Source organism: Sphaerodactylus townsendi, linkage group LG04, assembly GCF_021028975.2.
Source record: "Sphaerodactylus townsendi isolate TG3544 linkage group LG04, MPM_Stown_v2.3, whole genome shotgun sequence".
Lineage (NCBI taxonomy): Eukaryota > Metazoa > Chordata > Lepidosauria > Squamata > Sphaerodactylidae > Sphaerodactylus > Sphaerodactylus townsendi.
In genome coordinates this window covers 26550334-27032478 of record NC_059428.1, presented here as the reverse complement: position 1 = coordinate 27032478, position 482145 = coordinate 26550334, and the positions used below count along the sequence as shown (strand labels likewise).

The window sequence follows — 482145 nt, the reverse complement described above, 5'->3', positions numbered from 1 at the left end:
GGCAAAGGGTAGAAAATAGTGCGGGGATCAGTGTTGTGTGCATTGTGGAGCCACTTCTGGTGAAAGTGACATCATAGCCACCCCATGTCACTGTAGGAATTCTGAAATCTCTATGATCATAGAGTGTGGTGGGTGGTTATGATGTCGCTTCCTGGTTTTCAACAGAAATGACATTGTGATGAACATGACACTGGTTTTTCAAGGATTCTGCTGCCCCTCCAAAAGCTCCAGCTATTTGTGGGGGCTGTGTTGACAACCCTATATCACACCCATTTGATAAATTCACATGTTATCTGAAGTTCAGAGTATATGCAAATCTCTTCCTTAAGTGGCAATGAAGCCCGTGCTCAGTGCAAAGGAATATATTATAGAACACTGAGGCCTTTTTCTAGTTCAATGTCTCTAAGGCTCATTCTGCACATGCAGAATAATGCACTTTCAAACTGCTTTCAGTGCTCTTTGAAGCTGTGCGGAATAGCAAAATCCACTTGCAAACAGTTGTGAAAGTGGCTTGAAAACACATTATTTTGCGCGTGCGGAAGGGGCCTAAGATAATATGATTACAGAACCCAATCAGTCCACTTCCAGAGAACCACACCAACTACAGTGGGTACATATGTTTGGTCTCTCACTTGCCTGGTCCTCGGGGAGACTGACATGGGCACTATTTGGTCACCTTCCAGTGCTGCAAAGTAAACCTTCTTAACATCAACTTGGGCAAATCCAGGGTGTTCTCCAAATCTTGGAAACCTTCTAAATGGTGGAACAGCAAACAGGAACAACATAGATAGAACAAGTGAAGTAATTCTGGTATCTCGGAGTCTGCCTTCAGTACAATCTCAATTGGTCAATTCAGCAGAAACAGGCTATTAATTCAGCAAAATACAGAACAGCAGGGGTAAACAATTTTTTTACACCCAAGGCAGGCAGTTTGTCCCAGCAGCAATTAAAGTCTTCACAAACAAGTTGCTTCCTCAAGGCCTACACGGGGCACCCATTTGGATAAGCAATTCCATCTCTAGGCTGGAACAAGCTCAGTCCAACTTTCTTCACTGCCTGCTTGGAAATGGGTCTAAATATCCTGGAGACAAAGCCATGGCGACCTACTTTTAAATTTTGCCTGCGCCTCCATTTTAGATCTAAACCCAGGAGCCTAGCTTGGCTCATGCTGTCTGATCCCATCCAATCTAAGTGGGCCAAGGTAGTTATTCATAAAATCAAGACAATCGGAGTTCCCATGGATTCCCTTTATATCTTGGATGAACACTATGCCATCAGGCCACTGAAGCAAAGGATACTGGACACTGAACATTGAAAGGCAAACTCTGTACTCTTGTATGCACAGAGTTTGTTAACCTCTCAGTTTTGGAATAATACCCTCTTATGGATCACTTCCTTCTTATTTTACTAACCTTACCTCTCCCCAACTCTGCTGAGCCTCTGTGTTGACCCGCCTTAATGTTCTTCCCATAGCCCCCACGTGGTAGGTTTCTTATGCATTCCTCACAGTGAAAGACTTTGCCTTTGTTCATCGAGGCAATCCAATCTACAGAACCCATGTGCTCCACTGCGAGTTTTATGCAGCCTTGTGTGGAACACTTATAAGGCCATTACTTAAGGAAGGCACTCTGTCTACCGACAGGGCAATAGTAGGCTAGCTCCTTGGTGGCCAGTACCCCAAATGACAACGGAGGTGGCCAGGTTCCTCTCTTTCGCTATAAGGATATGTGACTCTAAGTCACAGGTGTCAAACTCGCAGCCCTCCAGATGTTATGGACTACAGTTCCCATCATCCCCTGTCAGTATGATGCTGGCATGGGGGTGATGGGAACTGTAGTCCATAACATCTGGAGGGCCACGAGTTTGACACCTATGCTCCAAGTGTAGCATTCTGTAATTTTAAAGTTTCATGCCAATACAGGTCATTGTTGGTGTTTGAATGACATGGCACGGGTGTGAGATGCACAAAGGTATCTGTGCGCTGTACATGCATGGCACCACCTTTAAATGGGAGGAGATTTGGAGGCACATGGAAAGTTTTACCTACAAGTTGAACATCACTGTTTCAGACTATCAAACACTGGTGCAGCCTTCGCTTTTCCCTCCTGTCATGGAAATAGCTTGGCTTTGTCATGAATGTGGTCACTCTCATCCACTTGCTATTGGTGTGCTTGTATAGCAGCCACAGAAAGATAAGTAGGTGCTTTCCAAGGGCTTTCAGTGGACACTTATGACTCCAAGGGCATGCTTGAATTAATAAAAGAGCAATTCTAATGTGTATTCAATGGGGCTTACTCCCAGGAAACTGTTCTTAGGACTGCATCATTGGTCATGTGATACAAAAAACCTCTTACCAAACTGAGAGAATTCCCTGCCTTTGGAGATTTGCTTGTCACTTGCTGGCCCTTTCCCCACTTACCTTAAGCCCCGCGCTACTCTCCTAAAGTATCGCGGGGTCCAGCTGCACTCTCCGCTTCAGGGGTGGCGAGAACGCAGCTGCCCTGACGCTGCCTCTCTCGCGCCCCGTCAGCGAGCGTAATTCCTGGCGCCTTTTCAAATGGCGCCTTTGTGGGGAAGCCAGGGCGCGTACCAGGAATTGTGCGCGCTGGGAATTGCGCGCAGCAACCCTCCGACAAGGGTAAGTGGGGAAAGGGCCGCTGTCTTCTGCCAGCAGGTGGAAATGGTTTTGTTTTGTTTCGTGTTCACTCCATGACTCTCCTTCCTGTTCCTATGTTTAGTTAATTGATATTTTAATAACTTTACATATCTCAAGTTGGTTTTAATTGTTTTGATTGTTTGCTGCTTTGGGGACCCCTATGTTGGGTGGAAAAGTAACATAAAAATGGTTTAAATAAATACAGCACATAAATAAAATTATGTAACCACAATTGTCTTAACATTCTGCTCACTTTAATTATGCATTGCTGGTATTCTCCAAGGAGAGGGGGCTTTAGCAAGTCTGAATGTTTTTTTTTCCAAAACAGGTTTCTGCTAGGGACGTGCCTTCTGAAAGCAACGGCTTCGCCATTTGCCTTTCCCCTCCCGTTAATCGGACTTGCATGCATGCCCTCTCCTTGGCAATTACCGTTGCAATAAACATTTCGAGGGGAAAGCAACTGAATAACCTTTCGGGTAGATTTCAGACTTCAGATTTTAAACAACGATCTTCCGCCCAAACTTATCTACTCAGACCTGCAGCAGCCGTTTTGCTCTTATGCTGCTCCTCAAGGGAAAAAAGCCAAGAACAGAGCAAATACTTATGCAAGGCAAGGCTTGGTGAGGAAAATGTCTGGAACATATTTTCTGGGGGCTCCCAGAGGAACAGGAAGCCCCATACACGTGAATGTCTGATACTGAGCCAGATCCTTGGTCTGTTAAGGCCAATATTATCTGTACTAGTAGCTGCTGCCCAGGGCTGTAGCAAAGGGGGAACTGTGCCCGGGGCACGCGTGCGTCCTATGCCCCTGCCACGCCCCCACCTGCCCCTACCCTGGAACGCCCCTCCACGCCCCTCCACGCCCCTACCAAGCCCCCACACTAGCACACCCCTGGTGCATCACACCCCCCCCCCCTAGCATGAGCCCCTGGGGTTGGGGCGGTATAAAATTTTAAATAATAAATAAATAAATAAAATGACACCACTGCAACTGCCCAAAGTCCCAGGCAAAGGTCTTCAACATTACTGTTTACCTGGTGACACTAAGAATTGAACCAAGAACCTTCTGAATATGAAGCAGAAACTCTTCCACTGAGCCACAACCCCTCTCCAGTACAAAAAAAGAGGACATTTCAGACAGAACCATAGTGCCTCCTTGCTGACCACCAGGGATGCCAACTTCCAGGTGGAACCTGGAGATTCCCCAGAATTCCAGCTCATCTCCAGACTACGGAGATCAGTTCCTTTGGAGAAATTTAGATGCATAGATGCATTGGTGTCAAACTCACGGCCCTCCAGATGTTATGGACTACAGTTCCCATCATTCCCTGCCAGAATCATGCTCATGTTGGGATGGACTGATGGGAATTGTAGTTCATGAACATCTAGAGGGCCGCGAGTTTGACACCCCACCCTCTGTGACATTGCACTCCACTGAGGCCCTTGTCTTCCCAGGCATCACCCCCCAAATCTCCAGGAGTTCCCCAACCTCAATCTGGCAATCCTACCCACCCACCTCCATTCCTTGCAGGTGGCCGGGGGCACGTGTAGACCTTATTGTCTACAGATAACCTTTTCAGGTACATGACAAAGATTATACAGATTTTGCTCCAGAATGGGTATAGTGGTTAAGAGTAAGTGGACTCTCATCTGGAGAACCAGGTTTGATTCCCCATTCCTCCACTTGAGGGGCAGAGACTTATCTGGTGAACCATATGTGTTTCTGCACTCCTACACTCCTGCTGTGTGACCTTCGGCCAGTCATAGTTCTCTCAGAACTCTCTCAGCCCCACCTACCTCACAAGGTGTCTGTTGTGGGGAGAGGAAAAAACTTGTAAACCCTGTTGAGTCTCTTTACAGGAAAGAGAGGTGGGGTATAAATCCAAACTCCTCCTCCTCCTCTTCTTCTTCTCAAAATATACAGTAGGACGCTTTTTTCTTGACCAGATTTAATGGTACTTGTTATTGTTCCTCCTTTAGTAACTATATTGCACATTTCAAAACATCTAGAACATTTTCCACACATGACTTAAAGAACCATTTCAGCTATCCTGCAAAATACAGCCCTGCATCAGGGAACCCGGTAAAGACGGACAGTTCAGACAGCTATTCCTTGTGCTGGCAAGTATTTATGTATGTAGGTCTTACTGAGGCTCAAGTCAGATTAAGAATATACAGCAATGCAATCAGACACTGTAAAGCATCCAATGAATAATGCAGAAGGACTAGGATTGTGTGTGTGTTAAGTGCCGTCAAGTTGCTTCCAGTTTATGCTGACCCTATGAATTAATGATTTCCAGAATGTCCTATTGTTAACAGCTTTGCTAATGGGGAATTATATGGCATGAATTAACTTGATTAACCTGATTTTGGTTGCCAATAATACATCCTTCCACTTAAGAATCTTTTCCTGCTCCTTCGTGGCTGCTCTTCCTACTCTCAGTCTCCTTCTGATTTCCTGGTTGCCGTCTCCCTTTTAGTTCATGATGGAGCCAAGGAACAGAAATCTTGAACAATTTCAATTTTTTCATAGTCAGCCTTAAAGTTGAATAATTCCCCTGTAGTAATTACTTTTGTGTTCTTCAGCTGTAGTCCTCCTTGGGCACTTTCTGCTTTAACCTTCAGCGAACTGTCTAAGGCGAGGTATGCTAACAACAATGCGGAATGGGGAATTACTAAAGAAGACAGGGCAGTAGAAATACCCTCCAAATCACAGAATCATATCATTGGAAGGGGCAATACAGGCCATCTACTCTAACCCCCTGCTCCAGTGGTGAAGCTGCAACGGGGCAGAAGGGGGGGCCACGCCCCAAGCGTGTGCCATTGGCGTCACGTGGGGGCAGAAAATTACTCCCCAGACTCCCTTCCCAAGGGGAGGACCATGGGTGGAGTGGGGGCAAATCAGGGTGGGGGCAGGCTTGGGGCAGGCTGGGAGAGGGGCGGCGCAGGCAGATCCTGCCCTGGGCGCAGTTCCCTCTCCCTCTGTCCCTGCCCTGCTCAATGCAGTTTCAGCCTACCAGTGAGGTGGCGATCGCGCTCAGATGTTGAGGTATAATTTAGCCCCTGCCAGCATGGCCAATTGGCCCATGCTGGCGGGGCATAAGTTGTGAATCCATAACATCTGGGTGACAAGGATTCTCCTATGGGCCTAAACCATCTGTTTCAAGTGTTCATCCAGCCACTGCTTGAAGTAGTGAGGGGGGAACTCACTACTTCCCTAGGCAGCTGATTCCACTACTGAAATACTTTTACTGTAAAAAAATTTTTTCCAAATCCAATGATCTTGAGTCTTCTTACAGGAGAAAAAGGTGGGATATAAATCCAAACTACTCCTCCTCTCCTCCTTCTCCTTCTCCTTCTCCTCCCCTTCTTCTTCTTCCTCTTCTTCTTCTCCTTCTCCTTCCTCTTCTTCTTCCTCCTCCTCCTCTTCTTCTCCTTCTTCTCCCTCTTCTTCTTCTTCCTCTTCTTCTTCCTCTTCTCCTTCTCCTTCCTTTTCCTCTTCCTCTTCCTCTTCCTCTTCCTCTTCCTCCTCTTCTTCTCCTTCTCCTTCTCCTTCTCCTTCTCCTTCTCCTTCTCCTTCTCCTTCTCCTTCTCCTTCTCCTTCACAAACAGAGCTCCTTCAACCTTTCCTCATACATCATAGTCCCCAGGCTCCTCACCAGCTCCGTTGCCCTCCTCTTGGACACATTCCAGCTTTTCTCCATTCTTCTTAAATTGCGGTGCCCAAAACTGAACACAATACTCTAGATGAGGTGTAACCAGAGTAAAGTAATACCATCATTTTGTGTGATTTGGACGCTATACTTCTGTTGATACATCTCAAAACTGCACTTGCCTTTTTAGCTACTGCATCACACTGTTGACTCATGTTTAGTGTATGGCTGGGGTGGGCAATTATTTTTTCCATGGGGCAGCATAAGAAAATATTGTGGAGGGCTGGGCCAAAAGGCAGGGCGAGGCTTTGAAAGCCATGACCGGCAGCCAAGGCAACTTGGCTTCTGCGGGGCTCAAGTGCCAGCTCAGCTACTGTGGGGGGGCCAGTCAGGGTCATCCGGCGGGCCGGATGTGGCCCACGGGCCGTATAATGCCCAGGTCTGGTGTATGGTCTACTCTACTGGGACCCATAGATGCTTTTCACATGCCAAGACAACTCTCCCCCACCCTATAATTATGCATTTGATTTCTCCTGCATAAATGCAGAACTTTACATTCATCTCTGCCAAAATTCATTTTGTTGGTTTTAACCCAGTTTTCCAGTCTGTCAAGATCCTGACTCTGTCTTCTACTGCATTTGGCAACCCCTTCCAATTTAGTATCATCTGCAAATTTAATAAGCATCCCCTCTAGTTCTTCATCCGAATCATTTATAAAGTTGCTGAACAACACAGGGCCCAGGACCAATTCCTGAGGTACTCCATTTGCCATTCCTTCCAAGAGGATGAGGAACCATTAAGAGGCACTCTTTGTGTATGATCTGTCAACCAATCACAGATCCATCTAACAATAATAGGATCCAACCATATTTTACTAACTTGTCAACAAGAATATTATGTGAATCCTTATCAAAAGCCTTACTGAAATCAAGATAAACTATGTCCACAACATTCCAGCCTAGGGTCTGCAACCTGCGGCTCTCCAGATGTTCATGAACTACAATTCCCATCAGCCCCTGCCAGCATGGTAGTTCATGAACATCTGGAGAGCCGCAGGTTGCAGACCCCTGCGCCTAATCCATCAAGATAGTAACTTTCTCAAAACAAAGAAAAGGTTAGTCTGACATGACTGGTTCTCAAGACACCTGCGCTGGCTCTTTGCGCTCACAGCCATCAAGGATTGATTGTTGGATGATTTGTTCTAAATCCTTTCCAGGTATAGATGTCACGCTAATGGTCTGGCAGTTACCCAGATTCTACTTTTCTTCCTTGTTGAAGATGGGGACATCTAATCTTCTGGCACCTCCCCTGTTCTCCAAGAATTCTCAAACATAATGGACAGAGGCTCAGAAATTACATTTGCATGTTCCTTTAAGGACCCTTGGTTGCAATTCATCTGGCTCTGAGGATTCAGTTTCTTTTAAAGAAAGTAGGTGTTTATGTACTATCCCTATGCCAGTCCTCGCCTACAATTCCCTTCCCTCCGGTGTCCTGTTTTTGCCACAGTTTCCCTGGCAAGAGAAGACTGAAGAAAAGTAGGAATTCTACAGTCCTGCTAACTCTTCATCACCTGTTACAATTTCACTTTCCTGTCCCTGCAATAGGCCTTCCATGTCCTTGTTCTTTTTCTTACTTTTAACATAACAAAAAAAAACCCCTTTAATTTGTCTTCAGTTTCTCTCACTAGCCTAAGCTCATACTGAGTTTTAGCTTTTCTAACACTCTCCGTACAAGCTCTGGTTATTGGTTTATATTCATCCTTGCTTATAAGGACCCATGCCCTAAACGAGTCTTTTTTTTATTTCTCAGATATGGCTTCATTTGGCTCTCCCCGTGTTTCTCCAATATTTCGCATTTAAGAAATTCCCACTTCTCCTTAAGTATTTCTGACCATCGGATTCTACCCAAAATAGCTTCAAGTTTGTAAAAATTTGCTTTCCTAGAGTCCAACCTACATGGCTGGCTACAAACAGCTTTTCCTTACTCAAGATTGTAAAGTTCAAAATTACATGGTCACTACTACCTAGGGTGCCCACTACTTTTACCCCATCAACTAGTTCTTCCCTGTTGGTGAGAATAAAGTCCAAGATAGCAGATGCCCTTGGTGCGACCGCACTTGGAGTACTGTGTTCAGTTCTGGTCACCACATCTCAAAAAGGATAACGAAGAGATAGAAAAACTGCAGAAGGGCAGCGGGATGATTGGGGACTGGAGCACTTTCCTTATGAGGGGAGAGGCTGCAGCGTTTGGGACTCTTTAGTTTGGAGAGGAGACGTCTGAGGGGGGATATGATTGAAGTCTATAAAATTATGCATGGGATAGAAAAAGTTGACAGAGAAAATTTTTCTCTCTTTCTCACAATACTAGAACCAGGGGGCATACATTGAAAATGCTGGGGGGAAGAATTAGAACTAATAAAAGGAAACACTTCTTCACGCAACGTGTGTTTGGTGTTTGGAATATGCTGCCACAGGAGGTGGTGATGGCCACTAACCTGGATAGCTTTAAAAGGGGCTTGGACAGATTTATGGAGAAGTTGATTTATGGCTACTAGACTTGATCCTCTTTGATCTGATAATGCAAATGCCTTAGCAGACAGGTGCTCGGGAGCAACAGCCGCAGAAGACCATTGCTTTCACATCCTGTATGTGAGCTCCCAAAGGCACCTGGTGGGCCACTGCGAGTAGCAGACAGCTGGACTAGATGGACTCTGGTCTGATCCAGCTGGCTTGTTCTTATGTTCCCTCTCCACTTTTTAGAAAATGAAGTTTTCAGGAATTTATTTGACCTTTCATTCTTAGCACAGTCCCAACAAATATCCAGGTAAGTAAAATTTCCCATGTCCGCTGTCTCTTGTCTCTTTGAGAACTTCGTAATCGAAACTAGGAATGTTTCCACTGGTGCATCTAGGGTAGGGGAAGCCAGGGTTCATGACCTGGGGGCTGCTTGAGAGGGGTGCCAGGCAGCTCACATCTCCTCTACCCCAGAGCCTGCCCCCCACTTCCAAACACCATGCAGAGACCAACCAGCCTGAGTTTTGGATATAGCATGTAGTGCTAAGATCCAGTTGCTGGACTGCTAAACCCGTTTCTGGATTGTGTCACTTCAGACTCCTGACGAGATCTCATATGATCAAATGCTTCTTCACTTTAAAAAAAAAATCTCTGCATGTAGAAAACTTGCCTGTCTGTGAGACTCTAGAATCCATTTCTCTGACAATCCATTCAGGGTGCTGTGTGGTTTCCGGGCTGTATGACCGTGTTCTAGCAGCATTCTCTCCTGACGTTTCGCCTGCATCTGTGGCTGGCATCTTCAGAGGATCTGATAGTAGGAAAGGAAAGCAAGTGGAGTATATATACCTGTGAGTAACAATGAAGATAGCAAGGTCAATAGGTCCTGTGTTTGTGTGGATGACTATAGACAATAAATAATCAAAGGGAAGAAAGGCCAGGTTACTTCTATTCAGATGCCCTCACCTATTGACCTCGCTATCTTCATTGTTACTCACATGCTACATACTTCATTGTTACTCACATGCCAGACTACTTCTATTCAGATGCCCTCACCTATTGACCTTGCTATCTACAGTGTTACTTACATGCTACATACTTCATTGTTACTCACATGCCAGACTACTTCTATTCAGATGCCCTCATCTGTTGACCTTGCTATCTTCATTGATTGCACTCACCCAGGTGTAGCCTTAGCCACTCCCACTTGCTTTCCCTTTCCTACTATCAGATCCTCTGAAGATGCCAGCCACAGATGCAGGTGATGCAGTCACAGATGCAGATCAGGAGAGAATACTGCTAGAACACGGTCATACAGCCCAGAAACCACACAGCACCCCAGTGATTCCGGCCGTGAAAGCCTTCGACAATACAAATCCATTCAGGGTTTTAAAAAACCATTGAATTATGTAGGCCCCTGCCTCCAGTCTGTAGTAGTAAAATTTGGAAATAGATTTATTTCTGTTGCTGGAGCAAACTAGGCTGAAGTTTCCATTCTCACTTCAGAACACAACTTTTTTTTTTAAAAAAAAAAATTCCCATTGCAACTTGATTGTACTTTTAAGGCGGTGAGCAAACCATTAGACTGAATGCAGATTAAACTAGAAGAAGGGGCAGAGGGGACAAACTGCATTTTTAACAACGTTCCATAGTAAATTTTCCACATCACCGCTTGGCATGTTAAGCTGAAGTAAACAACCGCTGGCTGAAAATGTGGGGATCGTAAAAAAAATAAAAAATAAACCACCCACCCGAAAGCAGCAGCAGTGATGACTGTTCCAAGGAAAATTTGCATTCCGATTCAGAAAGTTGTGACTGATGCGCAGTAATAAAACATGACGCTGAATAAATTGGCGTAATGAGATACAACCGGAAACCGTGGCACGGGGTCCTAAAAGGGACACCTTTGATCTGGTAAATCTGACCTCTTAATTTGATTTGAATGAACTGTAATGACAAAGACTGCCAGAGGTTTTAATGAATTGCTTTACACAAAAAGATAAAGCAGATCTAGGAAGCTGGTTTAGAAGAAGAAGAAGAAGAAGAAGAAGAAGAAGAAGAAGAAGAAGAAGAAAGAGAAGAAGAAGAAGAAGAAGAAGAAGAAGAGAAAGAAAGAAGAAGAAGAAGAAGAAGAAGAAGAAGAAGAGGAGGAGGAGGAGGAGGAGGAGGAGGAGGAGGAGGAGGAGGAGGTGTTTGGATTTATATCCCCCCTTTCTCTCCTGCAGGAGACTCAAAGGGGCTTACAATCTCCTTGCCCTTCCCCCCTCACAACAAACACCCTGTGAGGTAGGTGGGGCTGAGAGAGCTCCGAGAAGCTGTGACTAGCCCAAGGTCACTCAGCTGGCATGTGTGGGACTGTACAGGCTAATCTGAATTCCCCAGATAAGCCTCCACAGCTCAGGCGGCAGAGCTGGGAATCAAACCCGGTTCCTCCAGATTAGATACACGAGCTCTTAACCTCCTACGCCACTGGGACTGGAAGCAGCACCAGGGCCCCAAATGGAGATCTTTTCCAGTCTGTCTTTTCAAGGTACTTTTTGTAGAGACTCCAGGGCTTGAGCCTGGGATCTTCTGCAGAAGATGTATGTGCCCATGTGTTAGGGTCCATCTATAGATTCGCATCTAAACTTGTCTATGTTATGATGAACAGAGCTAACATGGTGTAGCGGTTATGAGTGATGGATTCTAATTTGATTAATCCGGTTCCCCGCTCCTCCACATGAAGCCTGCTGGGTGACCTTGGGCCAGTCACAGTTCTCTCCAGACTCTCTCAGCCCACACAAAAGCAGGCAATGGCAAACCACCTCCAAAAATATTTGTCTTTCAGTGTGACTTCCCAGCAGTTTCTGCCACCACATGTTATGATGAGCTACTGATTTGAATGCAGTTCTGAACCAGCCTCGCTGCTCTAAAGATGCTTTTACAATGCTTCCTATGCTTTTACAATGAGCCCAATGGGGGCTCATTTTACTGAAGTCTTATTTTATTATTAATGCTCAATGCCAAAGCAAAGAATAAAGAATGTTGACGGATGTACCAATTATGATGCTGTAGGGCCCATTTGGAACTGCCTTCTTTGTATTCAGTGAAAACGTTCATTCTTTTTGCATTCTTTGTTTAGGGTTGAAATATTGATACTCCACTTTCTTCATCAAACGTAGCTATCGTCGGTTCATTCTGCACAGCACAAATGAGACGTCCTGAGGACCTTAAAAAAGGCGTCTTGGGAAGGAATTCCAGACAGCTTTTTTCCCCCAAGACATCCTCAGGACATCTTATTTCAGTTCAAGGTGTCGTTTTTGAAAATGCTTCAAAGTGCAGCTTTTTTGCTTAAGGCACCTGTAAGACGTCCCCTGCCTGGATGCATGGACTGCAGAGCTCAGGAGGCATCTTATTTTCCCCACTTGACCATTTTGCATTCTGGTCAGTTTCCCCCTCTGCTTGCCCCCGACATTTTTATTTTATTTATTGATTTTTATTTATTTATTAGATTTGTTGACCGCCCCATCCCCAAGGGGCTCTGGGCGGTACACAACAACATGTATACAGTTTATAGATAAACAATGATTACATTTACTAAAATCCATTAAAACCATTAAAAACAGCTGTCAATACAATAAACACAGGCGTCCCATAATCCAATTTATTAAAAAGCCTCCCCAAAAGGAGAGAACAGCCGGACTCCTCCCCTAGAATTGCTTATAGATGTAAACAAAATGAAGATAGGTAGAAATGAAATGAGTAAGGGGTTGCCCTACTCAGCGACTGGACACTCCAAAGGTCCGGTGGAACAACTCAGTCTTACAGGCCCTGCGGAATTCACCAAGGTCCCACAGGGCCCGGACAGCTGGAGGAAGAATTCCCACCAGGCGGAACCAGGTCTGTAAAGGCCCTGGTCCGTGTGGAGGCCAGCCGCATCATTGAGGGGCCAGGAACCACCAGCAAATTGGCCTCTGCTGAACAAAGAGGCCGAGTAGAGGCATATGGGGTAATGCGGTCTCTAAGGTATGAGGGTCCCAGGCCGCATAAGGCCCTAAAGGTCAAAATCCACACCTTGAAGATAATTTGGAATTCCACTGGGAGCCAATGCAGCTGGCGCTGCATTTTGTGTGCTGCTGAAGGGATTCTCCCTGCCTCCATTCGCTAAAGGTTGCCCCAGGATGTTTGCTCTGCAGGCTCTGATCCCGGGTGCCTTTTCAGCCCCCAAAGTGCACAGTTGTACTTAGCTCTCCTTCCTGATTCCAGCAATATATAGTTTTCCTTTTCTTTTCATTTTGGAGGAGCTATCTTCTAAGATACACAGACACACATAAGAGAATCTTAGCCGGAGGACTCCCACTGAAAAGCATTGGGATCACGGAGGACAGGTCTACTGCCCATTGAGAAGCCCATTGTAAGCCATTTTGAGATCTCTTAAAAGTAGCAAAAGGCGGGCATAAAAACCAACTCTTCTTCTTCTAGTCTGTCTACAGTAGCAGAAAAGAGCAAAGAGTTCAGTAGCACCTTAAAGACTGACCATGTTTGTGGCAGGGTAGGAGCTTTCGTGAGTCACAGCTCACCTCTCCATTTCAGATGTCTGAAAACTCATACCCTGCCAGATATTTTGCTAGTCTTGAAGGTGCTACTGGACTCTTACTCTTCTAATACTAAGGTTGCTAGAGGTGTTCTGCCGGCTCCTCACTGTGGGAGCTCAATTATCAGACATACTGAAGCTAGATTTAGATCAGTGGTTCTCAACCTGTGGGTCGGGACCCCTTTGGGGCTCAAATGATCCTTTCACAGGGGTCGCCTAAGACTCTCTGCATCAGTGTTCTCCATCTGGAAAATGGATAAATGTTAAAGTTCGATAAATAAAGCCTTCGACGATAAATGTTAAAGTTGGCGATCACCACAACATGAGGAACTGTATTAAAGGGTTGAGGCATTAGGAAGGTTGAGAACCACTGATTTAGATTGTGACTGTCGAATATGAGCAGAGGGTATTTCAGCTTTCTTCTCTGTGCTGTTTTTCTGATCTGAGATGGTCCCAGGAGCCGCTCTTTGCCCTGTTTGTATGATAGGTCACACACAGGTTTCTGCAATGGGTGAAATAGCATCTCAGGGGCCATTCAGGTTGGAAAAAGTTGTAGAGAAGGCGTAATTCCCCCTCTTGCTAGCATTATGGCTCCAGTTCAAATCGGGCCCACGTGCATCTGGGAAATGAGCTGTCGATATGAGGAACTCGCTGCTCATGTCTGATAGGAAATCCTCACGGCAGACTCAGAAATGATGCACAGAGAAAGATGCAGGTTGCTTTGGTTCCTCATTGGGGACAGAACTGGGGTAGAAAAGATGTAAATAAATGAATAATTTCTTTTTTTACTTGAAGTAAAATCCATTGGAAGAACAGGGAGATGCACAACTGGGAAATTATGGTCCACGGCAATTGTGAAAGTGTCTGCCAGTAGAAAAAAAAATTAAACAATCACCCACTTAAAAAAAAAATCCTAGGAACTATATGCTCAGTATTATATGGCTGAAAAGTCTTAATGTCTTCCCCCTGGCTTTGTTTGATCATTTTGTTCCCATACTTGGAACAAAAAAAATTACTTCATTTAAATAGCTGCAAAAGCGCTTGTAATACCAGGTTTGTCCTCTGTTCAGTTTAATCTGAATGGAAGCTTTGCCTCATGAAAGGCTTTAGTTATTACTTCAGCAGCACAATGTTGCTGTTTAGTTTTCAAGCTCTGAGAATTTGTAAAAAAATTGATTTTCAAAAACCAAGGCTTCGCTGTTCACTTGTTTCCTGAACAATCTCCCAGAGCAGAAGAAATGAGGTTTAAGAGAGGCTGGATGGCCATCTGACAGGAGTGCTTTGATGGTGTGTTCCTGCATTGCAGCGGGTTGGACTTGATGGCTCTTGGGGTCTCTTCCAACTCTATGATTCTAGATTGATAGAGGGTTGCTAGATGTCTAGTGCCAGTAGGAGGATCTTCACCAGCACTCCCTGACTCCTCAGTGCTGCTCAATGCAATGGCGGTGGGATGACATCAGGTGACACTGCAATAGCACATCCAGCTAAGAGCCTGGATGTGGCATTGCTACACTTCACAGTGATCTATGAATTATTCCATCTGCATGGGTTCTGCCACAGAGTTTCATGGAAAACCTAAAAGGTTGCACAACGTAGTGATGTCATAGTGGGGTATGAAATGATTTCACTAGGTCCCCAGCCCTCGGTCTCCCACTAGGTGTGGTGTAGTGGTTAAGGGCAGGTGAATGTAGTGAGCCAGTGTGGTGTAGTGGTTAAGGGCAGGTGAATTCTAATCTGGAGAACCGGGTTTGATTCCCCACTCCTCCACCTGAGTGGCAGAGGCTTGTCTGGTGAACCAGATGTGTTTCCACAGTCCTACATTCCTGCTGGGTGACCCTGAGCTAGTCACAGTTCTTCAGAACCCTTTCAACCCTACCTGCCTCACAAGGTGTCTGTTGCAGGGAGAGGAAGGAAAAAGAGCTTGTAAGCCACCTTGAGTCTTCTTACTGGAAAGAAAGGTGGAGATATAAAGCCAAACTCCTCCTCCTCCTCCTCCTCCTCCTCCTCCTCCTCCTACTACTACTACTACTACTACTACTACTACTACTACTCTTCCTCTTCCTCTTCTCCTCCTTCTCCTTCTTCTGTTGCCAGGACTGGGCTGGCAACTTTAGGTTGATGCTTGACTCCAGTTTATGGACTGGATCCAAAGATCGCCAAGTATGTGACCAAGTGATTTGCATGCTCAATGGAGCTTCCTCCATTTTCTCTTGCTACTGCAGCTCCTTGTGCTACATCCCAGTTTGTTTCTCAGGTTCGCTGACTTTTGTTTGTTTAAACCTCCTCTGAGCGCCCCCCACAGGGTGTGGAGTCTTGTCCCTGCTCCATGAAGCCCCACCCCGCGCCCACATCATCGCAACATGGGGGGCCGAGGGAGACCCAGATCAGACAAGTCATGCCTGGTCTGACTTGGGCCTCCCTCGGCCCCGCCCACATCTGCGACATGGGCGGGGCCAAGGGAGGCCCAAGTCAGACAAGAAGAAAGCATCTTGTCGGGGGGGGGTTGATTTTGCACCCCCATGTGACCAGATTAGCTGTCCCCAGGCAGACACGCCCCTGTATGGGTGCAGGAGATGCCTAGATTCAATTCATTTGTTCATGGAGTCAATTCCCTCTACATCACGCTTTAATACAAGGCAATCTGTATCCAGAATGGCAATCCATGGGTGGAAATGTGTTTCTTGCTAGAAAGCTTTTAAATGGAACTTCTTCCACATGAAGACATATTTACACTATAAGCCTGTATCAGTTTTATCTCACTTTAAATGTCATCACTTCCCCCAAAGAATTATGGGAGTTGTAGTTCAGTAAGACACTGGAAAGCATATATTTAAGATGCTTAACAACCACCCAGAACCACAATGGCTATTAAACCACAGTTACATCGGTAAGTATATCCCAAATGTGTTTATGATTAAAGCAGTGAATGTGTTTCAGATTCCCAATAAAATTATTTTGTTTAAATGGTTTTTGGTCCATTTCACAATGCTCATAGAAGGAGAGAGTCTGAATCAATTTTGAGTGCAATTTCATGTAAGCAAGTACTTCGAATGACTTATTCCATGTATCTATTTCCCTTTGTCTACTAAATTTTAATTCATTCTTAAAATGTAATTGAGCATTAATTCAACCCACGTGGTAAGGACAGCGACTGCGACTTTTTAATAAAGACCTCTCCCATTGTTCCTGCCATAACGGAACTGAGGGGGAAGGCTAAAAATGCACCATCTTGCCTTATTCCTCCCTGTGGCTCTTGTCAAGGGGGTGCACAGTGTGGCCCTGGTTAGCAATTTCGCCTGCTTAGACCTTTTAAGTTTAACAACCAAGATGCCACATGCCCACCAGCACTGCCTTGAGATCAAAAGCAGCAAGAGGCAGCCATGCAGATCAGGGGCAAATTGCTATTTCATGTCTATCTTCAGAAAAAGAAGAAGAGTTGGATTTATATCCGCCCTTTCTCTCCTGTAAGGAGACTCAACAAACACCTGTGAGGCAGGTGAGGCTGAGAAAGCTCAGAACAACTGTGATTAGCTCAAGGTCACCCAGCTGGCATGTGCGGGAGTGCACAGGCTAATCTGAATTCCCCAGATAAGCCTCCACAGCTCAAGCGGCAGAGTGGGGAATCAAACCCGGTTCCTCCAGATTAGAGTACACCTGCTCTTAACCACTATGCCACTGCTGCTCCTTGAGGAGAGCTCTTTGCACCTGAGAGTCTTATCTGATATTACTTTAGCACAGCATTTTGTTATCTGCCGAGACCTAGGGTTCAATCTGAATTAAAAGCATAATTCTTTGTACAGTGTGTGTGTGTGTGTGTGTGTGTGTGTGTGTGTGTGTGTGTGTGTGTGTGTGTGTGTGTGTGTGTGTGTGTGTGTGTGTGTGTGTGTGTGTGTGTTTTCCAGGATAGGCAGGCAGGCAAGCAGGCAAGCGTACACCTTTTGGCCACCCAGAAATCTCAGCCTGGGAACCTGGGACCTGAGCATACAAAAGCCATGCAGGATGGAAGGGTTGCAGTGAAGAGGGGTGTCAATTAAGATCAAGCAGAAGAGATGGAAGAATTCAACCCATTTTTATGTACTCTCCACTTCCTCAACGGGTGAGACATTTCAAGAGTGGTGGCACCTAGGTTGGTTTTCTGTGGAGGAGAGAGCACTAGAAGCAAAGGCGTAGCTCCAAGGGGACGGGGGCACAACGCACCGGATGCGTGCCCCTGTGGGGGCGTGGCAAGGGCGCTCCGGGGGCATTCTGGGGACACTCCAGGGCAGGGGCGTTCCGGGGCATGATGGGGGTGGAGAACACACCAGGGCAGGGGCGTTCCGGGGCATGATGGGGGTGGAGAACACACCAGTGCACCGGGCTCTTTCCTCCCTTGCTACGCCTCTGACTAGAAGTGTATGGTGTCTTTGTAATATTTGCTTTGTCGTTTTTTAAAAATCACATGCTGATATGCGAGAAGGACTCGCACACATGAAGCTGCCTTCTACTGAGTCAGAACGTGGGCCTGTCAAGGTTTGTATTGCCTACTCTGAATGGTAGCAGCTCTCCAACTATTGCCTGATCCTTTTACTTGGAGATGCTGGGGGTTAAACCTTGGACTTTTTGTGTGCATGGTTCTTTCCCTGGAACCATGGCCCCTCCCCACTGAAGACTGAAACCACAGTATGAGTTATATCCATTAAGTAGCACATAAGACAGGTGCAGAGAAGCATTCTTACAAGGTAACATATCTTCTGCCTACTACATCCCCCCCAATAGAGAGAGAAATGGCACTGGGAGATGAACACATGAAGTTGCCTTGTGTTGAAACTGTTGGTCTATTAAGGTCAGTGTTGCCTGCTCAGACTGACACTGGGTATCCAAGACATCAGACAGAGATCTTGCACAGTGGAGATGGCCAGAACTGAACCTGTGACGTTCTGCAAGCCAAGCAGATACTCTACCACTAAGCCACAACCTCTCCCAACTCACTGCTTGCTCTCTATTTTCTTCTCTCTGCCCCTCCCCCTTCCAACTAAAATATGCCTCCTCTTGGCTGGAGATGTATTTATCACTTCTCCAACTGCTGATGAGTCGGCTATTCAAACCCCCAGATTGTCCACCTATCAGAAAACAATCTCCCCCTTTCCCTTCCATGTTGAATCTTTCTGACCTATGTAGCTCCACATGGGTCCCACAACCTCAGAAATAAACTGTCTGGGGGGTTTGAAATAGATGCTAAGAGGATATCACTGATACTTCACAATCCTTATGCTGGATCCAACTCAACAAGCCCAAGAGAATTGTAATTTGGTGAGGCTGTTCAGAACTCTCCATGTAAGCTCCCTATTGCGTCCCCCCTAGAGGAGTTACATGCAGAGGTGGGATCCAGCAGGTTCTCACCAGTTCCCGAGAGTGGGTTACTAATTATTTGTGTGTGCCGAGAGGGTGTTACTAATCGTGGTGGGATGGCTGCCCATGGGGGGGGGCATCCAACTCAGGTTTTGCCCAGGGCTCAGGTTTGCCTAGGTATGCCTCTGCCCCCTTTGCTGAGGGGGGGCTGGCGAGGGAACCTGTTACTAAAATTTTTGGATCCCACCACTGGTTACATGTCTCAAAGTTCTGAGGAGAGGAGGAATAACAGTGACGCCCATTGAAATATGTCCCCTTTTACCAAGGTGACAGGAAAAGCTGCGCTGTGGGAGACTTTCAACCCGTATGGCCAACATTGTCATTCACATGCTGAAAAGAAACAAATTAATGTCAGATCCCCCACTTACCCACACCCACCCTGTTATCCTGCTGCGACGCATGAATAGAATATTATTTCAGCTTTTCAAACACAATGGAACAGCAGAGGTGTTAAAAAAAGAACCTCCCAAGACATGTCAGTTTGTTCTAGTGCAATGTTGGAGGCACACATACAAAAGCTCTACTGATGTGATCAGTATTTAAAAAGGGTGGGAACAAATACAGTTAGAGATCTTTGAGAGACTGACAAAAAATAAACTATGGGAAGAAAAGATGGAAGACATTATGAAATTATGGACAGTGTATGAAACATGGATGGAAGAAGCCGGATTTAACAAAGAACTATGGAATAAGAGAATAAGAAGAATGAATCTCCTGCTGCTTGCATAAAACAATCAATAGAAAAGGGGGAGAGGGGGGAAAAATGAAAAAATGTATAGATGAAATGAAGATATTGAATGTAACAAATGTATAAATATTCTATACAATAAAAATCTATTTAAAAAAGTATTTAACAAGGGTAAACTAAATCAGGTGTCCCCATCCTTCTGGTACATTGTTATATAGTACCACACAAGAGTGCCCAATGCCTTAGAAAGGCCCACATCTTAAATCAAAATGTAAGAAAAATATTATCCTACCTATAGATCAAAAGTAAACATTCAGAGATCAGTGAAGATGTGTTAACTTGAATGTAATCCATGTTCGAACACTATCTTCTTGGGGAGTCATGGTTTGTGGCAAGCACCCTTAAAATGTCATTTAGAGGTTCATCTGTAAATCTTGACCGGCACTTGGATTTCACAGTCTTCACCTTGGAAAAGGTTTGTTCCCAGATGTAAGTGGCAGCAAAGACTTTGAACATGCCTGCAGCAAATTTTTTTAGGTTGGTAAATATATCAGGTAAACCAGAATAGAACAGAGTATTTCCTTTGTAAATGTCTCTGAGATGATCACTGTCTTGCAAATCAATTAGTTCCATCTGGAGAAAAAAGTTACTTGCATATTCTGGTGCTACTTCAAATGGATTCTAAAACATTTTTTTTAATTTCCTTCCCATGCTTATGGTAATCAGTGGATCTGTCCTGGAATTTCACCTGCAATAGGGGCAGTGCTCAGTTTACTGTAGCATGAGAAGTTTGAAAAGTTACCTTCACTAACTTGCTTCACAAAAAAATGTTTAGTTTTGCTTCAAAAGGTTTCAATTCAGAATACATGGCAGGCACTCCTTTTCTCTGCAACCTTCGGTTCTCTGTTGATGCTCTGTGATATACAGTTAAGAAAGCTAAATCAAAAATCCATTCAGGGTCAGAAAGTACTTCTTGATCTTTTTCTTTCTCTTTGGGAAAGACATCAGCTTCATGATGAAGACTGAAACATCGTTTGAAGACTTTGCCTCTGCTAAGCCACCTAGCTTCTGCACGGTACAATACATCTCCACATTCTGCATCTATCTCTGAGATGAAATTCTGAAACTGAGAATGAGTAAGGTTATGATGTCTGATGTAATTAACGATAGATACAATATTCATCATACTTTTCCACTGATGAATCTTACTATACAAGGCTTGCTGATGGATGATGCAGTGGAATTGCATGGGAAGTGTACCATTAATTTTCAATATCTCTTCACGGATTCTGCAACAACACCCGTTTTACTTCCCACCATATTTCTTGCACTATTGGCTGTGATGCTTTTCAATCTATCCCAACTCAGACCAATTTTCTACTGATTTACAGGCCTTCAAGAATATTTGTTTTGCAGTTTCCTCCCGCACGTACGCAGCCCCTATGATTCATGTATTGTGCAACATTCTCCCACTCTCCCGCCTTCCCAAAAACCCTAATAAAAGGTGCCAGGGACCGCCAGCTTGGTAGAGTAGCCAGATCCACGGATCACGCTATATCGCCACTGGCTTCTCTCCACCGGATGATATTGCTGCGTCTCGCCTATTCCTTGCGTCGCCCGTAACGACTTCAGCAGTTCAAGTGTTCAGCGTGACATGGCTGTCTCTGACCTCCATCAGAGTTCAGAGGCAGCAGGACAGAGGTGAATGATGGGTTCCTGATGCTCAATGTTCGGCTCTGAGCAGTCATGGGATTCAAATAATTTAACAACTGGTTATTTACAAGCACCATTTTAACAACCGGTTCTGCCAAAGTGGTGCGAACCTGCTGAATCCCACCACCTGGCTCTGAGCCTACTCCCTCCCAGATTGGTTACCGCTGGAGAAATGAAAATTATGTTTTCTAAGATAAATGATCCTCTTTGCAACATAATACACCCTCCATGGAGCCAGAAAATGAAAGGATATGTGTGTCAGTGACAAAACCACTCATTGGAAACAAACATTGCTCAAACAATCCTTTCCTCTACTTTATTTCAACATATATGTAGGCACTCTTTATTACCTACCTCACAAGGTGACTGTTGAGAGGAGAGGAAGGGGAAGGAGTCAGTAAGCCACCTTGAGTCTCCTCACAGGAGAGAAAGGGGGTATAAATCCAAACTCTTCTTCTCTTCTACTCCCCTCACCTCCTTGTCAGACATAACATAAAGTGGGACCAAACATAGAAAAAAGCATGAACTCTCACCAAGGACAGGTAAGCCATCTTTAATTGTCACCAGAAGGTGGCAGTCTGCAGACTGTAGCTGGCACACAGGTTTATACAGAGGAGAGATGATCTTTAGTAATGCAGGTCATAGGCTATGAAAGGCTTTAAAAGAGAAATCTTGGGCAGGTCTGCTCAGAATCCTACCCAGATTGATTGACCTTGGAAATAAACTGGCAGCCAATGAAGCTGTTTTAAAACAGGCTGCTTCCAACAACTAGCACCTAGTCCCTAGCAATCAAACTATCACATTTTGAACCAACTCCAATGTCTAGGTTATCTCTAAGGACCGTCCAGCACAGAGCACATTGTCCAACCACCATAGTCCAACCACCATAGCTCAACCACAAGGTTGCAAAATCAGGAATCACAGTGGCCTAGTTGGCTCAGCCTAGCTGGTGAACCAAATGCATCTGGTAGAAGGTACGCTTGCCATCCAGGTGTGAGATCAGGACTTCCCTAGATGACGGAAAGGACAAAATGCAACAGGTACTTCTGAAGAGGGCTTACAGCAGTGGAATACACATGAAGTGTGGTGGTCTCTATGAATGCTTGGGATGTTTTGTTTCCTGTCAAACCAAGAATCCGGTATCATACAGTCAGACACTCTTCTGAGATTCTGCCTTCTGAAGCTGAATTATACAGACATGGGTGAAATTGGGTAGGAGTGAGGGATAGCTGAACATTTCACTTTTCCTAAAGTATGAACAGGTTTATTTTGACTGTGTACCACGATCGTGACTCATTTTTGCCTTTGAAGCATTTAGCCCACCTTGAGAGTTTTACTGTATAAATCTAAAGGCCATTTTGAAAGGAAATGGGACTGATGAAGCTATGCATGTGTCTCTTTTTCATAAAAGGAGGTGATTCTTACATTTTAAAAACACCTTCCTTGGAATAACAGGGAACTTTCATTTGAAGGCAAAACATAATTTTCTATTCTTATCCCACCCGGGGTGACTATGCTTCTGATGATATCTATTAGATAGATATTCATGAATAACCTGATTTTTCTTTCCCTCCCTTTCTGCACTCCAGGGCTTTCTATTCCAACTGTCATTTTAGCTGGTAGACCCTGAGGACATGTTCTGTCAATAGTAGCGCACACACAGACTTGCTGAAAATATGTTTTATGGTACGGCTGAACATCAATAAGGCAAATGAGACTTTTGTGGTTTATAAATGCATTATTTTCAGCTTCCCCATGAGGCATAAAATTTTGTGTCAAAGAAATAACTTGTGGGAGAGTTTGGGTTTTGCAGTGCTTTAGAACTGGAGCAATAGCTGAGAGTATGTTGTTAGTTATGCTTAGCTCCTTGCTTGTAAAAGGTGGCAATACATATGCACACAAGGGAAAGAGAGAGAAATAATGAATGTACCATATGAAACAGAAAGTATTCTCTTATTAATTAGCTAATCTGAAAGAAATCAAAAGAAGCTAAATTCTGCACACACGCACGCAGATTATTATAGTCACCAAGATGAGGACCTGTCTGGATTGGCAGTGGAGGAAAAATGCTGTTCCCTTCTTCATCTCTCTTGCTCTCTTTTCTGCCTCCATTCTCTCCACCCCACACTCAAACAATGTCTCAGTTACTCCATGTGTAGGATTGTCAGCTCCAGGTTGGGAAATACCTGGAGATTAGGGGTGTGTGGAGCCTGAGGAGGGCAAGGTTTGGGGGGGGGGAGGTGTGTGTGAGGGGCTTCAGTGGCGTAGGAGGTTAAGAGCTCATGTATCTAATCTGGAGGAACCGGGTTTGATTCCCAGCTCGGCCACCTGAGCTGTGGAGGCTTATCTGGGGAATTCAGATTAGCCTGTGCACTCCCACACATGCCAGCTGGGTGACCTTGGGCTAGTCACATCTTCTCGGAGCTCTCTCAGCCCCACCTACCTCACAGGGTGTTTGTTGTGAGGGGGGAAGGGCAAGGAGATTGTAAGCCCCTTTGAGTCTCCTGCAGGAGAGAAAGGGGGGATATAAATCCAAACTCTTCTTCTTCTTCTTCTTCTTCAATGGGGCATAATGCCATGGACTCCACCTTCTAATTTTCTCCAGGTGAGCTGATGTCTGTCACCTGGAGATCAATTGTAATTCCAGGAAAACTCTACCCACTACCTCAGTGGTGGCGAACCTATGGCACCGGTGCCAGAGGTGGCACTCAGAGCACTCTCTGTGGGCACGCACGCACAGAGTTTGTCACGTGGGGGGGGGGGAATCGCCCCTCTCCACACACACACATTTAGGCTGGCCTGGGCCACTGGACTTGATGGTGGGTGCACCTCAGCGAGTCGGAAGGCTGGCGGGCCTGGTGCCTGTGCTCCAGGTGGCTGCTGCCCAGGGGACGGGGGCAGAGGCAGCAGAGATGCTAGAGAGGTGCACAGTGGCACATGTGGGACTTGCTGGAGGCTACAGCAGGCTGGCCCCTGCTCGAGGGGGTTATTCAGGTTAAATTGCCGCGTGGGTTTTGGGTTGCAATTTGGGCACTCGGTCTCAAAAAGGTTCGCCATCACTGCACTACCTGGAGATTTGCAATCATCTTCCAAAGCCCCACCTCTCCTCCAGGGCTTTGAACCAACCCTTGTGATTTTGGCCTCATGCATATCCAAGTGATTATCAGCCAGTGTAGCCCATGGAAAACTACTGGTTGGGAGGGGGCAAGCGCAACAATTTCAGAAGGGGAAAGAGGGGAAGTTGCTCAGACAGGAACTGTATTGCTCTGGGTAAGAATGTTAGTTTAGCCAGGGCTTTATTTCGCTCTTAAGAGTTTGAAGTCAGCTTAGGAAAGAAAGCTTGATTTAGTGAGACAAATGGGCCTCCTCTTAAGGGCCAGATATTCGTGACTTCTGTGTACATCTTCCATGGACAGGAGCTCTGTGTACTAAAAGAGCAACCTTGAACCCAATGAAGAGCCTATCTGTTATGAAAATAGGTTCCAGTGAAAGTCAGCTGAGGTAACCTGTCTGGAGAAAAGGGAATTAAATCTTCCCTCAGTGCTTTTTGGTGTTCAGCTACAAAATGATTACTCTCTTTGGGGAAGGCATGTAACCTATGGGGAAGAAGTTGAGAGCCGGCCTCTCTTTATACACTGAAGCACTCTATATAAAACATTTACTCTGTTAAATACTTAATTTTCTGTTAAACAATTGTTGTTTATCTCCACACGTGCCTTGACTGTCTAGTCAAATATCTATGGAAAATCTCTTTCTACCTACTCATAAATAATTACAGCCTTGGTCTAGCTAGCAGGTTCACAAATAAGAGACTTTTAGGGAACACATAGCTTAGGTGCTACCAATCCTATAATTAAAGCTAATGTTCCCCTTTTTTTCTGACTGTGAGAAGCTGGGGTTTAAAGAATCCAGAAGAAGGAGGAGGAGGAGGAGCAGGAGGAGGAGCAGGGGCAGGAGGAGGGCAGGAGGAGCAGGAGGGGCAGCAGGAGCAGGAGCAGGAGCAGGAGGAGTTTGGATTTATATCCCCCCTTTCTCTCCACTAGAAGACTCAAAGGTGGGATATAAACTTACAATCTTAGAATCTTACAAACTTACAATCTCCTTGCCCTTCCCCCCTCACAACAAACACCCTGTGAGGTGGGTGGGGCTGAGAGAGCTCTGAAAAGCTGTGACTAGCCCAAGGTCACCCAGCTGGCATGTGTGGGAGTGTACAGGCTAATCTGAATTCCCCAGATAAGCCTCCACAACTCAAGCAGCAGAGCTGGGAATCAAACCCAGTTCCTCCAGATCAGAGTGCTCCTGCTCTTAGCCACTACGCCACTGCTGCTCCAAAGAGCAGTGAAATGTATATTCTTCCATTCAGTGGGCAATTGCCTCAGAATCCTCCCCTCTCTTGGCCCCCAGCCACCCCAGTCCCCTGCACCCCAACCACACAATCATCCTGCATCTACCATCTCCCCCAATTCTCCCAAATGGCCCCCTCATGGGTGTTTCTTCACTTCTGGCAAATACCCCCTCCATTCAACAGTTTAGTGCCGTGTTGTGGGTCGCCAAGCAAACATAGGTATTCTCCTCCTCCTTGCAATAACTGTGCCTTCACAGATATTACTTACTATTTTCAAGCAAGGTTTTGTATCTTTATGCACTGGGAGTTTTCTTCCAGTTTGAAGGAAAAATATACCCTACTTTGGTATACCCCTCCATACAGATTCCTTGGTCCAAACAAGAGGGCTACCCATCACCATCAGAGCAATGATGGGTGCATTGTTATATAGTACCAATTCTTTTACCTACTCTCTGGGAGGCATGGGTAAAATCCTCTCACCATCCCACCACTGATCCTTGTGTGTATTTTTTTGTTGTTGCTTATTTATACTCTGGTTCTGGTGGACTTCCTGGGCTGTGTGGCTGTGGTCTGGTGGATCTTGTTCCTAAAGTTTTGCCTGCATCTGTGGCTGGCATCTTCAGAGGTGTATACATGTGAGTCATGTGAGACTCACACAACTGGATCTCTATAAGACAGCCATGTTTTAAAAAACCCTGAATCTCTCTAGGTTGCAATGGGACTATCTTATCTTTTCTGAAAAGGCATGACAAGAATTTTAGACAGTTAATCTCTAAATGTAAGTTTGATATGAGAAGGAATAACATAAATGGCTTTTTATTTATAATCTCCTTTACATATGATAGGGTTTTCTGAATAATTGGTTTATTTAATCTATTCAAGATTAACTCAACTATTCAAGATTTCGCCTGCATCTGTGAAGATGCCAGACACAGATGCAGGTGAAACGTTAGGAACAAGATCCACCAGACCACAGCCACACAGCCCAGGAAGTCCACCAGAACCAGTTGAATCCGGCCGCGAAAGCCTTCGACAATACATACTCTGTTTTTCTCCTCAGTGGGAATCCAAAGCAGTTTACAAGACTGTTCTCTATCCTCACAACAACAATCCTATGAGGTAGGAGTGAGCAGCAGTGGCGTAAGAGGTTAACAGCTCGTGTATCTAATCTGGAGGAACCGGGTTTGATTCCCCACTCTGCTGCCTGAGCTGTGGAGGCTTATCTGGGGAATTCAGATTAGCCTGTACACTCCCACACACACCAGCTGGGTGACCTTGGGCTAGTCACAGCTTCTCGGAGCTCTCTCAGCCCCACCCACCTCACAGGGTGTTTGTTGTGAGGGGGGAAGGGCAAGGAGATTGTAAGCCCCTGAGTCTCCTGCAGGAGAGAAAGGGGGGATATAAATCCAAACTCCTCCTCCTCCTCCTCCTCCTCCTCCTCCTCCTCCTCCTCCTCCTCTTCCTCTTCCTCTTCTTCTTCTTCTTCTTCGTTAGGCTGAGAGAGACTGGCTCAAGGTTACCCACTAAGCTTACATGGCAAAGAGGGGATTCAAACCCAGTTCTTGCAGATTCTAGTCCAGGGCTCTAGCTCCTACTCTATGCTGCCTCTTGTTTAAAAGTGAATTGCTCGTCTTCATCTGTTGGGACCATCGCTGAGAATTTATCAAAGCAGAACAGCTTTAGTTAATATGGCATGATACATTAAAATACAAGCAGCCTTCACTGCAGTCAGCAACAGCAACAGCCTCAGGGTATAAGCTTTTGAGAGTCTCGAATGCTTTGACTCTCGAAAACCTATATGTTGAAACTCTTGTTAGTCTCTAAGATACTACTAGACTGGAATCCGACTGTCTAATTAAGGCCCTTTGCAACTGGGAGAGAGCCAGTAAACTTCAGTGACTAGAATTTAGGAGATTTGGACTCAAATTCTAACCTTGGTGAGTCACTCTCTTTCAACCTAACCTACCACACTGGATCATTGCAGATTTTAACTTCAAAGCACTGGTTAGGATACCTTGACAAAGTTGGCCTGAGAGTTCGTGTTTAGGTTTTTGTTTAAATCTGCAATTTGTAAACACACGTTTTTAGCACAGTTCCAACAAACCCACAGGTCCAGACAGCTTTGAGAAGAATTACTTATGAATCAATGACTTTATATCCAGAGTGAATCTTGGAACAAAGTTTGCAACAGCGTCACTGCCAAGTGACTAACATCCTGGCTTCAGAGAAAATGAATTAGATGGGTTAAGAAAGTCATGTGAGACTCACACAATGGGATCTCTAGAAGACAGCCATGCTTTAAAAACCCTGAATCTCTCTAGGTTGCAATGTGGCTATCTTATCTTTTCTGAAAAGGCATGGCAATAATTTTAGACAGTTTATCTCTAAACGTAAGTTAGATATGAGAAGGAATGACATACATGGCTTTTTTATTTGTAACTTCCTTTACGTATGCTAGGGTTTTCTGAATCATTGGTTTATTTAATCTATTCAAGATTAACTCAAATGATTCTATGTTGGGGATTATTAGGAAAGAGATTGGAAATAAAGCAGCCTATTATAATGCTGTGGTGTGGCCTCATTTGGAACACCGTGTGCGGCTCTGGTCATCCTGCCTCAAAAAGGTCACTGCAGAGCTCGGAAAAGCACAGCAGAGGGCAATCAAGATGATTAGGAGGGTAGAACACCTTTCCTATGAGGAGAGGCTCCGTTTAAAACAGACATGACTAAGAATGACATGATAGAGATTTATAAAATTTTGCACGGAGTGCAGAGAATGGACAAAGAGACCTTTTTCTGCCTCTCTCAAAATACTAGAACTCGAGGGCATCCAGTGAAGTTGATGGGCAATAGATTCAGCATAGACAAAAGGAAATATTTCTTTAAAGAGAAAGTGATTAAAATAAGTGCGAACGCAGTCCCCCACTACCACAAATTATCCAGTCGAGTTTCCCGCATTTCCCGCAGTGCAATGGATGAGCCTCACCCTGAGAAAACCTCCTTCGTGATCAAGGTGTCTTCCCTGCCAGGTAAGTGTGGTCCCTGGCCCCTCAATGATGCGGCTGGCCTCCACGCGGGCCAGGGCCTTTACAGCTCTGGCCCCGGCCTGGTGGAACACTCTTCCTCCAGCTGTCCGGGCCCTGCGGGATCTTAGCAAGTTCCGCAGGGCCTGTAAGACGGAGTTGTTCCGCCGGGTCTTTGGAGAGACCAGCTGCTGAAGGTGCCCCCCCCCTGCTTTGGCCCTTTACATCTGAGCCTTTTTCATCTAATGGGACTTGCCGTCCCTCCCTCTTAGGGAGGATTTAAAATATGGGGTTTTGCTGGACGCCTCTGCTTATTATTATTTTTACTGCTGTTTTTAAAGATTTTAGAAATGATATTTATAATTGTATGGAGATTTTATGCTGTACACTACCCAGAGCCCCTTGGGGATGGGGCGGTATAAAAATCTAACTAATAAATAAATATAAATAAATAAATATAAAGTGATTAAAATGTGGAATTCACTTCCAGGCCTTTTCCATACCTGCAGAATAATGCACTTTCAATCCACTTTGCAGCTGGATTTTACTGTGAGAAATAGCAAAATCCACTTGCAAACAATTGTGAAACCAGACCATGGCCACACAGCCCGGAAAACCCACCAGAACCAGTTGAATCCGGCCGTGAAAGCCTTCGACAATAAATCGTGCAAGTGGATTGAAAGTCCATTATTCCGCGTGTGCAGGAGCCCCAGAGGATGAAAGTGATGGCCACAGGCATGGATGACTTTAAACAGGGATTAGACAGTCCTATTCTCAATGAATCTGGCTAACCCTTTTTAAAGCCTTTAGTCACCACGGCTAGTGGCCACTGATAGACCTATCCCTCCCCTTTTAGATTCATGGAGGCTACTAGCCATGATAACTGAAGACTACTAGTCATGGTAACTAAAGGCTTTAAAAGGGGTTAGCCAGATTCATTAAGAATAGGACTGTAAGTGGTTACTAGCCATGGTGACTATCCCTCCACGTTCAAATGCAGTCAACCTCTAAATCCCAGTGCCTGGAGGCAATATCATGGCTTTGGCCTCTATACCCTGTTATTGACCCTTCAAAGGAACTGGTTGGCCGCTGTGTGAGACAGAATGCTGGACTAAATGGACCACTGTTCTGATCCAGCAGGGCTCTCCTTGGGTTCTTAAAAGGCAGCATTGAGTGATTGTTGGGATAGAAGTTTTCACCACAGCTTGGAATAAATAAACTTTTGACCTCTTTCCAGTCAGAAGACTGATGATATCTGTATTGAATGACTATTGGAGAGACTGATTATTCTGCACACAACCTCCTGGATTACAGTTTAATGTGTTGCTTTGAAACAAAGAATGTTTCCGCACAGGCAAAATATAACAGATTAATGAGTAAGAAATGGGGGAGAAGTTTCCATAGAAATTGCCGCACAAACGCTTCTTAACCCATTTTATTTTGCTGAATTTGGGTTAAATGAAAGTCGATGAATTAGAGACTTTTTTCCTTAACCCAGGTTTCATATGCTTCCTGCTTGTCTGTATGAACTACAGCAAGCAGGAAGTGTTATATTCCCCCCCTCCCACCATTATGGTGGATTCTGTAGGCAGCTGCCATTAGAGTAGATTCTCTAGGTGGCTGCCGTTTTTTGACAGTATGTTTGTGGGGGAAATTCTTGGCTTGGGGGAATTCTCGGATGCAGGGTTCTCAGGAAAACACAGCGTTTTCTGTGCAAACCAGGCCACATCCTAATGCCGGGATCTCAGCAATCCCGGCTGGCCCCTATACCCGCTGTGTAAACAGTGACAGCAGGCAGCATGGGTTCATTTAACCTGCCTGTGTAGAAGGGGCCAAAGAGGCCTTTGGTTTCTCTGTACCTATTTTATGTGATGGGCAGGTGTGAATCCGAAAAAAAGTAGTTGTGAGAATAAAATGGAAGGGGGAACAATGTTTGTAACCCGCTTTGGGACCCTACTCCGGAGAAGAGCAAGGTACAAATATCCAAATAAATAAATAATGTCCCACATCCCTGGGAAAACGTAAGGAAGAGCAACTGCCTGAGCACTTTGAAGGCGCAGGTGGGAGAGGTACCATCAAAGGCATTCAGTCTTCAGTGCTTTCGTGACATCCTTAGCTGATAAACTAATCCCATCTCTCTCCTCACCGGTATTTGCATGATTCCATTCTCCCAGCAGTAACTGATGAATATTCCAATTCAATTCAAAGGTTGCATAGCAACCAACAGGACCCACTTACAAGGGCTGAAGAGAAAAGCTTTTGAGGAGAGGGCTTTTTTTTAATGATCAGGTCCCACAGAAGGAACAAATCTGGCCCTCGCCAGGTTTAAGCTGGTCTGATTTAGTGGGAGGTTTTTCCCCCCATTGTGGGCCAGCATTTTGCCTTTTCATTCTCCTCTTCTTTGATAAGCAATTGGCATTTCCATGTTTGTTCACATATGAACGAATGTATGCGTACAGTCCTGCAGCAACTTGGGCTTTCTTCCTTTGGGCCAGATGAAAAATTCAGAAAAAGAAGAAGCAAAGCCCTTCACTGCAGAGCAAATATAATTTAGACCATTTGGCCAGGGTGGCCCAGATGTACTAGAAAAAGCCAGAACTTGTAAATCCATCTGACTCTTCCAGGGGGAGTAAAAATCCAGCCTTTGAAACTTGAGTTGCTACACAAACCAGGCAGATGCCAAAGTGGCTAGCTCGTGCGTCAAAGAAGAAGGAGCAAAAGCTTTTGGGACAGATCCACTCACTACCAAGATTTCCTCTAATCTGCTCTCAATCATGGGTGACTATTGCTGTTACTGTTGCTGCCAATTCATGCCTGGAACAGTGGACGAAAGGATTTCAAGTGTTCGACAGGCTACTGAAGAAAATGAATGAGTAGAACAAACTCTATTTAACAAACAGTATTATTCAGCCTACTTACCCAGAAAATGAAGGCAGACCTGTCCAGGATAAAAGCAAGGGTGAGCCCTGAGACGGGGAGAACATAGGAGCTCCATTGCATCAATGGCATGATGTAATTTTGGAGGCAAAGCCATAGAGTTTAAGGGAAATCCTAGAGCATAGCCCCTGATGTCAGAACTTCTGGCTTTTTGCCAGGAGTAATGTCATGTGCCAGTGCAACCTCTATCTGTGGGTTCTGTGGGGGAAACTTGGAATGAGTTTGCAACAACAAATTTTAAAAACAAAATGGTTGACTTTCTTAACATATAACATCAAACATCAACATTTAACATCACATTTCAAGGTCCTGTTCAGGCTGCATTTTCAAGTCCTTATATTTACAGTCTACTGATACTGCCAAGTCCAATTCTTCTTTGCAAGTGGGTTGGCTCCTGAAGACTCCAAGGGTTTGGTGAACAGGATTCAACATGATGAAGGTTTCCAGGAGAACTCTCACCCATTACAACCACAAAAAGAAACCCTTAACAAGGTGTTAAGGGCTTATAGAAATCAAGGTCCGAGTCTGGTAGCCTCCAAACTACATGAGCTCTGCAGCCTCTTGCTGCTTTTAGTCTCCACCCCTTTCTGGGTCAGCCCATTCTGAGCATGGGGGTTACACCAGCATAATTTCAACACACTTTTGTTTGGGTTTTTTTGCTGTCAAGTCACATTTGACTTATGGTAACCCCTTGTGGGGTATTCAAGGCAAGAGACATTCAGAGGTAGTTTGCCATGGCCTGTCTCCATGTCATGATCCTTAAATTTCTTTGAGGTCTCCCATTCAAACACTTGCTAGGGTTGATCCTGCTTAGCTTCTGAGATTTTATGAGATCAGGCTAGTCCCCAAATCTTATTTGCTATCTGTGTAAGTCAACCCTAGTCTTCCAAGGTCAGTTTTGACTAGCAGAAGCATTCAGGCAAACGAATGGTTTACCTTAGCATCTTGTTTCTGAGGGCTTTTACTGGAAATGCCAAAAATTGTTTCTGGGATCTTCTGCATACACACCTTGTGCCTGATCACTAAGCCGTAGCTTCTCCCCTTAATGGAGGTCTTGTTGCTCCAGCTTTACTATTGAAAGACCCACTCACCAGTCTCCACTTACTGGACTCAAGAGCAGTTTCCCTAGAAATTATCAGGATTGTACATGTGTACAGCAAAAGTAATGTATGGAACCAAGCTTGACCGATATGTGGTATGTTCCTTTCAAAACTGTTCTGTCAAAGGTCATGGATTTGTGAGTGCATGAAGCCTGAAGAAAAGACCTTCTTTCAGCCTTGCTAGAGTCCAGCTTTTGGATCCTTTGGATTATCCAAAGTGCAATCCCTTTTAAGTCCTCTGGAGGCAGTGGTCTTAGAAGAATGGAGCACGGCCAGAGAACGCAGCGCAAATTCATCATATGCATCTTTAAATGGGTATATTCCCAGCAGGGCTGTACCAAGTGTTGTTTCTAAACATGTAGACCGCCTCTAAGATTCTGATATGAGATGGAATAATGAAACAAACAGACACATGCTGCCCCATTGGAGTTACATCTTGTTCTTGTTTGTTGGTTTTGTTTGAACAGGAAACTGACTGTTTCCTCCTGAGGACCAAGTAAACATTGCATTGCCAAAGAAACACTCATAATAAATGCATCTGGGCCATTGTCAGCATTTGTTCTGCAAAGGAATTCAGTAATGTGGGGTGGTCTTTATTTTTTAACAAAATATTTACAGGCTTTAAGCAAAAACTATCTCAGAAAAAAAAGCACACAGAGAGAGAAAGAGAAGTATCTTCATACTTTTTGGCTGCTAGAGTCTCCTGGGCTTGTGGTGTTAAACTTTTCTGGCAAAAATTTAATTTAAAAGCACTGTGTTTGTTCTGTACAGCATACTTTCCATCCTAGCAAAGGGCCAGGCACACCTGGGAAGCTGCCTCACAGACCATTTAGTGTATCTAAGTCAGTACTGTCTCTTCTACCTGGAAGAGGTTCTCCAGGGCCTCAGACAGATGTCTTTCAAATTACCTACTACTTGATTGTTTTACTTGGAGATGGCAGGGAGTGAAGCAGACGCTCTTAGGGGTGGGCAAAAGAAAATATCAGTATTTTTCAGGTTTGGGTTTATTAGACACAGACATTTTTTAAAAGCCCGAAAAAAGCTGATACTACTGAACCCGAACTATATGATGCCTCCAAGACTCATGTGCAGTTCAGAGGGAGGCAGAGAGTTGAACACCTGGCCCAGTCAGACCAATCCCAGCATTGTTCTGCGATCTCAGCCTGGTCAGGTCCAGCTTTATATTGCTGGCTCCACCTCCCAAGTCCATGTGCCCTTCAGAATCAACTATTGTGGGTCTTCCGGGCTGTGTGGCTGTAGCTGTGATGGTTTTAGCTCTTTAGAGGCATCTTTAGAGGCATGTCATGATAAAATGTGTTTCTCTCCATGGCACAGTGTGGAGCGATGTATCTACCTTGCAGGTAGTGGCGTAGTGGCTAAGAGCAGTGGCTAAGAGCAGGTGCACTCTGATCTGGAGGAACTGGGTTTGATTCCCTGCTCTGACGCTTGAGTTGTGGAGGCTTATCTGGGGAATTCAGATTAGCCTGTGCACTCCAACACATGCCAGCTGGGTGACCTTGGGCTAGTCACAGCTTCTCGGAGCTCTCTCAGCCTCACCCATCTCACAGGGTGTTTGTTGTGAGGGGGGAAGGGCAAGGAGATTGTAAGCCCCTTTGAGTCTCCTGCAGGAGAGAAAGGGGGGATATAAATCCAAACTCCTCCTCCTCCTCCTCCTCCTCCTTCTTCCTCTTCCCACTCTTCCCCCTCCCCCTCCTCCTCCTCCTCTTTCTTCTTCTCCTTCTTCTTCTTCTTCTTCTTCTTCTTCTTCTTCTTCTTCTTCTTCTTCTTCTTCTTCTTCTTCTTCTTCTTCTTCTTCTTCTTCTTCTTCTCTTCTTCTTCTTCTTCTTCTTCTTCTTCTTCTTCTTCTTCTTCTTCTTCTTCTTCTTCTTCTTCTTCTTCTTCTTCTTCTTCTTCTTCTTCTTCTTCTTCTTCTTCTTCTTCTTCTTCTTCTTCTTCTTCTTCTTCTTCTTCTTCTTCTTCTTCTTCTTCTTCTTCAGGTGAGAGGGGTCATGAGTCCACCCAGCAAAGCAACCACGTTCTCCAGAGGAACTGAACTCTGTAGTCTAGGGATGAGCTGCAATTCCGGGAGATCCCCAGGCCCCGCCTGGAAGCTGGCATTTCTACCCCAATACTGTTTTCCTGATCCGGAATTGCCTCATGGGTATTTTGCCCCGTCAACAGACTCCCACCGCAGCTGAGCAATTAATTACCAGCAGCTGCTACCTGGTGGCTGGAGGTGTGTGACAGGAGGGGAGGTTAGATCAGCTCATTAAAAATATTGTTTGGGCCTAACGATTAGCATACAATATACACAAGTGAACCATTTACAAGCAAACTGCAAAACCAGCTCTTTTTAACAATCACTGGTAGAAGGAGGTCTAAGCATTGGTATATATACATCAGTGAGCATTTCTGAAGAAATGAGGTGCCCTCGTGCAATAGTTGCTTGGTCCAAGTAAATATTGATCCTGTCTCCCACCTGAAATGCCATGACTTTATGACAGAGTTGCAATCAAGGGATCTAACGGGAGGGTTTCAGACACTGGTGGGTGATGTGAGAGGCTGCTTCGATTCACTATCTCTAACTCTTACAAAAACTGTTCATCCTTGGCCGGAGTTTCAATATGGATGGAACTGAAGAAAGGTTTCTTGAGACCTCATAGAATCATAGAGTTGGAAGAGACCACAAGGGTCATCAAGTCCAACCCCCGGGCATGCAGGAACACACAATCAAAGCAGCCCTGGCATATGATCATCCAGCCTCTGTTGGAATGGAGGTTCAGAGAAGGAGACTCCACCACTCTCCGAGGCAGTGAATTCACCAGTTATTCACCTCCTCTATTCTTCTTTCCCACCTGCATCCATGTCCTTCAACTGGAAGTAGAGATGAAATGACAATCTGTGCATCCAGCTCCTTCAGCTTCCTTCTGAGAGCCTCAAAATCCTTTCTGATGTCCCGGAAGCTACCTCTAGCGAGAAATACATCACATCTGTTCAGCCGTGGATTTAAAAAAAAAGGAAGGGATATTAATGGTCCAGAAATTAGGAAGGCTTGAAGCCAAGTCTTCTCCAGCCTCTCTCCTTTGACATCGCGGATTGCCCAGGGGAACCTACCACGCCTCTCGGTACATCTTGTCAGGCCTGCAACTTGCTGTTTCTGTCCCCACTAGCAGGGGGTCTCCTACCACCACCACACGTCTCTTCTGTGGTTTTGCAGGTGACATTTCATGGGTTGAACCTTCTGTCACTTGTGTATTCCCTGAGAGCTGAGTCCATTCGAGAAGGGAGAGAGCCTCATTGAGATTCTTTAGTTTCATATGCACAGAATGCTCCCTGGTCCTTCTGCTTCTATGGGCTACATTTCTCCAATTGCCCACCTCCACTGTTTGAGAGTTGCCATCCCCCTCAGAGATGTCCCTGGTGGGTCCTCCACCCAGTACTGTCTGCTCCATTCTGTCCAGAAAAGTCTCGTTCTTCTTAATGTGCTGAAGTGTAGATGCTTGTATTTCAAGCTGCAGTGCTTTCTCTTCTAACAAAGTAACCAACTTGCCCTTGCTGCCGATGGAGCTACCCATATCCTCTGGCAGAAAAACAAACATGCCACAGCTGTTGCAGGTGACAGCAGCAACTCCTTGAGCATCCATATTTCGGTAAATTCTGCAGAACAGATTTCTGGGCCTCGCTTTCAATAGTCCCCTTCTACACTTGACCACCAAAAATCCAAGTTAGCCTTTGCTTCTTTATAGCCCAGCCCTGTTCACTGAGCTCCAGACCCTGACCTATGGAATGAAGGCTTTTTGCCCCTAGTCACTACCTTATGTTTTGCTATCTCCCCAAAGATGGGTCCTTAAAATCTCAAGATTCTCCCAAAACACTTAATCACCCAGTTTATCCCCTAATACCCTGTTTCCCCAAAAATAAGACCTACCCTGAAAATAAGCCCTAGCATGATTTTTCGGGATTTTTGGAAGATGCTTGAAATATAAGCCCTACTCCAAAAATAAGCCCTAGTTACAGATTCCCCGGCGCAGCTGATCTGGTCCTGTGGGGGATGCAAAATCATGGGAAAAAAATAAGACATCCCCTGAAAATAAGCCCCAACACATCTTTTGGAGCAAAAATTAATATAAGGCCCTGTCTTATTTTCAGGGAAACACGGTAGTTGTGATGATTCCTGACCTGATGCCTGAAAGCTATATGCACCTAGATGAGTTAGAGAGCTGCAAAACGGTCACAAATCTGCCATAAAGCACACAGCTCAATGCTGGAAAACTGGATTCAGACCACACCACGATTTCTCGTGGGCCCCCAGTTGTCTTTTTACGAAGCACACTACTGCTTTAAAAATGCAACTGTAGAAATCGTGTTAGGAACAGTTGAGCTTTTCGTTCCACCTTTGCATAGTAGTGCTCAGATATGGGAATATTAATATTTTATGTCCCATTGCAGGCAAGTCTTTTTTTCATCCAAGCCTCTGTAAGCAGGTGTTTCTTATCTCTCATATTAGAATGGATTGCTGGGGGTGTTCTAAACTACCATTCATAATCAACCTCTTTCTTATTATGAATTCAGTTCTCATGATCTGGAGAAACTGAATTCCCTTTCAAATCTAGCCCCCGTTTCCCTACAGTCGCTCAATATTAAAGCATTTAACATCTCCATATGCTTTCATAGTGTACATTCCGGCATAATTTCCTAAAGGATTGTTGTTTCTAAAGTTAAAGGATTTGTGTTGTGGGTTGTTTGGTCTGTTGTTTTGTGGAGGATTAGGTTTGGGTTATCAGCCTCCAGCGGTGGATTCTAAAGCTCGCTTGGAATCATCGCTGCTCTCCAGATTAACTGAGATCAGTTCCCATTGAGAAAAACAGTAGCTTCAGAGGATGAACTCTATGGTATACTGAGATTCTAAATGAAATCCGTCCCAGATTTTCTCTCCGCAGGCAGCAAATCTCCAATAATTTCCCAGCCACAGTAGACAGAGCTTAAAGACAGAGTAATAAAAGTTATATAGGACCCTAGCAATGAATGGGTGGGCGAGAGCCCCAGACAGTAGGGTTGCCAAGTCCCCCCTCACAACTGGCAGGAGGTTAGGGAGGCGAGGTTGTGGTTAGTGATCAGCGTCATCCATATGACAACATCATTTCCACCCTAGGGGATTGGGCGGTATAGAAGTTTAAACAATAAAATAAATAAATAAATAAATAAATAAATTTATGTGAAAGTTCCACCAACATACTAAAAAAAACCCTCTATGGTTTCCATAGAGATTTTTTCATAAGTACCAGAGTGTTCCCCCATTGTGATGCTGGAACATCCACATAAACCGGAAGTGACATCATCATGTAGGTGATGCCTATCACTCCCCTCCCTCCCCCCCCAGCCTGCTTATGCTCACCGACGTGGCAACTGAAGCAACTGGTGGGCAGTTGGTGGGTAATTGTCTACCATAACTGGGCAACTGGAGGACAGAGACAGCAAACACAATAAGTGGGGCAAAAAATAAGTCCAGCAGCCTCTGAGCTGGGTATGCCTCCAGAAGTCTTCATCCCAAGGCTCCTTAAGGGGATTCCCAAGTGGGGTGTTGGGAATGCAGGCCCAATCCTCTCCAAAATAGATCCAGCCCAATGCCCGAAATGTTCCCAAGTTATGACAAGTAAACAAAACCAACCCAGTGCACTGAAACAACTAACAGTGAATATACCGCTTACCTGAAGCCAAAGATGGGAAGGTGGGAAGGCAGCTTAAGGCTGAGTGGAGCCAGCAGCTAGAAAGTCTATTTTGTCTCAGGCAGGCAGACGAGAGTGGAAACATAGCTCCAAGATCCACCAGCCCACCCTGGGCTCACCTTCCAAGTCTGCCCAGTGAGCCAGGTGATTGGCTGACTGAGGGCAAGGCTGAAGGGGTCCATGAAAGCCGCATGGGTCACTGTGAAGATGATGGCATTATGAGAAAATGGTGGCTGGCAACCCCAGCTCCGTGTGCCACCAAAGGGGGTCTTCTGAGTAAGTGAGGACTCCCCAACTGGTTGAATTTCTAGTCACAACACAAACTGTTAGGTCACGGAGTAAATGATTGCATTCAGACCTCACAGCACTCATGAAAGGAAGATTTGACCATGATGGGCATAAAAGTAGCTTGCTGCCATCCTCTTACAGTTGGACTCGATTTTTTTGTTGTTCTATCAAGGTCCATTTTGCTGCATGTCTGAATGGCAGGAGCCTTGGCAAATTGGAGTTTGTTTACAAACCAGGATTTTAAACTAGGATTGGACTGCAGTTTAAGAATCCTAATTTCTGGAACTAGATAAACTCCGGTTTGTTTCTAATATGTAGTCAAAGGTCTACTGCCTCTGAACTTTCATTCATTGTAGCTTACAGCTGTTGGTGGCCTCCATGAACCATTCTGATTCCCAGTACCATCTGGCTTCGTTGTTCTGCCGCCTCTTGTTGCTTTTATTAGATTCTTATATGTGTGCTTTATATTGTGATTACTCTTTTTAAGGAACTTTTCTCAGCCACCTTGGAGTACTAAATTGAAAAGTGAGATATAAATCTTTCGTGGAAAAATGAGACAAATGATAAAACAATGGAAGAAGAATTTCTGAGCAGGAAAGAGAGAGAACTGGCGACTTGCAGCTGTAAAGAGCCAAACTATATAGTATTCATATAATATTCCACAGGTGACACCTCTTTGATTTATACTTATATCCTACTATTGCAGGATAAGGCTCAGACTGGCCTTTTTGCTCATCCTCTTTCAAGGAAATGCGGGGAAGCTAACAAAGGCAATCAACTGAAACTACGCCACCGAAGAGAAATCTCAGCATTTGTTCCTGCTCCCCTGTCTATTTCGGTGGTAACTGGGTCATTGGTGAACCAGGCAGGAGGTAAGTGAGGGGAATGCAAATCTCTTTCCATAGAAATGTTGTCCAATAAATCTGCTAAGGACACCAGAGGGCATGCCCGTTCATACAGATTTTAAAATATTAAATTATAAGTAATGAAACTCTTACCCTCCGCACAGAAGAAAAGTATTAAACTATTATCAAGCTGGGAATATTTACACTGTAATAGCCTGTGCGCAAGTATTATTATCTTAGATTATCTAAATTATATTATAAACAAAGGATTCACAAAACACCATGCGTCTCCTAGGGAGGCCATGCCTGGGAGAACTTACAATATTAAATGTTGCAGAACCACTGCATCAGCAGGGGGCTCTTGGGATGTGGTCCATTAAATTCATACCTCAGAAGATTCCATAAATATTGCTTTTTGAACTTGCAAAGCTGCACCCAAGTGACTTGTTAATAGCTTTCTAGTTCTTGGCACACCTTGAATCAAGACTGTACGACTTCAACTGAATCTATTGGTTCTGGTGGGTTTTCCGGGCTGTGTGGCCGTGGTCTGGTGGATCTTGTTCCTAACGTTTTGCCTGCATCTGTGGCTGGCATCTTCAGAGGTGGATCACAGAGGGAAGTCTGGAACACACTGCGTCCAGAGAGAAGGAAATGTTTGGGGTATATATTGTCCATGTCCCAGGGTGGGGAACCAATCAGCAAGTGTTTGGGTGCAACTTGTTATGCAAAGATGTGGTTGATAGTATTGTATTGCAGGTGGGGCTTATCAGCCCAGGGAGTGATCGATAGTGACAGTCAAGCATTGCAAAGACCAAGGTTCAAACCCTTGTTCAGACATGATGGTTATTATGTAGGGTTGCCCGGAGGGCTGTGGGAGGGGATATGGAGGAGTGCAGTGCTGGCTTTGGTATCACATCACTTCTGGTTAAAAAAATCACCAGAAATACTGTGGTTTTACCATAGAGTTTCTAGCAATTCCTAGAGTTACCCTATGTCACATGCCCCCTGATACTGCCTTCAGGCACTAGTACAGTTACATTCCAAAGAGGGGGAGAGGCAGGAAGTATGGCAAATGTTGACATTTATTTATTTGGAACAGACCAAACATGAACGACAGCATTGTCAGAGCTAAAACTACTTTAGCAGAGTCTACTAATTGACATCTTTCCTAGAATACCATCTTCTTATGTCTTAAAGGGGTAGTAGCATATAAACAATCTGTGCTGCAGGCAGGCAGGAGCTAGGGTGGGGCCAGACAAGCTAGAGACAAGGTGAGCAGTGCATGAGGCATAGGATTCAGGGAAGGCAGCAGGCAAAGGTGTCATTCAAAACAGGCCAAAGTCAGGGCAGGCAGCAGGCAAAAGCACAGTCCAGAGTCAGGGCAGGCAAAGACATGGTCAAGGCAGTCCAAAGTCAAGGCACAGGCAGATCAGGCATGCAGGCTGGGAGCAGGAAGTCAGTGGAAGATCAGGCATGTGGAAATACACTCATTGCACCCAGGCAGAGCCAAGTCCAAGGCAAGGTTTATATAGAAAGTCCTGGCTAATGAGGCTGGGATCCTGCAAGAGCTATCCTCCTCAGATGCTGATGCCTCCATCTGGCAGAGCATTCTGCCTTACCTTGCAGCAAGGCAAGCACTCCCCCTTTGACGCTATAGCTGTAGTCTCTGTCTTTGCCTCCTTTACACAGCTGGCTTGTTACTTGCCTCTTCTGAGTTTCCTGATGGCTCTCCCAGCTGCACAGCATCAGACTCTGCCTGAGCTTGCAAGGAAGGGCTTGGAGCTGGCTCCACTGCCTACATTTCCTTGCAAGGAGCCTACCCTGAATGCACAGTGCCTCCAAACTCTACATGAGAGTCCTCAGTGCCCAGGACTGACTCATAACACAAACATAACATTTATATCAACTGTTACTCCCTGTCATCACACCTCATGGTTAGGGCTGTCAACCTTCAGGTACATCCAGGAGATCTCCTGGAATTCCAACTGACCTACACACCATAGATTCCCCTATCCTCCTCTGGTTCCACCCACAAAAACCCAGATTTGACAACCCAAATCATGGGGTTGTTGTGAAGGTAAAATGGGGAGGGCAGGAAAAATCCATGTATGTTGTCCTGAACTCCTTGAAGGAAGGGGCGAGTGATAGATAAAATATCCAGCCCAACCCCAGGAGTGCCTTAGTTCATTTACATAGAGAAAACATGATGCTAATAGAGCAGAGAGTGAATCTGAGAGCTTGATCATTTGGTCATTTTTGCCCTAACACCAGGACGAAAGAAGGGGGAGACTATGTTACAGTCTTTGCAGGACTTTAGATCCCCCCCCCCCCTTAGGCTAATCACTTGTTGTCACCCTGGATTCTTTTCACTTAAAGTAACACATGTGAATTTGTAGTCTTCATGGTGGCAGATAAATTTCTCAAAGCTAATTTCTTTCTGTGTCCCAAGAAGCAAGTCTCAATACAACTATACTGGCATGTTATCATGCAAACGGGAATCCACAGAGGTTTACTTCTCAAAGGCGGATCCAAAGGATGGAAAGAGAGGCAAGGCAGCCCCGTTATATCCATCTTGTGCATTTCAAAACTTGCTAATAAAAAAGGAATTGATGCTGATTCTGGTTTTGTTTTGTTTTTAAGCCTCTCGGCCAGTAATACTGCAATCTCAAAGGACCTTTCCTTTTGCTCCGGCAGTTTATCCAAGTTCCTTGTCCATCAAATAGGATGCAGAGACCAAAGGTGCAGCTTAAATCTACAATTAATGAGTGGATAAGCAGAGGAGCTGAAGGGCCAGTTGATGGACAGTTATCTCTGGGCTTCAGAGAAGCACAACGTATGCATTTGCAATGTAAATGCGAGAAATCCACAGGAGGCCTCTATAGGCAAAGGCAATTTGAGATGGAGAATGTGCTTCTGTAATACTTCATCACAAGAAGGGAGTAGCAATTTGTGAATTCCCATGATTCCCAAAGTCAGAAGCTGGTCTCTTTGGAGCAGCAGTGGCGTAGTGGTTAAGAGCACTACGCCAATGGAGGATTTGATTCCCCCACTCTGCTGCCTGAGCTGTGGGGGGAATTTGATTAGCCTGTGCACTCCAACACATGCCAGCTGAGTGACCTTGGGCTAGTCACAGTTCTTATTCTCCCAGCCCCACCTACCTCACAGGGTGTTTGTTGTGAGGGGGGAAGGGAAAGGAGTTTGTAAGCCCCTTTGAGTCTCATTTCAGGAGAGAAAGGGGGGATTTAAATCCAACTCTTCTTCTTTGTTAAAGACTAAAAATCAACCCATCTTATACTTTTACTTTTGAACAGTAAGGCCCTCCTAAGAAACTAAGCTGAGGTGATGTTCCCTTTTTGATAGAGCTACCCAAGTAAACTGTGTCCTACAATCACTTGGCAATCGCCATTGTTTTGTCAAGGTTGGTATTGTCTGCTTTGAGTTTTGGCAGCGCTTCAGATCTCATATCTTTCACATCATCTACTACCTGATTGTTTTAACTGGCGTTGTCAAGAATTTCTCCTTGTGAAGTAGATGTTCTGCCACCAAGCCATGGCCCTCCCTCTAAGGAGAGGCCAGTTAAAATTGGTATAACTGCATCACCCCTTGTATGTAGCATCCAGAGATAACCTGCATGTGTGAATGAGCCATCATGGATTAATCATCGCAGACAACTTTCATATCATCCCTTGTCAATTCAAATGCAGTCCCTTGCAACGATAACAATTCCTGCACTTGAGCATGAGTAACCAAGTGGTGAGAATGCAATTAAGGTACAAGCCCTTACATAGTCAGCTGCATGTATTGGTCACATAGTAGCATACAAAGCTCCTCATATATATAAACATGAGTGGGACCCACAAGAAACTTGTATACGTGATCATCTCATTCCCCTCACCTTTCTTTCCCCCGCTTCCCCCATTTCTCTCAGTCTGTCTATTCCCCTCCCTCACCCTTGCTCTTACTTTCTGTCTCTCTCCCTTCTATATGACTGCTGTCTCTTTCTGCCTCCCCTATCCCATCACTGTTTCTTTCTGCTTCAGCGGCATCACCAACTGTGACAGCCACCTGCCTGGCAACTTCTCCCCGGCAACCGCACCACTGACTCTCCTGGGTGCCTGCCAAAAGCTTCTGCGCACACACACACACACCATCACCAGCAGTAGCACAGCTGACACTTCCAGGCACTTGCCCACCTGCCGGGCAGCTGTCCCACCCCCCAACACATGCCAACTTGTGTAAGCCCTCCCACAATGCCTCCAGCAGCCTTCTTGCCCACTTGCCCACTTGCATGCAGATTTGCCACTTCACTGCAGGCTTGAATAAACATAATGTTTATGTTCATGGGATTAAATCCCCCCAAATGTTAAATCCCCCCAAATCCCCCCAATGTTTATGGGGTTAAATATCCCAAATGTTTATGGGGTTAAATTCCCCAATTGTTTATGGGGTTAAATCCCCCCAAAATATTGTTTAAAAGTTTTTGGATTTCTCTGCAAACCTGGGGAGTCCCCCAAATTTGCAGATATAGTCAGTGTGGCCCTAATCCACATACTTAGATATCTTCAGGTTGAGCCATATTTGACAATTAGAATATGATAGGGCCTAGGCTAACTTCTGCAAGGTCCATAGTTAATTCCGTGGAAGACTCATCATTTTGTCCATTAATCCAAAGTACAGATTCATTCCTTCTTAGATAGAGGTACTTTTGCATGAAAGACAAGGATGCTGTAGATCTGTGCCTCTCAATTTTTCCAGTATGAGGACCCTTTTTAACATTAAAAATGTTTCTAGATCCCCACACAACAGTAGCTATGCTACTAATTTCCATTGGTCGAGAAAATATATGACAGAGATCAAAAGGGGAATACTTAGTATTCATATGGGTTTGAAGACCGCTTGCAATAATTCCGTGCCCTCCCAGGCAGTGGTTGGAATTCAAATAATATAATAAATGTTAGCGGGTGATGGGATTTTAATAATTTAACAACTGGTTGTTTACAAGCACCATTTTAACAATCGGTTCTGCCAAAGTGGTGTGAACCTGCTGAATCCCACCACTGCTCCCAGGGGTCTCCAGCTTCTAGACTACAGGGGAACACTGCTGTAGATAGAACTTCCCCAATGTCAGGGGGATGCTATCTAGGTGACTGAGATGCATTCCTAACTCAATGTAACTGCTTGCAACTATTTATCAATGCTGCTACAAGATATATGTAACCAGTCTGCTTTATATTACCACTGCCACCTGAGGCATTCTTTCCTTGATCTTTGATTTATGGCTTCACACACTCTTGTAGATAACTAGGTTTCCCCCTGACACCCAGGTGTCATGAGATACAGTGTTGTTTCTGTTGTTCTGTGGGGGCAGGATGCCAGGTGGCTCTCTATCACCATCTGTCGCTGACCTTGGGGCACCTTGGCTCCACAAATTCTTTCTTTCAAACTTCTTGGGAAAATGGGAGGGGGGACTGGCAACAGGGATAAAGGGGATGCCAAAGCCCAGATTCACCAGAACTGGCTTTACCAAGCTTTGATGCTCTGAGCTTATCAATAAACGCTGCTGATCAACAACGCAGAGTCCGTTTATTGGCTTAAGGTTCGAGACCTTACACCCTATCACCATTCAGTTCTTCAAATTCTACTTAGTCATTCAGCTGTTAAGAGAATGGCAGCAATATGAGAAAAAAATATTCACAATCTTAACCAGAGTTGACCAAACTGGAATTGAGTTCATATGTTCTGTACTGCTGTTTCCATATTAAAATCTGGCTTGACTATGGCCATAGCTGCAATGATTGCAAATAAATTAGTGCTCTATTCAAGCAGAACTTGGGGAAATCAATGGCAAACTACCCCACAAAAATGGCTTGCCTATGAAATCACTGCTTGCAGTGGTATTCAGAGGTGGGATCCAACCAGTTCTCACCACTTCTCTAGAAGTGGTTACTAATTTTTTCTGAGTGCCGAGAAGGGGTTACTAAAGCAACCTCCCTGCCCAATAGGGACTGGGGGTGCGTGTGTGCGGCAGTGCCACTGTTTGAATCCCACCACCGTCGGAACCTGTTACTAAAATTTTTGGATCCCACCACTGGTGGTACCCCAAGGTTAAACACAACTGAAGGGGAAACTTTACCTTTTTTCAAACAGAACTGCTAGGATGAATCTTTTTAAAAGTATTACAAGGAATGAACGGTAACTCATCTTTATCTTCCTAACTATATGATTAATAGTGTGAGTTTATTTAATCCACTGATTGCATAAAGAAGCTAATGAGTATTGCTGTGTTGCTAAACTCACAAAAGGAAGATGTCCTTCTGCATCATAGCTTGAGGGTTCTAATGTACGCTGGCCAAAATCTGGGCTGAAATAAATGCAATCCAGGCTACAGATAAAGACAGGATTATTATGTTTTGCAGCAGCTAGCTGGAAGAGATTGGGTAGGTGGGAGCTACAAGAGCGTGCCAATTAACTTTTCCCACTCACATTATTAAATGCATTTGTGCCTGGTTTATTTTAGTACGTGGGAATTTCTTGAGTTCTCTTTCTTTAAACTATTTATGTGAATAGTGTCAATACAGCTCTTTGGTAATTGGAGATATTTTTGCAACTATTTTGTGGGCTGCAGTTCTTTATTTTGTTATTTCTTTAGGTATCACTTATGATACTGTGCTAAACATACAGCTTTTATACCGTTAAGTCATGGCACAGTTTATAGTATCTTAATTATTGCACTTGGAAGAGCAGGTAATGCTTGAAAGATTAGTGCCGCCTGTCTATATACACTGCTACTCCTGCTTGCCAAATGTGTGTATTTGCAAATAAACATCGATTTCAAGAATACTGCAAGTCTCCAAAGCAGCTGTTAAAATGCAGAAAATCTGTCCCCTTATTTTCCAGCTGCTTAGAGAAGCTTGGGACATGAAACACATATCATGCCTGTCTTAAAACAGTTCTACTCTGGAATGGCAAAGGTATGCAATCGGAGTGGCAGGTTTTATGGGAGCTTGCCTTCTATTTCCCATGTTTCTTTTTTCAGGTTAACGATGCAAGCAGTTCTTGTTGGTCTAGTCTGTGACTTCCTGTTGGCAAAACACAAAGGCCTTGCCCTCGGAGTGGGAAAGCAGCTACAAGAGCCACTACCGGCAGCACAGAGAAGGCCTCCATTAAAAGAAATCCTGTGGATTAAAGAAAAACAGAGTCTGCCAGGCAGTGTGGTGCACTGCAGGCTCTGAAGCCTGCATTCTCCTTGTGGTTAGGTGACAGCAGTTGACCATGATGGATGACTTGGCAATTGCAGCGCCTATATGTGAAGCAGATTATTACATGAATTACTGCGGCTCTCCTTGAAGTCAAGAGAGGTGTATAATAATTATCTTAGTTATGGGTCAGGGAAAAGAAAGCCCGTTCACTCTAAAAGGGAACAACACACAGTCACATTTTATGATCACGATTGCGACTACCATTTATTGTGGGAAAGCAAGTATCAGAGGTGTATGGCCTATAGGGACATAGGGTCATCCATGTCCCCGGGCGCCCTACTACATAACCAAATGGCATGTCCCCAGGTGCCCTACTACATAACCAAATGGCATGCACCCCAGCTGCACACCACCAAGCCCCCCCTTATCCCTGCAGGCTGGCTCAGGAGCTGGCCTGCAGGGATGTGGGGGCTGGGGCTTGGGGGCAGGCCGCTGAGCTGGGGGCAGGCCGTGGAGCTTGGGGGCAGGCCGCTGGAGCGCCTGCCTGAGCTGTCAGCTGCTGCCGAGCTCCACCCCCCCTGCACAGAGGCCGGAGGTGGGGCTTGGGGATGGGGCCATGCCCTGAGGCATGCCCACAAGCATGGGGGCCACAAGGGGGCATGGGGGGCACCCTGAGAAGGAGTTGTCTCCGGGCGCCATTCCCCCCCTATACACCTCTGGCAAGTAAACAAGGCATATCAGGGAAAATTGATACTTCAGGGGAAACAACTGGGAAATTCCCCATCAATTTCCTATTCTGGATATTATAAGCTTTTCAAGGCTCAAGCTGCCCAGTTTCCTTATCTCTTCCCCTCTCTCTATAATGCATACACACACATACCTTCTAGTTTCCTCTGAGTGTTTTAACCACAGCACAATAGTCCTCAACATTCCACACTGCCCAAAGTGATACGAACATGCTCAGCTTCCTTAAATAAAAAGTAGGAAGTAGTGCTTTTCTGCAAAGCCAGGAAATCTTCTGAGCCATGTAGAAATCTCTACCTCATCAGTCGATTACTCCATGTTGTAACTCTTTTGGTAAGTGTGGTGGAGCAGCCCTGCTGACCCACAAGTGTTATTCATGCAGCTCTCCACTCGACAGCACGTGGGCGCCCAGCAACCTTCCCAAGTCTCTGCCCAACTATGTGCTACTCGCCTGACTTGCACAACTCCTGGAAGAATTTCTTTCTCGTTCTACCATATGCTGCCACCAACTTCTTGTTTTAGAAATTACCCACCTAGAGGGGTCAGCACTCCCGGTTTTCTTTCCATGTTGCCATTGTAGGGCTCCACCTAGTAGCCATGTCTCCCAAGGTCTGGTTATCACGCAAACAGTTTGCTACATCTGTGCATTCCCAGGGAAAAAGCAATTTAGCAAATGACTGGTGGTTATATTATAATTTATGTTTTATGATTTTCTTGTGTTGCTTTTACATTGTTTTCACATGCAAACCACTTCATCCAAAAAGCCTTTGGTCTGGAAAAATGAAGGTTGCGTTTACTTTCCTCTTTAACTTTTCCAGCGTTATGTGGAATAAAAAACAGTTGTGAAGTTGTTTCCAGAATTGTGTTTGTAAATATCCATACCACTTACTCTTCCAATACCACCTTCCGAGCTTAGCTTGGGACCCTCTGACAGGCACTGCAGTTTTCCTTTGTGGAAAGGATAGAATCATATCAGGGCTTCATAATAATCAGCGGCTCAGTAAGTGCATTAGCTAATTGCTGTAACTCCCTGGGATTTGTATCAGCCAGGTAGATGATTTATATCTACTGTATATTCCCTTATCAGCCATTAGCCAATTTAAAAAAACCTTTCTAAAATGATAGCCTAAAATACACATATAGTAAGAAGCAAATTTTATTGAACTCAATGGGTATTTAACGTCCATGTAAAGATGGGGAAACAGACAGAAGATTAGAAGAGTAGTTTTGAATAAATCTCTGGCTATGCAAAAAAAAAAGACTTTCTCTTATAACTCAATTGCAATAACAGTCATAGAAAGTTATTCCTATTTGCCATAAATTTTATGGTAGTCGGAAATTTTATGATAAGGGGATATGTGAAGCGACAGGCTTGCCAGATCTCCATCACCCCAAATTCTGAGACTCAATCTTCAGGTTCTGATGTTACCTGAATTAGTCTGTTCTGTCCCCTTTTAGATTGGGGGAATTAGCAGGGATATAGCTTGCAGTGTGAGAGACCAGGCCGGGATCTTTCCCACCAGTGTCTAAAGGGGTCTTCCCCCTCAAAAATCCACAAGAAACGAGAATTTAAGGGAAAGTTTCACAATTTTATTGAAGGATTAAAAATACTAAAAAAAATACACTCACAAGCTGCAAACACAGAGACAAGAGAGTTTCAAGGCACCTAGACTGTAGACAGAGGTGAAAGATAGGGAGGAATACAGGGAACAACGATCTGCACCACCACAAATGAGGTAATTTACGTCACAACACAGAAGTGCCAGCATCACACCAGGAGATGCTCTAGCATTTGCTTCCAAAACTCTATGGTTTCCAAAACTCTTTGGTTACCACAGAGTTTTGGGGAGAGTGGTGAAGTGTTTCCCAAGTGTGATGCCAGCCCTTCTGCATCAAACTGACAGTGATGTCGTCATGTGGGAACACACATAGTTTCTCCTTGTTCTGCTGGGCTGCTTCTGGCCACCAACTGACTGACCATCAGAAGGTAGCAGCCGGAATTGGCAGGCAATTGTCCACTAGTAGCAGGCACCTGGGAATCCAAGGTGGAATGTGGTGATGTAACACTATGGTATAGTGATTAGAGTGTCAGCTTAGGATCTGTGTGAGTCACTCCAAATCCTTATTCTGCCATGGAAGGTCAGTGGGTGATCTTGGGCCATTGACACACGCTCTCTCAGCCTAACACCTCATGGGATTGTTGTGAGGATACAACTGAAGTGAGGATACAACTGAGAAAGACATTGTAAACCACTTTGTTTCCCCATTGGGAACAAAAGTGGGATATAAATGTGTAAACTGAGCTAAACGAAATAGCAATGCTAAGTGTTTCCACACTCTACTAGATAAATACCACTTATTAGTCACAATCATGTAACTTTGAAGAGACTGGCTGTTTAACAAACTAAAACGCTGAGGTAATTTTCAGTCAATGAGTAAGAAAGATTTTTTATTCTGCCCTGCTTCCAAGAAGCTCAAGTGGTGTTCATTGTTCTCTCCTGCTCCATTTTTTCTTCAATACAACCATGAGGTAGGTTGGGCTGAGAATGAATTTTGGGGCATGAGATAATTGGGACCCAACTCTCCCCGCTGCTAGTCCTACATTCTAACCTTACATAACACTGGCTCTTCAGTTCAGTTAAGGGGAATATGTGGTTTGTTTTGCTTAAAAAGTGCTGTGAAGGTTACATTTTCCCCCAAAGACAGGAGTGTATCTGCACTTTCCCGAGTGGAATCCACCCTCCTTGAAATGTATGGTAGACTTTGGGAGATGGAGAGGCACCAGTGTTTGAACCACACAGAAAAATGAAGGCCAGATCCAACAGCAACATCCTGCTCTTCTTCACAGAGTGGTGGTAAGGAGGACAGGGGGGATGTGGGTGAGCAGGCAGGACAAGAGAGGGGTTGGGAAAGCAAGATGTCACCCCCCCTTCTTGTGTATTGAGGTAATTAGGATGGGAGAAGCCTTCCCCTAGCCAATAGTGTGGCAGGCTAGTGGATGTGGGATAGGCAAAGAGAATAGCCAATGATACCCCCTGTCCACCATGTGGACCAGTCAGGCAGGCTGGAGGGCCAGCACCTGACAGGCAAGCAAATAAGCAAGCAAGGGAAGAAGGATCAAGGATGGATTGAATTGTCTGGCCTCCCACAAGTATTCCAGGTCCCTATTAAATTAATAAACAGCTCAATGCAGCTGTTTTCTCAGAAATTTCAGCAGAGTTCCTACGAATAGCCCTGTGGAGAAATGGCTCCTCCCCCACCCTTTTCTGTTTTTTCCTCCCCTCCTCCCATCAGGTATTATAGATTTGGAGGACTTAGAAATTCCAGAGAAACAACAGGAAGTGCTACCTGACCTAGGGGGAAAAGATATCTTAATCCAGCCTGACTAGGTCAAAGGAGGCTGGGGGCCGGGATCTGATAATTGTTGGGTGGGAGAGGAGCAAGGGTTTTTCTCAGGCTTTCCTGCTGGGACGCAGAAGATTGAAGACCTCTGGCCAGGGCTGCAAAGGGAGTAGCCATTTTTGAGCCATGTGCTCTTCCAAGGAGCACACCCAGCCTGCCAGGTAATGAGAACACTTTGAGAATCGCAACCTTCTAAGCTTTACATACCTACCCTATGTTCAACAACTCCTAGTTAGGGTATGTTAAGAGATAGGGGCAGGGGATTTATATCTCCGTTGCTTTGGAAACCCTTGCTCAATCTGGTGCTATGCTAAAAGATACTTGTGACTTTTATTTTTAATAAATAATTTTAAACCTGAGATGTGGAGGACAGTTCACTGTGCCACAAATGCCCCACTGTCTTGGATGTACTATCGAAGAGAGAAGAAGGCGAGCAGCTTTTTCTCCAAGACCTCCAATCTACCTGGTGGAACCCAGGAGAGGGGAACCAAGAGGGAAACTGAGGCAGAGGCCTCATGGTTGGAAAGGAAGTTGGGGAACCCTGATCTTCGCCAGCGGGCAGTCCTCAAATGGTAAGGTGGTGGCAGCGGTATACCCAGAGAGAAAGCTAGCCCTCCCCAGGAGTAGTCGGCAACCCCTGCGAGAGTGCAGAGAGCGAAAAGGGTCTACCAGGCAAAGCAAGCCTGTTCTACCACAATCCCCATAAGCAAAAAGTTGTAACATCACACAAACCAGTCTAACTAGAGAAGAACTCACAACAGCTTGCTTCAGAAGAGGACCAGGTGACGATGGGGAGGGTTGTAGCACTTCCTCCATTTTTTGCATAGATGTACATGATAGATTTCTGTCACGAAATGAAAAATCCAACCGTGTACTTGGATACAGACTGCAGTAGGAAAGTTTTGTTCTGAGAAAGATCCATCTGGAGCTTTTAATCAGAAGTTACATATCTGACCAACAGTGAGAACACATACATTTGTCAAACATACGTATCTGGATGACCTTTGGAAGTTCAGCCTACTTTGTCGCTTACCGATTCTTTTGTACTCTGTTGTGTCCATGAAAGAAAACTCTTAGCAATTCTGAATCAGAGAGGTCTGACTGAAAATTTCAATGCTCATAATATTTTATTTATTGTCATCTATTACTAGATGATGTAGCTTTGCGTGTGATCAGTACTGAAGATTCAGCAGTCCAACTGATTGAATAAATATGTAGACAAATTGTTGGTTATCTGGAAAGGACACGCAGAGGTTAAAGCAATCAATTTCAATAGATTTGTCATCAGAATATTTTATTGGACAAATTAAATACAAGGAGGAAGTGCTACAACCCTGTATTTTTATTCCTTGTAAACCAGCTAGAAAACATGTTGGCTGAGTTTTAAATAAAGTGGCCTAAAAGCCCTATTAAAACATGAAATCCCAAAATGGTAAAATAGGTAAAGTTCAAAGTAATTTTGTAATATAGTTGAAGTTAAATATGTCTTCCTGGAAGAGTAATACATACAGAAATTAATGCTCTCTGAACTTTTTGCTTGACAATGCCACAGTTAGCATGCCAAAAAAGTTTTTATGAAATTGGCAGGAGATAATCTCTGGTTTTGTCTAGAACAGTGAAAGGCTAGCAATAGAATGATATAATTACTGAGAAGGACATAGATTTCTTGCCAAACTTATTACTGATAATAGCTAGCCATGATTTTTGGAATTGAGGCAAGAATTCACAACCTTTTCCAACTTAAATTACATCAAAATTCAGAGCAAGAGATCAGCAAAGAGCCACTGTAAGCAACCCGATTTGCATAACTGAATCTAGATAACATCACAGATAATTGAAAACAGTCTGCAATCTAAATACTGGTTGTTGAGCCTTTTAATGGAACTGGCATATACAGAATCTCACAGTAAGTACAAAATTTCCAACGGAGGATCATATTTGATTGTTCTATCTAGCACATTCACATAATCTACACACATAGTCCACACTTGGATTACTGGCTGGCAACTGTTCACCCCTATTATTTCCATTTTCTGTAAAGCATCATCTTTAGTCCCGTAAATAAATCCTTCCTTCCTTCCTTCCTTCCTTCCTTCCTTCCTTCCTTCCTTCCTTCCTTCCTTCCTTCCTTCCTTCCTTCCTTCCTTCCTTCCTTCCTTCCTTCCTTCCTTCCTTCCTTCCTTCCTTCCTTCCTTCCTTCCTTCCTTCCTTCCTTCCTTCCTTCCTTCCTTCCTTCCAGTTGCCATCAAGTCACAGCTGACTTATAGAAACCTCACAGTATTTTCAAGGCAAAAGACCTTCAGAGGTGGTTTGCCATTGCTTGCCTCTGCATCAAGACTGTGGTATTCCTTGGAGGTCTGCCATCCATATACTAGTCAGAGTCGACTCTCCTCAGCTTCTGAGATCTGACAAGATCAGGCTAGCTTGGACTGCCCAGGTCCAGGTCTCTAACAGGATTCTTATCTCACTATAGATGCAGATTTTCTGCCCCAAAGCATTTCTTCCTGCTCTAGTGAAGCTGATTACGTTTTGCCTCGTTCTTCCCCATCCCGATTCCTTTCTTAACAATATCCTTCCCACCTTCAGACTGGGAAATAAAGACTCTTCATTCCTATTTATATATGACACATGGAATTTTGCTTTCAAAAGCTCATACCCTAAAAAATCTTGTTGGTTTCTACTGGACACAAATCTAGTTGTTCTATGGTAGACCCACATGGCTACTCCCTAATGTATTTTAATTTAAATCTTTCATTCTCTCTCTCTCTCTTTTTGTAAAAGGCATATTTAGCCATAGAGTCATAGGTGGGATCCAAAATTTTTAGTAACAGGTTCCCATGGTGGTGGGATTTAAACTGTGGCGTAGCACCAATGGGGCTGGGCGGGGCATGACGGGGCATGGCCGGGCATTCTGGGGGCGGGGCATTCCTGGGCGGGGCTGTGACAAGGACGCAGCCGCTGCGCCGGTCCTTAAGCAGGAAACGAATGCACACAGGCGCAGGCTGCCACGCATGCCGGTGCACCTCCTGCTAGACTGCTTCAAGTTCTGTGCGCTACTGCTGAGAGGAGGGGCGTAACTAAGGCAAAAATCATGTGGCAAAATCACCAATTAGTAACCCCCTCTCGGCACTCATGAATAATTAGTAACCTACTCTCGGGAACCTGTGAGAACCTGCTGGATCCCACTTCTGCATAGAGTCTTAAGTTGGTGTGAACCCCTGGGTTAAGGAAAGTGATAAAATCCCATCTTTTCCCTCTGAAGTATTAAGCTTTCAACCAATCAATTTATTTGCATTTTTTTAAGTAAGAAACCAAGCTAGTTACACAAAATGCAATTTTCATAGTTAGTTTCTTGCTTAAAGTAACTAATGAATAGGTAAATAAATTAGTTTTATCACCCTCACCACTGTGTTCTAAGTGATGAACTTTTCAATGGCCTATCACCCACTGCCAGCATTCCCTGGCCTTACCCCACTCTGGTGTGAAAAAGTCACACCAGAAATGTTCTCACTTTCCCTGGAAAAAGCAAGAAACTTGTGCGGGGCAAGAGGAAGTGTGTAAGGACAAGAAATCTTGCTTCCTCTTTCAGCATGCTGCACATCGGGACAAGATTTCTTGCCCCAACGCGCTTCCTGTCCCACTGCGCACCTCTGAGTCAGTAGATAATCAACCAATGTGGACCAGCATCTGGATAATTTTAGGATATGGAACTTAGTCTGGATAGTTTTAAGGATTTTTTTAAATAAAAAGATGTAGCTTTATCACTGAGATGATTATGAGAATGCAACTTTCATTCTGTCAATATTTCCAAATAAGATATAGATTTTGGCTACCTCAAGATGCAATGCACTTAGAGAAAACTGCAGACTTTGAGAAATTGGTATTCTCCAAGAACAAAAATATCTTATTTAAAATATATCATATTCTCCTTGATCTTGATAAGAAGTGGCATATACCCAAATGGAACAGAGATTTGGAAGATGAAAGGCTTTCAATTCTAGATAGCTCTTAATGTTGGAGAAATTGTTCTAAGATGGAAATGCAATAGCATTTTCCACCCTGGAAGTTACATAAGATCTGTAAAATGAATAATGGCCAGTAATGGCGCTCCACAAGTGGTAAGATGATGGGGTTGTTTTTTTACCGTGTTGGTAGCTGTATGTCAAGACTTATGAAATCTACAAAATGGGTATCACTATGACAAATGAGAATTTGAAAGTACGGAGAATATTATTTCCTTTGATGTGTCATCTTAACTATACAAGAAGGGTAGCACCAGCAAGGATATATGCACCCTGGTAATACATGCTGGTGGCTACAAGGCTAACATTTATTATGTTATTAGGAATGGAAGATGAGGGGGGGACAAGGAAAAATGATGGTTTGAAAACTCTGGGAAAGTTTTACTTCTTGGCAATACAAGAGCAGTCTGTTAACAAAGATCTGGAGACCAATTTTATGGCATGGATCTTGGGGAGATTCCCTTGTGTGTAGAGGAGGTGATTTTTGCTGATCCCCTCTTCTTCTCAGATATCCACTCCTCATGCTCTTCTTTTGGGATCTCTTGTCCCCCAGGAGCAAATTTTTTTTTGGAGGGGGGATTTTCGACTGCAGTAGAAGTGGCGAGCTGAGAAAATCCCACTCTGCAAACTGAAATCCTTTCCACTATGGACATTTCTGAGGATTCAACACGTTGCTGAGCAGCGTTAGAGCTTGTTAATCCAGTTTTGAACTGCAAATGTTTCCGCTTATTAGGGAAAGGTTGTATAGCTGGTCCAAAATGCAGCGGTGAAGCTGCTAATTGGAACAATCTAACAGAGGTACATTGTCTCAGTTTCAGAACATATGTACAGACTAGGGTTGGAGATTCGGACAGTCCGAATCTGGATTTTTACCGAATCTGCACTGATTCGGATGGATTCGGACAAGCAGGGTCCGAATCTGAGCTGTCCGAATCCTAACAGATCCGAATCCATGGGATTAGGATCACCAGCCGAATTGCGTTTTTATTTTTTGGAGTTTTTTTCACATTTCGGCCTCCAGGGGGCGCATTTTTAAACATATCGGCACCAAGATTTCAGAGTACCATCAGGAGACTGTCCTGATGATACCCTCCAAGTTTGGTGCAGTTTGCTTTAGGGGGGCCAAAGTTATGGACCCCCAAAAGGGGTGTCCCTATCCCCCATTCTTTCCAATGGGAACTAAGGAGATGAGCCTACCCTTTTGAGGGTCCATAACTTTGGCCCCCCTGAACCAAACTGCACCAAACTTGGAGGGCATCATCAGGACAGTCTCCTGATGATACACTGAAATATTGGTACCGATACATCTACAAATGCACCCCCTGCAGGCACCCCCAGAAATTTGCCCAAGATTCTTTGTTCTGCAGTGACTTAGCTGCATTGCTGTCAATAGGGACTTTCTGATAGAGGGCTGTGGAGTGCACGTTTTTCATGGTAAACCCACAAAGCTTTCAGAATATCTTCAGGAGAGTCTCTGGATGACACCATCTAGGTTTGGGGAACTTTACTTCAGGGGACAGCGGGAGATGGGTCCTACCATTTTGGGTCCCATAGAATTAAACCCCCTGAAGCAAAATTCCCCAAACCTGGATGGTGTCATCCAGAGACTCTCGTGAAGATACCCTGAAAGTTTTGTGACCATACCTTCAGAAATGTGCACCTCACAGCCCTCTACCAGAAATTCCCCATTGACAGCAATACAGCTAAGTCACTGCAGAACAAAGAATCTTGGACAAATTTCTGGGGGTGCCTGCAGGGGACGCATTTTGAGATGTATCAGCACCAAATTATCAGGGTATCATCAGGTGACTGTCCTGATGTTGCCCACCAAGTTTGGTGCAGTTTGGTTCAGGTATGGATCCTCAAAAGGGGTGCAACTATCCCCTATTGTTTCCAATGGGAGCTGATAGGGGATGGGGGCTACACCTTTGAGAGTCCATAACTTTGGCTCCCCTGAACCAAACTGCACCAAACTTTGGGGGTATCATCAGGACAGTCTCCTGATGATACCCTGAAAGTTTGGTGTCACTAGCTTTAAAAATGCTGGTTTGCGTGTTTCACCGCTCACTCACTCCAGCAGGCTTCATGTGCAGGAGCGGTGAAACATGAAAACCGGAATTTTTAAAGCTAGTGGCACCGAATTTCAGGGTATAATCAGGAGACTGTCCTGATGACATTCCCCAAGTTTTGTGCAGTTTGGTTTATGGACCCTCAAAGGGGGGGCCCTATCCCCCACTGTTTCCAATGGGAGCTAAGGAGATGTGGCTACCATTTTGAGGGTCCATAGCTTTGCCCCCCCTAAACCAAACTGCACAAAGCTTGGGGGTGTCATCAGGACAGTCTCCTGATGATACCCTGATATTTTGGTGCTAATATGTCTAAAAATGCGTCTCTGCCGGCACCCCCAAAAATTTGCCCAAGATTCTTTTTTCTGCAGTGATTTCTGCATTTCTGTCAATGGGGAATTTCTGGTGGAGGGCTGTGGGGTGCACATTTATCAAGGTACAGTCACAAAACGTTTAGGGTAACTTCAGGAGAGTCTCTGGATGACACCATCCAGGTTTGAGGAACTTTGCTTATGGGGGCAGTGGGAGATGGACCCTACCCATAACATTGAACCCCTTGAAGCAACGGTCACCAAACCTGGATGGTGTCATGAAGAGACTCTCCTGAAGACACCCTGAAAGTTTTGTGGGTTTACCATGAGAAATGTGCACTCCACAGCCCTTCCACAAAAATTTCCCATTGGCTGCAATGGAGCCAGCCAGCCACTACAGAGCACAGAATCTGGGGAAATTTCTTTGGGTGACTGTGAGGGGTGCAGTTTTAGAGCTACTGTCACCAACATTTCAGGGTATCATACAAGTACTGTCCTTATGACACTCCCCAAGTTTGGTGAAGTTTGGTTCAGGGGGTCCAAAGTTATGGACCTTCAAAAGTGTAGCCCCCATCTCCTGTTAGCTTCCATTGGAAACAATGGGGGATGGGGTACCCCTTTTGAGGGTCAATAACTTTGCCCCCCCTGAACCAAATTGCACCAAACTTGGGGAGAATAATCAGAACAGTCTCCAGATGATATCCTGAAAGTTTAGTGCCTCTAGTTTTAAAATTGCGTCCCCTGCAGGCCGAAACGTGTAAAAACACCAAAAATTCAAAAAAATAATAAAACGGACCCGAATTTTTCGGATTTACCCGAATTTTCGGGCATATCCGAATCGGCTATGATTCGGATTCGGGCATACAAATCATTTTATGCCCCAAAATACCCAAATCTGAATTTTACCGAATTTTTTTAGTATTGACCAACCCTAGTACAGACTGCCATTTTCTTCTGGAAACCATTTAAAGTGCTGTCTATTACCAACAAAACTGTTTACAGCCTAAAACATAGTATCTGAAGGAAGACCTTACGTATATGCCTGCCAGTTAAGATACCCTTTGGAGGTCCTGCTCTGTATAGTCCCACTCACTAAGTCAAGATAGAGATCCACCAGGGACTTCCAGTGTAACACCAGTATAGAAATGGCTCTGGGTGGTCTTGTCTGGACTCACTCCAGACAACACTCAAGTTTGCAGTCCTGAGGCCTGCATAAGCCTCTCTGAAGTAGAGAGCAAGAGAAGCCACAAGCGCTCCTGAAGTGAGCTCCTCTTGGTGAGATCATGCAGAAAATACTCACCATACTGATCCTCTAGAGTTGAGAAGCCAGAGCTTAGCAGCATTACCATCTTTTACAGGTTGAGCCATCGACCTGCCCATGGGAGGTAACATCCAAGCTGTGTATCTCTGAGGAATGGGATGACGGTATAAAGAGATGGATGAGGAAAGTCCAAGCTCTGCTGCCGATAAACCTGACAGAAAGCCCTTCGGGGATGAGGCGGCCTACAAATTTAATAAATAAATAAATAAATAAAATAAAGCAGATCTTCATGAAAAGATATGCAATGATAAAAAATGGCAAATATAGAAAATAATGATGAAAATAAAGCTAAACCAAAAGGAACTTCCAGAGAAGACGCTAGAGTGTTTTTAAAATCAAAAAGACTCCAGAGCTTATCCTTTCAGCTGGCAAACTACCAAAACAAACACTCTTGTCTTTGCCCTTTGTTTTATTTGTTGTAATTTTAGTTGTAAAAAAAACTATTAAAATTATTTATATATACTTAGGCTAAGAAATGGCAAATGCAGTTCAATGTAGCAAAATGCAAAGTGATGCACATAGGGGCAAAAAATCCAAACTTCACATACACGCTACAAGGGTCAGTGCTATCAGTCACAGACCAGGAAAGGGATTTGGGCGTCTTAGTTGATTGTTCCATGGGAATGTCAACTCAATGCATGGCAGCTGTGAAAAAGGCAAACTCTATGCTGGGGATAACTAGGAAAGGAGTTGATAATAAAACTGCAAGGATTGTCATGCCCTTATATAAAGCAGTGGTGCGACCGCATTTGGAGTACTATGTTCAGTTCTGGTCGCCACATCTCAAAAAGGATATCGAAGAGATAGAAAAAGTGCAGAGAAGGGCAATGAGGATGATTGAAGGACTGGAGCACCTTCCTTATGAGGAGAGGCTGCAGCGTTTGGGACTCTTCAGTTTGGAGATGAAACGTCTGAGGGGGGATATGATTGAAGTCTATAAAATTATGCATGGAATAGAAAATGTTGACAGAGAGAAATTTCCCTCTCTTTCTCACAATACTAGGGCATTCATTGAAAATGCTGGGGGGAAGAATTAGGACTAATAAAAGGAAACACTTCTTCACGCAACGTGTGATTGGTGTTTGGAATATGCTGCCACAGGAGGTGGGGATGGCCACTAACCTGGATAGCTTTAAAAAGGGCTTGGACAGATTTATGGAGGAGAAGTCGATCTATGGCTACCAATCTTGATCCTCCTTGATCTCAGATTGCGAATGCCTTAGCAGACCAGGTGCTCAGGAGCAGCAGCAGCAGCAGGAGGCCGTTGCTTTCACATCCTGCATGTGAGCTCCCAAAGGCACCTGGTGGGCCACTGCGAGTAGCAGAGTGCTGGACTAGATGGATTCTGGTCTGATCCAGCAGGCTAGTTCTTATGTTCTTATGTTCTTATACATAAAAAGATAAAGATGCACCAGAGACAAGGTCTTCTTTGGTGACCCATAAAATGTGAAACTCCCCAGTGCTGTATGTATATATTTGAGGCACCAGGCGAAGATCTTTTATTATTTCAAGATTGTGTAATTTTTGAAGATGTCCTACTTTTACTTTTTATTTTTGCTTATGGTATTTTGGGAGGTTCTCTGCTTTTTAGACAGCTGTGGGATATTTTTTGCCTTAGTGAAACTTAAATGAGTTTTTTTTATATTGCACATTTTCCACAGTTCTGCAAATATTTTTGTTATGTTTTTCCATGTGATACTGCTGTTTAAGGTTTTACTTGTCATATTTTGTTGACAGTTGCAGCTTTTATTTCATGTATTCCACACTGAAGAAGAACAGAATATAAACACCTCAATAACTAATGCACAAGAAAGCTATAAACTGCACGGTTAGAAAGAAATAATGCATTATGTATCCTAGTTCTAAGTTAAAAACTCATAAAGCAGTAAGATGCATTAGACACTTTCAAAATTATCCTCTTGTTCCGGCAAGTCAGCAAAAAATGGTATATACATTTGACAAGCATAATATACTCATGTATACATTCATTTATCTATGAGAAAAGATCCACACAAAGTCAGAATTCCCTGCCAAGTTATCTGCAAGCTTGGGAGTTGTTCATCGGGCTCACGCTGCTGTGATGCACAGATATAAAGTGTTGTGAACTCCTGGTACACAGCTACAAAGTAAGCATTTGTGTCACTCTGCAAAACCCTGCAGAGCCCTGGCAGCAGTGGCGTAGGAGGTTAAGAGCTCGTGTATCTAATCTGGAGGAACCGGGTTTGATTCCCAGCTCTGCCGCCTGAGCTGTGGAGGTTTATCTGGGGAATTCAGATTAGCCTGTGCACTCCCACACACGCCAGCTGGGTGACCTTGGGCTAGTCACAGCTTCTCGGAGCTCTCTCAGCCCCACCCACCTCACAGGGTGTTTGTTGTGAGGGGGGAAGGGCAAGGAGATTGTAAGCCCCTTTGAGTCTCCTTCAGGAGAGAAAGAGGGGATATAAATCCAAACTCTTCCTCTTCTTCTTCTACATAGACCTCTATTGAAGAACTGGAGAGGGCAACGTGTGTGTGTGTGGGCGGGGGAGGGGTTTGAAAAATCCACAAAATGACAGAACACTTGCAGCTTGGTAAACAAATGTGAAATTGCTTCAAACGAGAATAACAACGTTCAAGGTAACAAACATTTAATATGAACACGACAACATTACAACTAAAACTAAATCATATTGACCATGAACGAAGATCTCCAGTGCCCTTCAAGAAGGGCATTCAGAACAATGGCAAATAATAAACAGTGCCCAGTTCCCTCAATCAAGCGCTGGATCTTCCCTCTCCTGCTACATACTGACTTGGGGAAAGAGTTTCAAACCATATCTTGACCCTCAGCTAATAGCCTGACAAATCCGTTCATTATAACAACTGCTAAGGGTGAAATTCTAATATGCCATTTCTCCCTCAGTGGGCCCACCACATACCTGTAAGGAAATTATCAGTTCCCTCAGTCAAGTTCGGGGCCTGCCCTTTGCTGCAGGCTGGAGTTACTGAGGGCAGAGAACTCCTGCAGTGGCTAACACAGGAGCAAATTTACCAACTGCTCATGCTTAGTGAGCTCCTGATCTATTTTATGAAATTTGAAGCTTCAAATAAGTTTGTGGTACAGTATTTTAGGATGTCCAGACCCTTTCACGTGGCTGTCGAAACAAGACAAGCAGCCATCTTAGACCATCTTAACTGCTTAAGTGGGTTTATGTGCAATTCTGGATCAGGCTGTCCATTAAATTTCCAGTAACCAACAACTGCAAAACATTGTAGCTGCCCCAATAAACAAGACTAGTCTGATCTCATCAGAGCTTGCAAGCTAAGCAGAGTCAACCACAGTCAATAACTGGATGGGAGACCTCCAGGGAAGAACGGGGCTGCTATGCACAGGAAGACAATGGCAAGCCGCCTCTGCTCATCTCTTGCCTTGCCATGAGGTTAGGGGCGTAACTAGGCAAACTGGAGCCCTGTGCAAAACCTGAGTTGGATGCCCCCCCGTGGATGGCCACCCCCACCACGGCCACCCCACCGCGAACCAGTTTGGTTCAGGGAGGCCAAAGTTATGAACCCTCAAAGTGTAGCCCCCATCTCCTATTAGCTCCCATTGGAAACAATGGGGGATGGGGCACCCCCTTTGGGAGTCCATAACTTTGGACTCCCTGAACCAAACTGCACCAAACTTGGTAGGTAGCATAAGGACAGTCTCCTGATGATATGCTCAAATTTTAGTGCTGCTCGTCTAAAAAATGCGCCCCCTGCAGGCCAAAAACAGAAAAACACTAAAAATACCCAAAAATGAACCCTGCAATTTCTGTGCCCCCCACAAGGTGATGCCCTGGGCAGCTGCCCACCTTGCCCAATGGGCATTACGCCCCTGCATGAGGTGGAACTTCATGTGGTCGCTATTAGTTAATTGTGACTTGACACTACACTTTACTTTTACCACACCTACTTACTTCAGTAAACCTTGTACGGGAGCATAGGTGGCTGATTTTATCCTGGACAGATCAGAAAATTTCACTCCAATAAAATTTTAAACAAATAAAAAACATCTCAATCCAAATTTAAATTAGGATTATCGTGACATACTAAAATGTAAGAGAAATTTCCCAAATGGCCATGTAGTCTGTTTCTCCTTTACAAAAGGAAGGCTGTTTGTAGCCCATTTCCAATAGCTAAAATTGGTGAAATTTACTTCTGTCTATTTAAGGACGCTGCCTGCAAGACTTCCTTTTACAACCCAGGGACGTTAAATATAAGGTTTTTCATGGTTTACTGGATAACTGAAAGGCTTGTGTGAAAGATCACATACCTGATGAACTGAGGAACAGAAAGGAGAATACTCTCAGTGCTAATACATTTTGTGACATCCTATGATGACATTAATTCCCTCAGGAGGCCGGATAAGAAATGACACAGTGTAGCTGAAGTTCTGGAAAATGAATCAAAGACATAAAAGACTGCTTGGATGGAACACACCAAAGAAGCAGATCTGTGCAGAGGAATGCAAAATTTGTTCTCTGTAGTTTGAATCAGTCGGGGCCTCATTCTTTAGGAAACATGTGGCTATTTCCAAAGGCTTTCACGGCCGGATTCAACTGGTTGTGGTGGGTTTTCCAGACTGTGTGGCCGTGGTCTAGTGGTCTATAACAGACTTCCCTCTGTGATACAGATACAGCCACAGATGCAGGCGAAACATTAGGAACAAGATCCACCAGACCATTGGCCACACACCCCGGAAAACCCACCACAACCATATGGCTATTTCCTTCCCCATGCATAAGGGAATGATTATAGGAGCGCATATGCACATGCAGATTACTGTAGGTCACCTATAGGCTGACTTCCCACCAGTGTTGGGCCATGTAGTAGGACCAGAAGTGTGTCAGGGAAAGAAATCTTGTCCCAACGCGCTTCCTCTTTGTGGCACGCCAAGAGAGGAGGTGCATCGGGGCGAGATTTCTTGTCTCAACGTGCTTCCTCTTGCCCCTCTTGTCTCAACGCGCTTTCGCTTGCCCTGTGCCAAAACAGGGCAGGGGACAGGCTGCAGTAGGTAATTAGCCATAATGTATTTTGCATTCCTGCCACCCCCACCCTAGTAGAGAACAATATTGTGTTGAATGCACCACTATGTACCTGGCCGTAACTTGCACAGAAGGATTTTTTTTTTTGCACCTCTAACAGAGATGGCATATTCCTTTATCTAGACTTCTGGGATGCAAGCTTCCCAAGAGTCAGTGCAGTGTAGTGGTTAAGAGCAGGTGCACTCTAATCTGGGTAACTGGGTTTGATTCCCTGCTCTGCCACTTGAGCTGTGGAGGCTTATCTGGTGAATCAGATTAGCTTGTGCACTCCAACACATGCCAGCTGGGTGACCTTGGGCTAGTCACAGCTTTTCGGAGATCTCTCAACCCCACCCACCTCACAGGGTGTTTGTTGTGAGGGGGGAAGGGTAAGGAGTTTGTAAACCCCTTTGAGTCTCTTACAGGAGAGAAAAGAGGGGGATATAAATCCAAACTCTTCTTCTTCTTCTTTATGGAAACAGTCTGAACCCTGAACACTGTTACGTGAAATTCTCTTCATTCTTCTTTATCCAATTTATCCCTGAACTCCAGCAATCTTTCTTTTCCTCTTTTGGAGAATTCAGAGTCTGTTTCTATTCAAGTCTGTTTTGAGCGCAAGGAAAGTTGCAGAGAGAAAGGGCAGGAAGGAAGGGTCTGCAGCATTTCAGAATTTCACTTGAAAGGTGCTCAGAGGCAGGCAAACCTTCCTATCCTCCTATTAGAACACCGCACTGTGGTGTGTAACATAAAGCAAAAGAGAAATCCATCTTTTAAGAGAGAAAAACCAAAAACAAAATGAACTTCAGAAAAAGTGCTCCTCCCCACGGTAGCGGTAGCCTTGGACAACGGTGAACCCTTGCATACCTGTTAAGAATGAAAGTGTGCCCCGTACAAGAAAATGGCTCACCGAGTTGCTGTTTGCTTGGCACAACCACACACCCAACTGAGAGGAGGCCTAGCCAGTGGTTCTATAGCAGCGGTGGCAAACCTTTGGCACTCCAGATGTTATGGACTACAATCCCCATAAGCCCCTGCCAGCATGGCCAATTGGCAGGGGCTGATGGGAATTGTAGCCCATAACATCTGGAGTGCCAAAGGTTCGCCACCACAGTTCTATAGATATAACCTATGGGGAATCTATTCCAGACATTCACACCATAGTATGGAATGGGTCATATTGATTCCAGCAACAAAAGCCTTTGATAATATATCCATAATCAAGCAGGGTCATTGATCAAAGCATTAAGAGCAATGCTAAAACAACTATCCCCACACCCCCAACTTTGGCGGCATTTTAAGTGTACATTAAAAACCTAGTCACTATGACCAACAGTGAGAATTGGCTATGAAGGAAGTTAATAGCATATTGCCATCTGTGGTGGCTTCTGGGTTTGAAGCTGTTTTCAGTATTTCCATTATAAGCCCAGTATTTTAAGGCCTTAATACTCAGCTGAAGTGTAAATCTGCTGTGGGCCAAAACTCAGTTTGTAGCGTCTGATCACCAGCAACAAGAGGGATGGAAATACTGAAGCAAAACCGTTTCATTTGTTTCCTTGCAGGTTGAAGGAATGAATGATAATAGAGTAGTTAGAAGGAGCTGACACATTTTGCCCTGCTGTGAATTAAAAAGGTGTCTCCTCAAACTGACGTCCCCTTCTATTTACTGGGATGAAATATGCAGTGGTTAAAGTGACGAGAGGGCAAAAGCAAACTGCAGCGAAGGTTTTCGAAACGGTAAAACACTGACGGAGGGACAGTCAGTGGCATACCTGAAGGAAAGTACTGATTGCATGCTCTCCCCGCCCCCCAATTGCACTCTCTTCCCAAAATTGCGCCCCCTCCAAATTAAGGAGGGGCAGCAGGCAAGTGAGTGGACGAGCAGTTCTGGCAGGCGAGCAAGGCGAGTGGTAGGCAGGTGAGTGAGCAGAGTGGGCAAAAAATGGGTTGGGTGAGTGGGGCAGGCAACAAACAGGATGGAAAAGTAGGGCGGGCGAGCAAGTGGAGTGGCAAGCGAGCAGCAAACAGGGAGCAGGGCAAACAACGATTGGGACAGGGAAGCAGGATATATCCTCACTATTTGCCACATACGCCCCTGAGGCTGCGTTCCCCTGTCTCCCTTTCCTCACATGGAACTCAGATGGGCCAGGCTGAGTTCCACGTTCCCTTCTCACTGGACTTCATTATTTCACACGAATATAAATGAGCTCCCTGATCAGAGCTGGATCATGAATATGCACATGGATCTCCCTCACATAAACATTTTGGAAAAGTAATTGGACAAGACTTTTCACAGTTGATCGATTATAATTTTTAAAAAGTAATTAGAGATTATATTTTTTAAAAAAAAATTAATTAGATATTAAAAATATGTTAACTTTATGAGAAACATTTAATTTATCTCTGTTAGGACGAGTAAATGCAATTAAAATGATGGTTATTCAAAACTTATTTGCCTGTTGGATAAACTCCCTGTTGCCATTCCTGACATTAATCTGAGAAAATAGCAGAATACAATTAACCCGTTTATCTGGAGGGAAAAGAGATCAAGAGTTAATTGGATTACACTACAGTATAATGGTGCAAAGAGAGATTAGGAATTCCAAATGACAAAATTTACCATGATGCTGCAAAATTAACGTGGTTAAGAAGAAGTTTGGATTTATACCCCACTTTTCTCAGCATAAGGTGTCTCAGGGCCTTTCCCCACTTACCGTAAGCCCCGCGCTACTTGAGGAGAGTAGTGCGGGGTTCCTCCTCCCTCCCCACGGCAGGGGCGGCCACAGCGCAGCCGCCCTGACGCTGCCGCTGTCGCGCCCCCCTAGCGCGGGGCATCCCAGGCGCTCTTCCGAACGGCGCCTTTTGACGACCCCGCACAGAGCGCGGGGTCGTGGGGACGCCTGGGCGCGCGCCTGGGATGCCGCGTGCTGAGAGCAGCGCGCGGCATAGGGGGGATGGAAGGGAGTGGGGAAAGGCCCTCAGACTCCTTCCTCTCCTCCCTCCATAATAGACACCTTGTAAGGTAAGTGAGGCTCAGAGAGTTCTGAAAGAACTGTGACTAGCCCAAGGTCACTGCAGGTTTCATGTGTAGAAGTGGAGAAACAAACCTGGTTCACCAGATTGACTTTGGATATAAAATCTGAACTAGCAATGTATTCAAAAGAAAGAGAATATATAATTGTAATAATTTTGTGATTAAATTGTTTACTAAATTGCTGAGATCAGTATAGCAAAAGTCTATACTCTCAGGTTTCAGTGTTTCTGCAATTTGTGGTTTAGACTACAGCGTTGTCAATTTATCTCTTATCAAGATGGAGAAAAGTAGGTTATGACTTACAGATCAGTAATAAACAACAATGGGATGATAACATGAAGTAATTGCTTGACTCGAACCTTTGAAGCTTTTAATCTTAGAAGCTTTTTTGCACCATAAGATATCTGAATTTCAGAAATGTTTGAGCAAATATTAATGACTGGTGGAAACATCCTACATCTGAGATGCATAACGTACTTTGAAATGTGAGTAAAGGTAGCGATGCTTTTCATGAAAAGTGGTGTAAGATTCTTGATGATACAGTACCAGAACAAGCTTGAATTACATCCTTTCATATGGTCTACCTTGTATTCAGTTAAGGAAAAAAAAAACCCTTTAAGATGATTCATCTCTGGAATAGAACCACCAAGAAACTTGCCAAAATGTATGGTTACTGTTCGAGTAAGTGGGGATTTTGCAAGCAACCCAAAGCAGGGTTTTTACACATGCAGTGGCTTTGCCTACATCAGGGGTCTGCAACCTGTGGCTCTCCAGATGTTCATAGACTACAAATCCCAATTGGCCATGCTGGCAGGGGCTGATGGGATTTGTAGTCCACGAACATCTGGAGAGCCACAGGTTGCAGACCCCTGGCCTACATGCTGTCAAATATTGGAAGAGTGCAGCTGAAAAAATGAAGTCACCATGTAAGGTGAAGCAGATGGAAGTGGAACTCAGCCTGGTCCACCTGACTTCCATGTGAGGAAAGGGAGACAGGGGAACGCGGCCTCAGGGGCATATGTGGCAAATAGAGGGCAGATGTCCTGGGCACTTCTTGAGGGGAGGTGCCAGGCAATCCTGCCTCACTCCACGGAGAGGAGGGCCCACCACTGAAATGCACACCTACCTCCCAACTCCAATGTTATTCAGGGGTGAGGGGCACATTAAAGGCTGGACATGACTGGGTCCAGGGTTCAACTGTGCACCCTGCCCTCAAACTCCACATAGAGTTCAGGGGAGGGGCATAATTCAAGGGTTGGCTCAGCCACGCCCAGCTTTAAACTGAGGGGTCCACCTCAAAGCTCATAATTTAAAGCTGGTCCAGGCTCAACCTGGCTGGATCTAGCTTTATACTGCTGGCATTACATCCAAAGTCTATGTGACTTTGGAGACAGAGCTTCAGAGGCAGAGCCTGCAGTATAACGCTGGACCTGGCCAGGGCAGAACCCGGCTGCAGCCTCAGCCCACCCTGTGTCCAAGCCCTGAACAAGATGAGGGGGGAGGAAGCACCAAGCCTAGCTTGTGTGAGCCGCACTCAAGGCAAGGAAAGCGGTGGTGCCTGGCCTGCCCCCAAGGCCACACCCAGCTTGCCTGAGCCCTGCATGAGGCGGAGACAGGGTGAGGATACAGAGTCCAGTTTGGTGAGGAGACAGAGTCCAGCTTGGTCTACCAGAGCCCCATGTGAGTAAAAATTCGTTTGGTGGATAGGTGAGAATGAGAGAAGGATGTAAGGAAAGGTGAGGATATTGGGATTGCCAGGAAGGAGGGGAAAGATGATACTGGGGGGAAGATAAGAGAGGTTTGCTGGTGGGTGGCAAGGAGAGAACGAGGCAGGAAAAGGGAAAGGGCTATGGGGAAAGGGCAAGAGGAAATAGTGGAGGAAATATTTGGAGACAGGAAATGAGATACCCCCAAGTCCTCGCATGTACACCTCAAGTGGCAGTTTCAGATGTTTAAGAATGTTACTGAGCAAGCTGAGGGGTGAAGTCCAGATGGTCAAAAGGCATGAAACTAAATAGGTGTCTGACCATAACTAGTAGAAATCATACCCAATGCAAATTTTGGAGATTTCTTGAGGCATTAACCCCACTAATTTTCAGTGAGAGGTAGGATAATTGTAATAAAAATGACTTTTGCCCAAACATCCAGATTATTCAAATAAATACATATAAAATAACACCAACGATTTCTGACATAGTTTCAACAACAACAAAAATGTCAGGGCAAGTTAAATTAAGCATACAATTTTTTTCAAGCATAACAGTATCAACATAAATTCAAATGAATACAGCAGTATAGCTGAGACACAGGATAAGGAAAACAAAATGCAACTGTTGAAGAACAGGAATACATATTCAGCACCGAAATGAAAGTTATTAGATACACACAAAGCAAGAATGATAAACAGCCTACAGGTAAACTGCAGATGAGGCTGAGAATTATGGAGATGATGGAGGAAGTTCAAAACAAATCCGTTCCACCTGCTTTCAATCTTTCCTGCCTCTCATTCCCCTTGCTAATTTCTCCCCCTTTTTTCCTCCCTCACGTTGCCTTTGCCTTTCTTTTAATCTGGCTTTCTACTACTACTGACAGGAATGTCACCATCCCTCACACAGCATCCTGTTCTGCCAATATCCTGGCGTAGGAGGTTAACAGCTCGTGTATCTAATCTGGAGGAACCGGGTTTGATTCCCCGCTCTGCCACCTGAGCTGTGGAGCTTATCTGAGGGATTCAGATTAGCCTGTGCACTCCCACACACGCCAGCTGGGTGACCTTGGGCTAGTCACAGCTTCTCGGAGCTCTCTCAGCCCCACCTACCTCACAGGGTGTTTGCTGTGAGGGGGGAAGGGCAAGGAGATTGTAAGCCCCTTTGAGTCTCCTGCAGGAGAGAAAGGGGGGATATAAATCCAAACTCTTCTTCTTCTTACTCCCTATTATTTTTCCAACTCCCAAGAGAGCAAAAGGGAAGAGGAGCATCCCTGGTCCTCTCCTCTTCCCTTTTCCCCCCACATTCTTCATCCCCACTCCAATTACCCCATCATCCTTCCCCCCCCCCCATCATTCTCTTCTTCCCTCTGAGCTTTTCATTCCCATTTGCCCACATTCCCATCAGCCATTTCACACACACACACCCAGATTGCTTACTATTATCTCCCTCCCTATACCTCCCCCCACCCACAGCACTGATCCTAGGAAAGGAAGCACTCTCCTGCCTCACAAAAGATTAAGTCACAATGTCTTTTAAGGTGCTACAAGTTTCTTTGTGTTTTTTTCCATGCGCAGCTGAGTAACACAGATTTCCTTCTGGAATGTACATTTATATACTGTAGTACACTTCAGAAGATTATGGTAGCCTAATTCTGAATCTTAAACAAGAAGATATTTTAAAGGAAAATATAAGAACTCAGCTTCCATTTTACAAACACAGCAGAAAAGAATTGGCTTCACCAAGTCTTTACAGTCTCTGTCTATAAAATAAGAGAGTTTAGGGCACTTGCAGGTACAGTTTGGTAAGATGCAGCTCTGCAGTCAAAGCTCGGCTCACAAATTGAGTTCAATCCTGTCCGGGCTCGGCTGCAGCGCCTGGACTTTCCCCACTGAGTCCCGCACCAGCTGGCACTGCGGGAGACGGGAAGGCTGCAGAGGAGCCTCTTGCAGGGAGGGAGAAGGCCTCAGAAGCCTTGTTCAAAGGGGAAGGCAGGGAAGAGAGGAGGCTTAGGCCCAGCAAGCCCACAGCTGAGGCAGCTGTAGAAGATGGGCTGAAGAAGCAGCTCAGACCAGGCAGGGCTGGCCCGCCCACCCACAGCTGAGGCGGCTGTAGAAGATGCGCTAGAGAAGCAGCTGGGATGAGGAAGAGGCATGAGAGGGCAGAAGGCATTTAAGGAAGTGGGAAAGGGTGAGTCTGGAGCTGCCGCAGCAGCAGCGAATGTGGGTGGTGGTGTGAAGAGATAAGGGAAAGGGACAGCTCAATGATGGGAAGTGGAAAGGAGGGAAGAGGACCCTAAGCCCAGACCTCCTTTGAGAACCTAGGCCCCGGTTCAAGCTGGTCCCCACCCTGTGCAGTAACAGGGTGGGAGTCGTTCACACAAGCTGTAAACACCTCTCCCTGTGAGGCCACAGGGGAGAGGCAAACCCCTGGAAACTCCTCTCCCTGTGAAGCAACAAGGGAGAGAGAGGGGGAGGGTGTGAACTCTCAAGCCAGACAGGGGAAGGGAGGCAAGGAGACCTGCTAGGAGGAGGGTGGCATGGACAAGGGCTGCCCCGTACACCCAGTGCTTTGTGGGAGCAGTGGTTTCTTGGCCCATGGGCCAATTGGGAAAGTCATCGTCTGGGGAGACCAACCCCCAGGTTAGGGAGGAGGGAAGGATACACCGCCCAAAGGGCCCGGGCGAGCGGGGGAACGCCACAAATCCCAACAGAAGTCAGTTTCAAGTAGTCAGCTCAGGGTGGACTCAGCCTTCCATCCTTTTGAAGGTGGAAAAATGGGTACCCAACTTGTCAAGGGTAAAGTGTAGACAACTGGAGAGGCAATAGCTAACCACTCTGTAAACATAGTCTGCCTAGTGAATGTTGGGATGTAACATCAGCCCAAGAATCAGTAATGACCTAGTACTCGCACAGGGGACCACATTTACCTTTCACCTACCATATATTCCCCACACTCGCACACACACACCACCTGGGTTATCCCCTGCCACTAAGACATTTCAAGTAGCAAAATATGCCTTTGAATTTCAACACATACACTGTTCTTCCCCTCTTTGAAGTCCTGGCTTTAATAAATGCTTATTTTCAGGCTTCCTTTTAATTAGCATGAAGATAAAATACCAATTTCCACAAACACACAATATAAAGAAGAAAATTAGTGCTGCCCAAAGATAAGTCATTCTGATTAGATTCCTGGTTCGGAAGACTAAAGTCCCTGTGGGGGTTGTTCTTTTATGTTTGTTTTTAATTGTATTTTTTAAAAAAATTAATATTGTAAGCAACCTTGAACCGCAAGGAAAAGAGGGGTGAAATGCTTTAATAAATACATAATATCTCAGGAGATTTTTTCAAAGCACTTTAGGGAAAATCTTAGGTCCTAACAGACATATGCATTAGAATATGGCTGTTCCTGGAAAAGGGTGGAACATTAAAAGGGTTTTTTTAAGAACCAAGGATGCATCTGCAGTGTGGTTGTAGGCTTCATAGGACATGGGTAGCATACAAAAGCTACAGTCACACTACTAGCACAGACCACGTGGTCACCTTCTATAACAAGATCAGGGGCCCTGGGAAAATGCAGGGAATCCACATGACTGACAAGTTCATAGGGATGCAAAGTTCAACCAGAGAGACACTGGTTTTCAAGCAGCACCCCCAACACAGAGATAACGTTCACACATTTTGGAGAGAGATCAGTTAAGTATTCCATATTACTGGGTGGCGAGAAGAACATGGCAAAGGACCTCGTGCAAGCCAAGTACACCCAGTCCATTTTAGCAGATGCCTTGGGTGCTGGCCATCACTGAAATGAATGGTGCCATTTTGTATATTTCATGGATGGTTTCATTGAGATTTATAACCTTAGCTACCCCCTGGGACTTGCTGCTAAGGAGCTGTTTGAGCATCTTTGACTGTGGAGATTCATTCAACCTCTCTCAATACGCCATTCATTTGCAACAGAGCATTCTTCAACTGCTACCCTTATACATCTCTGTACTAAGAAGTCAACGCATACAAAAAGAAAAGGATTCTTCAACAGGAGTTAGATTACCTTCAAACGATACTTTGCTTATGGGAGTTGTTTGCCCTCCAACCTCTAAGCAATATAATCAAATCTGGCTTCAGTTCTCACTTAGTGTATCACTTCAAATTTATTTCCAACTTTGCTAGCATAAGGGCTGTCACATTTTTCATCCGCTCTCTGCCTTAGACGAGACATGAAGATACTATTAATGCAGAGGAGAGATCAGAATAATATCTGACTCTCAAGAGGCAGTCACCATTTCCTCCCCCCTTTCTCTTTGGTTTATCTTAAAACCTGCTCCAAACAAAGCAGTATCCTCTGAAGATGCCAGCCACAGATGCAAGCGAAACGTCAGGAGAAAATGCTACTAGAACACAGCCAAACAGGCCAGAAATCTCACAACCCCCCAAAGCAGTACCCGGTGTTCTTACGAATGCGACACACCCTATATTTTGTTTTGACTCTATAAACTGTGTAGGCTGAGGTTGGATCCGAGATCTGTAGGCCCAGTGCTTGGGGCTCTTGCCCTCTGGTTCAGCAGTTCTTTCTGAGGCTGGGGGTAGATGCATTTCCAGGGCTTTGAACCCCAGGTGCTCTTTGAGGGGCACAGGAAGAGCCCCCACCTTGATTGATCTATCCCCGTCTCATCACCTGGAAGTAAGTTAATCTTAATTTAAAAGCAACCAGAGGCTTTTGTTCTGGTGGCAGCGGGGAGGAAAGTATCCCACGTGCTCCCCTCCCTGCCTCTGAAAAGCTTTTGGTTGCTTTAGAATTAAGATTAATTTACTTTCAGGTGAGTATTGTTGCAGCTGGGAAGAGATTGGTGTCAGGGACAGACCAGGAAAAGAGCAATCACCCCAGCCATGTCCATGCCCCTAGTCATTTCCCGGGTCCATGCTCACCTGAAAGAAAGTTAATCTTGTATTGTCAAAGGCTTTCACGGCCAGAATCACTGGGGTGCTGTGTGGTTTATGGGCTGTATGGCCATGTTCTAGCAGCATTCTCTCCTGACATGCATCTGTGGCTGGCATCTTCAGAGGATCTGATAGTAGGAAAGGAAAGCAAGTAGAGTGTATACACCTGGGAGTAACAATGAAGATAGCAAGGTCAATAGGTGAGGGCATCTGAATAGAAGTAGTCTGGCATGTGAGTAACAATGAAATATGTATCATGTGAGTAACAATGAAGATAGCAAGGTCAGTAGGTGAGGGCATCTGAATAGAAGTAGCCTGGCCTTTGTTCCCTTTGATTGTTTATTGTCTATAGTCATCCACACAAACTCAGGACCTATTGACCCTGCTATCTTCATTGTTACTCACAGGTATATATACTCCACTTGCTTTCCTTTCCTACTATCAGATCCTCTGAAGATGCCAGCCACAGATGCAGGCGAAACGTCAGGAGAGAATGCTGCTAGAACACGGCCATACAGCCCGGAAACCACACAGCACCCCACGAAGTTAATCTTAATTTGAAAGCAACCGGAGGCTTTTTTTCATCAGCGGATGAAGGGGAATGTGGGCCTTTCCCTCTTCTGTCCCTTTCCCACTTTCTCTCTCTTCCCCCTTTCCCCCTGCCCCCTTTCTCTCTGGATGGAGGATAGACTGCTGAGTACTAGTGTGAAAGAACAAGATCCTGGGCTATGGGTAGACAGTAAGTTAAATATAACCAGTTGGAATGATGCAGCAACAAAACCCTGCCTTCCTCAGACTCCACCCAACCTGGAGAAGGGTATGAATACACTCAGGCCCTTTGACCACAGGAAAGAGCGGCTGAGATTTACCTTGGCTGCTGTTGCTGCTTGGGGGTGGGGCAGGGACAGGGGCAGGCTCAGTGCCAGCATCTAGCCCAGCCCGCCCTGGCAGCAAGGGGAGTTCATCCAGAGGCCAGCAGCCAGGTGGCTCCCACTGTCTCACTGCTCCAGGCGTTGGTGTTTCCCCCTATGCATTGGGCTGGGGGAAATTTATTACTGGGGGACAGCAGATGTGCTGACCAGTGTCGGATCTGTCCCCTATGCTGCGCCTCTGCTTCCTTTTGCCAGCACGCCAATAAAATGGCTGTGACCAAATTTTACCCACACAGTGGGGTTTTCTGTGTCTCCTTCTGCACCCTCAGACCGCTTCCTCCTCTCCTTGGGCAGCAAAGAATAGCTGAGATTTACCTTGGCTGCCGTTGCTGCCCAGGGGTGGGGCAGGGTGAGGGGCAGGTTCAGCACTGGCATCCAGCACAGTGTGGGACTGGGCCATCCAGCTGCTGGCATGAGTGAGTGACGTGCCTGGAGGAGGTGGGACTATGGCCTTATATGGGCAGGCTGGGCCATCCCGCACCTCTTCTTGCCCAAGCGCTGGCGGCTTCTCCCTCCCTCCCTCCCTCGTGAGTCTGAGTTTTTTGTTAAGAACATAAGAACATAAGAAACAGCCTTGCTGGATCAGACCAGAGTCCATCTAGTCCAGCTCTCTGCTACTCGCAGTGGCCCACCAGGTGCCTTTGGGAGCTCACCTGCAGGAGATGAAAGCAATGGCCTTCTGCTGCTGCTGCTGTTCCCGAGCACCTGGACTGTTAAGGCATTTGCAATCTCAGATCAAAGAGGATCAAGATTGGTAGCCATAGATCGACTTCTCCTCCATAAATCTGTCCAAGCCCCTTTTACAACTATCTAGGTTAGCGGCCATCACCACTTCCTGGGGCAGCATATTCCAAACACCAATCACACGTTGCGTGAAGAAGTGTTTCCTTTTATTAGTCCTAATTCTTCCCCCCAGCATTTTCAATGTATGCCCCCTGGTTCTAGTATTGTGAGAAAGAGAGGAAAATTTCTCTCTGTCAACATTTTCTACCCCATGCATAATTTTATAGACTTCAATCATATCCCCCCTCAGACGTCTACTCTCCAAACTAAAAAGTCCCAAACGCTGCAGCCTCTCCTCATAAGGAAGGTGCTCCAATCCTTCAATCATCCTTGTTGACCTTCTCTGCACTTTTTCTATCTCTTCAATATCCTTTTTGAGATGTGGTTGTGGTTATTGTTGTTGTTATTTGTATTTCATCAGCCTGGTGGGTTGTGCATGGGGACTGATCCGTTCAGTGGAGGAGGAGCCTGCATTCGGGCCCTCCTCATTTGGTGGGGGCCTCCATAAGAGGCCTGGGGGGGGTGGAGTAAGCCTGTGAACCACATGCCCAGGTGGGGGCTGCTGGTGGCTCGTGCCCCCTGGCAGCAAGGGGAGTTCATACAGAGGCTCCTTCTGCACCCTCAAACCGATTCCTCCCCTCTTTGGGTAGCAATCAGTTTTCCTGGAGTCAAGGGAGTGGAGAAACAAGGGAAAGATCCATGTCTGTCAACACCTTCCACAGACGGATTGTTGGATCTAATCTAGCAGTTTCTCCGTCATGCCCTCAAATATTTTCACCTTCCCTCCTTTATTCCCCTGTATCGAGCTTTCAGTTGGATGCAGTTTTGAGGAATTGGAAAGCTTGCATGCTGTTCTTGTGATGTTTTGATCGTGTCCTTAAAAAGGGTCTCACACAATGGTGGTACCTTAGGAAGAGTAAAGGTGTATTAGAGGCTGGATTATCCGTATTAGCCTGGTGTATGTTAACTTGCATTCTTCACAACAGCAATCCCAAGTAGATTTACGAGTACATTTAATTCTGTGTTGGGTTGTAGCCTGCATCACAACAGTAGACCATTTGTCTTAATGTTTAGATTGCTCTCTAGCGGAATCCATGACAGTGTGTTTTTTCATCTATCTTCACAAGAACCTTGAAGAAAGGTATTATTCCCATTTTACACATGGGGAAACTGTGCTCAACTTGTTCAAAGCACCATGCCCACTGCTGGGATTCAGCCTATTCGTACCAGTTCAGTAGAACCGGCAGCTAATTTTTGGTCTAGTTCGGAGAACTGGTAGTAATCCCACCACTGAGTCCTTTCGGAACCGCTTGTTAAATTATTTGAATCCCACCACTGCCCGTGCCTGAATAGGTATTAGAGTGCTTCTTTCTTCAGTGCACAGCTCTATGAAGGACTGGAATTCGCTGCCTCTTGTTTGGGATTGATACCAGCCAGCATGGGATTGATCCAGTGGTTCCTTTCAAAAAGGTGAGAGAGCTTTCAAGAGCAGAACTCTGACGGGAGGACAGTATTGAACATTTGGTGATGCATTTATTTCCCCAAAAGAGGTGTTTATTTTGAACACCCCAATTTGCCAATCTCAACTCGAGAGGTCTTTCTCATTATTTGTAGCATTTTGGAGCGTTAATAATGGTTTAATGATGGAGGTTGCAACTTAATTGGAAACCTCTAATTGAATGTCACTAAATTCAGTAAACTAATTGCTTCTATGAAAATTTGATGGGACTCTGTCAGGAGTCCATCTGGATGGGTGTATTTCCCTAATGCTGGCGAGTTAATAAGCTTCCTAATTTTGTTTCATTACCCTTCCTTGCCCTCTTCCATTAGAGTCTTCAAAGGACATAAATGCTAGAGTACTAAAGTACTTGAGCTCACCTTGCCATTTCTGAAATAACTTAGCCTGAGAAGGAACAGATAAGAAATCGTCACACATTGTCTATTTGAGGAGGTTCAATTTCCAGACCTTAAATCTCAGAAAGCTGAAAATTATCTGCTTAAGGTGATTTAAACCTCACTGCATAAAGGCAAAACATCCCACTGGACTTTAATTTTGACATTAAAAGACTGAGTTCAAGAGAGTCATACCTTTAAAAAACATTTATGGATTTTGTCACTATATTTAGAAAAGTTCTCTCCTGCTCAAGTTCACAGGGTTTTTTCCTTCTCCAAAATCTTCTCTTTTTAATATGTATCTTGTGGCTATTGCGAGTTTTCCGGACTGTATTCACTCTTATCTTCCGATTATACCCTTGATTTTCAATAAACATGCTGATGTCAGATAGAACAGAATCTTAGATCGTCACAACAATCAAAACTGTTAACAACTCAGACACTGGTATAATGTAACAAAAACAGTGGTATTTTTTAATATCCTCACAAAGTTGAAGAAATTAGAACAGCAAAAGGCAGAGTCAGAGGCACGACAGAAGGGCCTTCAACTCCCATTGGAAACTGCTCAGTCTTTCACTCTTTCCCAAATGATAAAGTTCTGTGATTCTGATTTCATGCCATGCAGAGAGCACATGATATTTGGGGGAGTGGCTTTGACTCATAAGAACATAAGAACATAAGAACTAGCCTGCTGGATCAGACCAGAGTCCATCTAGTCCAGCATTCTGCTACTCGCAGTGGCCCACCAGGTGCCTTTGGGAGCTCACATGCAGGATGTGAAAGCAATGGCCTTCTGCTGCTGCTGCTGCTCCTGAGCACCTGGTCTGCTAAGGCATTCGCAATCTGAGATCAAGGAGGATCAAGATTGGTAGCCTTAGATCGACTTCTCCTCCATAAATCTGTCCAAGCCCTTTTTAAAGCTATCCAGGTTAGTGGCCATCACCACCTCCTGTGGCAGCATATTCCAAACACCAATCACACGTTGCGTGAAGAAGTGTATCCTTTTATTAGTCCTAATTCTTCCCCCCAGCATTTTCAATGAATGCCCCCTGGTTCTAGTATTGTGAGAAAGAGAGAAAACTTCTCTCTGTCAACATTTTCTACCCCATGCATAATTTTATAGACTTCAATCATATCCCCCCCCTCAGACGTCTCCTCTCCAAACTAGGAGTCCCAAACGCTTTCGCAGCCTCTCCTCATAAGGAAGGTGCTCCAATCCCAGCCTTCAATCATCCTCGGTGCACCCTTCTCTGCACTTTTTTCTATCTCTTCAATATCCTTTTTTGAGATGTGGCGACCAGAACTGAACACAGTTACTTCCAAGTCGCGGTCGCATACTTCACTGCTTTGTTTATCTAAGGGCATGACAACTCCCTTTGCAGTTTTATTATCAACTCCCTTTTCCTAACTATCCCCAGCATGGAGTTTGCCTTTTTCACAGCTGCCATGCATTGAGTTGACATTCCCATGGAACTATCAACTAAGACGCCCAAATCCCTTTCCTGGTCTGTGACTGATAGCCCTGACCCCTGTAGCGTGTATGTGAAGTTTGGATTTTTTTGCCCCTATGTGCATCACTTTACATTTTGCTACATTGAACTGCATTTGCCATTTCTTAGCCCACTCACCTAATTTATCAAGGTCCGCTTGGAGCTCTTCGCAATCCTTTGTGGTTCTCACCACCCTACATAATTTGGTATCATCTGCAAACTTGGCCACCACACTACCCACCCCTACTTCCAGACTCAGTGACTGAGCATCTCCTTTGCTCAAAAAAAATCCCAGTTTCAACCTTTTGCTCTTCTGATTTAAAGAATCAGATAGGAGGTCATGTGAAAGACTTCAATATAAAGCAGCTTCATGATTTACCATGTATATGGGTGGTTCTAATATAGCAAACAGTGCTATTCAAAGGCAATGGGCTCTAAGCAGTGGTGGGATCCAAAAATTTTAGTAACAGGTTCCCATGGTGGTGGGATTCAAACTGTGGTGTAGCACCAATGGGGCTGGGCAGGGCATTCCAGGGGCGTGGCTGGGCATTCCGGGGGCGGGGCATTCCTGGGCAGAGCTGTGGCAAGGACGCAGCCGCTGCGCCGGTCCTTGGGTGGGAAACGAATACACACAGGTGCAGGCTGCCACGCACGCCGGTGCACATCCCGCTAGACTGCTTCAAGTTCTGCGTGCTACTGCTGGGAGGAGGGGCGTAACTAAGGCAAAAATCATGTGGCAAAATCACCAATTAGTAACCCCCTCTCAGCACACACAAATAATTAGTAACTTACTCTCGGGAACCTGTGAGAACCTGCTGGATCCCACCTCTGGCTCTAAGCCTTTGTTCCTTTCAGCCAGCAAAGTATACAGTGATCACCAAGAGTGCCTGCTGTAGTGAGTATCCACAATTGTGTGCCCATAAGTTTGTTAACAGTACAGTACAGTCAACAAAGTGGGATAACTGTTGTTGATGGCTCTCTTGACACTTCATTGCCCAGTCTTGTGTACACTGCTTTATCAAATTTGAAGAGATCTCTTTGGTTGGTTTTGGTTCAGGAAAGCTGGGAAGGGGCTGCCTTCCCACCAGTGGATTAGCGCCAAGGGGGCAGGGGATGTGTGTGTCACACAGGGTGTGCCGGGTGGGGGCACGGTGGGAGCGCAGGGTGCACGTGTGCCCCGGGCACAGTTCCCCCTCGCTCGGGACCTGCTTCCCACCCCCTACTCTTAGCACTGTGATTCCAATCTGAATCAAGCCTTGTGGTGCTTGGGTAAGTTGCCAACAGGTACTGTGAGTAGACCTGCCAGCCTCTAGGTGGGACTTGGAGATCTGCTGGAATTACGACTGGTCTCCAACCCAAGGGATTATTTCCTCTGGAGAAAATGGCTGCTTTGGAGGACAAAGTCCACATGCTTCAGGGACTTGCACTCCTAACAGGATATTGTTATCAGGAAGTGCTCCCAAATACTATGTATGTGTAAAAGAAAGAGGGAGCGAAGGGGAAGTTTAGGACATAAGAAAGCTGTTTGATAATTATCCTTTTTGTTAAGGTACATAAGAACATAAGAACAAGCCAGCTGGATCAGACCAGAGTCCATCTAGTCCAGCTCTCTGCTACTCGCAGTGGCCCACCAGGTGCCTTTGGGAGCTCACATGTTCACAAGGTACCTCTTTTACAAAGGACTTCAGCTATGTAGATTTCTCTCTTGAAATTAATTCCTGGATCTATAAATTGAAGAGTCAATTCAGATGCTCATTTCCCTATTCTACAGCATTAATCCTGCTAATTATTACTTTGTTTAGTCAATGGCAAAACTCTTGGTTTTACTATGTGCCTTGGCTACAGCCCAGACTCTTCAATCAGAATTAATTGACCTTCACTGCATTAGATGTAATAATCCATAATTTTTGAATTAAAGCATTTAATAACTGTAAAATAGAATCAAAAATGGTTCCTAGAATTAAATTAATTGTAGAGAGCTCTACTTCAGCTGTCTTCTCGAAGCACAGCAAATAGGCTCTATTTCCTTGAATTGGTAGTTTCTTAGACAAAGAACAAGTGAAGCTTTTATTGGATTGCCCATTACGTATTTAATACAATTGGTGGGTGGGCTTAACATTAATCCAATTTCCAGTAAAATAATGTCATAATTTTCGCTGAAGTATACTATGAAAGTCTGCAGGTAGGAGTTCAACAGGTTAAAACCAGATGTTCGTGTAAATGATTATAGTTTAGCCATGCCCCTGATTTCCTAGTCTTTTAGCTACAGGGATTTTTAAAATGAAGGGCCATTCAGTCATGTGAAAATCCCTCCCCCAACAGACTTAAATATTATCTGCCCAGCTTTACCACTAAGCCTAATGCCTGGTTCATATTTGTAGGAAAAAGAGAACATCCCAAATGGGCCATTGAGGTAATCTTTATTTATTTGAGGTAATCTTTATTTATTTATATGTATTTTTATCCCACCGAATGCCCAAAGGTCTCAGGGCAGGTTGCAACATATTAATAAATGTACAGAATAAGCTGTCTCCCTTTTGATTGCAGGAGATGGAATTCAGTCTTGAATGTTCCTTTGTATAAACATTTCATGACAATAGAAAGCTAACACCGTAGGGACAAATGTGCTGTCCTTGCTTGAATATCTGGTTTTCTACTTGTAAGGGGATTTTAACCTTTTATTATTACTTGATTTGCATTATTTATTGTCTTCCTTTCTCACAGGGAAAGGAGTATTACACATAGTGAGCCAGTACAGTCAACAAAGTGGAACATGCAATAACTGGTGTATTAGAATATTAGAAGTCTGGAATCCCCAGGAAAAAAGTGACACATAGCATAATGTTAGCATGACACATTTTCTCCAGCCATTCCAAAACGTGATCCTCCACCAGCCAATTGAAAGGCTTCCAGAGCACTTCAAGAACAAGTACTGTGGAGCTGATGTTGAAGGACATGATGTTGGGTCATCGAAAATCAAAAGAGCTTATTTTGATTCACAAGGAACTCTTCCAAAATTAGGTTTTATTTCTGTTGAAAAGCCACTACTTCTTACTTCATACCAAGGGGCATATAAAGTGACCAAACCCAAGAAGTCCTGTGCAATTGTGGAAGATCTCATGAAGCCATGTGCGTTGGAAATGGCAGCAATTATCCTGGACAAAGAAGCATGAAAAAAATTGAACAGGTGTCTGTATCAAATAATGTCGTTCACAAACTGATTAGAGTGAAGATACTTTGGACCCAGTCATCCCAGATGTCAGAATTAGTCCTCTTAAAATCTCTATTCAGTTGAATGAGTCAACTGATTTCTCCAGTTGTAGTCAACTCATAACATTAGTGAGATATGTCAATGATGGTGTTGTGAAGGAAGATTTCCTGTTCGGTAAAGATCTGAAAACAAGCACAACTGCAAAGGATGATCAAACATGATCTAGATATCGAAGTCATTCGTTCTGTATGCACTGAAGGGGTACTTGCAATGCTTGGAAATAAATCTAACTTTTCTGCACTGATGAAAAAGGAGATCCCAGCTTTGCAAGTTACCCATGGTTTTCCTCATTGGCATGCTTTAGCATTAAAAATATTGCCTCCAAATTTAAAGAAAGTCCTTGATACTTGGGTGAAGATCATCAACTGGAGCAGGGGATGTACTTTGAACCATCATATCTTCAGAAGATCTAGGAAGTTAGCATTCAGTTTTGCTTTTCCACCCAGAAGTCCATTGGTTGTCATGAGGACAAGCTTTAACACACTTCTTTGAACTGCTGGAAAAAAAATAATGTTTTTCTGGAGGAGTGTTAATGTGTCAGTCAGATAGATAAACCTTTAATGGCATGAGGAGTGTTAATGTGATTGGTTGGGGCATTGGAATCACAGGAATTAGCCCAAATGCTGATTTACTTGACTGACATTTTCGCTGTTATGAATGACCTCAGTGTTACTCGTCAAGGAAAAAGGATGAACGTATTGAAGGCCTGTGAAAAGTTGAATGCTTTCAAAGAAAAGTTATGTCTTTGGTGTCGAATGATGGAAAGAGGCAGTCTCTCAAATTTTCCTTCACTAGTAGATATAGTTGGCCTTGCTGGATCCATAACTCCTGCTGTGAGAAGAAGTTGTGGAAATGCTGTCGGAATCATCTGATGGATGTTTTGCTGTTGGAGATCTGAAGATTTCAGAAGATTGGGTCATGAATCCATATCCCTGCAATCTGGAGAAAATGTCAGATGAGGAGGAGCTGAAGGATGATTGTATTGATTTGTGGACGAATCGAGCTCTTGAAATGCAATTTGAAAGCAAGACTTTGGAAGAGTTTTTGGTGTGTAGCACCGGATACGTTCCCAAGACTTGGTGGGAAAGAACTTTGTGCCCTCATTCCATTTGCAACAGCATACTTGTGCGCAGTGGCGTATCTGCCTAGGGACAAAGGGTACCCCTTGTCCCCGGGCACCACTCTTCTGGTCACATGGGGGGCGCAAAATTGGCCCCCCACGTGACCAGGAAGTCCTGCTGTCTCGTTGTTTTCACATGCCTCAACCCTGTCTGAGGCACGCAAAACCAACGAGACAGCAGGACTTCCTGCTGCCTCCAAGTGCCCTCAACCCCGCCCTGGACTCCCCCCTTCCTTCCCCCCTGCTGGGCACCCTAGACCTTGCCCATGTCCATGGTGACATGGGTGGGGTCGAGGGCAGTGGGGGGCACGCCGGGGTGGGGGGCAGAGCCTGGGGGGCATCCTGGAGACAATTTGTCTCTGGGCGCCATTTACCCCTGGTACGCCTCTGCTTGTGTGACTCTGGATTCAGTTCTCTTTTATCAATCAAGGCAAAATCTAGGAATCGTCTGAATCCATAGGCGGATCTGCGGATTACAGTCAGCGAGAAAGTTCTACATTTTGACAAGCAGGAGCAGAGAAGTCATTATCCTTTCCACACACCTAGGCATTCTGAGCACAGAACTCCCAAATTGAAAGCCCTCATTGCAGCCACATGGGGGGGGGGGGAGAGTCACAAGACTTTTGTCATGTGTGGACCAGCTTTTGTTTCTCCCTATTATTAACCTCATGGAATATTTTTTTCCCATTTTTACTATAACAGAAACATCACAGGCTTCTTCCAGCTCTCCACCCCCATCCCTTGGGGATGACATCTCTATTAATACTTTATCTGCAGCTGTTACAGCAGGCTATCACCTCTTCAATCTTTGTGATTACAGAGTGCACTGATGCATTTCTATGCATATAAAAACAGTTCTTGTGCTCAAAGAAACATTCGTTCCGCCGTCCTGTTCCTATGGCAGCTGCTGAACCAGTTCATTGGATCTGGCAGTAAATCTTATGTTATGGGAGCCAATGTGGTGCATAGCAAGTCCCACCCAAACAGTTAATGATTGGTTCCCCACCCTGGGACATGGACAATATACCACACTAAACTTTCCCTTCTCAGACACAGTGAGAAACAGACTTTTCTCTGTGATACACCTCTGAAGATGCCAGCCACAGATGCAGGCGAAATGTTAGGAACAAAATCCACCAGACCACAGCCTGGAAAACCCTCCAGAACCAATGTGATGCAGTGTTTAAAATGTTGGCATTTTAGGATCTGAGAGACCCAGGTTCAAATCCTCCCTCCACTACAAAACATGTTGGGTAATCTTAGACCAGCTATTCCCTCACATAGTTGTTGTTGTGAAGATAAAACAGGGCAGTGCACTTGGTTCACCTGTCCTCTGAACCCTAAAAGTTTTATGAAAGCTCTAAACACAGGGGTGTCCAACTCTGGTCTTCCAGATGTTCATAGACTACTATTTCCAGGTTGCTGGCAGGGGCTGATGGAAATTGCAGCCCATGAACATCTGGAGGGCCAGAGTTGGACACCCCTGCTGTAAAATAAACAAATTATGAATTATCATAAATGAATAGAGTGACTGCCATGATGTACAACAGCACAAGGCTCATATTTCTCCAAGTATTGTTCCATGAATTTGAGGTGCCCAGGACAAGTCTTCCTCAGTGGGCACTCTGTGTCAAAAAAGGGGGTAGTGAAAACAGTGTGGGATGTTCAAATGGAGTACTCTCATACTGTCTTTGGCCTTTTGGGGTGCTTCGTGAAATGTGGTGCTGTTGGAGCAGTGGTCCCCTGTCAGTCTCAGAGCCTTGGCCAATGTCCAACCTCAACTGCTCTCTGGAGCTAGTGTTCCCAGTGCTAATAAAAGCACCACATCTCAGTTGTGACCGCTGGAATTACAACTCACTTCCAAACTACAGAGAAGAGAAGAGTTTGGATTTATACTTTACCTTTCTCTCCTGTAAGGAGACTCAAGGTGGCCTTCAAGCTCCTTTCCCTTCCTCTCCCCACAACAGACACTTTGAGGCTTTCCGCACAGCAGAGGCAACCTAGGTTCGACTCGTGTCCACGGAAATCGTTACCTGAGCTTGACTCTGCTGTTACTCCACACAGCAGCCAGGTTGTCTCTCTGGAGCTGAGTTCAGAGGGCGGGATTACCTCCTCGTGTCTTTTGCTCCTCATTCCCGATTGGCTGCCGTTCTATGGCAGGAAACGTGAGTGCGCGTCCCTTTTTTTCCATTTTGCCACCCCTGTCAGAACAAGCCACCAGAAAGGAGGGAGGGAGGGAGGGAGGGTGGCAGGAAGCATGTTTGATTGGCCAACCCACAGAGATGTGGGATAAATGTTACAATTTCTGACCATTGCTTCGTGCACAAGAAGGGTTTTTTTAAGGCGCGCTTTTCGCCGTTGCAAGTCTCCCAATCTGCGCATGGCCAAAATAGTACACTGTGATAGGCTGGCCAGGAGAGTCAAGGCAAGGGAGATTCTGCACTGTGCCGGCTTCGGCTTGAGTGCACCCGGGTTCGCCAAAAAGTTGTACCTCCCAGTCAAGCTCGAAAATTTAACAGTGGGGGGGGGGGGAGCAGAGACAGACACGAGTCGAACTCTACGGCTGTGCGGAGGACCCGGGTCGGACCTACATCAAACTAAGGTCGAATCCTACAGTGCGGAATAGTAGGTGAGGCTCAGAGAGTTCAGAAGAACTGTGATTAGCCCAAGGTCACCCAGCAGGAATGTAGGAGTGCAGAAAAACATCTGGTTTACCAGATAAGCCTCTGCCACTCAGGTGGAGGAGTGGGGAATCAAACCCGGTTCTCCAGATTAGAATCCGCCTGTTCTGAACCACTACACCATGCTGGCTCTCAGTTCCCCTGGAAAACATAGATGCTTTGGAGGGTGGACTCTATAGCACTGTGTCCCTGCTCTCCCCAGGCTCCACCCCTGGATCTCCAGGAGTTCCTTATCTGAAACAGGCAAGTCTACCTCCCCATCCTCCTCCTCCAACCTTACAGTGGACCCCTGGCCTGGCCTGGCCTGCCGTCTTTGACTGCAACAGCCCACAGTCAAGAAACAGAAAGCTTTAGATCTGTGGTCCCTATTCAGGGCCTGCTGAAGCCAGTCCAATGACAGGGATTTGAGAGAAACAGCAAAACCATACTGATCCCAACTGTTGTTGGGATTTAGTAGGTTTACATAGGAGAGAGACCATGCCTATTTGAGGGCAGTATCCTCATTACTATTCATCTGTGGGTCTGGCCCTTAGCAAGAAAACTACAGCCAATCCTTATTTCTGCTTCACTGATTTGCCGTGTAAAAACTCTTCTGTATGCACAGTCATTCGCTAGTTCAACAAAAGGTATAAATGGCTCTTCTTTATCCCTGATAGTTATTTATGGGCTTTAGTCATTTTCAATAAAGATCAAGCACCAGCTCTCTGTGGAAAGGATAAAATTAATATTGCATTGTAAATCACTGCAATTAAATGAAGAGGTGCATATACATATACGTGTGTGTGTGTGTGTGTGTGTGTGTGTGTGTGTGTGTGTTTGTATTCTGACATTTTGCTTTATATATATAAAGCAAAGTGTCAGAATATTCCTAATTTTGTCATTGAATAAACTGGGTTCTTTACAAAGCAGTTTCTTCTAAAAGTCAGTGTCAGAAGCAAGGCAGAAAAAGTTTTCAAAAAAGCAGGATTATTCATTCCCTTGTCATGGAAATGTAATATAATGCATGATATTCAATATATGTCTGATTTCTATTAAAACACATTAGACACTGTCAAATTATTTTAGGATCTAAATTACAACCATAGTCACTGAGAATATTTGAAACGTATGAGGCTGCAAGGCTTCAGATCACATGCCTGTAGTGAAGAACTACTACTACTACTACTACTAGTAGTAGTAGTAGTAGTAGTAGTAGTAGTAGTAGTAGTAGTAGTAGTAGTAGTAGTAGAAGAAGAAGAAGAAGAAGAAGAAGAAGAAGAAGAAGAAGAAGAAGAAGAGTTGGATTTATATCCCCCCTTTCTCTCCTGTGGGAGACTCAAAGGGGCTTAAAATCTCCTTGCCCTTCCCCCCTCACAAATCAGTGGGACTTCTGGAAAAACTCCTGCCCTCCCCTGGAAGCTGGCAACTAGTGTGCATTCAGCAAAACCAAACCAAAAACAAACAAAAACCCTTATCAGTATTTTTCAGGGGTTTTTTTCTGGGAAAAAAATGGCAGCAATTTTAGAGAGTTGAAAAGCAGATTCCGAATAATGGTGATTTTTTTCAGTAGTTTTGGGGTCACTTCAACCCCACTACCTTTTTAATTAAAAATGGGGGTGGGGTGGGGTGGGGTGCATCCTCTCTCCTCCTCCCTCCCTTACCCATCTGTTGCCTGTTAAACAAATCTGTTATTTCGTTTAAGTTTATATCTGCCTCAGTAGATTTATTTCATTTGTGCCTTAGAGAGAGGGGAGTGCCTGTGGAAAAGAAAAATAAAAGTTAGCAAACATCCTTCGCCTTCTGGTGTATGATGACATGGCTGAGGAACAGTGCTTTCAAACAAACACTACCTTATTTCTGAAGCACCTCAGTCCCTGAAGTGAAAAGGGGGTAAAAATAAGAGTGGTTTCCCTGCCTTGAGGATATAGTAGGTTGAAGGGGGTATCAGTCATACTTCTAATTAAACATTCACACTCCATTCCACTCACCTTCAACATGCCTTCCATCCAAGTCTCTGAAAGTGAGTCTGAAACATAATGGAAAGTACTATATAATACAAACTTAGCAGGGATACAAGTTTCAACTGGTATTTGAGAAAGTGTATGTTTTAAAGCAACAAATTCATGAGAGTTGAATCATAACAACAGAGACTCTCAAAGCTCCTTTTTTTTGCAAACCTACTTTAAAAACAAAACCAGGCACCCGGACACTGGCTCATGAACATCTCAGAAAGAATGTTGTCGATCAAAGCAGCAACCTAGCTTCTTGCCACAGCTAGATGCTCCTTGGAGGTCTCCGGTCCAGCTGTGCTTACCGTGTAAGAGCAGAAAGGTTCACAGCATGAGATGTTATGATTGTGGCAGGCCCCAGGAGTGATCCCTGGTCTTCTAAGTAGATGACAGGTGCATTAATAACTCTCTTACATAATTTGTTGTAAATGTTTTTGAGGTGCTTCGCTGGTTATCGTTTGAAAAGTGCATGACACCGCACCATCACTCAGGAGAGGGAGAGTAATGTACTGAAAATGCCTTTACTTAACTCTTCTCCAGCAGAGGATACACTGTAGGTTTAACATTTCAAATAAATATTTCGACATATCTCTTTTTTTATGATGGTCCTTGGGTTTTAGATGTTCGCTTTGTCTCTTATGGGTGACCATGAAAGCCAAGATGCATGGAAATGCAAAGGAGACGTGAATGGCTCTTAGCAGAGATGCTTGAGCACCAGCTGGTTCAGATCACATCCTAATTGCCGGTCATGATCAGGCAGCCGATTTTTGATGCGCCGCTTGGCTGTTCACCAGCAGTTGATGGCTGTTCGAAGGGTTTCTGGGCTCCTCATAATCACCGTGGCATAAAGAAAGGACGAGCAGCTGCATCTTTTAAGGTTCAGGAGATTTGTAATCGTTTATATCGTTTATGCATTTCCAGATGGTTACGTCCACTTTTGAGATTTTCGCAACACGTTTCGCACGTGCTTTGGAGTTTTGGGGTTCTTATTGTTTTAGCTTTGATCACTCTGTTGCTCCATCAAACATGAGTGGCAGCTAAGGGGTTTTTGTTGTATCACACACACAGTTTTCCAAAAGGATGCAACATATTTATGGTACAGGTGGAAACAAAAATACTGTCGTAAGGGAAAGCATCAGGAAGCGCAAGAAGCAAAAAGACCCTGCCCAGGTTCTGGACACAGCTGTCAATAAGGCATCCCACTAAGAGAATCTCAGCTGTGTGACTTCTTGCCCCATGAAAGGCCCAGTGAGTTTTGGCATCTAAGTGCGATGTTGGGGGTCCAGGATCAGAGCTCTTCTCTCTTTAAATCTGTATAAAAATCACCCACTAGGGCAGGAAGACAAATTAAATACTGCTGGAAGAGAGTTTATGGCTACCAATCTTGATCCTCTTTGATCTGAGATTGCAAATACCTTAACAGACCAGATGCTCGGGAGCAACAGCCGCAGAAGGCCATTGCTTTCACATCCTGCATGAGAGCTACCAAAGGCACCTGGTGGGCCACTGCGAGTAGCAGAGAGCTGGACTAGATGGACTCTGGTCTGATCCAGCTGACTTGTTCTTATGTTCTTATGTTCTTAACCCTTTCCTCTGTCATTTTCCCAATATATGTAGAGCTGCCCCCCTCCCCAGGCTGTTTGCCCCAACAGGGAAAAAAACACATATGTATATGCCTGCTTCTCAAAAGTCACCTGCTAAATTACCCAGCCCCAAATATCACCGAGGACATCCTTTAAGCCCAGATGCCTCTCAAAAACCTTATACTCAAGGGTACAGATGTGTGTATTTTTTTTAAGAAAAAGAAATAAGGAGCTCAGAATCTGAAACTTGTAATTGGTTATTTAATTCAAGCATCTTCAGGAGAAGTACTAACTGAATTATTGAGAGTAATCTCCAATTTACTCTAATCAAGAGACTGATAGTAGGAAGCGTTATCAAGCACAGGGTAATTTCCCCACACATGCTACTTCTGCTGTGTAAATTACCCTGCTGTCATTTAAGTTAGACTGCACACTGTGAAAACCAGAGTGCATATAGATATATCTTTTTAAAAATTCCATAAGGCACACAATAGTAATCAGGCACAAAAATGGAAAGCCTTTTGCACTCTCCGTTTGTTATTTTGCCAGTTGCAGATGCTGTAAGTCAAGCATCTTTGTAGATTTTTTCAATACGCACATGCAGGATAATGCACTTTCAATCCACTTTCAATCCACTTTGCAGCTAGATTTTACTGTGCAAAATAGCAAAATCCACTTGCAAACAATTGTGAAAGTGAACTGAAAGTGCATTATTCTGCATGTGCGAAAAGGACCTATCGGCCCCTTCCACACATGCAGAATAAGGCACTTTCAATCCACTTTCACAATTGTTTGAAAGTGGATTTTGCTATTTTGCACAGTAAAATCCAGCTGCAAAGTGCATTGAAAGCGGATTGAAAGTGCATTACTCTGCATGTGCGGAAGGGGCCGTAGTCATCACACCATTGCGTGACAGCGGGTCAAAGTTTCCAAACCACTGTAACTCATTTGACACTCTTACTTTGGCTAGGTGACGTCAAGGTTTTAAAAAATTTTTGTTGGGGCTCCATGATTGATTTTTTCCTCCACACGTTTGCTTTATACCAAAATCTATTTATATGGTACTTGTTCATAATAAGGTTTATTGGCACTATTAATTCCACATTTCTGTAAACAGTCCTATAACTATTGATTGGGGGGGATGGGAAAGTGAGGAAACAGAACTTTCTTGGAGGGAGAATATGTTTGAACATGTCTAGTCCCAAAGATGCTGTGCTGAGATGTCCTCTGTCCACAAATATTTATTTCAATGGAGGTGGCAGCCCAATGGAGGTGGCAGCCCACATTTTTGTGCTGAAAAAGCCCCCCTCAACTTATATGCAAGTGAAGTGTATTTTAAAAAATATTTTAGGGTTTTTACTTTGTTGGCCTCCAGGGGGTGCAGTTTTTAGGCTAGCAGCACTAAAGTTTCAGGATATCATCAGGTGACACTCCTGATGATACCAGCCAAGTTTGGTAAAGTTTGGTTCAGGGGGTTCAAAGTTATGGACCCCCAAAGGGGATGCCCCATCCCCCATTGTTTCCAATGAGAGCTGATAGTAGATGGGGCTACATTTTGAGAGTCCATAAATTTGGACCTCTTGAACCAAACTTCATTAAACCTGGGTGGTATCATCAGGATAATCTCTTGCTGATGCCAGCCAGGTTTGGTGATGTTTGGCTCAGGGGGTCCAAAGTTATGGATCCGCAGAGTGGGTGCTCCCATCCCCCATTGTTTCCAATGGAAGCTAATAGTAGATGGGGCAACCCTTTTGAGGGTCCATAACTTTGGACCCCCTGAAACAAACTTCACCAGGGTGGTATCATCAGGGTGGTCTACTCAAGGTGTTGGTACATTCCTCCCCTGACAGGCACCCTCAAATTTTCCCCAGATTCTCCCTTTAAATCACCCACCCACCCCCGTTCTGAGAGGATTTAAAGGGAGAATCAGGGCTTACCAGTAGCTGCTGCATTTCCCACCCTCGACTTATATGTGAGGCAATAAGTTTTCCCAGTTTTTTGTGGTAAAATTAGGTGCCTCGACTTAAATGCGGGTCGACTTATACACGGGTAAGTGCACAAATCTACCTTCTTCAGCTGAAATTTATAAGAAAGCTATTTCTGCAGAACACGCCACTGAACACCAGCCCCAAACTCAGAGCACTGTACAACAGTCAAGTACATCGTTAACTGAAGAGACACCGGCTTGGATCTTGATTTGTGTCTTGTAGAACCTTAAAGACACATCATATTTTCAGGAAATAAGCTTTTGAGCACCAAAGCTCACTTCATCAGATACCTTGAAAATTGTGTTGGTCTCCAAGGTACTATTGGAACTCAAATCTATCTCTTCCACTGCAGGCCAACACAGATACCCTCCTGCGACAGGCTCACATCTTGTGGAACATGTTTCTATCATAATGAAGCCCCCAAACCCAAAGAACACCTCACATTATAACTAAAAAGGTTTATTAAAAAGGAATGTGCATGAATTTACCAATATAAAAGCAGTGTACATCAAGTAGAAAATAATAAAAGCTAAATGGCCAAGCTGGAATGATTAGACCTTCTTTGGATGTTTCATCAAGCTGATATCTGGCCAGCCTGAGTCCAGAGCTTCAAAGTCCAAAGTCTCAGACAGGTGTTCAGAAGGCAAGGTCGCCAACATGGTCCAGAATCAAGAGGTGGCCCAAAGGAAGGTACAATCCAGATAAAGGGTACAAACCTTTATGCCAAGCTATCTGTATTTGCAAAATTTTAGTTGTCCAATCAAATATGTTGCAGTCAGATGACCTTAAACAATCAAGTGTGTTGCTCGCATGAGATCACAGACTCTGCGGCTGCATGTAGGCCTAATAAAGCAAGCTGCCTTCGCCCACCCAGGGTGTCGTTGTGCTAGCAAGGTGGAATGTGTATGCAAAATTTCCTCCAGGTCCCTGGCCTTGAAATCTCCAGGCCCTGAGACTTCACCAGCTCCTGTCAGACTCCAGTCTCTTCCTTATCTTGCTCTCTGAAGTGACAGTCAGTATAACCTTGAGTTCCCGGAGGGAGAAATCTGAACCAATGTTTCTGAAAATCCAAGAGGCTGCTAGGCAGGCGAGTCTCTTAACATCTTATGTCCTTTCAGTGAAATGGAGACTTGGGCTGTTTCCCCACTTTGGTCGTTTCCCCTTTGCTGCGCGCTACTCTCAGCACGCATCATTTCTGGCGCGCGCCCGGGCTCTGTGCGGGGTCATCAAAAGGCGCTGTTTTGAAGAGCGCCAGGAATGACGCGTGCGGAGGGGGCGCGAGAGCGGGGAGTGCCTGTAGTGGGGAGTGCCGCGGGACCCCGCGCTATTTGGGGAGAGTAGCGTGCAGCAGAAGGTAAGTGGGGAAAGGCCCTTGGTTTCACTAGTGGCTTGAGTTGATGTTCTGTTTGTAGGAGTCACCTATTTCCAGGATCACAAATCCATTAAACATTGAGTCATTGAATGTGGTACATTGAACTATCGCAATGAAATCCGGTAGACACACAAGGCACAATTCTATGCTTTATGTTCTAATATTCCAATAACCGGGGAAAGCAATGGCAAACTACCCCACAAAATCGGCTTGCCTATGAAATCACTGCTTGCAGTGGTACTCCAGGGTCGAACATGACTGAAGGGGAAACTTTACCTTTTATTCTAATGCCAGATGGCTTGTCTCTCCTCGCCCATTTCCAGATGGGAGAAAATATAAATCCAGCGCAATGTGATCTTTCTGTTGAAGGCACTGGAACTAAAATTGGCGTGGACTTTTCTGACAAGGTATTAGATTTCAGTTACAGTCCGCTGTTTGTTCCTCACACCTGTTTCCAAAGTAGACAGGAAAGATGCCAACCACAATGCAATCCAACATCTTCCCTGAATGCTGAGAGACACTGGCATGGACAGCCAGGATAATCTACTGTATTTCAGTAACAAAAAGCACCTCAGGATGATTTCCACAGCCATTTTCAGGGGAGGCAGGAAAAAAGGCAAGCAGTTGGAACATGTTCCACACATATACAAAATCATGTTCTAATTGCTCTTCAAATGCCACAGAGCAGGTGCATGAAACATATCCCAAATTATGTAAAATGTACGCCTTGAAGACAGAGTTTTTGAGGCAAAAGTTAGTGCACTTGTTCAGGAAGCGACTGTACATTTCATGTGTAAAACCCAATCCACACAGCTGGGTCAAGAGGGCCAGAAGAAAGGGAGGCTTTGCAGATTCTGTGCTTCTGTAGTTCATCACCATGGTAATCCTCTCTTTCTCCAAGGAGCTCAGAGCAGCAGTCTTATCCTACAACAATGCCATAAAGAAGGGTGACCTGAGAGATACCGGCTTTCAATGAACCTCCTCTATTATACATGCAAATTCAGTACAATTGTGCCATGCCTGCTGTACTAATTTCCCCTGTAATCCATGCTTGCTATTGAATGGTTCCTACCAAATATGTGAAGGACTGGTGTTTGTGAAGATCAGGATTTGTAGTGAAGGAATTAGCATTTTTAATCCTCCCCCCCCCCCCACCAATTTAAAGGACAATTTAAAAGTTCAAAAGGACATTGAGAATGAGAATGCAATTCAAGCACCCTAGATCATAGGTGTCATAGGTGTCAAACTCACGCCCCTCCAGATGTTATGGACTACAGTTCCCATCATCCCCTGCCAGCACATTGCTGGCAGGAGATGATGGGAACTGTAGTCCATAACATCTGGAGGGCCGTGAGTTTGACACCTATGCCCTAGAATTAATGGTGAGAGCTAGCTCAAAATAGTGGTTAAGGTGTTGGCTAAAGACTTGTTGGATAAAGACCTGGGAAACCTGGTTCATATTACCCCCTCGCGACAATGGTAGCTTGCTGGTGACCTTGGCCCAGTCACATGATCTCAGCTTTACACCTTGGCTAGCATTTGGATGGAAGACTCCCAAGGAATACGAGGGTTGGGATGTAGAGACAAGCAACGCAAACTGCCTCCAAACATCTCTCTTGCCTTGAAAACCCTGATGCGGGTTGCTGTAAGTCAGCGACTTGACAGCATTATGGGTTCCAAAACTTCTTTAGTATCTCCAATTCTGAAGGTCTCTAAGCTTGAGCTCTTTGGAAAGACAATGTTAGCTGGCTAGCGGTAGCCTCTCCTGCCTTCCCCAACTGGCTTACCTGCTCTTTGCTGGCTTTCATCATGTTGTGGAGGCCAGGGACACCCCTGGCCTCTGCTGGGTCTCCAGAGCCATCACTCTGGCCAGGGCTGCTGGAAGCCAGCAGGAGCAGGTAAACTGGTTGGGGAAGGCACAGCCTGTGCGATGCATACTTTCCTCTGTGCCCCCTACTAGGGGACTGTCTGCAATGGTCCCGAGGGATGGGTCCATTGGCATACTTATGCCGATGCACTCCGCCAGCACCTGTGCAGAAAGGGCCTGTTTTGCCCATCATGCAAGCTAGGGAAGTGGAAAGGGTAAACCATACAACTGGTTCCATAGAATCCCAGAGTGAAGACATTCGTAGGCGACTACAGTTTAAAGTAAGGTGACCAGATGGTCACCTTCCGCCCGACGGGAAGCGACATGCTGCTGCAGTCAAGAGATATCATCGGAAGCTTGTGGTTTGCCTTTGCCGCCTGTCACAGGGCGGCAAATGCAAGCCTCTGTAGCCCCTGCCGCCACAGGAGCAAAGGCTGCAGGAGTTAAAGGCAGTGCATACGGGCGCCTCTAAAGAGGGAATACCAGAAGACACTGTTTAGTAGCCTTCTGGGGCTTCCCTGTTTCCTGACTGGGGAGCCACCACAAAAGGCAGTGGTTGTGGGCCATTGTCCGTAATCGACAATGGCATAAGCTCAGTGGGATGCGGGACACTCTAATGCCAGCCTGGAGTGTCCCGCGAAAATCGGGACGGATGGTCACCCTAGTTTAAAGATATATTTGCTTACAGCTCTAGCAGACATTGAACAATCCAATACTCACCTAATGGAATTATTTTTGGCATTTGTAAGCCAAAGATCCCATATGATTTACTCTTTAAGCAGCAATAACAGGTGAAGCATGTAGGAGAATGACAAGCCTGTGTTAGAGATCTCATCACAGCTTTTGGAAAAGCAGAAGCCCAGACAAGGCAGAAAAGTGAGTCTCAAGAACCAGAATGCTCAGGCCAAGATGCACTTTATTCCAATCCAGGAAAAGGAGGAAGTATGACTTTGTAACTGGAAAAAACGGGCTGGAAAAAAATCCAAAGGCCTTCTTGGAGGAGGCATTACGAAGTGTGTAAAAAACTGAGGAACGTGTCCTTGTTGCTAAAGAAAGGCCACTCTTACCAGTTCATAATACATAGAGATCTGGAAACCAATTCATTGAAAGAAAACAAAGGGATAAAATTGGCTGCTTTATAGAACTGTTTTATAATATTCTGCATGATATTGTTGTTGTACAGTCGTTTTCCCACCCTCAAGGAACAAGGGAAATTCACAGTGAGGTGATATTGCTTCACACTTTAGGTACTAGTGCATGTTACAGTTATTAGAGTGTCAGATTAGAATTTGAGAGACCTGTCTGTGAATCCCCACACTACCATGGAAGCTTCGTCTAGACCAGTGATGGTGAACCTTTTCGAGACCGAGTGCCCAAACTGCAACCCAAAACCCACTTATTTATCGCAAAGTGGCAACACGGCAATTTAACCTGAATACTGACGTTTTAGTATAGAAAAAACGGTTGGCTCCAAGGCGCGCGTTACTCGGGAGTAAGCTTGGTGGTAGTCAGCGGCTTTGCTTTGAAGTAACTGTGCAACGCTTCAAATAGGTGAATCACAACCCTAGGAGGGTTTACTCAGAAGCAAACCCCATTGCCAGCAACCGAGCTTACTCCCAGGTAAAGGATCACGCTTTTGTGAAAATCAGTAGGGTTTAACAACGCTTAACAGGGTTACCTACACTGCTTCCCCAAAACGAGGTCTTAGGTTTAATGCTAATAATCTCCCTGAAATAATTACACTGTTATCACATGACGAACTCTGTGCACGCGTGCCCACAGAGAGGGCTCTGAGTGCCACATCTGGTAACCTGTGCCATAGGTTCGCCACCACTGGTCTAGACATTTGCCCTCAGCCTGACCCACTTTCCAGGGTTGTTGTAGTCAGCATAAAATGGAGGAGGGGAGAGCCATATTGTAAGCTGCTTTCGGTTACCATTGAGGTGGAGGGGAAACATAATTCAAGAAGGATGCTTTCAGGGTACAGCGCTGCATCTGACTTGACATCTGCTTCCAGCCTATGGCCATCAAATAAATGTATGGTTGAGTTGTGATCTCAGCTGGGGAACTTAGGCTGTCTGTCTCTGCGATAAATAGAGCCTTATAATATGCGAGGAACTGGCTGAGCCCTGCTACGGAAGCATTTGCAGCCAGCAGAGTATCAGCCCAGGGCCAATTCCTGTGGGTGCAGGAATGGCAGAGCTGCAGGAGCTAATTTAAAGGCAAAGATTAGAGCAGGAATCAATTATAGTGAACCAGATAGAGCTGGTATCTGCTAGCTGACAAAAGAAAATGGAAAGGAAAGGTCAGAACCTCTAATGGCAGTAAAAAGTGTCATCTTCTGCCTGTAAAATATACAGCAGGGCTAAAAGCCCTGGTGGACTTTTCAAAGAAATCTTGGCAGTGGGGAAGGATTTCTTTTATTAATGGAAAAATGCAAAAAAAAAAAAAATGAAGATACAGGATTTTCTTTCTCTCTCTCTCTCTCCTTGCCAAAGGCACTGGAGACTCTGGAGAAATCGTGGTTATCAGCTCTTGGTTTGTATTATATTGTCATCCATCAAAGCTTCTAGCATGTGAAAGATGAAGCACAATTTTATTAAAGATAAACAAACGAGGGGGGGGGCTGATCTACTTTGATGTGCGGAGAGATTTTGTAGTACAATTCTATGTATACAGGATTTGAAAAACGTAGGAATAGAAACTGTAGAGAAGACATGGTTGTGTAGTCCTTAAACAGGTTTTGTGATGCTGTTTGTGAATGAACCGATTGCTAGCTTTTGCATAGCCTGTAGAGCACTGAGTAGCTAGTTACCAGCTAATCAATATATTACCATATAGGATGTGCAATACGTCACATAGACATCCTCAAAGAAAGTTGTAAAAGTAATGTATTGTCGAAGGCTTTCACGGCCGGATTCAACTGGTTGTTGTGAGTTTTCTGGGCTGTGTGGCCATGGTCTAGTAGATCTTGTCCATGTCCCAGGGTGGAGAACCAATCAGTAAGTGTTCTGGGTGGAACTTGCTATGCAAAGATGTGGTTGATTGTATTGTATTGTATTGTATTGCTCAGTGGTGGGATCCCAAAATTTTAGTAACAGGTTCCCTCGCCAGCCCCACCTCAGCAAAGGGGGCAGAGGCGTATCTAGGCAAACCTGAGCCCTGGGCAAAACCTGAGTTGGATGCCCCCCCATGGGCAGCCACCCCACCACGACCCCCCCCCCCAATTTTTTTGCACCAGGTCATTTCTAAATCATCATCACATTATAGAAAATGCCCCAACTCACAAATCTGAACACAGCAATGGTGAAACACACAGGTTCTTTGATAGAGACTGGTGAGATAAAAGGTACAAAAGGCTGAGAATCAATGAATTGCAGTACCTGAAAGGGATTAACCCAGTTTAGGGAGTTACATTATTGGGGCCTAATTGCTATGCCGGAACCCTTCACGCCTCAAGGTGCAGGTATACTTCGGGAGGAAGCGAGGGCTGTTGGAGATGGAAAAAAGCTGACCCAATTAGTAACCCCTCAATCGGCACACACAATCCAATTAGTAACCCACTCTCGGAACTGGTGAGAACTCAAGGATCCCACCTCTGGTATTGCTGGGTGGGGTTTCAGTCCATTTTAAGATTCATATTTGCATTTGCATTCCCTGGCAGTAGCAACAGTATTAGTGAATGCAAATCCTGGGTGTCTGCGTGGAGTTCATTGTCCATGAACCTAGCAATGCCCTTGGTCTCTTGATTCTGGTAAGTTTTAAGTACTGGTAGCCAAGTTTTGTTAATTCTCAGACTCTCTTCCTTGTTGAAGTTGTTGTCTTGGTGTTTGTGGGATTTCAATAGCTCTCCTGGGTAGTCTGACTGGAGCACCTTCCTGTGAGTGAGAGGCTGCAAGACGGGGACTCCCCTTTTAGTTTGGAGAGGAGATGTCTGAGGGGCATATGGATTGAAAGTCTATAAAATCATGCATGGGGTAGAAAATGCTGACAGAGAGAAATTTTCTCTTCTTCACAATACTTTAGAAACCAGGGGCATCCATTGAAAATGCTGGGGGGAAGAATTAGGACTAATAAAAGGAAACACTTCTTCACGCAACGTGTGATTGGTGTTTGGAATATGCTGCCACAGGAGGTGGTGATGGCCACTATCCTGGATAGCTTTAAGAGGGGCTTGGACAGATTTATGGAGGAGAAGTCAATTTATGGCTACCAATCTTGATCCTCTTTGATCTGAGATTGCAAATGCCTTAACAGACCAGGTGATCGGGAGCAACAGCCACAGAAGGCCATTGCTTTCACCTCCTGCATGTGAGCTCCCAAAGGCACCTAGCGGGCCACTGCGAGTAGCAGAGAGCTGGACTAGATGGACTCTGGTCTGATCCAGCAGGCTTGTTCTTATGCTCTTATGTTCTTATGACATAATTCATAATTCCGCCATCGCCGCTGCTGTGGCAATTCGTCCTTCTCATAACAGTCCGCGAACTCCACACACAGATGTGCATGCAGGTTCAATGATCCGCAGCATAGCCTTTGGGGTGGTCAAATGGAATCCTTTTTTTCCCTTTTCAGTTCACATTGTTATAGCTGCTGATTTGTAGTAGTCTCGCAATGTAAGGGGGGAAGGGTGTGTGCAGACAGAGTGTAGTATTCCCAGAGTTTTAGGGTTGGGGCAGTGCAGCTTGTGGGTAGACAACATTCTTTGCTTCTCTGTTGCAGGTGGTAGATGTAGAGGTGTTCTAGGGTGGATACTCTGGAGCATGCAACGGAGAAGTTGGCCATGAGAGAAGCTTATTCGAGTGTAGGATCGACACTCCGACCTCACTCATAGAGCTTCTTGGCCCTGTGCTTCGTTGGATGGTGATAGCGTAATGTGCTAAGCCGGATGGGGAACTGTGTAGTCTCTTAAATTGAAATCGGCATATCTGTTGGGTACTCATGGGTATGCGAGGGATGAGGACATCCTCACCTTTGAAAGGGCCTGTCAATATTGTGGCCTCAATTACAACAAACCGATGAAGTGGGGAATACGGCTACAAAATAAAACTGGATACATAAGGCCAGTAAAAGAAAAATTCTATTTCCATATCAGCTTGAGTGCATCAGTTTGTTGTATTTTGGAATTGTGTTTTGAGCCAGTGCATCTTGTGAGGTGGGGAACTGTGTGGCTTGTACCCCGGTGAGCAGCAAGGAGTGAAGAGGATGGTCTGTGGGATGCAATTGTTCTGAAAGCACGGGTGTGTTTTACAGGGTTGCAGGGGAAGTTGCAGGGAGGAGGTGACGAATGAGAAAGATCCATAGTGGAGTAACGGAGATGGACGAAGTGAACTTATGGAAGACACACCGGACCGGCACACCTGGACACAGAGGATGAAGGAAGAGGAAAAGGGTGGTGGAATGACACCCCAACCCGACACAACCAAGGAGATGGAAACGAAGAAGGACAAGGACACGATATGGATGGCCGGATAACACTGAACGGACAGGCACAACCACAGGAAGGAAAGGAGGCATGGACAAGACGGAGAGGAAACGAGGTGAGTGGCCAGGAACAAGGACGGAGGCACACCCAGGAAGATGGAGGAAACGAACAGCACAAGGAAGACGCCAAAAGACGGAGGCACACCCAGCACATGGAGGCAGGAAGAAGGAGGCACAGGAAAAGGACACAACCCATGGAGGCACAGGAAGACGTGGAAGGAGGAGGCAGTGGAGGGAAGGAGGAAGGAAAAGGAGGAGGCCAGGGTGGAGGAAAGAAGGATGAAAGAAAAGGATGGAGGAGGCCACAGGAAGGAAAAGGAAGGCATGGAAGGTAGCGGAAGTGGGAAGGAAATGAACACAGTATGGAAGGAATGGAGGGCCACAGTGGATGGAAATGGAAGGAATGGAAGGAGGCGGAGGGGGAGTGGAAGGGGAGTGGACCGGGTGGAAGGAAATGGAGAAAGAAGGACAGGCATGTATAGAATGGAGAAGGATGGATTGGAAGATTTGGACATGGATGGAAAGGAAGAAAGTGAAGATCTGGGAGAATGGAAGGAAGGAATGAAAGAGTGGAAATGTAAATGGAGGGAACACAGAATGGAAAGGAGACAACATGGAAATGATATAGATAACTGGAGGGGAATGAAGGATCTTATGGAATTGGTTCATCTGAGGAATGGAATATGGAAGGGTGGATGGAGAGGAATGGAATGGACATGGAAGGGATTCTTAGAATGGATGGAATGGAGGAATGGAATGGATAGAATGGAAGGAATGAAGAGGGGTTCATAATGGATGGAGTCCCACCGACAAATGGACTGGACATGGATGAATGGGCATTAATGATTAGATGCGCTTTTATCAGGCCTTTGGGAAAAAAATTCTTCTGCAAATGTTCATCATGTTCCCATGCTTTTGTGCGGATTTTTATTGCTGTCAAAAATTGGGTATTATGATTTCAAAGAGAAAGAAAGGAACTGGGAGGACTAAGCGGTGCGCGCTTAAATAAAACCCAGAAAATGTTAGCAAGCCGCATTTCCGTATCAAGGTGTCACAAGCCAGGGCAAAGGTAGTCGCCTCCCAAGCTTAGCTGTAGCCAGAAACAAGTAACCATTCACCGCCGAGATGCGTAAAATGGAAACGAGGATGGTTAATTTTCGCTTTCTCTCAACCCGTGGGGGGCTTGGATATCCAGCCTCTTTGCCATTTTTTTTCTTCTTAGTCTCGCCTCTGTGCTCACAGAAGTGTATGGGCAGCAGCTGATTCCGTGGTTCATGGTGTGGATCATCAAATCTAATAGGGCTTGTTGTGCAACAGGCCAAGGATCAACTCCACCAGCCTTCCTCGCATCAAGAGGGTGTCACATCTGGCTTCTGGAATACCACCTGAGGGAGGCGTTAACACATCTGCAAGCCCATTACTGGATTTTCTTATGTTTGTGGGATTTGTCAAAGGAAAGTGCTGTTTTAACTAACTATTAGCATAATTATCGGAACCATTCCAAGATGCTTGCTCTTACACTGTTTAGACAGCATAATTCAAAGAGACTCCTTAGGGAGGTGGTGCAAGCACTCCCTCTCACTGGCAGTCTTTAAGCAGCAGCTGAACACTTGTCTGGCAATCTCTAGGCTGGTCCTACATTGAGCAGGAGGTTGAATCCATGGCTTGTCATACCCAAATTTCCAACTCTATGATGCTGGCTGAACCCTGTTTGGCTGCAGAAGATAAGGCGCGAATTTCAACAACCAGCATCTCCAGGTAAACTGATCAAGTGGTAGGTGATGGGGAAGAACTTTATGAAGAAGGAGGAGGAGGAGGAGGAGGGAGGAGGAGGAGGAGGAGGAGGAGGAGGAGGAGGAGGAGGAGAAGAAGAAGAAGAAGAAGAAGAAGAAGAAGAAGAAGAAGAAGAAGAAGAAGAAGAAGAAGAAGAAGAAGAAGAAGAGGAAGAAGAAGAGGAAGAAGAAGAGGAAGAAGAAGAGGAAGAAGAAGAAGAAGAGGTGGTGGTGGTGGTGGTGGTGGTGGTGGTGGTGGTGGAGGAGGGGGAGGAGGTGTTTGGATTTATATCCCCCCTTTCTCTCCTGCAGGAGACTCAAAGGGGCTTACAATCACCTTGTCCTTCCCCCCTCACAACAAACACCCTGTGAGGTGGGTGGGGCTGAGAGAGCTCCAAGAAGCTGTGACTAGCCCAAGGTCACCCAGCCGGGCGGTGTGGGAGTGCCCAGGCTAATCTGAATTCCCCAGATAAACCTCCACACCTCAAGCGGCAGAGCTGGGAATCAAACCCGGTTCCTCCAGATTAGAGTACACTTGCTCTTAACCTCCTACGCCACTGCTGCTCAAAGACTCAGGAGAGCTCTGCCTGGTCAGAGTAGACAGTAGTGTCCTTGATAGACAAGTGGTTTGATTCAGCAGAAGGCAGAGTTGTGTGTCCCTAATGAGCGATCCTTAACACTTACTAGACAATAACTACAGTAGGGTTGCCCTGAAACAGCAATAGCCCCTTTACGCCTATGAAGTCCCAGACTCCCAATTAAAATAATGAATCTTCTGCTGGGGGAACATCAGTTTTGGACACTATAAGATTAACACTGTGATAGAGCTCTTATTAGTGACAGAGCATCTCATTCTCACAATGCTAAAACCAGGGGGGCTACATTGAAAATGCCGGGGGGAAATTAGGATTAATAAAAGGAAACATTTTTTCACGCAACGTGTGATTGGTGTTTAGAATATGCCTGCCACAGGAGGTGGTGATGGCCACTAACCTGGATAGCTTTAAAAAGGCCTTGGACAGATTTATGGAGGAGTGTCACATAAAATAGACAATGCAGGGGGAGCTGATTCCTCTACAGAAGCACTGTGGATATCAATACCAGGGGTGAAGCAAAGTTTAACATTAGGAATATATTATCGTCCCCCTGACCAAAGTGCACAAGAGGATTCTGAGATGGAAAAAGAAATTAGAGAGGCCAACAAAAGCAAAAATGTCGTGGTAATGGGCGATTTTAACTATCCCCACATAAACTGTAAAATGCATGCTCAGGTCATAGTAAGGAGAGAACATTCCTGGATATGCTAAATGACTGTGGCTTAGAGCAGATGGTTGTAGAACCAACCAGGGGAGATGTGATCCTAGATCTAATTCTATGTGGGACCCAGGACCTGGTGCGGGAAGTCAGTGTTGTTGAGCCGATAGGGAACAGCGACCACAATGCTGTCAGATTCAGTATCTCTGCATGCGAACAAGTGACAACTACTACCGTAGTTACATTTGCCTTCAGAAAGGAAATTTCTCAAAGATGAGGGGATAGTGCGCAGGAAGCTGAAAGGAAAATCAAGAGAGTCAAAATGTCCAAGGTGCTTGGAGGTTATTTAAAACACAGTCTTAAAAGCTCAGCTGGAATGTGTTCTGCAGGTTAGGAAAGGCAGCTTCAGTCCAAAAGAAAGCCACCATGGTTAACAAGGAGGTTGCTGAGGTAATTAGGAAAAAAAAGATGTTCTTTAGAAAATGGAAGTCCAACTTAACTGATGAAGAATACCAGAGAGAACACAAATGGTGGCAAAAAGAGAAGCAAGTTAGCTGTAAAGGGAGGCAAAAAAAAGGATTATGAGGAACGCATGGCTGCGTAACATCAAGACTAGCAACAAACAGTTCTTCAAGTACATCAAAAGCAGGAAGCCAGCTAGGAAGCTGAGGTCCGCTAGACTATTGAAGGAACAAAAGGTGTGCTAAAGGTGACAGGGAGATTGCAGAGAAGCTGAATGAATTCTTTGCATCTGTCTTCACCCAAGAGGTGAGTGAGGAAAATTCCTGCACCTGAACCAAGCTTCTTAGGAGGTGAATCCCAGGAACTAGCTGCTAGTGGTAGACAAGGAAGAAGTTCTGGCAGCCATTGATAAACTAAATGCTACCAAATCCCCTGGCCCAGATTGCATTCATCCAAGAGTTCTTAAGAGCTCAAGCATGAAATTGCTGATGTTCTCACATTAATATGCAACTTATCCCTGAAATCAGGCTCCATCCCTGAAGACTGGAAGATGGCCAATGTCACACCAATCTTTAAGAAAAGGGTCTAGGGGACCTCAAAATTACAGGCCAGTCAGTTTGACATCTGTTCCTGGTAAATTAGTAGAATCTATCATTAAAGATAAAATTATTAAACATGTAGAAAAGCAAGACCTGCTGAGGAAGAGTCAGCATGGCTTTTGTAGAGGCAAGTCCTGTCTTACAAACTTACTAGAGTTCTTTGAGGATGTAAATAGGCATGTGGATAAGGGGGAACCAGTGGACATTGTCTACTTGGATTTCCAAAAGGCTTTTGACAAAGTTCCTCACCAGAGACTGTTGAGAAAACTCAGCAATGAAGGAATAAGAGGGGAAGTCCTCCTATGGATTAAAAAACTGGTTGAGGAACAGGAAACAAAGGGTGGGTATAAATGGGAAGTTCTCACAATGGAGATGTAGGAGTGGTGTCCCCTGCTGATCCGCTTTGGGACCAGTGCTCTTTAACTTATTCATAAATGACCTGGAAGTAGGGTGTGGGTAGTGTGGTGGCCAAGTTTGCAGATGATACCAAATTATGTAGGGTGGTAAGAACCACAAAGGATTGGCAAGAGCTCCAAGCTGACCTTGATAAATTAGGTGAGTGGGCTAAGAAATGGCAAATGCAGTTCAATGTAGCTAAATGTAAAGTGATGCACCGAGGGCAAAAAAATCCAAACTTCACATACACGCTACAGGGTCCAGTGCTATCAGTCACAGACCAGGAAAGGGATTTAGCTGCCTTAGTTGATAGTTCCATGGGAATGTCAACTCAATGCATGGCAGCTGTGAAAAGGCAAACTCTATGCTGGGGATCATTAGGAAAGGAATTGAGAATAAACTGCAAAGATTGTCATGCCCTTATATAAAGCACATTGCAGTGGAAGCGCACTGCGACTTGGAGTACTGTGTTCAGTTCTGGTCGCCACATCTCAAAAGGATATCAAGATAGAAAAGTGCAGAGAAGGGCAACGAGGATGATTGAAGGATTGGGAGCACCTTCCTTATGAGGAGAGGCTGCAGCGCTTGGGACTCTTTAGTTTGGAGAGGAGACGTCTGAGGGGATGATTGAAGTCCTATAAAATTATGCATGGGGTAGAAAATGTTGACAGGAGAGAAATTCTCTTTCTCACAATACTAGAACCAGGGGGCATTCATTGAAAATGCTGGGGGGAAGAATTAGGACTAATAAAAGGAAACACTTCTTCACGCAACGTGTGATTGGTGTTTGGAATATTCTGCCACAGGAGGTGGTGATGGCCACTAACCTGGATAGCTTTAAAAAGGGCTTGGACAGATTTATGGAGGAGAAGTCAATCTATGGCTACCAATCTTGATCCTCCTTGATCTCAGATTGCTAATGCCTTAGCAGACCAGGTGCTCAGGAGCAGCAGCAGCAGAAGGCCATTGCTTTCACATCCTGCATGTGAGCTCCCAAAGGCACCTGGTGGGCCACTGCGAGTAGCAGAATGCTGGACTAGATGGACTCTGGTCTGATCCAGCAGGCTAGTTCTTATGTTCTTATGTTCTTAAGTTGATCTATGGCTACCAATCTTGATCCTCCTTGATCTGAGATTGCAAATGCCTTAGCAGACCAGATGCTCATGAGCAGCAGCAGCAGGAGGCCATTGCTTTCTCACCCTGCATGTGAGCTCCCAAAGGCATCTGGTGGGCCACTGCTAGTAGCAGAATGCTGGACTAGATGGGCTCTGGTCTGATCCAGCAGGCTAGTTCTTATGTTCTAAGACATTGCTGATGAAACATTGGTGGGGAGACAAGTTGCAGAGTCATTCTCCCTGTACTAAACTGCTGCTTTGTGCAGAGATTAAGTGCTTGCTGGCCACTTAGCTCCTATACTCAGTGGGAAAAGGGGGAGGGGAGGTATAAACTCAGATAGTTCCATGGGAATGTCAACTCAATGCATGGCAGCTGTGAAAAAGGCAAACTCCATGCTGGGGATAATTAGGAAAGGAGTTGATAATAAAACTGCAAGGATTGTCATGCCCTTAGATAAAGCAGTGGTGCGACCGCACTTGGAGTACTGTGTTCAGTTCTGGTCGCCACATCTCAAAAAAGGATATCGAAGAGATAGAAAAAGTGCAGAGAAGGGCAACGCAGGATGATTGAAGGATTGAGCACCTTCCTTATGAGGAGAGGCTGCAGCGTTTGGGACTCTTTAGTTTGGAGAGACGCCTGAGGGGATATGATTGAAGTCTGCAAATTATGCATGGGATAGAAAAGGTTGACAGAGAGAAATGTTTCTCTTTCTCACAATACTAGAACGAGGTGGCATACATTGAAAATGCTGGGGGGAAGAATTAGGACTAATAAAAGGAAACACTTCTTCACGCAACGGTTGATTGGTGTTTGGAATATGCTGCCACAGGAGGTGGTGATGGCCACTATCCTGGATAGCTTTAAAAGGGGCTTGGACAGATTTATGGAGGAGAAGTCGATCTATGGCTACCAATCTTGATCCTCCTTGATCTCAGATTGCAAATGCCTTAGCAGACCAGGTGCTCAGGAGCAGCAGCAGCAGCAGAAGGCCATTGCTTTCACATCCTGCATGTGAGCTCCCAAAGGCACCTAGCGGGCCACTGCGAGTAGCAGAATGCTGGACTAGATGGACTCTGGTCTGATCCAGCAGGCTAGTTCTTATGTTCTTATGTTCTTATGTTCTTAAACGGCCAGTTCTCTCTGCTGTTGCCTGTCCAAGGCATTAGCAGTAGTGAGAAGCATACTATGCAAAGCAGGTCAGTTGCTGGAGAGAGGTTTCTGTCTGAGTCCTCAAGATGCTTCCAATTTAGAGTGATTTAGATAGCAAAAAGCAAGACTGACAGGAGTCGGACAAAGGACCAACCGGAGGGAAATGGCTAACAGGGCAGTTCACAGCCAAGAGGTGAGATAAAGGGAACAAAAATAGTCAAGTTCAGGAATACAGCTTTCAGGCTCACACAAACAACTCAAATTTGAGCTGTTGGTCTGACCCTCAGTAACCTCTTCATGTTCCCTGTCAGAGGGGCTGCTGGATTTAGTAAGACCAGAGCCGAAGATGGACTTGTTACAGGTGAACTTAACAGAAAGTCGGCAGGGCGAAACAGAGTTTACGACAAGGCAAAACACTGGCCAGATGGTAGGAGGCAAGGCAGGGTATTTCGTGACAAGGTAAAACACTGGCCAGAGGCCACTCCAAGCCAAGGGCTCTGCAAGATGGGAGCCAGTCCCCCACTTCTGTCCCTCAATTTTATCCTGAGAGTCTGTATTGGTACATATTCTTTAAAATACCTTTCGGCATAAATGGCCCAGTAGAATACCACTACTGTTGACCTCTCAAATTAACAACATAAAAGTCTCAAAGCAGTAGCATAGGAGGTTAAGAGCTCGTGTATCTAATCTGGAGGAACTGGGTTTGATTCTCCGCTCTGTCGCCTGAGCTGTGGAGGCTTATCTGGGGAATTCAGATTAGCCTGTGCAGTCCCACACACACCAGCTGGATGACCTTGGGCTAGTCACAGCTTCTCAGAGCTCTCTCAGCCCCACCTACCTCACAGGGTGTTTGTTGTGAGGGGGGAAGGGCAAGGAGATTGTAAGCCCTTTTGAGTCTCCTACAGGACAGAAAGGGGGATATAAATCCAAACTCCTCCTCCTCCTCCTCTTCTTCTTCATCTTCTTCATCTTCAAAGTGTTTTCACTGGTTTTGTTATGAGAACACCATTTTTGAACAGCCCGTCGTACAATAAATAGAAATGGTTGAAGTCTTGCTTTGAAGCATGTAATAATAATAAAAAACCAAGCGGCATTTCAACTGAAGCATATAAACATTTCTGGGCGAGATCAAATTATCCTCACTGTTAAGCGAGGAACAGCACTGCTATTTTTGAACGGTAATGCAACGACACTGACACGCGAACGACTTTTGATTGCTACGGCGTATAATAATCATAGGGATCCTAATGGCAAGCAGAGATGAAACTTCAAACTGATCACTGCTTTGGAATTAAATATAATTTACTTGTGTGGGGGCTTTTGAATCACAATTTAAAATTACATTCCACATGTAAAAGGACGGAACGGGCAGTTTTTTTCCCCTGCAGTTCTTCAACACCATCAAAAGCAGCAGGTTTCTTTTCTCTGGCTGTCAAAACGTTTGATTAGCAAAATTGCTACTTATTCGGCTGTTTCTGCAGAGTTTCCTCCTGCATCGCAGCCGAAAACTAAGATTATGAAACAAAATTCGGCTTAGTTTAATGAAATCTTTCCACACTTCGCAAGTAAAACAAATCTAAGAAAATATGCAAGTGTCAGAGACAGAACCCATCCAAAGAAGTCTATTCCTGTGTAAATGCACTATCATGGTCTGCTCTCATTCAGTAAGGTACCTTTAAGCCGCATTTAATAGTTCAATGAGTACAATCGTCACAGAAATACACACCAAAGTAAGTTACTTCATCATGTCAAAATCCTGCTGGAGCAGGGCTTTTTTTCAGTGTTATGAAGCCTTCAGATCGATCCTGGTGTTTGTTACATCGTACTGTAAATATTTGATGAACTGTGAAACAGTTTGGGCTTTCTCAGGTGAATTTAAAAACTGCTGAAACACACGTAGGTTTCACCTCATTTAGGACCCAGTTTCCAGCTGTGGCCAGCCACTGGGATGCTCACTAGTAGGGCACGGTGGTACCCATCTTCCCCTATTGATTTCCCTCTTGCCACTGCTACTCACAGGCAGCTCAATCAGAAATTAACACAATACTAGATGGAAGTCTTTGTCAAACTGGATTACCATTTATCAGATACAAATCCTTAGATATCACAAGTCGCCAAATTGCGTGTCTTGATTTGTAGGATCCAAAAAGTATATTATGCAGCAGAATCTTAAAGAGACTTTAATGTGATTTATATGTGGTGTCCTAATGTTTAACTGTTGTATTTTTGTAATTGGATGTGAGGGTAATCTGGCTGCGACATCTGTCACCCCATTGATCGCCGGGGTTGATTCGACTGATCTGGCTGGCTAGGCTGGTGTCCCCTACTTCCCTCATCGCCCCATGTGCGGCCCTCCCGAAGCTGTGTGCTCGGGGGAAGAGGACGACCATCCCAGGAAGGAGTGTACCATTCTTCAGTCAAGGGTATACGATAGGTGCGCTCCCCTGCTAGAACCCCCAAGCAAATATTTTTGTAATTCAGAAATGGTAATTGGTAAGGCTATTTATTATTTCTGTTGCTAACATTTCTGGTCTACAACTGTAATAAAGGAACGGCCACGAAGATGCAACTGCTATTCAGAGGTGTGCTGTTTTAGAACATGAACATTCTCATTGAATTATCATGCCTGACGGTTGTTGAAAGATCCATCTCTCCTTAAACCAAGCTAATAGTGAATTAATGTTTAGTCGATATAGCAATGTAAAATCAAATTGCTGCCCGTTGAGTTTCACCTGGCAAATCCTATGGTGACATTCTTACAGTAACAGAACCAAACCAGGGACTGCTTTTCAAACTTGCAATATTGAGGGGGCCACTTCTGTATCAACTTGTCTGCTGAGGAACTTTATGTACCTGTCACTTGAATGCCACAGAGAATTATTGATAAGAGAAAATTTGGACCCACCAGGCTGAAGACTAAAAAGTCACAAGGTATTTTATAACATCCTTTGTAACAAAAATACTGCTTGAACGCTGTACATATTGTTACTAATGTCTTATCATTTTCTGTAGATTATAGTTAGGGCATTGAGAAAAAACACCCTGTTTTTTGCTTGTAAGTATTTCCATGTTTTGGAATTGGTGTTCCCTGTATATGGTGATTTTTTGTGTTTTTTATTTTGTTTTACAGAACAGCCTTGAAGTTTTCACGAGGCCAGTAATTATCTAGATACTGGCTAGCTGTTGTTGTTGTGTTAAAATTTGCTGTGTGCCTGTATTGTACAAATTTGTTTTGGAATAATTCTTAAACATTGCCATGATGTTATAAAATACCTTGTGACTTTTTAGTCTTCAGCCTGGTGGGTACAAATTTTCTCTTATCATTATTGTGTGTGTACCTTCCCCTTAATCTTAAGGACGACAGAGAATTATTGGGCATCTTCTAAAGATGCAAACTGAATTCACATGAAGTTCCCTCTGTTCAGGCACATCTGTGGTCCACTGAATTTTATAGCACTCTTTAGAATATATCCCTACGGCTAAGCACTAGCGGGCAAGCTATCTGCCAGGAAAGCTTATCTATCACTGATTATGATCATCACTATCTTAAACTGAAGCAGAACAATAGTCTATTTGTTCACAATGGGCACAAGATCTACACCAGTGGTGGCGAACCTATGGCACGGGTGCCAGAGGTGGCACTCAGAGCCCTCTCTGTGGGCATGCACGCACAGAGTTCGTCATGGGGGGGGGGGGAATCGCCCCCATACATACACATCTAGGCTGGCCTGGGTTGCTGGACTTGATGTGTGTACACCTCAGCGAGCAGGGAGGACTCGGCTGGTGAGCCTGGTGCCTGTGCTTCAGGTGGCTGCTGCCCGGGGTAGAGATGGCAGAGATGCTAGAGAGGTGCAGAGCGGCGCATGTGGGACTTGCTAGAGGCTACAGCAGGCTGGCCCCCGCCTGGGGGGGTTATTCAGGTTAAATTGCCACATTGGCACTTTGCGATAAATAAGTGGGTTTTGGTTTCCAATTTGGGCACTCGGTCTCGAAAAGGTTCGCCATCACTGATCTACACTGTCTCATGGAGAGTTCTTTTTTTATGCTGCACTGTAATTCTAGCAAGTAAATTGATATTACAAACTGGCTGTTGTGGGTTTTCTGGACTCTACACTGTGCCATGGCAGAAGCTCATCTTACTGTGACATGCCTTTGAAGATGCCGGCGATAGATGTGGATGAAACATTAGGAGCAAAAACTACCAGCCCACGGCCACACTGTCTCAAAAACTCACCACAGCCCATTGATTCCAGCAGAGAAAGCCTTCCACAATACATTGATGCTACAAAGTCACCACATAGTTCTGCTTGGCATACTTCGGGCTAATCCTTAAATAAACATTAAGTTAGATGATGGGGTTGATTTTAGTACTTTTATGGCTTTTCCACTCAGATATACTATGGGCTGACCAGATGCCAGGAAGGATTCGGCTTTTATGCCTTTAAAAGATTCTCACAAGAAGAAATTTTGGTAACGGCTGCTGGTCTTGCCAATAAATACAGGAACTGTGCTCCTTCATTGCAAAGATTTGGCAGTCTATCGGTTGCTTTTTCTCGAGGCCATCTTGAAGAAATTTTCAGTGAGATCAGACAAGGAAATAGTTTCACACCTGCTTAGTGACCATCATCCCCACACTACTGAATCAGTTGCCAGGTTTTTAACAAAGGCACTTGGATCAAGAGCGAAACCTTTGTGTAAATTTTAGTCAATTGGTTTTAACATAATCTGTATTTTACCACTCTTTATATGCCATTAAAGGTTTTGTATTTGTATTTGTATTTGTAAATACAGGAACTCTGCATTCCCTGTGAATCTGGTCATCTTTTTTCAAGGTTGCCCACCAAATTCCAATCTACCTTCTGGCATGTCCCATAAAATCCTTTGTTACGTGTTCCATACCTGAGTTTACAGGTATCTTTGCATGCAATTGATCGTGCATAAGAACATAAGAACAAGCCAGCTGGATCAGACCAGAGTCCATCTAGTCCAGCACTCTGCTACTCGCAGTGGCCCACCAGGTGCCTTCTTTGAGAGCTCACATGCAGGATGTGAAAGCAATGGCTTTCTGCTGCTGCTGCTGCTGCTCCTGAGCACCTGGTCTGCTAAGGCATTTGCAACCTCAGATCAAGGAGGATCAAGATTGGTAGCCATAGATCGACTTCTCCTCCATAAATCTGTCCAAGCCCTTTTTAAAGCTATCCAGGTTAGTGGCCATCACCACCTCCTGTGGCAGCATATTCCAAACACCAATCACACGCTATGCGAAGAAGTGTTTCCTTTTATTAGTCCTAATTCTTCCCCCAGCATTTTCAATGAATGCCCCTGGTTCTAGTATTGTGAGAAAGAGAGAAAAATTTCTCTCTGTCAACATTTTCTACCCCATGCATAATTTTATAGACTTCAATCATATCCCCCCTCAGACGTCTCCTCTCTAAACTAAAGAGTCCCAAACGCTGCAGCCTCTCCTCATAAGGAAGGTGCTCCAATCCTTCAATCATCCTCGTTGCCCTTCTCTGCACTTTTTCTATCTCTTTGATATCCTTTTTGAGATGTGGCGACCAGAACTGAACACAGTACTCCAAGTGCGGTCGCACCACTGCTTTATATAAGGGCATGACAATCCTTGCAGTTTTATTATCAACTCCTTTCCTAATTATCCCCAGCATAGAGTTTGCCTTTCTCACAGCTGCCATACATTGAGTTGACATTCCCATGGAACTATCAACTAAGACGCCCAAATCCCTTTCCTGGTCTGTGACTGATAGCACTGACCCCTGTAGCGTGTATGTGAAGTTTGAATTTTTTGCCCCTATGTGCATCACTTTACATTTTGCTACATTGAACTGCATTTGCCATTTCTTAGCCCACTCACCTAATTTATCAAGGTCCGCTTGGAGCTCTTCGCAATCCTTTGTGGTTCTTACCACCATGCAGGGGTACTAATCCAAAAGCTAGCATTAGAAAAGGACAGAATCTTTTCCAGATCTACATAGCTTGGTTTTCCATTCCCAATTATTTAGAGATGATGAGACAATGAAACTGCAGCCCTTCATTCAAGGTTCGTTAGTCCTCAAAACCCTCCCAGATCTTGTGTCAGAATACTATCCCTTACCTAGAACTTTACCTGATGTCCCCCCCTGTACCTGATGTCCCCCCGTGGGGTCTGCTCCACACCTTAACACCTAGTACTTCAACAATACAGAGCACCTTATGATACAGAATTAAAAAACAATGACTTTAGATGTCTGGAGCAAGATATACTTTTTGGACTTTGCACATATTTTGCAGTCACAGGAGTGAATAACCTATCGGGCAGCAAAGCCAAGCAAAATGTATTCCAAATTTTCAGAATTAAAGCTTAACTAACACTGTGCAATGGTAACTAAGAAAAACATATTGTACACCGTAAAAAATATTTACCAATATTTATTCATTAATAAAGCTTTTTTTCAATCTTCCTATTGCGTAACAAAGCTTACTGAGATAGGAAGGATGTATGACCCTGGTGTACACCAAAGTTTTTGTTTACAAACCAATATTACAAATGAAAACATTTTATGAACATGCCCCCCCCCCCCCCTTCAGAGTTTCATCAGCAGTAAGGTCCTCTTTAGAAGAGATCAATGGTTGGGGAAAGCTATAGATCTTTAATAAGTATAAAATTAATCAGCCAACCAACCAATCTGATCATGAGCCATTGTAAGAAACACCAGAATCTCAGTCAGTTCCAGAGTGCACGGAATTTATCCATCAATATTCAGATCGTTAGGTGTATTTGTGGCCCAAGAGTGGGAGAGGAATGATTAGCTGCGACCGCTGAGCAGCTCCAACACGAGCGCTTCGTCTTCTGCGAGAGAAAGGCCTGTGTCTAATGACGCAAATGAATCCTCTTGGCTAAGTTTCATCTTCTTCCTTTTTGGCGCTGCTGCTTCTGTTCTGCTTCCACCAAAACGTTGTCTGCCTGTTTCAAGCCCACTGTAGGAAGAAATCAATTACACTTTTAAAATGTGCATTTAAGCCAATAAACATCACACGATCAAATAAGTCATCTCAAGTGCGGCAGGTTTACAAATAGGTATAAGACATCCCCAGTTCTTGCCACATTTTTTACTCAAATAGATCAGATGTCAAGGATTCCGACAGACTGGGGATTGGCTATTATAGTCCTGATATATAAGAAAGGGAGGATACTAGATCGCCTTAATTACTGTCCAATCAGTTTATTGAGTGTGGCGGGCAAACCTTATGCCAGACATTTATGCTAGAAGCTTTGGGACTGGGTTGACAGGGAAAACATCATTGCGAAAGCGCAAGAAGGCTTTAGAAGTGGACATTCCACAATTGATCAGTGTCTGCTATTGAAGTACTTTGGCAGAGAAATACTTTGCCAAACTACATGAAGCACTGTATGGAGCCTTTGTTGACTATAAGTTGGCCTTTGATAACATCTCATGAAATAGACTCTGGCAAAAATTGGAAACATCTACCATAGACGGTTGACTCCTTGTACTTATACATATTTATTATTATTATATTATTATTATTTACTATAAGAAATAAATTAACCAATTTAAAAATGCAGATGGCAAAATATAGACTCATTTTCTTGATGAGAGAATTCAATCAGATAAACCAATGGAGTGGAATGTTATGGTGAGGCCAGATGGAAAAGCAGTCGCTGTCTCAACAGTATGCCTAGGGGAACAGCTCTGTCTTACAGGCTCTGTGGAACAGTGGCAGATCTTGCAGAGCCCAGGTCTCATTAGATGGAGTGTTCTGCCAGGTTGGTGATGGCCAGCCAGATCTTTCTAGGGCCAGGGACCTACAGCTGAATGCAGTGGTCTCTGGGGAATGTATGAGGAGAGACGGGTCCACAGGTACCCAAAGCCCCAGACTGTTTATACATCAGTACTTAAACCTTGAACTTGGCCTGGTAATCCACCCAGAGTGACCCTCACTGTTGCATTCTGGACCAGCTGGAGTTTCTGGAGCAAGCTCAAAGATAGCCCTGTGTAGAGTAAGTTGTAGTAATCTAATCAAGAGGTGACCATTACGTGGAACATTGTGGTGAGGTCCGCCTGGGACTGATAGGGGGCTAATTGCTTTGCCTGGCATAGGTGGATAAATGCCCTGTGAGTTGTGTGTACCACCTGAGCCTTCATCATCAAGGAGGAGTCAAGAAGCTAACCTTAACTCTTAATGGTTGGTGCAGTAAGCAGCTGCATACCTTCAAGAGCTGGCAGTCTGCAAGCTCCGACGAAGCCTGGTGGAACCATTCAGATAAAATTAGGATCAGCCTCTGCCAGCATGGCCAATTGGCCATGCTGGCAGAGGCTGATGGGAATTGTAGTTCCTGAACATCTGGAGAGCCGCAGGTTCCCTACCCCTGATCTAGCCCCTCCAGCCCAGCTGGCAGTCTGCAAGCTCCATCTTCATTGGATTTAATTTCAACCTGCTCTCTTTAATTTAATTTCAACCTGCTCTTCCACTATAACCCAAACATCTAGCCAAAACATCTGGGACAATATCTGACCGATTGTCCAGCATCAGATACAACTGGATGTCATCTGCATATTGATGACAGCTCAGTCCAAACCTCCAGATCAACCTGGAAAGACAGTATTTGTGGCCCAAGCAAGACAATGCATATAGATGCTAAATAAGATCGGTGAGAGAATTGCCCCTTGCAGGACTTTGCACGCCAACGAGTGATGGGAAGACCAATTCCTGAATTATTGTATGCAGACGATAAGACTATACTTTCATATATAGAAGTAGGGCTCTGAAGAGCTTTCCTCACAATCATGATTACTGTAATGAAGCACATTTAATAATAAAATTTTCAATTCTTCAAAAGGCCATATTGGATATATTGCTCCAATCTTTTCTAAATTTTTCTGGTGAAACAAACCATTTTTCTCTCTCTCTTCTTGTCAACAGAGCTGCTGAAATGTCCTATATGGTAGCAACATTTTGTTTGTTTGTTTGATTGATTGATTGATTGATTGATTGATTGATTGATTGATTGATTGATTGAGGTATAAGAGAGAAACAAGGTATAAGAGAGAAACAAGGTTGACAGCTGAGAAAAGGAAAACCACAGACTGAAGGTTTCTGAAAGTCTAAATGAGAAAATGCTTTTAGAAAGTAGTAGCAGGGTTTACATTCAGAAATTGATTGATTAAAAATATAATGGAAAGATGACATCGGTTTGGCTGACCTAAACAAATGTCCAATTATTCACAATCCCAATTAATTTAGCATTGCTTTAAGGTTTGGAATATGCTCAGTCTGATGGTTGGTTACAAACAAGATCACATAATATAATGAAAACACTCTCTAACATTGTGGTCTAAATCTGCTTTATTTGTTCCTCATGATGGAGGATAGTCTCTAATCCATATTTGTAATTTCATTACTTCTCTTCTTTCCATCCAAAGTCACTTTTACATTCCTGCCCACTGATTGCAGTTGGAATGCTAATGGGTGACACTGTAAGGACTCTGCTATGCTCAACTGTTCAACTACCCATGAGCTGCAGAGATGGACGGACAAGAACAATCCATCACCCTGTGGCCGAGTTTGATGGCCCACGTCTCTCCTAATTTGTGAGCCCATGACATCCTGCCATCTCCCCAGGTGCCAGTTTGTTATTTCTTGACTGTTCCTTTATCTCTACAAATCAGATTTCTTATCCTTCTTTTGTCCCTTACAAAAGAAAAAGGTTATCACTTGGTAGCAGGAAGGAAAAGCCCCAACTGCTACCACACTGAAATGTCTTACAAAATATTTCATTAGACAGCTGCTTGTAGTTGCTTATATATAAGGGTGGCCCTGAGGAGTCCCTCATATCGGTCCAAAAGAATGGCACCCATGATATTTCAATTACGCAACTTATTTTCATTTCTCATCCAAAAACACATCTATACCCATCTTTTAAAAGGAATCAAAATTCCAGCATTCAAGATAAACTTCTTGCATGAATCCCTGCTTGATCTTGATGCTACTAAATTGGTATTTCTTTGTCTTATAAACATGATCAAGACCTTGACCAAGAGGAGATGAATTCAGCATACTTTAACACAACAAAAACTGGTGAGTCAAAAAGCTCATAATAGTATACTTTACAGTAAGGCAAGAAAAGTTTATTCTGCATTCTTAGTTACATATAACCAGATCTGAATTAGAAGCACACAAAATGTACAAAGGCCCCCAGATGAAATGTCACTATGTAATTACAGTATTGCTTTTTGCCTAGAGGTATACAGGCTTTCTACAGCCACTGGAGGTACAACAGTAACGAAATCCAAATTATATCCCAGGACAAAAAAAAGCTACCGCATGTAATCTATTTTAATTATTGTATTGTCGAAGGCTTTCACAGCTGGAATCACTGGGGTGCTGTGTGGTTTCTCCTAAGGAGAGAATGCTGCTAGAACAGGGCCATACAGCCCGGAAACCACATAGCACCCCATTATTTTAATTATTACTTCTAAAAACATACTTTTAAAAACATAGCAAATTTTATAAGAGCATGGAGCGCAAAAATCTTTCTTCATTTTACCTCACGCTTTCCTTGTAAAAGGCAGACTCTGAGATTCTTAACATTCAATATTTGTGTTTTACCAGGTTACAATCCTGAACATGCTTTTTAGAGAATATCCCACTGAGCTGAGAGGGACCTGCTTCTGTGTAAACATGCTTAGAAATGGAACGTGTACATGCTTTCTTATCTTATTTACTTCATTTATACGTAACCTCTCCCCCAGTGGAGATCCCAAAGCAGTTTGCATTGTTTTCCTTTTCTCCATTTCCTTTTCACAATTACTCTGTAAGGCAGGTTAAACTAAGAGTGTGTGACGGGCCCAAGATCACCCAGCAAGCTTCTGTAGCAGAGTCAAGATTCAAATCTTGGTCTTTCAGATGCTAATCCAACATTCTAACCACTTATACCACATTGGCAGGTCTGAGGGTACCATCCACAACTGAGGAGGATTGTCCTATTGACTACGAAAACCACGTTCTCCCTTTTTATTCATTATAGGCGAAGTAGGCATATTGAGGAACGGTTTCATTCTTGAAACAGAAATAACACTCCACCAAGCAAGATTAAAAATTAAAGCTGGAAACCTGGACTGTTTGTCCCTCTGGTGGAGCATACACTGTGTTTATTTCCTCCACAACCACCTATTGTTAAGAAACCAATGGTGGCTCTGACGGCATTTTCGGTTTTCTTTCCGAAGAGACAATACTAACCCCTTCACCCATGAATGAAGAGAATCTTCTCTGTTGAACTGTTACAACCACTTTTGAAGCAAAAGCAAAAGACAAGCATTAGTTCATTACTGACCCATGGGGTAAAGTTACATCATGATTTGTGAGGCACAGATGCCAAAATACAGAAGGCACAATTACAGGACATGCACTGGAAAGGCAGCAAAAACCTGCCCCTCCCCCTTATACATTGGGCAGAGGGAAAATGTGGTGCTGCTATCCTGCCACCTCTCTTACCCATATATACAGAACAGGAACTTTCTAAAAACACTTGTTGAATGCCAGGCAAGGTGTTGGTGGGTATGATACAGGGGACTCATGTCATAGAATCATAGAGTTGGAAGAGACCCCAAGGGCCATCAAGTCCAAAACAATCAAAGCACTCCTGACAGATGGTCATCCAGCCTCTCTTTAAAAACCTCCAAAGAAGAAGACTCCAGCACACTCCGAGGTAGTGCATTCCACTGTCGAACAGCCCTTATTATCAGGAAGATTTTCCTGATGTTTAGGTGGAATCTCTTTTCCTTCACCTTGAACCCATAACTCCTGGTCCTAGTCTCTAGAGCAGCAGAAAACAAGTTTGCTCCCTCACCAACATGACATCCCTTCAAATATCTAAACATGGCTATCATGTCACCTCTTAACCTTCTCTTCATCAAACTAAACATACCCAGCTCCTTAAGTCTCTCCTCTTTTACCATTTTGGTTGCCCTCCCCTGAACTTGTTCCAGCTTTTCAATATCCTTCTTGAATTGAAGTGCCCAGAACTGTACACAATATTCCAGGTGAGGTCTAACCAATGCAGAATAGAGAGGTACAATTACATCTCTCATTGTCCTGAGCAGCAATTCTGAACATCAGTGCAAGTTCCTAAGCATCTTCTTCATCAAGCAAGTTTCACAAGGCAACCACTGGGAGGAGAGATTGGTGTTCCACAGCAGTGACACGGTATTGTGCTCTCATGGGAGGAGGAACATGGTCAAATTTTTAAAATCAATTTGGGAAGGCTGAACAAATCTCTCTGCAATGTACAAAATAACTGGCAGGTTCGACACGGCTGATCGACAGTGAGATAACTAAACAAAAGCTTTAAAGCATATTTGGATAATTGTGTTTGAATAGTTTGGAAATTGTCAGGTCTGCCAAGAGAGGCATCAGCAAACTAGACGAGGCTCTATGCAAAGGCACTTTAAAATTCCAAGGAACTGATCTGGTATTAGCTCAAAACAAGTGCAAAGAGGACTCCTTTCCAGCTGCCAGAATACAGTAAGTACAAGGCCAGCTGGCTAGTTAAATTTGCTCCAGATTTTAAGATGGCAAGTACCCTCCCCTTGATTGCTAATTTCTTCGCAGCCTTGTTATGAAATCATCCAGCCGGGTTCTTTCAGTCTCATTTTCCCATTTAAATCTGAACACCCAGTTAGTATTTTTAGGTACACTCAAAACCCAGCAACCCAGCAAGGACAAACGCATTCTGTGTTTAGCATAGCTTTATTTCATGCCGACTTTATTGGAAGCACAAAATGACGGCACAGTTCTCACTCGCTGTTATGAAACATCTACGAGGGATTTAAAAAGACTCTTCAAACCAATACATTACTGTGTGAAACTGCTAGGCAGTATCAGCACAGTAAAACTTCCTTGAATGGATAAAGGAACGAGACAGTGGCTTCATTTTTTTGTTGTCTCTTGTCTAGTTAAAATTAGACCAGCCTGCTCTTTTGCTGTAGGAGGGCAGGTGCTCTACCCATATGCTCTGCCTACCTGAGCTGTTTTTGTCAACAAGGCTGCATCTTAGGTGCCATCCTCTACCTATCTATTAAACTGAAGCAGAAAGTACAATAATTGGAGAACATTCTGTTTGCAAGCCCTTAGGGCTGATCTTTAATGGCAGCGGTGGCACAGCTGATAGGAGATCATTATTAACCTATTGCTGAGCTGATGAAGGCATTTTTGAAGAAACAGGGTGCATCCATTCATCAATGCAGAGAAAGATTCTTTTACATCCAAGTCTTCTATGCAAGACAGGTAACATCACCTTTACTGTGCTCACCTTCATAAAAAGCCTGTCGTGACAGTGTCCATTTTACTGCCGGGAAGGGGGTGTTGAGTGACTTAATAAGAAGGTGCGTGCTCTCGCCTAAAGCAGCTTCATGCTGAATCAGACCGTGAGTCCATCTCGTACAGTTTACTCTGAAAGCAGCTCTCCAGCATGCCAGACGGGCAAGGATCTTTCCCACTGCTGTCACTGGAGATTCTTTAATTAGAGATGTCAGGAAAGGAACCTGAGACCTTCTGCCAGTCTCCAGGGTTGCTTGAAGACAGCAATCAGGGATCTCTGCAGTACGCATGAGATAGACCACACTGTCAAACAAATTTCAATGCTGCTTGAGCAATGCACCTGGAAACAAGTTACTTTAAATTCTATATACGAGACGGAGGTGGGATCCAGCAGGTTCTCACCAGTTCCCGAGAGTGGGTTACTAATTATTTGTGTGTGCCGAGAGGGGGTTACTAATTGGGTCTGCTTTTCCGTTAGAAATTCCATTAGGTCCAAAAATCATAAAGTCCTGTTGTTTCCTATGTGGCTGGTTAGCGAAGGGAGAAAACGGGATAATTCTCCCTGTTGGGCTGTTTTAAAAACATGTTTTAGAAATATGGTAAAGTTCCTTGTTTAAGGAAAGCATCCTTCTTTTGATTTCTAGAAACAAAATTAAGTATTTGAAAGTATTAAGTATTTGACAGGCAGTCAATTAGAGGAGAAGTAGTTGTTTCTGTTGGCAATAGATGATAGGACTTGCTATAATGAGTTTAAATTATGGACAGAAAGATACCAGCTGGAAATTAGGAACTTTTTTTTACAGTAACAGAAATTATTAATGCCCTGCCCCTGGAATGCCTGGCCACGCCCATCGTGCCCCGCCCAGCCCCATTGGCGCTACGCCACTGTTTGAATCCCACCACCATGGGACTCAGTTACTAAAATTTTTGGATCCCACCACTGTACGAGAGCCAACGTGGTGCAGTGGTTAAGAGCGGTGGGCTCTAATCTGGAGAACCGGGGTTGATCCCCCACATATTAACAGCAGACTCTTATCTGGTGAACTGGAGTTGTTTCCCAGTTTCTCCCAGCTGGGTAACCTTGGGCTAGTTGCAACTCCCTCAGCCCCACCTACCTCACAAGGTTTCTGCTGGGGCGAGAGGAAGGGAAGGAGTTTGTAAGCCGCTTTGGGACTTTTTAGAGGAGAGAAAGGTGGGATATAAATCCAAATTCTTCTTCTTCTATATTGGCTTGCCTCATACAGAGTCAAAGTGAAGGTCAAAATACATATATCTTATTAAAACATCTGTCCAAGGTCACAGGCAGAAACCTTTCCAAACCATGCCAGCTAAGATCCTGAAAGCAGATATATATGGGACTGTCTCATTACCCTGGCTATGTTCCAAGTGTGACATTATTTATTGATTTATTTAGACTTCATTTTAATGCTGCCTCTCCAGGAACCTGTCTGGGATAGCTTACAAAATTAAACAAAAGGCATTTTAAAAAAGTATAAATTAAAAGTCATCATTAAAAACCCAGCCCAACAAAGAAACAGAGACCACAGAAACAGACTACTGACAGCTTAAAATAACCATTTCCAAATGAAAGAAGTATTCAGAGATCATCTCCTTAGTTAAAAGTCGGGGTGGGCAGAAAGGTTTCAGCCTGGGTGTCCATAAGAAAGCACTGTGGTTCTCAGCAAGACTCAAGGCAAAAGGCGTTCCAAGTGGGAGGTGCCGCTACTGAAAATCTGTCTCTGGCTGCCTCCCACCTTACTTCTGAAGGCAGGGTGGGTGGGTGCAGAGATCTCACAGGGTTTGTGAGGTGGATCTTAACCAGCAGGCTGGACAATACGGGGCTCCCAGCCATCCGAAAAACCCCATGTTGCAACTGGGGGTGATCTTTACACAGATGACACCCAGCTCTGTGTTCTGTTATCTGCTGCTAGTGGCTTGAATATATATTTCTATCCTATGCCAGTGCTCTGAGACAGTAGCTAAGTGCCCATGAGGAATCAAGCTGAAACCAAATCCAAACAATGACACGGGTGACGCTGGTTGGGAAAGCTAATGTCTTAGAGAGGGATTTTTGCTACTAGCCTTAGATGGTGTTTCCTCACTAATGATCAATTGTGTGATGAGCTCGGAGCGTTCCTTTTGGATCCATTCCTCCTGTTAGAAAAGCAGTAGTCACTCAAAATGCTTTTACTACACATATCTAGTGAGTAGACGAGAACTCTTCTTGGATTCAGCTAACCTAGCCATATTTACCTATGCTACCATCAGGTTAGATTACTGCAATGCATTCTATGCAAGGCTATCCTTACAGTAAGAAACTTTGACTGGTACAGCTGAAAAAGCCCCCCTCGACTTATACACGAGTGAGGTGTATTTTAAAAAATATTTTAGGGTATTTATTTTGTCGGCTGCCGGGGGGCGCAGTTTTTAGGCTAGCGGCACCAAAATTTCAGGCTATCATCAGGTGACACTCCTGATGATACCAGCCAAGTGTGGTAAAGTTTGGTTTAGGGGGTCCAAATTTATGAACCCCCAAAAGGGGTGCCCCCAACCCCCATTGTTTCCAATGGATCTAATAGTAGATGAGGCTACATTTTGAGGGTCCATAACGTTGGACCCCTTGCACCAAACTTCACTAAACCTGGATGGTATCATCAGGATAATCTCTTGCTGATACCAGCCAGGTTTGGTGATGTTTGTTTCAGGGGTTCAAAAGTTATGGATTCGCAAAGTGGGTGTTCCCATTCCCCATTGTTTCCAATGGAAGCTAATAGTAGATGAGGCTACCCTTTTTAGGGTCCATAACTTTGGACCCCCTGAACCAAACTTTACGAAACCTGGTAAAGATACTCTGAAATGTTGGTACTGCTAACTTAAACATTCCTCCCCTGACAGGTTGTATGAATGTCCCTTCTAAAATGACACCTGCCATGTGCAATTTTAAAAATATAAACACTAAAAATAATGAACTATTATTTTAAAAAGCAGGGTAGTTTGGAGTCACAGTGAACAGGTATGTTAATTCCAGTTTTTATTGTAAGATCCATTGTTTAAAACCCTTCCTTACAAAAAAGCTAAGGTTTTTGTACTTTTAAAGTTATTGTTGATACCATATTCTTGTTGACCCTCTTTTCCACTTACAGAGCTAGTTTACTGTTTTTCTTTGAAATAAATATTCAAAAACATTTAACCTACTGATGCCTCAATTAATGTAATTTTATTGGTATCTATTTTTATTTTTGAAATTTAGCAGTAGCTGCTGCATTTCCCACCCTCGACTTATATGCGAGTCAATAAGTTTTTCCAGTTTTTTGTGGTAAAATTAGGTGCCTCGACTTATATGCGGGTCAACTTATACACGAGTATATACGGTAGCTTTGCATTCTCTTTTCATGGGCCTTGGTCATCCAAGCTGGTTAGTTCACGTCTTCAACTGTTCAGGGTCGACTTATACATGAGTATATACGGTACATATCTACAGTGGCACCTCTCCAAGTTTTTACCTATGAGAACCCCCTTATGGCCTCCAATAACTTTTTAGGTGTATCCCTTCAGGTTAGGAGGTGTGCTTGGCATTGGCTTGGGTCTAGAGTGTTTTCAGTCACAGCTGCATAGAATCATAGAGTTGGAAGAGACCCCAAAGGCCATCAAGTCCAATCTCTTGCTATGCAGGAACACACAATCAAAGCACTCCTGTCAGAAGCCATCCAGCCTCTCTTTAAAAACGTCCAAAGAAGGAGACTCTACCACACTCCGAGGAAGTGCATCCCACTCCTGAACAGCCCTTACTGTTAGGAAATTTTTCCTGATATTTAAGTGAAATCTCTTTTCCTTCACCTTGCACCCATTACCCCTGATCATAGTCTCTGGAGAAGCAGAAAACAAGCTTGCTCCCTCACCAACATGACATCCCTTCAAATATAAACATGACTCTCATGTCACCTCTTAACCTTCTCTTCATCAAACTAAACATACCCAGCTCCCTAAATCTCTCTTCGTAGGGCATGGATTCCAGACCTTTTAGCATTTTGGTTGCCCTCCTCTGAACCCATCCCAGCTTGTCAATATCCTTCTTACAGAATGAGCTTCCAGTAGCCATGACTATCTCATGGCTGCCCCATCTTCAGCAGGAGTTAGAAAACGGTCATATTAAACTAAGAAAGCATTTAAGGGCTCATAAACATGTGATAGCTGGTTGGGCTGATGGGGATGAGATTATTTTTAAGTGAAAATTGAGGGACGTTAAGTATTTTAGAGTCTGTACTTTGTATACCATCTGGAGTCTCATCAAGACAGGCTGTATATAAATATGTTAAATAAATATTTAACATATAGTACAACGTAATAACACTTGTATCTTGGAGCTTACTTTTTTACACAGCAGTATTTTTTATTTAATTATAAATTAAATTAAAAATGACATTTCTTGCACACTCTGCCTTTCTGCCAATTTTCAGAACCAGGGAGGATTGCAGTTCACAGAAGCTACAATTACGGCACCTGCTCATAACAAGGTTAAGCACTCAAAACTCAACAGTATAAAGACAACGTAAAAAATAATTCTTGAAGTCCGGAAAAGCCTCACAGATCATTGAAAGGGGCCTCACTCAAAAAAACAAAAAAGATTGAGCTAGTACAAGAAACGTTACAAATCAGCTAAGAAATACTTTATTCTCCTAAATAAAGTGGGGCGGAGCTCTAATTTTTTTCAACCCGTCAAAACCTTAAATGTTAATTCAACACTTTTGGAAAACATCTTGGTGAGTGGATCACTGAAGGTTCAGCTAATTCTGGGGGGGAAAAACAGACTTCAGGAATGTGTCAGTCCCGATATTCTCATCTCTAATAGTGATTGAAGGAACGCAAAAGATAGCCCACAGGGACCGTCAGAAGAAGATGGTGACCTTAAAAGTGTACAAAAGAAGATTCATTCACCAGCTATCTACAGACCTGTTTACCCTGAGAGGAAAAGGGGGGGGGGGAGGGAGAAAGGCCTCAAGGAGAGTTTTCCATATTTGCCTATTGAAGAGGCCACTAAGGTCTCAGTGGGTTCACGTGGCAATGCACCAGTCATCACAAAGCCTCTTTCTAACTGGTGAGCGGTCCTCACCCCTCTTGCATTACGCTCCACGTGGAAACGTTTCCAGCAACCTTCTTCCATGTGAAAAACGTGCCATGAAAAGTGTGTGTGGGGGGAGGGGGTTGATGGTCAGAAGGAGGCAGGCATACACATCCATGGATACAGGCCTTCCCATTTAAACGATTCCAGGCCTATGAACAGACAATGCTGCCTGGTTCCAGGTTAGACGATTGGTTCGCTGTGTTCTGCATTGTCTTACCCCAACAGGTCTCAGCTTCCCCAGCAATGTTATCTAGTATTCTTTCAGAAGGAAATGCCAGAGATGGAAGTGCTTGCTTAACCAAGGGAAACCCGCAGAATCAGTAGTCAACAGGAATATCCTGTGCAGTGCCTCTGAGCACATGGACAGAGGTTTTCCTTTTCCCCTGTTCAAACACAGCCTGATCCATCCCCACATAAAATTACAGAGCAGCAGAGGCGGAGTGCTCATGGGGACATGTGGGGTCACATGTCTCCAGGCACATGCCAGCAGGTCACATGGGGGTGGAGAATCATCCCCCACATTCCTCTCTTTGGGCCGAAGAAGTTCCTCGAGCTTCCACTGGCTGAAGAAGCAGCCTAGCTGGGCTGCCGCTGGGCACCTCTCGGCTCGGTCCCGCCAGGTTGCTCTTTCAGCCAGCGGAGCCTCCTTCAGCCAAAGGAGCAGCCTGGCTGGGCCACCGCTGGAGAAGGTAAGCAGGGTGTGAGTGGGGGGCGCAGGGGTAGCACCTGGAGCAGGTATTACCACCAGCCGCCATCCCCGCCCCCCCATGCCTCTGCAGAGCAAGTCTGACAGGAGAGATGTCATGGTTCCCAAAGAGGGCTGAATCACTACTCTGCTCCTTTAAGAAATTAAATACTGCCTGGGCTGGCTTGCAAGGATATAAACTAGAAAGCATAATTTTTCCTTGTCCCTAAACCCTATTTAGCTTTCCCAGCTCAAACATAGCACAAAAGAGAGATGAGCAAGAGAGTATACTCAGCATTGACAATGATCGTGGTATGCCTGACATCTAACTCCTTGCTGTTGGAATAACTTACTTCCTAAGGAAGCTGGTTTTGTAGCATAAAGCGGAAGAGAAAATTTAGAAATAGCCAGCCCTTTAAGAATTGGCATTAGGTTCAATCAAGGAGACAGTGCCAAAGAAACCGCACACATGCGTTTTAATTTGTAGGCCATGGCAAGGATTCCAACGAAACTTAATTAATGCAGACCCAGCACTGTTTCTTCTTCACTCAGCGTCAGAATGTTGACTGCACACGGTACTCGTAATGAAAATATATTGTGTGTTGTGTTATTCTGCTTTCCAGCCTTTCCACTTAATGTCTACTGAAAACCTGCTGAAATGAGGTTGATAAAAACGACTAAGGCAAAAGATCCATTAGCTTGAGGTTCCTCGTATGTCCTGGTCTGAAAGACTGGATGGACCTCATTTCGGTTAAGTATGGCAGAGAGTGAGAAGGAGGTAATTAAAGTGGAGATCATGAAGCAAAATGAGTTTTCTTTTCTTGTATTAAATGACCAATAAAAATGTTAATAACATCTTCTATTCCCTTATTGCTCTTATTAAGAGGACATCTTAATGAGAGGACGTCACATTATTGTTGTAAAATGATCTTATCGGCAACTCTCCAGAATCACTGGAAAGGATACGCTTATGGGTGCAATCCACTACAGCAGTGGTTGTCAACCTGTTTTCCACCCACATATTCCTTGGCAACCCATTTCTCCCCAAATTATTAGCAAACTCATTATGTAATTTTTTTGCGTGCCCCCAAATGCTCAGGCATGCACGCGGGAGTATGTGTACTCCAGGTTGGGAACTATGGCACTACAGAATAGACATAAAATAATTAGATTTGTGGACATCTACCGGTAACTCAGTGCTGGAGTGTGGCCAGACTTGCCAGACTCCAGCAGTCTCAGCCCCGACAAGACAGGCAGAGTGAAGGGGCACATCCTCTGACCACGGGGACTCCTCCAGCCGGCCCTTACATCTAGCAAGGAAGGGGCCACTCCAGCACATTGGTGGTCCCAGCCAGGCGTGCTTTCACCTTGGAATTGCGAAGCCCAATTGGTTTAATTGTGGGGGTGGCGCAGGGAGGTAGGTGAGTTTGGTGGGGGGCTGGGCAGGGTGGGGCAGGCCGAGCCCAGGTGCCATTTTGTAGCGGTACCCCACTGCGTTCATGATCACAGAAATTTGTAGTGAGCCTTCCTTTCTTGAAAGAAATGTAGAGAAATAAATAAAAAGTAACAAATCAAAAAGAATAAATGTATTAAAATACCATCGTCCCCACTTTTGATTATTCCCTCCCACTACAGACCTTGTTAGCTTACAAGACAGTAGCGTGTATTCACCTAAATCAATGTCTGTTTTTAAACTACTACATAAAGCTGACAGACGCACTATAAAAGGAAGTTCAAAACTATGATCCAATTCAATTAGAACCACAAAATCCCTGTCCTGAGTCATAAATATACAACTCATGATGAGACCAACGAGTAATCACTGACTGCCTCTGATGCCTCCTCTTCCCATTCCTTCAGGCGTTCATCTTCCTCAGTCCATTGAAACTGCTGCTGTCAAAACTGTCTTCACTGTCCATCACTCAGTGTTACACACTTTGTGCCCTCTCCACCACGCTGCACACGAGATTAAAATGTCCTTCAACAGCCTGCACTGGTCAGCCCCCAAACCATCTCTAGTTTCTTCTCTTTTTGCCTTCCCCTTCCTCTTTTTTTGGCCAGCATTTCAGATTCCTACAACCGCTCCTCTCCTCTGTACTTCCTTCCAAGTTGCTGTCATTATTTATTTAAAATATTTCTGGCCTGCCAAACAGTGGCTTACAGCAACTACTACTACTACTAACATTAATATACTGCCTGCCTGCCTGCCTACCCGCCTGCCCGCCCTATCCACCCAAGACACAGCACATTTATCTCCAGTAGGGTTAACAGTTAAATTGAACCTGCAAAATCACCATTCAGTCGCATCTGGTGCAAAGGAGAGAAAAGGAAAAGGGGAAGAGGAAAAGAAGAGGAAGGAGAAGGAGATCTACTAGGTGGATACCGTTACTGCACCAATGATATTTTTGAGTCACCTCAGTCCCAGGAGTGAAAAGGCGAGAAAAATAAGAGCGATTGGTTACCTTGCCTTGGTGTTATAATCAGGTGGAGTTATGATAATTGCAAATGGATTTAACTTCAGCCAGCTCTGCTTTAAACATTTCACCACAGCCTCCAAGCAACTGGCCAAAATAACCAGGACAATTTGGCCAGCTGTCCATCAACAGGTATAAGTGGGTGCATCAGAATACTGATGACAACCCAGGCTGAAGCTCCAGATCAACTTTACGAGTGGGCACATGGAGATGATACACAACATCAGAGAGAAGATTGCCTCTTGTGGGACCCACACACACCAATTAATGGTGTGCTGTGGTCCTCTTTCCGATTGGCACTCTCAGTTCCCGACTCTGGGGGAATGCACACAACCACTGCAAGGCTGTCCTCCATATCCCCATGTCGGCAAGGCAGAGGGTCAAAAGATCATGATCGACTAAGTCGAACACCACTGTCAGATGGAGCGACAGCAGCAGCTGACCCAGTTGACTCCAGAGATCATCCATGACAAAATACAGTATAAATAACCTAAAGAACTGAAGCAAAACCAAAAATCCTCTCTTTTCAGTCAATGCTAGCTATCAAAAGAGATTCACGGGAACCTATCAGACTTTGATTTTCATGAAGCTCTTTGAAAGCTCTTTTGTTTGATAAAATGGGATAAAAATCTCAGAGGGCTGATAACTAAAATGTAATCAAGATGCCCCTTGGGAAATGAATTCTCAGCTGAGCTGGATCACAGTCCAGGCACGCCCACCCCGCTTCCAATCTCGCCAGGTGTACCTGCTGTGGGCTTGCCAGTCCAAACACCCACTCACCCCCCTTACTCCCAATCTGGCCGGATGAGTGCGGCAGCCACCACACTCCCGATTTGGCCGGTCAAGTCTGCTTGGGGCTCACCAGCCGAGGGAGCTGCCCTCCCTCCGTCCCCTGGCCCCATGCCAGCCTAGTGGCATTTATGTCATATCTGGCCCTCATAACAAATAAGTTCAACATCCCTGGATAACACCAATGAGGGGCCAAGATTCACGATTTTCCATGGGTAAGGCCTGGTTTACAGATACCGCAGTATGACCTAGTAATGAAGTGACAGAATAGAGTGCATCATTTCAGGGTTAGGGCGGGGTGGGGCAGGGGAAGGAATCAAGGGTTTTTTTTACTATTTATTGATAGAAAACATTCTTTGCAAGCAGAAAACTAGCATAGCAGGGTGTGGGGTGGAATAGAACCCTTACTGTCCAGGGCTTTCGCAAAAAATGCAAGTAGTTTTTACATGGAGAAATATTTTAAAAGTTGAAGTGGCATCTCTGTTCTACCAGTTTTCTTGTATTTTTAAACCGACTCTTATGCTCATTCCGCACATGCAGAATAATGCACTTTCAAACTGCTTTCAGCGCTCTTTGAAGCTGTGCGGAATAGCAAAATCCACTTGCAAACAGTTGTGAAAGTGGTTTGAAAACGCATCATTTTGCGTGTGCGGAAGGGGCCTTAGTCTCACAGTACCAGCCTTCAGAAGCTGCAGCTCCTCACAAGATTTCTGCATCTGAATGGGGCATTCATTAAGTAAGAGACTTTCCGAATATAAGGGCCTACCACTAAAATGATACAATTAGTGCAAATTCATTTTTTTCCACTCTAAAATATATCCTGGTGTGGAGGTCACGTTGACCACATTGAGCTCTAAAGTGAACATATGTTAAAGGATTAACTGAAGGCAATGAAAAGTCCAACCGCAACTTTGTTCTACTTCAAATTCGTTTCAAAATGGTTGAGGGATTAGCCATATTAAGGATTCAATTTTACTGCTTAATGAATATTTACGGCACTCAGCCGCTTCCCTGCTCGACCCGCTACAAACGCTTCATCTCATTAACTATTCAACGTTATGATAGCCTTAAACTGAAACGTGATAAATGTTGCCAGAGATACCAAAAATTCATCTTATATTACATGCTTGGAGTCTTTAATTACTGATCTGGTAGATGGGGCAGTTTGAGGGGAGGTTTCATTTAAAGGCAAATTATAAACAGTGGTACAATTCTGGCTCCCATGGTAGAAGGAAAAGGAAGGGATGCTACAAATATGAGTAAAAGATTAACAATTCCAAAAAAAAAAAAAAATTGCCACAGGCAGTTTTATTGTTTGCCATTTCTTTAGAATAAAATTTCCAGCAACCTGGTCTGATGCATATTTCCTCAGAGGTAAACTGAATTACAGGGGACTTGCTCCCAAGTCACAGTGCACAGAACACAGTCGTAGTCTGAAAGGGTTTTTTCCCCCCTTAAAAACGTAACAACTATTTTCCCGTTTAAAATAAGCAATGCAGGCTGGAATCTGTTTTTGTTCTGAGACAAATCAGAATTTCAAAAGCAAACCATAGTTATTATTGTTAATTAATCTCCCCCCCCCCAAAAAAAATCCCCAACCCTATGCACTATTTAACGAAGAGACAAACTGTTCTGGCTTCCTCTAATCAAGTCCTAGTTTGGGATAATATGCTTCACATATCCTTTTTCCTCAATCCCTGATTCTCAAGCTTCACTTGGCCTAACTGACCTGTCATCCCCCTCAACTCATCTCTGTTTAAGTCTGCATCCAAGCAGTCATCTTCATGCCAGCTGGGTGGGTGGGTGATAGAACCAATTACGCAAAGTAAGAGGAATTAAGCAAACTGGAAAGATTCTTCAGGCTTCTTGAAAAATACAATTTCCCCAGGAGCAAAGTTTTTACTTTTTTACTTTTATTTTTAGCACAGAGGATACAGAAATCAACATGAGTGCCACAATCTAAGCTAATAGGAAGGGAAAAAATTATTCACGGCAAACCAGCACCACCGATCCCAAGCGTCCCCTCTAAGGTAACCTTTCTAAATTTTCCCAAGCCCAAGCAGGAAGAAGAGGAAGATTAAAGCAACGTGACTGAGCAAGGGTCAAGGAAGGGATGGGTGGGGGCACAAGGGAAAACTCTTCTTTGATGACCAGGGCACTAAACTCTTCTTCATTGCTGACTCTTCCTCAGAGTACTAAACTCTTCCTCTTTGTTGACCAGGGTACATAAGGAAAAACTCCTTCTCTTTGTTGACCAGAGTAGAAGAAGAATTTGGATTCATATCCCCCTTTCTCTCCTGTAGGAGGCTCAAAGGGGCTTACAATCTCCTTGCCCTCCCCCCCTCACAACAAACACCCTGTAAGGTAGGTGGGGCTGAGAGAGCTCAGAACTGTGACTAGCCCAAGGTCACTCAGCTGGTGTGTGTGGGAGTGCACAGGCTAATCTGAATTCCCCAGATAAGCCTCCACAGCTCAGGCGGCAGAGCGGGGAATCAAACCCGGTTCCTCCAGATTAGAATGCACCTGCTCTTAACCACAATGCCACTGCTGCTCCCCATATCTCTCCAATAAAAAGCCTTGAGTTTTTGCGGAAATACCGCAAGACTTAATTCACTCGATTTCTGATCAAGTTTGCATACACCTTCCTGCATGGCATGATGTCTTCTTCCCAGCTGACATAAAAATGTGTGGACCAAGTTTTTCTCTCATGAAAGAGGCAATGAGAAGCCATACTAAATCTGCCAAGCAGCCACTGGATCTGAACTTCCTTCCTGTTACTATATAATTACTCAGTAGCCTGGCTAGCCTAAAAGGGTTTTTACGCTGTGCCCTGAAGCTTCCCAACAGAGTTAGTCTTTGCTGCCAGCCAAGAAGTCAGAAAGCTTCAAAAGAGACAGCATGAAACAGCCTGGCAGGTCTCCCTCTCCGAGGAGAAGTACTGAACACAGGGCTAGTTTACACTGTAAGCTTTTCCTAAAGGGGGAAAAAACAGTCAAATGTGTGGGAAATTGAAATTGATGATAGTCAAATTAACAACAAATTAGGTTTAAAAGCACATTTTCTTTTTCACGCTTGGTTCAATAATGAATTGCTAATAAAGACATTTGCATTTGCCTTGGCTGGAAATAACATAATATACTATAGAGCCGGGGCGGTGCTGTCACAGAGCTGACCTAAGAGATGGGCAGCCCCATCCACACTGGAGGTGGCATGCCGTGGTGCCAATGCAGCGGAGACCCATCACTCCCAAGAAAGCTTCCTGGAGGCATGAAAGGTGCATATGCCTCCCCACCACCAAGAAGCCTCTAGGGGCCGCAAAAGGCTGGTTTAAGTCCTAACTGTGGCCCGTCGGTGTTTAACACTGGCAAAGGCTGAGATCCGACTAATGTTGGCTCTTCCCCAGCCACGCCCCTGGCCTGCCCCCTGCTATGCCCCTGACCTGTCCCCAGATACTGGAATAAGGGGCTAATTATGCTTATTCAATCTTGACTACAAAAGTCATGATGGTACTTGGCAAAAAACCCAAAGAGCCAACAGTGTGGTGGTCTTAGATATAGCTGTGGCCTGCTGGGAGATATAGTAGTATAGGACAGGACATAGGACAGTGGTGGTGAATCTATGGCACGGGTGCCAGAGGTGGCATTTAGAGCCCTCTCTGTGGGCACGCGCAGAGTCCCCCCACACAGACATCTAGGTTGGCCTGGGCCGCTGGACTCGATTATTAGCATTAACCTAAAACTCTGGCCCCTTCCGCACACTCAAAATAATGCACTTTCAAACCACTTTCACAACTGTTTGCAAGTGGATTTTGCCATTCCACACAGCTTCAAAGAGCATTGAAAGCAGTTTGAAAGTGCATTATTCTGCATGTGCGGAATGAGCCCTAGTTTTGGGGAGGCAGTGAAGGTAAGCCTGTTAAGTGCTGTTAAACCCCACTGATTTTCATGCAAAGAACTAAAGCACAATCCTTTACCTGGGAGTAAGCTCGGTTGCTGGCAATGGGGCTTGCTTCTGAGTAAACCCTCCTAGGGTCGTGATTTACCTGTTGGAAGAGTTGGACGGTTGCTTCAAAGCAAAGCCACCAACTACCACCAAGCTTACTCCCGAGTAACGCACGTCTCAGAGCCAACCTTTTTTTCTAAACGAAAACCTCAGTATTCAGGTTAAGTTGCTGTGTTGGCACTCTGCAATAAACAAGTGGGTTTTGGGTTGCAGTTTAGGCACTCGGTCTCAAAAAGGTTCGCCATCACTGACATAGGAAGTAGCAGGGTGAAGTTCGGCCACCTTATTGAATGATGTAGCAGTTTCTATGCCTGCTCAGGATTTAAACCAGGCGCTGTCAACCTATGGCCCTTCAGATGTTCATGGACTACAATTCGCATCAGCCCCTGCCAGCATGGCTAACTGGCAAAGCTGATGAGAACTGCAGTCCATGAACATCTGGAGGGCCATAAGTTTGAGACCCCTGATTTACACTAAATCTTGTCTTGAATCTAAATTGGACTTCGTTGCTTGCTACAACATTAGTCCTGAGTTATCTTTAGCACTGTTCTTCCTCCACGGAGTTCAAGGTGGTGCACATGGTTTACCACTCCATTCTGCCTCCACAACAACGCTGTGAGGGAGATTAAGCTGAAGGAAAGTGATTTGCCCAAGATCAGTAAAGAAGTTTCCTGGCTAAGTGGGGTTTGAACCTGGTTCTCCCAGGTCTTATTCTGACACTCTGAATGCTACACCACACTGGCTCCTCCTTTACCTGCTAGTCCAGGGGTCTGCAACCTGCGGCTCTCCAGATGTTCAGGAACTACAATTCCCATCAGCCCCTACCAGCATGACCAATTGTCCATGCTGGCAGGGGCTGATGGGAATTGTAGTCCATGAACATCTGGAGAGCCGCAGGTTGCAGACCCCTGTGCTAGTCAAACCACACAATTTAGGTTTCACAATCATCTCAAAGGACCGCATATAAACTGTACTCTTGTCATTTTCTACTTCCACTGCTTCTGCTTCCACTGAAGTCAAATTGTTCATAAATCTCTGGTTGCAACAGGAAAAAGATAGCTGACCTATGTATTTTTGCACAGCTTGAATAAGGTGAAGTGTGACAAGAAGAAAAAGTCAGGGTCATATTCTATCATATTACAGGATGAAAAACATACCCAAAGCTTTCAGGATCATCCTCTTGGTCAGTCTCTCTGTTTTGGTCGGGGTCGGGAAGGATGCTTGGATCAAATTCGCCATCACTGTCACTGTAGTCCAAAAACGCTACTTCTTCCTCTTGATTCTGAGTACATAAAGAGTTACAGAGTCAGTTGCTTAGATATTTAATCTCTAATCAAATTGTCCGTGGTAATGTAACATTGGGGGGATGAGAGAGGAACATCTTCCACACACCCTCAAAAGGCTCGGGCACACCAGGAATCTCTCTGCCAACTGAAAGAAAGCCTTTTAAGCCTCTTGCACTTCAACAGCTTAGAGGTTCTACCATGGCTTGATATTGCCAAGGAGATAATTAAAACAAAATCAGAGAATGAATTATCTAGGTAAGTAAACTGAGAGACATATCGATGTTGATGGTCGTTTTTGCCAAGAAACAAGAAAAAATATGCATGTATAAAAATGCTGCTACAGAATTAAGAACTTTCACAAGCTTTGCTTCTAATGCAGATTATTAGAAATTCCACTTTGGTGGACTGCACATCTGTCTTACAAAAAAAAATTAAATGTGCAAGGATGACATATGTGAAATGGAGGGAAAGAGAGAAGAGTTGTTCTTTATATCCCGCTTTTGTCTACCTTTGCAGAAGCCTCAAAGCTGCTTATACTTGCCTCCCCTTCCTCTCCTCCCAACAGATGCCTTGTGAGGTAAGTGGGGCTGAGAGAGTTCAGAGAACTGTGATTAGCCCAACGTCACCCAGCAGGCCTTTTGTGGAGTAGCGGGAAAAACAAACCAAGTTCACCAGATTAGAGCTTGTCGCTTTTGTGGAATGGGGAATCAAACCTGGTTCTCCAGATTAGAGTCTGCGACTCTTAATCACTACACCATACGGGCAGAAGGGACTGAGGGAAATGTTTGGGCACCATCACATTCCACAGCAGGCTGGCAGAACACGTGAACCAGTAAGACACATGCAGTTCATCAGCCATGTATGAGAAGCCAACAAAGACTTGATAAACATCTTGTTTTTGCTGTCTGCCTGACATCAGGCAAGCCATTGTATGGGACTGATTGGTTAAATGTACCGCAATCTTCCTCTTAAGTGACCAAGATACAAAAACTGAGATTGAAGCTATGCAGAGCTATGCTAACAGGACAGAAGAAGAAGAAGAAGAAGAAGAAGAAGAAGAAGAAGAAGAAGAAGAAGAAGAAGAAGAAGAAGAAGAAGAAGAAGAAGAAGAAGAAGAAGAAGAAGAAGAAGAAGGAGGAGGAGGAGGAGGAGGAGGAGGAGGAGGAGGAGGAGGAGTTTGGATTTATATCCCCCCTTTCTCTCCTGTAGGAGACTCAAAGGGACTTACAATCTCCTTGCCCTTCCCCCCTCACAACAAACACCCTGTGAGATAGGTGGGGCTGAGAGAGCTCAGAAGAACTGTGACTAGCCCAAGGTCACCCAGCTGATGTGTGTGGGAGTGCACAGGATACTGAACTCCCCAGATAAGCCTTCACAGCTCAGCGGCAGAGCGAGGAATCAAACCCGGTTCCTCCAGATTAGAGTGCACCTGCTCTTAACCACTGTGAAGGAGGAGGAGGAGGAGGAGGAGGAGGAGGAGGAGGAGGAATTTATACCCCACCTTTCTCTCCTGTAAGAAGACTCAAGGTGGCTTACAAACTCCTTTCCCTTCCTCTCCCCACAACAGACCCCTTGTGAGGTAGGTGGGGTTGAGAGAGTTTTGAGAGAACTGTGACAAGCCCAAGGTCACTCAGCAGGAACATGTAGGAGTGGGAAAACAAATCTGGTTCACCAGATCAGGTGGAGGAGTGGGGAATCAAACCCAGATTAGAATCCACCTGCTCTTAACCACTACACCAGGCTGGCTCTCCTCTCACTAGTTTCTTCTTTAGAAGTAAACAGCTGCAAATCATTTCTGTGAAGGGGAAGTAAAGGCAGCATTCCACAGAAAACAAAACTTTACCCTTCCCCATTATCCCTTTGGTCATGCTTGCCATAAAAGAAAATCTACTGGGACTGGGGAAGGGAGTAGAGAAAGGCAAAGGAGGAGTATCGTGGGGTTTTGTGTGTTGACTGCATCAAGACAGATTCACCCTCCAAACTTGCAAAAGACAATGATGGATAATTTGCTCATGTACATTAAAGGTTCAGCATTTCCCCGCAAGTCTCATCATATCAAGAATGACAATTTTTTTGCAACAATTAGCTTTTTTTCCAGTGGCCTTACTTCATTTTTTAACAAACTTATTAATTTCAGCATTCTGCCTTCTTTTCACTGCTTTTTAAAAAAGCAAAAATAAATCCTGCACTTAAGGCTCTAGGACAACACTTTAGCAATGTAGCAAAATTTGCACTTTTCCAAGTAAAGTTCTAAGTGTTGACCTTTGGAGATACAGAGAGCACAAGATGGAAAATATGGCTTAGAGACCCCTGCAGACTTTCTTATCACTTCCCAATGAAACTCTCTTGCAGTATTTAAAAGGTCATGGAGAGACAATGAGAAAAGCAGGGGGGAAAAGTCAGGTTGGCTATAAAAAGGCCATATAAAGCCAGGGTCAGGTTGAAACATATTTCCTCTACCAACATATTTTTAACGTATGCCAAACGACAGAGCAGAACTATCAATAAAACAAAGACTGGATGTACCACAGCTGCAAACTACCAATTAAAAATAACCACACAAAAGGAACTTGTTTGAAAACCTAAGGAGAGTTTCAAAGATTTTATTTTTCAACTGCTCTTTTGTAGGCAAATGTCACCACATATTTTTGTGATCTTACTTCTGGATGTAATACCAATCAAAAGCAGGTTTGATATCCAATGGTCCAGTAATTGGTAGGCTTATGTTAAGGTGACCAGACGTCCCGCTTTTGGGGGGACAGTCCCGCCTTAAACCAATTTGTCCCGCATCCCGCGGTGTTTTTTAACTGTCCCGATTTTGCCTTCTGGGGCGCTCCCCTTTTCCTGCCCTGTCACAGGGTGGAAACCAGGGAGCGCCCCAAAAGGCAGTGTGCTCCTGCGGCCATGCGCGCATGCACGCACCCCCCTATCCCGGTTTAAAAAGGTGACTATCTGGTCACCTTAGCTTATGTGGCATCCCAGTTTGCACAGCCAACATGTTTGAATAATGGAGAGGAAAGGAAGTTCTTAAATACCTTACAAAACACAAAGGAAAGATGTCAAAGAAAAGCAGATTACAAATAATTTAAGGTACTAAATACTGGATGTATTTAATAAAATTCTGAAAAAAAATCTGCATTCAATAAAATTCTGTAAAACAACATGTACTGTAAAATGTACTGTAACATACCACATCACCTAATAAAGCTCCTACGTTCTATTAATACATATTGGAAACTATTGATAATCATGGTTAATTAACAGGGCAATCCTTATGTAATATGGTTGGAGTTGGACTAGGACTAGGGAATCCGGAGTTGGAAGCACCACTTTGACATGGAAATTTGGTAGGTGATCTCAGGCCAATCACATTTTCTCATCTTCATCAATCTCATCTTCATTAATGTTGTGAGAATAAAATGGAAGAATAGGAGAATGGTTTTATAAACTAGTTTGGGTCCCTATCAGGTGAAAAACGGGACACAAATACCTAAAATAAATAATAAAAGGGTTTTTTTAAAAAAAGATCTGGGTTTTTTGTGCCTCATAAAACTGTCTGGGAAGATTAAGATAGCATAACAAAATTAGTAAGCAAAAGACGGGAGAGCAAAAATATATCATTTCGACAGTAAAAAGCTCAAGAGCTTAAATTTTGCACACACTCCTCCCCCGCCCCCGCCCCCCGCCAACATTATACAAAATGTACTTGACATGTCGACAGTCTCTCATCTCACACACGCTTTCATCGCATTCAGGTTTACAGAAGTCACGGTTGTCAGCCCATATACAGAAAGTAATTCTCCAAAGTAGTCTTCTGTTCAAACATTTCAACACATTGTCCTCTTTGGTAAGCTCAATATATGCCCGTTGGGGAAATACGTACACAAGAGAAATTGGTTTATATAACTTTATGTAACTTGTATAACTTTGCTTACGTTGCTGCCCAGGAGGGACAAAATCTAAAGGCAGAAGAAGGTGGCTGTAATTTTTCATTCTTCATGTAAAGAATAGAAGTTGGGTGTTAACTACTTCGAGGGAGTCCACGGCCCTGCATTAACCCACTGGATTAAAAACGAAAATACCCTTTGCTCCCCTGACCAACAAATCTCCTGTGCTGTAGACAAACTGCTTTTGATACTTCTCTCAGAAGTTGATCATCAGACAGCAATGGAGGAATGTGGGGGGGGAGGGGGAGTTTGGTCATGAAATACGGGCGCAAAGTTTCTTTGGAATCCAAGCATTCATTTGACTATATGAATGTTTGCATTCTAGCTAAAAACAGATCTCAACACACATCATAGTGCACACAGCAACCTGTGTATAATGTGTGCAAGACATGACTTTAAATCATGTTTTAAATCCGACATTTAGCAAGATACTAGTTCCTGTTTTTAAAATGATTGCATGTACAAAGAGATATGCATGCATTTATTATAACATATACAGTCCATCACTAGCTCCTTTATACAGTTCAGTTCATTCTACCCCACACCCACCGGCCCAGAATGTAGGCTTAAAACCCTCACGATTTTGACCTTACTGCGAACGACTCCCTTTTCCTTTTTAAAAATTTTGCAGCTTGCATCTGTGTAGCTACGCAGGTGCATAAGGTCATATCATGGGACATCAGCATGGCTGTGGGGGTTCATTTGTGCATACCTGCATAGCTACACATGAGTGGGATGTAATAAAAAACAATAGATGTGTCTCTGTGCGAAGGCATGACAGCAATCCGGATTGTTTCTATGGGCTGCAATCACTTCCTGCATGGATGCATGTGAACATGAAAACGGGTTCCTTTATCCCAACCGCAACCCGTTATACATTTGCTGTGTGGAAGGGGCCTGAAACTTATCGGTCTGAGTTTGAACAATTCCTGAGGTGAGACTTTTTGGAAACCTCTGCAGCCTGCTAGTGTGGCTGCAATATTGCATACAACTGCATGCATTTAAATCCTATGGGTGATGTGATTCAGCACACATAACTGGGCACAGATTCAGACCTTGTTACCCTGGTCAAAGCTCAAATGTGTGCCCCAATGAAGACACTAAATGTTCATCTGAACAGACTGTCTTATACATTTCAGAAGAAACAGAAGAGATACATGTGCAAAAAGACTAGTCCTGTTCCTGCAAGAACCTGCATTCGAATGAATACATCACATTTCGGCCAAGTAAAAAATATCTCCAGAGGCAGGATTTAAATGTACTTATTAAATAATTTGTAAAGAATGTTCTCTGATGCGATCTTCAAATGAGGCTGGACAAATTAAAACATCTGAACTGAAAGGATGGCCCTCATTCTTGCGTTTCTTCAAATCATACTTAATGCCGGGTTTGCAAGAGTTTCCAGTACTGTCTATCATTTAAACGGGATTACCAGCACAAGTAAGCTTTTGATATCTGAATGCGCTATTTATGCCTTAATCTGGGGATAAAGTATTTGGAGGTGAATTCATATCCCAAAACTGCACGCCTGAACAATCTTTATTTTGCTAATTTACTACCATGTCTGTCAATTTGGTAATTTTCTATGTACACATTATGAAGTTGCATCAGAATGAAACAGACAATTGATCCATTTACTGTCTATTATGATTGAGCAGTAGTCACTGATCTAGAATCATTGTGGAGCCAGTGTGGTATAGTGACTAAAAGAAAATGGACTCTAGTCTGGAGAACTGGTTTTGATTCCCCACTCCTCTACAGGAGCGGTGGACTCTTATCAGTGTACTGAACTTGTTTCCCTGCTCCTCCAGATGAAGTCTGCTGGGTGACCTTGGGCTAGTCACAGTTCTCTTTGACCTCTCTCACCCCCACTTACCTCACAAGGTGTCTGCTGGAGGGAGAGGAAGCAGAGGCGTAGCTAGGTCAAACTGCACGCGGTGCGCAGTGTGTTTTTTCCGCCTCAGCTGCAGCCCCAGTGGCACACACCTTCTTCGTTCTTCCCCACATTTCTGCTTTTAGTCCCTTTTCTTTTTCTAGTACTTTTTCAGGCTGAAAAAAGCAGCCTCTTCACAGTTCAGGCTAAATACTGCTTGAGGAACTATACTTCCCAGGAGACCTTGTGAGCCCCAAGGTCTCCTGGGAACTGTAGTTCCTCAGGCCACTTTGGAGCCTGAACTGTAAATAGGCTGCTTTTTTCAGCCTGAAAAAGTACTAGAAAAAGAAAAGGGACTAAAGCAAGTGTGGGAAGGGGGCAGGGGGGCACCATGGGGGGCGCAAGGAAAAGAGGAGGGGCTGGGGGCGATTTTCCACCCCCAGGCGTGGGCCCGGTGCACAATGCACCCCCTGTCCCCTTGCTGCTCCGCCACTGAGAGGAAGGGAAGGAACTTGTAAACTGCTTTCAGACTTCTTACAGTTGATAAAAGCAGGTATAAATTCTAACTCCTCCTCTTCTTCTACTAAGTCCCATGCAAAAAAAAAATATATACGATCAATGCAATGCTGGGAATTTTGCAGGAATTCTTCTGCCTTCCAGGATCAAGCCACCTCTCATTTAGAAAAAAAAAATGTTGCATGCCCGAGGCCACTTCCGCACAGGCAGAATAAGGCACTTTCAATCCACTTTCACAATTGTTCGCAAGTGGATTTTGCTGTTCCGCACAGCTGCAAAGTGCATTGACAGTGGATTGAAAGTGCATTATTCTGCATGTGCAGAAAGGGCCTGAATTGCTGGCAGAAAATGCAGCTGTATTTCTGTAGATTACCCACTTCATACTTTACATTCCTCCCTGCAAGTGTGTCCAGAGAGACTGCTGGAGAGCATTGCAGAGAGCCCCCTTGTAACATGTGGATATTTGCAGATAGACAGATTTTTGTTTTGTTATTGATATGTATTAAAGTTTTCTCTGCAGAGTGCTGCACCGTCTATGAAATGCCTATTTTTCATCCACAACCATAATACGTTTCCAAGCTGCTCACTCATTTGTCTCTTTATTACAGGAATACTTGACAAATCCTTATATTGTATAAAGAGTATAACTTATCTACAGCAAGCAAGACAAGAGGCACTGGTTGATTGATGACCTCTGCTGAGCGTACATACAAACAGGAAACAAGGCTCCTCAACTCCCGGAAGATTACATTTTGGAGCAATGTGGATAAAACCAGTCAAAATGAAGCTGCAGCTATTAATGCCATATATTAGACTTCAACTGATATACCATTGAAACGCCTTAAATTAATTTGATGAAAAGTCATTATAGCTGAAATAAGACTTTTCCTATTTTTGATAGCCCTTCTCTGCAACTATATATCAAGTACACCAGCAAAATTTTTCAAGATGGAAAACAAATATTTGTCTCAATTTGGAAAGAAAAAGTAAGTGGGACATACAGTTGTATTCCAGCCTCTTTGCTACCATTTTTGGCCATGTACAAACACTTGACAGAACAGATCTCTGACAATGTGTTAGTGATTCAGCATCTGCTGGGGCTACCGAGAGACATCCAGGCACAATTCAAGGTGCTGGTTTTGACCTATAAAGGCCTAAAGGAGCAGCAGTGGCGTGGGAGGTTAAGAGCTCGTGTATCTAATCTGGAGGAACCAGGTTTGATTCCCCGCTCTGCCGCCTGAGCTGTGGAGGCTTATCTGGGGGATTCAGATCGGTCCATTGGTTCACTTACCGTGAAGAGGCCTTCTCTTGTGAGGCAGAAAGGCATCTTGTTGGGTGCTTTCCACCCCGGCTCAGGGAGGCAGGAAACAGAATTATGTCACTTCCTGTCGAGGCTTGGAACCCGCCCCTTGCCAGTATTCGACTGACTGAGCAGGTGGAGTAGAAGAAAACTTAGAAGTAAACAACGATTAGAGAGAGACAAGAACATGGATAACATCTCTCTATCCTGAACAATGATAGGCGTAAACAATTAGCCCTTAACCCATAGCAGGTGGGAATATTCCCAACTATATACATGGCTCCTTGGAGTCTGACTAATGAGGACTGGAACTAATGACACAGTGAAAAACGACGCTAAGGGAGGGTCAAGATGCCTTTCTGCCTCACAAGAGAAGGCCTCTTCACGGTAAGTGAACCAATGGACCGTTCTCTTGGAGGCGAAAGGCATCTTGTTGGGACCTCCCAAAGCAGTGTCCCCAGTAGGGAGGGCTGTGGTTACGCTTCTATAATGTGTTCCAGGACCCTTTGCCCGAACACAGTGTCGGCTGCCCCCCAAGACCGTAGTCTATAGTGTCTGACAAAGGTCGAGGGGTTGGACCAGATCGCTGCCTTACAGATCTGTTCTACAGAAGCATTATGTCTGAAAGCAGCATTGGTAGAAGCTGATCTGGTGGAATGTGCCGTGATTCCTTCTGGTACAGGAAGGTCTGAGGCCCTGTAAGCCTCCACAATACATAATCTAAGGTTGGAACTAATTGAGGCTTTGGACATGGGAAGACCAATTTTGGGATTGGAAGTGTTAATAAACAGTGTCTGTGATTTCCTGATGGACTCTGTTCGAATTATGAACGCTTTAATTGCCCTCCTAACGTCTAGTGTGTGCCAAGAGCGTTCTCTGGGGTGAGATGGACGTGGACAGAACGAGGGCAGTACAATGTCCTGTTGCAGATGAAAGGCGGAGGCCGCTTTAGGTTTAAAGGTAGGGTCCATTCTGAGAACCACCCTGTCCTCGTGGAATATACATAGGTTGGGGTCAATGGAGAGGGAGCTGAGTTCCGAGACCCTTCTGGCTGAGGTGATGGCTATCAGAAATAAGGTTTTCATTCTGAGCCATCTCAGATTGATGGTTTGGATGGGCTCAAAAGGCGACTTGGTGAGTGCCGAAAGAACAGTGTGTAGTCTCCAAGATGGGAAGCGATGACAGGTGGGAGGTTGTGATTGTTGGACCCCTTTTAGAAAACGGATAACGTCCGGGTGTTGAGTAGCTGGGAGACCATGGAAGGGATGCCATACCGTGGACAGGGCAGCGACCTGTCTCTTAAGAGTATTGCTACGGAGTCCTGACTCAAAACCTTCCTGAAGGAAGTCTAAGACCGAAGATAAGGGTGGATCTTCTGGGTCGATGTGTTTGTTCCTGGCCCAACTGACGAATTTCTTCCAGGTGTAATTGTAGATTCTGATGGTGGACGGACGTCTAGATGCCATCAGGGTGGAGGTCACTTCCTTGGAGCAGCCTTTGCTGGTTAGTTTTCTCCACTCAACAACCAGACGGTCAGTTTGAGCCAGTCTGGGTTGGGATGCAGGATTGGACCTTGATGGAGAAGATCCCGAGAGGCTGGAATCTGGTACCTGGGCCCTATGGCCAGTTCCTGAATTATCGAGAACCAGGGCCTTCGTGGCCAGAGTGGTGCCACTAGGATCACCCGCGCCCTCTCTGCCATGATCTTCCGGAGAAGTTTGGGAATGATTGGAATGGGCGGGAAGGCATATAAGAGCTCCTTGGGCCACGGACTGGATAAGGCATCTATCGCTAGGGCCTTGTGATGGTAGAATCGGGACTTGGGCGTTCTGTGCTGTGGCGAACAGGTCCACTTCTGGTCTGCCGAACCGACGTTCTATGCTCTGAAAGACTCTCCTGTTCAGGGCCCACTCCGCTGGGGCAACGGTTTGTCGGCTCAGCCAGTCTGCGTTTAGGTTCAGAGATCCTTTGATGTGTTCTGCTCTGATGCTCTGAACGTTGAGTTCTGCCCAGTCCAATATCAGGGAGGCCTCCTTGGCCAGACGGGAGGATCGCGAGCCGCCCTGGTTGTTGATATAAGACTTGGCCGTGGTGTTGTCCGTCCAAATCAAGATGTGATGTCCCGCTATGAGATGTTGAAAGGCTTGAAGAGCTAGGAGGATAGCCTTCACCTCCAGCACGTTGATTGGCAGTTTGGATAGGTGCTGTTCCCACTTGCCTTGGGCATAATGTTGGTTGAGGCTTGCACCCCAACCCTGGAGACTGGCGTCCGTGAAGATCTGTAGCTGGTTGGGGTACAGGTAAGGCTTGCCCTGGGTCAGGTTCTGTTGCTGAAGCCACCATCGAAGTTGCTGTTTGGTGGACTGCGGTACCATGATGGGATGGTCCCGTTTTAGGATGATGTCCCGTTGGAAGGGCCGAAGAATAAGTTGGAGGGGGCGTGCGTGGAATCGCCCCCACTGGACCAGATCCATGGCCGCAATCATCGTGCCAAGTAGCTTGACTAGGAATAGTAAGGAGGCTGTTCTGGGGAGCATTATGGAGGTTGTCATCTTTCGGATTTTGGCTATCTTCTCTTCTGGGAGAAAGAGGGCATTGTTCCTGGAGTCTATTAGGGCTCCTAAATGCAAGATTCGTTGGGTTGGAGTGAGAATGCTTTTCTCCCTGTTGATTAGGAACCCATGTTGTTGAAGGGTTTGCATCACCAACTCGAGGTCCTGGATGGCTTGTTCCTTGGACTTGGACCGAATTAGCAGGTCGTCCAGGTACGGGTGTATGTGAATACCCCGTTGCCGTAGCAAGGTAACCGGAGCCAGAAGGACCTTGGAGAAAATGCGGGGAGCTGAGGCAAGTCCAAAGGGAAGAGCCCTGAATTGGTAGTGTTGGTCCGCTATGGAGAATCTTAGGAACTTCCTGTGTGAAGGCCTGATGGGAATGTGCAGATATGCTTCTGCCAGGTCCAGGGAAGTCATGAAGTCTGCTGGTCTGAGTGCCTCCGAGATGGTCCGGAGGGACTCCATCTTGAACCTTCGAAGCTTGAGGAATTTGTTCAGGGTCCTGAGGTTGAGGATAGCTCTCCAGTCCCCGTTCTTTTTGGGGACGGTGAAGAAGTGAGAGTAATGCCCGGAAAATGCCTCTGCTTCGGGGACTATCTCTATCGCTCTGATAGACAGGAGATGTTCCACCGCTCGTAAGGTTCGTGCGGCCTTGTCCCTTTGCTTGCTGAGGGGGGAAGGAAGAAATTTGGTGCGGGGAACCGAAATGAACTCTATGGCGTAGCCTTGTGAAATGATCTCCTTCGTCCAGGCGTCTGAGTGATCTTGATTCCATGCCTGTTGGAAGAGAAGGAGACGACCTCCCACTGGAGAGGAGTCAGGACTTGGGAGCACCGTCGGTCCTATTTGTTTTGTCGAACTTTGATCTGAAGTTCCCTCTGCCACGAAAGGAGTTAGATCCTCTGTTCGTCCAGGAATTATTCTTGGTGTATCTGGGGTTCCAGGAGGTCGATCTGCCATCTCTGGAAGTCCTGGGAAGAGCCCTATGGGAACGAAAGGTAGAGGGCCTGGACCAGGATTTGTTGCTGTCTGAGCGAAGAAATTTGGGAAGGGCCTTTTTCTTGTCCTTGGTGTCGACAAGGATGTGTTGTAGATCTTCACCAAACAAGGATTTGCCCTGGAATGAGTAGCTGGTAAGCAAGGTCTTGGAGTGTGTATCGACCTGCCAAGATCTGACCCATGCGTTGCGGCGTGCCACCAATGAGGAGGCCATGGCGCGGGCCGAAAGGATCACAGCATCTAAGGTAGCATCGGCGATGAAGGCTGTGCCTGTTTTGATGCGGTCTAGTCCCTCTCTGACAGCGACCAGTTCAGGTGGCAGGAGTTCTAGAGCCCGGTTGGCCCAAACGAGGAGAGCTCTCGCGACCGTCGATGCTGGGGCCAGGGCCTTGATGGAGGCAGAAATGGATTCGTGTGATCTTTTCAGCATAGCATCTGAACGTTTGTCCAGGGATCTCTGATGTTTCCTTCACCCTCCTTAACCAGTAGGCCTGCTGATTGTATGGCCACAAGGGGGGCGTCCGCCGCCGGGACTTGGAGGATAGAGTCCACATACTCCGGTACCAAGTAACGTCTCTTAACTGAGGCTAAGGTGTGTTTGTTAGCCGCTGGTGCTTCCCACTCCTTCATGATCTTTTTGATGAAGCATTCTGGGATGGGAAAGACCAATTGTGGGTCTTCATCCTGAGGGAGGAAGTGGGTGCTTCCTTTGGGGCATCCCTTAATGGGCGGGAGCGAAGCTGCCGCCCCCGGGACCTGGGCATCTGCTGCGTCGTGTAGGTCCAATGCAGAGATGGTTTTGGATATGAGGAAGGCTAATTCCTCATCTTTGAAGCACTTATGAGAGTTGTCTGGAACAACTGGGAGTTCCTCTGAGTCAGAGAAACGCTCTCTGGAGGTTTCATCCTCTTCTGCACTGTGTCCCTCATCTCCAGGGAACAGGAGAGGATCCAATGTGGGAGATGGAGATCTGGATCTGATGTAATCATGAGGAGGGGGGGGATTCCCCCTGGCAGAAGTGTTTCTATTAGAAGTAGGTCTGGTTAAGGAGGCTTCTGGCATCAGCGATGGGGAGCTAGGGTAACCCCTAGACCCATACTCCTGAGATTGTTGGTGGGCCCCTGGAATGGACAGGGTGGAAGAGGCACGCTCCCCAGCCCTGTGAAATTGTTGCAGTTTGTCCTCAATTGCCTTATTGAGGAAATTGGCAAAGTCTGAAGGGGTGAGGGACTGCCAATTAAAAGGGGCCTCGGCATCCACCATAACTTCCCCCTCCTCCAGGTTGCAGGATGCTTCTCCCTCCCTGGTGCACTCCGGTCTGCTGGTGCCTGAGGGGGAATCCAAACTGCATCCTTGATGCGGTTCTCCGTCGCTTGGCTGAGCCTGTAAGGCGCGAGTCTGCCGGAGGGAGGAGGGGGCGTCGACTGAGCGACTCAAGGAGCGGGCGGGAGAACTGACGACGGCCGGCGGAGCGCTCAGGGGGCGCTCGGAATGCAGTTGCCCGGGCCGTTTAGTGTGCGCCGAAGAAGAGGGGGCGGAGCCGGAGCTCTTCTTCTTGGCCGGCTCGTTAATCGGAGCGCGCCCTTTTTCCGAGCGGCTGGAAGCCGCTCCGTCGTTCCTGGGGCTTGAGTCATGCGTCTCTAGGGACCTGGAGAAATTAGAGCGCTTACGCGCAGACCTGGTGGCCTCAGCTGCTGACTTGTGAAAGTATCCCCTAGGAGGGGGAAAACGTTGGTCGGCCATATTGGCGCTCCTTTTTTGGCGGGAAGGTGAGGGGAGGGGGGGGGGAGTCTGTAGAGTCTCTCTAATACCCCACCCGGGGCCCTCAATCACTTACCCTTGAAGAAAAAACAAAGACACGAGACAAGGGATCAGACAGGAAGACAGAAAAGCTGGATAAAAGCAGTCAAAAGGAATTCTGTGCAGAGAGCCAGAATTTCATGCACTCCCTGGCGAAGGCAGGAAAGAATAAAGAAGGGGCGGGTTCCAAGCCTCGACAGGAAGTGACATAATTCTATTTCCTGCCTCCCTGAGCCGGGGTGGAAAGCACCCAACAAGATGCCTTTCGCCTCCAAGAGAATAACCTGTACACTCCCACACACGCCAGCTGGGTGTCCTTGGGCTAGTCACAGCTTCTCGGAGCTCTCTTAGCCCCACCTACCTCACAGGGTGTTTGTTGTGAGGGGGGAAGGGCAAGGAGATTGTAAGCCCCTTTGAGTCTCCTACAAGAGAGAAAGGGGGGATATAAATCCAAAGTCGTCGTCTTCTTCTAAACACCTTGTACTTTCCATATTTCAGCGACTGGCTTATGACAGCAGGGAAGGCGGTGAAAGCCAACGAAGCTTGGCTCCATCCTTGGCTCACGCCCAGAATCCCCCCCCCACATGCCCACGGGCACCCTTCCTCAGCTCCACCCCCCCAGATTGGGCTGCCTGTCTACTCTTTTTCTCATTCTCCCACATACCCTCATTGGCTCTATTTTTCTTAAAAATTCTTACACAGAAAGCAATGCCAAAGGCAGTGGTGACAGGACTGAGATGATCAAGCCCCACACCAGGAACCGAGTTGCTTGTGGAGCACCTCCCAGGAGCTAAAAGACCAATGATCTACAGGATGCGATCACTGTCAAACACTCCAGGAGGTGGCATTCATTTTTCCACATTAGACCAAGCCCCAATACAATCTCATAAAGAGAAAGCGGAGGACCTGGAAGTAGAACTCTTTCATTTTACAATACTTTTCTTTAGAGCTGCTTTATTAATACTTCTCCAGTATGTCTCGCACGGCATTTGTGTGCGCGCAGTCTAGAATGATAACATTAATAAAAACGATAACGTATTGCAAAGCTTGGTTATTCGTGATAAGAGTCATCTTGCAAAGAGGTCTAAAAGAGATGACTTCGATCTATTCAGATGCTTTTATAAATTCTTAATCATATCCTTCCATATCCAGGGTGGGCGACTTGTGCCTGTGGATGTGAAACTGGCTAACCAGTAGTTTTATTCTGAAAAATTAAAAAAACTGAATGTACGCTATAAAGACAAAAACAAAACAAACAAACCCTGTTATCCTTGCAGGAATGAAGAATTTAGTATTCAGGACAACCAAGGGATCATTTCAAGTTTATATGCTGAATTATCTAAAAGCCAGATGGATCAGAAGAAACTTGGATTTAAAACATATCTACTTTAAACTAATCTTAATGGTAATCTCGTCTCTTGCAGTACATTCTGGTCTTTGCATCACAGTTCTTTACTACTGGCAAGAAACGGAAGACAGTCAAACGCCAAGCCAAACGCTGAGACCAAATACATTTTAGGCCTGAATACTCATCTTTTCCCATCTATTTTCTTTTTTGTTGCTTAAGTCAAATGAATGAAATGGAGATGCAGTGACAACCAAAAACAATAGCAATTTAATACCAAGTCTCTGAGAATGTTAGTGACGGAAAGTCATTTGGAAATTGAACAGCGTTTCTTCTGTTATTTGTTTGTGTCAATCCAAAGTACTGCTTGAAAAAGATTTTACGGGTTGATGCGAGATTGTCATAAACCTACAGCTTGGTATTGTAGAGTGTTGGATGAAATGATCATAAAAAAGCTAATGTACCAGTTCAAGTTAACATAAAATGTTAACTAATCCAGAAATGTGGAGGGGTTTCCTTCACAATGGCACACATACCTATGAGGAATGAAGCTCTTAGACATTGTGACTTTCTTCTAAATATTCTAGTATATGGATTATTAAAAATCAACACAAAATTGGTGCAAATCAAACTCCTGAAGCAAAGTTTTTTTTAATTGATTTGGACTACAGAAAGAATGGTGGAGTCTCCTTATTTGGAGGTTTTTAAACAGAGGCTGGATGAACAGATGTCAGGAGTGCTTTGATTGTGTGTTCCTGAATGGCAGGGGGTTGGACTTGATGGCCCTTGTGGTCTCTTCCAACTCTATGGCCCCTTCCGCACACGCAAAATAATGCGTTTTCAAACCACTTTCACAACTGTTTGCAAGTGGATTTTGCCATTCCGCACAGCTTCAAAGAGCACTGAAAGCAGTTTGAAAGTGCATTATTCTGCATGTGCGGAATGAAGCCTATGATTCTACAATTGTATGTGTAAAGTGCCATCAAGTTGCAGTTGATTTATGGAGACCCCAGCAAAGGGAATTTCAAAGGCATGCGGTTAAGCAGAGGTGGTTTGCCACTGTCTTCCTCTGCAGTCTTCCTTAGAGATCTCCCTTCTAAGTACCAAACCTCTTAGCTTTCGAGACTAGGCTGCCTCCTCGGACTACAATCATCAGGTTTCAATGTTTATAATTTTATTGTAGCAAAAAAAAATCTGATTTAAAGTTTTCTTACGAACTGAAGCAACAACAGTCTCCAAATGAAATGATAAACTGAACATTCTCTCAAAGCTGTAAAGAAAATAAGCTTAACTGACGAAGCCAGTTACAAGAATAGTGTATGTGGATCATAAAATGAGGCACTTATGGCAAGATGCTTTTTGGTGCGCCTGAAACAGCCTGTTTACTTAGCCTGCAGCTAGGGGCTCACAGGATTGAATATCCCTCTCATAAAAACTACACCTTGCACATAATGTTCCAAGTTCAGGAACTCTTTGGGAAGAAGGGTTTTAATTCAACCTTTTCCCTGACATATTCGTTTTCTATATGTGGGAATTTATTTTTTCCCATGAGGGAAGACCATTCATCTTATGAACATCCATCTGCACAATGAGGAGTGACAACTGAGACACAGGTTTATCGCCTCAGTGAGAACTAGGGCACAGATCAACAGGGTCAGCAAGAATGTCACAGTAAACAGACAAGACAACCCTCAGTCCCTCAGGACAGGAGGAGACTCCAACGGGATCTCACCAGTGGCCCATCTAGTTCAGTATCATGCTTCATAGAATACAGAAGGCACAGAGGCTACAACCTTCCTTTGATACTGCCTCCTAACTGTGGTATTTAGAGGTTTGCTGAATGTGGAGGTTCCCTTTAGTCACCATAGCTAGGAGCCTATCAATCTATCTCATCTCCTTGTAAAGCCATCAATGCTTCAAATGGCAGGGAATACCACAATTTAATTACTCATTATATAAAAGCAATATTCCCTTTTGTGTCCCCTGAACCCACTGCCGATCACCTTCACTGGGTGTCACCAAGTTTTAGTATTATGGGACAGGGAGAAAAAGCTCCCACTGTCAGCTTACAGATAGTTACATCTGCAATTACAACGAAAAGACCTACATTTACTTCCATCACTGGCATAAGAACATAAGAACTAGCCTGCTGGATCAGACCAGAGTCCATCTAGTCCAGCTCTCTGCTACTCGCAGTGGCCCACCAGGTGCCTTTGGGAGCTCACGTGCAGGATGTGAAAGCAGTGGCCTTCTGCTGCTGCTGCTGCTGCTGCTGCTGCTCCCGAGCACCTGGTCTGCTAAGGCATTTGCAATCTGAGATCAAAGAGGATCAAGATTGGTAGCCATAGATCAACTTCTCCTCCATAAATCTGTCCAAGCCCTTTTTAAAGCTATCCAGGTAAGTGGCCATCACCACCTCCTGTGGCAGCATATTCCAAACACCAATCACACGTTGCGTGAAGAAGTGTTTCCTTTTATTAGTCCCTATTCTTCCCCCCAGCATTTTCAATGGATGCCCCCTGGTTCTAGTATTGGCATGAGGCCTGCACCTCAGGAGGCTTCACAGCTTACCTGTCCTACCAATGTCTGTTTCAAGGTGTGAACCATTTATCAAGCACAAGGTAAGGATCCTGCCCACTCTCCTGAAACATGGGGTAGGTGCCACACTGGGAAACAATGCTCAGAAGACTCAAAGGTGGCATGTCAAAGAGCCACATGTAGCTCCCATGTTATGGAGTACTAATGCTCTACCTTCTTTCCCCATGCATAATTTTACAAACTTCTCTGTGTCAAATAAAGCACAAAAATGTACCCCAGAGACACTAGTAGCATCTAATCAGAGCAATCCTAGGAAAAGTTAACATCTGGTAGAAGAAGGCTGAGAATCAGAAGAAGTGAGGTTTTGAAGACCGGGTCAAGAGGACTGAGAAAGTTCAGGATTGTAAATTAATGATCTGAAGAGATACCAAACATCTGGGTTAAATTTTTCTTTAGGGAGGGAACTGAGTACACTGAGATGTTATGGCAGAGAACTATGTTGACATCTTAAAAACTGCCCAAGGGAGTGTTTTCCTGAGGCAGGCATAGTTTAAAACCTATTTACCCCAGTTTGTGCCTTTTTTATTGAAATAAAGTTTATACATGCTAACTTGAAAAAGCAAACCTAGTCTTAGCACAATTGTTAATCCAAGGCCAAATCCCATCCCCTCGAACTTGGTTCTTCTCTTTATGATTTCCTGCTGCAACCCCCAGTTCTGTGTGGTATCTTGATGGGTCTCTAAGGGCTACTGGACTAAAAAAAACCTAGTAAGTAGCTCTAAAGAAAGGCAGTTGTTTGCGGGCGGGGGGGGGGGGGGGAGGGAGGATAGAAGCTATGTGTCCCACATAATACTTTGAAGTTTACAGAGGAATCCAAAAGTTTCAGCGCTAAAAATAAACCCAATAGAGAACTCCACTATTTTGCACTGACTATATTAGAAGTTTACACCATTCTATTTCTACAATAGAAAAAGGATTCTACTCCTGAGATATTTATTTATTTCATTTGGTACACTTTATTGGTAGATTTGCCTGTGCTTGCTTTCTTTCAAGCACCCCAAGAGCTGGGAAACTTAATACGTCATTCTCCTCTCCTCCCTATGAGGCAGGTTAGGCTGAGAGAGTGTAATGGCCCAAGGTCACCCAGCAAGCCTCCATGGCACAGGTAGGAATTTGAACCCCGGTGTCAAGATCCACTTGACCAGACAATACAGACACTTGTAGGAGCACAAAGGCCTCTTTATTGCAGGCAGAAAGACAGATCAGGAACAGGTGAAAGGAAGCTCTGTCTGACGGGCAGAGTTTTCACCCATATAAGCGATACTCTCTTCCCCCTCCCTTAGGAGCGAAGGCACAGTTATGAGAACCAAAAGCATTTGGCCTTCATGAGGCCAACACCAGGAACAGTTAGATAGCGCACCTGGCTACCAGCAAGCACAAGATTTCACACAGAGCAGAGTCTCCCCACCCCCACAGAAGCAGTCTTGACACCAGGTCTCTCAGATCCCAGTCCCACACTTTTAACCAACACACCACACTGGCTCTCAATCTTTTCAACACTTCTCCAGGAAACCCTGTCACAGCTTTGACAGACACAAATCTATGATTAGTACCTTTCCCCCTGCATTATTTTTCAGAGCGGAATTTTCCTAACGGCGTTAAAAAACATGCTGCATTTACATTTGGGGGGTCTGCAGCTTTCCCTCTCTCGGATAATCAATCTGTCCCATTCCTCTCTCCCATTCTCTATTCCCGGCTTTTCAATCCACCAAGTTTGCATTGGTTTGCATAAGTGATATTGAAGCCCTATTTCCATTTGTCAAAGAAGGTTTTATTGGTGTGTAATTGGAACTGCAGACTGTGGTGTCACTGAATAAAAGAGAAGCGAAATGAAATAACTTCCCCGCATTTTAAACACTGCCACCAAACTTAAAACAATGACTGACACTGGAGAAATAGCTCTCCCACTCCCCTTATATATCAGTCATTTTGATGCCCACAGTAAAGTTAAGAGAATGTTTTGAAGGAAAGAGTTGCAGTTTGTAATTTTATCAGGATGCATAGGGCACAACATTATGCAGCGGGCAGTAAATCTTAACAAACTTCATCATCTAATAGAAACTTAGTCACCTCTGTGGCAGTGATAAAAACAAAAGGAGCAATAAAAGTAAGAATCCCTGAAACAAACAAGACTAAGAAAGGTCCCACCTGAAAAAAAAAATGGTGCTGTCACAGCTTCCAAAAAATTAACAAATAATAAACAACTAATAAATTATAATTGTAAACTAGGAGTAAAAGCCTATTTCAAGGGGAAATTAAATGGGCTCGGGGTGTGGCGGGGCGGTCTTTTATCAGCTGGCCACCTTCTTGTGCCTCCCTCCCAGCGGTTCTCCTGCCTTCACGCAACTCACCATAGCCGGGGAGGGGGGTTCCTTCAGGTATTGCAGATGTGTTTGTGGGGGGGCAGTGCGAGTCCACAGGTCAGGGTGCCAGGCAGAAAGGCCCGGATTGATTTGAGGGCTGGGGAGGGTGGGTGTTGGGGTGCATGAAATTGTGAAAAGGGGTGGCTTTTGAGGGGCTCAGCAGGAGGGGGTGGGCAGGGAAAAGGCTGGGTTGTTGGCAGGGTGAGCGGGAGCACTGCTCTCGGTTGGGGGAATGGTGCTGCGATGGCAAACCCTCCACGAATATGCACCCAAGAAAGAGTCCTGCATGCCCACTGTTTGAGGGCTCATCATCGTGACAATTAGCATATCACCCAATTATATAGGGAAGAAGTGCACACATTGTATGCGCAATACATCCAGTGATATGCCCCTTATATGTTTTTGTACACAGGCAGGAAAAAGTAAGGAAATAGTAATGGGGCGTGCATAATCATTTTGAGAATCTCAGCTTTGCTTTATAAAAATCTTGGAAGTGTGCTAGGAATGCCGAGGGAAACTATCAAGGTTGGGAAAGGACCACTAAACAGTCAACAGTCACAAGAAATTAAAGCACTGCAATTGCTGACATGATAAATCTTTGTGGACAAATGTGCTCCTCACACAACGGAGAAAGTTTCCTGGCAGATTTTAATAGCAAAATGAACATCTTAAGTGAACAGTTGAAAAGAAAACCACAGAATTCACTTGCACATGAAAAATGCATCTCATTCTAATTCAATGAAATTTCATCTTCTTTGCTCCTGAAGAAAAGCTGCAAAGCAACACTGGATAAAATGAGGCAGCACTATTTCAGCAAAACGGGCACTAAAAAATTAAAATCCAGATGGTTTTAAATGAGACTTTCTCAAGCTATAATTTTATGCTAGTAAATGAGTCCAGACAGAATAGCACAGTACAGCATATCAGGAGAGCTTTCTTAGCAGCATAACTGGTTTTGCATGCAATCATTTATATGTAGTGATTATATCCAATTTTTCTTCATCTCTCTGTTGTTATCAATTATTATTTCATTGATTCTTTCACTTGGGCTATTTTAATTACGCCTGCAATGATAAAATGGCACTTTTTTGTGAAATAAAGGACATTCTGTTATTTTTGAGGTGTGCCTTAATGACATACTAACAACATGCACATGGGGTAGTGTTTAAGAGCAGGTGGATTCTAATCTGGGGAACCGGGTTTGATTCACCACTCTTCCACCTGAGTGACAGAGGCTTATCTGGTGAACCAGATGTGTTTCTGCACTCCTACATCCCTGCTGGGTGACCATGGGCTAGTCAGTTCTTTGGAACTCTCTCAAACCACCTACCTCACAAGGTGTCTGTTGTGGGGAGAGGAAGGGAAAGGAGCTTGTAAGTCTCCTTACAGGAGAGAAAGGTGGGGTATGAATCCAAACTCTTCTTCTTTTTCTATATAAATATGAAGAAATTTAAAGTTACCTCTTCTTTTGGAATGCTTGAGTTTCACTGAACTAATGTGTAGCACTTTCCAAAGAATATTTTGTATTATTTATTAATGGTTTTGAGCTTAAGGTTACCATTCATATTAGCAATGCACTTTTCTTTCATATTTTGGGATCTGGGTAGAAAAGTAGCAAGGGTGAAAACACTGGAAATCTCTCCTATTGCCAGTCTGCACTTCCTGATCTTGTACAGGTGATTCCTGCAGCAGTCCATTCTTCTATGCAATTTCTATGCAGTGCAATTTCGTGACTCCCCCTTTTGGACACACACCTCAACATGGTGAGGGGGTTTGTGTGTGTGTGTCAGCAAAGCTGCAAGGGGTTAATCACCTAGCAGTGTTACTTAAGAGGCTAAATGTCTAGAAGAGTTACTCAAGCGGTCACAGCGGAGACGTCAGACTAAAATGTGTCCACCCCCTTCAGAGATCAATGGCCACATCAGCAAAAGAGAACAGACAGATCCAATGGGGATGGGGACAGAGGAATCCTTAAAAGTTAGCTACCGGGAAGTAGCATTAGTGGAAGATGACACCGGCAGAGGATCTTTCGTAGACATCAGCAGTACCACTACAGCTAACCTGGTTAGTGTTGCACAGAGGAAGACAATGGTAAACCACTTCTGACTCGCCCTTACCTCATAAACCCTATGATGAGATGACTGAAAATGAGAAAATATATAATGCTGGAAGATGGTACCCCCAGGTGGGATGGCACTCAATCAGCTACTGGGGAAGGGTGGAGGACAAGTATGTATAGTGGTATTTTTAATGATGCAACTGGGCTACAGATGAAAGGACATTCAGTTGTTGATGTGAATGGATGCAAAGGAAAGTTCAGAGTTGTCTGACGGATATAATAGGAAAATGGAACGTGAGAAGTATGAATCAAGTTAAGCTTGGAATTGTAAAACGAGAAATGGTGCGTTTTAATCCTGGGAGTGAGTGAACTGCAGAAGCTCAAGGTGACAGGATGCAAGTGAAGCAACACATGTCTGTGGGTCAAACCAAGAAGATGCCTCGGGTCTGCCACTGAATAGACCCATTTTATTTAAGAATTTATTTGTTTACTTTATTTATAGCCCACGTGTACCGCTGAGACTCAAGGAAGATCACATGATATAAAATATTTTAACAGGGCAGGACTTTTGGAGGATATTGATTCATAAGGTTGCCACGAGCCAGAAGCAACTTGATGGCACTTCACTCACTCACTCACACACACACACACACACACACACACACACACACACACACACACACACACACACACAGAGTCTCGCATCATGAGACATCCAACAAACAGTAGAATAGGACTAGGATTATACAAATTAGAAACCAACGCAACATGAAAAACACATTAGAGATGATTTAACTTGCACAGAAAATTGAACTGGAGAAGTAGAAGACAATGGTGTAACAACAGGATAATATATAAATATTGGAACAGAATCCTATTCCTTTTATAAAATACCAAAAGCATTCTCCTGAACCATTCCATTATACTATGTCCCCAGACTGAAGCGATAGTATAGGAACAAGTGCAGAGAATTAGATCTGAATTACTGTTATTTCACTGTATGGAATATCAAGGACTAGTATAACGAAAAAAAGACTGACATGACAAAAGGCTCTGTGTGGGCCTCAAATAATTGAGCAAACAGGCAGTTAAGGGGGAAAAACACCTACCGGTAGTTCTGTTTTCGGAGACTTAAACTTTCAGTTTCTGATTCTTTTACAAAAGGGGGTTTCTTATGCTTAGGAAAACATCTCCTTTTCTGACATCCACTACGCAGAGCAGCCCAGCCCAGCCCAGCCCAGCCCAGCCCAGCCCAGCCCACTGGACTTTGTGCCTTTGTTACTCTTTCCACAAAATCTGACTTTTAGAGGCCCATGCCAGGTGCCTCTAATATGAAAGCCAGCCAACTCCCAATTCTCCTTCACACCAAACAACATAGGAATAGTCTGTGCTGTGGGAATTTTGCAATTCTACTGTATTTACAGGCGGTTGTCTGTACGTTGTATGGTGTGAAGGGTATGCTGTAGAGCCGTAGTGGCAAACCTATGGCACTCCAGATGTTAATGGACTACAATTCCCATTGGCCATGCTGGCAGGGGCTGATGGGAATTGTAGTCCATGAACATCTAGAGTGCCATAGGTTTGCCACCACTGTTGTAGAGGAACGGGTATATGACTGAGGGGAGAAAAGTCATCCATTATTATGAATTTGGCAATCCTACTGGTATGTGTACAGTGAATTCAGTGAATCAGGACGATCACATGCAGGAAAAATTCTAGTGATTTCAATGAAATTCAGTTTCATGCTACTGTGTCTAGGCCTAGTATGTTTTCAAACTGCCCATCCTTCAAGGAGCTCAAGGTAGCATACGTGGCTCTCCCTTTGTCCAGTTGATCTTCACAACAATCCTATGAGGCTAAAGGAGTGTGATTAACCCAAAGTCACCCAATGAATTTCATGGCTAAGGGGGGGATCTGAACCCAGGTCTCCAACCAATGCACAACATTTGCATTCCATTCGTCCGTTTAACTTCCATTTTGGCTTGCCTCAAAACAGCTGCTACATGTATCTGTCTGCTTAAAAGTACACATTCTTTGAAGCTGTAGGAAATTTGTGTGTGTGTGTGTGTGTCCCACACACACACTTTACATTAAAACTGGAAAGGTCACAAGTGCTCTTTCCATTTCCATCATGGAGTTGTTTAAAAGTAATAGAAGCGTAAGTAGCAATAGGACAGTGATGGCGAACCTTCTCGAGACCGAGTGCCCAAATTGCAACCCAAAACCCACTTATTTATCGCAAAGTGCCAACATGGCAATTTTACCTGAATACTGAGGCTTTAGTTTAGAAAAAACAGTTTGCTCCGAGGCGTGTGTTACTTGGGAGTAAGCTTGGTGAAACAACCATGCAATGCTTCAAATGGGTGAATCACGACCCTAGGAGGGTTTACTCAGAAGCAAGACCAGCCTAGATATGTGTGTGTGTGTGTGGGGGGGGTGATTTTCCGCTCCCCCTACATGACGAACTCTTTGTGTGCGTGCCCACAGAGAGGGCTCTGAGTGCCACCTCTGGCATGCGTGCCATAGGTTCGCCACCACTGCAATAGGAGGAAGAAAGCTTTCCCCACAAATCAACGGCCATTTTGAATGAATAAGCTCACCAGGTGCAGGTCACTTTGACATAAATTCATCAGCCATTCAGGATGAAGACACAATGGAAACAAGAACAAATGGGAGATGAAGAAGACATAGGAAGTGTATGCTAAGTATGAACACAAAGTGCTCAGGATCCAGAAACCATATAACCGAGTCAGCAAAGCCTTGGTTTAATTGCTTCAGCGCCATATCTAGTTAGTTCTCGATATCCCTTAGAACAGCGGTTCCTAACCTTCCTTCTCTCGCGTGCCCCTTGGCAACCTATTTCTCTAAACCTATACCTCCATATTAGCAAACCCACTACATAATTTTTGGGGTACCCCCGAACGCTCTGGTGCCTACCACCGGGGGTCTGTGTATCCCAGCTTGGGAACCACTGCTAAAAATGCTGTCAGAAGCAACCTGATCCTTTCCACTAATGACTAATATAACAAGGGATCCAACTTATGTGTTCCAACTTCTCAAAGGAACCTAATCAAACCGAGAGCTGCAGCATCTGAACCAAGCCCCCTGCAGATGCAGCCCCGGTTTTCCAGTGCCATTTCCACAATCATGCACATTTTCCAGTCTGGATTTATATCCTGTGGGTCCCTATGTGCACATGGTGCTAAACATAACCAGGGCTCATCTTGTGGTAACTTTTTCTGATCTGTGAACTAACTACAGGAGCCCACCTAACACTGAACATATAAAACACCGCACATTTTGTACTGTTAATTTAGTCATAGTCCATCTCTAGTAATTCTCCATCCCTACTGATCAACTTTGGGTCACTATGCACATTACCAGTGGGGCATCTGTCTGAAAGTCCATTAGCTAATCTGAAATAATGGGAAAATTGCACCTACTAAAAAATCGACTCTTTCCCCTCTTTGATTCTGCCTGACTGACAGAAACATGCACACCTAAACCGAAAAAAGTTAGTCCAGAAAAAGACTGATATCAGCTAAAGCATACTGTCTGGGCCAACAAAATATAGCAGATTCTGAGTCAAAAGTAGCAGCATTTTAAAACGTTCTGAAGAGTTTAACGAGCAGTAAAATTTGTAATTAGAAAAGGTTAGGGGTTTTTGCTGAACAGTAAAAATTATGAGGAAGTCATCAATACAGTAGCCAACATTGGCTGGCTAGCTACCAACATTCAGATTTTAATATGAATGAATCATTGTGATTCAACACACAGGCTAATTGTTTTATTTTTAGTCTTTTAGGACTATGCAGAATAGTGCAGTTAATAGTAGTAAAAGTGAAAGGGAACAAAAGAGAGAAGAAATATGAAACTGGGAAACCCCTGTTAGGAGACTCAAAGAGGCTTACAATTTCCTTTCTTTTCCTTTCCCTTCCCCCACCCCCACCCCCAACAAAGCACCTGTGAGGTGGGTGGGGCTGAGAGAACTCCAAAGAGCTCCGAAGAACTGTGACTAGGTGGATATAACCATTATTTACAATTATTAATTCATTAATTAAACCCAATATTTTCCTTTATTTCTTAGTCAAGTCACACCTGACTGAAGGCAACCCCGGTTGGGGGTTTCAAGGCAAAATACATTCAGAGGTAATTAAAGTTTGAGGATAAATTTAAGACGTCTTCCATAGGTTTCCCAAATCACAGGTAGTGTTTACCAGAGCCAATATCCCATATATTTCTGGCAGCATCCCTCTATCCAGGAATAAGTGCTAGTGTGATTCTTCCTTGCAATCACACTGGAGAACAAGGATACGAGACGGACTTTTTTCTTACCTGCCTGTAGACTTCCAAAGGGAAGAAATAGAAATCGATTTTACTGTTATAACCCAAAGTGTTTGGGTGTAAAGTGCTGGCAAGTTGCAGCCGCCATAGGCCCTCTGGTGGGGTATCCAAGGCAAGCCATTAAGCAGAGGTGGTTTGCCATCACCTTCCTCTGCAGGGTCTTCCTTGGAGGTCTCCCTTCCAAATACTGACTTGGCCTCCAAGATCTGATGAGATCGCACTATACTTTATTTATTACATTTGTATGCCTCCCTTCCCCTTGTGGTCTCAGAGCAACTCCACATTTCATAATTAAAATTAGTTGTTGTTTACATTCTCCTGAAGAGACCATCAAGCCGCAACATTTTCATATTCCTTGGTATGAACAATACCAACTCTTGCAACAGACTCCTTTGGAGTAATTTCCCATTATCATCTTCGAATCCAGAGCAACAAGTGGTCAGTATGAAGAGGAAAGTTTCAACCCCCTAAGTTTTCCTAATGCCCATATACTGCTGTGCTCTCCTTTTCCACAGTAGCCATGAGTTGTTCCCCGGGCTGGCCCTTTCTGCTTAAACACAACATGGGATGCATCTGATCATTTGTTCCCTTCTGACTTAATGGAGCTCCCAAGTCCTATTTTGGAAATATCCGTTGTCCTTATAAAAGGCTTCCCAAAGTCAGGAACCACAACCACTGATTCTGACCCAATGAGTGCCTTCAATTTTTGACAGGCGGCCTCATTCGCTGCCATCAAAGTCGCACTTTCTGGCAAAGCCTTTCTAACCTTTCTAGGCCAGTGATGGCAAACCTTTTCGAGACCGAGTGCCCAAATTGCAACTCAAAACCCACTTATTTATCGCAAAGTGCCAACACAGCAATTTAACCTGAATAACCCCCTTGAGCAGGGGCCAGCCTGCTGTAGCCTCCAGCAAGTCCCACATGTGCCGCTCTGTGCCTCTCTAGCATCTCTGCCGCCTCTGCCCCCCCCCCCTCCGCCCCAGGCAGCAGCCACCTGGAGCACAGGCATCAGGCCTGCCAGCCGAGTCGTCCCTGCTCGCTGAGGTGCATGCACATCAAGTCCAGAGGCCCAGGCCAGTCTAGATGTGTGTGGGGGCAATTTTCCCCCTACATGATGAACTCTGTGCATGCGTGCCCACAGAAAGGGCTGTGAGTGCCACCTCTGGCACCCGTGCCATAGATTCGCCACCACTGTTCTAGGCAATGGGGCAGGGAAGGGAGTTGAAATCTGCAACAGACAACCAGGAAAAGAACTTATCTGGCATTTAGTTAGAGGCTCAGACCATTATTTGGTTCCCTCCATCAGGTTTCAAAACCCCTCCTCCTCCCCCATATTCACCTTGTACAAGGCAAGATGTTTCTTAGCCCTAAAGATTAAGCCAGACTGCTTTATGTGATGTAACACAGTTGATAGAGATTTTAAGAAATGGGATGTAACACAGTTGATAGGGGTTTTAGTCAAATATACCAAATCATCTATATGTGCCAGAGTAAAACCATGGAGGCTCTTCAATTCGTCCATTAGTCTTTGGCATGTATCAGGGGCAAACTATTGTCATAGCCTGTACTGCAGTACAGAGACCAGCAATGGGGGAAGAGCACTGCAGAAAATATCTTTCTTTCAGAAACGCTGGCAGCATCTCAGCTTGGGAGCGTCTGACCTGAACAGATGGCAGAAACTGAGGAATTTGTGGAAGGCAGAATGCAAAACCCCTCTGGTCAATAAATATCAGGGGTGAAGAGAAAGGCATCCTTTTGTTCTACATCTCAGGAATTACAAGTACCGTGGAGAAAACAGGATCCCTGGCTGAAAAGGATGTTTGGCACTTCAAGGGCAGCAGAGGATACCAGCGAAGCCTCCTCTAGCAGCCCCCTGAGCTCCTCACACCTTTCGGCTCATACAAGGACCTACGTTTCCAAGATTAAAAAATCAACAACCTTTTGCAAATGCAATTCCATGAACATCAATGATCAGCTCAAAAGATCCATTTGCCCATCTCCTGGGTACAATCAAGTGAAAACTTAATCCCTGCCCCAGGTGGTCATCTCATAAATATTCAGGATCCTCTTCTCTCATAGGTCAGCCCTGTTGGCCTCTCACAGTCTGGATCCTGATCCCCTGCCCCAATGGGGTTTCAGGAATTCACTGGCACCAAAGTGCAGTGCTAAACCCACGTTTGATTTGCAGCATGTCGGCTTAAAGTACTGACTGGAAATGCCACAATAGACTAGCAGCCCAATCCAGAGTCATTTAGGGTTAGGGAGGGGGAGTGGCACAGAGTGAGGGGGAGGGGTGACATGCAAGGGGATGGAGGGGATGGGAAGGAGTGGCATGCAAGGGAGGGGGTCCAACATCTGGACATGGCCCACCCATGTGAAGGGAGGGATGACATGCAAGGGGAGGGAGGGGAGTCCCCTCCCCCTCCCCCCGCTAGGGTGGGTGGGCCAAGTCCAGATGCAGGGCCCCCTCCCTCCCTTGCATGGCACTCCACAAGGGTGGGTGGGACATGTTCAGATGCCGGGCCCTCTCCCCTTCCCTCCCTTGCATGCCACCCCTCACTCACTCCCCTTTCCTTGCATGCTGCGAATCCAGTGGGTACTTCGAGATTACATTCTTGTCCAATGAGATTTCAACAGACAGTTCCATGCCCAATTTGACTAATGACCAGCTTCACCACCGAAGCCCAGATAAAATTCTGTGCACAGTAGGGTCTGGGCATGCCCCCCCCCCAATATTTGTAGATGGTCCTCCAAACTTTCTTCCATACCACCATAGACACAATGGGATCCTCCTCAAGACCAATGCAGCATTATTTGCTTTCTTCTGCCCACCTCCTGTTCCCAGCAGCCCCATTTTTCACTGACAGCTGGATTCCTCCTTTGATCTCTCTCCCCTCCAGCTAACATTGTCTTAAGCGCACCCTATTTTCAATCAAGTATTTGCTTTTCAGTTGCTGCTATTAATAGGATTGTACTGGTTTTCATGCCTTTTTATACTTTCCCCATGTCTTAGTCAGGTTAATACAATTACTTTCTTATTAAGAATCTTGTCTCTCCTCCACTCCACCTTCTGAGGTTTGCTGCGTGAGAACAGACAGAGCTGTGTAGAGACAGAACAACCTATTTTGTCATTTACTCCAGTGTCATTGGCTTAGTCTGTACATGTGTGGAAAAGGGGACACCCTTACTGTGGTAGACTGGACACAGGGACTGATTTCGGTAACAGCTCCAGAGACCAAAGAGGACTGACTGTAAATTCATATACCATATATACTTGTGTATAAGTCGACCCGCATATAAGTCGAGGCACCTAATTTTACCACAAAAAACTGGGAAAACTTATTGACTCGCGTATAAGTCAAGGGTGGGAAATGCAGCATCAATTGAGGCATCAGTAAACTGGCTCTGTAAGTGGAAAAGAGGGTCAACAAGAACAATATGGTATCAACAATAACTTTAAAAGTACAAAAACCTTAGCTCAACCAGCAACCAAACTAAAACACAAGAGTTAAAATCCTTCAAAACTGGATTCCTCATCATCATCTGTATGTCCAAATGTAATCCAACTTAGATTTTAAGAGGGATATTATCAGAAATGAAAAATCTACTATTAGCTTCCATTGTAAGCAATGGGGGATGGGGCATCCCCTTTGGGGGTCAATAACTTTGGATCCCCTGACCCAAACTTCACCAAACCTGGCTGGTATCATAGACTCTCCTGATGAGACCAGCAAATATTTGGTGAAGCTATTCAGAGGGTCCAAAGTTAAGTGGACCCTCAAAAGGGTAGCCCCATCTACTAATAGCTCCCATTGAAAACAATGGGGAATGGGGGCACCTCCTTTGGGGGTCCATAACTTTGGACCCCCTGAACCAAACTTTACCAAACATGGCTGGTATCATCAGGAGAGTCTTCTGAGGGTACCCTGAAATTTTGGTGCCTCTAGCATAAAAACTGAGCCCCCTGCTGGCCAGCAAAGTAAAAACACAAAATTTTTTAATGACCTGCATATAAGTCGAGGGGAGCTTTTTCAGCATTAAAAATGTGCTGAAAAATTCGACTTATACATGAGTATATACGGTAATCCTGCCTTGGTGATTATGGTAGTTTTAGCGTGGTTTTCGGGAGCCACTGGTGCCTGCTATTATCCCTCGGACATATCCAGAGTGTTGATGTATGGGGCTGCTCCTATCATTTCCAGCGCTCATCCACCCTGGGCATGGGAGAATTGTCCGCATGTGTGATTTTGTTTAGTTTCTTTATAACTGATGCCAAACCTAATGGTGTTGTCAGGATTTTGCACCCTCACCACAGGAACAGGCCAAGACCACCACTCCCAAATGAAGCATTTCCTTACCTCTTTGTCAGTGCATGCAAACGTTTCCCTCCATCACCCTACATGAGGTGATTACAGACTATTATCAAAATTCTATAAACAATTTTTCATGTAATTCAGTACCAATGTACCACTACTGGTGAAAGACTGGAGTTGACATGTTCCTTTCAAGTAGAAATCTAGTTTGAGGGTAAAAAGTTTAGCCCCATCTTATTTTTAATTGGCTATTTTTTCTAAATGCAGACAGGAACTTTTTCCCCAATGGGAAAACATACAAGCATGCAATTCTGTATCTGCAGCTTTTGCATTTAATTTTTTCTAAATTTATAAAATACAACAACAAATATAAATTAAAACATGAGTGGTACGATCTATAGAAAAGTACCAGTGCTTACGTACCTATTCATGCCTTTCAAGCAGTGGATAACCTGCTGCCAAATTTTCTAGTTGGCCACGGGAAGAGATATCATGCCAAGAGTGGGAAATATTTTAATCCCATCTTGTATTCTTAATGGTGAAAGCATTGCAGATACAAAATGTGAATGTTTATGCAAGCTACATTAATCTTTTTAATTCTCTTTGGTATTCGTACAAGACGTCTTTCAAAATTTAATTCGCCAGAAAGACTGACAGTCAAATGCAATTAGTAATGCACTAAAATATAAACCACTTCACTGAAGGTTACTTGGAAAGGCAAAGTTTAATAAATTACACTGGGAATTGTCTTTCAAATACACATGAAAAATACAATGCAGCATATTTTGCTGAGCACCTGGGAAACACGTTCTGACTCTCCCGCTCCCCTGAATATGTAATAATGGATCTATATGCCAGACCTTTTACATCTCAGTTAATTAACTCAGCTGGCTGGCCTTTCAATTAGGACAAGACTGCTGCTTTAAGCAACACACAATAAATTTCCCCCAACTTGGGAAACTGTCAACGACAACTGGAACATGCACCATGATTTGAAATCGAGGCCATTCCAACCCTCCACCAAGTTTGTCAAATATATCTCTAATGCGCGATTGAACAGCAAGTGGTATTAACTTTTACTGTTCACACTCCATGTAGATGGAATTGGGATTCCTTATATTAAGTGCACTTTGTATAGTTTGTGATTCTTTTTGCTTTGTTTTTTTGTAAACTGCTAAAGCACTAATACAATTTGAATACAAAAAAGTACACCTTGAAAGTTAGCCATGCAGACACATTCTCAGTACAGCATAATTAAATAAGTACCAGCCAGCTTTAGCTGAGCCAGATCAATCCAAGAAAGGCAGACCATTAGATAATAAACCATACTATATTAAAGCACAATTTTCAGCCAGAATTCCTGGACTGGGGTAAGAATGAATACAAGTCATCCACATCTCTTGTACTTTTTCTTCCTGATTCAACTGAGCCACGTTAACGCTCTATTCCCACCTAGACCCCTCCATTCGGTTATATGAAGAAAATATTAGATTTCTAGAGAACAGAGAATGGGAGAAACATGGAACATATGTGTTCAAAGAAATCTTTGCAACCTGGTTGGAAAATAATAGTCAACTAATGAAAACCCAAAGGCTTCTGGAAATCATTAGCACAAGATTGTTAATCCACATTATACATCTGTTCGAAACAGATCCTGAGATATGGTTCAAGGACATGATATAGCAACCTTTCTGATGCTAAGCAAGTCTGACTTTGGTCAATGCCTGGATGGGAGACTCCTGGGAATTCCAGGTAAATTGACATAGATATCACAATGGAAGAAAGGTGTAAGATAAACGTTAATTAGAAAATGGATAGGAGATCTTACCTAAGAAATCCCACAAAAAATAAATACCCAGAAAATCAAAACAGTGGGAAAATTCTGGAATATGCTGCCACAGGAGGGGGTGATGGCCACTAACCTGGATAGTTTTAAAAAGGGCTTGGGCAGATTTATGGAGGAGAAGTCGATCTATGGCTACCAATCTTGATCCTCCTTGATATGAGGTTGCAAATGCCTTAGCAGACCAGGGGCTTGGGAGCAGCAGCCGCAGAAGGCCATTGCTTTCACATCCTGCATGTGAGCTCCCAAAGGCACCTGGTGGGCCACTGCGAGTAGCAGAGTGCTGGACTAGATGGACTCTGATCTGATCCAGCAGGCTTGTTCTTATGTTCCTAACAGCTATGTTGGATTGGACTATGGGCTATCTAGTCCAGCTTCCTATCCCGAAAAGCAGTAAGCCACACGTTTTTAGGAGGCAGCGCATGGAGACAACAGATTTCCCTAGCAAACTGCATTTACAGATGTTTGGCCTCTGAACAATGGACGGCTCTGAGCCTGAGGACTATTTTATTAATGAAATTATAACTGCTCTATTGCATTATGAACTTTTATACCTTGGCATTATGATGATGTTTTTTACTGCTATGACTTGTTTTTATTCTTTTCGTTGTATGTTTTGTTTTATTGTTGTGACTTGCGAAGGAGACATACACGTTTCCTAAACAAATACATGTGTTAATAGTTATAATAAGGTGAATGGGGAGAACGAGAAAGAAAAAGAAAAAGAAAAGCCCATCAGCTTAATCTGATCTGACTTTCTCAAGATACCTTAGCAAGCAATTACATAGATGCAGCTCAGCCACTGACAGATGCACTGAGCAAAGAAAACAGGTCTCTGACTAAACGAAAAGGACAGATTGACTGGACTTTCATCGCCACTTCATGGGGTGCAGATTTCTTACCTTTTAAAGTCCTCCTAAGGCTATCATGATAAAACAGAGGCTGAATGTAGAAATACAGAGCACCTAAAATAATGATCTGGAAGATCTTGTTCATCATAAACTCTTCTGACTGGATAATGCCTAGTCTCAGTCAATCTTTCTCCATTGCCCCATGTCCCAAGCAAGCCAGCAGCACAGCACCAGAACAAACCATCAAATCAGAATATTTCTAACAGTTAGAATATTGGACTAGGTCAGTGGTGGTGAACCTTTGGCACTCCAGATGTTATGGACTACAATTCCCATCAGCCCCTGCCAGCATGGCCAATTGGCAGGGGATGATGGGAATTGTAGTCCATAACATCTGGAGTGCCAAAGGTTCACCACCACAGGACTAGGATCTGGGAAACCCAAGTTCAGATCCCTACTCTGTCGTAGACATTTGGGCCAATCACCAGAGGCGTAGCAAGGGGGGAAAGCGCCTGGTGCACTGGTGTGTCCTCCGCCCCTGTCCCACCCCGGAATGCCCCATACTGCCCCGGAATGCCCCCGCCACGCCCCATAGGGACGCGTACCCGGTGTGTCGCTCCCCCCGGTCCCTTTGGAGCTACGCCTCTGCACACCCTCAACCTAACTCAGCTCACAGGATTGGTGTAAGGATAAAATGGAGGAGAGGAGAATGAGGTAAGCAGCACTGGGTCCTTCCATGGGAGAGAAATCTGGGTATAAATGAAATAAATAAATTCTGACAACTCCCTACAGTTAGAATGAATTGTTCAGATTGGGATCATTCGTTACATAGAATAGAATAGAATCTTTATTGGCCAAGTGTGATTGGACACACAAGGAATTTGTCTCCGGTGCATATGCTCTCAGTGTACATAAAAGAAAATACATTTGTCAAGAATCATAAGGTACAGCACTTAATGATTGTCATATAGGTCTAGTAAGCAATCAGGAAACAATCAATAGTAATAAAAACATAAAATGTAAAATCATAAAATAAAATGAAATGAAATGTCAGCACAGGCTATAGTCATACAGTCATAATTGGGAGGAGATGGGTAATAGGAATGATGAAAAAAGTAGTGCAGTAATTATATAATAAATATATAATAAATAGTTTGACATTATCGAGGGAATTATTTGTTTAACAGAGTGATGGCATTCGGGAAAAAACTGTTCTGATGTCTAGTTGTCTTGGTGTGCAGTGCTCTGTAGCGACGTTTAGAGGGTAAGAGTTGAAACAGTTTATGTCCAGGATGCGAGGGGTCAGTAAATATTTTCACAGCCCTTTTTTTGACCCGTGCAGTATACAGGTCCTCAATGGAAGGCAGGTTAGCAGCAATTGTTTTTTCTGCAGTTCTGATTATTCTCTGAAGTCTGTGTCGATCTTGTTGGGTTGCAGAACCAAACCACACAGTTATAGAGGTGCAGATGACAGACTCAATGATTCCTCTGTAGAACTGTATCAGCAGCTCCTTGGGCAGTTTGAGCTTCCTGAGTTGGCGCAGAAAGAACATTCTTTGTTGTGCTTTTTTAATGACATTTTTGATATTAGGTGTCCATTTTAGGTCATGAGATATGATGGAGCCTAGAAATTTAAAGGTCTCTACTGTTGATACTGTGTTGTCTAGTATTGTGAGAGGAGGTAGGATGGGAGGGTTTCTCCTGAAATCTACCACCATTTCTACGGTTTTAAGTGTGTTCAGTTCTAGATTGTTCCAGTGGCACCACGAGGCTAGTTGTTCAACCTCCCGTCTGTATGCGGTTTCATCGTTGTCTCGAATGAGACCAATCACTGTTGTATCATCTGCAAATTTCAGTATTTTAACAGATGGATCGTTTGAGATGCAGTCATTGGTATACAGAGAGAAGAGAAGTGGTGAAAGTACACAGCCTTGGGGTCCCTGTGCTCATTTTACAGGTGTCTCATGGCCTCTTAGCTTCACCTGCTGTTTCCTATCTGTTAGGAAGTTTGTGATCCACTTACAAATATGTTCTGTGGTACTGCTAGCTGATTTAGTTTGCTTAGAAGAATGTCCGGTCTGATAGTATTGAATGCTGAACTAAAGTCAACAAAGAGGACCCTTGCATAGGTCTTTACGATTCAAGATGTTGTAGGATATAGTGCAAAGCCATATTAACAGCATCATCTGTCGATCTATTTGCCCGGTATGCAAATTGCAAGGGGTCCAACAGTGGATCCGTGATGGTTTTCTTAAATGGTACATCACTAGCCTTTCAAAAGTTTTCATAACTACAGATGTTAGAGCAACTGGTCTGTAGTCGCTAAGTTCCTTGATGGAAGGCTTCGCACTGGGACTATAGTGGAGCCGCTTGAAGCAGGAAGGAACATAGCACATCTCTAGTGATTTGTTAAAGATTTATGGTGAAGATAAATAATTGGACAGCACAGACTTTTAGGCAAGAAGGTGTTATCTTGTCTGGGCCTGGTGCTTTTCCAGGTTTCTGTCTGTGAAATAGATCTTGCACTTCCTTTTCTGAGATCACTCAGGGGTTGTAAACCCAATGAAATGGGTTCAGTTGTAGGAAGTTTGGCTATTGTTGATGCATCTGAGTTAGAGGTTGTGGAGAAAGGTGACTGTAGATTGTTTTCAAACCTACAGTAGAACACGCTCAGGTCAGCTGCCACACTGCTGATTTCAGCTTGGGAAGGTGGTTTACCGTACCCGGTGATATTTTTTTGAGAGTTTTCCACATGCTTCAAGGTTCCGCTTTGGTGAAAAAAACTGGATTTTTTAGCTTTTCAGAGTAGTTTCTTGCTGCTCTGATCTCCTTTGTTAATAATACATTTCTGGCCTGATTGTACAGCATTTCCCATCACCTTTTCTGTAATCTTCTTTGAAATCCATCGAATCTCGCTTAAGTTTAGCTGTGAACCAAGGTTTGTTGTTACTATATATACGCAAGTTCCTGGTTGGTATACAAAGATCTTCACAGAAGCTGACATATGATGTTACAGTATCTGTGAGTTCATCCAAATCTGCAGAGGTGTCTTTAAAAATATTCCAGTCTGTACAGTCAAGGCAAGCCTGCAGCTTTAACTTTGCCTCTTCAGTCCAAGTTCTCACTGATTTAGTTATTGGTTTTGTGGCTTTAAATCTTTGTTTGTAAGCATTAAAGAATGGACACTATTAAAGAATGGACACTATTTATGCATTCATGGTTGCCTTCCCATCCAATATACAGACTCCTTGCTCCGTATGCCTGCTCTATAAGAACAAAACTTCCCCCCAGCTTCCAATGTGGCCTCAGAGGGTCAGTCAGCATCCCGTGGGCACTGAGAGCAGAGTACTTTCTAAAATAAGGGCCCTTAGCCATGCGCAGAAGTTCTGCACCCCAAGCGTGAGGGTTCCTTTGCAAGCACAAATTAGATAAAATGTATTCCCTCAATGCAGAAAGCTCAACAGCAACTGATCTCCCTCAACATGAGAGACCAGACAGCTGTATTTTTTTAAATTTACATGGCCCTGGGAAAGGGGATCCAAAAATTGCCAACAAAACTATCATAGAGGGGTTTTGTGGGGGAGGGGGGATATGTCATTATCCTTGGGGTGATCAGGCTCAGAAAGAGCAAACAGAAGGGCCATTTCCTCCCATCTTGAAGTGCTGCAGGTTTTGGTTACATATCATAAGCCAGAAGGGTTCACAGCTGTGCGGTCTGCAGGCTGCGGAAGAGAGCAATCAAAGCAGATCTTCAGAGAGGAGAAACACAAAACACGCAAGTGACATATTATCTTTAGAAATTCTAATCATAAGTCAAGGAAACATGAAGGCGCGGCAGAGCTCATCCATCTGTTCCATTCTAAAAGGGTTGATTGGGTATGGGGGGGGGGGTGAGAGGTAATTGGGTTCTGTAAGGTATCGAGTCATCTACGAATGTAATATAACAACTGAGAGTGTTTAATTCTAAAGCATATGGCTGTTTAATCAAAAACAACAAAAAAGTTGTGACTCAAAGCAGTTGAGCTGCACAGTAATACATTTGAAGGAAACTAAACAGCCAGGGGGATTATATCTCCAAATAAGCAGAATGCCATATTTCCATCAAAAACGAACAGTACTGCAGTGAACTCTACTATTTGTTCTCACACTGAGCTACACAGAAACAAAGCAATTTTTTTCATCCCCCTGAGATATAAACACAGCCACACTTTTTTTCAGAAGTGAAAACTGAGGGCAGAGACAGGATTATAACGGGTTGTTCATTTTAACCTAGGGGACATTATTCTCCCTCAACCTCCTCCTTGTTATTATGGGCGGCGTTGAGCTTGTATATTTCAAAATATATTGGGGGGTAGGTTATTGTGGTGGCATAGAGCATGTATATTTCAAGATGTCCAGGAGGGGGTAATATGTGGGGGAATAGCATGCTACTGTACAGATGTGCTAGGAGCTACGTGGCATAGTGGTTAAGTGCTTGCACTGCCACTCACATGGTCAGGAGTTCGAGCCCCCTGTGGGTCAGATATCCTGGCAGCTGGCTCATGGTCAACTCAGCCATCCATCCATTCCTTGGTCGGTAAATGAGTACCTAGCACATAGCTAGAGGGTAAAGAATAACCGGGGAAAGCAATGGCAAACTACCCCACAAAAACGGCTTGCCTATGAAATCACTGCTTGCAGTGGTACCCCAAGGTCGGACACAACTGAAGGGGAAACTTTATCTTTATACAGATGGGCTACTTGAGGTTGGATAACTAAGGGTCAAGGTTAAGAATCAGGTGTGGACCTCAAAGGGTTTGCCCAAATTCAGTGTTTTAAACAGCCCAGGCTTGGTCCGATCTTGAAAGCTAAGCAGGGGTCAGCCCTGGTTAGTAGTAGAATGGGAGACGACCAGGGAATACCACAGTTGCTCTGCAGAAGGAGGCAATGGCCATCCACCTCTGTTTGTCTCTTGCCTTGAAAACCATAAATCAGCTGCAACTTGATAGCATTTTCCACCCTTAGCACTTGACATCCCCCCTAAAGAAAGGAACAGTAGCCATTTCTTTCTACAGGAGGGAGTACGAAACCTTTCAGAAGCACCACTGCAGTCTATGGCACAAGGAACAGGGTTGCCTTGTCTAACATGGCAGCCTGTTGACTTTTCTCTATAGAATTCAACTGGGATGGTTGTTAGTCATGCCTATACATCTGTTGCTGGGAGGGGAATGAATTTTAAAAGCCTAACAATAACTGTAAATCTTTTTATATTGCACAATCAACGTATACTATTGAGAAAAACACGCAAGAACTTTTAATAGGAAATCCAATGGGCTTCATAGATTTCCATCTCAAAGAGAAGCTAAATGGTAAATCAATTGTATAAGCATGAGTTGACTCTGGCTGTAATTAGTGATCATTCTTTCCTGTCTATATGTGATTTGCTTTGCTGACACAACTTTAAACAATCTTGTACAAACAACCAAACTTATTTATCTTGAAGAACCTCATAAAAGCTGGGGGGAGGGGGGGATCAGACAGCCCCAGATTCTCGCTTAAAAAATGTTAGAATGCTTTTATGTCCATTCACAAGGAAAGATTGTATATTCTACTGGGATTTTGTTTTGTTTTTGTGCTAAAAAGTCACAGCAGGTTCAGGAGAACTCAACCAATAAGGTTTTCAAGGCAAGAGATAATTAGATTACTCATTTCTGTGTGTCAAGGGCAACCAAGTTGCAGCCAGCTCATAGCAACCCCTTGCACAGGTGTCAAACCTGCGGCCCTCCAGATGTTATGGACTACATTTCCCATCATCCCCTGCCAGCATGATGCTGGCAGAGGATGATGGGAAATGTAGTCCATAACATCTCGAGGTAAGAGTGGAACAGAAGTGGTTTGCCATTGTCTGCCTCTGTGTAGGAATCCTGGACTTTGTTGATGGTGTCCTACCCAAGTGCTAGCTTCTGAGATCAAGCCTGGGTCTTCAGGTCAGGGACACTGGCTCCTAGTGCTATCAAAGGGGACGGAGGGAGGGAGGGGGGGAGGAAAGAGAGAGAGGGAGAGAGAGAGAGAGACAGACTCTTAGTGCTATCAAAAGAGAGAGGGGGGGGCAGGCACTCAGTGAATAAGTTGGGGAGGCAGGGGGAAATGTTGCCTTAGCTCCTTAGGGAAGCCTGCATCAAAATTTGAGCACCACAGAACTTTTGAAAAATATAAAAGGAATTATTTGAAAGGTGTGGTGATGAAAAGTCCTGTCCAGTTGCAGCCAGCTAATGGTGATTCTGTAGGGTTTTCAAGGCAAGAGACACCCAAGCTATAGGTATTAAACACTCAAAGTCAGGCAGTGCGTGCTGTGTTTTGAAAGTTTCACAGTTCAGGAAAGCGTTTCATACCAATTTATAACCTTGATACATTGCTTAAAATGACCCAGAAACTTGAAAGATGTGTTTCAGACATCCTTGTGGTATCTAGTTTTATCTTATATTATTTAATACATTTTTATCACACCCTTCCTCCAAGAAGCTTAGAGTGGCATGCAACAAAGGATTTATTTTTCATTATAAAATTACTGCTTTAAGTACATGTTCGACCCCTACTTTTTATCAAAACTTGAGGTTTATTACAGAGTCATGTTTATGTGCACCAGAAATCAAGAGGTGGTTATGCAAACATACAACCCATTTCGTCTGCAAGCTCAAGTATAACAGACTAATAGGGCAATGCTACATGTGCAGCTCAATTCTGAAGAGTGTTTCAAGATGAAGCATTTTCCAGGATGCATGTTAAGGGGAAGGACAGAGGTCTGCAAAGCAAAAAGGATTTCGGAGGACACTGGCCAAGACTGAAACCACAGCAAACTTTTCTTAGTAATGAACTTTTAAGTAGTCAAAGAACGGATAGAACTGTGTGTACTGGAACAAGACATCTAAAATTTTTATTAGGACTAACCAAATTATCACAAAATGGCAGGCAAGGTTTTCAGTTCCACAGAACTTTTCAGTAGCTTATATGTTCACATACAATCAAGCAAAGGTGGAAGAGGAATTCCTGTTCCCTTAATCTTTCTCCCCATATTTCTCTCCTGCACAAACAGTTTGATGACATATGGTATTCGGGGAACTTAAAAACCTGCTCACTGTTTTCTAATATTCTTGTTCTCCTAAAGAAAAAAAAAGTCGTGCACAATTCCTGTTCTACGAGTTTTAAAAAGTTTAATAAAACTTTCTTAGTGTTTTCCAAGTTCCAACTCCCGTTTTAAAATATATTTTTTAAAATATTAGGACAATTTGATTTCGCTGCCACACAGTTCTCTGCCAATTCTGCTCAGAGATGGCATAATGGAGAAGAGGGGAGAACATTTTGCAAGATCCTAAATCTTTGAAACCACCCTAACAGATTTCAAAACAAGAAGTTCAGCAATATGCTCACAGGCCCTTTCAGCAGCTGGAATCTTAATGATCCCAGAAGCCTCAATTAATTTGAATAGTCATTTCAAAAATAATTAACCAGCACAGCAACAATGTTTTTCTGATTGCTGATTGTCATGATTATTTCTCAGAGTTGCCAATGAGAGCAAAGAGGGCATGCTGCTGTTAAGTCATGCATGAACACAAGCTGCAAATGGCAGCAGGGAGGAGGAAGCACTGGAATTGAAATGTTCTGATTTAAAATGGGGGTGGTGGTGGTGGTGGAATTCTTCAACATATAAAAATGCTGGAAACAGCCAAAGAAAACCAGAATCGGGTGCAGCGGCTGCTGGGAACAAGGACTTCTGGCAGGGCCCAACAGAGGCGTAGCAAGGGGGGAAAGCGTAGTGGTATGTCCTCTGCCCTATCCCGCCCAAAAACGCCCCCGCCACGCTGTGCCACACCCCCACAGGGGCGCATGCCCGGTACGTCGCAACCCCCACACTGCCCCCTTGGAGCTCTGCGTCTGGGGCCCACTGCTGCACAGCCCCGTGACCATATGCTGCCAGGGAGGAAGTATCTCTGAGAGGGAAAGTTCTGTAAGCTTTTGGATTTGGATTCCTGGGAGTTAACATCAAGTCCCTTAACCGCACATGTTAAATATCTATTCTGAGGGAATCTCAATCAACAAAAGGAACTGATTTGAAATATACTGAGGTCAGTGTGTGCTGAAAGCAGAAAATATGCCAGACAGAGGAACTGGGAATTTTATTTAGCCGTCAAAGCTGAAGGTGGAATAATAGTGAAACTTCACACAGGTGACTATAAATAAAAGGGAAGGGAATATATCTTCCGGATGAAGAATTCCTAAGCCAGTTAGAACGGGAATTATACACACAGGTGGATTCCCAGTCTGGTGTATTAGTGTTTTACCTCAGGAGGGAGATTTATGTGAAGTGGGTAGCTAACGGTGCTAAGGCTGTACGAATACTGTGTGAACGAGTACCAGCCTGTTAGAACTCAGGGTCAACGTGAATCCATTAGCCACTAACAGCTATTTGAAGCATCTTAAAGGAATAAACAAAAACTGATAACTGCATGTATACAGTGGTGGGATCCAAAAATGTTAGTATCAGGTTCCCATGGTGGTGGGATTCAAACTGGCGTAGTGCCAATGGAGCTGGGCAGGGCACGACGGGGGCGTGGCGGGGCATTCCTGGGAGGGGCTGTAGCAAGGACGCAGCTGCTGCGCCAGTCCTTGGGCGGGAAACGAATGCACGCAGGAGCAGGCTGCCACGCATGCCGGTGCACCTCCTGCTAGACTGCTTCAAGTTCTGCGCGCTACTGCTGAGAGGAGGGGCATAACTAAGGCAAAAATCACGTGGCAAAATCACCAATTAGTAACCCCCTCTCGGCACACACAAATAATTAGTAACCTACTCTCGGGAACCTGTGAGAACCTGCTGGATCCCACCTCTGCATGCATAGTTATCTCTTGCCTGATTTCCATCCATTTGAAATATCTCCTGATCCCACCTTGTTCAATAAATTTCACTTTTGTTTGTTGAACTTGTTTCAGTTCTCTGGTGCCTTGAGAAGGGGGATTTGCCATAAGGGAAAACAGGTTCCCTTCATCCTGGAGCAGATGCACTATCACCAAGGCAGATCTGTTGTAGAAAAGGTAGGAAAGCCTGTCCAGCATAGTTAGAGGAGACTGCCTGAGTCTGACACAGATATCAGAACACAGAATAGTTACGCACACATAACATTCATGACCCCACCCCCACCCCTTCAAACTACAGTAAGTGGTAATCAGAAAGCATAAGGGGGAACTCATGATTCCTACATAACATAGAAGGGCTCTTCGTGGTATGTGTGCAATGTATGTGCATTAATGTACATTTTGCAGCCTGGTATCTAATTTCAACTCCCATTTCTATGCTGTCCTTACTCTTCCCATAGACTTCTGTTCACCCTTTATGTGCTGCCCCAAAGCAATTTCTATCACTTCCTTCCCTTTCAAGACATAAGAGAGGGTCATGACTAACCGGATTTCCAGTGTAGCTGCATGGGCTTTTCTCCTTCCTCTGCAACATTTTTTTAAAATGAGCATTTGTAGAACTTTGAAGACTGCAGTTAAAAGGACTTTGTTCTGGATACCGCAATTAGAGAAACTATTATCTTTTATGAAATTGATGCAGATTAAGCGCCAATTTTATGTACGCTGAACATAAAAGAGATTCTAATATCTCTATGGTCCCTTTTTGTTGGCTTGAATTTAATATAACTTCTCACTTTTGGATTTCAAACTGTGCTGCAATAATTTCTTTCTGTTTTATTATGCTACCAACTCTAATAATGCTGTTAAGATGTATCTCGTTCTGTGTGCAAAGATATCTTTTTGGGACATCAAAGGTTTCAGGAAGAATAAGAGGGGCTGGATCCAAGGAATGACAATAGCCGTGTTCACAAGTTACAAAGTGGAGAGAGGCCACCCTATAGTGTCTGCTATTTGTCAGAGTGGCTATTCAGACTATCTTGCCAGGGCTTTTTGTTTTATGTCCACATAACGTTTGCAACCAGATCAGAATTCTAGACACTGCTGCTACTGCTAAATTTAAAAAATAAAAATAGATAACAATAAAATTACATTAATTGAGGCATCAGTAGGTTAAATGTTTTTGAATATTTATTTCAAAGAAAAACAGTAAACTAGCTCCGTAAGTGGAAAAGAGGGTCAACAAGAACAATATGGTATCAACAATAACTTTAAAAGTACAAAAACCTTAGCTTTTTTGTAAGGAAGGGTTTAAACAGTGGATCTTACAATAAAATTGGAATGAACATGCCTGTTCACTGTGACTCAAAACTACCCTGCTTTTTAAAAGAATAGTTCATTATTTTTAGTGTACATATTTTTAAAATTGCACATGGCAGGTATCCTTTTAGAAGGGACACTCACACAACCTGTCAGGGGAGGAATGTTTATGTTAGCAGTACCAACATTTCAGAGTATCTTTAGGAGACCCTCCTGATGACACCACCCAGATTTGGTGAAGTTTGGTTCAGGGGGTCCAAAGTTATGGACCCTCAAAAGGGTAGCCCCATCTACTATTAGTTCCCATTGGAAATAATGGGGGATGGGAGCACCCACTTTGGGGATCCATAACTTTGGACCCCCTGAACCAAACATCACCAAACCTGGCTGGTATCAGCAAGAGATTATCCTGATGATACCACCCAGGTTTAGTGAAGTTTGGTTCAAGGGGTCCAAAGTTATGGACCCTCAAAATATAGCCCCATCTACTATTAGCTCCCATTGGAAACAATGGGGGCACCCACTTTGGGGGTCCATAACTTTGGATCCCCTGAGCCAAACTTTACCAAACTTGGCTGCTATCATCAGGAGTGTCACCTGATGATACCCTGAAATTTGGTGCCGCTAGCCTAAAAACTGTGCTCCCTGGCGGCTGACAAAGTAAAAACCCTAAAATATTTTTTAAAATACACCTGACTCGTGTATAAGTCGAGGGGGGCTTTTTCAGCACAAAAAATGTGCTGAAAAACTCGACTTATACATAAGTATATATGGTAAACCTACACCTCTGCAACTTCAACACCTCTCCTACCTGTGTGCACAAAGTATGAGCAACTTCTTCATGCGCAACTGCAGTTTGTTTTGTCAATGTTAAAAGGTGGGGAAATTAAAAAAAAATATTAATAGTGCAATCCGAAGAAGATGCACCCTTCTAAATTCCTGGTTTTCAAAAGACATAGAATCTTTGCTTAATTTATACCCCACTTTTCTTATCCCCAGTGGGGATCCAACATAATTCTCCTTTCTTCCACTCTGTCCTCACAACAGCTCTGTGAGGTGGGTCAACCTGAGTGACTTGTCCAAACGTCACCGTGCAAGCATCCATGCCAAGGTAGTGATTCAAACCTGGAACTCCTAGATCTTAGCTGCAACACTGCACACTACTTTGTTTAGGAGTGCTAATATCTTCACAAGGACAATCTGTCGATTTAGCCATAGTGATTTGTCCAGGCCAGGGGAGCTGGGTAGTGCAGTGGCAACCAAGAGACTACTGGTTCAGTTATCTTCTCAGGCATGAACTGGCTCTCTGTCAACTTCAGTTCACATAATAATAATTATTGTTATTTATTAAATTTAGTATACTGCCCACCCCTGAAGGGCTCTGGGGAGAAGAATATTCTTCTCTGGGGAGAAGAATATATAATGGAGAGAAGAATATTCACCTGCCTTCTGATGCTGCTGTTAACAATCGCTGAGATAATGTATTTGAAGTATTTGAAGTACTCAGAAGACTATAAAGCAGTGGTGGCGAACCTGTGGCACTCCAGATGTTCACGGACTACAATTCCCATCAGCCCCTGACAGCATGGCCAATTGGGAATTGTAGTCCATGAACATCTGGAGGGTCATAGGTTCGCCACCACAGCTATAAAGCATTTCACACAGATGGTCATTTTCTACCTAGTCAAATGTTGTGAGGATCACTCAATAAGATCCTTGGGTTTATTGAACTTCACTCAAAAGCAAAACAAGCTCAGATGTTTCCTGATCTTTGCTAACAAGAACAGTTTAAAGAATGAATGGGAAGGAAAATATTGCTGAGGAGGCCAGGTTATCTCATGGCTGTAAGAGCCACACACAAAAGATCATTTTCTTACATACAGATTGACGCTTGTTGCCATCCTATATAATGACACCAAGTATGATTCTAGTATGACTACAGTGAGAACTGCATCATCATCATCATCATCATCATCATCATCATCATCATCATCATCAAAAAAAGAAAGAAACAAGAATTGTTGTTCCCAGGGTTGTAGAAAAAGGGGAAGGAAGCAATGAACATTAAAATGGAAAGACTGGAGCGGTTTTGTCAAGGAGTTTCTAAAGGAGGCAGATTGACTCTCCTCTTAACTGGTCCTTCCTTGTGGCCCCTAGTTCCAGCCTCTCCAACATCTTGCCAGTACCCTCGTATCTTCCATGCCTCCCTTCTGTCTCACCTACGTCGTGGTTACACATTAACTGAAATTTGATGGCTGCTAAAGGACCGGACTAGATGACCAGGGTCCAATCTGTGGCTGAACTCAAGACATTTAAGAATGCCACAAAGAGCAGTGCAGTGGCTCCTGATCATTCCTGTATCTTTTCTAGTTTTGAAACTCCACTCTCCACAGATATTTCAGGGGAAGCAGGAGTTTCTGGTCCTACCACATTACTGGGCTATTCAAGATTAGGGGCTTGTAGCATTTCTGAACGGCTCAAGTTCACCCCTAAAATAGCAGTGGAATCTAAAAATCATTGTGTAGTGGCCAGCATTGTGTAGTGGTTAAGAGCAGGTGCACTCTAATCTGGAGAACCAGGTTTGATTCCCTGCTCTGCCACTTGAGATAGAAGCTTATCTGGTGAACCAGATTAGCTTGTAAACTCCAACACATGCCAGCTGGGTGATCCTGGGCTAGTCACAGCCCTTCGGAGCTCTCTCAGCCCCACCCAACTTACAGCGTGTTTGTTGTGTGTGGGAGAGGGAAAGAAGATTGTAAACCCCTTACAGGAGAGAAAGGGGGGGTATAAATCATCATCATCATCATCATCATCATCATCATCATCATCATCATCATCTTCTTCTTCTTCTTCTAATTCTAATTCTAATTCTGAATGGAATGGGAGCCCACATAACTGAATAGCTCAAACGACAAGTAATATTTTCATAATCTGCTCCGCTCAAACTGAATTTCCAGAAGCTGTCTTTTCCTGGACTGCGACATAAAACAAGCCAGTATTTCTGTTAGACTGCAGCAGCTCCTTTAGTAATGGCACACACTTGGTTTACAGCTTCTTTCCAGTGTATTAAATCTGAATGCCCACATGCGGCTTCTTGATCCTGACCTTGGGTGAACTGTGGAAGTCTCCAAGCACTGCTGCTAGAAGAACAACTAAACATTTTAGAGCAAGGAGGGAGGGAGCTTCCAATTTAATTCCTCAGACAGTTGTCACTTTGGGATGGCTATATCTACACATTATATTGGGCTCCCTTGAACTCTTGCTAGAATTTGAGCTGCAGATGCCAGGTTTTTTCCCCCAATGGGAGCCCATTCTCATGTTTTCTCCCCAAATAAAGAATTCAGGGCCTTGAAGAAATGGTGTGTGTGTGTGTGTGTGTGTGTGTGTGTCTAAAATAATGTGCTTTACTGCACCAAGAACCAACAGACTGTTAAGCTAAGGAGCACTTAACAAAACAAATTAAGTTAGATAAGGGGTTTTTTGTTAGTGGAGTGTTGTCAGGTTTTCGGGCTGTACAACTGTGTTCCAGTAGCATTTTCTCCTGATGTTTCGCCTGCATCTGTGGCTGGCATCTTCAGAGGATCTGATGGTAGTAAAGCAAGTGCAGTATATATACCTGTGGAATGTCCAGGGTGGGAGAAAGAACCATTTGCACCGGTTAACAAGTGTAAAGGTTGCAATTAGCAAGTGTGATTTGCATGTGTTGAGTGGAATCCACTCATTTTTGCACATGTAAGTAACAATGAAATTGCATAATCAGTTCTTTCTCCCACCCTGGACATTCCACAGGTATATGTACTCCACTTGCTTTACTACCATCAGATCCTCTGAAGATGCCAGCCACAGATGCAGGCAAAACGTCAGGAGAAAATGCCACTGGAACACGGCCATACAGCCGGAAAACCCCACAACACTCCAGTGATTCCGGCCATGAAAGCCTTCGACAATACATTTTTTGGTCAATTTTCTTGCATTTAACCATGATGTGATATCTCCCCTCAATCTCCCTCCCTTCCCCCCCCCCCCCCCCCAGCATGAGTGGTTATGGCAAGAGGCATAAAAAGGAGGTGTGATATGAGCAGATCAGGTCAACAGAAGTGCAATGTCCCAGGTGCTATAAAGGAAGAATAGTCATTTCGAAACGGCTGAGCAACTGGGTAGATTCTGCAGGGTTTCCTATAGCACATATTTCTCTCTGTATTAAGGCTTCTCAAATAAATTGTGTTTATGAAATGAATCAATTGCTGGTCTGACCAGGAGAATAAAAATTAAAATTCTGCAACTAAATCCCAATAGCCTGCCCTAGAAGTTCTCACCTGGACAGATCATTAAAAATGCAGCCCCTATTCTGAACCCTGCAAGCTCTTACCTTGCATGGGAAAACCTTGCCTTGGGAATGCCCTCCCCCTGGAGGCCTGCTTGGCACCTGCCACCCTGTCATTTAAGGGGCATGCCAAAATCTTTTCTTTTCATGCTGATCACCAAAATATTTTCTGTTTTAGACGTTTTGGGCATGATTGAAATATATTTCTTACAGATATTTCTTAAGGCACTGAATGGTTGTTTTATGCTGTTTTTGTTAACCTGGTTTGTTTTTAATGGCTTGTTTTTATATTGGCAGTTGATGTTTTTATGATGGTTTTACTTGTAAGCCTCCTCCAACAGGACTCTAGATAGGGGGAATATGAACTTTACAACAGCACCAACAATGGCTCCAGTTCCAGGCTGTTTTTCCTGTCCCAGTTCAGGTTCCTACCCCCAGCCTTCAGCTACCGGCCCTGGGGACCCCAAAATGCAAAACACACACGTCTTGTCTGAGTTGCATCACCCTGTAAAATGTTCTTCCTGAAAGCTACCTTGCAATGCAGAGCTACTATTACTACTCAGCATGACCAGTCTTTCTTCTTCCTGAGCTAAGAGTAATTACTTATCTGCTTCTGAACCACGATGTGAATTATTCTCCAGTCCTCTTCTCCAAGCTCCACTGACAGCACGGAGAGGAAAATAACATCAGGAGCTTGCTCAAAGGAATCCAATCTTTGCTAAGTGCCAAGCACAAATCATGGTTATTTAGGTGCAACATAATAAGATACGAGTGGGGAAATGACGCACACGCCTCGACCTCCATCCTGGGGAAAAGAATCACTTCAGCCAATGTCCTCTGCACAGGCTGATCTTCCTGCTGCACTAAATATGCCAGTGCAAAATTATATCTCCACATGTGGTCTGCATTTACATCTTCATTGGAAGGCCTGCCTCCGGAAATTATCTACGCTGTGAGCATTTCAAGTTTCAGTTACAAGAATATTCTTCCCAAAGTTTCAAACAGTAAAGTTTCCTTGCCACATCTTAGCCGCTGTTGTGGGAATAGTCACGAAGCTGCCATATATTGTGTCAGCCTTTCAAGGTCAGCATTGTCTGTGATTCAAGGTTTCAAGTAGAGGTCCTCGTTATCCATTTAACTGGAAACACTGGGAATTTAAGCTGGAACCTTCAGCATGCAAAAGAGCCAGCGTGGTGTAGTGGTTAAGAGCAGGTGGATTCTAATCTGGAGAACTGGGGGGGGGGGGTGGGGGGGGGGGGGGGTGGGGGGGGGGGGGGGTGGGGGGGGGGGGGGGTGGGGGGGGGGGGGGGTGGGGGGGGGGGGGGGTGGGGGGGGGGGGGGGTGGGGGGGGGGGGGGGTGGGGGGGGGGGGGGGTGGGGGGGGGGGGGGGTGGGGGGGGGGGGGGGTGGGGGGGGGGGGGGGTGGGGGGGGGGGGGGGTGGGGGGGGGGGGGGGTGGGGGGGGGGGGGGGTGGGGGGGGGGGGGGGTGGGGGGGGGGGGGGGTGGGGGGGGGGGGGGGTGGGGGGGGGGGGGGGTGGGGGGGGGGGGGGGTGGGGGGGGGGGGGGGTGGGGGGGGGGGGGGGTGGGGGGGGGGGGGGGTGGGGGGGGGGGGGGGTGGGGGGGGGGGGGGGTGGAATTGTAGTTCCTGAACATCTGGAGAGCCGCAGGTTCCCTACCCCTGCTCTAGCGCCTTCCACTCATAGATAAAAATGCATACGGTATTTGACACTTTTATTTATAAGAGAGAATTATTAACTTAAAAATACAAAAGAGACATTCTCTTATAACTTGGCACTCCTTAAAACCTGGTGCCCTGGCCAACTGCCTAGTTTGCCTATAAGGTTGGGCCAGACCTTACAATGGCTCTGATATTTTCTCCCCTTGAAGATTCGCTATGCGCCAGCCTACCCTTTTGGTTAACCTCCCTGGAAATTCCCTGTACAGCTTCTGGTCTTGGGAAGGGAGTACAAGTTATTTTAATTTGATTTTTATGGTTGTTTTAGTTTTAATATTTTCTTCATGGTGTTTTTAATTGTGTTTTTTAATCTTTGTAAGCTGCCTTGAGATGCTAGTATGAGATGAGGTACAAATGTTATAAATAATGTTCTATTTAGACCAGGGGTCTTCAAACTGTGGTCTCCCAGATGTTCATGAACTACAATTCCCATCAGCCCTGCCACTTGGTGGGGGGTGGGGGGGGGGGGGGGTGGGGGGGGGGGGGGGGGGGGGGGGGGGGGGGTGGGGGGGGGGGGGGGTGGGGGGGGGGGGGGGTGGGGGGGGGGGGGGAGAGCCGCAGGTTCCCTACCCCTGCTCTAGCGCTTCCAGTGTCTTAACCTCTTGTTATTGTATTTTATGTTGATGTTGTACACAGCCCAGAGCCCTCCGGGGATGGGGCGGTATACCAAATTGAATGAATAAACAAACAACAACAACAACAACAACAACGATAACAACAACAACAACAACAATAACAACAACAACAACAACTTTTACTTAGTCATTCCCAGTAATGAATTTTTCCATTATCACTGTCACAAAACCCTGAGCCAGTATTTTACCTTTTGCACTATGACTTCAGTATCTTTTCTGGCTTATTTGTAGTACAATCCTAAGCAGAGTCACATCCGTCTAAATCCATTGAAGTCAGGAGGCTTAGAGGGCTCTAATTCTGTTTTGGACGGCACTCAACTCTGACACCTGTTTTCCCCCCGCTCCTTTCTACATAACCAGGATATGAAAAAATCAGAGGCTATATGGTAACACATGAAAAGAAAAAGTCATCACAAGTGGTTTTGTAAATGTTGTTTTTTTTTCCAAACAACCCACCCCAAATTGAAATCAACCTTACCTTTGCATTTCTCTTCCTGGCTTCTCTCCTAGCTGCCTTTTCTTTTAACCTCTTTTCCTGTAAGTGAAAAAAATCAAACCAATTAAACCATTTTTTTAAAAAAAAAGATAAAGGTATTTTTAAGGCGAAAACCCATCCTGATCATTTTACAGACTTCCTAGTTTCTATTTGCCACTTACCCTTGGTACTCAAGTATAAAATAATAAATGCATGACTGAAGAGTGATCTAATTTTGCCTTCATTTGTACGAGGTTTATCTTTTCCATTGAGATTCTGTAATGGCATCTATGCGGTCTGCCAAGGAAATTCTCTTTGTAGCCCTTGGCTCTCATCAGAAGCCAGCACACCATGGTCTTTTCCTCCATGGTACTGAAAGGCCCATTAAATGAATGGCAGGTTATCTTTTAATTTTTATTCATTTATTTGAATGAACGTCTGACTCTTTCCCCAGGAGTGATACAGAGTAGATTTAAGTCCCTTTATTCCCTTTAATGCCAACCTATGTACCATGCGGAAGTCAATATACCATTACCCTTTAAAATGCCATGCCTGGGGGAGCGGGGAGGGAGTTGCTATGATATTGTAAAATCTCAGTGTGCAAGGTGTGAGACAGAGTGATGATGTTTTGATTAATTTAGCCTAGATCAGCGATGGCGAACCTTTTCGAGACCGAGTGCCCAAAACCCACTGATTTATCGCAAAGTGCCAACACGGTAATTTAACCTGAATACTGAGGTTTTAGTTTAGAAAAAACGGTTGGCTCCGAGACTTGCGTTACTTGGGAGTAAGCTTGGTGGTAGTCGATGGCTTTGCTTTGAAGCAACCTTGCAACTCTTCCAACGGGTGAGTCACGACCCTAGGAGGGTTTACTCAGAAGCAAGCCCCATTGCCAGCAACTGAGCTTACTCCCAGGTAAAGGATCATGCTTTAGTTCTTTGCATGATTAACAGTGCTTAATAGGGTTACCTACACTGCTTCCCCAAAACTAGGTCTTAGGTTTAATGCTAATGTAATTCCTGCGCCCAGCGGGTCTGTGCCTGCGCCTACATGCTGGGGACTCTGTTTGCGCGTGCCCACAGAGAGGGCTCTGAGTGCCACCTGTGGCACCCATACCATAAGTTCGCCATCACTGGCCTCGATGATATTTAGGCATTTTCCATCCTGCTTTTCCCCCAAATGGAGGCCCAAAGATGCTCATGCACTTTCTCCCAGCAAAGCATTTTTAACCGAATAGCCATATCCAAGTCTCTTTTCCTGTTTTGGAACCCAAAATTGCTTGTACTGCTTTGATCTTTGATGACCATTCCAGCGCATGCAAATGGTTTACTTCTGGTAAGTTCAAAAATGTAATATTAATTCCCTCCATTATAAAAATAAATCAACTGAAGTAACTGAAACAGCATAAAGGAGGAGCAAAAAGAAAGAGAAATTAGTCAGCTGTCAAACATGGAGCGAAACAATCATGTTATAATGTTTCCATTGTTGTAAATGTTTATTTATTTATTACATTTATTATGTTGTTTTTGTCTATATGTTTTTAGCTCTGATTTTAATGGTATACTGTGATTGTCAGATTGGTTTTAATAGTGACCTCCACAACCCGCCGATGCCACATGTACCAGGAGGGTGGGGGGTGGGTGGGTGGGTGGAGTCCCGGCCATGAGAGGAAAAGAGCCTCAGACCCCGAGGCTTTTGGAGGAACTGCTGTAACAGCAGATACCCTGAGCAAACAGTGCTGTCGGCTGCAATTCAGGCTAGTTCTAAGGAGGGAGCACTACAACTTCAAACTCCATGGTTCCATCGTCCAGGCCTCCAGTGGGCTTGGGGGTGGGGGGGAGGAAGGGAGGGTTTTTATTGCCATCTGAGTTTTATTCTGGTTTTATTAGAATGTTTGTATTGTTATTGGTTTTAATTATATTATTAACTATTATATCGTGTTGTGCGCTGCCCTGGCAAATAAATCTAAAGTATTGAATGAATGAATGAATGAATGAATGAATGAATGAATGAATGAATGAATGAATGAATGAATGAATGAATGAATGAATGAATGAATGAATGAATGAATGAATGAATGAATGAATGAATGAATGAATGAATGAATGAATGAATGAATGAATGAATGAATATCTGCCTATTATAAGTCAGAACACAGGAAAAACTCTTCTTGGGAACCCAGGCAACCCCTCCTCTGTTTCAAGATGGAGGGGGTAGAACAGGGGTCTGCAACCTGCAGCTCTCCAGATGTTCATGGACTACAATTCCCATCAGCCCCTGGGGTAGAAGGAGGAGAAGAAGAAGAGCCACAAGGTGCAGCATGAGAACCAGAAGGTGGGGTGCTTCACTTTTTGCTGCCCTGGGCTTTTTTCTCCTGAGATCTCCCTTCCTTCTGTCACTGTATTCCTAGAATTTCTACAGGAGGGCATGGGATGTGTGTGTGTGCACAGGAAAGCATAAGAATGTGGCCGTCTCTATGGAGGTTCCTCTTCTCACAGAGCTTTGCAGAACAGGAATAGCAACCTAGATTTCCAACCCCATGCTTGACACCCAAAGAACACACAAACACCAAGATACTTGACATTTGTTACATGACATTTGTTTGCCTCAGCTCTACAGAAGGGGAGGCAAAAAGAAAGCCAGAATAACTCCAACTTCAGATGAAGCGGAAAGGACACAGCAATCTGCTCTTTTCCCCACCACCTCCCTAACAAAGTATTCCACGAAATAGGTCACTTCGTGCCACTCCAGGAGCATAACTGTGACTTGTCCAATTCTAGTGCATTTCGTATAAGCTCCTTGCCCCTCCAAGCCAATACTCAATTTTCTACCTACTCCAATCCAATTTCCCAACTACTCTGTTGTGACCTACTTTGCAATAGCCTGTCAACCTGTGTCACTCGCCCATTTCTCTGAAAAACTACCTGCTCCCTTTAAAATGTTACCTTTGAAGAAGGAAGGGGGGGGGGGTGAGTAGAGACACACTAACAGTGAACTAGGAGAAAGGGGAGAAAACCCAGACAAGCTGACAAACCAGAACTGGATGAAAACAGATTTGAAAGCGGACAACATGAAAAATCCAACGTAGTGAAGATTCCTCCAAGCACGGGGTCTTTTGGTACCCTGTGCTATCTCAGCAACACTTGTTTGTCTGCCTCATCACATCAATCAAGCATCATTGAGCCAAATGGAGAAGGCGGGGAGCAATTCTGCAGGCACGCTGCACACATGGAATGCAAGCACTGTTCATTTTAACGGGGCCTGCCCAGGTCCCACTGAACTGAATGAAAGTTACAAAGCAACAGTGCCCTGCAAGACTTTACCCAGGGAAGTTTAATATCTAGTTAGACCAGGGATCTGCAACCTGTGGCTCTCCAGATGTTCATGGACTACAATTCCCACCAGCCCCTGTCACCTTGGCCAATTGGCTGATGGGAATTGTGGTCCATGAACATCTGGAGAGCCGCAGGTTGCAGACCCCTGAGCTAGACAATATTTGTTGTGATCTGTATCGCCCAGGCCATCCCAATCTTATCAGATCTCTGAAGCTAAGCAGGGATGGCCCTGGTTAGTACTTGGATGGGAGATAAACAGTGAACTCCAGGATTGCTATGCAGACAGAGGCAATGGCAAACCACCTCTGAACATCTCTTGCCTATGGAGTCACCATAAATAGGTTGTGACCTGCCAGTAAAATGAGAGGGATAATTGTCAAAGGCTTTCACGGCCAGATTCAACTGGTTGTTGTGGGTTTTCCAGGCTGTGTGGCCATGGTCTGGTGGATCTCGTTCCTAACGTTTCGCCTGCATCTGTGGCTGGCATCTTCAGAGGTGTATCACAGAGGGAAGTCTGTTACAAACTGAGTCCAGTCCTGGGCACAGTGTGTTAACAGACTTCCCTCTGTGATACACCTCTGAAGATGCCAGCCACAGATGCAGGCGAAACGTAAAGAACAAGATCCACCAGACCACGGCCACACAGCCCAGAAAACCCATCTCAACCAGAGAGAGATAATATTGGGGAGGGGATCACATTTCATGGAACCAGTGGGTGTAAAAGAAGGATAATTAATTTCACCTCATGGGATTTTCAAGGCAAGAAATGCCCTCCGCTGCATAGCAGCCCCAGCCTTCCTTGGTGGTCTCCCATCCAAGTCCTGACCCTGCTCAGCTTCCAAGCTCTGACAAGCTCAGTTTAAAACAACACAGTAGAGCAAATTAACCAGAGTCTTCTCAGAAACCCCAGTTTGCCTGCTACGGATGGGCTGACTGTTTTGGGAGCAACAGGGAGGCTTTCGCTACTGTGCAGCCATGACTTTATGCCCTGGGGCAGTGCACCCAAGCAAGCCGTAGCTTCTGCAAGGATTCCTGAATTTCGACTTAATGACTAACATTCAGCTGTCGTGCTGAACTGGAATTTAATGAAAACTGCAGTTCAGTGATATCTGAATACAGCCCAAGAAAACAGCCATGATGTTTGATGCTCTCTGTAAGAAACAGACTGGGGCTAGGACAAGCTCAGCTGAGGTAAGCTAGGTAATTGTAGGAACTGAAGATAGAGCAGGAATCCTGAGCACAGCAGGCAGGAGGAGGCTCTGGTCTGGTGAAGAGCACCGTTCAAAGGCTTCATGGTGCCTATCAAATTGCAAGGCCCGGGAATCTTACTAGGCTAAACTCTAGCTTCACACTTCACAGTTCATGGTTCAAGCCAAGAATGCCTGAGAAGACAACAGTATCAATGCATATCTGGCCAAAGCATGTCACCCAGTGATTCAAACTGGCAGAAATAGGCAATGGAATCCCCAGACATGGAGACCACAGCAGCACACGCATGGTTGTCTGTGCGAGTGGAACATTCCCATTCTCCTGTCAGTTGTGGGTTTTCCGGGCTGTGTGGCACATGCCTCTGAAGATGCCAGCCATACATACGGGCAAAACATCAGGAGCAAAAATTACCAGACGATGGCCACACAGCCCGGAAAACCCACAACAGCCGGTTGATTTTGTCCATGAAACCCTTCGACAATAAATCCCCATCCTCTATTTTGTGCAGCGTTCTGGATGACCTTGAAGACATCCTGCACTCAAGATTCAGCTACGCTTTTCAGAGTAACCTTAAATACTACCAAACTAGTCCTGTACCTATTTACACAGGGACCGACTGGAACATTTCTAGATATATAACCTTGGAACCAACTGGCAGTACTGCAGGAGGTTTCTCAAAATTAATCACACATCTATTGAGGATTCCTTAAAATGTTCTTTGGTATGCACCTAGTAAATTTTCCTCTTTGAAAAGGGTGAAAATGCAATTTTCTAATCATAATTAATACATGACCTTACTGATTGCTGGAGGATATTTGTCAGACCATATCTGCAAATTAGCTTAGAAATTTGTCAACCCTAGCTTGCCATTTGGAGAGGGAGGGAGGGAGGGAGGGAGGGGGGGAGAGAGAGAGAGAGAGAGAGAGAGAGAGAGAGAGAGAGAGAGAGAGAGAGAATATATCCTTCATGAGTCCGTTTGAAACAAAGAGAGAAAACAGTATGACTTTTTAAACATATTTAATTTTACTGTCATAAAACTCGGAAAATGCTGTGGAGGCAAAGGACCGAAGTCTCCTAAATAAAAAGTATTACATTCACGGAGACTGCAGCCAGTTGGGACATTTATCATAATGTCAAAACTGTACAAGGAAGTGGAATTCAGGCAATCCTCCAGACACTTGACAGTCATTACTCTGAAGACACACTGTACTTCCTAAGTATTTTAATATGCCTGCCAATGTGTCACCTCTAGGGCACTGTCAAGAAAAATCACCAGCAACAAAAGAAAATATCCCAAGTAAGAGGGTGAAGGTATTATAGCTACGATTATGAATATGTGCATGAGGAGACAGAAACTGCATCTTCACCTGCATTGTTTGGAAAAAGGACATCTTGACAATGTTGAAGGAGGCCTTTGTGCTTTCTGTAATGTCCAATGAAAGCCTTCATCATTCGGTACAGGTTCAGTAAAGGAAAATCTGTTAATATACCGGAACTTACTTTTGGGGAGGAATCCTAAATTCCACCTAACTCTATTGGGATTTATTGTCGAAGGCTTTCACGGCCGGAATCACTTGGGATTACTCCCAGAAAAGAGTAAGGCTTTCACAGGCGGAATCTGGGATTACTCCCAGAAAAGTGTTTTTGGAACTGCAGCCTTTGTTATTTTTGCTAATTGCAGGTTCATCGAAATTCCACAGGCTCGATAATGCTTCGAAATGAAAATAGGTTTACATTACATCAAGCGTGCTGCAAATCTTTGTCACCTGGGGCAGATCGTTCCCCTGGGTGAAAATTGGGGGCATCCTTTACTCGCCCTTTTAAAATTATATCTTTTCTAGATTAACTCCCGAAACAACTGGCAGCCATCCTCCCAAAAGTAGGATAACTCACGTTAATGCTGCCTCCGTGCCTAACATATACGCATGCAAGTGCTATCACAACTGACCTATGGCAACCTTTAGCAAGGGATTGTCAAGACAAGTGAAAAGCAGATGTGGTTTGCCAGTACCTTCTTCTGCAGAGACTTACTTGGTGGTCTCCGACTCAAGCACTGACTGTGCTTAATTTCCAAGATCTGATAAGATTGGGCATACCACAAGAGACAGCATGGTGAAGTGATTAAGAACGTCGGACTGTCATCTGGGGAACACGATTTGATAAGCAGCTGACTCTAATTTGGAGAACCAGATTAGATTCCCCACTCCTCTACATACAGTCTGCTGGGTGACCCAGGGCAAGTCACACCTCTCTCAGCCCCACCTAGATCAGAGGGTACCAGTTGTGAGGGAGAAGGGAAGGCAATTGCAAGCCACTTTAAGACTCCTTTCTTTAGGGCAGCGGTTCTCAACCTCTGGGCCGAGACCCCTTTGCGGGTCGAACGACCCTTTCACAGGGGTCGCCTATGTGCATCAGTGTTCTCCATCTGTAAAATGGATAAACTGGGGGTCACCACGAGGAACTGTATTAAAGGGTCGCAGCATTAGGAAAGTTGAGAATCACTGCTTTAGGGAGAAGCAGGGTTTAAAAATCAACTTCTTATTCTTCTGCCTTCCCTGCCCTGTGCCTAACAGGGAATGGTAATTTTCTACAACTGTGGTAGGAAATCCTGATGCATCTTCCCTCTTTTGGCAGAGCAAAGTGGGAATCAATACTGCACAGGCCCTTGCTGCTTTGAAGGCCACAGAGGTGGAGACATCTATCAAGCAGGGTTTGGACAGAGTCTTAAATAAGTGGAAGAGGCAGAGTCACCGTTGAGGGCAATTTTTATATTTATGTATCTTCACATAACATTAAAACGAACATAACTAAACAACCCTGCAAGAAATAGTCTTAATATATTTACTAATACTACTATATCAAAATAATAAAACAACAAAGTTGCTGTTTTTACTCGCGGTGTCACATTTTCCAACTCTCAGTCTTCTTTCTGGCTCCATCCTCTTAGAATTCTCCTGGCATTCACACTCATTTAATTCCAGCACTGTAGAGCTAGTGTGTTACATACCCAATATGCTGACTTATTTTTTTTCAGTGTACATTTCACACAAAACAAATTGGGAATCACTGATCTACATACATCAGTGTATATTTGGGCACAAACGGCAAATACTTAAGACTGTTCATGTAGGAAAACTAATACTGCTAATTATTCTTATCTCTTATTTCAAGTTTGTTTCAAGGTTTTTTAAAAAAATTAATCTCAATTTAATTGCATACTCAATTCAATCAAATGTTTATTGGCGAAGCAAGAACAAATTCCCTGAATACTTGATAATCTCCAGGTTTTAAGAAGGTATTTTAACAGACCAATTCTTGGGTGAACCAGTTTATATCATCAACTTTGCAATGAACAGCAAAGTCTTCAGGATTCTGACGGCTTCTTTGAGCAGAATTTCTTTTAAAAAAATAGAAGTCATGTTTTTATCAAGACCAGTGGTGGGGGTCGGGACCCCTTTGGGGGTCGAATGACCCTTTCACAGGGGTCACCTATGACTCTCTGAATCAGTGTTCTCCATTTGTAAAATGGATAAATGTTAGGGTTGGGGGTCACCACAACATGAGGAACTGTATTAAAGGGTCACGAAATTAGGAAGGTTGAGAAGCACTGATCAAGACCAACTATGATACCACAAAACTGTGTGCAAATTCCAGAATTATTAATCAAACAGCATGTCTATCCTACTATATTTTGCAGGAGAAAAAAATGCAGTTAGCTAATATCCTCGTGCTACCAGAATACAAACAATGCTCAGCAGCTAATTGGAATTATGAAGCAGAAAGTCCCTCTTTAAAATCCTATCAGTGCCTTGCATTATGGTTTGTTTTGGGCAAACCTCAGGTCCACCACTCCCCATCTATAATGTGACAAAAAATAGCTGTGGCTTACTTTGCAAGGTTATAAGGATTCATGAAGTGGTGCTCATTAAGCGCTTTGAAATGGGTTGAGCATTCAATATTTAAACTCATCTGATCGCAAGCAAACACAACCAAAAGAAGTTTATGAAGCCTATGAAGCCCCAATTGTATGCAAGTTGCAGCCCTGCAGATAGTGTCTTACTGGGGAAAAGTTTCAATTTTCCTTTGATAGAAGGCACTTGCAATTAACTTTGAGCAAGCTCTTGCTCAAATACTACAAAAGTACAGAAAGCAAGATCGATTTGTGTTTTATTACGCTCTTAATAAGTTTAAGTACTTCAGTCAAGACTATTAACTGTTCCTCTTTCAAGGTTAAACAGTCTGAGACTTCAGATTTACATGCAAATTCCATTTTTATTCCTGTCTTCTGTTTTCACAGTGGACGTTTTGAACTCTGTTTCTTCCACTGGCAGATTGAAGTGAGCTGGCCAAATCTGTGAATTTCTCAAATATGGCATGTTCAACAGGTTGTAATCTGTCCTGTTCAAGGTCCTATGCTCCTCCCTGTCCCTAATGTGTCTAAATATCCCTCTTGTTTAGTTGGATATTATGACAGTTGTCCGGGCGCGAGCACCAGCGTGGCGCCCGGAATTGCAACGGAGCCACGGGAGGCTGCAGCAACGGCCGCTCTCCTAGAAGAGACGGCGCTGCGTTGGCTGGCCGAGGCGGGAGACCTCGTTGATCCTCCGCCTCTCCATCCCGGCGAGACGCCGCCTCCCTGCCACGATGACTCACGGACCCGAGAACTGGACGGGATGTCGATCCACCAGCCAGTCGATCCTTCGACCGGTCAGTTGACCAGCCCGCTGGCGTGGACGCGCCATGCCAGGGGAGCGAAGGGGCGGGGCTCTGAGCCCAGACGCTCGCCCAGCCCCAGCTGAGAGGGATAGAAGAGATCTGAAGACCAGTTGTGCTGGAGAACAAGCTGGGGGACCTGTGTTGAGCCCTATCCCTGTGAGGGTACAATAGGGAAGGGGGAGTGGTGGGAAGCCTAGTAGATGGACCAACCCTCACTCAGTGAAGTAACAGAGCGAGGGGAAGGGTGCAGGAAGGGTGTCAGGGTACTCCCTAAACTGAGGCACCCTGTGGGCGAGACTATTTAAGACATCGGCTGGGGAGGACAACCCCCAGGTAAAGGGAGGTGGGACGGCACACTCACCCCAGGGGGACGGGCGGTCAGGGGAGGCGCCACAACAGTCTTCTGCTAAGGATTCCTCTAAGGGAGAAAGACTTTCTCCAACGAAGAATGGCCTTTTCTGATAGAGCAGCAGACTGATAGAGGAGTCTTTCTCTGTTGGAGAAAACAGTGAGTCTTTCTCTGTTGGAGAAAAACTTGATGGAAGGGTGTCATAGGATCCAACGTGGTTGTTGGGGGGGAATCACTGGACCCAACAGTATCGGTGCCATGCAGAGTTACTCGTTTCTAAGCCCTCAATGGCCTCAGAAGGCTGTAACTCTGCCTAGGATGGAACTATATTAAGGATATGCATTTGAATATAGCCTATCCAAACATATACCAAAAAAATTCTTATTGGGATTTTTCGAGTATATACAGATCTGAATACACAACAGAGAATCGCAGGCACAGCCAGTTAACCCAATCCAGAATTGATCAGAGATATTTAGATCTATTTGGGAATATCCAGTGCCAACTGTTAAAGCTCTCCAAAGTTGTTTCCTCCCTCCCTTTGCAAGTCTGCCAGGCAACAGGAGGGACGGGAGAAGGGGGCAGTTGCCACAGAGAAACGGGGCTGCACAATAGGGGCATTCTTTGCCTAACCACAGCAATTGTCTCACATGCTAGTTTTGCTTCAGATTCTCTGACCATGGGCAAAGAGCATAAAAGCTTTCCTTGGTTGCAGCTAGATTCCACTGAAAGGAGAGATTTCTTGAGTGTGCATGTCTGTTGCTCTGGGGGTCTACTGCTGCCAGAGGATTCTGAAACCTTAAGGATATTTTTTTGCCTGTCTGCCCGCTCGAAGAAGATCATCTCCTAGGAAGAGAACATATTCCAAGTTTTCTCACTTTTCTGTATGGTTTTTTGGGCCAGGTGGCGGGTAATGCAGGGCAGGGGTGGGGAGCCACGGTCTTTGATTTCTTGCGGCTTTTTTCCTCTTTGTTTTTTGTTATTGCATTGCATTTCTGTTTTATTTGGATTTTTGACTTTTGGGGGCCTCTCTGTGGAGCTATCCTTGTTTCTTATAAAAGCTAGTTTTCTACCCTCCCCCCGGCTTCCACCATTCCAATCTTGTACATGTTTCATTTTTTTCTTTTTGGTCTGGTGGGAGGGGAAAACTTTGCTTGCTTAGTTTACTTTCTGGTTCTTTTACGCATTTTTTCTTTGGCTTTACTTTTGGGTGTTTTTATTTATCGAAAGGCTTGCATTCTTGCATTTTGCTGCTTCTGTGTTGGGGTGGGGACTTTGGGTCTACCCTTTTATTCTGCACTATTCTTTCATTCTGTACTTGAGGGTTAGCTGGGCAGCACTTTTGAAAAATCTATCTTTTCCGGTTGAACTGGTTTGCTTACTGTGTTTGTTGTGTTTCTTTGGTGACTGGTTAGTAGAATTTTTGTAGCGTTCCTGTTTGTTTGAGCAATTAATTGTTGTAAAACAAGTTCTTGCAAAGGTTTCAATAACACGTAATTTTTAATAAGAGTGTGATTGGAATGATTAAAAAAAGCACAAAATAAATCTCAGCATAGTGCTGGTTCCTGCCTTCTTAGGCTGGCGCTAGGCAATTAAGAAGAGGCCAGATCGTTTTAAAACAATAATTACACCATAGATTAACTGTGAAATAATTATTTGAATCCGCTTTGGACTTTAAATTGATCACAGCCAAGTGGTTTTTAATAAAATAGTGTTTCAGGCTGCCCTTTCAAAGTTCCACTGTTCAGAACAGAGTTGCTTAATTTTTGGAAAAGAATTAGGCTCTGGCAGCAGGCCAGTTTGGAATTCTTAAATACGGTACATTCACAGCGCAATCTGGAGTGGGATGGTGGGCAGGGATGGAGCCATTCTGGAGCTACCCAGCCCTCTTCTATAGGCTTTCCTGCGGTGCACAGAGCCCCCCAAAGTAAAACAAACAAACAAACCCTGCCCTCAATAATCCCCCATAGGGGATAGCAGAGATGTGCCACTAAAAATGTGGTGTATCTCTGAAGTGGCTCCACCAGCACACGGGAGCTGGGCAGGCAGTGCAAGCGTAAGGTTACCTCCACCCCATGGCCTGCCCCCAACCATGCTGGGGTAGCTTTCTGCACCAGCAGGCCTAAGCAAGGATGGCAGCTTCTGGGACAAGGTAAGTCACACACAGCCCCCCCCCCACACACACACACAGGTGCACTGGCCCTTGCGCTGGTGGGATGGGCATCCACACTAGTGCAAGACTGTGCCAGCTCCAGAGGTGGGTCCGCCCGCCCTGATTGGGCAGACTGGCTTTCAAAAAGTGTTCATATCCATCTCCAAATTAATTTCCAAAAACTTTTAGAACAGAAAGTCAACATATTGTCGAAGGCTTTCACAGCCGGAATCACTGGGATGCTGTGTGGTTTCCGGGCTGTATGGTTTCCAGGCTAAAATAAATCTAGCAAAGCAGGGTTATGTCAGGTGTGCTTTTGTACTTTTACAAAACAAAAAAACTAAGTTTTTTGGAGAGGGAATTTGAAAAAAAAGATCCTGAACAGTCTTCAAGGAAAACTACTGCAGTAATAAAACATGGATGTGATCTGAGCATGGATTTTATTTACTCTCTGAGTTAAACATGGACAACTAAGATATAGAAAATAAAAAATAGTTTCTGCTAGGATGGAATTCATGAACTGACTCCAAACAGGTGAGCCTATTCATTCACACATCACCAACCCATGGTTTGGCACTGCATCTTAACCATGGCACGCATTGTAAATTGTAGAATCTTTATCTAGGAAAAATCAGGGAATGGTTAACTGTATTCAGCACAAGAATATATCAGCTTTAAACCTTGGTGTGGTGAAGTTGGGATGCTGAGTGTGAACCCCCACACCTTGGTTAGCATAGCTGTTGTGGCTTTTTTTTGTCTGACGATGTGAGTTTAAAAATAACAGCAAAGAACTCAAAAGGCTGTGTTTTACTGTCTTCACACAAAGTAAGATCTTGGACAAGCTAAATGATTTCCACTGCCTTCAATGCATCTTTAACTTCAGATGTAACTGCTAAAATTATGATGTACCAAATATTATACCTATGCTTGTCGCTGGAATAAGAATTAAGAGTCAACGGAGAAGTTTTTATAATGAGGAAGTGAAGAATAAGTAACAAATAATTTATCTTATTTTCCTTTTCAAGTAGCTGGCAAAAACCAGCTTGCTAGTGTTCTTTTATTTAAAAAATTGAAAATGGAAATAAAGTAATTATATTTCAAGGACATGAGGTAATGAAGAAATGTGGAGAGACTGATTGGAATATTATAAATCAATGAGCCAGTTCCTTGACAAATTCATGAACTCTAAAAATTAAGTTTTGCTATTGCTATTGTTGGAATCCAGTAATTAAATACTTTATCAGTCGATCATTCAGACTCCTTATATTTCTATAATACAGAAGTTAACAAATGGCGTTAATTTGACATTTATTTACAGCTTTAAACATTGTTTCATTTAAGATTTTTGTTGAAAAAACTGTTTTAAGGTACAGAACTTGAGAGCAGAAACAAACTTTAATAAAAACCTTCATTACTCAACTCAAAGTATTTATTTTTGTACAATAGACTTGATTATCCTCACGAAATGAAAGCAAGTGGAAACGATAATAAGAGAATGTTAACAAAAGTACCCCAGTGACCCCTGACAGAGAACAGCACTATAATTCTTGAGCTATATTTGAGAATTCCTGTATGATTCTTTAACTCTTTGCATATGGAACTTATAATTTAGCTCTGTCTCAAAGCCGAGCAAAATTAAAGTTTTTGAAGAAACTCTGGCAGAGTTTTCATGTTCAAAAGATGACTATTTGCTAAACCTCCCTGCAGATTATTTAGAAATTTGACACATTCTCTGAAGAAGTCTAAAAGAAGTGATTTACTTCCCTATAATGAGTACAATTCTGAGAAAGTTAGCTGGGATTAAGTCCTATTGCAATCAGTCATAAGAGCATTTCTTTTGCAAGACACATGAGAAAGAAGGCAGAATGACACACTGGGATCCAGCAGACATTAACTAGATTCCAGACTGTAGTATAGGGTCGAACTAGATATGAACCCAATCCCAATGCTGCTGCTGAAAACAACCAGGGGTTGAGCTCCCTTCCTGTCCTCTAACATGTTGTTATGGAAACAAGTCATCATAAGTTTGTGTGTTTCTCCACTATCACTATGCTATACTTGGCTGTAACTATCTATGGAAAATGCACAGTGTGGTCTATAACTGTTCATGATGAGGTTTCTCAATTCATCAAATACAGTTAACCAGGGAACCCAGTGCATAGCTTCTGGAAGACAGAGATTACATAACAGGTATGTGTAGAAGGGGAAAGGGGTAGAGGACTAGAACATCAACCACTTGCATTGAGACCAGCATGGTGTAACGATACGAGTTTCTGTCAAGAATTCAGGAGACACAGGTTCTAAGCCCCACTCCGCCATAGAAGAAGTTTGCTGGGTGACCTTGGGCCAGTCACACTCTCTCTGCCTAACCTACCTCATAGGGTTGTTGTGAGGGAAAATTTTGAAGCAGAGAAGCTGCTGAAAAAGCACTGGATTGGATATAAACCACCAACAGTGGAATGATCAATGAAATGACCTACGAAGAACTTAACTGTGCATCGGCTATTATGTTCAATACAAGCTGTTCCTTAAGAATAAATAACCATTAAATGTACACATTTTACTGTATCAATTATTTATAAATCCAAGGTGATATAAAAAGTACAGGAAAATATATTCTCACCTTTCAGCAATGCACAATTTTTGAGACTTTAACAACTCTAAACATTTCAGGACATTCCAATCCATTCCATAGGGCATACACCGCTGCGTATGGAGCGGTGAAAGGATGCTTTGGAAAAATTTATGGTTCTGAAGGTTCTTATAGAGTACAATAGTGTGCATGAAACATCCTGAGGAATAGGTAGATTCCATGTTAACAAAAGTTGCTGGCAAAAGAACCAGGCAGCCATATATCAGACATTCACTACTGACTGACTATGGCAGGGGTCTGAAACCTGCGGCTCTCCAGATGTTCATGGACTACATTTCCCATCAGCCCCTGCCAGCACGGCCAATTGGCCAAGCTGGCAGGGGCTGATGGTAATTGTAGTCCATGAACATCTGGCCAATTGGCCATGCTGGCAGGGGCTGATGGCAATTGTACTCCATGAACATCTGGAGAGCAGCAGGTTTCAGACCCCTGGACTATGGAATAGACTGGAATGTCATGAAATGTTTACAGAAATTCCACATGGGGGATGTTAACGGGCCCTCAAAAACAGTGTGCATGCAGAGGAAAGATAAATTGTGAATATTCAGTGGGAGAGGGGAATAAACAAAAACTGTTCTTCCCTACTCCGCTAGAATATACTTCTGAGCAGAATTTTCATACACGATCCTCCTGGAAAAACTATTTTCTGTACTCGGTTGTAAACTTTGGCAACTTTTAAAAAGCTCTTGTCCAGTCTGTTCTTTGAAACACACTTTGTTCTCTATGGGGAATACAGCTCAACCTCCTTAGCGCTTTTTGGATGTTGAAACAACAGAAATACTATAAATAACAATAATGAGAAGAAGGAGCATAATCAATGGGCATCGAAAAGACAGTGTACCATTTATAACTATTCTCTGCTGTCAAGTTCTCAAACTTCCAGCTCTCATTTATGAAAAATAAATGGTCCAGAAACCATCTCCGCATCTTTATGGCCTACAATTCAAAATGTTCTTAAATGCAGAAAAGGTTATAAAGCACCTGCTCAAAACCTTTACGTTATAGCCCAAATCAATCACATTATATCTGTGCCGTTCCTTGAATAATTCATTACCATGTTTAATAGCTTTCAATCATATCTATGAAAAAACCCACATCAGACATTTAACTATAAGGTAGGACGATGAATATCTTTTGCTATCCCTGTCCTCTGTAATAGCTCTGGGTTCTTTCAAAATGTTTTAATCTTCCTTCAATAATCGAAGGCCCTGATAGCTACCCTGGTGGTAAAGTTCCAGCGTGGTTTCCAATTCTGTGTACTTGGATCCATGCCATCCTGGAAGATCCTTAGGAGGACCCATAGTACAATTACTTGCCTTGCCAGAGTTGTCTGTCCCCAAGGACGGGCAATAAGGAGCTATGATGCACAATCCAAATGGGTTGAGGCCAGCTTTTGAGAATGAAAGTTTATAACCCCCAAAAAACCTTGTTGGTCTCTAAGGTGGTCCTGGGCTCAAATCAAGCTCTTCTATTGCAGACCAACATGGCTACCCTTCCTGAAATCTAGATGTTCACCCAATTAAAAAGAAAGGAATATTCTAAATCAGGGGTCTGCAACCTACAGCTCTCCAGATGGTCACTTTCGGACTACTAAAATCCTCATTCCCAGCCCCTGCCAGCACTTGGCCAATTGAAAGCCCATGCCTGGCAAGGGATTCAAATGAGGAATTATGAATCCATAGAACATCTGGGAGAACTAGAATGCAGACCCCTATTCTAAACACTTTGGAAGATTTAAACAAGGTATAAAGTTAACTGCAATGTTTCAGTAGGTAAAAATTAAAGTACAAAAAAATTCACTCTCCAAGCAAACCTCAGCATTAAGATAACTTCTGTCTTTCAATATACCCACATATGAAAATGCATTTGGACTTACCCTGTGTTTTTCTTTAATTTTCTTTCTGTATTCTTCTTTGTCAAATTTGTCCTCTTCCTGCAGTCTCTCTTTTGCTCGTTCTAGATCGATCCCTCCAGAATCATCACTCTGTTCTGCTTTATTTTCAACAGACTTCTTCTGTGCTGGCGGCCACTGCTGAATTAGCTAAATCAAAGAACAATAAAAACATTATAGAACACAGTTTATTATTAATGCAGTGTCCCCAGTTTTTTGTTGCAAAGGCAATGCAATGCCCTCCTCTGAGTTTTCGCTGTCTCTACAAGAGTATTTTAAAAGTTGGGCAAGGGGGAAGGAAAAGAATCAGAAATTGCTGTTTTGGTTCCACAGGAATCAGAGATGTAAAACAGATCAAATGGTATTCTTACCGGAAATTCTCAAAAGGTGTAAACAATCTAGTTCCAGAAATGTATTTTTATTTATTTTAGGTCGAAACTGACCCAATCAAGCACAGTTAGCACTGCAACATGTACAATGTATAGCTGGGCCACCATCTGCCTGAAAGCAATCTGGCAGTTGAGTTGGAAGTCAACTAACCAGGCAGGAAACAGGAAGGAGGGAGAGACAGAAGTTGCTCACGCTGAGGGGCCAGGTAAGAGTCAGCTCTGCAGGGATGGAGGGCCCTGGACACCTCTTGATTCCTCTGAGCAAGTAATTATGTCCTGACCTGAATGGCCCATGCTAATCCAATCTAGTCAGATCTCAGAGGCTAAGCAGGGTCACACCTGGTTAGTGATTGGATTGGAGTTAGTGGAGGCCATCACAGAACTCCAGCGTTGCTATGCTCTTGCTTTGAAAACCTTATGGAGTTGCCGTAAGTCAGATGCAACTTCATTCCACCACCATACCACCATCCTCTGCAGCTCTGCAGTGGTGATGACTGAGTGCAGCAGGGAGCACACCCTACAATGCAACAACAGTGCCCAAGTTCTAGCAGTCAGATGCCTGAATCCTGTCACTAGGGTCCCCAGTTCAGGCATGGGGCCTTACAATATATTTACCTAAAGCGGACAGGCATGAAATAAGTTATCACTTCATCTTTATTGAAGACGATGACATCCATTCAATTGAAAACATACTGGCACTGTTACATAAAAAGAGACTGCACAAAGCTATCAGGTATTAGGTCCTTGGAATATGCTGCCACAGGAGATGGTGATAGCCACGAACCTGGATAGCTTTAAAAGGGGCTTGGACAGATTTATGGAGGAGAAGTCGATGTATGGCTACCAATCTTGATCCTCCTTGATCTAAGATTGCAAATGCCTTAGCAGTCCAGGTGCTCGGGAGCAACAGCCGCAGAAGGCCATTGCTTTCACATCCTGCATGTGAGCTACCAAAGGCACCTGGTGGGCCACTGCAAGTAGCAGAGTGCTGGACTAGATGGACTCGGGTCTGATCCAGGAGGCTCGTTATTATGTTCTTATGTTCTTAGGTTAATGGACATGGCAGCAACATGCTAATTAGAGATGTCTTGAAGCAGGGAGAGGAAGAAGGAAGAATGAAACATTGGGGCGCCTGAAATTTTTACAACAGCATAGTGAAACTATTCAAAACTGCTGCATAGGGCTAAGGAAAAGCAACAGACTTGGTGAATGTACATCTCTCACACTCAGGGAAAATACTGGCATTTAGAAAGACATGTGAAGCAGACATAACAATACAATACTCACCAAGTGGCTAAAATCACCAGGTGATGTATAAACTGTGTTTATTTCAAAAAGACCAGCCCACATGCCCACATGTTGGATAAGGCCACCCCTGAGTCTTCTAAAATCTTGTTTCATTTTTCTTCCAACAAGATAGCTCAGGCGCCTCACTGCTATTCAACATTCCAAACTTAGCGTCACATTCAACATGATCATTCCTCACACAAATTCATAGAACAAGGATTAATGTATCAATCTAATTATAGAAACTGACAGTTCAGCATCCGCAGCTGCCAAATAAACACATTACAGAACTTCCTACAAAAAAAAGAGAAGAAATTCTACCAACTTTGTATCAGCTATCACTTGCTATCTATCAAGCCTAGCTTTCAAGTTGGCCTTTGAAAAAGCAATAAGCTAAATTATTTCAAGGAGCAACCCATGACAATTTCAAGCTTAATCTGAACATTTATCTTTTCTTTGCAAGTGGAGTGGCCTTCTGTTTTGCTGTTGGTAAATTCTGAACAATAGAAATAGTCGAGATAGAATGTGTTCTGAAGGGAATTCAGCACCACGGACAGTGTCACAGAGTGAATGTCATTGACAAGGGTTCCATAAATCTATTTGTTTGCTAATAGTAATAGCTGACTAGTAAGCCAAGCCAAAACATGAAGATTCCTGCCACTGATCCATGAGAGAATGTTGCTAAGAGATGTTTTGGAGCATTGTGTACTTGAATCCATTGACATGTGTCACAACTAAGTTCCTCAGCAGGCAAGTCAATAGGAAGAATGGTCTGTGAAAGTTGAAAACTTGAGAAGAACCGCTGTACAACAAAAACATACAGGACATCTTACAAGGATAAGGAAATGTTTCAACTAATCTTACCTCCCCCTCTTCAGTAAATACAATTTTTGTGTTTACTTTAAATTTTCTCTTCAATACTTTTTTAGCTTCTTTTGTCTTAGTTATTTTCTTCTTCAGTTTTGGTTTTGATTGTTCTGATGAGTTCTACAAAAGAATGACAAATATAGACAACAAGGGTAGAATTTAGTACAGAAGATTCAAGAAGAACATACAGCCCTCTCCCCAAAAGCACTTCTGCATTTTATTTTACATTTTAACTACCAAGAATCCCAGCAACAAAAGGTTTCTCATTCTTCAGAAATATGCTGAAATATATGATGCAAACATCTTGAGGCCTAAATTTATGACAGTCTACTTTTGGGGGAAAGGCTGATTTTTATTTGCATAAAAACAAATGTGAAAAAAGTATTTCCCATAACTGTGTTTGTGTGATGCCTTTTTCAACATCCAATGCAACCAAAATGAATAACGTGTCTACTGGAGTAAAAACAAGTTAATTTGTTACTCCTGTTGAAATAGGAGAATCGTAATATGAAGAGTATACTGGGGGACAACAGATATTGTTAGGGTTTATTGTCAGATTGTTAATGTTGTTACTATGATCAGTCCTACGGTATTGTTATGTTATTGTTTATTTCATTATGTTGTACACTGCCCTGAGCCCTTCGGGAGAGGGAGGTATATAAATTAAAATTCCCGTTCCAATAATACTAATGTGTGTGTTTGGTCCCTACCAAAAACAAAGACAATTTTAGGCTACTTCTGGAATAACTGTGAATAACTTTGCCATTTCCAATCTAATATTTGGTAAGACGATAGTAGTATATTCAACTTAAATCTCGATAGACCTAAGCTAGCCTTAATATCAAAGTATTTAACAAAAACATGTTTAAGGCTATGCATGGATTTGGGTTAGCTGAACATAGGAACTTTTAAAATCAAGACAGGCAGATTTTACCTTTTTCCCTCTATGGCATAAATCATATTCAAGAAACTATTTTATACCAGTTTTTCCTAATTTCTGAAATGGAATAAACTATGTAAAAAACAATCCCATGACATATACAGATCATGCACCAGCCACAATGGTCCAGCAGTGTTTTGACTTCTCCTAACAGTGTCGATTAAATAATTAACTACTTCACCATCAGAATCTGGTAGAAGAAATTAGACAGGCCTTGGAGATTTGTTATTAGATTAATGTAACTTCAGGTGTGTCTTGAGCTACACTGAACACACAGTTCCATGTAATTTTTATGCAGAAAGCAGCAGAAATTAAGACTATATCAGAACAATGGGATCATGATTTGTTGTTGCAGATTAAAGTATTAGAAATAAAACATTAAAAATATAAGGCAGACAGTAGCACAAGAGAACCTGGAATCCTGCTTGAAGCAGAACATGAAAAAGTTTATTAACCAATAAGATCAGAAAACATTCTAAAGGAAAAGAAATCTGAATTTTTGGAATAAACCATTAATAATACTAGTCTGACTATTAGAACATATTGCATAAAACCTCAAGAGACATGAGAACAGTTTAAATTGTATTAAGCTTCCCTCTAAAAGATTTTCTGGTTAAATGGAAAATCCCTAAGAAAAATCAGAAGCAAAAATAGCAAGTGAAAAAATTAAGAGTCATTAAGAATTTTAAAAATAATAAACTGCCTGAATTTGATGGATCACCAACGGAATTTTATAAAATATTTTCGGACATTGTGTTCCAATCTGAGCAATACTATGGGGTATGAAAAGCATTTTGCTGCCATGTTACTAAAAATCATGTGATGAAGCTAAAGTAGTAGCGATCTCAAAACCAGGTACCGTCTACTCTCAGATTGAATCTTTCCAAGCCATGCTATTTTAAATTCAGTTTTAAAATCTAGACAACTCTTACTGCTAATAAACTGAACAGGATTATGCTCAAGTATGCCAAAAGATATTATTCAGTATCAAAAAGAATTCAATTACACTGAATAGCCATATTTAATTCAAATTTTAAAACTTCTGAGCAGTACACTCCTAAATCACACAGTAACCCACGTTTCAATCAACTGATACCTGTCAGAGGTTCACATTTATGCAAGGAGACTCACTGAGGAACCTCTCTAACACTTTTGCTATTCGTATTGTTTATTGAGCCACAGGAATTGCAGTTAGGAAGAACATACAAATAACAGGACTGGAAGTTGGTAATATAGTGTCTAAAATTATGTTATATGCAAATGATGTGGCTCTTCCTTGATGAATCCTAAAACATCCCTATTAGAAATAGAATATATTCACAATATCATCATTTATTAACAATATTTGAATTAATATAGGAATTAACTGACATATTGAAAACAGAAAAGCAAAATTATTAGTAAAATATTTAGGAGTCTGGTTTAATGGTAATCTGGATTAAATTTAAAAATGTACACAATGAGGCAAAAAGGAAATATCATAATTTAGATGGACATACCATCAAAATCGTTGTGGTTATTTATATGTCTTCCATTGGACGTTACTGGAAAAGGCTGGACACATGGCAAAAAATGATAATATTTATTTGGAGTAATAAACTATCAAGGAGTACTATGGGGGGGAAGAAGGCACAGGATATTGGTTACATATTCAGATAATTATGTTTGTAGCTTTGAAAGACTAGACACAATGGAGAATAAACAGGAAATCATAAAACAGGAGTTGTTTATCTTTATTTGATTTCAAAACAGGAATGATAGAACTATAGTCCAAAAATGTCCTCAGTTTAGTTGTCTCAGTTTACCTAAAACAAGTGAAAACATTTCTCCTCTACCACCCTCAAATAATGGAAAATTCAGGAGACTTTCTACATAATATCTGCACTAATAAGGAAACATGGGACATTAAGAGTTAAATGTATGAGTGTATGTATTTACTTATTTATTTAAAACATTTCTGGGCCATCTTTCCACGCAATTAAGGTTCCCAAGGCAACAAACATTAAAACATTTCAAACATTAAAAAGCATTTTAAATACAAATTTTTATAAAAAGTTTGAAACAATTGAGCAAAACATGTACACATGAAAACACAAAAACTGGGGGGGGGGGGCAATAAGAATTGGAAAGGGAACATTCAATGAAACAAAAAGGTGGGGTGCTGTGTGGTTTCCGGGCTGTATGGCCGTGTTCTAGCAGCATTCTCTCCTTGAAGATGCCAGCCACAGATGCAGGCAGAACGTCAGGAGAGAATGCTGCTAGAACATAGCCATACAGACCGGAAACCACACAGCACCCCAGTGATTCCGGCTGTGAAAGCCTTCGACAACACAAACAAAAATTCTTCACCTGCTGGTGTAGATGATGCTCCAAAGTTTCTGAATCTAGGTTTGAATTGAAAATAAATAGGCTAAAAGGTGTGATCTGGCATATATGCATAATTTAGAAGAGCCAGATTTTAGTTTTCAAATTAAGCTGGAGAAGGACTTGGAGGAGTAATAAAATGGGATCAGGTCAGCAACTGTTATTGGCTGGTTGAAAGGAAAACTTTTTAAAAAAATCTCTAAAACTTAGCCAAACACATAACCCAGCACTCCCGCTTCTGAAGTTTTTTTGCATTGTATTAAACTGTAAAAATCTCTTTTGAAAATTGGTACTAGATTTAATTCAGGAGATAAGGTGACATTTGTTTGTATTCTTTCCTGTGTTGTAAAAACGAACAAATGTGAATATATATGCATCATGGACTTTGCTTTATCTTTATCTTATGTTTCTATGAATTATGGGAATGCTACAAAAGTCCTTCATCATTATGGAAAATACAAAGGATATGAATCTCTGCATCCTCTGTTATGCACACAGTACGGAGCTGGAAGGGAGCTGTTCTCCAACAAACTAGTTTCCTCAGGCAGACCCTATTTATTTCCATCAGGCTTGCAAAGACATATTAGCTTTACAATATCAAAATACTTCCTTACAATTTCTTATTGTCCAACATGTTTTTGGCAGTTTCCAATTGCTCTGGCTCACCAAAAAAACTATTTATGGAGAACTAGTTTGTCCCAGGCATCGTTAATACTATTCAAACATCATTAATATTATTCAACCTGCCATGATTAAAACCAATAACTTTCCAAGAACAAATTCTGAAATACAGAACGAACGCTGGGGGGGGGGGGGGGGGGGAAAAAAAAAAAAAAAAAAAAAAAAAAAGGGGGGGGGGGGGGGGGGGGGGGGGTAACATAATAAGTATCTGAATGATAATAAATATCTTTATTAGCCACTTCAATGCCTGCGAGGTTTTCGTATGAGTTTATTAATTTAGGTTTCGGTTTTTATCATCAGGCTCAGAGCAGATAAAGCCATCCAAGGACAGTTTTAAAAGCTTAAATGGCTTTAAGCTGAAATATTGAAATACATAGAAGGGAGTAACTAAAATAATTCATTCCCACAAACTGAGGCTATCTGTTTAAAAGACATTGATACTACAAAGGCTCCGAAGGACCAAAAGCCAAGCTTTATTCATGAAATGGGTCTTCTTGCCGCAACCTCTTCTGTTTCCCACAAAGTACTGCCCAGGGAATGGGGCTCTTGTCCAGAATAATATGAGGTGTAACACATAGGCAAAATCAAACCCATTCCTTAAAAAAGATGTCCACACTTCAGTGAATCCTAGGGAAATAGGATCTCCAATCCTCTTCTTTTTTATACTTGGTGTTTTCACTGTACTTACTGAGTAAGTGTTAAGCAAATCAAAACCAATTAGGGAGCGTGGTACAGGGGGACCAAGCGTTGGATTAAGATCTGTAAGGCCCAGGTTCAAATTCCCATTCTCCCATGCAAGTTTGCTGGGTGACTTGGGACAAGTCACACACTCTCACCCTAGTGTGTGAGCCTACCTCACAAGGTTGTTGTAAGGATACGGTGGAGGAAATAAGAACAACATAAACAAGTCTGGATCCCCCATTGTGTAGGAAGGCAGAGTAAAAGTATCTAAACAAATAAATAAACTAAGGCCGTTTCCACACGAATGCGGAAGCAGCCGGGTCGGTGTACTCAACGCCGACCCAACGATGCTAGGACCGGGCAGGGCACGTGTCCCCAGGCCTTGGCGACGCGCCGGAGGCCCGGGGACAAGGTAAGTACAGGGGGGGGGGAAGCGCCGGGCAGCCGCTGCCGTTCGCACAGCAGCGGCTTCCAGCTGGCATTTCCTCAACAAGTGCGCTTCGAAGCGCACTGGGAAAACGCCGGCGTCGGAAAGGGCCCAAGATGGTTAGATGTTGCCAGTTCACACCTTATCTTCACATAATACAGAAACATTTTCAGATTAACCATTTTTGCAGTGTATGAATTTGCATCACAGTTTCTGCATTCGCTGTGTTCTACCACACAACAGAAATGTTACAAGTGCATCACATAGGCAGATTCTGCATGGGCAAAAAACAGCGCCCCTGGAAAGGTAAAAACACAATTCCAGGGGTGCTGCTTGCACAGCCGCCTCTGAATCGAGGTAGCACCGTGCTTTCCCCAGGAAAATGCTGTTTCCCTGCGTTGCTCGATGAGCAAGGGATTGGGGAAACAGCGTTTCCCTGCCGGCGCCATGCAAACAAAAAGCAGCGCTTCCATTTTCCCCCACACTCATGCAGCAATGGGGAGGCATGCCTATGCTGCCCTGCGACTCCCGGGGGTCAGAGGGCAGCGTGGCATGGCTCCCTGTCACTTCAGAGCTTGGCAAGGAGAGAAGATGAGAGTGGAGAAAGGAAATAAAGGCGCCTCCATGGGAAGCAGCCACTCTGGGGCCACTCACACCTCAGCATGCAAACAGCCCCAGGGCTCTACCAGCATCATATATGCTTGTGGAACGCCGCTGCCTCCGCCCATGTGGAATCTGCCAAAGACAGTCTGTGTAGTACAGGAAGTGTTCCGTACTTAAAATGTACAATAAAGCATTGTACTATGAACACTGTTAGTAAGAATTAAGCGCGGGGTGGGGGGTGGGGGGTGGAGAGACCAGAAAAAAAATACCCAACATAGCTCAGGTATCTTATTTGCCAACTCTTGCTAAATCATACAAAAGCAGCTGCCTAACCCCCAAGGCCCAGAGCGATTCAATTAAAAAACAAGAACAATGTTGCTTATTTCCTGTTCCTCTGCTTCCGTCGTAGTAAGCAAGAAATGGATATCATCAGTACGCTATCCACAATGATTTCTACCCAAAGTAAAACAAAAGAGAAATGAAGGCACCAATATACATTTCCTCGTAGGCTTTGGCAAAATTACACAGTCAATCATATCGTGCCCTCTGGAATCCAATTTTTAACCTGCCACTTTCAATAACTACCTCAGACATTAGGAAAACAGGCAGCTGGAGGCAATTCGGGGGGGAAAACCCTGAACCTGATTCACTCTTTCATTCAATAATATGCCAGCTCCTCAACAACTGAGATATTGATTCCATTTTGTGTATTTGAGAAAAAGGACTGACTTTATTTCTAAAAATCCAACGAACTGTTAAAACGTGGGGGGGAAAAAACACCCCGGTACAACAGATGTGTTCCTTACATAAATCTGTTGAGGTAAAAAAAAAAAATCAAGTGTTGGAGAAAATGGGGAAAGCTGCTATCAAAGTCACTTAGCAAAAATAGTGGCAATATAAAGGAAAAAAATAGTGCTAAAAAATGCTGAGCGGAAAGACTGTTTCATTACTATTTCATAATTTCTATAACATGAACATTACGTGAAGGATTTTACAAGCTTGATTGATTGTTGCAAATAATCTTTGTGCACAGATTTTTTTCCCAGATGGTGAACTGAAGGTGATATATGGGACTCACTGAAGGTCATCAGTGGCTGATCTCCGTGGTCTGAGGATCAGTTATAATTTTGAGAGATCTCTACTTGGAGTCTGAGAACCCTGCTTTTGAACCCAAGAGCTTGTTTCACATTCCAGGGCCATTTCAACAGGAGGAATTTGTGAGTAGCAGACTTCCTTCTGCCCCATGAGTTCTTACTCCTTTCCCCTCCTCCTTTTCAGGGTGAACTCAAACTACAGTTTGGAAAGCCACTTCTAACCAAATTTGCTGACTGTAGTTCAGAGCTAATAAGGGTTGGTGAAAATGCTGATGCAGACATAATGCCACATCATGGTACACTGGAAAAGGGATTCCCTCCAAAAAAATGGGTGGGGGGAGACACACACAACAAGCTTATCTTTTCCAACTATGATTTGGAAATCAGTCAAGTTTCATCCCTATCTGCTAGGTCTCAGAGCCTTGTGTGGCCAAATTTTTAAACAGCCTCACAAGGTTACAGAGAGGACAAATAACTCCTTGTGACCCTTGTGAGTGTTTAAAAGTTGCATATTAGTAAATCACAAGCTTCAACAGGAATCTACTTCACAATCATATAGCTGAATTTTATTACCTCATAACTCCAGTCTGTCAGGAGGCCATTTTTAACCATCTGGAAAATTTATTTTTTTAAGCTCTCCTCCAACCCCCTTTAAAATCAGGGTAGACGAGATTCATTTTCGAATTCAAAATATAAAATAACACTCTGAGTGAGCAGCACCATTTCATTGGGGTATCTCAGAAGTATCTGTGTAGCAACTACTCCTCCACATACTCTCAGCACAGATCAGAGAGTTTCTGTTCTGCCTGATGAAAGCAGAATGGGAGCAGTTTTTTAACAAGCAGCTGCTCTTCAGAAATTTATTTTTTTAAAAAACTGGGACCCTGTAATGATATATTTCTGTGGTCACAAAATCAAATGAAAACAGAGGCAGACCATGAACTTTCTATATGGAATTGTTAAAAACATAAGGGGAAAAAATCCTATCTGCAAAAACAGTGTATTTTAAATTACACTCCCATTTTTGATGTTGCATCTAAGTTTCATACCCCAGGAATGCTTTTGATTTCATTTCAAACATAAAATTTGAATTAATCTGCATGCTAATTAATTTTCCTCAGCCCTAAATCAGCATTACAGTACTATACCACATTATACAATAATGCGAGGGGATATGTTTCAGAGGAATATAGCTCAGATGCTGGATTTACTTTACTTTTATGTACTTTGATTTCTACCCCGCCCTACCCCAGCCAAGAGCCCGGCTCAAGGCGGCTCAAGGCGGCTTACAACACAACACATCAATACACCATTCATAATCCAGTGTACAAAGATAGTTAATACACTACAATAGAACAATTAAAATGCTCAGCCTAGCCATAACAATTAAACTTACAAAATACACAAAAATTTAATTTTAAACTCTGAAGCTCCAACCAACTCACAAAATGCTACCAAAAAAAGGCTACATTCTTGGAGTTATGGTTCCACTAAATCCTGCCAAAAAAAAGACTGAAAAAACTTGCCGCTCCATCTGTTCACTCTGTTTTCCAAAATGTGCTCCCCAACTAAATTAGGAAGACAGTTTACCAGGGATAGGTGTCAACTTTGATGCTTAACAACATTACTTTGCTTACTATTAACAAACATTGCTTCAAAGTTGTGAAAACTACTTCTGATGAAGAAAGATGCATGAAAGCTGAAGCTGCGCTTGTGCCAGTTAAGTTGGGTGAGCTCATTTCTTTTCACCTCTAGACCAGCGGTTCTCAACCTGTGGGTCAGGACCACTTTGGGGGTCGAACGACCCTTTCACAGGGGTCACCTAAGACTCTCTGCATCAGTGTTCTCCATCTGTAAAATGGATAAATGTTAGGGTTGGGGGTCACCACAACATGAGGAACTGTATTAAAGGGTCGCGGCATTAGGAAGGTTGAGAACCACTGCTCTAGACTGCCATCAAAAATCACAGTCCCTCCTTCACTGCAACAGACCCCCAAATGTTTCCTTTATTCACATCACTGGCAGAACTCTGCTCAGAATCTGTGCTAAATTGCATTATGTGCTACACAATGGGAAAACGTGACACGTGACTGTTGTTTCTAGCAGCAGGCTTGTGTTCCATAACCATGGTCTGTCCTAACCCTGCATTTGGGGAAAGAACTGCTGGTTTTACCTTTCAGTCCAATCACTTGCTATACCTACTAAAAGTTCTGGACTCAGCAACTTGCGCATGCTTAGAATGGCAACGCCCTCACACCAATCCTAGAGTCTCCGTACAGCACAATTTCACAATTCTCTCATTCACTTGTTCCTATTTTTGAATAGAATGTTACTGGAAAAGTATAGCAATATTGCCCATTTGACATTTGAAAGAGAGAGACCCGTGACTATTTCTATTTAATCTATAAACCTGCTATCAGAGCGCAAGCTATTATTTATAGTATATGTAACTCCTTTGCCCAAAGGCTCCCCAAATGCCTGGCCAATTCCTAAAATTTCTGGGCTCACAGTTGTGGCTTTCTTCAATCTCTAAGTCTTTTCCATGTGTGGTAAGCATATGACACTTAAAGTTAATGTGGTGGAATGTTAAGTAATTGAACTGTGAACAGGCATTAATTATGACATCTTGCCATTACTGAAAATGCTTCGCTGGATGTCAGTTCACTTACAGGCTTAGTTCTGAGAGACTGCTGACTCTGAGAGTCAGTGGTCAGAGCAGGTGGATTCTAATCTGGAGAACAGTGTTTGATTTCTCACTCCTCTGCCTGAGTGGCAGAGGCTTATCTGGTGGACCAGATGTGTTTCCGCATGCCTACATTCCTGCTGGGTGACCTTGGGATTGTCACAGTTCTTCGGATCTCTCTCAGCCCCACCTACCTCACAAGGTGTCTGTTGTGGGGTGAGGAAGGGAAAAGAGCTTGTAAGCCCCCTTGAGTCTCCTTACAGGAGAGAGAGGTGAGGTATAAATCCAATCTCCTCCTCTTCTTCTTTAAACACTTAAAACTTCTGGGATCCGGTTCAAGGACATCCTGATCTCCAATGAACCTGTCCAACAGCTGTGACCAGCATTGGAGGACCCTGCTATGCCTTTCTGTCATCCTTTAGGAACAATGTGGATGGCAATTCAGAATAGAGTTTTCACTACTGTGGCACCTCCATCTCCCCATTTAAACATCCGCCTGGCATAAGAACATAAGAACATAAGAACAAGCCAGCTGGATCAGACCAGAGTCCATCTAGTCCAGCATTCTGCTACTCGCAGTGGCCCACCAGGTGCCTTTGGGAGTTCACATGTAGGATGTGAAAGCAATGGCCTTCTGCGGCTGTTGCTCCCGAGCACCTGGACTGTTAAGGCATTTGCAATCTCAGATCAAAGAGGATCAAGATTGGTAGCCATAAATTGACTTCTCCTCCATAAATCTGTCCAAGCCCCTTTTAAAGCTATCCAGGTTAGTGGCCATCACCACCTCCTGTGGCAGCATATTCCAAACACCAATCACACGTTGCGTGAAGAAGTGTTTCCTTTTATTAGCTCTAATTCTTCCCCCCAGCATTTTCAATGAATGCCCCTGGTTCTTAGTATTGTGAGAGAAAGAGAGAAAAATTTCTCTCTGTCAACATTTTCTACCCCATGCATAATTTTATAGACTTCAATCAATCATATCCCCCCCCTCATACTGCCTCCTCCTCTCCAAACTAAAGAGTCCCAAACGCTGCAGCTCTTTCCTCATAGGGAAGGTGCTCCAGTCCCTCAATCATCCTCGTTGCCCTTCTCTGCACTTTCTTTTTTTCTATCTCCTCAATATCCTTTTTTGAGTTGTGGTGACCAGAACTGAACACAGTACTCCAAGTGTGGTCGCATTCACTGCTTTATATAAGGGCATGACAAATCTTTTTGCAGTTTTATTATCAATTCCTTTTCCTGATTATCCCCAGCATAGAAGTTTGCCTTTTTTCACAGCTGCTTAAGCATACATTGAGTTGCACATTCCCATTGAACTATCAACTAAGACGCCTAAATTCCCTTTCCTGGTCTGTGACTGATAGTACTGACCCTCTCTGTAGCGTGTATGTGAAGTTTGGATTTTTTGCCCCTATGTGCATCACTGTGCATTTTGCTACATTGAACTGCATTTGCCATTTCTTAGCCCACTTCACCTAATTCTATCATAGGGGTCCACTTGGAGCTCCTCGCAATCCTTTGTGGTTCCTTTACCACCAATCTACATAATTTGGGGTATCATCTGCAAACTTGGCCACCACGCCACTCCACCCCTACTTCCAGGTCATTTATGAATAGGTGCTAAAGAGCACTGGTCCCAATACGGGATCCTTGGGGACACCACTCCCCACATCTCTCTCCATTGTGAGAATTTCCCCATTTACACCCACTCTTTGCTTCCCTGTTTCTCACAACCAGTTTTAATCCATAGGAGTGACTTCCCCTCTTATTCCTTCTCATTGCTGAGTTTTTTCAATAGTCTCTGGTGAGGAACTTTGTCAAAAGCCTTTTGAAAACTACAAGTAGACAATGTCCACTGATTTCCCTTATCCACATGCCTATTTTACATCCCTCAAAGAACTCTAGTAAGTTTGTAAGACAGATGTTTGCTCCTAAAAGCAGTGCTTCTTTTCATGCTGACTCTTTCTCAGCAGGTTTTGCTTTTGTACATGTTTTTTTATAATTTTATCTTTTAATGACAGATTCTACTAATTCTACCAGGAACAGATGTCAAACTGACTGGCCTTGTAATTTCCCTCGGGTCCCCCCCCCCTAGATCCTTTCTTAAAGATTGGTGTGACATTGGCCATCTTCCAGTCTTCAGGGATGGAGCCTGATTTCAAGGATAAGTTGCATATTAAAGTGAGAACATCAGCAATTTCATGCTTGAGCTCTTTAAGAACTCTTGGGTGAATGCAATCTGGGCCAGGGGATTTGGTAGCATTTAGTTTATCAATGGCTGCCAGAACTTCTTCCTTGTCTACCACTATCTTCGTTAGTTCCTCGGATTCGCCTCCTAAGAAGCTTGGTTCAGGTGCAGGAATTTTCCTCACCTCCTCTTGGGTGAAGACAGATGCAAAGAATTTATTCAGCTTTTCTGCAATCTCCCATAGAACCTGTTGGCTTTCTGGAACCATGTGTTTATTTGCCCAACATTTTCAACAAGATCTTCTGGAGTTGAATTCTCCCACACTATACACATAAGCTGGTTGTTGTATGCCGTTTGCTTTCCACTCTTTTGTTCTGTTTCTCTGCTGCCAGAAATGTATTTTAATTATTTATTACTGCTGCGCTTTTTGTTATATTGAACTTGTTTTTACTTATGGATGTTGTTATTGGATATAATTTAAATGCCGGAACCACCCTGAAATTTTGTTAAGAGAGCGGCATATATTTTAAAAAATAATATTATTTATTTATATTATATTATATTATTTATGACTTGTTCTCCATGACTAAAAACGGCAAACTTTACAGACAAGGCAGAGACATGCAGATGAGGAAGAAGGCAGACAACGTACTTGTCCACAAACAGGGACTCATTTCTGAGGGCGTGTGGATCTCCTTGTTTTGAATATACAAAGCTGCTTTATACCGAGTCAGAGAATGATCTATCCACATCTGTCTTGTCTACTCTGACAAAGGTGTTTCAGATTCTAGGGTTGCAAGCCAATGGCTGGCACCCATTAGAAGACTGAGGGGGGGAGAGCATGAGAACATGAAGGACACTGTCATATCAACAGCATGTCAGTGGAACGCACTACCTCGGAGTGTGGTGGAGTCTCCTTATTTGGAGGTTTTGAAAGAGAGGCTGGATGGCCATCTGTGAGGAGTGCTTTGATTATGTGTTTCTGCATTGCAGGGGGGTTGGACTTGATGGCCCTTGGGGTCTCTTCCAACTCTATGATTCAATGACATCATTTCCAGGCCAAACCCCAGCAAAATGGTTCGTATGTATGGTTTTACCAGTTGAATCTAGAGCAACATGACATCCCTATCTGATCCTTTTAACTGGAAATAAAAGGGTTTGGGCCTGGGACTTTCTGAATGCAAAGCAGGTGCTCTACCATCGAGCCATGCCCCCCCCCCTCAAGGTTTCCTTTGCTTCCAGTCTCCCTATATGATAAAACGAACTAATAAAGAAGCAAGGAGATGCTTTCGGCAAGTTGGTCAGCAGCACTTACAGTACACTGGCTGCATTTCAAATCAAAGAGCCAGTGTGGTACAGTGGTTAAAGCATCAGACCAGGATCTGGGAGACCTAGATTTGAATCCCAACTCTGCTTGCTGGATGTCTTTCAGACAGACACAGGCTCTCACCTTAACCTACTTCACAGAGTTGTGAGGATAAAATGCAGAAGAAAATAAGCCGCTGTCTCCATCGGGGACAAGGGGTGGTATAAATAAATAATGGTTGAATAATACTAAAAGTAAGTAAATAAAAAAATCCTTATTTTTCATGCTCTGCTTTGCCTTTCCCTGAATTCAATTTTGTCTGTGCACCTGTTCTCTACTGATTCACATATTTATTTTCCTCCCCATCCATTCATGATCCGGCTTGTTGCTTGACAAGGCCATTATACACTACCTTTAAAAAAAAAAACTACTAGAAGTCATGAGAACCAGAACTCAAACTTTTAATTGTGTTTGGATGTGAAACACAAGCCCAAAGGGGAATCTTGAAATCAACAGAAACTGGTCTGATGCCAAGGCTGGATGGTCTCCTTCAGTTGTTAGTACTGCAGTAAGATACATATGCCTAACAGTCTTGGCAAAAAAAAGCATTCCAAATTCCAAGGCAGAAGCATCAGTATTTTAAGACAACAGCGTCAGTTTTTTCAGGCACCTGCCATGAACTATGTTGAATAAATACATCTCATTCCTAGCAGCAACATCAGTTTTCTTGACACTGGGACATGGGGATTTTGCCTGCCTTGCTAACGTCCAGTGCAGATGTCACATGGGTTCCTCACACCCCACGATTGGCATGCCTCCTTTAGTCCTGTCTCTAGAGCAATTGTCCTCCCTTCATTCCTGATCAGCAGCCCTCATTGCTCAGACTGGCCCCATCTCGGCAAGCTTGGGAGTGAAGCAGGTTCAATAGCTGGGTGGAAGACTGCCAAGGAAGACTAAGATGGCTACAAAAATGAAGGCCATGGCAACTCACCTCTGTGCACCTCTTGCCTTGAGATGCCCAGGAGATGGAACTTCACAGTGTTGCCATGAGTCAGTTATGACTTAGTGGCACGCTTTACTTATTTCATTCCCTGGTCAGCATCATTAACTATGGTTCAGAGTGACATGCGCATGCAAGCACTAATCATGGCTAATGTTAGTCAGACGTGGCTGGTTCACTGCCCATGTGATCGAACCAGTTGGCTGGAGTGTTCAAAAGGTGAGCATGTCTTGCCAGACCAGATTAAGGTAGGCTGCAGAGCTCATCGGCACTTGGAGCTGCACATTCTCTTCCTGCTTCCACTGCTACCCAGCTCCAGCAGGTTGACTGTCCAATGGGGAGAGACCACACACTTCTTCTTGGGCCATATTGTTTGCTTTTGCAGCCTTTGGTGGGGAGGGGGGCTTAGGACTCTTGCTGTGTTGCTGCCAGCTGGCTCCGTTGGGCTGCAGAGATCCTCCGGGGCAACAGAAAAATATACTTTTTCAAAGGCAGAAATTTACTAATCAGGGTTTGCAGAGAGCTGGTGTTATGGCTGCACCATACCTATGAGGCAGACTGCCTAGTCTCTTAGAAAATCTTGTATTTCACAGGATATATTGTGGGGCATAAATACGGACAGAGGGATAATTCTGCTTGTCCTAGTTCCACTGCATAGCTAATGCATTCATTAACTCTGATCCTGTCAAGCTGGTTTTAGAACACAAATCTTCCCGACCATGGTCAAGAGTCTTCTGTTCTGGAACTATAAATTACTGAAGCACACAGAACACAATCAAAATGTAAAATACCTTATATAAATCCTAACTTTGCAGGCAGTTGCTTCCAGCCTCCCCAAAAAAAGTCAATTTGAAACAACCCTCGATTTTCAAGCATACAAAATATCCTCAGTAAATTATCATTGGCTCCACCACCGGCACATTTATTTGCTTCCCTGGCTGAAATGTTCAGTTGCTGAAAAGGATGTTTTGGTGCCTCCCATTCATCAATGACAACAGCTCTGGACAGCATCTATTCAATAAGCGCTATGCTCTTATTCTATCACAAAAGCATCACTTCAGAGCTCTTTTACCAAGAAGGCCGTCATTAAAACGCATCCAAAAGTACAGGTTGGTATTTTCTGCTGCAGTTCATATCACACAAATCGCTCCTACTAGCACCACAAAAAAGCGAACAGAAACCTCTTCCATTTCCCTGGCATGTGAGGCCATTCACACACAGACATTTCCTTATTCCAATTTACGTTTTTAACATGCCGCTCTAAACTGTTGTTTTTAATGTTTTCATCCTGCACTTTAAAATAAGCCAAAACCCCGAATTTATCTTAAATGCGTACTTTCAATAACATGCTGTTTGATGAATAATTCTGGAATTTGCACACTGTTTTGTGGTATCATAGTTGGTCTTGATCAGTGGTTCTCAACCTTCCTAATGCCGCGACCGTTTAATACAGTTCCTCATGTTGTGGTGACCCCCCAACCCTAACATTTATCCATTTTATAGATGGAGAACACTGATGCAGAGAGTCTTAGGCGACCCCTGTGAAAGGGTCGTTCGACCCCCAAAGGGGTCCCGACCCCCAGGTTGAGAACCACTGCTACACAACCTTCAGACTTCAACAAAGTCCCCCACCCACCCAAGTTGCAGTATTTCTGGCAGAGATCTCATTCTGTCTCCCCTACAGTGCTGGTGGCACTGCCGCGGCCACCACCTGTATTAGTGAGCAGCAGTGGCGTAGGAGGTTAAGAGCTCGTGTATCTAATCTGGAGGAACCGGGTTTGATTCCCAGCTCTGCCGCCTGAGCTGTGGAGGCTTATCTGGGGAATTCAGATTAGCCTGTGCACTCCCACACACGCCAGCTGGGTGACTCTTTGGGCTAGGGTCACAGCTTCTCGGAGCTCTCTCAGCCCCACCTACCTCACAGGGTGTTTGTTGTGAGGGGGGAAGGGCAAGGAGATTGTCAGCCCCTTTGAGTCTCCTGCAGGAGAGAAAGGGGGGATATAAATCCAAACTCTTCTTCTTCTTCTACTTTGAGCTCAAAGTCTGTGATTTTAAACCATTTGGAGCCTATCTGAACTTAGACCTGCTCTGTCGTCCCTTCAGATGCTGCATCCTTCCTAACTTCTAACTCACTTGTTCTCCTTTGTACCCTCTCTGTTCATTTGACCACATTCAAAAACTCCTCCTGGTTCTTAGGTTTGGTCTAAACGCACCGCTGTCAAAAGCACTCTCTGGAGGAATGCAACATCCCACTTCTGTTGAGCTGCTACTTGCACAAAACAGCCGTGCGGCAGGTGCAGCTGCTTTGCACAGGTAGTCCAGTTTGAAATGGACAGCCCCGGAGGAAAATGTTTTCATCTCAGTCATTCATCTCAGACTGAAATCAAGCTTTAGTGTGGCAGGTATTCCAGAGGGGTAGCTGTCTTGGCAACACCTGCTCCCTCTTCCCAACCTGTTTCTTTTTTTTTTCACCTTTGGGTATAAATCCCTGAGCAAACTAAATGCAACCCTACACACAGTTGATGGAGTGAGCTTGGACTTGAGAAAGTTTACACCACAATGAAGTTGCCTGCCTTTACGTGTCACAAGAGTTGTTATTTTCACCGAAGAGGTGTTTGCTTTTGCATCTTGCAATACATGTTAATTCTTTAAAAGAGAGAGAGAACACATGCGATGTTTTAAAGAACAGAGAGAACACACGCAAGTCACCCTAAATTAAATGATGGAAGAGGAAGAGGAAGAGGAAGAAGAAGTAGTAGTAGTAGTAGTAGTAGTAGTAGTAGTAGTAGTAGTAGTTGGATTTATATCCCCCCTTTCTCTCCTGTAAGGAGACTCAAAGGGGCTTACAATCTCCTTTCCTTTCCCTTCCCTCTTCACAACAAACACCCTGTGAGGTGGGTGGGGCTGAGAGAGCTCAGAAGAACTGCGATTAGCCCAAGGTCACCCAGCTGGCTGTGTTGGGAGTGCACAGGCTAATTCCCCAGATAAGCCTCCACAGCTCATGCGGCAGAGCAGGGAATCAAACCCGGTTCCTCTAGACTAAAGTACACCTGCTCTTAACTACTATGCCACTGCTGCTCCTAAAGAAAAAGAGTAAGCTCAAAGGAAATAACCCAGAAATAGTTTGGGCTATTTTTGTTGCACTGCACTCAGTGGGATTTAAAGACTTAAATGTGTCCTTACAAACCACTGACTGCAACTGGGTGGATTTATGTTTAGCTTTGCCCAGACTGTCTCTCAATATGAATCATTACAAAAAGTTTGGATATGCACTGTGTCATCCCATGAGGACTAAAAACATGTGTAAAGGAGGGAACTTCAAGGATGGGGTTTTGGGCTGAGCAGAAAAAGTGAAGAGAGGGGAAGATAAGCCGCAAATGTGGGAGGCAGCTTTGAGTAGATCTGTCCGTCTCGTTCCCCGCCCAGGAGGGGAGTTGTTCTACAGAAAGCAATGATGCAAGCAGCGTATATTAGAAAAACTGATGCAGGTTAAAAAAAGCCATTAGAGTTTATCTCACAGTATACAAGGGAGGATAAAAGGGAAGATGTTCGCAAGACGCAATTTAAAGTAGTAATATGAATTGCTGCACAGCTGTGGCGTTTCTGATTCATCTTTCCTATGGAGGCCTGCTGGGTTTTTATAGGTTATTAACTCTGTGCGTTCTGAGGAATCAAAATTGTGAAATGTGAAAAACGGGACAGAAAAATGTTATTGGCACACAGCTCAAAACGTAATTCTGTCTTTTCTGCTTTCTGTTACACGGAACAACCAGAACTGATAATCTTTCCGACTGCATAGGTGTGAGACACAAATTAGTACACTCTTTGAATGGTGCCTGCATCTTTAATTCAGAGAAATCACACTACATTACACATCCCTCAATACCTTTCTTCAAAACCCATACTTAGAAACAGAAAAACTGAGACAACTGGTTTTTTTAAAATGCCGCCAAGCTATAGCCAGACTGCCATGGTGTCAGCTAAACAAGGTGTTCTCAAGCTAATCACTATAAAATGGAGGGCTACCAACCTTAAGAAAGTCTAGCAACGAACCAGGATTTTGAGTGTGCCAGGTTCAAATCCTGACTAACTGAGCAGTAGCATTGTTATATATTTAAACCCCAAATATGATCCCACTGTTCAGGATAAAAACAAAACACACACAAGTGCAAGGTCACCTCACAGCTAGCGCACAACTTCTTGTCCATTTGGGGAAGTGAAAAACCGAAATTCTTTTAAAAGGAAAGGGGACCTCAGCACACAGCACAACATAACATTCACTGTACAAGGCCAAAGATCATTACAAATAGGGCACAAGAAGAGAGTCCACGCCAACAGCACTTGGGCAGGCATTGCTAGTTTTAAAAAATGAAGAATCGTGACGCTGAGTTCTCAGGGAAATAGGAGATCTCTAGCCACCGTTCTGGGTTGCTAGGCAACCCCTGGCAAAAGTGAAGGAGAAGTGGGATCCAGCAAGGTGGAAAAGAGCTGGAGGAAATGGAGGGAGCAACAGTAGAAAGGGTGGAGAAAGTGAGAGCTAGCAAAGGGGAGGAAGCGTAGCATTGGGGGCACAGGCCAACAAGGAGTGTGGATGTGTGAGAATAAAAAAAACTTTCTCCATATGACACATGCTACAGGAATTAGAAACTTATCAACTTGCAAGCTGAGGAAGAAGAGGAGGAGAAGGAAGAAATAATTTAAAAGCAATAAGAATGATGCCAGTCTCTACTACATGTAAAAACTCATAAGCAGTAAAAGGAAAAACCCAACAAAAGTCCACCAGAAGAGAATAGTATTTACTGATGTCCAGAAGGCCCACATGGAAGGGGCTGATTTGACCTCTGGAAAAAGGCAACTGCAGGTTGGGGGCTGCAGCAAAGAAGGTTCCCTTTTGGGGTGTTGTGTGATTTCCGGGCTGTATGGTTGTGTTCTAAACGCATTTTTTCTTGATGTTTTGCCTGCATCTGTGGCTGGCATCTTCAGAGGATCTGATGGTAGCAAGGACGTAGGTAAGGGGGGGGGTTCTCAGGTTCAAACCCCCCCCATTCATGTCCAAAGCTCCCTCCCATTTGTGGGTTTTAAAAACATTTTAGTGTATTTTTGGTTTTTGGCCTGCAGGGGGCGCATTGTTTAGGCTAGCAGCACCAAATGTTCAGGGATTGTTTGGGGGACTCTCCTGATGATACTACCCAGGTTTGGTTTGGTTTGGTTTGGTTTGGTTTGGGGGGTCCAAAGTTATGGACTCCCAAAGGGGGTGCCCCCATCCTCCATTGTTTCCAATGGGGGCTCCAACTTTGAGGGTCCCTAACTTTGGACCCCCTGAACCAAACTTCACCAAACCTGGGTGGTATCATTAGGAGAGTCTCCTAAAGATACCCTGAAAGTTTGGTGCTTCTAGCTTAACAATTGCACCCCTGACAGCAGGCACCCCCAAATTTCCCCAGATTCTCCTTTTAAATCCACCCCCTTCAGCATGGATTTAAAGGGAGAATACGAGGTCCTTAGTTTAGAAGAAGAAGAAGAGTTTGGATTTATATCCCCCCCCCTTTCTCTCCTGTAGGAGACTCAAAGGGGCTTACAATCTCCTTGCCCTTGCTCCCTCACAACAAACGCCCTGTGAGGTGGTTGGGGCTGAGAGAGCTCACAGAAAAGCTGTGACTAGCCCAAAGTTACACAGCTGGCGTGTGTGGGAGTGCATAGGCTAATCTGAATTCCCCAGGTAAGCCTCCACAACTCAAGCGGCAGAGCATGGACTCAAACCCGGTTCCTCCAGATTAGAATGTACCCTGCTTCTAACCACTCACGCCACATTGAAAGTGATGCTGTTTCAGGGTGGGGGATAATCCACCCCAAAACAGCATCACTTTCAATGTTGTTTAACTGGAGACCCCAGATTCTCCCTTTAAGGTGGATTTAAAAGGAGAATTTGGCTCTCTAGTTTAAACACCATTGAAAGTGATGCTGTTTGGGGGTGGATTCCAGCATCACAGTGGCTGCCGGGGAGGGGCGCAAAACTCAGATTTTGCACCGGGCTCCATTTCCCCTCTATGCTTCTGCCCAGAGGGGAGGGCAGAAGGAATTGTCGGCTGATGGCTGGGAGCCCAGCTGGTGGGGGGCAGGAGAGGGCAGGGCAGGGGAGTCTGCTGTCCCTGACCTCGGAGAGCTGCTTTTATAAGCGCTAGGATGGGGCGGGACTTGGGGAGGCGTGGCCATGCCCTAGGGGCGGGTGGGGTGTGACCCCCCGAGCCCCCCCCAATAAAAAATCTATACCTACGTCCCTGGATGGTGGTAAAGCAAGTGGAGTATATATATACCTGTGGAATGTCCAGGGTGGGAGAAAGAACCATTTGCCTGTTAACAAGTGTAAAGGGTACAACTAGCAAGCTTGATTTGCATGTGTTGGGTCCGATCCACTCATTTAGCATGTGAGTAACCATGAAGATAGCATAATCAATTAGTGAGGGCATCTGCATTGTAATAGCCAGGCCTTTTGATTCCTTTGATTACTTACTGCCTAGAGTAGTGGGTGGTGTTCTGGGTGGTGTTCACTAGCCTTTTGACTGCTTACTTCCTGGAGAAGTCTGGGTGGTGTTCATTAGTCAGATTAGTTAGATTCTAGTGTTTTTCAGTACTGGTAGCCAAATTTTGTTCATTTTCATGGTTTCTTCCTTTCCATTGAAATTGTCCATGTGTTTGTGGATTTCAATGACTTCTCCGTGTAGTATGTATGTATGTATGTATGTATGTATGTATGTATGTATGTATGTATGGATGGATGTATGGATGGATGGATGGATGGATGGATGGATGGATGGATGGATGGATGGATGGATGGATGGATGGATGGATGGATGGATGGATGGATGGATGGATGGATGGATGGATGGATGGATGGATGGATGGATGGATGGATGTGTTTGTTTGTTTGTTTATTGTTTTGTTTTCTATACCGCCCTTTCCCCGAGGTGATATGACATAGTGGTTGTCAGAGTGGTCCAGAATTTCTGTGTTTTCAAATAATATTCTGTGCCCAGCTTGGTTTATCACGTGTCTGCTGTTGCTGATTTTTCCGGCTGAATTAGTCTGCAGTTCCTTTCATGTTATTTGATTCGTGTTATTATTATTCCCATATTGGAGGGTGGGGTGGAGATGAGATCTCAATAAGCAGCTTTCTGTTTCACAATTCATCTGTGCACTTTGACCTTTCCATTCTACGATTATGACAAAGTTCAGATTAGCTGAAGTCCACGACACAAAGAGGCAGAGATGCTTGGAGGCAAAACAGTAGATATCCATCAAACTTCTCTCATGTTGGTTCAACGGGTGCACAATCTGGATCTTAAGCCACGGTGATAGATGCGAAGGAAATGTGTCTGTATCTCAACTTTAATTACAGGCATCATGTTCAGATTGATTTGTTCTGCAAACCTTTTTCACTGCAGGTGGTCTGGCTCGGCTTTTTCTTTTTCATTTTTTAAGCAAGCTGCCACCTGTTTCAATTGCAGGAAGGACTGAACAAATCACCTTATAAAACTGGAGGAAGGAAAAAAATGAGGGAAATGAACAGTGGGCTTTGATTCAAAGATATAAAAGATATAGTCATATCTGACTTGAGAATCCTCAAAAGAACTAGGTCAGAACAAGGCAGCATTTGCACTCACCATCACCATTGCACTCACATTAACATTGTATGCCCCTTGCACCACCCCACCACACATTCTCGTGTCGCCCCTCTTTGTCTTTTATGTCCACTAATCACCTCCTTTAGCTACTGCACTCGGGTCCTCCTTCAAGGGTTTTCCCAAGTTCCCCAGAAATCCCATTCACTTTTGGTGTGCCTGTGTTTGTTCATGGCCACAGCACTGGAGATACAGAGCAAACTCTCAGTACCCAACACATCAAAGTGTCAAGTGAAAAACCACACGTGGCTCAGCGGCGTTGAAGAGAGTATCATTCGTCCAGGGTTATAAAAGTTGGCCACTGGCCCATTCATCTGTGCAAACATCAATTCCCACCCGCAACCCAAAAGGAAATTCAAAAAAGTGGGCAAGAAGCAACAAACCATTTTCTAAGGTTAAATGAAAGCTAGAAAGGTGGTGAGCAAGTTGTGGCAAACGCAAAGTGCACCAACTTCAAATGGCCAATTCCTGGATCGATCATAACATTCCGAAAACTCCCCACTTAAGTTGGTAAGATATAAAATCTCTGGGCAATTTCATGCCACCTCACACATAAAACTTCTCACCAGACGTGCAGAGAGAAAAAGGTGCAAACCACCTAAGTCACGGTTCTTCCTAATCAGTTAAATTGCTGAAACATATGCTTGTCTGCTAGTTTTTGTAAAGGAAAACAGTGGTGTAGGGGGAGAGTTTTCACAGATTTTTTAAAAGCTTTGTTTTCTCTCGGTGATTTAATAGGGCACGTTGGCAGACATGGAAGAAATCTCTTGAGACTGTACAGGAATGTGAAAACACCAATTTGACGGTGAAAGAAGTTTAATGTGTGCACATTATTTGTGATAATGTTTTCCAAGAACAAGGTAATAATAAACTGAATCGTTTGCAAGCGCAACATGTACAGTTCCTTATCCGATTATGCCCTGCATTTTAATCAGAAATATTATCATAAAAGTAATATTTCATAAATGACACACACACACACACACACACACACACACACACACACACACAAATCAGCTCGTCTTTCATAGATTACAGCAAAGCTTTTGACTGTGCAGATCAGGAAAAGCTGTGGTTGGTTTTAAAGGAAATGGTTGTAACCACAGAATCTGATTGTTTTGATGTTCAACCTGGACAGGAGGCTAGTGTTAGGACAAAATATGGAGAAATAGGATGGTTTCCAGTTGGCAATGGTGTTAGACAAGGATGTATTTCATCTCTCTGTTTCTTCAAACTGCATGCAGAACATGTCATAAGGAAAGCTGGATTTGATTTAGATGAAGGTGGAGTAAAAATTGGGGAACATTAACAATTTGAGATATGGCAACAGCTGGCAGAAAATAGCAAAGACTTGACACGACTACTACTGAAAATTAAATTAAAGTGCCAAAGCAGGACTGCAGCTGAACATCAAGAAGACAAAAGTAATTAGTTTGGAGAATTACTCAGCTTTAAGGTGGGCAATGAGAAGAAGGAAGTTGGAATTGTTCAAGGTTTCTATTCCTTGGCTCGATCGTCAACCAAAAGGTTGATTTCTGCAACCCAAAAAATCAGAAGGTGAATGAGACTGGGAAAGGGCAGCCATAAAAAAGCTAGAAAAGATTCTTAAATGCAAGAATATATCATGGGCAACCAAGATTAAGTCAAATCATGGCTTAGTATTCCCTGTTAACAATGAATGGGTATGAAAATTGAACAGTGGAAGAAAGCTGACAGGAAAAAGGAGGTTCTCTTGAAATGTGGTGTTGGAAGAAGAGAGCGTTACAGATAGGGTGGACTGGCAAAAAACAAATAAGTGGATTCTAGATCAGATCAAGCCTGAACTAACCCTAGAAGCTGAAATGACTAAACTGAGGCTATTGCACTTTGGTCACATTATGAGAAAAAGAAGAGCCGCTGCAAAGGACAATAATGCTAGGAAAAGTTGGAAGTATCAGGAAAAGGGGAAGGCCCAACATGAGATGGACTGACCGTAGAACAGCGCTTTTGATGGTGCTGAGATTATCACACAAATGTTTTATTGATTGGGGTGCTGTGTGGTTTCCGGGCTGTATGGCCGGGTTCTAGCAGCATTCTCTCCTGATGTTTCGCTTGCATCTGTGGCTGGCATCTTCAAAGTTTTATTGATTCTCTCTAAACATGTATATATCCATCCTTTCCTATACAAAATTTCTATTTTGTACATGTGTATGTATGTATGTATGTATGTATGTATGTATGTATGTATGTATGTATGTATGTATGTATGTATGTATGTATGTATGTATGTATGTATGTATGTATGAATGAATGAATGAATGAATGAATGAATGTATACAAAATAGAAATTGTTGTAAGTTGCTCTGAGCCCGTTTGGGAAAGGGTAGCCTATAAACATATAATTGGGAGTGCTTTGATGGTGTGTTCCTGCATTGCAGGGGGTTGGACTTGATGGCCCTTGGGGTCTCTTCCAACTGTATAATTCTGTGATAAATCAAATAAATAAAAGAAGCAAGGAAGCAAGTCACGGCCCTCAGTTTGCAAGAACTGAACAAGGCTGTTTAGCAATAGGACCTACCTCTGATTTTAAAAGGTTATGAAATACATGTTAATGAAACATTTAATGCTTGAGCAGGACAGATTTGTTCTTTGTAAAAAGTGTTGTTGTTGCCCAACATTCTGTAAATCTTATCTCGTTAAGCCAAATATAGGCAAAACTCTGTATTTTTTCAGCCACTGGAAAAAAATATAACATGTAGCAGCAATATGCAGGTCTGCCCAGGCTTTAAAATGCTTGTTGTAAATATCATTATTTCAGCCTGCTGACTCGCTTCTTTCCTAACTCTGACATTAATTCAGCAGCATAGCCAACACACTAGCACCAAAAGCGAGGCTAAGCCACTGGCGACCCGCAAATAAAAAACATGCATCCTGGAGCAATCTAAAGAGTCAACGTGCTTCCTGTCTGTGCTGCTTGGAAGGTTCAGCAAACCTCTTGGTCTTGCTGGTTGTCTGGACTAGCAAATCCAGCAGGCAAATAGAGGCCGCAAGAATGGCTGGGGAGCTGCATTGGGCTTGTTGTAAGGGTCTGTGACTCCAGTCAACAAACAAGACTCGGGAAAGTTTCAAGAGCTTTATTGGAACTGTGTCAGCCTGAGATTCAGAAAGCCAAAGCTACCGCTTTGCTCTCTGAACCCCAGTTTATACCTGTAAGTTGCAACATTGCTCAATGCATAATTTCCCCTCCCTTGCACTCCCAAAACATCAGCATCAGAAGAGATGGTGAGGACAGAGACATTGTTGTGAGACAGGCGATCCCCCCCCCCCCGCCCCCACAGGAAGTCGCAGATAAGGGGGAATGTTTAAGCACTATTCACTAGTTTATGTGCAAGCAAAACAAAACCTCCTCAGCCTTGGGCAGAGATAATGGCCGGGCCAGCTGTGGCCTTGGGGTGGACGTGCAAGTTGCCAGGTCGAGTATGGCGCAGGCCTGACACTTGTACAGCTCACAAGCAAGTGCCCTACTGCACTGGGGCTGATTCGCTAAATCAGGGGCCCCCGGTCTTTTTCAAGCTGGAGGCATCTTAGGAATCCTGACACAACGTGATGGGTGCAGAATAAATGGCTGCTGCAGGAGGCAGAGCCAGCCTCAAAATAGATGTGAAGATTCTTGTGCTGTGGTAGCAGCTATTTCCAAAGCAATTTTTTTTTATCTTGCTGATCAAAAGCTCTATCTGGCCCCACCAGTTTCCAAACCCACAAATGTTACTGATGCATCTTTAATCGGCAGAACATTTGTGTGTGTGTGTTGGTACTTCTTCAAAGTTCCCATAAGAAAGTGAAATTAATAATCAGCATAAAAGAGATTCTTTAACGTCAGACCTTATTTGTAACTTATTTTCTAACTATTTGCAGTACAGCAGCTAACTGGCGTAATTGATTGCTCTATCTATTCACTCTGCTCTTCAGGAAATCGATGGCCCTCAGTACTTAGTATAGCTTGCCGGAGCAAACCTAGGGGAAAATAAATGAGGTCAGTGCAGTCCACCAACAGAATGTGATCAATATCTTGCCTATAAAGGAGTATTGGCATATTCAGTAGCGAAGGGATTGAAATCGCATGGCTCGAACCAGTGAGTGTTTACCACAAGGACATTCTATGTTTGACAAGTGAAAGTTAACTGTGTGTTCAAAGTTAAGTATTGTTATGGTTTACTGCTTGGGTGTGGCCAGACGCAGAAGCCCTTGGATGCAAGGGCCAAAGGATGCTTAACACTTTCCCCACCCCTTCCATGGGACCATTTGGGTGAGAAACCAGCCCGCTCTCAGCTCCAAAGGAGAGCGGGGAGAGTGCTTCAAGAACTCGGAAGCTTCTAAAAGCCTTCTAGTCCGTTCTGTGATGCCAGCATGCGCCTGTGCAATTCCCATGTAGGGCTGCACTGAAGACACAACAATGAATGCACACTTTCCAGTCAGTAACCAAAGGCTGTAATAATATAAAGTACCTCAGGGTTCAGCAAAATCCAAAGAAAAAGCTGGACGCAGAAAAACATTTTGTCGATTCTTTACACATTCTAGCTTGTGCCCTCTATCTTCCGGACAAGTAGGTTGTAGATTAAACCCAGAAATGTTTGTTTGTGCTCTTCTCAAAATACTAAGCAAGCAAAAAACTTTAGCAAGTATACTTAATAATTTGAGGAGGTTTGGGAAAGGCGATGTGTACATTGGATTTCTCTGTTCTAATTTTCTTGGGCTGTGAAAAGCACTAACGGTAGCATTTGTTAGGAGACGGGCACTTGGTTGGGGCCTACTGACTCCTCTGCCCTGACTCCTCGTATCTGGCTCCTTTGTTACCTGACCTGATGAAATGCTGGTAAATGACCTGATGAAATATTCATAAATGATGTATGGGTATATTAAAACAAACTTTTTTAAAAAAGCAATTGACTTTTACCTTAGGAAAAAGTGTAATAACTCATCTGTTAGGCTGGCATGGCAATAAATCATAGACCAAAAAAAACCAGGGAGGATACCAAAGTAACAATATTACTCAAGTCTGGCTTCTGTTATGATATTTGCATAACAAAGTTTTAGGGCTACATGAACTGAAATGGGCTCAGTTCAGCTGGAAATTTCTCTGGATACAAGCTCAACTGAAACTAATGACAGGAGTTCAGCAGCATGGTCATATGGCACAATTTCCATTCCTTTGCTTGGTGCAAGAACACTTTCTGCTTCAGGCTTGTGCATTTCAACTGAATGGCATTAATTATATCCTTAAAATGCAAGGCAGGCATCTTTAAGGAGGTACACACAGTAGTTGCATAAAGTACAAGCTCTTCTCTTACCCCGACAATGATAAGCATGTATGCATAAAGTTCCAAATTAAATCCCGGACCATTCCAACACAAGAGCGTCAGAAGGGATTGGAAAGGTCTTTGAGATTAACAGCCTGTCTGAGTAGACAGGATGGTAGTGACTAGAACAGGGGTAGGGAACCTTTAACACTCAAAGAGCCATTTGGACCCGTTTTCCATGGGAAAAGAAAACACTTGGAGCAGCAAATAATTTTTGACATTTAAAATAAAGATAACACTGTATATATTGGGGTTTTTTTTATCTTTTACTCCGCTCATTCTGGATGCATCCGCCCTGCTACCTACACAGCGACAATAGTGCATGGCAAACATCAGTAAGATACATCTGAAGGATGCAGTGGTAACCCTTTCAATAGCAGAAGGGCCAGATTTGTGATCAAAAGAGTGGTGGGGGGTCCCTCTCAAAACCTGAACCTCTGCTCAATAAAGCACAGCTTTTATGGAAAAGTGGGCATTTGGACCCGTTTTCCATGGGGGGAAAAAACACTTGGAGCCGCAAATAATTTTTGACATTTAAAATAAAGATAACACTGTATATATTGGGTTTTTTTTATCTTTTACTCCGCTCATTCTGGATGCATCCGCCCTGCTACCTACACAGCGACAATAGTGCATGGCAAACATCAGTAAGATACATCTGAAGGATGCAGTGGTAACCCTTTCAATAGCAGAAGGGCCAGATTTGTGATCAAAAGAGTGGTGGGGGGTCCCTCTCAAAACCTGAACCTCTGCTCAATAAAGCACAGCTTTTATGGAAAGGTGGGCAGAACAGTAAAATACACTGCACAGTCCCAAATCCAGACTGAAGGATTAAGTAAATCTCAGTTTGTGGCCAACAGCTTTCACACTCCAGGATGCTTGGAGAGACAGAGCCAGAAAAAGCCAGACAGCAAAACGCTTGGTGAGACAGAGACAGAAAAGAAAACTCCTGAACAAAAGCCCCCAGTTGGAAAATAGCCACTCTTCCGACCACTCTTTAGGCTGCCTTCTCTGGAACTTCTTCTCCCACCGAAATCCACCAGTCCCTCAGAAAAATACCTCAGCTCTCTCTTCAACTGTCCACTTTTTCCAACTGCCATCCACCTCAACATTCTGAGCACTTAGTCAATCCCAACCACAGGAGTTGCCACCACATGCTTGCAGTGCTTCGTGGAGTTGTTTGTTCAAACACATATAACTCACGCCCCCCCCCGCCCCTTCCATAGCTATCTACAGATGCACCATCAACTCAAGGTCCCTTAATCCTACTTCCCCGCAGCCCACAGTGTCTGCTTACAGCGTGCGCATATGAGAACGCCTGGTGCATGGGCAAGAGTTCAATGCAGTCAGAACGCTTTACAAGAATAGGATTTTATTCATCAGCATAGATCTTACAGAACAGCCAGCACAGATAAATTGGAATTAATCAGAGCACAGCTAGAGATGTTGCAGAAAATTAAAAAATAAAGAAGAGAATAACTGACTGACCCAGACTGATCGTTGTTTTACCTCAACATTCCTCTTCTAAAGACTGGATTCAAAGGTGGCTGGAACTTTACAAATGGCTGCTCTCCAGCCACGGCCCAGCTTCAGGCTTTGCCTCCTCACCCCATCTCGATTCCTGTTTGTCATTTGAACTTTTCCCAACAAACTGACAGTTTTAATCCTTGAGCCCCCAGTCCCATGTTGGGAAGCTGATGGCTCCCCACTTTCCACCAAACCTGTTTTAAGCACTGGGAAGTTTTTAGACGGTTTCAGGTCTCCCATTCTGAGATTTAGTGCAGTGTAAGTGTTGAATGAAAATCTCAAACACCGGGTTCAAATCTCTGCTCTACCACAGAAGTTTTCTGGGTGACTTTGATAGGTTAGGCTGAGAGAATAGCTAGCCTTGGGTCAAACAGTTCTCTCCTAGTCTAACTTATCTCCTGGGGCTGTGGTTGGGACAATAAAATAAAAAGGGAAGAATGATGCCATTTCGAGTTCCTGCTGAGGAAAAATTTGAGGTACATCTAAAACAATAAAATATCCGCATATTCCCAATAAGTACCCCTGTTCTTTCCACTGTTGAGGTCACCTAGCCCTTACCACAGATTCCAAGTTCTTTGAAAACTGTAAACCTTGAGAGCAGAATAAATTCTACTGAGGAAACGATATGCAAATATGCCTCTAATTTACGGCAGCTGAATCTGAATTATCTTGGTGCAAAATACACACAGCTCTGGGTATAACAAGCAATAAAAGGTCTTTCAGTCAGGCCTTCATTGTGAGATTTCATAGCATGTAAGCACGCAATTAACTTTGTCACTGTGACATTTAATGGACTCCTTAAGCAAGGAATATATCAGCATATTAGCTGATCGGGTAAAATAACTGAAACTAAGTCACTTTGTAAGCAGTCTAAATCTCCTAAGGAATTAAGGAATTTGTCATTAACCCGTCAATTCATGTATTCTGGGAATTCTGCAGGGTATAATTTTTTTTAAAAAAAGAACCATAAAACAAATTTGCTATATACATGCTGAATGTATTTTATGTAAATATCTCCTGATGTTTTATAGCACAGAAAGTTATCATGGAGCATTGTTTTTTCCTTTGTTTACAGATGTTTCCTAAATCAAAGCATAAACTCTTTGCTAAATTCCCTGGAAGGGTGTATGGTGGAATCAGTTGCTTTTCCAGTAAACATTTTAAGATAGACTCATAGCTTTATGATTCCGCCCCCCCTTCCTCCTCCAAACTGAATAGTAGCAGACAATTTGTAGAGTTCTGAGAGCACAGGTATCAAACTCCCCCACCCAGATCTTCATGAACTACAATTCCCATCAGCCCTTGCCAGTGTTGCCAATGCTCATGTTGGGAGGGACTGATGGGAATTGTAGTTCATGAACATCTGGGGGGGGGGGGAGTTTGACATCCCTGCCCTAGCGTAAGCTCAATGGAAACAGAGCATGCTGTTTCCTGTCCTGGGCAAATCTCCTTACCTATGAAGACAGGGGACAGAGTTGTGGTCAGCTGCCACATCTGGTCCGCTGCCACAACCACCATTTAGGCACTGTGCATTATGTTTGCCATTCATCTGAATGTGGCAAGGGGTGAGAAGCTGTGCCCCAACAACACTATCTAGTGCCAGCCAGCCAGCCAAAAGCAGAACTATTAGAACAAGATGTGCCCCAATATTCATCTCAATTAGCTGGTAATAGATGAATACCGCCGTTAATAGTAATGAGTCACTGATGAGCTCAGTTCCAGCTGTCTCTCTCTCTATTGGCAACCAAGCAACTGAGGCAGTTTCATTTCCAAACCCAGGTCAGAAACTGACTGAAACCGTCTAAAATAATCCGCCTCATGCAGGCAACCTAGAGTAACATGGGAAGAACTGTGTGAGCACCGCGCCCAAGAAGAACTATTTATAACCTGAGCATCATACACCTTGTTTGAGTCTGGAGAACGGCTTCTTTAAGAAGGGCTTCAACGTGGTTCAGCATGACAGTCTCTTTTACCAATGCATTATTAGTCCCTGGAAACCAACCTGGCCTAAGATTTAATAAACCAATCTAGAAAAGGATTAAGTGCGAATTGGGAGGCGGTGCTTCTCCAAGCAACTGGTCTAAATATCAGATCGTACATTCTCCCAAGCAACTGTGATGCGTTCTGATAACATTCTGCAGAAATGGTGAGAAGGGAAGATTTTGATGAAAAGTCTCCTTGCACCTAAGAAAAGCTCTGCTGAATGGGAGAGTGGCAGAGAACTGAGAATGCTTTATGAAGAATGGGGTGCTGTGTGGTTTCCGGGCTGTATGGCCGTGTTCTAGCAGCATTCTCTCCTGACGTTTCGCCTGCATCTGTGGCGAAACGTCTGAAGATGCCAGCCACAGATGCAGGCAAAACGTCAGGAGAGAATGCTGCTAGAACACGGCCATACAGCCCAGAAACCACACAGCACCCCAGTGATTCCGGCCGTGAAAGCCTTCGACAATACATTTATGAAGAATGTCTGTTTCTGGCTGCAACAACTTTAAGACACGCAACTAACACAAGATGGTCTGAAGCGCAACTACACTATGTATAATGCCTACCAGTACAGACAAAACATTTTCCTACACACAGATTACTGCATGATATACTTTTACTTCAGGAACAGATGCAAAAGAAAAAAATATAAAATATTTAATGACAAACATTAGTTTTAGCCATTTTCTACACATGCTAGAATACAAGATGGTGCCTGTGGGAGCCACAGCACCCACTACCACCTTTTCTGGTAACAGCCAAGTGTTTTTAGGAAGTGGGTGGGACCAGGTAGGGCTTTTGCCCAGAAAGGTTTCTGATTGGCTGTGCAGACCTTTTAAATGTTGCTTTGGCAGTCATTTTGTTGCTGTCCCTATCATGCCAAGTCAGAATTCCAAATGTGCCCACAGGCTCAAAAAGGTTAGGTACCCCTGTCAAAAGCACATGACAAAATTTTGGAGCAAGCAAGCAGGAAAGAGGCAACTCAGAATTTCAAGCATTTCGAGTCTCAGCAAATTATACCCTGGGACATTTTTAATGTCATTACGGTATCTCTGCCTCAGTAAGGCTTGATTTTCAGTTATCTTAAGAAAACGATGCCTTAAGCAGTCTTCAAGGAAAAAGCTGCCTAAAGGTATTTCAAAAAAGCAGAATAGACTGCAGAATTCTCCCCCCACAAAGACTGATTTGGGATAAGGTTTGTTGAGTCTACGGTAACAGGGGAACAATTTTCTATTTTCAGAGATTGTGACTACTTTTTAAAACATTCCTTCTTTAAACTTTCCCTGTTGGTCTTATGCTTCTCTAGGAATTACTGGAAACTACAGGTTTACCGTAGTGCTTCCTCTGATTCCTTGAGAGAACTGACACTACCTCCAGGGAAAATGTGGAAAGTTTATATTTATTGGTTATTGGGAGTAAGGCCTCATCTTACTGGAACTTATTTTTGAATAAACGTGCATATGAGCAGTCCATTCAAAGGTACCCTTATCATTTCCTAACCTCAAAATAGTATGTTCCGTAGTGTGATACCCAGGGTTTTTTTTTTTTTAAAAAAAGGAAAAAGTCATTTTTCTTGAATTTTGTTAATTAACTGCCTCCTCCTGCTGTCTACCTCTAATGGAGATTTTCAGCAGCCTTTAACACATCCAATTCCAATTTGATCATTTGACTTTGAGATATTAATCATTGTCATGTTTCTCAGCTACGATATGATACTGACTACAACGAAGATTGGGCTAAAAGCTTCCACAGATTTAAGTGGAAATTTTGTTTAGGGAAGAGTACAAGGTGAAGTTCAATAGTCTTGTAAACAAAATTCAAGAGTATGAACCATATTTCTCAGCTGAGGCATACACTGATCCCTCATTTAGACGAACCATCTTGCAGAGCAATCGCTCTTACAAAAGGTTAACCTTTGCGTAATATTTTATATTGCAGTCACTCCAAAGAATGAAAAGCAAGATCTGCTGGAAGAATTTTAAAATGTTTATATTATGTCATAGTTAATTTGCTTTATATTATTTGCCTGTAGTAGATCACATGGTTAGGGTTGCTTTCTTGAAGCCAAACTGGATTCAGAAACTACTTATGGAATGGAGTGAAAGCTTTTTTCTGATCTTTGTCTGGCACTGTAAATCAGTGCTGAAATTAAACCTTTCAGGCAAAGATTTAATTTAGACAGCATTTGCATTGGGTTAAGGTCATATGGTTAAGGTTAAGAGGATATGCAATACATGTGAGTTTCTGAGAAAAATGATTGCCAGCTTCCTGTTCTCAGATTCAAGCAATGCATTTAAATTGTCTTTCCTTGCAGAATAGCAGTCGGGCAAAGAGACGTATGTCAGGGGTGATATAATAATTGATAGAATCCCTTGAACGAAGTAAAATCTTTTTTAGAATTTTCTGTGGAGGTAGAAATAAAGGCTGCCTTGGGAGCACAGACCTCCTCGGAAGTAAAAGGCTTCTCAACGGTAGACCAAGCAAACCAGGAAGAAAGCAGAAGGATGAGCAATACATATTACAGTGGTGGCGAACCTATGGCACGGGTGCCAGAGATGGCACTCAGAGCCCTCTCTGTGGGCACATGCAAACAGAGTGCCGCCCCCCCCCCCCCATCTGAGCTGGCCTGGGCCGCTGGGCTCGATTATTAGCATTAAACCTAAGACCAAATTTGGGGGAAGCTGTGTAGGTAATCCTGTTAAGCGCTGTTAAACCCCAATGATTTTCATGCAAAGAACAAAAGCGCAATCCTTTACCTGGGGGTAAGCTTGGTTGCTGGCAATGGGGCTTGCTGCTGAGTAAACCCTTCTAAGGTCGTGATTCACCCATTGGAAGAGATGCACGGTTGCTTCAAAGCAAAGCCACCGACTACCACCAAGCTTACTCGCGAGTAATGCGTGCCTTGGAGCTAACCGTTTTTTCTAAACTAAAACCTCAGTATTCAGGTTAAATTGCCGTGTTGGCACTTTGTGATAAATAAGTGGGTTTGGGTTGCAGTTTGGGTACTTGGTCTCAAAAAGGTTCACCATCGCTGACATATTACATCAGATGACTGGCCCATCAAAATCTGTATTCTGTGCTAAGACTTGTAGTGGTTCTCCAAGGTCTTGGGTGGAGGTCTTTCACATCACCTACTGCCTGGTCCTTTTAGCAGGAGATGCCAGGAACTGACCTTCTGCATGTCAAGCAAACATTGTACCACTGAGCCACAGCAGGTTATTTTCATGTGGCTTATTTACCTCAACACCCAACACCATGATAAGGGAGCAGCAGCCAGGAGGAAGCAAGTAAGGAATCCTGGAAAGGAACCAGGCCTGGGAATAGAAACGGAACCTTGAAGGAAACAAACGGAGATGGTAGGGCTAAGTTAGGAGTCTGCAACCTGAGGTTCTCCAGATGTTCATGAACGACAATTCCCATCAGCCCCTGCCAGCATGGCCAATTAGGAACTGTAGTTCATGAACATCTGGAGAGCCACAGGTTGCAGACCCCTGGGCTAAGTGGACTTGTAGGTTGTAATCTGGCATTTTTACTTGGAATTCTGTTATCTCAAGCAAACAATGCAATAAACCGTATACACCACCTGTGTGTCTGCCTGGCGTCAGCCCTTTGTTGGGAGAGACTGAGGGAATGCCCAAGTGAAAAAGTAGTCTCTGGCCCTGGGGGTTTGACAAGGGCGTTTATTTTAAATGTAACTACTGTGACAATGGCTCTGGCACTCACTGCACTCGGAACAATATGCCAAAAATATATAACACACAACACAGCATGCATTTACAGAGGGGTCAAAACACATCCAAACAAACAGTGGGAAACCTCCTTTGTTATACTCTCCTTGAAAAGCCAGCTTTGAAGCTTGGGAGTATTGTTTGACAAAGCAGTCACCTTAGAAAATCTGGCGACTGCAGTGGTTCGGAGTGTCCATTTCCCCACAGTGTGCAGTGAAACCACGCATCAGAAGAAACACACACACAGCTGCTGCTATAAATAGCCTTACATCTAGCGGGCTTAGTTTTATCTCTCATTTTCTTCTCTCTTTAATCATTCAGCAGTGAGGGCTGTGTAAAAACAACAACAACAGGTAAGGCTGGGATCTAAAATAAAGGTACATCCAGCTCAGCATGCCCACAAAGGCTTTGGACTTGCATTTCTTATCAGCAGCTTCCCTCCAGACGTCCCACCAACTCTCATAACAAAGGGCTTGTTGCTAGTAATAAGGTTTTCAATTGCAAGGTAACTCAGTGAAACATGAGGAATAATTGCCTGAGTGTAAGATCAGTTCTGGAACGAACAAGCTATCCAGGAAAGTAATGGAATATAACTTTGTAAACAACTGGCAAGGATGCTTATAGTATGTTGTTATACAAAACCCTGCTTTAATGCAGCGGCTAGATTCAGTAATACTTACTATATTTAAGAATCTGTGCCAGTATTTTGTCGTAGGAAATGAGAAGCATAAATAGATCAGCAACATATTTCTCATCTTACCTGTTCTGCAAGGTGTGGAAACATAAAACGGGAGAGAGATCGGAGCAGAAGTCTCCAACAAGATACCCACCAAAGGGCCAGAATAAAACATTTATTATCGTCTTGCCTCCATTTGAGTTTTTTTTTATCACCTCCAATGAGGGAACTTTAAAAAATTTAACTGAAGAGCTCAAACTCTGAAGCACAGGAAGGCTTGTAAAGCTTCTTTTTTTTAACACCTTGCTGTGATCAGAAAAAGGAGAGCCTATTTGGTATGCAAGAACAGATTTTCAATATCTACAGGGACCATCATGCACGTCCTACGACTTCATTTTGTTTAAATGTCATTTAGAATAAAAAGTGAGCAATATAATATATTGAATGGGCGGGAATAACATTTTAAAAAATAAATGGGGGTAGGGGAATCCAAATCAGGCAACTGGGAAAACAGACATTCCCAGAAATGCTCAGATGTATAGTTGGTCTTTTATAATCCTACTGACAGATGGGAAAACTGCATCTCTACTGGTAAACTTTAAATCCGGGCAATTATAAGCAAACATCCAGAGATTTTTTAAAAAAATTGCACTTGAATAATACAATAACCCCAATCCAGCCATCTACTTAAATGCATAGCTAAGGCTCATTCCGCACATGCAGAATAATGCACTTTCAAACTACCTTCAGTGCTCTTTGAAGTTGTTGGGAATAGCAAAATCCACTTGCAAACAGTTGTGAAAGTGGTTTGAAAACGCATTATTTTGCGTGTGCGGAAGGAGCCAAAGATATATACATGAAAGTCCTTCATTATATGCTTGAAAATTCTGCATTTTTGCTGTTTTGACTGTATCTTTTTTATTTCTTAACACTTTGCATGCCAATTACAATAGTCTCAATTTAGACATTTTGGTTTGCTAGGGATAGTTCAGGCTCGATTTGTTAGGGACTTTTTTTTTGGTTTTCAGAATGGTCCACAGTCTCCATAACCCTCTCCTCTGACATGACATTTGAAAGGAATCAACTTTCTTCCTGTCAGCTTTCTTCATTGTCCAACTTTCACATCCACATATCGTAATGGGAGGATACTATGATATGAATTATGTTGATCTCGGTTGCCAGTGATTCTTACACTTAAGAATCTTTTCTAGTTCTTTCATGGCTCCCCTTGCCAATCTCAATCCCCTAATTTCTTGATTGCAGTCGCCCTTTAGTTGATGACAGAGCCAAGGAATAGAAAATCGTGCACAATTTCAATTTCTTCATCACCAGCCTTAAAGTTGCATAATTCTACCAGTAATCATGGCTTTTGTCTTCTCAACGTTCAGCTGCAATCCTGCTTTAGCACTTTCTGCTTTGATCCTCATCAAGAGTCATTTCAGTTCTTCACTATTTTTGACCAGCAATGTGGTATCATCCGCATATCTCAAACCGTTAATGCTCCTCCCAGCGATTTTCACTCCACCTTCATCTAAATCTAATCCAGCAACAAGATTAGAATCTGACAAACACAACTTGTTGTAGAAGTGCAAAGAGATCTTGCAAAGTATATTTTTGCTCAGTTAAGTGCGCAATAAAAACTGCACTACTTTCTAAAGCCTGTGACACTTTCTGCTCCCATCACCATCGAAACTGGTCATTTATTTCTTAAATAAATATAAGCTAAAAATAACTGCCTGTCTGAAAGTTCAAGAACACTCTAACTGCTTAAGTGGAACTGTTGACAGAATGCAGCTTCTGTGAGCAAACAGAAAAGGTCAACTTGGTCAGGAAGATGTATGGGGGGGATATGATACTGGCAGCACTTAGCTTCACTTACCATACCTTTTCTGCCTCTTAAGTATCCTTATCTCTTTCTCATTCTGACTACAAGCTATACTCAGGAACTATCAACAAGCCTCAGTTTGAGACAGACAGAAGGCTTGGTGTCGTGCTCAAGCATTCCTTCCTCCCCCACCCTCCATGCTTAAGAGTATAATTGAACACTTCTTGATTTTAGAAACTTTGAATCGAACTTCAGCATGCTGCAATATGCACCTGAACAGGCACCTGAATCCCAATTTGTAGGGAGGGAATCAATTGCAGGTTGACCACGTTGAAAATCAGGCATCACTACAAACTGGGAGTCCAAATGGAAGAGATGTGAAAGGAGTGTACAATCACAGCAACAAGCCAGGTTCGAGTTCATCACAGACAAAAGCAGAGTTTTGTTCATGATTCCTGACCATTAGGTGGAAGGAGAAGACCAAAAGAGAGGGATACTCCACAGTGACAGGCCTGAAGGCTAAGGGATAGGAAGCTGGGTGGAAAGATCATAGCTGGCAAACTAGGGCCCCTTCCGCACATGCAGAATAAGGCACTTTCAGTCCACTTTCAATGCACTTTGCAGCTGCATTTTACTGTGCAGAATAGCGAAATCCACTTGCAAACCATTGTGAAAGTGGACTGAAAGTGTATCATTCTGTATGCGCGGAAGCAGCCTAGGAAGCGAGACTCCTAGGAGGAAGGAAGCATATTAGACAGTGGAATGAGAGAACTATGGGGAAGATATAAACTTGAAAAGGAAGGACAAGGAAGCAGAGAACCAAAGAAAAATGGGCTTTTGGGGAAAGAAAAATGGGCTTTTGGGGAATATATAAATCCTCCAAATGAGACCCAGGGACAAAAGGGGCTATGTGCAGCCAATAGCCAATCTCATTAATCTTAAGTGGCTGTATACCCATTTTTCTAATAAGTATTCCGCCAATTTACTAACAGACATCTTTAAAGTTCAATGCCTTGCTCTTCCATTTCGAAATATCTAAGTAGAAAATTTCAAAATCCTGCAAAAAAGGTATTCTCTAATTTCATCCGCCTATTTAAAGCAAGTTAACTTGGTATGCTAAAGATTCTACAAGCCGACACAGAATAATGTGAAGAGATTTTTTTGCTTGTTCTACCTCGTGCTAAACAATTACGATAATTTTAAAACATTTGTAGATGGCAGCTCCACTGTATGAACAAATGATTCAGAAGGGACTGGTTGCGTGCTGCAGATAAATGCTAGGTAAAACAATCCATCTTCTAAACAATTAACGATCTGGGGGAAGAAAATGGGTATCAATGTAAACCAGAATGTATATTCTCACCAAAAAAAAAGAAGCAAATTACAAGGTAAGGAAAAAATTAATGTTCTTGCCTGACGAATAAAGAAATGTTTAGAAATAGGGCTTGACAAAAGTTTGTGAAACAATAGCAAACGTTGAGGCGGTATTAAACTATGCAACTTTTAGGCCAGTGATGGCGAACCTATGGCACGGGTGCCAGAGGTGGCACTCAGAGCCCTCTCTATGGGCACACGCAAACAGAATGCCCCTCCACGCATCTAGGCTGGCCTGGGCCGCTGGGCTCAATTATTAGCATTAAACCTAAGACCTAGTTTTGGGGAAGTAGTGTAGGTAACCCTGTTAAGTGCTGTTAAACTCCACTGATTTTCATGCGAAGAATAAAAGCGTGATCCTTTATCTGGGAGTAAGCTCGGTTGCTGGCAATGGGGCTTGCTTCTGAGTAAACCCTCCTAGGGTTGTGATTCACCCGTTGGAAGAGTTGCATGTTTACTTCAAAGAAAGGCCATCGACTACCACCAAGCTTACTCCTGAGTAACGCACACCTCAGAGCCAACCATTTTTTCTAAAAAAAACCCCTCAGTATTCAGGTTAAACTGCCACGTTGGCACTTTGCGATAAATAAGTGGGTTTAGGGTTGCAATTTGGGCACTCAGTCTTGAAAAGGTTAGCCATCGCTGTTCTAGGCTATAACAGACAAAATGTCCCATATGTCCCTGTGATGCCCAACTATGGTCTTCAGGCAGCCATTCACCAGCACTCGGGTCCTTTCTGTCACAGCTCCTGCTGAATGGAATGGACCCTCTGAAGAAGTTGGCCTTCCTAGACCTCTTCAGGAGGTGCCGCAAAGCTTCAGAGGGTATGAACTGGCAGGCATCATTTAAAGAGGGAAAGGAGATAGAACGTTTGAGGTAATTTTATTCTGGTTTAACTGGAAATATCTTTTAACTATTATTGTAAGCTGCCTTGATCCACGAGAAAAGGCGCGATATAAAAGTTTTAATCAAATAAATATGTGGATCAAGGCCCTAGTAGCAACTCTAACTCAGACTACCAATGAACTAGCAGGCCATCAGACAAGATGGAGGAGGTTAAGGACAGTGCAGGGTACTGAGGGGGAAGTAACCAAGGAGATACATATCCTGTTGCTTTCAGGTTTGGGGTGAGAAGACATGGAAGAATCATTAGGTCTAAGGAGTGAAGGGTGACCCCAGGCAGTGAATACAGGCCATTAATAAATTCCACAGTGCAGCAATGTACAAAACATCATTATTTTTTTCTACAGAAACCCTGCTGAAAAGTTAATTATTTAACGCCTTTTTATACCACCTTTCCACTTCATTTAGGGTTCCCAAGCAGGCAAACATTAAAACCAATAATTAAAACTTCTCAGACACTAGAAAACACCTAAAATGAAATATATATGTATGTGTTTGTGTGTATAAACATATGTAAAACAATTAAATAAAAATAACATAAAGCATACAAATATAAACACACTAGCAGGCAGCAACATGAATTAATGAGACAACTCCAAGCCAGATCAAATAGTCTTCACGCAGTGGCAGAAGAAGACAATGACAGAGAGAGCCAGCTTCATCTCACTGAGGACAGAATTCCAAAATTCCAGAGGTCCTTTCTCAGGCTGTCACCCCTCTATCCTCAGAGAACAAGGGCATCTGAAGGAAGGCCATAGAAGCATATCTACAGAGTTCTGTTCATTTAAAAAGTGAAGGTGCTTAAGATGTTACTGGAGATTTTGTATGGACCAAATGAATTTCTTCCTTGTGAAAAAGGGCTTCATCATGGTTACCATCTCCAGAGATAAGGTATCATGTCTAGCACAATTTGCCCACAGATCTTCTAAACCAGCAGTTCTCAACTTGGGGGTCGAACGATTCTTTCACAAGGATCACCTAAGACAGGGGTTGGGAACCTTTTTTACTCAAAGAGCCCATTTTGGTCTCGCTAAGTCTACGGGATTTCCCACTCCGCTTCACTTGGAGCTCCGCCATTTGTCTCCCCCCCCCCCCACTTGCCAGCTCCGCGCCCCTGCTTGCTTGCTCGGCTCGGGCCACTTCTGCCCACTCTGTTCCTCCGCCTCGTCAGCTCGCTCTCGCCCCTCTGCCTCGCCCTCGGCCACTCACTTGCCTGCCCTCAGCGCCTCCCTGCTCGGGCCTTCCCTCCTCAGCCTCACTTCCCACTCGCTCCCCCTCGCCCCAGCTCCGCTCGCCTGCTTGTCTCGCTTGCTCGCTTGTTCGCCCGCCCGCCGCCGCCGCTTGCTCGCTCCCTCGCTCGCCCCTCGCTCACTTGCTCGCCCGCTCGCCCCCGCTCTGCTTGCTCGCCCGCTTACCTCGCTGCCTTTCTGCCCGGGAGCCACACGAGAAGCAGCGAAGAGCCACTTGCAGCTCGCGAGCCGCAGGTTCCCGACCCCTGACCTAAGACCATCAGAAAACAATGAAAATACATCCTGCATATCAGATATTTACATTACAGTTCATAACAGTAGCAAAATTACAGTTATGAAGTAGCAACGAAAATAATTTTATCGTTGGGGGTCACCAAACATGAGGAACTGTATTAAAGGGTCGCGGCATTAGGAAGGTTGAGAACCACTGTTCTAAACTCATTACAGAAACATAGGAAACTAGCCAGGAAATCTAAGCTGAATTAGACAAATGAAGAACCATTATTCAAATCAGCCCAATCTGCATAATACACAGAATTCTATTTTTCTTGGTGCAGAATCCGGACTGCCTGTGGGCAGAACTTTAATTTTGCTAGAGTGCAATCCTCAACACATATTCTCTCTTTTGTAAAGATATATTGCTATTACTTTAAGGCAACACAATTGTTGGATATTTCTTTCCAAATCATTCAAGCAATATGAAATAATGTTTCCTCCAGAACTATTCCCTCATCTCTGCTTTTGTTTCCGTTTGCAGTTCTCATGCCAGCCACACAATATTTTACAGTTATGCAATCATCCGAATTCATCACACTGACTGCACAATGTGTGAATGTTCTTAAGCAAAAAATAGAGAGAGAAAAGTTACACAAACTGCAAATGAAGTCCTATACTTTTAAATGTCTAATAAAAACAGAATTGCCTACAAAAGGATACAACATACAAATGCTTCTATTATGTCTTCCTCCTTCAGTGATTTCAGTTTTCACAAGTGCTGTCTCCAGGTCTTTCTCAGGCCCCGCCCAAGGGCAACGGAGGCTGGGATTGCTTAGAAGGCTGGCCAAGGGTCACCTACCCATCCCTCTAGTGACGAGGAGCAAATTAGGTAAGTACAACTCACTGCCTTGTTACTGAAAAGCCCATACAGCCATCTTTATACAGCTGCCTTTCACAGATGAGTTTCCTCACTCCCTGCTCCAGCTTACTGGATCGTTCCTCTAGGCATGCCATCAACTATTCACAGTTCTCCCCTTTCCTGTCCACAATGTCCTTTAGGTATTGGCCTAAAAGTTGATTAGGTGGGTGGGAAAGGGAACTGACAGTTGTATGACCTCAGTGTCCTCTGAAGTCCAATGGGATACATTCTCAAGTTAAGGCAGCTGCGACCCACATGATGATCACCTAGCCACATCCTGGCTACCAGCTTAATCCTCTCTTGAAGCGGGGTTGCATTCATAACCCTGGTCGTTCCATCAGGGCCCAACTTGATCCTTTTGGTGTCACCAAGTCTCTTCTTTTTGCTTTAAAAAAGCCTATATTTATGTATTGTCGAAGGCTTTCACGGCCGGATTCAACTAGTTCTGGTGGGTTTTCCGGGCTGTGTGGCTGTGGTCTGGTGGATTTTGTTCCTAACGTTTCGCCTGCATCTGTGGTGGCATCTTCAGAGGTGTATCACAGAGAAACAGACTTTTCTCTGTGATGCACCTCTGAAGATGCCAGCCACAGATGTAGGCGAAACGTTAGGAACAAATATATTGTCGAAGGCTTTCACGGCCGGAATCACTAAGGTGCTGTGTGGTTTCTGGGCTGTATGGCCGTGTTCTAGCAGCATTCTCTCCTGACGTTTTGCCTGCATCTATGGCACCCCAGTTAGGAACAAAATCCACCAGACCACGGCCACACAGCCCGGAAAACCCACCAGAACCTATATTTATGCTTACAAGGAGTTAAATTAGTGTACAACTGAACTGTGACTTGCTTCATACCTTTTCAGTTCTGACACACTCATCTATGTGAACTTTTAAAATCTATTTTGAACTATCATTTTAATTCTAATTTTAGATTGTAATTTTAGACTCTTACTCATATTTTGTTGATAAAACGGGAAGGGGAATCCAGGCTGGTTGGGGAAGGCACTTTTCCTCCATTCTTTTTTCCATGAACGGAATCTCTTGGACCTGCTATCATCTTTTCACTGCCAATAGGAGACAATGTTTGCACCCATATTCATACATCGTGTGGTGCTATACTGATTATTAGAATGTGTGGTTAGGGCTGGAGCCACTTAAAATCACCACAAAGCTCACCTTGTGCTAGTTGCTATCATTCTTTTGGGCAAAATTACCCCACAGAGTTATTTTGAGGATAAATTGGAGGAGAGAAGAAACAGTATACACAGCCATGAATTCCTTAAAGAGGGAGGTGACTACATAGCCAAATCTAAACCCTTCACTGCATCTCATGACAACAAACCATGGCGATGAATTATGCAACGTGAACATAAAAATCCACATTCCATGCACTGTTTCCAGATAGCAGGCCTACACAACTCGAGCCTAATGAGACCACTGGCTTCGTGTGGCAGCTTGCTAAGAGAACGGAAGCTCTCTTAGCTTTGCGAGTCCCAGAGGAACGCAAAATAGATTTCTAGATCCCGCTGAGCTGAAATACCTATGCGGCTGCTTTGCGCCACATGGTACTTCAATGGTTGCACAGGCTTCCTTTGAGTGGTTGTGGGTTGCATTACTAGAATGTCTCACAGCTCAAGAAGCTAGCGTCTCACAATTCACAAGAAGCTGGTGAATGAATACCCAAGTTGGACAAGAAGCAAGGCAACTGGCTAAAATAATGATCTTCAAAATATGTCTGCTTGGGCAGAACGGTGCTGCTGCTGCTGCTGAATTTTGTATTTTCGAAAAGTTGGGGAAAAATGTTCAACTGGCTGAGTTACAAGTCATCCAGGACTGCTACAGACACTTAATGCATGACTAGAGTCGCATTCCTCCTATAAGGGAAGTGTACACAGGATAAAATATTTCAGTTAATTGCCCTGCCAAGACACTCTTGAGCTTGCACAAATTCCCTGCATTCTTCCTCTTCCAAAATATTAAAAGCTCCAATGATAACCCCACCCGCAATACAATGCACTCAACCACACATTTGCATATCAAGTTCCACCCAAACACTTGCTGATTGGTTCCCCACCCTGGGACATGGACAATATACCCCACTAAACTTTCCCTTCTCACTAAACACAGGGACTTTCCCCACTGACAGAGTTGAACGGGAGTTTTCCTGTACTCTAGGTTCCACCTCGAGTGTGAACCCTCTGCACTGCCACCGAAGCTCAACATTGTATTTGTTCTCAGGTCCCTCTCAGAATCTGGCACAACATCTGCTTTGTCGTGAAAGTTATGAACTACACTTTTCTGCCGGAACAAGGTCGATACCACTTCGAAGCTTCGACGTGGGGAAGCATCGAAACGACACCTCATCCATTCAACCAATCACAAGCCGCTTTTGTGGCATGTGCAGAATGGGAGAGTCGTGGCGGGCAGAAAGCACATGTAACTGTAAACTGTAAAAACTGTTAAAAAAAACCACTCCCGTTTCCCGCCATAACACAAGCGCCAATCACGATCGAGGAGTAAAGCAGGCACCAAGATGATCCTGCCCACTTAGCTCGGTTCCAGGGGGCCAACTCAGTTGCTGTGGGGACAGCCTGGAATCGCCCTCCACTGAAGGGAACCAAGTCGACCTTAGTTCCCTTCTGTAGTGGGGAAAGCCCCACAGTGTGAAACAGACTTTTCTCTGTGATGCACTTCTGAAGATGCCAGCCACAGATGCAGGCGAAACGTTAGGAACAAGATCTACCAGACCACGGCCACACAGCCCGGAAACCCCACCACAACCATTAAAAGCTCCCTTTGTCCCAGAAACACCTATAGATTTTGAGTGGACAACAGCTGTCCATTTGATAAACATATGAGTTTTTGAAGTGATTGGCCCATCCTGAACAAGTCATACCTTTCCTCCATCAGCTCTCAGCAAATCCATTTGTAAATGGATCAGCTGTCAAAACACTGCAAACTGAAATTATTAGTACTTCCCTCCTGAAAATACCGTTTAACAGGCTTATGTAAATGAAGCACCTTTTTGTTTACAGCCCTAACGAAAGCAAAATGAACAAGCTGTCAATATCAGCAACATTTTTAAAACAATGCACTTAACCCTCTTCATTGGAGTGGCTATGAAGAGCTTCGGCATTTACATTCATTCAGCATATAACTGCCTCTCAAGGTGTGAATCTAAACGAATAATGCTCACAAATGCCTTCGTAAACCAACAAATTACAAATCCGCTTATTTAATAGAGTGGTTCATGCAAAGCTTGAAATCCGGAGGTTTGTAAAATGCAGAACCACAAATTTATGAACTATCAATGTCTATCAATATAACTTTTTAAAAATATATATATACTCTATTTCCCTGAAGACATTAGTTGGATATTTAAAGACAATGCATGAATGTTATGCACATAACCGTGAGATACATTCACACACTAAAATAGCATCCTGTTCAGTAATTCTTTGCCTGAACCCTTTAAAAGTTCCTGTTAAATTAAACTTGCATGAACAAGAGATGTGGACTCACACAACAGAATCACAAAAGCGTTCACTGGATCAGGGCACCTGTTTTCTTAAGCCTAGTACAGCTGCAGTACTCTCTGCCTGGACACTGACACCTGCCTCATGCAAATATCAACACCTCTACTTTTTAGAATTAGTCATGGTGCGGCATTATATGCAACACCATCTATGGTTGGCAACCAGATCCAAAACCTGGCTTCAACATAGAGTTGAACCAAACTAACCTTAATTAGCATTGATGCAGGTGTAACTCTGCACCATGCCAAAGGACAGGGAGAAATTCACAGGGAAAAGGAAGTAGATGGGGTGCAAAAATGAACCCACAGAACCCACAGACTCATAGATAGCAATCCTATTCAAACCTATTCAGCAGAGCTGACTCAAGAAAGTGCCCATAGAATTGCACTGATGATGTCTCAAAACATGATATCAGTCTTGACATCTAAGGCTAAAAGAGAATATTCCATATTATGGCTCTCTCCACAACCACCTTCTACTATTTATCTCACACAAGGACAAAAACGGAAAGAGAAGCTTTACCTAATGCCACCCTACCGTTTGCTATCAAGATTCTCAATAACCTTGTGCCAAATGAATGCACGCCCCCTTCCTTGGACACCATCTTCCTGCTCCTCCTCCCTCTTATATATTAAAATACAATCAGAAATTACATGCTCCTGAGCTCTATCATTCGCTGAAAAATATTCATGAAAGACAATATGCCTCCATGTTTCTCCCTACTTAATAATCCAAACCAATGCAAAGAAAAGTGGGCGGAGGTCTGTCGTAAGCATTTTTCACATTAATTGACATGGAGGACAACAGTAGCATTTCATGAACTATCATTCAGTTTGCAACTGCAGCAGTGTTCACATGGGACAACTTAGGACCATTTTCTTGAATGTGAAACTGTTCTGCTTCTCCTTGCATTGCCATGTGGCAATATCCAGAACAGAGATTGCCAATAAATTGGGTAATCCAGGTGGGTTTGGGAACCATGGAACTTGAGGAAAGCCCTGGTAATACAGAACCATAGATTTATCCAAGGCACATTGAAGCTGCTTTACCAGGGAAGGGCTGATGACAGGTGAAGGATGTCTGTATATGCATTTCATCATCATCATGGTCGTTGAGTCAAGCAAGGGGTTCAAGAACATGGAGCAGCAACGATTCCAACATCTAAAGTGATAGACAAACTGAAGAATTATTAGAAGTCTTGGGTTTATAGGGGGTGGTGGTGGTGGAAATGGTTCTGATAACCCAAGCAGAACTGATGGCTGTCTTGGTGCCAAGAATGATCCCAGTTCCAAAGTTGAACCAAGGGCACTGAACCCAAGGAGGGTTTTCTGTTCCAGCTTGAACCTTTGTCTGGTGTCCCCAAAGCCTTTTCCTGAAGGAATATCTTGAGTTCGGAGCCTGATTCCTGCCAGGGGGGGATTTATAGTATGGGACTCTCCAAGGTACTGAAGCCAGCAGTTGTAGTGATCTGCCATGGGGGGGGATTTATATTGTGGGACTCTCCAAGGTACTGAAGCCAGCAGTTGTAGTGATCTGCCATGGGGGGGGATTTATATTGTGGGACTCTCCAAGGTACTGAAGCCAGCAGTTGTAGTGATCTGCCATGGGGGGGTGTTATATTGTGGGACTCTCCAAGGTACTGAAGCCAGCAGTTGTCGTGATCTGCCATTTGGGGGGGGGGGGGTATATTGTGGGACTCTCCAAGGTACTGAAGCCAGCAGTTGTAGTGATCTGCCATGGGGGGGGGATTTATATTGTGGGACTCTCCAAGGTACTGAAGCCAGCAGTTGTAGTGATCTGCCATGGGGGGGGATTTATATTGTGGGACTCTCCAAGGTTTTGAAGCCAGCAGTTGTAGTGATCTGCCATTTGGGGTGGGGGGGGGGGTTATATTGTGGGACTCTCCAAGGTACTGAAGCCAGCAGTTGTAGTGATCTGCCATGGGGGGGGGATTGATATTGTGGGACTCTCCAAGGTTCTGAAGCCAGCAGTTGTAGTGATCTGCCATTTTGGGGGGGGGGGGGTTATATTGTGGGACTCTCCAAGGTACTGAAGCCAGCAGTTGTAGTGATCTGCCATGGGGGGGATTGATATTGTGGGACTCTCCAAGGTTCTGAAGCCAGCAGTTGTAGTGATCTGCCATTTTCATCCCACATTCATTTCCTGAGGAGGGTCATTTTGCCAGCCACAACCTCGGTTTGCCACACATGAAAAAAGAAATATCTGTATTTTAAGAGCAAGACAGCACCAATAAGCAGGGAGAAAAATACCGACAAAGGAGCTGTTGAGGGCAGATGATAGAACCGAGGGAAGGAGTGTTTTCCCTGCTTCCATCACATACTGGTTTGGGTGGGAAAACGCTGGCTTGAGGAGCAGCAGGGAGCACTGTAAACCTTCAAGAGAGAGCTAGAAAGCTTTGGAATCATTTGCTGGTGCAGGCCTGTGCAAGCACAGTCCCCCAGGAGATGACACAGAAGCCACAAAGATGAATACAGACTTATTGTTGACAGGAACAACTTGCATTCCACAAAAGCAAATGCACACTGCAATCCTAAACAGAGGCTGATTCCGCATGGGCCATAAACAGCAGTGTGAAAACGGTGTGAAAACAGTATAAACCCTTTTACACCGCTTTAAACCCTTTTACACCATTTTCACACCGTTTTCACACTGATGTTTTTGGCCCATGCAGAATCAGCCAGAGTTACACTCCTTACAAGCACACCGATGCCAAACAACTTAGAAGGGGTAACTGCTTAGAATTGCACGAGAAATTTACCAACCACAAATTATGTACTTCCAGCTGCCCAAATCTCTCTCTCTCTCTCTCTCTCTCCCTCTCTCTATCTATCTATCTATCTATCTATCTATCTATCTATCTATCTATCTATCTATCTATCTATCTATCTATCTATCTATCTGGCATACAGCAAACACAAAAGGTTGACTAAGCACCTGCTAGGTTTATACAGAGTCTGGAAAAAAAATTATAATTTCTTGCAATATTGTTGGAAAATGAAGTTGCTCCTTTAACTCTGGCTCAAACATTTGCAGAGGCCGTAACAAAATTCAGTTCCAGTTTGGCCTATGGAAATAAACTGTACCATAATGCCAGCATTTTAATTTGTTTCCAGCTCATTAAAAGCATGCAAATTGATGTCTGTGCATTTGGTTAGCATATAAAATGACAGATACTAACATATGAAGCTTCAGGAACATAATACAGAGAATTTAACTTTTTTTGCAAACAAGTTTCAATATTTGTAGCTATACTTAAGAGAATGAATGCAATCAAGAATCTTCCATCAGGCCCCTGAAAAATTATTATTGTACTTTATGTGATTATTACTCTGCATGTGTTTCTTCTGATAAAAAGTACTGTATAAAAATATGTGACATGGAACTGCTGTAAACAGAATCTGATATCAGCCATTCAATAAAGCAATTTAAAATAATATTTCCAAATACACTCTTAATTTAAAAATCAAAGCAGTGCAGTCTGAAGAGATGCTACTCTAAATGAAATGCATTTAATTCAGAAACTTATGAGGCAAAGCCTTCGCTTTATTAGAGCTAAAAGCGTGGAATCGGAAAGGACTCTCTGCATGACAAAGGGATTTAAAGAAGTGTATCTATTTTGCTGCAAAAAATACTGGTGAAACTTGTAGCAGCACACATGAGAGAAAGCCTAGTGCAACTAATAAAATAAATGGAGAAGAGGTGACAAGGAAATAGAAAGTCAGAGATTTTCTTTTATAATTTCACACCTTTACTCTTCATTAATGCATAGATCCAGCATTCAAGCAAGTCAGACAACCAAAAGGTCTTCAAACACACAGAACAGCAGATGAAAAGTAAATGTATGTCTGTTCTTTTAACAACCTGATTCTCATAACAAGAACGGAGAATTCTCCCTCAGATATAACACAGAACTATAGTTTAATTAAACCTGAAGAAGAGGGAGTGACTGCCGGTAGACACTCTGCTAATCTGGTTAGGTAAGATCCGTCATGTCAGGATCTGAAACAGTGGTCTGAAGAGGGTTTCTTAACCACAGCTAATCGTAATTACTGTCTTGTATGATGTAGAAAATGCAGACATAAGAACATAAGAACAAGCCAGCTGGATCAGACCAGAGTCCATCTAGTCCAGCTCTCTGCTACTCGCAGTGGCCCACCAGGTGCCTTTGGGAGCTCACATGCAGTAGGTGAAAGCAATGGCCTTCTGCGGCTGTTGCTCCCGATCACCTGGTCTGTTAAGGCATTTGCAATCTCAGATCAAAGAGGATCAAGATTGGTAGCCATAAATCGACTTCTCCTCCATAAATCTGTCCAAGCCCCTTTTAAAGCTATACAGGTAAGTGGCCATCACCACCTCCTGTGGCAGCATATTCCAAACACCAATCACACGTTGCGTGAAGAAGTGTTTCCTTTTATTAGTCCTAATTCTTCCCCCCAGCATTTTCAATGAATGCCCCCTGGTTCTAGTATTGTGAGAAAGAGAGAAAAATTTCTCTCTGTCAACATTTTCTACCCCATGCATAATTTTATAGACTTCAATCATATCCCCCCTCAGACGTCTCCTCTCCAAACTAAAGAGTCCCAAACTAAAGAGTCCCAGACATAACCCATCCCCTATTCTTGGCAAAAGAAACTGTTTACAAATTTTCTCTTAGGGCTCTACAACAACAAGGGTGACACTTAGCTTGAGAACAGTACATGTGAAAGGGATCTGGGAATCTTAGTAGACCACAAGTGGAACTGGAATCAACAGTGTGATATGGCAGCTAAGAAGGCAACTGGGATTCTGGACTGCATCAACAGGAGTATAGATCAAGGAAAGTAAAGGTACCCTGTTCAGACTTCACCAGAAATTATGTGTTCAGTTCTGGGTACCGCAATTCAAGAAGAATATTGACAAATTGGAATGGGTCCAGGGAAGGGTGATCAAAATGAAAGGGATTGCATGACCTATAAGGAGTGGCGTAGGAAGCGCGGTATGTTTAATCTGGAGAAGAGAAGATGAAGGGATGACATGATAGCCACGTTTAAATATTTGAAGGCATGTCATGTTGAAAATGGAACAAGCTTGTTTTCTGCTGCTCCAGAGGGCCCTTTCCGCACATGCCGAATAAGGCACTTTCAATCCACTTTCAATTCACTTTGCAGCTGGATTTTACTGTGCGGAACAGCAAAATCCGCTTGCAAACCATTGTGAAAGTGGATTGAAAGTGCCTTATTCGGCATGTGCGGAAGGGGCCTAAGGCATGGAGTAATAGATTTAAACGATAAGAAAAGAGATTCCTCCAAACATTAGGAAGAACTTCCTGACAGTAAGGGAAGTTTGACACTGTAATAGGCTTCCTTGGAGTGTGGTGGAGTCTCCTTTTTCAACAGAGAGAAGTGCTGGGGCTTAAGACCGCCTGGAAGTTTAGCCTTCTGCAAAGAAACAGCATTCCCCACCTCCCCTAGTGAATTCATGAGATTAAGCCCACCCAAACATCATCCCTTCTTCCCCACTCCCAGTCTCACTTCAAGTGAGACCGAATTGTTCCACCAGGCCTTCGGAGAGACCAGCCGCTGAGGGTGCCCTGCTTTCATCCTCCCCCCTGCTGTATAGGGTCCCTAACATCATTGGGACCCATCATTCTTCTTGGGAGGGTTGCATATGGGCTCGTGGGATACTGTTTTAGAATGAAAATTTTAAACTTTTATATGTTTATGTTTATATATGCTTTTATATTGTTCACCGCCCTGAGCCCTTTGGGGATAGGGCGGTATACTAAATCAAATAATTAATTAATTAATATATAATATATATATATATATATATATATATATATATATATATAAAGTGGAGCAGGTAACACCCAGTGAGTATAAATCTCATTCAGATTTTCCTTGCAACTTTCTCATGGGGACATTAAAGATGAGAAAACAAGACAGAAGCAAAGGACCCTGGGAGAAAGGGTTCTGAGAAAGAGCACACAATATTTGATCTGCAAAAGGTTGACACTGATTCACCTCAGATAACTTTCTTGCTCCCCTACTCCTATTTTTTGGCAACCACTCACCCCCACCCCCCGCCCGCCGCCCCCACCTGCTTAGATCTCTTAGATCTCCACAACAACAACAAAAGTCAGAGATTTTTTAAGAAAACAAAAGCTACCGATTTAGGAAGGGAGTGTGGCCTATTTTTAAGGGGGGGCCTTACTCACATATGCCCCCATAGCTTCAGGATTGTCACTTAATATGGATGGGTACCAGTTCTCAACCCACATCGTATCACAGATAAACAATGATGAATACTAGAGGAGTTTGAGATACAAAGCTAAGGTACTTCCTAACTGTGATCGGTTCTCTAGAATCAACTGTTTCACCTCAGGACAAGAAAGTAAAATGAGCACATTTTATCATCAAAGTGCATTGGCTTGTATTTTTTAAAAAATTTCTAAGCTTACAGAACGCTAAAAGCAAATTCAGCAATAAATGCAAGATCGCACAAAAAGCTCAAATAGGTACATTACAAAAGAGCATCGCTGTTCCTGTACAACGGGCAATTGTTGTGGCCACCATTTTGACATCCTTTCTTAACCAGGCTTACAACTGTCACCTTCATTCAGTTTATAACTGTCTCCTTCATTCAGGGATGTGAGGTATTTTTCAATTAGAAAACTCAGGCAATTTAACACATGCGGAAGAAGCTCCTTTGGGATTTCCGGCTTGAAGACGTGCACCGCACAGCTGTCAATCAACCGGTTAATGCTTCCCTGACATTTTAATGAAAATGAAAGAAGCCCAGAATTCAAAGCAGTATAAGAAGTTGCTGGGGAAACAAATGCTTTTCAAGATGCTGTGATCAGTTCCTAGCACAGCGCTTTTCGTCTGGGTTAAAAACTTAGCATGCTTCTCGGAAGCTCCGGACCATCTTCAGCTTCACCTTCAAAAACTTTGTATTTTCTGTAGACTAGATGTTGATTGATCATCCATCTCTACCGCACCCCACACAAACTAATTGGGGGGGGGGGGGTAAGAGATGGACTATCAGTTAACATCTAGTCTACAGAAAAATACACCCTTGCGTGTAACGACAAATTAGAATTAGCCTGCTTTGACTCCTCCCATCTCCTCCTACGGCACCTCTCTGCTCAAAATGACACCCATTTATTTCTCCATGGACCAAGCTGCCACTCTCTCTCTCCATTAGCTTCCTCTTCAGTATTGACTTCCCAAAACCTTGGCTTGATCCTCCAGTGCTCTCTTTTGCTGCCCTTCTGCTACTAGTCAGTCTTCCTGTGGAGAAATGGCCTTTTTTGCTTTCGTTTTCTCCCAACTTGTTTGTAGCTGTTTTAGCTAAACGTCACATCCCAGATGTGGATTATTTCCTAGTTAGGGTTTCAACAACCCCTTTCAAGTATTTGCACCTGATAGCAACAATGACTTTGCACCAAACTGCTTTGTTAATTAGGGTTAGAGCAGTGGTTCTCAACCTGTGGGTCTCAACTTGTGGGTCGTGACCCCTTTGGGGGTCAAACGACCCTTTCACAGGGGTTGCCTAAGACTCTCTGCATCAGTGTTCTCCATCTGTAAAATGGATAAATGTTAGGGTTGGGGGGTCACCACAACATGAGGAACTGTATTAAAGGGTCACGGCATTAGGAAGGTTGAGAACCACTGGGTTAGAGTGTAATTGGTCTGTTTATGCCACCTGACCAACAGTTTTGTACAATTGCCTTTCAACAATCAAAGAAGCACTTCTACTTCTATTCTCATTCTTATTACTCTCTCTACTCATCTGAGCATAATCTTTTGTTTTTCAGCCTGTTATCTTAGGCATTTCAAAGCTGTTAGACTCTGCCGGGCAGTTCTTATCAGCAGTACTTTTCGTCTCTCACTTTGCCTGCTGTTTGATTTGAAAGCTACGCTACCAATGTTTTATGCTATTATTTTAACCTTTAGTTATTTTTTTCTGTTGTTTTGTTTATGGAGCATGTGTTGTACTTCAATAAAGCTTGAAAAATATTTTATTTAATTTTTTTCCCTTATAAGTTGCTTGTGCAACCAAAATCCTGACCCACATTTGAGAAGTGGCTAGTCAGCACTTTCTCTACACCTCCCTTACACCATTTTTTCCCCTGCTCCCTTACTTTGGCACTGGCACCAACTCAAAACAAGCAGAGAACCTCCCGCGCAGAACATAAAACAGGGGCAAAGTGTTAAGTGGAGGGAACGGTTAAAAAAGGAAACTTACTGATCTGAGGCAGCTTCAGGTGCATGCAAAAACTATTTCTTCCTCCTCATGCCTTCACTCACCAAACAGCCAGATAGCATTAAATCCAACCATGCCCACTCCATCCCACTCATGACATTTTCAAGGATGTTTCCCCACCTTTCTGTATTTTCTTTTCTCTCTGTAAAGCTAAATTTGGGCATATGTTAATGTCCCAAATCATTTGGGAGAGCAGAGGTGGATGTGTAATTCTTGCAGCTAAAAAGACATGATAAAACAACTTTAAAAGCAAGGAAATCTCTGACATGAGACAACTTGAAGGACAACCTCCTCCCTTCTATGCAGCTTCCCAGTTAAGTTCCTTTCTGCGTGGTGCAGTGGTTAAGAGCACGTGCACTCCAATCTGGAGAACCAGATTTGATTCCCCACCTTGTCACTTGAGCTGTGGAGACTTATCTATTGAACTAGATTAGCTTGTGCACTCCAACACATGCCAGTTGGGTGACTTTGGGCTTGTCACAGTTCTTCAGAGCTTCGGACCTTTCTCGGCCCCCACCTACCTGGTTGTTGTGAGGGGGAAAGGAAAGGAGTTCCTTACAGGAGAGAAAGGGGGAATATAAATCCAACTCTTCTTCTTTCCTGAAGGCCTGCTCTCTCAATCCCTGCCTACAGAGATGAGGTGGATGGTAACCAGAGAGAGAGCTTTTTTTGCTGTGCCCCCTCATTTTTGGAATGTCTTCCCCTGAATAGTGTCTTTTGCTATTTCTTTTGGGCACCTGGACCAAACATTCCTTCTACCTAGGCTACTAATGAAAGGGGCTTTCCTATTTTACGGTCTGCTGCTGGATTTCTGCTTTATCAATACCATTTTAGGTTTCTTAGTGTTTGTTTCATGCTTTTTTACCCTGGCTTGTTTCTAACATCTCGTTTTCGATGGTTTCATTTTATCATTTGAGTGTCAGCCACCTCAAGAAGAAGAAGAAGAAGAAGAAGAAGAAGAAGAAGAAGAAGAAGAAGAAGAAGAAGAAGAAGAAGAAGAAGAAGAAGAAGAAGAAGAAGAAGAAGAAGAAGAAGAAGAAGAAGAAGAAGAAGAAGAAGAAGAAGAAGAAGAGGAAGAGGAAGAGGAAGAGGAAGAGGAAGAGGAAGAGGAAGAGGAAGAGGAAGAGGAAGAGGAAGAGGAAGAGGAAGAGGAAGAAGAGGAGGAGGAGGAGGAGGAGGAGGAGGAGGAGGAGGAGGAGGCAGAAGAAGAAGAGGAGGAGTAGTTTGGATTTATATCCCCCCTTTCTCTCCTGCAGGAGACTCAAAGGGGCTTACAATCTCCTTGCCCTTCCCCCCTCACAACAAACACCCTGTGAGGTAGGTGGGGCTGAGAGAGCTCCGAGAAGCTGTGACTAGCTCAAGGTCACCCAGCTGGCATGTGTGGGAGTGCCCAGGCTAATCTGAATTCCCCAGATAAGCCTCCACAGCTCAGGCGGCAGAGCGGAGAATCAAACCCGGTTCCTCCAGATTTCTGAAGATGACAAATTTCCCAAATAAACCCAAATATAGAATTAATTGGCCCACCTTTCCCTTGACAGGTCAAAAGTACATTAAAACCACACTGAAATAGCCAGTATAGTATCAGCTTCTGGGCAGTCAGAAAATATTCCCTTCTAGCTCAAAATCAAATTGACTCAAAGGATTTAAAAGCACTAGTCAAATAGAAGAAAGGAAATACACAGAAGGAAAGCCCAAAGCTCGCTCATGACCGCTATCATTGGGGTTTTCAAAACATGGATCAAGCATCATAAAAATAACCACTGGAAAAATATAGTATCATTCTTCCTAAGCACACTCTACTCAATCATTTGCATCACTGAGGCGAGATGCCAATCGTGACTTTATTTATTTTCAAACAGGTTGTGCTGAATGAACTCAGGGGGAGACCAGGCACACACCGGGCTTTATGTGCAGCTGGTACAGAAGAAGTCGTTCCTTGTCTCCTTGCTTGCTTGATGCCTCCGACAGGCCTGCAGCAAATCAGCTGTCAAAGTAAATTTCAGGACAGCTGCCGAAGCTACACTTTAATACACAGCTGGGCCTCGAAGAGCTTTTCAGTCAGAAATCCAAATCTTGCTTGATTTAAAACAAAACACAAAAACAAGCATTTCCCCTAACGTGAATAAATATCTGCTCCTTCATCCAGAGATAAATGGTGCGGCTTCTGTCCATCAGTCTGAGACAATCGCATTCTAAAACTTAACTGACCTTATCAGCACTGGCATCGTTTCTGATAGGTGAGGAGAATTCAAAACTCTTTCGACGGTTGTTAGAATGTGCTTCCCCCACCCACCAATTCAGAAAACATAAAATGTTGCAAGCATAATGTTTTACAACTAGGGGAAGAACTCTTGGGAGTTCTTCTATGGCTAGAGGAGAACACTATTCATTTGGCCTAAAAGTCTGATATCTTACAATCCTAACCATTTAAGAAATCAAGTGAGATTCGGAGTTCACTCCTGCCAGCCAGTAGGCCACAAGATCAAGCACAAAAGTCACATGGCGCTAATATTAATCCCACCATTTTTATTCAAAACAAAATACTTCAGGAGTTTCTAATGGTGGTTGTAGATTAAACATCTGCAGCAAAAATAACAGACCAGATTCCAGTCCTCTGGGGAGCCCAGCAAGGTGGTACCTTTTCCTTCTGTGACCATTTTCTCATGAAAGAGAGGGATTAAACTCTTCTGATATTATGGACTTGTCAAGATAGCAGTCTGCCCAGTGCACTTTGCCTACTCTTGCAAGATTGGGAAGAGGGAAGAGAAGGTTGGACTGCAGGCTCTCCAGTTTGTTTCAGAAGTGCCTGCACCTACCTTTAATTGAAGGGGGCATGAAAAGATTTATATAATTGTGCACAGAACAGAGAAAATAAGTATAGGGGATTTTTCTACTTCTTCCACATTACTAGAACTCTAGAGCACTCAGTGACGTTGATGGGCAAATAGATTCAGGACGGACAAAATTACTCAGGTAGTCACACTGCAGAATTCCCTACAGAGAAAGGTGGCCACAAGCATGGATGGCTTTAAAGGGATTAAACAGATTCACGGAGGGCAGGTTAATCAATGGCCACTCACCACAGTGACTAAAAGAAACCTCCACATTCAGAGGTTTCCGGTTAATTTCAGTGCTAGGAGACAACTCAGGGGAAGGCCGTGGCCTCCACACATTGGTTGTTGGTTCTCCAGGACAACTGTGTGAAACAGGATGCTGGATTAGAGGACCACCAGTCCTGCAGGGCTTTTATATTCTAACTCACATGTGAAAACCGACCTCCTGAATTCTAGTCTAATTCTAAGTGGTCCAAAAAATATACATGTCAACCTTAGTTGTATTTGTTTTATTTCATTCCCACCCACCCCATAAAAAGTAGTTGAGAGCTCTAAATCTATCAGCTAACGCAGCAAATTGAAAAGACTAATAAATTACCTCAAAATAGATGAGGAAAGAGGGTCAGTGTCTAGTTCATTTCCAACCAACCTACTCCTTATGCCAACTGTATAAATAATTTGTCAATAAACTTTATTGCTCCCGCATTCCTACTAAAGTGGACGAATGGGATTTCTTTCCTTGCAGTATGACATTCAGATGCCTCAAGTCTCACAGCACAAACCTGCAATTTTAATTTCACACTGAAGCCATTTTAGACTCTAAGTATGCAAAAGCCCAGTAGCAATGAAATTTCATGAAATGGTAGAAGAAAGGAAGAAAATGTACAGAGAGCCAGTGAGCTACTCATATTTATATTGTGCAGACACAAAAGATATTTTTAAAAACCCTTTCCCTGTCTTGAAGGCTGCACCTCCTAATAATATGCAATTTATTATTTGTGAGACCATATCTGAAAAACGAATCTGATGAAGGGACTCTCGAAAAATTGGACTCTCGAAAAATTGTACCCTGAAAATCTTGTTGGGTCTTTAAGGTACTACTGGACCCAAACCAAGTTGTGCTACTGAAGACCAACATGCCTACCCTCTGAAACCAAATTACCATTATCTTTAATTTAGAGAAATGGGTGTCAAATTAGGGCTCTAGTCACTATCCCTATCTAAATAGTCTTGAGGTGATGATCAGAAGGGAGTCCACCACTGTTCACCTTCTTGCTCATCATGTACACTGGACTACTGGATTGCTAGTACTTCCCACTAGGGTAAGATCTAAGGCAGTGGTTCTCAACCTGTGGGTCGCGACCCCTTTGGGGTCGAACGATCCTTTCACAGGGGTCGCCTAAGACTCTCTGCATCAGTGTTCTCCATCTGGAAAATGGATAAATGTTAGGGTTGGGGGTCACCACAACATGAGGAACTGTATTAAAGGGTCGCGGCATTAGGAAGGTTGAGAACCACTGATCTAAGGCACAGATTAGCTCCGGAATCTGTTTTTAGAGGCAGAGGTCTGCCCTATAAAATGCAACACAGTTTTTCTGGATATGTGTACACTGAATTGCTATAACGTCCATCTCTTATGCAGACTTTGTGACCTAGAAACTAGGAGAAGTGTTACCTCTCCTACGATATATTCTACATGGGGAAACCATTGAAATTCATTTGTAAAGGTTAGCTGGAACAAAATGCAACAGCTATCTGCTAAGAAACTGAGAGACGAGAAACCATGTTCTATTGATCTTAGCTAGTATGGTTCTGTTAACTGCTAATTTCAAGGTCTAATTCAAGCTACTGCCCATAAAAATTTCAGTGATCAGAGTACAGGTATCTTAGGGGCAATGCTCCTTGAATTAGCCCTTCCAGCCTCCCTCTGAAATTGCTTGGAGGACATGGCGGGGTGTTTTATGGAGCCCCTACTTTATGGAACTAACTAGGTATCTGAAAACTGCCAACATTCAAGTAAGAAGGTGTTTTATAAATGTAACACACTTTTTTTAAAAGGCAGGTTCCTATTTTCAGTGAAAATTCTGGAAATGTGTTTTTAAAGCAGATACAGTGGAACCTCGGTTTTCACTGCCTTCGGTTTTCATCTACTTTTTCAGTGAAAAATCTGTCTCAATTTTCATCGATTTGCCTTGGTTTTCATCGATTTGCAGTAAGGTGATGGGTTTGGGGAGAAAAATCACCTGGACAAAGCTGTTGCAGGACATGTCTGCAACTTGTTTAATGACAATGTCTTGCCCCATTTCAGACAAATCTTAAAGAGGTGTCAGAAACAGACCTCTTTGGACAGCTTTCTGCTGCGACATTGGTCCACTGGCTCTGAAGCTGGTCCTAGTGTTATTGTTTTTTACTGTTTTCAGCATTAAACGCTATGTTTATTCACCAAAAAATGTGTTTTTGGTATGTTTTTTGGAGTGCCTAGAACGGATTAATTGGATTTACATTGATTCCTATGGAAAAGTTTGCCTTGGTTTTCATCGTTTCCTGTTTTCATCTATTCTTTTCAGACGGATTACCAACGAAAACCGAGGTTCCACTATACTAGGAAGATAACTTTCATATATAAACCAACCAGAGGCTGGTGTTACAATCAAAATTGTATATTACTGATGTTCCTGTTTATTCTGGATGAAGACCCTGAGTGAGAAAGATTTTCTCAACAGACAATCCTATTGAAATACAAGAATGCAATTTCCTCTCACACAGTGTGACATTCAGATGCCTCAAATCTCACAGAGCAATTACAAAATTTCAGTTGCACACGGAAACCATTTCCAAGCATTGCAATCCATTTACTCCAGCTCACAGAACAAAATGGCAGCCAATGAGAATTAAAGAGCCTTTGTCTATGAGTTCTGGGCATTTACTTACATGTACTTACTTACATGTAGGATGACCTCGCTCTTTCTAATACTGGAAAGGAAACCTTTTTTCACTTTTCCTATAACTATTTTTTTTAAAAACCCTAGCTAAGGCAGGACAGCTCACCTAGACAAGCCATTCAGATTCACCAACAGTTGCTTCAAGGCATTCTAAAACATTTATTCTAAAGAATCTTGATATGTTTACTGTATCTATAAACTCTCCTAATCGGAATGGCCCCAAGGAAGGACACAATTCTACCTCTGTGCTTACAAACTGCTATACATCGGTGCTTGATGGATCTTCTATCATAAATCTCCTTCATTTTTTTAATCTGTGGTCTTCTCCTTAATGCCACGGCTGATATAGACAGAAGAAGTATCATTAGAAAGTTGAGTGGGAGTAGCAAGAAGTAAGATGAGAAACCCATAAAAGGTTCAAAAGGCTTCCTCGGCCCTAAAAGCTTTCATCAGTGCCATTGTGACATCAGCTGCCAATACACCAATCCTGACCCTCATCTCAATGTCACTCGTGTGCCTAGCAATCAAGAAACATTAAGAAAGAGGGCGATATGAGGGATAATTAATATGACTGGAAACAAATGATAATGAAGTAATGCAGTCACATCAAAGATGATCAACAGTGGGCACTGCTAGAACATTTTGGTAGGCATTTTGTCAATAAATAATCCTTCCCAGCACCACCTGTTTACCAAGTAACCAAATCATGGATCCAACTTTATAGAATGTGATTAGAATAATTTACATGATGAAATTTAGGAAAGGACCCATTTGTGAACAAAAGGTGACTTGTATAGAGGGGTGGGGGATGAAGAGACTTTTTAAAAGGTGAACAGAATGATCCATCCTAAGAAGAAATACCCTGTGGCAAAGAATAGCTAAATTGAGACTCTCTCTAAGAGCAAGTGTCAAAGCAGCAATGTTCTGCCAAATTTAAATAGCTGCCATATAAAGCCCAACGTGACAGAATTTACTCAAGGATACTTAATAACTCAACCACAAATCTGGCTGAGTTCAATATCTAACCCTTAAGCTGCTCCACCCAAAGTTTCAGAACAAGTCAGGAAGAAAATCACAGCTAATGAAGTCAAAAGTAAATGCTTAAATTCAAAATATTTAATGGTTTGGGGAAATGATCTATGCTTTAACAGATGCCTCCTCACCTATGTCCACCCTGTGAAGCATATATAACCATTGTGCTTAAATTCCAACACGAAGGGATTACCGTATGCCCTATATTTCATTCAACTGTGTTTATTTCTGGGAAAATGGTCTTATAGTTTAGCCAAAGCCCTTCAAAATATAACTACAAACAACGTGGGCAGAACTAAGTTCCAGTTAAAGTATCTAGAAAAAAAATCATCTTCTCAGAGTAAATTCACAGTGACACCCTCGACATGACTAAAGGATAGTGCTACATGTGCTGCCTGGCGTAACTGCCTGGCGATCTGTGACGGCCAGCATTTCATGTTTTTACCATGTCATAGTCTGATTTTAACTCCATGGGTTAGACCCAAAGATAATCTAGTGGAGTGAAGCTAGTGGCGGGAGATGTCTCAGCTTGCCCCCCTCCTGCTGCAGCCCTCTGAACTTTGGGAGCTAGGGAAGTTCAAGGGAGTAACAGCATAAAGAAGAGGGATTGCATTGGGAATTGCTTTAAAAAATACATGTTCCACCCCATCACTGCTGCAAATGCTGTTCCATTTGAGAATAGGTGTCAAACTCGCGCCCCTCCAGATGTTATGGACTACAGTTCCCATCATGCTGGGAATGATGAGAATGATGGGAACTGTAGTCCATAACATCTGGAGGGCCGCAAGTTTGACACCTGTGCTTTTGAGGAATGGCACTTTTGGATCCAGCCCGTTTGGGCAAGCATCACCTCCAATAGTAAGCAAAGTAATGGATTAAAAATGTAAAACAATAAACACTATTGTATTCCCCCCCTCCCATTTTAAATAGTTACACCTTTTGACGAAGACATATCCATTCCCACAAAGACTCAAATGTTGTGAGGTGTGAAATTATTTAAATGTCACTGGCATTTATGACTAAGGGTAGGAAATGAAGCATAAGAGTGAAAGAAAAGAGCCTTGGGTAATGGTTAAATACGGAATTGTAGGGCTATTTAAAACACTTTGTAAAAATGGAATTCAACCATTCTTATTAAGAGCCCCCTCCACTTGACTCTACATCTACAAGTTACTTCATTTTACAGCTAGGAACACTTAACCATTGCTTCACATATAACATGTTTCCTGCATGAGTATTCTCTTTGCTGTATTCCATCCCACATATTTGCAGCAAAATAAAAAGGGTGCACTTCAGAAAAGAGTAGTGTTTATGCTTCTCTTATGTAGAAATTATCTAGGGATATTATGGATTTGGGGTTTTTGCAACACATTAAATCTTAAGATTACTGATGCAGTTTGCTCCAAAAGCCTTATGAGATTAGCTAAGTGAGATAAGGGTTTTTAATTAAATCAGTGAGAGATTTCATGTGGGAATGGATAAACTATACCATACCATAAAACAGATTAAGCTTTTTTTTAAAAAAAAAGAATAGGCAATTCAGGAGATACTGTAATGTAATAGCACAGAAATTTAACTCCACTTTTCCAATGCAGTTTAAAAAATAAGTAACAATTAAAGCATTACAATAAATCCAACAATAATGTCCTATTAAATACAGTAGAACCCAAGGACCACCACCTCTGACTAAGGATTTTATGATGGCCACCAAGCCTCCCACAGCCACCAAATATGCTGCCAGTTTTCAAACTGTGAGTGATAAATGTTATATGCTCTGTGGAAGCTAATGTCGTCTTTTTCATTCTTGCATCAAAACAGTGAGATCATTATCAGCTATACTTTAAAAGCAAGTTTTTTTTAAAAAAAAATGTCCAGGAATCAATAAACATTTCTGCATCGAGACCAAATATGGCAAGCCCCAGGGGCCCGGCAAAAAACGGCCAGATCCCCTAGGGAGCCGCTCGCGACAGGCGGGCGCTTGCTAAAATGCAGCAGCGCATGAGCCTGGCTCCTCCCTCCACCACCCCCAGGCGGCGCTTTCAGGTCGCTTACTCCCAAAACCTCCCTCCTGGAGGGAGGTTTTTGGAAAACAGCGCGTTCCCACTGGCACGGTACGAACGGCACCGCCGGGAACACGCTGTTTTCCCCGTCCCTCTCCCACTCACCTCCTTAAGCCATTCGGCTCTACTGGACTGCTGAGACCCTCCCTCGCTGTCCTCCAACCCCTGGAGGTCGGAGGGGCAGCGTGCATGAAGCGAGTCTTAGGGAGTCCAGCAGGTGACGAATGGCTGGCGACAAGGTGAGTGGAAGATGGGAAAGAAGAGGCTGACTCGCGGGCGAAGCTGCCTCTCCCAAGCGCCTTAAAGCCTCATCAGGGGGCCGCTCGCACGCTCCCGTGCAAACGGCCCCCTCCCCTCCACCAGCAGAATTCCTGCCGGTGCAGGGGCGCCCTTTCCGCAGTGCGGAAAGGGCCTCTGAGACAGGGGGTAGTTGATTCCATTTACTGCCTCAGAAACTGCAGAGTCCCTGTCCCATTCCCAGAAAACCAAGAGGACATTTTCACATTAGCCAGATGGCATGAGATGGCGAATCTTTGCAAATAACTAATGGACACACCTCCCCTCCTTCCCTGCCCCCCACAAAGAGCACCCCTCACCAAAAGTCCCCAAATCCCATTTCAAGAAACAATGTCGTAGAAAACCACCCCTTCTCAGAAAAAGGATCCAGTTAGTTAAAAGTTAATTGAAAAAGGAAATCTATCTCCTGTGAAAATCTGGGTGAGACCTGGCTTTCCTAAGCTCCTCTGGAAGACAGTTTCAGTGGATTAGAGATACCAGTGAAAACGATCTGGCAGTGTTGCATGCAGAAGTATCATTGACAGCAACCTGGAATCAGAAACTGATGAGAGGAAGGCAGTTTGGCTGCCAGTGCAGAAAAACAAGAGGTGATTACAATCAGACAAACTACGCAGTTAACATTATGACAGAAATACGACAGAAATACCAAGTCCCTCATTTGCTGGCTTGTTTGCAAAGTTAAGTACTTCCAACATTCTGCGTTATGCCAGATGTGGGAATTTCCAGATGTGACAATCAACCATGGCTCTAAATCTTTGTTTAAATCTAACAGCGGCATGTCTAAATGAGTGCAGAAAAAAAGAGCTGATACATGAAGAAGCACATTCAAACAGGATTCAAAGCACCAAGGAAAATTTAGACACAACCAGTTTCAACAGCAAATTGGACTGCTTTGCATCAGTAGGACAGGGTCAAAGGCACACACAGACAATGTACGGCCTTCTGAATACTTGGGAAACTGCACAGGCTTGCAGAAAAATCAGTGTTTAGGTTTAACGAGAGAAACAGTTCAATATGGGTTGAGGACCAACTAGAAGTGGGAAAAGAAAACAGACAGAGAAGGGAGATTGAAGTTCTACATTCTAAACCCTAAAGAAGAAGAATTTTGATTTATACCCTGCTTTTCTCAACTGTAAAGAGTCTCAGAGCAACTTACGAATTCCTTCCCCTCCTTCCCCCATAGCAAACAACATGTGAGCTAGGTGGGGCTGAGAGAGTTCAGAGAAAACTGTGACTGGTCCAAGATCACCCAGCAGTCTCCATGTGGAAGAGTGGGGAAACAAACCCAATTCTCCAGATTAGAGTCCGTCGCTCACGTGTAGGAGTGTGGAAACAAATCCAGTTCTCCAGATTAGAGTCCACTGCTCTTAGCCACCACATCACACTGGCTCCCAAGAGAACTGCACTCTTCTACAATGGCTGAAATTTAGCCTTGTACCACTGGGCTCTCTAGGACTCTCTTGTACCACTGGGCTCTCTAGGACTCTCTTGTACCACTGGGTTCTCTAGGACTCAAATGTGAGTTGCAAAGACCAAGTAAGTGGGTCCCATGCTTTTGTGGTTTTACTGATTCGTGCATATGCGGGTTTTTTTTCAAGTGGGTTACCAAGCCACAATTTAGATTTCATAGAATCATAGAATTGGAAGAGAACCCAAGGGCCATCAAATCCAACCCCCTGAAATGCAGGAACACATAATCAAATTTGTAGGCCACCATACCAAAAAGTTGGGAAGCTCTGGCTTAGAAAACTCCAGCATTTATGTGAGGGGGAATACATGGGAAAGGATGCATGTAACAAGGTAATCCCCTCCCCAAATTCCTTTCAAGCTCAATGACATCAAGTCTGTTTAGGACTGCACTTTAAAAGTTTGGGTCTTGATAAATTCCTTCCTGCTTGCTTGCCTTGGAATCTCAGCAGCCTGGCATGGTATAATTAGCACCCCACTGCTGAGATTCAGAACACAGTGAGCTGCGAGCTACACATCTAGTACTCGAGTTCATCAGTCTTGTACCGTGGGGGGGGGGAGGTATGCGAGGGTCCCAACAGCTTATTTAATCTGCCCTGCTATTTCTCATAGGCAGAAGAGAAGACAAGAGAAAAATGCTCTGCTCCAAATGCACTGAGATTTGGTTCTTGACTAATAAGCTTTTCTCTTTGGCACTTCAGAGATTTCTTGTTGTTGCTATTGCTTCATCCTACTTAGGGAATTTCCCTCTTGCCTGACTACCTAAGCCCAACACTCTGTTTTCTCACAGGTCGCCTTTCTGAAACCACAAACAAATCAGGCGCTAATTCCCCATACAGAACAGGCATTTTAAAAGGACAAAGGCAAGAGAGGAAAGCCGATCTAAAAATAAAGTCTGTATGGCTATAAGAAAATGAACAGTCCTATGGATGCAAGGACTCTGAATGTGAAATTGGCAAAGCTCGAGGAAGATAAATGTGTTTATCTAGGGTATGTAAAAGCTCTTAGAAAAAGCAAATGGCTGACATTTTACCCAGTAATGAATATTTTGCAGGGAAAAGCAAACCTACCCCAAAAGCAACAAAACAGCTTCTAAGTATGTACGACTGGTTGCTATATTCTACAGCCACTAGACAGTGGGAGATAAGCAAGAAACTCCTTTGAGGGAGACAGCAAAGGGTATTTCAAGGAATAGTTTATAGAAACAGTTCATTTCCACCATACTAATCTACTGCATGCTACAAAGTACAAACTGTTAAAAACAAGCTTAACAAAGAGGTAAGTGGATTTTAGAAGCTTCTGCTTCTCGACAAGGTTAAATGAGAACTATTTTAAAATCAACTTAATAAATAAGCTATAGTTAAAAGGGCAGACATAGACTGGGACAATCCTAAAGGTACTGGGGGAATGTTCATTGCACATACCTCAAATAATGTTACAATCTATTTGTATTTACATTTATTCATTGATTTGATCTGTATTTTTCTAATACTGGACTATGATTTCAACCTTCTCAGAAATCAGTGTCTGATTTGACCTGAATTCTATGATGCAGATACACACAACACAGCTTTTAAACTATTTTTTACAGCTGAATTTGCACCAGAAATCTAGGGGAAGGGAAATCAGAAAGGCCATAATGAGAGCCAGCGTGGTGTAATGATTAAGAGCAGGTGGATTCTAATTGAGAGAACTGGGTTTGATTCCCCACTCCTCCACCTGAGTGGCAGAGGCTTATCTGGTAAACCAGATGTGTTTCCGCACTCCTACATTCCTTCTGGGTGACCTTGGGCTAGTCACAGCCCCACCTACATCACAAGGTGCCTGTTGTGGGGAGAGGAAGGGAAAGGAGCTTGTAAGCCACCTTGAGTCTCCTTACAGGAGAGAAAGGTGGGATATATCCAAACTACTCCTACTCCTTCCTCTTCTTCTTCAATACCAGCACCCTGAATTGGGGTTTGATTTCACATTAAAAACGAGAACCAGAACACAAAAAGGGGGGAACTCCCAGAAGACACTGAACTGTTTTTCTTTGTTTATTCTTTTACCAACTTTAAAACCCAGTAATAAACTTAAGGCAAATACTGTTGCATGTGTACAACACTGGGAGGCAATTCCATATCTACAGATCTCCACATGAGAAGAGAGATAATTCCGTGCTACTTTCGGAGAAATAAATTGATTCTACTATTCTGTTTTTTCCTCTGAAGTGACCCTCACCTATAGCTGCATAGAGGTATTATCTAACTTAACCTCAGCATTACCCAAATTGATGGTTTACAACCAAGTAAATAATTTTGAGGAACTTTAGTGTAAGCAAAACATGGATAAAGCAGGATTCTCCACCAAGGTATACCAGGATCCTTCTATAGGAGTTTAGATCCTTAACTAACGAGGAGAACTTTTATCGGGGAAGGAGTTTTTTATTACGAGAAATAAAAATAAAAACTATTACAATCAGACAAAAGCATTGCCATCATACAGAGTCTAAGAAAATAAAGAATGAAATGGGGTATGGAAAGCAAGGGAATATGTTCAGGGTGATACGTTGCCTGTCAAGAAGATCAAAAAGCGAAGAGCCATGCACAACCAGCGCCTACTGACTAGGAAAAGAAGAATGACGTGTCAGGTGTATTGTTGAGAAAACACACACCCATGTGTGCCAGGGACTTTGTTCTTTAGAAGAACAATGCGTCTAAGACAATGCTAATGAGCAGAGTTCTCATGAAAATAAGAATGAAGAATCAGAGACTCACTCAGCCTATGCACGCTTCATTACATTTCAGAATGGGAGTGGGCACCACCACACCAGGTGAGGAACTTCAATCACAGAATGACTGCCAAGACCCATGCTATGACAGAGACAACATTTTCAAAAAGGATGCCCCCAGTAGTCACACACATAATGACACGAGTTCTTCTGAAGCATTTCCCTATCCAATTAGGTCAAGGAAAGCTACTGGCTACTGGCTTTGGAGAAGAGGTGTTTTAAGGGCGAAAGAAATGGATGCTGGGTAGCACATTTGTGGATACCACATTGGGGACCACTGATGCGATGCATGAAGAACATTTTTATGTATCTTTTAGTTCTGGTCAGTATTTTAAGCAGGTTTTTCCCACCTACAATTTTTAATCAAACGAAATAAATTTACCATTTTCCGAAACCTCGTTTGACAGTCACTCTTATCGTGATACTTCCCCCCGCCCCCAAACTGCTTTTTCTTCTACAAAATTTCACACATACTTTGGCCGTCTCACACACAAGAATGACTGCTTGAAATTGTCTGTCTTCATCAAGCAGCAAACGACTTATTTAAAGCTTGCTTTCTTCTGACAGCTGCACTGTAAGCACTAAACATCCCTACAAAGAAGATTACACAGCTTGAGAAACACTTTGATTTTAAAAAAATTAAGGTTTTTTTACAGCAAAATTAAAATACCAAGCCTACTCCTTCCACACCGCAAAAGACAAGACGTGCCAAGCTGACGATAAACTCAATTAGCTTTGCTGACCATTCAAGCGTTTTCCCCACATGGAGAACAAAAACCATTTTGCTCTCCAGAAGCATGCTGCAGGTGGCACGCAGCAAAACTGTCAGCCTTCACAACATCTTTCCCTTACGAAAGCAGCAACAGGAGGGCCTGAAATATCTGGTAAGAAAACGAACAGGCCAAACTCTCGATTAGAATACGGGGTACAAGTTTCAAACGGGGTTCTCCTGAATCGCTGTCTTCTGCATCCTGAAGTTTGGAAGTCACCTGCTGGTGCAACAGGGAAGTTTTTTGTCTGCTTGGTTTAAGGAGGAGGAGAGAGAAAAAACCCATTTGGCTGGTTACCCCTTATTAGACTGTGTGCCCAACACGCAAGCCAACAATTTGACTTGCTCATTCTTCCATCAAAATACATCAACTCCTACTCTCTCCTACCCATTGTTACTAGAGCTGCAGAACGTCTGTCAAGGAAAATACTTCTTTCATCAGACTTTAAGTCTTATTTAATTGGTAGGGCTGTCTTCACAGCATTTTTCCCACTTAAATGTTTCAATTAGTTCTTTTTTTCATTCTAACTTCCTATGTATTCCTCCTACATATCACTACGACATCCTCCCTTCATCCTGCTCCCCCAGCCGTTGCCTGTTTGAAAAGCCAAAAGCCTTTGTATTCCTACCATTAGTTCTCTTTCCTTTTTCATAGCCACCCCCATTGTTATACATTTACCTGTACAATGCAATATTAATAATGTTTAAGTCCTCAATAGAGAGGATTAACCACTATTGGAGGGGGTTCAATCTCCTTTAAGAGCACCTTTACCTGGTTGGGGGCTATGACATCTGAAGCTGACCTTTGGATCCATGGCCTGTCCTAATAGAGGCTGGTCCTGATCTTACCTAGGTGGTGGAAAGTGCTGTCAAGTTGCAACCAACTTCTGGTGACTCCATAGGGCTTAAGGTGAATAGAAATGGTTTCCCATTGCCTGCCTCTGGTTAGCAACCCTAGACTTCCTTGGTGGTCTCACGTTCAAGTGTTAACCAGAGTTGACTCTGGTTAGCTTCTGAAATCCGACAAGATCGGACTAGCCTGGGCCATCAAGATCAGGGATAGCCTAGGAAATTTCTCCAGCCCTTCTCTCAGTCCAGCGCTACAGGAAGAGCCGCTCAAGTTGAGGGATGACTCCTTCATTTGGAAGGCCTCACCCTTTGCATAGAGGAGGTAGAATACAGGCCACTGTGGTAACACTAGTATACATGTAACAGCCATTCTTAAGGGCTTAGTGCTTCTTTGTATGGTGCATAAACATGGCATCAGGATGAAGACAATTGTCTATATTTTTCTCCAGGAGCATCCTGGCTGTATCTGCTTATTACTTGTTATCCTTCAAATACCTTCTGAATGTGTCCAAGAAAGTATTCAAAACCAAATCTTTCAGTTATTTTATTAGGGGGAAATATCCTATCTAACATCTACCCTCCTAAAATAGCCATGTTTGGCAAGAACCAGTAGCAAGTTATTACAAGTCTGATCGCTATGAACATTGCTGAGATGAGCTACAATCCATCAAGTGTGGTTGCTGGGAATTCAACATTTCATTTTCTGAACTGGGGTTTTCATGAGACTCGTTCTATCCTTTCATAAATATCTCAGAAGAGTACCAATAGGAAATCATCTTTAAATGTTACAGCCGAAGCCCAGAACAATGCTGTATTTAAAAAAATGATGCGCTCAAAAGGGAAATATTTTCTTCACTTGGCTATATATCTTACTCAGGGTCCTGACAGCATTCATTTCAGACCATACACAATTAGTATCAACAGCTTCAATTTAGCAAATCCAGGTTAGCTCCTGACTCCCACAGCAACTCCTTTATCCTTTCTGATTGTTAAAAAGTGTGTGGTGTGAAGAAGAAATGTAACCTTTTGCCAGTCAGGCAAAAATACATGGCAGGTGTACATTTCTGATTATTACTACAAATTCACTCAAGAAACTGATTCTGTTGGGAAGCTCAAACATATCTCTACCACTCATAAAAACTCCAGTAGGACACAAAATATCTGCCTAGAACTGCGGCCTGTCTGTCCAATCTGCTCATTTAAGTCAGCCTCAGGACCAACAAGCACAAGATGGGAAAGCTGTCTAGCCCCCAATGAGGGGATCAGCACCAGTTCGGGTTCCTGACTGAAGCACAGCTAAACCTCTAATGTTAATACTTGGCCTGATAAAACTCAAGATACTAATATTCTACAGTTGGCATGAATCACAATTTTCAGGAAGTAGATTACAGATCTTCCAAAAGACTCCACTGTTATTTCCATATAATATAAATTGCCCAGTAACTAAAAACAAAGCAACATTTTTCAGCATTGTGGAGGTTATGCTAAGTGAAAACAACAGAAGCATTTTGTCACCTATTTTGAAAAGAAAGTTCGTATATGGCAAATCAGATAACATCACCCTGGTGCCAGGGCTTGTATACTGGTCAGAAATCAAGCTTTGGAGGAGCAGTGGTATAAAGGTTAAGAGCAGGTGTACTCTAATCTGGAGGAACTGGGTTTGGTTCCCCGCTCTACCGCTTGAGCTGTTGAGGTTTATCTGGGGAATTCAGATTAGCCTGTGCACTCCCACACACACCAGCTGGGTGACCTTGGGCTAGTCACAGTTCGTCTAAGCTCTCTGACCCCTAGCTACCTCACAGGGTGTTTGTTGTGAGGGGGAAGGGAAAGGAGTTTGTCAGCCCTTTTGAGTCTCCTTACAGGAGATAAAGAGGGGATATAAATCCAATTCTTCTTCTTCCTCTTCTTTTTCTTCTTTAGGGTTTTTAAAAAAGTAAATACATTTTCCATTTAGGATCAATCAGCAACATTTAAGAAAAGCTGTAAACAAATCAACTGTATTTAACACAGTTTTGAATCTCATAAAACAGTAAGCTTCCATGTGTGAATGAACCACATAAGAACCACCTCAGATATAACATCGTTTGGTATCACTGCAGAAATAATGCGTCAACATGGAATCAATTCACACATCTACCTCCCAGTTTTCAATACAATAGAATATAATGATCAAATACTGATAATGGAGTGGAGCAGGTATTACTGCAGTTATCAGCAGTGGCGTAGGAGGTTAAGAGCTCGTGTATCTAATCTGGAGGAACCGGGTTTGATTCCCCGCTCTGCTGCCTGAGCTGTGGAGGCTTATCTGGGGAATTCAGATTAGCCTGTGCACTCCCACACATGCCAGCTGGGCGACCTTGGGCTAGTCACAGCTTCTCGGAGTTCTCTCAGTCCCATCTACCTCACAGGGTGTTTGCTGTGAGGGGGGAAGGGCAAGGAGATTGTAAGCCCCTTTGAGTCTCCTGCAGGAGAGAAAGGGGAATATAAATCCAAACTCTTCTTCTTCTTTTACTGCCTTGCCCTTGTTATCTTCTTGAATCCACATGGTTTATAGTATACCTTTGCCTTGGATAGTTAGTTGTTCACATTGTTCTCTACCTCTGTAATGCTAATCCAACTGCATTGTTCATTGATTTTCTTCTGCTCTCTGATTGCACTGCTTTATATGCTGTAATCTACCTTCAATCCAAGTGGGAGAGGTTGACTATAAATAAATAAAACGTTTGAACCCATGCTGAACAAGCGTTACATACTAAAGCCATTTAAGAGAAAAGCAACCGAAATATTCCTTGTCAAAAAAACCCTAAGCTTGAACATTTCTGTTCCCTTGTTTCGTCCAAGGAGTCCTCAGTGGTGCACCGGCTATCCATTCTCCATTTTGTCCCTAGAACAGCCTTGTGAGGTAGATAAAGTGTGAGAGATTGTGACTGGCCCAAGGCCACTGTGTGAGCTTCATGGCTGAATGTTTAGTTTTATTTGAACTCACGGTTTTGTTTTTGTTACACGAGGGAATGTTTGTAGTCTAACACGGTACAGTCAACTCTGCCACTTTACAATTCCCTTAACACATTGCATTTCACGTGTGGACCAACCCTGAGGCTTCCAAATTAGTACATCTCAGTCCTCAGGAAAAGAGAAGGTTCTGGAAAATCCTAATTTGAACTTGTTTTAAATTGGGGATGGATGGGTGATGTATATGAAAGAGGGCACACAGGACTTCTGAGAAATGTAAGAGACTAGCTACAGCGCTGCCACTAATAGAATGGTTCATTTTATTTGAACTGTCTCTTTCCATATGCATTCTAGCCTTAGCTGTCAACTTACATAAAATCGACATTCAGTAAAACGGAAAAGCGGTTCTAGGAAAATCGTGTATCTTTTTACAAACTCCAATTTCTGAAAGCACAGTTTTTCAAGTAATCGCATTTTCCCTATTATAGGACAAGGAAGTCAGTCGGCAGTATGATCTGTGAAGTCCTTGAGATGAGCCCACTATAGAGCAAGTAATCCTTTCATGTGTGAGAAAAGCTAACATATGTAAACCTAACATTAGCTATACCTAGATTCCTCTGTTGTTTAAAAATTCACAAAATAACTTTACTGATGAGCTCAGAGGTCCATAGCCCACAGCTGGGGAGATCGAGAAGGAACCACCCCCACAACTGCACTGCACTACAAAGAAGGTTTGGAATGCCCATAGGCTTGTCACAGCACCAAAGACCAGACTCTGCCTGTCACAAAAGTCAGAGGAGGGACAAGATCCATGTTTAACTATACATCTGATCCTAGTTACCAAGGCCAGACAAAATGTGTGGTCCCTGACAGAAATCTTGCCTGACAAAGCTGATGTTGCACAGGGGCAACTGTTACCCTTCTTCATTTTTAAGATAAGTCAAAACCTATTCGTTTAATAATGATGCTTAATGGCCTCCATTTTCTCTTCATGGTGATTTTTCCTCTCTTCCTGCTTCCTCCCCCTCTCCCTTCCTTCTCTACTTGTGTGTCACGTCTGGTTCTGAACAGCAAGGTCTGCAACGGGGCCCTGACTCCTTAACCTTCTTTTTTCCTGTGAAGCACTTAATAAAAAAAATTGCATTAATAAGTAATGAATAGTAATGGCTTCAGCACTATTTCATTTACAGCTTAGCAGCCCAGTTCTCCAGGCATAACTTGCAAGACCAACATTTACCAAGTGTTGTTACCCAATGCCTTTGTCCACAGCAAATTGCATCCTGTCTGTTTCTAGCCATTTGTGAAATGTTTGGATGAAACAGTTCTTATACTGTAGAGTTTAGTAATTTCTGTGTGTGTGTGTACGCACGCGCGTGCGTGCGTGCGTGCGTGCGTGAATGCGTGCTGGGTGACCTTGGGCCAGTCTCAGTTCTCTCAGGACTCTCTCTCAGTCCACACAGAGGCAGGCAATGGTAAACCACCTCTGGACAGTTGTTCCCTTGAAAACCCCAAGGGGTCGCCGTACGTTGGCTGCAACTTGACAGCGCGTGCACACGCACCATTGAATCTTAGCTAGGTTTCAAATATTTATGACAATACGACTTTGTTTAAATGATAATCACCTTGTAGGCTCTTTTCAGCTGAATTGGCTACTTGCAGACAATCAGTATTGGGCAGAGAAAACAAAATCACTCCTACGTACATATCTGATTCTAGAGTACACAGACCCATTAACACACATGGAGCTGCCTTACACGGAATCAGACTCTTGGTCCACGGAGGTCAGTACTGTCTACTCCAGAGGACTGCAACCTGCGGCTCTCCAGATGTTCATGGACTACAAATCGAGCCCTTCAGGGATGAGGCGGCCTATACATTTAATAAATAAATAAATCCCATCAGCCCTTGCCAGCATGGCCAATTGGCTGTGCTGGCAAGGGCTGATGGGAATTGTAGTCCATGAACATCTGGAGAACCGCATGGTTGCAAACCCCTGGTCTACTCAGACTGGCAACAGCTCTCACCTTACCTGCTACCTGAGCTTTTTTAACTTCCCGGCCAGGGACCTTCGGCATGCCAAACAGATGCTTCACCACTGAGTCACATGCTCTCCCAACCTGACTCCAGAACATAGATTTTAAAATCAACATGGTTTTTGCAAGGTAAAGAAAAGGAAGGTGTTTCTCTAAATCTGTAAGAAAATCATACATTTCAAAAACAAATAGTGGGATGAAATTTCCCCTTGAGATCAACTCTTGAGATCTCAGTGGTCCTTTTGGAGTTCTTAGGAATGGATACTGGTTGTCTAGGTAAAATAACAGCTAATTTACGTTCATTATGAAACTACAGGTGAGTTTAGGGCAGAAGGAGAGGGCATACAAGGAGAAGAAGGAAGAAGGGAAGATTAATGTCGGAGTAGAAGGAAGACAGGAAGAAAAATGGAGCAAAAGAGTATGGGAATATTGGAGTCACTGGGTGAAGGATTCAGGAAAAGGAGAGAAGTAGTGACCAAAGCGAAGGAAGAAAGTACTAGAGGGAAAATAAAAGGTGAGGGGGCAAATTAGAAGGGCAAGTAGCCGGAAAGGAACAAAGAAGGGAAAGGGGTTGCAAGGACCAGGAGAGGAGGGAAAGTGTGGGCAGACTGGGGAGGAAGACCAACCAGTAGAAGGGATGAGATGTACCACTCCAAGTACATCTCCAAGGTCACCCACTTCTTAACCTGAACAACCAAGTGTCCTTGAAGACCACTCAAAAAGAAAATTATGACAATATTCCCTTTAAGAATTAAAACTCTGAACACGATACTAATGTCAGTTGTCAAATCTTCTAGATTATAAGGATAGCAGAAACTAAAATTTCAAAACAGATCAATTAACCAACTGGTTCGCTCCTTGACAACTGATTTAATAAACTGTCATTGTAAGAGAAATATGCTGCAAGGGATCTAAACTTTATTTAAAAAAATTTAAAAATTATAAACAGAAGTGTTAAACAAAGCTTGGTGTTGACATGAGCCTTTTTTTCCTAGGAAAAAAAAATTCAGAGAACAGCAGCGATTCAGTTCAGGCACCGATCCAAACTGTGTGTTAGGTCTCGGAACCTTAAGCCAATAAACAGACTCTGAATGGTTGATCAGTAGCGTTTATTGATGAGGTATCGAAGCACCACACTTAGCATAGCCAGTTCTAACGAAGCTGGCATTCCCAGTCCCCTTTATTACTCACTGGAAGCCCCCCTCCCGTTTCCCAAGAGTTTGTGAAAAACAGTCTTTGGAGCTGAGGTACCCCAAGGTTGGGGGCAGATAGCAAGAGAGAGCCACCTGGCTTCCTGCCTCACAAGATAACGGATGTAATTCTTTTCTCATGGGACAGAGGTACCCGGGGAAGCCTAGTTGTCTACAAAGTGTGTGAAGCCATAAAGATCAAGGAAAGAATGCACAGATGGCAGTGGTTACATATAGCAGGCTGGTTACATATATCTTTCTAGCATAACTGATTTGTTGCCTTAAGCAGTTACATTGAATTGGGAGCGCATCTTAATCATACAGAGAACATCTCCCTGACATTGTGCTTAATTAAGGTTTGATGTAAGCTCTGAATTAACAAACCAGATCCAGTCACCATGGTGTGAAGTAGGTAAACAAACCATGGTTTGTGCTATCTATGGTTTGTTCATTTAGAAACTGAAGCCACGATTTGGGCCCTGAACTATGGTTAATGAAACCCTTGGTTTGGTATGAAATACTCATTGAACTAATACAGAGGTAACAAGTAAATAGGCTGTATCTTGATTGCTCCAAGATGGTTTTTCTTTGCTCACACAATCTTATTCTGCCATGTAGCAACTCATTCACAGAGTAGACAATCCTAGAAAAATAAATTTGCATAAGATACAGCTAAGTACACCTAAAGTTGCATAGTACTATTTAAGAACATAAGAACATAAGAACAAGCCAGCTGGATCAGACCAAAGTCCATCTAGTCCAGCTCTCTGCTACTCGCAGTGGCCCACCAGGTGCCTTTGGGAGCTCACATGTAGGATGTGAACGCAATGGCCTTCTGCGGCTGTTGCTCCCGATCACCTGGTCTGTTAAGGCATTTGCAATCTCAGATCAAGGAGGATCAAGATTGGTAGCCATAAATCGACTTCTCCTCCATAAATCTGCCGAAGCCCCTTTTAAAGCTATCCAGGTTAGTGGCCATCACCACCTCCTGTGGCAGCATATTCCAAACACCAATCACACGTTGCGTGAAGAAGTGTTTCCTTTTATTAGTCCTAATTCTTCCCCCCAACATTTTCAATGTATGCCCATTATATATATAATATATAAATATTATATATTTTAATATATAAAATATAAATTTTATATATTTCAAAGAATATATAAGACTATTCTCCCCAAATTAACTTTTTTCTATTTTCTCATACTCCACACTCATAGATTCAAATGGATATGTCATTCATGCTGAAAACGAAGAACCTAGGAAAATCTTCTCACAGACAAGACCTAAGCAGTATGTTACCCTCTTTCCACTCATTTCTTCACTACAAGTACACATACCACAAACGGCTTCACATCTTTGCTCATACTAGGTCCTTCACATGTTTCATAACGTGAACATTTCTTTGCATTTAAGTTCAAACAGTTATTTCGTTGGGCCAAGTTTTTTTATATTAAAAAAACCTACCCAGCAGCTATGTCAAGTATAAAAAAAAGGTCAACATCCTCACCAAGACATTCTGCAACTAGAAATTTTCAAATGAAAGGAACTCATGAGTTATAGTTGAGAACATGTAAAATGTAACTTGTTCTCTCTATCTCTCGTATATAAAATCCATCCTGCCTATTGCTACCAAAGAAAGACAAGCACAAGTAAAAACTAAATCCTTGCTTTAAAACACAAGATCACAAGGTCCAAACATCTATCAGAATACTGAAATACAGGAACATCTGTACTAAACCTTTAACACTCTGTTTTAGCAAGTAATAGCTGCCTGGGTTTACTGGAAGAGTTCCCAAAAGTGAAAGCCTAGATGAAGATCAAATCTATGATTTAATAGTTACTTGGAAACTTTTAATGGTGTCATAGAATCAAGCTAACGACCCACCTCCAAAAAAGGTCATCTATCCTGGGCCAGTGCAAAGACTACTGAGAGCAAATGAGTCTATATATCTGAAGCAGACAGTTTAAGGTATTTAAGCATGTCATACAAAGTATGCTAATTGGGTCTTCCCAGACAGCCACTAGCCGCATCCAGGAAGTGATGTCATGATATCCCATACCAGTGATGGTACAGAGCAAGATGAGCCCAACAGTGCATTGGTGCTCTCCACATCATATCACCCCAAGCAATTATTTCAATGCAGAACAGTCCTGTCCTGCAACATCTGAGCAGCTCAGTGACTTCAGTAAGAGCCGCCCGGCTACAATTTTGCCCTGTTCTGTAGCAGAAATTGCCAAAACCATCAGAAAGAACTTACCAAAGCTACCGTGGGTTTCAAGCCAAAGACGTTCCGCCGTTTTACGGTCAGCACATCAACATCCTTTGTGTCATCGTCGTCTTCATCATCTTCAAAGAACTGCACAGATGGAGTTTTCAAGTCCTTGCACATTAGTGGTTCCTCTTCCAACTCAGACTCTCCTTGAGATGAATCCTCCTCCATTCTGTTGTCTTTGCTGCGAAGCTCTTGGATCTCCTCTCCTGCTAACGTCACTGTTTCACTGAAGAGTGTCCTGCATCTCTCTACTTCGTTGTTGCTTAAGGAAGGTGGTTCTTTCTCAGAGTGATCTGCCCCCCTGAACAAACATTCTTTTTCAGGGTTGCTTCCAAGCATTTTCTTCTGGGCTTTCTGAAGAAATCTCACACGAGGGGCCACAGCAAGTCCGAGGGAGCTGCAAAACAAGCAAGCACGTTGTGAGAATAAACCCTCCTTGCAGTTCCTGAAAATGGGCCCACACATTTCTCATCCTTCCTTAAGAACCAGTTCAGAGAGAAGATGTAATAGTGGAGCAGAACAGCATATGCGCACATGAAGTTGCCTTATAATAAAATGGCCTGTTGGTCCATCAAGGTCAGTATTATCTAGTCCAGGGGTCTGCAACCTGCGGTTCTCCAGATGTTCATGGACTACAAATCCCATCAGCCACTGCCGGCATGGCCAATTGGCCATGCTGGCAGGGGCTGATGGGATTTGTAGTCCATGAACATCTGGAGAACCGCAGGTTGCAGACCCCTGATCTACTCAGACCAACAGCAGCTCTGCAGGGTCTCAGCCTGAGGTCTTCACATCATCTAATGCCTGGTCCTTTTAAGTGGAATGCCAGGAATTGAACCTGGGACCTTCTGCATTTCTACATGTGCACAGGAAGTGGGAGTTTGAAAAGGCTATCACCAGACCACTCTAAACTTGAAAAGGTCATCTGGAGATTGCCGCTCTCACCACAGATGGGATTCATGAATCCATGTCACAGGAGAATTCCAGCTCATTCACCCATGAGCAACAACCTTTCCCCTTCCCCCATGTCTTTTTTTCCCCTAAATTAAACCATCTGAAAAGTGGAGGGAATCAGCTCGACAGTATACAAGGTACATCTCCTATTCCTTTCTAAATAATAATAAAGAAGGACTGCCTTTTGGGAAAGCAGCAGTTCAACAGCATATATCACCACAACACAGCTAGCAATTGCTGAGTCTGACTTCTCTACCGGTGATGAATTCTACCAAAAATCATCACAACGGGGATATATTAACAAAGGCTGATTCCGCATGGGCCAAAAACAGCAGTGTGAAAACAGCGAAAAAGGGTTTTAAACGATGTAAAAGGATTTAAACCATTTTCATACCGTTTTCACACTGCTGTTTTGGCCCGTGAGGAATCAGCCTTAGATATTTATACACCTCTTTTCCCCCAATGAGAACTCAACGTGCTTACAACACTGTTCTTTCCCTTTTATCATCACAACAACCCTATGAGGAAAGTTAGGATGAGACAGACTGACTACTCCAAGGTCACCCAGTGAACTTCAATAGCCAAATGTACCTTTGAATCTCCCATATCCTAGTTCAATGATCTAACCACTACATACAACCCACTAAGTTAAATAGTCCTTCAGCATTTGTTTTTGCTCCTTGCATGGGACGTCAAAATAGGGAAGGAAGGGTAAGTCAAGCACCAAGCTACATGGCTAGAAGCCTGCACTGGGCTTATAAGGATTCACAAGAGATAATCTGTAGGTACTGCAAGCTATTATGGTATAGCAGCCTGCAAATCCTTGCCAAAGGTATGCTTGCTATAGTATCACTAGCACAGGTCTCGATTCCAAGCAAGATTTGGCAGTTGCTATTTTATTTTTGGTTTTCACTGAAAATGTTTTCAACTATTACTATGCCAGCTAGAACCACAAGGAAAGTCAGGATAGAAATGTTTGAATGAATGAATAAATAAATAAGCCTGGAAGAAAGTAGACAGGTTCAAGAATCCATGTCTGATTCCACACTCTCTTAGTTTCTCCACTCAGGAGAATTCCACACCCCCTGAGTCTCCTCACTCAGGAGAATTCCACACCCCCTGAGTCTCCTCACTCAGGAGAATTCCACACCCGTTAGTCTCCTCACTCAGGAGAATTCCACACCCGTTAGTCTCCTCACTCAGGAGAATCTGTGGCTCTGGATATCCTTGCTGGCACCAGGCTATTAGACTGTCTGAAGCATTAACAATGTATTAAACTATGTTAGACTAACATGGTTAGTACAAACTACAAAAATGGTTTTCTGAAATGCTGCCTCAATCTCCTTCCTGTTATGGACTATTTTCCACAATATAGGAATTCCAGAAGCTCTAAATGGCAAATGAGCATTCAGTGTTTAATGGGACAGCGTACAAGGTCCCAGGACAAATTCTTGGAACTTCCAGTTAAGAGATTCAAGTGGCTGGTGGTGTGGAAAATTGCTGATGGCCTGGAGAGCTTATGGTAGTCATGGTAGACCTTGATAGACCAAACGTAGCTTCATGTGCATGCGGATACCACCAGGCTCACAATTACACACTGATGGGAAAACTGTGGAAAGATTCTCAAGCTATCCTTCCTAAAATGTAGATGATCCACACACAAAAGAGTCAGTAGCTACGCATCAGTTTCTCCCTTCAAACCCGTATCCTCCTTTAGAAAAGAAGATTATGCTCAGCCAAATTGCCTACTGAGCTTTTTAACATTCAAAGACCATTTAATTAAATAGTTATGGACTGTAGCTTCCCATTCCCCTCTAGCTGCAGAGCCTTGTCAATAGTCATGAATACGACTGGCTGGGCAAAACTCTGCTTGTCCTGCGAACGTTTTTTTCCTCCAAGCGTTACCAGGTGAAATTAAGTATTTCATTTTGTACGACGGGATGGAAAACAGCAAGAAGCTTTCACATTAAAAGGAAAGCTGCTTTAAACTTAGTTTCCAGGAAGAGAGTGCTGAAATGTTTCACCCCAACACTCCCTGCCAGAGAACTGTTGGTTTCTACTGGGCTAAACTCTCATATTAATTATTGAAGGACTGCACACAGTCTCTGCACAATTTGAGATAGCTCCTGTCCAGCACATCCTTGACAAGAATGACGAGAAAATATACGTAACAGAAGCCTTTTGAGGCCGAGAGTGGGAAGGTAAATTGAGGCAAGCCCCTGAGCGTCAGCTAATTCTATCATTCAAAGCTGAATATTTGTGAACTCACGAAATGGAGCAATGCGGAAACGGTAAGGCCGACAAATTTCAGCGCCGAGAATGCGTGCGAAAAAGTACATTTGTTTTCAACCAGCCTAATAATTTTTGCAGCAAGAAGATCAGGGAGAAGTGGACAGTATTTTTAGCACACCGTCACATCTTCTTGAGGGATGTATTTTGCACCCCCGGGGCTCAAATAGCAGCGGCCTCACAGAAATACTATCTGACGGGAGTGGACGATTCCTGAGGCAGGGGATGATTTTGAAGGGAGGGTGGTAATTCTGCAGCAGATGGAACCTTCCTCCTCCAAGGAAGAGCTAGTGCTTTGCCGTAGCAATATTCTTGTGTATAATTTTGGGACTGGGTTAAACGTGTCCTTTTTATCCCTCAGATTGAGAATCACATGAAGAAGAAGAAGAAGAAGAAGAAGAAGAAGAAGAAGAAGAAGAAGAAGAAGAAGAAGAAGAAGAAGAAGAAGAAGAAGAAGAAGAAGAAGAAGAAGAAGAAGAAGAAGAAGAAGAAGAAGAAGAAGAAGAAGAAGAAGAAGAAGAAGAAGAAGAAGAAGAAGAATTTGGATTTATATCCCCCCTTTCTCTCCTGCAGGAGACTCAAAGGGACTTACAATCTCCTTGCCCTTCCCCCCTCACAACAAACACCCTGTGAGGTGGGTGGGGCTGAGAGAGCTCCGAGAAGCTGTGACTAGCCCAAGGTCACCTAGCTGGCGAGTGTGGGAGTGTACAGGCTAATCTGAATTCCCCAGAAAAGCCTCCACAGCTCAGGCTGAGCTGGGAATCAAACCCGCTTCCTTCAGATTAGATACATGAGCTCTTAACCTCCTACGCCACTGCTGCTCAAACATGAAGTGACCTTCTGCGCAATCAGACTCTTGGACCATCAAGGGCATTCTGTCACTCAAGACTGACAGGGATTCTCCACAGTTTCACTCGGAGGTCTTTCACATCTCCTTCCACTGGACCTTTTAGCTGGCGATGCCAAGGATTGAACTTGGGACTGTCTAACTGCCAAACAGATGTTCTACGGCTGAGCCAGAGTCCCTCCTGAAGTCATTTTGGTTGTAAGGTGCTTGGGAGCCAGTGAACGGGAGCCATGGCAGCCAGTGTGATAACGTGCTTAGTGTTGGACTAGGATTTACCAGAGCCACATTCAAATTTCCACTACCGCACAAATTAAGTGGATGATCTTTATCCAGGGACTCTCTCTCAGTCCAACCTACTTCACAAAAACGCATTAGGGGAATAACACCGCTGTAAGTCCCCACCAAGGTGAAAGTGGGTTATAAGCATCAACGTAATTAGGTAAGCGAGGCTGACAGACAGTAGTCGCTTGGTTGACTTTCCTGTAGCTATTTGAGACGTCACTCATCTGTACAGCACTAGCGGAATGCATTAATACTGAAATAAAGTTGGTATGAGATAAATACTGATATCCACAGAACATTTCCTGCTCCCTCACCCCACACCCCATGCATTGACCGCCTCCAGAGCAACTGGTTGGCCACGGTATATAAAGCCTTACGTTCTTATACAAAAACGTGTGAAGGCCCTCCTCCAGCCCCTCCCTCCATGCACAAAGAACTCTGTAAGTGTGAGATGTTTCCCACACTTCCGTCTCTTCGCACATTGCTGCCCACGGGGCTGTGTCCAAAGTGGCGGCGGAGTTTTAAAGCATAATATATCACACCACCATTATGTAATAAACACATCTAAAAATCTGTCCCTCAAGCAGTTACGTTCTCCAACTGACAAGAGGCAAGCTGTTGAAACTAAGCCCCTATTAAGCATCTTTATCTGGTGTGTCAGAGTCAGGGAAGCAGATAACTTTCTTTTGAAGGACAAAATTTTAATCCAGTTCCTGCAGAGAAAATGGTTTCTCCGCTATTGCATCTGCAGAACGTCGACCGGTGCAGTCACAATTTTTTTATCCCCCATCCTGGCAGTTAACAAATGCAGCCCCCCCCCCCCCCTGCCTGCCTCAGAAATAGCTTAACAACATCCTTTGAATAAAAGCTGTTATCAAAATAAAAGTTCGGCCCCCTGAAATTTTCGTTCGCCACGACTACCAGGTTGCAGCCTTAACAATAGCAATGCCACACTAAAGCGTCTCATCAGTATTCCGAAATGAGACTACAGTGCTTAAAAGATGGATGTAGAGTTTTGCTTTAATGCCTCTCATGCTTTAATGCCTCTCCATGCCCCCCAAAAAATAAAAATCCAATGAGTAAGCAGTTCCAATAAAGTCTTGCAGGGAGAACCAGGCTTCAGAGCAAACTGAGCAATTTGTAGGCTCCATTAAGTTACAGATTTTTGCTTCGCTTAAAGGCAGAGTTCCCACCTGGGGTGGGAGGGGGCGTATCTTAAGCTTTTTAAGTTTAATCAATGTGTGAATGCTTTGCGGTCTTTTAAAGTGGGTCACCATACTAAGTAAATTTGGACACGGGCATCGCCATACCAGAAGAGGTTGAAAGCCACAGGCTCAAAGGGTTTTTCTTCCAATCCTGTTCGATTAGACTGGCTCTATTGAGCAACACCTTTCCTGCAGAATCAGAAGTGTCCTGACGTGGGTAGCCCAGGCTAACCTGATCTTGTCAGATCGCAGAAGCTAAGCAAGGTTGGTACTGGTTAGTTCTTGGATGGGATATCTCCAAGGACGTAGGTAAGGGGGGGAGGGTTCATGGGTTCAGCAGTGGCGTAGGAGGTTAAGAGCTCGTGTATCTAATCTGGAGGAACCGGGTTTGATTCCCAGCTCTGCCGCCTGAGCTGTGGAGGCTTATCTGGGGAATTCAGATTAGCCTGTACACTCCCCCACACGCCAGCTGGGTGACCTTGGGCTAGTCACAGCTTCTCGGAGCTCTCTCAGCCCCACCTACCTCACAGGGTGTTTGTTGTGAGGGGGGAAGGGCAAGGAGATTGTAAGCCCCTTTGAGTCTCCTGCAGGAGAGAAAGGGGGATATCAATCCAAACTCCTCCTCCTCCTCCTCCTCCTCCTCTTCCTCCTCTTCTTCAAACCCCCCCACTATATGTCTGAAGCTCTGCTCCCCCCGCCCCCCCGCCACAGGCTGGGCTTCCAGCTGGCAGTCCCTTCTTCCCTCCCCTCTGGAGGGGCCACACCTATCAAGCCCCTCCTCCCCGGCCTTAGTGCTTATAAAAGCAGCTCTCTGAGGTCAGGGACAGCAGTCTCTTCTCCCCAGAGGGGAGGGAAGAAGGGACTGCCGGCTGCCGGCTGGGCTTCCAGCCAGTAGGGGAGTGGGGATGCAGGGGGCAGGGGACAGAGGAGGCTGCCATCCCCGGCCTCGGAGCACTGAGTCTGGGGGCAGAGCTTTGGGGGAGGCATGGCCACGCCCTAGGGGTGGGTTGGGGCAAACCCACCCCATAAAAAATCTATAGCTATGTCACTGGATATCTCCAAGTTAGTCCAGAGTCTCCACACAAAGGCAGGCAGTGACAAGCCACCTCTGTTTTGCCCCTTGCCTTGAAAACCCTATGGGGTCACCATAAGTTGATTGCAACTTTCTACCACGTGACTCAGAGGACAGAGGACTGGAAGGGAGAGGGGTCTATAAGGCAAGGCATGGTTCCTTAGCTCTAGTCGGAAATGGGAAATGCTCTAAAAGTAAGCTAATTAAAAAAAAACATAGCACAGCATCACCATACCTGATTAGCCAGCCCCTGTCCCCTATTCTGTAGCAAAATTCCCAACAACAGAATCCCTTTCATGCTAGCCATGGACCGGCCCAGTGCAAAACCAATCAGATTTTCAGGGCCACCGAATGGCAACTTCCCTCTATTAAAAACCATTTCAGTAGAATGCAGAATGGAAAAACTTGAAAGCAGGAATTACGAAAGGTCATCAAGATCAAGGTGAAGGACAGAGAATGTGAGCTGGAGAACAGGAAGCATATACACTAGCTTTTCACTCACTAGAGCCGGTGAGCAAAGGGAATCATTGGGACAAAATTCGGCAGGGAAGGGGATTCGGCGGGGAAGGGGATCACTCTGGCTGCCTTGGAGTTGGGCAAACAGTTTGACTTGCTTCTCCTGTTTGGGTGGCCTAGTCTCTCTTCCAGACCTCTATCTTTGGATTCTATAGGAAAGGCACTTCTTAATCAGGCTCATCTGCTCGAATAAGATAGAATTATAGAGTTGGAAGGGACCACAAGGGCCATCCAGTCCAACCCCCTGCCATGCAGGAATACATCATCAAAGCACCCTTGACACATGGCCATCCAGCCTGTTTCAAAACCTCCAAAGGAGGAGGCTCCACCGTCCCCCGAAGCAACACATTTCCATTGCTGACTAGCCCTTATTGTCAAGAAATTCTTCCTAATGTTGAGGTGGAATCTCTTTTCCTGCATCTTGAATCCATTACTCCTCCTCCTAGTCTCCGGAGAGCAGAAAACAACCTTCCTCCCCCTTCAACGTGACATCCCTTCAAATATTTAAACATGGCTGTCATGTCAATTCTTAACCTTCTTAAAAGCACAACCTTCTTTTTTTTAAAAAAACACATACCTCCCTGTAATAGCATATAGCTCACAGTTTTCATAACAAAACAAATCCAAATTGCTCAGTCGTGAGGGAAGATTTCAAGATCCCTATTCACATTTTGCATGCAGCTTTATAGTGGGAACAAAAAAGCGTTGTGAAATGAAACTTTTTTCCTCACAGCACAAACCCCCCCCCCTCTTTTCTTTGATTCTGCACCGGTGCAGCCCCATCTTCTGCACGGTGGCTTCATAAGAAACAGGTGTCTGTGTGAGTCCTCCTCCACCACCCCCCTCAAATCAAAACTAGGTTATTTGCTCTAATATGGATGTCTTTCTGGCCAACGTGTGGAAAAGTGGAAAGGTACATTACAGCCCAATCTCACCTGATCACAGAAACTGAGAAGGGTCAGTACTTGGAAGGGAGATCCCCAAGGAAGACTATGAAGAGCAGTGTTTCCCAACCTTTTCAACATCACGGTACCCTTGACCTCACTCTTCATATCTCACAGTACCCCGCCATTCCCCCACCATCCCCTCCAAGTGCCCCTGCTTACCACCACCCCCCTTCCAGGGTGAAGGGAAGAACTGGAGAAGGGGGGTGCGGGAATTGGCTGCTGACCTTGTGGCAGGCCCTGCCTCCTGGGCCAGCTCCATGTCCTTACTGGTGCCGGCGGGATACACCACAAAAGTGAGGGGGGCCAGTAGTGTTGCTGCAGTACCCCTGGGACATACTCACGGCACCCCAGGGTACTACGGAACCCTGGTTGGGAATCGCTGATGAAGAGGAAGGCAATAGCAAACCACCTCAGCTTCTCACTTGCTTTGAATGCCCCTTGCAAGGACTGACCTTATGCATGCAATACTACACCAGAATCTGCTATCTAAAATAGGCCACATTGTACACTCTAATGCAGTGGTTCTCAACCTGTGGGTCGCGACCCCTTTGGGGATCGAGCGACCCTTTCACAGAGGTCGCTTAAGACCATTGGGAACCACATATTTTCGATGGTCTTAGGAAGCGAGACACTGGTTGGGGGTCACCACAACATGAGGAGCTGTATTAAAGGGTCGCGGCATTAGGAAGGTTGAGAACCACTGCTCTAATGGGAGCCCATCTGCCTCTAGTCTCGACTTGGGCATAGGAATAAGCCCTAGTAGCACTTAACAGGGAAAAAGCTCTTCTGAGGCCTATTTTGGAGTCCATGGTGAAACAAAAGGGATTAAAGAATCTCTCAAAAGTGTGGTAGGGAAGCCTGGTCTTTGGGATCAGATGGGGTGAGGGGAGAGACACATGTGAGAAGGGTTTAGGATCCTTGATCAGCCTTCCTGAATCTCCAGCTGCCTATCCATAATGCAGAATAACACTGCAGTACAGAACGGCTTTAATATTTTTACAAACAATGGTTGTGTAGGCTAAAAGAGCCTCAAAAGTAGTACAGAGCTATTATGTGTAGTATCTGGTATTAAAAGGTAGCAGAAGATAATTAAGTATTTACTGATTGATGTTTTCTGTGGTTGGCCTAGATCTATATATTAATGAGCTGTGTTTATATATACTAATTATTTAGTTTATATATACTAATTATTAAAAAGAATGCTGTCATTTTCAACGGGAAATAGAGCAGTCATTGTTGGTGCCGTTCAAATGAAATCAGCCACACATGCAAAAATGTAGAGTTTTACAAAGCCCTTTTAGCATCTGTAATTAATAGAGATAAATAGCACTTACAGGGCATATTCAGCCACAGGTAGCTTGAATACGTCGAATACGTCTTTGTTCTTCATTAGGTAGACGGATCGCAGATAGGAAACAAAACACTGAAAGGGGAAAAGGGAAAAGAACTACAGTTAAGATTATCCAATCCAGTATTTTTAAACTATCCAAGGCCAGATCCTTTACTTCTCTGACTCCCACTCATGCTTCTCTTCCAGTCCACCTGTCCTGTCTGCTTCTTTCCTTTCCCTGCCCATTTATGAGACTTTCTATTATTATTATTATTATTATTATTATTATTATTATTATTATTATTATTATTATTATTATTATTATTATTATTATTATTATTATTTATTATATTTATAAACCGCCCTCCCCCGAAGGGCTCAGGGCGGCGAACAAACAAATAGATAGAGCACAAATAAAATCAAATTTTTAAATAGTTATTAAATATGGCTCTATATGTTAAAATCGACCCCCATTAAAATGCAGCATCTATCAAAATTACCGATGGCGTCCTACTCATAGTCCCCTAAGAAAAGAGGTGGGGAGGAAAGAAGAGGGAGGGGGAACGGCAGAGTCCACAGATTTTAGAAAGAGCGGGGGGGGGGGCATCAGCGGCCGGGCTCTCCAAAGGCCCGGTGGAACAGCTCTGTCTTGCAGGCCCTGTGGAATTCATTAAGATCCCGCAGGGCCCGCGTAGCTGGAGGTAGAGCGTTCCACCAGGCAGGGGCCAGAGCTGTAAAGGCTCTGGCCCGGGTGGAGGCCAGCCGCATCATTGAGGGGCCAGGGATCACCAGTAATTTGCCTCTGCTGAGCGCAGAGGCCGATTTGGGACATATGGGGCAAGACGGTCCCGTAGGTACGAGGGTCCCAGGCCGCACAAGGCCTTAAAGGTCAAAACCAACACCTTGAAAACTATTCGGAATTCAATCGGTAACCAGTGCAGGCGGCACAGCACAGGCGAGATATGGTCTCTGGCGGCAACTCCTGTGAGCAAGCGTGCCGCCGCATTCTGGACCAATTTTAATTTCCGAATCAGACGCAAGGGAAGGCCTGCGTAGAGCGAGTTGCAATAATCCAGTCTGGAGGGGACCGTTGCGTGGATCACGGTGGCCAGGTCCAGTTGAGAGAGGAAGGGGGCCAGCCGCCAGGCTTGGCACAGATGGAAAAAGGCAACCCGGGTTACATGGGCCACCTGGGTCTCCATTGAAAGAGACAAATCCAGGTGGACCCCAGGCTACGAACGGAGGAGGCCGGTCCCAATGTAGCCCTCCCATATCGGGCGGCTGGAAATCCCCACCCTCTCCTTCCGCTTCCAGCCAGAGGATCTCCGCCTTTGACGGGTTCAGTTTTAACCTGCTCTGCTTCAACCAACCAGCAACCGCCTCCAAACAATGCTGGAGAGCCGCAGGGGCGATGACCGTTCTCTCCATCGACAGAATGAGCTGAGTGTCATCAGCGTACTGATGACAGGTCAGCCCAAAGCTCCGTACCAACTGAGCAAGGGGTCGCATATAGATGTTAAATAATAGCGGGGACAACAGTGCCCCCTGAGGCACACCACAATGAAGTGGGCACCTCCGGGAAGCTTGGTCCCCGCACCACACTTGCTGACCCCAGTCCCGGAGAAAAGAGGCAATCCACTGAAGGACAGTGCCCCGCACCCCAGAAGCGGCCAGGCGGTGGGTCAAAAGGTCGTGGTCGACCACATCAAACGCTGCGGTAAGATCTAACAACACCAGCAGCGTCGATCCGCCTCGGTCAAGTTGCATACGGAGCGTATCTGTGACAGCGACAAGAACAGTCTCCGTCCCATGCCCAGCACGGAAGCCGGACTGGAAGGGATCGAAGGCCGATGTGTCCTCCAGGAAGCCCTGAAGCTGCTCCAACACCACTCTCTCAATTACCTTCCCCAGAAACGAAAGATTCGAAACGGGGCGGTAATTGGCCAGATCTCCAGGATCTAACGATGGTCTTTTTAAGAGTGGGCGGACCACTGCCTCCTTCAACCCACCCGGAAAAACTCCTTGCTCAAGGGAGCTATTGATGATATTCAACAGGTGGGGTCGTAGCTCCGCCCGGCATGCTTTAATAAGCCAGGAGGGGCACGGATCCAGAGGACAGGTAGTAGGTCTAACAGCAGCCAGGACACTGTCGACAGCATATTCAGAGAGCAGGGAAAACTGGGTCAAACAAATGCCAGAAGACGGCAAGGGAGCCTCCAGTTCATTTATTGTCTCTAAGGTGGAAGGAAGGTCCTGGCAGAGCGACATGACTTTATCCGCAAAAAAGCTCATAAATGCCTCACAGCTAATAGCCAATTGGTGATTAATAGAGCCCTTAGACAATGAGGTGAGTGACGAATGATCTGAAATAATTGTGCCGGGCGAGAGCCTAGCAGATCTGCGAGAGGGAGGAGAATGTCCTCGCCTCGCCGTGCCATCTCATAGGCCTTCATAAACGCCCTATAAGATGTTCGGGCAGCCCCGTCCACAAGATTTCCTCCACACTTTCGCTCTAGCCGCCTGAGCTCCCGTTTCATATGGCGCTCCTCAGTGTACCAAAGAGGAGCTAGCAGCGACGGAAGGCGCAGACGAGGAAAATAATAACTGGATGGCATCGGAAAGGCGAAATTCCAGTCTTCCACTTGCTCATCGAGGTGCCAATGAGTTCAGGGTCCCATAGAGCATTCAGGATGAATGGGATCCATAAGTCTCAGCGGGCATAAATCCGCCCGTCGCCCTAGACAGGGATGTCATGACATATCCATCAGGACCTTCAGGGCATAATGGTCAGACCATGGCACTCTATCAATAGAGGATATGACCATATCAATTCCCGACCCAAAGACTAGGTCTAGTGTGTGACCTCATGAGTGGGGCCAGAGTTTATAAGGAGAGGCCCAAGCGTCGCCATGGATGACACTAGGTCCGCAGCTACCGTACACGAGGCGGTGTCGACATGGACGTTGAAGTCACCCAAGACAATAAGTCTGGGGAACCGCAACGCCCAGTCAGCCAGTTATTATTTATGGACCTGGCATTTATCAACACCAGTGACGAAGCAGAGTAACCCTGATCCCTACTACCCACGTTCCTCGGGATAGATCGGAGGTCAGAAGGCGGGCGAGCATATCTGCATCTATGAACTGTGTGTCCTTTCCCTGATGGTGCCGGGAAAGGAATACCACCACTGTGCACACTGGAAGTGGCAGCATGTGACTGGGGGGGGGGGGCGTTCTGCAGCAGTATGTCACACCAGAAACCCTGGGACTAGCAGCTTCCTTCCCTCCCCACCCCACCCCGGTGTGCTGGCAGTGGCCCTGCTGCAAACGCACACACTTGTAGTATCACAGAGAGGAAAACTTGTAACTGTGACATGCCTCTGAAGATGCCAGCCATACATACGGGCAAAACATTATGAGCATCTAACCAGACCATGGCCACACAGCCTGGAAAACCCAAAACCACCAGTTGATTCCAGCTGTGAAAAGCCTTCAACAACACACTCACACCCCTCACACAGGGCTTCCTCCTAGAATGTACTTTGGGTAAAATAAAGTTTGTCTAGTGATTCTGGTTATTGTACAGTGCTAAATACCTCCCCACATAACACCCACTGAATATTTTCCATGCTCCTCCCACTGCCTTTCAAAATGACCTTCTTTCCTCCATAGATCTTAAAACTGAAGCTGTTTGCTTCATCCTTGAACACCGTTTTTAAACACCTAATGGAACCTTCAGTGTGGGATTCTTTTGCCCTTAAAACCCAGTGGCTGAAACAACAGCATCAGCAACTATATAAACAGCTTTTGCTTGGAGTTTCATATTACCCAGCCTGCAATAAAACACTGCAAAATCACTCCTATAAAATGGAATAACCTGCTGCTACCAGCATGCCCTTTCATTTGGCTGGTAACTCTAGTGTATCATTCATTAAATCATACTATGCTTCCACTGTACTGTTCTGTAATTTTTGTTTTGGAATATACAAGGGCGGCAGAATCATTTTTGTAGCTATATTTTACTGGTTTGTTTTTGGAGTTCTCATTTCATCTTCCGTTCTCCAGAATCCATTATGGAAAATCTATTACTGTATGTTTTAAAAAATTGGGGGGGAAATGCACTAAGGAATTGGGTTATTTAAAAATATATCTTTACAGCTTTTATACATGAATGTGCCCTTTTTGAGCTGCAGAACAAAAACATCCTGTTGGCATGTTTCATTGGTTGCATTATTTACTACATTTTGGCTTGCACGTCATGATTAGTATCTGTTGCTGATATGAGCTGTTTATAGCAAAGGCAGAAAGACTGGAGAATTGCAGGAATTCATCATAAGACATTTAACAACACATTGCAAAATCAAAACCAATGGCTGAAAATGGGTGCTGCCGTTTATATTACTAGCAATGACACAAACTGCAGAACATATCACAAGAATGAGTGTTGAGTGTTTCACATTTGTAGGGCAACCTCAGACCACAGTTTTCCCGTTCAGGTTTTATGGGAAACTATTGTTCTCAGGGAAATTTAGAAAAACCTAATTGTCTCACTAACCTAAATATCTCCCAGGTTTATTCATATAGCAGCAAACCCTAAAGCAGGGGTCCCCAAACTACGGCCCGGGGGCCAAATGTGGCCCCCTGAAGGCATTTATCCGGCCCGCCAGGCATGGCAGCCATGGTAAAACTCCATTCATGTGCAAGTGGGAGCTCGAGGGAGGAAGCTGTTGATTACTGCAATTACATGATGGCACCCCCCAAAACCTCCATGAATTTTCGTACCATTGGGGTTGGAAACCTTACTGCAGTGGCAACTCCTGCTCCGCCCTTCCCTCTTGGCTACTCCATGTGTTGCTCTCAGGCTTTCTGTTCCATCTCACTCCCATACTGGCATCAGCCAGGCTGGTGAATCGCTCATTTCGTTGGCGGCTGCTAGGGAGGGAAGAACCCAGGAAAGATACCTGATCCTGGGTTAGAATGGAATGCCTCATTGGGAAAGAGTTCTGCTTTTTTTTTTTACAGGGGAAGGTGTCTCCACAGCCTCCCCAACTAATATTTAGGAGCCCACACCCTGTACTTGACATACTTTGGTCACTGTTCTAAAATAGACCATGACAGAAAGGCTGAAAGGTGAAATCAAACATTTTACAATCATTTGTGTATAGGAATTTGTTCATAGTTTTTTTTGTCCAGCCCTCCAACAGTCTGAGGGACAGTGAACTGGCCCCCTGTTTAAAAAGTTTGGGGACCCCTTCCCTAAAGCAGTCAGGCTGGCCTCTACAAGGGCCAGGGCTTTCATAGCCCTGGCCCCCACCTGGTGGAACAGGCTCCCGAGGGAAATCAGGGCCCTGCGGGACCTGCAGAGTTTCGAAAAGGGCCAGTGGCAAGACGACCTGTTCCCGCCCAGGCATTCTTTCCAGCCTGGAGTTGGGATCATCAGCTGTTGTTACATCTGGCCTCCCGTAAAGAGCAAGAGGTGGGGGAGGGGGTGGGATGATGCCATCTGCTTTTATATGGTTCCTGTTTTAATTTATTCTATGTTGTTTTTACCTGATGGTTGTTGTTTTATTATACGGTTGTTCACCGCTGTGAGCCCTCTGGGGGAGGGCAGTCTATGAGGCCAATAAATAAAATAAATAAATAAACCACAGTTTGGCATTATCTTTGAACTAAGTAGTGCAGTACACAAAACAACTTAATGACAGTTTTCCAGTTTTCCCTTAGACTTATGAAAATGTCATTATTTTCCTCACAACGAAAAGGAACGCCAAATCATGGCATGAGACCACAAAATAAAAACCAACACAGAAGAACTACACTAATGTTCATTTATTTCACTTATACGCCACTTTTCTCCCCAATAGGTACTCGAAGCAGTTTACAATGCTCCTCTCCACTTTATTCTTACAAAAGCCCTGTGAGGCAGATGAGGCTGAGAGAATGTGATGGGGTCATCGTGTTATGTCCAGTTTCAAGTTCCATCCTCCAAGAGCCTCAACCATTCACTTTCAAATGGTGAAGTGAACTGTATTGTCGAAGGCTTTCACGGCCGGAATCACTTGGGTGCTGTGTGGTTTCCGGGCTGTATGGCCGTGTTCTAGCAGCATTCTCTCCTGACGTTTCGCCTGCATCTATGGCTGGCATCTTCAGAGGATCTGATGTTGGGAAAGCAAGTGGAGGATATAAATATCTGTTGGAGTGTCCAGGGTGGGTGGAGAAACATTGTCTGTGAGTAACAAAGAAGGCAACCAGGTCAATAGTTGAGGGCATCTGAATAGAAGTATGAGTAACAATGAAGACTATAGCATGGGAGTAACAATGGACATAGCAAGGTCACTGGTGGGAGCATCTGAATAGAAGTATCCTGACCATAGACAAAAGAAACAAAGGCCAGGATACTTCTATTCAGATGCTCCCACCAGTGACCTTGCTATCTCCATTGACACTCCCATGCTATAGTCTTCATTGTTATTCATACTTCTATTCAGATGCCCTCAACTATTGACCTGATTGCCTTCTTTGTTACTCACAGACAATGTTTCTCCACCCACCCTGGACACTCCAACAGATATATATACTCCACTTGCTTTCCCAACATCAGATCCTCTGAAGATGCCAGCCACAGATGCAGGCGAAACGTCAGGAGAGAATGCTGCTAGAACACGGCCATACAGCCCGGAAACCACACAGCACCTAAGTGGAGTGAACTGTTGAAAGGGGGGAGAAGACTCAGCAATTATTGTCCAGTTACTGCTGGACAATAACAAAAATTGGAAGTTACTGGATTTTGGTCAGAAAAAGGTTAGGAAGTCTGCTGTTTAGGAAGGAGTCTATTAGGGAATTTAGGTATTTTAAAGATAGGCAGGGTTTGAGGGCTATCTCTGTCCAAACCAGTTAAAAGCCTTTCTGTTCTGTGTTAGTCTAAATCAGTTAGATAAGAAACCTATTTTATAGCTGTGATACTTTGTCAGGCTCCAGCTAACCGATAATTTTATTACTGTAACACTGAGAGGGCTGAAATAAAGGAAAGCAAAGAAACAACCAAGCCAGACATAACACTGAAATAAACCTGTTTTCGTTGTTTTCATCAAGCCTACTATATGGTTCCTTCAAGTGTATAATCCCCTCATAATGGGCCAAGTTAATACAGGGTGACACCCTGAGTTCCAGCATTACCCACATTGAGGGGGAGAAGTGTTTTCTAAATGTCTCATTTACTAAAATAAGAGCATTGGAGGGAGGGGGGGTTTGAAGCAGATGATTGTACAGTGTGAAATTTATGGCCTTAGTGTCTAGGTCTGGAGATGGGATATCATCACACAAGGTCACCCAAGCAAGTTTCTGTGTCAAAGTGGGAATCTGAACCTGAGCCTCCCAGATCCTAGTTCAACACACTAACCACCACACCACACTATCTCCCTAGTGCAGTGATGGCGAACCTATGGCACGGGTGCCAGAGGTGGCACTCGGAGCCCTCTCTGTGGGCACGCGAACACAGAGTTTGTCATGTGGGAGGCGGAAAATCACCCTCCCACACACACATCTAGACTGGCCTGGACCACTGAGCATGACGTGCACGCACCGCAGTGAGCAGGGAGGACTCGGCTGGCAGGCCTGGTGCCTGTGCTCCGGGTGGCTGCTGCCCGAGGGGCGGCGGCGCAGAGGAAGCAGAGATGGTAGAGAGGCACAGAGCTGTGCGTGGGGGACTTGCTGGAGGCTAGAGCAGGCTGGCCCCTGCTCGAGAGGGTAGGGCGGAGGAAGAGGGAGCCAACCGTTTTTTTCTAAACTAAAACCTCAGCATTCAGGTTAAATTGCCGGGTTGGCACTTTGCGATAAATAAGTGGGGTTTGGGTTGCAATTTGGGCACTCGGTCTCAAAAAGGTTGGCCATCACTGCCCTAGTGCTTCAATAGCACTATTTCTTCCAAAGAATGCCACACATAACAGTTAAATTGTCAGCTATTTGTCGAAGGCTTTCAAGTCTGGAATCAACTGACTGTTGTGGGTTTTCCAGGCTATGTGCCCATGGCCTGGAAGTTTTTGTTCCTAACATTTCACCCACATCTATCACTGGCATCTTCAGAGGCATATCTGTGGAAAGAAACATCTTACTGTGGCATGCCTTTGAAGATGACAGCCATATATGCAGGCAAAACTTTAGGAGCAAAAACTACCAGACCACGGCCACACAGCCCGAAAAACCCACAGCCAGAAAATCCCACAGTTAAGTAGTTACTTTATGTCATTGATCTACATTAACACTCTATTTCTCAAGGCCTGTAACTTTTTATGGAAGGACTATACTTCAATAAAATAGTCCCAAGTGCAATTCCCTACTCTTTCAGATACCGGGTCATAGGCGGGAGACGTATGCTCAAGATCTTAAAAGTCTGATAGCCAGTGACAATAGATAGAACTCGATTAGCTGAGCCAGCAAGAATCTGCAGAGGGGAGCTAGATGCACACATAAGATCTGAGTTATCTTCCCATTTTGACGCAGCAGCAGTTACAAAATTAATCTACACAGACTTGAAAAGTGTATCACCATAACTGAACCTAATGGTATTGAGTATGAATCCAGCTCAATCGATCAGCATTGTAAACTTAATGCTATACTGCTACTGAAAAAAAAAATAGACAGGAACATTTGTATTTTCATGGTATGGTTCATTAGACTGTTTTTTACACATGCGTACACAATAAAGTATGTGCTTCTGTATTTAATGTGCCCACTATAACCAAAACTAAAGCAATAAAGCTTGATTGAATTCAAAATTCAATTTGGCAATTCCATTGCAATATTTCTAACAATGCCGCAGGGTCAGAAGACAAAGTGATGGATCTGTATGACTTTAATATCCAGAGCTGTCACAGTCAGAAGAGATCCAAAAGGAGCAGTACGTACTGTATATACTAACATATGTCGACTTTTTCAGCACATTTTTTGTGCTGAAAAAGCTCCCCTCGACTTATACGCAAGTGAGGTTTATTTTAAAAAATATTTTAGGGTTTTTACTTTGTCAGCCTCCAAAGGGCGCAGGTTTTAGCCTAGCAGCACCAAATTTTCAGGCGATCATCAGGTGACACTCCTGATGACACCAGCCATGTTTAGTAAAGTTTGGTTTACGGGACCCAAAGTTATGGACCCCCAAAGGGAATGCCCAATCCCCCATTGTTTCCAATGGGAGCTAATAGTAGATGGGGCTACATTTTGAGGGTCCATAACTTTGGACCCCTTGAACCAAACTTCACTAAACCTGGGTGGTATCATTAGGATAATCCCTTGCTGGTACCAGCCAGATTTGGTGATGTTTGGTTCAGGGGGTCCAAAGTTATTGACCCCCAAAAGGGGTGCCCCCATTCCCCATTGTTTCCAATGGGAGCTAATAGTAGATGGGGTTACCCTTTTGAGGGTCCATAACTTTGGACCCCCTGAACCAACCTTCACCAAACCTGGGTGGTATCATCAGGGGGGTCTCCTAAAGGTACTCTGAAATGTTGATACTGCTAACATAAACATTCCTCCTCTGACAGGCACCCTCAAATTTTCCCCAGATTCTCCCTTTAAATTACCCCTGCCCCTTCTGAGTGGATTTAAAGGGAGAATCAGGGCTTACCAGTAGCTGCTACATTCCCCACCCTCGACTTACATGTGAAGTTAATAAGTTTTCCCAGTTTTCTGTGGTAAAATTAGGTGCCTCAACTTATATGCGGGTTGACTTATACACGTTTCTTTTCCTGCTGTTCCTTTCTCTTGTGAGAGAAACTTGCAAGATGTCGTTAACCCAACCTTATTCCAACCACAGGTTTCTTTTCACCATAGCCAAGGGATTGGGAAGCAGCATTACAAGATCACACATTTCCTGTTCACATTCTATTTCTTAAGACCACCTAGCTATAATTGTAGCAAGGGGGGGCATATCTGTGCCTAATTTGCCCATGGTCAAGGCCAAACGGGTTCTCCGCTTAACCAGAATTCTTTAGCCACCTGGTTGACTGCAGCACAGCAGTGTGAGCAAATTCCTCAACCACACTGGGGGTAAGAGGGGAAACTATGTGGCAGGGAAGGGAGTATATAATCGCAAGATCCACTTCCCAATGGTTCGTAAGAATGAGACCAGGTTCGTAAGAATGAGACCATTATAGACCGGGATTCAAGAAGTTCCTCCACTGCACAAGCAGACTTTTGCATGTTCTCTAGAACTTCCTTCCTGCCCCCTACCCCCGGACGACCACAGCCCCTTGGATGCAATTCGTTATGGTCTCCAACCTACCCTGATTTGGAGTAATAGGGGGAGACAACAGTATTCTCACAGCCCAGCCATAGCCTTTATGGTCATTAAAAATGCTCCAGTTTCTAGTCTCTCACACAAGTGTTTGCTAAAACAGTACCATTCACAAACTCACAACGCTAATTATAGCCAAAGGAGCAATAGCTTCTTAATTGGAAGGAGGCTTTTTTTCAGAATTGGAAAGAACAAAGCTGCAAAGAGTGGCTACAGAAAGCATAAACTCCACCTCATGCACATTCCCGTACCCACCACTGCCATTTCAGCGGTCCCCTAACCCTCTTACAACTGTTTATAAATCCATTCATAGCGTGCCAAAATGATGAGTGGGAACGGACTGCTGGAGCAGACAAGCACGAAAACAAACAGGAAAACCCCACCCCACCAGCTGCACAGGGCAATTTTCAGCAAGCATATTTGGGACTCAGAGACTTGCAGCCAGACCGAAGATACGCAAACAGGGACTCCTTAAAGTTTAGAAAACAGACGTAGATAGCAGAGTGGTCCAGACGGCTAGTGAATGCAGGAGTAAAAATATGGACTGGTGCCATCAACCAGTTCCTTTCTTTAACCTAAGCATTGTTAAACTGTCCACAAGCCCTTTCCGACAGAAAGGAAGCAGACTGTAATTTCACATTTAGACTGTGCAGCAAAAAAAAAACTTTTTTTTAAAAAAAATGCAGCGATAAAAACTGGATTTACAGGATAGGTTTACAGCAAGGTCTCTCAGCTGTGACGAAAGCCCTCATTTGAACTCATTTCATCATGATCTTGAAACTTCAACATTTTTTTCACTCCAATTTAATTTTCCCTTTTGTTGCTAATTTATCATATTTGAAGCCTGCCCTTTCTCCAAGGTTGCTGCAGAAACATGTTCTTTCATATTTACCTTCACAGAAACCCTCTAGGGCTTCTCAGGCTGAGAGATAGTGATTGATCCATGGTTACCTAGCAAGTGTCATCGATGAATGGGGGTTTGAAGCCAAGATCTCCACAAAGTTCAGTGCTGCATTTGTTAGAGCGGCTCCCATCCCTTTCATCCGAACGCATTTGCACATGATAAGATGTCTCGCAGCTTTTGTCTAGTGGAAAAGAGCACTCCCCTCTCAAAAAAAGAAACCTCTGTCAAGAAATAGTATCAGACAAAAGCTTCCCCATAGTGACTGCGTCGAAAACAAATGGGTTGGATCCAGACTGAATTTTCTGCTAATGGAAGGCACTTGCGTCAGCAGAACTGAAATTTCCTGCCTCCCTCTATCCCACGAAAGTCAACTGATTTCAGCAAAATGTTGCACTAGAGGAATCAGGGACAATCAGGAATGGCATGTGAGGGAGACCTGTAGCTTGAAGGGGAACTGGTAGAAATCACACATCCCCTTACATTAGTACAAGGGTCTGCAATCTGCAGCTCTCCAGATGTTCATGGCCAATTGGCCATGCTGGCAGAGGCTGATGGGATTTGTAGTCCATGAACATCTGGAGAGCTGCAGGTTGCAGACCCCTGCATTAGTAGAAGATGGGCAGTGCAATCATGGGGGGAGGGATAGTTATCCCGCAGCCAGAGACAGCTCAGCCACAGGAAGCTGAATGTAACGCTGCCTCTTCCCTCAGGAAAGTGACCTATGCAGCTCAAGAGGATACATCATTGATCTTGCCAGCGAAAGTCTGTGCCAGCAAATGGAGGCATTCCGGAGTTGAAAAGACTCAGAAAGCCAACTAAAGCCAGCCCCGCCCCCATGAACTTCTGCAGGAGCCCTGGCGGGACGGCAGCACTGGCACATGGGCATCCGGCGGAAGTGCCTCTGTGCCAGTATAAATAAGGACATAAGAAGAACAAACCAGCTGGATCAGACCAGAGTCCATCTAGTCCAGCTCTCTGCTACTTGCAGTGGCCCACCAGGTGCCACTGGGAGCTCACATGCAGGATGTGAGAGCAATGGCCTTCTGCGGCTATTGCTCCCAAGCACCAGGACTGTTAAGGCATTTGCAATCTCATATCAAAGAGGATCAAATGCTCCTCACACTGGTACAAGTGGCATTTTCTCCACCTCCTGAGCAAATTTGCCCCCTGCCACAGGACTACCCTGTTAGTTGGCATCCAACCCAATCTAAGAATCCACCAGAATGAATATTACTCGCTGACAGAAGTGTGACAGGTTCTGATCAATATATTACCCACAAACCCTTTAGTTCTGGAAAGAATGTCAAGCTCAACTAGGCAATGAAGCGTTCTTGGACTCAACCAACTTCACACTCCAAGTGAGGGAACGCTACAGAACTGAATGCTCCATAGAGACAAATCAATGGCTTGGATCCAGCCTAGAATTTCTACCAGGGAAGGAAGCCAATTTGTCTCTCCTGCAACAGGAGAATTTTCCAGGAACAGGGAGCATCCTTCAAAAACAGCATTTCAGGGAGAAACTTTTTTTTTCCTATTGTGGACATAAGATAATCAGTGAAATATGTCCCTCCTGCCTACAGCCAAAGAAACCTTTGGTGCAATCCAAGTCTATTCCTCCCTTGTCTGTCATGGGAGCACAGGTGGTTCTCCCGCTGCAGTCCTAAGTGGAACGTTTTCACCTCTTCATCTACTTTTTATATGAGCTAGGCTCCCAGAAACCAGAATTAAAGCAACCTGGCAGATTTGATGAATTTACTCCAACAGGGCATTTGATAGTGTGTACTGATAGGGAGTATTGTGGAGAATTTATGACCCTTGATGAAGGTTCTTTAATTTAAAAAGAAAGCAATCCCATTTTACACTGTGAAAATGATAAGGCAGAATAGATTAAGCTTGCCACAACTCCCTCGAAAAGAAAGCATAGTTCCTGTCAGCACTCAATATTTACCCCGAGGCTTTACAACTAAATGAATTTGAGATTCCATGTATACCATAAAACTCTCCAACGCAGGTTAAAATGACCGGGATATAAATCGGAAATTCAATTAAATTTACTGCTTTCAAAAACATACCGGACTAAATCAGAAGAATCGGCAGAGCATCGTCTAATAGCCAACTTACCCTTTGAGCTCTCTCTTTCAACCCTTGATCTTGAGCTAAGGAGGACTGCATCTTCTTCTGGATGTCCACAATCTTCTCAGGGTTGATTCTGGAGGAGGGGAAGAAAGGAACGAGAAAAAAAACACCTGTGTGGTAGTACAGACTACATTCCTTTCTTGAAATCCTTGTGGTCACCAGTTCAACTTCTACAAGCGAGTTCAAGTCCTAACTTTTGTGGGGATGGAGCACGGACCCTGAGGTAGATCATCTGCTTCACAGGCTAAAGCTCCAGCACCTCCAGTCACAAAGATCAATTACTAGGTGATGTGAAAGATTTTCCACCTGAGATCATGAACAGCTGCACCCTATCAGAACAGACAATATTGACATTGAATGGGGTGGCTATGTGTGCTCACATACACACCCTTGATTACTTCCCATCCATTTTTTTCTGTCAGCATCCACACAATCCTCCCAACAAAGGCATCTAGATGCACCTTAAATTGGAGGAAGACACTTTACACAAGGGGAACATGTCGGAGTCGAGGAAACAAAACTATTGGATATGGCTGTTTTTCTTCTCCTAAAGGATTTCAAAGCACTACACCAAGTTCACAGGACCACGTTTTCATTTTCTCTGTATTATTTAAACATGGATAAAAGCTACTGCTCCTCTGAACAAGATTCAACTGAAATCATGTCAGGCATGAAGACCAGTCTCCTCAAATGAATAATGCAGGAAAAGCAAACAGAAGCTTGGGCCTTTTATCCAGAGAACAGTTTATATAGGATGATTTTTCAAGGTAAAGCCACACAATTAACATTAAATTGCTTCTTGAGCTTATGAAAAGGGTGGGAAATTGAGCTCATACTGAAGAGGGGGCTAAAATATGCGGCAATAATACTTCACATTGACATGGTATCTCTCCTGAGAGAACTGTGGAAGATTCTTTTAAAGTGCTTAAATAAGACTTTCCTTGGGAAGTTCCAAAGCCTGAGGCATTTCAACCTGACGGAGGTTTCTCAAACAGGTAGAACAGATGGATAGGAAGGGTAAGTGATGCCAGCAGAATGATCAAAAGGCAAGTTTGTGATATAGCTGTGTCAACATCAGACTGGCCCATTATAACCTTAAACAATATTTGCTTCCATAGTCTCTCTCAGCTGTGGAGCATTTTAGATAAATTGCCATTGGGATTTTAGTGACAACTCTGACTCAGGTATACAGAAAAGATGTTATAAGGAAAAGAACTTGACCAATTTAAGACGTTTAAAACAGTGATGGTGAACCTTTTCGAGACCGAGTGCCTAAACTGCAACCCAAAACCCACTTATTTATCGCAAAGTGCCAACACGGCAATTTAACCTGAATACTGATGTTTTAGTATAGAAAAAACGGTTGGCTCCAAGGCGCGCGTTACTTGGGAGTAAGGTTGGTGGTAGTCAGTGACTTTGCTTTGAAGTAACTGTGCAATGCTTCAAATAGGTGAATCATGGCCCTAGGAGGGTTTTCTCAGAAGCAAACCCCATTGCCAGCAACCGAGCTGACTCCCAGGTAAAGGATCATGCTTTCGTGAAAATCAGTAGGATTTAACGACGCTTAACAGGGTTACCTACACTGCTTCCCCAAAACTAAGTCTTAGGTTTAATGCTAATAATCTCCCTGACATAATTACACTATTATCACATGACGAACTCTGTGCATGCGTGCCCACAGAGAGGGCTCTGAGTGCCACCTCTGGCACCCATGCCATAGGTTCGCCACCACTGGTTTATAAAATACCTTACAAAATACCTGTGCAATTACAGTAAAGTCAGCAACAATAAAAGACTATCAATTTTACAGTCAGTCAGTCAAGTGGCCGGCCCTCATGATAACCACAAAAGGAACACTAGCAAGCCACCTAAAAACATGGCACGAAGTGGAGAGGGGAGGAATTGGCTTACTCAACCCATTGAATCCTTGAGGGGAGATCTTGGGAGCTGAGGATTTCATCCTTCTTCCCCTCTTTTGAAATTCATCATGGCTGCTTAGCTTATTACAGTAGAAAATCCAACTATACAATAAGAGCTGCTGGAACAATAGCATACATGCACAAAAATTAACTACACAACTGCTACCTATCGTGAACGAGCTGTGGGAATAAAATCATCTTCACCTCAGAAGAACAGGGCTCCAAGGCAACAGGAACAGGAGGGAATTCCCTGTATGTAGCAGAGAAAGCTCTATCTCTGACAGCTTTACTTAACTGGTGCAACAAGAAATTTCCTCAAACAATAGGGGCTACATGCTATCCTAAAGGTGCATCCCTAAGGTATGTTAAAAATGCTTGAGGCAATTGGGTGGAATGAGTAGTTTCACCAAGAGTGTGTATATACATGGAAGGGTCCCTATATTACTCTTTTGCCTTTCTGATATAAAAATATTAGCAGGAATGCCTTCTATTCTCCTCTGAGGAAAAGGCCAGACTATCATGCTTTCAGAGACCTTATGCTGCCATATTTCCAATGAGCATTTTAATACAACAGCACAGGAATATCACACCAAGCTTCTGTTAGCCACAATACACATTTTTTTAAACTAGAAGGACACTGAAAACAGTTTACTTTAAGTAACACAGATCATAACAATTACTCATCCTCAGGTGAATCTACTCCTTGAGTAAATGTGTTTCTCTGTACTGGAATTGCATATCAGATCAGTAATTCATACAGAGATACAAAATCTTGCCTGTGAAAAGGCTATCTCCCACATCCCTACAGTTTGTGCTTGAATATTCCAATCAAACCTTAAGGTGAAGACAAGGCAGAATTATCAAGCCCGGTCAGAGATTTAAACCATTCAGAGACACAACAGGCAGATTCCTTTTTATGTGGGTACTTGGAGTGCAGACATCAACTTTTGAAATATTTCTCACAGCAAGTGAAGAACTTGGGATTAACGTATTACAGTCAGGGAGTAGGACACATGAAGGGAGATTCAGATAAAATGATAGAAATTTAGAAAAGTACTATTTTGCTAAAGATTTTACTTGATTTTGTTGATAGGAACTTTCTTCTGCAACAGCTGCTGAAGCATTTCTTTTTCCTCTGAAGGGAGAAGTATGAGCAAAGCTTCTCCACCTTCTTTGTACCTAAATCAAAAGACAACAGAAACAACATTACTAACAAGAGCAGTAATAGAAGTATTTGTGCCAGCTAATTTCCTCCAGAGTTAATTTCTATCAATGGAGTCAAAAGCTGCTGCCAAATCTACAGAGGCCCCTTACAAAGCTTTAGTAGGGCCCTTGATACTCTGAAATGCTGGTTGAGAAAGTGCATGGCAGTGACCAACAATAGACCGTCCCTTCCTAAAGCTAGCTTGTTGGGGGTGGATTACTTGGTTGGAAGCCTCCCAACCCTCCAACCTGTATAAGAAATATTTACTACATAGTTTTGCTACTATATTCAACAGACGTATTAAGCGATAATACTAAAGGTTTGCTTTGCTCCTCTTTTAAAACACGGGGACCACATAGTTTCCCAGAAGGGGAGTACCCTACTAGAACTCCTTACCTGGTCATTATTCAGTCACAATATCTCAGAATGGCTTTCACTTTAGTTCACTTCCAGACTACGCCAATGGCTTTACTTGCTGGCCACTGTGAAGAAGCTGGGGGGGGGGGGGGGGAAGAGATGGCGCCAGAGCAGCACCGTTCCCATCTACTGTGCCCCTCTGGATGGGGCTATAAAATAAACAAAGCTGATATTTTTGGGGAAACTGTACTGATATTCCTACACAAGTGAAAACTAACTTGAAAAAAGGCAACTGGAAAAGAAATCAGGAACAAACGGCCTCAATGCAAAGAAGCAAAAAGGGTATGGCCATTCCTTCAAACATTTGTCCTTATATCTGGAAAAAGATTTCAACTAAAGTGTCTAAGAAAGCCCTGACTAATTATTGGTGGTCTGCAAGTTGCATCAATAATTGAGAACACTTGCAGACTGGATAGATGATCAATTAATTGATGTGATCTAGTATCAAGTAAATGTTAATTGCACATTAAAAATTCATGCCAGCTAAACAGCCAAATCACTACAGTGGAACGGAATTTTTTGAATTACCCTCTCTGAAGGAAAGCTGCATGGAGCCCAAACCATTGGAGACAACAAGGGGGTAGTAAGCCATATCCACACTGTGAAGAAATGTTTAACTCTGCTGAGTATTGGAGGTACTCAGAATTCCCTCAAGGTGTTGTCCAACCGCAGGGGCAAATTCCTGCTTTTCTTCCCAGCGCCAACAAACTGACAGTTCTCCAGTTTCCAAACCCCTAGTATTTGTGAGGTGATACGACATCAAAAAACAGAACTCATACATGCCCTCAGGAATTATACCCTGTGGTATACGTGCAATGTGTTCATTTGAAATCGTCTGGCTTTGAACAGATGGGACTATTCAGTACACACACAAAGTAAAAATAAATAGTGGCTAATTATTGTCTCCCATCTCCAATGTGCACATGTAGCAGTTATCACAAGCAGCCATGCACTGAAGACTTTTAAAAAAGATATCGTGTGTAGCGCTATCTAGTGGGGCTGACATTACAGCTTGCAGCCCTAAGGTTCTGATAAGGAGCCCCAAAAATCTGAGTCTTGTGGCCAAGAGCAAATGGGGAAGAGTACCCCCAGTATGCTCAGTCTCAAGGTCTTTGGACATCTGTTTGCTGCTATCTGAGTTTCTCTTGAGACACAGATTAATTTCAGGAAGAGGCCTCTTCTTTCGCTGGGCTCCAGAAACAGGAAAACAAGAAACATGCTTGAATGTGGCAAGGTGGCAATCCTGTCAGGAGGTTCCTGATCTTCTGGAAAACAAAACTATAGCAACTGGAATCGCTTCAGTCATCTCTGACACAAGCCGTTACGACACACAGGCCGAGTAGGTGCGGGACCGGGACATCTCTTGCTTACTGAAATTGATGCAATAGACACACACACTCACACCCCGCTCCGACTACTTTGCGTTCTCCAAACACAGAATGGAACCATGCAAATTTCAGTACTAAAGATCTACTTCAGGCTGTCACCGTTCAAAATCCTCCCAAAGTTGCTGTGGCTAAACTTTGGCAATATGCAAAACATCAGTAAATACAACTGAGCAATCATCCAGCCCATTAAACAGCAGATGGTGAATCTCCAGCAACGTTTTAAGGCACAATGCCCCAAACCAGACCACTCTTTTTATCAGATTCTATTAGCCATAATTTTTTGTTTCATATAGGTGACTCCCCCCGACACATCCCTCCCTCCCTCCCTCCCTCCCTCCCTCCCTCCCTCCCTCCCACACACACACACACACACTCCTGATTCTAAGAACACTACACAGGGCAGCACTTTAAGAAAGAGAAGTATCTGCCAAGTATGAATGGCTTTTTTATTAGAGGTAATTGCCTAATGAACATTAAAATGCTTGGTCAAACTAACATAATTAGCTCTTCGAGCATTTAAATCCAAGGGTGGACAAACGCTGAAATCTATGTATTATAGGTCTACTGAGCATTGTATCATTAGTTTGAATGCTTAAGGCAGCTGAAAGTATTACCCACAGGGACCTTAAGTGAGCTGCCCAGTTTTGCTTGTAAGCAAGCATGTGCCATTTACATAAAGGGTATTGCACAAATCTTGTTTTTTTTTCAGGCCCTAGGAAACCCATGCCTCAAGAGCATGGACTAACACATGTGGAATGAGTAAAAGACTTATGTACTAGGAATGCATGAACCTGCACTGTTTGTTTTAAAATAAGGTGGTGGTGGCAGGCGGGTCAGTATGGATACCACTGCCATAGCTAGTCGTTATAAAGAATGTAAAACCACAGAAACTCTCCAACAACAACGTGTGTTTATTTCTTTGTTTTGTGCAACATAATATTGGGAATTCAGAATTTTGCATATTTTCCCTGTTTGGTTCTGGAAATGTTTCCAGGTTTTTTTTCTTGGTTGTTTCTAAAAATGGTTTTTAGCACGTTTTTCTTTGAAATGTTTCTGAACTAGCTTCCTTCACGGTGCAGTCATATTGAAACTTTTTCCCTGCCAAAAAGCCTGCCTGTTATCCAAATCCTTTGTGAAGTACTCAACCTTCCTTTTGATGCTTGGTCCACCATTTTTATCACCTGTCACCTCACTGCTTCACCCCCTCCTCTAATTTTTATCATTTTTTGTGTTCTCTTCCCCCCCCCCCAATTTTTGGATCATCAAATGAGCCATGCTATAAATCGACGATACAGCGCATGCGTGGAAAAAAGCAAAACCGACAACAACAAGATGGCGGCCAAGAAGCAACATTCTGAGGAAGGGAGTGAGGACAAACTTTGTGGGAAACCACAAGATCGAAAACGCCTTTGAAATGGGACAAGTGCGGTGTGTAGAAAAGGCCAAGTTCTACCAAGAGCACTCCGAATCTTAAGATGCTCCCGCCCTTCCTTAAATCTGTAACTGCACAACTGTACTCATGTTCAAATGCCAACCCTTCTGGAAATGGATGAACAGTAGCACCATAAAAAAAAAAAAAAGATGGCGTCCATGGCGGAGCTCGACAGCAGAGCTCCGTCCCCATAAGCTTTTAAAACTTACTCCCTTGTAGTTTACAGCCCAAAAGGGGATTGTTCTACCCACCTGGCTGTACTTGGGAGGATAGCGATAACGAAAATAAAAACAATAGCGAACCGGAGCACAACGAAAATAAAATAACAGCGAAACCGGAGCAGGAGAACGGAGGAGAACTCACAGCTGAGGACGAGACGAGGCGTCGGTATGTGCAGCCTGACTTCTTTTTGCCTCTTTGTTGCCCGTCTCCTCGGCCCGTCGGCTGGAGCCTTGGATTTTCCCGTCGCGCCGGTTCCCCCTGGACCCTGGCCTTTCCTGCCGCATTGTGCCGGCTCCCCCTGGGTCTCTCCAGCGCGCCGGCCCCCCGCGGAAGTGTTTGCTGAGTCGCGCCGGTTGGGGCTGACGAGGGAGACGAGGCTCCCTGGCGGCGGGAGACTGGCTGCCCGGCGCGGAGACGGATGCTCGGGTGTTCCAGCAGGGTTGGGATCGGTGGGCGGTGATCCTCCTCTACTTCATACAGAGGGTGAACGAGGACCCACGGGGCCGAGGTGGAGACGGAGCAGTCCAAAGTAATCCAGTGAAAACGGGGCTGGGGTCAGTGGCAGTGGCCCCTCCCTCCTCCCTCCCCCCCCCCCCAGCACTCCAGCAGGTGCAGCCGAAGACAGGGTGGCCCGGAGGATTCAACAGAAACGGGGGGCTTGGGCCAGCTGCTGACTTCCCTCACAAGCTCCAACTAAGAATCCAGGGGCCTGAGGTCGAGAGAGAGAGCAGACCTCCCTCCCCTGCTTCCAAGTACGAAATGGGGCCAGGTGGAAGCTGTGGAGGTTTAATGTGGAGTCCGGCGGACCTCCAGCCGGACCCATGGACTGGGCAGCGTGGAAAGGGAGACGGAGTGCTTTGAAACACCATTGCAGAGCTCGACGCTGGGGTTGGTGGCAGCTGACCCTCCACTTCCCTTTCCTTTCCATTCCTGGACGAAAGTGGGCAGATTGGGAGATAAAGCAACTTGAGCTGAGGGCCACGTGGCCTGAGACGGCAGGAGAGAGCCGGACAGACCCGTTATTGCTGTGATTGTGAATTAGTGGCCCTCCTTAACATCCTGAAATACTGTGCTCCTTCTTCCCCTCCCATTGGACGAACTAATTGTTTTACCTACAACACAACAAGCAATTGCTGTGAGATCATTGACCGTTAGCTGGTTAGCAGGTTATTGTTAATATAAGTGAGTAGCTGACCGTTATATTTGTGTAGTGTAGGGTAACTGCGCCCCAAATCTGCCATAGTAGTAGGACAAGTTAGTTGCCAAGCAAGCAAGCAAGCAAGTTAGTTAGTTAGTTAGTTAGTTAGTTAGTTAGTTACTTAGTTAGTTACTTAGTTAGCCAGTTAGTTAGTTTAGTTAGTTAGTTAGTTAGTAGTGCCCTGGAGCCTACTCCACCCGCTATGGAGATTTTAGTTGGGCTAAGTTAGGAGATTAGAGGGGGGGGGGACTATCGAGAAATGGGGGCACCTAGTTTGGGGCTAGGGATCCCAGTGTTGATGGACCGAGGGTAAATACAGCGTAGGCGGTGGCCATCGATAATATGACAGCCGGATCTGGTGATATCGATATGCTTCGCTCGCTTTCTGACCTCCGACCTATCCCCAGGAATCCAGGGGATGGCTTGAAAGTTCAGGGATACCCTGCTTCGGCGTCCCTGGTGTTACCAATGCCAGGTCCATAAATACGAAGACCACAGTTCTCGATTTTCTCGAAGAACTGCAAGTGGGACTCTGGCTTGTGTCACCGAGACCTGGAATGCGTGAGGGTGAGACCCTCGCCGGGCTTGGGCGAAGCCACACGCCACCAGGTTTCGTGATGCGGTTCTTCACCAGTCTTGAGAACCTGCGGGGCCGGAAGTACGGTGTGGCAATGTTTGTCCGGAACTCCTATTCCTTTCAGGGCAGTCCCAGTCCCGGAGATCCCACCCGGCCTGGAGTGTGGCCGGCCTGGAGTGGATTTGGCCTTGGAGAGGTTGGCTGTCCTATTGGTGTACCGGCCGCCCTAAGCGCACCAGGGGACAGCCTACCTCAAGCCCGGTTGCTGGAGGTGGTGGCGGACTGGGCGTTGAGGTTTCCCAGGCTTATTGTCCTGGAGTGACTTCAACGTCCAATAGTCGACACCGCCTCTCATGTAAGGCTGCTGCGTGACCTAGTGTCATCCATGGCGCATCAGCTGGAGCCTCTCCTTATTGAAATCTGGCCCCCACCTCATGAGGCCGGTCACACGCTGGATTTGGTCTTCGGGTCTAGAGGTTAACTTGAGTCGTATCCTCTGTTGACAGAGTGCCATGGTCCGACCATTATGCCCTGAAGGTCCGGATAGAACATGCCGCTACTCCAGTCTAGGCGACGTGGCCGATTTATGCCCGCCCGCGAGGAGACTTCTATGGATCCACTTGGTTTCCCTGAATGCTCTGCGGGACCCTGAACTCCTGCCGGCACACTTTCGATGAGCAGGTGGAGGATTGGAATTTCCGACTCTCCGAGGCCATCGAGGTTGTTGCTCCCAGCCGTCCCTCTGGCGTCCCCGGTCACGGCAGGCCCCATGGTACACCCGAGGAGCTGGGCGCCATATGAAAGCGGGTAACTCAAGACGGCTAGATGCGAGTGTGGAGGAAATCTGCATTGTGATTTAAGCTGGCTTGTGAACATCCCTATAGGACGTTTATGAGAAGCCTATGAAGGATATGGCGACGAAGGAGGCGATAAGAGGGACATTCTTCTCCTCCTCTCTCGTGATCTGCTTTAGCTCTCGCCCGGCACAATTATTTCAGGTATAATTCGAACTTTGACCTCCTTATCGGAATAAGTTCTGGCAAACTTCCCAATTGACTATTAGCTGTAGAGGCATTCATGAGCTTTTGCAGATAAAATCGTGATCGCTCCGCCATGGTGACCTTCCGCCACCTTGACTCACAATAAAATTGAACTGGAGGCTCCCTTGCCGCCTTCTGGTCCTTGTTTGACCCAGTTTTCCCTGCTCTCCGAAGCCGCTGTTGACAGGGCCTTGGCTGCTGTTAGACCCTACGACCTGTCCTCTGGATCCAAGTAGCCCCTCCTGGCTATTTATTAAAACCTGCCGCCAGTGAGCTTCACGCACCTCCACCTGTTGAAAATCGTCCAATGACTCCCTTTGAGCAAGGAGTCTTTCCGGGTGGAGTTGAAGGAGGCAGTGGTCCTTCCACTCTTAGAAAAGACCTCATCATTAGATCCTAGGGATCCTGGCCACATTACCGCTGTAGTCTCGAATCTTTGCGTTTCTGGGGAAGGTAATTGAAAGGAGAGTGGTGTTGGAGCAGCTTCAGGGGCTTCCCTGGATGACACATTCGACCTTTGATCCCTTCCAGTCCGGTTTCCGTGCTGGGCATGGGATCGGCCAGGCGGTTCTCGTCGCTGTCACAGACACGCTTCACGTATGCAACTAGACCTGAAGCGGACCGGGACGCTGCTGGCATTATGTGGATCTTACCGCAGCGTTTGATATGGTCGATCATGACCTTTTGACACACCGCCTCGGCCGCCTTCCGGGGATCCCGGGGCAGTGTCCTTCAATGGATTGCCTTCCGTTTCTTCGGGGGCGAGGAGTCAGCAGAAGAATTGTGGTTAATGGGGACCAAGCCTCCCGGAGGGTGCCCACTTCAATGTGGTGGGTGTGCCTCAGGGGGCACTGCTTTGTCCCCATTGTTATTTAACATCTATATCGCGACCCCTTGCTCCAAGTTGGTGCAGTAGCTTTGGGTTGATCTCTGTCACCAATGTACGCTGATGACACTCAGCTCATTCTGCTGATGGAGGGGGGAGCCCGTCCACCGCCCCTCGCGTGCTCTACAGCATTGTTTGGAGGCGCATGCGGCTGGTTGGATTTTGCAACAGCAGGCAAGGTTAAAACTTAATCCATCGAAGACGGAGATCCCTTTGGCTTGGCCGTGGGGGAGGGGTTGGGGATTTCCAGCCGCGCCAGTGTGGGAGGGGGCCTCGTTGGCGCCCAGAGCCCCCCCTCTGTCCCGCCAGCCTGGGGGGTCCCACCTGCGATTCCGATCTCTTTCAATGGAGACCCAGGTGGCCCATATAACCCGGGTGCTAAGCGATTTTTCCATCTCGGCGTCAGGCCCGACTGGCTGGCTCCCTTCCTCTCCAACACAGACCTGGCCACTGTGATCCATGCAACGGTCACCTCCAGGTTGGACTATTGCTTAATCCTTCGGCTTCTACTGGCGGGCCTTCCCTTGCGTTTGATCCCGAGGAAAGCTGAAACTGGTCCAGCCTTGGCAGCGGCCCGGGTTGCTCCACAGGGGGCGCCTTCCGAGGACCACATACAACTCCCTGGGTGCTGCTTGCGTCTGCCTGCACTGGCTCCCCAGTTGAATTCCAAATGCGTCTTCCAAGGTGTGGGTTTTTGACCTTTAAAAGGCCTATACAGCGGCCTGGGACCCTCAGTTACCTTCTCGGGGACCGTGCATTACCCCATATGTCCCAGCTCGGCCTCTGGCAGCTCGGCAGAGGCCAATTTACTGGAGATCCCTGGCCCCTCAATGATCGCGGCTGGCCTTCCCACTTTCGGGACCCAGGGACGCTTTACGGCTCTGGCCCCCCTGCCTGGTGGAACACTCTTCCTCCAACTGTCAGGGACCACTCTGCGCGGGACCTTGGGGATTTCCACTTAGGGCCTGCAAGACCGAAAGTTGTTCCACCGGGCTTTTGGGAGAAACCAGCTTCACTGAGTTGCCCCCCCCCTCCCTAGGTTGGAATCCCAATGCCAACGGGATCCATTCTTGACATGTATGTTCCCCTTATATCACCGGGGCCCTTACCCCCACTTTAACTAAAAGGGACTAAGATCCTATAGATAGGACGCCATCTTGATATATTATAACTGCTGTTTTATTGTAATTTATGGATGTTTATGATGTTTTTATGTGATTTTATGATGTACACCGCCCAGAGCCCTTCGGGGATTGGGTGGTATATTAAGTCAAATAAATAATAATAATAATATGCTAAGACGTCACCAAGCACCCTGTGTAACAGGCACAGAGAAGAAATGGAAAGCTCCCATTGGTGTGAATAACCTTAAAAACCCTGTAGAAGCTAGTGTGGTGCAGTAGTTACAGTGTCAGGCTGGGACAGGGGTCTGCAACCTGTGGCTCTCCAGATGTTCATGGACTACAATTCCCAGCAGCCTGTGCCAGCATGGACAATTAGCCATGCTGGCAGGGGCTGATGGGCATTGTAGTCCATGAACATCTGGTGAGCCACAGGTTGCAGACCCCTGGGCTAGGAGACCCAGGTTTGAATCTCTTCTCTGCCATGGAAGCTCACTGGGGGACCTTGCGTCAGTCACTGTCTCAGCCTCATCTACCTCACAGGGCAATCGTTGAAAGGATAAAATGACGGCATGGAGACGGCATTGCAAGCTGCTTTGGATCTACCCCACGGGTAGAAAAGCAGCCTGAACAGTGCAGAGTAGCCCAAGCTTGTCAGAGCTCAGCAGCTAAGTGGGGTCAGCCATAGTATTTGGACAGGAGGCCACCAGGGTTGCCCTACAGAGAAGGCAAATCGCAAACCACCTCTGATTGCCTCTTGCCTTGAAAACCCCTCGAGAGGTCATTATAAGTCAGTTGCAATTTGAAAGCACTTAATTAATTATAGCAGGGAAAAGTGAGCTATAAATACCTTCATAAATAAATAATACACACGTTAAAGAGATCCCATCGTTACAGCTTCTGGTTATGAGATGCAGGCCTTCAAGCTGGCTGCAAAGATCAGCGCCCCCCCCCTCGCCCTTTCCTCTGATGGCCCTTTTCTCCGACGCTAAGAATTCTTCACTAATGATTTCTACGGCAGGCCAGCTTCCAGCAACGGCAGCCTCCGTTTCAACACACAGCAGTAATAAACCCAGACCTGCCAGGGAGCCACAGCTAAACCCTGATCTGCATACCCTTAAAAACCAAGTACCCACTGAGCCCTCAACACACTGGTTGGCCACTGTATAAGGCAGGAAGCTGGCCTAGACGAACTATTGGTCTGATCCAAAAGAAGAAAAAGAAGAGTTTGTATTTATATCCCACCCACCCCTTTCTCTCCTGCAAGGAGACTCAAAGGAACTTACAATCCCATTTCCCTCCCTCCCTCCTCCCGACAACAAAGACCCTGTGAGGTGGGTGGGGCTGAGAGAGCTCCAAAGAACTGCGACTTATCCCAGGTCACTCAGTTGGTGTGCGTTGGAGTGCACAGGTTAATCTAGTTCCCCAGATAAGCCTCCACAGTTCAAATGGCAGAGCGGGGAATCAAACCTGGTTCTCCAGATTAAGAGAAGACTTGCTCTTAACCACAACGCTACGCTGGCTCTTCTCAGGTTCTTAAGGCAGCTAACAACATTGTACAAAATAGCACTAGATGCAACTTATCATAAAACACAGCATCCACTTGGCGTTCCCCAGTCTACGAATGAAAGCATTTTAAAAGTGCACCCCAAAATGAAACGTGCTGCATCCTTCAGTCAGCTAAAAATACATGAGTGTGGCCTTTCAAAAATGAACGGTAACTACTGCTGTCCTCTAGTGGCATTGTACTTCATTATACTATATAAAATATTATTTTTAAAAGCATGCCTGGGCTGGCATCTCCGGTTAAAAGGCTCTCAGGATGCAAAAGACCTTTCTGTGCCTGAAACCCTGGAGAGTTTTTGCCTGTCAATATAAACAGCGGTCTGACAGCACAAGGCAGCTTCACAGACGCAAAGATATTCCCTGTCTACCATCCTCTATGAATAAAGGTCAGCAGTATGTTAGAGCTGACTTGTATGTTGAAATCTACAAAAAAAAAAAGGTCACTGGGACGGGGGTGAAGCACAAATATTTATAAGAAACCAGCAGAGCCCTTCCCTGCATGTTTTCAAAATTCGGCTTTCTCTACCTCTAAAATTCCATAAGACCAAATTATACCCACTGCGCTTGATATAACTTTCTAATGACTCCAGACTTCCCCCATAATCGAAAGTGCTGAATAAATAAACAGTGTTACATTTTCCTACCCTTGTACAGTGGAACCTCAGTAATCACCACCTTTGGTTTACACCGGTTTCGGAGTTCATTGTTTGCGTCCGGCTGTTTTTCTTCCTCGGTTGTCGCGGGGGCGCCTCTGTGTTTACCTATACCGTTTGCGAAAATTTACACTTTTTGTATAAATTTGCCACGCACATGCACAAATGGTGTAGCCTCGGTTTACGGCGGTTTCGGAGTTCGCCAAGCACCACCGGACGGATTGCCGGCGATTACCGAGGTCCCACTGTATATTTTTTCTGACCCTTCTAAGAAGCAGAGCAATTTACATCATCCTTCATTTTATCCTCACAGTAACTCCTGTTTAAGGCAAGTGAGGCTGACAGAGAATGTGGTCTGACTGCTGTCATTTCCAAGGCAGTGTAATGAGTTGATCCTGGAACCCCCAGACCCTGCTCTAATATCTTTGGTGTTACATCATGCTAGGCCAGGGGTCTGCAACCTGTGGCTCCGGAGCCGCATGCAGCTGTTTCAGCCTTAAACTGCAGCTCTACGTGGCCTGGAAGTCAGAGGGTAGCGTGGGTGTGTCCCTCCAACCCTCCAGAGCAGCACTGGAAGGAAAGGTGAGTGGAGGGGCTGGACCGGAGGCGGCTCCATGCATGAGGGCACCGCTTTTCATGTCCCCTCCACTCACCTCTCCTTCCAGCGCTGCTCTGGAGGGACATGCCCACGCTGTCCTCCGACCCCTGGAGGTTGGAGGATAGCATGGACATGTCCCTCCAGAGCAGCTGCCATCCCCCCTCTGCCATCCCCGCAGCCACCATTCCTCCTCTGCCCCACAGAGCAGGCGGCTGCCGGTTCGGTCGAGCAGACAGGGTTTCCCTGCCCGGCGCCACAAGAGGCAGCAGCACTGGACAGGCTGCAGCAGCCATCCCCCCTCTGTTCCGTCAGGCAGAGGGGGTTTCCCTGCCCGGCGCCTCCGCCTCCCAGCGCTGGAAGGAAAGGTGAGTGGAGGGGCCAAACCGGAGGCGGCTCCATATCCGGCTTGGTAGATCTTCAGGGCCGTGGAAAACAGGTCCAAATGGCACTTTGGGTGGTAAAGTTTGCCGACCCCTGTGCTAAGCAGATCTGGCTAGTACCAGTTTTATCCTCCTATGTGCTCAGACACAGGTCCAACTTACAGACCCATCTGCCAGCTTTCAAGTGTCATTAATGCTGCCATGGGAAGGGTAAGAAGTAGCCAGATACTTTCTCCACCATGACTGAATACCTCCAACTGAAAATCCCCTGATAGCTGTACAGAGGTGTATCAGGGAGGAAATGATGCCCGGGGAGAACAGCTGCCCCAGGCGCCCTCCCCCACACACACTCGAGGGCCTGGGGAGGGCAGGAGGCAGCCTGCAGGGAAGCTGGAGGGTGGCTCTGACAGGCCTGCTTTCAAGCCAGGTCAGCACAGCACAGATTTTACGCCCCTTCCCAGCCATTGCGCCTGGGGACATACCTAACCTCAAATGACTACACTTGCACTCAAGCATCAACAGATATGCCACTGCAGCTATAACCTTTAATTTAACAATTTTAGTGTCTTCTTCTACCTATCGTTGTTTAAGTTTTTACCCCATCTAGTACTTGTGCTTTCTGTTTCAATATGTTTTATCCTTTGTGTACTATCCTTTATTTCATTTGTCTTATGCTGGTTTAGAACTGTAATAAAATTTTGATTTTATTTGCTGCTTTAGGGAGGATAGGAAGTAGCCCGGTACTTCCTTCACCATGACTGAAATCACTCTCAGCTAAGAATCCCCTGGCCAAGAAGCATGTCCTATTCAATTTGGGATTCGATTTTTATTCCCTATCCCATTCTTAGGATAAGAATCAAGATTTAAAAATAAATCAATAATGCTTACAGTAGCCTTTTTCTCATACCAAGCTATCACTACTATGCCACTACTCCACACTGCAGAAAGCCACTCTGCTATATGCTTTTATTCATTTATGCTGCAATGTCTAACCTCTCTAGGAGTAGCCCTGAAAATGTATTTAAAAGGAAAATAAAAATCCTTCATCCTCTGAAGATGCCAGTCACAGATGCAGGCGAAACACCAGGAGAAAATATTACTGCAAACACAGCCATGCAATTTGGAAAACCCGCAACATACTAGTGATTCCAGCTGTGAAAGCCTTCGACAATACATTGAAAATAAGAACCTTTAATACACTACCTAACCTCAAATGACTACACTTGCACTCAAGCATCAACATAATTTAGTAGCTGGACAGTTAATTGTTGCAGGGGAAGGAAGAAAAATAGAAGCCAGCGCAGCCTAACGTGTATATGCGGATACTCATTATATTTTTAAAAGCCTTCTCCAAAGACAAAATAGGTGATCTGCTACGACAGGTTTCATGGACTGTCCTCAGTAAACATGAACAACTAGGGCATAATGTTCTGACGTGATGTGATAAGACACCAAATCTTTCCATTCTAAAAATGCACAGAATTTTTTTAGTTAATTTGGCACATAACTCTCATAATTTCAGACTTAAATAGCAACCTCTCTACCAAATTCTAATTACTGTGGGCACACAGTCTTCTGATTAAGTAAGGCATTTAATTTAGCTTTCATTCTACAAGTTATGAACTTACATGCCCCATGAAACTTTTCAATTATCTCTAACTTCCTTAATGACTACTAAACTGTCAGTTTAGTTTTTATGAAGTTTTAAAGAAAAATGTACACCGCTTCTTCACTTTCTGATCTCTGATGTATTCAAGAGTTGCAACCTCATAACAAGAGCAAGTAGAGTTGTTAGAAAGACCAAAAAAACCCCCAATAACAAAAGGTATAACTCACAGCATTCTACGGTACCAACATAATTTGGATTGTTTCAAAAGTGTTTAGAAAATTCTTTAACTTCAGGTTAATTCTTTTAATGAAAATTCAGCCTAAGCAAAAAAAAAATATGGGCAAGGGTGAAATCAAGCCTAGTCACAATTATTTTAACAGTCGTTGGGTGCAAATAAGGATCATGACCTAACGGACTGACAGTTTTGATGTAATTTTAGAGTTACACTTGAGTTCAGAAGTAGCAGCCTAACAGCCAAATCTAGCCTTCAGATGCCAACTCAGAGGAAAGGGGGCACTTATAAAGGTGGCATTTACAAGGGCATAGAACTTGCTAGCAGTCTACCAGCAGAGTTAGAATCCCAGTAGCCCGCCTTCCATTGCTTCCTTAAACTGGCCTTCCATTGCAACTAGTTGCTGGCCAGGGTGCTGCATCTATGATCTTAACAGGCCACTGGAGGGAGAAATCCAAAGGCAATAGGCCACTGGAGGGAGAAATCCAAAGGCAATAAACAGAGTAGACATAGGATTCTTATGTCTTATGTTTCCAGATTTTCACTTGCACCATATTCCACACGTCAGTTTGGTTGTGGCTACACAAAAATGACAGCAATTTGTGTGAGTGCACACACAGTGTGAGTTCCACTATTTATTCAGATAAATAATCAAATAAAAAGGTGGTCATATTTATGGACACACAAGGCCAGATATTACCACCTCCTCATGACTTTGTCCATTTCAACCAGCATAGCAGGCCTTGAAATAATCCTAAGAAGTTATAAGACGTACATATTATTCGTGTCTGATCTAGAATATGATGTACAGTAAGTTTGATTATTCTTCTGTTATTGGGGAATCGGAGTAGAACAATGATTCCCAGTCTGGTGCCCAAAAACTCCACGTTGCCCACCAATAGTTGGCGCCCACTTGCTTTCTCAAAGAGTCAATTCTGACTTTCTTCTACTTCAGCAGAACATAAGAACATAAGAAAGAGCCTGCTGGATCAGACCAGAGTCCATCTAGTCCAGCACTCTGCTACCCACCAGGTGCCTTTGGGAGCTCACATGCAGGATGTGAAAGCAATGGCTTTCTGCTGCTTTTGCCACCAAGCACCTGGTCTGCTAAGGCATTTGCAATCTCAGATCAAGGAGGATCAAGATTGGTAGCCATAGATCGACTTCTCCTCCAGAACAGTAGGTAACTCAGATGAGCCCAGGAGAAATCAGCTGGGTTGTCGCAGGTATCACTTTGTTGGAATCAGCTGCCTCTACCGAAGGAGGATGCGTGGCACAGAACCCGCTACCATTTTGATTTAGCCTCAGATAGCCCTTCAGTGATGGAACACACTCTCAATTTCCAAAATCCCTGAATGCTCACAGGATCAACCAAGTTGGGGACCACTGAGGAAGAGTCAAATAATACAATAGCGTTATCACAGCGGGTTTCTTATCTTTTCCTTATGATTCTAAAAGTCACAGACACCAGGCCATGGGAAATCACAAGCACTTTTCTTGAAGATGTGAGATCTGCGACCGGAAATATATTATACATATTTCAGACTGCACCGGAGGGGATTTTAAGCAACCTGCTGTATAATGAAAAATTAGAGTTACCCTCACTCTCGGCCTAGCCTACTTGTCAACAGTGAGGATAAAACAAAAGAGAGAACGATACCATTCATTGCTTTGGGTCTCCATTGAAAACAAAGGAAGGACATAAATAGGTAACTAAGTAAATATTTCTTCCCATAAACAGGATCTGAACAACTGCTTCTCTACTGCCATTGCCAAATTTAACGCATGAAACACCTCATGTGCCTATATCAGGCAAGGAGAATGCAGAATATCAGCTGCTTCAATGTTTCCTTCACTGCAATGCTCTGGTTGGAAATGCTGCTCCTCCCAACTATCTCCCTACTCTGGTCTAACAGAATTGGAGCAGATGGGCCTGAAGTCTCCTCCTTTCCTAAGCCAGATTTTGGGTGGCAGACAGTACTGTTGCATCGCAGTCAACTTATTGAGACCCCTGAGGGTTTTCGCTGCACCTGGTTTGCCATTGTCTGCCTCTGCATAGAAATCATGGGCTTCCTTCATGGTCTTCTATCCAAATGCTAACCACAGCAGTCCCTACTTAGCTTCTGAGATCTGATAAAATCAGTGTAGCATGGAATGACTTTATCTGTTGCAGCTCAACTTAGACCTCTGCAGAGGTGGGATCCAGCAGGTTCTCACAGGTTTCCGAGAGTAGGTTACTAATTATTTGTGTGTGCCGAGAGGGGGTTACTAATTGGTGATTTTGCCACGTGATTTTTGCCTTAGTTACGCCCCTCCTCTCAGCAGTAGCGTGCAGAACTTGAAGTAGTCTAGCAGGAGGTGCACCGGCGTGAGTGGCAGCCTGTGCCTGCGTGCATTTGTTTCCTGCCCAAGGACCGGTGAGCGGCTGCGTCCTTGCCACACCCCCGCCCAGGAATGCCCCGCCCAGGAATGCCTGGCCACACCCCCGTTGTGCCCCATCCAGCCCCATTGGTGTTACGCCACAGTTTTGAATCCCACCACCATGGGAACCTGTTACTAAAATTGTTGGATTCCACCAATGGACCTATGTAATACATAGTTGCCTCAACACAGCTACCATTGCTGGTGAAGTGAGTCACCATTTCTTCTAGTGCAGGGGTCTGCAACCAATTGGCCATGCTGGCAGGGGCTGATGGGATCTGTAGTCCATGAACATCTGGAGAGCCGCAGGTTGCAGACCTCTGTTCTAGTGAGAGTTGCCAACTACCTGTCTCTGGTCTTTAGCAGAGGTTGAACGGGCTGTTATTAACCAGGTGGTGTCATTTGCCCATGCCATGAAAAGCTTCACCCAACATTCCTGTATATAAACCCCTGTTGCAAAGACAGTACACATATTTCTCCAGACATGCAGAAAGACTGCGACCCCAGGCTTGAGTTTCATGGGAAGCTGATGAATTATGCAAGTAACAGATCTGCTTAAAGGTCAGATATCAGCAATACTGTGAAACCTGACAGGAAACAAAACAGCACAGGCGGAAATCTTTATGCACACCCAGTCCTATAGAATAAATTAATGGAGGGGTCAACAACCATACCGGAAAAGGTATGATGTGTTTATTTAGGAAAATGTCTCTGATGCCTCGCTGAGACGGGCTTGGGGCAGCACACAGGTGCAATGGTACAATAAAATAATCTTTAACAGTATAAAAACAAGCCATAAAAACCACAGTATCAGCACAAGAGAGGGCATAAAACAACTTAAACCAAGTTCAGCAGTTTAAAATGTCCAGAAACCACTAAAAGTGTATTTTAAAAATACATTTTAAAAGAGCTTCGGTTGTGAGAGTGATTTCTGACATATTCAGCTGTCTAATAATCTTCTGCGGTACGTGATTTGTGGCACATGGTGTCCTGAACTGTGGGGTTATTCCACTGGGAGGAATTATACAAACCAGTTACACCACGAGGGGTTGGACTCAATGACCTTTGGCCCCTTCCTGTTCAATATTTATATTAATGTCAACACTGAAGCTACCACATATACTATCACAGTAACATATTGTTTATATGTTACCCAATAAGCTTAACAGGAGCAGCAGTGGCGTAGTGGTTAAGAGCATATGCACCAATCTGGAAAACCGGGTTTGATTCCCCACTCTGCCACTTGAGCTGTGGAGACTTATCTGGAGAATTAGATTAGCCTGTGCACTTCAACACATGCCAGCTGGGTGACCTTGGACTAGTCACAGCTCTACGGAGCTCTCTCAGCCCCACCCATCTCACAGGGAGTTTGCTGTGGGGGGGGAGGAGATTTGAGTCTTCTACAGGAGAGAAAGCGGGTGGGTATAAATCCAAATGCTTCTTTTTTTTATAGGATCATAGTATAAATCCAAATAACAGTTTCTGAGATTCTGGTACAGTTTCATTTCCATGCTAGTTCAGCAGAACTAGATGCAGCCGAGACCTCATGCATGGCCAATGTAACAGTAGTGGTTGGGATGCCAACAGAAGATGGCATTGTGAAGTTCTTTATGAACTTCTTGGAGGCACCTGATTGGCTGCAGCTATAGAATGACCAACACACCTAGATCTGTGACAACAGGACGGTTCTTATGCTCCCCAAGACCCCCAAGCAGGCCGCTTTGAAGTCCTTAGGAGGAGGACAGGCTATAAAGGCAAAGCAGGTCTGTAACAAAAGCAATTTCAACAGCAAATATTTAAGAAGAAATTGCTTATTACTATGGCAATGCAATAAGGGAGACATCCTCTGCAATGACTCAACAGCAAATGCTGAAAGAGCACGTGTTTTGGTTATAAATACTACCAAAATTCAATAAGGCAAGAGCTAAATGAGACTATTCCAGCCTTGAATTATGGAAAATCATTTTGAGAAAGACTGTAACAGCACTGAAATCCAATCTATGCCCAGGCAGATGTAACAAAAATCCTGCTCTAAATGAAAGGCTGCTGTGTCATCTAAAAAGGCTGGAAATTTCAGTTATCCATCGGGAACAAATACTGCAGGGATGCGGCTTCCCATTATTTATCACACTGCAAAATACTGCATTTTTCTTTAAAGGCTGTCATGTACAATGATCCTAAGAACAGTTTCCTTGGAGCGTGCCCCACTGAATAAAGTGGGTCTTACTTCTAAGCAGACCAGATTAAGATTGTTCCCTTACTCATTCATATAGTTTGCATGAAATAGGCAAAAGACATTACATATCTACTTAAATCCTGGTTTCAAACAGTTTACAAAGCTAAACCTTGTCAGTTGTACCTATGGTAATTATGAGGACCCAATGCACATCCAACACAGTACTAGAAACTTAAACAGGAACAGGAGAAAGAAAGGCTTACTTCTTGGCCAACAAAGTGTAGTGGTTAATGTTTGACTAGGACAGTGGCGGCGAACCTATGGCACGCGTGCCAGAGGTGGCACTCAGAGCCCTCTTTGTGGAAACTCGGGAGTGGCATAGTGTCAAGGAGGTAAGGGGTGCAGAAGCACTGGGCGCATGCCCCTGCGGGGCCAAGGCAGGGGCGTTCCGGGAGTGTGGTAGGGGTGTTTCAGGGCGTTCTGGGGGCATTCCAGGGCAGGTGGGGGCATGGCAGGAGCGCAGGTTGCCCCGGGCACAGTTTTCCCTTGCTCCATCCCTGGCACTCGGTCTCTAGAAGGTTTGCCATCACTGGACTAGGATCTGGGTGGCCTGGGTCCGAATTCCCACTTTCTCACAGAAGCTCTCGGGGTGATTTTGGGCAAATCACACACTCTCAGCTTAATGTATTTCATGGGTCTGTAGTGAAGATAAAATGCAGGAGAGCAAAATGTTGTAAGCCACTTTGGTCTGCCATCAGAAATATATGAAATAAATTGAGCCCAGGGCTCTCCAGTCGTGGTAAAATAATCTAAACCTGAACATAGTATTTCAATGCTCAGTAACCATTGCCACAATCCAAAGACCCTGAATTTGGGGGACAGAGCATCCGGTCAGAAAACATGATTTCTAGGCAGCCTTGTGCAGCTACCATCCCTCATTTTAGAAATTAAACATTGTACATACTGGCTTGGATCCAGGGCTGGAGCTAGAGGGAACTGCGCTCAGGGCATGGATGCGCCTCAGGCCCCCGCTATGCACCGGAACGCGCCCACACTGGCGTGCACCTGGTGCATCGTGAACCCCCTTATCCCCTTAGCGTTACGCCACTGCTAGAATCATAACCTTACTTTCGGCATACAAAGTGCATTTCTACCCATTGAAAAGGGAATAATTTTTGCCGATTTTCCCTTTCTGGGGGTCCAAAGCCTGCAGCAAGAGGAAGGGAGACAGGAAAAAAAATTCCCCTTCATCTAGTGCTGGTCCACTAAAATGAGACAAGATCCACACAACTGCTGTTATGTTTTGGCTGGTTTTCCTGTTCAGCCACACGGCCCTCTCAAGCTTCCCCTAGCATGAATTTTAAAAAGATACAAATGGGAGAAGAAATCCACAGTTAATCGTACCACATAAACATGTTCTCCAACCTATTCTACAAACATGAATTTCTTATGTAAATTATCAGAGCAGATTTATTTTATGGATGGTTTTACAGCCCCAAGAACAAATTCATATTTGGTATGGATGGAGAAGAGAGTACTGTAAATATTTCAGGTTTCACTGAATTTCCATTTTCTCAGAAACTCACGCAGGCACACTTAGACGCATTTTAATCATGTCTTAAAACATGCAAAATGTTAGTTCTCTACCCCAGTTTTCCAAGTCTCTGGAGACTTCCAGCTGCCACTTTGCTCAACGTCATAAGCGTGAGAAGCTTAATAAATGGAAGATCTTAGTATCCTACCGAGCAACCATTAAGTGTCTCAGATATAGCAAGATGCATGTATACACACACCCGAATCTCAAGAGTAAGGTGAACCAAAATAAAAGCCTTTTTTTTTGCAAGCAGAATATTTATGTGCAAAGAAGTATTACAGACCCAATAAAGGAGCTGCAAATGGACGATGCAACATTATAGATGCTACACATAAATTAACGGAAGACTACTTGTAGGAGCAGCATATTTGTACACAACTTTTAAAACCTCCACTGAGTAAACGTCAGCCTGTCATTAATACAGAATTCAAGAGGACCTGCAAGAACTCATGGGAAGGGAAATACCATTCCACTGCCTGGTTTCTCTTGCTCACTCCCCTACCCCACAATCCACCATTCTTCCTTTCCCTCCTCCACCATTGCTACTTTATTCCTCCCACTGCTGTTTTCTCTTTCTCTTTTCTCCTTCCAACCCCACCCCCCCCATCCCTCAATACTGTAGCTGCTTTTCCCTCTCAACTCTCAAGTGACCATCACTTTCCCGCCCTCTCCAACACCACCCCTTCCTTTAAAACAAAAATGCCTGGTTGTATGGAGATCCTGACCATGCCCCAGTGGCAAAGCTGACCATGCCCCAGTGGCAAAGCTGCAATGGGGTGGGGGGGCGCACCCCGGGCATGCGCCATTGGCATCACGTGGGGGCAGAAAATCGCCCCCCAGACCCCCCTCCCAGGGCAGGGCATGGGCAGATTGGGACCGGATGGGGGGGGCGCGGGGGCAGGTCATGCCCCTGGCGCAGTTTTCTCTCCCTGCGTCACTACCATGCCTTTGCAAGATCCCAATAGTATTTTTTCAAAAATGTAGTATATGCACAAGTGGCAACAGCAAACCAATTCTGAACATCTCATGTCCTGAAAACCCTACAGGGCCATAGAAAGTCAGCTGCAACTTGATGGCACTATCAACTACCACATGCACAAGGACACACACACACTCTCTATTTTGGGTTGACCTTTAAGACCTCTCCTCCACCTGATTCAGCTTTTCAAGCGTTCAAGATTTTTCTGCAAGCTTGGAGATTGTCTCAGGTATATAGAATTATCGCTTCTTTCCATATTTGGATTCATGTACATTTTTTGGTCCATACTCTGAGTCAAAAAGCACAAGTCTATGATAGTGGAAATTTTAGCCACATTAGCAAGAGGGAGGTGATATTTTGAGATTTGGAGATAGGAATCAAAGACCTTGAAGTATCACCTTCACCCATTTAATCTTGTGCTTGAGCTAAAATCACCTTGCTGTTTTAAAGCATTTGGTCAGAGAGATAAAATACACAAGTTCAGCTTCTGGACTTATGGTAAGGAGTTTACTTCACTTTCAGCATACCAGGAGTCGGTCAGGAATTTTTGGCAGGCATTTTGATGCTGTTATATCCCAAACTATTTCCCTTTAATCTCTTCTTCGCTGTCAGTACCAACACAGCTCTAGTTTTATAGTTTTAAACTGACTTGTTTTAGCTATAAGTTTTTGTACTGGCTGCTATTTTACAAACTTTTTAATGAGTATTTTGAGCTGCTTTGCTAATTAACTTTCATTGTGTTCACTTTTATCTGCTTTTATCTTGTCTCTGCATTTATTTACTTGAGGCATTTGTATCTTGTTGTTGCCATATAGCAATGCCTGAGGTAACCAATGATAATTTCATCAAAACAATGAAGCACATAATCCAACTTAGAACAACCAATAAACTAAGATGCCTTGATGCTTTCTGACCAAGAAATAAGGCATATGCATTTTCTAAAATAAAATAAAATAAAATCATTCCCCATAAAAAGCAAAGAAAAATAGGCAAAAGCAACACAAACTAATACCATAAATCTGCCTGAAGGGTTATAACAGCTTTAGCAAAATTTAATATTTACCCTTAGATAAAATGTATAACATCAAGGTGCTTATTAGGAGCAGATCAAGGCTAAAGTGAATGGATTTCTTTAACTACTTTTAAACAGAAGTGTAATTTAATCTCTCTTCATAAAATCTGGAGAAGTTTTCTGCAGCCTGTTAACCAGTATGCTTCCATCAGCTGCCACAATCAAGTTCTAGGGCAGGGGTAGGGAACCTGCGGCTCTCCAGATGTTCAGGAACTACAATTCCCATCAGCCCCTGTCAGCATGGCCAATTGGCCATGCTGGTAGGGGCTGATGGGAATTGTAGTTCCTGAACATCTGGAGAGCCGCAGGTTCCCTACCCCTGTTCTAGGGAGAGGCTGTGTGAAGTAACAAACTTGCAAATTCTTCCCTGTTGATCCTCAGGAGGTCAGAAAAACCCACAATTGTCCCAAGTTTCTGCCTGGTGCCCACACCCCTTCCCCCTGCTCCCAAGGATGCCAAAAGAAACTGGGTACCGCCTGCTGCCACCAACAACCCTGAATAGTATCTCTTGCTAAATGGAGTCATATATTGAGGGCCAGCATGGTGTAGTGGTTAAGAGCATGTGAATTCTAATCTGGAGAACCGGGTTTGATTCCCCACTCCTCCACCCGAGTCGTAGAGGCTTATCTGGCGAACCAGATGTGTTTCCCCACTCCTACACATGCAGCCTGCTGGGTGACCTTGGGCTAGTCACAGTTCTTCAGAATTCTCTCAGCCCCACCTACCTCACAAGGTGTCTGTAGTGGGGACAGAAAGGAAAAAGAGCTTGTTAGCCACCTTGAGTCTCCTTACAGGACAGAAAAGTGGGGTATAAATCCAAACTCTTCTTCTACCTGTCACTCTATTTCTGCCCTGCCATTTGGAGGCTCCGCCTACTTGCAGCTCTACTTCTACAAGCAAGAGCTGATGCAACCTATTGCAACTTCCTAATTTCAAGCTGTCATGCTCCAGGAATGGTAAGATTGCCCCTTCTGTTTAACACATCTCAGATACATCAGTGATGATTCTCCCTATTTCAGTTATAAACATTCTTTTAGATTATAGGTGATGTGTGAGCATAGTTTATGGCGCTGTTTTTTAATTATAAGGTTTTAACCTTGTCTTTTACTCATTTATTCATTGCTTTTGGTTTGTTCTTATAAGCCCAGCCTCGCCGGGAAAAGGTGGAGTATAACTACATAAATATGGACAAATAGAAGTGGTGCTTTTCTAGAGATCAGACTTTGAGCATTCAAAATATAAAGAAGCTTGATAAATGAATACAAAGATACACATGTTCTGTTCAAGCGTTCAGGCTGATCAGGGGAACAAAGTACGGTAAAGGTGGGAAAATGCAGTTTCCTTTCCTTGCGCTCGGAACTTATCCTACACGTTAATTAAGATGGGACAGCTTTACTCAAAATCGTAAAAGCTTGAAATTCATTATTATTTTGATCACTTATTCACTTAAAACATTTATTAGCTACCTTTCTACCTTACAGGAACTCAGGACGGCTTACAAATTAATGAAATGCCATGAAGTTCTCATAGTTAGTCTTTACTCTGTTATCCTTGGCCATGTGGACAAGGTATAATCTTGGCCCTTCATGGCTTGTGCCCATCTGAGCAGCTAGAAACTGAGTGAGTGTTTCTTCTACATCTCCTTAGTCTAAGTAATCTGACTTTACCCCACCATCCTTGGGATAACCTTCCCATCCCAAAGGAAGAGTTTTTGTTCAAATACTCCAGTTTCCTCAGGTTTATGGCTCTAGGTGGGACTTACTAGCAAGTCCTCCTCCAATCAGAATCATCAGCGTAACCAAGACCCTGAGTGCTCCTTCATTTTATCTGAGAGCCAGTGTGGTGTAGTGGCTAAGAGCAGGTGCACTCTAATCTGGAAAACCAGATTTGATTCCCCGCTCTGCCACTTAAAATGTGGAGCCTTATCTGGGGTATCAGATTAGCTTGTGCCATGCCAGCTAGGTGACCTTGGGCTAGTCACAGTTCTTCTGAGCTCTCTCAGCCCCACCCACCTCACAGGGTTTGTTGTGAGCGGGGAAGGGAAAGGAAGTTGCAAGCCCCTTTGAGTATCCTTGCAGGAGAGAAAGGTCCTCCCCCTCCTCTTTTTCTGCCAGCTTCTAGTTTGCCACTGGGTTTCTGAGAACACACAGAGGTCCCAGTGATTAAAACAGTGGAGTGAATTCTTGGTGGAGGGAATTTCTTCAAGGGTAGCATAATAATTTTTCTAAATAAACAGAACAATGAACCCTGGGAAATTACAAAACATACCTGGCTGTCCTTCCAACTCTGTGAATATATGTATTTGCATCCTCTGGACAGTCAAATTGAATGACCCAATTCACCGCAGGGAAATCTGGGAAGAGAGGCAAAAGATCTTGAGATCAAAAAAACATTTAAAGTTATTAAAGCTCTCCCCTCCCTCATCTGGCAGTACAGCACATTACAAATTCTGCACCTCAGCTCTATTTTTGAAACACTGAATTTAAAGAGACTGGGCAAAATTAATCACATATTTCAGATCTCTGTCAGACAGGACTGAAATTAATGGTTTCTTCAGTTCCTAAGTAATGATAGTGAAACAGAATGTAATTTTATATCTGACATGGATAGACAGACTACTTGTGTTTTATCAGTGTTAAATCTTTAATTCTTTAGCAATCTTTCATTATTTAAACCAGTGATTTCAACCTTTTTAGAACTAAGAATCATCATTCACTGAAACATACAACTTAGCACTATTTTTTAATTTTATTTGTACATTATTTATACCTCTAGCTGTCTGTTTGACCCATTGCTCTCTTCATCTCTGAATTAACTTCTGTTATGAGCGTTGTTATCAGTTTTTACAACTTCTGACTTGCTACTTTTCATTGATTCATTTTTATGACTTTAACCCTATCATCATTTTTATAGTGAGCAGCTATAAGCTGCTTAATCTTATTTTAATAACAGAAAGCGCATGATACACATTTCTCAAAACAGAAGGTTGGTTCCAAGACAGGGACAGGGACGAGGACAAACTTTGCTAATTTCCCCTTCCCAGTGAAGAATCCCAAGTCTCACCCCAAACTGTCCCTGAAGGTGTTATAGATTAGTGAGTTAGTGTAGTATAGTGATTAAGAGCAGTGGACTCTACTCTGGGGCACATGAAGCCTACACATGAAGCCTGCTGAGTGACCTTGGAATGGTCACAGTTCTCTCAGAACTCTCAGTCCCACCTACCTCACAGAGTGTCAGTTATGGGGAGAGGAAGGGAAAAGGTTTGTAAGGTGCTTTGAGACTCCTTAAAGGGAGAGAAAAGTGGGTTGTACATCCAAGCACACACTTCTAAAGTACAGACTCCTCATCAAGCAAAGAGATCAAAGACTCCTATGAGGAAGGAGCTGAACACGTGAAAACACCACACAGAAGGAAGCGGCTGAGACACCTCAAAGAACCACTTCTGGTGAACAAGTAGAGCCTCAGGAGTCTCAGCCATCCTCTCAACCTTGAGACAGAGTCCTACCTTCTGGCTCGGAACTTGAACCCTTTCAACCCACAGTCCACTGCAGCTTTTGAGGTCTCTCTCCAACTAACACCCCACATCTCCAGGCCTCAAAAAAGAATTCAACCATCCCAACTTGCTGCTACAACCAGGCGCAGCACTGGTTGTAGCTGTGGCGTAGAGGTTAAGGAGAAGCAGCAGCATAGTGGTTAAGAGCAGGTGCACTCTAATCTGGAAAACCGGGTTTAATTCCCTGCTCTGCCACTTGAGCTGTGGAGGCTTATCTGGGGATCTAGATTAGCCTATGCACTTCCACATACGCCAGCTGGGTGACCTTGGGCTAGTCACAGTTCTTCTGAGCTCTCTCAGCTTCACACACCTCACAGGGCATTTGTGGTGGGGGGGGGGATAGAAGGGAAAGGAGGTTGAAAGACCCTTCGAGTCTCCTACAGGAGAGAAGGGGGAGGTATAAATCCAAACACTTCTTCTTTAAGAACTAGTAGTCTGCTCCCAGAAGGGTGGGGATTGCATCTTCACCCCCTTGCAAGAGTATTTAAGTCTTCAGTTTACCCTCCGCCTTTGTTGAAATAACATTTAAACTCTGGTATTTGTGGACTTCAGCCTGGAGCAGGATTGAGGACCTCACAATACCCAGGAACCACCTGACAGGGGAGGAAGAAAAGACACATTCTGAAAGGAGGTCCGTGACACGCCCTTTCGTGAAACCAGGGGAACCCACACTGCCTCTCTGATGAATTTGGGGCACCTGGTTGTTTTGAGATTATACGATGTTCTTTGAGTAGCAAGTGTAAAAGCTTTGACTCACTGCAGCGAGGTGAGTTTTGTTTTTGCCCTGAAGAAGACAGAGCTCACTGAAGCAGATGGTTTAATAAAACGACAAGGATTTATTTATTTATACTCATTCATGTAAGAAAACATTTACATCCTGCCTTTCCTTGTGGCTCAAGGCAGTTTACAATACTATTACTTGAAGCCAAAAATAAAATAGCAAACCCCAGATCTCGCCCCTCTTAGAAGATGTCTGCCGTTTAGACCCCTTTCAAAGCTCTAGCAAACAGGAAGTCCTTAGAGAACCCCCTGAAGGAACCTCCTGAACCCCCTGAGAGTACCTCCAAGGAAGGTACTCTCCTAAACAATTCAGGGAGCCCATAATGGCAGCAGCCATTGTGGAATGGGCTTTGGTTGATGCCAGATGAGCCACACGTGTGATTGGTGTTTGGAATATGCTGCCACAGGAGGTGGTGATGGCCACTAACCTGGATAGCTTTAAAAAGGGCTTGGACAGATTTATGGAGGAGAAGTCAATCTATGGCTACCAATCTTGATCCTCCTTGATCTGAGATTGCAAATGCCTCAGGAGACCAGGTGCTCTCGGGAGCAGCAGCAGCAGCAGCAGAAGGCCATTGCTTTCATATCCTGCATGTGAGTTCCCAAAGGCACCTGGTGGGCCACTGCGAGTAGCAGAGTGCTGGACTAGATGGACTCTGGTCTGATCCAGCAGGCTCTTTCTTATGTTCTTACTAAGTGGTGGAATAGCCAACAGATGGCTGCCTGATGACCACAATTGGTGCACAGGGACACACGAAAGCAGACAGTCCTTCAAATTCATAGGTTCCAGGTCACAAAGGGCTTTAAAGCTCATAACCTGCCCCTTGAATTAAACTCAGAAACAGACTGGCAACCAAGTCGTTGTGAATTCTCTTTAAAGATTGCAGTTGCCAGGTCTACTCCTCACCAGAGACAAGTCTCATAACTCTACATGCTCTTCCTGAGGGGGAGTTCAACCACTCCGCAAGGCAGAGCTACACATGAAACTGTCTGCTCCTCTGCTTGAGACAATTCCCCCTTCTCCCTCAGGCAGATCTCAGCCCCCCTGTAGAAGGAGACAGGATGCTGGAGCAGCACTCCAAAAGGGTCAGCCATCAAAATACCTGAGTGGCTGTTTCACCTCTCAGGGGCCAGACAGCCCTGTTTGTCACAAGCGTGTAACTGCAGTCCTTTGGATCGAACTAAAAAGAAATAAAAATTTAAAGGCAGGATTGTACTCCGCCACATATTTGCAGGATTGCACTGAATTGTGCGGTTGACGTAGTGGGCTCAGTCTCACAAAAGTTTTTGTTGCAATAAACTAATTAGCCTTTAAGGTTCCACAAGAGGATTTTTAAAAAACCTTTAGCTGCAGTAGGCTAGCTACTACCCCCTCCCCCATCAGAGAAATAAAGGCTTAAGTACTTTTCCAGATTGATGGATGTACAAGTACTTGAAAGTACTCACCCAGCCCCCGAGCGGCAATATCTGTAGCAAAGAGAACTGCTGATTTCTTGCGCACAAAATCATTATAGACTTCCATTCTTTTCATCTGCTGCTGCTTGCCGTGAAGTGCCAGTACAGGCAGCCCGGGACGGAGGCGGCAGAACATACGAAAGAGGTACTGAACCTAGAAACCAGAAACAATTTTGATTGTCAATTCTTTGCATCAAGGGCCTGTCTTCTGATTATTTCACTTTGTAAAGCACCACATACAAAGCAGCCATTGAAAGGCCAAAACACATAATTACTCAGGAGACCTGTCATTGGATTTCCTGCTCTTTTTTAAGTCAATGGGGAAAAGGCTCAGAATGACAGCTACAAAAGCAACAGAGGGGAAGGTATTTAACCATTATTCTGAACTACCTCCTTCCCCCAGAAGCTTGAGTAAGTCCTACAGCAGGAAATAATCCTTGGACCTACATTCCGGCCTCCGGCAGACAGAGATAACTAGAGGCCAGAATAGAATCTGGCAGACACAAGTTCAAAACACTCCCCTCCCCCACACACACACACTGTCATGAAAGCTTGGTCACCTTGGGTCAGTCATACACTCAGCCTAACCTACCTCACAGGGTTGTCATGAGGATAAATCTCTCCCGTCTTGTGCCACTTGCACTGGCTCCCAATTGAATACCGGATCACCTTCAAGGTGTTGGTACTCACCTTGAAGGCAATCCGCGGCCTGGGGCCCTCATATCTACGGGACTATCTCCTCCTCCATGTCCCCACTCAGCCTCTGCATTCTGCAGAGGCCAATCTGCTGATGGTCCCTGTCCCCTCCATGATGCAGCTGGCCTCCACCCGGGCCAGAGCCTTTAGTGCCTTAGCCCCAGCCTGGTGAAACACTCTGCCTCCAGCCATCCGGTCACTGCGGGACCTTGAGCAGTTCCGCAGGGCCTGCAAAACAGAGCTGTTCACCGGGCCTGTGGGGCAGCCGCTGAGGGGTACCAATTCCCTATATTGAAGAGGTGATGTTTTTCTTGACACACACACACACGATTTACTGAGTAGTTGCCATCCTTTGAGCATTTTAGGTCCTTGTGATTTCTGTTCTGATGTATGGTTTTATCAATTTCGATTTATTTTATCTATGGTTTTAAGTTGTAAACTGCCCAGAGCCCTTTGGGGTTGGGTGGTATAACAAATATTGAGAGGGAGGGAGAGGGAGGGAGAGAGAGGGAGTGTGTGTAAATAAATGAATGAATGAATGAATGAATGAATGAATGAATGAATGAATGAATGAATGAATGAATGAATGAATGAATGAATGAATGAATGAATGAATGAATGAATGAATGAATGAATGAATGAATGAATGGAGGGGACAATCGTCCAAACCACTTTGGGCCCCCACTGGGAAGAAAGGCAATGAATGAATGAATGAATGAATGAATGAATGAATGAATGAATGAATGAATGAATGAATGAATGAATGAATGAATGAATGAATGAATGAATGAATGAATGAATGAATGAATGAATGAATGAATGAATGAATCTGTGTTTTCAGGGATATTCAACATTCCCTCCCTGACCACCACTGTGTCAGAATCCCAAAAACTGAAACAAACTCATGTATAAGAACAGTAGTTTCCCCCATCCTGGGAAAGCGCGCCCAAAAGGAACTGTGAAAGAGATAACAGTAGAGACAGCCAGGCACTGACCTTGAGCAGCACCTGGTACAGTATAACATCATTCAGAAGACAGCTGAAAATCAGTTAGAAATGCAATTAAGCCATTCCACCACCCCCAGCATACAGAAAGCAGCAATAGCAAAATCCCCATAATAACAGGCCTCCTGCCACGCTGCTCCAAATAAAATGGAGTTGATTTAAACTAAGAAAAAAAAAACACAGGGAGACAAAATCATGTAGAAGTAGCAATAATTATAATAAAGTTATGTTAGGATCCTCTGAAGATGTCAGTCACAGATGCAGGCAAAATGTCAGGAGAAAATACTACTGGAACACAACCATACAACCTGTTAACAGAAGGCATGATACTTGCAGTTTGTCAGAAAAATTGTAGCCAGTATTTTTCCTTTTTCTCCCTTCATACTGCATTGATTTATCGGGAATAATAACGTTGCTGTGGTCAAGTCTCAGTCAACTTGTGGTGACCCAATAAGGTTTTCAAGGCAAGAGACTAACAGGGTGGTTTTCCGCTGCCTGCCTCCGCATAGTGACCCTGGACTTCCTTTAGAGGTTTCCCATCCAAAGACTTACCAGGCTGACCCTACTTAGCTTACGAGATCTGGCAAGATTAGGCTAGGCTGGGCTATCCCAGTCAGAGCAAATGTGTTAATACTGGCCTTTATTGCACTGTTTTATAATCCTCTGATTTGCCTTCAGTTAACGAGAACAGCAAATGAAGCAAATAAATAAATTTCCTTTCTGAAACGGCATTAATTCTGTTAACATCCGTTTCATCGACTGAGAACGCTTTCCCCGATCATTTCATGGTCTAGCATCAGCTATCAGATTCCCAGTGGCTTGCCAATGAATATTTACAACCACTAACACTTTTTTCAATAAGGGACATGAGGGGCTTTTTAATTTTTTTTTTCTAGCAAACTTTTATAAGCTCAACAACCACAAAAAGTTCCAGGCTCAATTTAAGAGCGTGCAGAGCCATTGCAAACATGATACCGCTTTTCAAACTTCTTTGATCCAGGAGTAGTTAAAATAAATTGTAAACACAAGTGCTTGTACACACTTCCAGGAGCAGGCATCATTTAAGAAGAGGGCAAGGAGATTGTAAGCCCGTTTGAGTCTACTACAGGAGAGAAAGGGGGGATATAAATCCAAACTCTTCTTCTTCTTCTCTCGTAAGAGTGCATGTTCTAAATCAATGATGGCGAACCTTTTCAAGACGGAGTGCCCAAATTGCAACCCAAAACCCACTTATTTATCACAAAGTGCCAACACAGCAATTTAACCTGGATACTGAGGTTTTAGTTTAGAAAAAACGGCTCCAAGGCGTGTGTTACTCAGGAGCAAGTTTGGTTGTAGTCAGTGGCTTTGCTTTGAAGCAACCGTGCAACTCTTCCAACGGGTGAATCACAACCCTAGCAGGGTTAACTCAGAAGCAAGCCCCATTGCCAGCAACCGAGCTTACTCCCTGGTAAAGAATTGCGCTTTAGTTCTTTGCATGAAAATCAGTGGGGTTTAACAGCGCTCAACAGGGTTACCTACACTGCTTCCCCAAAACTAGGTCTGAGGTTTAATGCTAATAATCGAGCCCAGCGGCCCAGGCCAGCCTAGATGTGGGGGGGGGGGCACTCTGTTTGCCCGTGCCCACCAAAAGGGCTCTGAGTGCCACCTCTGGCACCCATGCCATAGGTTCGCCACCACTGTTCTACATGGTCATAGATACGGTGAGCCTGTGGTGATTTGAAGGTCCTTTTGTCTGTGAGAAATGATGGAACAGTCCCTGTGTCTCTTCAGCGTAGAACAGGGGTCGGGAACCTTTTCCCCTCAAAGAGCCATTTGGCTCACCCCCCCCTCACCCCCCCACCCACTCGCTCGCCCCCCGTCCACTCCCCCGCCGACTTGCTCGCTCGCCCTCCCCCCCTGCCCACTCACCTCCCCCCCCCCCGCGCCTGCAGGGCAGGTGAGGATGGGGCCGGCGGCCCCGCAACCAGCAAAGTCGGCGGGAGGTAATGCCCACGGCGTGGCCTGGCCGGCCACGGGCGAGGGATGCGCCCGCCCTGCTGCCTGCAGGGCCGGCAAAGATGGGCCCGGCGGCTCAGCCTTGCCGGCCGCCAGGAGAACACCCGCCCCGCAACCAGCGGGGCAGGCAGGAGGTAAAGCCCACAGCACGGCCTGGCCGGCCGCGGGCGAGAGATGCGCCCGCCCTGCTTCCTGCAGGGCGGGTGAAGATGGGCCTGGCGGCTCGGCCTGGCCGGCCGCCGGGAGAGCGCCCACCCCACAAACAGCGGGGCGGGCAGGAGGCAAATCCTGCGGCGCGGCCTGGCTGGCCGCGGGCGAGAGATGCGCCCGCCCTGCTTCCTGCAGGGCGGGCGAAGATGGGCCCGGCGGCTCGGCCTGGCCGGCCGCCGGGAGAGCGCCCGCCCCGCAAGCAGCGGGGCAGGCAGGAGGCAAATCCCGCGGCGTGGCCTGGCCGGCCACGGGCGAGGGATGCGCCCGCCCTGCTGCCTGCAGGACGGGCGAAGATGGGGCCGGCGGCTCCGCTCATGGAGCCGCAGAACAGCGGCGGAAGAGCCGCACGCGGCTCGCGAGCCGCGGGTTCCCGACCCCTGGAGTAGAAGAAAGGTTAGAGAACAGAGTAGGTGTGCTTTCCTGATCTGTAGTTTTTTCAATCTCCGTGTGTCTTGGAACAATTCCTTCCCGTGGAGATGTTCAATGTATTGACGAAGGCTTTCATGGCCGGAATCACTGGGGTGTTGTGGGGTTTCCAGGCTGTATGACTGTGTACATGGCCTTACAGCCTGGAAACCCCACAATACGCCAGTGATTCCGGCCGTGAAAGCCTTCGTCAATATTTATTTTTCTTTATTTGTTTTACAAAATTTATATCCTCCCCTTCTGCCCTCGCAAGGGCCATAAAGGCAGGTACAAAAATAAAGAATGCATGATAAAGTCACATTTTTAGACCATTAAAATCAACGTTAGGCACCATCACTAAATATCAAATTAAAAACATATTTCAGTAAAACAATTACAGAGTTAAGGTACATACAAAAACATAAGAACCACAATTAAAATGCTTGTCGGGTAGAAAGGATCACAGAAGATTTATCCCATTTATATTACATAAATATGCAGTACCTCTTTGCAGCTTGCAAAAAATACAATACTCTTCCTATTCAGATGACTTCTCAGAAAGGAGTACAACATGTTGATTTTTTGATGCAGCTCACAAACAACGTAGTTCTGTTCCAAAGTTGCCGGGGTGCTAAGATTAAAAGAAAATAGTTACGTGATAAACGTTAGGCACCATCACTAAATATGAAATAAAGAAACAAGAAATGCCATTCTGTTTGCATTTATCCCCTTTTCTTGCTCTCTCCTCTTGTATACTAACTTTCCTTGATTGTTACCTTTAAAAACTACTAATTGTAGGTGCTGTTAAGTTCACCATGTGTCTGTGCATGTGTTTTTATAGTTGTGTTACTTATTGCTTCATTTTTATGCTGTTGGCTGCTTTGGGCCATGTCTGGAACATGTGAGATAGAAACCTTATGGTCAATACATAAATAACTTCAGGAAGTCATGGGGGAAAGTATGTTGAAGCTCACAGTATACATGGATATACTTGGCTTCCATATTTAACAGCAAGATTTATGTGTTGCTTTGTGTCGCCAATTTGTATCATGATTGTAATATACCGTTACAACCGGAACACTGTTTTGACTTTCGAGGGCTACCGCTTTCATTATTTGACATTTTAGCACAGTAGAAGTTTTTCTTTAACATATCAGACTGTATTTACAAATTTTAAGGATGAGGAGAAAACTAGCTAGTTGAACAGTTGCAAGATCAGATGGAATTTGCAAGACGTGAATTCTGTTCAAACCCTCACCATCACACCTTCACACCATCACACCTTCTCCTTAGACCTCACCTCAATCTCTCATAGCAAGCAAAGACAACCCACCAAGTCCTTCATCTTGCAGCAAATTCTGAGTGCAACCCTTAAGAACATGTTTCCTGGGAGTAAGACCCATTGAAAACAGCTAAATCCAATTCTGAGTAGATCCCTGTTAATGTTTACTCAGTCAGAGTCATAAAACGCCCTTCCTGGGACATGCATGGTCTCTAGACCAGAGGCTAAGCATTATTTTAAAAATCAATGCAAGGATTTCTTTTTTTAGCTGTCTAGGCTGCCTACTAGTTAAGGTTTCAAATCTGAAGAACTTGGCATATATGCACCAGATGCCCATCTTTTTCCAGGAACAATTCAAAACGTTATTTCTTACATTTAAGGTGCAAATGGCTTGGAGCCAGGATACTTGAAGAACTATATCTTCCCATACTGTCCAGCCAAGCAGTTAAGATTCACTTCTCAAGTACTGCTTTCTGTGCCCCACCTTTAGACTTTTCTGTGGTGGCACCTCGGTTGTAGAATACCCTCCCCCTTGAGGCTGCTTTGCTGATTTTTAGGTCCCAGGCCAAAACATTTATTTTTACGCTACTGAGTTGTTAGAAATGACACTATTCCATAATGACTGGGACCTTCAACTCACTGTTCCATAAATTATTCAACTATAGCTGCAATAGTCTTGCTTGGACTAACACCGGCGTGGATTAAACCTGGGACCTGCTGAATTCCAAGTCACACAGTCAACATAAGAGGGGCTGGAAACGTGCCTTGAAAAATTAAGGCATCAGGTGAGATGCTATTCCTGCAGCAGAAAAACCCCATGTGAAAATGTTTTGGCCAGTGAACAGTACCACCAACCGAAGACCACGTATCTCAGGATTTCCTAACACAGTCCTTGGTACGTCCAAGAGAGAACCCCAAAGGATAACCGTGTCCTAGAAAGCTTAGTGCCATCCCAGAACCCTGAACTGCTTGGTAGAAAGAAAAAAAAACTGCATCATGCAAGTCAGTGTTACTAACAGAGCTGTCCTGGAGATGCAAGGAATGTTGCGTGGTATTCTGGGAGCAGATCCGAAAATATAAGCATGCATCATTTGGAACCTAAACAAAACCTCCAATTTGGATTTATGTTGAAAGAAAACTGCCAGATGCACCAAAAGTTTGGGAAATACCTATAGAACTGGGATTGCAAATGTTACAACCCAGTTCTAATTAGGCTTACTTGGAAGCAAGTCCCGTTGCTTTCAGCACAGTTTAATAAAGCTACAATCCTAAGTGTGCACACTGGAAGAACAAATTATGTTCTGGGCTGCCTAACGGGTTTTTTTTTCCTTAACTGAATCTTAATAAGATCTCCGGTATCCACTCTTCATGTTTTCTTGTTACAGGCTGAAGGCTTTTGAGAGGCATGGGTTATGCATGCCAATGAATCAGACCAGAAATGATTCAGACTGGCTTTTGACAACCACAGTTTCCTGGCTATTTTATCCACTTGCTTCAGACCGCCCAAAGGCAACACATACAGTACTTGAAGTGGCAGAACAAAGATTTCCACATCCATACTTCTACAAACCAGACTGTTTTTCTTCTGCCCACTTCAATTTCCTGGCTTTATCACAGAGCCTCAGGATAGATAACAATTTTTCTTCCTTTCACAAACAGGAAAAGAATGGGGAGAAATTACCTGCTCTCTTCTTTCTCTGAAGTCTAAAGCAGAAAGGGCTTTTCTTACCTGAACTTTGCCTTTTCATGCACCCAGACGTATTCCGGATCTTTGAGGCTGAGTCGCGCCAAGTCCTTCACAGATTTTGTTTGAGTGGCGGAGAAAAGCAGCGTCTGGCGTTTCTTGGGAAGGTTTTCTAGGATTGCATTCATCGTATCAGCAAAGCCCATGTCCAAAATCCTGTCAGCTTCATCAAGTACTGGAATAAGAGAAACTGGCTATAAGGATTTTTTAAAAATCTTTTATCTTTAGAAAGGGAAGCAAGGACTAATTTTCACAGCGCTACTGCGTCGCACCCACATGAAATACACAGCTCCACAATTCACACAAGAAGAGGGAATTTGTTGGTGTTAGCTCAGATGCCACCGAACACCAACACCTCTCGTGACCTGAGATCCCGGGGGGGTGGGGCATCTTGACCAGGTTCCATTTCCTAAAACTCAGCAAAGGCCAAAGAATTCCCACAGCCATGGACTTTCACATTGAAGCTCCTTGACTGAGCAATCCTTTCTCAGGGGAGATTGATTTTTTTCCCCAAAGAGGGGGTTAAGATACTCCTTTTTAGGAAGGATGGCGCTACTGCTACTAACGTTTTATTGTGTGGGACATTTTAATGCCTTCTGATTTTAATTGTGGGGGTGTAGTGGTTAAGGATGGTGGACTCTAATCTGGAGAACCACATTTGATTCCCCACTCCTCTACATGAGCAGTGGACTCTCATCCGATGAACTGAATTTGTTTCCCCGCTCCTCCACAGGAAGCTGCTGGGTGACCTTGGACTGGTCAAAGTTCTCTCAGAACTCTCTCTGCACCAGAGTTTGTAAGCCCCTTTGAGTCTCCTTGCAGGAGAGAAGAGGGGGTATAAATACAAATTCTTCTTCTTCTGCATGCCCAGCAGATGCTCCACCATGGAGCCATGACCCCTAATACTCTGGGCTTCCTGAAGAAGTGTAAGATAAAACTCTGACAGAGAACAGAAACCACATATGAACACCATGATCCTCTCTTTGGACCCCAAAGGGAACGACACCAGATCTGAGAAGGGAACTTCAAGGGCAAAAGCCATGCTGGTCAAATGTCTCCCACGGAAGAACCAACACAAAAAGTCCAACAGAACTATTGCAGAACCCAGTAGAACCACAAGCCAAAACCAGAAAATCTCTACAACAGAAACTCCAGGCTGGGGAGGTATTTTTGCAAGCCCCACAGAACCAATGGCAATGCGCAAAAATGCAGCAGAACAAAGAGCCACTGTGGCAGCATAAGCCCGACAGAGCCAAAATCACACCAGAGAATCTCTGCAGTAGCAACTGAAGGTAGAGATGCTCTTCTACAAGCCCAACAGAACAATGACAATCTACAGAGGCCAAACAGATCACAGTGCAACAAGCACAACATGAGTACTATCAAACTGGAGAATCTCCCCAGTGGAAACTCAAGCGGGTCACTTCTGCAAGACAAGCCCAGCCAACTACAATGTGGAGAAGCCCAGCAGAGCTCAGTGCTACTCTGGCAGTGCAAGCTTTGATATAGGACCAAAGCCAAACCAGAGAATCTACAGAAGCCCAGCAGAACTCAGTGCCGTTGTGACAGTTCATGGCCAACAGAAATAATGTCAAACTATAGAATCACAACCAAACAAATTAAAGCACAAAGCAATTCTGGCAAAGAAAAAAAACTAACAACAAACAGGTTTGAAATGGACAGAAGTAGCTCGGCAAGCTCATAGAAACGCAAAAGAAAAGAAATCCTGGGAGATTATAAAAGCCGGCTCCCAATTTTTCTGGTTAATCCCAAGTATTTCCAGATTTCTTTGAAGACCATTTTTTCAGTATCCTGAAAAATTCTGAGATATAATTGGCATACCAAACAGACCCCAGAAATACTCACATGGTATTTTTCGTGTGTACATTCATTTTAGTTCTACCAAAATGAACACTACATACAAAATGAACACCTACAGCAGTGGCGTAGGAGGTTAAGAGCTTGTGTATTTAATCTGGAGGAATCGGGTTTGATTCTCCGCTCTGCCCCCTGAGCTGTGGAGGCTTATCTGGGGAATTCAGATTAGCCTGTACACTCCCACACACGCCAGCTGGGTGACCTTGGGCGAGTCACAGCTTCTCGGAGCTCTCTCAGCCCCACCTACCTCACAGGGTGTTTGTTGTGAGGGGGGAAGGGCAAGGAGATTGTAAGCCCCTTTGAGTCTCCTGCAGGAGAGAAAGGGGGGGGATATAAATCCAAACTCTCTCTTCTAGCTTCTTCCAAGAGAGGCCAGGAGGCTTTTCTTTGATCGCTAGAGAGTGAGTAAGCTCCTATTCATGGTAGCCAACATCCACATACATTAACAACATTTTGGCAGACAGGATATTCTGAATAGAAGCCCATGTCTAAACATCGGTGAATTCACATGAAGCCTGACTGGACATAAAGAAAAGTTATTAATCATTTTACTTACTCAACATTTGCAGGTTAGAAGCATGAAAATATGAAGTTTCATCCATGTGCTGTAAAAGCCGGCCAGGCGTACATATCAGTATATTTATATTGTGGATTCTTTCTGATTCTTGTTTTAAGTCCTGAAATATACCATTAAATTTGGGGTTAGGAGGCATAAAAATTTCAGAGTAGATACTTCTCACATAAAGAGCTCTTGTCTAAAACAGCAAGCACACACAGAAGCACTCATTCACAGAGTCTATCTAACATCTCCCCCATTTTAGAGAGGGTCTATGACGCTTCCTGCTACACAGGAAGAGTCCCAGGTTCAATTCCTGGCATCTCCAGTTAAAGGACCAGGCAGTAGGTGATGTGAAAGGCTTGTGTCCCTGGAGAGCCACTGTCAGTCTGGGTAGACAAAAACGACCTTGAGGAGCAACGGCCTGATTCAGTGTAAGGCAACTTCATGTTTCCCAAGTAGAAGAAGAAGCAGGAGTAAGCTGTGTGGAGCCCAGGCTGTATAAGTCATAGCAGGCATTCTCTTCCTGATCAGCTTTTAGTCTGCATCTGTGGCTGGCATCTTCAGAGGATTATCTTCAGATCCTCTGAAGATGCCAGCCACAGATGCAGGCAAAACGTCAGGAGAGAATGCTGCTAGAACACGACTATACAGCCTGGAAACCACACAGCACCCCAGTGATTCCAGCCGTGAAAGCCTTCGACAATACAGAAGAAGAAGAGTTTGGATTTATATCCCACCTTTCTCTCCTGTAAGGAGACGAAGGTGGCTTACAAGCTCCCTTCCCTTCTTCTCCGCACAGCAGACACCTTGTGAAGTAGGTGGGGTGAGAGTTCTGAAGAACTGTGACTAGCGCAAGGAACGCAGGAGTGCAGAAACACCTCTGGTTCACCAGATAAGCCTCTGACACTCAGGTGGAGGAGTGGGGAATCAAACCTGGTTCTCCAGATTAGAATCCACCTACTCTCAACCATTACAACACGCTGGCTCTCATAGTGACCACAAATGTTATTTGTACACAAATATCTGGCACATAGAGAAACCTGCTATATTGGATCCTTTAAATGAAAATACTTGAGCCTGAGCATGGCCTTTCTGGATACAAAACTGGGGCTCTAACCTTGACCTATAGCTCCTTCTCTACAAGGCCCATGAAAATGTCCCCGTACAAGGAGGCAACTCACCCAGGAGAATCTTTCAGGGATCTGTGTGTCCATATTGCACCCTTGTTTATTACTTTAGCCCAAAATATCTGTCCTGGGATCGTGGCCAGCCCAGTCCGAGGCGAGAGCCACCACCCCAGACTCAAGCAGCCTGGCGGTCGGTGCAGCCAGCTCTCCCCCTATGCTACTCAAGACAACGCAAGGAATGACCATGGTCGTCAGCTGCGGTCCCAATATGCCAGGGGAGCGAGCAGACACCCCCACCCCTTTTTCAGCTGCTGGGCCCATGGGGAGCCTCACTTCTCATGGCCACATGAACTGTAGCAGGTAGGAGCAGCCGGTGGCCACAGGAAGGAGGGACAAGCCTGAAGTCAAGGCCAGGGGGTGGGTGCATGAGCTGGAGGACAGCTTGGGGCTGTGAGTGACAGGGAAGCAGCCCAACGCCACAACAGCACACTCCTGGCCCCTTGAGGGGAAGGGGAGGGCTAGCTGGGGCAGGATTCAACCTGGCCACACCAGCCAGGTCTCGGCATCTGCACTGAGGAAGGGGGTGGAGCCAGGAACAGTTGTAGGATGGAGCAGGAAGCAACTGAGATGGGCAGGTGGAGTGACCAGTGTGGCCAAGGGAGGGAGGGCTCTGATACAAAGAAGGGGAGGAGCAAGGCCAAGGAGGAAGCCGGACCCGTCGTTCTCAAGGCTGGGGAACTGTGTGGATCATGAGGGAGAGGCAGTTGGTGAGCTCTCCTTCCTCACTTCTGAGGCCGAGCAGAGACCCAGGCCACTGGCAAACCCTGTTAAGGAACAGACTCAGGTAGGCACCTAAATCAGCTGGGGCGGGGTGGGGTGGGGTGGGGGTCACAGTATCAAAATAATTTCCAGTAATCCTTATGGGTTAAGGAAAGCAACCTCTTGTAATCCCAAAAAGGACTGGTCTAGATCTTAAAGATGGAACATTTGGAAACGGAAAACCAAGGTGAGAAGCAGGGGAGACAAAATGAAAGATAAGCAACGAACACACGCAATGAACATCTTGGTCATTCTCTCCTACCTCATAGGAATATTCATACTTCCTGTGCACAAAGGAACACAAGCAAAAGAAGGAGGACACACCTTTCCACCAATGACGAGTCCCGCTGAAAAGTCATGATTCTTTCCCACCTTCCGCAGGACCTCAAACGTCTGATAGGCCAACTCTCTAGTGGGTGATATTATCAGAACTCCCAACCCGTCCGTGGAAGTCCACTGCTGGCGATATAAGACTTCCAGAGCCTGCAAAGTTCCAAAACTCTCATTAGAAACCTCGATAAAAACCTTTCAGGCAGCAATTTGTAATTAAAACAGCTGCTCTTGCCAGCAGCCCACCACAATCTCACTGGGCTCCAGCGGTGCCGTTGCTCTGAGCAAGCCTGGCTTTGCGGTGTGGCGGATCCATCTTAAGCACTGATGGGATGAAACTAGCTCCATGTCTCGCGGGCCAGAACCATCAATATAGATCTCAACGCTTTCTCAGAAATCTGCGTAGCTAATGTGTAAATAACTAATTTGTTTAATAACCTCGACCACAGCATTTATTTACACCCACATGCGCCAGAATTCCCTGAAGAGACATATAATGAAAATAACATATTAAACGTTGGAGTTACCAGCCCTGAAAGGATGCAGAACGCCCTTCCAGCAAGACTTTTTTTAAGCACCTGCCAGAATGTCATCCTCTCTTAGGTGTTCACTGAGGAAAATTTGACGTCAAGGAAAAGGCAACCAGTCTTCCCAAGACAAGTTAATTTTCTGCTTGCAGGGCATTACAAATATCAGGAGTATTCACCACCCAAGTATAACATGGTGCACCAGGTGTAATCTCCCCAATTCTGTAGCTTCTTTCCCAGAATTGGAAATTAACAGGATGGTACTCAACCGAATTATACTCTTCTAAACCCATTCAATGGACTTAAATAGGGTGTAACTCTGCTTAACTATGCATGGAGAGATGGCATTCCTGAACACACAAACCAGGAAATGTCCCCCTGAATTCAACGGGACTTACTTCCAAGTATACTTGCTCGCGTTTGCACTGAGAGTACTTTAGGGCAGTGGAATTTGTGGATTCTAGAGAGCCACATTCACAATGATCACCAACCAAAAGAACCACATTTACTCCCATTCCTAGCTTGAACAAGCTCCACCTCTAGGAAGCCATTCCTTTGCCAGCAGAGTTTCAAGGGTGCCTTCCAGAAATCACACTAGACAAGGGCCTTGCCCACTTTTCCAAAACATGGAGTAGGTAGCACACTGGGGAATGGTGCCCAAAAGAACCATGTGGTGCCCAAGCCACTGAGCAAGTATTATTGCTTTAGGCCCACCATGAACATCATCAATACAAAACCTTGGCCACTGCACCATCTAAAGTATCCAATAATCTTTTATTTGTTCAGTGCAGGTGGCCACAGATTCTGCAAACATAACGCTGCTTATGGCCAGTTCACCCATTCATAAAATGCCAGGACCTGTATCCAACCACTCCGCTCAGCAACGTATGAAGCCTTCCTTCGACAGAAGTGGGTCTTAATCCAACAAAAGAGTCACTTGAACAGCAATAAGGTACCTTAGGCTGGAGAAAGGTTTCCAGCTTGGCTGAGCGAAGTGGAAGGATAACTTCCAACATAACACCTAGCATGGAGATACATTACTTACGGGTACAATGAAAGCCAAGGTTTTGCCTGAACCAGTTTTTGCAGCTCCTAACACATCTTTACTTTGTAATGCCAAACCTATAGTCTGTCGCTGGATTTCAGTCACCATGCGATACTGAGCTTCTTGCAAACCTGAAGTATGAAAGAGAAAAAGATACGTTTCCACATGCTTATAGCCATTTGCCTAGACATCTGTAATGAACAGTGAATCACTTCACCCCTCCCTCCCCACCCGCTCCTTCCCTTGCATGCCACCCCTCCCCCTTAGGTTTTGTCCCCTCCCTCCCCTTCCCTTGCATTCCATCCCTCCCCCTCCCTTGCATGTCACCCCTCACTCACTCCCCTTCCTTTGCATGCCACCCCTCCCTCCCCCTCCCTTCGCTAGGGTGGGTAGGCCATGTCTAGATGCCGGGCCCCTCCCCCTCCCCTGCATGCCACCCCTCCTTCCCTCCCCTTGCATGCCACCCCTCCCTCCCCCTCCACTAGGGTGGGTGGGCCATGTCCAGATACTGGGGCCCCTCCCCTCTCTTGCATGCCACTCCTCCCTCCCTTCTCCCTCCCTCCGCTAGGGTGGGTGGGCAAGGTCCAGGTGTTGGCCCCCCTCAGGTCAGGAAAGAGTTTTTAAGATGAAAAAAATATGGTTTCTTTTATTTGTTTCATGGTGCTGATAAAAGTTTAAGAAGCACATTTGGACCTCTTTGCAAGGATGTGTTCGTGTGTAGCCAATACGAAAATATTTTCTGGAAACAACATTAAACATGGTAAATGTTTGTTTATTTATTTATTTATTTATTTATTTATTTATTTATTTATTTATTTATTTATTTTATTCTACTTTTATACCGCCCTCCCCCGAAGGGCTCAGGGCGGTTTACAACAGTGATAAGACAATAAATAGTAAAACAATTTAAAAGCAGCATCCAATTTCTGTATCAATTAAAATAAAGATGGCGTCCCGCTATTAAAACTCCTACAAAGGGAACAGCGGGTTGTAGCTGTTTCCGGGCACCCCTATCAGCGGCTGGACTCTCCAAAAGCCCGGCGGAATAACTCAGTCTTACAGGCCCTGCGGAATTCATTAAGGTCCCGCAGGGCCCGGACAGTTGGTGGGAGAGCATTCCACCAGGCAGGGACCAGGGCCGTAAATGCCCTGGCCCTAGTGGAGGCCAGCCGCATCATAGAGTGGGCGGGGATCACAAGCAGATTGGCCTCTGCCGAACGCAGAGACCGACGTGGGACATATGGGGCCAGACGGTCTCTTAGGTACGAAGGTCCCAGACCGCGTAGGGCCTTAAAGGTTAACACCAACACCTTGAAGACAATCCGGAACTCAACTGGGAGCCAGTGCAAGCGATGCAACACGGGCATGATGTGATCTCTAAAGGCACCTCCCGTGAGCAGACATGCCGCTGCATGCTGGACCAGTTTCAATTTCCGGATCAACTGCAAGGGAAGGCCCGCGTAGAGCGAGTTGCAATAGTCTAGCCTGGAGGTGACCGTTGCATGGATTACAGTGGCCAGGTCCGTCTGGGAGAGGAAGGGGGCCAGCCGCCGGGCCTGTCGAAGATGGAAGAAGGCAACCCGGGTTACATGGGCCACCTGGGTCTCCATTGAAAGAGACGAATCCAGGCAGACCCCCGGGCTGCGGACGGAGGGGGTCGGTGCCAATGAGACTCCCTCCCACACCGGCGGCTGGAAATCCCCCACTCCCCCCCCCCACGGCCTAGCCAGAGAATCTCCGCCTTCGTTGGATTCAGCTTTAACCTGCTCTGCTTCAACCAACCAGCTACCGCCTCCAAACAACGCTGTAGAGCTGTAGGGGCGGTGACCGCTCCCCCCTCCATCGACAGAATGAGCTGGGTGTCATCAGCATATTGGTGGCACACCAGCCCAAAGCTCCATAACAGCTGAGCAAGGGGTCGCATGTAGATATTAAACAATAGCAGGGACAGCAGCGCTCCCTGAGGCACACCACAATGAAGTGGGCACCGCCAGGAGGCCCGGTCCCCACACCACACTTGCTGACCCCGGTCCCGGAGGAATGAGGCAATCCATTGAAGGACAGTGCCCCGCACTCCAGAAGCGGCCAGGCGGTGGGTCAAAAGGTCATGGTCGACCACATCAAACGCTGCGGTAAGATCCAATAATACCAGCAGCGCCGATCCGCCTCGGTCAAGCTGCATACGGAGCGTATCTGTGACAGCGACGAGAACCGTCTCCGTCCCATGCCCAGCACGGAAGCCGGACTGGAAGGGATCGAAGGCCGATGCGTCCTCCAGAAAACCTTGAAGCTGCTCCAACATCACTCTCTCAATTACCTTCCCCAGAAACGAAAGATTCGAAACGGGGCGGTAATTGGCCGGATCACTAGGATCTAACAGCGGTCTTTTTAAGAGTGGGCGGACCACTGCCTCCTTCAACCCACCCGGAAAAACTCCTTGCTCAAGGGAGCTGTTGATGATATTCAACAGGTGGGGTAGTAACTCCTCTCAGCATGTTTTAATAAGCCAAGAGGGGCACGGATCCAGAGGACAGGTAGTAGGTCTAACAGCAGCCAGGATTCTGTCAACAGCGGCTTCAGAGAGCAGGGAAAACTGGGCCAAGCAAGGGCCAGAAGACGGCAAGGGAGCCTCCAGTTCGCCAATTGCCTCTAAGGTGGCAGGGAGGTCCTGGCGGAGCGACGCGACTTTATCTGCAAAATAGCTCATAAAAGCCTCACAGCTAATAGCCAATTGGTCATTTTTTGAACCCTCAGATATTGAGGTGAGAGACCGAATTATTGAGTCTATCATGCACTTATTTCATCACATAAATAGAAAAAGTGCAATAAATGTGCACGTTTGGGTGGATCAGAGCCTTAACAGGACTCGCTTCACCTAATGAGGTAGCCTAGTTGCTATAGGGTGGCTCCCATGAATGACATTAGACAGGAATGCTGGTTGGATGTAGGCCAATTCAATGAATCCTTCAAATTCCATTGGTCAGCAATATAGGGTCAGACTGAGTAAGGAAAGCCTTGACACACTGCTGACAAAGCTATCACAAGATAACACATCGGGCTTACCTTTTAACGTCTTCCTGGATAGAGGGAAATCTGAAAACCTTACTATTTCATTTGTATTTATCTGAAAAACAAACCAAAAAAAAAACACACACACCACCATGTTAATTTTTAAAATATCAAGTGGAATGAAAAAGAATCTCAATTGAACATGCAATGCAAGTCTTCCAATAATCATTCCTGGAGAGAATGCAAATTAGATGGGACATCTAACATATCAAGGCCAGCATGGAGTAGTGGTTAAGAGCAGCTGACTCTAGTCTGGAGAACGGGGTTTGATTCCACACTCCTCCACATGAAGCCTGCTGGGTGACCTGGGGCGAGTCAGAGTTAGCTCAGAATTCTCTCAGCCAACAAGCAACAGCAAAATCACCTCTGAACATCTCTTGCCTTGAAAACCCTACAGGATCACCATAAATCAGCTGCGACTTGACAGTACGCAAACACACACCCCTGAATGTACGTGGTGTATGGATGTGCACACACACAAGGTTGTCTTGTTGGCTCACTTCAAACCTAATGCAAAAAAATCATGGCTCATTTTAACTATGGAGAGTTTGTGCAGTTGGGATTCAACTCACAGACAGACCTTCAAATCCTCAGCAAATGTTGGCTTCACCAACATCACTCTTTCCCCCACAAATCCCAGTCTGGTATCCCAGCTTGTACGGCAGCAGGAGTGGTACCAAGGAACAAGCCAGAATGTCTGTATTCATACTGAGGTTAATAACCCAACTTCAAACAATGATTTCAGACCCTGGTCTGACGGACCCTAACTAGCCATCATAGTTCAGTGATGGTGAACCTTTTCGAGACCGAGTGCCCAAAATGCAACCCAAAACCCACTGATTTATTGCAAAGTGCCAACACAGCAATTTAACCTGAATACTGAGGTTTTAGTTTAGGAAAAATGGTTGGCTCCGAGACGGGCGTTACTTAGGAGTAAGCTTGGTGGCAGTCGGTTGCTTTGCTTTGAAGCAACCGTGCAACTCTTCCAACGGATGAATCACGACCCTAGGAGGGTTTACTCAGGAGCAAGCCACATTGCCAGCAACCGAGCTTACTCCCAGGTAAAGGATCACGCTTTAGTTCTTCGCATGAAAATCAGTGGGGTTTAACAGCCCTTAACAGGGTTACCTACACTGCTTCCCCAAAAGTAGGTCTTAGGTTTAATGCTTATAGAGCCCAGCGGCCCAGGCCAGCCTAGATGTGTGTGGGAGGGTGGGGGCGACTCTGTTTGCATATGCCCACAGAGAGAGCTCTGAGTGCCACCTCTGGCACCCGTGCCATAGGTTCGCCACCACTGTCATAGTTAGTAGAGTAGCTTATGCATGGATGCTTACATTAGATATAATTAATTTGATCAAGTCACAATTTAAAGTGATGGCTTAACTGAGCTGACATAGAACTATAAATTGGTTTCCCAACAAATGAAGCACAAACTGAACAGCAGCCCAATTTCCGCTACCTCCTTGGGTTGCAAATGGCTGTTTTCCCCCACCTGGTTACAGAAGAATTCTCCAGGAGGATACGAACATTCCCCCTTATTTCGGTGTAACTGGATAAATAGTTTTCTAGATCAGGGGTCTGCAACTTGTGGCTCATGGATGTTCATGGACTACAATTCATGGACTACAATTCATGTTCATGGACTACATGATGTTCATGGACTACAATTCCCATCAGCATCTGGAGAGCCACAGGTTGCAGACCCCTGTTCTAGATGCAGAATCCAGCAGTAGTTAATGGATACTGATGTTGTTTTCGTTTAGATTCACAAACATTTATTTTAGTTGACTATGTAACTGAGACCCTTTTTCCCATCTCTCTGAAACAACAGTAACAAAAAAATAATGCTTTAAAAATTAATTACACAACCCTCTCAATAACCAGTAGAAAAAAGTTTCCATTAAAAATCACAGCAAGGTTTTTGGCTACTGGATTCTCCCAGAACACAACTGTTCCAACGCTTGGGAAATTGTCGTTTCAACCATGAAACAGTTAAAAGGCAATAAACTTCCAAGGTTTGTATGGAGGTGTGATATAAAAGAAATGCCAGATATTGTTTTTGTTATTTGAAAAGCTCTTCTTTAGAAGCTGACATGCAGTTTTCATTTTTATAACTTGATTTCTCTTCACTTAGTGGCTCACCAAATGGTGTTTAGAAAGTAAGCCATCTAGTAGCATATCAAATAAGGGTGCAGGCAATTGGCAGTGAGAATTGCCTTTGTAATTCTACCTCCTACCTGTATCTAGAGTCCATGTATGGCCCATCAAACATCTCATTTCAATCAATCAAAGCCATGAAAGATGAACATAATCAAGAAGAAGAAGAGTTGGATTTATATTCCAGCTTTCTCTCCTATAGGATAATCAAAGAGGCTTAAAAACTCCTTACACTTCCCTCCTCACAACAAACACCCTGTGAGGTAGGTGGGGCTGAGAGAGCTCCAAAGAACTGTGACTAGCCCGAGGTCACCCTGCTGGCATGCGTTGGAGTGCACAAGCTAATCTAGTTCACCAGATAAGCCTCCACAGCTCAAGTGGCAGAGCGGGGAATCAAACCTGGTCCTCCAGATTAGAGTGCACCTGCTCTTAACCACTACACCACACTGGCTGAACACCATGCTGGCTCAATACATCTAGATCAGTGTTTCCCAACCTTTTCGAGGTCAGGGTACCCTTGACCTCACTCTTCAAATTCAAATTCAAAGACCTTTATTAGGCATCAAGAGAAAATACAGACAAAACTGTGCAGTAATATGATCCTGAGTTTGATAGGGTAAAACAACTGCTCATAGTTCATACAGTACAAACTGCAAGAAAATAAGTAAATAAAAAGAGAGCCAGAAACTTATTTTACAATATCGAGCAGGAACTTGGCCACCATTTCAACTGCCTGAGATCCTCATTGTTCAAGAGGCGGTTCAATTTGGAATATGGAGGGCACAAGTAAGTCGGTGTTGAAAAGAACAAGCTAGGTCTGAGATCTATGAATTTTGGGCAGACTAATAGAACATGCTCCAAAGATTCCTCAGAGGTTGAGCAATATGGACATGTGCGCTTTTTCTGTGAGTGTGCCATGAATCTCTCCGGGGAGAAGGTGAGAGGGAATGTGTTTGTTCTTGCTCTGGTGAATAACCACCTAGACTTAGGGTCGAGCAAGATATTTAGGTAAGCAGCTATCCTGCAGTTCCCAGGCATGATTTCAAAGTGAAGGGGGGAGAACAGGCTCCTTGCTTTGCTAACTAGGCGCTGATGTTCCTGGTCAAATAGCCGTTCCTTAATACAGTGGTGCAGATCACTGGGGGAAAGCATAAGGAGCTGGTCCCAAGAGAAACCCAGGGTGGAGATCTTAAGCTTGATGTGGGCCCACCAGGCAGATGACTGGAGTTCGGGGAGGGAGTAGTGAATGAGGCTGAAAAAACAAAGCCGGATCCAGAATTTAAGGGTGATCCACCATGGCCTTGTTTCCAAGAGGTGTTGTCTTGCCTCTAGGCAGAGGGCCGCGTAGGGTACACAGTGGGGGACCCCAAAAAGCTTACATAGAAATTTGGATTGTATTCACTCCAGAGATATATGCCAAGCTTCAATCCACAGGGGAACCCCATAGAGAAGTTGTTGGGACACCTTAGCGTTAAATACCCTTAGGGCAGCCGGAATAAACTTGCCACCCTTGGAGAAAAAAAACCTTTCCACAGCTGCGGAAGTAATTTTGCAGCCCTTAACAACAGTTTCCCTATGTTTGGTCCAGCTGGCTTTGTGATGGAGATGAATGCCCAGGTATTTACAGAACTTGACCTGTTCAATAGTTTCACTGTCTAAGTACCAGTTGGAGATCTTGAAGGTGCTTGAAAAGACCAGGATCTTAGACTTGAGAGTTAATTGACAACAGATTGTTGACACAGTATTCGCTGCATTTGGATAGAAGGCGGGATAGACCTCACTCTTCATATCTCATGGTACCCCTGCCGCCACCCTCCACCTTCCCCTCCCATATCCCCTGCTTGCCACACCCCCCACCTTCCCCTCCCAGGGTGAAGGGTAGCTATGGGGGGGTGGCTGCTGACCTTGTGGCAGGCCCTGCCCCATGGGCCAGCTCCATGTCCTTGCTGGCACCGGTGGGAGACACCACAAAAATGAGAGGGGGGGTAGTGTTGTCGCGGTACCCCTGGGATATGCTCCCGGCACCCCAGGGTACCAGGGAACGCTGGTTGAGAATGGCTGACCTAGATGTACCCTTTTGTATCTGAGTCCAATTCCAATATTTAAAAATCCCCCAGAAAGTCATTTGCGAGGGTAGTGGGGGGAAGGAACCACCTGAGTGTTTAAATGAGAGGCGAAAACATCTCAAAATATTTCACCATTACTTTTTTTCACATCATAACATAAATTCTATCAGAAGGAAGTCTAAAGGCAACAATAAAATGGATTACAGCCCTGTCTTACCTAGAGCGGGGGGGGGGGGGATCTCACTATATATTTTCATAACAAATCTAAATCATCTTTTCCTCTCTCGGAATACAGAAGTAGGTGTAAATGAAAAGCCGTTGCTATTTTCATATTCAGTGAGCTTCTCATGCTACTAGATGTACCACTAATTTGAAATCCTATTATTGGCATGTAAAGCAATCATCAAAATGCCAGTTATGTGCACAGTTTAAATTTAATTTCAGTCAGAAAGGCAATGCTATTTTGCTGTAAGGACAGAGTCTCTGAGGTAAGAGAAGCGCATTTTAAGAGTACTGAATAAGAACAGAATTATAGTTTCTGAATACATAAAGTGAAAATTGGTTTGTAAAATATGACGCAGTGTATGGAGGAATGGGGTGTTTGTCTTTTGGCATAATAGCTGTATTAAGTAATTCTCAATAATACATTATGCTTTGCATACTTTAGCAGTTTAAATGATGCAGTTACCCTTCCAGTCTTCCCACAAAGAAAGATGCATTCGGTTAAATCTACGCATTTCATAAATGATGCTTGGAAGTAACATCTTTTGACTCCACCATAAATAATGTGACAATTCCATATGTTGTTGTATTAAAACCTAGTAGAGGAAGGTGAACTATGTATGTGGTCAGCTATTTTAAAACTCTGGGAGGGAAGAGTGGCTCAGTGGTAGAACATCTACTTGGCAGAAAGTCCTAGGTCCGGGGTGGCGAACCTTTGGCACTCCAGATGTTATGAACTACAATTCCCATCAGCCCCTGCCAGCATGACCAATTAGCCATGCTGACAGGGGCTGATGGGAATTGTAGTCCATAACATCTGGAGTGCCAAAGGTTTGCCATCACTGTCCTAGGTTCAATCCCCAGCATCTACAGCTAAAAGGATTGAGTAGGTGATGGGAGAGGTCTTTGCCTGAGACCCCAGAGAGCTACTACCTGAGTAGTAGATAAACTGACCTAAATGGACCAGTGGCCTGATTTATTGTAAGGTGGCTTCATGGATACGTAGTAATATGAAAACTGATAGGAGATAAACATAGGAACAGCTACAAAGATAGTTGTGAACAGCGTAATCGACCTCTAACAGAAAATCTACAATGCAACCTTTGGCCTTTTCCACACAAAGTCACTTACAGCGTTTCCAGATAATAACAACAGTCCCTCCATGGACATCCACATGTTTTTCCCCCGTTTGGTTGTGGAAACGTTTTCAACCAGCTTTTTCCTCTGTTGTTTGTGAAAACAGTCTTACCATGTTGTTTTTCGCTGAAACATTTCCAAGCTGGCTTCCCTCATCGGCAATCATATTTTATATTGATTTTTCTTCCCTGCCAAAACTTGCCCTTCAGTGCTTGCTCTGCTCTATCTTTTTGTCCTCCACCTCCCCATTTTGCCCCCTCCTCTTAATTTCAAATTTCTTACTTTTTCCACTGAACAGAAATGTAAAGTCAAACACCATTCCAAAGCCAGAATTCCAGTAGAATGGCTGCATTGGAGCCCCAATAAAACAAGAGTCTTGTAGTACTCTAAATGCTAACCATTTTATTTCAGCATGAGCTCGCACAGATGTTGTCAGACACAAACAATGGGTCCTCATTAGGCACACATTTATATATTTAAGTTATGAAGAAGAACATTATACATGTCAAAAATTCTTGACATTCAGGAAGTGCAGGGTGCGATGTAATTTCATAAAATTCAAATGTGATCAAATACACAACCTTTTCGCAATGGAAATAATTGTCAATCTCACTAATTTTGTGAGGCTAATTCATTAATACCTGTAATGGCTGAGGAACAGGAAAATTGACCCTTATGGCTACTGTGAATAGTTTGCACACTATTCCCGATCACAACTGAATGTTAATTACAGCTCACTCTGTACGTCCGGCATTTCATGACCCTTCAAACCTGCTTTTTGTGGGGAGGTATGGTTGCACTGCATATAAATGTCCGCCTAGTGAAGGCTTACTATGCTACATCTGACAAAGAACACTTTAGCTCACAAAAGCTTTTGCTGAAATAAAATCTTATTAATCTCAAAGATGCCACACAAAAGATTTCTGTTATTCTCAAATGTTTCTGTGCCTTGTGTCCAACGCCTGAACTAGAAACCACACACCATAGACAGAAGTACGCAAAAGACCCCACAGCCTGGATCTGAATGCTTTAGAAAACTGTTCAGCCCCCAAGCTTCATGTAGTTCTCAAGCCTTGGGAACAACCTATGAGCTTGTCTAATTAAGGTAGGGCCTCCAAACTCTGCTAATGAGACCATAAGTGAGGGGAGGGCTAGTCCAAGGCTGCTACCAATGCCATGGGGTCAGGGAATGCTTTCAGAGGATGTACTAAAGGGCTGTGCCTGTTCTTTCACTCAGTCAGATGGGGCAGGTTCTGGATCTGTACTTCCCATGTCACCTGTCGCACTTGCAGAAAGGACAAAGGTTTCTTCAATCCCACTACCACAAAAAGAAATGGAAGCTAAAAAGGTGGGTTCAGTTGATCTCCAAGTACATGTATAGCAAGGAGCCATCCTCCCCAAATATGCAGCCATTGAATACCCCCCCTGGAGTAAATGTATGCTTAAGTTGGAAGTCCATGTTGCATTTCAAATGAAAATAGTTATGTTACAGTAGAAAGGCAAGCCTGCACTGCCTCCACAAGATCTGCCCCACCACCCCGAATCTGGATTGGGCCTTAAGTTAAACATGTTTCCTATGTTAGGTTCCTCAGAGCATGTGCAGAGTTCATGTGGTAACAAGGAGCCCTTAGGTTCCACTGAGGAACTGAAAACTGAAGACAAGCGTAAATCCCAAATGTACAGATATTATGCTAAATGGAGGTAGTCCTTTCCAACGCCGACATGGATTTCTCCAATCCTATGCAAAACTCCATCTTTCTCCGAATGTTGCCCAAAATGACCCCTTCTTGAGCTTCTCTGGATATCCTATTCCAAACAACTGGGGCTACCACTGAATAAGCCTAAGATTATCCTAATTGTTGAACAGCTTATACCAACAGAGGCAGTCCGGTACATTTTTGGGTCTGAGGCCATGAAAGGCTTTGTAATTTAAAACTCGTAATTGAACATTTCGTATTTAAAATTTAGAACTTTGAATTTAACCTGGAAGCAAACCAGCAACTAATTTACATGTTTACATTAATAACATAAACGTTTTAACATACTGGCAGGGAGTGAACTTATTATTAGCTCGCGTCAACAGCAGAGCAGGTATACATTGTTCAAACTGAAGTTTCCAAGTTGCCTTCAAAGTGCATTGTCGTGATCTAGCCTTGATGTTATAGAAGCACGAGTCAGGGTTAGATTGGCTATATCTAAGAGGAGATACAGTTTTTAAGCTAGATATAACTGAAGGAAAGAACTCCATACAGCAATATTGACCTGATTCTTCATTCCTCCCCCCTCCCCCCAGGGCAAAAAAAGACTCTTTATTGAATCCACTGAAAGTGTAGCTACATGATCCCACAATGGGAAATCCTTTTCACAAAACCACAGCCTTTCTAATCAAGATCACCACAAGACTGTGTGCATTTTAAAAAAAAACATGCACACAAGCAGGTATAGCATAAAGTGGGTGTGAAAAACTGCAACAACTTACCCCTTATGCTGTCAAAACCTAAAACATCTATTCCATGGTAATTGTTACCTCCTCCAATATAATCAAAGTAGCTTACATGATAGACAACTGGAAAAGTTGCTGGACCCGGAACCTGGGCTCTTTATAAACAAATGGTTAAGTGCCTGGATTTGCAAGTGGTGGTGGTAGAAATTTCCATCAAGTTGCACCCAATTCAAGGAGCAGCAGTGGCGTAGGAGGTTAAGAGCTCGTGTATCTAATCTGGAGGAACCGGGTTTGATTCTCCGCTCTGCCGCCTGAGCTGTGGAGGCTTCTCTGGGGAATTCAGATTAGCCTGTACACTCCCACACATGCCAGCTGGGTGACCTTGGGCTAGTCACAGCTTCTCGGAGCTCTCTCAACCCCACCTACCTCACATGGTGTTTGTTGTGAGGGGGAAGGGCAAGGAGATTGTAAGCCCCTTTGAGTCTCCTACAGGAGAGAAAGGGGGGATATAAGTCCAAATTCTTCTTCTTCTTCTTCATGGCAACCCCTGGTCGGGTTCCCAATAAGATAGATTAGCAGAGGCAGTTGGCAATTACCTGCCTCTACAAGAAAGTGTAAGGAAATGTGCAATTTAGTAACCTGCTGCCATTCACTGTTCAGGGGGAATCTACCTGTTAGACTGTTTTCCCCCCATTCTCTAAAGCAACACCCTAGAACAGTGGTGGCGAACCTTTGGCACTCCAGATGTTATGGACTACAATTCCCATCAGCCCATACAATTGGCCATGCTGGCAGGGGCTGATGGGAATTGTAGTCCATAACATCTGGAGTGCCAAAGGTTCGCCACCACGGCCCTAGAATGAACATAGCCTTCCCCTACAGCATAAAAAAGCCCTCCACTGTCAAAATGATTAGTTACTGACCAGAAATGTGTGACTGACTTTTGGAGATTTCTCAGTGCAAGGTATTGAGTATTGTGTTTAAGTTTCCCACTACTATTTTTCATCAGAGGAGATGGAGGGTGGGGCTAAAGGAGAGGACATCACCGCAACACTCGCTAGTGAGTAGTGTCTTTCAGGGGGCGATCTTCTCTCTCCAATGCTATTAAACATTTATATGAGCCCCCTCACCTAGTTAGCCTGGCATTTCAGGCTGGGTTGTCACCAATATGCTTAGACGACTAGAGCGAGTGTGGAGGAGATCTCATGACGAACATCTTATAGGACGTTTATGAAAGCCTATGAGATGGCAACGAAGGAGGCGAAGAGGGCTTTCTTCTCCTCCTCTCTTGCGTCTGCTAGCTCCCGCCCGGCTCAATTGTTCCGTATAATTCGGTCCTTGACCTCCTTATCGGAAGGGTCTACAAATTGTCGATTGGTTATTAGCTGTGAGGCATTCATGAGCTTTTTTGCGGATAAAATCACGTCGCTTCGCCAGGACCTCCCCGCCACATTATCTACAATTAGTGAACTGGAGGCTCCCTTGCCGTCTTCAGGCCCAAGTTTGGCCCAGTTCTCCCTGCTCTCCGAAGCCGCTGTCGACAGGGCCTTGGCTGCTGTTAGACCTACTACCTGTCCTCTGGATCCGTGCCCCTCCTGGCTCATTAAAGCTTGCCAGGCGGAGCTACGACCCCATCTGTTGAACATCATCAATGGCTCCCTTGAGCAAGGAGTCTTTCCGGATGGGTTGAAGGAGGCAGTGGTCCGCCCACTCTTGAAAAGACCATCATTAGATCCTGGCGATCTGGCCAATTACCGCCCCGTTTCAAATCTTTCGTTTCTGGGGAAGGTAATTGAGAGAGTGGTGTTGGAGCAGCTTCAGGGCTTCCTGGATGACGCATCGGCCTTCGACCCCTTCCAGTCCGGCTTCCGTGCTGGGCACGGGACGGAGACTGCTCTTGTCGCCATCACAGATACACTCCGTATGCAGCTTGACCGAGGCGGATCGGCGCTGCTGGTTTTGTTAGATCTTACCGCAGCGTTTGATATGGTCGATCACGACCTTTTGACCCACCGCCTGGCCGTGTCCGGGGCATTGTCCTTCAGTGGATTGCCTCGTTTCTCCGGGCCCGGAGCCAGCAAGTGTGGTGCGGGGATGAAGCCTCTAGGAAGTGCCCGCTTTATTGCGGAGTACCCCAGGGGGCACTACTATCCCCGCTATTATTTAACATCTATATGCGACCACTTGCTCAGCTGGTACGGAGTTTTGGGCTGATCTGTCATCAATATGCCGATGACACTCAGCTCATTCTGTTGATGGAGGGCAGTCGCCCCTGCGGCTCTACAGCATTGTTTGGAGGCGGTAGCTGGTTGGTTGCAGCAGAGCAGGCTGAAACTGAATCCGTCGAAGACGGAGATCCTATGGCTGGGCCGTGAGGGAGAGGCTCGGGATTTCCAGCCGCTGGTGTGGGAGGGGGCCTCATTGGCGCCGGCCTCCTCCGCTCGCAGTCTGGGGGTCCATCTGGATTCGTCTCTTTCAATGGAGACCCAGGTGGCCCATACAACCCGGACTGCGTTTTTCCATCTTCGTCAGGCCCGGCAGTTGGCCCCCTTCCTCTCCCAAACGGACCTAGCCACCGTGATCCATGCAACGGTCACCTCCAGGCTAGACTATTGTAACTCGCTCTACGCGGGCCTTCCCTTGCGTTTGATTCGGAAACTAAAGCTGGTCCAAAATGCAGCTGCGCGCCTGCTCACAGGAGGCGCCTTTAGAGAGCATATCCAGCCTGTGTTGCGCCAGCTGCATTGGCTCCCGTTTGAATTCCGAATCATCTTCAAGGTGTGGATTCTGACCTTCAAGGCATTACGCGGTCTGGGACCCTCGTACCTTCGGGACCGCATCACCCCATATGTCCCTACTCGGCCTCTGTGTTCAGCAGAGGCCAATTTGCTGGTGGTCCCTGGCCCCTCAGTGATGCGGCTGGCCTCCACACGGGCCAGGACTTTCACAGCGCTGGCCCTGGCCTGGTGGAACACCCTCCCACCAACTGTCCGGGCCCTGCGGGACCTTGGTGAATTCCGCAGGGCCTGTAAGACTGTGTTGTTCCACCGGGCCTTTGGAGTGTCCAGCCGCTGATATGGTGCCCCCCCCACTGCTCCTGCTTTGGCACTGGTACAACAGAGCTCCTCATATTGAGGGGCCTGCCGTCCCCCCCTTCTTGGAGTGAGTTTTTAAATTGAGCCTGGACGCCTCTTGTTTAATTTGCTAATTGTTAGCCGCTGTTTTTATGTATTTTAAGATGTTTTATTGACGGAGCCTATGTTTGTATTTTACTGGATTTGCTCCTTTTTATTGTTTATATATTATGTTGTTCACCGCCCGGAGCCCTTTGGGGATTGGGCGGTATAGAAATTGAATAAATAATAACAACAACAACAACAACAACAACAACAACAACAACAACAACAACAACAACAACAACACCCAGATATACTTGTTGATGGGCGGATGCCACCCTAGATATTCTGGCCAGTTGTCTGGAGGTTGTGGCGAAATGGTTGAAACAGAGCTGACTGAAGTTAAATCCAGCAAAGGAGGAAGTTCTGTGGCTTGGTCAGGGACACTTGGAGGGGAATGGCCATCGCTCAACTCTTGCTGAGATACAATTAACATCTCTGCCAACCGTCAGGATTTTGGGTGTGATACTTGATGCCTCCCTCTCTATGGAGGCTCAAGTAGCATGGGGCCAAACTGTCATTCCACCACCTTTGCCAGGTTGGCCCTAATTGTCATGCCCTGACCTAGTTACAGTGATCCACAAAAAAGTCACCTCCAGGTTAGATTACTGCAACTCACTCTACACTGGGGTGCCCTTGAGACTGACCCAGAAACTCCACCTGGTGCAAAATGCAGCTGCACCGGTCCTCACTGCAAGAGCATATACCGTCAGTACTCCATGTGTATTGGCTACCAGTAAAATACCAAGTCAGGTTCAATATTCTGGTTCTAACCTTTAAAGACCTTAGTGGTCTAGAGCCCTTGTAGCCACAGGACTGCCTCTCAAAATACACCCCCAAGAAAGCACTCCACTCTATGGGCAACAACTTGCTTATGACTCTTGGCCCAAAAAGTGTCCAGCTGTCCTTGTCCAGGGCCAGAGCGTTTTTAGTTCTGGCCCCGGCTTGGTGGAATTTTTTGTTGAATGAGACCAGGTTCTGCAGGGTCTGTGAGACAGAGGTATTCTTGCTAGGTTGAGAGCAGCAATGGTACATTCAACAGAGCTGGCCTCCCTATCCCTGTACCCCCTTCCATGTCCCTTTCTTTCTCTTTCATTTCCCCCATTCCCCAATTAGTTAGTTTTAGTTCTATTGGGATGGCACCCCTAGCACTGATGTTTAAACCTATGTATTAGTTGTAAAACACCCTGAGTTTGCCGTGGAGAAGGATGACCTGTGAATAAATAAAAATCCATCATTCTCTGCCAGACAATCATGCTTTTTCTCTTCTGTCTTAAAAACCGGGAGTAAATAATTGCAACCAAGCCAAGTAACCAGAGATTTAACAACAACCTAGCTGAGATTTAGGGAGCGACGATACGCAGATCTACTCATAAGTGACAAGTTTCTTGTGGGGCTTACTCTCGTGAAAGTGTCCTTACAAATTTGTGTCCAACTAACACACATCTCTCCCTCTTGACTCAGTTTCTGTCGTCGGAGACGCTCGTGGTCCCCTGACTTATAACTTATGACCCTGCCCCGGGGTGGGTAGCTAGACTCAACCCTGCCCGGAAATCCCACGGTCCGATTGGAAGATCCTGATCCTCGATGTGTTTAGGGGCTGGCACCGGTTCCTCGATTTCCAGAGAAAGGGAGAGTTACTGTAGACACGCTCAGCAGCACGGCCAGGCCTTCATGCACCCTAAGAATGACTCTGGCCCCGGTAGCCACAAGCTCTGTTGCAGCAGCAGCGTCCTCTTACCTCGGAGTAACGCTGCTCCAGGCGGGCGATCGCCTCCCTCTCCACCTCCCACTCAGGCCGCTTTTTCTGCTTGCGCTGCAGCTTCAGCTTGTTGTTGCGCTGCGCGTATTTCTTCTTCCAGCGCTCGAAGTTGCGCACCGGGTCGGAAACCGACCCCGCGGAGACCCCTCCGGATTTCCCCATCCTTCCGAGCAAGCGTGCAATCCAGAAAGCATGCACTAGCTAGCCGCTTCCTGGGCAGGGCGACGCGCAGAGGAGGAGCCGGGCGCAGGGAGATCACGTCAGAGCACGACCTAGGGCGAGGCTCCTCCCACTAGCTGGAAAGGCCCCACCCAGCTGCTTATGGAGCGATTCCCTCAGCGCAGCGAAGCTCCTGTATCTTTGGCTCGACTGTTCTATACATTGTATTACGGTATTAGCAACACGACGGAGAGCTTTTCATCAACTTTATAAATGCGTCAAATGGCTCCCGCCAATGGGCCACAAGCACTCTTGGCTGCTTCTGTAACACTGCTGTCTTTCGAGGAAAACACGTTGCATGGGAGTAGTACTGAATTAGCTTCCCAGATTCATACACTGTTCCACAGAAAGGTGATAGTAATGTTGTATATTCCTCCAGCACAGTACAAATCACGCTGGACCTTCGTTGCTGTAGAATGCTCTGCCTCGGTTCTAGTGCCTACCCCCAGCCCCGTCTGTTTGAAAGTAAAAAATGCATTCTGGCATAAATGCTCTTGGATCAAAGTACCATGTTCAGTAATGCACAAAAGACTGGTTTTGACAAAGCAGCATGTGAAAATGAAAGATAATTCTCTTATTTGTTAAGAATTATATTCTAGCATACAACTTTTTCAACTGCAACTGACCAAACTATCAACTTGGAACTACAATGATTGTGTTTATTTTAAAAGTATCCAAGGCTTATTTTTTGTTCTCTATAAAATATCTACACAGATAAAGTAGGCAATTTTACTTGCAACAGTACAATATTGATAGGCGAGTTTTGTGTTTAATCTTGCAATAGCAAACCAGGTAGAAATTTTTAGTGAATTAATGATCTTTTACTGAAAAACATGCCTCTCTTTCCATTAGGTAAATTAACAAAAAAAAAAATGGAGACAAGAACAAGTTAAGCCTAAAATCATTGGAAGGACAGCATGTGAAGAAAACCAACTTTCCTAACATCTCAAAGCACAACTGAATAAATGAGAATAAATAAACTAATTGGCTATCTCATAATGCTTTTAAAGTCTTCTAAAAAACCAGTGCACGCACAGAAATCTCAACTGCATCCTTCAACATTCTGTTCATGGAAAACCACATAACTCCTCTATGTGACATTTTTACATACAGACAGTCACTGACTTAAAAGCTCGTTATAATTTTATCATCATGATTCCACAGATTAGTGAACGGTTCTCAAAGAGATTTTATTAAGTCAAGCATGCTGAGATTATATCTGATGATGCTTGTTAACTGCTCAAGCAAAGTTTAAAAGGCCATATTTAATACTTCAGTAGTAATCAAAAAGTGATTATTTTATGGGGGGTTTTTCAAGTTGTCAAATATTAAAAATCAGGTATATTTCCTGATGAACTAGTGAACTTTCTACAATAGCTAGGGGAAAATGCATAACAACATATGTGTTTAGCATATATATCATGATAGGGACATGTGGCCAATACTAATATGCATCAAGAGCCGAAATTCCAAGCAAAGCCAACAATAATTCGGGTCCCAATAGATTTCCCACTAAATCTGATTTATTCTTGAGCTAAAGAAGGTTTTTTGCATGGCAGACCACTAGAGGTCGTTAGATATGTATAGAAAGTTCATTGGAGAAATTGCATGGTGTGGCCCTTAATTGTTTCAAAACACCAGGGCTGAGTTCTGGTACATATAAATGAATAAAAACAAATTCCAGGGGGTTAGTCTGTTAGCAGCTACAACTCACACTTTGGATAAAAGGGCTCAGAATTCGTGTTTAGTTTCATTTCATGTCATATCTTTTAAGTACATGTACAGTACACCCCATGTACTCAGAAGGTTTTAAAAAAAACATGATTTTCAATCAGATCTCATTTTTAATTTCTTTCATAGTAGCCTGTAAAAGGTCTCAGTTTCAGTCTGTGTCATCTCCAGATAAAGGGACTTCTGGCTGTGTTCCTTGTAATTCTGCAGTGGTTTTTTTCTAGTTATGTTTTCTTACCGGTATACAGTCATAGGAGTCCTGTGATTTAAAGGGGGATGCTAATGCAGGAAGACAGGGGCCTTTTCCCCACCAGCAATCTACTTTGGTTCAAGCTGCTCCAAGGTCCATTATGCATGGAACTCTTACCTTGGGCTCTTTACTGCACAGTGGGGTTGTAGTGGAGGGGGTTAACACAGGAGGAGGCACCCCACTGCCTGGTATGCAGCTTGTCTGCTAAACTCTCCTGGGTCTCTGCTTTTCCTGGTTGTCTGAACTCTGCCCATCAACTCACTTTTGAAGGCACAGATCTCATCACACCCGATAGTTTCAAGAAGTTTTGCCATTTAAGTTTATGTTATACTGATATTGCAATTATTGCAGTTATATTGATATTGTAGCCAATTTCCAAAAATACCCCACCCCAAAATGGAAGAGGCAAAGCAGTTCCCTGGACCACCTTCTGCTGAAGAAGTGGACCATGTCCTAGAACTGATATTCTCTCCCTCCCCCTCCAAACACACTTACTTCCTGCTGCTGCTGCCGCCACCTCAGGAGAACAGAGAGGCTTGACATTTCAGTATTCTTGTATTAGATGTTTCATTATTTCAATCGATCTAATATGGTACAAATACTTGAATTTGAAATAACGTTTTAAAAAGTCCTCCTGGTCATAGGGAAGGAAGGAAGGAAGGAAGGAAGGAAGGAAGGAAGGAAGGAAGGAAGGAAGGAAGGAAGGAAGGAAGGAAGGAAGGAAGGAAGGAAGGAAGGAAGGAAGGAAGGAAGGAAGGAAGGAAGGAGAGAGAGAGAGAGAGAGAGAGTTGGGAGGCAGGATGGTGAAAAAAGGCATGTGCGTGCACCCATATTCCCACCACCACCACTGCTGCAAAAAAAAAGCCTCTGGTAGCTTTAAAATTAAGATTAGCCTATTTCTAGGTAAGCAGCAGCTGGGAGGAGACTGAGGTCGGGGACAAGGCCAGGGAGAGAACACTCGCCTGGCCATGTCCCCATCCCCAGTCTCTCCCACTGCTCGCCTAGAAATAAATTAAGCTTAATTTCTTTTTTTTGTGCAACGATAGTGGAGTTGGCAGTGGACGGAATGTGAACAATGTAGGCAATGTTTCTCCCTGCCCCCAAACTCCCTGTTTCCCGCTTTTTTTCTGTTTCCCACCTTTTTCTATCCCCCTTTTCTCTATTTCCCCCTTCTCTCCCTTCCCACTGTTTCTCTCCCCATTCCCTCTATTTCCCCCCCTTTACTCCCTTTCCACTGTTTCTCTCCTGTTTCTCATCTCCCCCTTTCTCTCTTTCACCCCTTTTCTCCCTTTCTCCCCTTTCTCTCTTTCCCCGCTTTCTCTCTCTCTCTCCCTTCTCTCCCTTTCCCCCCTTTCTCTCTGGATTGGGGGGGGATACACTACTGAATGGCAGTGTGCATGAACAAGATTTTGGGCTACAGGTGGACAATATGATAAATACGAGCTTTCAGTGCGATACAGAAACAAAAAAGGCTAATGAAATGTTGGAGTATATCAATAGGGGCATAGCATACAGATTTGCAAGAGGTTGGGGGGTACAGTTTGAGAGCTTGTCCCGGGCACCATTTGCTGAACCTGGGCCTGTGGTGGTGGCAGCTTCTATCAGAGTACACAGCTCAAACATTTATCAAAGTTCCCATTGTCAGATACCAACTTATGAGTGTTAGCTTCACTGAACCTATGTTTGTTTGCTCTCAGGTGTGGTTCAGGATTTTGCAATTCATCTGCAGTGCCATGGGTTGGGACTGAATGAATGTGGTAGGGGACCAAGTTGATTTAGTAATTGTTGTTCATGCCATGTGCTACTTGATAAGAATTTCTCAACATGTAAATTTCTCCTACAGGAGTCAGAAGTAGGGCATTTTCATAACAAGTTTCACATCTTTGGTAGTTATCCATCCTAGTGTTACCACCAGGAAAATAGGAAAAATATTTTCCCGAGCCCATCGCTGAACTACACTGGCTTAGGATCAGAGCAAAGAGACCAGTGTGGTCCAGAAGCCTCCATAAGGCTTGGAAAGGACATATATATATATATGATTGTGCCAATGTTTTATATGGTTTCCTTCTTGTTTTATTATCCCTTTTAAGGTTTAATGTAAGCCCCCTCAGTGTTGGATTTATTATTTGACCAATGTTTAGGATTATACTTTCATTGATTTAAGGTTTTGTTACTGTTGATTTAGGATACTCTTGCTTATATGTATATGTGCTTGTACTGTATTGAAGGTTCTTTAAGTCCTCTAATGTTTAAGTTTAGAAATGTTATTTTAGATATCTGTATCTGTTAGAAAAAGCAGCAGCTTGTAGCAGTTGATATTAAGGGCCAAGGAAGCTAGCCTTGGAATTCAGTTTGGACCGACACCCGGTAGATCTCTTTAGCGAAAACAAAGACCACTTTGGATTTACAAATTGAATCTGATGATGGCATCCCAGATATCCCAACCGTTGAAGAACGTGTCAAGATCACCATTGGTCCATTTGAACTTTCTTTTATTGCGGGATTGAGGCGCGGGAGCCTCAGGACATAACTCAAGGAAGCAGCCCATCTGATAACCAGATACCTGGGTGCATTAACAGCCTCACCCAGTTTTATGAATGGACACACTTCAACCCCTTCTGCCCTATCGTAAAGTCTTGCAGGAAGATGCCTGACAGCGAGATCTCAGGATCCCATTCACAAAGTTGTAATTTTACCTCTCTTTTATGTGTTGATGTTTATTGTTGTACGGTAGGGGACCTGCCCCCTTACCTGTCCCTACCTGCCCCTTTGCCCCCTTTTTGATCTGCGTGTATAAAAGTTCTTGCGCTTGGCTACGAAGGCACGATTCCCCTGCCCAAGCTGCAGCAACCACTTCCGAATAAAATATACCGCCTTCCTGCATCTCACTACATTGCCTGAGCTGAAATCACTTAATGTTATCTAAGCAGCAGCGGTAACACTGGTAGGGTATTTCTGAGTCCTGATTTACTGGATATGTGATAATGCAAGAAAAAATATTCAGAAGTAGCTCATGCAGGTTTTATAGGCGTATTCAATATTATAGAGTTTAACTGATTTAATGGTCAATTCCTCCTGCTCTGGACTCCCAGCAGAGATTTCTTAGCAGCCTTTCACACTAAATGCTTTGGACAAAAGCAATACTAATTTGACATCTGAGGTTTCAAAAAAATGCCTCGTTACACTCTTTAACTTGAGATCAATTCCCTGACACAGATGTAAGCCATCTTATTTATTTATTTTATGGATACATTTATATGCTTGTTTGGCTTGTTTGAACAGTTTGTTGTTTCTATATTGATTATGCTTTTTAATTGTAAGCCACCTTGAGCAAGTTTCTGAAGAGGCGGCATAGGAATCTCAGAAACAAACATGCTGCACCCTTACTTTTCAAAGTGTATGAGGCTGCTGAGAGCCAGAATAGTGTCGTTGTTAAGGTGAACCAAGACCTGGGAAAACTAGGTTCAAATCCCCATTTGTGCCATGGAAGCTTGCTGGGTGACTTCAGGGCAGGCAGTCACATAGTCTCAGCCCTGACCCTGGCTAGTGTTTGGATAGAAGACCTCCAAAGAAGACCAGGGGCTTAACTTGGAGACAGACAATGGCAAACCACTTCTGAACATCTTGTACCTTGAAAACCTTATGAGGTCACCTTAAGTCGGCAGTGAAGTGATTGCAAAAAAAAAAGAGTTTGCTACTGAACCCTACTAATGGACCTTCTAGCCTGTTGATTCTGATTGGCAACTGATACTAACAGAGGCATCGCAAGGGGGGAAAGCGCCCAATGCACTCGTGCGTCCTCCACCCCGTCCCGCCCCTGCCACACCCCCACAGGAGGCATGCCCGGTACGTTGCACACATATGAGGGATTGGAGCACCTTCCTTATGAGGAGAGGCTGCAGCGTTTGGGACTCTTTAGTTTGGAGAGGAGACGTCTGAGGGGGGATATGATTGAAGTCTATAAAATTATGCATGGGGTAGAAAATGTTGACAGAGAGAAATTTTTCTCTCTTTCTCACAATACTAGAACCAGGGGGCATCCATTGAAAATGCTGGGGGGAAGAATTAGGACTAATAAAAGGAAACACTTCTTCACGTAACGTGTGATTGGTGTTTGGAATATGCTGCCACAGGAGGTGGTGATGGCCACTAACCTGGATAGCTTTGAAAAGGGCTTGGACAGATTTATGGAGGAGAAGTCGATCTCTGGCTACCAATCTTGATCCTCCTTGATCTCAGATTGCAAATGCCTTAGCAGACCAGGTGCTCAGGAGCAGCAGCAGCAGAAGGCCATTGCTTTCACATCCTGCATGTGAGCTCCCAAAGGCACCTGGTGGGCCACTGCGAGTAGCAGAGTGCTGGACTAGATGGACTCTGGTCTGATCCAGCAGGCTAGTTCTTATGTTCTTATGTTCTTATCCCGCTGCCCCCTTGGATCTATGCCTCTGGATACTAAACTCAGATCTCAACCAGGATATTTGTTTGTTTGTTTTCTCATCTGAGATCCCTTAACTCACTATGGCAAGAAATCTGTTGCGGATCTTCATCCATGAAATGTGTGCTTTATCACTGATAAACTCTTGCTCTGCCCTTTGGCTCCTAGCTGAATCCTGCACGCCAACTCCTGACTTGTGTGGAAGAGAAATTGGCATTTTGTCAACATGCCCAGGCTCATCCCACAGTCTGCTTAAGGAATTTGCCTTTGGTAAAATTTCGAAAGACAATTGGAGGAAATAATTAAACAAGACGTTGTAATTGTCTTCTTGCTTTGCTGCAATATTTTTGTTTTCTTCTATTTTAATTGCTTTGGAAACTTTTGTGGAAAAAAAATCAGGTTTGTGGTTTTAAACAGAAAATAGAATACTTCTTGTACGGGCTCGCAATTGCCAGATGTCTCTCCACTCCCCTGTTTTCTTGAACAAAATGTGTTGAGATTGTAAGTAAAATCATAGTGTGCACTAAGGTGCAATGTAGAAAGTTGCTATATTGGTAGCTTGCCCATGGTCAGTGCAGACCTAAGCAGAGCTGACCTTGACCCAAGGGCCCAGGGCCACCCAATCTCACAGATCTCAGAAGCTGAGCAGGGTCAGCCCTGAGCAGGGGACCAGCAAGGAAGTCCATAGTTGCTACACAGAGGTAGGCAATGGCAAAGCCGGTGTGATGTAGTGGTTAAGAGTAAGGTGGATTCTAATCTGGAGAACCGGGTTTGATTCCCCGCTTCTCCACCTGAGTGACAGAGGCTTATCTGGCGAACCAGATGTGTTTCCGCGCTCCTACATTCCTGCGGGGTGACCTTGGGCAAGTCACAGTTCTTCGGAACTCTCTCAGCCCCACTTCACAAGGTGTTGGTTGTGGGGCGAGGAAAGGAAAGGAGCTTGTACGCCATCTTGAGTCTTCTTAGAGGAGAGAAAGATGGGTATAAATCCGAACTCCTCCTCCTCCTCCTCCTCCTCCTCCTTCTTCTTCTTCTTCTTCCCACCTTTGTTTGTCCCTTGCCTTGAAAACCCTACAGGATCACCATAAGTGAGCTACAAACATTCTTCAAAGTCAATGGGTTTAGAAAGGTACAATTGGGGACTCACAAGAAACTTGCAAGGAGAGTACATCCCATCCCTTTGCCTCTGCTTCCTTCTCTTTCCCCCTTCTCAAACAATCCCCTTCTCAAATAAAACAAAAATTAAAAAAATACATGGGTTGCGTGTATAATATCCAGAGTTCACTCCCTGACATCTACACTTGAAAGATGCAATGTATGGATCTTATGTAATGGATCTGGGAATGACTTTTTCTCACAACTGCTGACAGCCAGCATAGACAACACAGAATGGTGACCTAGGGTGTGTCCAGACATCACTATCACATTACCTTCACACTATAGTAATCATGTACAACTGGACTGACTTGTTCATTCAAGAAAATCCAGTAGCAAATTATTACTGCATGCCATGGCAGTGCAATATGTAGCAATGTATGGATGCACTTCTAGAGATATTGATGGTTTAAAATAGCTATGTGTGTTGATATACGCTCAGTACAGAGCATACCGGGGGAGGGGGAGGGAGAAGAAGCTCTTCATCATAGCAAAGTCAGTGCAATATGACTCTTTAAGTCCTGCATGAGTCCTAATGAAGAACATACTGCTGCTCAAAACACATGGACCTGTGTCTCACTGTGCCATTAAGCAAAGTGTGAAACCTTCCTCCAGACTAAGGAACTCCTTCTTCCACACTAAGGAATTAATCTCCAATTTAGGTGGTTGTTCCTCAAGTGACACTTGTTGGAGTAAGGAACTTTCTGCAGCCTAAGGCAGCATACCACCCACTGACTTCCCTGTTTCTTCAACATATTCCATGTTAAACCTAGTACTTAATTCTTTTTTTTTAAAAATCTACTTGGAATGGGTGGTATCCTTTACTGTCATATGAAAATAGGCCCTGACAGAAACCAAGAAGTAGAAGAGGATGCAATAACCTGTAATGTCAGAAGGTGATGAGAGAGAAAGATGAATGAAAATAAGTACTTGCAATGTATTATATCTCTTCCATTCCACTGAGAACTCTGGGAATTGTAGTCCTCTGAAAGGTCTGGTCATCTCTAAACGCAGCACCTTCACCTGGCTACAGTTTTTAGGTTTCTTTGGGGGAAGCAACAGTGGGTAAACCAGAGGTGTAGCTAGGGGGGAAAGCTCCTGCTGCACTGCTGCGTCCTCCGCCCCTGCCCCACCCCAGAATGCCCCCTCCCCGAAACACCCCTGCCATGCCCCCGAAACGCCCTCACCACAACCCCACAGGGGTGCGTGCCTGGTACATTGTGCCCCCCATCCCCTTGGAGCTACACCTCTGGGGTAAACTATCATTACACCAGCATAAATTTGCAGTGTGTAGAAACTTATTCAGAATTTAACAATTTAGGAAATTGGAAAGATATGAGAGACCAGTGTGGTGGGAACAAATAAGGAACCCCCTCCACTAATAATTTTCACAGGAAGTCACAGAGGAATATCTTCCATTGTTTTCATTATCTGACGTACATTGATTTATTATTTTGTTGCTTTAGAGAAATCTCCTCATGAAATCAATGAGAGAAGACTTGTCTCCTCCCTTTGTCATTTTGGAGGGACCCACCTTTTACAAACAAGACGGGAGGAGGCAGAGTGTCACGTTTAAACTATGAGTTTCCTTTGTATTTGCTTTTCTAGTAGTTTATAGGTACAATTAATCAATGACAAATATTTTCATTTACATGTCTGTATTGCCAAGTCTGATTTTCGAAACATACCACATTCAACAACAAGACTGTCATGCATTCAGTATAATTTATGCACAGGGATATTTGTTGGTAGAAATTCTTGGGTGGCTGTTTTAAGAACATATGATTGTCTTGCTGGATCAGACCAATAGTGCAATCCTGGGGGGTGAGGGCAAAACCACTCAGAAGGTAAATGTAATTCACCATGCTTGAGTCCACACACGCAAATGGAATTTTTGGTGGGTGGGGTAATAATTGGAACTTCCTTGGCCTGTACAAAAGCCAGATGAATTTGCAGTTATTTTAATCACATGCTTCATTATTTTTTTCCACTATGCTATTTTTACATTCATCATTATACAGTCTTAAGAGGGCATCATTTTATGACCTGTATTTCAACTCTGTCTTGCACAACTTGAAATCAACAGAAGGCTCAGATCCTTCATGGTAAAAAAATATTAAGAAGAAGAGTTTGGATTTATACCCCACCTTTCTCTCCCGTAAGGAGACTCAAGGTGGCTTACAAGCTTCTTTCCCTTCCTTTCCCCACAACAGACATCTTTGAGGTATGTGGGGCTGAGAGAGTTCAGAAGAACTGTGTCACCCAGCAGGAATGTAGAAGTGTGTAAACACATATGGTTTACCAGATAAACCTCTGTCACTTGGGTAGAGAAGTGGAGAATCAAACCTGGATCTCCAGATTAGAATCCACCTGCTCTTAACAGGGACGATGGCAGTCCATGGAATACAGAGCCTCTTCAGGAATTCCTGAAGAGTTTGATTTGCTTTGCACATGGGCAGGGGGAATATCACAAGGAAACATGGCAATTGGGCCTGAAGGTGCCATCATTTGCACATAAGCAAGTGATGAGCTTTGAGGAGCTCAAATACAAATGCAACACAAGGGTAGGGAGGTAGATTTGAGTACAGGTGGGGAGAAAAGAGGTGTAGCAAAGAGACATTGAGGTGTTTGGTATGATAGAACTGCAAGTAGATAAAGGAGTAGAAATAACAGGAGAAAACTGATAGATGTACCCATGGTTTAATAGAATCTACAACAGGGGTATTCATAATGTATGTATGAATACACATTGTAATGATCCAAACTGGGGAAACCAAGGTCCATCTCTTCAACCATACATGAAGACCTTGGTGCAGTCACTAGATAGGGGAAGACTATTGTTATCCTTGGTAGACTGACGGTCCAGAGCTAGTCAGTGCCTGGATGAGAAACATGGGAATGCTGTCACAACCACATTGAGCTCCATGATGGAATAAAGGCAGAATATGCATGTAATAATTAATAACTTCTCTCTTAGTGCCTTTTCTCACTTGACCAAAAACCATGGAGGGGTTAGTAGAGACCACTGAGAGAAGTAACAGCAGACATCTCCCTTCTGCCATGGAACCATGGTCCAGTTCCTCTTTCCCACCTCACTAGCGTAGCTGCCGCTGGGACATCTGGGGACAACCGCCCCAGGCACCCCATGGGAGTCACATGGAGGCACAAAATCACCCCCACACTGCTGCCTGAGAGGCAGGCCTCGGCCCACCCCTTGGGCAGCAGATGACCCGACCACAGCTGCTCCACCAGGCAGAGGGGTGGCCGTGAGGCAGAGGGGTGGCCGTGAGCTGCTGTGAGCTGAAGTGTTGACACAATGAAAATCTTACTGCACTCCCCTTCATAACCTAGCAATTCCCCCTCCCTCGTAATGCTTCAGTGTAGCTATCAATTTTTTCAAAGCCCTGAAATGGCCGTGGGGTACGAGTGAAAAGCAGAACTACTTAGTTCCACCATTTTGAAGACAGAGCTTATAACTGTGTCCTCCCAACACTGGCTGTGGGCCAAGCATCCACATAGACACTTGATTGTAGCTATAATAATGTTTTGCTGGTAAGTTTCGCTGATGCAAAGGGCTGCTTCTTTTTTCTTGCATTTTTTGGTGGCTAAGTGGTGCGAAGTGGTGAAGTGCAGTACTGCAGTCCGAGTTCCGCTCATGACCTGAGTTCAATTCCAAAGGAAGTTGGTTTAAGGTGGCTGACTCAAGGTTGACTCAATCTTCCACCCTGCTGAGGCTGGTAAAATGAGTGCCCATGTTGTTGGGGGGGAAGTGTAGACATGATCTGGCAAAGGCAATGGCAAACCACCCTGTAAATGTAGTCTGCCTAGTAAACATTGTGATGCCACATCAATCCAAGGGTCAGTAATGACCCAGTGCTTTCACAGGAGACTTCTTCCTTACCTTTTTAAAAGTGGAAAGCCTCAGGAGTCACACACATAATGCTCGAAGGAGCATGACATCATTGTGTGGAAGCATACAAACACAATTGCTGTAGTTAAGGAGGGAACATGAAGAGAAACCTCCGTGCAGAAAGCACCACGCACAACCTGCCTGATGCTTTCCTCTTGCTAATGACCATGTCACCATGTTGGTTCAGCCTCAGGGACTAGGTACACATTGCATGCAGTTGAAAGCCCTTGCTCTAGCGTTCATTGAAAAGAAAAACAACAGCTCCAGAGAGTAATAGCGCTGAGCAAAGAAGGGGCGGTTAAAGAAAAAGGTCCAACACCTCCTCTCTGCTCATTCTACTTCTCCTCTTCAGACAGATTCTTTCAGAAACAATATTTATTTAATTTTTAAAAATAATGATAATACTACCACCAGAGCTCTTAATGGAACCAGCATGATGCAGTGGTTAACAGCGGTGGACTCTAATCTGGAGAACCAGGTTTGATTTCCCACTCCTCCACACGAGTGGCAGAGGCTTATCTGGTGAGCCATGTTTGTTTTCTCCACTCCTCCACATGAAGCCTGCAGAACTCTCTCCGCCCTATGATGTCTGTTATGGGGACAGCAGTTTGTAAGTCGCTTTGAGACTCCTTACCAGAGAGAAAAGCAGGATATAAATCCAAGCTCTTCTTCTTAACATCCACATTTCCACACAGCCCTTTAGACTTCAAACACTTTGAGGACAGGTTTCCTAAGCATCAAGGAGATCAAAGTATGCTAAATGATAGCAGCAATATCATCACGGTGTAAGATAATGGAGCTCTTTGATCATCCTTACTGTTGCAGAAAAAACAGTGTTGAAATGGATTGATAGAGACACCCCGGCGGGTTTGACGGTGAAGAATCAGAGCCACAGCAGACGAGCTGGCAACTTTTATTGGATCAGCTTCCGCAGTTGAAATAAACTGCAGGTTTTCAAGCCATAGCTTTTGTTTTCCCCTTTAGGCCTTGGAAACACCCCCATACGGATATATTTCAGGCTCTTTGACAGCAAATTCAGTAAAGTTACACCAAAACAGCCTGTTCTGTGGCGCGGTTACGACTTTTATTATGGAACTTTGGACCTCCGTTGTCCCTTGTAACATCAGACTTCCCAAACATGTCGGCTGTATTTCAGACACTTCTGAAATTCATCGTTTGTTTAGGTTTTTTTCCCCCAGCCTGGCACATGCCGAACACCCAGTAGCAGGAGGCAGCATTAGGGAAAGGTTTCACCCTCTGTCCCCTGCTATTGCCCTCCAAACTAACTGGTTGGGCACTGTGTGAGATGGGATGCTGGACTAGATGGACCGCTGGTCCAACCCAGCAGGATTCCTCTCATGTTCTTAAGGAAGGAGTCAGCCTGCAACTCATAATTCACGTTTCCATTGTCATGCCGTCTGCTGGATTCACTTTTAGTCGCTCCACTCTGCGCAAGCCCTTTGTTCACTAGATGTCACTGAGCAAAATCAAAGCAGGCAGGCCGTCTCCAGACATACTTCAGACTGGAAGACAAAATTCATTCCCATAATGTCACATTGCTGCCATGATATTAATCAGATTTTAAAACAAATGGGTCAACTGGCTGTGGTCACTCCTGCAATTCTGGGTAAGGTTTTTTCCAATTCATGTTACTCAAGTTCTCCATTAAAGGATAAAAATGCAGATCACCACTGCCATAATGGTTGCTTGTAGCAAAGGAAAGGAGTAACGTTCCTGTGTGTCATTTCTAGTTAGGACAAGGTATATCCTACAGTCTCTTTCTGAGGGAAAAGAATGTAATTCCCCCAAAGTGGCCTCTCCCACCCACACTGTTCAGGAGGAGAATGTGGAGGAACAAATAACACCACAGAGGCAGAGGATGTTATTATGAAAGAAGGTCATTTTGTGATCACAGCTGATAGCATTTCATAATTCAAAGTGCTATTCTGCTGCCGTCTGTGCTTTCTCTCTTGCACTGCCTAGCACATACAAGCACATGTGCCAGAGGGACTTTACTAGCCCTTATCTAAAGCACAACGCCACACAAATGCAAGCATGCAAAAAGCAATTCCAGCTCTTCTTCTCCGCTGTCATTGTAAACAGAGACACGTGGTCAAAGGTGTGTCTCTGCGTGTGACAGGGAGCATGCCACAGAGACACAGTGGGTGGCATCCTACTTTAGGCTGAACGTACTTCCTGCAGCCTAAGGAGCTTCCCTCCAATTTAAGTGGCTCTTCCTCCAACGGATTCAAACTTTGCTGAGCAGAAGGATAAAAGTCAGTAGTCCCAAAGAGCACGTGCAACATCGTCCTGACTATGAAGACTGGGTGAGAAGTCCTCTCATTGGCAGAAACTGTTCCCATTGGTGAAGTTGTCTTACCATGGGTGGTATATGATTGTATGCATGAACCTCTCCGGAAGTATTCTCCACAACACTTATTCTCATCATTATTCACTGCCGGGATGTTTGGATACCGTGGACACGCCTAGCAGGAGCTAAATAACAGGCAGCTGTCCCTGCGTTCTCCTAAGCACTACAAAACCACAGCAGTATGTGATTGAAGCCTGTAACAGCCTACTTTTAATTGAAGGCTGGGTACAAAATCGTGGCTGCTTTCTCTGGCTGTTTTCATGAGGCTTCAAGAGACCGCTGGCTTTCCTTGGGTGAGCACCTTTTCCATTATTTATTTTATTGTTTCCTTATTTTTATGTTTCTCCAAGGACCTCAGTGTGGTGTGATCCATGTTCCCCACTTTTATCCTCACAACAATAATCCTGTGAGGTAGGGTTGCCTGAGAGAGCATGGGAGGCCCAAGCAAGCTTCAGTGCTGGCAGTGTGTAAATTCAAACTTGAGTCTCCCAGATCCTAGTCTGATGCTCTAACCACTATACCACACAGCACAAAATCTTTTCCCAGATGTGTTGTAGAAGGCTTTCACAGCCAGAATCAACTGGCTGTTGTGGGTGTTCTGGGCTGCATGGGCGTGGTCTGGTAGTTTTTGTTCCTAACATTTCAACTGTGTCTATGGCTGGCATCTTCAGAGGTATCTCACAGTAAGATGTGTTTCTCTCCATGACTCAGAGAGAAACACATTTGTCATGAACTGAAACACATCTTATTGTGACATGCCTCTGAAGATGCCAGCCTTGTGGGTGAAATGTTAAGAGCAAAAACAACCAGACCATGGCCAGACAACCAAGGAAATCCACAGCACCACGAGTTTTCCCAGACAGTTTGTGGACTGGACCTTAAGTTTAATGAGACTTTTGTCAGCTTGCTTTCAGATTTTGCCGCTCAAAGTTTTTATTCTTTGTATATTTTCCATAATTTTAAAAACACACATACACACTTGACAAAACTTATCACGGCTTAGGATGACTGTTTAAATTGGGGATGCATCAGAAAATTATGCGGTTTTTGGTCAATCAGTATATTTTAGCTGGGGGGAGGGAGATGGACCAGGTTTCACAGAAACAGGTTTTGTGCAGAGGGAGTAACATTTTTATTCCTTGTAAACTTGCTTGTGCCCTTGAAGCCATTGCTTCATTTCACTTAATGAACAGGATGGGCTGATGAGTGGATAACTTTGCAGAGCACAGCATGAGATGCGCAATCCCTCACGAGGTGGTGCCCGGTGTCCATGGCTACCGGCTACCATCAATGAGCCATAACTTTGGGAGTCAGGGTGGAGATTTGGGTGCAGAGTGTGGGAAGACAGAGATACACATTCTATTTAGCATGCATCTCCCAATCTGATGTAAGAAATCCATCCGTCTCTACTTGATCTGCTCAGTGGGTGGGCCTTGTTCCCAACAGCGGAAAGAAAAGAAAAGAGGGCTGGTCTACCTGTGACTAGGTAGTGTACACTGTAAACATATTTATCTGAACATTTCTATCCCACTTTCCCACCTTTTTGAGCCCAGAGCTCCAGCAAGATCTGGACGCTTTGACTGAGCAGCAGGACTCCTGTTGGGGAGTGGAGCAGTTTGGGCAGGCCTGGGGTGGGAAAACTAAACAAGCGGAACCGGGAGCCAGTGGTTTGTTGAATCTAGGGGAGCCTGGGGAGCAGGGGAGTTTGGCAGGAGGGTGGGGAGAGTTCGGCTGGGTGCTGGGCATGAGGGAAAGAGAGGGAGGGGGCAGGTGGCCAAAATGCACCCCCCATGTGACCCAAGCGAATGGCGCCTGGGTTGTCTGCTCCTTCACACACACACCCATACACCACTGGGAAGATCTCCCTACTGTTTAGATGGAATATCTTTTCTTGTACTTTAAATCCATTACTCCAGGTCCTAGCCCAGTGGTGGCAAACCTTTGGCACTCCAGATGTTATGGACTACAATTCCCATCAGCCCCTACCAGCATGGCCAATTGGTCATGCTGGCAGGGGCTGATGGAGAGTATGAAGTCCCTGAGTATGGGGTCTCCTGCCACCACGGTCCTAGCCTCTGGAGCAGCAGCAGACAAGCTTTCTCCCCTTTTAACATGACATCTTTTCAAATATTTAAATATAGTTCTCATGTCACCCCTTAACCTTCTCTTCCTCGGACTAAAGGAGCCATCATGGTGTAGAGGTTAAGAGTGGTGGACTCTGCTTTAGAGAACCAGGTTTGATTCTCCACTCCTCCACATGAGCGCAGACTCTTATCTGGTGACCTGGATTTGTTTTCCCCACTCTCCACATGAAGTCTGCTGGGTGACCTTGGACCAGCCCCAGTTCCTCAGAAATCTCTTAGCCCCACCTACCACACAAGGTGTCTGTTGCGAGGAAAGGAAGGGAAGGAGTTTGTAAGTCACTTTGAGACTCCTGACAGGAGACAAATATAGCATATAAAGCCAAACTCCTCTTCCTCCTCCTCTTTTTCCTCTTCTTCTTCTTCTTCTTGAGCCCAGCAGGGGTGTAGTGGTTAAGAGCAGGTGCATTCTAATCTGGAGGAACTGGGTTTGATTCCCGCTCTGCCGCCTGAGCTGTGGAGGCTTATCTGGGGAATTCAGATTAGCCTGTGCACTCCCACACACGCCAGCTGGGTGACTTTGGGCTAGTCACAGCTTTTTGGAGCTCTCTCAGCCCCACCCACCTCACAGGACGTTTGTTGTGAGCGGGGACGGGCAAGGAGATTGTAAGCTCCTTTGAGTCTCCTACAGGAGAGGAAGGAGGGATATAAATCCAAACTACTACTACTCCTCTTCCTCCTCCTCCTCCTCCTCCTCCTCTTCTTCTTCTAAACATATGCAGCTCCATAAGTCTCTCCTCATAGGACAGGGATTCCAGGCCTTTTACCCATTTTGGTCACCTTCCTCTGGACCCGTTCCAGCTTGCCAATATCCTTCTTCAATTGTGCTGCCCGTAATAGACCAAATGTTTCATCCAGTATAAGGCAGTTTCATATGTGTTAATGTGTGATCCCAGGTTCAGCCCCCAACATTGCCAGTTAAAAGGATGAGGTAGTAGGTGATGTATTTGAGACCCTGGATAGTCGCTGTTCGTTGGAAAATAATGTCCTTGGTAGACCAAAGGTTTCACTCTTTATGAAGCAGCTCTTGCGTGTCATAACAACACAGTTTTAGTTAGCAGATGGCTGAACCAATACATTTTGTCACATACAGACTATCCTCAGTGTTACGCAGTAGTTTCAATGAAATCAGAAAAGTGTAACAGGCTTAGGATACTACTATAAACGGAGGCACCATTAACTGTATTGCCGTATAACAATTATGCAGGCTGGGTTGTCTTGTCCATATAGTTATGAACATCCAGAGATGTGTAACTACCTCCCTCAGCTTCTCCCCCACCCCCAAAGGTGTGACATGATTGAGGCAAAGAAACTCATCTTGTGGGACTTTGCATTCAAACAGCTTCTCATTTAAATCAGCACCCAAGCAGCTTTTCATTTAAACTCTTGCAGAGTAGCTTCGTGCGCTTACATGGCACGCCGTTAAAAACCAACCACAACAAGGGGTGTTCAGACCTCTAAGCACGTAAGTCGGTTTTGCATAGGGAGCAGCTCAGAGATGCTGCAAAAGTCCAAAGTCACATTGATATGCTCATTTGTTTTTCCAGCAATAAATATGTTTTAACGCTCAGTAAGAATCCCTTCTGGAATGGGAGCCCTGCTAGTAAAATAATGCTCGGGAGATACCTGGGAGTAGAAACACAGTGTTCTGAACTGCTAACCTGTACAGCTCTTTTGCTTTTAGAACAGGCTTCTCTTCTTTCCATACAAAGAGGGGGTGTTCTTGTTTAAATATCTGGAAATGATGCTATTACATCTAGCTTGGCCTTAAACAGTGGTGTAGCACACGCCAGTGTGTGGACGTGACGGAGGCATTCCAGGGTAGACGGGGGCATGGCAGGTGCGCAGGGAGCACACGTGCCCTGGGCGCAGTTCCCCCTTGCTCTGACCCTGGCCTTAAATATTACTAGTAGTTTCTGAAGTGTGGTATATAATAGATAGAATGCTGGACTAGTATCTGAGAGATCCAGGTTTGAATTGCTGCTCTACCTGCAGAAACTCACTGAATGGTCAATTATGCATGCAATGTTTACCTTGGGGCTCTTCACTGCACAGTGGGCTTGTAGTGGGGTCGCCTCGTGTTTCTTTGTTTACACACAAGAAGGCACTCACTCTTTGCTGCACAGCTTGTCTCCTGAAATATCTCCTGGATCTGCTTTTCCTGGTTCTCTTAACTCTGCCCATCAACTCTCACTTAAAGGCACACATCTCATCACACCCAGTTGTCTCGATTTTGCTGGCTTTGTAAAAGCCTTTAAAATACTGATACGTTGATATTGTTGTTATAGCAGTTATTTCAATATTGTAGCCCTTTCCAAAAATAACCCTCTTCAAATGAAAGATGGGGACCATGTCCTAGATCTGATATTCTATCCCTCTCTCCTCCACCACACGCTCACACACATACTTCCTGCCACTGTTGCTGCTGCAGGAGGAGAGAGAGACTTGTTATTTCGATATTCCTGTATTAGATCTATCATTATTCCAATAGATTTAATATGGTACAAAAGCTTGAAGTTGATTTTTTTTAAGTCCTGTAGTTCATGGGGGAGGAGATTTACACCATTACTGGAAAGGGGGGGCTGAGTGCATAGGATCATTGGGTGTATGGCAGGATCAAGCACTATCTGTTACTGTTATATTAAGATATCTATATGAGAATTTAGAGGCTGATCTGTTTTCGCTAAGCCTGCGTGGTTGAGCTTCTTTTCTTTGACTTCCACTTGCTGGCTATGAGTAGGAAGCAAGAAGAAGCCAGCAACATGGAAGTGTGGAGGTGAGGGGGAAGGCGTGGACAGCAGTGCAAAAGAGTGGAAAGGGTGAAGCTAGGTAGGCTGGTGGTGGGCAGAGCAAAGATGTCCAGGGCAATGCTGGGCTCATTGGCAAATCTGTCCTGCTCTGGCAGTGAAGCAAATTAAAGTTGCGCTAGAAGTGGTGTTGCTTGCCACAGAGAGAATGGAACGTGAAAACAGGGCTCAAGGAAATACATCCATACAAGACTTCTTGCCGTGACAGATATTCACCCCTGCAGCGCCGCAGATACCTTGTGCATAATCAGCCAAAGACTCTAAAACAGTTCCAATATCCCAGTCTAAGGTGGATTCCGCATGGACCAAAAACAGTGGTGTGAAAACAGTATGAAATGGGTTTAAAATGGTGTAAAAGGGTTTACACTGTTTTCACACCGCTGTTTTTGGCCCATGCAGAATCCGCCTAACCTACCTCACATGGTTGTTGTGGTGAGGATAAAATGGAGGAAAAGATAACAATAGTAACAATAGTAACATTGTAAATGGAGGAAGAGATAACAATTGATGTCCTCATTGAAGGGCAAATATTTACCAAACAAAAATAAAAGGCAAACATAAAATACAGATCAAACATGGAACAATTCTGTAAACTGTATACTGAAGAAAAGCAGCGTTGATGAATGCAATTTTGAGTTATGAGGAAGGGCTCTGGCCAGAGGCGTAGCTGGGCCAAACTGCGCCCGGTGTGCAGTGTGTTTTTTCTGCCCCCCCATGCCCCCCCCGCAGCACACACACCCCGCCCCCCTTCCCTCACTTACCTATGTTCCTTTTCTATTTCTAGTACTTTTTGAGGCTGAAAAAAGCGGCCTCTTCACAATTCAGGTAAAAAACTGCCTGACGAACTATACTTCCCAGAAGACCTTGTGAGCCCCAAGGTCTCCTGGAAACTGTAGTTCCTCAGGCAGTTTTTAGCCTGAACTATAAATAGGCCACTTTTTTCAGCCTCAAAAAGTACTTTAAAAAAAGAAAAGAAATGTAGGTAAGTGTGGGAAGGGGGCGGTGTATGTGTGTACCGCAGGGGGGGGCGCCACAGGGGACTGGGGGGGTGGGGGGAAAGGGGAGGGGCTGGGGGCTGGCGCTCCACCACTGGCTCTGGCTCAGTGGTAGAGCTCAGCTCCACATGCAGAAGCTCCCAAATTCAATCCCCGGCATCTCCAGTTAGGAGAACCAGGCAGTAGGTGACATATAAGACCTCTGCCTGAGACTCAGGAAAGCTGCCAGTCTGAGTAGACAATATTGACCTCAATGGACGAATGGTCTAATAAAAAACATGGGGCTGCTTTCTATGTGATCCCTGTGAGTGGATAAATGGCTTCCTTTCACCACCGCTGGTCTTCTACCAGTCTGAAGCCACCCACAGCTGATTTGCCCAATAAAAAAAGCCAGAACCACGAAGCTACATATAATAATGAAGTCATGCCTATTTGGGAATAACATGTGGGTGGAAAGGCAGCAAAAGCATCGTTTAAATAATTAAATAAAGACCTTCACCAGGCCTAAAGTGTACGCACTGAACTTTAAGTAAGACCTGCTGCCCTATTCTCGCCAATGTCATTAAAACAATGCCAACAAATGCTCCGGGCATATTTGTAATCTATCTGCAAAGGTGTCTGCCTGTGAATTATTGAGCTACCGGTAGTGATGAATACGGCAAAGCCCAAAATGTGGTATTAATCCTGAGAGATGTAATTGCAGGTTATACTGGCATGAACTAGCACTGAGGGGGGGAAATTGTTTTCAAATCTGGAAAAGCCTTTCTGAAACACAGTATATACCTGGGGAAAATGCTTTCTCTTCACATTTGCATGCCAGTGTTATTTTCCCCTGTGTAATTTAAAAGCACAGGTTTAATTAAACCTGTCTGGTATGTTACCTTCTAATCTTAGCGATTATCTCACGTTGCAATTAATTCAAACAGGAACAGACTTGATCCTAAAGCTCCTCTGGGCTAATTGCAGCAAGATTCGACCAATTTTTCAGGACAGTTTTCTATACTGTGACTTATTTTGTCTAACGCATCTTTCAGCCCTTTCACAACTCTGCCACTTTGGAAACACCCACTGAGAACAAGGGGCCTTAGTTCTCTCACACATTATATGCAAAGATGCAAGCAAAAAAAAAAACCCACCAAAAAAACAAATCTCCAGGTAAGCAACATGATAGCAGAGGGAAATTTCATGCTTGCCCAGTCATTAAGAGAGATGTGTCAGTAGCTACAATCAACAGTATTAAATTATGTCTAGGCCGGGCAACCACTTTGCTTCTCCACATACTGATATATGGGCTATGCCACAAGAACATATTTATGTTGATTGACAGAATGCATGCTAACTCAAGGTGACTGTAAAAGTTTTTGTGTCTGAACCTGTCCGGGAAATGCTTCCTGGGGCACTGGCCGTCATGCCTTCAAAAAGCAAAAATCTAAAAGCAGAGGTTACAGTGGGGAACTGTTCGTACATGTACCCAGTTCCTTAGCAGAGAAAACGCAGCAGAGTTATATAAAATGGAGTTTTAATAAAGTTCTAAATATAAAAACTCCGGCTACAAAAATATATTTACAAAAGAAGAGGAAGACAAAATAGTCCTGTGCTGAAAAGCACTGGCAAGCAACTAGCTTACACATTAAGCAAATAAGGGAAAAAATACAGAAACACAGCATAGTATACGATCATGCAGCATAAGGACAAGGAGCAAAAGGTAAATAGGGAGAGATAAGGACCATGGAAGTTCAGAGGCGTATTGGGAGGGGGATGGCACCCAGAGACAAATTGTCTCTGGGCGACCCCCTGTGTCTGGGGGTGGGGCTCCACTCTCCAGCCCAGCTGCTGCCCCCCTCCCAACTTCCAGCCGACAGTCCCTCTCCCGGCTGCTGGCAGTCAACCCCACCCATGTCATCATGGGCAGGGTTGAGGGCACCCGGCTGCCACCCCCCTGCCCCACACCGCCGCCACCCCCTTGCTCCGGCCTCCCAGCTGGCAGCCCCTCGGGGAGGCCAGAAAAGACTGCCATCCCCGGCCTCTGACAGCTGCTTTTATAAGCACTGAGGCCAAAGGTGGAGCTCAGGAGGGCGGGTCCATGTTATTACCTAACTTCCTACCACTCATTCCACTGCCTGTATGAACTAGGCTTAAAGCAGGCCAAATAATTTTGAATGGGTCATATTATTTTGTATACATTTAGGGCTATTCCACACAACACAAGTAAAATGTCTTCAGGACATTAAAAATAGCATTTGGGGGTGTGATTCTGCAGTTTCCCCCCAAAAAACAATTGGAAGATGTTTTTTTTCCAGAAAGCGTTATATTTCAAAAACACAACCTAGCTTTCCTTTTTTCCTCAAAATGTTTTCCAAATGTTCCCTGCTTGTCGAAGGCTTTCACGGCCGGAATCACTGGGGTGCTGTGTGGTTTCCGGGCTGTATGGCTGTGTTCTAGCAGTATTCTCTCCTGACTTTTCACCTGCATCTGTGGCTGGCATCTTCAGAGGATCTGACCTCTGAAGATGCCAGCCACAGATGCAGGTGAAAAGTCAAGAGAGAATGCTGCTAGAACACGGCCATACAGCCCGGAAACCACACAGCACCCCAGTTCCCTGCTTGCTTAGCAGAAATCAAGAAATGTATTATTTTTCTCTCAACTGTTAAAGAGCTTTCAATTTTATTTTCCCAGCTCTCTTATGATGCTGCAGAGATCCTCCTGGCAGCCGGCCATTTGCTGAAGTTTCCCACAGAAGTTTCTTCTGCTTGCAACTCATCTGTGTGATTTCACTGTATAAAGTACATGAATAAAGTTAGTTTTTCTTGGCAAGCCCAAGCATGTGTCATTTTTCCATTTTTTGTTTTCAGTAAGACATGCGATTTCAATAAGCTACGACAACACAATATAAACATCGCAGCCAGCCGATTCTTATATCATGATGTAGTTTTGAAGATGTCCCATTGAAAACAAAAGGAAAAAGGAAAAATGTCACATGCACGGGATCGCCAGGAAAAACTTTATTCATATACTTTATACAGTGAAATTGCACGGGGATGAGATGCAAACAGAGGAAACCTCCTTAGGAAGCCTTCAGCAAATGGCAGCAGCACAGAGAATCATTGCAGCAGCACAAAATAGTGGATGCAACTTTAAAAATGAAACAGACACATTTCAGTCAGGTGGCAGGTGGGAAAAAACCACTGAAACACTTTATTTTCCCGCATTGTACAGAAGGAAAAAGACAAAACAGTTCTTTTTAAAATGTCTGCTGTAACCACAATGCTGTGATTACAGCATTGAACTAGGGTAGGGAAGACTTGGGTAACTAATGAACAACTGAATGGCTACTGGTGGTAATAAATTTTTTGCAGGTGTTGCAGTTTTAACTAGATGTATTTTTGTATCATATTTGTATTACATAATACAAAAATATATTTATATTACGTGTTTATCTTATATACTATAGTTTATATTATCTATATGTATATTTATATTTTGTGACCCACCTATGGAAAGGTGAGATATTAGTATTTTGAATAAATAAGTATATCCCTACTTGCAATGAACGTTACTGGAAGACCTTGGGCTCATTTGCAAGGCACTTGGGCACTTTGTCTCATTTGCAAGGATAAAATAGAGGGTGGAGACACTTTGCCAGAAATGTAGGACAACAATTTGCTCAAAAAATAAACAAAACAGAGAGAGGACTGTGTGTATATACACACATGTATGTATATATGTATATGTATATATATACACACATACATGTGCCTATAGAAAGCCACACACATATATATATGCGTGTGTGTGTGTATATATGTATGTATGTATGTATGCATGCATGCATGCATGCATGCATGCATGCATGCATGCAGAGGTGGGATCCAGCAGGTTCTCACCAGTTCCCGAGATTACTAATTATTTGTGTGTGCCGAGAGGGGGTTACTAATTGGGTCCACTTTTCCATCTCCATGCCCTCGCCTCCCCCTCTCTTCTTCTTTCTCATAGCCCGGAGCTTGCTGGTTAGTAAGAGGAGGGACCCTTTAACTACTGTTGGGTCCAGAGGACTCTTTACTTGCTTAATAGGCTATTTATTTTGGCACTTTGTCTGTTCGTTTTATGATAAATTGTGATTTACCATGATGCTTGGCCACTTAAAAGCTCTGTATTCCTGTATCTGAGAATGTTATGCTAATCTGTGTCTCTAATCCTGGATTAATTAATGTGAAATATTTGCAGAATATACAGTATGGATTGCGAATTCTAGTTCACAGTGGATGATGTTCTGGTTTATTTTTTACTTTAAACAGAAGAAGAAGAGTTTGGATTTATATCCCCCCTTTCTCTCCTGCAGGAGACTCAAAGGGGTTTACAATCTCCTTGCCCTTCCCCCCTCACCACAAACACCCTGTGAGATGGGTGAGGCTGAAAGCTGTGACTAGCCGGAGGTCACCCACGAATAAAAAGGGAGTGTTAATGACTGATTTTAGGTATTTATGGGGCTAAAGGATTACAAAGCATTTTGTATAAGTGAAAGGTTAAAGGTACTAACTACTAATGCTTACTCGGTTTTTTAAAAAGTCATGACCTGTGTATCCTGGCAGTAGCCTTGATATCTAGCTCTTGAATATTCCTATGCAGTAGCAATGGTCCATCGGATCCATGTTTTAATTAATTTGTGTCTTAATCTAAAGTGCAAATTGTTTTGAGTATTGAATGTATTAGCCCTTCAGAATATAGTTAACAAACAGTGGTGATGGTGAATCTTCACTAAACTGTAGTGACCACTTATGATTTCACAGTTGGCATAAAGTCCTGTTGTTTCCTATGTGGCTGGTTAGCGAAGGTAGAAAACGGGACAATTCTCCCTGTTGGGCTGTTTTAAAAACATGTTTTAGAAATATGGTAAAGTTCCTTGTTTAAGGAAAGTATCCTCCTTTTGATTCCTAGAAACAAAATTAAGTATTTGAAAGTATTAAGTATTTGACAGGCAGTCAATTAGAGGAGAAGTATTATTATTATTATTATTATTATTATTATTATTATTATTATTATTATTATTATTATTATTATTATTTTATTCGATTTTTATACCGCCCCATCCCCGGGGGGCTCTGGGCGGTGCACAACATTTAAAACAGTACAATCAGATAACATTTAAAAGCAGCGATAAAAACTCCCAGTACATTCACAAATTAAGCCCAAGATTAAATTTAGGTTAAGATTCAAGATATAAAAATATAAAGTTATAAAGTGGCGTCCAGCGTTCCAATAAAGTAGTTGTTTCTGTTGGCAGTAGACCATAGGACTTGCTATAATGAGTTTAAATTACGGACAGAAAGATACCAGCTGGAAATTAGGAACTTTTTTTTTTACAGTAAGAGTTTTTTACAGTAACAGAGAAATTATTAATGCCCCACCCCCAGAATGCCCCGCCCAGCCCCATTGGCGCTACGCCACTGTTTGAATCCCACCCCCATGGGAACCTGTTACTAAAATTTTTGGATCCCACTATGTATGTACGTATGTATGTATGTATGTATGTATGAGGCCCCTTCCGCACACGCAAAATAATGCGTTTTCAAACTACTTTCACAACTGTTTGCAAGTGGATTTTGCCATTCTGCACAGCTTCAAAGAGCACTGAAAGCAGTTTGAAAGTGCATTAGTCTGCATGTGCGGAATGAGCCTGTATGTATGTATGTATGTATGTATGTAGCGTGAATCCCAGTGGTGTTACAAACTCCCTATCTAACCATCCCCATCTCCACAGTTTTATTCCAGTCGACATCAGCCGTAAAAGCAAACACTGTCTCTTCCAAAGCCTTGGAAAGCAAATATTTGACCAGAACGCAGGTCGGAGCGCTCCTGTGACCTGCCTCCTCTACCTGGGGAAAGAGCGAGCCCGCCCCTGACGAGCCAGGGATTGGCTCCTCCCCTCCTCAGCCTCCGGCGCCTCTCCTTGACAGGTCGAGCGGGCAGCCAGTCAGTGCCCATCCCAGGTGCCGCGCGCGCCTCTGTGCAGGGACTCGAAGCGGAGCTGCCGGCTCCCTCGCGCGGGGCGGGGGGGGGGAGAGAGAGCGGAGAGAGGCTTTCTTCTGCGATGGTGCTGAGGCGACGCGAGGAGTCCAAGGGTCAGCAGCACCCCCCGCTGGCCTCGGAGACCCCCGCCCCAAAATGGCTCGCGAGGTAGATCTGAGTTTCTTGGACGAGGAGGAAGCCCAGCAGATCTTCCACGTGCTGGAGCGGAACTCCCGGCTCAAAAGGGCCGAGAGGGAAAGGATCAGGTAACAGGCTCCTCTAGAGTAACTTGACTCTTCTTCCTGCCGTCCGTCGTGCAAACAGAATGCCACTGGGGAGGGGGAGCTCTGCTTTGTATAGCGATCTGCACATTTGCAGAGTGGGTCGTTACGTTTGTTTTCACCTGGCCTTGATCCCGAGCAACTGGGAGTCAGTTGATCCTCGAAATTCTGCACTCGGGGCTAAAGTGCTTTTTTTTTCCTCTGCAGCTTCTGTTGCTGTTTTCTGCTCTGATCTGAAATGCATTTTACTTCAGCAGTTCAGAGGCTGCGATTTCCGAGTTAGCGCAAGTTTATTTGCAAAAGGCTCCGCTCTGCCAGGCTAGGAAGCAGACTCTTCAACCTTGAAACACTATGCCCAGGTCTCTGTGAGCTGACTATAATTGCTCAGTGACATGGATGGGCAGTCTTCAGTGTTGAGAGGCACAGTGAAGCTCTCCTCCTCCTCTCTTCTTTCAACTTATGATAATGATTTTTGCAAAATACAAGGCTGGAACTTGGAATGGTAGGAAGGATCCAGGGCTAAGCCCAGTGACATTGAGGTGTTAAAGACATTTGTTATGTGGCATTCAACATCTTAATTTAATTTTGCTGTTCCTGCTTTTATTGCCTGATTCATGAACTCATGAAGCTGCCCCATACTGAGTCAGGCCTTTGATCTCTCAAAACTAGCGTTGATTACTCTGACCGGCAGCCGCTCCGGTAGAGAGGCCTTTCACATTAGCTTCTACCTGAGCCTTTTAAGTGAGATGCCGGAGGTTAAACTTCCAGCCGGGTAGATGTTGTACTGTTTAGTCACAGCCTCTTTCCCAAGTGGGGGAGAAGCTACAATGACTTTTCAGTTTATGTTAGGTTTTTAAATGGCTCTCTTCTGTTTCCCACAACACACTAATAATACTTTTGCCTCATGCTCAACAACAATTCTTGCCAACACTTGTGGGGATGGGGGGGGGATTTAATTTTGTTTGCAGGTGAGCACCCTGTTCTCATATTTACTCCTGTGTGAGGAGCAGCAGCAGGAGAAACCTAAGTCTTAGGCTGTGCTGACTCTCAGTAATTCCAGCCCATAATGAGCCAGCTGTGTGCCTTTGCTAGCACATACATGCTGGCCGCAGTACGCCACTACAAATCATCATAAATGTCAGTGTCAAAAGTCTACTCCCGGGAATGCATAAACCATGGACTGGGACATGTACAAAGTCAACATAGGCTTCTTGCAGCTATCCAGTGCTAAGCTGAATGTGAAATATGTTTTCGCTGACAGTCCTAGACACACTTTCTTGAAAGGGTCATCTTATTCAGATTAAATGTGCATCTGATCATGTTGCTAAACTATTTTTCTAGGCATAATTCCAAACTGGTAGCCATATTAGTATGTTAACAGAAAAATAAAACAGAAGTCTAGTGGCTCCTTTACAAATTAACAAAACTGATTCCAGCATAAACTTTTGTGAGTCAGAATTCACTTCCTCAGGCACATAAAATGTGTGGCGTGCGTGCGTGTGTGCGTGCGTGCCCTCAAGTCACAGTTGACCTATGCCAGCCTTATAGGGTTTTCAAGGCAAGGGATGTTTAGTGGTGGTTTGCCATTGCCGGTCTTTGCATCATGACCCTGGTATTCCTTGGAGGACACCCATCCAGATATTAACCAGGGCTGACTCCGTTTAGCTTCTGAGATCTGATGAGATTAGGCTAGCGGCCTGGGGATATGCAGGCCTAGGCCAGAGGTCTGCAACCTGCAGCTCTCCAGATGTTCATGGACTACAATTCCCATCGGCCCCTGCCACCATGGTCAATGGCTTTCATTGTACACACACTCACACATATTCCCTTCGGGGATTGGGCGGTATATAAGACTGATAAATAAATAAAAATAAAATATAAGCATGGACACTTCGAGTTCTGATTTACAGAAACTTATATTGGAACAATTTTTTTGGTCTTTCAGGTTCCACTAGAATCAAATCATAGATGTCAAACTCGCGGCCCTCCAGATGTTATGGACTACAGTTCCCATCATCCCCTGCCAACATCATGCTGGGAGGGGATGATGGGAACTGTAGTCCATAACATCTCGAGGGCTGCGAGTTCAACACCCCTGGCTTAGATTGTTGATTTACTTTCTGTATGATGGAGACTTAAAAAATTACTAGTGAGGGTTGGTGCCACTTGTAGATATTGTTAATATGGGATAAACAATGGAATACACATTTATTTATTTATTTATTTATTTACATTTTTATCCCGCCCTTTCCCAGAGTGCTTGGGGCAGATTACATCATGTATGTTCAATGTATTGTTGAAGGCTTTCACGGCTGGAATCACTGGGATGTTCTGGGTTTTCTGGGTTGTATGGCCACGTTCCAGAAGTATTTTCTCCTGATGTTTCACCTGCAACTACCACAGAGAGCCAGTGTAGTGTAGTGGTTAAGAGCAGGTGGATTTTAATCTGGACAACTGGATTTGATTCCCCGCTCCTCAACCTGAGTGGCTGAGGCTTATCTGGTAAACCAGATGCGTTTCCGCACTCTTCCATTCCTGCTGGGTGATGTTGCGCGGGCCACAGTTCTTCGGAGCTCTCTCAGCTCCGCCTACCTCACAAGGTGTCTGTTGTGGGAAGAGGAAAAGAGCTTCTATGCCACCTTGAGTCTCTTTACAGGAGAGAAAGGTGGGGTATAAATCCAAACTCTTCTTCTTTACAACATCCCATATGTTGATTTAAGATTTTCAGAAAATTATATCCCACCTCTAAACTGTCATTTCCAAGGTGGCCAGACTAGGGCTGACTTTCCTCTTGCATTACAGGACTATTGAAGTAAAATTTGATTTTTGACACCTGTGAATACAAATTTGTCACCTATGAATACAAATTATTATGGGTTGCTTCACATATGGTGGTGATTGTTTAAAGACTCCTGCCTTTCTGCTATACCCAAACTATCATGTGTGGGATAGAGGGCAGGGTACATTTCAGTGGAATTTGTGCTTAATTTCAAGTTAGGGTTGGTACTTAAGGAGGAGGAAAAGAACTACTGCCAGTGGAGAGGAGGTTAACTATTTTCTGTTCTTTCTTTCTATTTTAAGACTACTTACACACTATCTGCTCACCACCCGCACCCTTGAAGGACTTTGCCTGGTAGTTCAGGTGACTAACAGTGCAGTTTTAAACAGAGTTACTCCCTTCTAAGCCCATTGATTTTGATGATTTTAGAACAATGTAGCTAGGCTTAGGAATGCACTGTTACAGTTCAATCCTTATAAACAGTTACACCTTCTAAGTGTATTGACTTCAGTGAACCAAGAAGGGTGTGTAACTCTGCTTGGGATTGGTGTGGTAACACACAGGGTGCCCGAACAGAGCCATTCATGAGGAGCTGAGATATCAGCTACTATATTTGGGGCACACCTTCAAAACAAGACGTTTAATTTTTATGATATCTATTGAAAGAGTTAATCTTTACTAACTCTTGGCAAACCACCACTGACTGTTGCTTGCCTTGAAAATCCTACTGGGTCGCCATAAGTCAGGTTTGACTGGATGGCAGAAAAGTATTTCTCTTTAGTCTCTTTGCCACAGACTGTTCCTGCTTATATTGCTTCTTTGCTTTGCAAGTAGCCACAGAATCCGCATTTATTGGCCATGATATGTACATCTTGCTTGTTCTTTTTTTCCAAAGGGGAGTAATCCCAGTTTCTCTGGTTAAAAAGGGGGATATGGTAGTAGGTAATGTTGAAGATGTGAGATGCAGGAAATCTGGTGCTATCAGACGATGCTGAGCTCGATAATCCAATGGTCTGATGTAGTGTGAGGTACCTCTGTGTGATTTAGCACACAAACGTGGAATACATAACCTTGTATTGTCATTTTAAATTGTTCTTAATTTTCACTGATCTAAGGGATAAGTTAAAGATGTGAAGCCCGAAGGTGACAGGAAGACTTTCTCTTCCTCTCGGCGGAAGTGAACTATTAAACGAGCTGCAAGCAAATTCCAGATGGGATTTGGCGGCCTTTGCCTACCCCTCTAGGTGGAGTGGTTTCCGCTGGTGGAAAGGAATAATTTGGCAGGGTTGTTTGGGAAAATTTAGCTTCATGCCGCACGAGCAATGGCCTTAACGTGGTTCCTAGTGGCAAGTTATGCACCACATATTATGTGTGAGAGAAGGTGCACTTAGCAGTGTGGCATCAGTTGAAAAGAAATCGTTACTTGGCCCTCAGGGTCAGTCCAGCCACATAAAAATTAGCCATGGATGAGTAAGCAAAGAATTAGTGGCTTCTGTAGCAAGTTCCCGTAACTCTTTGGGAAGACAGCAGTCATACTTGGAGACTTGCGGTTTTGATGATGTTCAGGCTTTTCAAAGTGAAACTTAACTTTGCCAGCCAAAACGAAATTGTGTTCTCCCATAAAATCATAGGTATATATTTGTCACTTTTTGGATTCCATTCTGAGGCTTTATGTAGGTACTGAGACAGAGATTTGTCCATGATGGTTATGTATCACTTTTTGCTCATCCTTGAATGCAGTCAAAGACTCCAGGGCCTATTATGCACGGACTGCTTACCTCGGGACTCTTTGTCGCACAGTGGGGTTGTAGTAAGATCTCCTTGTATTTCTCCGTTTACACGCAAGGAGGCAATTCCACTGCCTACTGCACAGCTTGCTTGCTGAACTCTCTCAGGTCTCTGCTCTTCCTGGTTCTCTGAACTCTGCCCATTAACTCACTCTTAAAGGCACACAGTCACAAGATTTGTTAAAGCACTTTAAGTTGCTGTTATATTGGTATTGCTGTTATTGCAGTTATATCAATACTGTAGCCCCTTTCCAGAAAATAATTCTGCATCAAATGAAAGAGTCAGAGCAACTCCCTGGACCACACACTGCTGAAGAAGGGACCAAGAAATGGGTGACCAGAAAAATGCCCACACGGAAAAACGCTCACACTATTTTGAGAAGGCTTGTATGGCTGCAGTAAGGATTGTCTTTCCACACACTGAGGTCAAAGAATGTTATTTTCACCTGTGTCGGAGTCTTCTCAGGAAAATAAGAAATGTTGGCTTGAAGGCTGAATAACTAATATCAACATATTACACTGAAGTCTCTTGCTGCATTAGCTTTTGTCCCAATCGAAAGATGTGAGAAGTGTTTTTGATAAGCTTGCAGCCACATTTCCAGATGAAGACAGCTATAATGAGGTGCAGATGTACTTCTTTTCTACATATATGGAGGGTGCAGCTAGTAGAGCTCCTCAGTTTCTGATCAGAATATGGAATCACCATGAGGCAGTTCTGAAACAGCCACCAAACTGTTGTGGGGGATTTCACAATGCTCTTACGACGCCATCCAAAGCCCCCCCCCCCCCCGCAAATCGGCCACTGGGAGCAGTGCAGGGCCACACTTGGCATTGGCGGGGGGGGCAGATCCACTGGCAGGCAGCTGCTGCAGCCCTCCCCAATGGTGTATCCGGGGGGGGGGGTACTCTGACTTGTAGCCAAAGCTAGCCTGAACTCGTCAAATCTCAGAAGCTAAGTAGGGTCGGCTCTGGTTAGTATTTGGATGTAAGCAGTGGTGGGATCCAAACATTTTAGTAACAGGTTCCCATGGTGGTGGGATTCAAACTGTGGTGTAGCGCCAATGGGGCTGGGTGGGGCACAACGAGGGCGAGGCTGGGCATTCCGGGGGTGGGGCATTCCTGGGCGGGGCTGTGGCAAGGGGCAGCCGCTGCGCCGTCCTTGGGCGGGAAACGAATGCACGCAGGCGCAGGCTGCCACACACGCCGGTGCACCTCCTGCTAGACTGCTTCAAGTTCTGTGCGCTACTGCTGAGAGGAGGGGCGTAACTAAGGCAAAAATCCCATGGCAAAATCACCAATTAGTAACCCCCCTCTCGGCACACACAAATAATTAGTAACCTACTCTCGGGAACCTGTGAGAACCTGCTGGATCCCACCTCTGGATGTAAGTCCAGCCTTGCTACACAGAGGCAGGCAATGGCAAACCACCTCTGAATGACTCTTTCCTTGAAAATCTGGGCCTGGGGGTTGCCATAAGTCAGCTATAACTTAATGGCAAAAAAAAAAAAGATATGAGATCCTGACAACCATAATCAGTGACAGGGATTTTGCTAATATAATAACGGTTTGCATAAAACTTCTCTGAAGTGCTCACAGTACTAGACATTCAGTAATTCTGAATGTACCTTGTGTTGCTATTATTTTCTTAATATTACAGAGGCGGGCTGATGCTGAGCGAAGTTGCTTGCCTCGCACCGTCTTGTGAATTCATGGCTCAGTTGAAATTTCAGACTCTTAGCTTGCACTCTTATTTATGACTGCACTATAGCTCGTTAATGCGAAGCCCTGTCGGCCCATTAGGGCTGCGGTTCCGTCGCAGAGCATCTGCTTGGCGTGTGGAAGGTGCCAGGTTCGGTTCAGTCCCCAGCAATTCCAGGTGAAGGATCAGGTGGCAGGTGAGGTGAAAGACTTCTGCCTGAAACCTGGAATTCTGCTGCCAGTCAGAGTAGACAAGACTGTCCTTCGTGGACAAAGGGTCTGACTCCGTAGAAAGCCACAACATGTGTTCACTGAAGCATGAAAATATCTGTCCTGACCACAAGCAAAGCTGTGCTGCATGCTACCAGTATGTCCTGTGGAGAATGGTGTCTTTTATCAGTAACCACAGGAATGTAAACGGTTCCTATTGTTGCAGTCTTCTAAAAGAGGCATAAGGTGCTTGTTTGATGACTAGTCCGGTATTCGCCACCTTACCATGGTGCTTTCCGCAAGTAAATGTCATGCCTTTTGTCAGAGAGCAGCAGTGGCGTAGTGGTTAAGAGCAGGTGTACTCTAATCTGGAGGAACCAGGTTTGATTCCCCGCTCTGCCACTTGAGCTGTGGAAGCTTATCTGGGGAATTCAGATTAGCCTGTGCACTCCCACACATGCCAGTTGGGTGACCTTGGGCTAGTCACAGTTCTTCCTGCCTCACAGGGTGTTTGTTGTGAGGGGGGAAGGGCAAGGAGATTGTAGGCCCCTTTGAGTCTCCTTGCAGGAGAGAAAGGGGGGATATAAATCCAACTCTTCTTCTTCTTCTTCTTTTATTGTATCATTCATTCTCCAGAAATATTAGAAGGGTATTTGCAGACTACATGATCTTCAGCTTGGGCTTGGATTTTGCCTAGAATTTCCACAAGCAACCAGAGGGGGACAATTTTCCTGATATCTGCCCCCATGAGAGATTTATGATCCTCCCAAGCTAACCCTGAGTGTCCCCCATCACCCAAGGATAGCATTTTTGATTCTTTAGGACTGTTGTGTGTATGTGTGTTTAAAGTGCCATTAAATCTCAGCCGACATGGAAACCCCTTAGGGTTTTCAAGGCAAGAGATGTTCAGAGGTAGTTTGCCATTGCCTGCCTCCACATGGGCTGAGAGAGTTCTGAGAGAATTGTGACTGGTCCAAGGTTATCCAGCAGGCTTCATGTAGAGGAGTGAGAAATTGAACCCAGTTCTCTAGATTAGAGTCCCACTCCTCTTAACCACTACAGCAGTGGTTAAGTGGCTAAGAGCAGTGGTGTAGTGGCTAAGAGCAGTGGTGTAGTGGCTAAGAGCAGTGGTTAAGAGCAGGTACATTCTAATCTGGAGGAACCGGGTTTGATTCCCCGCTCTGCCGCTTGAGTTGTGGAGGCTTATCTGGGGAATTCAGATTAGCCTGTTCGCTCCCACACACAACAGCTGGGTGACCTTGGGCTAGTCACAGCTCTTTGGAGCTCTCTCAGCCCAACCCACCTCACAGGGTGTTTGTTGTGAGGGAGGGAAGGGCAAGGAGATTGTAAGCCCCTTTGAGTCTCCTACAGGAGAGAGAGGGGGGATATAAATCCAAACTCTTCTTCTTTTCTTCTACACCAAACTAGCTCTTGCAGGAGGAGATAATCAGTGAAAATCATGCTAACTCTTTGGAAATTCTACAAAGTATTCAAGTCATTCAGTCACCAGAGTCACATGATGGATTTGTTGTTGGATTGAACCCCTTAAATCTGCAAGGAAGGGGCCAAATATTTGAATTTTGGGGTGTTGTGTGGTTTCTGGGCTTATTTTATTTTAAGGTGTAGTGATTGATTACCATTTGTTGTATTTTTTTTTTGCTTGGTTAATGCATTTATGAGGTTGTAAACTGTTCTGAGCCCATGTAAGGGGTGGGGAGCAATCTAACAGTTGTGTAAATGAACAAATAAGTAAGTAAGCAGGGCTTGAGCAGAGGCAACAATGCCAGATTTGACCATTTTCTAATCATCAGAACAAGCAGAGCGGCAGCTGTCTGGGAGCACCTTGTATAATTATGCTATCAGTGTAAGGTTCATGAAGGGCTAGAAGAGGAAGGTGGAACAGCATCTGTCTTTTGGCATTTCAAAGGGCCCAGCTGCTGCTACAGAAGGATCAGGAGTGGAGGTCAGAACATGTCCTGAGGGGTTTCCTGTTGCCGTGGAAGGAAGAAAACGTTTGTGTGGGGCTGTTAGTTTATTATTTTCGCCAGTAGCAGTTTAGGAGCTGTGGATAGAACAGGAGTAAGGAGATGACTAAGAAAAGCAGGAAGCAGGCAGGAATCCAGAAACGGAAGTTGTGGACTTTAAGTTCCATCACCATGAAATATATTTGTATTAACATGTGAGAAAGTGGAGAACGTTGTGTGTCAAGAAAGGGAGAATTAAGAAGAAGAGTTTGGATTTATATCCCCCCTCTCTCTCCTGCAGGAGACTCAAAGGGGCTGACAATCTCCTGGCCCTTCCCTCCCTCACAACAAACACCCTGTGAGGTGGGTGGGGCTGAGAGAGCTCTGAGAAGCCCAAGGTCACCCAGCTGGCGTGTGTGGGAGTGCACAGGCTAATCTGAATTCCCCAGATAAGCCTCCACAGCTCAAGCGGCAGAGCTGGGAATCAAACCCGGTTCCTCCAGATTAGATACACGGGCTCTTAACCTCCTACGCCACTGCTATTCCTTCCACATTGTGACTTTCCCCATCGCGGTTTGGATATATCACAGTGTGGGATGAGAAATTAAATTGGAAATTTTGAGGAGTTTTGTGGAAGCCACAGACAACACGCAAAAGCCCACAGGTGACACAGAACAAGTTTATAAACTCAGAAAGGCATAAAATATATGTATAATATTGACATATTTTTATCTTTTAGTATCATAAATATCCAGAATTTCTTTTAAAAATTTAAAATAAAAAAAAAATATCAAACTTACCATATTCTCTGGTATGAAAAAAGGGCCAAATTTTTTTACGTGGATTTCCATATCGCTGGGAGTGCCATGCCCCTAACCCCAGCAATGTGGAAGGGATAACTGTATACAAGTTTGTATGAGGACAGAAATAATTCTTTTTCCTGGGATGAATGAACTTAGTTTGGAGACAGAAGCCATTGAAGGTGCGCCTAGCTATCAATCCCAGAGCCACTGGCCAACATAAATGAAGAAATGCCAGATAGGGAAGTGAAAAGGAGTGAATGAGAGATGTGCAGCTTTTCCCATGTGACTGTTCACATTGGCAATGTTAAAAATAATTTGCCGATTTGATGTCTGTATCAACAATAGTGAGGGAAGGCCACATTGGGAGAGTTGTGTGTATTCATTTCAAGAAGTTTCCGGTACTGTCCATAGTACAATTTCCCTTGGCTTAATAACAAAGAAAGAGTGAGGGACAATAATTCCCACGATACCACCTTTTTAAAAACTCAAACTGTAAGCAAACCCCAGTGAGTAATTATCTATCAAAGGAATACAGTCTGTGTGTTTCTAGAACATTCTCTGAATCCCTCAGTTAGTGTTACTGATTACTGTTTCTTACTAGTGATCTTCTAACCGGTGTTTTTTCTGGAAAATTTCACAGAGAGGCCAGAAACTGGCTAGTTTTTCTGGGCTCATTATCATGAGAGGATTCCTTGCGATGCCAGCAGTAATTTTTGGTGCCTTAAGTTGTTTCATTGTCATGACAGTTCAGAGTTTCCAGTCACACAAGCTTGTAGCAAAGGTTAGCTATTTAGTACATATTTATTCCAGCCATTGTGCAATACTGGTTACCCCATACTAGAATACTTTTATCATAGACCAGTGATAACGAACTTTTTTGACACTGAGTGTCCAAATTGCAACCCAAAACCCACTTATTTATCGCAAAGTGCCAACACGGCAATTTAACCTGAATACTGAGGTTTTAGTTTAGAAAAAATGGTTGGCTCTGAGGCATGCTTTACTCGGGAGTAAGCTTGGTGGTAGTTGTTGGCTTTGCTTTGAAGCAACCGTGCAACTCTTCCAACGGGTGAATCACAACCCTACGAGGGTTTATTCAGAAGCAAGCCCCATTGCTAGCAACTGAGCTTGCTCCCAGGTAAAGGATCACGCTTTAGTTCTTCGCATGAAAATCTGTGAGGTTTAACAGGGTTACCTACACTGCTTCCCCAAAACTAGGTCTTAGGTTTAATGCTAATAGAGCCCAGCGGCCCAGGCCAGCCTAGATGTGTGTGTGTGTGTGGGGGGGGGGGTGACTCTGTTTGAATGTGCCCACAGAGAGGGCTCTGAGTGCTACCTCTGGCACCCATGCCAGAGGTTCGCCACCACTGTCATAGACAATGAGATACTGCAAGATGAGATTTGGCAAAAATTACAGATGAGAGTGTTCCAATAATTATCCCAATAAATAAATTGAGAGTGTCCCAATAAACAATAACTGTTTAATGCCTGTTTATTAGGACCAATCAAAATATAACATGGCGAATACAAACTTTTGAGTTCCCAAGAACTATTCATCAAGCCGATTGCTAAATAGGGGGAAAGGGTTACCTGCTTTGTATGCCACAGGTCACAGATTCAGTCCTTGGCATCTCCAGGTAAAAGGATTCAGTAACAGATATTAGCCGAGATGGTTCTCTCCCTGAGAATCTTGAGAATCACCGTCCGCCCAAGTGGGCTGTATCAAGTTGAAAGGACTAGGGATCCATTTACTTTGATTTTTTGCAAGCACAGACTGGAACGTTCAAACACCTGAATGAACCCAGAGTACGGGGTTGCTAGCCAGGTGCTGACAACCAGCAGGAGACTTGGCAGAGGCATGTACATTTCTATCATTTTGAGGCTGTGATGTCACTTCCAGTGATGTGCTGTTGTACTGTTGGAAGTGATGTTATGCTGGAAGTGATGTTGTACTGTTGAAGTGATGGCAATTTCCCCACCATTCCTCCTACCACTGTCCTACCGAGAAGCAGCAGAGGCCGGAGCTTGCTAGGTGGGAAGTTCTGGCCGCCTCACTAGAGCAAACGGAGACATGTGGCTACCGTTGTGTTCGTAGCACTATGGGATACTCTTAGCTCTTACAGGACTGGGACAACAATAAGTATTGGCTCACTTGTTGTGCAAGTCTACAGCCTTTGCTATGACACCAAGAGCTTTAGGTCCAACCAAGCAGATATGGTAGTGCTGCCGGTATCTCATAGACCACTTGGTTTTCCTTGCTCCTGGCTGCCACTAGCCTTCTTGGGCAGTGGCCCATGGAATATGTTATGTCTCAATCATCAGGCAAGCAGCAAGGTAAAAAAACAAGGTTTATTTACACAGATGGCTTCCACAGTAATACAGCAGGCAGAGAGGGCAAAACTTCACATACACTCACTTATATATCATGCTCTCAGCTGATGTCACCCCCTCAACTAGGGAAACCTCAATAGCTCAATATACAAGAGAATATTTCCCCAGGAAGTTTGAGAGCCAGTCTGCCCCTTTGTTTTTGTAGGAGACCGAGAATGTATTTATTTTTATTTACGTTATTTATAATCCACATTTTGTGCTGAGGTTCAAGGAAGATTTCAAAGTGTAAGTCCATACAATTAACAGGATGGGACATCCGCTAAACAGTGCAATAGGGTTTGGATTGCAGAAATCGGAAAATAAGCAGAAATTGGAAGAAGCTGAAACAAAAAGCATAAGCATTAACATGTCATGTTAAATGATGCAGAAATAATATTGTAGGAGAATATCACAGCAACTGATATGATGTACTATGCCTGGTAGTATAGTCCACAGTCTCCATCTCTTTACCGAATCATCTCTCTGAAACCATTTCATTGCCATATAGCCCTCCAGAAAAATTCAGTTTTGCATCATTTGTGGAATGCCAAGAAATGGGACAATTCCTGACCTCATTAGGTATGCTGTGTTTTAATTGCTTTAAATGTTTTAATTGTCGTTATTATGCCTTTGTGTATATATATATATTTGTTTTAATGATGTGTTGCTGCTGTTTGTTTGGTTTTAAAATGTAGTTTTACTATGTGCATTTTAACTTGTTAGGCTGCCTTGGTGACCCTTGTGAGGGCAAAATAGTGAAATATAAATATTGTAAAATACATACATTTCATAAGGTAAGGGCCGCAACAAAAACGCACATGTAGGGGCATTTGTGGATTTGCCCCTTTGCAGAATGACACCTGCTCAGATGAACAAAGATGTTGTGGTGGAGCAAAGGGGGGGAAAGGTGGTCCCATTTCTATGAAAGACTAAGGCCATGAATGGCTTTGTATGTGATAGCCCATACTACATTTAGTCACACACCCACACACCCCTCCTCCTTCCCCCCTAGTCCATACACTGACCTGGTGCAAAAAAAAGTTGTTTGGTTGTGGTGGGGGAGGGCAGCTGCCCATATGGGGAGGTGGGGTGGAAAACTCAGATTTTGCACCAGGCTACATTTTCTCTAGATACGCCTCTGCCATACCATGAATTGAGCCAGTAAATGTTGGACACAAAATGGGAGTGATATGCAGAATGGGAGGAATATGCATGCTTTGCCTAGCTCTGGATAATAACTGAGCTATGGTGTTCTGCTCCAACTGGAGCTGCTATCTTAAATAAGCTGTCTCCATTTTAGTTGGAGTAATTAGCTGGGGACAGAGAGCGAGAGGGGGTACCTGGGATTGATAACCTATGAATGTCAGGAGAGACCTGGGTGAAAACTCTAAAGTCTGTCCCCTTACGTCCCCCCTTTACTGGTGGTCCCAGGCCCCTTTATAATCCAGCTGGCCTCCACATGGGCCAGGGCCTTTAGTGCATTAGCCCCCATTTGGTGGAATTTTTTACCACAAACCACCCGGGCCCTGTAGGACCTTGAACAGCTCCGCAGGGCCTGTAAAGTGGTACTCTTTCGCCAGGTCTTTAGTGGAGAGGGATAGCTGTGGACAGATGCCTTCCTCTATGTTCATTTCATGTTTATGCTTCTACTGAGTTAACATCTGACCTACTCTTGTGACATGTAACGAGTCACCATCTTTGTCATCTGATTCTTTGTATTTATATGTTTTGGACTATAGGTTTTAATTAACATTTATGTTGTGAATTGTTTTATTTACATTGTTTTAAAGTGAATTGTACACCTCCCAGAGCCCTTTGGGAGTGGGCGGTCTATCAAATTAAAGAAAGAAAGAAAGAAAGAAAGAAAGAAAGAAAGAAAGAAAGAAAGAAAGAAAGAAAGAAAGAAAGAAAGAAAGAAAGAAAGAAAGAGTGAACAGCCTGAAAAGGGTTCAGATCAGATGAGTTTCCCAATAAGACCTGGAGTTGGTCTACTAGCTCTCTCAATCCCTATGCCTCAAAAGGGCAAATTAGAGACAGGGCAATAAATTAGCACATCGTTTTTCCGAAGGGGTAGGTTTTTTAAAGTAGTGGATGAATAACCATGTATTTGAGTAGCCAAGGGGAAGGTGTCTTGAGTTGGTGACTACTTTATGACAGATATCAATGTGGTTCTTGCATGATTTTAATGGCTAGGATGAGCAACAATTCAATTCACAAGTGGTAACTTTTATAGATTCCAAGATCTTATCAACATCCATCATGGTTACTGGATTAAAAAGGTCCATAATCTGATCAGGTCAAATATTAGGTATTCCTTCTACCTGATCTGTATTAGAGTTGGCATCCAAATCAGAGCCTATTCATGTTACTTTATCATGTTCATGTTACTTTACCTGCAAAGGTGTCATACCCAATTGTGTTCCTTAAACAGGAAGGGCTTAGATTTAGGCATTAGTAGATGTTAAGATACCTTATAGGGACAATCATGAACTAGTTAATGCAATGGCTGCAGAGGAAGAACAGCTCTCTGCCGTTATCCTGTAGGCTGAGAGCCGGAATGGTGTAGTGGTTTGAATGGTGGCTTAGGATCTAGAAGGCCCAAGTTTGAATCCCCACTCTGCCATGGAAGCTTGCTGGATGAACTTTGGCCAGTCATATACTCTCAGTCTAACCTACTTTGCAGGGTTGCTGTGTGGATAAAATGTAGTAGGGAAGAATGTTCTAAGTCACTTAGGGTTCCAACTGAGGAGAAAAGTGGAGTACAAATTAAGTGAATAATGTTTTTTTTTAATCTAGCCACTGCTATATGTTACAAAAAATCTCTGTGCGATGAATGAGTAATTATACTGTAGAGTCATGAAATACTGGTATAACTTGCAGTCATTACATTTCACTTGGCCCCCTCTTTATTAAAGAAAGCATGGAAAGTCAATTAATGAATTAATTAGTCTGAGGTGTACAAGACCGATTTTGTCATAATTATGATGTTATTTGTTTATATTGTGTCATGGACGATTTTTCAGAAGGTAGCTCCTGGCCTTGATTATGTACCAGCTGAAACAACATGGTGGGAAGAAATGGTGAGAGGAATGGCATTAAAAGTAATGAGCATGACTGAACACTTACTAGGCCCATCTGAGTGAGGAAGGTTTCTGTTACAACATGGTACCCATCAGCTGTTTTGAATGTTTAACTTTATGGATACCATTAATTGTAGGGTGTTGGATTTATTGCATCCAAATATATTTTGAGTGTCACTCAGTAGCATATCGGGGGTGGGGGAGTCCCAGGCACCACTTCTGGAGGGCACATTTTGCAGCTGCCCCCCCTCCAACTGTGCCCTTGTCAGGAACTTTGGGAGCACAGTTGAAGGGTGGTGAGCAAGGCTCACCCTGTTTGCAGTCCCCACATGGAGAGCGCAAATGGGGCCAGCCAGGCTCGCCCATCACCCACCTCCATGTTGAGATCAGGTGTCCTTCACCTGATCTCAACGTGGAGATGGAAGCAGCAAGGGCCCATCTGAGCCTGGCTAAGGCCAAGCTTGGACCCAGTCTGCAGCTTATAGCTAGATCCAAACCTGGACCCAGCCATGCTTGAACGGGGCCCCGATATTTGTCCCTCTACATGGAGGTTGGGCATGGGGCCAGCTCCACACTCCACTTCCATGTGGAAAGGGAGGTGGGATGAGCCAGCTAGCCCCGTTTGCAATCTCCACATAGAGTTTGCAAATGGGGCGAGCCAGCTTGCTATGCCCCCCCTCCACATGGAAGTCTGGGGCTCCAATTGGCCATGCCAGGAGGGGCTGATGGGAATTGTAGTCCATGAACATGTGAAGCGCCTGAGTTGGACACCCCTGCCCTAGGTCCTACCTGGAGGTTAACCAAGCACAAATAAGGTGGGGTTGGTACACAGATAATGCAACAAAACCAACACAGTACCAATTATGTTAATTGGTAGTCTGTTTTGTTGCCTGGAGGTCGGCAGCTCTTGCCGCCCCATACTGACTCAGTTGTCAGCTATGCCTACTATTAATGGGAAGTCAGTTTTTTAAAAAATTGTTCATCTGCTGATATAAAAATGCTTCTGTGTCAGCAATCGTTCTAGAAGTCTGAGAAGAAGAATGGAAATTTTTCCGACAATCGCAGCCTTGCTTTCTAACATTTGATAGATTAAAGGGATGGCGAGCTAGGCAGCCGCTTGATCTCTGAGCTGCTACGACAGGGGAAATTGTATCCCTCCCCCAAGGTGATCGTTCTGTCTTCCAAGACCTGACAGCTGCCCTCCGGCATCTTTTAAAAAAGATTCAGGGGTTCTGCTGGTAAAGAGCTCTTATCGGCTCATGTTTTCTGCCTGGAGGTGGATCCACAGAAGTGAACAAGGGATAGTTTCAATTTAATGCAGAGAAAATAGCAGCTTCGGGGATAATTGCTGCTAGAAGAAAAGTTGGGTGATTTAACAGTGTATTGAAGCCATATCTTTGGCTCCAATAAACACATTGTAAACAGCCACAGAAGAAGCATGTGAGATGCTGCTCCGGGTACTAGGCAGCATCAAAGATAGCTGCTGGTTAGAAGAATGACTCCGTTTTATGTCTCAGGAGCAGGAGTTAATATGCTTGTGGATTCATATAGATTGTTTCTTTATGGTCTGCATGCAGTGATCTACGTGCAGCATTCTTCCAGCATCGCTCTTCCAGAAAATTTCATGTAAATATACGACATAAAAAAGTCTAATTGGAAATGTGATATCAGTACACCTTTCACTGGGACCAATCAAATGGACGCAAAACGCTGTGCGAGCTTTCGAACACAACTGAATGCTTAATCAGCTGGGATGTGACAAAATTTTTAAAAGATAGAAGGGCAGGAAGCACGTGTAGGATGGGTGTGCGTTAAATACCCTGTTCAAATGATACTGTGCTTCCCTGATGCAAGCCAATGGGGAAATGATGAGTGGGCCTTGGGCATTCTGTTCTCCTTATTGTAAGGAGATTGTAAGCCCCTTTGAGTCTCCTGCCGGAGAGAAGGGGGGGATATAAATCCATCCTACTACTACTACTACTACTACTACTACTACTACTACTACTACTACTACTACTACTACTACTACTACTCTTCTTCTTCTTCTTCTTCTTCTTCTTCTTCTTCTTCTTCTTCTTCTTCTTCTTCTTCTTCTTCTTCCTACTAGCTCTGGAAAGGAAAAAAAAGGCAGGCCATGCTTCCTTGCTTTAACTCTCTTCAGCCAGTTTGGTCGTCTACATGGGGAGGAGGGTGAGCCGTACTTATAGCACCAGGTAGCTGTGGAGGGACACCCCCCCCCCCCATGTAGGCTTGCCTTTAAAAGCAAGAGGAAAGCTGATGAGGACGGTCCACTGTCAGCCATGCTTTTCTGTGGCCAATGGAGGTGGATTGTTGATGCAAGGAGTATGTTAATCCAGGTTAATTCAAGGAGGGGATCAGTATAAATTGGACCCTAACCTGGATACCCCAGGCTAGCCTGACCTGGTCAGATCTCAGAAGCTAAGCAGAGTCAATCTTGGCTAGTATTTGGTGGGAGAGCTCCAAGGAATACCAGGGGCATGACACCGAAGCAGGCGATGGTAAACCATCTCTGGATGTCTCTTGTCTTGAAACTCCACTAGGGGGCGCCAAATGTCAGGCATGACTTGACAGCAAAAAGAAAAAAATATCTGCATGAACACCTGTTTAAAAATGCCATAAGGTGTACTTCTGCATGTTTCCACCCTTCTAAGCGTATTCTGGAGGATCTTTTTGTAGGATCCCATTGATACAGCTGCCCAAGAAGGAATGCAACAGGGCAGAGGAGTGCCAGAGAGATCAGAAAGCCAGATAGTGGCATGGGCCACAAAAGCTGATAGTCTCTTGAATCCCTCTATTATCAGCTTCAAGGAATGGCCCAGTGACTTAAAAAAAAGGCAGTATTGTACAATGGTTAAGAGCTGTGACCTCTAATTCAGAGATGTGGGTTTGATTCTCCATTTCTGCACATGAGTGGGGGACTCTGATCTGGTGAATCGGGTTTGTTCCCCACTCTTCCACATAACGTCAGGTGGGTGATTTTGGGCGAGTCACCGTTCTCTCAAAACTCTCTCAGCTCCCCCCCCCCCCACAAGACATCTGTTGTGGGGAGGGGAAGGGAAGGAGTTTGTAATCTGCTTTGAGACTCCTTGAGTTGAGAAATCCAAATCCTCCTTCTTCGGTCTGGTTGGTGGTTCTTCCATCTGTGCACTGGAATGGAGTGGGAAATGAAATGGCCCTGGAACAGAGCGGCTGTTGTGGAGCTGCAAGGCAGTGCTAAAGAGCTCACTTAGCTCAGTGGCGCAAACAATTAGAGTGAGCTCACCCGCTGCTTTCTCCCGAAAATTGGCTGCAGAGCAGGAAAAGGTTGCTGATCTGACAGTCCGTTACCATTCCAAGTGGCCCCCGAAGCTGTGGCAGATTTTCTAGAGCTTTTTATAATGCTTGCTCCTAGCTGGCAGTGGCCTACCAAGAGATTTCCTTGGAAGTCAAATGGCCCATATTCCTAGCAGAATAAAAAGGCTAGAATATGTTGGTGGTCCTTTGTTGTTGTCGTCAAGTCATAGCTGACTTATGGTGACAACATACGGTTTTCAAAACAAGGGATGACCTGAGGTAGTTTGTCTTGCCTGACTGCCAGTGGCAAACCTATGCAAAAGTGGGCCCGGGCTTACCCATGCAAAAGTGTACACCCCCGTGCCCAGCCTCTGGCTGAACTTCCCCCACCCCTGCTGCACTCCCCCTCTCCACCGTGCCCACCAGAGTGCGACCACCATTGCTGAACGTAGGTAAGGGGGGGTTTCTTGTGTTCAAACCCCACATTACATGTCTGAAGCTCCTCCCCCTGTTTGTGTTTTTTTAATTTTTTCGGTTTTTGGCCTGCAGGGGGCGCAGTTTTTAGGCCAGCAGCACCAAACTTTCAAGGATTTGTTGGGAGACTCTTCTGATGATACCACCCAGGACATGTTAAAAATTAGCAGCTCAGACCTAGGCATGCTTACTCAGAAGTAAGTCCTGCTGGTTCAGGTTGCCATGACAAAGGGCCCCTCCGCACTGTAGGATTCGACCTTAGTTCTACATAGGTCCGGCCCGGGTACTCCGCACAGCCATAGCGTTCGACTCGTGTCTGTCTCTGCTCTCCCCCCTCACCGTCAAATTTTCGAGCTCGACTGAGAGGTACAAATTCCTGGCGAACTCGGGTTGCACTCAAGCCGAAGCCGGCAGAGTGCGAAATCTCCCTCGCCTCGACTCTGCCAGCCAGCCAATCACAGTGCAGTATTTCGGCCATGCGCAGAATGGGAGACTCGTGGCGGCAGCGAGAAGCGTGCCTTTAAAAAAATCCTCCTACGTAGCTCCTACGTTGGTAAACAAAAAAAAAGGGACGCGCACTCACATTTCCCGCCATAGAACGACAGCCAATCGGGAATGAGGAGCAGAAGACGCAAGGAGGTAATCCCGTCCTCTGAACTCGGCTCCGGAGACACAAGCCAGCTGCTGTGCGGAGTAACAAAGGAGTCGAGCTCAGGTAACGATTTCCAAAGCCACGAGTCGAACCCTAGCTGCCTCTGCTGTGCGGAGGGGCCCAAGAAGTAGTCTTGCAAGATTCAGAACTGGCTTGGCTTTAGCATTATGCAGATATATTTATAATGGATTCATCTGGTTAAAAAAGCAGATAGTAAGGTGACGTTCTTTAACCAGTTGGCAAACCTAGTCACAATCATAGATGTGGTTTATTTCCTCCACCGTGACATTTACGGCATTTGGGGCTTTTCCTGTTGGGTCTTGGCGTGATTCTAATAATTTTTGTGAATTAAGCACCTATTCCTGGATTTCCACACAGTTTGTGCTTGAATTCTTCCCTTTAGCATACAGAGCCACAATTCAAGACTATTTAGTTTCGGAAGTATTTGATTTAACCTCAAGATTAACAGTTTAATTAACTATTAATTAACAGGGGGGAAAGTGTGCTAGCAACCCAAAGGAAGAGGGATAACTTCTGCTGGGGGATCAGGATAGGAAAATTTCTGGGAAATCTGTCATGGGCAAATCTTGTTGCCACCACACTGTATCAGCAGCCAAATTGACAACGGGGAAAACAGTCCGTACCAGTCTGTTCCCAAATGAAAACCACCAGTATCTTCTGGTTTCAGTAGCAGGTGTTTGCCCTCCAGAGGCAATATATTACATGCTTTAGAGGTATATGCAGAAAATGAAAGCTAGGTTGAAAATATAGCTGGTAGCTAACAAAGCATTTTACAAATGATTCTATTTTACGTCAGCTTAGTGTATTGATCTGACAAGATTAGAAGATAAGAATATTAGCTTATACAGATGACTAACCACGCAATCCAATTGTATCTATTGAAAGGTGCTTATCCCTAGGAACATGTTCTTAGGATTGCATTGTGAAATTATCTCAGAGGAAGGCTTTTACATCACATTGAGTGCAGATGTGTGGTAGACCGTCTGACAATATACCCATTTGTGTGAGCTCAGAGTCTTCATTATGTGGTGTTCACTTTCAATAGGCCAACAAAACAGCATTGGCTAAGATTCCCTGGTTTACATTGTTCGATAGTATCTGTTTTCTCTGATTCAGGAAACTAAATGGGACACTTATCAGTGTTTGCACCTACGTAAGGGGTGACTACGTATAATGGTGGCTACCTTCTGTCTGAAAATGCAGAGTTGTCACCAAATTCATATAAAACAGAGGCAGGTCAATTGCATGCTGATAAATGGCAGGTAGGAGGATCTCCTGAGTCCTTCTCTACTTGTAGTTTTTTTCCCTTATGCATCTCCTCAGTGGAGTTTCAGACACAGAAGTAGGCATAAACAGGGGTTTATTTAGAAGTAGGCATACAACAGCTGAGAGTAGAGGGATGAAAAGCACCAGGTTGGGGAAGGGTGCAGCAGCCTCCTCCCATCTACTGCTTTTTAATTGTACCTCAACCCCATTGAGGTACAAATTCAGAACACTTTGAAATCAGCTGTGGCTCCATCATCTTAAGTTCAACCTATAGAGTTTTGATTTTTTTAAAATTTGAGAGCAAGGAAAAACTTATCTTTATTCAGCCCAAAAAGTGCTCGGTCTGAATACGTTTGCCATCCATGAGGCATTGCAAGAATCACACACATACCAGCCTGACATGTGCAGAAACCTGGTGGCATTTACCCATATGTTGATCAGGACGTAGGGAAGGCAGCCAGGTGCCTCTTGATGTCTTTTCAAGGAGCAGTGCTATCTGCTTCTTTTCTTCACTTGGGAGGCAGACTGCACCACCTGCTGGCAAGGAAGTCTAATTAGTGATACTACTTCATCGAATTTGCAGAGGACTGTCTAAACTGAATGCAGCAGCTTAAAGGAGGTAGAATTGCCAGATCTGGGTCGTGAAACTCCAGGAGATTTGGAGCCTGGAGAGGAAAGAGACCTCAGTGAGGTCCAAAGGCACTGAGTCCACCCATCAAAGCATCCATTTTCTCCAGAGGAACTGACCTCTAGGCTGGAGATGAGCTGTAATTCTGGGGGAGGATCCATCTGGAAAGGGACATCCCTAGAGAATTAGGACATTTAGGCCAATTCTGCATGGGCCAAAAACAGCAGTGTGAAAATGGTGTGAATCCTTTTACACCGTTTAAAAGCATTTTACACCATTTTCACACCACGTTTTTGGCCCATGTGGAATCCGCCTTAGGGGCTTTCCCCACTACAGAAGGGGGAGCTAAGGTGGACTCGGTTCCCTTCAGTGGAGGGCGATTCAAGCCTGTCCCCACAGCAACTGAGTTGGCCCCCTGGAACTGTGCTAAGTGGGCGGGATCATCTTGGTGCCTGTTTCGCTCCTCGTTCATGATTGGAGCTTGTGTTACGGAGGGAAACAGGAGCGTTCTTTTTTTTAACAGTTTTTACAGTTTACAGTTACGTGCGCTTTCTGCCCGCCGCGACTCTCCCGTTCTGCGCATGCCACAAAAGCGTCTTGTGATTGGTTGAACGGATGAGGTGTCGTTTCGATGCTTCCCCACTTCGAAGCGGTATCGACCTTGTTCCAGCAGAAAAGTGTAGTTCATAACTGCGACAAGGATGTCGCAGTTCTGAGGGGGGGGGGGGACTGAGACAAAACAATGTTGAGCAATGGCAGTGGGGATTCACTGAGGCGAACCTAGGTAGAAACCAGTTCAACTCTGTCAGTGGGGAAAGCCCCTAAGTCACACCAATGGTGGTGATACCTTTTGCATTCCCATGAGGAATATTGGACCAGGACCCCACCTATTAACAAGCAAGCCCTTTCAAGGCAGACCACCAGCAAGCCCCACTGTCAATGCTACCACTGCCAGATGGCCACCGGAGGGCCAATCCAGAGTTTTCAGAGGGGCAGATTTGCCCCTGGGTATTCTAGTTGCTAATCCCTTTCTAAAAGTGCTCGCCACATTGATATGAATACTTGTGCTGAGATGTTTGACTGATTTAAAGAAATTTTTACACACTATAAGTAATATTTACCAACTATCTAACTCTATAAAGGGTGGGAAGGAGCCCTCTTTGACTACCAAAATTATGTTGGGATTATATGACCTCTACCGACAAAAGCCATGGAAAACAGCATGGCTATAATAAGGAAGAGAATTGACTATGAGTAAAAAAAAACGCTGGCTAAATCCAAGCTGGCTAGATCCAAATATTATATTTTAATTAAATTATTGATTTGATTTTTCATTATTGAATTAATTGTTTTACTTATTTGTAATTATTACTTTAAGTAATGCAGCTGACAAGCATCGTCCTAGATTTCCCTCAGCAAATCTCAAGCAATAAGAATAGACTTCGTCTTGTAATGCTGTTTTTGTCATATGGAAATGTATGCAGATATAATCGATAGATTGACTGCAGCTCATATGATTAATCAGCTATGATTTCTGCAACAAAATAGCATTGATTTTTTTTTATCATACTTGTTTGGACTGATTAAATTGTTTTAGGAATGCTAATGAACATATTTTTTGAAAGGAAAAAACCTCATTTTGAAACACTGTGTTTGTTTCTTTCAGCAAACTTCACAAGAAAAGAGAAGATTCAACAGGACTTCTGGGAGTGACTGGAGAGTGGTTTGAAGAAATACAAAAGAGAAAATTTCAGAGTGAAACGGACATCAGCAGAATGATTAAACAACCGCTAGCGCACAGGCTGAGAAAGGCCATGAAAACTGGTAATTCACCATTATTTATTTAGAAAAGTTATATGCTTGAGGCTGGCATCTCACAAAGTAAAAAAGAGACCAAAACAACAATTGTAAGAACAAAACCCATAATAATGATCAACATTAAAACCACGTTTAAAAAAAACCCTTCAAGGACCTGATATTTAAAAAATCCACAGGATAGATTAAGACTATTAAATGGAACTAAAAATGACAGATCCCCTTATTAATAAGTCTGTGAAAAGAGAGCTGTTCTGGCTGTAATGTACACCAGAAGCGATGTCTTAGGGTCTGCACGCTAAATGTGGTCCTGTGAAGATTGTAAATTCTGGCAAGTGCAAAAAAAAAAAAAAAAAACCCTCTGCAGCCAAGATTGTGCAAGGTTTGCTATTGTATCTTCAGAACCATTTGTTCCTCCCCCCCGCCCGCCCCCCCACTTCACACTTCCATTTTTATTGTGTTTTAGTTTGTGATCTTTTAAAAAAAAGTCCTACATAGGGCACAAAATGTGAGCCATGTAGGCTGAATTGACCAGATCTAACTCTGAAGTTAGAAAGCTTTCCTCAGCTTGCTCACTGACTAGACTGACTGAGCAGAGGACGGAGGGGTCTAGATGTTGGGTGGGGTGGTTTTGTGCATGAAGACCTCTTGGGTCTTGTTCTGCGGCCAGTTAAGGCTGTTAACATAGGCTCATTCCGCACATGCAGAATAATGTACTTTCAAACTGCTTTCAGTGCTCTTTGAAGCTGTGCAGAATAGCAAAATCCACTTGCAAACAGTTGTGAAAGTGGTTTGAAAACACATTATTTTGCGTGTGCGGAAGGAGCCATAGTTACTGATGGATTTTCTTCTTGTGCTTTTACTTAAAACTGGTATTTTTTTAATGGAAACCCCAGGCACGCATAAACATAACCAGTAATGTAGATGCAACCCTCAAGGGGGAGTATAGGGCATTACCATTGATTAGTCATTAGTGGTTACCCATGGCCTCTCCTTTACAGGCATCCAGAGCAGAGAGCAGGGCCAGGGGGATGCAGTGTAGCTTTTCACAGTTGCCATTATAAGTAGTTCCTGAGCACTACAGAAGCATGCGGAACTATTTGCTTCCTTTTCCCCCGCATTAAAAGAAAGAAAGGGGGGGAGCTACACATCCATTTTCCTCATTTTTAAAAAAATTGTATGAATGTTCAAAGGGGTATTTATAATTTCCCTTTGGCCCTTTTTTCCTATCAAAAATGGCCTGCTGCATGCTGATTTTATTTTTACCACAGAAAATTTTTGAGTGTTATTTGTAAGCTTTTACCAGTTGTCAGTTGGAGGGGTAGACTTTTAGTGGAATGAGGGGAAAGAATCAAACCCCTCCATTTCTATCTCAGTTAAAATCTGTTCTGGTACCTGCGGTCCATCAAAAGAACAAAAACCTGGAAAAAGGATCATGGGATTTCAAGTAACTTCTACGTCTGCCCAGAGGCGCTGAGTTTCTTAGGTGAAATTGATGTCCCTGAAAATAGAAGCACTTTTAAAAACAGTTTCGCTACATCCAACGGAGCTCTGGTTTTTGCCTTGAAATTAGACCTGTTGCAGACACTAATTGAATTTCTACAGTGATCTGATGAAATTACTGCAGCGTTAGCTTTATACTTCGGAGTTCCGTAGTAGGGGGGGAAATACGTCTCAAGGAAAACTGTAATGTAATGATTGACGTATCATATGCAAGTTCCTTAGTCTTTCTCGGGGAGATGAGAGACTCCGACATGCTTCACATTAATCAGATTGCAGATTACAAAGCGGTGTGCTTCTCAACCCGCTTGCCAGAGGACAAGAACTCAATTTAGATAAATGAAATGGATGAGTGGAACCTTAGCAGATTAGATGGGCTCAGAAAGTGTACAAGTGATGATGCCATCAGGACAGGAAGTTGGAGCCCATCTGCTGCCCTGCTTGACTCTGATACAGATACAGGAGGAGTTTGTCTGAAGGTTCTGTTGCTTTCATCATCTTCTTAACTTGCTAACCTAGTGCACCCATGTGAGCAGAGGCATACCAGGCAAAAAGGGTGCCCAGGGCATGGCCCCCCTTCCCGTGCCCCCCCTCCTGGCTTCCCGCACCCCCCCCCACGCCCCACTTACAACAGCCAGCAGGGAGGCCAGGGCTCGGTGGCGGGCAGCTCAGGTGGGCGGCTTAGGTGGGCACCACGGCAGCAGTCCAGCTCCTGCCCTCCCCAGCCTCCCTGGGGAGGGTAGGAGCCGGCCTGCCACCGTGGCACATGGCTCGGCCGGCGGGCAGCACCCCGGCATGGAGGGAGCTGCCAGGAGCCAGCTGGGGCGCCACGCCGCAGGAGAGGTGGGCACAAGAACCCGGCCGGCACTCAGTACCCCTTGCCATGTGACCAAATGGTGTGCACCCCGGGGACATGCCCCTGCATGTGAGGTGCCTACGAGGGACTGGATGGGGAATTTTTGAAGCATCTCCCTCCAATCCGGCCTTCAGCAATTCAGTAAGTGTAACTTTAGGAAGAAAAGCAGGATATCAGTGTTTTGTTTTTTAATGTCTCGGGGAGGCTCGTCAGGGCAATTTCACCCTCTCCCTCTGGTGTTTATTTCCTTTGATGCTCAACTGCTTTCAACAGTCCATGCCTTTTGAAGCATGCTCAGTCTGCATCAGGACCAGGGCTGGAGGAGCCAGGGACATTTTATTTTGGTTAGTTTTCAGAGTCATATATTTTTTTTGCGTTGGCTAGGAGTCACCTGAGTGATGAGTCTCTCTGCCTTGTCTGTGGGTGGCCTGGCTTTGTTGTTTTTGTGTCCAGTTCATTTATTAGACATTATGATTTCCGCATTCCATAGACATGGTTGGCGGTTCGTCACCATGTAACTGCAAGCAGTTGAAGCCTGTGACAAATTCCCAGTGGATTGAATGGATTCAGACTCCACCCTGGTTATCCCTGGGTGGAAAAAACTAAACTGCAAACGATCATCTTGATTCTAGTAAAGATAATTATGATTGAATTAATTGGAACAAATTAGTTATGACAGACTTAAGTTGCATTGCCTTTTGTGGATCTTGTTCATGTCCAGTTTTAGCAGGATTAGGGCCCAGTGCAGAGGCGTAATGGTGGGGGATGGCACCTGGGGCAACATTTACTCCGGGCGCCCCCACCCCCCCAGCACCCTCCACTTACTTTTAGAAGTCACCGGGGCTGCCCCCCCCCCCCCCCGGCCTCCCTGCAGGCTGGCTCTTTCCTCCCTGGGCCCCAGTGTCTCCACACAGACCTAGAGATTATGAAAAACTTTAGCTATCATCTTTCAGATTGGGCTAGTTAGCCTTTTCCTGTTCATTTACTGCAAAATCTGGCACCCTTCACTGAATTCTGAAATTGCAGCAGCCTCTTTAGCAAAAGAAAAGAAAAGTTCTGGTCCTTGTGATTATAAAAAAGAGATATATTTCCCCAAGGCGAGGTTTAATATGTACTCCAATGTGCGCACATCACTGCTGAGATATTTTATGAGAGTCACCATTCATCCTAGTGAACCAAATGCAGATGAGAATTATTTCCCTCCACTGATTTGACCAGAGAAACCGTTGGGGTCAGAGGAGATTTATGTGCATCGCAGCGGAAAATTGGGTTGATATAACAACTCATGAACAAGGCAAGCTGGACAGCCTCAGCAGGCAGTGTGAAGACAGTGACAACTGGCATCAATATTTTGATTGCCTGGACAAGAAGAATGTCCTTTTTTGTGTCATTGCTGGTGGATTCCAGCCAAGCGTGTTCTTTGGAACAGTGACTGAGCCACTGGAACTCTGCTTAGCTTTCTTTTGACTACCTGTGGTTTTGCTGGACAACTGTCTGGCTATTTTTTCTCAGCAAACTAAAGAGCTAGCCGTCGTCTGGTATTTTGATGGATCAGAAGAAAGGAGACCTGGATGCAGTCCTTTGACCTTCCCCTACATCAGGAGAAAGGAGACCTGGGTTTTGCACACCAGCTGTCTGCTAGGTTCAAATTCACCATACTCAGTCCCTGAATTAAACAGAAACCTTTTGTTGCCACAGATCCATGTACTCTTTGGAAGACACGGAGCCTGATCCGAACTGTGCTATCTCTGCAGAAGCATTTGTATTAGAGGTGTTTACATTTCAGAGGAACTGCCGAGTCTTTCATCCTCTTCCTTTTTTTCTTTCCAGATTCTACAACTGTGAAGCCCTCTGCCTCTCAAACCCCCCAAGCCCAGAAACACGGATCGCCTTCCATCTTGGGAGGGCTGCGGACACCTTTTGTTTCTCTGTTCTCCTCCTTCAGGAAACCCAAAAGGCAGCCATTGAAGCCTCTGCCATCTCCGCCTCGGCAACACCATCACCCTCCACGGTGAGCTAGAAACATCCTGTCTTTCTCCATGCAGTTGCTCTGGCCTCTCTTTCAAGCTGTCCTGAAGATCCAGGACAGGTTCGTTCCAGCGCTTTTTTTAAAAAGTTGATTTCATCCACATGAAATCCAGATTGGATCAAGGCCACCTGGGGAGGGGAGAGCACTGTTTAACCTACCAAAGCTGACACACACCTCGGCACTGTTACTAGCCCCAAGAGCAGTGAGAACAGTCTAGAGGTGGGATCCAACCAGTTCTCACCACTTCTCTAGAAGTGGTTACTAATTTTTTCTGAGTGCGGAGAAGGGGTTACTAAAGCAACCTCCCTGCCCAATAGGGACTGGAGGTGCGTGTGTGCGGCGGCGCCACTGTTTGAATCCCACCACCATCGGAACCTGTTATTAACATTTTTGGATCCCACCACTGGAACAGTCCCTGAATTTTTCCCCTCTTGTTTTCCTCTGCAAGATTAATAAACCCTCCCCTACCTTGGTGGCTGTAAATTTACTTTTAAAAAAACACTGGCAAACCCTGATGCCAGATTATTTAGTATCATCTTTCACTGCTCTGTTTGCCTGGCGGATTTCTGCTAATGGAATCGCATGCATGTAGGAATTGTTTTTACTGCACGTTAACTGCACTGTCTACATAACCTTTGGAGGGAATTTGCATGCCTGGGAACATGCAAAAGACTCCTGCCCAGCAGCAGCTACCGGATGAAGCTTCTGGGTGCGTGTAGAATGTGTGGCGTTTATTGCTCAGTGGACTTATTCCAGTGGAAGAGGCACAAATATGCACATAGATTTATTGTGAACTGTGGAGATACCTTTGGCATGGCTATTATTTAGAGTTAAAAGTGGCTGTCAGGGGGATCTTGTGGACTGAATACAAAACCATGCAACCATCGCTCTTGTGGCTTGCTCATGTCAGGAAGTGTGAGGTCGATTAGCCTTGGCTGTTGCTGTTACAGGTTGTAATAAATTCATACAGCATTTGTGTGACTCAGAGCCTTATTTTCATGGGTTCCATGTTCCATTGGCGACATGGTTCCATGCTCATGCAGAAATTCCCCACAGGATGTGCTGAGCATTCCCTTTCTTGTACAAGAGCCAGGAGTTTTTTCACGGGTAGAACTCTGCACATGCGCTGGATAGCTGCTGATCATTGCTCTGGGGACAAGCAAAGACTCGATACTCGTGTGGCTTGTTTGGCGCTTTTTTGTTTGTTTTTCACGGCGCCTTTGCCTTGCGTCACCAGATCTTGCATTTCTGTATCTGAATCTGTCCTTTCTCCACCTGTCAAGGAGCTTTGAGTCGTTATGCTGGAGCCCGTGGGTTTTCCCCTGGGGCAGAATGGGCTGGGTTAGTTTGCCTCTCACCTTCTTCGGGCCTGATGCAATGGCTCCCTGCAGAGACATGCAAAGCCCTGTGTGAAGTATAAACAAACAGGGCAATCTCTGAATTGATTTTCTAAATGCTCTGTTTATGCCACCTCCTTGCAAACTCCTCCCCTTCCTTAAAAGGCAGTTGGAGTCTATTTTACATGAAGACGGGAGTGTGACAAATTCTTTCCCAACTACCAGAGGGAAGATGTTGAGGAAGGAAGTGACACCAGATTCAGTTGTGTAGGCAAGTGAAACCAGGTGTGCACATCTATCAGTCCCCCCCCCCCCAATAAACTGCTATGCTTTTAAAAGCTGTGCTGCAAGCAGATGAAGAAATTCAGCTGGCAAAGTGTTAACTATCAATGAATCTGCATACCTGGAGAAACTTTCTCCTGCTGATTTTGCTGCTCATTAGGTAGGACAGAAGTCTTGCAAAAACCCTCCGTGTGTCTAAACTTAAAGGGCCATCAAGTTGCAGTTAACTTACTTTGACCCCAGCAAGGGGCTTTATAGGCAAGTGAGATGCAGAGGTGGTCTGCCTTCCTCTGTGGAGTGTTCCATGGTGGTCTAGCTTCCAAGTACTGACCCTGCTTAGTTTCCAAGATGTGACAGGATCTGGCTGTACCAGGCCACCTTCCCTCCCTGCAGGAACCCTAACCAGATGAATTCTACGGGTGACATCACAATCTGCAAATGGAATTGTTTTCCATGCAAGAAGATGGTTATATCAGCAGTGTCTTTTATGCAAAGCCACAAACAGGTGATAGGAAGCTGGAAAATGGTGGCTGTCCCATTAAAGCAGGGGTGTCCAACTCTGGAGCCCCAGACATTCATGGACTATGATTCCCAATTGGCCATGCTGGCAGGGAACCGTAGTCCATGAACATCTGGGGCCCCAGAGTTGGACACCCCTGCATCAAAGAGTCGGGAAGAGAGAATTAACACCTCCCTTACTCTTATTTTGGTAACAATCTGCCTCCTTCTCTAGTCTCCTCAGCTACTTAGCGTTACTAGCTTTTCAGCTGGCTCCTGGATCTATGCCTTTAACAGCAGCTTGAGGCCCTTAACTAGTGATAACGTTTAAAAAGCGTCACTTGCAGATAAAAAGTACAAGAACTGTTTTTTCCTCTGACTGGTTAACAACCTTAGTGTCCCATTTTGCCACAGCAATGTACACCCTTTGTTTTTCTCTGCAGGGGAGGGGGGAGAGAAGATGGGTAATGAATTGCTGGAATAGCAGAAGTGGGGTGTGTGCACCATCTTCCTCTGGGAGCTTTTAAAGAGACAGGCACCATCCCCTGGTCAAGAACGCTCCACAGTAGCGCCGAGAAAAACCGAGAATGGGTGTGAGTGTTGGCAGTGACAGGTATCTTGTGGGGTCTTTAAAACTAAAAAAATAAATTTTAAAGAAATCTGGGACACTATGGCTCCAATCCTAACGAGTCCCTCCTGTGACTGCTTTTAAAGGGCCTCTTACAATTTTGGAATTCTATTCGGAGAATTTTAATGGGTGTTTTTGGTGTGGTTTGTCCCAAAACCCAGGATCTGTTTTCAACGCCAGAACTTAGCCCAAGTGAAAAAAGACCATGTACAGAGTGCTTCTTCTTCTGACCGTGGAGTGTTTCCCCCTCCCTATGAGGGTAATATGATTGCTGAATAGCCAGGAAATGCTCAGCTTGGCTCTACTCTGTGCCTTTAAGAAAAGTTTAAAGACTAGCCCAGTCTCAGACCCTAAGCAGGTTAGGCTGTGTTAGTACTTGGATGAAGATGACCAAAGAACTACAGGGTCAGTATGCAGATGCAGGCAATGGCAAACCACCTCTGAATGGCTGTTGCCCTGGGGGCTCCACACTACTTGATAGCACTTTCTACCACTCTGGAGAAATCAGTAGGTGAAGAAGCTTTTTATGGGCACGTTCACCTGCAAATTGCTGCCCTTAAAGGGACGGCTACAGGAGTTGGTTCAAAACCTAGCACACCGCATCTCCGAAGAGGTGGGCAAGTCCAGCATAGGAAGGCGGCCAGATATTTTAAACAACCACCTAGTATTTGATTGCAGGTCCCAGTTTGTTATTTTAGAGACATCAGAGATAATCACTAGGAAGGAATCTTCTGACCATAATTCTCAGGTTAAAGTTTACCTCCGTGTGGCTTTCAATATGTTGTGATTACATGGCGTGAAATGTACAAACCCTGCATTCAGTAACCATTCACTCAGCTACCAGCTAGACAAAGTAGCTGTAATCCCTGTTGATGCCCTAAAGTAGAAAGCAGCTAGAGAGCCTGCCTGGATTTCACAGTAATTAAGTTAAACATTTACTCATGGGTGAACAGAGTTTTAATTTCAAAAGGCTGATAGATTGAATGGATTTCAGAGGGAAAGAACATTAGCATAACTGGGGGCAAGAGCAATTGCCACTTGCAAAGTTATTTTCTGCCTCTGAAACAGGGAAAGGTTCATCAGTGGTTTGAAAGATTACATTCTGAACCCAGTTTCAGTAGCCACATTGGTCTGCAATAAGAGAACATGATTCGAGTCCAGTGGCACCCTACAGACCAATACGGTTTCCAGGGAAGAAGCTTTCAATGAAGCTAGATATCTGATGAAGGGAGCTAATCTTGAAGATATTGTCCGTCTTTAAGGTTCTACTGGACTTGAATCTTGCCTTCATTTGGAAAGAAGTGGGTGATGATCGGAGGAGGGCTTCAGAAAGCATTTGCAACTGACTAAAAGATTACTACTAGAAAGTAACGAATGGAAATTTCAGGACTGAGGAGTCCCAAAATCTGGAAAGAAAAATTGGAAGTGGGTTAAAATATATACAGATACACACACTGTGTATTGTTTTCTGCCCCAACCTGAAAGCCATACCCCCTAGCCTTTGCAAGTTGTTTGGAGGTAGGCTGTGGTTACTTGAGTTGTATGACAACTGCATGAGATTAACAGGGAGGGTGTTTCATCTTCCTGGGACAGGATGTATCTGTTGAACATTTACCTCCGGGCAGCCTCATGGTATGCTTTGCTTACTTCTATATTCTTTTTCTGGCCTATAGTAACTTGGATGGTTTGATGATTTACAGAGTTAGCTTGAGAGAACAGTTGAACTCAGTGCATTATCTTGTTCAAAAGAAGGTCTTTTGTGCGTCCCAGGAAGGTTTAGGTGTCTGGGACATCACTCACAGTAACTAGCTTCAAGAGCAAGCAGAGGAACAATATTCTCTGTGATTCCTCTGCACATGTTGCGCTTTTATTTCAGCTGGTCCATCTGTTGGGTTGATTTCTGTATTCTGGCAAGCGTTGTACCAGTTTAGTGTTTGCAAGGCCTAGAGCAGGGGTAGGGAACCTTTAACACTCAAAGAGCCATTTGGACCCGTTTTCCACGGGAAAAGAAAACACTTGGAGCCGCAAATAATTTTTGACATTTAAAATAAAGATAACACTATATATATTGGGGTTTACCTTTTACTCCGCTCATTCTGAGAAGCGCATGGATGTGCCTGCCCTGCTGCCTGCAGGGCGGGCAAGGATGAAGCCGGCGGCTCGGCCTTGCCGGCCCCCGGGAAAGCGCCCGCCCCGCTCCAACGGGGCGGGCGAGAGGGGAAGCCCGTGGCGCAGCCCAGCCGGCCGTGGGCAGTTGGTGCGCCCGTCCTGCTGCCTGCAGGGCGGGCAAGGATGGGGCCGGCGGCTCGGCTCGTGGAGCCACAGTGCAAGGGCAGAAGAGCCGCATGCGGCTCTCGAGCCTCAGGTTCCCTACTTCTGGCCTAGAGTGTCAACCGAACCAGTTTAACTGGGAGTAAGCAAGATATACCAAGAGTGCTCCAGATGTCTGAAGAATAGCTCCAAGCCTACCCCTTACAGTTGGCTCTGCCTAAGGAAGTGGGAGCACTAGATCATTCAGCAGGGGTGACCGTACCATACTGGAGTCTACAAGTCACTTGGCTTCCTGGACTGGCTGATCTGCCTCTCGGAACAGGCTAGATGGAAGTAAATGCAACTGCCCTAATAACTCTGGGAGTTCCTGTTTTCCAGGTTCTGTGATTTGACACCCAGGAGAGCAGCAGTTGTTCTCCAGGAAGGAGGGAAGCCAAGTACAAATGGTTTCTGTGTTTCTTTGAAATAGTTGTGTAGAGGAGAGAATATTGGCAGGTTCTCCTGATCTCTGCAGCAGGACTGAAGAAAGCTTCCCCAGCTGAGAAATTCCCCTTCTGCAGAACTACTTGAGATGCAGGTTCCCTGTACATACCCCCCCCCCCCCACGCACACAGAGGGAGAGGCAAATACCTTCACTACCCATGAGAACATTCTTGCTCTAAGTACAGAAAACAAGTTTTCCATTCAAAGCCTGCAGAATTGCCAGATCTGTTCCTTTTGGCCACATTTCACATCTAGTCCGTGGGGAGTGCATTGCTGAAATGCTTTGAAATGTTAACAGAACTATTCATGAGAATAGATTCACAAGGGATGGTGGACCGAAGAAGCAGAATTTTTTTTTTTTTTAGTCCAGTGGCCCCTTTAATACCAACAAAGTTTTATTCTTGGTATAAGTTTTCAGTGTATCTGAAGAAGCATGCATGCTCACAAAAGCTTATAACAAGGATAAAACTTTGTTGGTCTTAAAGGTGGCACTGGACTCCAATTTTATTCACAAGAATGTCATATTTAGGTGGTTCAAGGACATTTGAGATTATATACCAGTGGTGGCGAACCTTTGGCACTCCAGATGTTATGGACTACAATTCCCATCAGTCCCATGGCCAATTGCCATGCTGGCAGGGGCTGATGGGAATTGTAGTCCATAACATCTGGAGTGCCAAAGGTTCGCCACCACTGGTATATACCCATGAATAAATTCCAGTCAATAAAAGGGCCCGTGACTCTGAGCCAGTTAAAGGCTGGCCACGTCAAACGAGGGTTACCAAATGTGTGTTTTGGCAGGGCTCCTGTGCTTTTAACTGCTGTTTGATAGGCAGAAAGTTAACAGGTGCATCCTTTCTGGGCACGGGGACATGACAGCAGAGGCTGCAATAAGGAAAGTTTTACCTCTTGACATTATGTCAGTCACAGGCATGAAAAGGTGTGTGTGTGTGCACATATACACACATATACACACAACCTAATCTCCTACACAATTTAATCTCCTGCCGGGATTAAATATGGTATTTCCTAGCAGAGGTCGCACTGTAGGAGAAAGATCCTGCTCTGATTTGTCAAGCCACAGCAAAAAGTAAAAAAAAGTCCTTCTTCCTTTCAACTCCTTCTTCCGTGCCTGCAAGTGCATTACAAATAAGTGACAAAACATTTTGGGAGGGGCGTCTCCTCTGCGCACACCCAAAGCATGCCAGCCAGCCAGTTTATACTTGCTGCTGAAACACAATAAAGAGAGCTGGTTTGAATACACAAGTCGGTCCAGAGGACCAAAGTTCAGGGAAGGGGCGGAGAATGTTGTAAAATGAATGTCGGCGAGGTGAATCTAGCTCCAAGGCTGAGGACAATAAATCGAAAGGAGAGCAACCTCTCGTAGTGGCAGGCAAAACTACTCGAGTGACTCTGGGGTAAGCAGCATTCCTGTAAACTTGGGCGTGGGGGTCTTTGGATGGGAGCACTGACAACTGAATAGAGTCTCGTTTGTGGGGGTTCTTCTGAGAGATAAGTCGTCTTTTCCTCTCCCGTTTATGTAGAACTACAGCTTACCTTTTCTGCCACATTTGCCTTCAGCAACAGTTTTCATTTTGCTTTATTAGGCTGGAATAATCATTCTATCCGTACCTTTAAAGAGGAACGTCTACTTTTTGCTCCAGAGTGCTTTGGCAGGTTATGTTTCTCTCTGTTTCTCTGGCAGGTGGAAACTATGCGGGTGACTCTTTCCTCACTGATCTGAACTCTGTTGGGAAAACCCTGGGCTTATTTGTTTTCCTCCTGTTGTGAAAGATCTTAAAGGAACCCTGCCAGACAACATATGTTCCTTACATGCATTTAAAAAATCGTAGCAGTGACATCAGTTTGGGTAGATGATTTATGTGCATCGGTACCTTGGCAGGAAAACCCCAACCAAGGATTTCCAAAAAGAAGGACTGATGCCAGAAGTTGTCTGTTGCAATTCATGTAAATGTCAGGTGGTTCCTCAGGGGGGAAACTGTGAAATCAAAGCTCTTAGACGGAGAGATAAGGATCACCCCTGGCCCCTAAATAGAACACAAACTCCAATCTAAAGCAACATTTAAGATAAATACATGCCAAGAAATAATATTATTTCCTCAGATTGATTCCCAACCCAGTTGAATTGGTAGTCGTTGCATTTAAATTGATCTAATCTCATTTAGGATAAATCTCATTTAGGATCCCTTGTGTTTCTTTAGCTAAGTTAGCCGGGCTTGGGCTACCCCTGGCAAGGATTCAATTACAGCCTATACTTAACACATAGTTTATACTTTCATTTGCTGTGTAATTACATTCTAAAAAAGGTTGCCAGCTGATTTTGTGCCTGGGCTCCTGTGCCAGCTACATGATGTTTTAGCAATTTAGTAGGCAAAGTTTTCACTACTAGAGAGAAGCTGCGTGTCTTGAATTTCTGTTGCCACTTTTGCAAATTGAGGATATCCCATGGATGCCCCCTAAATTGCTTGCATTTGTGATTTCACTGCTGTTTCTCATAATAATTAAGGCTACCGGGCTGATGTTATGGTAACCTTTAAGTGGGTTTAACTAGCTCTGATCAGCTATCCATCTGCACTCTTTCCTGGAGAGGAATGACCAAGACACAATCACTCAATTCTTAAATTCTATCCAGGCTTGACTGCTGTAAAATCTGTAAATTCAAGGGTGAGCGACCAGTTCAAAAGTTGGCCAGCCACCTGCGGATGACCCCTAGTGAGGGAAAACTATAACTATTGAGCAAACCTTTAAATGACACACGGTATTTTGCAAAATGCAGAACACATGGTGGCTCTGATTGGGTAGAAAAACAGGTTATGAATTTTGTGAATAAGTGAAACATTTCACCAGTTGTTACAGAGTAAATCTCATCCATCTCTGATTGGTGAGTTTTACAATAATTTTAATATTTTAGAACATGTGTGTGCTGCCTCTTCAGCGATCTCTTCAAGGTGACTCAACATAAAACAAGTGCAAAATCATAAAAACCTAAAATCATTAAAATGAACAGATAAAATTGTAGAGCATAAAACAGTATTTTAGGAACCAATTTCTATGAAGAAGCACTACTGAGCTAGCATTCTTAATAAAGAATGTTCTTCTTTTCCTTCTCTAGGTCTTTTAAACTTGCCAGGATATTAGGGGGTGGGCCGTTGGGGGGAGAACATGGGGATGGTAGCCATCGGCCCAATGGTGTGATGTCATTTCTGGGGGCAATCCAAAAACGATGGCAGTCCTCCATTCCTCTCTAGAACTTGCCAAAAACTACATGGTTTTAGCACAGAGTTTCTGGTGATTTCCAGAGAGGCATAGTGTTGTCGATAGCTTCCACCACCACCCACCATGTCCCCGCATCTCTTTCTGGTGGTCAGGGCTCGCCACCGCGCATGTTGAATCAAAAAGGTCAAATGAGCTGAACTTATGTATGAGTTGGCTCCTGCCTGTTTTTATGGATTGTTTTGTGTTGTGCTCATTCAGGAAGCTTCCCTCTTCCCACTGTGACCTACCTAGTGGATCTGTTATAGCCCGCTCAGGCAAGAAAACCCAGTGATTTATTGGGTCCCTGGTGGTGACTCACCATACATAGCTGGTGGAGTGTGAATGAAAAGGCCTGTGTCAAATAGGCCTTCTGCAGTTTTATCTTATCTTACTGACTGATCCATTAATGAACAAGCTAGTTAGGTCAATATAGTGACATATTGTGATGAATGTGAGACGCTGAGCCTTTTCAGCGATGTCCTGATCAACGAAGTTTTGAGAAGAGAATGTTTTATACCCATTAGGTGGGGTTGCCAGCAGGCCTGAAATAAAACACTCTGCCCCTTTAGTAGAGGCTTAGTGGGAACATGTTTACGGGGTGACGTTGTTTACGTCCCATGTCATGAAAAGTCGCAGTTCCCATTTCCACACGTGGAGCCTCTGTTAAAGGGACGGGATGTTTTTCACTGGGCCTGTTAGCTGCTCTAACAGCGCAGCATTTGAGGACAGCCCTTGTTATGCAGTGAAGTTGATATGATAGTTCATGGTGTTATATGTGGCATGGATATGCTAAATGGCCACCCGCACATCCAGCTTTTCTGCACGTGGCAATGACTACGTTCTACGTTAAGGTGACCAGATGGTCACCTTTGTGATCCGGGACGGGGAAGCGGCTGCGCGCGGGCTTCTGGGGGTTGCCGTTTGCCGCCCTGTGACAGAGCGGCAAACGGCAAGCCCCAGAAGCCGTTACGCGCCTTCAAGCCGGTCGGAAAAGAGGGAGGCCGCCGCGACTGCCTTGTTTCCCAGAAGGCAGTGCAGCAGCCTCCGGTGTAACCGGACAATTTGTAGAACCCGCGAGGATTTCGGACAAATTGTTTAAGCAGTGCGGGACGGTCCTAAAAGCGGGACGGCTGGTCAGCCTATTCTACGTACACATTGTGTTCGCTGCGTCAGGGCAAACCGCGTTTTCCCGACCCAGGGCGCTTACTGCACAAACAAATCAATCATACGTGAGCTTTGCCCACATATGGAGGTGCCTCCAGAGGTGGACGCTTGCGTCTCCTCTTTGCGCAGAGTTTCATTTGCTCATCAGAATCCCATTGAGCTTCAGACAGGATGGCTGCTTCAGATGAGACATTGGTGGATCAATTACAGTGATGCTGTCAGCCATCTGGAGGCACCTTTAATGGAGCCTGATTAAATGAATACATTTAAATCTGCTTTAAGATTAATCACCCTGAATAATGATTTCGAATAGCCTCCAAGAAGAGCTATGGGGTAGTGAGGCAGCCTACAGCTAAACAAATATGCTGTTCTGTACGCAGTTATCAAGGTGGATCAAAACTTTATTTTATAATGGGGCATAACTGCGAAAGGTTGAGGAAAGTTCCTCCAACAGAAAAGCTAGAAAAAGTCTTCTTGGGCAAGGGAAGCGCTTCCATTTTTTCCCTCGATTAAGTGGTTGGATACTTGCCCTTCTTGTTAACATTCCTGCATTATTAACAGCTTATCAAGCGTTCAGCAGCATGAGATGTTTTGGAGGGTGACTTTTTCCTTCTTGTCAGAGTAGCACATTTTAGACCAGAGTGTGATAGGTTTGCCAACCTCCAAGCAGGGCATGGAAATCCCTGGACTACCGAGATCACTTCACCTGGGAAAAAATGGCTGCTCTGGAGAATAGAAGCTAATGTGGCGGAGCAGCAGTGGCGTAGGAGGTTAAGAGCCCGTGTATCTAATCTGGAGGAACCGGGTTTGATTCCCAGCTCTGCCGCCTGAGCTGTGGAGGCTTATCTGGGGAATTCAGATTAGCCTGTGCACTCCCACACACACCAGCTGAGTGACCTTGGGCTAGTCACAGCTTCTCGGAGCTCTCTCAGCCCCACCTACCTCACAGGGTGTTTGTTGTGAGGGGGGAAGGGCAAGGAGATTGTAAGCCCCTTTGAGTTTCCTGCAGGAGAGAAAGGGGGGATATAAATCCAAACTCTTCTTCAAACTCTTTTAATGCATTATACTCCACTGAGGTTCCTTATTTCTACAATGCTTCTCCTTCCTGGGCTCTGCCATCAGATCTCTAGGAATCTCTCCACCCAGAGGTGGCTACCCTACGAATAACAGAAAATGTTTACTTGTTGGGGGCAAAGGGGTGGGCTGTGAATGCTTGGCTAGTGTCAAGATCAGTAGCAGTAGCTGCATCTATGATTCTGTTAATTTTCAGAGTGCAGTATTCAATTTACAGAACATCCAAAGAACTAAAGGAAAAAGTTGAAGAGGGTTGCAGATACCAAAGTTTAATCATTATTATTATTTTAATGGTGCATCTTGCTGAAAGTGAATTAAAACACCGATGAAGTTTGTCATACCTTTTTCAACATAAAGATGATAGGAGATTTGAGAATTCATCTGCCATTTGCTGGAACCTCTTTGTTCTAGAATGTTCTGTTTGGGTCCCAGTGCTTTGGGCACAAAACTAAGTAGGCACCAGAACCCAAACGGAGAATTCTAGAACAAAAATGGTCCAGGAAATGGCGGATGAATTCACAAATCTGCTGTTATCTTTATGTTGAAAAAGGTATAAGAATTCATGGGAAATTCCACCCGAGTTGTAGTTTTTTGACAGAATGAATATAGAAATGATTCTGTAATTTTGGCATTTTAGAACATTGTCATACGATCATCAGTAAATAATGTCTCCAAATTTCAGCCACTCAGCTCTTTACAGTTTTCAGTCTGTAAACAAAGAGGCACCTAGGGTACATAAAACTACCCCAGAAACCTATTCATTTTGCCATTGGGTGTTTTTTTTACTCCATCTGATATAATATATCAGGGTAACAAATGTTGTCAAGCGTTTTACAAAGGAAAACTGATCCAGAGAAGCTTTGAGGTATCATGTTTCAGTGGAAAACATTTACCTCATCACAAACAGTTAAGAACTTTGAATTAAAAAAAAAACTAACAACACTGGTGATTAATAATGCTAGTTTTCTTTCACAGTTTATGTTGATTTTCTAAGATCTTGTTCAAATTCATATTTATTGTTCAATATTTTTAAAAAGTAATTATCTATATCTTGCCATCCCACTAAGCAGACTTTGAAGCCTTTCTTCAGTTTAAGTGGCTGATCTACTGTAGGACCGGCCGCTATCTGGTGCAAGGCTCTGGGAAAACATTCACCAGCCTAAAGTAAAATCGTACTCAATAGGAGATGCAGAAATCTACTTCAAAGAAACAGGGGCTCCATGCTAATCTATGTGTGTTGTGACTTGCTGTCAGTAAATAGTGGTGTAGGAGGTTAAGAGCTCGTGTATCTAATCTGGAGGAACCGGGTTTGATTCCCCGCTCTACTGCCTGAGCTGTGGAGGCTTATCTGGGGAATTCAGATTAGCCTGTACACTCTCACACACGCCAGCTGGGTGACCTTGGGCTAGTCACAGCTTCTCGGAGCTCTCTCAACCCCACCTACCTCACAGGGTTTTTGTTGTGAGGGGGGAAGGGCAAGGAGATTGTCAGCCCCTTTGAGTCTCCTGCAGGAGAGAAAGGGGGGATATAAATCCAAACTCTTCTTCTTCTTCTTCTTCTTCTTCTTCTTCTACTGAATTAAACTATAAATAATTAGAAAATGCATAGTTGGCATGTTTTTAACTAAAGATAGTGAACAGTATTAATATTGATTTTTATGATAACAAGTGGACATTTCATACTGTGCCATATTTGTCTGTATGGTTTACCAACTGATTATCATTTATATGTTGAAATTTTTGTGTTTTTCAAAACTCACGTTATAAAAGTTCAAACAGATGCATAGCTGCCAGAGGGCGTGGTGGGGCGTCTTGCCACAGGCGCGTGCTGGTCTGTAGGCATGGTGGGCCGTGGCAGGGGCGTAGTGAAGTTCCCCCTCACTACGCCCCGAGTTCAAATGATTGTGTTGATTCATCTTTGCTGTATAGCATGCTTTTAATGTTTAAACACTGATTTTGTGGGAAGTACCAAATAATACATGTTTGATTTTATCGACCATTTACACTTTTATTCCCATGAGCGGTTGTGTAAATTGCGGCCCCAGTGCACTGCTTTGCCCAGCGTGCCCATTCATTAAGATGGCTCTTGAACCTAGATTCATATTTTCACATGAATGTTTCTTTAGAGTAGTTATCTGCATCCCTTACACACTGCTTACTCAGTTATTCACACCAGTTCTGTTCCTTTAGAAAGCTGTTGAGTATGATTTTACTTTTGGCTGGTGAATGTTTCCCCAGCTTTAGGAGCCTTCCACCAGATAGCAGCTGGTCCTATAATGGATCAGCCACTTACATTGAAGAAAGGTTTCAAACTGTGCTTACTGGGATGGCAAGATATAGGTCATCAATGCTGTTAAGACTGCCCTGCTAGGTTTTACCTGTTCAAAACACACTGACCTCTGCCACCGCAAAGCATGTGATTCAGTCTCTTTTTTAAATGATATTTTTGTTTTTCTTGATACATTGGAATTTTGTTGGGAGTTGTGAATATGCCCCAAATAAAATTTGTGTAAGCTTTTCACAGTCGAGGCAATGGTTAATCACAGTTCATGCCATATTTCTTCCTGCCTTGTATTTCCAGTTGGAACATTCAGAGTGTGATTTATTTCTAAATACATTGATGGTGAATTAATACCTTTAATTATTGCTACTACTAGAAAAAGGCCTGTAATTATGATGGGGTGTGTGTGTGAAAGACTTGTACAACACAAGGATCCCTTGAGAATGTGAAGTATGTTCAGCACACAGTATTTTCAGTGGGTAGCTGTCTTTGGTCTGCAGTCAAACAGCTAGATTGGAGTCTAGTAACACCTTAGAAACCAGCAATATATGAACTTTTGAGAGTGAAAGCTCTTTGAAGAAGGGATCTCTAATGAAGGAAGCTTTCATTCTCAAAAGTTTATACCCCAAAAAGCTTGTTGGCCTTTATTGTGTACACTGTGTGTTATGTCTGTTAGTAATGCCCAGCCCATAAGAACATAAGAGCATAAGAAAGAGCCTGCTGGATCAGACCAGAGTCCATCTAGTCCAGCACTCTACTACTCGCAGTGGCCACCAGGTGCCTTTGGGAGCTCACATGCAGACTGTGAAAGCAATGGCCTGCTGCTGCTGCTGCTGCTTCTGAGCACCTGGTCTGCTAAGGCATTTGCAATCTGAGATCAAGGAGGATCAAGATTGGTAGCCATAGATCGACTTCTCTTCCATAAATCTGCCCAAGCCCTTTTTAAAGCTATCCAGGTTAGTGGCCATCACCATCTCCTGTGGCAGCATATTCCAAACATCAATCACACGTTGCGTGAAGAAGTGTTTCCTTTTATTAGTCCTAATTCTCCCCCCCCCCCCCAGCATTTTCAATGGATGCCCCCTGGTTCTAGTATTGTGAGAAAGAGAAAAACGTCTCTCTGTCAACTTTTTCTACCTCATGCATAATTTTATAGACTTCAATCATATCTCCCCTCAGACGTTTCCACTCCAAACTAAAGAGTCCCAAACGCTGCAGCCTCTCCTCATAAGGAAGGTGCTCCAATCCCTCAGTCATCCTCGCTGCCATTCTCTGTGCTTTTTCTATCTCCTTGATATCCTTTTTGAGATGTGGTGACCAGAACTGAACACAGTACTCCAAGTGCGATCGCACCACTGCTTTATATAAGGGCATGACAATCTTTGCAGTTTTATTATCAATTCCTTTCCTAATTATCCCCAGCATAGAGTTTGCCTTTTTCATAGCTGCCATGCATTGAGTTGACATTCCCGCGGAACTATCAACTAAAACGCCTAAATCCCTTTCCTGGTCTGTGACTGATAGCACTGACCCCTGTAGTGTGTATGCGAAGTTTGGATTTTTTCGCCCCTTTGTGCATCACTTTACATTTTGCTACATTGAACTGCATTTGCCATTTCTTAGCCCACTCACCTAATTTATCAAGGTCTGCTTGGAGCTATTCACAATCCTTTGCGGTTCTCACCACCCTACATAATTTGGTATCATCCACAAACTTGGCCACCACGCTACCCACCCCTACTTCCATCTAGCGTGAAGGGTAGTAGGTAGGCTTTGCTCTCACTGTATCCCTACTGTACAGTGCTTTTCCCCATATTGTGAACAGCAAGCATCTACTTACAATGGAAAATAAAGAGGGGAATATCTAAATCTGTATAGTGGGAAGGACATCTATCTGCCCTGGCAACTCTGGCTATTAAAAATCAAGCCAGCTCTCCTCTGTATAGCCCTACCCCTTCATTTTCATACCTGTATCCTCAGCTTTGTTTATTGGTCAAGCTGGGGTATGATGGAATGTTGGAAATGCTGTTTCAATTAATTTGTAGTTTTTAAAGAAGAATGCATATATTTTCCTTCTCCTTTGTTGTCCACTAAACAGCATAGTGGGAAAAGTATGCAAAAAAAACCCAGAAAACACTATACTCAGGCCCCTCCTAAAATACAAACTGTTTAATAGACTGGAATAGGTTCAAGCAAGAAGAATACAGAAATAATCAAGTCTTATAATCAATAATCTTATAGTTTGTAAAACTAATGCCATAACACTGAATCTAGTAAGAGACTGCACATTCTAAATGTCATGAACATCAAGTTACATAACATACCCCTAAAGAAGGAATGAATACCATTTGCAGGTCATAGAAAAAAAATGTAGCTCATATAAAGAAAAACACACAGTTAATAATACTAATACTAATACTAATACTAATACTAATAATAATAATAATAATAATAATAATAATAATAATAATAATAATAATAGGCAGGTTTTCCAGATAACCAAGTTCCTGTTTCATCAGGAGATGAACTCCCCTCTTCAGCAAAGAACTGTGTTTTTATGGGAGTGGCTGCTTTCTCCATGTGAGGATTCTGTGGCGTGGGGTCTTTTAACCTCTGTCTCATCTGAGTCATTCGCTGTCAATAGTCACTTCGCAGGATCAAGGTTGGCAGAGATCCTAGAAAACCTGTTTGGTTCCCAATCCAAAAAATACAATAAATATACATTAAAAAATGCACATGCCTTCAAAACTAACAGCAAATTATCAAGTCTTGCTAATTCAGAGTCACAGCAGCAAGCTTGCTATTTCTCAGCGCATGCATACCAAAGTTGCTACCTCCATAAATCTACTAGCAGCAATAAACCATCTAGCAATCGTTTTATGAACTATGATAGGGACTTGATTATTTCTGCATTCCCCTTGCTTGCATCTATTCCAGTCTATTAAATTTCTGAAGTTTGTATTTCAGCAGCGCCCTCAGTATAGTGTGTTCTGTTTTTTTTGCATCCTTCTCCTTTTGTTATACAACGAAGACATCCTACATTACATAGAATCATAGAGTTGGAAGAGATCCCAGGGGCCATCAAGTTCCCTGCCACACAGGAACACACAATCAAAGCACTGCTATGTTAATCCAGCCTCTGTTAAAAAACCTCCAAAGAAGGAGACTCCACCACTCTCCAAGGCAGTGAATTCCACTGTCGAACAGCCCTGACGGTCACAAATTTCTTCCTAATGGTTCAGTGGAATCTCTTTTCCTGCATCTTGAGTCCATTACTCCGTGTTCTAGTCTCTGAGGCAGCAGAAGACAAGCTTACTCCGACATGGCATCCCTTCAAATATTTAAACATAGCTATCGTCCCCCCCTTAACCTTCACTTCTCCAGACTAAGCATCTCCAGCTACCTACGCCTCTCTTCATAGGGTATGGACTCCAGACCTTTTACCATTTTTGTTGCCAACCTCTAGGCTTATTCCAGCTTGTCAATATCCTTCTTGAACTGCAATGTACAGAACTGTACATAATATTCCAGGTGAACTGTACATAATATTCCAGGTGAACTGTACATAACATTCTAACCAATGCAGAATAGAGAGGTACAGTTACATCCCTCGATCTTGACACTATACTCCTATTGATACAGCCCAAAATTGCATTGGCCTTCTTGGCCGCCACATCACACTGCTGACTCATGTTTAGTTTATCGTCTACTAAGACTCCCAGAACCCTTTCGCATGTAGTGTTGTCAAGCCAGGGTGTTACCCATCCTATATTTGTGCATTTCCTTTTTTTCTGCCTAAGTGTAGTATCTTACATTTATCTCCGTTGAAACCTTTATGTTGTTCCCCAATTCTCCTTACTTTTCCTAGCTTACATCCTGCTCTCCCATACCCAGTACTTGTGAACAACAGAACTCAGCTCATAAAGAAACAAACAAAAAAGAGATTCTTATAAAAGCACCAAACTCTGAAATACATGCCACTTCAGTAGGGCTTATTCCAAAGAAGTATGTATGAGAACAGCAGCCTGATTCTTCTCATTCCTCCATCAAAGCAAGAAGATTCTCAATGTGTATTAGGACAAAATAGTCTGGAGGTCTGTCGCGTTCAAAAATGTGGTTGCGTTCGTCTTCAAAGCAGTCATTTAGATTCTTTTCTTTCAGATATGACCGCTTTGTTCCGGGTCGCCGTATGTCTTCCAAAGCGGAAGAAATGGCAAAGGTGAGCCACCGAACAATTTTATTACTCCATAAATGTTAAGGCCAAGGGGCATTCGGAACATAGCACGAGTAATTTAATTCTTGTGTTCCTTTTCCTGGTGGAATCAGCACTCTTTCCAAGATGCTTCTTGTTTCAGCAGGAGTTATGTGGTCCCCTTGGCACCTGATATTTCAATCACACACCAGGAAGCGTAGTGGAACTGACTCAAAACTCCAGAGCCTCATAAAGTTTGGCTCTAAATGTTACAGAAAAATTCCATCTGCTGCTGAAAATGGCAGCCCAGTTTTCAGTTCTTTCCCAAGCCGTGCCTTTTATGCTGTTATAAAGTGCAGGCTGGCAGCGAAATGCAGTGATTTAAGTTTCAAAACGTGAAGGTCACACAATATGTTGTGTAAAAGGGCTGTTGCTGGTGTGGGAGGGGTGGGGAGGAAAAGATGAGGAAGAAGAGTTTGGATTTATACCCCACCTTTCTTTCCTGTAAGGAGACTCAAGGTGGCTGATAAGTTCCTTTCCCTTCCTCTCCCCACAACAGGCATCTTGTGAGGTAGATGGAGCTGAGAGAGTTTCAAAGAACTGTGACTAGCCCAAGGTCACCCAGTAGGAATGTAGGAGTGCAGAAACACATCTGGTTCAGCAGATAAGCCTCCCTCCCTCAGTTGGAGGAGTGGGGAATCAAACCCGGTTCTCCAGATTAGAATCCACCTGTTCTTAACCACGCAGGCTTGTTTTCTCAGTGTTTAACTCCCATGTCAGAGACCCAGCACAGTGTAGCGGTTAAGAGTGGCAGACTCTAATTTGGAGAACCAGGTTTCCCCACTGTTCCACATGAAGCCTGCTAGGTGACCTTGGGCCAGTCACAGAATTCATCTCAGCCCATTGCCTGCCATCTCTCAGGCAGGCAATGGCCAACCAGCTCTGAACTTCTCTTTCCTTGAAAACCCTATGAGGTCAACCTAAGTCAGCTGTGACTTGACAACAAAATCACACACACACACACACACACACACAACTCTGACATCAGAGTTTGACAACTCTGACATCAGAGTTTGACACCTATGTGTTAGAGCTATTGGCAGAAGTTCTTAAGGAACTCCTTCTAGAGCCAAAGTTTTTTTGTAGAAACTTGCAGCAGCTGGATTTTTCTGTAACATTTAGTTTGTCCGACTTCGCTACCCTTGACTTAGTATGCCTAGATGTTCTAGTGATTGTGGTCATAGTAACTATGACTCTGGTAATTATGACTGTGGCACTATTCGTGACAACAGTCATGATGTCACAAAGGTAGGACATGGGAATCCACTGGCTTTGAATTTTATGATCAAATCTTTTAGCTAGAGCTAATGGACTAGCTAGAAAGAAACACCTGGTTACACCTTCTGCTGGTCTGTCATGATATATTCCTTCTCTAAGAGTCCCTTCGTGCTCAGAGAAACTACAAGACAATCCTTGGAAACCATCAATAAAGTTGGTTCAGTGTTATACTTTTTCAATCTAATGCAGTGATTCCTAGAATGTGGATCAGGGCAGTTTTCTGCGGTAACAGAAGCATTCAAGTGTGTTCCTTGAAAAATTACAGACAGCAGATTGAATGCGTCTTCCACTCCACATCCATTGCAGCAGGAAGCCTTTGTTTAGCACAAAGTGATGCCCTATCAACATGTGGGAAGTGACATCATCTTAAGAACACACTGGTGTCCCTTGGTGGATCCTACAGTACAGCCGACAGGCATGGGGGAGCCCCAGAAGCATCAGCAGAGCCAAGAAAGGGTGAGCTCTGGCTGACTGTGTGAAAGGGAGTACAAGAGGCAGGAGGCTTTATTCGCTCGGCTGTTCTGCGTTGTAAGGAGGGTTGTCTGCAGAGGTGGGATCCAACCAATTCTCACCACTTCTCTAGAAGTGGTTACTAATTTTTTCTGAGTGCCAAGAAGGGCTTACTAAAGCAACCTCCCTGCCCAATAGGGACTGGAGGTGCGTGTGTGCGGCGGCGCCACGGTTTGAATCCCACCACCATCGGAACCTGTTATTAAAATTTTTGGATCCCACCACTGATTGTCTGTCTACAGATCTGGGAGCCGATTGAGAAAGCACAAATACGTATTTTGCGTGTATGTAAGGATAAAGTGTGCCTCACATTTTAATCCTGAGAAAAACAGTGCCATCAGTTCAGGCCACAGGAACCCCTTCTCTGGGCCTGGTACAAACTTGTAAGATTCTTCCCAGATCACAACTCATACACACACTCCCATGAGTCACGAGAGAAACACTGTCTATTTTACTTCTGAAAGATTACATTGTGGTAATGGGTTATGCCGGGCCTGGGCTGGGCCCTAGTAAAGTGTACTCATTCCCTTCTCTATGCTTGAATCATGTAGGAATAGAATAGAATAGAATCTTTATTGGCCAAGTGTGATTGGACACACAAGGAATTTGTCTCCGGTGCATATGCTCTCAGTGTACATAAAAGAAAAATACATTTGTCAAGAATCATAAGGTACAGCACTTAATGATTGTCATATAGGTCTAGTAAGCAATCAGGAAACAATCAATAGTAATGAAAACATAAAATGTAAAATTATAAATTAAAATAAAATAAAATGTCAGCACAGGCTATAGTCATACAGTCATAAGTGGGAGGAGATGGGTAATAGGAATGATGAAAAAAGTAGTGCAGTAATTATATAATAAGTATATAATAAATAGTTTAACATTATCGAGGGAATTATTTGTATAGGTATTAAAGGTTTAAGAAAATAGTTCTTAAACCCAGCTGAGCCCACAAATGGATAGGTTTTCATTTTTCACTAAATGTTAAGACTGTAAGAAGGAGCTCAAGTGTTGTTTACTGGTAAACCATTGGTTCTTGAGTATGACAGTCTTCCCACACGCTTTGTCTTTCTTGTGGGAAATTGTAAACTCCTTGGGGCAGAGACCTTTCATCTTGTGCTTTGTGAAGCACCATGCCTATAGATGGTGCTGTGTAAATAACCTTTCTGTTGATGTGACCTATTATATACTGGAAAGAAAGCAGAAACATCTATTTAAATGCATATGGCTTTCCGGATTTTATGAAGTGGAATGTACTTGGGAAAATTGAGAAATATTATTTATACCCGTGTACGAAGGTGTTCAGCCTGCTGTCTTTTCAGTTTTAACTCCAATTATTTGAGGAAACCTAGATACCTCTTTGACTGTTTTCCCTCCACAGACTGAAACCTGCAACTCTCCTTTGGCCACTAAACTAACAAATAAGAAGTACGATGCCAAGCAAGCTGAGGAAGACAACTCCTCTACCTGGAATGACCAGCTGGAGAACGAGCTCTTACGGGGTAAGCCCCGGTCCTCACTTCATGTCGGTTTTGTATTCTTGACATCAGTGATTCAAAAAACTAGGTTATGGGTGATAATTCCTGAAAAATATACCTTGGTATCCTGTCTCTTTAAAGCTTCTCCTTTGGTGATAATTCAGTTATCTTGCTGCTTGAAGGTGGATGTCATAAGTGAGTGGAAGACATCCACCTTCATGCAGCAAGATAATTGAATGACCATCAGGCCAGTAGACAAAGATGACACCATAGTCGGACTGAACAAATGGGAGTAGATGGATAGACAGTTGGGCTTATTCATTTGCTCAGCGATAATTATCCAGTTTGGCCCATTAACAGCACAATCCTAAGCAGAGCTCTACCGTTCTAAACCCATTTAACTGAATGGACACGGAAGGGTGTAACTCTGTTCATGATTGCATTGTAGGGATGAAGGTTCTCTGATCATACATGCAAGACTACCTCTGCCAATATGTTCTTTTGCAGCAATTGTGCTTTTTTTAGATCACTGATCTGGAGCGAGGGGAGGTGGCAGGCAAAGAAGTAGTCCAAAACAGTCCAGGCATCAGGGAAAAGCACTGTCAAGGCAGTCCAGAGGCAAGGCACAGACAGCAGATCAGGCAGCCATGCTGGGAGCCGGAGGCCAGAGGAGGCCCAGGCACATGGAGCTTACCAGAAAATACACTTGTCGCACCTAGGCAGAGCCAAGCCCAAGGCAGGGTTTATATAGGAGAACCTGGCTAATGAGGCTTGGATTCTGCAAGGACTTAGTCCTCCTCAGATGCAGATGTCTTCATTTTGCAGGGCCTCCTGCCATAATTAGCAGCAGTGTGAGCACTTCTCCTTTTACTCTCTAACTGTAGCCTCTACCTTTGTCTCCTTAGTGTAGCTGGTTCATTACTTGGCTCTTCTGAGATTGCTGATGGCTCTCCAAGCTGCACGACATCAGGCTCTGCCTTGGGTTGCAGGGAAGAGCTTGGAGCTGGCTCTGCTGTTTGCATCTTCTCGCGAGGAGCCAACTCTTTTTGCACAGTGTCTTCAGGCTCTACATCAGAGTACTCAGTGCCAGGGACTGGCTCAAGACAGCCAGCCTAGTGCGTCCTACCATGCAATGATGAATATCTGCAGCAAAGACTCTCTCAGCCCCACCTACCTCACAGGGTGTTTGTTGGGAGGGGGGAAGGGCAAGGAGATTGTAAGCCCCTTTGAGTCTCCTGCAGGAGAGAAAGGGGGGATATAAATCCAAACTCCTCCTCCTCCTCCTCCTCTTCTCCTTCTCCTTCTCCTCCTCCTCCTCCTCCTCCTCCTCCTCCTCCTCCTCCTCCTCCTCCTCCTCCTCCTCCTCCTCCTCCTCCTCCTCCTCCTCCTCCTCCTCCTTCTTCTTCTTCTTCTTCTTCTTCTTCTTCTTCTTCTATTCCTTTCCGGCTGAAGAAATGCACAATTTCCTCAATTATCAAAACATGGAAGGTTTGTAAGCTTGTCAGGCAACTGGTAGAGGTCCTTGCCAGCAATGTAAGATGCTGCAGATATGTTTCCCCACCCCCACCACCCACCCTATTTCTCACCATTTCCCCCCATTTGTCCTCTAAGCAGTTGCAAGAAAAGGGGGGGGGGTCTGCTGGCAAGCCTAAAAGAGACCCAAATCCAAAAGACAATTCCATCCCAGACTTTATCATGCTTTCAGTTGTTTGGTGTACTTAATTTTGTCTCTGGCCCCTTCCGCACATGCAGAATAATGCACTTTCAATCCACTTTCACAATGGTTTGCAAGTGGATTTTGCTATTCCGCACAGTAAAATCCAGCTGCAAAGTGCATTGAAAGTGGATTGAAAGTGAATTATTCTGCATGTGCGGAAGAGGCCTTGGTCTTTCTGTAAGAGCTGCAATTTACTCAAAATATTTGGAACGTTAACTTGAATTTTGTCAATCGTGCAAAGATTAAAGGTTTCATGGTGTCTGCCAGCATATTTATCCTTTTTTCCTTCCTCTTTTCAGTTTTGGGGAATCTGGATGAGCAGTTGGCACAGGAACAAGCCCAAGGTCAGGTGAAAAGGACTGCAAACGACTACGGCTACAAAACACCAGACACCAATCAGTATCCCACTGTTACCAGACAGAGTTTCCGGAGAGAAGTACAGAGGACTAACCGGAGCATGTTTTTGCCTGATGGGACAAGGACCCTGAGACCCAGTGAGGAACCCCAAAATTTCTTCCGACCAAGGACACTTTACGATACATATATGAAAAAATACCATGTGGAAGACTATGCAAGCCAGAATGTTTTGGACAGAAGATCTTCTGCTTCAAATAGATGGTTTTCTACGCGTTCTCTTGGACATTCTTCTGAAGGCAGCTTGGAGCACCTTTCAGGCCCGTGTAGCACTGGGTTTCGACGCAGGGACTTCCCATGCACAAACACAGTGAGCAGAAGTTATTCTTTGTCTTCACTTTCTAGGTGCCATTCTTCGGGATCTGCTGATGAGCTTTCCACAGAAGAAGATCAGCAACATCTTTTGGCAGCAGAAGGCAACAGAAGGTTCATGCAGAGGAACTATCACCACCGTTCCAAGCGAACTCCCTTATCGTCTGTTGTGTGGAACACCCCGCACTCTTCAGAACGTTCATTCGTTCAAGACAGGATACTTCGGACACAATCATTAATGGACTTCGGCCCTAAATTTGAAGGTACCTATACTTGTTCTCCTTGGGACAATACGAAATATGAATTTTACCGATCAAACATCAACCAGAGAAGATCACTGCCAATTCCCAGTCATTCAAGCAGGGTTGGTTATCCTGATAAGCTTACAGACTCTCTGTGTTTTGATAACTGGGAAAAGAATGCATTGCATCAGCCTAAAAGGAATATTGCAAGCCCTCTATACAAATATTCGTCATTGCGTGGTAGGATGCCCCTCTTCAGTAAGAGATTTGCTTCTGGAAGAATGGAAGGGCAGCCTTTGGGGCCTGATGGTCACCAGTGTTATAGCGATGACCCCTTTCTCACTTCTAATGCTGACTTTGAAAGGATTCCAACTAATCGGCATGACTGGCAAAATGCCTGTGCAAAAAACACGGGCTTACAACAATGTGAGAGCAATGCTCAAAATAATGTAGAGGAACACATGAGGAACGTGGATCATTTAGAAGGTGAAACAGCTGAAGGTTTTTTGAAGCACACAAGAAGTGTAGAGAACCATCTAATGTATACTTCAACATCTCCTTTGCCATTCATCAGAGCAAGACCTTCCAATCAGCCTGTCCTATCTGATTCCAAGGGCCCAGCAAAATATGCAGCACAAAGGCAAAATCTATTCACTAGATCTGGACAATCGCTCATGAAGCCTTTAATAACACACACAGAAGCCAAAGAAGGTTTTCAAACAGTTGTATCAGAGGAGTTGAGGGATACTGGCCAGTCGAGCAGAGCAGGCAATGAAGACTGTGAAGAAGAGATGTCGGGACCAGTTTCTGAGGAAGTGTATACAAACTGTCCAGCTGAATGTCCTCCAAAGAACTCTTTGTCACACAGCAGTACATCTCTTAAACGACCTGTCTCGCTGGGTTCAAACATGCAGGCCAAATCAGCTTCCTCAAGGAATACTGAAAAAATATATTTATCAAGCACTCAGAACAGGAATGGACAAAACAAGGAAAATGAACATGCTTTAAACAGAGACCTTGATCAAAAATCTCCTTCTTGGTCAGTTGGGAGCAGAACAAGGGATTCGTTTATTCAAAGCTTGCAGCATGGGGCACGTCATTCTGAGAGCTTGAGGGTTTCCATGCACAAGAAGCAGCGTGAGAATATTCGCTCACCTGGTTTCAGTAGAGCCTTGAAAGTATTTGAATGTGGTGCCTTATCAGACCCTTGTACGGAAAAGCTAAGCCAGCACCGTAGTTTTGTTAGACATGCAACTAGCAACAGTGTCACTAGTTCTCCCAGTAGTAGCCCTCCTAAATCTCCAATTACATATTACACCTTACCTAGAAAATCTGCCAGCATTGACGGTAGTGTTATATCGCGGACACCCCTCTCTTCTCCTAAAAGAAGCGTTCCATTTGAAAACCGGGCAGCTATGAAAAATAATTTGGAGACACTGATATCAAATAGAAGTGAAAGAATTTCTTGGAGTCAAAGAGACAAAATTGCCTTGGCAAACCCAGCCCATTCTTCATTACATAAAGATGTCACCAATGAAGGGAACGTTCCACGAACTGAAGGTCACCATCCTAACCCTGCCGTCCATGGAACCAATCAGAATGTCAGAAAACTGGAAAGAAGCACAATTTCATGTTGTCTAGACAAATCAGAAACCACTGTGCTTTCTGACGGTGAAGAAATGGATGCAGAAAAATCTTTGCAGAAATGCAAAACTACCAGCATGGTTACGGTTAGCGTTGACGAAGATAATATCAAATACCACGAGCTGATTTCAGTTTATTACACATTACCACGGAAATATTCAAGAACGCTGGGTAAACTCTTTTTAGATGACTCTAATAGTGGAGGTTCTTCCACATCCTCAGGAGAGAACCCCTCCCAGAAATATGTTCCTGCTGGTTTAGAAGCTACAGGCTTTCCTTGCAATTTTGAAAAAGCAGATTCTCCTGCCAAAATATCTACCACTCCTGGTATATCACAGAGCTCAAAAATTCCAGATCAAGGTGAAGTAGAAGGCCGCCATGTTAGAAGTGCCATTACGAACTTGGTTCTTGCTCCTCATTCACGGCTTATAGAGAGTAATAGAAAAGAGGCAGTGGAACACCTAATGCATGCTGAGGCACTTAGTGCCAACAGACCCCCCAGCCTTACCACAACAAACCTGAAAAGTCCTTCAGGGAATGTTACTGCACTGTCTTCTACCCTAAACACTAGGAACGTGCAAAAAGAGAGTCCCTCTGGTTGTCAGCCGTTGGATGAATCAAGTCTGAGCAACAACCCACACATTCATTCTTCTGGTCTGACGGATAATGGAAAAAGGAAATGTACTTTAGATCTCGCGACTGATGCCCCCGTGAGCTCTACTGAAGAGAAAATGAGGGGAGATGCAAGGGTCAAGGAACGGGCACGTCACATATGCCGTATTCTTGCCCTTCATCGCAAAAAGGAGAACGGTTTGCAGCCAAGAGATGAAAGTGTCACGAGAGGCACGGGTGAAACATTAACTTCGCAGACCACTGTGCAGGCATATTCTGAGAATCGGACACCTCAGGCGGAAGCAGCTACTGCAGTTAATACCTCACTTCAACCAAATATTCCTGTCACCTGTGTTTTGAAGTCTCCAAACCCTAAGCAGGAACAGATGTCGCAGAATAACCCAGCACATACAGTTTGTACAAGCTCACAAATAGCTGTGAGTAGCTCAGTAGATAGCCGGAACCTTAACTCAGAAGATCAGCTCCCAGATACCACACTAGATTTGCCTGATCGTTCAACAACTGAAAACAACCTTGCCTCGGACAATGCTCACGGTGAAACAGAAAAAAGAAAAAACAGGTCTTCCATTAAAAACAAACTGACGGGCCGAAGATTTTCTAGTAAGAAAAACTTTAATCCTAAGCCACACGTGAGCAGTATATTTTCACAGAATGATTCCCTTTCTTCAGAGACTAGCGGACCTTTGTTGATTTCATCCGACGTTCCCCAGTCCCTTCTGCAAATTGGGGTTCAAGATCAGAATCAGAACCCTCTACCTGCTGAGCTAAATAGCACCATGTCTGGCAAACCTGAGAATGAGAAATCACAAACTGACGAGGGACCTCCTTTGCTTCCCAATGAGAACAGGAGGCCGTTTACAAACTTGTGCAATCAGAAAAGGGAAATTGACGGTTCCAGACACAGTGATAAAAACACGGAGAACAACCCTGCAGGTTTATGTCAAAAAAGAAGCGAGTCCACCCTCAATAATTCCCAAGCTCATAACGAGGGTCTAAAAAATAGCACTTGCCCCTTAGTTTCCAGGGTGGCCGCTGGAGAGCCCAGTCAAAAGAACAAAGTTACCACAGCGGTTGGCGAGTCTTCCTTGTTTTCCCCTTCATTTGATAAAAACTCAAAACAACCAAAGGCGGTTTCCCTGACTGGATACGACCACTATCAAAACGTTAAGCACCCAAATAGGTTGAAAAGCCAAAACCTACCGCATGCCGAGCCAAGTCCTAGCAAACCGCAGCGTGAACGCCATTTTTCTGAGAGTTCCTACACCCGGGAACCCCACAAGATCCTGACCCCAAAAAGCAGCCTGAGCCACCACCACCGTAGAAAATTTAATTCCTATTCTGAATTGTTGTCCTGTGATGAGAATGAGAATTGGGAGGCCTACAGTGACCGTGAGAGGACCTTTGGATCGAGGCAATTGATGTATCCGTCTGTTGACTTTGGCATTTTCGGGAAAGAACAACAGCAAGCTTTCTTGGATAATATAAAGAGGTCACTTACTGAGGGAAGGTTGTGGAGGCCGTGTCTTCTGAAGAACCCTGGTTTCCTGAGGAAGGAAGAGGGCTGCTCCCTGAGCAAGTCTGAGCTTTTGAACTCAAGTTTTGCTGAGGGAAATAAGTCCAAAGAAGGTTCCTTGGAAAGGAAACCTGTCGACGTCTGTGAGGAAGAAGTCCCTGTGGGTTACTCAGAATCAGACTCTGACACCACTACAGATGATGAATACTACCCAAATGAGCATGATAAAGAATCTGAACTTTGAGAGGCTGGGAAATGAGATGAAGAAAAAGCTTTTATCTTAAAATGGCTTGTTAGTTCTTGGGCTGTTTGGTAACATGTTAGGGATTCTGATGCACAGTCATTGAGATCTGATTGTTCAATGCAAGCATGGCTGTGATCACTGGGAAAACCACAAAAAAAAGCCCCCATTTTTGTTCTGCTATATGCACAACCAGTCACCTTTGCATGACCCTTAAAAGAATGCTGGCTGTTATGGCTGCGGTCTGGTCATTTTAGCACCTAACGTTTTTCCACATCCATGGCTGGCATCTTCAGAGGGCATGTCACTGTAACATGTGTTTCGCTCCATGGCACAGCACAGTGTGAAGATCAGCACATCTTACTGTGACATGCCTCTGAAGATGCCAGCAACGGATGCAGGCGAGTGTGTTTTGGCTTCTACCTGCAAATAGCACCTGTACGGGAAGAGGTCTTTCCTAGTCCTTGTAGCTACAATCTTATTTTTAAAAAAAAACCCAAAAAAATAGCACTGATTGGACATGAGACCTTCAATATGTAAAACAGGACACACCACTACTGAGCAACACCCCCCTCCTTTTTATTATCCACATGCTCTAGTACATAGGTGTCAAACTCGCGCCCCTCCAGATGTTATGGACTACAGTTCCCATCATCCTTTGCCAGAATGATGCTGGCAGGGGATGGTGGGAACTGTAGTCCATAACATCTGGAGGGCTGCGAGTTTGACACCTGTGCTCTAGTAGGTCCCCCTATTCTACTAATGGCCAAACTTGCATTCGCATGGCGAGGAGGGTGGCTTTTGTGAGTCAAGACCAGCAGGCCATGGCCACAACAGCCCAGAAAACCCACAATAGCCAGTTGATCCCAGCTGTGAAAGCCTTCAACAGAATGATTGGGCAGTGGCAAGGCCGTTGTCTTGGACCTCAGTCTCACAAGAGGCCTCAACTTTAGATGCTTGTAAACTTGTTGCCATTTGATAAGTCTCACAACTTGTATTTTATATACATCATGTCATCTTTTGATCTTATTATGGCAAGGGGGTCTTAAAGCTGGAAGTGGCCCGGTCCTTACAAAACCTCTGAGAGGGCCCCTGTGGTGGAAATGAGAACGTAGTAAAGAATCTTGGAAAGGAGCTAATCTTCCTTTCAAGGCACCTGTGTAATGGGCAGAGATCAGTTCGAAAACTTTTCCTGCACTGAGATGGAGAAAAGCTTCACCTGCTGAATATGTCCCTGCTATGTAATTGTTGATGTATGTAGGTCCGTGGTGGCGAACCTTTGGCACTCCAGATGTTATGGACTACAATTCCCATCAGCCCCTGCTAGCATGGTCAATTGTAGGGGCTGATGGGAATTGTAGTCCATAACATCTGGAGTGCCAAAGGTTTGCCACCACTGATGTAGGTCTTTCTGGAGGTGGGCAGGGTGACCATCCTTGAGATTTGGCTTGGAGATCTCCCAGAGTTATGACTGATCTCCAAACAGCATCAGTTCGCCTGGAGAAAATGACTGCTTTGGAGGATAGCTATTATGGTATCTTGCTAAGGACCCTCCCTTCACACAGAAGCTAACCCCAAACATCCAGGAATTTCCCAATGTGATGTCGGCAATCCTAGGGAAACTTGGACTCTTATATTCAGATAAAGGTGACCATCAGTCTTTGGTTGGGACTGTCAAAGACTTTCACGGCGGGATTCAACTGGTTCTGGTGGGTTTTCCGGGCTGTGTGGCCGTGGTCTGGTGGGTTTTGTTCCTAACGTTTCGCCTGCATCTGCGGCTGGCATCTTCAGAGGTGTATCACAGAGAAAAGTCTGTTTCACACAGATGCAGGCGAAACGTTAGGAACAAAATCCACCAGACCACGGCCACACAGCCCGGAAAACCCACCAGAACCAGTTTGGTTGGGACTGTTCGTACAACCGAGTGAGGTGACTCTGAATTCTGAGGTGGCCAATTGGTCTGTGCCATTTCACACTGCAAATGGGGAGAGTTGTAAAGTTAAGGTTCCTCCACTTTTTAAAAAAAATTTAACATTTTTTTAAACATTTTTAACATTTTTTTAACATTTTAACATTAACATTTTTACATTAGACAAAAATTCTGAGATAGATCGTTACAGATTGTGCTGGTGTTCATTTAACAAGCAATTATTTGTTTGAACGTTGTAAAATGTAATCTCTGATCTGCAGAGTGAAATGGCACATTCTGTTCTTCTACCTCAATACTAGGCCATGTCATTTACCCTTATTGTGCTGAATGTAAAGGTCAGGCCTCCATGTGATCAGGGATTGAATTTTTGCCCATAGCAGAGTTCCCATGGCCTGTATATACCTTTCTCTCCCTCCACCCCACTATACGCCCCATCAAACTCAACCATCTTCCTAAGCCAAGCTGTCAAAAATGGAGGGAAAGTAAGCAGGTGAAATAGGTGCATATATAAATGAACATTATCTTGATTGGGAAGGCAAATGTTGTAATAGGTTTACAAAAGGCGACAGTCTATTCGGCTTTCCTGTAGGGTGAGCTGTTAAAAGGAATCATGCTGCAGTGTTTGCTGGGTTGAGTTCACAGGAAGCCACTCAAAAGTCGACCAATCTGAAGTCTCACTCATTTCTGTGAAGAGAGAACAGTACATGCTTAACTCTTCCATTGAAATGAGCAGGATTTAACGGCTGCAGAGTGGCTTTTTAACTTGCTGAGAAATTTCCTGGTGGGCTCCTGCCCTGGAGGGTCACTGGAAACCAGGAGTAAGCATCCTCCCTGTCCTGGGAATTAGATTTAGCTTGCTACAGGACTATTAAAATCCCAGTTTACCCCTGTTTTGCACTCTGCAATATGGGCCACTGACTTCAATGGACATAATTCCTAGAAGCAGCAGTGGCGTAGGAGGTTAAGAGCTCGTGTATCTAATCTGGAGGAACTGGGTTTGATTCCCAGCTCTGCCGCCTAAGCTGTGGAGGCTTATCTGGGGAATTCACATTAGCCTGTACACTCCCACACATACCAGCTAAGTGACCTTGGGCTAGTCACAGCTTCTCGGAGCTCTGCAAAGATTGTCATGCCCTTATATAAAGCAGTGGTGCAACTGCACTTGGAGTACTGTGTTCAGTTCTAGTCGCCACATCTCAAAAAGGATATTGAAGATATAGAAAAAGTGCAGAGAAGGGCAACGAGGATGATTGAGGGATTGGAGCACCTTCCTTATGAGGAGAGGCTACAGCGTTTGGGACTCTTTAGTTTGGAGAGGAGACGTCTGAGGGGGGATATGATTGAAGTCTATAAAATTATGCATGGGGTAGAAAATGTTGACCAAGAGAAATTGTTCTCTCTTTCTCACAATACTAGAACCAGGGGGCATACATTGAAAATGCTGGGGGAAAGAATTAGGACTAATAAAAGGAAACACTTCTTCACACAACGTATGATGGGTGTTTGGAATATGCTGCCACAGGAGGTGGTGATGGCCACTAACCTGGATAGCTTTAAAAGGGGCTTGGACAGATTTATGGAGGAGAAGTCGATTTATGGCTACCAATCTTGATCCTCTTTGATCTGAGATTGCAAATGCCTTAACAGTCCAGGTGCTCGGGAGCAGCAGCAGCAGGAGGCCATTGCTTTCACCTCCTGCACGTGAGCTCCCAAAGGTACCTGGTGGGCCACTGCGAGTAGCAGAGAGCTGGACTAGATGGACTCTGGTCTGATCCAGCTGGCTTGTTCTTATGTTCTCTCAGCCCCACCCACCTCACAGGGTGTTTGTTGTGAGGGGGGAAGGGCAAGAAGATTGTAAGCCCCTTTGAGTCTCCTGCAGGAGAGAAAGGGGGGATATAAATCCAAACTCTTCTCTAAACATACACAAGAAAAATGCTTAAGTGCTGACTGTGTCCTCAGTCTTTCTTTTTATAACTTACCAGTAAGTACCAGCATTTTAAAACTGGTGCTTAAAACTGATACTTTTAAATTACTAAATGCTTCGTTAAAGAAGTGTGTGTGTGTGTGTATGGTTTGAATGTGCGCCTTTAAATTTAAATGCTGTTTTATGGTGTGATGTTACTGTTGTACAGGCGATGACTGATGAAAACTCTATTTTTATCCGACGTGGTTCATGCAACCTCAACATTACTTTAAAAAGATTATTTAAATGTAATTTATTTTGATGCATTAAGTAAATGGATCTAATCAACCAAATCCAGCCTTCTGTACCAAAAAAAGAAGAAGAAGCAGCGTTTGGATTTTGAGACTGTACTACAAAAAGAAGAAAAATATTGTCCCGGTGGCAAGAAGTCTAGCAGGCACTGCAAGTGATGTGCGAGATCAATGTTTACATATATATATATAAATTGTTATATCATTGTTTTTCTGACTTCTTGGTTCGGACTTTGCACTTTTCTCTCTTGTTTTTTGTAATTATTTTCTTACTTTAAGATTACCTTTGAATGAAATTCTGCCTCTGGATACTTGGCAAGAGTCTTGCATGGTAAATATATTATGGAGAATGGTGAACTACAGAGAGGTAGTTTCATTTAAGTCTGCGGCAGTAAAATTGAATAGGAGTCCAGTTCTCCCTTATATACAAACAAAATGTATTCCAGCATAAACTTTTTTGAATGAGAGTTTATTTCATCAGCTGCAACTGATGAAGTGAATCCCTACTCATGAATGTTTATAGTGGGATAAGTTTTTGATCACCTTTGAAGATGCCACAAGAATCCTGTTTAATTTTGTTGAGAATGATATGTCTTTATTTAATGTACGTGTTGATTGTGGTCACTGAACGTCAATTTTGTTCCTCGTTTATTTCTGCATTTAAGCTAGTTTTGCTGGCTCTTTCAACCCTGTTGAATCTTGCAAATCTTTGTGAGCAGTTTAGCATCAGAGAAGGGGGACTCACAGAGCTCTGCAGATGGTCTTCTATCAATAGGGTAAGCTCCAAAATTGTAGATCAGCTGCCATCTGGGTTTCCAAAGTTCTGTGAGTTCTTTTCATTCATTGATGTTACACTGCCCCCATAAATAGTCCATACACATGAATGGTTAAAGCACTTACAGAAGTCCAATAAGATAAAATACAACTGAACTCACAATTGCGCACTCGGAAGCAAATCTGACTCATGTGCCTTACTTAGTTCTGTGCTTTCCTTGTAGGTGTTGAAACTTCAAAGGTCACATAGAACCTCCCTCCCTAAAAACACTTGCCCTGTTCAAATAAGCTGCACGCACAGGAATCTCATGTGCATTTCAGAGTCATTTGTAACTGAGTTGGTGTGCCTTGCCACCTTCTCTAAACCAGTTCTTGGTTAATAATCTACTGCCTGCCATTTGGAGTGCAAACACATTACCTTGGTCGATTGTAATATACAAAGCTAGTGGTTGCCAATGTTTTGTTTCATGAGTGAGTCATGGGGCAGATCTGAAGGAGGAGAGAGTGCCATTCTGTGGTATGTTTATAGCCTGTATGCAGATCTCGGTCTCTCTTAATAAAGTTTTACCTGTATCCTGTTCAACTATCGAGTAGTTAGCAGTACAGTGTCAGAGAGATGGACAGGAACGTAAACTCATTCATGTTTTGGGCAAAACATTTTTCACTTCAAATAAGCTATGAATATTGAATAGGACTATTTTTAAATAAATGGAGCATATTTACGATCAAACCATGGGCGTTTATTTCTGCATGTTTGTCATTGTGAATGCTGTACTAATTTTTCTTTTTTTAAAAGAGATGCATATGTCTTAATGCTGAACATGTATGCAAAAATGCTCATATATCAGTTATTCCTGCCACCTTCTATCATTATAGAATGTTTCATGACAAGAGTGGTGTAGTGGTTAGAGTGTCAGGTTACGTTCTGGGAGACCTAGGTTTAAATCCCACTCTGCCATGAAAGGCCGCTGGGTGATTTGGACTGGTTTCTTTCTGCCCATATTACCTCACAGGGTGGCGGCTGTGGGGATAAAAAAGAACAGGCAAAAATTATGTAACTCGATTTGGGTCTTCATTGGAGAGAAGAATGGGACATAAGGAGCTACATGGGGATCCCAAAAGGATTAAACATTCGAGGAGTCTGGATCAGGGTGCAGTATGCGGTTGAATCTGGCCAATCAGAGGAAATGTGGAAGATAAAGGGAAAGATCCTTCTTCCATCTTCCATTTTCATTCATTGATCCAGAAAATATAAGCACCTAATGCACTGATTGTAAAATGGAAGTAATATGTAGCCCTTGCTGGACCATAATTTCTGAATAATCTTCAAGGGGAGGCCCACAAAAGTGCGTTAACGTAAGCTAACCTCGGCTTTACTGTTGCATGGATCAGCATGGCCAGGTGAGTAGTGTCCACATAGGGGGGAAGCTGACAAGATAAATAGAGTGTGGGGAAAGCACAATTTTGCCACCCAAAGCCTGTTTTTTCTAATAACCAAGCTGAGTCTACTAGAACCTGCAGTTTCTTCACTCTGAACCAAATCCAACACTGGAAGCACAAGCCTTCCAAAACAGATTCCAACAAGCATTTCCTCCATCTTGTCACTTTCCGTTCGTTCTCCTTTTCCCACCTAAGCGAGGCAGTCAGGCACTAACCTAGGACAGAAAAAGCAGCATCCAGGAGTGTATTTAACAAGATGTGTATAGATGGGGCAGACTCTTGAAAGATTATAGCCTGGAAATCTTGTTGGTCAAAAACCAATTGCTAGGGAGCACAGGTGGGGGAAAGCTGTTGCAGTCTTCCAATCTGTGGGCTTCCTAGACACAGTTGGTCTGCCACTGTGCGAACAGAACACTGGATATGATGGGCCTTTGGTTTGCTTAAGGATGACTCTTCTGATGATATCACTAGACTCTAATCCTGACAACTCTGCCCCTTGAGTGTCAGTCACAAGACCACGCGATTCAGTTGCAAAAAGGCAAATGGTTGAAAAATCAGTGAAAGTTTATTACCAGAGCTCTTACAACTAGATCTAGTTGGGTCCAGGACGAATTTTGCTAGCAATACATTCATTTTTATAATGATGTCAACAAGCAGCATTGAATTAATGATTGGCTAATTAGTATTTCACCTCCTCTTCTTCCCGTTCATGTCTTGTCTAAATTTGGGTGCTTTCCTGCATACTGGTTACGCACCAGCCTGTTGACCTCAAGCAACAGTTTGACAGCTGCCACTGTCAAATAACCATGAAGCAAGTTGGCCCCTAGGGAGGGGGGTCAGAGGAGAAGAGTGCAGGTGGCTTTTCTGGAGAATCACAAGAACACAACATTAAAGAGTATTTCAAGAGAAACCCGCGGGTTTTGACACCTCTAGTACAGGATATGGGGTCAGTTTGGTTCCTGCAAGCAAGAAGTTTGGCGGTCAGGGCATCTTTAGCATGTTTGCAAAAGAATGCTTTTCAGAAAATAAAATGCTTTTCAGTTTTTTCTTGTAGGTTTCGCTAGCAGAGAGGCCTCAAAAAATCACAATTTTGGGGTTCACCTTACACTTCAAGGACTCTCTGCTATGCAACCTACAGAGCTGGGTTAAGGGAATGGTATCAGAATGAGGAGGCTTGAAGGACCCTTGACCTTCTGAGAGCCATAGCTGGAACCGCAGGTTTGGAGATGGTTGAGGTGGGGTATCTGATGCAGCTTTCATCTCTTTTTTTTTTTTTTTTTTTAACCCTAGAGATGAGACGAGAGAAACAGGGAATCAGACAGGGGACAAACAGAAAACCAGCCCCTGCACATAAGACAATAAATGCACCTTTTATCAATTCCCAGCGAGAACAGACCTCAAAACCTCCCAGCCCCCAGATTCGAACACCAGTCCACGGACTGGAACATGGGCCAGTTTCTTTGGCGCGTCAGTGATCTCCTCAATAGCCTTACCATGGTCATCAATCTGCAGGCGTACTGGACAGGTTGAGAACTTACGCGAGACGCTTACAGTCGAAGGGAGAAAATTACATAGAGTAGGATCTGAATTCAAATGTAAGTCACCGCGACGTTTACTGCCAAAGGAGCTGAAGTGACTAGACCAAGGCACAGTTCCCCAAGCACACCGGGATCAGAACCGGGGCTTCTAGGGTGCAAGTCGCACAGAACTTAGATCAATGTTAGCAGGAATTCTGTTTGGGGGCACCACAGGAGCAGGTTGTGGGAAATGGGGAATAATTCGATATTTAGAACACTGATGGGGTTGTCTCTGAACACTACCAACAAACAATATCCCTTTGGGCCAGGATCATGAAAGGTATCAAGTGTGAGTTCTGGATGGGGACCTCCTGTCATAGAGTTCAGTCTTTTCAGTTGATGAGTCGCTCACCCGAGCAGCCTGCGCGCCTCAGGGATCTTAGAAGAGTCAGATGCTGGGTTGTCACAGTTCACCCGAGCGCTCCAGGGTGCTCTCAGACTTTCAGAGCAGGAACTGTAGGGAGGCTGACGCTGAAGAGAGGAACTGGAGATCTTGACCGAATCGTCAACAGGAGGGCGACGTCCACCTCGGCTCTGAACCTTTGGTGACCACCAATCACCAGGCTCAATATCAGCGAAGTGGACCGCCTGTTGAAGGGACGTTCTGGCGGGAGAGAAATGACAGGGGCCAGAGACCCAGATGCAAAGACATAACCATTCTTTTCTAAATACTTCCCAATTTTTAGTCAGCCTTCTTGCGCCAGGTGCCTTTAATAAGGTCTACTGAACACACGCTCAAATGGAGAGAATTTGTTTTCTCCTGCGTGAGGCAGATGATGACAAGACAATGGGGAGTACTTGGGGTGTGGATGATTGCGAGCTGGGCTGACCCATGGACAAGTTTGACACATTTGAACAATATGGTGCAACAAAGGGCTTAACAGGACTTTGACTCTGAAGTACTGTTTCCATAGTTCAATCAGTTTGTCTTCCAAGATGGAACTGGCGTGTGTAACTGTTGACAGATGGAACTTCCGAGGGCATCTTAAATCCAGTGGCTGGTGTCAGGATGAATGGAGCCAAGACATCCCAGGGAACCGGCAAGTGCCTCCTCAGCTTCTGTATAGACAGGGCATCATCAGGGAAGGAGATGACTGTTGCCACAACACACGAAGTCATCGGCTAAGAGGTAAGAAGGTTACCGCTGCCAAGTCCGCTGCTCGGCTTCTTTGCCACCAGAGTGTCTCTCTTTGCGTCCCTTGCAATGGACGCATGGATAGCAGCTTTGGAAGTCTTACAGTTTCCAAGAGTTGGGAGACTGCAGCAGCATGACGGATAAAATCCGCTGATCTAGAAGTCTTTTTTTCTCGCCAGAGGTTGGCAAGGCATTGCAGACCTTCAGACATACTCGTTGCCCCGTATAAATGGTGACTTCTTTTCAGCTGAGACTTAAGGGCTTCGGTAACATGGCTTCGAAGCCTCGCACGCTGGAGCTGAGCAGCTGGTGGAAGGGGAGCTTCCACTTGACCAAATGCCCATTTTCATTTACTACTGCCCATCCTGTGCATGGAGCCATCCATCATGAACCAAACCATCAGTGTAAAGGACTGAATATAATAAAGGAACATCTTCAAGGTCTGGTCTGGCTTTTTTTTTGTCTGGTAGTCACGACAGACACAATCGCTTTTTTTTTTTTGTTTTTTTTGTTTTGGAAGGAGACATCTTCGCGGTGGTGTCATTAGGTTCTGCTCCAAGAGGGTGAATGGAGTAGCTGGATTGTCGGGCGTAACAGAGGTCTCAATGTAGACTTCTTGGTGTTCCAAGAGAACCGTTTGGTATCTCATCAGATGGCCGAGGTTAGCCAAACTGGTCCATGCACTTTCAGAATGGTTCTTAATGGAGGCTGAGACAGGATCTTGATAGACTTCTGCCATAAACTTCTGGGCTTCTTGTCAGGGTTGCCGCTGCCACTGCCTTCGTAAGCAAACGGCTGTGTCAGGTACTGTGTCATCTAGGGCTTTGTTGAAGTAGGCAATCACCGGAGGTCCCATGGAGGAAGTTAAGGCTGAGTCAGGACACCACGGCTATTCTTTGCCATCAGCCCGGCACCCGTCAGCCATGTAGAGGTCGAACCCCTTCTGTCTGGGAGGTGAAGACCTGAGCTCTATCCGCCTGGCTCTTCAGTTGTGCTTACCCGGCGCCTGACTTTTATGAAAGCTGCGGGCCAGGGAAGTCGCTATGGTCTGCTGTCGCCAGATCTTATAGAGAGATTTTGCACAATGTTCTTATAGTCCCAGATTTGCCAATTCGTGCAATAGCTGGCCAAGCTAAGAAAGGAGCACAGTTCGGCTGGTCACTGTGATTGGGAGCCTGTTGATGGCTTCAACTCGCCAGGCCAAGGATCTCTGCCCGTTGCAGAGATCATGACCCAAAAGCTTAACCTTCTGCTGGAACCAATCCGCTTTCTTCGAGACCGATAGCCACCATCATGGAGAAAAAATTCAGAAGAGAAACTGATGCAGCATGGCACCTTCTTGCACTCTCGGCCGCCAGAAGGAGGTCATCAACATACTGCAGCAGGACAACGCTAAACCGGTCTGGGCCCACTCACGAGATCTCGGCTAGCTGACCAAAGATAACCGGGAGTTCTTGAAACCCCTGGGGCAGACGCCTCTAACAGGCTCTGCTGGCTTCAACTGAATGGTGGTGGTAAAGGCAAAGATGAGTTGGCTATGCAGGGGAACATGGTGAAGAATGCATCTTCTGGTCAAGGGACAGTATAATAGATAAGTTCTCTAAAACATAAGGTGAAGAATAACGGGCAGGATCAGGGAACGTTGGCAACAAGTCTTCAGTACAGGCATTTATGGTTTGCAGGTCATGCACCATCCTCACTTCACTAGATGGTTTTTTTGAACGCCAAGATCGGACTGTTCTAGGGCTATCTTCTGCACGAGGAAGGAGAACACCCCTCAAGGAGTCAATCAATGACCACTGCTAGACCAGGTAATAACCTTTTTTCAGCCTGTACTGCCTGATATTCACTGGGTGACATTGGGTGAAGCTGACTACAACTGGGGACAAGTGACAGCTAATCCTGGCTTTCCATTGTTCCAGACTCCTGGCTCAACTTAGACCAAGTCCTAATCAGCCAGCTCCTTCAATTTAGGGGAGCTGGAGAGGGATCTTTTCCTCGCCAGAAATCTATTCTGTTCTCAAAAAAAGAATTCTATTGTCTGTGCCTCATCTCCCAAAACTCAATGACAGCCTTGTAGAATGCAAAAGTTTCATCCCAATAGATTCACACAAGCTTCAGGTAAATAGATAAATCTGTCAAATGGGGGTATCACAATTTGGGAGAGAGATCTCTGCAGGCTTTATTACCATCGGTGGACTGTGTCTCTGTGGCCCTTGACCAAAATCCCACATTTTCAGTGCGATGGGAAGGGTCGGTTTACAGCAGAGAGAGCTGCTCCAGTATCAATTAAAAGGTCATGGCTGGATCTGCCACCCTCAATTTCTTATCCTGGGCCTGGGTGTGGACTGTGCCCCGACCCCTTTCAGTCTGAATCATTAACAGCTACGCTTACCAGTGGGTAGGGTTAGCAGAATTAGTGCTTGGACCATCAGGATCTTCGGTGAGGTAAACTGTCTAATGGCATCTTTGCAAGCATTGGAGAAACTGTGCAGGCTCTCTTTGGTATCTTGAAGAGTTCTTCCACCCGGGGCCCATTTCTACCTCTTGAAACACCAACTCTGCTAATGCTTTGACACCTTCCCAAGTTGGCTGGTGGATGGCAAAGTGCATTAAGTGTAGAAATAACTTTTGAGGCTGACTGGAACTGGCCCTTAATTTTGACAATTTAGAAAATCTTTGAAGGTCCCCAGGTCTCATGCCTAAATGTTCTCTGACAGATGAGGAAGCCTTGAGGCATAGGGGGAAAAAACAGTGGTTTGCTGAACAAGAGGGGTAAACGGAAACAGGAGTCTCGACCCCGTTTTCAGGGTCGTATCAACAGCCTGCACTTTGGATGGAGGTGCCGAGTCATTCACCGAGTAAGTAGAGGGTGAGACTGGTGAGCCTGTTGGGGAGGGTGCAGGAGCAACGGAGGAGTTGTCTGCAGGAGTATAACTTGGGAGGTGGATCAGACTGTGAAAGCAGATCAGGCTTTCTCTGAAATCAGAGGACCATTTCAAAACAACATTTTTGCTTTCTAACTTCTTAACATTTTCATCAATAACGCTTGGGATTCATAATAAGGAAATACATACAAATATTAGAGTTTTGCCACATACAAATATTAGATCTCTGCCAAATTCTTCTTAAACCAGTAAGTCCAAGTGTTCTAAAAACATCTAATAAGAAGCATTTTGTATCCCACTGTGGTCCTGTGATGGTTTTGTGTTGTAATAAATGAGGTACAGTATTTATTATTATTATTATTATTATTACGACATATTATTATTATTATTATTATTATTATTATTATTACATATTATTATTATTATTATTATTATTATTATTATTATTATTATTTATAAACCGCCTCTAAGGAGCCCTTGCCCAATCCTTTCTTCCAGTTCCTCAAGAGGACAATAATTCAGAGGGGTGTTAAACACTGGGTGTTGGTCCTGGGCTTACCGGGCTCGATTGTCCCATGTTTTAACTCAGGCTTTAATACAATCACACAGGTTTAAAACACAGTTCAGTTAACACAATGATCTAACACCAACTTAAGTTGCACACAAAATGTCTAACAACAGATCTCTACACAATATTTCACTACACGAAACAAAATTTTCACTTTTCTTAACAATTACCCTACAAAAAATTCAATAACACAAAAAATTCTTTTACTTCAATAGCTTTGGTATTAAGGCATCTTCAATAACACAGAATTCTTTTACTAAAAGTTTGTGCCTGACTATCAAGGCACTTCAATAACACAGAATTCTCCTTACTTCAAAAGTTTGTGCCTGACAATCAAGGCACTTCAATAACACAGAAATATTACCATGAACAACACGATGCATTTCAAAGACCCTTGTTCTTCTTTAACAAGGTCTTTTTTCTTACCGCATACATCCTACAGACAGACGCCTCTGCCGAATTTCACGGAGTGTACTTACTAATACGTTGTATGCTCAGTCCTGTCCAGCAGCCCTGAACCCGCAGACTTTCAACAACAAAATTCATCCTCGACCAAACAGGAATCCGCTGATGGTCTGACAGCCGCTTGGTCCCAATCCAAACAGAAAACCCCATCGCCCCTCAATCAGGACGAGCTTGCGTCTGGTGGTGCAGGGTCAGCAATGTCAGCCAAAACGCCGGTCCCGTCCCACCTCCTGTCTGCTAGGTCCATTGGTTGGGCAAGTCCCTCACCCCGGCCTCCTCGACCAAGGGTTCCATCGTAAGCATACTAGAAACTGGACAACTTCAGTTCCCTGAGTGTCAGTCACAAGACCACGCGATTCAGTTGCAAAGGCAAATGGTTGAAAATCAGTGAAGTTTATTACCAGAGCTCTTACAACTAGATCTAGTTGGGTCCAGGGACTCCACTTTGCCAGTTAACACATTCATTTTTATAATGATACCGCCAACAGTTGCATTGAATTAATGATTACATTCAGTATTTCACCTCCCTTTCTTCCTGCTCCATGTCTCTGTCTAAATTTTTTGGGTGCTTTCCCGGTACACGCAATTGGCGAATCAGTTTGTTGGACTCAGCAACAAGTTTTGAGATAGTTACATGTCAAATAACCATGAAGCAAGGTTCCTAGGGAGGGGGGTCAGGAGGAGAAGAGTGCAGGTGGTCTTTTCTGAGAATCACAAAGAACACAACATTAAAGAGTATTTCTAAGAGAAACCTCGCGGAGCCTTGGATTAACCGGTACAGGATATAAATAAGCTTGGTCTCTGCAAGGCAAGAAGTTTGCGGTCAGGGCATCTTAGCATGTTTGCAAAAAGAATGCTTTTCAGAAAATAAAATGCTTTTCAAAGTTTTTCTCTGTAGGTTTCGGCTTAGCAGAGAGGCCTTTCAAAAAAAATCACAATTTTGGGGTTCACCTTACAATCCTGTGCTTTAATCCATGGCCATGCTGGTAGGGGCTGATGGGAATTGTAGTTCCTGAACATCTGGAGAGCCGCAGGTTCCCTACCCCTGCCCTAAAGTCATTAAAAACAAGCCAGGGCATAAACCCACAATGGCAACTCTGAAAGGTGGAATTTTAAAAGTTTTAAATAAATAAAACAGCTATAGATCATCCTAAAAAATCGATATACAGTCCTCAGACTGAATGTTAAATATGAATATTCAAGCAGCATAGATGACAACCAGGAGGATGAGAAACTCAAAGCAAGGCCAGGCCCTAAGGAGGTTTCAGTCCTCTGAGGAGTACTGGAATAATCAGCACCTGCCTCCTGCCATTAAACAAAAAGGATCCTCCTGTTTGTCTCCCGCACATAAAGTGTGTGTGTTTGCAGGGGTGGGGGTGGTCATAGCATTGGAAAGGGCCATGCAAACGATCTAGTCCAGTGGTGGCAAACCTATGGCACGGGTGCCAGAGGTGGCACTCAGAGTCCTCTCTGTGGGCACGCACAAACAGAGTCCTCCCCCCCCCCCCACATATAGGCTGGCCTGGGCCGCTGGGCTCGATTATTAGCATTAAACCTAAGACCTAGTCTTGGGGAGACACTGTAGGTAACCCTGTTAAGCGCTGTTAAACCCCGCTGATTTTCATGCGAAGAACTAAAGCACAATCCTTTACCTGGGAGTAAGCTCGGTTGCTGGCAATGGGAGTTGCTTCTGAGTAAACCCTCCTAGGGTCGTGATTCACCCGTTGTAAGAGTTGCACGGTTGCTTCAAAGCAAGGCCACCGACTACCACCAAGCTTACTCCCGAGTAACGCACGTCTCAGAGCCAACTGTTTTTTCTAAACTAAAACCTCAGTATTCAGGTTAAATTGCTGTGTTGGCACTTCGCGATAAATAAGTGGGTTTTGGGTTGCAGTTTGGGCACTCGGTCTCGAAAAGGTTCGTCATCACTGGTGTAGTCCAACTTCCTGCTCAATGCAGGATCAGACCAAAGCATCCTGCGCAAGAGTTTATCCAGTCACTGCTTAAAGACTGCCACTGAGGGGAAGCTCACTGCCTCCCTAGGTGGCCAATTTCACTTCTGAACAACTCTTATTGTAAAAAAACTGTTTAATGTCCAGCAAGTACCTTTCCACCTGTCATGTAAACCTAATATTGTGAGTTATATCCTCTGCTGCAAACAGCAAGAGCTCCGTGCCCTTCTCTACGTGACAGCCTTCAAATACTTAAAGAGAGTAACCATATTCCCCAACCTCATCAAATGTTCCCAAGTTCCTTAACCTTTCCTCATAGGGCTTGATCTCCTGATCATCCTCGTTGCTCTCCTCTACACCGGTTCCATTCTGACCACATCCTTTTTGAAGTGAGGCCTCCAGAACTACACACAGTACTCCAGGTGCGGCCTGTGGGACTATGATCTGGTGATTTAGATGTTATGCCGCTGTTGATACATTCCAGAGCCACACTAGCTTTTTTTTTCTGCTGCATCAAACTAACTCTTCATATTCAGCTTACAATCTACCTGTTCCCCAAGATCTTGTTCACACACACACACACACACACACACACACACACACACACACACACAAGAGGCATCGGTGAGGGATCACACACACACACACACACACACACACACACACACTGCTACCCAGAAGTGTATCCCGTACCCATAGAACAGGGGCCTGCAACCTGCGGCTCCGGAGCCGCATGCGGCTCTTTTAGCCTTATACTGTGGCTTCACATGGCCTGGAGGTCAGAGGGTAGTGTGGGCATGTCCCTCCAGCCCTCCAGAGCAGCGCTGGAAGGAAAGGTGAGTGGAGGGCTGAACCGGAGGTGGCTCTGTGCGTGAGGGCGCTGCTTTTCGCGTCCCTCCACTCACCTCTCCTTGCAGCGTTGCCCCAGAGGGCTGGAGGGACACGCCCACGCTGCCTTCCGACCCCTGGAGGTCGAAGGGTAGTATGAGCATGTCCCTCCAGAGCAGCCGCCATCCCCCCCTCTGCCCCACGGAGCACGCAGCTGCCTGCTCCATCCGGCAGAGGGGGTTTCCCTGCTTGGTGTTGCTGCCTCCTGCAGTGCGAGATGTGGCAGCACTGGGCAGGCCATGGCCACCATCCCCCCTCTGCCCCACGGAGCACACGGCTGCCTGCTCCATCGGACAGAGGGGGTTTCCCTGCCCGGCGCCTCCACCTCCCAGGGCTGGAAGGAAAGGTGAGTGGAGGGGCCAAACCGGAGCAGAGCCACCTCTCCAGGTCGGTAGATCTTCAGGGCCATGGAAAACGGGTCCAAATGGCTCTTTGGGTGGTAAAGGTTGCCAACCCCTGCCATAGAATCATAGAGTTGGAAGAGACCACAAGGGGCATCAGGTCGAACCCCCTGCCATGCAGGAATACACAATCAAAGCACCCATGACAGATGGCCATCCAGCCTCTGTTTAAAAAAACTCCACAGAAGGAGATTTCTCATTTTCGTTACCCAAATGTGGAACGCTTTGTCAGGAGCTGTCAAGTCCTGATGGACAAAAATCTATTTGACATTTGTACAGCCTTGAAAAAGGCTGACTCAGCTCCATGTGCATTGATAAACAGATAAGAATCCATTACCTGATTGGTCTACATTTGTATATAGTTGGACAGAGTGTGGTCTGCTGTGTGTACTAGTGACACTCGGTTGTTGGCGAAGCACTTTGCCAGAGACAACTGCAAAATAATAAAGCCCTTCTGTAGAAGAGACATCTGTCGTCTTGTGCTTTCCTGGCTTTGCTGGTTTGTTGACACACACCAGCCGCTTTGCTCCTGAAGGGCATTTCCATTGCTGACCTGACACACTTCAGTTATCCTTGCTGAACTGCATCTTGTTCACATGGCCCACTTTTGCAGTGTATTCAGATCTCACTGGATTCTGTCTCGATAGTATGGGATGTTTGCTAATCACTCCAATTTGGTGTCATCTGCAACTTTAAACTTCCACCTCCTCATCCAGATCATTTTTAAAAATATTGAAAAGTATCAGGCCCAGAACTAACCCTGAGGCACCCCAATAGACACCTCCCTCCAATCAAATGAAGTGCCACTGACAAATACTTTGGGTGCCATTTTCCACCCAGTTCCTTATTCACCCAACTATCCTACAGCCTAGACTGCAGTGCTCCAGCTTACTTAATTAGAACATCACGAGAAACCCTGTCAAAAACTTCACTAAAATCAAGGTAAACAAGATCAATTGCGGTCCCACAATCCAATAAGCTCAGCCCTCAGGCAAAGACTGAAACGAGGTTGGTTCATGTTGACTTTTGAGCTGGCCTATGACTGTAATAAAGGCTGATTTGATTTGACGCTGATTCAGATCACCAAGTTGTCCTTCAGATGCTCACAGACTGACCCCTTTTAAATCTGCCTTTGCTTCTTGCCACACCAGAGGACTACGTAGCCATGTTAGCAAAATAAACAAGAGTCTTGTGCCCCCATGAAGACAAACAAGTTTTTACTCCAGCATAAATCTGTAGGGACGACAGCATCCCCTAGAAATCTATCTTTATGCCTGATTATTTTCTGTTCTCAGAGCTTCCTTCACTGCCACCTGTCTTCCAGCATGCGAGCCCTGAACACATCATATAATAGTGAATGGAAGTCCACCGTCAAATATTGGGGTGTGGGGCTGGCATCTGCACCAACCTCTTAGGACTCTCTTCAATGTCCTCGCCTGTGCTTTTTGGAGAGGAAAGAGCCTGCTGCCACCCCTCACGGTTATCGCCTTGCCCAATCACATCCAGCCTCCTTGACCTTCACTACCCCCTCCCACAGCCTACAAAACTATGAAGAGAGTAGAAACGTTTGCAGGCATTCCCTCAGCCGGGAGGGATCTGATCTCTATGCCATGTTGTTGCCGTTGCCCCCTGGCAAGCGGAGGACAGAGCATAGCTGGCTGTTCCCGCTTCAGAGAAGGCCTTGGAGACTTGTGCTGAGAGCTGCCTCCTTGGTTCTGCCTTTTCTCTCGCAGGCACCTGCAGAGCCTCTCCCTGCTATGGTCAATAGAGAAAGGAGCCTGGTTTGGGGACCTGACTTGCGAGCCAAGCTCACCCTGCCCGGGAGGCATTTCTTCATCCGAGCCGTTGGGCCCAACAGGCGCAACTTCACGCTCCACATGTTTGAAGGATAGCTAAATAATGCTTCATATTTTAGGGCTCCTTTGGCCTCTATTACCACTTCACAGGCTATCTGGGAGCACCAGTTGGCCTCTGGGAAAAATAACATGCTAACAAGACAGACTGGTAGTCTGATGGAAAATAGCTACTCTTCATTTCTTACTAGAATTAAATTAGTTTCCTTGGTATACCAGTGGCCGACTGTTCTTTTATAATATCTTGGAGGACTAGACAGGACATGTTGTATTTGTTTTGTCTTCCCTCTGAGGTGTTAGGACCAGCAAAACAAGTCTTGGTAGGATGAAGTATAGGGATACCAGAGAAAAGAAAGGAACTGAGGCTAAACAAACACACTCAAACGCCTTCAAACTGAAGTTCGCAGGGCAAGCAGAAACAGGCAGGTTCAAGGAGAAAAGTCTGAAGTAAGACCCAGTCAAGGTGCTCTTGGCAGGAACTGTGGACAGACCTACCAAATCAGTAGCAGTCCCACCAGAGAGTGGAGTTTTGTCCTTCCAGTATTAAATTGAACCCACTGCTACTTTTAAGATTAGTACCAAGAATATAGAGTAATGATCAATTTCATGCAAAGGTGGGATCCAGCAGGTTCTCACAGGTTCCCGAGAGTAGGTTACTAATTATTTGTGTGTGCCAAGAGGAGGTTACTAATTGGTGATTTTGCCACGTGATTTTTGCCTTAGTTACACCCCTCCTCTCAGCAGTAGCGCGCAGAACTTGAAGCAGTCTAGCAGGAGGTGCATCGGCGTGCGTGGCAGCCTGCGCCTGCGTGCATTCGTTTCCCGCCCAAGAACTTGCGCAGTGGCTGCGTCCTTGCCACAGCCCCGCCCAGGAATGCCCCGCCCCCGGAATGCCCAGTCACGCCCCCATTGTGCCCTGCCCAGCCCCATTGGTGCTACGCCACAGTTTGAATCCCACCATCATGGGAACCTGTTACTAAAATTTTTGGATCCCACCACTGATTTCATGGCATCTGTGAACACAACTGATTTAATTGATTTTATTATATTATATTTGTATCCCGCCAATCCCTGACCGCACTCAGGCTCGGGGCAGCTGGCAACAAATAGGATAATATACATTGAAATAGATACTAAAAACGCTAAAAATATATACAGATGGTGTGAAACATCATATTAAGACAAAAATGCCAGATGAGGGAGAGTGCTGGTAGTACATGTATCCCGCTAAGAGATTTTCCTCAGTTAGCAGTCATACTCCATGGTAAGTTGGTGGTTAATGATTGGGAGGCCGGTAAGATGCTATAGGGTGGAACATCCCTGTTTTAGAGGTTCTGTGGAACTGACTGAGATCCCACAGAGCCCTGGTAAAAGCTTACAGTTTCACCAAACTGGAGCCAGGGCTGAGAAAGTCCTGGTTTGGTTGAGGCCAACCGAATGTCCTTTGGGACAGGGACAACCAGCAGATTTCCATAGAGCTCTCCCTGGGCATAGAGCTCTCTCTGGGCAACATGGGGAAATGCTGTTCATAAGATATGAAGGTCCCAGACTACTCTAGGCCTTAAAAGTCAAGACTAACACCCTGAACCTAATCCAGAACTCAATCGGCAACCAATGCAGCCAGCTTAAGATGGGACTGATATGCTTCCTCACTGTTGCACCAGTGAGGAGCCTTGCTACCACATGTTGAACCAGCTTTAGCTTCAAGATCAGAGTCAAGAACAGGTCCATGTAGATCGAGTTGCAGTAGTCTAGCCTGGAGGTGGCCATCTTGTAGATCACTGTAGGGGGCAAACTGCCTGGCCTGCCAAAGATGAGGAAAGGCCACTTTCACCGTCTGTGTAACCTGATCCTCCATAGAAAGGGAGGACTCCAAGGTCACACCTAGGCTCTTGACAAATGAGGCAAATTGTAAAGCAATTCTGTCATATCAAAGCAGTTGAAGGTCCTCCACCAGCACCACCCCCAGCCCAGTCATAGGGCCTATGTCTTCGATTGATTGCACCTCAGCCTTTGGCTTCCAAACACTGTGCTAGTGCATTGGGAGCAGCGGCCACATAGCCTTCCATCAGCAGAACAAGCTGCGTGTCATCTGTTTACTGAGGGCAACCTAGCCCAAAGCTCCAAACCAACTGTACCAGGGTCTGCATGTAGATATCAAACACTGGGGAGAGAAGAGCCCTCTGCAGCACTCCACAAATAAGTGGATACCATCGAGACATCTCCTTTCCCCTGCCCGCCCCCAAGTGACACCTGCTGTCCCCAAGTTTAGAGAACAAGGTCAGCCATTTCAATATCATACCCTGTATCCCAGCATTGGTCAGGCTGTGGGTCAAAAGGTCGTGATCGACCATGTAAAAAGCTGTAGTGAGATCTAATAACATCAGCAGTGCTGACCTGCCTTGGTCCAATTGTAATTGGAGCTCATCTGTGATGGCAACCAGCACATTCTCTATCCCATGGCCAAGATAGAAGTTGGACTGGAAGGGATCCAGTACCAATGCGTCCTCCAGAAATGCCTGAAGCTGTTTCAAAACCACCTTCTCAACCACCTTTCCCAGAAACGACACATTTGAAATCGGGTGGTAGTTGGCCAGATCCATCAGATCTAAAGATAACCTTTTTAAGGACGGGCGTACTATTGCCTCTTTCAGCCTCCCCGTGAACACTCCCTGTTCAAAGGAATGGTTGATAATGTCCAACAGGTGTTATTTGACTGGTTGATAATATCCAACAGATGCTACTGGACTTGAATCTGTGGTGAGAAGGTACCTGATGCAGCAGCCTTACTGAAATTCTGATACCAAACTGAAAAGCACAATCAGCCATAACTCTTTACGGACACAGATGGGGCACCATTTTATCCCTTGATCTTCAGGATGACAGACAAGGACACCACACTGGGGCTACTCCATTGAATATAAAGATGGCTTCTTTAAGGTCCGTTCCACACAGGCCAATAAGCATGGGTTAAGGATGGTTAAAAAAACTGTTTTTTGGGGGGGGACTTTGCACAGATTCCGCCCCATGTTATTTCCCCCAAACTGGGTTTTTCAAGAATTCTATCTGCGAGTCTTTTGAAAAATCCCAGGTTGCAGCCATTTGCAAGCGAACAGCTGGGCAAGAGATGCTTTATTCGGCTACACTTTCCTTTTTTTAAATTTCCCGGCTTACATCTATGTAGCCATGCAGATGCTAATGGTCGTATCGTGGTATTGTGAGATGTCAACATGGCTGGGGCGGGGGGGGTCATTTGTGCATGCTTGCGTAGCTATCCAATGGCTGGAGGTAAATAAGAAAATAGACACGCCTCTATATGACAGCAACCCATATTTTTTCCCATGGGTTCCAATTGCTGCTTGCCTCCATGCGAAGGCGTGACAGCAACCTGCATTTTTTCCGTGGCCTCCAATCGCTGCTTGCACGGATGCATTCGAACGCGAAAACAGGTTCCTTTATCCCAACTGAAACCCACTATACATTTGCTGTGCGGAAAGGGCCTCAGAGCAGGCGTACTATTGCTTCTTTCAGTCTCAATAAGGCTACTCTCTGACACTATGTTCAGACTCTACTAAAGCATATTTTAGCTTATCTCTATGGTCCTACCGAGCGGTTCTTTCTTCTTCATTTCGTTTCAAACTCTTATTTCATTCGTCAGAGGCTTAGAGCAAGATGCTCAGTGTTAAATGCAGTTTATTTACTCCATTTTCACCCTGCCTTTCTGCCCAGTGGGAACTCAGAGTGGCTTCTGTTGTTCTCATTTTCTCCCAGTCAGAGCAGCAGAAGGAAAACATTTTTTACAAAATTAAAAAGGGTTGATAAGATGGTTGGCTGAAAGCAAAAGAGGAGCAATATTCTTTAGATCTTTTCAAAACGGAATTCAAGATGAAAACTGAAAATGACAAGGCAACTAATAGCCTGCCAACTCCTAAGGCGGTGTGACGTGTCATCAGAAGGAGAGGAAGAAACCAGGCCTGACTCACCTGCAATCGGAGAGCTAGCCCTCTTTGCCAGGTCACCCAAGCAGTAAGCATCTGAAGAATTACATTAAAGAAATCATACATTGTTTTTTAAAAACAGGAGGAACAAACATACACTTGCAACATCAGTCATTCCAAACATTACATGCATTTCTCAGTTGTGTTACCCAATTTATACTTTTTTTCTTGGCTCATATTGCAGTTTACTGTGGCTGGTTGTTGTGGATTTTCTGGGCTGTGTGGCTTTGGTTTGGTAGTTTTTGCTCCGAATGTTTCGCCTGCACCCATGCCTGGCATCTTCAGGTATATGTTACAGTAAGATGGGTTTCTCTCTGTGTCATGGAGAGAAACGCATCTCACCACGACAGGCCTCTGAAGATGCCAGGCTCAGATGCAGGCAAAATGGTAGGAGCAAAGATTACCATACCATGATCATGTAGCCCAGAAAACCCACAACAGCTAGTTCTGGTCATAAAAGCCTTTGCCAAAGTATTTTACTGTGACTGTCAAAATGACGGTGCTTCTCTCCAGTCTGGCCACTTCTGAAACGGACAAGAATCTGGGTGGGAGCTGGTACTTTCCCCCTTTCTGCAAGGACAATGGTGGGTTGTTGTTGTTGTTGTTGTTGTTTTGATGTTCAGTACAAACAACAGTACGAAGGCACAACACCTACATGCTGCTTGTGATTTTTTTACCAGTCCAGGGAGTTTGTAGACAGAGCAAGAGATAAGATTGCCCCTTGTCAAAGACCTGGCCCAGCCTTTGGGGTGATCGCAACATTGAGCCGTGGGCTCTGAACCTGAACTCCAAACACAAAATTTATTTAATTTATTTATTTATATTTATATTTAATTTATTTATATTTAATTTATTTATTTATATTTAATTTATTTATATTTAATTTATTTATATTTAATTTTATTAAAGAAAGGAAGTAAAACATTGGTTTAGAAATATAACAGTAAGAACAGAATTAAGGTGCAATACAGTTACGCAAAAAACCAACCAAAACTAAAGTCTATATACCCAAAATAAACACTTGCAGGCAAAAAGGTACTAGATATCTTTAGTACGTGTCCTGCGTTCCAATAGCGTTTCAGGCAGAGTGGACAGCAAAGCAGAACAAAATAAAGGGAAGTAACTGCTAATACTGTTAGAACTAATTCATGATTTAGGTTGGCCACATCAAGTGATCATTGATTATCCAATCAGGGTCTTGCCGTGATCAGAAAGTTCTAGATGAAATCAACCCTTCCTCCTGAAATGCAACCTTTCCCATTATTCTCTCCAGCTGACCAATTCTAGCTGGTCAAAATGAATGAAAATGACTGCATTCCTTCTCACAAGCGCTATGCCCTTGGAGAGATAGCACACTGTTCTTAATTAAATGCCTCTGCTTTCTGAACCCATTGAGCTCATGAGAAAGGAAAAAGAGATTTCTCACTAGGCCTTAAAGAAAACAAAATGGATTCTTTCTTGATACCCCAACAGATGAGTTTGCACTGGCTGGAAGATTGGTCTTTACACCTCAGCAATGCCGTCTCTGCACCTACATCATAGCTTTGCACCTACATCATAGCTAGTGGCATTACAATCAGTGCTACAAACTGATCAGATTAATAACAGTGAAAAAGCTATAAAGTGTTTAATCTGTTCTAACATCAATAACGTTCTGAGTTCCTGAAGCTGGTCTATGGACTGATTGTTCTTTTATTTTTTGGGTTGCCTTTAGCACAGCTGCCTTCTGTGACATTTCATTACGTGCATTTAAATGTTTTCATTCATTTTCATTGTTAGGATTTCATGTATCAGTGACAACTAGCAAACAGATTAACGTAGGTTGCTTCTGTTTGCCTTATCTGCCGTAGGAGTTTTACTGTAGTTGAACTCCAAGGTTTGTTTCATTAATTTTTATCTCATTTCTGTAGCTTCAATCCTTAAAGTCATCCTGTTCGATCTTCCTGTTCCTCATCTGTACCGGCAATGCAAAACTTGACTTGCAGCCAAACTTACAACATTTATATTGCTGGAACTGCTGACTGTGTTTGTCAATCTGCAAGTATTCTTATATCCTTTTAGGATTTCTTCTTGCTATCCTTGCTTTATTTCCACTGAAATGATAGCATAGCACACTCTCACTATTTCAGTTACCTGAATTACTATAGGACCAATCCACTTATAAGGTTGGTACTGGTTGTAGTATTTAGCTATCAGCACTAAATTCTGTGATTTTCTGCTCTTTCATGGACTTGCAAAAAAACATAAATAGACTTGATAATACGGCACTCTTTAGCTGTTTCCTCACGGTCAAAATATCCTGGGTTGAGCAAGAGAAATACCCTGTTCCGTACCCCGTACAAGAATTCTGCACAGTTCCTGGTCCTAAAGCAGGTTTGCCCCACGATATTTCCCTCATCCCAGGGTATTAAAAAAACCGCCAGTTTGGTGATTCTTTTCAAAAATTGTGGGCTGAGCCTGCTACTGTGCAAACACCAATCGGGAGCAGAGCCAGTTTATTTTTCCTACCCAGTCACCTGATCACCCCGCCTGATGTTCATTCAAGCTGCCACTCAAAAACACCAGCCAATCAGAACGCGGGACACCGGGCATGCTCAGATTCGCTTGCAATGTAAATACAGAAGTTCCGGGCTCGTGCAAAACAACCTGGAGCATTTCCTCCTGGCCTTCACTGGATTCCTTCAAAAAACGGGCAACCATGCAAATTGAAAAACCAGGTTAAAACAGGATTCTTACCTCCTCCATTTTATCCTCACAACAGTCCAGTGAGGTAGGTGAAAGCCAGTGTAGTTACATTGCAGGACTCGGGAGCAAAGGATCCATATTTCTGTTGTTATTATCAGGCAGCACACAGTGTAGTCAAAATGACTTGAAGCTTTACCTGGAAAATTATTTTAGTGTCCCAAAGACTACCTTAGCAGCAGGGGTGGGGGGTGGGCTCAGGATTGTATCTTTATCCCAGATGGCATGTGTTTGTAGTGCTTTATTCTTTTCAGGTCCTGTTTATCATGAATGTTGTAACTGCTCAGAAGAAGATGCTGAGGCTTGAGAGAAAAGTCTTTTGTGTCCTCAGGAACCTCAGGTTATGAAGGACTTCATTGCATTTCTAAGTATTCATCTCCAGCAGATGTTTAAGGAAGTTCCTCCAAGGTTTGGCCAAAGAACGGGAGCCATTGTTCATTACAGTGTCCTTGGTAGTACCCAGATTTCAAAATGTTCTCTGATGAAATTTTGCTGACATTGGCAAGAAAGGTCTACCGTTGTTCGCTTATTCACAGTATCAGTGTCACTATATCCAATAGCCAAGGGGTTGTTCCTACACAGATAGCCAAATTGGTACAATGGGGCCAACCACAATTTAGGATTCTGCAACGCCAGGGGAACATCTGCCAATTCAGATGTGAAAGAAAAGTGTTATTTCTCCTCAACAAGAAGTTGTTGAGTCTAAGCATGTGAGAAGATGGGGGAGGGAGGATGCATAAACAGGTTTGTTTTCAGCCATCCAAACTTTGGAAACTTGACATCTGAGCAGACCATATCTAGTGATGTCATGCCAGATGCAGTTTCACATAAATTGCAGGCAGCTTCAAGGGCCAGAGGGGGAAAGATGGCCTTCATGAACAGGGAGATAAAAAAAACAAGGCCAACGCCAATGGGGAATGCTCCATTTATCACTTTCCCAAGTAGTTTTTACTTCACTTGCACCATCAGCATTGGCCTTATTTTTTAATCTGTTAGTGACTGATGCCACCCTCTTATTTTCTCAGAGAGCTCTGCCTAGGTTCCTGAGAGATACCAGAAAGGCTGCTTGGGGGAACAATGCATCTAGTCATTCCTTTCATCATCGCCAAGCCGTTCAGCAACTCCAGCAAGTCTGACAAATCCAACCATGACCCCAAAAATTCCAAGGTGTGACTATATTCATCCTCAAATTGGCAGGGGGAGGAACTTCTTCATTTCCAGCAGATTTGGTCCTAACACCAGACTGAAACCTGCGTCTTCGAGACTGTCTCCAAGGGTTATCCAGGATCCCCCTCCCAGAGATTCATTTCCTCTCCCACTTCAAAGGCCAAAGCCAAGCAGCTCAGAACTCACATGGCCATTCAACCCCTTTAGGACATTCAGGCAATAGAGGAGGTACCACCAGGAGAAGAACGTCTGGGAATTTATTCCATATTTTTCACAGTCCCCCAAAAGAATGGGAACTTGAGAGCCATCTTAGATTGAAAACTCCACAGTAAATTCATCAAATTGAGGAAATTCCAAATGGAATCACTACGTTCGATTACAGAGGCCTTACAACCCGATGACTTTATGCCTTCTCTGGATTTGACTGAAGCTTATCTGCACATTCCCATCCTGCATGCTCACAGGAAATATCTGATATTTTTTGCTGACAAAAGTCACTTCCAGTTTTGAGGCTTATCCTTTGGGCTCTCAACTACCCCCTGCGTCTTCTCCAAGGTGCTTCTAGAATTTATCACTTATCTCAGGGAGATGGGAGTTCACATACACCTGTATCTGGATGACAGAGATACCCAGACCTCTATTCTAGTATTGTAGGAACAGTTTCCTCATCAACTTATCCAAAAGTTGCCCCAAACCAATGCCTGGAACATCTGGGCTTCATCATAAACTCATCATGACGGGCGCTGTTTCTACTGGAGACCATAGTTCAGAAGATCAAGGGCATGGTAGGCCAAGATGCTTGGAGCAACTCTCACTCCCTGTTGCAACTTGCCAAATTGGCAGGCCTCATGCTATCAACCATAGATGCGATCCAATGGGGAAGATTACACTCCAGGCCCCTGCAGACACTGTTATGCCCTTACCAGCTAGACATGACCAAGACCGAGAATTCTTAATCTTGTGTAACTTACTCTGCATTCATATTTAAGATCCTCTAGAGTTTATTTAGCAAATGATGTGGTCATGTTTATAGGGCTCAGAAGGTGGTAACTCTGTTTATGATTGCACTGTAAATGACTAAGGTTGAATCTAGATAGAGTATTGATGCATAATCACATATAACACAAGAAGGAGGTTTCTAAACTCCCAACAGTATCATAATGTAAAGTGCATTCCAGCCTGCTGTGGTGGACTCGTCTGAACAACCTGCACCAAGTCAAGATACACCATATCCCATCCTAACTGCAGATATTTATAGATGCATGCCACCAGTCTTACAGGTTGGGGTGCAATACTGGAGGGCCACCCAATTCTAGAATCACGGTCAACAAGGGAGTCCAAGTTCCCGATCTACCATCTCTACTTTCGTTCAAGTCAAAGAACCAGGGCTGCTACATGCTGATTTGGACTGACAATGTAGTGGCAAAGATGCATTTGAACAATCAAGGGGGATCTTGGTTCACACAGTTACACTTGGAAGTACTAAAGATTCTCTTCCAGGTAGAATCCAACCTGGCCTCAATTCGAGCAGAACACATCAAGGAGACCTTAAATATCCAGGCACACTGGTTAAGCCAGGAACAGCTAGGATTCAGAATGGTCTTTAAAGAGCTCTGTATTCCAACTTGAATGAGGATGATGGGCAACCTGCTAGTGGACCTGTTCGCATCTCTGACCAACCACCAGTTAGAAAGATTCTACACCAGATACTTTAATCACTGATCAGAATCCACCAAGGCTCAACTCACATACTACAAGTTCTATCATCCGTGTTTCCACCAATTCTTGTTCTACCTCACCTACTTCGCAGAATCAGGGAGCTTTAGCCCTTGTCATCATGATAGTTTCATACTGGCCAAGATGCCCTTGGTTTTTGACACTCAGTGAGATGTCAGTTGTACTTCCCCTCTACCTACCCTTGGAAGAAAATCTGCTAGTGCCGGGACCAGTACAATATCCCAGTCCTCAATGGTTTCAGTTGACTGTGTGGAAGTTGGAAAGCACAAATTGATGGGCCAAATGCCAGCCCAAGGGAGTTATAGCCCTGATACTAGCATTCAGATGACTGACTACCACCTGCATATACAGTTGCACCTAGAAAGCATTTACCAGATGGTGTAAGAGGAAAAAAAAGGACCCCTTGAAACTTAACATCCCCTCGGTGCTGGAATTCTTGCAAGATGGTAGAAAACAGAGCCTTAAGGTGGCCACTCTCGAGACGAGTAGCGTTACTGTACTACCACATTTTACTGTACTACCACATTTTACTGTACTATCACATTGTTACTGTACTACCACATTTTAGGGGTCTGCCATATCTAGACACCCCCTGGTTCACAGGTTCCTCAAGGGCGCCACTCAACTTGATCCAACATAATTGGACAGATTCCCTGCCTGGAGACTACCCAAGGTTCTGTCAGCACTCACGTCTGCCCCATTTGAACCATTACAGAACATACATCTGGAGTGGCTTCACATGAAGATCCTCTTTCTGATTGCAGTCACATCTGCCAAATGAGTCTCCAGATTGAGTGCTCTCTCTGTCAACCCTAGCTGTGTATTTAACTCTGAAATTAAAGAAAGGCAGAGGCATTTGCAGTTATTTAAAAAAATATTCCAGCTCCAGAAATTCCTAATCTCAATTAATCACAAAAATTTTGGAACTAGTTAAGCACAAATAGACCCATAATTTGGCATATTCTACAACTTCTAAACTGTGTTTCCTTATATCAGCAAGGATGTGTCTCCTTGTGGCCTTAAGGAAACTACAGCCCTTGGCACGTAAATAGGGAATGACAGCATGGGTGAGAGAGGACAATAACAGCTCTGTATTCTGAGTAACCACATTTGTTGGAGAGATGTCAGACTTGTTTGTGCATTCCCCTGCAGTTTGGAGAAAAAAGAATGAGGATGGCTTTCCAAAAACAATATGAAATCGCCCTCCTTAATTGTGCCCAAATGCTACCGATAGCTCTGGGGGCTGCCAAAGTTACTGAAGCCTTGAAACTGCTGAGCGTAGTTGGAAAAGTCTGAAAACTATTATTGCAGGATCTTGTGATGAGCAGACTTGTGCAGCTTCATTGTGACATCCAGTAGCTGCCCACAGCAACTTGTGCTGAAAAATCTGAGTATTCCCTAGCTCTGAATGCAGCCCCCCCCCCCCCACACACACACGAGGGGGAACAGCTTGGCCTACAGGGATAGATGGCTATATCTTAATTCTTTGCTTCTTTCCCATTTCTCAACAAAATGACAGGAAGGCCAGGAAAATTGCTAAGGAAAGTCAGGAAAACAGCAAGACTATTACTACTGGTTTTTATTATAGAATACTGTTCTATAATAATGGAGCAGCAGTGGCGTAGTGGCTAAGAGCAGTGGCTAAGAGCAAGTGCACTCTGATCTGGAGGAACCAGGTTTGATTCCCAGCTCTGCCACTTGAGATGCGGAGGCTTATCTGGGGAATTCAGATTAGCCTGTACACTCCCACACATGCCAGCTGGGTGACCTTGGGCTAGTCACAGCTTTTTGGAGCTCTCTCAGCCCCACCCACCTCACAGGGTGTTTGTTGTGAGGGGGGAAGGGCAAGGAGATTGTAAGCCCCTTTGAGTCTCCTACAGGAGAGAAAGGGGGGATATAAATCCAAACTCTTCTTCTTATTGCTACAATTTTAAAGTCTTCCAAGTTAGTCTAACTTTTTAACTTTCTCCCTTCCATTTGTATGTACCCATGAAGTCGTAGCTGGCTTATGGCAACCCCCTAGAGCAGTGGTGGCGAACCTATGCACTCAGAGCCCTCTCTCTGGGCACGCGGGCCGTTGCCTCAGCTCTGTTATTGTGTTTTTCTTTTAAGACAAAAGATGTTAACGTATGAGTTGTTTTTTTCTAAACTAAAACCTCAGTGTTCAGGTCAAATTGCCGTGTTGGCACTTTGTGATAAATACGTGGGTTTTTGGGTTGTTGTTTGGACACTCAGTCTCCAAAAGGTTCACCATCACTGCCCTAGAGTTTTCAAAGCAAGAGATGTTTGGAGGAGGTTGGCCATTGCCCGACTCCATGTCATGACCATAGCAGTCCTTTGGTGATCTCCCATCCAAATACTACTTTTTTAATTTTAAAAAGATCTTTATTAAAACAATGGCAATGAAAACAAATAATCCATACCCAAAAAACCCCACACAAAAATAAAAAAACAATATCAATATTTCTATCTTTAACAAAGTATGAAAAGCCGCCTACAACATAGGTAGACTTAATATCTTACGCTTATATTAAATTATTATTATATAATCCTTAATTTTTTTTCAGACTTCCAACTAAGCTTTCACAAAGTCAAAATCAAATATTCTCAAATCATAAACATTTCAAAATTTAATACTCTTTCCCTTAATCTCCCTTAACCTTTAACTTAATTTCTTTTTGTAAAGAGGAGATATCTGTTTTTAACAGTATTCTATAATTTTGTACATTCTGATCTATTTTCAATGGTCGCCAACCTTTTCCGTTTGACTGCTCCCCCCTTGCATTAGCAATGGGCTGGAAGGATAGAGAGGTAATATGCATTGTTAATATTCCCTCATATACAGAGAACATCATCATGTGTCTAAAACATAGCATAAATAAAACTAGCACATCAGGGAGAGGTCAGCTTCTTTGGCATAGTAATTTTCTCTTCAGGAAGTCTGTTTTTGAATGGGAGAACAACTGGGTAGAGGAATTTTAGAAAACCTAACAGAATTAACTGAAGAGCTCTGAATACATAGCTTTGGTTACAACTTATTATCTTTGAAAATCGGTATACTTGGCATTGATTTGACATCAGACTGAACACAAGTCCAGAATGCTTGCAAGAAAGCCACAACCTCTTGAATATGAGCAAGTGCATGAGAGAGAACTCAGGCAATGCATCACAGCATGCATCACAGGACATTGTTAGACTGCACTGAAAATAGTACTTAAAAACACAATCAGAAAGCTTGCATGTGTTAATCCAGTTGGGTGCAGCAGGCATGCCCAGTAAGGGTTATTTCTTACATCATCACAACAGTGTTTAGAGCAAAGAGCCTGATGCCGTTTCAGTTCCTTTAAACATGATGTACATGTTTTAGAAATATGCCAAACACCAAGCCAACAAACCTGAAATTCAGGACGGAATGGAATTTGCGCCTCATCCAGATGACAGGACTTCAATCTGCGACTGCTACGGGAGAAAACCTTCAAGGGACGAGCTATAAGTCGCTGCCAAATGGGAATTGAGCATTGTCTGTTGCACAAGCGATGAAAGGCATTGGGGGACATTTAAGCTGCGAAAGCTGGGACATTGTTTAGACACTTTTCTCTCACGCTTCCCCCACCCCCCTTCATGTTGCTACATGTGCCTTCATAAATTGAAAGTGGGAATTTTTAACAGTGTATTCTTAATCAAGCCATCTTCTGAGTTCTTCTGTATTTATGTACAGCTTTTGTGACCATAGTCTGTTGCAATAACATTTAGCAGGCTTTCAGTCAGAGTGCTTTGCATACCGCTTATCTGAAAGGCCTTTACAAACAGTCCTTCATTGTAGGTCATAAAGATTATCCACCTCACAGGTAAGTTCACGGCAGAGATGCATTTAAAATCAAGAACTTAAGCCGCACAAGTTCTTTGCCGTGACAACAGCTGTTGCCATATACATGCTGAATTCACTGTAATTCCCACAGAAATTATTTTCATATTTAAAACATTTTTATGCTGCCTTTCCACCCAATCAGGGTCTCCCAGGTGGTGCACATAAAAACAATTGAATAATTAAGACCAACGTTCAAGATTATAAAACACTTCAATAAAAACAAACAATGCCAGAACTAGGTAGGAAGGCCCATAACAACCATGAGGAGTACGCCAAGCAAAACGAAAAGTGTTAACTCACTGGCAGAAAATACTAACAGAGGGAGGCAGACGAATCTCCCTGTAGAGGGAGTTCCAGAGTTTTGGTGCCATTATGGAAAAATCTGTTTCTCAGAGGACCCTTCCGCCCATGCAGAACAATGCACTTCCAATCCACTTTCAATGCACTTTGCAGCTGTGCGGAATAGCAAAATCCACTTGCAAACAATTGTGGAAGTGGATTTAAAGTGCATTATTCTGCATGGGCAGAAGGGCCCACAGTGCCACCTGTCTAGCCTCGGATGGAGCAGCGATGGCGAACCTTTTCGAGACTGAGTGCCCAAACTGCAACCCAAAACCCACTTATTTATCGTAAAGTGCCAGCACGGCAATTTAGCCTGAATACTGAGGTTTTAGTTTAGAAAAAAAGGTTGGCTCCGAGACGTGCATTACTCGGGAGTAAGCTTGGTGGTAGTCGGTGGCTTTGCTTTGAAGCAACCGTCCAACTCTTCCAACAGGTGAATCACGACCCTAGGAGGGTTTACTCAGAAGCAAGCCAGCCCCATTGCCAGCCGAGCTTACTCCCAGGTAAAAGATTGTGCTTTAGTTCTTTGCATGAAAATCAGTGGGGTTTAACAGCGCTTAACAGGGTTACCTTCACTGCCTCCCCAAAACTAGGTTTTAGGTTAATGCTAATAATCGAGCCCAGCAGCCCAGGCCAGCCTACATGTGTGTGTGTGTGTGGGGGGGGGGACGGACTCTGCGCTTGCACACAGAGAGGGCTCTGAGTGCCACCTCTGGCACCTGTGCCATAGATTCGCCACCACTGGGATAGAGGGAGCAACCGAAGCGGGGCTGCCGATGATGAGCAAATAAACAGATTGGAATCCCCCCCCACACACACACACATATTGATTGACAGAAACTTTGGTGGGCTGTGATCCCCTCCTATTCGTGAAACAAAATGAGATGGTGCAATGTGTAGTAGCTGAGTATATAGTTTTGAATATTTTTTTCATTTTTTTAAACCTTCCTGTTCAAATATCACCTCAGAGATGAACTGAGGGACCAAATTAGATACAATGGGCAGGCATATACTTATGCCTTTGCTGTTTGAATATAAAGCAGGAGATTTGGAGTGGGATATAAATAGATAGTAGATTGGGAAGAATTTGGATTTATATCCCGCCTTCCTCTCTTGTAAGGAGACTCAAAGCAGCTTACAAACTCCTCCCCTTCCTCTCCCTTCAACAAACACCTTGTGAAGTAGCTGGGGCTGAGAAAGTTCCAAGGAACAGTGACTAGCCCAAGGTCATCCAGCAGGCTTCATGCGGAGGAGCAGGGAAACAACTTCGGTTTACCAGATAAGAGTCCACCGCTCATGTGGAGGAATGGGGAAGCAAACCAGGTTCTCCAGATTAGAGTCTGCTGCACTTAATCATTCAACTGCACTGGCTGTCCACTTTCCCCTTCAAGTGCAGAGTGAGATGAAAGCCTCCATTGCCTGTGTTAATTTATTTTGTTAATATTAGAGGACTGTCCTGAGACAGACAGGCTGTAGCCTTTTAATCTAACAACGTAGAGCAACTGGCTCCATAGCTCCATCTTTGGCTGTGTGTGTTTTTTTCTTTTTTGAATTTATGATTGAATAATTGCCTTATTTTCCAGGCCATTCGGAATCAACCTATATTCTGTTTATGTTTAACATGCTTCATAAATAGACTGTAGACAGGTGAAATTATAGTCTGATTATTTGCCAATGGGCTTAATGTTGTTATGAACACAGGCAGCATCTTGATTTCAAAACATTTACCTACCTATGTATAAAAAGTTGCCTAACAGGATCTTTAAATTAGGTCACTATGCAAAGCACTGGATTATCCTTTGAAGTTGCTATATAATTAGACTTCTTTCTTCCCCTGAACAGGAAATAAAAGTTCACATAAATTTGCCAAAACTTTTATGAAGCTCTGTCAAGGAGTTGAACTGCATCACCCATGGGGTTAACTGTTTGTTCTCGGGGCAAAATACTTTTCTACTATTGAAGAAGCTTTCTAGAGGCATTCACTTGACCAAAATAATTGCTCATTTGGTAATCTTTTTAAATGGCTCCAATTGACCAAAACATTTCTCAATGGAAGCAATTTTTGGTTTAGTTATTATTATTATTTAGTCACACTGGGAAATATGTGTTTAAGAAGGAATGTATAGTTTAAGCTTTTTCTGAAAAGAGACTCCATACATTATGAAAGAAAAACCAAGTTTGCTATGCATATGATAAATGCGTTTAGTCTAAAACTGGTCACAGTTCAGCAAATTCAGGCTACAAACATGACTTTGTGAATAATTTGGAATTTGGAGTGCCTAAACTCAAAATCAAATTAGTGTAGTGCCTTCTTTAGAAATGCAGGAGCCATTTGACTGGGGCGTGTGTGCAAAATGAACAGTGGCACAATCCAGCTAAAAAATGTCAAAACCGTTTAACACTGAAGTCCTGTGGATGCATTTTCTCTGAGCTTCATGTAAAGGATTAGACTGCACATTCCCATTGAGGACAAAAGTGAAGCATATATCCGAATTTCCTCTACTGAAATCAATGGGATTTAAAATTGTCTAGCTTTAGCTGGATAATTAATGTCTCGTGTTTCTCTGATGCAATACAGAATTAGCCAACTATGCATCATAAGGAATAGAGGACCCAGCTTCCATACAGAAGGTTATTTTTAAAAGTTTGAATTCATTTTTAAAAATGTGTAATTTTTTGGCTTGTAATTAGCCAGCATTCTTGATGCTAATTGTTTATATGATTTACCTATTTCTAAAGTTCACTCTTGTTATGACTCACTTGAAGGTCTTTTAGGCGTTATCCAGACAGACTTAATATTTTGGGAAAGACCCGGGATCATACATTCTGGGTTGTTTTTATTTCGGTTTCTCCCTTCGCATGGCTGTCCGTTTCTGTGGAGAAGCCGAGTTGACACCTGGATGAAATACTCCATTTTTAGTCTCTGTAACAAAGCAACAGATAAGAGGGATAAACCTGTCTATTTCTGGTTAGACTTCACCTGGAATATTGTGTGCAGTTCTGGGCACCGTAATTCAAGAAGGATATTGACAAGCTGGAACGGGTCCAGAAGGTGTGGAATCCATGCCCTACGAGGAGAGACTTAGGGAACTGGGTATATTTAGTTTGGTGAAGAGAAGGTTAAGAGGTGACCTGATAGCCCTGATTAGATATTTGAAGGGATGTCATGTTGGTGAGGAGCAAGCTTGTTTTCTGCCGCTCCAGAGACTAAGACCAGGAATAATGGGTTCAAGGTGAAGGTAAAGAGATTCCAGCTAAACATCAAGAAAAATTTCCTGACAGTAAGGGTTGTTCGACAGTGGAATGCACTACCTCAGAGTGTGGTGGAGTTGGAGGTTTTTAAAGAGAGGTTGGTTGGCCATCTGTGAGGAGTGCTTTGATTGTGTGTTCTTGCATTGCAGGCGGTTGGACTTGATGGCCCGTGGGATCTCTTCCAACTCTATTATTCTATTCTATGATTCTATTATTCTGCTTACTTGATTTGGCTTCTAATTACTGTAAAACTTTGGGTACCCCAAAATAAATAATGCAGGATAATGTATCTGTACTTACTCTACAGTTTCTTAACAGCTAATATTTTAGGTGTCTTTTAAAAAGGACAATGTATTATATAAATAATAGAGCCCCTCCCTCTGATTTTTCAATAGGGCTTGCCAAATTTGTGACACATCAAATTGAACACAGCCCATTAGTAATATATTATGTCCCACTAGGTGCTCAACAACCCTTCCAGGTAAGCAGCAAAAATAAGGAACGAATAAAGTCCTTCCTGGGCCACCACATGAATCCCATGAGTGGCATTCAGGGTGGTGAAGGACAAGCTGTGTGGCCCTAATCTAGATCAGGGATGTCCAACTCTGGCGCTTCAGATGTTCATGGGCTACAATTCCCATCAGCACCTGCTGCCATGGCCAATTGGGAATTGTAGTCCATGAACATCTGAAGCGCTAGAGTTGGACACCCCTGATCTAGATAGACACAGAAGAGGAGGTGTATGGGAAGATAGCAGAGGAAGATACTTTTCTCCTGACTTGGTAGCTTGTGTGATTCGTGTTTTTATTGACATAAAATACACTTTAACCCAGCGTACACACTTCTACTTCTCATTGAAGCTGATTTCGGAATGATTCAACAACAAGAACATAGCAAGGTATTTGAATTGACTTTTTTCAGCTGAGTGAAAACGTCTCCTAGGCTGTAGCTGCCTTAATACAGTGATGGTCTGTTTTATTGTAGCCATGCCAGTTTTGACCACGGAGCATTTATCTATACAGTGTGCTCTCAGCTCTCATGAAAAAACAGAGAGCATGACCAGAGCTTTGATCTTTGGTGATGATTTCTGACTGATTTTTGTTTAAAGTGTCGGGAATCCTGGAAATGGGCAACCTCTGCCCCAGCAACACTGCTGGGAGCTTTCACTGCCAAGGGCTATAAGTAAGATCAAACTGGAACTTCAGAGAGGTAATGTGGCTCACAGCTGCTGGTGTTCCCTGTTGTTCCCTGTAGCTGCTGTTCCCTGTTCAGGAGCAGGCGTACCTGGATGTTTTGTTGCCTGAGTTATCTTCAGCCAGAGCAAACTAGCAGCTGCTTTCTCTTGCAATTAATTACATGGATCCCATCGTTCTAAATCTAAACCATGTATCACGATTCACGTCTCAACAGACTCCCTAGAAAAAAACTTTCATTTTTCATCTGCTTCTCCCCAATTGAATTGAAGATGAAACAGCAATCCGTTTGACAAGAAGACACGCAGTGCAATCCCAAGTAGGTTTACTCAGAAATAGGCCATACAGCAGTCATTGTGACTTATTCCCAAGGAAATGAGAACAGTGTTAGATGGCACAATTGTGCAGTTTTTGCAACCAAATGGATCATGGGAGGAAAAGCAGCATGATACAGCCCATGGGTCCTCACAGTGCCCACCAATAACTTTCCTGACCCCAACCAAGTGTTTTTAGAAAGTGGATGTAGCCTAGGGGTTGTCAGGTCCCCTGGTCATGAATGGGGGTTGTGGGCAGTGGTGGGATCCAAAAATTTTAGTAACAGGTTCCCTCGCCAGCCCCCCCTCAGCAAAGGGGGCAGAGGCGTGCCTAGGCAAACCTGAGCCCTGGCCAAAACCTGAGTGGGCAGCCACCCCACCACGACCCCCAACATTTTTTTTGCACCAGGTCATTTCTAAATCATCATCACATTATAGAAAATGCCCCAACTCACAAATCTGAACACAGCAATGGTCAAACACACAGGTTCTTTGATAGAGACCGGTGAGATAAAAGGTACGAAAGGCTGAGAATCCATGAATTTCAGTACCTGAAAGGGATTAACCCAGTTCAGGGAGTTACATTATTAGTCACAATTGCTATATGGAACCTTCACGTTCAAAGGCAGTATGCCTCTCGGGGAGGCGAGGGCGTGGAGATGGGAAAGCGGACCCAATTAGTAACCCCCTCTCGGCACACACAACTAATTAGTAACCCACTCTCGGGAACTGGTGAGAACCTGCTGGATCCCACCTCTGGTTGTGGGGGCGGGTAGGGTTGCCAGATCCAGGTTGGGAAGTTCTTAGAAATGAGGAGATTGAACCTGGGAAAGACATGGACCTCAATGAGGTAGAAGGCTACAGAGGTCATCCAAAACATCCATTTTCTCCAAGGAAACTGATCTCTCTAGCCTGGGGATGAGCGGCAAATCTGGGGGATCCCAGGGTCCACTTGGAGGCTGGCATCCCTACCGGGATCAGGGGCACATCGTCCAGCAAGGCTTCTGATTGGCTGTGCAGATTTTTTTTAAAAAAATGTTGTTTGGGGAGCAGATTCCACAACACATAGATCTGTATGGCTGAAGTAAACTGCAGCAGTCATTATGTTGACTGTGCCTACCATGCTGTGTCAGGGTTACGAAGGTGCCCACATGTTCAAGAATGTTGAGAACCACTGGTGTGGCTTGATCTTATCAAATCTTGGAGGCTAAGCAGGATTGGTACTTGGATGGGAGATCCTTAAGGGAAACTGCAAGAGAAGGTAATGGCAAACCACCTCTGCTTCTCACTTGCCTTGAAAGGTGCATGTAAGAATGGCCGTAAGTTGATTGCGACCTGACAGCACATTAGTATATAAGTAGGCCATCTTCACTCCTAGGCTACATTCAAGGAGGTTTTCCTCTTGGCTCCCAAACTGCAACAAGGCTTTTTAGTGGGTGCCTCCACGTGACATCTTTTTTCTCAACACCCATTTTTCAGGGTTTCTCCATCCACAGCGCAGTTCTTTCTCAAGCCTGGTTTGGTATGATCTTTCCTGGCACATTAAAATGCCATCTGCATGGGGAAGGTGTGCCTTCTCAAATGTCTGCCTACGCTAGCAGTCTAGCCATGTCAATTCACTTCTCCAAACAAAGGCTGTAGGTTTATGCATGCAAGACCATAAAAGTCTTGTAAAACTAATTCTAGCGTGACCTACTAGTGAGAAAAAAACTACTCTGACTCAGACTCCCTGGTGCATCTGAAGAAGTGTGTGTGTGGACATGAAAGCTTATAACAAGAATAAAAATCCATTGGTCTT

At 44.3% G+C, this 482145-nt stretch overlaps 3 protein-coding genes and 1 pseudogene across 3 annotated transcripts; 2 read left to right on the top strand and 2 right to left on the bottom strand.

Annotated features, from left to right (window-relative positions):
- Positions 1–28423: 28423 nt before the first annotated feature.
- LOC125432245 lies at positions 28424–28563 on the bottom strand (annotated as a pseudogene).
- Positions 28564–112839: 84276 nt separating this feature from the next.
- On the bottom strand, positions 112840–362812 carry DDX10 (DEAD-box helicase 10). Its single transcript, XM_048495099.1, has 18 exons — positions 362572–362812; positions 349624–349684; positions 346561–346691; positions 344983–345141; positions 342710–342830; positions 340261–340450; positions 337754–337880; positions 332928–333090; positions 329417–329501; positions 305461–305562; positions 302450–302537; positions 289145–289233; positions 279684–280095; positions 203045–203167; positions 200490–200654; positions 184203–184259; positions 133994–134118; positions 112840–113404 (listed from the first exon to the last, which is right to left on the bottom strand). The coding sequence occupies exons 1-18, from the start codon at positions 362752–362754 to the stop codon at positions 113233–113235; spliced, it is 2553 nt and encodes an 850-aa protein (XP_048351056.1). The 5' UTR covers positions 362755–362812; the 3' UTR covers positions 112840–113232.
- A 25874-nt stretch (positions 362813–388686) lies between these two features.
- EXPH5 (exophilin 5) lies at positions 388687–445337 on the top strand. The gene is made up of 7 exons (XM_048492462.1): positions 388687–388878; positions 411586–411743; positions 415921–416101; positions 433574–433631; positions 436837–436957; positions 438950–444910; positions 445055–445337. The coding sequence occupies exons 1-6, from the start codon at positions 388769–388771 to the stop codon at positions 443650–443652; spliced, it is 5331 nt and encodes a 1776-aa protein (XP_048348419.1). The 5' UTR covers positions 388687–388768; the 3' UTR covers positions 443653–444910; positions 445055–445337.
- A 16154-nt stretch (positions 445338–461491) lies between these two features.
- Positions 461492–474871, top strand: POGLUT3 (protein O-glucosyltransferase 3). The gene is given in 4 exon segments (XM_048494037.1): positions 461492–461741; positions 468729–468926; positions 472613–472668; positions 474746–474871. Coding segments are annotated over 4 exon segments (630 nt in total).
- Positions 474872–482145: the final 7274 nt, after the last annotated feature.

What these genes read in the sequence shown, in the direction of transcription:
- DDX10 (XM_048495099.1), bottom strand. Translation starts at nt 362,754, where the DNA reads ATGGGGAAATCCGGAGGGGTCTCCGCGGGGTCGGTTTCCGACCCGGTG. An exon ending in CCTGTGGCTGAATATGCCCT is followed by an intron (nt 280,096 to 289,144) that starts GTAAGTGCTATT and finishes CTTGTTTTGCAG; the next exon opens with CTCCCTCGGACTTGCTGTGG. An exon ending in TATTTACTGAAGAGGGGGAG is followed by an intron (nt 200,655 to 203,044) that starts GTAAGATTAGTT and finishes TCTTTGATTTAG; the next exon opens with CTAATTCAGCAGTGGCCGCC.
- EXPH5 (XM_048492462.1), top strand. Translation starts at nt 388,769, where the DNA reads ATGGCTCGCGAGGTAGATCTGAGTTTCTTGGACGAGGAGGAAGCCCAG. An exon ending in GAGAAAGGCCATGAAAACTG is followed by an intron (nt 411,744 to 415,920) that starts GTAATTCACCAT and finishes TTTTCTTTCCAG; the next exon opens with ATTCTACAACTGTGAAGCCC. An exon ending in CAACACCATCACCCTCCACG is followed by an intron (nt 416,102 to 433,573) that starts GTGAGCTAGAAA and finishes CTTTTCTTTCAG; the next exon opens with ATATGACCGCTTTGTTCCGG.